The 575,496-nt window shown below is 44.9% G+C and overlaps 17 protein-coding genes and 2 pseudogenes across 31 annotated transcripts; 9 read left to right on the top strand and 10 right to left on the bottom strand.

The window, feature by feature from the left end:
- The first annotated feature begins 1,751 nt into the window (after positions 1–1,751).
- FEV (FEV transcription factor, ETS family member) lies at positions 1,752–11,041 on the top strand. The gene is made up of 3 exons (XM_054972603.1): positions 1,752–1,800; positions 2,281–2,355; positions 10,539–11,041. Exons 1-3 carry the CDS (start codon positions 1,752–1,754, stop codon positions 11,039–11,041), a joined length of 627 nt encoding a protein of 208 aa, XP_054828578.1.
- A 39,576-nt stretch (positions 11,042–50,617) lies between these two features.
- Positions 50,618–51,556, bottom strand: CDK5R2 (cyclin dependent kinase 5 regulatory subunit 2). Its single transcript, XM_054972724.1, has one exon. The coding sequence runs from the start codon at positions 51,554–51,556 to the stop codon at positions 50,618–50,620; it is 939 nt and encodes a 312-aa protein (XP_054828699.1).
- Positions 51,557–76,333: 24,777 nt separating this feature from the next.
- On the top strand, positions 76,334–78,014 carry LOC129323552 (A-kinase anchor protein 4-like; annotated as a pseudogene).
- A 41,259-nt stretch (positions 78,015–119,273) lies between these two features.
- WNT10A (Wnt family member 10A) lies at positions 119,274–182,350 on the bottom strand. Its single transcript, XM_054971209.1, has 4 exons — positions 181,511–182,350; positions 159,984–160,246; positions 136,717–137,093; positions 119,274–120,472 (listed from the first exon to the last, which is right to left on the bottom strand). The coding sequence occupies exons 1-4, from the start codon at positions 181,570–181,572 to the stop codon at positions 120,005–120,007; spliced, it is 1,170 nt and encodes a 389-aa protein (XP_054827184.1). The 5' UTR covers positions 181,573–182,350; the 3' UTR covers positions 119,274–120,004.
- A 14,000-nt stretch (positions 182,351–196,350) lies between these two features.
- WNT6 (Wnt family member 6) lies at positions 196,351–231,622 on the bottom strand. Its single transcript, XM_054971837.1, has 4 exons — positions 231,386–231,622; positions 201,614–201,834; positions 198,010–198,311; positions 196,351–197,679 (listed from the first exon to the last, which is right to left on the bottom strand). Exons 1-4 carry the CDS (start codon positions 231,460–231,462, stop codon positions 197,218–197,220), a joined length of 1,062 nt encoding a protein of 353 aa, XP_054827812.1. The 5' UTR covers positions 231,463–231,622; the 3' UTR covers positions 196,351–197,217.
- Positions 231,623–265,896: 34,274 nt separating this feature from the next.
- On the top strand, positions 265,897–288,807 carry LOC129323969 (sterol 26-hydroxylase, mitochondrial-like). Its single transcript, XM_054970853.1, has 9 exons — positions 265,897–266,187; positions 269,792–269,982; positions 277,379–277,578; positions 279,728–279,925; positions 280,223–280,383; positions 282,839–283,005; positions 283,190–283,271; positions 286,531–286,734; positions 287,517–288,807. The coding sequence occupies exons 1-9, from the start codon at positions 265,951–265,953 to the stop codon at positions 287,640–287,642; spliced, it is 1,566 nt and encodes a 521-aa protein (XP_054826828.1). The 5' UTR covers positions 265,897–265,950; the 3' UTR covers positions 287,643–288,807.
- Positions 288,808–290,117: 1,310 nt separating this feature from the next.
- Positions 290,118–329,942, top strand: LOC129323968 (rac GTPase-activating protein 1-like). 3 transcript variants are annotated; one of them, XM_054970850.1, is made up of 17 exons: positions 290,118–290,447; positions 290,737–290,822; positions 291,947–292,149; positions 294,967–295,103; positions 296,924–296,996; positions 298,412–298,450; positions 302,568–302,645; positions 305,599–305,731; positions 308,308–308,489; positions 308,787–308,942; positions 309,075–309,170; positions 311,044–311,245; positions 313,073–313,178; positions 313,940–314,072; positions 320,326–320,437; positions 320,579–320,699; positions 325,836–329,942. In XM_054970850.1, exons 2-17 carry the CDS (start codon positions 290,741–290,743, stop codon positions 325,906–325,908), a joined length of 1,926 nt encoding a protein of 641 aa, XP_054826825.1. In that variant the 5' UTR covers positions 290,118–290,447; positions 290,737–290,740; the 3' UTR covers positions 325,909–329,942. The 3 variants fall into 3 exon arrangements, with proteins under 3 accessions (XP_054826825.1, XP_054826826.1, XP_054826827.1); XM_054970851.1 differs by lacking the exon at positions 325,836–329,942 and adding an exon at positions 320,981–322,571; XM_054970852.1 differs by lacking the exon at positions 290,118–290,447 and having other exon boundaries at positions 290,739–290,822; positions 291,925–292,149.
- On the bottom strand, positions 322,691–349,875 carry PRKAG3 (protein kinase AMP-activated non-catalytic subunit gamma 3). Of its 3 annotated transcripts, none has more exons than XR_008596507.1 (13): positions 349,824–349,875; positions 345,562–345,601; positions 343,953–344,587; positions 338,814–338,895; positions 338,440–338,498; positions 337,669–337,714; positions 335,516–335,570; positions 334,532–334,658; positions 334,037–334,202; positions 332,052–332,089; positions 331,258–331,404; positions 326,937–327,118; positions 322,691–324,203 (listed from the first exon to the last, which is right to left on the bottom strand). XR_008596507.1 is itself a non-coding variant. In XM_054970854.1 (13 exons), the coding sequence occupies exons 3-13, from the start codon at positions 344,529–344,531 to the stop codon at positions 324,181–324,183; spliced, it is 1,416 nt and encodes a 471-aa protein (XP_054826829.1). In that variant the 5' UTR covers positions 344,532–344,587; positions 345,562–345,601; positions 349,824–349,875; the 3' UTR covers positions 322,691–324,180. The 3 variants fall into 3 exon arrangements, 1 of the variants encoding a protein (XP_054826829.1); XR_008596508.1 differs by lacking the exon at positions 349,824–349,875 and adding an exon at positions 349,054–349,374; XM_054970854.1 differs by having other exon boundaries at positions 327,025–327,118.
- A 1,776-nt stretch (positions 349,876–351,651) lies between these two features.
- On the bottom strand, positions 351,652–386,120 carry TTLL4 (tubulin tyrosine ligase like 4). Of its 3 annotated transcripts, none has more exons than XM_054971200.1 (20): positions 386,080–386,120; positions 384,386–384,422; positions 377,455–378,924; positions 376,348–376,469; positions 371,491–371,554; positions 370,915–371,039; positions 369,393–369,503; positions 368,467–368,543; positions 367,823–368,017; positions 367,223–367,305; positions 366,697–366,825; positions 365,777–365,899; positions 365,380–365,478; positions 364,611–364,745; positions 364,085–364,222; positions 361,559–361,661; positions 360,291–360,501; positions 359,662–359,732; positions 359,306–359,388; positions 351,652–358,284 (listed from the first exon to the last, which is right to left on the bottom strand). In XM_054971200.1, exons 3-20 carry the CDS (start codon positions 378,849–378,851, stop codon positions 358,131–358,133), a joined length of 3,420 nt encoding a protein of 1,139 aa, XP_054827175.1. In that variant the 5' UTR covers positions 378,852–378,924; positions 384,386–384,422; positions 386,080–386,120; the 3' UTR covers positions 351,652–358,130. The 3 variants fall into 3 exon arrangements, with proteins under 3 accessions (XP_054827175.1, XP_054827177.1, XP_054827176.1); XM_054971202.1 differs by having other exon boundaries at positions 351,652–358,281; XM_054971201.1 differs by lacking the exon at positions 386,080–386,120 and adding an exon at positions 385,750–385,809.
- Positions 386,121–386,623: 503 nt separating this feature from the next.
- ZFAND2B (zinc finger AN1-type containing 2B) lies at positions 386,624–398,359 on the top strand. Of its 2 annotated transcripts, none has more exons than XM_054972511.1 (9): positions 386,624–386,994; positions 389,025–389,119; positions 393,027–393,158; positions 393,675–393,826; positions 394,204–394,308; positions 394,586–394,658; positions 395,419–395,495; positions 396,546–396,636; positions 397,238–398,359. In XM_054972511.1, the coding sequence occupies exons 1-9, from the start codon at positions 386,940–386,942 to the stop codon at positions 397,274–397,276; spliced, it is 819 nt and encodes a 272-aa protein (XP_054828486.1). In that variant the 5' UTR covers positions 386,624–386,939; the 3' UTR covers positions 397,277–398,359. The 2 variants fall into 2 exon arrangements, with proteins under 2 accessions (XP_054828486.1, XP_054828485.1); XM_054972510.1 differs by having other exon boundaries at positions 388,962–389,119.
- A 6,412-nt stretch (positions 398,360–404,771) lies between these two features.
- On the top strand, positions 404,772–414,994 carry LOC129323551 (uncharacterized). The gene is made up of 7 exons (XM_054970086.1): positions 404,772–405,258; positions 409,510–409,716; positions 410,179–410,349; positions 410,855–410,986; positions 411,731–411,903; positions 412,614–412,859; positions 414,221–414,994. The coding sequence occupies exons 1-7, from the start codon at positions 404,772–404,774 to the stop codon at positions 414,416–414,418; spliced, it is 1,614 nt and encodes a 537-aa protein (XP_054826061.1). The 3' UTR covers positions 414,419–414,994.
- Positions 414,995–417,657: 2,663 nt separating this feature from the next.
- Positions 417,658–463,215, bottom strand: ABCB6 (ATP binding cassette subfamily B member 6 (Langereis blood group)). 3 transcript variants are annotated; one of them, XM_054971284.1, is made up of 20 exons: positions 463,134–463,215; positions 461,425–461,956; positions 458,657–458,794; positions 453,858–454,047; positions 446,826–446,918; positions 445,167–445,359; positions 444,880–445,001; positions 442,292–442,401; positions 442,023–442,088; positions 440,968–441,093; positions 431,045–431,121; positions 428,319–428,382; positions 427,837–427,922; positions 427,107–427,164; positions 426,833–426,937; positions 424,603–424,777; positions 423,980–424,092; positions 423,532–423,626; positions 421,997–422,065; positions 417,658–418,604 (listed from the first exon to the last, which is right to left on the bottom strand). In XM_054971284.1, exons 2-20 carry the CDS (start codon positions 461,938–461,940, stop codon positions 418,178–418,180), a joined length of 2,823 nt encoding a protein of 940 aa, XP_054827259.1. In that variant the 5' UTR covers positions 461,941–461,956; positions 463,134–463,215; the 3' UTR covers positions 417,658–418,177. The 3 variants fall into 3 exon arrangements, with proteins under 3 accessions (XP_054827259.1, XP_054827258.1, XP_054827260.1); XM_054971283.1 differs by having other exon boundaries at positions 463,138–463,202; XM_054971285.1 differs by lacking the exon at positions 463,134–463,215 and adding an exon at positions 462,862–462,939.
- A 3,655-nt stretch (positions 463,216–466,870) lies between these two features.
- ATG9A (autophagy related 9A) lies at positions 466,871–487,402 on the bottom strand. 3 transcript variants are annotated; one of them, XM_054970649.1, is made up of 16 exons: positions 487,311–487,402; positions 486,745–486,861; positions 484,818–484,966; positions 483,877–483,920; positions 483,253–483,317; positions 482,850–483,011; positions 482,115–482,256; positions 480,139–480,881; positions 478,846–479,005; positions 478,373–478,552; positions 477,320–477,565; positions 476,485–476,684; positions 472,415–472,532; positions 471,661–471,886; positions 470,757–470,899; positions 466,871–469,413 (listed from the first exon to the last, which is right to left on the bottom strand). In XM_054970649.1, the coding sequence occupies exons 3-16, from the start codon at positions 484,918–484,920 to the stop codon at positions 469,408–469,410; spliced, it is 2,538 nt and encodes an 845-aa protein (XP_054826624.1). In that variant the 5' UTR covers positions 484,921–484,966; positions 486,745–486,861; positions 487,311–487,402; the 3' UTR covers positions 466,871–469,407. The 3 variants fall into 3 exon arrangements, with proteins under 3 accessions (XP_054826624.1, XP_054826625.1, XP_054826626.1); XM_054970650.1 differs by having other exon boundaries at positions 487,306–487,400; XM_054970651.1 differs by lacking the exon at positions 478,373–478,552.
- Positions 487,403–487,527: 125 nt separating this feature from the next.
- Positions 487,528–501,343, top strand: ANKZF1 (ankyrin repeat and zinc finger peptidyl tRNA hydrolase 1). 2 transcript variants are annotated; one of them, XM_054971054.1, is made up of 16 exons: positions 487,528–487,586; positions 488,728–488,845; positions 489,900–489,997; positions 490,655–490,757; positions 491,216–491,418; positions 492,189–492,304; positions 492,661–492,808; positions 493,300–493,522; positions 493,982–494,086; positions 494,499–494,654; positions 496,301–496,399; positions 496,960–497,215; positions 497,667–497,778; positions 498,533–498,700; positions 500,894–500,964; positions 501,044–501,343. In XM_054971054.1, the coding sequence occupies exons 1-16, from the start codon at positions 487,542–487,544 to the stop codon at positions 501,162–501,164; spliced, it is 2,142 nt and encodes a 713-aa protein (XP_054827029.1). In that variant the 5' UTR covers positions 487,528–487,541; the 3' UTR covers positions 501,165–501,343. The 2 variants fall into 2 exon arrangements, with proteins under 2 accessions (XP_054827029.1, XP_054827030.1); XM_054971055.1 differs by lacking the exons at positions 487,528–487,586; positions 488,728–488,845 and having other exon boundaries at positions 489,913–490,008.
- Positions 501,344–501,520: 177 nt separating this feature from the next.
- GLB1L (galactosidase beta 1 like) lies at positions 501,521–509,994 on the bottom strand. Its single transcript, XM_054971056.1, has 16 exons — positions 509,893–509,994; positions 508,716–508,888; positions 507,961–508,111; positions 507,517–507,577; positions 507,126–507,220; positions 506,273–506,453; positions 506,128–506,186; positions 505,390–505,511; positions 505,165–505,205; positions 504,916–505,034; positions 504,462–504,536; positions 504,013–504,102; positions 503,560–503,673; positions 503,217–503,348; positions 502,801–503,007; positions 501,521–502,358 (listed from the first exon to the last, which is right to left on the bottom strand). Exons 1-16 carry the CDS (start codon positions 509,992–509,994, stop codon positions 502,140–502,142), a joined length of 1,941 nt encoding a protein of 646 aa, XP_054827031.1. The 3' UTR covers positions 501,521–502,139.
- A 4,720-nt stretch (positions 509,995–514,714) lies between these two features.
- Positions 514,715–521,867, top strand: STK16 (serine/threonine kinase 16). Of its 2 annotated transcripts, none has more exons than XM_054971708.1 (8): positions 514,715–514,796; positions 516,615–516,727; positions 518,681–518,900; positions 519,407–519,540; positions 519,825–519,945; positions 520,847–520,942; positions 521,092–521,213; positions 521,295–521,867. In XM_054971708.1, exons 2-8 carry the CDS (start codon positions 516,642–516,644, stop codon positions 521,431–521,433), a joined length of 918 nt encoding a protein of 305 aa, XP_054827683.1. In that variant the 5' UTR covers positions 514,715–514,796; positions 516,615–516,641; the 3' UTR covers positions 521,434–521,867. The 2 variants fall into 2 exon arrangements, with proteins under 2 accessions (XP_054827683.1, XP_054827682.1); XM_054971707.1 differs by lacking the exon at positions 514,715–514,796 and adding an exon at positions 514,853–515,065.
- Positions 521,868–524,200: 2,333 nt separating this feature from the next.
- Positions 524,201–551,000, bottom strand: LOC129324308 (tubulin alpha-4A chain). 2 transcript variants are annotated; one of them, XM_054971487.1, is made up of 5 exons: positions 550,725–551,000; positions 539,919–539,961; positions 528,332–528,554; positions 527,410–527,558; positions 524,201–525,254 (listed from the first exon to the last, which is right to left on the bottom strand). In XM_054971487.1, the coding sequence occupies exons 3-5, from the start codon at positions 528,510–528,512 to the stop codon at positions 524,283–524,285; spliced, it is 1,302 nt and encodes a 433-aa protein (XP_054827462.1). In that variant the 5' UTR covers positions 528,513–528,554; positions 539,919–539,961; positions 550,725–551,000; the 3' UTR covers positions 524,201–524,282. The 2 variants fall into 2 exon arrangements, with proteins under 2 accessions (XP_054827462.1, XP_054827461.1); XM_054971486.1 differs by lacking the exons at positions 539,919–539,961; positions 550,725–551,000 and adding an exon at positions 533,854–533,942.
- Positions 551,001–552,256: 1,256 nt separating this feature from the next.
- Positions 552,257–553,024, bottom strand: LOC129324593 (DCN1-like protein 5; annotated as a pseudogene).
- A 3,360-nt stretch (positions 553,025–556,384) lies between these two features.
- On the top strand, positions 556,385–563,919 carry LOC129324592 (tubulin alpha-1D chain). The gene is made up of 4 exons (XM_054971918.1): positions 556,385–556,452; positions 557,050–557,272; positions 558,868–559,016; positions 561,615–563,919. Exons 1-4 carry the CDS (start codon positions 556,450–556,452, stop codon positions 562,596–562,598), a joined length of 1,359 nt encoding a protein of 452 aa, XP_054827893.1. The 5' UTR covers positions 556,385–556,449; the 3' UTR covers positions 562,599–563,919.
- The last annotated feature ends 11,577 nt before the right edge of the window (positions 563,920–575,496 follow it).

Here is a 575,496-nt window from a genome sequence, read left to right as displayed (position 1 = left end):
CGGAACATCTTGCGGTTGACTTTAGAACTCCTCGCCACATTGGCGCCAGCCACTGTAATGGCTGCTGATAGAAAAGGCACAGTCGAGCCTCTGGGAAGACGCAGCCTTCAAGGGAAGGTTTTAGGAACCCTTCAGATCTGAAAACAGAGGGGGAGAGTGGCAGTAAATGGTTCCGAATGATTCTTCTCCTTCAGGATTCCCCATATAGTTTCCTTTGTAAACGAAGAGCAGCCAAACAAACAAAGCAAATCCGAGAGGTGCGGGTCTGGGTGATTGTCGTTGGGGGAACAAACAGGGAACGTATGGCGTGTGCGTGTGCGTGTGTGTGTGTGATGTTTTAGGAAGCAGGAATCGTTTCTGCTCATGAGTTTTTCTCGGGAGATGGCCGGCCGAAGTTAGATTAGCCACCAGCTTTGCTTGGAGAAAATTCGATCTCTGGCAAGTCCAGTCAAAGCGTCCCGGACGTAAAAGAGTCCTTTCTCAGCTTGGGACCCCGGAGAGGCCGCTGGGCTTGGTGGAGAACAAGGCCGCTCCTCTTTGGGCGGTCCCTTTCTGCAGTACCGGGACGAAACTGCCCGTTGACCTCACGAGGCTGCTGTCAAATCGGGGAGCCCCGAGGCGTCCAGCCCGCTCTGAACTCAGCGGCAGCCGCAGCTCCAAGTGCGGCTGTTCCTGGACTGTTACGCACCAGCCCGGAACCTTGGAGACGCAACGAGCTATACATTTAAGCGCAAACTTTGTTTTAGTGATAGGATACAAAAAGGATACAGAAAAGGATACAGAAAGGATACAGAATGGATACAGAAAGGATACAGAAAATGGGAGGTCAGGACGTAGACAAATTCAGGCAGGAAAGGTCCATTCCTGGCCATGTTCAGGAGTCTTATACCTCTACATACGGGATGCTGGGGACAAACACTGGGGAAGGTTAAGGTGAATAGGTACGTTGCGACACCTTAAGCATTTTGTTACAACATAAACTTTCGGGGATTCGAGCATCTTCGGATGCAACGAGTAGACCCTCATTAAGCAGACATTTTATGCAGCAGGGTTAAGGGACATGAAACAGGGAAAGGAACGGAACGTGACGTGTAATTGTATAAAATGCAAATCTAGTCGAGAAAAATGCACTAGAGATGCTAATGCTAAACGGGTTAGCTCCTGTAACAGGCGAGGCGTCCCAGGTCTTGCTGTCTCGGAAACCTCCCGGCGGCCCCTGCCAGAAGCGGGCTGCTGGCCTCCACGGTCTGATCCGGCAGGCCCCTTCTTCCCGCTGCGGCCCCTTCAGCTCAGCCGGCCCGACGTTGCGCTCTGCTGGGGGCGCATCGCTTTCAGGTTAAAGGCCCATTAGAGGCCGCGGCCCTCGGTCGTTTCCTTGTTGGCTCAGAGGCGCTGGAGCAGAAGCGCCGCCGAGCGAGGGCCAGGCCAGGCACTGTCTGTTTGCAAAGAGTTAAGGAGGCGGAAAATGCGGCGGCCGCGGCTGCCTCTCTCCATAGAAACGGTGATCTTTAACGGGGGAAACTTTATTAAAGTCCGATGGGGCGATAAGCGCCCGCGCCGCGCCTTTAATTAAAGCGCAGAGGAAATTGCCGGCGCCCGGGCCCCGCGCCCCTCGCCCGTTGCTTGGAGACTGGGCCCCCTCCCCGTCCTGCCTCCGCCGGTGGGGATCGGAATACATAGTCATAACCATCATCTTCCCCAGGCGAAGGCGATAATACCCCCCGCGGGCGCGGGGTGCGCGCAGAGCTGCCATGAGACGCGGCGCGGCCCGGACCCTGCTGCTCAACATGTACCTGCCAGGTAGGACGGGGCCGGCGCCGCGGGGACCAGTCCAGCTCCGTGGAATGGGACCTGGCCGAGCGCCGGGTCGCGGCCTTCCCGGTGGGGCTGCCGTCCATTTCCGCCAAGGCCAGACTCCTCGCCCTCACCCCCACCCACCCCCACCTTTCTCCCGTTTCTCGCCCCCATCTCTCCCTTCGACGCCTCTTCTTTGCGCTCTTGGGCAGACGCGCAAAGCCTCTGCTCGCCTTCTTATTTAAAGCTGCCCCGACGGCTCCCGTCGGAAGTCGGATTTCCTTTTTCCTGGACGCGTTTCCTGACTTCATAGCGGCTTGCCGCTGGGGGGAAGAGGGAGAGGCAGAGAGCTGCAGAGGCTGGCTACAGGGGGACCTGGAAGTGCCAGAAGGCTCCCTTGGGAGAGGGAGCTGCCTGGGTGGGAGCCGGCTGGAAGGGCGCTCATCGGTTTCTCTCCTTCTCCTTTCTTCCTGATTTTCCTTTCAGACCCCGTTGGGGAGACGTTGTTCAAAGAAGGCAAAAACCAGGCGTGGGGCTCTCTGGGGCCCGGGGTTCAAAAAGGTAAGCGAGTCGCGCTCTCCTCTTGTCAAAAAGCATTCTGAAGGGGGGGAGGGGTGTCGAAGCCTCTCAAACCAGACCTCCTGGCGGGGTGCTAAATGGGGACGCCACTTCTAGGACTAAATCTGCCGGGCGACCAGAGGCCTGTGATGTTCCCACATGCGCGTCATTGCCCGATCTGCCTAACTCCGAAATTCGGATCCGCAGCGCGCAAAAGATTCTCCCTGCTTTCTAGGATCTGAGGCTGGCGCGGCGAGACCGAGTCCTTCACCAGCCCCATTAGGTCTCAGTCTTAAATTTGGGGGTGAGGAGTTGTTTTGTTCTAAGAATCTTGGGAACGCGACCAGATTGTTTTTGCAGAAAAACTGTGTATAGACTTGGTGTAATTACTAAACTGCTGATGAACCCCCCCCCCCATCCCATAGTTCCTTCTCCAGCATAGGACTCGATCCTTAGCAATATTGCTTTGTGCAAAAATGAGGTATCCAAGTATTCAGTGGTGAGTTTTTGTGTTTTGTCTTTGGTAATGCTGGGAACCAAATGTGTATTAAAGGGCTTGATTATTTAGACTCCGCATTTCTTATAGGAATATACGGGTCTTGTCGGTGCTCTTTATTAATAAAAATCCAAAATAACCCTTTTTCCCTTGGGGAGAAAGAGCTACAATTGGAACTTTCCGTTTAGCAGTAAGTCCAGTCGCTTGGAAGGGTGCTTGTCTCCAAGATGCTTACAGCGTAGTCCTAACAATTTCTTCCTGGCAGTAGGCTGCATTGAATAGGCTTGACTAGAATGCTGAGTAGACCGGATTAGGATTGCGCTGTTAAAGTCGCAGCCTGGACCAGAAAATTTGGCGCTTTGAGAATGCGTGTCTTCCGCCCTCGGAGCCTCCCGCTAACCGACTGTGCTGGCGAGGACACAGGCGAGGACGCCTGTGCTGGCGAGGACGCCTGCGATTTGTGTTGGCAACGTTTGCTCTGGCTAATAACTCCGGCAAGCCAGCAAGGTCTGTGCGAAGTGGGGAGGATAACTTTAAAGAACTCCCTCAGTGTGGCTTTCAGTTAGGGTCATTGAGGTCAGTCTTAGTTTCACGTGGGTAGCCGTGTTGGTCTGCAGCAGAAAAGCAAGATTCAGGTCCAGGGGACCGGAATCTTGATGTCAACTTTGGGTCACAACTGGCTGAGACAAGTTTTCCCCTTCCTGTGGCCCAGAGCTCTGTGCTGCCCTATTGATCCAATGGCGAGTGTCAAATGGATATTTATTTATTTATTTATTTAAAATATTTGTATCCCGCCTTTCCGCTCAATTATGGGTCTCAAAGTGACAAACAATTTAACTGACTTTAAACAAACTTTTAAATATGAAACTAGAAGTGAAATGAAGTTCTGTTGTAGTTTCTTTCCCCTTTGCAGAAACTCACTGGGAACAACCTCCCCCCTTTTTGTTCAGAGGCTTCCCGGTGGCCGGTGGGGCGGGGGACGCATGTGTGCTTATGTAGAGCTTGGCCCCCTCCGACGGTGGTAGAAAAAGCTAGAATGTTAAACAGCTTCTCTGGTGGAGGTAGCGACTTATTACTCGAGCTGAAATATCACTAAAAAGAACGTGAGTATATATATATATATATATATATATATATATATATATATATATATATATATATATATATATATATTTTAAATGGTCATGCGACCTCCGCTTAAAATTCAGCTCTGCTTAAAAATTCAGCTGCCAATAACAACTTGCATTTCTAATGTTCATCCCCGCCGTGTTTATGTTCTCCTCTCCCACTCCCAGCCTCCAGTCACCTGGAGGAAAAGATAACCAACTGCACCTTCCAAGACCTCTGGAATTGACGCTGTTCGGTTTTACCAAATTAATGCTACTAGTTTAAGACGGACTATGGAACTTCTTTGTGAATGGAGTCGCTTAATGAACCCCCAAATAGATTAATACGAGTTTCTGGCGCTCCAGTCTAAACCGAGCCCTGGGGCCGATCCGTATCCCCCGGCTCAAATCATCCCCATTGGTGGAACTTTTAATTCGGGTTGGGTGGCGCAGACCCGGAACTCCGCCCGAGCGCGGCCGGAGCCGCTGGGCAAGACGGGCGCCTCCGGCCGTTCTGTGGCACTTTCCGCGCCATCGTGTCCCCAGGGAAGGAAGTCCCACCGAGTTCAATGAGGGCCAGAGTCGGGCCCAGTAGCACCTTAAGCACCAACTAGATTTCTTCAAGGTGCTACTGGACCCGACTCTCGCTCTTCTACTGCGACTAACACGGCTACTTTCCTGAAATGGAGTTCAACGAGTCCCCCTCAAGGGCACGTTGGATGACAGCCGGGGAAATCCACTGTTTCCTTGGCGGTATTGCGATGCCGAAAGTGCCACTGAAGCGAGGGAAGGGTCTTCTTCTGCAGAGGGGAGCCGAAGCGGAGGAGATACCCCGGAATCTTTAACCCCTGCTCTCAGGGCTGGGCTGCGATGCTGGTCTCGGCCTTGCCTGGATTCTGTACTCTTCAGGTTAAGAAAACAAAACCGAGTCTTGAGGCTCTTTCCAGATTAACAGATTTACAGTGCAATCCCATGCAGCGTTAGGCCATCCTAAACCCAATTATTTCAATGAGCTTAAACTGGAGTAAATCTGCATAGGATCGCATAGGATAGCATTCGAGGACTGCCCAGGGCTCGGGGGACCACAAAAATGAACGCCTCGCCGGCAGTGCAATCCTGTGCAGATTTAGTCCTTCCCACCTCCATTGACATCCATGGATTTTGGATGTCACAAGCCCCTGGCGGATACCTCTCACTCTCTAGAACAGAGTAATAAACAGGAAAGGGGGAACTTCTGGCGCTCCTGTTAACTCAAGCGCTTCCCTCACCCTCTTAAAAAAGCGCCCGAGGAACCCCATTTGACAAGAATTAAAATCGATACAAATCGAAATTCTGGAGACGACAGAAAACTCTCCCCAACATTCGTTTGGTTTGTCTCCCTTGAAAGCCAGTTTAAAACGTGCCTTTTTGGAAACCCGGAGACGCCTCTAAATGAAAACGCCACGAACACTGGCACGTCTTTCTGTGGTGCTCTGGGCAAGGAGTGGAAGAAATATTTCGTTTTGAATAGTCCGAGTCGAGGTCCTGTTAAAGCAGAAAAAAGTACCTTCCAATCCAGGGGTTTCGGCCTGCCTGGCCTGAGAACTTCAACGAGAGGGCGAAAGAGGGGCGCGCCGCTTCCATCCTGGGCCGCTCCTTTGAACTGCGGGGGCAGGGCGGGTGGGCATTCTCGGGCCAGCCCCCTGGGTCCAGTTTCGGCACGTAAACAGAAACGTAGATGATCGGAGCTCCAGGACAGCCGGTCCTCAAACACCTGCCGCTGAAACCAAAGAGCCCCCTCCCTGCAAATTCAGCTCCAGCAAAACGGTCGAAGGGCGTTCAGACGGCTTCTTGAGGCCAAGAGCACCGAACTTCCTCCGGAGGGACCTGCGGATTCCCCAAGAGGGATGACCACTGAGCAGTCGAGCACTTGCCCTCCGCCGAGAGGATGAAATCCTGGGGTCGCTCCCCATTTGCCTTCGCGCAGCTAGACAGGGGCCGATGCCTGCGCGCAGAGAAGAGGGAAGCGCCTCGTTCATAACTGAGCGCGGAAACTCGTGGTTTTAGCTCTGTCCCCTCCGGATCCTAAGCGGAATGCCCCCCCCCCTACACAGGATAGTTGGTAACATCTTGTCTCCGACAAACCTGTCGATGGACTCGCAAGCAAGAGATATCAACGCACAGAGCAGTCCTAAGCAGAGGTTACACTCGTCGGAGCCCGTTGACTTCAGTGGACTGAGAAGGGTGTAACTCCATCGAATGCACCTTTCCTTGCCCTCTCTGCAAGGAAACAGCTGGCACATCGGAGAGAAAGGCACTAACCCAGCCTGCTGTTGTCTGTTTGCAAGGAGTTTAGAGTAGGGGAGGACCCAACAGCGATCCCCCACCTCCAGCCCACACTGGATCGCTCCATTCTACCTCCTGTTCTCTACCACGCATCCCACCTCCGTTCCCTACAGCCCAAACTGAAAGTTACCCCATTTATTTGAACATGCGTGAAAACAACCATCACGCCTCAAATAGAAAGCGATCTTGTACGTATCAACTTCTTGGCATCCCGTGTCAGTCAGTTCCGCCTTTATTGTCTAGGAAACGCAAGACAAACATGAAATCTCTCGGTGTCCATATACAGTTGGTCCGGTTATATTTAATAGTTGTAATGTGACCTCCCTAGTACCTAGGAAAGGAGAACAAGCTGGTTTGGTCAAATTTTTATTCTAGTTTTGTTGTTGTTGTTAACTGTCTCCATTAGTCTTAGAGCAGAAAGGGAGACATAACTTTCCCAAATAAAACCATTCCCCAGCGCTTACTAGCCTCTCTTTCTCTACATTAAGACTCATCCAGACTGTGTTACTCAGATTTATGAATAAACCAGAACTACTCCCGGAATCTGATCGTTTCAGGCAACTTTCTCCTGCTTAGCAAGCCGCAACGCAATATTGAACCAAAAGATTCAATTATTTCAGCGCCCTCTTTGTAATTCATTGGCTAGTTACAAGTACCATCGCTAAGACTTTGTAAGGCTTAAGCACACTTGACCATTAAGGGCCAATTGAGGGGTGGGGGGAGAGAAGGGATATATTTCCAAGTAAAATAAATAAGCACGGAATGCCAGTGGCCAGCGGCCAATCCAGGTGAAACTTAAAGGCATTTCAGCTATTAATCAGGGGGAGCTGTGCGGTTTCCTCTGTATATTTTTTTAAATTAGGACCAACCAAAGGAGTGTGCAAGCTTGTGAGTTCTCCAGAACTATGGATTACTCGTGATGCCGACGGAGGTGGGGGGTGGGACTGGATGAGGTGTTTGAGGCCCTGATCTCAAGGCCTCTTGGAAGCAGCAGGTTGGCAGGGATGTGCTTCTACACGAGGATGCTGACAAGGACGAACTCTCTCTCTCTCCTCCGCACCCTTTAAAAAAAATTCTAGCCTGACCAAGAATTCTGGGGAGCTCGAAAGTTGGCGGGTTGTTTTGTGTTATTTTGGGCAGGTTGTAATCGAAGGTATTACATCCTTTCTGGTTTTGGATCTTGCATCCTTTGTATTAAGACCGACGACCAAATTTCATTCCCGTTAGGCGGTAAAACCGCTCAGTAGGTGTGCTGCGAACACGAAACTGTGACTTGCGTGGGGCAAAGGTAAAGGCTGCCGGGGGAATTCTGTTGAGATGGGGGTGAGACACTGGAGCCACTAAGACCGAGATCGCCAGTGCTGCGGGGCGGCAGGGGCTTCCGACCCCTTCATCGTCGTTTCCTCCGTCGTGGCTACCAACATGGTTTCCTCCCACTGATGTGCTCGGTTGCCGGTGGCTTCTGAGACAGAGAAGAAAGGGGCACCCCGGGGACTAGGCTGAATTCTTATGGAAGAGGAAAGGTCTGCTCTGCTCCCCCCACCCTACCCCTTGGGGCCAAGACACAGGAGTCCACGCATTCTCACTGCATTCGCTTGACCCGTGAGAATGAGTGGCAGCCATTTATGTCTGGGGGAAGACAGCTGGTGGAAATGGGGAGGAGATGCAAGGGGTGCCCCAGACAGGAAAGCCCGCGTGACCAAGAGACCGGCCATGAAGGCAACCTTTACCTGTGCAATGGCTTCACTCACTCATAAAACCAGAGTGTGGGGAGGTAATCAAGATGGCCTCAGTCACTGCCCAGGTAACAGCACAGGCAGGAGCGCCAGGAGACGAGGAGCCGTAAGGAGGCCAGAAGTTTTCATGCTGCTCTATATTGTCAATGGCCCCCCATTGATTTCTTGGCAATTTAGGGCACGTTTAAAACTCACCAAAATGAATTGCTTTGTGACACACCTGGAAGAGTATCACTTTCTGCGTTCCAAGGAGTGTTTGCTGTTGGCAGCTGTCCTGCATCACCTGCTGAAGATAAAAGGAAGTGCAGGTAGGGAGAGATCGCTTGATGGCCATCCCCAGGGTAGGGGGTGCTACCTTCAGAAAGCCTGGGCCAGGAAGTCTTAAGGAGCCACCCCAATGCAAGCAGGCTTCCCTGGGCAGATCTCCTCACCATATGCTGCACATACAAAAAGTGTGAACACATGGATTTCTGTTATTGGAGCCCTCCTTGTGGCAACCTGCCCCGCCCCCTATCAAATGCACCTCCTGCTGATGGAGAAGGATTGTGGGATCCCGGCCAATTCTCTCAGCTGTGAGGGTGCTGATTGTGCCAGTGTCCAGAGCCTTCCTGGAGGCGAGCATGAGGAGCTGAATGAATATTCTTGACCACAATCCAGCACAGAGACATACTTCAGTTTTGATGTATTGTCGAAGGCTTTCACGGCCGGAGAACGATACTTCAGTTTTGATTCCAATGGGTTTAAATGCTATCACATGGTATTGAATTGTGGCATGGTGTACTGTATCAGTGTATAAGAAGCCTTTGAACTGTAGCAGCATGGGCGGCATATTCTAGGCGCAGTCGAGTGTTCTTTATATAGGGAATCTTTTTCAATGGTTAAACCAAAGCATAGACTGTTGTCCATTATCTGAGCTCCAGAATAGTTGATCAACTAAAAACAATGACAGGATAAAAGTTTTCTCTCAAAATACTTTGATGAAAAAATTTAAGATGCATCTTTCTGCTACACAGAGCTTCCTCTCCATCTCCCTTGTTTGCAGTTGTTGATTGCTGGTTGGATTTGTCTTCCCACCCCCATCGTGCTAAAATTTTATTGCATGAACAGCAATGCAATTGCAGCCTGACTATGTGTAGTGATGGTGATGTTATTGTATTAGATTACACTGTATTGTATTAAATTACATGTGCTGGTCATACACACAGAGAGAAATGATACTGTTGTTTGTTTGGGGTACTTTACGGATGAGAGTGAGATATCAATTGGGATTGTCAAGCAGTTGTTTTTTTTTAAAATGGATTAATCATCTTGACCAATATATTTTAATGCATTGTTGTAGTTAATTGCTAACCAAACAATGAATTGCAATGGCTGGTTGAAATATGTGCATATCATAACCATAGATATAGATGCCTTCAAGATCAAACTATGTGTTATCTCTAAATGAAACAAAACTGCAGTCATTGACTTAATAATGAAAAGCAGCCCCAAATGGCTGCAGTTTTGAGAGGGGGAGGAGGGACCCTTTTTTCTGATGACCATTTTCCCACTTGGAAACCAAACTCTTGACACATTTGCAACCATGTACAGAACAAAAACTATGTGAGGAGTCTATTTTAAATAGAAAAACACTCTAAAACAGGTTAAACTTCTCCTCCTGTCCAGTTATAGCGCTTCCAAATTAGGGGATTAGACCATGTGAAGAAAGATATGCTAGGACAGGAGCTTAAATTTCTTTTTATTATTTTATTTACAACCTCACCTTTCTCCCCAATGGAGACCCAAGGGGGCTTATATCATTCTCCTCTCTTCCATTTTATTTTCACAACAACCCTGAGAGGTAGGTTAGGTTGAGAGTGTGCGACTGGCCTGAGGTCTCCAGGAAACGTCCATGGCAGAGTGGGGATTTGAACCCAAGTCTTCCAGATCCTAGTCTGATACGCTAACCATTAGACTATGCTGGCTGTCAGTCAAATGTTGCTGGCAATTATTCCCTCTGTGGTTTTGAGCTCTGGTTATGCAATTTTGGGGGGGTTGGAGATATAGATGGCAATTCTTGACATTTCCTATTTCAGGATCTCAGGCTGCAGGGCCAGGAAAGATTTTCTTGAGACTGTTGCCAGTGAGGGCCACACTATAAGTCAAAGTAAATGGATGGCTGAACTGGAAAATAATGGCAAATCATATTCCAGTCCTACATTGTCTACATGAACATGTATTGCTTCTCATATGTCACGAGGTCACAATCTGTAGCATCTCCCTGTTCTTATCAGTGTCATTCAATGATGTGAAAGGACAACCGGGAAACACTGAACATGTTACAAAATGCAAACAGGAAAAGGAACTAGGCACGAGGTTGGGAGAACATCTCCTGTGTTTAGCATAACATCTACTTTGGCCTTCAGAACAAACAATAGGGGGTGGATGAATGGTCTGATCCAATGTACAACCACTTTTCTTGGGGGTGGGACTAGCTGCTCATCTTGGTGGCTGAGACTAATGGCCCATTTCATGGTTTTTCAGGCAGTGGGCAGATTCAGTTGTGGCAGTTTCTGCTGGAGCTGCTTTCGGACCGTGCGAACCTCAACTGCATTGCCTGGGAAGGCACCAATGGCGAGTTCAAGCTACTGGATCCCGATGAAGTGGCACGGCGTTGGGGCGAGCGCAAGAGCAAGCCCAACATGAACTATGACAAGCTGAGCCGGGCACTACGCTACTACTACGACAAGAACATCATGACCAAGGTGCACGGCAAGCGCTACGCCTACAAATTCGACTTCCAGGGCCTAGCACAGGTCTGCCAACCAGCCACACCTGACCACACGCTCTACAAATTCCAGGCGCCCTTGCCCTTCTCTGGCATCTCCAAACTCAACATCATGGCCTCGGGTGTGACCCCAACTAGCTTCTCCTACTGGCCCGGTTCTACCCCTACCCTGTACCCCAGCCATGGCTTACAGCCCTCAACTCCGTTCAGCACCATGGCAACTTCCCACATCAACAATATGAACAGTCACTACCACTAGACCTCTTGTGGCTGGAGGGAAAGGGGAGGGAGGGGAGGGATGACCTTTAGATTTCACCCTGAAACCCATCCAGTTTGACCATGGAGATGTTGCGTGGCAGGGGGAAGGGGTGCTGTACTGAGGAGATGGGCTGAATCTCAGTGGTGGCAACGGAGCTGGGAGGTACAAGGCCTCTTCCGGGCAGAAGCCACTCCCCAGTGAACACAGTCCTTCATTTCATAGAGAACATTTCAGCAATTGCTCTAATTTCACCATTGTCTTTAAACAATCCCATGCAATATATTGTAATGGCTTCAGAGCTTCCTTGTACTTGCTATACTTGGAAATCCATTCATGTATGTATTTAGAAGGATGAAGCAGTAAGTCTCCAGCCAAGCCCCCCACCCCCCACAGCCATCCTAATGGGCCAGAGATGGAGATGAAATATAGGGCTAGGGGATGACCATTAATCCAACCTAGAGCAAGGGAATCAGCGGTGATGGAGCGCTTGAAGGCCCACTCAGATATACTCTAGGATAGATGGGTATAAATCATATGTTCTTCACATACATTCTCTCTGTCAAGCACATATTAGAACTAAAAGATTAACAGTGAAATCCTAAACAGAGTTACTCCAGTCTCAGTAATTCTTCTTAGGATTTCACTGTAAGCATATAAACACTAGAGCTGCCCTGAATATTCTCTTCTTTTTATTGCTTTGGCTTGAGATTAGCAATGTACTAGAAATGCCTCACAAATAGTACTTCGACTGCACAAATAGTCAACCTGTTTTCATCCCCCTAGGCATCTTTGGTTTTTTTTTTCATTTTCATAGGCATCCTGAAAAGTGATTTAAGCACCTCAGGAGGGTGCCTCTTTGGGCCCACATGTTGTAAAGTTAAAGCTTCTTGTTCAGTCTTTCCGGATTAGTCTGATGAGTGACCCCACCCAATCAGGTATCACGAAGCGAATGAGATGGCACCACATAGCTACACAGCCAGTAAGATCTGGCTCTGTGATAACATCACTGGAGAAAAGGATTGGGATATTTTTGCAAGCAGTGCTGGGAAAAAACATCCAGAAAGAAAGGCATATCTCACCATTGCCAAAAACGTTCAATAGTTTGGTCTCATCCCAGACACAACACATGTCTAAAGATACTTGATTAGCCTAGAAACAGTGAATGAAGAGTGGGATTTCTGCTTGAAAACATTCAGACATGATGCATCAGGTAGATGGCTTACCTTCTACCAATATTAACAAGAGCAGCCTCCAAGCTTTCATATACTTGTTGAAGCCCTTTCCACACATCTTTAAAGGGATGGCCCACTCATTGAATGCTGGCAGCTTTCCCCCTTGACTTCAGTTGTCTCTGTTTTCAAAACAGCTGCAGGCTGTTTGGCTTCCATTTTTTCAGCACCTTTTTGGGACTGTGGGTAAGTGCGCTCCCAGAAAAGGCACCAAAAACTGGAAGCTAGACAGCCTGCAACCATTTTGAAAATGGAGACGTCTGGATTCCTGGAGAAAAGTTGCCAACATTCAGTGAGTGGGCTGTCCCTTTAAAGACGTGGAAAGAGCCCATGTTTTCAGCTAGTAGCCAAGTAAGTCCCTCCAAGCAGCTAAAAGTGACTGGGAGTGGAAGCCTAATTCTGGTGCCCTTTGGGTGGTTTTCCTGTGCTGCCCCCCAATCCTAGGTCTGGATACTCACATAATTCTGTGTTTGTACAGGGAAGCCACCAATGTGCAAAGGTGGCAAAAGGTTTCAAAGTACAAAGTTTCATTTAAAAATAACAGAATAATTCAAGAGAGCAATTCAGCCTTTGCCTTCTGCATCTGCAATGTAACTTGTTATTAAGCAGCATTCTATTGCCCGGAACAGACTGCAGACTCCAGGAGTTGCATACAGAAACATGTGAATGCAGCTTTGTGGTCTCACTGTCTCTCTCCCCCTAAACTGGGCATTCCACATGTTATAAGCTGGCATGTTTTCACATATGACGTTTAAAGTAGCGTTTGCTTCTATTGGCTTTTTAACAGGAAGGTGAATGTTTACTTTAGCTAGAATGCCCATTTGCAGTGCAAATGCCTCTCCTCTGTGGCATGAAAGGGGGGGGGAAGAGGCTGAAAGGAGATTTAGGTTTCATGTGTGGAAATGCTTCTTTTTCAGTGCATTTTAGTGCCTGGCGCTAGAAATCAAACTGCTGCATGTTTTGCACCAGAGCTAATTTTTACTCTATACAGAGATAAAACCTAGACCAAGAGCACATGACATTGCCTTACACTGAGTCTATCAAGTGTATTTTCTAGAGTGACTGCCAGGAGCTATCCGGGGTCTCAGACATCACCTTCTACCAGATTCTTTGCTCTGGAGATGCAGGGATTGAACGTAGGACCTTCTGCAAGCAAAGCAACTGCTGTACTCAGTCTGAGCCATAGTCACTCCTGCTTGCTCCCCTTCTGGACTGTGTAGTCCAAAATGCTCAGCTGGCTTCATGGTAAGGCCAAGGCTGCTAATTTAACAGTTTTATCCACTGGATCAAGTTGATACAGTATTCTTGCTTTCATGACATCACTCCATTTTCTACCACCCTCAGGCAGTGGAAACCCACAAGTTCAGAGCCTTTCCATTAATATAAGAAATGGGCACCATTTATGGTTTCAGAGGTGGTGGTTGTGGTAGGGCGACATTCAAAGACAAACTCACAAAATTTCAAGATTAAATTGCAAAAAGGAGAATATTGTGGTGCTTATTTTTTACATCTCAAAAGAATCAGAGATATATCCCTAAGTGGTATGAAACACCATAAATGACTGTAGGTGATGCTACATGATCTGAGCAGGGCACCTACCCTCTTGGAATGTTAGGTCCAAGGTTCTACCTGGGACAGGTAAGCAGAAAATTTTCTTTGAAAATCCAGGTTGGAATGAACAGACATTAAAATAGTTTCATGTGGGTAGCCATGTTGGCAAATAATAGAAGAGCAGGATTTGGGTGCGGTAGCACCTTAAAGACCAACTAGATTTCCAGGGTATGAAATCTACTTGGTCTTTAATGTGCTACTGGTCCTGAACCTTGACATTGAAATACGATCCATCAGTCAGGGGAGCGGGTGAGTATGTATGTATGTATGTATGTATGAATGAATGAGAGAGGCTAAATTATGAGGGAACCTTCTGACTAGTGAAACTCACTATAGACACATGCACTCTTTTGCTGGTCACAGTCCACCATGCTTCCCCATTGCTTGCACAACAGATGCCTGTCATTGTGTTTAGGGTTGCCAACAGGCCTGGAGAAAAATGCCCTGTTCTTTGAATAGAGGCTTAATGTTTGCATGTAGGCAGATGAAGCATCTTCATGGCATGAGGGTAAATAACATCACCTGCAGAATTAAAATCCACCACACTTCTGTTAAAGGGGCAGGCCACTTGTTTCTCAAGGCCAGTAGACAACCTTCCATGCACACATCAAATGGGTGATGTATTTCCTTGTATGGAGATCGTGATAGGAAACATTTTACCCAGTTAATGTCTCTATGGCAGATTTTGGTTGAAGGCACAGTGACAGAGGCAATAAAACAGTTGCCAGCTTTGCCTGCAGTCTATCAATCTGTGGAATGAATCCGTACCTCAAGGTTAAGGCGAGACTGGCCTCTCTACAGGTACCTGCAGCTCACCCCCTTCCTATAGTTTCAAGCAAGGCAAAGATCCACCTCCCTCTAGAGGAGAACTGGTGTTCAACCTTCTTCTCCACCTCCAGCAATTTCCTCACAGGGAGGGGAAGCTGAAGCAACTTAGGAGACTATTTGAAGTGCTTAAGGAAAGATTAAACACTCTCCTCTGCAGCCTCTCTGCTTGTCATCATCACTGTCTCCCAGAGCTTTCTGGCCCCTCCCCCACCCTCAAGGCTGCTGAGGGGTTGCTGTGTCTGTTTTTGCATAAACATCTGCATTGGCTCAAAATCTTGTGGAACTGTATATACCAAAGTGTCTATGTTTTGTGACAGATGCATAGCTAAACTGCTCCGGTTATATCCAGCAGGGGGCAGTGGTGATGCCCAGATATACTCTTTCCTTGTGCACTGGTAAAAAAAAATGCAAGGAAATTCTCTTGCAAGAAGCATATGGATCCTTACCAAGGACCTCATGCCTGTGCCTCCTGAGGGCATGTAATGTGCTGTGCCCATCTACTTTCACTCCACTCTTTGCAGGAGGATCACTTAGAAAATGATGAAGAAAAACCCGGTTGGCTGCTTCTAACACGTTCTTCAGTCACAGTCTTTGGACTGTCACTCACCAGAGGCTGTAGACTCCATCTCTCAAGATTTTCCTCAAGTGCTATTGCCTGAGACTGTTTATGGCATAATATAATTTATGCCATGTATATAATTATGGCATGTATATAATTTAGTCTACAGCCAACTTCCTTTTCCTTTACAGAGCCATAGCAAATGAGTGCTCTAGCCTTGGTAGCGTCCCAAAGTTGCACACCCCCTGCGCAAGTGGTGAAGCGAGAGCTTATTATAATTCTCCAGTCCTCTGTTATCCAAGCACCGTGGAGATGCCAGCTGGAGTACCAATCTGCTAAGCAAAATGGGGTCAGTATGACTTGTGACCCACCAAACCCAATGCCACCCGCTAGCTGAGTATCATAGCCTGCTCAATAAATCTCCTCCTGCTGTTATAAACAGCAATCAACAGGGAGAGCCTATCAAGCACCTAACACACTTTGTAGCTGGAGTGGTCCACAAGACTTGGCAGGCCTGAACAAAGCAAAGCAAATCTAGGTTGCTCAAGCAGGTGAGCCATGCCAGTTACTTTAAGGAAATGCTCCAGGGAGTCTGGTACTCTGGGACGGTATGTTTTCTCTCCTATTCTGTGCTCTCCCCTCCCACCAGGAGAGGGACAACAATTGGCAAGAGATACTGTGACTGTGTCTCCCCCCTCCCACTCATGAAGCTGTTAAAGAGACAGAAGTGTTATCTGGGCTATGAGCCATCAGTCTCCCATGCCTTGATCTGGATTAAGCTGTGTATCTGCTCCTCTTGCATTTTCATGAGCTTGAGGAGAGCATGAACAACAGTGTGTGTGGGAAGGAGGGTTAATTTCACAGCGGAACCCACTTCCACTTCTCTGGGCACATGCACGGCACAGTGATGTCTACCCTCAGCATTCTGATCAGAATAATGTTCCTCCACCCTCTGTCTTGTCCACTCCTCTGAAGGTTTTGTAGGAGATAACCAGTCTCACCCCAGCCTTCTCTCTCTTTTGTAAGGACAACCTCAGCTCTAGACCTCGACTTCTGTTGTCTTTCTAACTGCTCTTATTTGATCCCCATCAATTAACTGAACTGGATTTGACCAAGGGCTCTGATCCTGAGCCTCAAGACTCGGCTTCTCCTAGCCAAACTAAAGCCAAGTTGCTTCATTAGGTTCTCCTGGGTCCAGACATTTCACTTCCTCAGATATTTTTGATCAAAGGCCATATATGTTGGGAGATCATGGGCTGAGGGCAGTTAGCAAGGGTGTTTGAGGATGTAGGAAGGTTATTCACAGATACAGAGAAAATGAGACAAGGACCTCTTGGTCTAATTCTTTAAGGAGCAGCAAGCCTGGCAGTTCCAAAAGCATTAAGAAAAAAGCTGCATGGACAAGGGCAAAACCATTACGAAGATCATTCTGGATGATTAGCTCTGCTGGGCCAGTTTGCACTGCCAGCATATGCAGCAAGAATCAAACAATTCCACTGCTCTCCGTAAGAGCAAACTGACTGGGCCCTGTGTCGGTGACCAAAAATAACTGGGCCACCTACAGTCAAGTTAGGGTTCCCTGTACTTTGGAGGACTCCCCAGATTTGCAGAAAGGTATGACTTCGTAAATCAACTAACAAGAGAAAAGCTTTAAAAAGTCCTGATAAGGACTGAAAATAATCCAAAGGCAACAGACTGCAGAGAGCAGCTGAATGTCAATTAAAGGAAAAGGGATATGGAGGAGAAATCAGCCTGCTTCAAGGCTTTGGAAGATCTTACAACATCTCAAAGGAGGAGATTTTGGACAGTGGGGGCAAGTTTACAAAATTGCCCCTCTTACATTATTCCTTGTCGGTCTGTGACTTTTTCAGGTTTAAACCCTAGGGGACTGCATCCTGCAGTGCAATCTTAAGCCTGTACACTCAGAAGCAAACTCCATTAACTTCAGTGGGACTTACTCCTTTGTAAGTGTACTCTGGAGTGGACTGCAGTTCTAGAGAGGAGGGGGAGAGGGTTCTGTCAAATCTTCTGGTAAGAATATAGGGGACAAAGAAATGTGAAAAAATTCAGGGACCTATAGCCAACCATGCAGTGACAAATATTTCAGGACACTTTTCTTACCAATTCTTACAAGCAGCAATTCCCCATCTTGCCACAGCCTGCTTGTTTCCCTGAATTCTGCCCCCCCCCGGGTATCAGCAGATTGTCTGGAACACCATAATGGGGGTCTGCAGTGGTGGTGGGGATCATTTACAATTGCCAGTCCACCCCTCTTTTTAAAAAGTAAGTGTCCTTACACCTTAAGAATGTGGTTGGAGACTAGCAAGAAAAGGCCATATTCTTCATTCTGATTCAGTATTTGCTTTCCTTTGGGGAATCTGAGGACATTCTTTCAGGCCCTGCATGTTCCATGGGTCCCATTAACTGTCCTGGAACATGCACAGCTAAAAGGCAACAGAACAATGAACAAATCCAGTTTTTCAAAGCTTCTAGCATTTCCAGTAAATGAAGACTATAGCATTCTCTCAGTGTTGTCTAATTTTGTGCTTCACAATCTTCTCATTTTCAGAAACTTCTTGTTGCTTTTACCAACACACATCTGGGGGGAAGGGGTGTCAGAGAAATTTAATGTGATGTGTCTTAGAAGAGTATTTTTAAAAATCAAGAGATAAATGATTCATTTTCAGATGAGATGAGAAGTTTTGTTTTTGTCCAGAAAATGTCTATCAGGTGTTTTTGCAGTGTAATAAACCAAATTCCAGTCAGGGTGTAATTCAAAGTCTTAGCACAAGATGTCCCACTATTCCACCATCATAGATTCAAAAGGCGCTTATGGCTGAGCTTCCCATCAAACAGTGGGGACTTGATGTACAATCTGAAGCCGGTGCTCTCTTGTATTCCTTGTTTCCCAACAGATATAGTAGCGGTCTAAATAGACTAAGTAAAGGGTGGGGGGGAAAGGGAATTTGATACCGCACCCCCTGCAATAAATTCCCTTTTGCTCCACTTAGCTTAAATTCCACTGTTTCATCTTGGCAGGATTCCACAGGGCCTGTCTCAAATCCCCACCCCCGCTACTACATCTGGACACAGCTTCCCTTTTATTTCCTTTTCCAGTTTTATCTACTGGAAGAAGCTGGATGGAGATGTATCCATCAATCCCTTACTGAATCGATGCACTTCTGGTAGCAACTGGGACATTATAACTGATACCAGGAAGGGCTGAGTTCATCACATGATGAAGCATCCGATGACCAACACAGGCACAATGGACAGCCAGCAGTCAACATGCTCTTTCAAGTGGCAGGAGGTATTTGATGACTGAAAAGTAATAATAATTTCAGACAAAGATTACAGTGTGTGACAAACCTATGCACTGCCTGAAAAGGGGACAATCCACTTCCAGCAACTGGCAAACAAAACAGTCTTTGAAAGAGGAGTGTGAAAACCTGGCCTTTTAAATCCTGTCCTCTTTGAAGTCCCATCCCAGTCAGCTGTCACTGCAACCCCCTTAGACTGGTTCATTGCCTGGATTCTTGCAGAGAGTTCCTGCCTGGCTTCCCTAGTGCTTACGTCAATTCCCCTGGTCTGCCTTGGATGATTGGCTTCAGATGCTTTGGCCCGGTGTGGCTGCAAGCCAAGAACCACTGGGAGCAAGGGATTACATTGCAGGGGGGAGGGGGAGGGGGCACAGACACCTCCCTTTAATTGCAGTAACATCCAACTGGTGTGTTATCCTGGCCTGATGTGCTGGAGATAATTTAGTTTATAGCCAGGACCATGAATCCATTCTATTATCACAACCACAACCATGACTGTCATAGTAGCCATCAATTACCTGGGTACAGGTGTGCCTGTTGCCAATCTTGGCAGGTATCCTGCCTATTGGATTATCTTGTATCAATCAGCCTCTTGGTTGCCCTGGCAGACTGCTCATGATAGGCTGCTTGTCCCTCCTGGCTGGGAACTGGTTTGAATCAGGCCTCCTTTCCCCAGCAAGGAACGTCCTCAGACCTTCAAAACAGGCCCATACAACCTGTGACTTGCCAGACCCTGTGCAGCCCCCAGCCTAGTGTTGCCAACCAGCCTGGAGATAAATGTCCTGTCCCTTTTGTATTGGTTGAATGTGTGAAAATTGGCAGGTGAATATTTTCATGGCATGGAGGGTAAAGAACTTCACCTAGTAAATAACATCCCATTAAACCTCTAGTAAGGGGATCAGACCTTTTCCCTCCAGGCAGTTGGCAACTTTACCCTAGCCACAAATATTAGAAAACATATATCCTGCTTTCCTATTCTATGGGAACGCAATGATATGCAATAAAAGCCCAAAATATAACAAATAATGAAAGCATCTAAAACAGCCATAGAGTTACTATTCAACTGTCAAACCCCAAGCAGAATAAATACGTTTCAATGCTTTCATAGGCTTTCTGGAACAAATATGCCTTTAAATTTCTTGGGGGTGGGGAGTTGCCAAGTGTGGCAACCAAAGTGTCTGCCAAACCTCATCCAGAAAAAAAAATCATAGTGGTAATAATTTAGCAAATGGGAAGACACTCATTGAAACTGCTGAGTTGGGATTCATAGGCAGATTTGACCATATCAGACAGGCTCAGTAGAGAGTGCAAGGACTAGCTTACTACAGAAAGTAATATTCTCTTTTGGACACAGTGACGCTGACTTTACTGATTTCATCATTAGTTGTGACAAGTCTAACCCATTCTGATTGGATTTTTTAACACTTTGACTATCTTATTTTCATTTGTAGTCCACTAGCATTGCATGTTATTACAAAGTGAATCCAGAAGGCCCAATAATCCAAATTTTGCGTGTGTTATGTGCCGTCAAGTCTCCTGTAATCCTATGGCGACCCTAGGAATGAAAGTCCTTCAAAATGTCCTGTCATTAACAGACTTGCTCAGATCCTGTGGACTGGAGGACGTGGCTTCTTTTGTTGAGTCAAGCCATTTCGTTTTAGGTCTTTCTTGTTTCCTACTGCCTTCCACTTTCCCTAGCATTATTAACTTTTCCAGAGACTCTCGTCTTCTCATAATGTGATCAAAGTACGATAGCCTCAGTTTTGTCATTTTAGCATCTAGGGAGAATTCAGGCTTGATTTGATCTAGTACCCCCTCAAGAGGTCCCACTTTGAAGGGCTAGAATTGCCTGTAAGAATTGAAATTGGATTGGCAGAACATTTTGTGCTCACAGTTGCTGGAGACAGTGTTGGAGCAAACACAAGAGCTCTTCAGTCCAGGGCTAGGAACACTAACTGGGATGACAGCAACAATTCATGTGAGCCCCAAGGCACAGTTTCATTCATTCAGACCCCATTCTGTGCCATATGCTTTGTACAGTAAAATGGAAGCAGAAGGATGGCATTTGAGAGCCAGTCCAATTTTCACAATGGGGCACCCCAATTGTTCCTGTAGTTAATGCAGATGGCTCTGTGTGGATTTATGGGGCTTATGAAGTCACTGTCAACAGAGATGCAAAGCTAGATCCCTATCCACTGTCTAAAATTGAAGGTTTATTTGCATCCTTAGCAGGAGGAACTGTATTCTCTAAACTAGATCTTAACCATGCTTATCAACAGCTACTTTGGGATGAGTAGTCTAAGGAGGTTGCTCACACAATTAACACTAATTGTGGATTATTTAGATACACATGCTTCCAATTTGCTGTGGTCTGCTCCTGGAATTTTTCAAAGGTCATGGAAGGGGTGTTACAAGGGATCCCCAATGTTTTAGTCTATCTGGATGATATTCTGATCTCTGGAGTAGATCAGGAAAGTAATTTAAATACACTGAAAGTGGAATTAGAGAGACTCCAAAAAGTAGATCCAGAGGAGTTAGCCATGTTAGTCTGTAGTAGCAAAATAAAAAAGAGTCCAGTAGCACCTTTAAGACTAACCAATTTTATTGTAGCATAAGCTTTCGAGAATCACAGTTCTCTTTGTCAGATGCATCTGGTGGGGAGAGCTGTGGTTCTTGAAGGCTTGTGCTGCAGTGGAATTGGTTGGTCTTGGAGGTGCTGCCGACTAACACGGCTAAGTCCTCTAAACCTTTACAGAAGCAAACTGATCTCCACATCAGAAGGAGCTGTTTGCATCTGCATATCAGAAGGAGATGTTTGCATCTACCCCACCCCCCCTCTCCTCCTCTATATCTGACCAGTTTCTCTTTTTGCCCTCCATGCATCTGACGAAGAGAACTGTGATTCTCGAAAGCTCATGCTACAATAAAATTGGTTAGTCTTAAAGGTGCTACTGGACTCTTTTTGATTTTCCAAAAAGTAGGACTCAAACTACAGAGGAGTAAGTGTTCTTTTATGGCCTCCTTAGTACAATATTTGGGACATGTTGTTGATGCAGAAGGGATCCACCCACCATTACTCACATTCTTGGGTGAAAATAAACCAGTATCTCCCATGGCCTCAAGTGGGATGCTGCTGCGGTGGGCCCTAACATTAGCTGCCTACCCGTTTAAGGTTAGATTCCATCCAGCACTTAAAAGCTGTGATGCACGTAATAGATTGCCATTGCCTGACTCCCCTGCACAAGTACCACACCCAGGAGATCTGATCTTACTTGTGGAGCTGCTCAGTGGAATACCAGGGACAGCTGAGCGCATCTGCCAAGAAACCCACAGAGATGTGGAACTGGCGCCTGTTGTGGGATGGGTGCAGAATAGTTTGCCAGGCAGAATCCAGGAGGTATTTATGTATCTAATAAAGTGCAATAGTGATAAGATGCTTGCAGGTAATATAAATACAATGAAAAGTTAATCATATGCTCATATTTTTTTCTTTTAGCAAGTACCTGCAAAAAGAAAAAAGAAAAATATGAGCATATGATTCACTTTGGACTTTTTGGCCATCCATACACTTTTTGGATTGTGATTTAGACTTTGTAATTTATTAACTGTATTCATTATATTTATATTACCTGCAAGCACCTTATCACTATTGCAATTTATTAGATATATAAATACTTTTCTTTCGGTTGGTGGTGATCTGCTCCTCATTTTTGTTTTGACTTTACCGACGGGTGCTTCTCCTTACAGTCTATAGAATTCAGGAAGTGGCATTATACTTATTTTTTCAAAGATGATTGGAATTGGGATTTCATGCAGGATGTCTCAAGCGGGAGAGTAGAGTGATAGTTCCCAATAAGCTGAGAAAAGCGGTTTTAACTCAAGTACATGAGAAACACCCTGTTATTTCAAGAATGAGAGGAGTGGTCCGTGGCTTGGTTTGCCATGGCTCAAATTGGGACACTGAACAATTGGTGGGATGCTGTGCCTGTTGTCAAGAATCATATCTAGCACCTCCAGCTACACCAACCCAACCTTGGGAATGACCAGATAAACCTTGGGTTTGACTACATGTTGACTTTGCAGATGCAGTCAGAGGTAAAATGCTGGTGATAGTGGTAGAAAATGGTTGGAGGAATGTGTAATGTCTTCAGTTACTGCTGAGGCCATACACAGTTCAGACAAATCTTTGCAACTTTTGCTTTGCCGGAAAGTTTAGTCACAGACAATGTTCCAACCTTTACAGGGACCACTTTTTGAGCTTTTATGGAACAGAATGTTATTTGCCACATATGCACTGCCCTTATCACCCATCCTTCAATGGGTTGGCAGAGTGACCAGTGCAGTCAGTGAAGATGGATCTGCAGCACATGGAACAGGTACCTCTTGAGACTCTGCTGTGATACGGAGTGACTCCCCCTGACACTTCTGGGATGTCTCCAGCAGAACTCATGTTTGGTTGATCATTATATTAACATTTGGATGTTTTGCAACCTGCAGCAGATACTAGAGTGTGTTGGAGCCAAGTAGTTATGCATCTTGGGTGGACCTATCAAACAGTGCCTCATGCCCGTCAATCAGGAGAGCATATATGGTTATCTGTTTTGTGGGGGAGGTGGCCAGGTGCCTGTGGGGTGGTGGTAAGAAACTAGCATAGGGCCTGTATCCTTTCAGGACAGATAACTTAAGGGACACCTGGATCACATCTGCAGGTCCCCATCAAAGTACCTGGCATGTGAAGGGGTGGCAGTAGCAGGGCAGGGTTACCAAGGAAACAAGGGAGATGAGGTTATTCCTCTGTGGAAGGAATAATCCCATCACAGGGGGTGACCAACAGTCAGAAGCAGCCCCACAGGAGCCCGTCATATCAGGAGCGACCAGAGAACAGGAGACTCAGGTCCCTGAGGGTCAAGATCTATCACAGACAAACTCTGGTTGGTTATGGCCTAGCAGGACCCAGGCCAGGCCTTGCCTACATTAAATAAAGTTCTGAACTTTGGTACCTGGTGCTCTGGCGGTATTACAACTTTCTCTTCCAAAGACATGCAGTTTGGCTCTGGAGATATTCTGGATAACATACAAAAAGTAATGTAGAGACTATAGCCTGCTGAAGAGCAAAATGCGTTGAGTTTTATCAGGACAATAACAACAAAGTTTGTAATGCCAGCATTTTATTTTGCTTCCAAAGTGTCATCAATGTTTTTATTCCATTAAAGGACAGACAAGAGGAAGAGCAATGCATGATGTGCAACTTGACATTATCCTCATTAGGCTTGGGCATGTTTGGACTTTGTCTGCATTGCTGTTGACAATAACCTCTCAGCATGGTACATTCAGCACCTCCCAGTCAAAAAGGAACCATGCGTTCATTCAATTTTCTCCTAGTACATTTATAGCAGGTAAGAGATGAGATCTGTTGCTTAGCAACCTGGGAGCAGGTTATCTTTAAAAGACTGTGCCTTCTTCTACCAAAAGGGAAAGAAAACCCCATCACTCTTGTTTTTATGAGAGGGAAGGAAGCTGCCCATTAGTTTCAGGACCACTGATGTCACGCTCATCTTTATCCAGTATCCAGCTAGTCCCTTTGCCCCTGGAGAATCCCATATACTTTCCTGCTTTATCAATAGGAAATCAAAACGTTTCCAAGTTCTTTCTCTCCTTCCTGCCAGGCTCTTGATACTGAATAGGAGCATCATCACAATGTACTCACAGGGCTATTCACTGTGATAGCTAAATGTGCAAAGGTGGTATATTTCTGAGTACTAGAACACTGAGGCCAAACAACCAAAGGTAGACATCTTCTTTATGGCCTTACATGTGCATTTCCAGAGGCCTCAAGCTGGCTACTGTTGGAAACCAGACACTGGATTAGAAGGCCCCTTGGTCTGATTCAGCACAGCAAGTCTTATGTTCTGGCAAAGGAGAAGGCAGCTTTGGGATGGTGTAGGCGTTCAGCTGCAGCAGGAAAAAAACCCTTGAGAATATGTTTGAACTTTGAAGCAGGTATATTCAAACCTCCACCAGTTTGGCTCACATTAGAATCTCTTGTCTCCATTATCAGAGCTGACTATTTAACAGGTTGTCTGGCCCACGTTCAAGCTGCTCAAACATGTCTGCCATCAAAATGCTGCTTCTGCACATGTGCAGAAATGCATCAGTCTCAACAAACATCCCCGAAACATGCCATTGTGAATTGTTTAAACAAAGCATTATTAAAGACCCCCTCACCTCTGCAGGAGTATACCATATACCCTGCAGCTGTGGACAAGTTTACATCGGGACCACAAAGCATAGCATCCAGACAAGAATAAAAGAACATGAAAGACACTGAAGACTTGGACAACCTGAAAAATCAGCAGTGGCTGAACATAGCCTAACTCAAACAGGGCACAGTATCTTATTACAGGACACCAAAATACTGGACAACACTTCCAACTACTTTGTCAGACTGCACAGGGAAGCCATTGAAATTCACAAGCATAAGCAAAACTTCAACAGGAAAGAAGAAACCTTAAGAATGAACAGAGCATGGTTTCCAGTTCTGAAAAACACCAGGCTAACAAAACACTCTACACCCGACAATAGCCCTGCAGAGAAGATTAGCACATCAAGCACCAATCCATATGCAAAAGAACCTCCTCAGGATACAGTGAAGCCTCCCGCCATTAGCATTACACACCCTGGGAAACTCTTACAGGATGACTCAGCTCAACCCCACCCCTCCTGAGTAGATACAAATGACCTGCCAACATCTTTTCCACACTGTGACACTGAGAGATCTCTGTCTTTTGGTGCTACACCTCTGAAGATGCCAGCCACAGCTGCTGGCGAAACGTCAGGAACTACAATGCCAAGACCACAGCCCGGAAAACGCACAACAACCATCGTTCTCCGGCCGTGAAAGCCTTCGACAATACAAAGCATTATTAAGATAATATCAAAGTAAAGAATTCTGATTTTTACTGACTGGTGTCTGTCTAAGGCTGTCTGAGAGCCTGAATATTAATGGCTGCTGAACTGCCTGGTTCTAGAGAGGCTGGCCATGTGTGTCCTTGCACAACCTTGTGGGAGTTTTATTCCCCCACCCCCACGTCATTGAAGTAAATTTCAATGTATGTTTTGCATGTAGTCCTCATGCTGACAAATATGCTGTACTAAAATCAACCAAACAAACTGCCCCACTGAGGGCTGAATTCTCCTGTGGGATCACCTCCGTCCTGGGAGTGCTCTGGGGAAGCCCTGGCTCTCCTTAAGCAACCAATAGCATCACAAGCAAAAGCGGCTGGCTCTTGAATGGTTGCCATGGATAAAATGCTCGTTTTCTTTTGACTGGATTGGTTTCTTGTTCTGGTACCTGCCTTATACAAAGCATCATGACCCCTCCATGATCACAGGCAATGAATCTAGTGATCTGAGATAGATGCCAGCGACTGTGCAACCACCAGCAGCAAATAATGCATCTAGTGCAGACTGCTCAAATAATGCTTCTCCCTGTGCAGGGAAAACAAGACACATCAGTTTAGGCTTCCCCAAACTGCTACTCTCCTTCTGCCAGCATCTTTAGTCCCAGAAACAGCCACATGGGTTCTTTGGGAAGGTGTGAAAATCTTCACCTTCTCCAAAACTGATCACTATGGATTGGCAGTTTCTCCCAGACCTGGGAAATGCCAGCTGCCCATCAAAGTAACTCTACCCTCACTCTGAGGAGGGAAGTGGGAAATGTACAGATACAGTTTAAATCCCCAGAATATGAAAACTCCTACATACATTCCCTTTGGAGCATGTACAGGAGGGGCACCCAAGTTTTGCTTTGTAAGGGATCATGGGTGTAGTGGCTCTGATCAAATGGACTTTCAAGATCCTTTGGAGCAAAGTGAGTGCAACTGGCTGGGAGTGGTGTACTTAGCATTGCATTAGTTGTTTTGTTCCAAACCCTTTTGTTTTGCTTGGGCATTTGCATCACTTATGCTATGCACCTCAGCCAGGTGGCTGCGGGTGGTGAGGCAAATAAAGAACGGGTCAGAGGACATCTCAGTTTGTTCTCTGTGTGTCTGAATCCAATATTTGGACACAGTGGAGGGGCTACAGGTTGCTTTGCTTTTTACTGTTTCTGCCTAACAGGATGGAAAAAGAAGGGAGATGGGAAGGATTTTCTCCCCACCCCGCATCTTCCCTTCTATTTCAGTATATGTCTGACCTTTCTTTCGTGTGCATCTATTAGATGTTACCTCCCCTTTCTAGGCTGTCTACATAGGTCACCCCTCTTTCAGTTTATCCTCACAACAACCCTGTCAGGTTGACTAGGGCTAGAGGATGACTAACCCCAGGTCACCCAGTGACTTTCATGGCCAAGGGATCTGAACTCAGGTCTCCTCAGTCTAGCAGAACTCAGAACATCATACATGGGAGGCTCCTAAAGTGGTCTCTCATCCAGCATGTGGGCATGTCAGACTTCCTCTGAATTGCACCTTTAACACTCCAATGCAAACAGTTAAAGAGAGGCTCAGCTGCTCTGTGGCACTGTCAATGTCTTGCTCAATGAACATGGTGCAAGAGTGTTGCCCCTGTCCTTCTCATCTGCTGCACATTGCCTTGGTGTTGGGCTGTCTGCTTCCCTGCTACGTCAAAGTTGCTTTACACGACCTCTGCATTTCATTCTAATGACCCTGTGACAGAGGGCAATTGGCATAATGGAGCCAGAGCCCTTGGGTGGCTTTACAATAAATGCCTCATATCACCTGGGAGACGTGGACATTGAGCCATTTGTTCATCATCCAAGGGAAATCTGCAATGTACCACATGAGCACCAGTATGAAATATGCTCTGCCTGCTGCTCTCCAGCTGCATGGAGGAGGGATTCATTGTAGCTGTTGGTATTCTGTGATCATAATGTGTTGCTAGCACCTGGCGTGTACAGTGCTCCCAAAGCTTTAGAAGATCAGGTGAGGGTGGTTTTCCTTTGAGTGGGTTGCATTATTGATACCCAAAAGATTGCCTGCCAAGCTTATTAAAAGCTTCACTGCACAAGATTCAGCCAGGAGTGGAATGCAACAAAGGCAAAGCTGTACTTTCCCCACCTTCCTAGAACACTTCTTGCCTGGCAAAAGAGGTGTCATGCCTGATGCCAAAGCAAGAGAATAAAACCCCATAGATCCAAAATCAATTTTTGACAATACTAAAAAAACCTGGGAGGGGGATGGAAGTTGGAGGAAATGGATATTTTCTGTCATCAGGCTGCTGCAGTCCCCTACCCTACATCTCCCGAAATCTCCCATCAATATTCCTGGTAAAACATTTATTTAATTTATTTATAACCTGCCTTTCTCCCCAATAGGAACTCCAAACAGCTTACATCATTCTCCTCTCCTTCATTTTATCCTCACAACAACCCTGTGAGGTAGGTTAAGCTGAGAGAATGTGTTTGGCACAAGGTCAACCAGTGAGCTTCCATGGCAGAGTGGTATTCAAACTTGGGCCTCTCAGATCCTAGTCCGACACTCTAACCAATTTGCAATGCTGGAAACATGGCATCGAATGGTTTTATAAGGATGCTTGCTCTTTTCAGGGGAACAAAACTCTCTTCCAGGCCAGTTTTACTGGCCAGCCAGATTTGTTTCTGTGCTCCTCACCCCTGGCCAAGCTGCCATGGGCCTGCCTACCTATTTTGACCATACTACGGTCTCAATCACTGACCAGTTAAAATCCATTCCCTGGATAGTTGCTTGCATTTTCATCTCTGGAGTCTTTTGTTGCTGGATACACCGTGGGAGCACCAGCTTCCTTCTCCTCCTCCCCTTCTTTGTCCAATGGGCCACTCTTAACTGCTACCCATCTACCACAAATTCTGCCCTGTGTTCATTTTGGAACTCTTTTGCTTCAGACAGGTTGTTTAGAATAGATACATGCTTATTTAACAATGCAACCCTGTGAAGAGTAAGCCCATAGAAGTAACACTGTATATGATTGCACTGAGAATATACCAAAGCTGGAGATCTGAGAATTACTTATTGTTATTTATTTACATTATTTATAGGTCTATATTGCTCACTGAGAGTCACTACAGATCACACAGTGTAAATCAATACGATGAATGCCTGGAATATTCAATAAACAATGCAATTGAGTTTGGATTTCAGAAGTCTGAAAACAAGCAGAAGCCTGATACAGCACTGAAACAAAGCACAAACAATTAAAACATGACATGTTAAATTACCTAGGTGAAACATATTTACAGCAACAGGAGATATACAGTAGTATAGTCTACACTTCCTATCCCTTTACCAAAGCATCTTTCTGAGCCATTTCTTTACAACACAGGCTTCCTACCTGTGTAGAAAAGTCCTCCTGAATAATTCAGTTTTGCATAGCTAGTGGAAAGCCAGGAAAGAGGAAGCTTTCCTAACTGCATCAGATATACCATTCCATAAGGTGGGGGCCACAACAGAGAATACATTTATATGGGCAGTTGTTGATTTTGCCCATGTGCAGGGTGGCACCTGCAGAAGGCCCTGTTCAGATGAGCAAAGCTGTCATGGCAGAGCCTAGGAGGAGAGACAGTCCTGCAGATATGAAGGAACAAGGCCATGAAGGGCTTTGTATGTGATCGCCAGTGCCTTCAATTGAGCCTGGTAATTGATGGGTAGCCAATGAAGTGTCTGTAGAAAGGGAGTAACATGCATGCTGTGCCTGGCTCCCAATAATAACTGAGCAGTTTTTCTGCAACAACTGGATCTCCCAGTTGACTTTGAAGGGAGACCTATGTAGTACATTACAGTAGTCTAGCCTTGAAGTTACCCTGATAAATAAGCGCAGTTATTATTATTATTATCTTGGTGGCCAGATTGGCCACGTTAAGGTAAGGGGCCATCTTTCTGGGTAGAATGAGTTGAAAAGGGCCTCTTTTTTTGCAGATTCTGTAGCAGCAATCCAGCATAACCCCTAGGCTCTTAACCGAGTCTGCAAGGGTCAGCTGAACTGCATTGAAAGTTGGGTGCACAGTGTCCTTCAGGAGCTCTGCCTTCTCAACCAGATAAGTATGTTATTTGCTATAAGGGAGTACTTTGGCTGTTTGTAGACTGTACGGTCAAGTGTCATCCCAATTCTTCTTGTTCTACACCTCCATAACATGTGCCGTTTTAGCAACCCATACAACCCAGACCACAATGTGCCACAAGCAGATAAAAAATGTACTGAAAGGAATCACAGAGTAATCATTCCATATTCGGTCTCTTATTTTGTGGAGAAAGCTTATTCTGATTTTAATGCTCTGTATTCTTTCACTGACATCACTACAAGCAGCCATCTCTCTTGGAATCCCTCACTTCCCTCCAACACACAAAAGCATTCACATCTGATCCCAACAAATAAGCTGATTAAAACAAAAGCAGACAGCAACAGATGCTTCTCAAGCAGGCCAGTTAAAGAGGCAGAGTTGCCGTGTATGTGGGGCAGGTAGCGTTGGCTGGGTTGGAAGGGAAATATCAACTCAGTTTGTGGAAGAACTGACTTCCTCTCAAGGACTCTTCCCATCGTGATAGTTATGCTTTCTTTTATGTAGGGTGGTGGTAGTGGATTATAGACATGTCTTGAGATTTAAAGGTAGGAGAAAATCTCTAGTGGATTGCCAAACCTTAAGATTCTAATAGCTAATTTGTGTGATTTTTTTTACATTCATGAATTCCTTCTGAGACTTCTGTCACACATACCTACCATGGTATGATCTCACGACAATGGGGAGGGGGTGAATGAGAAAATAAGAAGTGCCCTGCTAGATCCATCTAGTCATGCAAGCTGTCACATAGCGGCCAATCAGATGCCTCTGGGAAGCCCCCAAGTGGAGCATAAATATGCTAGTTCTTCCCACTTCCTGGAAGTTCCATTTAGCTATCATAGCTAATAGATATTAATATGAGGGAACAACAAGGATTTGTGTTTTCTCTCTCCTGCTTTTCCTTTATGCTCCCCAACATTATTAACAGTTCCCACCTAAATACCCTTTTCTGTTTCTCAGTCTGTTTCACCTTTTCTAGTCTCTCTCTCTCTCTCTCTCTCTCTCTCTCTCCATCTTCCCCCTCACTGACACTAACTGAGGTTTGGGATCCTCAGCAATCCTCAGGGGGCTTAGGAACCTTGCAAATGGTCACCAAGATTGTACAATGTAATCTCAGGAAATCTTCATGACACATTTTTCTTAGAGAAACCAAAACTGCTTCTGGGATTTGTGGCTTTTCTAATCATTTTTAACATATTTTTTTCTGCAAACTAGGCTTCCCTCAGGCCTGTAGAACAATATCCTCCCATCTGACCCTGGTCCCATTATGTGGATTTTTTTATTCACACACTCTCTGAGATTATGGTCTTACATCATGGGGAACATATGAAGCTGACTTACACCAGCTCAGACCGTTGGTTCCTCTACTTCTGTATTGTCTACTCTAATTGGAGTGGGAGAGAAAGCTATTTCCTAACTCCTGCTACCTGAGATCCCTTTAACTAGGGAACCTGGGGACTGAACCTGTGATCTTCTGTATGCAAAGCATGGAACTATTAGTCAACCTCAGTCTCTTCCCATGCTGCTGGGTGTGAAGAGCCCTAAGTCACATGAATGAGAAGAAACTTTCACTATCTGCTCACAGGCTTCTACAATTCAGAGGAACATTTTTGCTTCTTCTGTGAACTGAGCAGAGGTTGGGAAGATAACTCATGACTTTTAGGGCCTAAATTAGTCCTAACTGTCCTCACAGCTGACAAAACCAGTCATCTATCCATTCCAGTGCATCACAACCCATTCCAACAATGACTAGCTTTAAATAATTTGACATAGTGCTGCAGAATAAACCACATGACACTCACATATATAATCCATTCTCTTTTTCTCAAGTCCATTTTATTTTTTATATGCCAGTGGGGAGAGCTAGTGAGGTATAGTTGCTAGAACTTGAACTTGTATATTGGAAGCATAGATTCAAATGAAAGAAAGATTCCATTGCCTTCTTATTTGGCAGTTGATTAGGTGTTCCAAAAAGAGTTAAATGCCATAAAGTAGTTTTAAGCAAACACCCAGGAACACATATTTTAAAAAATAGGATAGTGTTTCCTCCAAAAGCGGGATCACAGAAAAAGGAAGTACAATGCCACAGGCTCACTTTGTGAATATATTCAAATTATGTGGTAAAGACTATTGGGGGATTATTAAGAGTTACATGGTCACCCACAAAGCCTTGCCAGCTAGGCAGCAAGTAAATAAAACATGTATCTTGTACAAAGATTGCTAATGCTGTACTGGAAAAGGGGAGCAGAAAAAAAGGTTGCTGATGGAGAGGGGTTAGTCCTTGCTAAAATCTACCCACTGCTGTCATTAAATTTCACTAGATTTTTTGCCTGCTTTTCTATTTTTAGCCACTAGTGCACTGGCATGTTGAAAAATTATAGAAACAGTTCTGTTTCATGCAGTATAAAATTACGTATTTATTAGAGTGTAGCTGAATGATCTACCCCTACTTGCATGTTCTGTAGATTCATTTAGGAAAGTAGTCTAAAGAGACAGGTTCCTTGGTTCTACCCTGAATGCCACTATTTCTTGAAGAATGAAGGATTAAATGATATATCAGCCCAGTCCAATATGATATCTGAATCCATATCAATCACCAGACCTGTATGCCAGCAGAAAGAGATGCTTTGCTGAATAAACTCATTGGTGACCTAAGAGTGTCTAGGGATTAAGGAATATGGGTCACTCAGAACGTCAGCACCATGGACAGTGGCTGGTTTGTTTTGAAGCTCTTGGCAATCCTGTCTGCACAGGTGGCATGAGGCTGGCATGTGCTTCTAGCAAAGAACTGTGTGTGTGTGTGAAAGCTCTGTGAGATTCTCCGTTGTTATTCTTGAGGGCTAGTCTCCTTGGCATTGAAGACAGAAGATATATATAATTTCATATACAACACCTTTTTTCCACGAAAGCTGTTGAAATGTTGTTTAATTTGCCTACAAAATTAGAAATGCTCATAAGCTCTGATATGTTTGCAAATGGCCTGCATGGCAGAAAACAAGGAAGGTGGAAAGGCATCTGTGGTAGTGAAAGGGGGAGGGACTTTACATAAAGGGGCATCTTGTCTTCAGCTGGTGCCTACCAGTTGTTTGTTCTGCTTTTGTGGGCCTTCGATAAAGGGAGGTGTTTGCTATAAACAATTGAGCAGAGGCAGAACCAAGATCTCCCTAAGACCCTTCATATGCCCAACCAGGCTCTCCTTGTGCTATGTGGAAGAATTTGTCTTCTCTTGTCTTTCCCCATTAATAATTTCTCATCTGAAATTCAGAAACTTGAAGGGAAAGGAAGGGTGCTGAGGCTGAGAAGCAATCAGATTCTGCACCAAATACTGTGAAGCAGGCACAGATATGCAGAAAGGATCACAGCTCTGCAAGTCAGACTTTTTCTTTTCTATTTTATATAGTGAATCCCTAAGGAAGTTGCATGGGGTCACTACAACCAGACTGTCCTGCTTTGCTAAAGGAGTGATGTAACCACATGGAAAACAGCAAATGGGAGAGCTAATCACTCTGGAGCTGACTCTCCTGCTTTAATCACCAGATTGGATGAATTACATTCTGGCCCATAACAGAATTTGCTGCCCTAGTCGAACAAGACAGAACTCCTAAGATTAGATTGATTTATTGGGCACTGCGGGTAGCTTTGCACTTGTAAGATTGGTAGCAACATTATCCAGAGAAGAAACAATGGGATCACTTTGCCCAAACTGGATGAAGAATTAGAATGTTTATAGAGTCAGACTGTCACCAGAGGGATAGCAAAAGGACACTCGTTCATGCTGTGTGTGAGCTATATCCTTATGGGATAATGTGGGGGTATAAAACAGTAGGTGGCTCTTTCTAGCCCATGACTAAAACAGGAGTCCAGTGGCCTCTTAAAGACTAACAAAATTTATTCCAGCATGTGTTTTCATGAGTCAGAGCTCTCTTCATCAGAGGCACTGGTATATAAAACTATCAGGATTATTTATATACACAACAGAAAGGGGGAGTGTTACAAAGAGAAGTTAGTTCAAAACAAGATCCAGTTTAAATGCTAATCTGGCATAAATATAGTCACATGGCCCAGTTTTCCAAAAAGTTTTCAAGTACACAAGAAAATATCTAACTTGTGGAAGCTGCTGCCTCAAAGATACATTGGGGCTCAGAAACAAATATAGAACTCTCCTCTGTAATTCCCACCCAAAACCTAATCCAAACATCCGTAACAACCTCTACAATTCATGATAATTAGTCCAGCCACAGTTCCTTGGGAGTGAAAATGCTGAAGCACACAGTCTGTTTGCCTTACAAGCACCCAAGAGACACTCTTGGCCAAGGAGATACCCAATTAAATAGTGATGCCTGGAAATGATACTATGGCGACGTTGCTATGGCAATCAGGGATGCTTTAGCTAGAGAGTCCCATCTCTTGGTCCCTGTCTGAATAACTAAAGCCTTGAACATATCTATTCATGGCTTTGGTTATTCTGTGTACTCTGTCTCTCTCTCTCTCTGACACACACACACACATGCATGCGGGTGCGTACGCACACACACACACACTCATAAACACACACACACCTTTCAGGATGGGTACCATAGCTACCGTGCTGCAGGGACTCTATTCTATTATCCCTTAGTCTTTGACCCAGCCCAGCCGCCAAGTGCAGTGGATGTTTCAGTCACTAAATGACAGCTCTGAATAGACTGCAGCAAAATCTAACCAATCAGCAAGCAGGCATTCCCCGGGCCATGTGCTGCTTGCCTTATTCACAATTTTTAGAAAGGAATTCTTAATAAGGTTCCCGCCCTGTTCCAATTAGCTGCTGCGGTGGGGATTGAAGTTGATTATTCCACAGCAGATGAAAATGCAGAAGAATGTTTGGAGTGAGGGAGAAAAATTGAGCCCCTCTCATTTATGCCCACTCTCCACATCTGTTTGCTGGATGGTTAGCTTGTATTTTGGGCACATCTGTCTGGCACATCTGTCTGCAAACTGACTTAATCAGAGATCAGTGAAAGGGAGGTGGATGTGTCCTTAGCTGCCTCTCCATTGCCCTTGTACCATGAAATTATCTAAGAAGGAACTATTTACAGCAAAAGCAGTGGTTTTAACATGATGAATATTCTACAATGCTCACATAATTTCACATTAACTTGGAGGTAATTTTAAAAAATATCCACAACCTGTATATTTTAACCTGCAAGTATTTGTGGCAAGAGGAGTTATCCTTAATAAAATCTACCAAGTCTATCATTAATTAAAACAGGTCTGAGGCTTGTGATGTCTAATATAATAAACACATCTTATCATTGGTGAAGCACAGGCACCCACATACACCCATAAGAACAGCAATTAATCATTGATGCCATAGAAGGATATCCCAGTGCAAGATAAATGGAGGCCATTCTGGTTAAGAGAAATAACCCCGCTAGTTTTAGCATTTTCTCCTCCCTCTCCATCCCAAAGAGGGAGGAGAAAAATAACCATTTGACAAACACAAAAATGAGCGTCAGTGGTGTAGGGAATTCTAAGATCAATGGATGCTGCTGACCCTTTCCTGCCATTCCTGTCTGGCTTGACACTCTACCTCCTTCTGCAAGTTTGACATTTCCCTCTAGAGAGCCTCCTTCAAAGCTAAGTGAAGCATTTCCACAGGGTTTGGTTGATGCTTAATATTGATCCTCTGCACAAAGGCAGGGCAGCCAAATTACATCATTTTAGCCATGAGCCTTGCAATTCAAAGGGTTCAGAAAAAGACACGAGAATTTAAGAGCCCAACACAGGGAATTTACTGAGTGAACACCATTAGCTTCTTTTGTATGTGAACACTCTTGTAAATTTCACCAATGTGCTTGTGATAACAGGAGCAACCTTGTGCTCACTTACTGACATGTCACAGCATTTTGCAATTGCATCAGTGCACATAGGGAGAAATTACTGTTAAATACAGGGGAATATTTTAACAACAACAACTGCACTTATATACTGCTCTTCTAGACAGATTAGTGCCTCACCCAGAGCAGTGAACAAGTTAGTGTTATTATTATCCCCACAATACAGCTGGGAAGTGGGGGCTGAGGAGAGGCTTACCCAAGGTCACCTACTGTGCTCATGGCAGTGGTGGGATTCAAACCAGTAGAGTGCTGAATGATTTGCAGCCAAACCACTTAATCACTATGCTCATTTTTTATGAAATGAGTTAAATACTTTTACATGCAGTGGTTTGAGTGTCAGTCTAGCACTGGGAAGACTTAAATTTAAATCTCTATTTAGCCCTGGGGTTCACTGGGTAATCTTGGGTCAGTCAGTCTTTCTTAGCCTAACTACCTCACATGGTTGTTGTGAGGATGAAAGAACTAAGAAAGGCCTTGAACTTCTTTGAGGGGAGCATATAAAAATGTGATAGACTGAAGAAGTGACATTTCTACTAGGCCAGAGCTAAGGCACAAGGTTCTTATGCTATTTTACTGCCTTAAGTTTCGGTAATTTGACTTTGGGGCATTATGGAATGGGATGATTATGAAGTTCTCACTAACTGTTAATTACGTGGCAACATTCTTTCCACTAACAGTGCCATCCTAATCAGACTTACACCCTTTTAAACCCATCGGCAGACATGAGAAAGCTGTACTCTATCTAGGATATCTCTGCTAGTATTTTTGTGTTTTGAACTCCCAGTGTAATCCAAGGTTTGGATTAGGTCTACGGGCAAAAATGAATACACCCAATCTTTGCTAGGCCCCAGCTTAGTTTTGAAATTTTTTGAACAAAGACTGATAACATCTGGGTGGCAGCCTGATTCTGTTTTGTGCTTGTTAATAAAGGGACAATCTGATTTCCACCTTTACATAAGGTTGTTGAAATCAGATTAGATATTGCAAGTTCCATAATTTCTAAACCTGGTTCCAAAAATTCTAGTGGCCATTCCTGAAATCTATCCTACATTCACTAAGTGTTCCCACAAGAATAAACATCAAGTATTCTCATAATATTTACATTTTTTCAGTATTCCCAATTATGTCATGCCAAACCAGCCTTGATGCTCATAAATTGCATTCTTACTAACAAAGTACACACATACAAAAGGGCCAAACCATGTTTGTTTGGGGGACATTTAAATCTTTCTTGTCTCATCAACTTCATTTCCATACATACATATGAATGAGAAATTGTTTGTGCAACTGTAGGAGTATAAAACCCCATGACACGCGATCATTGTGAGCTAAATGTGCACGTATGAAAACATCCAGGGCTTTTGAGGGAAGCAAAAGACAATATGGAAGAAAGGGCAGTACAAATGGAGCCAGATGGAGTTTTAAAAGGCAGTTGAATTTTCTGCAGAAATCTGCTGCTTGCATTCAAAAGAATAAAGCTGAAGATGGAATTCCAACCAACTGTTTCACATGCGCCTATCTCTTCATTGCTACTAATAAATCCCACGCAAAAATATGGGAGATTGCATTCGCAGTAAGAAAGACAATTCAATCTGTGATAGCATACAAAGTGCTGTTGGTAATCCATTATCAAGTAGGGTGTTGAAGTTGAAACTATATATACTGCCAAACCAATGAAGTGAATAGTTAACAAACATACAAGCTGATGTTATTTGTGAGTCTTCCAGAAATTTCCCTCACTAGCTAGGTACATGGATCTTGAAAGGCATTTGTTGACTTCCTTAACGTTTTCAAAAGATTGCCTAACTGTGCAGCATCAGTTCTCACTGGACCTCCAATATGGATATGTATACGGTTTCCTCAAGAGTAAGTGAGCTTGATGTATTTATTTTCTCCTTTTGTCCAGTGTTCTAGGCTGTGTGCTGGAAACTGAAGCTGTATGATGGCCAGTGAGTACAGCAGTAAAAAAAGCAGGTAAATAATTGATGGGGCAAGGATGGGAAAAAATATTTGTTTATTCAGATTAAAATTCCTTACACATTTCACCAAGAAAGCTTTTTAAGGGAATCTTGTGGTCAACTGCTCTTGCCTTCTCATTGAAAGAATAGTAAAAGACAATGAGATTCCCCTGAAGAAGCCTTCTTGGGAAAACAAGAAGCACCATGTCTAAAGAGCCATCAAGTCAACCCCCACCAAGGGTCTTTCCAGAAACATGAGCAGCAGAGGTGGTTTGCCATTTCCTTCCTTTGCAGAGTCTTCCTTGGTGGTCTCCCATCCAAGTACTGACCCTGCTTAGCTTCTGAGATCTCAGGCTATACCATGCTACCTTCCCTCCTGACAAAACACACAGGGAATTTTAACCTGAATAAACACATATTTTTTCTTCCTTGTACCATCCACGTTTTTGTCTGTTTTTTAATCTCTGTGATTGGTGCTGCCCTCTTGTTTTTCTCCTTTGCAGGGAGTACAGCACCAGGAGCCTAGATTGTCTCCATAGGAAGCTCCTGCTCTCACTAGATCTCCAACCACAACAGTGTGTGGTCTCCACAAGGGTAAGGAGAAATGATGTACTTATCTCTCTTTTCTGCCTGCTGTACATATGTGCATATGCATTAAGATGTGTTTTTAAACATACCAACTGCCTACCTATTTCCTTGATAGTTTTGTTTTATTTACTTTGGGGGCAGTTTTTCCTATTTTTTAAATCTTCTTTTCCTTCAGTAACAATGAAGTAATAACCTAACTAGTAAAACAATACACTTTTTGACTAGCAATAGCAGAGGCTGTGCCCTCAAGCACCTGAGTTGTCCATGTTCTTGCCTGAGCCAAGTCGCAAACAACTAAGGTGCAAAGGGAGGAGGAAACTCTGTCCAAGCCTTGTTCTGGCTCATTCTGGGGAAGAGGGGGTTAAACAAGCCCTTTGCCTGTGCCTTGTCTTGCGTGGGAGCAGATGAAACAAATGCTGCTGGCAAAATAGCCGGACTCAGTTCTCACTATGGCGCTTGTTGCACACAGTGCACAAGGTTGCACATAGCAAACACCTGATATAAGAAGAGGGCGAGAGCATTTCCACCGTCAGACCCCCCCCTGCCCCCCCGCCAGTTTACTTGGAGAAGCAGAAAGGCTGTCAGCAGTTCACATCTAAACATCCTTGGGCTGGCCAGCAGCTGAAGCGAGGCCATTTCCCTTTGCATTTAGCTGCACGTGTGGCAGAGATGCTCAATTAGTTCTTCCTCACTGGTCTCACCCGGAATGTTGTTTTAGCTCTTGCAAGCTGCCAAGAAAACAAATCTGGGAAATTGTAGGAAATCCTTTAACAGCCTTCTGTGCTAGTGGGAGGGAAAAAACTCCCCAATCCATTGCGTTGATAAGAAGGCTTTCACAGATTCAATAATAAGAGATAAATTCAGGATACTCATCCTGCTTTTTTTTTTTGTTATTCTCCTTGATCAATCCATCTGCCCAAATCTTTGGGCTTAAATTTGCAAGTGACTCTGCCTTCATTGCCTAGATTTCTATACAGTTTGTAGGTAGGGGTAAGTATTTGTTCAATCATTGCATTTGCAAGCAAATGTTTGAGCCGAATTCACTGCATCAAGTTGTCAGCCCAAAGTAATGATTTGAAGGTTTCAGATCCTGCCTTGGGGCACGAGGCAGATGAATATATTAGCTACAAATCTAGGCTCCATTTATGGCTCAGACATTAGAAGCAAGAACTCAGTCTTTACAGGGACATTATGACACAAATAGGTGTAGGGGTGTGTGTATGTGTCAGTGAGTGATGTGCTGCCAAGTTGCTTCCTACTTATGGTGGCCATATTAATTTAATGACCTCCAGAATGTCCTATTACTAAAAGCCTTGCTCAGATCTTGCAAACTGAAGGCCATAACTCCCTTTATTGAGTCCAGCCATCTCATTTCGGGTCTTCCTCTTTTCCTACTGCCTTCTGCTTTTCCTAGCATCATTGTCTTTTCCAGTGAGTCTTCTCTTCCCATGATGTGACCAAAGTACAATAGCCTCAGTTTCATTATTTTAGCTTCTAGGGAGAATTTAGGCTTGAATTGATCTAGAACTCACTTATGTATCTTTTTGGCAGGCAGATATCCAGCTTGGCTACCTCAGCTACTTCATAAATGGAGATGCTAGGACTTGAACTGGGATCTTCTGAATGCAAAATATGTGCCTCATCACTGAGCTATGCCTAAAAACCTGACTAAATGAAGCTGCATCATACTGATTTAGGGCAATAGTCTGCTTAGCCCTGTACTGTTTTCTCTGGCTAGCAACAACTTTTTAGGGTGCCAGGGAGCGTTCCCCCCCCCCCCCAGTATTGCTAACTGAGATCCTTTCACTAGAGGCTGAACCTAAGTTCTTATATATGCAAAGATTATCCTCATTTACCACTTCATCTGCGGTTTGAGAAAACTAGTCCATGGTCTTTTGATGGAGAGGGATAATGCTACCACACTTGCTGGCTAATACATTGATTAGGATTAGTTGAAACTTGAAATGTAATTAGGGTTGCCAACCCCCAGGTGGGGCTAGGAGATCTCCAGGAAATAGTATTGATCTCCAGGCTGCAGGGACCAGTTCCCCTGGAGAAAATGGCTGCTTTGGGGGGGTGGACTCCATGGCATTGTAGCTCACTGAAGCCACTCCCCTCTTCAAACCCCACCACCCCCCAGGCTCCACCCTCAAAATCTCCAGGAGTTTCTCAACCTGGAGCTGGCAACTCTAATATGTAAGGGAAAAGCTAGTGGAGGACTGGTTTTCACTGCAATGACTGGACTTTATACTTCTGTCCATACAGAACAGCAGTCTTCTTTTAGTACTTTCTCTGTTATAGCTAGAACCAGATAAACACACACTAATGCCAGATTAAATAGTAACGCAAAGCCAGGGCCTGAACAGCTGGGGCAAGAGCAGGCCCTAACAAAGAGCCTTGATCCCTCCATTTTCTGCAGGGGAGGGCAGGAACTTCATTAACAGAGGAATGAACTAGCGTGGGGGTGGGGAATCGTTCAAACCTGCTGCTCATTCATTTGTAAACGTCCTAAGTCTGTTCTGCCTGGATGGCTCACTTGCTGATTGATTGTGCTTCTATTGCTGCTGTCTCATGTAAATGCAAAAAGCCTTCAAATATGCTAAGCAGCAATTTGTCCTAGGAATGACCCCTTATCACCTTTATTGGCATAAGGAGAAAGGAAGATCTTTAGGTGAGGGGGAAAGGATGGGGAGATGACTGGAAATAGAGAAGGAAACAGAGAGGCAGCTCCTGAAAATTGCTTGCATTTCATGTAAAGAACAGAAGGCTGGCTAGAAAAATCTTGTTCATACTTCACATTATAACATCTTATTGGGCATCACAGGTGGAATATGATGGCTGGGGATTCCATCAGACCTGGAGAAAAATGTCCTATCCCTTTAATTAAGAGGTAATGTATGGAAATGGGCAGCTGAAGCATTTCATGGCATGGAATTAAATAATGTCATCTGATAAATAACATTGCATTAAGCCTCTGTTAACAGAAGGACATTTTTTCCTCAGCATTTGGAAACCTTACATATGACTTTCATAGTACTCACGTAGGACAAAATAGTCAAAGGCAACCCAAGTTGTAAGAAGTCTGAGCCAGGCATAAATTATTGTATAAACGGAGCCAGGAAATTTCTCAGGATGTAAAGGTTCTACATAGGTTTCAGCTGCAAAGAATGCAAGAGGTCACAGAAGCCCAAGAATGCACATGATAATGGTACAGATACAGTGAATTAAACCCTTGAGTTACTATCATAGATTATAAACTGGTATCTCTCAAAAACACAGGAGGGAAGCTGTATACCAACCCTGCCCCCCCAATCTTATGGATCTGATCAAAGTTCCATCCTGATAATTGACAAATTCTGCATTTGAAGTTTATAATTCAACAAGGTCTGAATGTGTATCCGCATGCCTTTTAGCCCTGTGATAAGATTCTCTAGCATGACTAAGGAACAAGGGCAGGGATAATTTGCAGAATCTCTCTTGCTTGCCATAGGAGGTTGCATGGTCTCTCAAAGAACAAGTGTTTCCTCTGCAAGTGTATCTTAGGAGCACGCCTGCCCAATATAAGGGAGTGGTTGCCCAGTAAAGAAAAATGCTGTTTGGGGGCACAACTATTGCATAATTTTAAGTCACAAGGAATTCAGGCAGGTGCAAGAACCTCCCTTAAGAGATGTCCCTTTTATTGAGTGATTCTGCACACATTGGATAATGCACTTCCAATCCTCTTTATACATCATTTAGAACAGATTTTTTTGTGTGCGGAACAAAAAATCCACCTCAAACGATTGATAAAGTGCATTGAAAGTGCATTATCCAACGTGTGTGGAATCAGCTACAGTCAAGATCTTTTTTTGAGATAAACTTGTTTATCTTGGCTTTCTCAAATTCCCCTCTTTCCCTTTGGTTTCCCTTTTTTTAATTAATGCTTCTTGTCCCCCCCTTCCAATACGTAAACCTGCAAACAGGGAGTTTTTAAAAAAAATAATTTTTGAACAGCACCTATCAACTCTAGGTACTTTATAAATAATAATAATGCAATGTGCAGATATTCTGTGCTCATAAGAGTCTTTCTTTGCAATATCATTTCTCCTCAGTGCCATTTCATCCTAATGATAGCTATTTCACTACGATTTGTGTAAACACTGTGTTGTTATTACAGTCTCCTAATGTTGTTTTTTCCAACCCCCTCATTTGATAACCTATGAAAAGCTGTTCAGGGTCACTAGCATCAGCTGTAGTGCCCCTCAAGCTTCAGCTACAGCTGTACAAGCATTCATTCCAATGGGGCTTATTCAAGAGAGATATAGCAGATAGAGGCTCCTATCCGGCACAGGGATGAGTAGTAGTTTGGGTTCCTGTTTCCTCAACCCCATGGCAAATAAGACAATTCCTCCTAGAATTCTCTGTGCATCATATTGGAGAGGAAAGTTCTCTTTTCATGCCAGGCACTTCAGATAAAAACTCTCCCCTCTCTTGAGTCTTTGGGGCAATGCAGAGAATTACAGGGAGGTTCAACCAGCCTCATCCTGCTTGGTGATGAGTTTTAAGTCCTGTTTTCCTTGATTCTTTCATCTCTCTGTGTTCAGTTTTGGCCATCACAGTTTAAGGAGGATGTTGACAAGCTGGAACTTGTCCAAAGGAGGGCAACAAAAATGGTGAGGGGTCTGTAGACCAAGTCCTATGAGAAAGAAGGAGCTGGGTATGTTTAGCCTGGAGAGGAGGTGACCAAGAAGTGATATGATGGCCCTCTTCAAGTATTTGAAGGGCTGTCATGCAGAGGATGGAGTGGAGTTGTTTTCTGTTGCTCCACAGGGTCAGATCCAAACCAATGGGTTAAAATTAAAGCAAAAGAGTCTTTGGCTAAACATTAGGAAGAACTTCCTGATACAGCAGTTCCTCAGTGGAACAGGCTTCCTTGGGAGGTGATGCACTCTCCTTTCTTGGAGGTATTAAAGAGGCTAGATGGCCACCTGACATCATTGATGATTCTATGACTCAATATAAACGTATGCAGATTGAGAGAGGGAGGGCATGAAGGAATGAGATGGTGCTTGTGGCTCTTCTTTACATGCCCAGGGTAATGCCAATTGCCACTTTGGGATAGGGAAGGAATTTTCCCTTAGGTCAGGTTGGCCAGGGATTCTGGAGGTTTTTTGCCTTGCTCTGGGCTTAGAGCAGTGGTTACTGGAAGAGTAAGGGTGAGTAGCTGTGAATTTTCTGCATTATGCGGGGGGGGGGGGGGCGGGACCTAGATGGCCCATGGGATCCCTTCCAGCTCTATGTTTCTATGTTTCTCTGCAAACATAGTGCAAAGCAAAAGGCAGAACTCAGGCCCTCCCTTGAGTCCACCAGGACAATGAGAGAAGGGAGGATCGGTAGCAACCATAAAGAAAGAGTGGTTAGTAAGCCAGGCCAAACGGCAGCAGTACCAAATATTCTCCATAAACATTTGGATTCAGGCTTAAGATGATTTCCACACCCTCAAATTATTTTTGGTGCTTGTTAGTAACCAGTAAAGTATTGTCCTCATTAAGCATTCCCCAAATATTCTCTGAATCTGAATCCCATATTAGCAGGCTGATAAAAAAAACCAAGATGGTAAATTTACTTTTTAAATAACTCAATATTTGACATCCTTGGACCTTAATCGTCCCTTTTTTGATCTCCCTTCAGTGCCCACAGCATGAACAGCTAATCTCTATCCTCTGTATAGCCATTTGCATACAGCTCTATCTGAAAAAGCTTTGAATGTCTGGGGATCTGGTATTAGTAACACAGTGGCCATGCATGCAATAAAGACCCTCCCAAGTCATTGATTCATAGGCTTGTCCTTGGACTTAGAATCCTGCTTGCTGATAGAAGAGAGCTAGGATGGAGAATGGCACCAGTGACCTATTTTATAAACATCAATCCTATGCCTGTTTACTCAGAGATAAATCTTATTGTGTTCAATTAACTTACTTTTAAGTAAGTATGCACAAGATTGCAACCTTACAGCTATTTCAGTTGTAGTCTAGGGGTGGCAGGAATATATCACTGAGATCTTATTCAGAAGTATATGAAGGCCATTATGCACTGGGCTGTGTGTCTGTTTGTGTGCTATACTGGTTAAGAGTGTCAGACTAGAGTCTGGGAGACCCAGGTTTGAATCCCAGTCTGCCATGGAAACTTGCTGGTTGACTTTGGGCCAATCGCACACTCAGCCTAATCTACTTTACAAGGTTGTTGCTGTAAGAGTAAAATGGAAGAGGGGAGAATGATACAAGCTGCATTTGGTCCATACTGGGGGGAAAGGCAGGGTATAAATGAAGTAAATAAATAATCTTCCCCCAAACAGACTCTGTCCTTTCCTTTTCTGCTCCAAGTACAAATTTGCCAGAATGTCACCCAGAGACTTTAAAATGTTCCAAAGAACCAAAACATAATTCAAGATGCTGCCTCTTTTACCTACTATGGCAAACAGGACCTTACACGGTCCCTCACAGATGTGGCAAAAAGAGAGATGTGGAAACAGAACCATAGGAAGGGAGACAGAGCATCTGTACTGTGGCAGACACAGTATCTTGGAGCATGCAGAAGTATAGAGGTGGAAATCCTAACCAGGAACCAGTACTGAATCCACTGGGATAGGAACCCAGCATAAAGTCATCATAGCCTATTTCCCCTCCAGTTAAGCGGGCTTGAGAATGAGAGGGTTCAAAACCACACTCTGCCATGAAGGGTGATGAATCTTGGCCTGGCCTACCTCACAGTGCTGTTGTTGCAATGATAATATGGAGAACCATGTGTGTCAACTTGAGCTCCCTAGAAGGACAGGACAAAAATGGACTTGATAGAAGATCTTTTACATCATGATAAAGCCTTTATTGTATTCTGGACTCCATTGATCAGGCAAGCCTCCTCCCCTGGCTGCTAAAGAATCTGGGGCAATATTTTCCAGGGTCAGCATGGGGGATGCTTCTGGTGTCTGAGAATGTGTTTGTTTACACATTCGTGGCTTATGAAGTAATAGCTGGGAAGGAGCACTTCTGCAGGTCAGTTGAATCGGTGCAGGTTCAAGAGTCCAAAAAGCTCACTAACCTGCTTCAGCTGAAGTTGATTCCAGCACTCTTCTGGAGTGCTTCCCACTTCCCCTCCTGAGCTGATTCCTGCAGTCTCTGTGCCATTGCCCTCAAAAAACATGCCCACCTTCCATAGAGCTGTTTGCCTCAGTGAAATGACAACATGAATTGCCAGTGAAACCCCACCATGATTCGCTTAAGTCTTCAAGAGAAAAGATGTTGCCTGGAAGAACTGAACCTGCTTCCATTCAGACAATTATTCTCATAGAACAATCACACCATTTCTCTAGTGCTTCTTTTGGCTGCCAATATGGTCTCTCCTGTCCGAAGGCATGCTGGATTATAGTCCAACAATCAGAATGCAACCCTCATTCTTTTGGTTCAGCATTAAAGGTTCCTAAAATGTCTCCCATGCGAGAGATTTATTTTTCTTATTTTACTTGATTTATACCCCCAATGGGAACCCAAGGCGGCTTACATAATTCTGTCCTCCATTTTATCCCCTGTGAGGTAGGTTAGGCTGAGAGTGTTTCACTGGTCCAAGGTCACCCAGCAAGCTTCCATGGCAGAGTGGGGATTCAAACCTCGTTCTCTCAAATCTTAGTCTGACTGGAAGGAGAAAGAAAGAAATCAAGAAAGAAACCAACCTTCTTTGATTTGCTTATCTTAGGCCACAACATTCTGCTATAGAAATATACAGCTGAACAGAGCAACACGCTCCTAAGAGTGAGTTCTGCAACAACAAAATGTTTGAGACAAAAGAAATGCCTTCGTTGGTTTTAACCTTACAGTCACTGCCAACATTGTGACTTTGAAGCAACTAGCATTGCTAAAAAACATTTGATTACAAAACTAGAATCAGAGAACTAAGTATGCGTATGCCTCATTAGCGTGTGTGGCCCATATAGTGCTTGCCATTTAAAGAAGCAGATAAAAAGTGCTCTGGCCACTTTTTTAGAAATCATAACTTTCAAAATTGGTCTATAAACTGAATGGTTGGGTAAGATGATATATAGACATATTTCCATTATCGAATAGATAATGATGGGTGCAACATTGTTCTTAAGTCTGCAACACATAAATTATTGGATTAATCAATTTAAAGCTTTTGATCAACTACGGCCGTGCTCCTTTAAACGGCATGTTTTAATTGAGCTGGATAGTATAGGGGAACAATTCTTTCTTAGGGTAGAAGGAGTCCTGTGTCTGAATCCCAGACAAGAGCTGCCTGCTGAACTTGTTAAAGAAAAGAGGCCTGCACTATAAGAGACTTGAAAGGTGGGGGCAAATGGTTCAAAGACAGAGCACATGTTTTGATTGCATGAGATTTAATTCCTGGTATTTCCACTGTAAAGTATCTCAAGTAGCAGGTATAAGGGAAGACTCCTCTTCACCTGAAACTTTGAACAGCTACTGTCAGTACCAATGGCTTGCAAAATCCAAATATAATGACCTTCCAATCTATCAAGCTATTCTAGCACCTCATTGGATGATTTCAGAATGAAGACAGCAATGAGAGCAAGTGATTCAATAGATATGTGCCTGTCAGGGACATCATCCAGCCAGTAATTTTAGCCAGTCTTCCAACAAAATAGAATTGTTGTGATTTGTGTGTCTGTGCATCCCAACTTTTCATTTGTCATTTCACTCTGTGGCTTTAGGAAGATGCACTGTTTTTATCCTATGCCTACACCTTGACCTAGGACAGGCCGGCAGGCAAAGCAAGGCAGTTTGGAGAGGAAATTTAGAGGCCAGGGCTTCAGTGATATATAACCAGTCCACTTCCCTTGTAGGAGATAAGAGGAAAAGGCTTTGCTTGCAGCCACATAGGACTGTATAGACAGAAGCTGAAGCCTGCCAAAGGGATGGAGAGAGACACAAAGTGATAATTTATCTCCTCTGCCCTTCATGATAATTTATTTTACTTCAATTATATCCCACCTTTCTCCTCAATGAGAAGCCATAGCAAGTTACATTGTTCTTCTCTCCTCCATTATATCCTCACAACAACCCTATGAGGTGGGTTAGGCTAAGAGTGTACGACTGGCCCAAAGACACCCAGTAAGTTTCCATGGCAGAGTGGGGATTCAAACCTGGGTCTCTCACATCTTAGTCCAGCATTTTAATCACTTTGCCATGGTGGCTTTCAAATATATAGTGCTTGCTCTCTATCTAGTATAAATACACAGAGGCAATACAAGAGATCATCCACCATCGTCAGATCTTCTCTCTCTATGAAAGAGAATGGTTGATCCAGGATCCAGGATCTTTTTGTCTTTATTGTATTTAAGAGCAGCCATAAGGATGTCTTGGAGGTTATTAAATCACAGGGGGGTCACTGTAAATTGGAAGCACCTTGACAGCACATAATACACACATAAGAGTGACCCCAATATCCATCAGTCTACCTGAGATATATTTCTTAAATAAAACTGGAGAGTGCAGGCAAAGGGAGCTAAGCCAGTTTCTCCCTCTCCCCTTACCTTGCTGTGCTCTGCTGTTTAAAGTATTTTTTCTCCCAGCCAGGATTCAATACAAGGCAGCTTGGCTAGGGAACAAATGGAGCAAGCCTAAACAGATCTACTCAGAAGTAAGTCCCATGTTATTTGACGGGACTTACTCCCAGGAAAGTGTTGTTAGGATTGTACCCAACAATGCTGAACTGAGCACAGTAAGATTAGGCAGGAGCGGGATGGAGAGCATTGCAGGGTTTGGCTCCCTTTACTCTTACCCTCCATTTCTGTAGATAAACAAGGAACAGATTTCAACATACTCCCCACTTTGAGGAACCAGGAAAAGGACAGAAAATCTCAGTTAGATGCTAATTCACGCTTTCTACTACTTGCTTTGCTAGTGAGAATTCAATTGCCTCTCTCTCCCCCTCATCTGTCAAGGTTTCCACAAAGTTGATTATATAGATAGATGTTGTGATTTTGTAATCAAGAATCCCTTAAAATTAGAACTATGGAGAAAGTTCTGCTTTGTTATGGCAGAACTTCCATTCCAGTATTCAGACCTCTTGTCATATGCAGAATCACCATTCCTCCTTCTGCTGTTCAGTTGCAAATTCAAAACTCTTCTACTGTTGTCTCATTTGGCTGGCATAGCTAAGGCAGGTTTCCACATGCCAAATTAGAATGGGAATTCAGTTTTCTGTAGCCTTAAATAATTGGTCACCAAACTCCTTTCAGGTTATTACAACCCCTTGTAAACAGAGATTCCCTTTCTTAGAGCTTATTGGCTCATTTGACATGTCAGGTTATTTGGGTAAATGAAGTAGCACCACCGGCTGACAAAATGAGGGGGGGAGGGGGGGCTATCAGTTAAATATACATAATCTTGCCAAGTCCAGACACCAGAACAATTAGTGAGCATTGGAACAAGGCCACAACATTCAGTACCTTGGACAGCACACACCTCTCCAGTTTTTTAATAAAAAAAATAGTATTAAGCTAGTTACTAAAGCTGCATACATGTATTATTTATACTGTGCCATCCTCTGCATGGAGTTTTATTATAATTAAGCTACAATAAGAGGTGGTCAAGGAAGACATACTTGGTATGGTGGTGAAGAAACAGAGGGGAAAAGATTGCTCTTAAAAACCCCAGTCTGATTAGGCAATTAAAGGATTATGTAGCACATAGAGACTGTTGCCTACCAACATTCTTCAGGAGACTGTGCATTAAGGCTGTCAGTCTGCAAAATGACGTCCTGTCTGGAAAGAGAATACAATAGGCAAATGAGCAGAAAATATGCTCTTAATGTATGCACCCCTCTTCTTAGTTGCATTTTGATAGATGACCTGGTTGTCATGTTTTCTGATCAAAAGGGGGAATCAGCTCTTCCAAAACTCAAAGATCTTAGACAGTTCTCTCTCTCACACACACACCTTTTCTAAATAATCTATTTCAAAGATCTCCAATTTCCTTTGTAATCTTGTGTACATAATACAAACAAAATAAGGCAGCAAGCACTTTGATTCATCTTTCCGTACATTCACAGGCATTTCATTTGTACAATGTGCATTTAAAGAAAAAGAAATCAAGGAAGACAACTAAAATGTGTGAAGGCCAGATTTCAAGAACACACAAGTGTGTGTCCTCATCTAAGAGAGCTCTGGAAGGAGATGGATCACAGTTCAATATCAAATACCATTAGTGAGTCTGGTATCTCCTGCCAACAGAGCCATTTAGGAAATCATCAGCCAAGGACTAATGCATCTTCTACACTGACCATAAACCCCTGATATGAATTGCTATCCTTTCCTCCCCACCCCCACCCATCCCACTGCATTCCTTTCCACATACAGCTTTCATTTTTAAATGATCAAATGATTCCAAAGTTCCGCTTTGACTCATTAATTTTATCTCTTTTAAATATACAATATAAAACAATATGTTATTGTACATTTGAGCAACATTGGCACAAACATCCTGTAAGTCAAACATTGTTCTTTTACATTCAAACACCGTGACATGGTTTGTTTTTCAGCTTCAAGAATGTGCAAATGTTTTATCGGTCTAAGAGGCCAGCACCGTGGACAGCTCCCAGGCCCTGCTTCAGATGGGCAGTGATGGAAGCGGGGCAGCTAAGGGGCATTGAAGGACAGCAGCACTGCTTCCCTAGCACTTCATTTCAGCATTGGAGCAGATACACACCTCTCTTATTCCCCACAGTACTAAGATGAAAAAGAATGAAATCATGAAAGGCATTTGACTTTCAGTGGTATATGACCGTCATCCACTTTGCAGAACAACCACTATAGCAGAGCCACCAACAGCAGGGAGGACAGAGACATGCAGGAATTGTTTCAACTGGAAAAAAAATTACAAGACAGAATGTCCTGGCTGTACTGTGATTCACAGTAGCAGCAAAGAGATCCAAACCATGGACACACTGGTGGGGCTTTCACAAGTGAGGTCGCAGCAGCTGCTTTCTTCTGCACAAGACAGAACCCATGTCAATAAATAACGTCTCAGATTGACCTATAAGTCTAGGAATTCTCCCCATCTGGAAGAAAAGAAAAACCAAACTGCTCCCCCCTCCCCTCCTCAAATGCACATACAGGGCCTGAAGTCCATCCAGTTGGTGGAATCCTGCAGGGACAAGGCAGGAAGGGAAAAGACTGGCACTGCCTACAACCGAGAGATACAGTACGTCAGGAGCCAGACACCTCCCATCCCACCCATTTCCCAAACTATCCAGGTGTCACAGCTGTGGAAAGGAATTGAAGCAATTTTGGGTGTGGCCCACAAGATGGAGTGGGGAAAGAATGGACTCTGGCAGGCCCCTCACCCATCAACCCTTGAACGGCTGATGAGGGGGGCAGCAGCTCCCTGGAGGCTACCTGTAAGGTGGGGGGTTAAGAGATACTTCCAGGCAGCTCCCCACTCCCATCCCTCCAGTAGGAATCCCGGTTGAAACAGCCTTTGTGGAGAGGCGCGATGGATCTAGAAGAGTCGAGGGAGAAGGCTGGAGAGGGAGAGAGCGCGCGAGAGCTCCTAGCGATCCAGGCTTATAGTCCAGTGTTTGCTGGCGCTGGAGTCCTTTGCGGCGCCCCCCTCGCCTTCGTTCTTGAGGTCCTGGAAGACCTGCGTGAAGAAGTGGGGATCGGAATTGATCTGCAACATCTTGGCGCTCAGGCCCTGGATGATGGCGAGGCAGCGGTCCCAGAAGCGCTCCTTGTCGCCCTCCACCAGGAAGGGCTTGAGCGGGTACGAGATCTCGTTGCCCATGTAGGAGTAGGCCAGGTAGAGGCAGGTCAGGAAGGAGGCCTGCAGCTCCGCTTGGCTGCCGATCTGGTCGCCCTGCAGCGCCTCGCGGCACAGCAGGTAGACGAAGACCAGGTTGGCCGGCGTGATGAAGCCCTGGTCCTGCCAGCCCTGCAGCAGCAGCGAGCGGTCCACGCTGCGGAACCAGCCGATGAGCTCGCCGGGGCTCAGGTCCTTGAGGCGGTAGCAGCGGCGGCACACGAAGTCCCCCAGGCAGCGGAGCAGCTCGCCGGTGGAGGCCTGCACGATCACCCGCCGCGGGGAGCCGACGGCAGGGCGGCCGCTGGGCAGCGGCGGGGGCGGCGGCGGCGGGGGCTTCCCTCCGTCATGGGCGGAGGCTGGCACTGTGGGCACTGGCACGGCGAGGGGCCCTTGCTTAGCTCCGTCCGGCTGCGACTTGCGCACGTTCTCGCGGTTGCGCTGCTGCACCAGGGGGTCGGGCGCGGCCGCCGAGCCGGGCTTGGGCGTCACCTTCTTGGCGTTTTTCTTCTTCTTGGCCGAGGCGGCCACCAGGCGCTTCCAGGTGAGGGCCGAGATCAGCACGCCGGGCCGCTTCAGGCGGCTCTCGCCTTTGCCGTGCGCCCTGCCGGGGGCCGCCTTCTCGGCCAGGACCCCGCCGCCGCCTCCCTTGCCCGGGGCGCTGGGCGACAGCGACAGCACCGTGCCCATCCTGGCGGCAGCTCTGGCGGCGGTGTCGCGACGGGCTGTCCCTTGCGGCGCCTACCCAGAGACGTCCCGCACGCCGGCCATGGGCTAGGGCGCGACGCGGCAGCTGCGCCGGCGTCTGGAGCGGAGCTTGCGGAGAAGCCTGAAGGAGCCGCAATGAAGCGCGCCGGGCACGCAGCCGAGCTCTGCCGCCGCTCCCCAGCGCCGCTCTCGCTCTGATTGCCGCACCAGGCGAGCCCCGCCCCGGTCTCTCTCTGAGCAACCAATCGCAAGCCGCAGCCGCCTCCCTCCGCCAATGGCCGCTAGGCGTGCCTCCCCCTCCCAGGTGCACGCCGAGGCCGCCTTCCTGCTGTGCTGCGGGGAAAGGAGCCTGAGGCGGGAGCTGCTCGGCGCTGCTGAGAGCGGGCGGCAATCCTCGGGGTTTGATTCGTTCTTCTCTGCCGTGGGCTTAAGTGGAACACCCGGCCCCGTTCCTTATGCAAGCATTTAGCCGTAGGCCTTTATGGGAAGTGACGCTGCGCTTGGAAAACTGTGCCTGAGCACGGATAGAGTGCCTCGCCACCCTGCAGCCGACTGTCCCCAAACATCTGGGACAAGGGAGGGGGTGGTTCTGTCAGAGAGCGTGATTTCCAGGTAGCCATGGATATAAGTACCGCCCTGGTTGAAAATTAGTCCGTTGGTCTTTCCCCCCTGTTTCTCTAGGTGTTTGGGGAGTAAGTTTCAAGGCCTCAGGCTGCGAAGTGGAAGAAGGGAGAACTCCTGCCTAGGTTGATGCACAGGTAAGTTCCATTTTCTTGAATGGGGCTTACTCCAGAGTTGTTTCTGAAGTTTCCTAAACAGATGCCCAGTTTCTGTTGGGCTCTAAAGGCCATACCCAGCACCTTGAACTGAGCCCAGAGGCAGTGCAGAGAACTTTAAGCCCTGTCACCCCAAAGCAAATTCAGCTTGCTGTTGCTAGGTGAGTAGCCATGCTGGTCTGCAATAGAACAGCAGGATTTTCATCCAGTGGCACCTTAGAGACCAACAAGATTTGTAGGGTGTAAACTTCTGAGAATCAGAGTTCCCTTCTTCAGACACCAGTATCTGAAGAAAGGAGCTCTTGCTGTAGCTGGTTCCCAAAATGCCCTCAAGGAAGCCCCATACAGATACCTTTATATTAAGAAGACATACTACCTAAAACATGGAAGATAGTGGCCTGTGCCAACTTGATCCTTTAAGGGATAGTGCCAGCAATGTCCATTTGCCACTTACTTTCTCTACCCAAGAGAATAAATGGACACAAATCAGGCATTAAAATTGAAATGTTTAGAATCCCATGGGGGAGGGTTTCAGTCTCCTGGTCATTCTGAAATAGATTTGAAAGTTGCCATACTTTAGCGGAGAAGTTTCAAAGATTGATTCTAGAGTAAAGTAATTGATTTCATTCATATGACCATTACACACCAAAGTACTAGGGTTTATTTTTGCTGTTTATAGTCCATCTTTTTCACTTAGAGTCAACTCAGATTACACAGCGTAAGTCAATGCAGTCAGTACGATGAGACATCTAATAAGTGGTGTGATAGGACTGGGATCATAGAAATCTGAAATAAACATAAGTATAAAGCATGACATGCTAAAGAAGCAATAAATGGTATTATGTAATTAGAAATATAATGCATCAAGAACAAGATAATGCATACAGTAACCTGGATCCACACCACTGAGACTTGACTGCTGTAATGCACTCTACGTAGGTCTCCCCTCAAAGTCAGCTCAGAGACTCCAGGTGGTGCAGAACACTGCAGCTAGATTACTATCAGGAGCTAGGCAGAGCAAGCATGTTACTCCCATTCTGCAGTCACTCCTTTGGCTACCTATCAATTACTGGGTGCAGATTGAGGTATTGGCCATCACATATAAAGCCCATAATGGCCTCAGCCCTCATATCGCCACTCTCCCTATACTTCACCGTGACAACTTTGCCCATCTGAACAGGGCCACCCTGCAAAAGGGCAAAATCAGCAGGTGCCCATACACACGCATTCTCTGTAGCGGCCTCCACATTATGGAATAGACTGCCAGAAGAGGTCAGGAAAACTCCCCCTCTCCTGGCTTTCTGCAAACTGTCCAAAACCAAATTATTCAGGAGGACTTTCTCACACAGATGATAGGGCTGTGTTGTAAGAAACTAGTTAAAGAGATGCTTCGATAAAGGTATAGGAAGTGTAGACTATACTATTGTGCACTGTCTGTTACTGTTGTGTATTATGTCATGTCAAATTGCTTGTGTTTTGTTTCAACATTGTTTCACCTCTGAGTCAGATTTCAGCTTGATTTCAAATTGTTCTGCAATCTTTATCTTACTGTTTTGCTTACTGAAAGTCCCAGTTGTTGATCATATTGGCGTACGTTGTATAATCTGCCTTGAGTCTCAGTGAGAAAGGCAGACTATAAATAATATAAATAAATTACACATACCCTACATAGTAGTAAAGTCCAAAGACACATTCATTTCCTTGAAATATATCCTGAAGCATTTCCTTTAAAATAGCCCTGCTACCTTTTATGAAAATGCCCTACTGGACAATTCTGTTGTATTGTTTGTCAGGTGTATGGGATCCTTCCTGACCTCCTCAGGCAGGGCATTCAACAAGGGAGGCACTGCAGAGAAGGCATGTGCATGGGCAGTTGTTGATCTTGGCCATTTGCAGTGTGGTGTCTGCAGAAGGCCCTGCTCAGATGAGCGAAGTTGTTGTAGTGGAGCATAGGAGGAGAGGCGATCCTGCCGGGACTAAGAGGGACTACCTCACCTATAGAAAGTAAGTCTGTCAGTACAATCCTAAAAAGTCTTCTAAATCCACTGAAGCCAATGGGCTTAGAAAGGTGTAGCAGTTTTGGATTGTACTGTATGTACATCTTGCTTTGCCAGGATTGCTTTGCCATTGCCACCATCTGGGAGTGGCCCAAACCCATGCTAATTGGATCTTTTATTCTTTGGATTAGATCTTGTTTCCATTGTATCCTACAAAATATGCAATGCATCTGTCTTGTCTTCCTTTACTATCATCCCCCCTCTCACACATAACCATGAATCTGCTATGGGAAGGTAATATTTCATGTACCTGACAAAGCGGGCACTAAAGTTCATATAAGCTCATGTCACACATTTGGTAGTCTTTAAGGTGCAACAAAAATCTTGGTCAGGCTTAGTGTAACACATTAAAATGGCTGCTCTCTAGAAGAGTATGGGTGTGGTTCTGTTGAGAATATGTATTCCTATTTCCCCAAGGCCCAGGATTATCCTATTCCAACAATCCTCTTCCCCTAAATTTAATTTATTTGCCCAGCTGCTAAACGAGAATTCAGGGATATCATTGCTGCACTTGGAGTAGCAGAAAAAGAAGGATATAGCCAACATATTGATCTGAACTCCAAGTTGATTGCGCATAAGTCACACCCAACCAAAATATCACAACATAGTAGCTGCAAGCTTTTGAATTCTCCAGAACTTTCATCAGGCTGAATGTTCAATACAAAAGGGTGAAAGGGCACGATGGCAGAATCCCAGGACCTGCAGTTTCTTAACATGAAGGCCAGGAGGTGTTACAAATTTAAATTAGATTACATGGTATTGTGTACAAAAGATATTTCAAGAGGGTTCTGTGATGAAGAAATAAAAGTGGAGTTTCTCCCTTTCAGAACGTAAAATAAAGTCACTCATCAGAACCTGAATAGAGTGACAGGAGTAGGTGGCGGGTTTGGACTGGCTTTCTAATTTTGAGTGTGAGTGAGAGAGACTGGTTTCTCACTTTCTTATCCTGGCAGTCTCTGGGGCATCTCGAGATCTGACTGTCCCCCAGAACCAAGTAGTATAATTTAAGTCTGCTACACCACCTGGTCTCCATTTTAAGCAGTTGGCAAACTGCAGCCCTTTGGAGTTTTGCCCACATGTTCTGAAATATCGTCTTCCTCCCACCCTCATTTTGTACTTAGAATCTAGCCTGATAGGGAATTCTGCAAAATCAAAAGCTTGCACTCTCTATTTTGTGATGTTTTGGTCGTTCTCACATTGTGGCTTTGTTTAGCTACTACTATAGGGACGGCAGAATGCACTTCTGCAGGATTCAACAAGGTAAATCCCATAGTGCTAAAAAAAAATCATGTGTAGCTATCCCAAGATGTCTTGTATAGAGAGATTCTAGATATACCCAAATAAGTTAGGATTAGAGTCAGTACAAAGAAGTGCCCTTACCCTCCCATCTTACATAGTCTTGATGGTCACAAAAAGTGTTAAAAACTAGTGAGAAGTCCAGCAAGACCAAGGTCTCTCCTGCACAGGGATAATCTCTCTTGTCTGCTCTGACTGCTGCTGCACTTGCAGAGGCATTGAATCTGTGCCTTTCACTCCCACATGCCATCCTGCCCCACCACCACTGGTGGTATTTTTGACTTTCTGATAAATTATTGGTAGTCAGGATATTGCTATAGTGTTGGAAAAAAATCATAGTGGAGCTGAAGAAAACTCAGGAGGTTGGCCAAAGCACTATGATGTCGTGTAGAAGCCAAAATTCAATCTGCAGTTTCGGGGAGGCAGGGGTGCAGAGCATACAGAAGCAACCCAAGAGGGCCGGGCTTTTCCTGTCAATTTCCAGACAAGATTACACACTCTTGACTGTGCCCTTATGTATAGCTCCAACCCACACAGAAAGACACCCACAGCAGCAGTGACCAATGCCTCCACAGCACTTGGCCTTTGCGTAAGAGCAAAGGGCCATTTCCTGAATCCCAGGGCAAGTTTAATCTTACAGCAAGTTTTGGCATGCTGTGTGTATTTATCCCCAGACTTCCACTTCTTGAGGGCTTTTTGCTGAGATTCTGATTGGTAGTGTTCACATTTGTATTGTGCCTTTTGCGTTAGGGCCACTACCACTGAATACACCACATGAATATCTGCTCAGAGGTCTTGGAGGAAAACATACAAGGCTGATATTTACCAGTTGAAGAAACTGGATTATCCCTAATCCTGGTATACAGATCTCAGAATGACAGCATGTTTTTTAACTTAAGGAGGATCGTTAGGGAACCAAGCCCAAGAGCTTTCACGATGATCATTTGTCTCTCACCCACAAATTCTGGGAGACTCTATGAGTCCCCAGATCATGTCAGCAACAAGTGATTATTCAAAAGCACATGATTGGAGAAAACCATATCAATGTAATTTTTAATTTACCTTTTATTGACCCACCAAAGGTTGGCATGGGAATAGCACATCTTGTTTCCCAGAACTCTTCATCTGGCAACTGAAACTCAACTAATGATGAGTTCTGGGAAATTCAGACATATGCTATTCTCATACATACAATTGTTAGGCCAAAGGAAAAAAAATCTCTTTGATATGGGTTTTCTCCATACAAGTGCAGTGTGCATACTCACACAACAATTTAAGATGGCCCAAGAAAACATATAGATTTATCTTCTTTGTATTTCCTAACCTTTTAGGACCAAAAGAGACAATGAAAACCCAAGAAGCAATTTCTGAGCCTTTGCAATGGATCAGATGGTACTTAAGAAAAACATTTGAGGCAGATGGCTGCAACTTGAGGGCACTTCACACAAACACAAATATACAACATCTCTGTTTGAAGGGTAAAGGATGAAAGTTGCGGGACTGGTTTAAACTAGATGAAGGGATTAAAATATGTTAATGTGGTCAGATAGCGGAGAAAGACAGGATAGGACAACTCAGATCTTTTGATAAGGTTAGAGAAAGAGACAACAAAGGAATGTGTGGTTTATGGTGCATAGAGGAGAACCTCGGGTCATAGGTGCCCTGACTCAAGGAAACATTTCGCGTTTAGTATGGATATTGCTCAATGCACAATTCTTAGCCTTAGATAACACAACATACAACAGAGCCAGTTCCTCTCAGGCAGTAGATGAGAAGGTAGACTTGTTTCTGGACTATACTGCTTCCAGTTGCAGGTGAGAGCTCATAAGACGGAATGCATTGAGCAATTGTGTGTCAAGGTTAAGATGTGAGGCTTACCATTTCATCTGCTGTTTGTAAGAACTAGGCCTAAGTCTGCAGAGTTTCTTATTCAGGTCTCTGTGAAGACAAAAGGCTATACTAGATAGTACGTCTGTATACACTCGGGTTTCTCTTCAGATCGCATAAATCTTTCGCCTTTTACTTATACTAGATAGTGAATTTTTGTTTTTGTTTTTCTGGAAGTCTCCGAATCATTCCCCACCTCTCTCCAGCCCTAATGAATCCAGATCACAATTTATCTTCTTCTGCTTCTTCCATAGATACTCTCCATTACTTACAGCACAATCCATTTTTAATTGGGAGTCAGTCCCATTTGAATCAGTTGGATCTATTATATTAACATGCAGAGGAGATTCTGTGGCTGGTATGGATTAGGACTGAAAGGTATCTGTAGAACATTATTTGCTTTTGAACCATATTTTGAACTTTTACTTATCAGATCCTCCTGTTCTGACACTACCTTGACTGACAGATGTCAAGGAACTGCCTGTGACTTGTGCATCAAGTGCAATAAAGGCACTGTGCGCCATCTCTATGATTCCTCATGGAATGCAAAGAAAAAGTAACTGAAGTGTTCCTGTTCGTCTCACACATTAGAAAAAGAAAAATTGTTTACTAAATTCTTAAAAGCCTAAGTGTCCCTCCACTCTTTAGTTTGTTGCATCCTATCCATATTTATGAGGAAATAAGCCTCACTGAACTCAAGTAATTTCAGGCTGAGGCTGAAAAGGCTTTGGCTCAGTTTAAAATACCTGCATTGCAGGGAGAAGGTCTTGGGTTCAAGCCCTGCCATTTCCATTTAAAGGACTTCTTTCGAGCGCGACTGCAAGTTAAAGTAGATGGTACTGAGCTACATGGACCAATGGTCCAAGCAGCATAAAGCATTGAGGGTGTGTGAGAAATTCAATGTGGCTATTTTGGACCATTCCATTCTTTCATCATATTGCTCTGTATTTCCACATCTGGATACAGCTCCTGGTTGCCTTGGAAATCTGAAAAAGTCACTACATAGGTATGTTCATTATTTCATGCATTCCTATGTTAGAAATGTAGTACAGTTTAAAAGCTGGGGAGGTGGCTGTATATTTGCAAGACTGGTTTTTATTTTGTGTGCATGTCCCCATTTACATAGTTTACATTCACTCTCTATGTTCTGCTGTGATGAGTGAAAAAGTAACAGATAAACTCTTGATTGACATTGGAACAGGTGGAATTTGATTCATCGAAAACCTCCATTATTAGTACTACTGCTGCTGCTTAAGGTTTCAATAGCTCCATTGGTCAAAGAGAAGAGAAAGGCAAGGCAGTGAAGATGGGGGGAGGGGGAGCAGGGAGAGAGGAGGGTCAATATTATTTATTATACCCACTTTTCGCCACAGTGGGGACCCAAACTAGTTTGCAGCATTCTCCCCTCCATCATTTTATTTTCACAACAGCCCTGTGAGCTAGGTTGGCCGCCCCAAGGCCACAAAGCAGAGCAAAGTGGGGATTTGAACTTGGGTCTTCAGATCCTAGTGCAGCACTCTAACCACCATGCCGTGCTAGTTCTCTCTCATCATAGAGACTGGCCAGAACAAATGCCAAGAAGCAACAGAAGAACAATCAAGGCCAGGCTAGAACGGTTCAGGAAGGCCCAGCGCTGCTTGTGATTTCAGACTCAAGAGCAGCAGCTGCCAAATGCACTGCGGACCCAAGAGAGAAGCTGTTTCCATGCTTCCCCCAGTGTGCTCCATGCGGGTGCTAAGGGCAACCTGGAGAAAAGAAAGCCCAGGGACCCGGAAGGCAATCATTCTGCTCCTCTGGGTGGCAACCAGCATAAAGCAGAGTGGCAGATATTTCTGATGCTAGGAAACTACCACTGACTTTTCACATAAAGAAAAAGATACAAGAATACAGTAGATAGGCGTGGTGATAGACTGGCACTCACTACAGGAGCTGGAACCCCCATCGTGTCTCATGGGCCAGTGCTGCTGTGGGGTGTGGTGAAGAGCAGGCAAAAAACTTGTGCCAGTAGGAAAGACTTCATGTCCAGAGGAGGGTTCCTCTGTATCCTGGTAAAGTCTGAGAGGAACAATCTGGACTGAGAGAGGAACAGCGTCTGGACTGTTTTCAGTGGGCCACCAGTTCCAGGATATGTAACATGTAATCAAACACATCAAGTATGAGACCTTTGGGCAATCTGGAGGATCTTTCTGAACCCCATTACAGGAAAGGGGATGCTTTCCTGCCTACATCTGATAAACCAAAGATCTAACTTCCAAGGTTCAACCCTCCCTCCTGCACAACCAGAAGTCTAATTCAAGGATTTTTAAAACAGGTAACTGTCATTGAGACATATGATTATATCAGTGTGTTGATATGTCACCATTTTAAAAAACCTCACAAAAACCCACCAGTGAAGTCTCAAAATCTGTTTGCACAGGACATGGAAACTAAAGGGAAAGAATGCATAGGTTTCCACGCTTCCACTATCTTTTGGAAAGGTCGAGTTTGAACATTATCTCTTCATATGTTCCAATCTGAGTGCAACTGTCACATTTCTCTGTGAGGGAAAAGTGTCTCCCTTTGTTCAAGGATCCATAATTGTGAAAAGAGGATGAGCAACCCATTTCTCTCTCCCATTGCATCCCATGTAAAGCTGGGATCCCATGTAAAGTGGGATCAGAAAGCCTGCAAGATAAGTTATTATTCAACTGTGTTTGACAAAGCGCTGTCCAGTTTTGCTTGACAGGTATGGGTGAGGGGAATCTACTTCCTCCCTTGGCAGCCAGTCCAGAGCAGACTCCCATACCCTGTTAGACCCTTGAACCAGATCACTCATTGGTTGGGTGCCCTCTAGTGCTGAAGGCACTAAATAGCCTTGTGAACATCCCACCCCCACCCCCACCCCCACCCCCACCCCGGGCAGCTGCTAATACTCTCCCTTGACACATTAGGTGGGCTGTCCTAACTTCTTTGTCACCTAGTCCCCCCTATATCAGGACTCCATTGGAGACTTTGTCAAAGTAATTGCAGCATCAGCCCATAAGCCAATCACTTTGCATGTTACATGTTCTGTCGTACCACCAAAGCGCTGGGATGAAACTTGTCTGTGCAGAACAAGACTTAGATGACAGAAGATCTCTTAGCTCGTCAGTGCAACACTCAGTTATTCCTAATGGCTTCAGTTTCCTTTCCACATGCTAAAATAAGCAGAAGTCTTTTGGCGTCTTAAAAACTAACAAAATGTTATTCCAGCATAAGATTTTGTGAAGGAGCCATGAAATGCCACAGGGAGAGTGGCCCCACGGCTTATTTGTTTTTCATGCCCTTGTATTAAAAAGCAGCCTGATGAGGATCCACTCATTTGCATGCAAAGAAGCAGGCTCTTGGCTTGGGCTAGAATAATGATTGTTTATCTTTAAGGAGCCACAAGATGGTGGTTTCGTTTCTGCGGCAACAGACTAACCTGGGTGTCCTCAGGGCTTTCTCTAGACTGCAATGCTCCATAATATTTGATCCGCTTCCCCAGAATTTCTCCACACCTACTACAAGCACCAATCAAACCATACCTATTTGCAAGTCTGGATCCCTGCACTAGCCACTCTGTTTCTCACTCCATCTCTTCTTCTCTTACTCCCTTTTATTTGTCTGTAGCTCCGCCCCTTCAAATTCAGAGGACTCACACTGCCCCCTAGTGGCTATCAACATTACGTCTTAGCACATGTAATGGGAACCTAGAATACATTCTTTATAGTTAATTAGTAAGTTCTTGAAGAACTCATAGACACCTGTACTTAAGACAGCTTCCTTACTCTCAGAACAGCATTACATATGAAAGCCTCAACGCACTTTACCATGCCTAAGTCCACAGTATTTTTGCTCTCATACTTTAGCCAAACTGCACAGTTTTGCAGAATGGGTTGTACCACTTAAGACTGCAGCTGGGAACAGTCAGTTTTTGTATTTACCCATTAAAGAAACACTTTGCAAACAAAATTTTAGCACTTTAGAAAGGAGAGGCTGTGACCACACCCTTTGCATGCTGTTGAGATATTTACATGTGGGAGACCCACAAGGACTTGCAGAAGGCATCGCATTTCCCCCTGTATCTCCCTCCCTCTTCTAGAGTTGCCAGCCCCACTGGGAGTGAGGAGCTCTTCCACCCTCAGCTCTTGTTGTCCGGGGCTGGTCAGGTGGGCAGCAGGAGGAAATACCCCAGCAAAATGGGGGGGGGTGTTGATTGGTGTGGCCTCAGCAATGACCTCCAGGGCTGCCAGGTCCCCCATTATAGCAGGGGGTCCCTTGCCTCAGGCCCTGCCAGCTGCTGCTCCCACTGCTGCTTAGCTGACCAGTGGGGGTGGGGAGGATGGAGGCATGAGGAAGCCCTGAGGTATGCATTCCCAACCATGTTGCCAGAAAATGACAATTTCTGGTGTGATACAGGAGCTCTGGGTTGCAACAGGGGTGACTCCTATGTTTGGACCACCTTTTAGAGTATCAACCCCTGGCATGAACAGTTGCTTCCAGATCATGCTGCAATGACATTTTCCAGTGATACAGGAGCACATGTGCACAAAGCATGTGCGCAAGGATGATTCCTCCCCAGTGTGCCCATCCCTGGGTTTGCCCTGTGGGGGACCTGGCAATGATGTCACTTCCCACATTACTCAGAAGTGATGCTGTCACTCCGGGTGACTCTGTAGCTACAGAGTTTGGAGTGACTACTAGAGCATCACCCCCTCTCCAGAATGATATCACTTACAGGTCAGGAGTCTTTGTGCCAGGTGCCGATTCTGCCCCCATTCCAAAGTCCTCTCCTCCCACATCTAACCACCAGCTGCTAGGCCACGGTGGGCAATCCTCTCTTTCTAGGATTGCCACCCTCCAGGTGGGGGCTGAAGATCTCCTGGAATCTTAGTTGGCACGGCCAACTAAGAGAGGCGTGATGGACTGCCGCTGAAGTTTGTAACAGCGGCAGCAGTGTTTTCAGAGATGTTTGGTGAGGAGGTCTGTTGGCCCCTGATGCAGTCTGGAAACAAGCGTTGTTGATGACCGGTTCCTTGTCGGGTCTCGGTCCTGCAGAGCGTTCCACCTCCTTGTTCCATCTGTTGAAAGAAAATGAGAAGAGTACATCTGTCTAAGAACTTACCTTGAACAGGAACGAGGGGTCCTCACGGCTTCTCTGGTTTGCTGTTCACGTTTCATCTCTGCTATGAACTCTGCTATGAACTTGATTGCACCATTGAATATTTCTGTATTGGCCGACTTTAAGCTGTTTATTGTACATTGTTTGTTTATGTGATTTCATACGCCTATAACAATATTGGTATTTATTTATTGCACTGTGCCACTTCAATACACTTGAATTTCATAATCTGACTGACTGTATCCCTTAGTTGTGGGTTTCCACTTTAATTGCCCTCCAGGTGGGGGCTGAAGATCTCCTGGAATTGCAGCTGATCTTCAGATGTCAGGGATCAGTTCCCCTAGAGGAAATGGCTTCTTTGTAGAGTGGACTCTTTGGTATTACACCCCACTGAGGTCCTTCCCCTGCCCAAACCCCACCATCCTCAGGCTCCACCCAGAAATTGCCCAAACCTGAGCTAGCAACCCCTATACCCCCTGCTATTTCCACATTCTTCTCCCCGGCAGCCCTCACAGTCTGTCCCCTTTTTCTGATTCCTTTTTTCCCTTCCCACCCACTAGTCAGTCTATTTCCATCTGCTCCCATCTTCAGCTTTCCTTCCTTCCCTGCCCCAGAGCCAATGGAGGGCAATCACTGGGTGGATTGCCGCCTCCCGCCGATCACTAGTGATCAGCAGGCAGAGGGGCAAACTGCGGAGAGTTTGCCCACCACGGGCAGAAGCCCGGCATCCCGACCTTAGCTGTGTGGTCGCTAGGGTTGCCCACCTCCCTTTACCTTCAAACTGGGGTGGGGGTGGGGTTAGAGTCCAGGTGGGGGGCATTGCTCCTCTTTGTGTTCCTGCTCCGAGAACACACTGTGGGCCTTCCAGTGATGTCACTTCCAGTTTAAAACAGAAGCGATGAGGGATAAGTTGGGCCAGATTGGCCTAATGCATAGTGAAATTGCTATGTTTGGTACCAATTTGGCCCTGTTGAGCCCCCATTGCTTCTGTTTTAAACCAGAAGTGATGTCACCGGAAGGCCCATGAAGAGTACAAGCTCCATGTTGCCAGGTGCTCCAGGGACTCCAGCCAGCCTCCTAATATTCGCTCTTCTCCGCTGGTCAGATGAGTTGAGGGGATCCATCAGCCAGAATAGGGGGGCTGGCAACCCTAATGGTTGCCACTGCCACCAGGCCAGGTCAACTTATGTTGCTTTTGGACCTTTCCTAACAAGACTTCCTCCATCAGGGGATGTCAGTGTAGGGGGAAGACATTTTCCGGGGCGTATTTGGCTTAACAGTCCACTTCTGCTCCCCCAGTCCCTCCTATGCTTTACAGAAACTAAGGCTTGAAAGAGTTGGCAATAATGTTGTGGTAGCCTAGCAACAACCACTGAGAGTTTGGTGGGTATTCTTAAAACTGCAGGTGCTGTTTCTGTTACTTGGAGGGATTTTAATCTCGTGTATTTTTTGTTAGATTTCAGATTTTCTTGCAGCCTTGGGACTTCCTTTAGGTTTGTAGAGAAATCCTCTCAAATGTGTTCCTAGCTCCATTTTGCAGCTCTCGTTCGTTCGTTTGTTCGTTTGTTCATAGTCAGCCTTTCTCATTGAGACCCTCTGTGGTGAGGCTTGGAAATTGATATCTTGTGTTTATTTAGATACTTATATCTAAGCTGCCCCCAGAGCAGCTTACAACATTGTTCGCTCCTAGAGATGCCAACCTCCAGGTGGGACCTGAAGCTCTCTTGGAATTACAGTGATCTCCAGACTGTTTTGGAGGGTGGAATCTATGGCACTATGCCATGCTGATGTCCCTCCCGTTCCCAAACCCTGCCATTCCCAGGCTGCAACCCCAAATCTCCAGGAATTTCCCAACCTGAACTGGCAACCCTGTTCTCCGCTCTGTGAGTTATGTTAGGCTGAAAAATCATGACGAGACTAAGGGTCACTTCTAGTGAGCTTTCATGGCGGGGGGGGGGCGGATTTGAACGTCTCTTAGATCCTAGTTTGACACTCTAACCATTACACGGCACTGCCATGTAAGTTTTCAACTGATAAGGATTATTAATGGAGGGGAACTCCAGCCTGCATGCAAAGTGCAGGCTGAAACAGTACCATCCATTCTACCACCTCAATAGGGTGCCACACCACTCTGCTGCCTGTGTAGACCAGGTATTAGGTTGCAATCCTAAACAAGAGAGTAAACCTAACACTAGACTATGCTTTTTCACAGCACATAAGCTACTTACAGATCTCTCCACAACAAGATGTGGAGAAGATGTTTTAAAAAGTTTAAAAGATGCAGATGTGCACAAAGATATTTGTATGTAAACACCGCTGGAGCTCTCCCTCTGGGGGATGCCCAGGGTGACCTCAGAAGGCCTAGACGATCCCCTCAGCCTCCCCTCCCCTCCAACACTGCGCCAGAGCTGGTCCAGCCCGTGTCCTCGTCTGCCATTGAATTTAACACTCCACGTCTTTGGCTGCCTTCCAATCTATTTTGTAACCAATAGCATTTCTGAGCATTTGTCCAAAAGAAGGGATTTGTGGAAGACAGTAAACAGCCGATTCTCTTTTCTCATTTGGGATGAGGGGAGAGGATAGCAATTTAGATAGTGACTGGTCTTGCCAGAAAGGAACTGCTTTGTGTTTATGCATAAGGAGAATAGCACTATGCATTTCCGAAGCAATTGAGGGAGGACAATCATCAGGAAAGGGGGAGTGAAGATATGGATGGAAGTTAGACAAAAAGAAATGCTAACAGACAGAGAGAGTGTGGTGTGTTGCTTATAATGTTGGGTCAGGCGTGAAAAGACCAAAGTTCAAATCCGCACTCTGCCACAGAAGCTTGCGGGGTGACTTTGGGCCAGTTACTCTCTCTCAGTATAGCATGCCTGAGGATAAAATGCAGAAGGGGTGATGTTGTAAGCTGCTTTGGATCCCTGTTAAGGAGAAAAGTGGGTTATAAATGTCTAAATAAACAAACTGATGGGGGGGGTGACTGTGGGAAGACAACGAAAGGAGTTATAGGTGCCTCTAACAATGGGATTTAGTATGCTGTATCACATTGCCAGCTGTGCAAGGCCAGAACTGAGAGCTTCAGGCGCAATGATTCATGGGCCAGAGCAATATCTGGCGTTGGCATATTGTAACAAGTGCAGCACAATGCCCAAGGTTCTGCTCTGGGTGCGCACCTCAGGCAGAGCAGCTGTGCAATCCCCAGGCCTTGCACAATCAGAGGTGGGCAAAGTAGGGACAAAACAGTGGCCCAACAGGAGGGGTGACCCTGAAGACAATAATGACAATGTCATCAGGACCCCTGCAGTCACCTTACTGTGTCTGCAATCGAGTCCACAGCAGTAATTCATCACAGAGAGTCCAGGGCAAAATCAGATCATCAGACCCCCTGCATAAGACATCAAGGAGGAAAGCAGATTTGAGATCTCTCTGAGCCTTTGATTTCTTTCAAAAGTAGCTGCAATTTCCTCCCCCAGCTGCTATTTGGCTTGATAGGGGGGAAAGACAAGTAACCTCCTACTCACAGGTAAAGTAGGTCTTTTTTTAAAAAAGAAAAAAAGGCTTCACGGGCAATAGGAAATGAACCCTCCCACACCTTCTCTTGCTGTTTTCTATTCCTTTCAGCATTTTTCTCGTAGCCCGGGACAAAAATGTTTCCGGTACAAGAAAGAACACATGAAGCTGCTTTATACCATTATCAAGTCTATGAGCATTGGTCTATCAAGTACAGTCAGGAGGAGAGGTCTTTCACATCACCCCCACCTGATCCTTTTAAATGGAAATGCCAGAGATTGACCCTGTGACCCCCTGCATGCAAAACATGCTCTGTCGCTGATCCCTGGTCCTTAAGGGGATAGAGTTTATTTCCTCTTGCCTTCTCATACGCTTTCATTTAAAAATAGACTGTCCACTCTCTGCTTGTGACTTCGGCAGGCAAACACATCTACAAGAATCTTCTATAGATTACTGTTGAAGCTTTCCAAACACTTTGGCCCATTATGCAGGTAAGAATTTTAACAGCCTACACGACTGGGATGTTCTTCTGCCTGAGATTTGGCAGGGAGATTTCTTTCCTTCCTTCTTCTGCCCACCCACCCGCCTGAAAGGGATGAAGCCCCAGAAATTCTATTCCTTATTCTTGTTATCTAACAAATCCACCCTTAGCCAAATACATTGATAAATATGTTCCAAGCTTATATGTACCAAGCTTTATAATTTACCAAAAGATTTTTATCCCAATTTGACGGGAAAAGAACAAGTGGCCACCTGAAATATGTGTCTAATTGAAAGCAATGGAAACAGAGAAACTGAGCACATCTCATGGCTATAACAAACTGTAAAAACTAAAATGTCCAGGGTATAAGATTTTGGGATTCAAATCTCCCTTGGACTCTGGAAAGCTTATACCCAGGAAATCTTTTTGGTCTTTCTGGTGCTACTGGACTCTTGCTCTTCTGCTGCAGATCAATACAGCTACCTGCCTGTAAAACCTAAAGTGAATGATCAAGATGGGTAGCCGTGTTAGACTCTCTATAGCAGTAGAAAAGAGCAAGAGTCCAGTAGCACCTATAAAAACTGTGGTAGGGTATGAGCTTTTGTGAGCCATAGCTCACTTCTTCTGTGGCTCATAAAAGTTCATACCCTACCACAAATTTTGTTAGTCTTATAGGTGCTACTGGACTCTTGCTCTTTTCTACTGCTAAAGTGAATGGAAATGAATGCTGCTGTCCATATCCCTATTTTAGATGAATGACCTGCTTGAACAACAGGTGGCGCTGTACCCTCATCATTCTGACTACTTCAGAGCTGTGCACACCCTTCCAGGTGCCTCTCCCCAGGGCAGTATTGGCTGCTGCAGCACCTAAGGCAAAGCTTCTGTGACATTTACAGCCCTTGATAAGACAGCAAATTCCTCAGTAGCTCCCTGGTGTTCTATAGGACAAACAAAAGCAGACAGAGTAGCTGATTATAACGGAAACGAGAGCTTCAAATACTGAATACCTTTGGATGATGTTAATTTTTATGCTGCAGTGGCACAAATAAATCTGAGCAGGCCAGCAGGCCTAAAGTCTTGCTCTGGGAAGAGAGAGGGTTTGCACATGTTCTGTCCCTGAACATGCCTACAACTCAAAGAATTTTCCTTCATAAATTTAAGTTCAGTGTACTGTATAGGCCAGAGTCTCACACTAGGATTTGGTAGACTCCAGTTCGAATCCCTACTCTTCCATGAAGGGCACTGGATGGCTTTGGATCAGTCACTGTCTCTCAGTGTAACCTACCTCTCAGGTTAAAATGGAGGAGAAAAGAAAGACATATACTGCCCTGAACTCGTTGGAGGAAGGGCAAGATAGAAATGTGCTAGATAAATATGCATAAATAACGGTAAATCGCAGAATGTATCCCACAACAGAACCTGTTAGCATGTTGCCAGAAATAAATGCATTAAACAAGGAAAGGCTCTTGTTCATCCAAAGTATCCACCATGGAGGAGGCTGCCCACTGCAGCTCTGCATGAGTTGCTGTTCTGGCATAACTTTTCCCCAGTCACCAACTAACCTTGCTATTAGTTGCAGTTGATTCTGCTGCATCTTTGCATCAGTTTTAATTGGTCATTTGGTTACTCCTAATGCTGAGCACCTCCGACTAGCACCCCTAACCCTGGTAAATGTGTGCTGTAGGCATTATGTAGCCAAAGCCTGCTTCCTCCCACCCTCCTTTCCTTCTGAATTAATGAAATAACTGGGTTGATCTGGATCCTAGGAGCAGATCTTGAACTTCTCAAAGATGAGAGCATGGACTCAGATGAGGTCCATGGACTGAGATGGAAGGTGGGGGGAGATGGAGCTGTGGATCCTGAGTTATGAAATGAGAAAATAGGGAAGTGAAGACAGCTTGTGAGCTGGATGGAAGGAGGGCACAGGAAGGGGGAAGAACCAGCTCCAGCTCTACTGGATGGAGCAGGCAGCTCTTTTCTGGTAATGAGGCTTGAGCGGGGAAGGGTTAGAGGCATACAACAAAGATGTTCCCCTGGCAGCAGCAGCAAGACTGTTGCCTTCAAACAGCTGGGCAGGAAATAATTGCCACTTGTTCTGAGACTAAATAATTGGCCAGGACACAGAGGGGGGGATAAAAAGAGGAATCTGTCATTGCCAGGAATATTAGACACAGTAGAGAAGGAGGAATAGTAAAAGAGGAGGTGGGGGAAGTTTATCTGCATTCAAAGGCTTAGCTGCATTCAAAGGCTTTTTTGCTCTCATTCAGAAATAATTTTCACTAAGTGGACCAGCTCACTGGCAAGAGGAGTTTAATGTTATGATGGCTGTGGCTGTCCCTTGCCCATCTAGCCCAGTATTCAGTCTCCAACAGTGGCCTTTCCTGGTCACCTTAGAAGTGGAGCAGAACAATATAGTGCAAAAACAGAATTGTTAAATCAGTGGAGACCAAGATCAGCGTGCAGTGGTTTAAGGTTTAGGTTCTTCCCTCCCATTTTAGAGAAGCAAAACTGGAGGCTCACTTAAGCCTTCACCTATGGACCTCAGTTTCCCTCTGGGCAATTCCAAGAGCTGACCCCAATCTTTTGATTCCCAGCCTGGTACATCAGCTCCACAAGTAACTATGATAGTGTTTCAGCAATCCACTTGCAAACACAACACACGCACACAGACACCAATCCACTCATCATTTCTTGTATGTACAAGATGTTCCCTCTACCCCTTCCTTGCTCATCCCAGCACAAGAGGTCTTTGTTTTGTCTGTCTGTTATCAAGGAGACCTGCCATCTCCTCCTTCAGCAGGACGGTTGGTGGGGGCACAGGTGGAGAACCAGAAAACAACAGGGCCAGCTGGGAACAGAGGAGTGAACAGACAGAGCAAGGGCGAGATAAGATAGGGAAAGAAATGCAAAATATGTTGGGAAGAGATGGAGTGTGTGTGTGGAGGGCTACTGCAGGCCATGGGAAAGGAGCACTGATTCCCGGGCTGCCTGCCCCCCTCCCTGGCATCAAAGCCTCATCTCTTGTCCATGAGAGAACTGCCCCTCCTTCACACACACCTGTGGCTTCAGTGGGGGCTGGGCACAGGTCTGTCCTAATACTTTAGCAATACATGGTCTATTCATTAAGGAGGGAGCCGTACCAGTGACCGCCTCCAGTTTCAGCCAGTGAAATGCAGTCTCCCAAGTTTGTCAAGACTAAGCCCAGATCCCCTGGCAAACCCAAAGCTCCTGGGCAAGAGTAGATTGGGTTCCCCCATCCCAAACACTTAATAAGAGTCAGGCCTCAGCTCTGTAGTTCCCTTGAGTGCATCACACTTAGCCATGGGGCACATAAAAACAACATGCAGTCTGTAAGCACAGCTCATTTGCCAGAGCAAGGAAAACCTGCAGAGTTTACACCAGGGGTAGGCAAATGCAGTGTCTGCTTGTGAAGACATTAAACCCTGTTAACAGGTTACACTGAGCACGTGCATAATCCTTGTTCAATGTACACTTGATTTTTCTTTGTGTGCACATTGAATAATTCTCATGTTACATTCAACTCATGTACATCTCAACATGCGGTTGAAACTGCACATTTATCTCGGTACTGGTTCTCAGTTTCATTCATAAAGTGAATGCGTGTTTGCTTTTTCTTATAAACAGACATATGCCATATGCAGGGTGTACATGCAATCACTGTAATGTGTGAACAGGGCCAGTGTACCAGCAAATGGGATGGGAGGGCAATGGGGTTTTTATTTGGCTAGACAGAAGGGCTATGTTGTATGTAGGGTGTTGGGGGGGGGTTGCATGGAAGTAATGGATTCGAATAAGACTGCTTTAGGAATGTCAGGAACATGAGTATGTACTGGACTGACTACATCCCTGCTTTTGGGGTCACCCCCCCCCAATAGCCTGTCCTTTTTGGTGCATGTGCTGGGGTTTTTCTTCCCCTAGCTTATACACATCTTGGGTAGAGGGAGATTTCCCAGATCACACTGCATGTCTTTCAGGCACTTTTTAAGAAAAGACTTCTACAACTTCAGCACCATTCTCCTCCTAACATCTTCTTGTACCGCTGTGAATAAAACCAGCAATATTTGCTTGGAAATTGCCAAGGTCCAGTTTAGATGCAAGGATTTTAGTAAGATATCATTAGCAGGGTAAAACTAATTTCTCATGATGGTCTAACCCCAGATGGATGGGAAAATCAGCTCCCAGTGGAACTTGAGGTTGACTGTTGCTCCCAGTTCCAAAGTCTGCCACTAGGAGGCAGATTTGTTCTTCTCTGGCATCTAAGCTGTGCTCCCTTCACCTTGAAAATGTTGGTTCCTTCCTGTGTATCAAAGCCCAGCTGCAAAGGCTGGAATCAGGGAGGCTTTGCGTGAAAGGCTTCCTGCACTCTAAGATGTAGAGAGAGGGCTTGCAAAGCTTTCTGGTAGGCTAGCTAAAGATGCTACATTTACAGTGGAATGTATGGTCGAACTCATAACTTCCTTGGGAAACCATTATGATGCTAATTGCTCCAGGTAGAGACTTAGGGTAGGAGAAGACCAAAAGAAGACCAGGGAATTTATAAAGCAAAAATAATGAGAATAGATTGAAAGGGGAGAAATCTTAAAGAGTGCACTTTAGGTTTCTATTGTTTTGATATTGCCATTTTTGCAATAAACCTTGTTTAAAGTTGCCACCTATTTAACTTAAAAATTATTGGGCTCACTCTCAAGTCTCATCCTTTATCTGTCCCATTATAGTAACTGAATTACTGTATCCTGACAAAGATGCTGGTCCAACCAGCATGCAATTGCTATGATTTTTTGTAAGTGGTTGGCTTACTTCACCCTAGATTTAAAACAACATACAAAGAGCAGCTGGGAGCCTGCCCTACCTATTGCCCACCTGCCTCTCTGTCACTCCCACCCTGTTCATTACAAAGCTGCCTTATACTTTAGGCCATTGGCCTCTCGAGTGTGGCCAGGACTGCACAGGTTGTGGTGGTGGTGGTGGTGGTGGATGGATAGTTGTGCCTTCTTAGGTTGTTCTAGATGGCTTAGCGCCTGTCAGCTCTACTTCCTAAATCACCCACACATAATTTATATCCTCCCCAGATGAAGGTTATATGAAATACAAAGACACAAGAATTTTGCTTAGGATATGTGGGAATAAACCAGGGAGCGGGACACAAACCTTAGTTAAACATGTTCTTCTACCACTTAATCGATCCGTAACAGTCCTCTTTCACAAAACGAAACGGCCACGGCATCCTTGAAGCCAGGCAGATTTAATGAAGCAGCATTTGTGATTTAACAATGGAGATTGTTCCTGTGTTTTTATTACCCTTCCCATAAACTGATGCTAGATTAAACTTAAGACTACTGTCCTGTTCATACTTATTTGGGTGCAAGCCTCATTACCCAAGGCAACACCAAGTGTGTGCTAATTTCACTTTTCAGGTTGAAACAAGCCATTTTGCTGGAGTAGAAGTTTCCCTTAAGGAACACTTACATTTGCCTTTTACACTGTTTTTTGGTGTAATTGGTTTCCTCTGTGAGTCACATGGGAGAGCCCACCCAATCAAGGATAACACAATGAATGAATAAAATCCCTACTGATTTTTTAAAAAATCTGTCAGATTGGGCTAGATAACTAGCAAAGGTCCCCTATAACAAATTTAAACTAAAAATTGGTCTCAACAAGTTCTTTTTAGATTCAAAGTGCTAAGTGTGCAAACATTACATCCGCAACAATTAATTGCAATTCATTATTACTAATACAATAACATTACAATAACATTTCACAAGCTCACAGACGCGTGTGAGCTATCAGCGCCGTCTGATATAATTTGGAGCAATAAGTACAAAGTCAATGTCCCACTGTAAACATAAGCACTGAAGTGCAAGAGCTGCTGTGCAAATAGCAAAAAACAAAAGCCAAGGCTTCTGTCCGTGCTGTCTGCAAATGATGTTCCTGCCCTGTGGACAATTGGCCGCCTCAGTTTCGCACACGATGCTCTCACGCCATGCTTCCTCAGGGGCAAAATCCAATTCTAAATGAGAAAAAACAAGCATCCAGATACACAAATATCAACACCTTCCCCTCCCACACTTGGCTTGATAACAGTCACTCTAACTTACAGTACAGGTTACAATCAATTATGCCACTGCATTACTCCATTGCATTACTCCACTTCAGCTCCACCAATTCATTGAGGTCAACGTAATCACATCTGCCAGTTCTCTGGCTTAAATCCTATTATTTCAGTTGGAATCTGTGTTCTTAAAGGGACCTGTTCACAAGAAACATGATAGGTCCCATTCATTGTTTATGCCCGAAAGGCTCATTGTTTTAAGATCAAAGATCCATTTTGCCTCCCTCTGCAGCAGCATCCTTTGGGACGAATGACTCCCCTGTGTGCTCATCACTTCCAAGACAGAAAAATTAAGATTCTCCACAGTGTGTTTCTTGGCTTGCCAATGTGCAACCAGTGGGGCCTCTGCAACTCCCCTCCTGATTTTAAACATGTGTTCTTGAATTCGAATCCTAACCGGTCGTATCATGCTGCCAATATACCACAGAGAGCAGGGGCACTTGATGATATAAACGACCCCTGCCATGCTGCAGATGGAAAAGTGCCTTAATTTGATCATATTATTTCTAGACACTGTTAGCACCTGTCCTGCAATCACCAATTTGCAGACGTTGCAATGGCTGCACTGGAAATGCCCCGTAGGTAATATGCCGGTGGCCCTGTTCTCCCTTACGTCTGAGTGCACCAGGATGTCTCTCATGTTTTTGGTTCTTCTGTAACCAATAAATGGCAAACTCTCACATCCCGGGAGATGTTCTATCAGGTACCAGTGCTTCCTGACAATTTCACTGATGGCTGGAGCCCTATTTGTATATTCAATAGCCCCAAACAGTTTATTGTTTCGATCCCTGTGTCGGTCCTGCAGCAACTCACTACTATCTGTCCCTGCTGCTCTCCTGCTCGCCTGTTCAATGATCCTCTGGGGGTATCCTCTCTCTCTAAACTGTTCACTTAATACCCTACTCTCCCTTTCATAATCTTGTGCCATGGATGAATTGCATTTAATACACAGGAACTGACCATATAGGACGTTGTCCCTCAGTCTCTTTGGGTGATGGGATCCATATGACAGGTAAGTGTTGCAATCAGTTTTCTTCCTAAAGGGTCTAACTGCCAACTTCCCCTCCGAGCCCAAGAACACCGTTACATCAAGGTAACTGATGCATCGCTGGTCAATTACATAAGTGAACTGAATGTTAGGATTGAGTGTGTTGATCCATTCACAAAATGATTCAGCTCTAGCCCTGTCTGTCATAATCACCAAAAGGTCATCCATAAAACGTTTATACACCACGATCTTTTGGTGAAAAGGATTTTTTTTTACTATCCAATATCAGTTCCTTTTCCATTTGCGACATGAATAGATTCGCAATACTGGGCGCCGCTGCACAGCCCATAGCGACCCCACTAACCTGCATATAGAAATCCTGTCTATATCTGAAGTAGTTCTTTTCAACCACGATGTCAAACAATGATAACAAAAAAGTGTGTCGGTGGATTTTTTATGCTCCTTGAGTCCAGAACACCCTCTACAACTAGCCTAGCCTCCTCCTGTGGAATCGAGGTGTAAAGGGAGGCTACATCTAAAGTAACGAGAGCCGCTCTCACCGGCACAGCCAAACCCTCAATCAGATTAATCAAATGTGCTGCGTCTTTTCCTCCTTAGTCATATTATACCAGCTAGCTCTCTCATCTTTTTCCATACCCTCCACTTCCTTAAGGACCACTCTTTCAAAAGTTTCGATACATCTGTGACACCAGGGACAAAGGAAGACCAAGTCCGGGGAACAAATTTATTGCTTTCTTGTGCCATAGTGTTGCCAAACAAGTTTTTAAGCTTAAGCAATCTGACCAATTTATAGATATCCACCCTAGTCTGCAGAGGGTGTGGGCACAAAACTTAAGCCCTTATTCAACACCCTCTTCTCGACTTGACTCAAGACCTTTTGCGAGAGGTTGAAAACTAGAATCTCCGTCGCCCTCTCCGGTTGCTCTCGGGGAGGCTCTAAAAAAGGCTTCCTACTATGTGGGACAAACCTACTCCTCAATTCCCTACCTACATAGTTTTCTTCACCTGAAGATTCCGGTTCTGATGGTGCAGATGTCTCTGAATCTAACCCCCCCCCCCCCCGGGGCTTTGGTATAAGCTTTCCTATCCAGTTTCTTACGGTCTCTTCCCTCCCACCACTGGTAGACTCTACCTGTGGCGTAGTCCCTGGAGTCCTGCTGGAACTTGGGCATCTTATATTCATTAATCTTTTTTTCAAACTCCACCAACTTATTGTCCAAATCCTCAGTAAGTCGGGTATATTCTTGTTCAGTGTAGGCCCTTTTCAGGGAGCTAGACACCTTTTCACTTTCCGTATTCAACAGTGCTATCTCACTCTTAGAGGTTCTCATAATGAGCAACATGAGGTCCAGTGAACATTTATTGAGGATCGCCATCCATTGTTTTTTAAAGTCTTCATCGTCATTAAACATGCCCGGAGGCTTATGCATTCTTAAGCAGGATCATGTTGTTCTTATTGCTCCAAAAAGGTGGAATTTAAAGACAAAAGCAAACATTTTGGCTCAAATAAAGGAGATGTTTTTCAGCACTGCTGAATGTTGCCTCCTTTTTTTCTTTAGTGCCGCTACCTTTAATGCAGTGGGGTTTACTTGTGAAAAACCATGTCTAAGATTGGGCAGCAAATGTGTTCTTCTAAGAACACCTTTTAGTCTAGCTAGTGCTACTCATGAGGGGCAGTTATTGCAAGAGAGAAAACAGAAGACAGCCTACTGTCAAAATAATGTAATTTCTAGCCAATGTAGGCAAAAATTACAATTCAAGCCTCTTTTTTAACATGGCCTAAATATTACCAGATAAACCTGAAATGTGGATCCATCAGGAGACCAAACAGAATAAATCGTAATCCCCCCCCCCCCAGGCAATCCTTTCTTACCTGCTTAGTGGTCTACTAGCTGCCGCTTATTCCCATCCTCATCAACCTGACTGCTCAAGTGGATGACTTTTGTCCTTTAGATATAAGTTACTAATTAAGAGAAGAAAACTGCAGAGCCACAGCTCCTGCAGCAACATTGGCAGCTGACACTTACTGGTGGGAATTCTGATGCTTTGTGATGTCACGACAGTTACCCATTCACAGGAGTGAAAATGCCCTGTGCTGGCAGAAGAGCATGGAAAGCTGAGAGAGGCAACATCTTGAGTCCGGCAGGGTCACCAGAACTGCTCAGCCGAAAAACCGAACCCAACCCAAAAAAAAAGGGGAGAACACTCTACAGCTCTGGGTGCAGCAAAACAAAACAAACGAAAACACCCAAAGGCACTTTCTTATCAGAGCACTGTCAACGTGTTGCTAGCTGGTGAGTGATACTGATGCTTTGTGAAGTCACTGCTGCTATGTGTCCATTTAAGTGAAAATATCATTTGCAAGCAGGAAGAGCATGGAAGGCTAAGACAAGGCAACATCCCAAGTCTGGCAGGGTCCTCCAAGGTACACAGCTGAAGGGAGAAGCACACTGTACAGCTCTCAGCGCAGTCCCGTTTTTGTCCAGCAAAGATGGCTCAGGATATAGACTGGCTACGGAGCCAGGCTGGTATGTGCAAGATAAATCTCTACAGCCCAGATGGACAGAAAGACCAAGAACGTAAAGTAATCTGTTTCGTTGATGTCTCCAACCTGAATGCAAAGGACAGAAATCTGGATGCTACTGGCCGATCCACCAACATCTCTGACCCTGCCTGTGATGTAGACTTGGCAAATCTGCAGGAGAAGGAGGTCATCATCGTCAAAGACAGAGATCAAAGCAATTACATTAATACGGAAGGAGCAGTCTGCCTTTTCAAGCAAGGCTCTGCTGAAGACATCAACGTGGTCAGCTGGCTCAGTAATGATCTTCAGAAATATGCAGTCGGATTCCAGCATGCACTGACCCACTCAGGGACCCCTTGTAAACCCAATTTGTTTGATTCATCCATAACTGACAAGGCATCCCACAACAACAACAACATGACTCCCAATGCTTCGGGTGGTCCCAAAGGCAACCCAGATGATCTTGCCTATTATGCCAACAAGCTTTGTTCCTTTGTCCTTGACATGACACGTAAAGAGATTAAGGACAAATGGGAGAGTTCCGGCAAGTTTATACACCATACAATTAATCCCCACTGTCCGGAAGGCAAGCCCATCCCAAGCGAGTGTGCTGACTCAAGCGGTCCACATCCAGAAAGGGCCACCAAGAGGGATGACATGTTTCAAGCTGAAACTGGCTTCAAGTCAGGAGAAAGTTTCTCTGATAAATCAAGGAAACACGATGACGTCACGTCTATGAGCAAAGGGATGATGGTGTACGCCAATCAGGTTGCTTCGGATGTAATGTTATCATTCTTGAAGACCATGAAAGTCCAAAAAGGTAAGCAAACTCCATCAGCTTGTGCAGTTTTAAAGGAAGTACTCATGAAGCACACCAAGGAAATTGTTTCAGACTTAATAGACTCCTCTATGAAAAATCTACACAACATCACAGGGGCACTCATGACAGACTCAGATTTTGTTGGCGGACTGAAGAAGAACCTTTACACCTTGGGAACCCAGAAGACTGCAGAGATTTTGGATGCAATGGTGAAACGTTTGTTTAAACTCCTCGCAGAAGATAGGGCAAAGTCTCAGAGTATTGCCTTTGCATCCTTTAAATCAGGGACCCAGTCAAACCAAAGAGCTCAGGGCATGCAGTTTGCATCTTTGAAAAGCGAGGTGCACAGCCAGGGAAAAGACCGAGGAGGCGGGCCAGGAAAGCCTCTTCCATCTGGAAGCAGAGGGCCCGATCGGACGGTGTCGCTGGATGTGTATGCAAAAGAGCTCCTTTTGACAGCACTGATGCAGATACAGCAGCACTTGTTAGAAAAGTGCAGGGGGGACTCGGGACCTCGTGAATGCAATACCTCCTCCTATGGCTACATTCACCGTGATGTGAATCGTGACAGGGCTTGCGGGAGCCCTGGTTCAAGGCAGTCTCCAAAGTCCTGGGAAGGAAGGTCGGATTATCATCACCCTGAATTATGCAAAGAGAAAGGAAGCATCATCTTGTCACTGATCCAGAAAATCTTACGTGACGCTTGTTTGAATGTAGATGAAAGCTCCGGTGACACAAATAGGGCGAGGGAGCCCAAGCATTATTTAAGCTGAACAGTGGAGCACCAGATCTGACAATATGGAGCAGATAAACAAGCAAATGTATTGACCAGTTGGTGGGAACTGTGATAAAGATGATCCATCTATTCATGTCTGAAGTCATTTGATCTGATTTTAGCTAATTAAGACATCATAATCACAGCCCCATTCCAAGAACCAGTGGAGTCAAATTGGGTTGATAAAATGGTAGCAGGGCAAGACCACCCATTAAAGTCAAACTCTGAAAAGAAAGAAGGGGGGTAGAGGCTGTTTTATTAATCATTTCATCAGTGCTCAGCCAATAGCCAGGCAAAAAACAGCTGGATCCTTGTTCCAAAGGAGCAGCACTGGCTGCTGATAGGCTTCTTAAAGTAGGTGAGGCAGGATCCGACAGAGCCAGACTGTGCACTGCCTTCTGTCCACCTCCCACGATTTTGGCCAGTCCAAATTTATTTCAGCTAACCCTTCAGCTAGAATTCGGAATAGCCTGGTGAGAACATGTGCGTGATTAAATCACCCAAAAGTGCTTGATAAAATCTGAACAAGGTAACCTTTTATTGGATAGTCAAATGCCAGAATTACCAGTCTAGGAACTCTCAAGAAAGACTGATTTAAATGTGATGCTGGCAAAGCAAAAGACACCCCCCCCCCCGGGACTTTGCACGGCATCTTGTTCAAACCAGCGCACATCATGGCTTTGCATGGATAATATCCCTGTTTTAAATAGATGCTGAGCAGGTGCTAAGCACCCCACAGGAGCATGCTTTTGCTTTGCTGGCATCGTGTTTCAATCAGGGCAATGCTACAGAACTATTAAGTGCCTTCACACAAAGAGATAAGTGGAACGGTTGCTTCCCTATGTTGCTATGGAGCCTTTGGGTTGCAATGCGTGAATATCACAGCCCTGTGAACAGGACTCCCACCTAACTCATGCAAGGAACATGACATGACCCACAGAGAAGCAGCTCCCACACAGCTTATGTGCAAAGTGGGGGCTCCCAACTCTGGCTTGAGAATTTCCTAGAGATTTGGAGGAAGGGGAGTTTGGGGGGCGGATGGTGCTCAGCAGGACTGTGATGCCATAGGGCCCACCCCCCCAAAGCCGGCATTTCCTCCAGAGGGACTGATCTGTCTAGTCTGGAGAGCAGCTGTCCTTCCAAGAGAACTTTAGGTCCCATTTGGAGATTGGCAATCCAAGGACCTCCATTTATAGTCTCTTAAAAGATGAAAGAGTTGCTCAAAGCCTTCAGTCATATTTTACTGTAGAATGTTTCATTCAACGCATGAATCAGGTGAAGGTGCGAAAATTAATTTTGTATTAAATGCCAAAGTCAAAGCCGATGTCTGAAACCTTACAACCAGCATACACAGTTACTTAGAACATAATAAAATGAATCAGGGTTACCAGACAGCAGCCCAGCTCAGTATTGGCTACATCTTAGGGTTGCTTTCTAGATGTGGTAAATGAATACAAACAGGCGACATATCCAGGAGTAGCGTTATAGCTCAAACACTGCCTGTATAGATTTTGCATTCTTGGTTGCAGTCTTGTGCCCTGCCAGGTTGCTTTAAATTTTTTGATTCACAATGAGATTTAAGCAGCCTAATTATGCTCAGGACTGCAACAGCCCTTGCCGTTGGGTAAGCACACAACTTATCTGGGGAAATGGACAAAAGAAATCTTTTCCAACATGGAAGCTGACAAGGAGTCCTTCCTAAGCTTATCACAAAATGAACAATTAAGCAGATAACTTAGGAGGTTATTTGATCATGTCTGACTCACATACATGGCTAAAGTAGACACATGACCATCTTGTGAGTGGAACATACAGGATGAGTTCAGAAAGGAGAGGCCACCTAAAACCTGTTCAGATGCCCCCCCCCCACACACACACACATTCCTGCCTATCAATCATAAGGGGATCCCTTCAAATTATTGCTAGTGCTTCATTTCTGCTCCTAACCCAAACACTGACCATTCTCTTAATTCTCTTAACACAGATGCCACATTTATTCCAAGGGTTTCATCCACCTACCAACATATTCTACCATTTCTCCTAGTTTATCTTGATTTCAGTAAGGCTTTTGATAAGGTTCTACATAATATCCTTGTTGATAAGTTGGTAAAATATGGTTTGGATCCTATTACTGTTAGGTGGATCTGTAATTGGTTGACAGATCGCACCCAAAGAGTACTTGTTAATGGTTCTTCATTCTCTTGGAGAAGAGTGGAGTGCCTCAAGGATTGGTCCTGGGACCTGTTCTGTTCAACATTTTTATAGATGATTTGGATGAAGGAATAGGGGGAATGCTTATTAAATTTGCAGATTATACTAAATTGGGGTCACAAATATGGTAGAAGACAGAGTCAGGAGGATACAGGATGATCTTGACAGGCTGGAAAACTGGGCTAAAACAAATAAAATGAATTTCAACAGCGATAAATGCAAAGTTCTGCATTTAGGTAGGAAAACTCAAATGCATAATTATAGGATGGGGGAGACTTGTCTTGGCAGTAGTATGTGCGAAAAGGATCTAGGGGTCTTAGTACAGGAAGGACTGAACATGAGTTAGCAGTGTGATGTGGTAGCTAAAAAATCAAACGCAATTTTGGGCAGTAACAACAGAAGCATAGTGTCCAGATCATGCAAAGTGATGGTATCACTTTACTCTGCTCTGGTTAGGCTTCACCTAGAGTATTGTGTTCAGATCTGAGCACCACAATTTAGGAAGGATATAGACAAGCTGGGATGTGTCCAGAGGAAGGCAACGAAAATGGTGAGGAATCTAAAGACTAAGTCCTATGAGGAAAGGTTGAAGAAGCTTGGTATGTTTAGCCTGGAGAGGAGACAACTGAGAGGTGATATGATAACCACTTTCAAGTACTTGAAGGGCTGTCATATAGAGAATGGCACATAGTTGTTTTCCGCTACCCCAGAACCAACGGGTTAAAATTAAATCAAAAGAGTTTTTGGCAAAACATTAGGAAGAACTTCCTGACAGAGCAGTGCCTCAGTGGAACAGGCTTCCTCAGGAGGTGGTGGGCTTTCCTTCTTTGGAGGTTTTTAAGCAGAGGCTAGATGGCCATCTGACAGCAATGCTGATTCTCTGAACTAGGCAGATCACGAGAGGGAGGGCAGGAAGGGTTACACCAGTGCTTAGTTCTTGTGGCCCCTTCTTACATGTCCAGAGTAAGGCCAATTGCCACCTTGGGGTCAGGTAGCAATTTTCCCCAGGCAGGAGGTTGGACAACATGACCCTAGAGATCCCTTCCAACCCTATGATTCTCTGATTCTCATGGGTCAACTCTGTTTTACCAGTCAGGTTTCCCTCGTCTTATTTAGGTTTGCCACCTTTTCACCATACAGCTTTGCCCTTAGCGCGACATGTCAGACAAAAGATTCTGCAGGCAAATCTTTCACCAGCACAAAAGTCATGCTAGGAAAAGCTGTACTTGTTGCAATCGTGCTTGTCATGAGTCGGCTAAAATCACATGAGCACTGCCAAGAAAAAAAGTTAATGACCTTGGTATATTCTTCCTATCTGCCTTCTTATTATAAAATAATAGAACTGGAGAGTATTTCAAAGAACATCTGGGCCACATGAACGGCAGCATTTTCTCGATTCAGCCATAGCCATCAACGGAATATAGAAGTGAGGCTGGAAAAGACTGGGCCTGCTCTTGTGCTCCTCTGCTTACGACACTGGCAACCATGTGCAGAGAGTTTCTGTACCTTTCATAGCTGTGTAGAAAAAAGAATCACAACAGGGGCTGCTATTGCCTTAAAGGGACAGTTCCACTGTGCTCCTTGCATCTGGTATTCACTCTTGCAAAGGAGAACTTTATTTATTTGTTTGTTTTGATTTCTATTCCGCCCTCCCTACATTAGCAGGCTCAGGGCAGATTACATTAATACATTAAAAATTTACAGTTAAAAACACAATAAATACAATATAAATATTTAAAATACAAATACAGCACAGCACTAAATTAATTCAGTTAAACCATTTCCACTATCACTAAAGTTTCTTTGGCTTATGAACCAGCAACCATTGGGTTCAATCCGTGCTAAACTTGCAATTTCTACCAATTCCCATTTCCTACTGCAGACCCCTATCTTGGCATGTCTCAGGGTCCCCTAGCCCCCATGTGCAGCATTTCATGGAAATCAGTGGGCTGCAATGGGCAGGAGGAGGCAGGAAATTTCCATTCTGATGGTGGAGAATTTAGACTGTTTTTGACCCTTTGAAAGGCCATGCTTTAAACCGTTAAGCTACCCTAGAAACCTTGAGCAGTTCTTTTTCATGGCACAAATGCTGTCCACTAGAAGTCACAGCACCAGAAATGTAGCAACTAACCCTTTCTTCCTTTAAAACTTAATAAACTTCCAGAACTTTGATCTAGTCTGAAAGGAGGAGAAGCCCCCTTTTCCTACCAGTAGCTTTTGGTTCAGATTGAAAGCTGTTTTGCATCCAGCACCACCTAATCCAATTAAGTCTGCCTGTATTCCATTTTAAGACTCTAAAAACTACAGTCCCAACATGCCCTGAAGCATCTTTTTCTCTCCAACCATCCTTCTTGGGTTTTTTGTTCTGAGCATCCAACTAGATGAGCAGTTCTGGGAAACTCAAAACTCTGTGCTCAATTATTATTTTTTTATATAACAGAGGTTTTGTAGTGCCCGTTCCATCCAAAACAGGGGAAGCAATTATTCTGGGCTCACATTTTCTGTCCCTTTGTCAGATATGAGGAATGCAAAAGGAAAGGGAACTTTGACTCTTGAAAGCTCATACCTTGGTCTAGTTGGTCTTTAAGGTGTTGTTGGACCCAAATCTTACTCTGATTGTACAGCAACCCACCTGAACCATTTTCTATCCCTTTCTCCTGTTGTTCACACAGCTGTTCTGAGTGAAGAGTGAGAGGTACTGAAGCCATCCTGATGGTACCATGTACCTCAAGAGAGCTTTTTGGGCTGAAGGGGAGGGTGAACCAAGGCCTAGAAATCTGGCTAGCTATCCAGTGTTCTCCATGGTACGTTTTGAGCTTAAGGTGGGTGGTGGGCAGGAGCACTGGGCAGGTCAGTGCAGGGAAGCTGCCTCCTTCTGGCCCACTTCCCATATCCCTAGTGCTGGTGATGAATGAGGAGGGAGGTGTGGGACCAAGTGAGAGGCTGGAAGGGGAGGTGCCCAGGCCGCTTGAAGAGACTCCCGACACTAATGAAGATAAAGTGAGCCAATTCTTTTCTTCTCACAGGGAAATTGAGTAGCTCAGAGAGAAAAAATGCTTTCAAGTGTATTCATCTAGAACAGGGCCCGAGGCAAGAGATTCCAGCAGCGTGAGGTTGGCCTGGAGACCTGAGTGACACACCAGAAAAGGAAAAAAACACCTAGACGGGTGTATGCACACTCCAGAACACAAAGAGGTGCACTCATGCATGAGCATACAAACACTCACAGGGCCACTTGCAGAACAACCCAAGAGTGTCGGAACAGTTTTACTGGATCAGGGCAGGCCCAGCTAGTTGGGCATTCTATTTCCAAAAGTGACCAGCAGATGCCTCTACAGAAATGTATTTACCAAAACAACCTTGTATATGCATGATCACATCCAGCTGCAAGTGAGCTCATACATGCACACCAGAATTCAGGCATACACAGGGCAGTTTTGGGGGGAGATCGCAATGATGCATCCAATACAGACTAATCACCACAGCCCTTGTGCACTGAGGACTGAGGGTGCTGATCTCTTATTCCATCCAGCCACGTCAGAGTCAGAAATGAGCACTGGACCAGCATAGGCCACAAGCACACTCATCTGCATGGCAGGATCCCACAAGAAAAGAAACTTGACTTTGTGATGCTCCTTTAGGATTCCTTGTGATTCCTAAGGCACTGAATCAGAGCCATGTGAATGGACTCACAAACAATGGGGCTCCCCACACAATGATGTACACCAAGTAGTACCCTAAGACATATTATACTTAGGTTGCCCAGGTGACAAAAATATCTTATTGTGCCCCATATTTTTGCCAAGGAGGAACATCATGTATACACCAGTGGGATCATTATATTCTTCTATCACTCCCATCCTGACCCCAATTCGTAGGCTGCCACATCCCTTTATCCTCATCCTCCCTGGTCACTCCTGCAGTGATCTAAGACCCACTAGGACCTGGGGAGAGTTCCCCAATTCAAATCTTAGGAGTTTCCTCTTTCCCTAAAATATTAGAAATGGCCCCAACTAGAGAAAAGTCATTTGGTAGGATGGATTTCCTGGGTCAAGGGTCTGGTGGATAAACCTAGATACAAATGAACATCTGGAAGAGGGACTCAGGACCATGACTTCTGGCCTGCCCCCAACTCCACATGTTCATGGCTCTTGCATGCATCAAGCTTATATGCCTCTAATGAACATGGGTAGGCTCCTATATGAGCAGTCTGAGGCCCTCTGCTTTCCAGGGGACCAGCTCACATACATATGTAGCCTCTGTGCACACAGAACCCACATGGAACCAGGACTGGGGCAATAGGTGTGGCCCCAATTCCCCCTCTCCCCACATTCATTGAAAACAGCTGTTTTCCAGAAGATGAGTGGAAGGAAGATGAAAGAAATGACTAGAGGGGCTAAAGTAAGCTAGACCAGCTTCCTGCTGACAGTCAGGAAGGTTGAGATCAGCTTTATTCATTCAGCAGAATCATTCAGGAAAGCTTTGCCAAGAATTGTGCTGTTAGCAGTCATACCTTCCCTCACACTGAAAGAACAGCTTATGAATATGGACCTATCATAAGCCTTTTCCAGCATGTCTGGTGCTTCAAGCCTGCCTGGCTAAGGAGAATGGTTCCCAACTCCAGCTGGAGATGGAAAAGTACTGTAATGTGAGGCATGAGGCAAGACTGACTATCAGCCCCACACCCTGGAGATGTGCAAAGATTTTAAACAACAAGGTTTTCCAGGAGTTCCTGAAGTAATCACCCACATCCTGCCGATCTTCCCTCCCTTCCTTCTCCCAAATCACAGTTAATCAGGGACCTGATAACCAGGGGGTTTTTTTCTGAGGAAAGAGGTGGCAGAACTCTCAAGAGGGAAATAAGGAAGAAACACATGGGATTCTTTGAAATAATATTATTTCCACGCACTATTGCCGAGTATTTTCAAGAGGAGCCGGAACTCCATTCCACTGTGTCCCTGCTGAAAAAAAGCCCTGCTGATAACCCTTGCTATCCAACAATTGTGGGTCATCAATCACTTTTTTTACCTTTAGTAACACCCAGGAAGGTTTAATCAAGCCTTTCCCATTTTATTGTCTCAACTCCAGAGACAGCCACTAAGCGATTGTCTTTGGGAACAAGACATCAGTTTTGCCGCAGGATACGTTTTGCAGTATAATTGGGCACTCACCCATGTGCTCAGTGTGTGTGTTTTCAACTCATCTATGCACCCTCAGATACATCTTTGCTGCTGCTTCTGTGGAAACTTCCTCTTCAAGACTGGTAACTATAGCCCTACCCTGAATCTCTCTCACTCTTCCTCCCTCACATTTAAGACTTGTCCTTGGGCTCCGAGTTTTTCCTGGAGCATTAAAGGAGGCTGTGGTGAGGCCTCTTTTAAAGAAACCATCATTGGATCTCGCCAACCTGGTCAGTTACCGCCTAGTTTTGAACCTCCCATTTCTGGGTAAGGTGATGGAGAGGGCGGTGGAGAAACAGCTGCAGAGTTTCCTGAAGGAGGCCTCGGCCCTGGATCCCTTCCAGTCTGTTTTCTGCCCTGGGCATGGGGCGGAGACGCTGCTGATTGCCCTCACGGACGATCTTCAGAGACACCTGGATCGAGGCAGGTAGGTGCTACTGATATTATTGGATCTTTCGGTTGCTTTCGACATGGTCGATTAGTCTTCTGACCCACTGCCTCACCGATGTGGGGATATAAGGGACAGCACTGCAGTGGCTTGTCTCCTTTCTTCATGGTCAGGGACAGAGGGTAGCGCTGGGGGAGAAGTTGTTATCCCACCACCCGCTGGTATGCAGGGTAATATTCTCCCCATTATTGTTTAACATCTATATGTGCCCCCTCACCCAGTTGGTGTGAAGTTTCGGTCTTGGGTGTCACCAGTATGCTGATGACACCCAGCTATATATGTTGATGGACGACCAGCCTGGCTCTGCCCCAGATGCCCTGGGGCATGCTTTTAAAGCCATGACTGGATGGTTGAAGCAGAGTCGGCTGAAATTAAACCCCACAAAGATGGAGATCCTGTACTTGAGTTGTGGGAGTGTGGATTTGGGACCTTGGCTCCCTAACCTTGATGGGGCAGTACTTATGCCAGGTCCAAGGGTCAGGAGCCTGGGGGTGATCCTGGATGCCTCCCTGAAAATGAAGGCTCAGTTCTCTGTGGTTGCCAGGTCTTCTTTCTGCCATCTTCATCAGGCCAGGCAGCTTGCTCCCTATCTTTCTATCCACACATTGATCCAGGCAATGGTTACCTCTAGGCTAGAATACTGTAACTTGCTCTACGCAGGACTTCCCTTGGGTCTGATCCAGCGGTTGCTGCTGATTCAAAATGCAGCAATGCATGTCATCACCGGAGTGCCGGGCACAGCACATATAACACCAGTATTGCTCCAGCTGCATTGGCTGCCAATAAAGTACCAAATCAGATTCAAGGTTTTGGTAATGACCTATAAAGTCCTATGCGGACTGGGACCCACATATCTGCAGGACTGCCTCTCCCTATATGTGCCCCAGAGGATGCTCCGATCTAGTGATAAATATCTATTAATGGTCCCTGGCCCACCTGGCCTCAACCAGAACCAGGGCTTTGGGTCCCAACCTGGTGGAATGCTCTGTCTAATGAGACCAGGGCCCAGCAGGATCTATTGTCTTCCTGCCAGGCCTGTAAGACAGAGCTATTCCACGAGGCATATGGTTGGGGCTGAGCTGGGCCTCACCGGCCGATTTGGAAAGAGTGTGGCCCTCCCTATCAGGAATATCCACCACCACCAGACTGTGTTTTTATCTATTTATCTGTTGAAGTAGTTTAGTGACAGTTGGGTGAGAAACAGATGGATTTCTGTGCTGCTGTTGAAATTTTGTAATTCTGTAATTTTAAAATATTTATATTGTATTTATTTGTGGTTGTAAATTTTTGAAATGTAATGTTTTATTGAAATGTTTTTGCAGTGTAATCTGCCCTGAGCTTGCTGGTGTGGGGAGGGTGGAGTATAAGTTGAAGCAAATAAATAAATAAAATAAAAGACTAACCAACTTTTTTGCAGCATAAACTTTTGAGAACCACAGCTCTCTTCATCAGATGCATGATGCATCTGATGAAGAGAGCTGCGGTTCTCGAAAGCTTATGCTGCAAATAAGTTGGTTAGTCTTAAAGGTGCTACTGGACTCTTTATTATTTTGCAACTACAGACTAACACGGTCAACTCCTCTGGCTCTATGACTCTTCCTCACTTCTTTCCTATTTAGCTTTCTGTGTTGTATGTATTTTGTGTGCAATTGCTTTTTACTGCCCCCTTAATAAAAATCATTCCTGCCTGTTTACTAAAGAGTCCTCTAAGAGACTGATCCTGGTATACATAGGTGGAGATCCTGCTAGTTACCTCTTCTTGCTGCTTTTCCTTGTATGCAAATTCCCTCAACTCACAAGGGGGCCCCTCCCCCCTCATTTAGGATAACGGTACCATTTCAGACTGCAGATGGAGAAGCATGTTTGAATTCTGCCTTCCCCTGATAAAAAGCCTCTCTGCCGGCCCAAAGCTAGCATGTCAACAAGATGGCAACACTCCTTGACATATTAGTTTTCTGCATAAGGTGTCTGGGGTGTGAGGCACAGCCCCCGGCCTTGCCGGGAGGAAGCAATGGGAGGCAGCCAGGAGACAGCTGTCCTCCCGCCCCAGCCAGCAACCAGGGCCAGAACCGGCCTACACCAGGGGAAAGGGGCAAAGGTCCAAAGCCTCAGAGGGCTAGAAGGTGCAGGGAGAGGCCAGCTAGTCCCACCCTCCAGGGGGAGGATAGGGGGCTAAGCAGAGCAGAGGGACAGGGCAGAATAGGGACCCTGCAGCGGTCCAAACAGAGCCCTTACCAGCAGAGGAGAAGCAGCCACAACAGCTCAGAGCCACGCCCCAGCCTACACCTCAGCTAGAAGACAGTAACCTGGCTCAGGAGATGCCAAGAACAAAGCCCCTCCAGGTGGAGCTGCTGGAGGCATTCGGCTGGAGAAGCTGGGCAGCCAGCCAAGGGGCCACAGCTGGGCCTGCCTTCAACAATCAGCTCAGCCAGAGAGGCCTGGCAGCCAGCCAATGAGACACAGCTGTTGCTGGCTTGTGCAGCCAAACCAGCTACCCCAGCTGCAACAGTTTGAGGCAGCCCAGGACAATGCTGGAAGGCCAGGGAGGGGTGTGGCCTGGCAGGTGACGCCTGCAAGGAGGGTGGGGCGGAGAAAGCCCTATAAAGGATGGCTTGGAAGAGCACTGGGGTGGTGGGTTTGAGTAGGAGTAATGGAGTGGAGCGGAGCAGAGCGAAGGCAAGGAGAAGAGTGGATGGAGGAGGAGATGGCAGAGATCAAAGGGGGTGAGTGGCACAGGTTGAGCAGACCAGTGAGTGGATTGAGAGGGAGTCTGGGTGATGTATACTGTCCTCCTTCCACAGAGCAGGGTCCTGCAGCATCCCTGGCACCCCTTTGATGTCAGGAGCAGACCGCCTGGTGCCCCGCCCAGCGGCTACCACTGCAAGCCCTGACATGAGGCATTTTTCCCCATGGAGGAAGAGACTATCACACAATTCTCCATCTCCTGCCTGATGCAGCAAAGGGCAGGAAGAGTATTTTGCTGCATTATGAGTAATTTGTCTAGAAGACCTGTAACTCTCACCCAACGGGACACTGGGCAGTGCTTCAGATACATACGGTCGGCATGCTTGGAGGATGCTTCATCCCAGTTCAAACAACTGCTAGGCAAGTTATGGATCTCTCCCAGAAAGGGGCAGGTGCCTTGTAGCTGCTCATAATTCTTCTGTGAATGAACGTAAGAAGAATCCCACTGGATCAGACCAACAGCCCATCTAGTGGACCATCCAATCTCATGGAGTGGCCAGTCATTACTCTAGAGGACCAACAACAGGGCATGGAAGCTGAGGTCTTCCCTTAATGTTGATTCCTATAGCACTGCATTCAGGGGTCTACTGCCTCTGTCCACGGAGGTTCTGTATAGTCACCATGGCTAGTAGCCACTGATGGACCGAGGCTCCAAGAATTTTATCTAATCCCCTTTTAAAGCCAGAAACAGGCTCGTGATGAAGGAGTTGTGCTAGCCATTAGCCAAGCGAGGGAAGGCGTCTTCATCCCATAGCTGAGGTGCTTAAAGAAAGGTCATGATTTGACTTCCAGGGGAGAGCGCACTTGGTTCTGGCATATGCATGTTCATCACTTGACCATCCAGTGAGGGCCTGAATGTGTGAATGGGCCAACACACAGCAAGACTACATATTATCACGAACAAAGACTTTGATCCAGTCAAAGATCAATGAACATAAAATCTCTGTAGCAATTCCCCCCTTGCCATCTCGTTAAAATGAAATTGGTTTAAATCTACTGCACGTTAACAACCATACATTCTCTAGTTCTCCTTTTAGAAATACAGCAATCCATTGTGTATGAAAAGCTGGAAGACACAGATCTTTTCAGTCTTGTGTGCAAAAAGATGTAATCAAGATGTTCTGAGAGGGATGCACATTGCAAGGGAGAAATAAATCTCATAAGCCCTGACCTTGGAATAGGGTTTCTCTCTCTCTACAAAGATGTTTCTCATATTATGAACAAGGACAAAGCTTTAGGAGGTTGAATTCCCCCTTGCTGGTTGTGCATGCTACCACATTTTCAGGAAGGCCCTAAAGCATTATGTCCCTTTGATCACAAGCATTCATAAAACAAAGTGAAACAGTCGTGAAGCCTAATTACTCACCTCTGACCAGTTCCAGTCTCATGGATCTGGGACTTTGGAAGCCAGACGGCTGTATTATTTATTATTTTTACTCACCCTTCCTTCAAGGCGCTCAAGGCAATGCATTTTACCCTTACAACCCACCTGAGAGCTATATTAGGCTGAGAGAGTGACTGACCCAAGCTACTGAGTGAACTTCCCAGCAGAGCAGAGATTTGAACTTGAATCTCCCAGTTCCAATAGGGCTTCCAACCTTCCAACTGATCACTCTAGCTGTTTCTTTAACATCAGTTTTACTTGCAGCAATTATCAGATGATGTTATTTAACTCCATGCCATGAAAAGTTTCAGCTGCCCGTTAAACCTCCATTAAAAGGTTCAGATAATTTTCCCCTGGCCAATTGGCATCCTAAGATCCTAGTGCAGCACTATCAGTTCTACAACATTCTGGCTGTCTCTGTACCATACTGAATATAATATTCAGGGAAAGTAGAAGTGAACTGCAATATTTTGGAAGTTTTTTCAAGTTTCCAAATATGTTTCATTATCGCTTTCAGAACAATCCTATACAGTACTAGACACAGCAATTGCTCTCTCCTCCCACCAGAGGGCAATCTATCTCCAGCTTCCTCCCAACACCCGTTGGCATGTGGGCCATCAATGACAGAACAGGCAGGGGGAGGGAATTCCACTGCACAGGCTGATGGTTGGGTCACTAGTTTGGGCTAATTACTTCATTTATTTAAAACTTTTACATCACACATTTCTAAAGAACATTAATGTAAGATGTATTATATTTTTTAAAACTCCTCTCAGATGTGCCAGATACCTGGGGATGTGGGAGGATTTGTGAATTTTGTTTCATCGCCATAGAATGAATCATGTCCTGTCTAATGGTTCAGAAACAAAGCCCATTTCTTTAGCTAGCTAGCCAGTCAGCTAATTGCTATAGCAGGAGACCTGGGAACCCTAACTCACGGACTGAATGCAAGTTTCTCCAAAAGGGCAAACAGCAGCTCCCAAGGGTGGTTTCTGGTCAGGAAAATGTATCGAAAGCCCCCCCCCCCCGCCCGCGTCCCACAGTTCTGATCTGAATCGGACCTTTGTGCACCTGAGAATTCAGTTCTGAGCCCAAAACTCCCAGTGCACATCTGGTAGACGGGCCTCACGGTGGGCAAGGGGCAGAACACAAGGGCAATGCTGCATGTAGGCTTTGACAGGGTGAGAGTGCCTGGGCCAGCCATTCTTTGTTTCCTACCTGACAGGGTTGTTGTAGGGTTAAAATGTCACCATAAGGACAAATAAAAAATATAACAAATGATGTAAAGTCCCACTCCTAGCTTGGCTCATTTCAAGCCATCCCGTCCAGGTCTCTGTCCTTGACTTCTTACCATTCAGCTGTATCCTGCAGCCTCTGCCAAATAGCCAGACACTTGAAGAGCAGCTCTTGTTGGAAGTTACGGTAGCACACTTTGTCACTGCCCACCAGCACAACACCTCTTGTAGGCACTGAACTGGTCACTTAGCAAAGCTGGCAAGAGTCGCTTCTGAAGAGCAGACAGCATTTCCGACACTCCTCTGTTTGTGGGAGGGGACTGGGGGACACAAGACAGCCATACAGCTCAGACCACAGAGAAGCCTTCACTTGCCCCTGTTCTCAGCCCATCATTTTGTGGAGCTGTCCCCTCCGAGATCTGCACCCATAAGGGAAGCTCTCCTCTCCATTTTCCCTGAGGCTTGCCTCTCAGCCAGATGCATGGGAATGTGGTTGCTGGGGTCCCAGTGGGGAGGTTGCCACATGTCACTGTTTCACTCAGCTGCTAGTACTGCTTAACCAGCTATGCAAGGCACACTTGGCACTGGCAAATCCACACAGCTCAAGCCAGGCCAACTGATGGAAGAACCCTGTACTTAAGCAGCCACAAAATGGCATGAGAAGAAAGGGCATTTCTGCCTCAGCAGGGTCACCGCTGCCTCTGATTACAAGGAAAGCGGCAGGAAGGTTGCTTCCCTCTACCCTCTCTCTACCCCCAACCAACACTCCTTTCACAAACAGATACACCACTGAATCTAAACGGAATCTGTTTCCATGCATTGGAGGAAAATGCCCACAACTGATGCAGAGTTCCAAGGAATTATCGAAGGAAAACACCTGACAAAAAGGTTTTAGACTTTTCTTTCAGATTTCAACTAACAACCATCCCCCATCAGATTATAACCTTTAAGATAGTCTACTGTAATGTCCTCTATATGTAATGCACTATACATGTGATTTTAGTATGCATGTTTTGTTAGCCACCTTGGAGGCCCTTGTGAGGGCAGAAAGGTGGGATATAAATTTTGTCAAATAAATAAAAATATATGAGGCTGCCCTCGAGGACTGATTTAGAAATTTTTAACAGATGCACAACATAGTAGCCCACTTTCTTGGAAGTGTAGATTGCTGGAAATAAGTCATACCATTGCTTCAGCATCAGTATTGGTTTCCTGATATCAAGGTCCTTTTGTTTTTAACTATAAACTACACATACGGCTTTTCCCCTCGTCTGTCTGAACACAGCACCCATGCAACAAGTTAGCTCAACAAAGGCTTGCATAGAGACAGTTTTGGAGGTTGCTCTTGAAACTCACTTTCCCAGAAGTTTGGCCATCCTCCAAAAGCACTGGAAGTCTTTGGTTTGGACTAACATCAAGTGAGGGCTTATCTACCACACTGCTTTAAACAGGCCGAATAATCATTCCCTCTTCTCATGCAACTCTTCAAATTGTGAATCAGTGAAGTGTGCAGCAGGAGGAGTTCTCCAACACCAACATCCTCACCCTTCCCCAAATTATAGTTCCCAGAATTCTTTTAGTGGAGCCATGACAGCTATATAAAACCAATGTTAGTTTGTAATTCAGATGTTTCTTATAGACTGATGATAAATATTTAAAAAAGGATTTTAGTGTTATGTTTTACATTGTCTAGGTTTAATATTTCTTTAAAATGTTTTTATGTTGCTGCCCACCTTGATCTTCTGTGGATAAAATGGATTATACCTAGAGAGGAGGGAGGAACAAAGGAAAAGAAACACACTGGTTGAATTATTTTCTGCTGAAGATGCATGCTTTTTGCTGTTTCTCCAAAGTCTCTCATAAGAAAACTTTTAGTACTAATAATATTTGATTTATATACTTTAAAAATTACTTAAGAATTGGAGCTTAGTGTTTTCTCCTGAATGTCAGTCATGAAATTCTGAAAATTGGAGGAAGAAGATGCATATAGTATGCAACATAAAAATGTTGCTACTTAAATGTTTTTTGAATGCATTTATTCAGTTTACTCCCTACTATATTATGGACCATTTATTCACAATGCATATGTGCACAACATATGTTTCTTGGGCCACATGAAGCCCAGCTGAGTCATGGTGTCATGCTATACTGTGTGGCCTGCCCACCACCCAAAACTTCTAACCACATGACTACTCCGAGAAGAACGCTGCCTCACAGCCCAGAGAGCTGCTGAGAGGTGGGGTTCTGATCACCCCCCCCCCAATGAGCTGAGTGGGCTATGATTATGCCAGATGACATCACAGGAGGCCCACTCAGCTCTGTTTAAGATCTACTGTGGCCCACACAATTGCTTGAGCTGTGCTTCCCTGGGCTAATGTGACACAAGTAAGCCCACTTTCTTCTGCTAAATATCTGAAGGATATGCAGGAATCTTCATAAGCACACCCAACTATATGGGTGTTACACGCTGATTAAAGAGAAGGAAGGCCTTATTTACCTCTGGCTTGTTACCAGGATGGATACGAAAGATGGGTACTAAAGTACAGTGTGATATCAAAGAAGGAAATGAATGCTTGCAGAAAATCATGCCAAAAAATGCCGTCATGCCAAGTCTTAAAACCAAGGCTCTTTGCTGCAACTTAGGCTGAATCCACACGTCTCAAGTTTTCCGCTTTTCCCCCGCCCATTATTCGCTTCTCAGAGGGCTGTTCACATACTCTTACCTCAATCCCGCCATTCTCTCGCGTCTTTCGCATTGTGCCTCAGACGAATTTGTCATGTGTTCAAACGCTTCTCTTGCGTGGTTCTCACCGTGGATGTGGACAAATAGAAGCATTTCACAAGGAGAACGCCCCCTTCAAACCACCCCACTTCCATGTTTGCAGCCTTTCCAGAACACCATCCCTCTTTGCCGTGCAATTATCAAGCTTTTCCACTCTCTCCGCAGCATGCCTGCCCGCCCGCCCTTTTCCTTTTTTTTTTTTTTTTAAAAAGGGGACTTTCCCAGCGCTATTGCACAATCCCGGCCATATATCTTAATCGGGGTGCTCCAAAATCCCCATGGAGATATCAAGGGGTGGCGTCATTTCCATTTCCGTGTCATTTTTAGGATGCCAAACAGTCAGAAATATCGGTGGCTGTTAAAAAAAAATTTTTAACTGTTGAAATTACCGTTATAGAGGAAATCCATCATTCTAACATTACATTCAAGCGTCAAATAATTAGTCTGCCTGTTTGGAGAGTTTGGATCACCCCCACACCCCCAATATCACTTCAAATTAGCCCGCCAGAATAATAGTCCAATGGATTTCAAAGAAGAAGGCATAGAATAACATTAACCAATCACAGGCATCATAGGGGTGTGGCCTCGCCATAGCAATTTAGCAAAAAAACGCTATAGCGGAAATGTGATGAAAAAATGAAAAAAAAATGAACGCGATGTCGTCATTGGCGACGTCAGATCTAAACCCGCCTCATATTGCGCGATTCTACCAGGGATGTGGACGAAGTATAGCGCAAGGCAGTGGCAGTAAGAGAAGGGATGTGAACACAGACTGGGACATTGCGGGTTAGAATCCAGCGCAATTAATGCACATGAAAGGCGGAGTTTGGATCACCCCCACACCCCCAATATCACTTCAAATTAGCCCGCCAGAATAATAGTCCAATGGATTTCAAAGAAGAAGGCATAGAATAACATTAACCAATCACAGGCATCATAGGGGTGTGGCCTCGCCATAGCAATTTAGCAAAAAAACGCTATAGCGGAAATGTGATGAAAAAATGAAAAAAAAATGAACGCGATGTCGTCATTGGCGACGTCAGATCTAAACCCACCTCATATTGCGCGATTCTACCAGGGATGTGGACAAAGTATAGCGCAAGGCAGTGGCAGTAAGAGAAGGGATGTGAACACAGACTGGGACATTGCGGGTTAGAATCCAGCGCAATTAATGCACATGAAAGGCGGAAGGTAGGGAAGTGTGGATTCGGCCCTAGATTTATGCACAATGTCTCCCTCTAGTGGTTATTTTAATAATGACTACATTTACATGCCTATGCTTCCTCCCCCCCCTTCTCCAGATCTTTAGTTTAGTTGCTGGGTGAGTCAAAAAGTAATTGCTATGCACTTGGGAACAAAAGACAAGATGCTGCATTAATTGCAGACCTGCAGGTAAGTGCAACACAGCTTCTGGGATATAGGCTTCACTGGGGGTGGGGAGCAAGAATAAGGTAAGGCTTCTCTCCCCTCCCCTGTGCTAAACAGAACAATGGCCTCCTGCCTTCCATCCCTATGATCTCATCATTTCATTTCCAAAAACATCAATTTGTTGAGTTTTGCAAGAGATTATGACATAACCAAACAAACATTTTACAGTGCTATACAGCCACCCACTAGAAGAAATGTACCTATTTCCATTTCTTGAAGAATTTCAAGACAGTATAACATGTCTCTTCTTCCATGCCTTCTTCAACACAACCTGACAGCATAGATTAGGCAGAGATAGAGTGCTAGGCACCCAGTCAACTTTATGGCTGAGTGCAAATTTGAACCTGGCTCTTCCCAGTCTCAGGGCTTTTCTGCACAGAGGTTTTTTTTGGTGGGGGGGGGTCAGTTCTGGCTCCATGTATCTTCCATTTATCCTCTGATTTCCACATGCTTTTTTGCCTCTAGTTTTCACTTCTGGGTTCCCCCTCCCCGCCCCCGGCCTGTTTTTTCCCTGATTCTTTTGAGGCCACTTTTACCCCAATCTTTTTTTTAAAAAACTGATTCAGAGTCACCTTTGTTCCTGGTGTGGAATGTTTCTTTTGGTTTTGTTTGTCCCACCCACTCCGACCCACTTCCAACCCACTTTTTGATGATTGGTTGTTCTTCATAGTCAAACTACTCCTCCCTCCCTCCACCTTCCTTCACCCTTCTGGTTTCACTTTCAATCTATTTTTACTTCTCAATTTCATAATGTTATAAAGAACTAACATTGTAATAACAGCTGCAGCAGGTTCTCAGAATCCTCAGCTTTAATGTTTTTAAAGTAAGTCTCTAGCCCTTTCCAGTGCCGATATAAAGAAAATGACATTATCTCCCCAACAGAAGGGGCTAGAGACTTACTTTTAAAAAAAAAGGTGGGGATTCAGAGAACCTGCTGCATCTATTATTATTACATTACGCCATTATGGTCTTATGAAATTGATGATTTTTTTAAAAAGTAAAAGCTGGGGACTGGGGGGGGGGCTTAAGAATGTGTTAAAAATAAAAGGGGGGAGGGGTGCTGTGACACCGCTGTTGTCGCTGATGCCGCTGATTCCAACAGCTCCCTTGCTTGACAATCCTGATTATTTAGGGCAGGTGAGGAAGAAAATAAACTGACTCCACAACTGTTAAAATGCAGAGGGAGGGCAGATGTGCAGAAGAACTGTACCCAAACTGATTCCAGTGCTTATGGATCAACTGCTAAGAAAATCCGGAAAAAGCTGAGCATGCAGAAAAGTCCTCAGTCGAATCACTACAGCTCTCTGCTGAAATTGTTCCTGGCCCTATGTCCAATGGCATGATGGTATCCATGGTTCCTTGGAAGTAAGGCTATTGATTTCAGGGGGACATTTCCAGGGAAACATATCTAGGGTCAAAATCATACTTGTTCGTGCAATTAAAAAAAGTTTAAGACAACATTTCTCATAAAGATTGCCCATTGCTGCAGTTCATAGAATCATAGAATCATAGAGTTGGAAGGGGCCATACAGACCATCTAGTCCAACCCCCTGCCCACTGCAGGATCAGCCTAAAGCGTCTCTGACAAATATTCATCCAGCCTCTTCTTGAAAACTGCCAGTGCTCACCACCTCCCTAGGCAGCTGATTCCACTTTTGAACTACTCTGACCGTGAAAAAGTTTTTCCTAATATCCAGCCGGTACCTTTGTAATTTAAGCCCATTGCTTCGGGTCCTACCCTCTGCTGCCAACTGGAACAGCTCCTTGCCCTCCTCCAAATGACAGCCTTTCAAATATTTAAAGAGAGCAATCATGTCCCCTCTCAACCTTCTCTTCTCCAAACTAAACATTCCCAAGGCCCTCAGCCTTTCCTCATAGGGCTCAGTCTCCAGACCCCTGATCATCCTCCTCATTCTCTTCTGCACCCTCTTGATTTTGGCCACATCCTTTTTGAAGTGAGGCCTCCAGAACTGCACACAGTACTCCAGGTGTGGCCTGACCAAGGCAGTATAGAGAGGGGCTATGACCTCCTGTGATTTTGATGCTATGGCCCCTTTGATACAACCCAAGACTGAATTAGCCATTTTTGCCACCGCATCACACTGACTGCTCATATTTAGTTTACAGTCCACTCTTACCCCAAGATCCCTCTCACATATACTACTGCCCAGAAGTGTATCCCCCATCCAGTATTTCTGCTTCCCATTTTTGTGGCCCAGATGTAATGCTGTGCACTTGTCTTTGTTGAATTGCATCCTATTCACAGCTGCCGACTTCTCCAGCATATTCAGGTCTTGCTGAATTTTAATTCTATCTTCTTGGGTGTTTGCTACTCTTCCCAATTTGGTATCATCACCAAATTTAATGAGCAGCCCTTCCACTCCTTCATCCAGATCATTGATAAAAATATTGAAAAGTACCGGGCCCAAAACCGAGCCCTGCGGCACCCCACTGGACACCTCCCTCCAATCTGATGAAACGCCATTGACCACCACTCTTTGAGTGCAGTCCTCTAACCCAGGGGTGGGCAATTGTTTTGGCTCGGGGGCCACTTTGTGGGAGCGGAGGTTAGCGGAGGGCCGCACCTTTTAAAATGATTGCATTCATTAGTTAACTTTGCTTTTCAGAAAAGGTATAAATTGTATCATAAAAATCAATAAATATAAATTAAATAAAATAGTGGTAGTTTTATTCAATTTATTTATTGTGCTAATTTCATATCATCTATAGCTCAGTTCAAGGCGGATTTTTCTGACTGTCTTGGCGGGCCACAAAAAACTCTGTAGCGGGCCGCATGTGGCCTGCGGGCTGCAATTTGCCCACCCCTGCTCTAACCAGTTCCCTATCCACCGAACTGTCCTATAGTCCAGTCCACAGTCTTCCAGTTTGCCCATCAGAATGTCATGGGGGACCTTATCAAAAGCTTTACTGAAATCCAGATAAATCACGTCAACAGAGTTCCCCCGATCCAGTAAGCTGGTCACTCAATCAAAGAAGGAAACCAGGTTAGTCTGGCAAGATCTGTTAGGAACAAAACCATGCTGACTTCCCCGGATCACTGAGCGGTCCTTCAGATGCTTACAGATTGATCCCTTTAAAATTTGTTCTAATATCTTCCCAGCAACAGAAGTCAGACTGACTGGCCTGTAGTTTCCCGGGTCATCCTTCTTCCCTTTCTTAAAGATTGGGATAGCATTCGCTCTTCTCCAATCTTGTGGCACATCCCCAGTCCTCCAGGAGGCCTTGAAGATGATGGACAGGGGTTCTGCAAGTTCTCTAGAAAGTTCTTTCAGCACTCTTGGGTGCACCCCATCTGGCCCAGGGGATTTGTATTCATCCAGTGCAGCCAGATGCCTCTCCACAACCTCTCTGTCACTGTCAATTAGCCACTCAGGTGTCCTTCCACATTTTCTACTATCTCTAGATGTGCCTGAGTTCTTCAGGGAGAAAACAGAGGCAAAAAAGTCATTAAGCCTGTCTGCTTTTTCTCCATCCTGCATCAGAGTTGAGCAAGGTCTATCAAGAAATACTAGAAATCATGGACGAATATGACACCATTCTGCTGATATGAGTCACCATTGTAACAACCACAAAAATAAGCCTGAGACTCACAATTTGTAAACAATTCCAGAGCGATTAGTGAACTCTTTAGCAAAACATATCAGCCACCCACAGATGGGAAGGCTGATGTGACTGGGCCCGCTCTTGCATTGGAGCCAGATTCTCTTCCTTCTTGGAATCACCCCCCTCCCACCATTCAAGAAAGAAAGAAATGTCAAGGAAAGGCTGGGAAGAGATCGGACTGGGACTCATGATTCAGGTTCCGAACATCTGAAAGGTTGCACAAAAGGATAGGGAGACAAAAGGATAGGGAGACAAAAAGTTTTAGAAAGATCAATGGAATAACAAGAAGCAAAACAGTTCAAGCCAAAGCATGTACCAGGAATGACCATCTCAATCACTTCCACTAAGGAGGCAGAGGGAGCTCCTGCAGAGATGAGCATCTGAGCCTGCCAATAAAGGGCAGTCTATAATACTGGAGATTTTTGTTTTGCTTCCTGCTGCTCTCTCTAAAGCCCCTTCCACAGCCACCAGTTTGGGTTAGATTCTCTTGTGCTCCCCTTGGCCAGTGTCATGATAGTCAGCAGAATATTGTTCTCCTTTAAAAGAACTTCACAGGTCCTAACTCGAAAGTATTGAATTAGAGGTTGCTAGTAAATTCCAGAGAATGTACCCCGTGGGGCTTAACCTTGTATTCCTAATTCACTATAGGTGCTAATCACTTGCATACTCTACCTCTTACAGATGTTAATGTGTGCCACTGCCACGTTTCATCCTGTACTATATTTGATGTCCATTCTACTTTACTGCCTTGGTCATGTGCATGTTGCACACACATTCTGGGTGAGCTGATGGTTCTTTTGACTGGATTTTATTTTACACCAGCCTCTCTGCAATAGTGGAGCCTAACGGATGTACACTTCTATGCATCTGAGGAAGTTAGTTCTGACTAACGTAAGCTTATGTGGAAATAAATGTTGCTGGTCCTTAAGTTGCCGCTGGACTCCTGTGTCATTTTGCTACAACACAGCAACCCTTCTGGAATCCTGGTCAGCAGTATGAAGCAAAGATGAGAAGGGTTTGGATGTGGAATGCCATGAGGATACAGGCCCCAATGGACAAGGCATCTCACACCCACCAGATCTTGAGCAGCCCTGCTCCTGCATCCAAAGGAAGGGCTCCCAGCTCCCAGTCACCCTACAGAATCCCCGTGCTCCTCCTTCCCCATCTGAGATGAAAGCCCTTGGCCACAGCCCTTTCAATAATAACCACCCCCATTCTTAAGCCCTGAAATTAGAGCTTTCTTTGAGCCCGAGGGTGATGCCAGGGAGAAGATAGCACAGCCGTGTTTATACACAAAGGTTTGAATCGCTCCCCCCACCTCAACCCCTCTGTCTATGCTGCAATAATTACAGAGTGATGGCCTGCTGGAGTTTGGATGTTTGCAGCCCGGCTAGACATGGCATCGTGCTTGGGCACAGGGCCTCGCCCAGGCAGCAGCTGGGAATGTGCTGGATCATCAAACCGCAGTGCATTTTGTTCCCAAAGCCAGGTGAGAGCCAGTCTCACTGGGGCAGATCAATGGTTGGGCCAGCCCAGCATCTGTCTCAAAAACTGGCTGCTGCGGACTCCTCTTAGAGGGAAAACAGCTATGGTAAGGAACAAGAATGGTGTAGTCTCTTCCTCACTACTCAACTTGTCTGCTTTGTAGTTTTAACACAGTAATCTACCCCCCCCCCCACACACACACACAAATAGACCACACACAATGACAGTCCACCAACCCGTTCTATTGGATTTGACCTTGGCTTACCTGGACTGAGTCCTTGCCCTCTTCTTGATTCTTTCCTTGGGGATTTATCCCATTGTGCTGAACACATAGTCCTGCAAAGGCTTCAACACTTAACCCTATTCTTCACTCACAGTTAAGATTCTCTTTAGTTCTGATGTATCAAATTGGAAACAGATGCATTTCTTATGCTAGATGTGCCTTAGTTGCAAACCTGTCTTGGTGCTCTGGGCAGGTTCCCTGGAGAGGAGACATAATTTTTTTCTAAATTGTTGCTCTTTCCAGTGACCACTTAACAGAAGTATATCTACTTCACATTGCTGGGGCAATCTAAGCAACTGGATTGCCCTAGCAATGTGTAACCACAAATCTCTTTTACATTTCCTTTGGTCAGTTCTTTAAGCAAAGCTCACAAGAATTGCCTACTAATCAGAAAACGCCTGGTCTGATCCTGTGCTTTACAGTAGCTTGATTGTCATAGATCAGTAGGTATACATTTTCATGACAAGGACATGAGCATTATCATCTGTCTCTTCAGGCTTGCAAATCAATTGCTAATGGCACAGGAGCAACGGCTCATAAATATGTTGCCATCTTAGCTGTTCACAAAAGTTCTGTTGCAGTACCTTAATGCATGCACGTGCGCACACACATACTGAGAGCGGAACTACAAGTGACAAAAGGCACAGGTTGGACACTTGTCAGCTTCCCTCAAGTTTTGATGGGGAATGTAGGCAGCTTGGCGGAATGTTGGACAAGTGACAGTTGAAAAGTCCATTGGACAGCAGTCAGAGAGCCAAGCTGCAAGACTCGGATGCCTACGTTTCCCATCAAAACTTGAGGGAAGCTGACAAGTGTCCAACCTGTGCCTTTTGTCACTTGTAGTTCCACTCTGAGTTCACAAATTCTGCTTTTTCTTTCTACAGTGGGCCTCCAGCCCTTTAGCAAACCAACACCTCCTCATTACTTAAGACTTCGAACGTGGGATATTTATTCTGTTGAACTTGCAAATTCAAGTCACACCTTGGCCCAAGCAGACACGCACAGTGACTGATCATCACCAACAGATTCCCTCTTGGCTTCTCCATGCATTTAACTAAAATTTGAACTAAGCTGCAGTAGGGAAGGACCTCATCAATCCTAAATGGAACAGAGGAGGGAAAAGCCCCTCTGGGTATCCAAAATCACTCCCTTGAGCCATTCACTGAATTAGAAAACGTAGCTGGTACTCTCTTGCTGCGGGAGAGCAGTTCCTGCAATGTCAAGGCAAGCGCCAGGTTATTATTGATTCCTAGACATGCACCTTACTGTTGCAAAAGCCCAAGATTACACGCTTCCTTGTTCTCACAGGAGATCAAAATGGGGAGAAAGAATGGCTGACTTCTCAGGCCCCCAGAACACCCAGGCCCAGGGAAGGGTTTTTTTTACCCCTAATGTTCCTCTCTTGGTAGTCCTGCCAGTCACAAGCAGAAGCTTCCCTACATCAACATACTCTATTCTTACAATATTTGGGCAGTTTGATTATTTCTTGATGAAAGCTGAATTTTTACATTACATTTTGTGTAGTCATGGTGGGGAAACATTCCTACACACCTTCATTTCTTTGAGGAAATGAAAAACTGAGAGAACATAAAAAAGGTATTTGCAGCGTCTAATTCACTGGCTTTCCTTCCCCATGAAGAAATGTGCACTTCTTCAGCCCTGTAAAACATTCAGTGTGGTAACAATGTGCCCGTACCAGAGACAACGCCTTTCAGATGCAGGTCAGATGTTTTACATCTCTTGATATACAATTGTTGTTAACCTGCCTTGGGCCCGGCCAGCTATAAATACAAATAAATACATACATAAAACACAAACAGGTCATGTCAGGTGTGCTTTATAGGTACCTCAAATCAGCGCCACACTGCAGTAAACAACTAGTATAGACATGCTGTATGTTTTAGTCATTGGGTAAGAGAAGTTAATACTCTTATCATCCAATAGATCTAGCTAGCACAGTTAGGATTATGGTCATCCCTACCAACTACTGAAGCTAATTTCTAAAAATCAGTCATGCACTGCATGAAAATCTTCATGTAATCATTTTGAATACTCTTTAGGGCTCTATGAAAAATTAGAAAGCTACTCTATTCATCGTTTTCAAACTGTTTATGATTCCCTTTGCCTCTGATTCATTCCCCCTTTAGCCATACATACCAACAAGAGATATAAATCACATACAGCTAGTAGCAGGCAAGTGGTTGATTGTGGCAATGTTCTTATGCGATGATGGAATAGTGTGTGCACGAATCAAACATATGCTACATCCTGTTGACTTTTGCCCCTCAACTGCATTTCCACATGGCATTCCATGGGGAAAACATGAGCAACTGAGATATCAGTCACCAGCAAATTGTGCATGCCCATCTAGAGCCCAAATTGCAGTGGTTGTTCACTGTGGGAGATGATGGAGTACAATAAGAGCAGGACAGGGTGTGTGCACCAGTCCTAAGTATCTTCCTGTGTTATCCATTTAACACTCCATTTCCACTGTCTCATGACCTTCAATGATCCTCACCGATACAAGCATATTACCTACACAGACCTGGATCGCCAAGAATCAATGTTGCTGTAGAACTTGGTATTTGCACATTGCTTTTTAGCAGAGAACTGCACATACATTGTCTCAAGGACTGTTGTACCTTGAAAAGTAGTCTTATATTAGTGTCGTCACACATAGGAGATGCGAGGCTGAGGGAATGGTGGTTCACCTAAGGTCACCATCAAGTTCATGGCTGACGCCAAGAGTTGAACCACAGTCTTCCTGGCTCATATCTCCTGCATTATCCAAATGGATCCCAGGATGAGGAGCTACAAATGTTATTTCTGATGTGCATTAACACAGATGCAGAAGAGGGGGGGGTTCTGAAATCAATTTTCCATGAAATGCTAGAAACTTCAGAAAGTAGGTCTGCTCTAGTTTCCCTGCAATGTTTGCAGGGTGTTTTAGCTAGTCTCTATCTAAGATAGCACTGGTAAATCCTCTGGAGCTCAGGTTATCTATCAACTCTATCAACTAAGGTCCCTACCTAAGTCGCCAGTTCTAAACTAGCCCGGTTTATTTTCTGTTAGTTTTGCAGTGCAGAGAGCTTAGGATAGGCTGAGTTGTTCCTCCCAATGCAGTGCTTGCTGAAGGGCCCCCTTATTTTGAAGATGGTGCAAACTATCACATCTTCCAGTTGCTCGGGAGGAGATTTTTATGCCTATATCCATGTAGCTTGCATTTGAACATGTTCTGAGATGCTTTATTATCTAAGTCAGACAAGAAGAAGTAGATATTACCATGTCCATTTTACATAAGGGAAACTGAAGCAGAACGAGACCCCAAAGCCAACCACAGAGTCTGTATTTGACATTTGAAGAAGAACCCCATTCCAATCCCATCATGCTGCTCAGAAGATTACGCCTCCTCGATGATCTGTCTGGGCAGCAAGGTGGAAAAAAAACCTTTGATGTTATTTCATTGAGGATATCACATGCTGGAATTACATTATATGCCACTGGAGAGTGAACAAGTGAGAGCAGACTGTGCTGCAGGGCCATTTTCCACAAAGAAAACATCTAGGTGGGGCCCAAGCATATTGCATTCTGTGGGAGACGAGAATAGTGGTATCCCCTGGCTTGAATTCAGAGAGCAGGAAGGCTGCAGATCAGATTGCATAGCACACGGGCTTTCTCTTTGGTGGCCCCTACCCTGTGGAACAGCCTGCCTGAGGAGGTCAGGAGAGCCCCCCCTCTCCTGTCTTTCCGCAAACGATGCAAAACTGAATTATTCAGAAAGGCTTTTTACTCAGATAGGAGGGAAGTATTGTAGGGAGGGGGTCTCAGATGCTTCGCTAATGAGTTAGGGACCATACACTTCACCATTATGTTGCCTTGCATATTATCTGTTGCTCGAATATGTACCCCTATACTACCTGTGCTTCATCTTATCTAATGTCAGTCCTAGAATTAATTATGTTCTGTTTCAGCAACTCTTCCATTCTGTATTGGATCCTTACTAATGCTGCGTCTTTGTAAAATCCTGTGGCACTGTATGGAAATGTCCTCGATACTGATTTGTACTAATCTCACACTATGTAATTTGCCTTGAGTTTCAGTGAGAAAGGCAGACTATAAATGATATAAATAAATTCAATAAATAAATAAATAAAAATAATGAATGGAGGAAGCTGAAGGACTCAGCTGGTGACTAGAACATGGGGCTGAGCAGCAGTTTCCAAAGACTGGAGCTCAAAAACAAGTCACTTCTGGTGACCAGCAGACCATTTCAGGTGGAATTTGAATGGATATGAAAGTTTGTAGGAGGAGCACTTTTTATGAAGCCAGGTAAATCCCCATGCAATTCAATACGTTTTACTCAGCAATACATGCTAGAAGATGGCGTATTTTCCACGAAAAATCTGTTGCTGTCAAACAGATCTCATTACCCACCATGTTATTGTTCACAGGCATCACACAGAGCATGTAAGCTCAGCTCTTGGCCAACTATCTGCACAGATCCATGGAAAGAACGGGAGGAGTCCTTTCAGGAGGGCTCCACTGACACTGATGTCACCACACACACAAGTTTGTTGAGCTCTTACATCCTGCTTATAGACCATGATCCAGTTACTGAGAACTGACTCATGTGCAGTTTAAAACAAACTGTTAAAGGCAATTCTTAGCAAAAGTACGAAGAAAAGACAGTTCACAAACTAAATGTGTTTGCTAGCTGTGCTGCTGATTATCTATTCATTGGGACCTTTTAACATATGGGAGCATTAAAAATGTGATACTTTGTAATGTTCCACCTGTAGTCTGAAGCAGTTCAATCCATTCTCATTTTCTTCCATATGTGAACCAGGTCTAAAAAGAACAAGTACAGGTACAGAATCACAGTGCAAACAATTTGGGCATGACATCAACCAAATTTGCCTGAAAGAAGTTGCATTCATCCCAGACCTTGATGAGAATGTTTTCCAAATGTGTTCCAAGTCCTTTTACTTTTGAGAAGAATTCCACAATGCCATACATGTTGCCTGGGAAAATAATGCCACCAGTGAAGGACTTGCCTAGATATGCAATAAAAAGTTCTTCAGCAAGAACTATTCAACGACTATTGGAGGTGGTGGTTCTTCCACCTTAAAGATGCACTCCAGTGCAAATAAGCAAGGCCCATTGAACAATGGCTCCTCCTGAGCTATGCAAAATCTCTTGGGTGACTTGCAAACTTCCACATGCTTATATCTTCCACCTGGCAATACACAGCTAGAATGAAATGTTTTGGAACTATCCTCCTACACTTCTTGAGGGAACCTTTTCTGTACTAACTTCTGTACTAACCTACACAGTGCAGAGAATTCTAGGGAGTTGGGTTGCCAGCTTTAAGTTGGGAAATTCCTGGAGATTTGGGGGCGAGGGTTGGAGTCTGAGGAGGGTGGGGTTTGAGAGGGGGAGGGACCTCAGCTGGGTATAATGCCGTAGAGTCCATTTTCCAAGGTAGTCATTTCCTCCAGGGGAAACAATCTCTTTCACCTGGAGATCAGTAGTTCCAGGAGATCTCTCGCTACCACCTGAAGTTGGGGTACTGTATTAGAGAGTATTCTGAATGACAGTTTACATGAGGTCCTCACCATCCCTCTACATGACATAGTAATACTTCTTGGAGCACACCCGACACACTGAAGGAGATCAGTGTTGGTGGGCAATTCTCTTTCAGCAAACTTTGTCCACATTACTGAACCCTGAAGTTTTTGGAACACTTTTTGAAAGACCATTGAATTTTAAGTCAGCCGATAACAACAGAGCTAAAAGCAGACAATATGAGGGAAGATAAAAAAAAATGTTACAGCCTGACTTGAAATTTTAAATCCAGATCTAGGATTTCTGCCTCCTTCATCCAAGTCCACACAACTGAAGAGATGCCAGGATATGCTATATAGACCTGGTTGGCATTCCACCTTGCTTACAAGCAGGTCGTTGTGCAAGGATATCTGTGCCATGAACACTGAGAAGGCCCAAATCCAGCCACTGCAGAGCACCCCCCCTTTGGGCCCCCCCAACACACACACCCCAATCACAGGGCCCTGCCTTTGCATACAATCCATGCCCTGGGCTATAATTAAGCTACAGCTGGAAAGCCCCAGCACTGAAAGCCATGAAGCTGGGGATGGGGCCGACCGCAGGCAGCTGCAGGCACCCACATGAGAGCATGGATTAGAGGGTGAGGAGGCCCCACCCGGCCCATTGAGCTCCTGCATGCTGATCAGCAAGAGCAAGCCGAAGCCTAACTTGGACATCTTGGCCTCTCCCTCAGCCCTGGTTTCCATGACAATCAACTCAAAACAGGGGCTTTGCAGCCCATCAAGGCTCGCACAGACATCACCACAGATCCTAGCAAGGCAGTGCCTGATATAACCCAGCCGCTGAACTGGTTTTTAGTGCCAGAAGGCTTATCTAGGTGAGTTGTAGGGTTTCTTTTTTTAAAAAAATGGTAAATAGTAGCTATAGCAGGCCCCTGTTGGGATCAGAGCCATAACACAGGGGAAGAATCCCTTGTGGAGCCTTTCCCCCAAATTCAGTTTCCAATTTTATGAAGGCCTCGTGCAGCCCCTGGCACCAGAAGCTCTATTTGCCTCTGTCTTCCAGAGTTAACTGGCTAGAAAGAAGAATGCAGAAAGCTTCTTCCTTTAGTACCACCGTTGTCCTCCACACAACTGGGATAACAACCAGGGTGACAGAACAGGGATTTCAAATATAGTTGTGATGGATTTTTAAAAACTAGATTAAGCACTGCTCCCAGGAGGAATCACCTGACCTTTTCAATATGAGGCCTATTTGGACTGAGGTTAATTTCCTGTTCTATGGATATAGATTGTAATACTTGAAACCACAATCTGCTTGTTTAGATATTTTTTCCATACTACAAGCTGTTCTGTACTTTACCTTCCTATGTATCCACACCAGCCACTGAGGACAGGGTTTCCAACCTCCAGGAGGCTGAAGATCTCCTAGAATTATAACTGATCCCAAGGCCATCGGTTTCTTTCTGCTGGAGAAAAGTGGCTGTTTTGGAGGGTGGAGACAATGGAATTATACCCCCCTGAAATCCCGCCCCTCCCCAAACCCCACCCCCAAATTCTCAGAAATTTTCCAACCTGGAGCGGGCAGCACTGATGTAGAGTTGTTGGACAGCTGGACTAGGAAGAGCCAGGTTCAGAGTAGGTGGCTTTTGGCCAATTAGTTTCTCTGTTTAGTTTACCTCACAGGTTTCTAAAATAGGTAACAGGCAGGAGGAAAAATACATGTTTGAAACCTCAAGTTTCTTGGATGGAGAGTTGAATAAAACTATCGTGACTAGGGTTGCCAGGTCCCTTGACCCTCCCGGTGGGGTGTGTGTGTGCACCAACAATTACCTTCCTGGTGCTCCCTGGATTCTCCTTGCACACGTGCAAAGCACTACCACAGTCCCATGCCTGCATGATGATGTTACTTCCAGGAAGTGACATCATCGCACAAGGCTGTGGAGCATGTGCATGCTTCACAGTGGGCCGATTTGGGCCTCAAACGGGCCCAATTTGCCCTGCTTGGGGCTCAAATCGACCCTATGCAAAGCGCGGGAGTGCTTTCAGGGCAGCACAATGTCAGTGATGTCATCGCTCTGGCCCCTGGAGCACACCTGGGAGGCCCATTCCCTGTCTTTCATCCTGCCAGCCAGGTAAGCAGTGTGTGTGTGTGGGGGGGGGTGAAAAATGGGAGAGGAGGAATCCCCTGTCCCTACCAGGGGAATGGGGTCTCTAATCATGACAGATGTGGTAGTAGTAAGATTAGATAGTAGGGAATTGTGTGGATTAAAATGGGTTTAAAATCTGATTTCTATATCAATTTAAAAGAAGTTGAATGATATTGAATGTATTTTTTAAAAAATAACTGTATCCAAACAAATCTGAATTTAGTACAAAGTTATGAAAGGTACACAGGATCCCTCAAAACCGAATCTCTCTACACAAGTCATCTAACACGAGTTCTTCATGTGTCAGGAGACACAACGTTAGCCAGGAAGCATAGTTTTGAAAGACAGAGCCTGCGGAGATCGCTCCAGAGGTGACGGATTCTCTCACAGCTCTCCACTGCCTGTGGCATCTCCCCTTCCGAAGCATTTGCCCTGCCAAGACTTGGTTAATTCCAAGTTTTAAGCAGTGAGGGCAGCAGGGTAAAAGCCCCCGAAACCGAGTGTGGCACACAAGAGGCAGCAGAGGACTGTGAGAGAATCCGTCCCCTCAGAAGCGATCTCTGCCGGTTCTGTCTTTCAAAACTACGCTTCCTTTCTAACATTGTGTCTCCTAGGACTTGACGAACATGCACCCAGGTATCTCATGTAGAGAGATTTTAAATATCAAACACAATAAGTTAAAGTTCCTTTTCTATCTGAGAAAGAGATCCATAGTAAAAAAATATGTGACTTCTGTAAGCATTTTACATCACACAATGAGAATGTGTTGGACCCAGGGACTAGCAAATCAGAGAAGCCAGCCAGGAGATGGCATCCTGCATATCAACAGAATCATTCATGAGCCCATACAGGCTAACATGTTGCCATATTTTATTATGCCCCTCATCTACCTAACCTCTGCTATGTGTTCAAGTTCACATCAGAAATATGTAAGACTCTACAACCACAGCATGGACAAGCTCCAGTTAAGTCCAACAATGCCTTTTGGTAGGCCCTTTTTACCACTGGCTCTCATTTATTCAACCACTTTCTCAGGGCCTAACTAAATGATTTATCCAGTTATGCCCCTATGTCAATTCTCCTCGAGTGTTAACCCTAAACAGCGGAGAGTGTGTAACTGTATTAGATTCCTTCTTCATAAAATGATGCCGCACTAACAGCCCTAAAGATTGTGGAGAGATGTTACATTCCTCCTTCTCTTTCCACACTACACAAGAAAATTGCATACCCAATACCTATTAATAACTCATCAGCTCTGTAACAAATTAGACAGTAGTACAGGCGGTTTCATCACTGAGTGTTCTGTACACATCTCTCCGCATTCCTTAAACTCACATTTTCTCCACATTGCTACTGAATTATAAAATGCCAGGTCCCATAATGGCCTGTATCCAACCATGTTTATCAATGGAATAGCATTTCTGTTTGCAGAAGAGGGAGTGGCAATTTCTGCCAATCCCCCCTCCTGCTGCAGACCCCCACTTTGCCTCCTGTGCTGTTCCTGAGGATTGGCTGCCTGACCCCTGGAAACAAAATTTCAGGGGGCCTTAATGGGCTGCAGTAGGAGGGGGAATATAGGAAGTCCTGCTCAGCAAAATCCACAGATGGTTGAATGCATGCCGCTATGCTCAGGGTCTTTCTTACGCTCTTCTTGTTTGCAGAAACTACTTTATACTACTTAGGCAGCTTTCTATCCTGCTGACCAGACAGTCACGCCTCTCTGGGCATGACTTGGGGCTTTTGGATTCATTTCTGATTTATGCTTCACAGATTATGTTCCCTTCGGGTCCGGTGCATTGTTGGTGACGAGTACACTGCACTTAGGGCAGTGTAACTATTCTCTGCATGTGTTTGCTATAAGAGTAAGTCTTAAGGTCCTGAGGACATACAAAAGGTACTGACATGTTCACTTAACACATGTGACATGCAGATCTGAAACTTTGACTTGGGACATGTTATATTAAGGATGAAATTCACTCCAGTGATATGGATCATGAATTGGAAATGTACAAAGTTCCTAAATTAGAAGGCGGGAGGACCTTCATAGAATTCTCACTAGATCAGCATTTGGCAAACTTTGCATTCAAAGACAGGCAGATGTGTTGAAAGTTTTGAATTAACATTTACACCTTGCAGAGACATGAAACTGGATTCACAGGAATTCTGCTTTGGGTTTTCTGTTTCTCCCCATTGAATTAGATCATCCCCCCTTCCTCAGTACTACCACTGGGCATAGTGATGGCCATGGGCACAAAGGTCTTTAAAAGGGGGTTAGAGAGATTTGTGGAGGAGAATGGCTATGGTGAGTAAAGAGAACCTCCATATTCGGAGGCAGGAAACCTCTGAATACCGGTGCTATAGGAGGCAACATCAGGGGAAGGCCTCAGCCTCTATGTCCTATTTATTGGCCCTCTGGGGCATCTGGTTGGGTGCTGTGTAAAACCGAATGCTGGACTAGATGGACCACTGGTCTGATCCAGCAGGGCTCTTCTTATGTTCTTAGTTGACTCTGTATTTCGTTTACCATAGTGGATCCCCTGCCTCTTAGAGGCTCCTTACCTGTCAGAACTAGATCAATCATGCATTAAGTATGCTGTAATTTTGTCAACTAAATTGGGGTCCTACTGTGGCATCATGGTCAAGTAGCTTTCTGTTAGGAAGTGCTATGCCTGTACTTAGAGATGGGCACGAACTGCATTACGAACTTGAAAAACCCACGAAATTGGCGACCATGTGATCGTGATCCAACGGTTTGTGATTGTCCACGGCCAACGAACCAGCGTTCGGGAGAGGCCTGATTCGGTGCATTCGGCCGTGGTTCAGGAAGCCAGACACTCAGGTGCCAGCAATCAATTCCCCTGGCAACGGAGCCAGGGAAATGCCTGAACTCTGTTTGCCCTCCTTCTGTCGCCCTGGAAACCCGAATGGAAGCCCAGCTTACCTTGATCGGCTGGTCTTCCTTCCAACTACGGAGCTGCAAAGCAGTTACAAGTTGGGAGAAGACACCCAGGGGAGGGAGGGGGAAGGGGGTGTCCTATAGCCATGGGCACTCCAATCTCATGCCTGCAAACCCTAATAGGCAGCTCTGACGGCCAAACATAGGCCTCCTGCGTTGCTCAATGGGACCTGTGCTTATAAATAGCTGTGGGCTCGCAGGCTGGGTTTCACTTTCAGCGAGCAGTGGAGTGGGACAGAGCTCTTGCTTGCCACTTGCTAGCCTTTGGAGAGAGAGACTGAGAGCAGAACCACAAGTGACAAAAGGCACAGATTGGACACTTGTCAGCTTCCCTCAAGTTTTGATGGGAAATGTAGGCAGCTTGGCGGAATGTTGGACAAGTGACAGTTGAAAAGGCCATTGGGCAGCAGTCAGAGAGCGAAGCTGCGAGACCAGGATGCCTACATTTCCCATCAAAACTTGAGGGAAGCAGACAAGTGTCCAATCTGTGCCTTTTGTCACTTGTGGTTCTGCTCTGAGAGTATAAGTGAGCTTGGATTTTTGTGGGAGTTTCCTGGGGGGCTTGGTTGGAGAGGGTATAACTCCAAGATCCCTTTTGCAATCTTGTCCAAACTTGGGTGATGGCTGTAGGAGAGCCTGCAAAACACTCCCCGGGAATATGGGCTCTCTAAATGCCACGGGGGCCGTTCCGTGCCCCACGAACCACGAACTGGTTCAGCAACAGAAAATGTTCGTTGCGGTTCATGACTTCGGGATCGTTGTCAGCACTGAACTGTGAACCTCTGGTTCGTTAAATTTTTTTGGTTCGTGCCCATGTCTACTCTCTTTGCTTAAGACCTTCAAAAATCTATGAGGTGAGGAGATTTTAGGGGATTAGGGAAAGAATGCTAGATTTGGATTGTATTAACACTTGGTTTACCCATAGGCACAAGGCCATGAAGTATGTGCTTCTCTTCAAAGAGACTTACCCAGCTTTTTCCTTCTCTTGCTGGGTCCTGTTTTGATACTTTGTCTCCTGCTCTTTCTTGTTGCTATAGGATCTTCACAACTCGCACCCCCGCCCCCAGCTGAAGTCAATGTTCCAGCTTGACAGATAGGAGCGTGGAGGGGGTGTCTGAGGATGGCAGAAGTGTCTGTTGGGCTAGGTGAGGAGCTTAGCAAGCAGATGTGAAGAGACCCACAACTCTGAGAGACTGTAAAACACAGCCTTATGGAAGAGTTTTGGATGTCATTTCAAAAGATACTTCTTTTGAACATACTGATTTGGGAATTTAGGGAGAATTTATACATTCTGGAAGACTGGGGAAGCAGGGCTTTTTCTGTCTGTTGCTTCTCACAATGACTACAAACTACTGTTTCTACTGTTGTGAACACTTCCCTTATGGACCCACCTTGTTAAGTTTCCTTCTGAGTGAGAGCAAAATCTGTCTACAGCTGGGCGTTCCCACTACATCTCCAGTGCCCCTGGGGGAATACCTCTCCTCTGATGGCTGTTCTGAGCAGGGAATAAATACCGAAAGCCTTACTCACAGAGAAAGAGAGACACAACTTGCAATCGCTCACTGCCTCCCTCCAGGAGATGCAACAATCTCCACTAAGGGAAAATCCCAGGGTAACTAAGTATTTGCTGATCTGCGCTGGAACTTTCCAGAAACTGAAAGGAATTTGGAGTTCAGCAAAACTGGGCCAGCTACAGCTGAGCTTTCTCTTTTTTTAAGGACCACGGGACCATTAGTCTTGAAAGGGGTTCACCTGCTTATTTGCAATGTGCAAGAGCCAACAGTGAGAATGCACATGTGAGGAAGTGGAAATTCACCAGTGGATCATAGGAAGCTTATGGCATATCAAGACTACCTGTCATCAGGAGGTCCCCATACAATGAGCATACCTGGTCCCCTGCCCCCCCCCCCCCCGGCTAGGTTTCTAGGCCTTTAAATACAAGCATAGACAGACACTTTGTCCTGACTCCATTCCATTTGACCACTTTGGTGGTTCTTTTGCTCAGGAAACAAGGCATGATTCGTGGCTAATGTTTTCCGTCTGGTTCCTTCCAGTGCTCAAGAAGACTGGAGTCTGTTTTCAATAGAGGTGCTGAGGCCTAGAACATTTGAATAATAATGAAAATGCCTCTGAATATGTGCAGAATTCCTCCCTCCCCCCTCAGGGATGGCAGCTTATTTGCACACATTTTGAGGAACAGCATTTCCTGAGCAGATGGCCCAACTCCCAGCTGCCTTGAGCCTCAGCACTTTTGTTTTAGACGTTAAGCATGGTGGGAGGGGCTAAAATGAAGCAGGCAAATTTTTCCTCACAGCTGCATATCATGCTATGAAAATTTACCTATTGAACATCTGCCTGTTACATCACTGGATTAGAGAAGGAGATGGAAACACACTTTCCCCATCCCATTTAAATCCACAGTATCAAAAGGGTTGAGATACAGAAATAGGCAAAGCTTGGTCTGTTGAATTCCCACTTGTCACCTCATTGTTGCTGGCACAGAAACCTTTAAAAGAAAACAGGAAGCAATGTGGCAGGGCAGAGTTGTGCTGCAGTTGCTATGCAGGAACCAAGCAGTTTCTTTCCCACCACTTCAGCAAGGGGCTTAAAATGTGCTACAGGATTCAACCAAGGACAGCATTTCTGTGCTTTTAGCCTTTCTGTAGAAGTAAAAATTTCAATAAGAACATTTTGGTCTGTTGCTGGGCACTAGAGGTAGGCACGGAGTGGGAAAAACTCATGGGCCATCAGGCTGTGGGCCATCGCATCTCATGGGCCATGGACCACAAACTTTTCATGGACCTGCGCCAGTTAGTGGACTGATTCGTGGCTCCATGCCCAACAGTCAACTGGAGAAAGGGGGGGATTTAAATGTTAAAGCATTCACGGTGCTTTACTCCCCCCATGTCTGGATTCACGGACAATGGACCAACCAACTGGCTGAAAAGTCATGGGGTCCATGGAAAACGGGTGTCCCATGCCGCGCCGGTTTACGAATGCCAAACTGGGCCGGTCTGTGTGAAATTTTGGCCCATTTTCTGGCCCATGCCCACCTCTACTGGGCACTATAGTGAGAGAAGCTGCATTTGCTACCTTTCACATAACTGATGCATTAAAGAGTACTGCCCCTATAGTCACAGGCACAGTACCTCAGAATAGCAGTTGCAGGGAGGCAACAGCAAGACAGAGCTTCATGCTGCCTGTGTGCTTCTCAACAGTATGTGGTTGGTCACTGTCAAAAACTGGATGCTGATCTAGGCAGACTTTTGGTGTGCTCCAGCAGGGCTCTTCTTATGATAGGCATCAAAGAGCTAGTGAATTTGACTACAGTTTACACACCCTTTCATATGAGGAGGGGAGAGCATGCTGTATAAAGTGCCATTGAAAAGAGGCAGATGAACTAGAAATGACTTAAGATGTTTCTTAGAGTCACTATCCAGAGCAGCCAAAAAGCTAAGACAATGCTCAGCTCCTGCAATGTAAACGGGGACTTGGTCTGCTAGTGTGTATCTCTGTAGGACCACTGACAACTGAAGGAAAGGATAGCATTAGCACATGTGCCTGAGCAGGTTGGTTCTGCTGTGTACAGCCAGAAGGCTGGCTGGTATCCCAATGCTGATGCCTGTCTGATTGTGCTATGCGTCCTGCCAGGTCCCAGCAGGGATTATGGCTGATCACAAGATTTTCCACTGGGGTTTCCATGCCATAACCTTATTCCAGTGTTCAGTGCAATAGAGCCTAATTGCTACTAGAGTTGTTGGCATTCAGGTGGGGGCCTGGGGTTCCCCTGGAATGATTATTTCCCCAGGAAGACATGGCAGCTTCAGAGGGTGGACTCTGGCATCACACCCCAGCTGAGCTCCCTCCCTTCCCCAGGCACTCTCAAATACCCAGGAATTTCCCAAGCCAGAGTTGGCAACCCTAATTGCTATTGCACTGTAAAACATCTAATCTATCAAAATTTTCTGCCTTGCAGGAAAGGCTGAGGCAAAATTTGGACTAAACTTGTGATCCGTTCAACTCCTAGGGCATGTGCCCACTCGCTTGCATGGGTTGGCCTTTGTTCAGACCTGGGCTTATTGGTAAATGGAATCATATGGGCAGTGGTTGACTTTCCATAGATGGAATGCAGTTACTCAAACACTATCAAAAACAACATAGGTATGTTGAACTTTATTCTATCTAAGCAAAAGGAACCTATGCTGTTATTAGTTTTACTGTAGCGTTGCCAGGTAGCAACACGGAAACCTTTGCTTTTCTGCATCCTGTCCTGCACTCTCTTTCCAAGTGCGCTGTGGGGCAAAATGAAAATCCGTCTTTCTTTGACAAAAGGAGGTACAAGGCCAGAAGCCCAGGAAGGAGGTACAGAGGCAGCAACTTCTCCAGTTCTGCATCAGGACTGTTAAAAATAGTTTCATTTAGTTGCAATCCAACAGAAAATTCTCCTCTTCAAGAGTCCCAGGAACATGGAGAGAGTAGCTCTGGCTTCAACCATTGTACTTCTCTTGCTCTGTTCCAGCCCCTAGTCCTGCTACCCATTATTTGCACCCATCTGTCATGGGGCAAGAACAGAAAAAGAAAAAAGATTGGAAAGGGTAAGGAAGGTAGTAAAGAGTCTGAAAATTGCGTTGAGAAATAAGGCCCCTATAGCTGAAGGCAAAGAGTCCAGTTTGTTTCAGCAGTTGAAAAGGCTTTAAAAAAATAAAAGAGGGAATGGTGTCACTGAAGGAAGGACAGTCACCATTAGGGGCACTTTAACCTCACAGATTTAAGTTAGCTTTGGGGAAAGGGGTCCCTCTGTAAGTGACATTGTAGAAATTGTATCTATGGAGGTGCTGAAGAGGTTAGATCAACATCTATTGGAGATGGCTTCAGTCTGGAGAACCCTTCCAAGAGTGAGAGCCAAGCTACTAGTGACGCCTGACACAGGTTGGACACTTGTCATCTTCCCTCAAGTTTTGATGGGAAATGTAGGCATCCTGGTTTTACAGCTTGGCTTTCCATTACAGCTGCAAGACAAGGATGCCTACATTTCCCATCAAAACTTGAGGGAAGATGACAAGTGCCCAACCTGTGTCAGGCGTCACTTGTAGCTTGGCTCTGTGTGGCGTTGCAACAGAAGGGAACTCTTGAGGTGCCAGTGAGACAGTGAGGCCCAGGTGACTTCCCAAAGTGGGACCCTGCACTTGCCTCTCCTCCTGTCTAAGCCAGTTCAGCAGTTCCCTAGCCAAGGTAGGCCTGGAGAGAAAGAACTGTCCCTTTAATAGAGGCTTAATGTGTGGAAATAGGCTGCTGAAGCTTTTCATGGCAGAGATAAATAACATCCCATTAATCTTTTAATAAAATAATACACATTTCACTTTCCATTGGGTAATTCCATGACAGAATAAGGCCCTGCTGTTATTCCATGGGAGATTATGACATAATCTGGGGATGAGGGAAGGCGCCTCTTCCTAAAATAATTTTCTTTGCCCATTCAAATCTTCCCCCTGTTCAGTGCTGTGAACATGTTTCTTGTAGCACAAAAGGGGTCAAAAGTCTTTGAAGGAGGCAGGCAGCTCACCCATATCCAGGGGAAGAGGAAGCAGAACGGGTAAGCAATCTTGTACAGCAGTTTGCCTGATGGCACATCATAAAGAGGAAAGAAGCACAATATTGATTGTAGGAGCGTGTGTTTTTGTATGCGTGGGTCTACAAGGGTATTGTGGTTTCTGCCACTGCCCCTCCTCACAACAACAGTCAAGCAGACTGGTTCTTGTTCCCTGCTGGCCAGGTGAGCTCTGTGCAGCTGTTGCAGGGGGTAAGTGCTGTGGGATTAATAGCTAGAGCTAAAGGCAGGGCTGCTTTGGGAATGTGCATTATCATCTGTGGCAGCCCAGTGAGATCACACGCTTCCAGCCAAGCCCCCTTTGCTTTGAGCTTGCGAACAGACGCGGAGTTCAAAGGGTTGAGGTGTGATTGATGTGTAAAGCTAATTCCTCCTCCACCCCCCTCCCCAACATGCAAGCACACACTCACCCTTCTCCCATCCTGAGAAGGGTTGACTGAGTGTGTAAAATGCTGATGGAATAGTGGGATCCAAGTTGGTTCTGAGACTGACGGTAGATTCTATGGTGTAAAGGCTTGGGGCAGGATCTAGGAATAGGGTAGTCACTTCCTTACCATACGGCAATCAGACCTAAGTGCCTGAAGCATTCCCCCTTTATTGGGGCTTTCTGTTATTTAATTGCTGTGTGACAGGCAGGCAGAAATTCAACAGCATAGTTTTCTCCAGCACTGAGATGTGGTAAATTAAAAATAGTTGTGTGTAGAATTTCAGGCTGTTGTACAGCACTTAAAGGCTCCAGACTATGAGCAGGCGAGAAAAGAACCCTACTTATGCATACTTCACAGGTACAGGGTAGTCAGGTTGGCCTCAGTAAGTCCTATATCTATATGTGCTTCTGCTATTCATTATCTGTGGGGGTGTCAATGCTGGAGTGGGTGGTAGAGACTTTCCACCACATCCTTTCTATAGAAACTTCAGTCTACTATGCCCTACTGTAGAAAGAAAGGCCTTCTAGGTGATGACACCTCCCCTGCTCTTAGCTGCCTGTAAATCAAAAAGTAGCTGGCAGTGCCAGAATGTATACTGGTGACACAGAGATACCACCCACCACAACCTGCAGCACCTTGGAGCCTTATGAAACACAGTTGCTCCTCCCTGCCTAGGCCCTGTGCACCTTGCCCACTCTTCCTTCCCGTCTGCTGTTTCTTTTGCATAGCCTTGGGGTCAAAATTATAGGCAGGGTGGAGATTTATCAGACAGCACAAGATGCCAATAGGATGATTCATCAACAACCAGCCCATGCAGGGCACAGCGGGCAACTACTGCTCCTTAGGATACAGGGCCTGGTTTCTCAGCAGGAGCAGCAGCCCTCCCCCATAACACACTGTCCACATTTTGGAACTCCCAGCTGGCCACCATACTGACAATTTCTCCTCTTAACCAGCAGGCAGGGGGACTAGTCTCAAATCTTAACTTTGTTAGAAAGGGGATGCCTTTAGAGCTCTGCAGACCCTTCCAGTGCCTCATTCATATATAAAAAGAGTCCAGTAGCACCTTTAAGACTAACCAATTTTATTGTAGCATAAGCTTTTGAGAATCAAGTTCTCTTCATCAGATGCATGATGCGAACTGTTCGGATCATGCATCTGATGAAGAGAACTTGATTCTCGAAAGCTTATGCTACAATAAAATTGGTTAGTTTTAAAGGTGCTACTGGACTCTTTTTGATTTTGCTACTACAGACTAACACGGCTAACTCCTCTGGATCTATGACTCATTCATATATAGGAAGTCTTGCCCCTTCTACTGTAAACTTTGATGTTGCCCTCACACCCTATTCTAGTAGGGGATTGTTTGGATTCTTTCCAGAGCCACCCCTATACTCAATGTCAACATTAACAAATTCTGGGACAGGATTACAATGGTACCATTACAGCCAAGGAAGGTCATCATATCCAGACTCGGCAGGCATCATGGCAGAACATTTCATGCACAAATCCACTCGTACTGCATGCTCGAGTCATAGCTATAACTTCCATTTTGTGAAGCCTGCTGCACACACCTCTAGGGACCACCCAACGGCACATATGTGGACACCCAGTGCTCTTGTGAAGGAGTTTGACTGCGCAGCTTCAGATGGAGAGGCCCACAAACGATGCACTTCTCCCAGTGGCCCGCACTGCAGTTTCGTGTGAACCAAAGTAACATGAGCTGTTATGGGACGCAGCCCACGCTTCACCCAATAAATCTCACATTTCCAGCATTACAGCCTCAGACATACACTGCCATCTCTGATTCACTTTTATTCTCACAATAATAAAATAATTTACCAACCACAGTAACCACCCTAAGTGCCTATGGCATCTTTATGGGAGACTACAGACAGAAACCTCTGCACCCCCACCCTTCAATCCCTCGTTCAAAATATTTCCTTAAACAAACTCTGTATTTTAATTCCATTTTTCCCCTGAACAATGAATGTACTTGTGGCAGCCAAAATTTTTTCTTAACTTGGAATGGAGCAGTCTCAACCCAGTTTTTTTAAAGTAGCTATTTCAGTCTGTTGGATTATCTGTCACCTGAATGAACCCATAGTGGAGCTGGAAGGTGTCACTGTGGAGGGAGCTGGAAAGAGTTTAAATAAGCTTCAGCTTGAAAGAACCATCATCTGTGGCTGACAAACCTTAGAATCCACAGACATCAGTGATCAGAAGGCACTAGAGCTACTCTCAGAGACTCCAGCCCCCCCCCCCAATCCTGGCATGAAAAGCCAGGCCTCTGTGCCTCTGGTGCAAAGACCTTTGGGCCTGTAAGGTGCAAGGCCCACACTGTATGTTCAGATGGACCCTTTGGAGTCTTCGTGCTCATTCACAGGTCAGGAAGAAGTGGAAGTGCCAGGGAGATGGGAAATACTCGCATGCCAGGCCGCTCATCCGTACCTCCTACTGATGGCAGGATTCCATCCTATAGTGCTGCAAAGTCAAACAGCAAAGTCTCTGGAGCATCCAGTAGGCCCAGAATCACTTGCAGACGCTGACCCACTCAGTGAGCCGGCACTCCTCGCAGGCCACAAAGCAGCACCAGTGGAACTTGCAATTGCAGCGCTCGCTGCGTGTTTGCCGCAGGATGTTGTGCCCCCGCCCGCAGCACAGGCTCTCACAGTTGTCCATGCCAGGGCTGGTCTTATTGCACAAGCGCCCCTGCGTACCCATGGAGTCTAGGGTTGGTTCCCTCTCACAGAAGTCAGGGGATTTCTCAAAGTAGACCAGGTCAGTGATGCCAGCCCGACGCCTGTGGCGGGCGTGACCCAGCTCCATTTGTCCTGTGTTCCTGTTGTGGGGCCGGATCAGCATGGCCCCAGAGAAGCGTTCTTTGAGTAGCGAGCCCACCATCCGGAACTCAGGGGTCACCTGCCAGCACGTCTTCAGCTGGCAGCTGCCAGAGGTGCCATGACACTTACATTTCCTTCGCATGTTCTCCATCACCACCTGCCAGGGGCAAAAGTAAATGCAGTTAATAGGGAACTGCTGTTAACACTTCAGGATTGCATGGTTGTTACAGAAAAGCTACAGGAAGGGGCCCAGCATGGCTCTCTGGCTGGGTTTGCATCTTGCTCCCAGGGTCCCAGTTGACTCCCAAGGAGGAGAGCATTCCAAATGCAAGGTACCATTTAGCTGCCAGTTAGACAGCTTAACAATATTGTTAACAGGTGTGTGCTAGTGCCCATAGGCACAATAGCACTGTATCTTGTATACTATAGCATGCCAACTTTTTAGATTTAGAACATGAGTGTTGGTTCATGGAAGCTCTCCTTTCTAGTATTTCATGCATAGCTTTAATCTGGGTTGCAACAAATACTCATGACAGCAGCCTGAAGCAGTAAAACTCTTCTTACTGATATGGGCTGAACCAGGACAGTGCAAAGGGATATGAGGGAACATTACTGTGCTAATGTACATCCTGATCTCAACAATTCATCACCACCAACACATAATGGGAAGAAGAAGGGTTCTCATGCACATGGGGAGGGGTTCTCTTTTATCTGGCATCTGAATGTGAGTTTCATTTGCCCTTCCCCGTATTCAATACAAATAGATCCAAACTGTTGTCAGTTGCTATGGTGTTTATTAGGGGAGTGGGAAGGGGATAGTTTGTACAAGCTTGTATGGGTATAGTTGTGCCTGGTTACATACAGCAACGTGTGGACAGAGACTATATGGCTACAAGCATCTTTGGTTGTTATAGGTAGGATGGGAGTGATGGATGAGGCTGTTATTCCCCAAGTCTGAGTTAGCACTTCAGATTTAAAGAAAATATTCAAATTATGGGGTTGTTAGTTGAGTTTACCCAAAATTTCTCATTTGACAACAAAGGCAATAGTTGAAACTTTTGAGTTTTGCTGTGGATTCTGAAATGGGCTGTAGTCCACACAAATGTATGCTAGAAGAAAAGCTGTTAATCTTTAAGATGCCACAAGACTCATAGTTGTTTTTGTTGCAACAAACTAACATGGCCACTCCTTTAGAATTACTACATTTCAAAAGGTGAGATTCTCTAGAAAAATCACCAAAGAGAGGGTCTCACCATGATAAGACCTTAGCATTGACATTGAGGAAATCCATTGGACAGGTACTTGGGTTGGCATGGGCTAGAGAGCAGAGGAGTTGCTGCCTTGTACAGAACTTGAGGGCCCCCCACTTCTATAAGAAGGCTGTGACTCAGTGGCAGAGCAGTAGCTTTGCATGCAGATGGTCCCAGGTTCAATCCCCTGCATCTCCAGTTAAAAAGATCAGGCAGTAAGTGATGTAGAAGAAATCTGCCTGAGATCCTGGACAGCCAGTGCCAGTCAGATTAAACAGTACTGACCTCAACAGATCAATTGTCTGACTCTCTATAAATCAGGTTTCTGTGATATGTAATGAAACAGAGTAGGCCAGTTAACCCTTTCTTAAATTTAATCTTATTAATATCCTGAAAAGCTCTGAGAGCTAGCCTACATTTAATGCTGGAGGCCGCAACTGGAATTCCAGATGTGTTATTTGGACCTAAGACAGCCAGAGGTGTGTTCAAACTGGACTGAGCCTGCAAAACTAGGGAAGGGAAAGTTAATTCTTCCCACAGCAGCACCATTTCCCCAACCAGAAAAACACCCACATCCAGCTGCTTGAGAGGTGGAAAAAGACAGCTATCCCTATTGTGTCTGTCTTTTTTCTCTATTGGGGCTTAAAGCACTTGGGGATGGAGGTTCCTATCAGGGAAATAGTACAGAGAAGAAAAAATAAATCCTCCCTTCTCCAATTCCTTGGCCTTAATCCAGATTCCCCCTCCCTTTAAGGTTGCTATTGAGGGCCAAATTACACATCTGTAGTTCCAGTCACAGAACTCCAAGGTCACATGCAGTTTGGTCCTGGAGAAGAAAAAAGTTAAAAGAAGCAGATAGGGAGGGGAGTCAACAACAGCTTTAGTAGAAGGGGCCCAAACCCAACATATATGAGTTCTTCTAACAATAAAGACAGACAAGGGAGTGAGCATGCAGGGCAGGTTCCCCCACATTGGGTGCTTTTACATAAATACATTCTCTGCATGGGATATTTTCAATGTAATTAATTCTGGCTCAGTCTGTGTGAATTAGACGGATTGTGAAGGATCGCCTCCAGGGGTTTCCTGGGTAGAAGTTCTCCAATGTGAAGTAGCTTCTGCCCAAGAAAAAGCTGATGCATCAGAACGGGGGGGGGGGGGCACAGAGAGGTTGTGATCTTTCTCCAAGCCTTAAACACATACAAATGCACATGTACTGAGCACACTCTTGAAATTGCTTGTTGAAATAAAACCACAACTAGCTTCAGTGTGGAGGAGAGCAGCCCTGATTGCATGAATGCCAGCCCAACCCAAGCCTCCTCCTGCTAAGATCTGGAGGAATCAGGCTTTTGCCCACCTGCCTGTTAGCTGTACTGGGGCCCTGAGGCAGCAATGGAGCAGTGGTGGAGTGCACTGTACCGCCCCAACCGCCAGACAGGCATGTTCCAACCAGGAGAGAGGTGACTGCCTCCGGCCTGGGAAATCCCATCTTCCTAATTGGGTGGGGGAGAGCCAACTAAGTAAATTGATACCACTTAGCCCAGACATCACTCTAAGGGGCATATCTACAGCCTTTGGGCCAGATCAGAGAAACACTGAATCCCTCATTGTCTCTGTGCTTTAAATGGTTGCATGACATGCAGCTGCAGCTGCTAATTTTTGTCTGCCCTGAAGCTGTTAGAAGCTAAGTGCCACAGTCAGGAAGGAAGTGGCAACGTTATCTATGGTGTTCCCTGGAACAATAGAGAAGAGTGGGATGTGGACTTGATGTCCAGCTGTGATTCTCTGGTCAGCTATGTAAACCCACCGGATGGGCCTTGACAAGTCACCACCTCTCACTCACACAGGTTGTGTGGGGACAAAGGCCAGCTCAATGCTTTCTTACTGGGAGGCACTCAGGGCACTCTTTCCTGCTCTGTCTGCACGCACAGAAGCGTTGATGTCAGAGGGGGGGAATGTATGTGCATTGACAAGTGGAGGATCTTGTCTTAGAAACTGGGAAGGTGATTTGGAAGACCCCATATCAGACTTGTGCCATGTTTCACCCAAGCAAGTCAAACTCCAGGCTACCAACAGCTCATACTGGGATCTGAGTGCTAAGTGCTGATCTGAAGCCCAACCACTTAACCACGATGCTATGGCATAATAAGTATACCTGAATATACATAAGCCAGAGGGAAGGTGGCATGGTATAGCCTGATCTCGGAAGCTAAGCAGGGTCAGTACTTGGATGGGTGACCACCAAGAAAGACTCTGCAGAGGAAGGCAATGGCAAACCACCTCTGCTTCACACTTGCCTGGAAAGCCGCTTATGGCTGGGTTAGCCATAAATCGGTTGTGACTTGATGGCACTTTATACACATATACATATAGAATTTTTATTCTGTTTAGTATTAACCAGTCAGCCAAAGTACAAGTGGGATCTCTGTACCCAGTGTTGGGCTTACATATATGTGAATTTATAGATGAAGCTGCCTTAACAAACCAGACCATAGGCTCATTTAGCTCAGTACTGTCTACTTTCACTGATGGTGACTTTCCATGATGTCAGGGAGAGACAAGACTTTCATAGTTCTTGCTGATATCCTTCCTACCGTTAACTGGCGATGCCAGGGAATGGGATTGAACCTGGGACATTCTGAATGTGAAGCAGATGCTTTGTCAGTAGACCACTACCCCACTATCAAGGACACAGTATCCAACATTCCCTCATTTCACACAAGGTTAGCACAGAATCCACATTTGCTCTCTGCTATTCCTAGGTCAACAGGCACTTGCTGATTAGTTATCTTGCTTGCTTGTGGTGCCAGTTTGGTGTAGTGGGTAAGAGCAGCTGGACTCTAATCTGGAGAACCGGGTTTGATTCCCCACTCCTCCACTTGAAGCCATCTGGGTGACCTTGGGTCTGTCATAGCTCTTCTAGAGCTCTTTCAGCCCCACCTACCTCACAGGGTGATGGTTGTGGGGATAATAATAACATACATTGTATACCTGAGTGGGTGTTAAGTTGTTCTGAATGGCAGTATATAAATCAAATGTTATTATTGTTCACTAGGTATTGACTCACAAATGCAGAAATAGCTGCCAAGAGCCACCGTGGTCCCATGTACAAAGATTCCATCTGCCCTCCCATTCCCCATGTGACCCGGATTCACACCAAATATAACAAAACAAATCATTTGGCTTCATGATACCATGAATAGAATAATAATTGTTCATTAGGTAAGAAACAGTAAGGGACGGGATTATTAAATAATTGATTTTACTTATAATTTACACTGTGCAGATTGCAATGGGATATGGGGTGTGTGTGTGTGTGGAATGAACAAGTAGAATCAGAAAGAATCCCCAGCCAAAAGACCAAGCCACAATGCTGAAGTGCACTATGCATTAAATATAGATGAGACATAAATTATCTGGGGAAAAGCCCCCTTGAATGAAGTGAGACATCAGTCTTTATCAAAAAAGTACTCAACTAAAAATTACTTTGAAATATTTCTACTCACTCTAAACAAAAAAGTAAGCTCACAACAATGTAAAGATGCTTAAATGGGGAGGGAAGGTTTGGGAGTTGAGAAAAGTTGGTCATCTCTTCCATGAAGGCACATCAACTGAGTTCCCAGATGCTGGTCATGGTTTTTAGGGTGGCACAAGATTCTTTGTTGGTTTTGCCACAACAGGTTAATATGGCTACACCTCTAGAATCTGTCTCTACTACTGTTAATCTTCACAACTATTTACTCAATTTGTGTCAAGATTTTATTAGGGTTTAGCCCAACAGTATGTTTTCAGCACAGACTGAGTCCTGGAAGAAAAATACTTCTGGGCATGCAATGAATACCTTTCTCTTAGCACCAGGAAACTACAGTCTCCTTTCTTCCCAAACATTTTAATAACTCAATAGCATGCTTCAAGATGCAGAGGAAACAATGAAGTGTCTGAATTATATTATTAATTCCTCTGTATATATGAGAATAAGCTAAGTACATGTACTGTAGCTCTCATAAGAATAAAACAAGAGGTTTGCTGGATCAAGCCAGTCCATCCAGCATTCTAATTCCTACACTCGCCCATCAGCACAGAATAAAGACAACAGCCACCCCCTCACAGCTGCCCCCAACAGCTGGCATCCAGATGTATACTGCCTCTGAATATGGGGATCCCCACCCCACCCCACCTGTCATCCCCCAGCCCTGCTCACCTGGCTGGCGAAGGGGAAGGCAGGGAGCACGCATGCACACTCTTGTGCTTCCCTGGCACATCACAGCAAGTTGCACCAAAGTCCAATTCATTAAAAATTGTCTCCAAACAGGGGTGTCGTTTTCTGGCACTATGGGACACTGGGGGAGTGCCTGGGGCAAAATGGGTGCTGCCTATATGATGGTGCTGAATGAGTAGCAGTGGGATCACTGGGACTGGTTTTACTCATCTTTTTCAAGGTTGTTTGTCATATGACAGGAAGCTAAATGCCTGCAGTAGCAACCTTGCATGTACAAAAGGTCAAGTATCAACTGTCCCACCAATAGAATAAGAAGAAGAACTGATTGCTTGAACAGTGTTTAAAATGTAATAAATCAATTCTAGTTATTGGGGGGACAGGGTTACTACTAATCTCAGACTTCATAAATCTACAAGAAGATTTATTAAAAACCACAAACAAAAATGAAGCTACAGTGCTGTTAAGCTACAGTGACATTTGTTTGTGTTGTTGGTAGAGGTCACCATACATGAGTTTGCCTCTGTCTTACTGTTGTAAAGTATCAGACTGATACTGATCTGATGATCTCCGCATGAGTTATTTGCCTTGGCTTCAATGTTGTTGGGAATCATTGTGCATGTGCACCTCTTGGAGTTTCCCCAGCTTTTCTCCAATCTGTCTCAAACCTTCTTTGTTCCCAAATTTTGGATAACATCACAGTAAAGCCTGGATGGCTGTTGTGTGGGTGGGAAAAATCCAAGTTTTCCTAGGGTTGCCAAGACCCCCAGGTTCCAAACGTGTGTCTTGTAGGGGTGCATGCTTGGGAGGGTACTCAGCATGCATGCATGCACTCCAGACTTGTCATTGTCACACTGGGAATTATGTCATTTCCAGTGCAACAAGGAAGGGTCAGAAATGTGTTCCAGAGTTCCCATTTCCATTCCCTGCACCCTCCCCCCCAGCCAAGTAATAGGCAGTAGGAGGCAGAGGCTGGGAGCAGGGGATCCCCCTCTCCCACCAGGGATCCTAGTTTTTTTCCCATCCACATGGCAGCCATTTTCCCGGAGATGGTTCCAAATGTTGGCCATTTCTTCCCCCTGCCACAGAAAGCTTTAATTTTTTTAAATTGGCACTACTAAAATCATTACATCGATATAATGTTTTAACACATATGTATTCTCTAAATTCTGAGCTTTCATTTTTTTTACAAAAGTCTCTAGCCCCTTCTCTTGTGGAGATATAAGGAGAAAGGCATACCTCAACAATGGAAAGGGCTAGAAAAGTTCAGAGAACCTAATATGGGCCCCTTGAATTGTCTCCCTGTCTCTCCCTCTTGGTGGTCCTGTACTACTTTGGAAAAGAGATGGAAGGTCACTCATCTGTAGAGCTGCCAACTTGGGTTGGGAGATTTCTGGATATTTGGGAGAGAGGAGCCTGGGGAACTGATCTCTGTAGTCTGGAATGCAACTGTAATTCCAGGAGATCTCCAGTCGCTACCTTTAAGATGAACTGCATCTAAAATGCTTGCAATGGTTGAAAAATGCCCTAACGCTGAGGACATCAGCAGTTCCTGAACTGTATGATCTCTCGGTATTGGTCTGTACACATCTGCTATACTGATGTAAGGGCTGATCATTATAGATGCTTTGTTTGGTTGCAGTATGTATTTACATAATTTTCAGGTTTTTTTATACTGACCCTGCTGCTGTCAATTTAGTTTAGTCATATCATACATCTCATAGGGCATAATTACATGAAGCTCATAGAATGACAGAGACGAACTATGGGATTCAGGTAGGATTGTGCAATTTACATGGTGCCTACTTCTTAGTGTTATTGTGTGCAGAAAACATTGTCCTGGCAGGGAACAAGCTTGTATTTTTCAGGTATAGTATCTGTGCTTCCAGTGGCATAATACATTCCAGTCACCTATGCCCAACAACCTAAGAAATCAGTGCTTTAAAAAACCCAGATTAAACATATTCAGCTAGTAACTGTCAGATAAAAACAAAACCTGCAATGTTCAGCGGCAGTATACCCCTAATTAGAATGGGCGATGGCTATAACTTTCATGGCTTTCTTGTGGACTTCCCAGGGCTGACCATTTTTGAAGACAAGAGTTTTGGACCAGATAGACTTTTGGTATGATACTGTGAAATAAATGCTTTCTGAGTGGATACTTGACCTCCTACTGCTATTGCTCTGCTGGCTCCCACAGATGCATTCCCTGACCTAGCGCAGCTGCAGCTGGAATTGCATTAGCCAAGCTCCTCTGTGCCTCAGAAGGGCCAGACACATGGTACCAGCCTGCAGAGCTGGCTAAAGCCACCTCTTCACCCACTGCTGGCCCAGCTGCTTCCACAGATTCTACACACACACACACACATACACACACACCACACAGGCTGCAAAGCAAGTACCACCCCCTGCAGTGCGGGAACACTGTAATAAGGGAAATTAGCACCAAATTACAGAGCACTAATAGGCTGGAGCCATTATCCCCTTTGCAACCCACCTAGTGGTTTGGAAACCATTTCCTGTGTGCTCCAAGGGGACTGCCTGCCTGGGAAGGGTGCTGTGGCACACAGACTCCTAGACAGCAGCTTCCCTAAGGGTGAGTGGGCAGCCATTCACCCACAGAGAAGCCCTCTGGTTCAGCCTATATGGCCATGAACACAAACTGTGCTATGTGGAGGGTAACAAAGGTCACACACAGCAACTAGGCAGGGCACGTCTCCCCCTCTCCTCCCCCTCACTGTCTGTCTTCAGCCCATTACACTATGCTTTAAAGTACAATTGTTCAAAGGACACCTAATCTCAAAGAACAGCTGTGCAGTGCAATCCAATGCATGTTTATTGGAAGAAAATCCCACTGACTTCAATGGAACTTACTGCCAAATAAGTGTGTATATATAGGATTGTAGATGTAGCGAATGAAATTAAGAGTCTTTGCTTTGGCAAGGCATCTACCAGGATTCAATCGGCAAGGCATGGTTTTTGTAAGCGAGTGCAACACTCAGATCATGTTCCAGTAAAGACTTCACAGTAGAAACTTGAATGGAGGTCTTCTTAAGTGGAGCTGAAGGGCTTCAGAGCTTTGTTTTGGCATCCTGTAAAATTTACTCCTTTTGGCCCCATAGAAAGTATCCTGAGGAAAATTGGTTGCAGGAGGAAAAAAGAGGGTGTGTGTGTGTGTGTGTGTGTGTGTGTGTGAGAGAGAGAGAGAGAGAGAGAGAGAGAGAGAGAGAGAGAACGAGAACGAGAACGAGAACGAGACTGATCTAAAGAAAAAAATGTTCAGGGTTAAATAACTTCAGCAATTTTTGCTTGGATATTACACATTTATAAATGTTATAAACAAATAAACAATTTGAGTAAGTGGAGACAACTCTCTCCTGTGCCAGGGGGATGAGCAGCACTAGAAGACCAAAACAGATGCAATATGGGAAATTCATGATTTGCTTCCGCTCCTCCTCCTCCTCCTCCTCCTCCTTTTATTTTAAAGCAGCTGCTGGACCCCAGAGAGAGGGTACAATCTGACTGGAGCAGCAATCCTTGAGGAAAAACTAAGTACCCCCATATTAGCCCAGGAGCAGGGGGGGGAAGACAAATAATTCTGCTGTTTCTGATGCAGGGCTAACACCACTGGGGAGGGGGTTGGCATTAACCTCCATGCCTGTAGCACTGATGTTCCAATCAAAATCAGACACCCCTCCCCCCCCCCCACACACAATTTAACGTTAGATAATATGGGTTTCCTGCATTATGACTGTTTCAGACCTGAGAAATCCTCTGAAGCTCTATCAAGATGTGTGTACTTTGCTTGAGTTCAGGGCAGCGACTATTTTGTTAAAGGAACATACCTTTGATAGGTGCTCTCTCCCCCCACTTCCCCAACAGGTCTCAAAACAATTCCTTGTCTGCCGTAGGAACATCTTTCTACTATCAACTGTGCAGGACAGATATCTCCTTGAAAGGGATTTCCCAGCTGATATCCCTGTACAGTCCGGATATGCTGTCTCCTAGCAGTGGCCATTGTCTTACCATTGCACTTTCCATTTTATACATAAATCAAACATAAACAATACATGCAGCAACACACCATCTTGGTTGCAGTTCCTGCTTCAAAAGCAGCTTCCCAGTAACTAACATGCAAGCATGGTGTTATGGTTACAGCACTGGACTAGGATCTCCGAGACACAATTTCAAACCCCCACTCTGCCATGGAAGCTTGCTGGGTGACCTTGGGACTGTCAGCCTAACCTACCTCACAGGGATGTTGTGGGGATGCAACACAGAAGAGAAGGATGTTGTGTAAGCCTCTTTGGGTCCCCATTGGGAAGGAAAGCAGAGTATAAATATATAAAGAACAATCTGGGCTAAAATGGATCTGCAAAGGTTCACACGTCACAAATATTGGCTTGGCTTAATAACTAACAATTGTTTCTAGTAATCAGACAGGTGAGACGACTTTCTTGATTTTTTTCCTGCACAAGGACTGTTTTCCTTTTGTTTCTGCTACCAGGTGACTGGCATTACATGGCAGGAGCAAAGAGCACAATATATATGTGTAAAGGGTGTGTGTGCGGGGGTGGGGTTTAACTGGATATGATGATGGGAGGTTTGTGAATAGATCTCCACTATCCTTAAAATGGCAAGTTTGCAGGGCTACCTGATTCAGACTGAATATTAACATCTTCTCACACACCATTTTCAGTATCTCAGAACAGCTCCCAGTTTACTATTTGCCCCACAGGAGAAAATACACCAGTGCCTTTAGGGTACCTGAATACTTTCTTTAAAGAAGGTTACTCCTCTGGGGGAGTATAATGGGGGCTTTCCTTGCTGGTTACCAGAATTTAATTTCTGACCATCATTGACAACCTCATGTCTGATCTCCTAGAGACCTATGAATTTCTGCCACATTTTTATCCTACACTTCTTCCAAGAAGCTCTGGTCAGTGAACACTGGTTTCCCCTCCTCCATATTTATCCTGACAACAACCCTGTGAGGTGTGTTAAGCTAAGAAAGAGTAACTGACCCAACGACACCCAGGGAGCATCAGGGGTAGAAAAGGATTTGAACTTGGCTCTCCCCAGTTTGAGGCAAACATTTTAAGTCCTATGGCTTTCCTACATCTCCTTCAACCACCTCTTGTATCTAAAACATCCCCCAAAGGTGGCTGTACAACTTTTTTTTAAGAGCTAGCCAAGCACCATTGTTCAATCTAGCCTAATATTCAACCTAGATCCACCTCCCTGTCTTTCAAAAGTGTGCTAACCTCAGTGTGTTAATGAACAATCAGCCACTGCACAGATACAGAGAAATGCTGCAGCATCTGAGCTTGCTGGATTAGGCTGAAAGTTAAGGGCTGCTTCTTCTTTGTCAAGGAGCAAGGAGGTCAGGCTTGTTTACAGGAGGAAGGCTTAAACTGTATTAGCATTCATTACCCTGGATTAGACCCCCTATGGGAGCAATGTAAAGGCCTTGAAAGTAATAATTTTACCATTTCCTTTGTCTTTATCTCTCCTATAGCTGTGAATCAATTACAAAAAGAAAATACACGGGGAAGGAAAGGTAGTCAAGCTTCTATATGACTTGTCAGTCCTGGTCAAAATTCAACCACCTCTTCTAAACAAGCCCCCCCCCCAAGCATCTGTAAATTGGTATCTGGTGAGCCCAGCAATCCGAGCTACCAGCTGAACTTCTTTAGTCACTGATACATCCAGAATGCTTAATTGTTGCTCTCATTCCTAGGAGACCTTTGTTGTACAGCTAATGGGTGGTTCTAGTTCTCCTTTCATCTTCGATCTGGCAAAGGTAAGTGCTGCCATTATGGCCCCATAAAGTATAGCCCCTGTGAGAAGGCTAACCTGTCAAGGGGCTGGAGTTTTGCCTTGAGGCACACCTCACTGCTAAGATTAAGATGATTTGCGTGCCCCAGCAGAGTTCATCAGGGAAGGGAAGGCACCCCCACCCATAGTTTCTGCGGTTCCCACAGCACAATACAACTGCGACAATCCTCTGCTTAACTAGGAACTATTTATTTATTACAAACCTCTCTGGAAGATCCAGAACAAAAATTAAGAATGGTGCAGTACCAAATAACCAAATACGTCAGCTTGCCTTTCCGTCTAATACATTCCTATGTCCTTGAAAAGATGATGCAGCAGTGAATACTGCATGAAAGCAGTTTGTATATTAACTGGATCAAAGAAGTACAAATCCAGGAAAACATCTTGGGATGGATCTAGACTAAATTTTCCACTAACAGAAAGGGGGGTGCAATTTCTCCTGCTGATTCACCCCTCTCATTGCAGCCCACCCTCATATATTCAGGTTCATAGCCATGTTGGTCTGTAGTAAAAGAGCAAGATTAGCACCTTAGTAGTAAAACAGCCATTAGCACCTTAAGGACCAACTAAATTTCCAAGGTATTACCTTTCAATGAAGGGCACTCTGACTCTCGAAAGCGCATACCCTGGAATCCAGTTGGCCTTTAAGAAGCTGCTACTGGACCTGAATCTCATCCTCATACTGTTTCTCAGGATCTCAGAGATGATCTGGGAGGCCAAAATAGCCCTGGAAAGAGTCTCCTTTCCCCTGCCACACAATGCCTGAGCCAAATGGGCAGTGGTGCAACTTACAGGCCCAAACCAGCCTTCCCCCCCCCCGCCCCCCAGGACAGATGAGTCAGGCAGATAGACTCAGAAGATGTAGTTCCCCCCCCAAGCCATTGATTTGGGGCCATAATGGGGTATGCTGCAATCCACTGTTGCAGCATACCCCACCCCCCAGGAACATTATTTTGTGGTGATCATTGTGCTGCAGTGGGAGGGGAAAGTAGGAAAGCTCCATTCCATTGATGAAAAATTTAGTCCGGTTCCAACACCTTGAGTTAAGTAGTGGCAGCACAACACATTCTGCCATAAAGCATAACTGGTGAAAAAATGCAGTAAGACGTGTTACCACCAGTACACACAGTGAAATCCTAAGCAGAGTTACTTCAGTCTAAGTCCATTGAAGATCGGAATAACTTTGCTTAGGATTTTACTGATTACATAATGCCATCTTGGTCTGATCCGGAATGCCATATTGCATCTTCCACATCTATATTCTTCAAACTTAGAAGTCCCTGTCTGCCCTCACCATTCAAAGGCTGCCAATACAGGCATCTCCATTTTTAGGTTTCAAATATGCTACAAATTTAGCATCAGCACTGTTTCAACTATCCCCCTATTTATTGCCAAACCCTGGCTTTCTCTCTACATCCCTGATTTATCACCTTATGTAGACTGTAAGTTCTCTGGTAAGGCATCTGTTATGCTCTGTGTACAGGATCTAGCATACAACTGGTGCTAACACAACAGCAACAACAGAGGAAACAAAAAGCCTTTGCTTTGGTTGCACAGGCCTGTTCATTTTCAGCACAGATGTTGGCTTCCTGCATCATTATAGCAGCCAATGACGCCTTCATTTTTATCTACTGTTTGATGTGCTGTGCTAAACTACATTTGTGACAACAGAACTAAACAGAGAAAATCAGAGATGAACCTCTCTAGAAAAGCCCATCATGGGAAGCAGGAGCTGCTCTTTGACCCCTCCCAGGATAGACTTCATTGGGCCACACTTGCTCACATGGAAGTTCATGAATACAAGTCTGCATGGCACACACTAGTACTTAATGCTGGAGCAATCCTCTGTTTCTCATGCCCCAGTTTGGCTTCCCAGCCCAGTGAGGACCTGCTTCCTTCCTTATCACATCATCACTGGCTCCATTATTGATGAGAAGAGGAGGACCGGTAGAGTAAAGCTACTGTGACGTATTAGAAAGATGCTCTGTAACAAACTTGGGAGACAGTACATGGCTGAGATTTAGCCATCTCCTCAGTTTTCCTCTAGGAGCATGAGTATCTTTAAGATCTGGTTTACCATATTAGAGTGCAGCAGTGACAGGAAAGTCACTCATGGTCCCTGGCCACAGGAGCCCACTTGTGTTTTGGACCTGACAACCCTTGTTCCTAGCAATTTGTGAATTCTTTAACCAACAGATAATGGCCCAACCGAAGTCCTCTTGCTTCCCTCCTGCCTAGTGGCATGGATCCAGCCATGTGTGCACGGAAGTAGCTCCATTTTCTCACATTCCTGCAACCCCTTCTGATCCCTGGAAAGATTGTTCTTGGGGCTGCAAGATCCATGCAAATGAACAGCCATGCAGGTCAGTGGGCTGGAGTAAGAAGGGGCTCGGGGCTGAACATGACCTTTTTCCTCCGTGGAGCATCACTTGTGGAAGACGAAGGAGGAGCAATTTCACCTACTTGGCCGTCCTCATCCAACCCCCAATCTGCACAGCTGTGCCTTTACATGGGTCTTACAGCTCTAGGAATTATCTTTCTGGGGGTCAGGAGGGGCTGCAGGAGTTGGCAGGACTGCTGGTAATCTCTGTGTTCTGTGCAAGGAGTGGTTGAATACATGCCATTATTTTGAGGTTACTTAAGTATCTGTAGGGCACGTGCTACTCATACCTCAGACTTTATATGACAATATGCCATGTCCACAAGCACTGATCTTTGCAATATATATAGTTATAACAACTAATCCAAAACAAATTTCAATTAATCACAGAAATATTTTTGTCACTTCAAGTAACGAGCACTAAAAACAGATACTGTATAATACAATCCGACTATGAGAGGAAGGCAGGCTGTTATGGTCACCTCAAGGTCACTGCAAACTGTGCTATGATCTGCAAGTTTCAGGCTCTTCTTTTCAGAATCTTTCTTTTAAGAAGCCCAATAGAGAGGTCAAAGAGACAGCAAAACAAGCTGGGAGAAGTGAGAAATGTTCATTTAATATAATAAGCTGCTTTGTCTATAATTATGTTTCTATATTGTTTAATTAGTGATATTAAATACTATTCAGTTTCACACACATAGTTCCCTTGAGGATGTCTGGTGTGCTGCATTATAATTAGGACACCGTGTCCCTTAAATTACTCAGAAAATATCTGACTTATTAAGCAATCTTGTTCTCTAACCTACAGAGCACCAACTCACGGTCTCCCTTCTAACTTCCAGGCAGGGTTTGACCTAGAAATTGAATGTGGAGATGCATCCAGTGCCTGTTTCTGCCCTTGCACAGAGCAATCACAACAGAATAACTGTAGACTTCAGCATACTGAATGAAGGAACTCTACCTAAAGCTATTTTTGATAAAAGCATACTTTACCCTCTTTTCTGCTGATGGCTCCTTTGAATACATGAGTGACAGCAACCTTAAGAGATCCTCCAGTTAACCCCACTGCTTCAAGTCAAAGCAAATGTTTGTCTAACCAGCCCCTAAAGCCTTTCCCCCAATCATCGCACCCCAATAATCCTCTGTTACAATGTTCCACCAGTCTTTGAATAAGAAAGCTCTGCCTAATGCCCAGTCCAAGTCCTTTGCATTGCAGTTTGAGGTCCCTGTTTCTTGTCCACAGCAAACAAGGAGAACAACTGGCTCTTACCCAACCAGAGATAACTGTTCTGAAGATTGCTCTCCAGCATTCTTTCAGTTATGGTTGTTCTTAAGCAGAATCAGAAATGTTTGGAAAACATAACCTGAATTATCAGATGCATAGAATATCATCTATAATTGGAATACCCAAGATTATGGACTCTTCCACGTAAAGAAGAACAAAAAATCATAGAGAAACATCCTGTGACAAAGGATGACATCATGATGACAGGAATACTAATCTCTTTTGGGGTAAAATGATACCAAGAAGCCTGAATGCTATAATAGATATGCTCTATATATTCCCAATGAGACTGCTAATTGTAAGAGGCAATCAGTCCTCCACCACCAAACCGCAGCGTCTGCATAGCCAAATGGGTGGTTCTTTCAATCAATCCCTGCTTCATATTCCAGCTATACAGGAGGTACAAACTGGGGCTACAAGAGAAGCAGGGCCTTTACAGTTATTGTCCCAAAGCTATAGAATACCCTTCCCTAAGGTTGCCAGCTCCAGGTGGGACATGAAGCTTTCTTGGAATTACAACTGATCTCCAAATTACAGAGATAAGTTTACCTGGAGGAAATGGCGGCTTTTGAAGGTAGACTCTAAGGCATCACAGCCCTGCTGAATTCCCTCCCCAAATTCCACCAGGCCCCAGCCAAATTCCTCCCTGCCCAGGCCCCAGCCCCAAATCTCCAGGAACTTCCCAAGCCAAAACTGACATCCCTTAAAATCTTTTCCTTTGAAAATGCAAACATCCTACTTTTTCACAGGCTTTATAAAGCAAGTTTCAGCTGATCTTTAGTTCGGCTGGTCAAATGCTTGAAGTCTTTTGTCCAAAAACCAATTGCTGTTTAATTTTACTTTAGTCCATTATTTTATTTATTTTATTTGTGGTTTTAACTGTCAGTTTTTGTATTCACACACACAATCCAACTTTCCCCTATAAAAGCCATTCAGGATGTGTGATGCATCTGCAACAGTTTTGGCCAGCACTTCCCATGCCTCTGAAGTTGGCAGTGTGGAAAGTTGTGCACCACAGAAGCAGTCAGTATGTGGTCCAGGACCAGGAGGGTCTCCACTTTACACTTGATCCACTGCTCCTGCAACTGCTTTGGGCCAGAGCCATAATACAGTGTACCCCACTGAGTTTGGCTCCTATCTTATTCCACTGGAAGTTGGTGCCCTGGCCCCTGCCTGTTGTTGTTCTCTCAACACCTTCATGCAAATATGCCAAGGCCTCTCCCACAGGACACTGGCAAACCACACCGACTCCTGTTTCTTGCCCTGCCCAGTACAAACCAACCAGCCGGATGAGTAGATGATCTGGAACTTTACTTCTATGACTTTACTGCTATTTCCAATACATTAGGAACAGCCTCTGTTCCTTATTTCCAAACTTTGAGAGGTATACAAAGCTCGGCTTCTCTCCCACCCTATCCCTGCTCTTGCAGCTCACCTGCCGGCCAACACGGTTGTTATGTAGCCTCATGCGGGAGTGGATGTCTCGGTATGTCTCTCGGGAATCTAGGAAGTCCTTGGAAAACTTCTCCCCGTAGTCCACATCAGGGCTGCAGCCCCCCCACTCCCAGGAGTCCTGCAGGCCTGGGGCCTCAGCTGGCATGTGCTCCAGGTGCACACCATGCATCATTCCCTTGCCCCGGTTCATGGCCTCCAGCTGAAGCCTGTGCAACTTGATGCGGAAGGCTTCCTCATCCCCTCGACGCTTCTGGTCACAGCCACACGCCTGCAGCTTGCCCAGAGAACAGGCGTTGGAGACAGCATGCACCACTCCTGCCGCTGCGATGGCATAGGCAAAAGCACTTTCTCGGAAACCTGCAAGAAAGAACACATGACAGATTCCCATCACTCAAAGAGTCCTGCCCGGCCTGGCTTCAGCTACAGATATTACAAAGGAAACAGATAAGCACTCAGGGCAAGAAGAGATCCACCTTCCAGTACCTGTCACATTCACACTCAAGAATATAAATTTTAAAAGAATAGAATAAGAATCAACAATACATTTTTATAAACAAAATATATTATATATTATAATCAAAATATATTATTGTCATTATTGTCACTAGGTGACAATGGGTTGGATTCAACCAGTTTTTTCATTCAGTCTTGTCCAATTCTCCTTCCTACTACAGCCCCACCCCAGATGGCTTTTGGACACACTGCTCCAATGATTCTCAACATAGCCCTTATTTGTGGTCAAGATCCCTCTTTCCTTTTTCACCAATAGGAAATCTGGCTGGATCCACCCCACGGCTTCCAGACATCTTTGCGCTCCCTGTTTCTATGAAGAAAGGCTGAACACAGAAACCTCTGCCCTCCAGCACCTGTTGGTTAAAAATAGGCACATGCCAAGCAAAAAACACAAAAAAGTGTGTAGATGAGTGAAGGAAAGTGGCACCGCCGATCTCTGGACTGTTGCCACTTTTGTTCAAATTGCTACAGCCTTCCCATCCCTGTCTCACAGTGAGGCGGGTGGGTAGGGAGGCAGTCCCATAGAACCCAATAAAATCTCCTCATATAAGAGCTGACAAGTGCCCATATTTCATACTTAATTACTTACTAATGGTCAGTTGATGTTTCTAAAATGAACTGTGAATGGTTGGTGGTTAGAACACACCCCAGACAGTCAGGCTGGGACTAGAGAGGCACTCTAGAGATGCAGTGAAGCCAGAAAGAGAGAGACAGGCCAGAGTTTGGCAGCTGGGATAGTAGTATTCAAATGGATGCCACTTGCTTTGGCGGTTAGGTGATGCTGCTTCACAGACTAGCACTATCTGGCTAGGTGCTTGCCTGTTCCTCCATGTTCTACATTTATGTGTATCAACAAGTGGCACAAAAATGCTGTAAATATCCTATGAATTCTTTCCTAAAAAAAACCACAGTCCTGTAGTGTTACCCCTGGAACTTCTCACTATTCAGGGAAGTTAGCTGCGTGTTACACTGGCAACACATGCTAATTGGTTTTTCTAAATGCCAAAGGGAGGTAGTCTTCTCCTTGAAGGTCTGGAAGCATGGGCAATGCAGTGAGAGTATAAGCATTCCACAAGTCTTGGCATTCAGGCACCGGACATCTTTTTCAAACATTGCAGTCTGGATTATCTGTTCTTCTTTAGCCCTCCGTGCCTCTTCACCTCAGCTGGGCTTGTGTCTTCCTCATGTCTCCCTTTGCCTGTTCCCTCCAGTCTCTTCTGGTGCAGAGCTTGACCTTTGCAAATGTATAAGCCGTGAAAAGAGTCCTCTCCCTGACAGCCACTTTGAGGCTACTCCATGTAGAAGGTCACTCCCCAAAAGGCACACTCTCAGTATTTCATCTCACTGACTCCTGTCTGGGAACCAGCTTCTGTCTCCACAGCTGCCTTTCTCTCAATGAGCATCCCAGCTGTCCCCTCAGAGTAGCACCATACCTCAGCATGGAATACCCCGATTTCCTTTAACTGGGCATGCTCAGGATTCATGTGTGTGCATATCAGTATACTGAGGCAATCAGTATCAGTTACCTTTCCCTTAATGTGGATCTTGTCTGACCTTTGTTTTCTGAAGCCACAAAAGAACCTTTTTAATTCCAGATATTCTTTCATCTATCCCTCTCGAACATACAAAGCCTGCTTAAAGCCAAGTGGATTAGCCACAAAGATGAGTACACCATAAAGAAGCCCCCCCCCTCCTGCGTGTATGACTACCATGGCCATAGTATAGAAAACCCTGTTATATCTCCCCAGAACATTAAATTTTAATATGCATTAAATGTGGTGTGTGAAAATTTGATTGTTTTGAAGAACAAAAGTCTTGTTCAGTTGGATATGTTAATATGAACGCACTACAGAGACTGGACCAGTGTCATAGACTTGGTTGGAACTGTGCAGCATCAAATGTACCAGTCCTTTAACATCTGAGGCTGAAGAATTTTCCCTGATCCCTATCCTGAAAGCTCATGGTATTACAGCTTTGCCAAATATATCTACAGAAGTCACGAGCCCAGAAACTGTTACTAACCTGCTTGCCTACATATGTCAAATTTGTGGAACTTCCATGGCCTATTAGGAAAAAACTAGCAACAGAGTCAGTTCTAATGGGAAAATATTGGAATATGGACTGATTCCTTAATATAAAGCATACAGGGCAACTCTACTCTCAGCTATGACATATCAAAACAGCAGTGTTTTTCAAAGATTTCTACCCTCAAGGAATATGCTGCCACAAAGCCTCTAGACATTGCAGAGGATTCTAATATGTCAGGGCACAGATTCAGGCCACAAACAATACTGCTCAGGCCTGTTGGACCTCACTAGAATCTTGCACAAACTGTGCTCCATAATGCACTCAGCATTCACTTTGGATCTGCTCATTTCAGGCGTGACTGGTAAAAGTGGATCTGCAGTCTTTCAGAGAAGCATGCCTGCCATTACTATTCTTCTCACTGACAAATCCGAAATTTTATTTATTTAGTACATTTTTGTCCTACCCTTTCTGCAAAGAACTCAAGCCAGTGTACATTAGTCTCCCTTTCTCAAAAAGCTTCAGAGAAACCTCTGGTGTATCTTCAAAACCACTGCAAAAGAGCAAAGCCACAGCAGGTCACAGTTACAGTCCTCCTTCATGTAGGTGACTGACAATCTCAAGGGCCAGGGCTATGGTGACACTTCTCTGGTATGGAGGAAACTGGAAAGCTTTGCTTTGCTTTTTTAGAAAACCTGAGCCATCAGATTATGCTGTATGGAATTCCAGCACCAAGAACGAAACTGGCTTGAAAGATACGGGGGGGGGGGGGGAGCTGTACATGGCTGCAGCTTAGAAAACTTATATTAACAATTGCACAGTTATACTAACTTCAGCTAGTGTATACAACAGTTAGTATAATACATGAGCTGATATGACCCAATAAAAACAGGATTACAATCCGTTGCTACATCTTCCAAAAGGGAAATATCTGGGATTAAACACATGCTAATTCATTTTACAGCTGGCAACCATACACTTTCCTATCACCTCCCACTGAGGCTAAATCTGTGTGGCAACCCCCCTCCCCGCGCACACGTCACCTTGCACAAAGTGGTTTTAAAGGACAGTATAATTCTACCTCCTTTCAATAGTGACTTTCAAACCACGACATGCCATGAATGCCTGCTAATTCATGCTCTCTACCAAATTCAAAGGATATCAATTTCAGAGTGTTGCTGTATCTCACACAGCAAAATACATCTGGCTGGTCTCTGCCTTTGTACATGATCAGACCCTGGAAATTTTTACCACTTGAAGAAGCGGGAAATGCATACCATGTCCATAGGATCATAGTGTTAGGCTAGTACATCATTTGGTTGTTCTGCTCTACTGTCACATTCTTGATTTGACATCTGGCCCTACTATCAGGAGCCAATCTTTTGCAACAATTCAGACAAAGGTTCATATTAGGTCGAGGGTCCCCAACCATTTTGAGCTTGTGGGCACCTTTAGACTTTTGAGAGGGAATTGTCAAGTCAGAGGAGCCGTCCATCCCAGATAGCCGTCCATCCCACTGTGAAAACAGAGCTGAATTGGCACTCTGCCCTCTGTACTCACTTGCAAATGCAATCACACAAACGAAATTCCCATGAAAGTGGCATGCATGTGTGCTGAGCAACAACAGCCTGCATGTGAATTGAGGACCACACATAAAATCCTTTACTTGAGTGTCCCCAGGTACTTGGTAACGTGTATTTCCACTCAGTAACAAGTCCTGTCTTACAACGGCCCCACCCGCTTTCTGAAAAGCTCAGTGGGTGCCAAAGAAAGTACTGGCAGCATCTTGGTGCCCACAGGCACCATGTTGGGGAATCTGCACTAGGTGACTCTTAGATTCCCTTTGAGACTCACACAGTTATGGACAACTTGAAAGGGGAAGTGATGATGGCAAGGGAACTCTTACGCACCTTTGAGTCTCAACAATTGGAAAGTGTACCAGCTATAATTAGAGCATGTTTCTGTTTTTGGCTTTGTTTATACTCTGATGTACACTGGAGTCACGCGAACTCCTACAAGAGAAGAAGCTGCAGGCTGCAACTACCATGAATAAGCATTATTTCACTGCACAGAAGGGAATTTCCAGAACTGAATTTGTCAATGATAGAAGACAAACCCTCTTCAACACTTGACTGCCAGGAAAGGTTTCATATTACAATAGAAGATAAATGCTCACATTGAAGGACAAAGTATTATATCTGAGTTTGTATGAGAGATAAAATAGGAATTTCCGCTTACGAAGTACATAAGGATACTTCAGATAGATATGTATGATTAGGGGGGGGGGGAGAGAGAGAGAATTATCTCTTTCATTTATAGCACCAGAGGAATGTGCAGAGAGAAGAGTGGGATCATATCCACCAGCTCCACCTCTTTCCCTATGTATGTTCAGCATGATGGTTGCCAGGACTTTTTTTCTGGGAAAAGAGGTGGTGGAACTCAGTGGGTTGCCAGGATGGGGGGCAACTCCTGGCAGGAGGTAGTGCCCCTGGTACCACGTGTGCATGTGCAAAGTGTGTGCATGTTTCCGGAACCGCACAATGATGTCACTTTGGGTCAGCTGGAACAAGGGGGGAGTTTTTTAAAGTTTAAGTCGCCCTCAGCAAAAATGGTCACATGGCCGGTGGCCCCACCCCCTGATCTCCAGACAGAGGAGAGTTTAGATTGCCCTCTGCGCCATGGAGGGTGATCTAAACTCCCCTCTGTCTGGAGATCAGGGGGCAGGGCCACCGGCCATGTGACCATTTTCAAGAGGTGCCAGAACTCCGTTCCACCATGTTCTGGCTGAAAAAAAGCCCTGATGGTTGCCATGACTGTTCAGCCTCCACATATACATGAAACTGCTTTACGCTGAGTCAGAGCATTGGTCTATCAAGAACCATATTCTCTACTCAGACTGGCAGGGTGCCAGCTAGAGTTCCTTCACATCACCAGCTAACTCATCCTCTTAACTGGAAATGCTTGAGGTCTGAGCCTGGGACCTTCTGCATGCAAAGCGCATGTTGTCCCACTGAGCCACAATGTCTCCACTTCATTGGAATTAGTCTCTAACTCTTGGCCTACCACCAACCCACCTATTCTGATAAACTCAAAAAGCTTTTGTCTGGGAGTTGTTCCAAAGGGTGTTTTCAGGACAAAGGAGGTGAGCTGAGCAGAAGAATAGGCAATTATTCTAAGTGTTACAATCCAATTGTGCTGTTAGGCATGATCCTGTAGCCTATAGCTTCCTAAATTATAATACCTTCCAGACACAAATTATACACAATGAGGGCTTCTTATCCAGACATCCACACTGGTCAATAAAGAACTCGGAAGTAATGGCAAAATGCTGCACAGAGGGATAGACAGAACGCAACGTCCTCAATGACAGCTGCAAAACAAGTCAGTGCTTACAGTGGAGCAACAACAACCAGGGAACACAGCAAAGCCAGCCTTGGTCACCTGTATTAACTTTAGCACAGCTTTAAGGAGTGTGCAAACTTCCCCACCTTGTGTCTGATCACAATACTGTGAGCATGATGTGTATCTAGGGTATTTTACCAAGATGTCAAATTCTGAAATCAGGGACATCCATTATGCTCTACTCAGTTATTCTGGAACTAAAGACAAACCTCTAAAATACACAGCCTCTAAAAGCAATGCCATTCACCAAACTCAGATCTAGTACTTTCCAAGAAATTTTGTCTGTTCTCCCTGCTCCCTCACAAAAATGCAAAGAAAACTCACTCTTTGGTTTCTAAATGGCAAAGAGTCTAGTAGTACCTTTAAGACTAACCAACTTTACTGTAGCACAAGCTTTCAAGAACCACAGTTCTTTTTCATCCTAATAAGTGAAAAGCAGAGAGCAAGACCTATAGTAGAGTGATGGATGATCAAGGTGTTTGGCACAGGCAGATGATCAGGGAGGACATTACCAAAGGGTGTAATATCAAAGGGAGTGGTGGGGGGGAGAGGTTTTGCATGGTCTTATGGAAGATGAGGGAGTTAACTGAAGTTACCTGGAGGTACTGTTCATTCATTTCTTGGGTAATAATTATAGCAAAGCTTTCAGTATTTTTTAATATATGCAATACATTCTGCTATTACTATGAAACAGTGATACAACACTGATTACAGCAAAGTTGTTATTAAGCATCTTTAAAGAGTTTACTGAAGCTCTCTAATCCAACACAGGAAGAAAAAACTCTTTGTCTATATTGCTGTATATCTGTACCTCTTTCTGTGGCTGTTAATGTTCATTCAGTTAAAATGACACCCCCCTGGCCCCAGGGCATACCTTCCAAGCATGTCATATTACACAGCAGGCGTGCTTGTTCTGCTATGTCTTCAAACATATATAACATGGATTCTGTGTCCCACTGGGAGCCCTAAGATTGATTAAGAGCACTCTTGTTAATAGGGATTTTTTTTAAAGTCTTGTAGCCCATAAGTTATATTATGCAGAAGCTTTCAGACGTTAGTGCCATCTTCATCAGATGCATGATGTGTGTCCTCAAATGGCAGATTTCATATATTATATATGCATACCAACACAGTCTAAAAAATTTTGGTAAATAGAGGGGTCAAAAGACAAGGAAATGTTACTTCTGTACATTGTTTTTGTTTGTTTGTTTGTTTGGTTTTTTTAAAAAAATAAAAAAAATTGTTAAAAAAAAAGACAAGGAAATGCAGGAGGTACAACTGATATTTGTATGCAAAGCTCCAATGTATACAGGACAAGAACAGCAACATTTACTGCTGTTTACAATGGTCACTGAATTTAATTTGTATACCTTTGGGATCTGCATAGAAATGTCATATACTCTAGGATTACATTGCTCTTTACCCATTTTTGTCTATGCTCAATAGTATAGTGTCTGCCCCCTGTGCCAATCCTGAAAGCGGCAAAATCAGACCACCTTTGGAAGAGCCAGTTTGGTGTAGTAGTTAAGAGCACAGGACTCTAATCTGGAGTATGGGCTAGTATGGGCTTAGTCACAGTTCTCTGGAGCTCTCTCAGCCTCACCCACCTCACAGGGTGTTTTGTTGTGGGGATAATAATGGCATACTTTGTAAACCACTCTGAGTGGGCATTAAGTTGTCCTGAAGGGTGGTATATAAATCAAATGTTGTTGTTGTTGTTGTTGAAGAAGAAGCAGGATTGCTATGTACTCAGGTATGCAAAAACGATATGACTATGTTAACCAAAAGAAAGAAAGCGTACAACACCTAATAAGGACTGAATATGTTTCAAGGGACACAGAATCTCGAGACCAGAGTCTGTTTAAAGTGGGAAGGGGAGGGAGATAGTGGCAAACCACTTCTATTAGTTTCGTGCCTTGAAAACCCCAGCAGAGGTTGCAATGTTAGCTGTGACTTGATGGTGCTTTCCACTACCACTATTCAAGAACTTGACAACTTTTGCATGGAGGGGAAGAAGTGTGAATGCTGCAGAAATTTCCTTATCATTTGTTTCCCACCCTCATGATTCCTCATTCCCTTCTCACTTGTTTATACATATCTGCCACAAGCTCCAAGAGTTCCCCTAATCCCTTAGCAGCCCAAATATAGCCAACAGCAGCATATAAGCAATCATCTCAACACTGAAATAGATGGTGCTTGATACAGAAAGAACGGATACCTTTGCAATCACAGCAACCGGCTTATCTCATAGTCTGTACATAACTACCCATACCTGACAAATATCCTGGGAGGTCAGCTTGAGTCTTTGACGTGCCAATGATTACATACACAATGTACATACAAGTGTACACAGCATGTCTGTACCTGTGTCTGCGTGACTGGAACAAGCATTTCACAAGAGAAAGGGAAGCAAGAGAAGCACGAATGCACACTACCTCAGCAAGCTCACAGTCGACAAAATGATGAGCCAATTGGTAGCTGTGTGTGACAACAATGCCACCAGAAACTGGGTATAAGTGTTTGGGATATAAATACGGCCTTCACAAGGCAAAAGTTGGGGGGGGGGGCGTGCTGCTGCTGGTAACAATACATTTTTCAAGAGAGGAAAGGACAGACCCCAAGCCTCCCACTCCAGAAGGCAAAACAACACCAAAGTTGCTCAGCCACAGACAAGTGGAAGGTTTATGAGGCAGCCTTTGCACTCTCTGTAAGACTCAGCTATGACATGCCTCCTTCCTTTCTCCTCCCATGTAACTCACTGAGGAATCCCATCCATGTTGCCCAATACTGCAGGAACTCCATAGCTCAGTGGAACTGCACCGGTTCAGCACACAAGAGAACCCAGGTTTGATTTCTGGTTATTAACTCCCAGGAGAAAGTGTTGGGAAAGCCACACACTCAAAGAGACTGGAGTTATGGAGTTCACTGGTACATGCACCAATTTATGACTCTTCATCTCATCTATTTCTCCAGCACACCATGTTATTGCCTCTCTAAACTACAAGACAGCAATAGGGCTTGGTTTACTTCCACCCTGCCAGTAACCATAGAAGCAAGTTCTAGGTGGATGCTGAGCTGTAGGGACCTCCCCCCTCCTCATGCACACACTGTTTCCTTATTGGTGCTCCATGTACCATGGAGACAATACAAACAGCCCTGGTGGGGTATAGTGCTGGAGAACCCACCACCCCCTTCTTTTTTATTTGCCTTACCCTGAGTAAATATCAGGCAGAGGAAAGGATAACCAGAACAAATACACAGCTGAAACAGTCACAGCTTTTATTGAATCATATCAATAAGAAAGTTCATTATAACAGCATCATAGAAACATGGTGTTTTCATTTATGCAGAGCCTCTGAAACCTTCATGGAAAAGTGACCAAATACCTGGTGCAGCTTTCAGTATCACTGAATTCCTCACTGATCACTGCTACAGCTATTACATTTCTGTCTGTCATGCACTTCTGAGCAGAACAGGACTGCAGAGAGGGAAAATATGGCACTCTCATATAGGAAAAGGTGGTTCCTGATTGGTCCCAGATGCTGCAGGCCTCACTTATGCTCTACATTGCAAAGGAGGAGGTTCCCACACTGTGAGCTGAATAACTTCCTGGTTGCCTGTGGAAAGGCAAGAGAGACATAGGAATAGTCATTAACAATGTATAGCAGCTGCAACAGACAGGTCTATGACTGAGTGCTTGTCTGAAATTGGCAACCATGTGTTTGTGAAAAGATGCTGCTACCCTGGTATGTAGCCCTGCCCCATTCCCACCTCTCATGTCACCACTGGAGGTTTACCTCATGTAATCACTGAAACAATACTAACATACCCAAAGTGAAAATTGCACTGGGATTCTATCTCTGGGTGTATTTATGCTCTCTTCCATGTACCACAGGATGATGCTGTAAAGAAGAATGAAACATAAGTTGTGAACAGCAGTACCAGTGAATAGAATGTTCACCAACAACAGTCAACCCCACCCCCCATTCCCATCCCCATTAGCTTGGGTGGCACAGTATATGACTTCTATGTAGAAGCACTGTTATAAATCACTGAGGGAAGGAAAGTTGCTAATCCAAATTGAATCCCCTACCCCGCCCATCCATCCTCCACCACAATGATGAAGTTTTGAGGGAGGGAAAGGAAGCAAAACCTCCATGTGGAAGCAGCCTCTGTGACTCTAGGCATTAGAATGCTCTTCACATCTTTGGATGCTTAGCAGTGTCAGCATCCTCTAGAACCCAGGTTCTAGAGGAGGAGCTGCTGGCCCCAAGAAGCCAACGGACTAGAGAACCTCTCCTTTTGTTTCACCCTCCATAAGAAGGAACCTAATTTTCCTAGTGGATCTTGTATAGTAATCCACTTATTGCCACCAGTAGCATCCTATGGGCTGGAGGAAAGCAACTATCCTAGCTCATTCCCAACTTTCATTCTCTCCCCACATTCCTTTGGATTACTCTCCTGACAGTGCTGAGCCACTTTGCTGCCTGTCTTGCTCCTGAAACAAAGCTCATCAGCTTCTCTCTTTGTTTGGAGGTTGGCCTGCATATCCAGTCAATATATCCAGGTGATGTCACTTCCTGCTGCCACAACCAAGGTAGGTAAGTGTCTCATCAACATGAGAACAAGCCATAGACAAGGCTTCTGGCCTGATCTGTACAGTCTCTACTTTGCTGGCAAGCTCTCTCCCCCCCCCCCCCACCTTCGCTTACTTACTTGTGTGAGATATCTTGTCCTGTCAGGCCCAAAAGCAGTACTGAAGTTGAGGTTCCTCATCAGTGTATGTGTCTGGAGCCCTGCAGCAGTGTGCCTGTAAGGGTTCTGAGAGAAGACAAGGGTTATTTATCTGCCTTTCTTACTTTTGTGTTAGCCTTGGCCATTTGATATTTCTGCAGAGTACTCTCTGACACCATGTTCCCCATCATTAGAGCTCCCACACAGTTCTGTACTGTCTACTTCAACTGGCAGCGATTCTCCAGGATCTAGGGGAGAGGTTTTTCCCATCACCTACTACCTGAACCTTTAAACTAGAAATGTGAGGGATTGAATTTGGGACCTTCTTCATGCAAATCAGAATCTCTACCAATGAGCTATAGCTCCACTCTTTGTAGGCCTAAACATTGCCAGTATTGTGCCTTGTTGGCTCTTGAATTAGTCAGAATCATGTCCTCTAATGGGGATGAGATCCAGTTTAGTGTAGTGGTTAAGAGCACGGGACTCTAATCTGGAGAACCCAGTTTGATTCCCCACTCCTCCACTTGAAGCCAGCTGGGTGACTTTGGGTCAGTCAGTTTCTAGGAGCTCTCTCAGCCCCACCCACCTCACAGGGTGTTAATTGTTGTGCGGATAATAATAACATACTTTGTAAACTGCTCAGAGTGGACATTGTCCTAAAGGGTGGTATATAAATTGAATGTTGTTGTTTTACAGTTGCCACTTACCCAGTAATGCCAGGGAAATTACCAGTGATGCTGCCTGTCCCCTACCCTCACTCAGTGGGGAGAAATGGGAAGGAAACAGCATGTGGAAGTCACATGTTCTGAAACTTCAAAAATCTCCATGGGGAAGCAGGAAGTTACTTCTAGGAAGTCTTTGCCCCTCCACTCCTGGGGAATGCCAGCCATCCCTAGGTGATTTACTCATACCATGCCTCTTGTTGAGTAACATTGTGCTATCGTGCAAGGTAGGAGCAGTCTCTAAGTAATGAGATCATCCTAACTAAGATCTGCTGCTCCCCCTGCCCACATCACACTCCCGTTCTGCCCCCCGTTTTGCCCCTTGCACTGGTTGAGTCTCATCAATGCTGCAATTGTGCCAGCTTTGTCTTCTACTAGCATAAACATTGGTACACTAGTGTAAATGTAGGCATAATCTTTATAATCTGATAGTGCAAAGGAATTCAGTACAAACCGATCCCTGCCTAGTGGCTGTTAATTGGAGCCATGTCTGGATTTCCATGTCTGAAATGTTCCTGCAGCCCAGCTACCACCAACTCATTCCCCACAGGTCCTCATTTTGGGACAACTGCTAAACAGCAATGTGGACTGCAGCAGCAGAGAAGGTGGGCAGCAGAGGGCTCTGCAAACCTGCTTTATGAGGGCAGTATGTAGAACAGGGGAATTCATATCATGAATCCATTGATGATTCAACACAAAACAAATTCACCTAATTTTCTCTGTCAAAGATTGAAGAATATGATACTGCTGAAGGCCTTTGACCCACAGAAATAACAGGACACACCCACATTTGCAGAAATCCTGCAAAAAAAAAATCACCATATTTATTCAGTAACAAAGACTGGAGGAAACTGGTCTCAAACTTAGTTGTTCTTTCTGTCCTTCCACAAGTAATTTTTAGACCTCCTTCTTCACACTCACTCTGATTTTTTAAAAATTTACTTTTTATTTGTTATTTATAATCCACCTTTCCCACAAAGATGTTTGTTTCTTCAGGTACCAGAACTGGCCAAAGTATGTCCTAGCAGAATGCTTTCCACTTAGTTCGGCAGCGTCAAAAAAGCAGCAACTACCTTCCTGAGATACAGGGAAAGTCTTTCTTGCCCCGTGTGCTGTTGTCTACGGCTTCCCCTTCCCAAGTCCTCCAAGGGCTATGCAAGCAGCTAGTTGCAACATGTCCCCCATTCTCTCTCCCTGCTCCTCCTCCCTCTTTTCCTAATTAAACTGCAGGTGAACCCGCCAGGGACTGGCAATGTGCCAGACTTTCAGCTCTTTGCTGCAGATTGTAACTTGCTTTCTTCCATCTTTCACAGCAGCCCCTGAGATATATACTTTACATGGAGTGGGGGCTGCACTGTGGAGACACTGACAACCTTTTTGCAGGGATATCTCACCCAGAGATCATTGTTAGCCACAAATTCCTAATTTTCACTCAGCACTGCTAATGTGCAGATTTCCCCCCCAACACAACAAACCAGAGCTATAGGTCACCCTTACTCCATTTTACGTATAGACAAAGAACTGAGGCAAGTCTCTCTATACAAGACATCTTACCCAGGAAGGCTCAAGTTCTGTGTGGTCTTATATCTCCCTAGCAGTGCACGTGTATCCACAATGGGAGAACAAATGTAAGATCTTTCACTTGCGCGTCCCTGGGTAAGATGTCTTATATAGAAAGACTCTCAACAGCAACTACTCAGTGGCACATAATATTTCTATGGCTAGGAAATGTTTTGAACCTTCCCCATCTGCAAAAGGGCTGGAAATTATAGCAAGAATAACAACTGGGTCCTATGCTGAACCACATACTGAAGCACAACATCTTAGCTCTAATGTACAATAGCATTGAACACAAATACAAGCCACAAACAACATGGCTGCATATGAAGCATTGATAAGGATAGACACGAGTGAGCTGCACTCTCTTTCCTGTTTTGTGTGAAGGGGGAAACTTGTGCATCTTCTCTTCTCCCCATTAGGAACCTCTCCCCATTAGGAGCTGTTCCCTGCAACACAGATCTATTCTGAAAGGAAGTAACCACTTTCCCCCCTTGCACAAGACACATGGAGTTTGGAAAAAGGATGAAATCATGACTCAGACTGACCAGTTATGAATCACACAATTATGAATCACACATTATGAAGTCCTTGTGTCCTGTCAGGTTGGCAGATGCGATCTTGGTATTTCATGGCCCCTGCACACCTGGGAATTAATTTCTGAGTGTGGAACTCACACAGAACGTCTGATTCATGGGGCATGCAGTGGCCAAGTGGAGAACACCACAGCCTTTTAATGATCACTTGTATATCCTCTGTTGTTATTTCTGCTTCACACAAGAAGAGGTTCATAGGTGCACAGATATGACAAACAGCATCCCAGAAACCATTCACTACAACCAAGCTCTTGAATTCTTACGTAGTACAGAACGTATCCTCATCTCCATATAACTGACTGTTACTAATTTCCTCAGGCATTGTTCTTACCTTTTGTTATAACACTATCACATTCTGAGAAATGGAGGACTCTGCAGACAGTTGGCTGGGTTCCTGCTCTGCATTGTAATTAACGTAATGGCTAAACCAGACTTGAGAAGAACCTACACAATCAGTTAACTATTGAACAGATTCTTCAGCCAGGATTTGATAGCATTCCCCTTGAAGGGCACCATCCCTTTACATAGCACCTTCCCCTTGGAGAGGGGAGGGATGAATACCAGCTTCTGGTCCTCAGCACTAGAAGGTTCTAAACCAGTACTTCTGAACTCTGCAGAACTTCATCAATACCACAAAAAAAATTTCAAATATCCAAATTCAGTGAGGAATTCAACATTTGTGCAAAAACAAACGAGTCTAAATATCACACTGAAAGTAAACCTTATATTGATTTTAGATGTGTTTATTTGATTTGATATTTTAATATTTGAAAAAATAGATAATATAAAGAAGACAGGAAAAATGCTTCACTTCTTTTCTAACTGTGTATGTTGACAGAAAGAGAAAGAGAGAGAGAGCAGTTATTTACAAATAAGTTTTCCTGACAATAATTTAGCAGTAACTGAATTGTGTTCCCTACCAACAGCTTTTTCTGGCCTGTAAACATTTTCATAGATAGGAGTTCCTTTGGATTTGAAAAATTAATTTAGGGCTTCCTCCTTGGAACAAAGGTTGGGAAACACTGCTCTAAACCAATGTCTGCACAGACACACATCCTGTATGTGGGATTGCAAAGACCACAGAGAAGCAGCATTAAGAAATATGGTTAGACTAAGAAGCCCCAATAGTTGGGAGCTAAACAGAGTTAGTTTCTTTTGCATAAAGATAAAAATGTTAAGAGGAGAATTAATCACTTGAATAAACTTCGATGCTAGGGAAATATGAGAAAATATAAATTATCCACCTTCTTATGGTCTCTCAATCAAACACTGATTTCCTTCCTAAAAATGCAGATTATGTAAAACAATGGCATGAGGTACAGGAGCAGATAGGATTATTTCAATTAATCTTCCCTGTTCTATATATGTAGGGAACCATTCCCTAACAATACTAACAAAGGAGCAAACCTAAGCAGATGTACTTGAAAGTAGATCCCATATTCTTCAGTGGGGCTTATTCCTAGAAAAGTGTTCTTAGGAGGGTAATGTAAGATGTTCTCCTACTTGGCCCAGGACAGATCTGTTGTAATGTGTACAAGTAGCCTCCAGGGGACAGTTTCCTGCTTTGCGTATTGCGTGTTCTTCAGTCTTGGCCCTTCAAGAATCCTGTAGCAAATTGGTGGCTGCTGAGGCTTGACTGAGAGGCTGACAAAAAAGCCAGCTAAGCCAAACTGAGGTCTGAATAAAAAGTGTGTCATGGTATTCAAGATACAACGTAGGGCATTGAGGATAAACTGAAGCCCCATCTTGGCAAACAACCAGCCTGAGGAGGGGATGCTTCTCTATTTTTTGGTTGACATTGTAATTTCTCAAGATAGGAGAAAATGGCTGCCACTGTGTTACAATTTGATCCTTGGCAACAAACTTGGGAGGAATACTGTGAAATTATCATACATTTCCCCCCACTGAAAATGATGTAACAAATGAGGATTTTAAAAAAGTGATTCTGCTCAGTAGTGGGGATCCTTCCACTTAAAGTTTAATGAAAAATCTGTCACTGCCTGAAAAACCCAGTGGTAAAACTTTTGGAGAGTTAGTAAATTTGTTGAAGAACCACTTTAATCTTGTTCCTAGTGAAAGAGTGGAGTGTTTTAAATTTAGTTCACAATCCAAAAAGTCTGGGAAGCCTATAGGGGAGTTTGTGGCTGAACTGAGGTTCAGGAACCCAGGTTCCCCAGTATGGGTGGGGGATCCCCCCACTTCTACCCTCCGCTCCCTCAGTGTCCCTAATTTACTAGGAAAGGGATGGTTAGCTGATTTGGGTTTAAGCTTTGATGAACGAGTTCAGGTTTTCAACTTGGGGAAGGTATTTTTCTTGGAAGATGTTTTATCTATGCACCAAGCGGTTTTCCTGGAAGAACTGGGTGCTATAAAAGATATGGTAGCAAATATATATATAAAACCAAACAGTATGCCTCATTATTTAAAACCTAGAATGGTTCCTTCTGCAATAAGACAAAACCAAGAAATACTAATAACAACAACAAAATTCAATTTATATACCACCCTTCTTGACAACTTAATGCCCACAGAGCTGTTTAAAAAGTATGTTATTATTATCCCCACAACAATCACCCTGTGAGGTGGGTGATGTGGAGAGAGCTCTAAGAGAGCTGTGACTGACCCAAGGTCACCCAGCTGACTTCAAGTGGAGGAGTGGGGAATCAAATCGGGTTCTCCAGATTAGAGTCTTGCCACTCTTAACCACTACAAACTGGCTCCAGAAAAAATGGAATTGGAAAGATTATTAAAAGCAGGTATTATAGATCCTGTAAAGTTTTCAGAATGGGCAGCTCCAGGGCTTTTTTTCAGCTGGAACGCAGTGGAACGGAGTTCCGGAACCTCTTGAAAATGGTCACATGGCTGGTGGCCCCACCCCCTGATCTCCAGACAGAGGGGAGTGGAGGGCAATCTAAACTCCCCTCCGTCTGGAGATCAGGGGGCGGGGCCACCAGCCATGTGACCATTTTCTCCAACGGCAACCCACTAAGTTCCATCACCTCTTTTCCCAGAAAAAAAGCCCTGGGCAGCTCCAATTGTGCCTGTGTTAAAACTGGATGGCTTAGTGCATATATGTGGAGATTACAAACTGACTGTTAACAGGGTGGCACAGCTGGAACAATACCCTATCCCCAAAATAGAAGATCTTTTTACAGCATTAACAGATTGGTTGTTTACAAAATTAAATACAAGTCATACCTATCAACAACTTGATAGGAATATGTTACAATCAATACACACAAAGGTCTCGTCATATATAATCGCTTACCTTTTGGAGTCTTTTCTGCCCCAGCGATCTTTCAAAGGACCAAGGAGGGATTACTTCAAGGGATTCCTCATATAGCTGTTTTGTTGGATGTCATATTAATGATGGGGACCACAACATGTGAACATTTACAAGATTTGGCAGAATTTTAAACAGACTGAAGGACTCAGAATTGCACCTTAAGAGAAGCAAGTTTTTGAAGCCGAAGGTGATCTATTTAGGATATAAAGTGGATGCTCGAGGGCTACACCCTGTAATGGACAAAATCCAAGCAATATGGAATGCTCCCAGACCAAAGTATGTTTCTGAGCCAAAAGCTTACTTAGGATTGCTTAATTATTATAGTAATGTTTTTACCTAACTTGTCTTTTTTAATTTTTTTTATTTTTAACATCTAAAACAGTAAACTACAAAAAACTACAATAGTACAAGGGGAGGAAAAGAAGGGGAAAAAAGGAGAGGGGGAAGGGGGGTGTAAGAAAGGGGAAGGCAACATACAAACACTAAACACTACACTTCAATGCTTTCCCTTCATACTGCCATAATTGAAAAAAAGCCTAATAAAGTAATGATGGAATGGTTAATCTTACAAAATACAAATTACAGTTCAAATTAAATCTCCCCCCCCCCCCGGGCCTCGGACGCAGTTCTCTCTGAGCAGCTACAGCCGCAGCGCTCGGTTTTTACCTAACTTGTCGATGCTTCTCTCGCCTCTTTACACATTACTTAAGAAAAGGGTCATATAGCACTGGGAAGCATCTCAAGAACCAGTGTTTGAGAAATCAAAACACCTGCAAACTTCAGATGTTGGTCCTTTATCAACTAGCTAAAGACTTAGTTTTAACATGTGATGTTTCACCTTACAGAACTGGGGGAGTTCTGGCTCATAGGATAGAGGATGGGTCTGAGAAACCCATAGGATTTGTGTCATGAACTTTGTCCCATGCAGAGCCCAATTATTCACAGCTGGATCAGGAAGGATTAGCTGTTATGTTTGGAATTCAAAAATTTCACATATACTTATGGGAGAAATGTTACAATTTGCACAGATCCAGCTGTGAACCTCGGTACATGCCAAGCAATGTGTACAAAAAGTAGTTTAAAAACTTCATCCTTAGAGCTGAACGAACATATCAAGGTGTGATGCTTCATCCCAACTGAGGGAATTCAATAACAACTATTCAGGACAACATGGTCCCATTACCAGCTACAGTATAATAGGTTCAAAGCAGAGTAGATAAAAATCAATGATTTAAATTGGATTTTTTTAATAAAATGTTTTTTGAGGAAAAATATATCTAAAGGTAATTTACTGTTTAAAATACATTATAGTCCAAAGGTTATCATCATGAAATAAGGGTTAGTTTTTAATTATGTAGCGTGAGGCTGTATATTCATGCAATGTTTAATTTTTTTGGTAAACGAATTTCATTAATTCATTCACAATGTCATGCTCTTCCAGAGATTTCTGTAAGACTATTGGGTAATTTTTCTATCTAGAAGATATCATCACAGATATTTGGTTTTACAATTCTCAAAACTGAATTTGTGTCTGCAGAGATCACATGTCTCTTCTTCACAGCTAAAAGGTTATAAAATAAACATACATAGTTGAGAAAAATACCTTAATTCCATTGTTCCTTTGTAAATCTTTGTACACAGAACCAACCCCTTACCTCTTAAGTGCTAAGTTTAAAAAAAATTCAATGAATAGAAGACGGTTAGAAGTAGAATAGATCTGCACAAGAAGCTAAGCATGAAGAGTCTTTATGTAGAAAAGAATGAGTCTTTATGTAGAAAACCATAATTTAAATATAGTCTTACTGACGACTGATTTAAATCGTGATTTAAATCATGATTTAAATCGATTCGATTTAAATCAAATCCCCCCTGGTTCAAAGAGACCATGGGTGCCATGTTTCTAAAAAATGGATGGAGCCAAGTGGGGCTTTTGCCCAGCAGGGCTTCTGATAGATCATTGGAGATCTGATTGGCTGTGCAGATTTTTAAGAAGTTGCTTCAGCAGCAGCTGCCACCATAACATGAGGATCTTCACTGAATGGCTGAAGATAAGCAGTATGTATGCAAGATAGGGTTGCCATTCCCTCAGTGGGGGCGGAGGATCCCCCACTTCCAGCCTCTGCCCCCTGCCACTGCTTACCCAGCCAGTGGAGGGGGGCACAGGGAACGAGGGGGGGCACAGGGAATGAGTAGCAAGGAACCTTCCATGCAAGAATGCAGAGGGCCCTCACCAGCGGGCATACTCCTGTGCTCAGCGGTCAATTTTTGGCCCCAACATGCTGAACTGGCCCCATGTAAAGCATGGGAGCAAGCCCACTGTCAGCGCTATGATGCCGTTTCTTGGAAGTGTCATCACATTGGCCCCAGCAGCACACAAAAAAATGCTCTTAAAGCAAGTTCTAGGAAACCCTCCCCCACCCAAAGAGAGGGTATAGGGACCTGGCAACCCTAATACAACCCTATTAGAGTGATGTATGACCTCACTCCTTGAGATTTTGAGATTAATTTCACCTTTTGTGGCAGCCCTTTTTTTGAATGGCTTCTCCTATTATGGCAGCCATTTTGTGGTTGAGTCCACCACCCAGTGCCAGAATTCCAAAGCTGCTGACAGGCTCAAAGAGTTTAGGGATCCCAGACCCATAAATTGGTTAAGAGACTACTATGGATGATGTTACTTATAAATGACTTACCATCTATTTTTTAGGAAATAAAAGCAGGTTCAGAACACTAGCTATATTTCTTATTTCCATTACTGACCTAGCCAAGGTAAGGAAGGAAATGAACAGATTATGGGTGCTATTTGTTTTTATTTAATTACCAATAAAAATTTATTAATAATCTTTGAAAAAATCAGGTTCAGGAAAACAGAATTTAGAGTGGAGATGGGATAAGGGGAAGAGCTGCTTAATCTTTTCTTTTTTCATTATTTCTCCCCTTCAAACTATGCTTCCAATTGGCTTTTCTTTCTGTAGCAAGGAAGTGGTCAAGAATAACCATACAAAATGAGAGATTAAATGAGGAACATGCTTCTATGTTTTGCCCAAATAGACGGTGAAAAAATTAAGGGAGCAAAGCATAAATAGTGACAGAAACCCTTCTTTCCTTCTTCCCACAATATGAAGTGTGTGGCACAGGTCTTTCCCTCCCTCCTTGCGCAATGTGCAGTGCATCAGCTCCCAATGCAGTACACACTGGAAATAATATTGGCTTAGACCCAACCTTATTTTCCAGAAGGCAACAAGGCAGAAGTGTTTGTATTAAATCTTTCATTTCCTCTTTATGCCCACTCTACAATATTGCTTCACATCCATCTTCTCCAAATCTTCTCTTGAATTAGATTTTATTATGAGAACCATCACACTTTGATCAGCTTCATTCAGACTGCTTAGCTGAGCCAGAATGGGAGGAGGCAGCTTTTCTACAACCAACCCTGGAGTCTTTTTGAGAGGCTGTTTTTGCCTCACTTGGTGGCAGAGGAGATGATGAGGCGTAAGAGATCAGGGACTGGTAAGGGGAAGAAAGGCATGAGCTACAAATTATTTAAAGTGAGAAGCATGCATGGCTGAGCTAATGAAAGTGGAAGTGGGAAACAACATGAAAGTTTAAAGAGACCTGTCACTTTGGGTTACCAAGAGCCATGCTTGTACACATGATGAATTCCCAAGGGAGACACAGCAAGATGCAATTCACTACCCCCATGCTCAGAAATAGCATTAATGCAAGTGACACAGGACAACCTTCCCCATCACTGCTGCACATGCACTCCTCAGCCAAGGTCCAAGGGTGCCATGGACGCTCCAAGGGTGCCAGGCTCTATTTTGTCTGATAGGAAACTATTGGACAAAAAGAAAAACTAACAGTTTTAACAGGGGCTGACAGTTTTGTTCCATTGTTCATGGAGACAGGAACTCCAGAAACAGCCAAGTCTGTATGGGTTTGTAGCATCCTGATCTCCTGAAAAAGGGGGAGGGGGCTCTGAAGCTCTCAAGAAGACTGTTGTGTCAGACCTGGGAGGGGTAAAAGAGAAAACAGGCTGGGGCAAACTTGTCAAATTAAAACCACAAACTGCAGGCAAACTGGCTTAAAAGACATTCCTTCTCCCCAAGAAACCATGGGAATTGAGGAGGGCCAGTAGAGAAATATTTTTTAAAAACCCAAACTCCGATTTCCAGAATTCTTTATGGGAAATCATGACAATAGTAATTGCACAGCACTTAAAGCACTACAAATATAGTATTACAGTAATTGTTACAACAGTCCTGTGAAGTAGTCCAGTACTTTATCCCAGTATTGCAGATGAGGAGCCAGCGCTGACAGATGGTGGCTTAACTTAAGATGACCGATAGTGTTTGCACTTAAAATCTGAGCCTGCAACCTTCTGATCATCACTCATTCAGCCACTAGGCACATGTAAAGTTAAGCCAGAACAGTACCACCCTAAATATCTATGTTTTCTTAAGTTTATTTGCAAAGTAGATCATGAACAGAGAGATAGATCTACTTGAGAAGCATAATGCCCTCTCCCTGCACATATTTACCCGGAAGCAAACCCTGATGATGATAATGATGCTTCCTCAATAATTCTTTACAGCGAAATGCGAAGACTACAGACTAATCTCTGTTTTGAATTGCTAGACTTTGGCAGGTATTGCAGGGGGTGCCTTTGATGTTCAAAACCCACAATTTAAGGTCTAGACCCAACACACACCTTTGCTGAATGAGGCACTATGAAAAAAAATCTCCGTTTGGAACAATAATTACAGATTTGTGAACAGTAGCCTCTGTTAATAAGAGACCACAAATGGGATTCAACCCATTGTCCTTCAGAAACAGAGCAAAGATTCTGCATGTAAGAGAAGCCCCAGAAAGATTCCTCCTGATGGCATCCTTTTATTGCATGAGGCAAGGAGCATCATGGAGAGAAACATTCTGACTAATGGACTGTTTCTTAGATGGCTTCCTGGTTATCACTAGAAAAAATGAGTTCTGGATGAGCAACACAAGTTTAACTTGTCAATCAACACAGCTGTAATTTTTTTCCATGCAACCTGTACTATCTCTCAAAATCACATGTGATTACTGGAAATACTGTAACTGTCCAGCACTGTTAACTGAATTGCTTTCACAGTGAACATGGCAAAACTCCTGTAAGTTAAAAAAAAAAGGTGAAGAAGTAACTGGGAATGAAGGGTGTCTTTAGAGGCAACACATTGTGCTGCAACATCAGAGGCTAGCAGCTACGGTTTGCTCCAGTTATGGAAACCACCCTCCACAGCAAAGAAATAACCCCAGCCATTTAAGCTTCAGAAGACAAAAAACGAGAATAAGCTTTCCCCAAAGATTTCTATGCAGTGACTTTGCAAGGAGGCATACTTGTCTGCTAGGTTCAGTAAGCAATTCTGACTATACAGCAAGATGATTGATAAAACCAACAGAACCAGAGAAACAATGGAACAAGGCTCAAACTCTTTGTATCCTATCATCTGCTGCGTCATTCTGCTCTATTTCTCAGACTCACAAGTATAACCTGTAGCAGAGAGTTCCACTAGTTAATAATGCCTTTATGTGGATATTATTTTTCTCAATTAGAGGTGAAAAGTTTCCTTAGGATTTCCCATTTGATAACCCATCTGCAGGTCCTTTCTATCTACTCTCTCCTCTGCGAAGCAATGGTCCCCAAACCCATACTCAAATTGTGTTGCACCTGGGAACAGAGTTAGTGATTGTGTGTTTTGAGGCTGGAGAATCAAAGGGAGAAGCTACTCCACATATTTCTAGGTAGATACATAGGACCACTGCTCCTCAAAACTGACACGAACAGGCTCTTTTGTACTTTTTTCTGGAATAAAGGGACATTGATGGACCCATGATAACTACTGGTGGACCACAAGTCACCTTCTGGATGCTAGGATTTTTACAAAGAATATCAGAATTCATCTAATCTTCATCTAACTAACCTTCATCTTACAAACAAGACAATTCCAGGAGCAACACAGCTTAGCTATGTCTTAACTATTTCAAGATCAGTATGTATTCATTCTCTGTTAATTTAGAATTCATTAGTGTATCACAGTTATTCCATTTTTTTAAGCTGTCTGCACAAGGTTGATGTCAACTTCTGTTCTAATCTCAGTGGTTTTCTTCTGTCTAGAATGACCAACCTTTGGAGGCCTGGAGCGGCAGAGCAAAAGGAGAAGTCTTCATTTCACAATAAAGCACCTGCTGAAGCCGCTGAAGCTTGGGTGTTTAATCATATGCCTGCTTTAAAGACAGTGTCATATTTGTTATGAAATTCCAATCCCAGAATTCATTTATTTCTCCCTCTTTAAAAATAAATAAATAAAACATTCCTGAACATTTTAATCTCCAGGAGCCATTGCAGAGATAGTAGGAAGACGAGAAACTCTCTCACCTCTGCTGAAGATGATGCTTTCATATGGAATCTTGTTCTTGGTCTCCAGGCTAGAGCAGTTCCAGCGCTGGTCCCGGAACTGGTGCTGGCACTCGTGGATGGCAATCTGGATACCTTGAATGGCAGAAGCTGTCACGTCAGGATTCCGCACACAGACTTCCAGTTGCCGCCGTGACAAGCCAGGCAAGGTCAAACACACTGTGTTGGCATTAAGCACTGGTTCCAGTGGCAACTTCAAGCCCAGGATCTCATTCGAGAAACAGCTGGGAGAGGAGACAGAGGATCATTGGGACCATCATCACATTCCTGAAACTGATTTGGTTATAAATACATCCTTCACCACAAGAGAAAGAAAAGCCAACAATCTCAGAGGTTAAGTGACAAGATCTAGGCGTGAGAGGAACTAAATGAGCAACCTGCAGAGCATAGGAAAAGTTTTCTGCAAAAGACAAGCTACTATATTACGGTGGTAAAAGTATTGTTCTGGGATTGAGGAAGCCTGGATCCAAATCCTCACTCTGCCATGGAAGCTTGCTGACTACCTTTGGCCAGGCATACTCTGTCAGCCTTACCTACCTAACAGGGGCCATTTCCACACATCTTAAAAATAGCACCACACTCACAAAACACTAGCGGCTTCTTCGTGCAATTTCTGACGTCACCTTTTCCAAAATGGATGCAGGTAGTTATGATTCTGTTTTTGTGGCACCACAAAAATGGAACTACAATTGCCTGCATCTGTTTTGGAAACGGTGATGTCAGGAATCGCATGAAGAAGCCATCAGTGTTTGGTGAGCGTGGCGCTATTTTTAAGACATGTGGAAACATTGTTGCAAGGTAATATGAGGCAGGTAGAACCACATACACCACTCTGAATTCCTTGACAGAAAGATGAAAACGTTGCACTCTCACTTAACAATTCCTTCTATTTTGTGATTGTTCTTAAACCTGGAGAGTTTGTTCAGCTTGAGACAAAGATTCAGAGATGTGCTTGATTTGCATGTCAAGCCAAACTGCTTCCAAATTGACTGTAAACTTTCCACATTATTTACTTCATTTCTTTAGAACAAGAAATGGGGAAATACCATACTGAGCTATTCTGTCTTCTGTTTACATGGTTTTTTAATTCCATATAAACCATCTCTTAAAGGAAGACTGGACAAATCTATAAATTAGCCAAGGGAACAGACTGGGGAAAAGCCATGGACTGTCGATCCAAGGTCTGTCACGTTTCATGGACCTCAGACCATTCACAGACCTGCCCCAGTTCGTGGACCGGTTCATTGGTCCATGGTCCATCATTTCTGGGGGCCCTAGCACTGCCCCCTTCACACTGAGAGATGCCAAACTCACAGCATGTCTTCAGCAGGCTCTCCTCCAGCCACCCTCCAAGTTTGGCCAAGATTGCATTTTGGATGTCCAAGTTACAGATCCCCAAAACAGCCACCCCCAAGAAACTTCCAGTAGATAGGAGCTGCAAACACCAATTGATTTGCGTTGGCTTGCAACAATTGGCAGAACCCTAGGCTAGCCCAACACCCCACAATCAAATAAGAATTGAGCCTGACTGCAGCTCTGAGACTGGGCTGTGGCACAGCCTAGGCTATCCCACCTCCCCACAAGCAAATAAGAATTGAAAGGCAAAAAAGGAGAAACAAGAATGAGCCCTCTGTTGAGGAAACCCAATAAGCTTGGTCCCACCTGGAGCCTTGCTGCAACACAAGCCCCAAGCCTCCCTCTGGCACAATCCAAAAAAAAAAAACCCTCCAGCAACAAGCAGTTCCTCTGAGCTGGTAACCAGCTGGAAAATGAAACCGCAGCTCCGTGCTGTGTCTTATATACTAAATGCTCACATAGAGAATAATGGGAGCTCTCTGGTTGGCAGCCAGAGCTGCCTATCAAGGTTTTCAGGGTAAGATTGGTATGTTTCAAGGGCAGCAGAAGGTCTGCAGGCAGCTCCTATGCTGCGTAGGGAATTGATCGCTTGGTGCTGGGATGTCTGGTTTCACGGAGCAACAGACCGCTGGACCAGCCAGAGTTCGTCGCATCTGTGAAAAAAGGTGCGTCCCACAAGCTGTTGGCTCATGAACGCCATACCGACTCGGTCTGTGTATAATCTTGGTCTATTTTTCGGTCCATGGACACCCTTACTATAGATAATCCCTAAGAAATATAATTAACTTTGATGTGATACCTCCCCTGAACTAGGGTTGCCAGCTCCATGTTGGAAAATTTCTGGAGATTTGGGGGGTAGAACCTAGACAGGGCAGGATTTGAGGATGGGAGGAACCTCAGCGGGATATAATGCCATGGAGTCCACCCTCCAAAGCAGCCATTTTATCCAGGGGGACTGGCCTGGAGATCAGTTGTAATTCCAGGAGATCTCCAGCCACCACCTGCAGGCTGGCAACCTTTCCAAAATCTGAAGAGACAGAGGGAATGAATATAGAGCTCCCTGTATTTTTCCCCTTGTAAATAGCTGGTACCTAGGACCCCAGTTCAGTGAGGACAGTTAAGCCTTCTCCCACATGCTGTGTGCCAAACCCTAAAACAGTTATTTGCCCTGTTAGAGCAAACATACAGGTCTTGTTATTAACAACTAAAATAAAGGGAACAGGGGAAGTGTGGATTATACTAAAAATATGTATTATGTACATTTCTTGCACTGTATGTCAAGCTTAATACTTACACCTTCTTTCAGATTTCTGCAACCCTAATCCTATTACATCGTTTATTAGATGCCACATCCTATTGATCACACTAACTTACATTATGTAATCCACCTTAAGTCTCAGGAGGAAAAGTGGACTATAAATAACATAAATAAAATATTAAATGTTAAATGTTATAAAAATACTTCTTGATGGTCTCCAGCTCACACAGTTTATGGCACCAGTCTAATTCTTTTTCCATAGAAAGAATGTTTCTTGGCTTCTGCGCTCTACATACTTGTGGATTTCAGCATGTCCGTGCTGTTGAACAGACAGCTTGATTTACTGTCTGGGGCCAGAGAGCAATTACACCATTCTGATAACTAATAACTTTGGTAAACTACCCCACAGAAGATATCCTATTTATCAGCCTTCACCATCTAAATTAGAACAATATATATTATAGCTAGTACTCTATTTTGCAATTGGTTCTCTAAGTACTTTAAGTTGCTTCATTTCCATATTATAAGAATATTTTTGCAGGTCACCCTGAGTATATGAAAGCTCAGGCCAATCCATACACAAGTTTCAAGCAACTGGTTCCTATGTTTGTATTCATTAATGTTCAGAAGCCCCCATGTTAGAAGAAAAAAGCAGCACATCCATTCCAGGTCACTCTGTCTGGATTAACAGGAGCCCTTTACATCTAAACTCATTGCTTCCTATTCTGTCTTCACGTGAGCAAGTTCAGTACACAGATACTGTCAAAAATCAAAAGGAAATGTTGCCAATCCCTCATCCATTTGGTGAACATCAGAAGATTCAGGAATAGACCATAAAATATGGACAATCACCTAACAGAGACCAACCTCATATGGGCTATCCAACAGACACTGCCAAAATTCACTAGTGTTGAACACTGTTAACTGTGATGGTTTGGTCTATATTCTATAGTCCATCCCTGAACTTCCAGACATTCACAAGATCTTTAGAGGTATGACAAATTATCAGCCTTCCTCATGACAGTCCACAATCTTGGCATTTTTGACATTTAAAATAACATTTGTTTAGTAAAATTATGGCACACAGCTCCTAAGACAGCCAACAAAGGGATAAAAACATAATCAGTGAAACAGCAACCAAGAACAATTCAAACAAAACAATCAACAATAGACGATAAAAACTATATATAAGGGGGTAATCAGAAGCAATTATTAGTTTACTCAGAGATATGAGTAAACAAACCCATGTTACAGAAATGTAAACTTAATTCCAGGTGGATGTGTGGAGGGAGTTTCACAACCAAAGTACCATCACCGAAAGACCCTGCCCTTGATAGCTACTTACCTCATGTTTGAAGGAAGGACACATACCAAGAAGGACTTTGTGGAGGATTTTGAAAGGCAGGTTCATGTGTAACATATGCATTCGTACTAGGGTTGCCAGCTCCAAGTTGGGAAATTCCTGGAGATCTGGGGGTTGAAACCTGGAGAAAGTGGGGTTTGGGGAGGGAAAAGACCTTGGCATGGCATAATTCCATAGAGTCCACCCCTCAAAGCAGCCATTTTCTCCAGGTGGACTGATCTCTGTGGCCTGGAGACCAGTTGTAATTCCGGGAGATCTCCAGCCACTACCTGGAGGCTGGCAACACTAATTCATACTCATGCCCTTTATCATAAATCACTCCCTAGTCTTGTATCCACCTGCATGAAGCAATCTGCTTTGCGGTTTGGTTCTGATCTTTATTTATGATTTGTAAAAGGGAGAGGCCCAGTCCATGTATCTAAATATCCACAGCCTTCTGCAACTGCCCCATCCATAAACAGTTCACAGAGTAACCAGTCCAAGTGAGCATAAAGAGAATGAGAGAGACATGCAGGTTAATAGACAAGAAGGCTTTAATTACACAGCAAAGTGCTCCCTTTGGCGGTTTTAAAAACAGGGACTCCGAGCCTCTAATGACTCAATTTGAGGGGAGATGCAGAGGTGGTTGTAACTCACTAAAGACAGTTCTTGATAAAAAGTGGAGGAGGGAAAGCCTGTGTCCTCTTCCTCAGCTGGGTCACAAGTTTCGTATCTACTGATACAAACTCCTGCCTGGGAAATCACCTCTTGTTTTGCACACTGTGTTTGGCTATGTAGCATCTTTTAAGGCAGGCATGAAAAATTTTAACCCAACAAGACAATCACAGACCTTAACCCTGAATGGTGGCCCATGTGAGGCTTGACAAACCTGTTTCTTGCTGCCTTGGATTACAAATAAGAAGATAAAGCAGAAGGCCGGCTATCAGAGCACCATTGCATAGCTGATGCACTACATTCAGGTTGGTAGGTCACAAGTGGTGCCTGTTTCAAAAGGTACTTCCATGTGACCAAAATGACCCTACATGTTTTGCTTAATACATGTGGCAGCTCCCAAAGAGATTTTGCACACGTTTCTAACCATATGGTAAATACACAGCATGGGTTGCACAAGTATGCGACCATTCCAGATTCCTGTGGCATGCTTTCCCACACCCTGCCACCTGATATTCAGGCTGGAGTCACAGTTGCCATCTTCAGCAAAGGCCAGGGCTCCCAGTTGTATTAGGATGGGGAGACTCATCAAAGCTCATCCATACACAGTACTACAGTAAAGGCAAGAACTGCACCAGCCTTGCCTTCTTCTAAATCTAGCAATGAAGGCTGCAATCCTAAGAGCCCTGGAAGTAAAATCCATTTAATAAAAATGTTCTTACTTCAGAGTAGACCTGCCTAGGATTGTATTTCAAATATACCACTACTTGGCTTCAAGAGATTCCTGTGCCTCATCTGTACAGCACTGTAAAATGAGGAACTGCACCTCTCAAACACCTCTTCAGCACAGAAAAGTCACAGGAGCCTACAGGAAATAGCCTCCAACCCCTTAATAGTGCTCCAACCCTTTAATCATTGTACTTGCCTTCTTCTGTACTTTTTCCAGCTCTGCAATATCCTTTTTGAGATACCATGACTAGAAGAGCATACAGGTGTTATTTATCTCTGGGCCATGAAAAGCTTGAGCTGCCTGCTTCTACACATTGAGCCACTCTTAAAGGACCAAGACATTTTTTCCAGGTTGTTGGCAACCCTTCCAGAAACAAAATGGTCTCACTTGTTCTTTGTGCTTTTAGCTTGATGTGCAGAAATCCATACCAGAAGCTTTTTAGGAAATGGTTGTTAAAGACACAAGAGAAATAGGTAGTAACAAGTTAAGAACACTAAAAAAATCCCTACAGGTAAATAATCTCGCTGATAACCTATGCAGTGATCAAGCATTGTTTCCAGGTGACCCTCACAGCTTATAAAAGTGCAATGCAGTGGCAAATTTGTAACATGCCATCTCAACACATCCAGCTAAAGTGTTGACATCAAATCATTAGTAGATACCATGTACACAAGGTCACTCCCATGTTTACCTATTTTGGGAAAGGTACCACCACCTGGTTCTGTATTCACACAATCATTAACATGTATTAGAATCTCCATTTCATCTATGAACATGTGGCAACAGCCTGTTCCAGGCAGATCCAAGCCATTTGGGGTCCGTTTGGGCCCAATTTGAGCCCGAAATGGCCCAGATCCGGCCATTGCCAGGTGGGAGAGTGCTCCCCCATGGTGGAGCAGCCTGTTCTGGGCCAAATCAGACCCCCCCCCCTCCACATAGAGCACAAGAGCGCTCTCAGGGCAGCCACGCCTACATGATGACATCACTTCCCAGAAGTGATGTCATCATGCAGTCCCGGGAACATGCACATGCTGTGCACGCACACATGTATTGAGAGGCATACCATCTCCTCCCAGGAGTTGTCCCGGGTGAGAGTTCCCCCAACTCTTTCTCAAAAAAAAAAAAAAAAAGCCCTGTTCCTTTGTAATCCATGTTCATTATAGCAAACACACACTAGTTTTTCATAAATATTTCACCAATCTGTTGAGGTTGCCACTGGCTTGGAGAAAAATGTCATGTCCCTTTAATAAATGTTTAATGGGGTTATTTTTCTCCGTGCTATGAAAAGCTTTGGCTGTTCCTCCATTAAAATGTCAGGAAATTTTGCTCTAGGCCTGTTGGAGAAACCATCTGTCTTATTAATAAGAATGCCAGTCCCCCACAGGGGGCAGGGATGCTCAACTCCCACCCTCCACCCCCTGCCCCCACTTATCTGGCTGGTGGGGGAACTGTGCCTCCCGGAGCATGCTCCCGGGTGGCATGGCGCACTCCTGCACACTGCAGTGGCCCAAATCTGGCTGGAATCAGGCTGGATTTGGTCAGAATCAAGCCAGATTCAGGCTGGAATCGGGTTGCTGTGGAGCATAGAAGTGCTCCTGTGCTCCACAGCGGTATGATTCAAGCCAATTTGGGCCCAAATCGGGCTGCTGTGGAGTTCAGGAGTGCTCCCGCACTCTGCAGCAGCCAGGTTCGGGCCCAATTTGGCCTGAATTGGGCTGCTGCATAGCATGACAGTTCTCCTGTGCTACACAGTGGCCAGATTTGGGCCGAATCGGGCCCAATTCGGCCCCCTAGGGAGCACGGGAGTGTTCCCAAGGTGGCATGTGATCCATACAATGACATCACTTCCCAGAAGAGGCTGGCTGCCTCTTCTTTCTTAGATGGCACAGGGAAGAGACTGGCAAACAGGCTGTGCTGACTGATTGGAACGTACTCTAGGCAGGTGGGATGAGCTACCATGCCTGAGTACTGGTTCCATATAGTTTCTACATATTTTCCTAATGAGGCATGTGAAAAAATGAACTCACAATTCTCCTTTGGCTCTGGTCTCAGGAAGTTGGAAAAACTGTACAGCCATTTCAAATCTCCACTCACAACAACACCCCATACCCTTACTCCTGGGTGTTACCAGAACTGCTCTTTATTATAATGGGGAATTAGCTATAGCAGTCTGTAACTTAAATTAGCGCGGATCTTAACCTATGTCTACGGAGGTCCCGATCCCAGACACTCAAGTGAAAAAGAGGCAGACTACAAATAGGTTCAAACACGTGTATTTAGTGTGGCGTAAGCCTAAACTTGCACAAGCATACAAAGAACACACAAGATCTAAGAAATACAGAGTAGGAAATACAGAGACGTTCGCATTAGCTGGTTCCCAACGATGGTGGGGAATACTCACTTATCCTGAAGCGAAGCAGAGACACGACAGCGAGGGTGGCCCAATGCCAGCACTGGGACCACAGACGGACAGCAAGGGATTCTGGATAGGATGGCACGAGCACCGAGTGGTCTGGGAGACCAGCTTAAATACCCCAAAACGTACCCTGGGGCTGGTGCTGTACTTGGTGGTTCTCACAGATTAAAACAAAGGTTCTAATGGGCTACTGAATGGCTTGGATGGGCCACTTTGGTAATCAGATTGTGATAAGTGACACCTCAGGAAGAGGGGACAAAAGAGGGAGGGGGAAATCCAAGTGGGCTGAAAGGATGTTCCAGCGGACAGGGCTTGTCCTGATGTCATCAGCTCTGGAATGCGGAGGTTTCTTTGAGATGCATTCTCTAAGTGCTTGGGATGGTCGGCACTTAGTTCCTTCTCCTGGGCGGCTCCTAAGATATGCAGAGCGGGGCGAGGTACTCTCGCTGCGGACGTGGTGTGCCCGCTTCGCCGAAATGGCTTCTCAAAGCAGTCTTCTTCCCTGGGTCTTCTGGGTGCCTGAGAACATGGATGCCGGCTGGGCATAGCTGGGGCTGGATAGCAGGCTGCCCGGTAGCGAGGGCAAGCTCGGCGACCGGCCCGCGGGAGGCTCCAGGCGGGAACTGACCAGGGAGCGCCTAGCCAGGCTCACTGGAGGTTTCCCCGGCAGGCGCCCGGCTGCTAGCAGCGGCTTGGGCCCATATGAGGCAGGCTTCCATGGAGGCAGGGGGAACAACACTTTAAAACACAGTCCAAGGCAGGGAACAGGCACGGTCCGTGGCAGATGGCAACGCAGGCACGGGGCACACTTGTAACACAGTTCAAACACACACTGGGAAATCCAGATACAGGTCAGGGCAGGGTTGCCCAGAAAAAGAGTCCTTTGTGCAGTTATCCAAACATGGGGTCAGTAAACTACACAGTCTATTGCAGCAGCAGGGTAATTAAACAGCAGGCAGGAAACTGACACGTGTACCAGAACACACACGTGCAGGGCAGTCTTTGTGTAGCAGCAAAACAGCAATGCAGGAAACTTTAACACAGTTCATGGCAGGCCTTAAAGCAAGAGAGGGGGCCTACTTGGCAACATGGGGGTACCAAACTTCCTCTGGGAAGTAACTATCACCACCAAAAAAAATCTGAAAGTATCTCCTGCCAGAAATATTTACACATCTAGCACTTGGTATCTGCATTGCCTCCTCGAGGTTCCACCTACTTGTTGCATCTCCTGCTGTGCTTGTATAAGCTATAAAGGGGATGATCAATTGCACCTTCACAGCTTTGAGCTATCACACTCAAGAGGTGATGAGCTCACCAACTGCCCCTTCCTTAACCGCTCTTTGGATAGCAGGACCGAATAAGTATGGTCTGCTTACAGAGATCAAGCATTCAAAATATAAGAAAGTTTAATAAACATCAATAAAATAAGTATACATTGTCTATTCAAACTCCAGGCTGAGCAAAAATATAAAGAAAAGGTGAAAACACCCATTCATCTAAACTCTACATTGTATACATATCCTAAACAATGGTTAAGTATGAAAGACTAGTGGTTCTTGAAGCTGCAGCGATTTAAAAGTCCATCAATACCTTTGTTCTCAGGCTTGGGACTTCTCCCCATTGTTCCTCAACATGTGGTCAAGATGAAGTCCCCAGGTAAATACTTAGTCCTTCGTGGCTTGAGCCTCCCTAACCAAAAGTAAAAAATAAGACCTTCCTTCTTATGGCCTGAGAAGTTACAATTAGAGGTGGGCACGATCCAAAAAAAAATACCAATCAAGCTGTTCATGGATCCGCGCTGGCGACGACCCCAGATCACTGATCCACACCGAACAAGTCCCGTTTCCGATCGGGGAGACCAAAGCGGAGGGGCGCCTCCCCCACACACACTTAGAGCAGAGGGGGGGAGTTTTTAACCCGGCGATGAGCTGCCTCCCCTCAGGGAGGGGACGTTTTCACACACACACACACACACACACACACACACACACACACACACACACACTTAGAGCAGAGGGGGGGAGTTTTTAACCCGGCGACGAGCCGCCTCCCCTCAGGGAGAGGACGTTTTCACACACACGCGCGCGCGCACACACACACACTTAGAGCAGGGGGGGGAGTTTTTAACCCGGCGACAAGCCGCCTCCCCTCAGGGAGGGGACGTTTTCACACACACACACACACACACACGCACACGCACACACACACACTTAGAGCAGAGGGGGGGGAGTTTTTAACCCGGCGACGAGCCGCCTCCCCTCAGGGAGAGGACGTTTTCACACGCGCACGCGCGCGCGCGCGCACACACACTTAGAGCAGGGGGGGAGTTTTTAACTCGTCCTTGCCTCTCCAAATAGAGAGAGAGAGACACCCCGTCAACATGTTTCAGCCAGCTTTAAAAAAAAAGCAGGGATAGAATCCTCCATTCCTCCCCACCCATTTTTAAAAGCAAGCAGCCAGTCTTCCAAAAGCATATTTTAAACAGGAAGAAAGTAAAACCAGGATCCACACGGATCCTCATGGATCCTATGGTTTTTTAAATAGGAAAAACACAAATGAAACATCAAATCACATATCACAGCCAGGTCCACAGACTGAAATATAAAAAACACAGATCCAAAAATATTTGGCACTGCCACGGTGAAAAAACATGAATCTGAGACACGGATCCTCATGAATTCATGATTTTTACATTGAAACAAAACAAAAAGGCTGTCATATTTTAGATCTTTTGGTCCTGTTTGTGGCATTGGACATGATCTGGGACAGTATACTAGATTTTGGGTGGCCCCATGTAAAAATCAAGAGGATCCATGAGGATCCGTGCTTTTGAACCATGTTTTTGCACTGTCGCACTGCCACAAAGCTGTGGATGAATGATTTTTTTGGTCCCATTTGTGGATATGGACATGATCTGGTTTTGTATGGTGGATTTGGGGTGGCCCCATGTAAAAATTACGAGGATCCATCAGGATCCATGCTTTTAGACCATGTTTTTGCACTGTGGGAGTGCCACGAAGCAGTGGATAACTGATTTTTTTTGCCCCTTTTGTGGCAATGGACATGATCTGGGATTGTATGGTGGATTTTGGGTGTTCCCATGTAAAAACCTAGAGGATCCATGCAGATTCGTGCTTTTGAACCGTATTTTTGCGCCGTGGTGGTTCCACGAAGTAGTGGATGGCTGAATTTTTTGGTCCCATTTCTGGCAACAGACATGGTCTGTGATTGTGTGGTGGATTTTGGGTGGCCCCACTTAAAAATCAAGAGGATCCATACGGATCCGTGCTTTTTTAGCATGTTTTTGTGCCGTGGCAGTGCCACGGATTAGTGGATGCATGATTGTTTTGTTGCTGTCTGTAGACCTGTAGACTAGGACATGATCTATAATATGACAGCCTTTTTGTTTTGTTTTGTTTCAATATAAAAATCATATGAATTCATGAGGATCCGTTTAAAAGCATCTGGATCCAGCTTTTACACACTCCCTTTTAAACACACACACAGAGCCATGAATGAGGTTTTCCCACAAAATACAGTGTTTTAAAAGCAGGTTAAAAACAGAGAGTGATGGACAGAAAAACAGCCATTCCTCCTACAAAGCCCTGTTTTTTAAAAAAACAAAAAACATTTGAAGTGCCCATGGCTACAGAACACCCCCTTCCCCCTCCCTCCCCTCTCTTCTCCCAAATGGTGATGCGTTGCTGGCTGCTCCGTGGTTGGAAGGAAGCCCTGCTGATCAAGGAAAGCTGGGCTTCCATTCGCGTTTCCAGGGCGACAGAAGGAATGCAAACACAGCTCAGGTATTCCCCTGGCTCCATTGCCCCGGGAATAGATTACTGGCGCCTGAGTGTCTGCAATCCCGAACAGAAACCAATCGATCCGATCAAGCCCCGAACAAGCAAATCTCCGACTGCTGGATCGGTTGCCATGGACAGCACCGATTAGCTGAGTCCCAATGGCGTGAACGCCATTATCGGGGGTTTTTTCAAATCGTAATGCTGATCGTGCCCATCTCTAGTTACAATCTCCCCTTTGAGAGTTCACTTCCTCTGTGGTCAGTCCTGGTCTTCCTGCCTCAAGAGAAAAAAATTACTGTCTAGCCATTTTGCTGTCCCAGTCTATGTCCTCTTGGTATGACATTCCAGGAAATTGTGAGATGTTCAACCTTTTGTTCTTCATCATGTCTTCTGTGCAGGCATACATGGGAACTGTGCGTAAGCAGACCAGCCACAGATGTTCCACAGCTCCTAAAGGTGTGAGACGCCTTGCCTTTTCATGCACTTTTCCTCCAGGAGTAGTTATAAAAGGTGGAGCAAGTGGCTCCCACCCTCAGTTCTTCTTTAACAGGATTCAAGCTTCCTGTTTACTCACCCTCCTGCTGATTCTATTGTCACCAAAACCTTCCAAGGTTAGGGCCTTCAAAAAAGCACAGGCCATTCAGCTCCAATCAATAAGGAGGGCAAGAAACTAGACATAACGGACAGAAAGGTTTATGCTTCCGCAGCCTTAACTTTTAAAATTGGTAATTATGAGGCCATCATGGCCCACCATCAGCTTTTCTTATGGGAAAAGACTGGCCCATATTTAAGTCTGATTCCAGATGATAAACAAAGGCTTGCAAAACTTCTGCAAGGAGAAGCTTTAAGGCTCTCCAAACAACAGATTAATATGGCCAGACATACTGGGGACTTCTCTTCCAGAGCAATGGCCTCTTCAATTGTGTTGCATAGGCATGCATGGCTCAGGACCACAGCACTTGCCTTTCACCATAGGATGAGGCTAGAAGATCTTCCCTTTGAAGGGACTGACCTTTTTCATCCACCATGTATAAGGCTCTCAAAAAAGATCAAAGATGATAAGGTGACAGCTTGGTCTTTAGGAATTACATCCATTTACCCAAATTGTTGCAGACCGGGCCTGAATGCTGGCCCAAGTGGCATGGTCAAAGTCCATACCAAGGTCAGAATACAGAGTCACAAGCCAAGGGTGAGTCCAAAAAGCAGAGTCTGGAGGTCTGAGGTCAGTTACTGGCAAGTTCAAGGGTTACACGCAGGCAGAGTCAGAGCACAGTCCGAAGGTCAAAGGAACAAGGCAAGGTTCAAGGAAGTGGCCACAGCGAGAACAGGAATCCATGTGTTGCTTCCATGCCAAACAGTTCCCTTTGGCTGTTTTTTATAACCATGTGCTGCTTGTAGCCAGCTGCTTGGGAGTTATCCTGATGCTACTCATTGTCACTATCCCCAAGCAGCTTGTGTCAGCCCAGGAGGTTAGCACTGCACCATTTTTCCTGCAGCTCCATGCATTGCCTTTGTCTGAGGCGCTCTTTGGGTGTGGTGACTCTGGAGAGTTAGAAGCCCCTGAGCCCCATGACACAAATCCCTTTAGACAAAATTTTCCCCCCAAGGCCATATATAACTTATAATACAAATGCAATTGATTCCATCTCCAACCAATGCATACATTGCCCAGAGTCTCTCAACAGCTCTCTTCCTCGGCCTGTGTTCAACCTCAGAGTAAGTATTTCTGAGCTAAGTCAAAAGACCATTCCTGATCTTCAAGGGATCACTCTGGGTCTAATAGGGCTTTCGATGTCAAGATGTCTGGTGCCATGTCTGTCAACCACTCATTTCTTCTACAGGCCTGGGTGTCGATCACTCAGGAGGGTTGTCCGTAATTGAACAAAGTTATTGCCTAGAGTTCAAGGCAACTCTGCCCAAAATTCCCCCTCTGCTCAACCCTTCACCTTCTCCCATCTTGCTTTTAGCAGTCATTGATGCAGAAACAGGCCATAGAACCGGTTCCATCTGGTTGCACTCATGGGGTGTTTTCCTGCTATTTTATTTTGGACAAAAAGTCCGGCGGCTTCTGCCCCATCTTAGACTTTCATTCTCTGAATGAGTTTATAATTTCCATAAGGTTTTGAATGTTGTCATTAAGAGATGTTTTATCCCTGTTACAAATTCCAGTTTGGTTCATTATTGTCAATTTAAAAGACACATATTTTAATGTTCCAATAAATGTTCACTACAGAGAGTTCCTTTGTTTTCAATGTGATTCTGAAGAATACCCATACAAGGTTCCTCCTTTCAGTCTCTCCTCTGCCCCTCATATTTTTACAAAGGTTATGGCAGAAGTGGTGAGCCACCTCAGAGAACAGGAATGTGCCATTTCCCCCACTCTCAATGACTGGCTTTTAGTGGGCCAGACCAGAAAGTCCCTGTCACAGCTCACGTCTCTGGTTCTTGCAGTCCTCCACCAGCTGGATCTGATGATCAATGTGGAGAAGTCATCTCTGGTTCCCTGTCAGAAAATGATATTTGTGGGGGCAGTCTGAGGCTCCTCAATAGCCCTTGCCTTACCTACCCCAGAAAGGATAGGGAAATTTTTCTTCACTCTGAACAAGGTCCTTTCATACAGGCACCAATGTGCAAAACCAGTTCAAAGACTGTTAGGTTTTATGGCCTCTCTGACTCTGATAGTTTTGTTTGCCAGGCTGAGGCTTCATCCCTTGCCGAACTGGTTTGTCAGAGTGCTCCATCCGCACAGGCAGAACCCATATAAGCAGTTCTTGGTTCCAAGGCTCATCCACAGGCGTCTAAATTGGTGGAACAATACACAAAAACTATTCGTAGGGACCCCCTTTGGCTCCTTCTCAGTTCATATCCTGATTTGCACAGATGCCCCTTTGTCAGAATGAGGGAGCATGTTCTGGGACAACCTAAGTGAAGGGAATTATCTATGCACATCAACCTGCTAGAGCTCAGGCAATAAGATATGTTCTGAAGGCTCTGGTTTGCCTAGTAGAAGACAAGAATGTTCAGATATGCCCGTACAATATGACTACCATGCATTACTTGAACAGACAGGGGCACAACCTCTCTGGCTCTCTCCCAGGAATCCTCACTGATATGGGATCTCTCTCTCTCTCTCTCTCTCTCTCTCTCTCTCTCTCTCTCTCTCTCTCTCTCTGTCATACATATAGCAGGCAAGGACAATGTTCTGGCAGATGCACTAAGTCACTCCAAAGCCCAGAATTACAAATGGTCCATCCACATGGACTTCCTTCAACCTGTCTTTACAATGTGGAGATATCCCACCATAGATCTGTTTGCCACAGACCTCGACAAGAGATGGGCTCAATATTGCTCCTGGGCAGGAAAGGGGAAGTCCTCTCTCAAAGACACTTTTTAGATCCCATAGTCGAGCACCCTCCTATGTGTACTTCTCCCTCTTCCTCTTATGACGCTAATGCTCGGCAAGATGATGAGAGAAGGTTCCTCAGCAATTGTAATAGCCCCTTACTGGCTGGGGCAAGCCTGGTTTTCCACTCTATTTCAAATGGCACAGGGCAGATTTTACCACTTCCCCCAATGCCACGCCTGCTACAGGGCAATGTGGTTCTCCACCATGACCTGGGCACCCTAAAACTGACAGCCCCCCTGGACTGAGTTTCTCCTCCCCACTCCAGAAGGTCCTGTTGGAAGCCAGGAAACCTTTCACTAGGAAAACATACCTTACCAAATGGAAAAAGTTTGCCCTTTGGGCCACAGGCAACAATTTGAACCTGGTCTCATTCTCAATAGCATCTGTTTTGCACTATTTGGTCCAGTTAAAGGATCACGGTTTGGCTAATTCCTCCATTAAAGTCCAACTAGCAGCCATTTCAGCCTACCATGACAACATAAATGGGAAATCTCTCTTTGCCCAGCCACAATGCAGGTCCTTCCTCAGAGGCTTGGCAAATCTATATCCTCCAGCATCCAGATTGATTCCCCAGTCTCTCCTTGGTGCTCACCTCTATCATGCATAAAACTTTTGAATTCATAGCTACCTACTTGCTTAAGTTTTTGACAGCTAAAACTGCCTTTTTTGGTGGCTATAAACTTGGCAAGGAGGGTGAGTGATTTGCAAGCCTCCTTTCATTAAGATGTTTGCAGATAAGCTCGTCCTCTGTTCAAGCTTTCCTTTTCTGCCAAAGGTTATCTCCGCTTTTCTTTTAAACCAAAACATTGTCTTACTGGTATTTTTCCCTACTCCCACAACTGACACAGAGAGACTTCTGCGCATGCGTGACGTTAAACGTGCTTTGTGTTTTCACTTGGACAGGACAGCTCCTTTCTGGAAGGATCCCAATCTCTATATCACTTAAAGGACACAAAAAGTTCTGCATGTCACCGCACAGACCATTTCAAATTGGATATATGCCTGCACAAAAGAACACTCGATGAACAACAGTTACAGGTAAGAGCAACCCTGTTTTCTTCCTTGGCCAGAGTCATTTTCATAACTAAGACCTGGAAGAGAGGTGAGTCATCTCCTGTAGTTTTCCTTTTGCTAGTCTTTTACCAGCACTGTAGCCTCTGGAGCATGTGTAGAGTGTAGGGATGCCAGCCTCCAGGTGATCTCCAGTAGCTGGTGATCTCCCAGAACTACACCTGATCTCCAGGCAACAGAGACCAGTTCCCCTGGAGAAAATGGCTACTCTGAAGGGTGACCTCTATGGCGTTATGCCCCACTGAGGCCTCTCCCCTCCCCAAACCTCAGCCTCTCAAAGCTCCACCACCAAAATCTCCAGGAATTTCCCAATCTAGATCTGGCAAGCCTAGTAGAGGGTAGCCCCAATTAATGTAAATTGAGGTGGATTCTGAGGTGGAAGACATTTTTGCATAGGGCAAAAAGCAGTTGGGTAGAATTGCACTGGGGAAAGGGTTCAAGAAAAGGTTAAATTCACCTCACCCTGTGTGTAGCCCCAATTCTAATCAGGCCATCCCAACGCCTTTTTTATTTTTAAAAATGCAAAAGATACAATCAAGAATCTCTGTGGTCTAATTTGTCCTAAAGAATATCTGAATTCTTATTTATTTAAATATTTATATTCCACTTTTCTCCCCCAAACGTTCTCCATTTTATCCTCACAGCAACAACTCTGTGATGTAGGTTAGGCTGAGAGAGAGTGAGTAGCCCAAGGACACCCAGTAAGCTTTCATGGCAGAGCGGGCATTCCAAACTCAGTTTCCCAGATCTTTGTCTGCCACAGTTTTCTTATTTCATTGTGGAGAAGCAAGAGCCTATGACCTTATAGAAGTTAACATGAGGCTTTTTCACTTAAGCCTATTTCGCAGGCAACTCTTCTGCGCTATCTCAATCCAGCCAGGAACTGCTGGTCTTTCCCACCCACTGCCACCCTCCCATCCAACAACACCCGTATGACTCCCTCAGGGCCATCATTCCTTACCTCACAGAAGCTAGCTTTCCTTAATCCCCCCTTCCATCTTCTCGCTCCTCACACACACACACACACACACACACACACACACACGCTACAATACACCTCTTTGCTGCCCAGACCTAAAAGAATAAGGAAGGGGAGGTCCCAGCAAACACACCCACAGAATATGGGGAGAGGAATAACGGAAGGGTCCGGAAAGTAAAATCATGTCTGTTCTTTAGATATGATTGTCCTGTGTCACTCCGCCCCCCCCCCTCCTTCATAGCACTAAATGAGTTGAAACAAGATTTCACAGTGAAAGGCCCGCAGGTCACAGGCTGTGGTTGCTGCTACTTTAATTAATACAGGTTCTAACAGTAATAAATTATATGGGGGGGGCAGGGGGAGAAACAGAACTAACACAGAAACAGAAGCTATTAAAAACAAAACAAAATGGGAAAAGGGAAAGAAGTGATATTATTAACCCTTCCCTGGACAGCATAGTGGAGAAAGATGAAGTCCAAAGAGAGATGAGACAAAAGAGGGTTCTCTCATTTCCTCAGGTGACCTCTACCCAAGCTGGTAGCACCGCATCTCCCAGATTCAAGATGAACAGGAAAATTATTGCATAATCAGAAAATAGTCCAGGTCTGCCAACAGCCCTCGAGAAAAAATGTCCTGTACCTTTAATAGAGGCATATTATGTGGAAATGGGCACCTGAAGATCTTCATGTTATGGACTAAAATAACATCCTATTAAACTTCTAAAAGGATAGGATTTTTTTCTCCAACCCTTTGACAACCCTAAAATAGTCAATGCTTCTCTGAGACCATATAGACTGATCTCCTATATACACAAAAGCGTGTGTTTTTTCTCTAAATACTTTCTCAAGTCCTTGAAGGAAGTTCCTCTCCACCCCACTCCAAAATATAGCTAGACAGCCATATTGGTCTGTAGTATTTAAGGTTCTATTGGACCTGAATCTTGCATAGCTAGGCTTGCAATGCTTGTAAACTCCAAGCCTAATCATTGTTGCTGGCCCACAGAATTTAATGGCAAGCAGGGACGCCAACCATTTTCTGCCTTCAGAAGTCACGTGTCAAGCAGAAATTCAGCACGGGAAGTTTTTTTTCCCCCATCACAGCAGTTCCATATTGAACAACCACCCCCTGCTGGAGTCTCATCTCCAAAAAGCTGTCTGGACAAATTTATTCTTATTTATTATACTTCTAATCTGCTCTCCCCACGAAAGGGGTTAAGAGCAGAACACAACGCATATAAAATACATAAACATGTTAATTTTAAACCAGATTAAAATGTCAATAAATACAACAATATAATTTCTAAAAGACAGCAGCACACATACTGCATGACCCAAACAGCAATCCATGGGGCCAGATGGCCAACTACTAGATGTTAACAGAACATGGGGTAACACCCCCCCCCACTACCACCATGGCAGGAGGCCGATTTCACAGCCTACCCGCCTCAACCACCATATGCCTGGTGGAACATCTGTTTTATAAGCCTGGTGGAAAGATAACAATTCCTACTGGGCCTGGGCCTCTACAGAATTCCACCTGGCAGGAGCCAGGATTGAGAAGGCCTTGGTGTTGGTTGAGGCAAACTGGACCTCTTTGGGGCCAGGGACCACCAAGAGATGTTTGTCCGTTGAAGAGAGTATCCTCTGGGGAACATAGGGCGAGAGGCAGCCCCGCAGATATGATCACCAGCCTTTCTCCCCAGCGGAGACCCACAGTTCTCCCCTCCTCTATTTTATCCTCACAATAACAACCCTGTGTGGTATGTTAGGCTGAGAATTTGTGAATGGTCCAGGGTCACCCAGTGAGCTTCCATGGCAGAGTGGGGATCTGAACCTGAGTCTTCCAGATCCTAGTCTGACATTAATCATTACACCATGTAGGTTCTCAGATTGATTTCCCAGTGCTTTAGATTAAACACCGCCATCCGTTAAGTCTAAAAGAGTGCTAAATTAATCTTAGAATACCTGAGTGCTATTTCAGGAGTCTATACTGGGTAGGCTTTGAGACATCATTGAAGTTCCTCCAGTAAGGTGGTAGCTAAACACAGGGATAGGCTAAAAGACTAAGGAGCCTGATCTATTCATCTTTCCTGTATCCCCCCCATTCCCCACAACAGTCTGTATCCTGCAAATCCCCACTTATAACTGGTCTTAGATAGGAAAGCCTGAGAATTATGAGGAATGAATCTCTTTCCTGAGCAACCTTCTGGGCCTGTAAAGGTCAGTCACCCACTAATAACTGATGTCCAATTTGTAACTTGAGTCTTTGAACTGCAGTTTTGAGGTGATGAGTCCCCAGAGAAAGCTCCGATATCACAGCCTAGAAATTTGGGATCTATTGCTAGACTTTCTGTCTTAAGAGCTAGCTTGATCTCCCACTCCCTGTAGCACAGGTGGCTGTATGGAGTACAGAGGCTGACAGGAAGCAGCCACTTCCCCCCAAACACTTCTCCCCACCCTGAACTTCTAAGCCCTTGCACCCACATCCAGGAGCTAGAGAGAGAGTTATTTTGCATATTTACCAAAAGGGAAGAGACTGGCCTAAGGTCCACAGAAATCATTGCTAGAGTCCATGGCACAGCCACAGCTCCCTCTGAGCCCCAAAGCAACCAAGCCCCCCCCCCCCGCTTAAAAGGGAGGTGTGCCTGCTCTTTGGCACAGAGCAGGCTCTAGCCCTCAAGGAAGGGACCAGCCCTCCAAAGAAAATGATTAAGACATTGTATATCTTTCATAACAGTGCAGGGTTTCTTCCTAATGAGAGCACTCTGCATGCTGTGGCGCAGGCCTTTCATCCAAGCATCCCCAAGCCTTTTCCCGGCTTGATTGCCAATTGGTTCGTTAATGCATTTATCCTCTGCCTTATTTTTTAAAAAACACAATGTTTCGAATCCACTCAGTCCTTGAGCAACATAAACACCTTTTTTCCCCTTCTTGAACATCATGAGTCACAAAAGAGAAAAAAGTAATTTCAAACTTCAAACTGGTACAAAAAGTGAGCAGGACTCAGCAGGGAACACCATAACCCCATTCCTTTCCCTTCAACAGAAAAACAATCATCACCAAGCCTCAGTGCTCTATCACTCTCTTTCCTCTTATTCAGAACAGAAACAGGTTAATTGCTTCTTCATTCAAAATCTTCCCCCTTTTCTATGAATGGATCTTCAGTGCCAGGGAGGGGAAAGGAAACAGCAAGCACCAGTAAACTGATTTGATTCCTACATTTTTAGTTCAAATGTTATAAACATGAGCTTTATGTACTTAACCACCCCTTCCATTTAGGATACTGGTCCCAAGTCCACCCAGTGAATTTCAGAGATGACTGGGGAATCTGAACAAAACCTATGATTAAATAAGAGGACTGAGGTCCCGTGGCCCCTTCATACAGAAATATTAGACCAACTTCTATCTTGGGATGTCTGGGATTGAAGGAGAATCCTCCGTACCAAAACAAATTACCTAACCAAAAGAAATAAGGTCCTAACAGTATACAAGCTATGAAAATCCAAAATAGGACCAAGTGATATGGGCCACAGCAGAAGCCCTACAAAGAACCTTGCCCTACAAAGGTTTAAGTTCAGTAAAACTAATTATGTGGAATACCAGGATGCTCACTTACTCCTGCACACCAGAAGGACCCTATTCTGGAGAAAGAGCAAGGCCTCCTCTGACAAAGCAAGCAACAGATCTCTGAGTCACTCAAGTGAATGAACTCAGTGGCCAAAGTTGTCCTAGAAGAGCAACCCATTTTCTCCTAGCCACTTTGAGTTTTCTGTCCCAGTTCCAGTGAACATCAACCTTATGCAAAGGACTGACGCCAGTAGAGCTGCTCTGTGTATTGAGAGTTATGCATCCTAAAATCAGCCCCCAGCTCTGAGACATTGTGTTGGGAGCAAAAATGTCACCGACTGCCTCATCTCTTAGTTTCTAATTCCTGTTTTAGGATAAGAGAATCAAGCTCCTAACTCTGGATTTTCACTGACACACTCATGGACGCTCTTCTCCAAGTGTTTTTTTTTAAAATATCAAAGCAAATACCCCATGGCGAGAATTTAACTATTAAGGATGGGGTGAGAGAATCGGTTTGTTGAGGGAGATGACAACTTGGATTATAATGTGCTGGGGGAAGGGAGGGGGGAGATATAATCCTAATGACTAGAACTGCTTGTAAACCAGAGACAAAACTGCTTGGCCACTGCATTCCTGGGAGAGTTGTAATTATAGAAACAGCTCCCAAGTGACATCTCCTTCATGCCCTTGAGGGCTCTCAGGAGCTGCATTAGGAGGGGGTATGTAATTAATCTCCCCTTTGTACGGTATGTATAGTGGGGTACGGAAGAGAGGTTGGTCACTTCTGGTTGGGTGATAAAGGCCTTTCCAAGTGCAGGCACTGAAAGCGAGGAGTGGGAAGACGGGGTTCTGGGAAAGACTTTCTGAACGGGAGCGGGGTGCAGAGTCTTACCTTGGGCACCAGAGACTGAGGAGAAGCAGAGAACAGAGCCAGAGAAGCCGGGTCTGTCCCATCGCGGCTGCTGGAAGTTTATTCTTCCCCAGCTGGTTGCGCTTGTTTAAGTGCTCGGTTGCTGGGGACTGGGTGGGCTGCGTCTTCTTCGCTGCCGCGGGGCTGCTGCTTCGCTCCCTATGCGGGCATTTCTCCCTGCTTCCTTAGGATCTCATCGCTCGCCTTGCATTGGAGAGGTGCGAGGGGCTTCTCCTCTTGTTTGACAGCCCTCTCCAAAGACCTGCAAGCCCAAACTGCGGCGAGCATCTGGGGCCTGCGCTCCCGCCCGCCTTCACCAGAGCAGTTGTCTTTCGGAAAGGCGTCGAGGGTTCGTGGGCGCAAGTAGAGCTGGGCTCCAAGGATCTCCTCGGAGCTCCATGCGGACAGGTCCTTCTCCTCCGCCCCCCATCGGAGCGCGCCGGGCGCGGGGCGGAGGGAAGAAGGGGAGGGAGGGAGGCTGGCTGGCAAAGATCCCCCTCCCTCTGCACACACCCTCTTTCTCGTGCAACTTTGGAACCCCTCGCTGGGCTAGTCGAAATTGCCGGGGCTCTGGCGAGGCTGGGCGCTCTCTTGCCGTGAAGGGGGGATCAGTCTCTCCGCGGCAGGCACGTGCGGCCCCGGCGGCGCGCCTCGCCACACATCGCCAGCCACCCCACGCGGGGCAGCCGACGAGCCAGGCGCGAGGACTGGAAGCGAGCGCACGAGGCTGCTCAGGCAGCGGCGGGCGACGACGACGACGGCGCCTAGCTCGGCTGGGACAGGACGGGGACGAAGCAGCAGCAGCAGAAATCCCCTCTCCACGCGCAGCAAACAACCGCCCAGCCAGCGCCCCAAGCCCGAGTCCCGACACGCCCGTGCAGGAGCCCTCGGGCAGGCAGGCGGGGAAAGGACGGGCCGGGAAGCGTGTGCCAACCGCACACCCTGAGACACACATACACATACGCGCACACACAGCCACGCACAGCCGCCCCATAACGCAATCCTGCCGGGCCCCGCGACCCGAGACGCGCTCGTCCCTACGCCATCCCCAAGTGCGAAACCGTGCACACGCGTGCACAGTACAAAAGTCAGACACGTGCTTTGTAGGACACGTGGATACCCAGATATACAGCACGGCTATGAAAGCTTATGCTCTGCACGTGTTGCCATTCAAGCACGCAGCCTCTGCTCTTTAATCTATTGCACGGACAGGGACTGGGGTATCTAAACTGACGGGGGAGAGCTTGTTGGAGGGAGGATACTTCTGCGCAAACCGATCAGATGCCTGTGGCTGCCTGTTATGAAGCTTGGCCTATTCCGGAGGTACGTTTCTATTTATCTTGACCGGATCCATTTTCGCTCCTGTAATGGAGGAGCTGCCTTCGAAATGAACACTCTTTTCCATCTAGGTAATGAAATCTGGCAAGTCCGTGTAACGGATTTGTTTCTACAACCAGTGCCTATTCAAAACATCCTCTGATACATATCGCCCTATTCATATTCATTACATCCAGGGGTCATTTCGTAGAAAAAGGGCTGGAGGAACTCATTAGCATAACTCATTAGAATATGCCACGCCCCTTGACAGCACCAAAAGTGTGTCATTAGCATAACTGAATTGCATATGCCGCACCCCCTGGCATCACCTATCCTGGCTGTTTTGGACCCAATCCTGGCCATTCAGGGCCAAAATTTGGACCAAAATGGCAAAAGATGGCTGAAAAGGGGCCCAAAATGGTCAGGATTGGGCTGCTGCTGAGCAGGAAAGCGATCCACCACCCATCAGAGGCCCGATCCGGGCCATTTCGGCCCAAATCCAGGCTGAAACTGGCCCAAAATGGCTGAGTCAGGTGGGCAGGGCCACCTGTCATGTGACCTCTTTGGGGAACTGCTGGAACTGCATTCCTGTGCGTTCCCCCTCAACATGAGCCCTGATTACATCCAAGGGTGCTTCTTTCCCGTGCTTAGTATCAAACCCCTACAGAACAGAAATCTGCTTCCAAGTCTGCTTCCACTGCTAAGCTTACAGGGGATGACCTGTGATAGGCTACATCTCTAGGCAAAAAAGCTACATGGCTTTGGTGAGGTCACAGTCTCATATCTCCTCGTGTCCCTTTTCAAAAGACTTGTTGTGGAAGCAGCCAGTAACCTGTAAAACTTCAGGCTGCTGTTGGAAATGGATAAGAAACTGCTGGGAGAATCACGGCTGCAGCCCATATAAGCATACATTTATACTTGGGCGGGGGGGGGGGGTACTTTTAGCTTTCTAAGTGTTCTCAGTAACCCTGTACCTTCCTTTTCACACTTTTATCAGTTAACCTAATGGTAATGTTTAGTAAGGGTATGTAAATGTAGTCTCCACTATAGTTGTATAATTGATCAGTAGTCCATTAAAATTCATATGACTCATTAACTTTTTTTAAAAAATCCCAAATAGAAGTGAACACATCATTTTCTGTATGCTACTTTGTGTGTCTGTAGTCTTCTGTTTCCTAATAAACAGCTTTTGATACTTGTGGTTTTGCCTGAGCATTCAAGGCGTTTGGAATTGGCATTGCTCAGCTTTGAGACCTCATGGGTTGAATCCACATGAAGGTTTGGAAGGTAGACAGATGTGCATCCAGAACATGTACATCCCCCTGCCCAACTCCTGCAGTGGCTAGATGGATCTGCTATTCAATGGGTTTACACATAAATGTATCAAAAGTCATACCTTAATGATTTTCCATCAAAGGGGGGAATGTGTGATTATTTTTTAATTATTATAATTCTTGGCCTGAATATAAGTAGTCATCATGCTTTGCATACATTAGTGCAATGATGCTTACAACAACCGCATAAGGTAGGCCAGATGTGCCCATATTGCGGACTGGGGCGAAGACAGTAGGGGCATGCCTAAGGCCACCCAGTGAGTTCATAACTGAAGCAAGATTTGAACCAAAGACCTGCCAACACACAGCTCAAACTCTTAGCCAGAACTCAGCTCCAGTCCTCCAGCGGGCTCTGAAATGTCTGCCAAGCTGGCACAACTGCTGTTCATGTCTGTTGTCAGATTTGCCCAGTTTCACGAGTGGGAAAGTAGCACAGTCCAATTAAAAAAATAGGGTCTGGGAATATTTTAGTGTACTAAGTAAAAATAATTTTGATATTGATTAGGCTAAGCCTACGAAGGACAAGTCAAGCTTATAACTACAAAATGGAACAGATCTGGGCTAGGCAGGAGCACTAACTTGCAGTCAACCACAATCTGAATGTGAGCCAGTGCTGAAAGGCTCTTGCGTAAAGAAATGAAAGAGGAAGCACGCTGGGCTGCAATGCAGAAGCTTCATGTGGAAGGCAGAGACTGATTGTTCCACTTGGCTCTGTTCATGCCTCACTGTCACAGCACCTGAAGTTTGGGAGGGACTTCCCATTATGATACGTTCAGGTTTAATATCAAGAAGAATTTTTCAGTGGATAGTAACTAAGATGTAACATTTCTGTTTGCTACATTTTTATCCCACCCTTCCTGCAAAGAGCTCGTGGAGGTAAACATGGCTTTCTCTTCCTCTGATTTATCCCCATAATAGCCCTCTGAGATAGTTTAGCTGGAAAGAGAATGACTGGCCTACATTAAACTAGTGACTTCATTGTACGGTTGGGAATCAGAACCTGAATTTCCCAGATCGGAGTGCAACACACTAAGCACTGGCCCTTTCTATGGCTCTGGCTGCCTTGTTGTGAGTTCACTATCCTAATATTTGCATTGCTTGGTATTTATCCCATTATCCCATTATAATGGGAATATGAGAGAAGGATTTATATTGGGAAATTGGTAAGAAGGAGTGTAAGCAGTCCTCTCACCTATGGATTCTCTCCTGCATCTTCCTGCCCTCACATTTCAAAACACAAGTTTGCCGAGATAACAAAAGAGGATAATAAAACCAACAGTTCATAAAACCAAAATGTCAGCACTAAATCAACCCAAATCTGGAATATTTTTGAAAATCTTCCCAAGTAAGAAGGTTTTAACTATCTTTCAAAACAATGGCAATGGGCTGAGAAACTTAGCCTCTCTGAATAGAGGTCCAGATGTCCTGGGCCACCTGGAACCAGGACTGTGTGTGTACAGGCAAAGATTCCCCCCCCCAATCCAAATACATCATAGTACCTGCCAAACTCCAGTGGCCTCCAGGGCAATGAAAGCACACGCAGCAATATTGTTCCTTTACTCCCCCCAACCCATGTCTGGTACTGGTTACCAACTTATCATATAGCAGTGAGGAGACCCTCAACAGAGCCTCCTCGGATTATCTTAGACCATTTCAGAGAGAGGATGGGGGATATATATATAAAATGCTTCCCTTCAGATAACCAGAACCCATGTAATTTCTAGGTCTTAAAAATCAAACCCTGTACTTTGATGTGACCAAGGAAATTGACAGGCAAGTGAGACCAGTAAAATGAAAGTCACATCTATAGCGTTATGACCTGTTCACACATGTAAGTCATCACTAGATGCTGTAGCATCATATCCTTATGGCCATACAAGTCAGGTGGGTCAAAGTCCCAATATTATCAGCAAAGAAAGGAGGTGTTGGGAGCTACTGAGGGAAGAGGAGCTGTCTAGCCAGGTAAGCAAAGGCTTTGGGGGAAGAAAAAGAGGAAGGTGGAGTAACAGTCCTGTCTGGCACCTACTGAGGGGTTTTATATCTCTGCTCTCGGGATGTTCAGGTGATTGTGGGGAGGGATCCAGAACAGGGCGGTGAGCCCTAGGTTGATGATGGGGGCTCCCTTGACTCCCAGGAAGGAGTAAGGCCCATGGTTGCCTTTGGCTGAGCAGGTTGCTTCATGTCCTTTTCTTGGGATGTAGGTTTCTCCAGACCTTCACTGGGACTCGGACCTGCAGAAGGTTTCTTGCTGGGATGCAGGAAGTCCAGTGATTCTGCCTTCTTCTCTGAGTCCAGCCTTTCAGATCTAGACTCAGGGTGGTCATGGGATGCAATATACAATGATGAGCATGCATGCGTGAACCAGTCCAAAATGAAGTGCCTTCAGGGAAATGGGTGAGTGATAGTGTACTACAAAGAGATCCAAATTCCACCACGGGAGGGAAAGAGGTATGAGAATGGAACATATAGTTACTTGGACATGAAATCTTGGGGTTCATCCAGAATCAGCTAGAACAGCAGTGATATTTTGCTCTGCTGTTTAGAGGTGTCTAAATCATCCCTTTCTTCTCTATAATCATGGCCATTGTATAAATGGGCTGTGCTGGGAGTTTAAATGTGGTGCACCATGGCAGTAGCTGGCTCTGCATTTTTCCACCCAAGCATTTTTCTATCCATGTTTTGCTATAGTTGAGATGGGAGCTGTTATTACCTGAAGGCATGACTATGCTATAACCTTATAGCTCTGCACTTGACCCTCACACACTCGCTGCTCTGCCAAGGTTGCTTTCATTCTGTAGAGCAACCACAAGCTTGCAATCCTGCCAGGTGGATTTATTAAAAACTGTACCATCAGCCCTACTTCTAAGTACAGGCATCCTACACTAACAGGCTGTAGGAGACTTCAGAAAGAAGTTTAGTCTTTTTAACTGGGACCCTCCGGAAAATAAACTTTGGTTGTTGTGGGATTATTTGTTATGGCACCACCTTCTCTGGAAGTTTTTAAGAGAAACTGGATGAAGGGGACAGACTGTGGCTCAGTGGTAGAGTATCTGCTTGGCCTGTAGAAGATCCCAGATTCAATCCCTGGCGCCTCCAGTTAAAGAATCTGGCAGTAGGCAATGTGAAAGACCCTGCCTGAGATCCTGGAGAGCTGCTGCCAGAGTAGACAGCACTGACTTTGACGGATCAAGACGAGTCTGCTTTAGTATAATGCAGCTTCATGTGACCAACTAAAGAGAAAATTCTACTATTTCTAGCATTGGATCAGGGGGACTATTCCAGAATCTGTTGAGATTTTCATGAATCTGAGATCACAGAACATTCCTATCAAGAATGCAGGAACATAGCACTGAAGACTGAAGAGCCACTCAATAAAAGCAAAGATCTCAAGAATATTAGAAGATAAATCATGTTAACAAGGTGATAATTAAAAATAATGGGATTTTTAAAAATGTACAGACATATGCAATCCAGTGGAACACTAAGCATATGATGAATGTGATACACAACTAAATGGAAGATAATTTTTATTCTGTACATTATGTTTTGTGTAAAACTTGTGCTGCAAGTTTTAATCAGCTGAATTATCATCTTATATGTTGATCACAGATAAAACTGCTCTTTCAATTAATCAGTGTGGTTTAGCTCAAAGATCTGAAGGGCCAAACTAGACATGATGATGCCCTTCTCTGTGCACCCAATTTTGTTTAGAACACATCACATTGTTCTAGTTTATATTCAAATGACAGATTTCTTTGTGTTTCAGGTTTTCCTCCTAATACCAGAGGCAACTGAAGCCACTCATGGCCAGCTACAACCTGAAAACGTCTGAATCTTCCACAGCTCTGATAGATCTTTAACTTTTTGGGGAAGCATTTGACTGTAGTGTGTGATTATAACAGGGACTATTGAATAGTCCCTTCCCCAGTTTGGGAACAAATAAAAAATGAAAGATTACCTTTCCTTGTAAAAGTGAATGGTAGCTTTTGTTATTACATAATCTTTAAATACAGTCTCCCCTCAGAATCCTCAAAAAGATATTTCGAGGTTATGCAATATACAACTGTATCAAATTCATTAGATTAATTGTTTGTTTGATTAGTCAGTTAATTACACTTAAGTACTTTTCTGTGTAGCCCTTATTTTGTGGAGGCTGGTGCTTAGTTGTGCAAGTACAAAGTAAAGCCTCCCTCGAACATTCAGAGATATGTTGAGGTAGTTATCAAGGTGAGTTTAAGCCACTTTTCACCTCAAAGTAACACTTCTATTCCCAATAATGTGTTTTTATTAAGAAAGTAGATGGCAGCTAAAGACAGGCCTATATCTTTCTTCTCAGCTCTGTTATAAAATCTGAGAAACGGTTCAGGGAAACTGAGACTTGTGTATGAGGTCTTAAATGTCTTGAAAAATCTCAAATCTCTTTTAAAACAAAATAATGCAGTCACAATTGCCCTATCCAACACCCCTGAATCTGAATCACATAAAAAGCTAGATTTTCTTCCTAGAATCACCATAGACTTTCTGTTCTGATGGTCATAGTGCATCTAGCATAGGCATCTGAGACTGGATCACCCAAATTTTCTTTAACATTAAAAAGCAACTAAGGGGGTGGGATTCAGACTGAGGTGCTTGGGAAAGGGGGGATAATACTTCCCTCCTGCTCCATTTCTCTGAGAAAGTCATCCTTTCCCCAGAGGTGCTATTAGCTGTGGTGAGGGACAATATGGATACCTGTCTTTTACCCCCTATCATGGCTAATAACAGCTCAAAGGGAAATGCCTAGGGAAGGGAAAGATTCTTTCCTCAGCTCCATGGCTCCTGTCCAAATCACATGTACTCACCCATCTAGTGGCTACTTTTTAATGTTATAGAAAACTCCAGGAGACTCCCATTACAGATCTTTCATATAATATATAGTTTGGCTGTGAGCTCCTCACATAAAAGGTAATAAAGTGAAGTCCCCTGTACAAGCACCAAGTCATTACTGACCCATGGGGGGACGTTGCATCACAACATTTTCTTGGAAGACTTTTTACGGGGTGGTTTGCCATTGCCTTCCCCAGTCAACTACACTTTACCCCCAGGAAACTGGGTACTCATTTTACCGACCTCGGAAGGATGGAAGGCTGAGTCAACTTTGAACTGGCTACCTGAACCCAGCTTCCACCAGGATTGAACTCAGGTCATGAGCAGAGCTTGGGCTGCAGTACTGCTGCTTACCACTTTGTGCCACGGATTAGCCAGCTCAAGGTTGATTCAGCCTTCCATCCTTCCGAGGTTGGTAAAATGAGTACCCAGTTTCCTGGGGGTAAAGTGTAGATGACTGGGGAAGGAAATGGCCAGGGCTGGATCTAGGGTTTCCGGCGCCCGGTGCAACTCTTGTCCAGCCCTTTTCACATGTGCGCAGCACGCGCACGCTCCTGGTGCTGCGTGATAACATCACTCCCATGACGTCATCACACAGGGCGGGAGGCCGGCTACCTGCATGGCAAGCCAGCCGCCCCAGCACCCGGTGTGACTATGACTAAAACTTAACAAGCAAATTTCAAAATGTAAAGGGAAATGTATCATTTGACATTTGAATTTTGGAAGCTGGATTTTGCCATCTACAAAATTCAAATGCGGAATTTTTTTGATTATTTCCCTCACATTTTATTTAGGCTCTAGAACAGGCAAAGCTCATGACTGCTCAGCTCCAGGGATGGAATTAGTACAGGAATTAGTACTTTAATTTTCTGTAGAGAACTTCTCTTAGTAAAAAAGACCTTGCAAATCAACATGAGATGTCTGCAGAGTGTGGATCACACTTCTAACCTGGCTGCCCCCACCACCACCTGCGTACTGTTCAACGACTATGAAGTATTCCAACTTAATTTATCATGACACTAAAAAAATGTTTAAATATTAGGATTTAGCTTCACAAAAATTTTAAATTATAAGAAAGAACTTGAATGATCTTAAATTAAATTACTAACGCTACTTTTCTGTTTCCTGTAATATATCAGTAATCTAAAAAGATTACAATTCAGGGAGCATTCACTAAAAAGAATTGTGAGGAAATTGTAATTCTTCAAGTTGCCATTGGTAGTCTGCCTGTTCACCCAAGCTGCCTTCCTGTACATTGCTGTGGCAACCCTTAAGGTATTTCTACACAGGCTCCAAGACAAGTATATTAGCCTCTTTACTAGATACTGCTTTTACTTGAGGACCACCTGGTCATGCCCACAACCTTCTCTTCCAGTGGGTGACCACAACAACCACTTTGAGGAGTGCAGATGTTTGTGGAGATCCTGGATGCACACATCAATATCCAGTCAAATATGAGGGGAAGTGCTTTGATCTGCTTCCAAGCCTTAATGACACAATCAGTTTCAAGTGAAGATATCCCCTTCCTGCTGCTGTTTGCTAGAACCAAAGTCATTTGATTTCACACTCATTCCATGCACAGCCAACTGCCTTCTTTCTCCCTCCACTCTCATGTCAGTCTCTTCACTTAACCAAGTTCGGGGAGAGAAAGGAGTTCAGTGGGGATATAATGCCATAGACAGTATACCCTCCAAAGCTGCCATTTTCTCTAGATCCTGAGGAGCCATGTTAGTCTGTAGTAGCAAAATAGAAGAGTCCAGTAGCACTTTTAAGACTAACCAACTTTCCTGTAGCATAAGCTTTCGAGAACCACAGTTCTCTTCGTTAGATGCATCGTCAGAAGAGAACTGTGATTCTTGAAAGCTTATGTTACAGTAAAGTTGGTTAGTCTTAAAGGTGCTACTGGACTCTTTTCTATTTTCTCTAGAGTAACTGATCTCTGTAGATTGGAGATTAGTTGTAATGCCCGGAGAACTTTGGGGCCCACCTGGAAGTTTGTAGCCCTATGAAGACATCATGCTTTGGTTTGCAAAGAGATCTATACTAAGAGTGGAAATGTATGGAGAAGCATTCCATGGTATCATGTAGAGAATGAGTTATGAATCAAGAAAAGTCACATTTGGATCTTAACCCCTGCGATGAATGCACTAGGGAGACTTAGGCAAGTCACTCTTTCACAGGCTGGACTCCATTTCTGCAACATGAAGATATTAATACTGGTCTATCTTGCTGGATTATTATAAGGATCATAGCAAAGGATAGCCTGCCTACATACAGCCCTGCCTGGGTAGTGCATTCTTCACCTCAGGCCCGGCTTCACATCCCTCTGCCTTCTGGGGTGAAGCTTGTTACTGGCTCCTGGCTCTTACCTCTTCCCTGCATCAAGTACCTTTTCTTGATATCTTTTGCTACCAAACCAAGCCTTTTTAAAATTCAGAATGTTGTCTCTTAAAAGCTTATATCCTGAAAATCTTGTTGGTCTTTAAGGTGCCACTAGTCTCCAAGCCTGCTGTTTCACTGCAAACCAACATGGCTACTTGCCTGAAACTGTCTGTATTTTGGTGGCATTAAATATTTTTACAGTGCTACTGTGGTCTGGGAATTGGCTTAAGGAGGGGTTAGCAATTTTGATGGCTTTAACTTTTATGAATTATTGTATTGGATTTTGATAGATTTTTACTGTTGTTGAGTAGTGGTGTGGAGAACTTCATAGGCAGTTTATATATTTTCAAATAAATAAGTGTGCTATGCACACTAAAATGTACTGTATAAATACTAAGTGATAGTACCACAACCCCACCTAGGTCAAGAGGGTAAAGGGGGAGGGGGTAATACTGTAATGGGCTTGCCTTGAACAATTTATTAGGAAGTCCATAGGTAATGTAAATGAACATTATTCCCAAGTTTCTTATGCTGCTTTAATGACCTTGTTTACTCCTTCTCAGACTCTTTCTAAATACCCCCAGCTCCAAATATTCATTGCCCAGGAATTCATCCAAACTTACTGATGGCCAAATTAACCCATTCTTTCCTTTATCTGGATTTCCTGCTAGCCCAAGTGGACATACAGCCTATATATGAAAGATGGGGGTGATATAATAGCCTATGGGGCCTATTCACACACTACAAAGTCCTTATATTTGTTGGCAGATGATATGAGGATTTTGCATCAAATGTTTAATAGGAATTTTGTGCTTTCCAGATTCACTCATGCAATTTTTTCCTCATGAAAGATAGAGTGGTCTCAGTCTCCCCCACTGCATCCCTCATGCCATTTTTACTTTCTCAAACTGCCCTGTAGAGCTGCTGTTGGCTCCACTGCAAAACTTGCAGGCAGTCACAGAAGTGGCATTATTTTCACAATGGAGTCAATAATAGTTCCACATATTATATTAAGTGGAGTGAGGGGAGGTGGAAGCTGTTTCTACCCATATACTGTAGATGTGAGGAGAAAATGGGACCAATGAGTCTGGGGACACAAAACTCCCATTGAACATTGAATGCAGAATCCTCCTGATGTCCACCAATAAATAAGGACTAATAAATCCTATGTATCCTGGCCCAATCCACACCCTGCAAACGTGCAGAGATTTGGGCCTGGATGAGGGCAATTGGTACATAGGAAAAGAGTCAATGGACACAGACACCTCTGTGCTATTTCTCTGGATATCACTCTGTACAATGGGTAGAATTATCATGGAGACCCAGTTTTCAAGTAAGATTAAAATTTTGTGAAATGACTGATTTTTTTTTTGCTCGCTGATATGAATGATTCCAGCACAGCTAGAATCACAACAATGGCCTTGATAAAACAGAGAGTCATAGAGCAGACGTGCCATACATGGAGCAAAAATATGCCCAGGATTTTACAATAAAACTCCTCTGCTGACTGCTGTTTCTGTGCCTTATTTTTAGGAGTGTTTTGAAACCCACAATCTAAGCTGGGTGATGATGATGGCAGGGAAGCTCCAGCATGACCTGCAGTGACCCCTCCAGTAACGCCTGGAGCAACAAGGCCCAGAGGAACCCCTTCTGCTGCTCCCACCGTGCTGGTAGAAGCCTCTCATTATCTGCCTGTGTTGTGGTGAAGCCAACACATGGCTCCACTTTGAGAGAATCAGATGTTCCTGTCCACATCATGCTACACTGAGCAATCCCCTGCACATACAGCCTAGCTGTGGCACAGGGTGAGCAATGAACAGAAGACAGACAGAGTTCTCTGTGTACACATATGCTCATATCCATAAGCGAATGAGCAATCACATTCTCATATGTGATTGTATGTCTCATAGGAACACATTCCCCCATCCAAATGGGTTGGATTCAGCACAGCAATTCCACAAGCACAAGGATTTCCATCCATGGAGTGTGACTTTCCTGTCTTTTCCCTCCCACAGCAGTCCTGCAGTACAAAATGGTGCCAAAATCCTGTTCCTGGGGGTACCCTCTCCCTCAGGAGCAGGAATTCAGGAGACATAGGAGGCTGCAGTGGGAAGGGAAACCTGGGAAAGTCATGCTTTATGGGCAGAAATCCTTGTGCCCACAGAAATGGTGTCATGGATCCCACTGAATATACCCCATCCCCATTTGGGGATAATTTTTTAATTTTGAAAAATCATATACATAAGTGCGTTGTCTCTTTTCATCAAGACAAAGCTCATGTAGTGTTGGAATAGTTGATATAAGGTGCTTAAAAGATGGTGGCATTCAGAATCAAAGGTTTTCAAAGCCTTTCTACAGACTCTTCGTTGCCCCAGGCCATATCTAGCACCCCTCTGATAACTTCACTGCAGGTAAGCCCATGTCAACTAACAGGCATGACCAATCTGCATGATACGAGCTGATGTGATGTTACAGATGAGCGATATTAGAGATGCAGCTGTGGCTCAGTGGCAGAGTATCTGTTTTGCATACAGAAGGTTCCAGTTTCCATCCCTGGCATCTCTAGTTAAAAGGATCAGGTAGTCAGTGATGTCAAAGACCTCTAGCTAAGACAGTGGAGGCTGTTGTTAGCCAGAGAAGACACTACTGACCTAGATAAGCCAGTGGCCTGACTCAGTATAACATCATTTGTTCATGAGAGGTCAGCAGCAAAGGTTTAACATTATACAATCCCTCCTGCTGGCAGATCACTGAGTAATACATCATAACCTAGCATGAGAGCCGGCACATCAATGGAGGCAGGTCCGGCAATCGCCTCCAGTGCAGAGGCGCCGGAGGGGGCACAGGGGCGCACGCTGCGGAGCAACTGAGCGGGAGGGCTGGGAGGACGCACGCACGCCAAGCATTCCCCCCTATCTCCTGCCTTTTGCCTCACAAACTGGAAAGGAGCGGAGGAAAAGTGATAAGTTTGTTTTGGGGGACTGGGGGTGGGGATGAGACAGAATAATGACAGAAGAAAGCAAAGGGGAAGGGGAAGGAGAAAACGGGAAGGACCTAGAGAAACAGCTGCGCCTCAGGGTGGGCGCTTTGAATGAGCTGCTGAAGACTCAAATCCTTCTTCCAGGCACAAGCCTGCTGGACGCGAGGGCACCCAAAGACCATTCCAGGGTGGGCTGCTGCTGCTCTCTCCCAGGATGCCCTCACTTCAGGGGTGGGGAGGGGGGCTTAAAGGATCTGTGTCTTCAGCAGCTCATTCAAAGCGCACATCCTGAGGTGCAGCTGTTTCTCTAGGTTCTTCCTGCTTTTTCCTTTCCCTTCCCCTTTGCTTTCTTCTGTCATTATTCCATCCCATCCCTCCAAGAAAACTTACACGAACCTCATCTCATTTGGTCCGGCTCTAAGTTGCCCCGTGCTGCCCCTGCCGCCGCTACCACACAGCTGCGGGCCAGGCGCATCAGGTGGCCAGGGCGGTGCAGGGCAACTGAGCAGGTCGGTGCAGGACAATATAAGGTCTTGGCATATCATCTTTACTAGACTGAAGTAATAGAAATGGGGCTAAATCTTGGACTGCTCTGTTAGATTCTGTGATTCAGAAGGCTATTGCTCAGCCTAGGCCCTTAATCTGTGCAGTAAATCAGACCTGAGCGAGCTGTATTTTTAAGATGGAAGTGCAGGGCTGTAAAAAACACCTACCAATGTATACATTGCCTTTGTCTGTGCTGGAAGTAACGCCTCACTCAGCCCTTCCTTGCTACAGATATGTCCAATCCTAGGGGATGCACACCTGGACAATTCAATGATGCAACTTCATCCTGTCCACTCATTTCTCAACCGTATGTAGTGTAATCAGGATCCTGGCGCCCTCTGGTGGGAAAAGGATTAATCAAATCTCCATCAAAGCAAGATGAGAACAACTTGGCCATTTCCAGATGGCTTACCTGAAGCTGCTCCATGCCGCAATGTTGTGGATCGTGCCGGGGATCCCCAGCACGATCCACAACATTGCGGCATGGAGCGGCTTCAGGTAAGCCATCTGGAAACGGCCCTTGATTTTTAATCCAAATGAGAGAGGCTGAGAGAAAATTAGCCTCCAGGATTCTGATATTAGAAAATTGATTAGTGAAAGTCAAGAGAAAAATATCAAGGACAACCCACTGCAAGCTGTTGCCCCTAGGAAAAGACAACTGCCTTGTCTGCCTGCGTTGGAAAACAGGCCAGCATTGCTGCTTGGGCCCTGCTGGGTGCTTTGCTTGTCCACCTGCAGTTTCACAGTCAGTGGGGATAAGTTATCCAGCTTCTACATTAACTCTGAAGCGACATGTCCCAAGTGAGTCGCCTAGCATGCAATCCTGACTACACGCAATCCTGGCAGGACACTAGGACTCAGATTTATTTTCCAACCACCTGTTGCCAATTATGCCCCTTAAATCCCCTTAGTGTTCCTGCAGTTGGCCTTATCTAGAACTACAAACCGTACTGTGTTAATTCCTTCTGCAATACAGTGGCACCTATTAATTCTTTGTAAAGGAAATCCTCTGCAAAGCCCTAGCAGGCAGCATGATTCCTGGAGGAAAGTACCATTACTAAGACCTCTGCCCCATCTTTTTGATTTCAGTACTCCCTGGTGCCATGCACAAGGCATTGGAGTGATCTTAGCTTCAGAAGGACAAGTGTACCCTAATAAATACACACTAAGGCACTTGCCCCTTTCTGCTGTACTAAACCAAGGATGGAATTGAAATAAACTTCAAAGAAAAATACAATGTTGTAGGTGTAAAGAGGAGGGATGTTATGATGCTACAAAATGAGCATAAAGAGAGCGCACTCATGCCACATGTATCCAAACCCTACCGAGGAATTTTCGACACTAATCACCTTACCATTCATCATTCAACTTCAACATCTCTACCTCCACAACAGCTTTCTTTTATTCTGAACAGATTTGCAATAAATATTATTCATTGTGGATCCCATTCTTCCAGTCATTAACATAGATTACAATCATAATTCCATATTTTATGCTCATGTAGTGGGATAAATTAATGCTTGGAAAAATCCACCTTGGAATCATCCATTAACCATCTTGATTATTTGAACAACAGAATGGTTAAACTGAGCAATTAAGTTATTAGTCTATATGAAATGCGGTTGTGAACACTCCCTTTTTTATTACTGGATAAAGAGGGACACTAGTTTAAATAGCTTTATTAATGCAGAAAGAAACTGCAGCCCCAGCCCTAGCTAATGGGAAGCAAAGAAGCCATGGGAGCGAGTAGACTAGAAACCTCTGCTGTTCTCTCGAACACAGTAATGATCCAGGAATAAGTGAGGCATAGCACATCCCTCCAGGGAATCTGTGCATGACTCATGGTAACAGACCCTTATGGGACCAAGCAGCTGGAACTGATAATGGGAGAAAGGTGATATAGGAGACCTTTGCCTTCAAGAACCCACGTCCACACAGGAAGAGATGGACCCATCTGGAACCACAGCGTGGCATGGAAGGCCAAGGACCTGCCACAGAGGAGGTCTCTGTGATCAAGTGTTGTATGTTGCAAACTCTGCTGTACACCAAGGACTTGAACACAATGCATGTTCTGAGAAGACATGGTAGACGTGACCAGTTCCTGAATTTGCTGGCAGGCAGTTCTGTAACCTCAAACAAGACCACGTCCTTGGAACTGTGACAGCTCGCTTATGCACCCAGTCTCTGGATTCCATGCGGTCTGGGTCCATTCTCCATCCTCACACACTCTGTGCCATCCCTACCCAATGTCCCTTTTGCACCATTCAAATGCATAAACTGAGCTCTTTGCGTACAGTGCATTTCCGGCATTGTACCACGCAGCACCAATGAAAGCGGCAAAGGCAATTCTCCTCCAGGAGCAGTGTCTCATCACGGTGGCCACGTCCACAGCACAGCAAGTCACAGCCACTTACGTCCATGGCAGTGCTGTTGCACACTCGCCCACGTGTGCCCAGTGATCCTGTCTTGCGGTTTGCAACACAGAAGTCAGGGGAGTCGGCAGAGTAGATGAGGTCCTGCCGATCTGGTGGCTTGATGTTCCGGCCAACAGGGATGAGCGTTTTACCGTCGTTGCCACCCATCACTTTAAAGGCCCCATTAAAACGTTCAAGCAAGTGGTCCCCCACCTCCCGGAAAGGAGGCATCTTCTTCCAACAGGTGCGTAAGGCACAGGAACCTGAAAGCCCATGGCACTTGCACTCTGTCCGCATGTGATTCCGCACTGCCTGGAAAGGGGAAAAGGAAACAGCACTGGAGAAAACAATTCATTGTGCTACCAATATTGAGTAATAGTGAGATGAGCAAAATCAAAACTAGCTCTCACAACAACTAATTACGTTAAACTACAGCTGAGAGGAGGGACAGAAGGTGGCTCATTCTGAGCCTAAAATGGCTGGTGTTCCCAGATGCCCAGGAATTTTGCAGACTGCGCATGAGTATTTGGCTTTCTAAAAGCTTGACCACTCTAGCATGCAGAAGGTCCTATTCCCTGGCATCCATTCACAATAACAGCAAATGAGATGTCAGGAAGACCAACGAGGCGAGGCTTCCCTTACCAGGCGTCCTGCTTCGTTGTTGTGCAGGTCGATGAGAGTTCGAATGTCGCTTTTGCCGCGCTTGCGCTTGGCGTCCATGAACTGGCGGGACTTCTCATAGCCGAAGTCGACGTCGTCCCCGCAGCCGCCCCACTCCCAGGCGGAGCCCTCCGACCCCGTCATGGCGGCGGGCAGCGCAGGGGCCCGGCTCCGAGTGGCCTCGCAGCCGCACTGCAACAGCTCGCCCATGCTGCAGGCCTGCGTGACCGCGTGGCTCACCCCCGCGGCCGTGATGGCGTAGACGAAGGCCGTCTCCCGGATATCTGTGCAGGGCGACATAAGTGAGCAAGAGCGTCAGGCGGGCCTGGGGGGAACCGCCTGCCTAGGCGTCGCGGGCGAGAAGGGAAGGGAGGCAGACCACGGCATTATAGCTTCGGAAAGCTGAACTGCAGTGCCCTCGGAGGTGCACCTGTTGGATTTCAGCCTGGCTGGCACCTGTCGAAATCACAGAAGCCCTGCCTAATAAAAACACCCCGTTAAAGATGGGGCTCATCGGTAGGGGGGCGGATACATCCTCTTCCGTCGAGCCAGGTAGGCTTAGGAACCTCTCAGCCCAGATATTAACTTCCGACCTGACTTCCAAGTAAGCGCGCGTGGAATCTGGCGTTTAAACCCCAGAAGACAGCACAGGTAGGTGGTTTAATGGAGGGAGCGGCCAGGCCAGACCTGGGCCTGGCTGTCTGCACGCGGCCTTTGATTGAAAAAGCCGGAGAGTGGAAATTAACGCATGCAGAGGAGCCCCCGGCCTGCCTCCCAAGGCCAGCGCCTAGGCGGGCAGCGCCGCGCTGGAATGCCCCTTCCCTCCAGGAACCTGGATTCTTATTTACGGCGGGGCGCCAGTCGCCCCTCCGCCGCGGGACACGAGTTCCAGGCATCCCTCGCCATGCCGGGACCTGCCACAGCCAAAGGGGGATTCTCATAGATGCTTCCTTCAGCACCGGGCGCCGCGCCGTCCGGGGGCTTCAGTCCCTCCCGCCTTAACTTTACCAGTAGTCGCCCTGCTGCGATCCGTGGCTGTGGTATCTATAGGAAGGGGGGGCGGGCAAAGCCCGCGACGCAGGCAGACCCCCTCCCTCTGGCCCTGGAGTCTCACCCAGGTCGCTTTCATCGCTGCCCTGCAGGCTTCTGTTCTGTGTTCTTGTCGCTTTTCTCTCCCTCTCCCTCCCAGTTCTGTCAGTACCCCACGGGTGCTGTCCTGCTCGGGATTTAACTTTCAGCTTGAGACATGTAAATGGCCAAGAACAAAACCTGTGCAGTAGGGTGGCTTTCTGGCTCAAAGCCCTGTTCACTTCAGTAGTCTGAAAAAGAAGAGAAACGTCCGGCACCTGCCTGCCTCTCTACATGGCTTGTGCTAAGAGCTGGCTTAACTTTTGGGCCCTGATCTGAAAGGGCTGGAAATATTGCCAGTAATACTGCCAACAATGATGTGACCTCTGATGGAAATGTCAGCAGATCTTTTTATATTTTTATAGAATTTATACATTAGCTCCTTCCAGGATGGTGTCACTAGATGCCCAGGAAATTTTACTTACACGCTGCTTGGACATTTGGCCTTACAAAAAGCCTGGAAACTCTAGCCATGTCCACAGCTATGCCCACCATGGGCACTCCAGTCAAAGAGAGGAGCTTCCCTTCACCTCTTGAACTCCTTCCTCCACCCACTTAGATCTGAGGTGAGAGTTGGAAACGATACAATCCAGTGTGATGGCAAGGGGGCTCCTCGAGAGGGGGTTATTTATTGCCCAGCACTACTCTGTCAGGTTGCTGGGAAGCCTAGAGGAAGCTAAAGGGACATGTAGAAGCAGAGTCAATGGGGAGAAGGGGGGCAGTAAATCACTCCCAGACACAGATGCATTCTTGGGCTTTATTAAAAGCTTCTGTGTTGTCTGGGAGTATCCATAATTGCTTCATTACAAGGACAGGGAGACATGTCACAGCAGTAAACCTTCAGCCCTGTAGCAATAACCTGTGCCTCCCCAGGGACGCAGCTACCCCTTTGCGCATCTATTGCTGTGCCTTCCAGGAAACAAAGCAGACCCCCCCCCCAGGATGGAGAAAGCTGGTCCTTCAGCTGCCAGAAAGAGTGGTGCTGGCTGAGCTTTTGAGACGAAGAGTCAAGCTAGGATTTTCCTCGTGCCCAGCTTTGAAGTTTTGTCTGATAGTTTCCCTTTCTCCCCCTTGCTGCTAGAGGGTGCCTTTTTAATTGTTCAAAGGGCTTGGCCCCTTCTTTAATGACCTGTTGAAGCTCTCTTTTAAAAGAGATTCCTTCTTGTTTCTTTGGAAGCCGTGTAATGCAACCCAGACTCAGCCATATGATAAGGCTTCTTCACACAGGATGTATATCCTACATGGAAAGCACTTCTATGTAAGCAACAGAAAACCCACACATAGACCATCAAAGGTGACAACATGTATATTCCCTGCATATAGTAATGGTTGCATTCATGGAAGCATTCAATTTGATCCTCCACATGAAGGTTTCATGTGATTTCCCATGCAGGAGTGTGTTCTGAGAAAATGTGTGAAGTGGCCATTAAATGGCATCAGAGGTTAGTGTTCTACAGCTGGAACTCTAGATATGAGCTTGAATCCAACAGGGTATTTGATGTGAATAAAATAAAAAATGCTGCCCCCTCCCCCAATTGCTTTGAGCCCTAATTGGGAAATAAAATGGGCACAATATGGGCTTTGGTCTTTTTTTCTACTGGTGCTTAAAGCAAGGGTGTTTTTTTAATAGCAGATACAGCATAAGAGGGAGTTAACCCATTCCCCATAAATTATTTTAGGGTCAAATTACACATCCAGAGTTTCAGTCATAGAACCCCAACATCACATTTCATTTGAGACTACAAAGCCACATTGGACATTTGTAGCTGAAGTCTTGGTGCTTTTCAGAGAGAGAGAACAAGAAAATGTGCCTGCCTTCCTGAGTGACCTTCAGCATTCAGGCACAGGCAGAAGGGCATTTCTGCAGATTTTACTGCCCATTTATGTAACACAACTAGGCAATATAAGCTTGCATTTACAGAGATAATTCAGATAAAATGGAACTGTCTGGCACTCTGCCTGTTTAAAAAAACCCTGGGGAAATGTATTTACTATTATAATGTATTTTGAGAAGTATATATTTACCATGTTTTTCTTTATGTTTTACTTATGCCAATTTAACCCTGGAATCTAAATGAGTATTCATGAGAGGATTTCCTGCTTCAGTTCAGATTACCAATTCTATAATTTTGGGGGCATTAAATTTTGAAGTTTCCTTACAGCACCAAATAAATTACAGCTATGCTACCAAAGCCCAGTTCCAAACATGTTTCAAACCTTGATTAGCAAGTGCCCCCCCCTCCACTTCTCACCTCCAAGGGACTTGAGGAACAGCCTTACTCCCTTCCACCATACACATATCAGAAGCAAACATGCCCCAGCACTGCAAACCTCCATTTGGCTAAAGAGATTTCCCTCTGTCAGCCACATCCCATGAGACCTCGCAAATGCCTTTTGTCTCTGCTCTTCATGGGAGAATCCCAAAGGATAAACCCCCTTCTCAAGCAACCCTGCTTACCCTGCTGTAAGATCTTGCCAAAATATTTGCTGTGGCTGGTACAATTCCAGCGGCGGAAGCGGAATTGATACTGGCATTCACGCACGCCCAGTCTGGCACCCTTGGCAACTTCCTGTACAATCTCAGGCTCTGTCTGGCACAGTTCAGCCTGCTTCCCAGCCAGTCGCTTGGTCTTGCGGCAGATGCTGTTGGGATCCATAACCAATGGGCTGCCCACTGCCCTGGAGAGGTTGGAGAAAAAAGATAAGGGGACGCTCTAGCAAAGAAGAAATAGTCAGGGAAACCTCAGATATTGGCAGGGCTATCTGCAGGTTTAATGGCGATATTATCAACTGACTCCACATTAGGACTGTCTTCTGAATGTTTTGACATAAAATGATAGTAGGTTTTTTTCCCCTCTTGGGCTCTGCATTGTCATCTCACATAATATGTCACTTGGAAGCTGTTCCAAAAGCCATTCCACATATTACACAGAATCAAATGGTAGATCAAGCTAGAAGTATTTAGGACTGCATTTTGGGCTGCAAGTCATAATTTTAATGCTCATTCATGTATAACAGAATCCCTACATATAAAACAGGCAGTGACAGGGCTACACAAAATCTTTCCCCCTGATTTTGCACATGTACAGAGTTGTTTTTAATTGGGAGGCATTTGAAAATATCATCCCTCCACTTGCAGTTTGAAGTCATGTAGCCTAACACACTTGAGATTCAATAGTTCCACTTGTAGTACCATCATAAGTCCCGTGGCGCAGAGTGATAAACAGCAGTACTGCAGCCCAAGTTCAGCTCACAACCTGAGTTAGATCTTGGCGGAAGCTGGGTTCAGGTAGCCAGCTCAAGGTTGACTCAGCCTTCCATCCTTCCTAGGTCTGTAAAATGAGTACCCAGTTTCCTGGGGGTAAAGTGTAGGTGACTGGGGAAGGCAATGGCAAACCACCCTGTAACAAAAAGTCTGCCAAGAAAATGTCATGATGCGACATCCCCCCATGGGTCAGTAATGACTTGGTGCTTGCACAGTAATGACTTGGTGCCTGCACCTTTACCTTTACCTACAGAATTGTTTTTAATTGGGAGGCATTTGAAAATTCAACCTTGCAGTTTGAAGTCATGTAGCCTACTACATTGAGATTTGATAGTTCCACTTATAGTACCATCATAAGTATTACCATGAAACCACAGTGCATTCTGGGAATATCATCTCCATGTGATTTGGAGGGAGAGAGAAACTAATGCAAAACAGAGGAAGAGGGGAAACTACTTTCTTTGTGGGAGAAGAACTGAATGACCTTGTAAAATGATAAAGGCCAGGAAACAAGCCCTGGGTTGATTCCAGTTTTCCTCCCTGGCTTCCAGATGACTCTCAGTACAGGAGTTTTCACTGGTATCACTAAGAGATGTGTCATCAACTTTTTGAGAGAATAACCCAGACTTGAGTCATGTCACTCTAAAATGGGTGGGTGGGTTGAGTGGGATTTATACAACTATTTCATGCCACATAACATGGAATCTCAGTAGAATCTGAAATCATATGCCATATTCAGATAATCTCAACTTTCTTTTATTAAAAAAAGTATTTTTTTGCCTTCTGGTCATGGAAGAAAACATGCCAACAGTATCTGCTAAATTTCAAAAAACAGAAAGGGGCCCTGGTGAGGTTCCTGGTGCTCAGAGGGAGAGACTTTTGCTTTCTGCAGGCTTTCTTGACCCTCACAAGATCCTTAGTCCCTTGACTTCTGCTACCATCATACTTACTGGCCCTCAGAGATCCGTGCAGCTCTTTTCTTCCGCTGGCCACATTCATATATTAAAAATTCTGCAAACTAACACATTTTAGGCATCTAAGAAGGCTATAAGTCATGAGCAGATGAGACAATATTCAGGAGGTCAAGATCCTTTATAAGAACATGAATTGGCTTTGCCTATTTTCCATTACTGTCCATTCTTTATTTGCTGCAAATGACTTGACGGTGTGCTGTCTGACTGTACATATTACTAAGCAGATTATTCTTTTAAAGTAACCCAGTGCACTGCAACCCCTTAGCACGCAGACCAGAGCCACCCTATCTGGATGCCTAGAGTGTGCACTAGATGGGTCATGGTCTGCAGGGGATTTCCCCACTCTGATATATGCCTCTTCTTGAGTGAGCATACAGGGAATGGCACCTCCTTGCTTAGCAGTGGGAGTTACAGGAAATGAGAGCTGCCTTTCCTAACAAGTTTTGGAGGAAATTTTATCAAGCAGATGAGTCACTAGAGAGGCTGAACTGAGGGTTTCCCAGCAAGGGCTCAGCCACTGAATCTTGCAACTCAGTAGCCCAGGAAAGGGTTCAGAGAGGTAGCAGCTGAAGAGTATGAGCTTAGAGAAATTTGTGTGCTGGGATGCCCTTTGGGGGCATCCTACCTGTCTTGTCTACAAGGACCTCCTGATCTGCATCCTCCTGGTAAATAGCTTGACTGTGGTGCAAAAGCTGAGGAGTTGGATGTGGTACAAGAATACACAACCTCATGGTAACGATTAATGATTAGCTCCCAATACAAATGCAATTTCACAGGTGATGAACTGAATGTAAATAGAAGCATCACAAAGTCACTTCATTATACTCCCCACTTTCGATGGGGTTTGTCTGATCCTTGCAGACTCAGTGAAGAGCCTAGCAGTTATACTGAATCCAGTGCAACTGCTAGAAAACCAAGTTAAGGCAGCTGCAAAAAAATGCAAAAAAAAAAAAATACAAACTCTCTGTAGCCTTTAAAATGGCCCCCTACCTCAACAGGGCCGATCTGGACATGTGGATCCTAGCTGTGGTAACATCAAGCCTGAATATTACCCCCATTCTGCAGTCACTCCATTGGCTACCTTTCAGTTACAGGACTCAGTTCAAGGTATTGGCTATCACTACAAAGCTCTTCATGCCCTTGGTCCATCATATCTACTGGAGTGCCTCTCTCACTATGTTCCACCATGGCAGCTTTGCTCATCTGAACACGGCCTTCTCCAGGTGTCGCCTTGCTGCCCATACACATACATTCTCTGTGGAGGGCCCCACTTTATGGAAAAGCCTACCTGAAGAGGTTAAGAAAGATCCCACTCACCTGGCTTTGAAATGTCTTTGAAATTGACTGTACTGACTCACGCTGCGTAATCCGCTTTGAGTATCAGTGAGAAAGGCAGACTATAAATCATGTAAATAAATAAATGTACATGCACCAATTGACTATTGTGGTACATTTTTCTCCTTGTTTATTACTTGTTTATTTTCTAATTGTAAATCCTTAAAGGCTGGGTGTGGTGTCATGGCAATCAGAGACAGTATCATCTCATATTGTTAATATAATGCTGTTGTGTTAGGTGCTGTTTTCTTGCAACCACATGCATGCGGAGGCCTGAGTGCCAGTGAGTGAATCACAAAAACACAAAATGATCTCATAGAATAAGTAAGGTAAAGAAATGGAGGGAGAAGTGACCGCTGTTATCACCAGCCTGCCTAAGGAGTAGAATGGACATGTTGTACTGAGGTGGGGAACTGGAATTCAGGGTGGACCCAGGCAGGCCTGGCCTACTTAATAACAACAACATTCGATTTATATACCACCCTTCAGGATGACCTAACACCCACTCAGAGCCGTTTATGAAGTATGTCATTATTATCCCCCCAACAAAACACCCTGTGAGGTGGGTGGAGCTGAGAGAGCTCCAGCGAGCTGTGACTGAAGGTCACCCAGCTGGCTTCAAGTGGCGGAGTGAGGAAAGGGTGGCTCCAGCCTATCTAGTTATTATTATCTTCAGATGTCATTTAACCTTGTACTTGTGTCAGGTTTGGGGTGGGGGTGCCTTTGAGTTAGTTTAACAAAAATTAATAGAAATATTTTGAATATTTGTTTATTTTTATTTAATTTTATTCAAAGGGTTATTTGTATGTACAGACAATGAAATATACTTGTATTATTAACTCTGCACACACTTTCTAGTTCTTGTTTTGTGTTTGTAGCACCTAACAGGTTATAGTAGACTGACAGTGATGACCTCCTATCATCTGTGGGGGCCTACTCCCCAGGTTGTATTCTACCCTGAACACGTCTAAACTGTGCTACAGGTTCCAGTCCTCCTTGAATGCCCTGCCAAACTATGCCATCCTGGGTACTGGCATCAGCCTCTCCTATATCTCCTCTCTGTCCAGGGCTGGTGTCAGCATACCCTGAGGTAGTGTAGCTGCCAGGACCTAGGACTTCTAGGAGGGCCCGTTGCTGCCAACACTTAACAGCACTCTGTCATCCATTCTTCCAGCTGTCTCAGTACCACCAGGTAAAGGGTTGTGGATGGTGCAGGCAGTTGTGAGCATGGGCAGTGAGAGGTCTTGTGAGCAGCCAGGGGAAGAACACACAGGCAGTTGGGAAACATTAAAATAGGTGGGAGGGAATGAGTGTGTGAGCAGGGCCTGGTGATGGGCAGAGGAGGGGATCTCTGCTTGGGATCTCTGCTTGGGGATTCCCAAAACCTGCACCCGCCTCTTATCCACATAAGCTGTGTTTTCTCACTTCTTTATATCAGATGAACAATATCTGGCCTGCAGACTCTAGAATACACTGCTGTTTTCTGAGTTATACTTCTCTCTTTATTGGGGTGGCAGGGGCTGAAAAAACAGAACTCCTTATTCTAAATATCTCATTTTGGGTTCTACATTTGGTAGTCCCATTTTCATTCAGTCTCACCAATTTGATTCACAGTGAGTGAAAGGATAATTTGCATTACCTAGTTGTTGACAATGTTCGCACATTAAGCAATAATTGTCCAAAGTAACCCCTTTACACCTACAGTTGGGGTTTGAAAGTTGTTTATTTGTCAAGCTCCAATAATGAATAACTTGTTGCACCAATCTCTCCTTCAGCAAGTCAAATGGAGTGATCCCAAAGGTGCAGCAAGACATGAAAAGAAGAACGGCATGATAGAAGAGGTGCTAATCCAAGAACTGAGTATGATGATGGAGCCCTTGCCAACACATGATAAATGCTTGGAGGTTCACCATTTGGGCTTTCAAAAGCTGAATTGAAGAATTCTTCATCAGAAAGAAGCCCATAGGCATAGATTAAGATGAACAAGGTGGATCTCCGTCTTTGTAGGTATGGAGGTGAGTGACAGGTGCCCAAAGGGTACAGCCTTGAGTTTACTGCATCCATGGAAACAAAAATGAAGACAGATGCCTCCAGGGCATCACAAGGATTAGAAAGCCAATTGCAAATTCCTCTCATTTTTCTGTTGCAATGAATCACCCAGTGGAGCCCAGCCCACTGAAGGCACAGAAAGGGATGCCTTAAGAGGGAACATGACAGGGCAACAGAGCCAGGAACAAGCTGGCACTAGAACAGGGGCCCAGTTGACCCAATAGGTAAATATTCTGGATAGTTTGTTTTGCATGAGAAGAGCCATAGGTAGTATGGTGCAGCGATGGTGATTTGTATAATTCAAAAAGTTTGAGATCTATGCCAAAGATACTCAAATTTTATCACAAAGGTATCGGATGCAAATTATGTGTGACATGCTCGTTGCAAAATATGTATATTTACAGAATCTGGAATAGTAATGTCATGTGGCAATGAAGGGTAGTAGTCATGGACAATAAAAGACAGAAGGACAAAAGCTAAATAAGCACCATGGAGAGGGACATCCACCTGTTTAGGGCACTGAGGAGCACCGGATGCCCTGTCCAGCCTCTCTCCAACTATTAAGGCAACATTGAACAAACTTCCCCAAGCATTCTCATACCTTTTGGTACAGTCATGAGGACTAGAAACATACTTTTTAGAGGGAAATGTGGTGATTGTGTTCTTATCGAATATGACTTTGTCCATGGGTTTGTATTCAATGGAAAAGAGTTTGATGACTGAAATGGCAGTTTTGTCAAGAGATGGCCAGTCTGCGTTGTGATGTTCACTTTGCAGGTAGTCAGTGGTATGTGTTGCAAAGGAAGGAGGCAGTGCTTTCAAACAAGAGTGATGGAGTAAACCAGGAAAGATTTATCACTAGAGAGTTTTGGACAGTTGTGCAGAACAGCATCTTGCAAGGGGGAGTGCTCTCTCTATAGCTGCAGATAGAAAGTGCTTTCCTTTTCAGTATGCCTCAGTGACCATCACACAGCCTTGGCTACAGGAAGACTTCCCAAACAACAAAAGCTATAGTCAAATTGGTTTGCAAGTGGCATCTTCTTTCCTGGAAATTCTGCCTCTTTGTCAAAAAGAAAATGAAAGGCTAAGATAAAGCAGAGGCACTCTCTACATACTCACTTGTACCTTTCTCCTCTTATTTCATATGTCTTAGGGCTGAATCCTAGCATGAAAACTGGGTCTAGGCCTAAGTTCTAGTGTTCAAATTAAGCCTTAAAAATGAGACTTCCATTGGGCCCAGAGTCAGCAGCAGCCCATTATGATCTGGGGAGGGAAAGTAAAGCTTACCGTGAGACACACAGTGGAATGGGCAAACAGGGTGCAGTTGCCTGGCAGGACAAAGGGCATTCTATTGGGCCTTGGGAACATGTAGGAGTGGGCAAGGGTAAATGGGGAAGCATTGGCAGCCTTAGAAGCAAGTGTGTCGTGAAGGTAACACCTAGAATTATCAATGGGGTGTGTGAGAGAGCTCACTTTGTGTGGTCATTATTTAGGAATCAAAAATACAAGTCAGATCAAAGGGAAGGGTGCGTGTGCTAGAAGAGACAGAGAATGTTGGGGACAATCGGAGGGACTCGCAGGAGAAGGGGCAGTTGAATATTTTCTGTGATTTCAGCATTCCACATACACACGTGCCTTGTAAGGTGGCATGCTAGGGTTTAAGTCTGCCACTGTTGTTGCTGAAGGTTTCTGTCTGCTTCGGAAGCCTTTCCTCCCAACCCCTAATGTATTGGGGGGGAGTGTTATGGGTGAGGCAAAGTCGTTCTGCACAGCCTCTAGAGCAGCTTTGCTGTTTCAAGGCTGATCTGTTCCAGGGAGCCGGGGCCTGCATTGCGCGCCCCGGCGATCTTCAGTTCGCTTTAAGCCCCGAAACAGGACTTGAGTGTGTGTGGGAGGCGCGGGGGGAGGGGGCGGTTGATTGCAAGCCTCACCGGAGCTTTGGCCTGAGCAAGGGTATCATTAAGCAGGGACAATTTGTCCTCCTTCAAACATAACGATCAAGCCCCGAGGCGGAGGATCAAACGCTGAACTGCGGTTCACCCCGGCGAGATCCCACGTGGAAGCGTCCAGCCAGCAGCCCTCCTCGCCTCTCTCCCACCCACCCACTGCGGCCCAAGGTGCGCCAGGCTCTCCTCTACTTCCCAGGGCTGCAGGGAAGAGGGGGAGGAACCATCACCCCCCCACACACACACACACATCTCCGCTTTTTTGCTGGGGGGGGGGTCATACAACAGGAAAGTGTCGGTCTCGGCGCGGGAAGGCTACGGGGGTAGAAAAATGCTGCCGAACTGCTCCTGCTCGTGCTTCGGCGAGGGGAAGGAACAGCGAGGGCGAGCTCCAGAAGGCCCTGCCCGAGCTTGTCCCCAGCGCGAGCCGAGCCCGGGTCTGCAATTACCGCGCCCTCGGCCCGCCTGCCTGGAGATCGTGCCCCTGGAGCGGGGCGGGGCCTTTCTGGGGGCGCGGGGCCATCGAGCCGGGAGGCCTTCGCAGCGGTCGGCGGCCACGCCCCCTTCCCGTATTACCGATTGGGCAGCTGTGGTAGCTAACGGGACGCCCGCCGAAAAGCTGGACCGGCTTAGACCTTGAAAGTCGTCAGGCTCTTGCGTCTGCACCGAGGCACTCCTAGGATGTGATATAAGCCGGAATTCGTCTAAGCCAGAGCTCACTGGCGCGGCGCTCCGGAACCTCTTTTTAATGAGAAGGCTCACCTGGAGAGGAAGAGTGTTCTTGAGCGTGTGCAGAGTGCCTTTCCGTAACTGCATTCAGTTACATGCATCTGAGATCAGAGGGTTAAGCTTTTCAAAAAAGATGCGGACGTGAGCCCCGCTGTTCTCATGTTGGAAGTCATGTACTTGATGAGGGTTGCTGACCCCCAGGTGGGGACTAGAGTTCTCCCAGAATTACAACTGATCTCCAGACTTCAGAGATCAGTTTCCCTGGAGAAAATTGCTATGTTGGAGGGTGGACTCTCTGGCCTCACATCTCTGCTGAGCTCTTTCCCTTCCTCAAGCGCCACCTGTCCCAGGCTCCACCCTCAAATCTCCAGGAATTTCTGAAGCCAGAGTTGGCAACCCTATGCCTGATATTTCATTTGAGTGAATTATGTTAATTAGGGTAATAAAGAGCCATTTTCAACTTGAATGTGCATTCACAGGCTAAAAGGCATGTACTTGTTGAATTGTATGAAAATGAGCTGTAGTCGATGTTTACATTCCAGTTACGGGGTGGGGGTGAGGCAGGGGTGATTTAAACATCACTTTTGAAAGTGCCCTAATGCTTTCAGGAGATTATGCGGCCTCCATGTTACTTTTGTTTATTTACATGCTTGGTTAGGATTGATTTTTTAAAACAGCGTGTTCAAAGCTTCCTGTTCCCCAGTAAAGGTCTGCTTTGCTTAGCAGCTGTTCCTTTCTGCTGCTACCCTCCTTGGAGAGTCAGCTTTGAGGCTTTTCCTAAACCATACGTGTGGGAGCCTTCCGAGAGCAATCCTAAACAAGTCTACTCAGAAGCTCGCTCACATCTGTTCAGTTCCCAGGAAACTGATCTTAGGAGTGGGCTGTTAGGAGGGAGGTGTTGCACTAAGGTGGCAAACCTATGCACGCTTCTGGGAAACAAAGCCCTTCAGTGGGACATATTATAAAGCAAGCCTATCAGTGACTCCTGTCTTGCCCCATCCTTCTGTAGAACCCCCAAACTGCATTTTTAAAGACCCTGAAATGTGCACAACCCATAGCATCAGAGAACTGTGTGCCTGAAATAGACATGACTGGTTGAAGTGTATATCTCTGGGATGACGTTTCTGTTTGCTCCCAGAATCTCCCATCCTGTGTGAAGAACTCCCTGCTATAAACCTGAAGTATGAGGCCCTTTAAGTATAACATTGAACCAAGTCGAATAGAGATATTTTCTGCATGCAGTAGAGAGCTTGCAGCCTGCTTTCCTGTTGTGCCTCATTTCACCAAACATTCCTCTCAAGGGCTGAGGAATGGGTAGTCTCAGCCTTTGCTTGCCAGCAGGTTTGTATGTAAAAATGTGAATATAGAGAGACTGGAAGAAAAGGGGGAGGGAGTACTCTCTTACAGAATTGTTTTTTAAAGTTATGCAGCTCTTTTCTTTACAATGCTCTGTTATTAGTACAAACATTGTGCCCAGAGATCTCAGCTTGGCACTAGGAAGAAATAATAGTCCCACCCCAGAAAGATGGGGCTTTTGGGCACTGCAAATAACCCCAGATGGGGGAGGGCTCCATGTTTGCCTATTCTGGCCATGACTGAGAGGGTGATATATTTTCATTGGATGGGATTATGTAATTAAGAACTGGGAATGCAATCAAAAAGGCAGGGCTAAAGTTACATGTTGCAAACTTGACTTTGGTATTCACTCCCTTGAGTGCTACCTTAATAAAGCATGCGCATATGTGTGTGTGTACTGCATACAATTAAGGGGGGGGGAATTCAAATGTAATGTGAGTTGGGCAGAGTGAAAACAAACAGAACTTTTTAGATTCCATATAGATCACTGAAATATGTACAACCTTCTAGGGTCTTGAAAAGCTAAAACAATTGCCTTTGGATTTGGAAAAGAAGCAAGTGGAGGATATTGTGGAGAGCATGGCTGGATTAGGAGGAAAGAAATAAGCAATAGTTGCTTTAGCTTTGCACATAGTTCTGCAACTGGAGGGGCTCCTGGAGAGCAGCAGATTTGAACTAACAAAGGAAAGCTCATACCTCACTCACACACATTTATTTCATGTAGGACATAGTCTGAATTGTGAAACTCATTGCCTGTAGACATGGTGCTGCTGATCAACAGAATAACAAATACAAGACGAGACAAATTACTGAAAGATAGAAATGTCAATTGCTATTAGCTAAGGGGCTCTGCTTATATTATTATTTACACTCACATGCAGCTGCAAGTAATTCCAGTGATTAAAATTCTATCATTGCAAGAGCTTATACCCATGTCTTTTGGCAAGTCAGACATAAGGTATGCTAGTTAACTGCCAGGATTCTCAGCATAATCTTGGCAGCAATCCTATATACACTTTCTTGGGAGTAAACCCCACTAAACTCAGTGGGACTTACTTCCAAGTAAATATATGTGAGATCCAGCTGCTCAGCAAGTTTTATGTAGCTACTTCGGAGTAAGGGGTTGCTTTCAATTAAACATGCATAGGATCAGTTTACATGTCCTTTGGACATCAAGGCAGTAGCTCTCAGATGCATGCTTTTGATACGGTCACATCTTTTTAGAATAATATTTATTTTGCTATGGAAGATACTTGTGAAGTGTCATCATATCTGATGGTGCACACACATTGTTTCCCCTCATAGAAAAGGAGATCAATAGAGGAAGTCTTCCCATGTAAAATGGCCTCAAACCAGCCTTGAGATGGTCCAAGTATACTACGTTTGGATCCAAAGAAATATAAGCAGCAGGAAAAGAGTAGCTAGTGCTGCACAAGAATAACAACTGATGTAGTTCTTTGTACAAGAGATTGTACAAATTCACAATCTCTTGCACAAGCCAAAGTATACATATTTGGATTTCACAATTTTCTTTGCACAAGATGTGCAGCAGTTGTTGTAGAAACAGAAGGACATCTTTGGATCTAAGTCATGACATTTCTGTAAATCAGACTGCAGAAAGCTAGGGGTATTCTTTTACTTCCATACTTTATAGCATTCATGGCTGCAGACACCTGAGGGCATGGTTGGTTTTAGACTTTGTTGGCTCATGAAGAAGCATTAAAATGGTGTGCGCAAAGAGATTCCTGAGCTTCTTGACAGTTGTGTGACAGGCAAGAATTCAGTTTCCCTCATCACTGCACCTTATGCTTTAAAAAGTTGTGTTCATTTAATTTTTGCTTTGCATGCAATAATTAATGGCTCAGACATGATTTGTGTCAAGGAAAATGATGGCATCTCATCTGGCCAACCTTTTGAACTGAATCTCAGAGCATGCTCTCTTGCTCCCTGTGCCTGTCCTTCTGAAATCAGAGAGCACAGTAACTTGCATAGGATTACGCTGTAAAGCTGGTAGCAGCAACTCAGATGAAAATGCAAGTAGTTCAAGAATCAAAAAGGATTGATTGAAGATACAAATTAATCTCCTAAAATAGCACTTGGGGTAGATGAAAAGGAGAATTTCATAATACTGAATCTCAATCTTGGGGTTTGTTTGCCTTGAAGTTTGCACTTGGGTTTAGAGCTGTCCACAAATTGCCTGTCTGCTCTGGGTTTCCTGGATACAACCCACCTTGCTTCTTCCCCAGACCTGATTTACCCTGCCAAAGCTTACTTTCTTGACTCTAGTCCAACTGCTACTGAAGCCTGAGGTGGCCCCACATCTAGCAATAGTGCTAGTCAGACAGGACTTAAAGAAGCACAAAGTATTAGAAAAGGAGACTTCCTTAATTTAACTCAAGTCCAACTGATCTTTTTTTCTTAGTCTCAATGAACTTTGAATGACTTTAAATAAGTAACATAGTTCTCAGTCATTAATATGTAACTTGGGGGTTAATACTTCGCCATTCTCAATAATTTATGGTACAGCTGTTACTAAAGGTACCTAAAATAGCCAAAATTTGTTCAAGGTTGTTAGTTTTTAAAAAATACTTTAATTTGTATAAGTCATTTGATTCATTCTGTGAATCTTATGCACACATACATAGGAAATGGGAAATCAAGTTTGCATAATATGTTAAATTCCAACTTCATTTTGAATAGTTATTGAAACTACAGAAATACAGGTGGAGGTATGTGGTCTCTCAACAGGTTGCAGCAAGAAAGAAATTTAGGTTTTAGTGCCTGATGCTATGAGCACACACTGATTTTTAAACCACATTATTTTTCTGTGTAAATATTGCTTTTCAAAAGCAATCTTAGACAAAGATTTCCAGGCAGCAGCTTGCTTAATACCTTGAAGATCTTGCTTGAGTGAATGCTGAATCCACCATACTTGATAAGAATAATTACTGGTTGCCATAGAATTTCTAAATCTAAAATTACAGTCAAGGTTAGTAAAATGTAGTCATATACATTATATGATCCCAAGAGAATATGTACCCATATTAGTATTTTGCAAGAATCCCCCCAACTCCATTTTATCTTCACAACAATTTTGTGAAGTTAGTCAAGGTGATCGTGACTGGCCCAAGGTCACCCAATGAGTTTCATATCTTAGTGAGGATTTAAAGACAGGTTTTCCCAATCCCAGTCCAACACTTCATCTATGCACTACACTGCACTGGCAAATCAGATTTTGGTATTACCTGAAAAAGCATGGAATGGGCCTTAGACTCACAAAATGCTCCAAGAACCCCTCCTTTCTCATGCAACAAATTGGAATTGCATCAATTCAGGGGGGTCACTTACAATTGCTGAATACTGGACCTGGAAATCAACCTGCCCCAGTGTCTCTCTTACCATCTGGGTCATTGGACTGTGAGAAGGGAATGTACCTCACATTTAAATCTAAAATCAGAAATATTCCAACCACTGGGGCAAGAGGGACTAGAAGAATTTCCAATACAATTTGAAATGGAAACTATCACATCTTCATAGCTGAATTTAGTCCAGAGCTTATTTCTGTTTTTTTAAATATCATGCAAGTTCTGTCTATATAAGTTTCCAGAGATTTTAAAATCAGAAATGACTAGGGTCATCACTGCTTCTTTCTGAGAGGGCTCTTGTGTGTTTAACGTGTCAGACAGAGTCTCAAAACAGCACCTTTTCCTGGTGTGGAGCTGCCATGTTCAGAAAAGTTGTACTTGCAGAAACTGTTGTTAAGTGGGAAGCAGAGGCACCAAGACAAGAGTGCTGGCATGTAAGACACATCACTCGAGAACATCCAGTGGGGTAGCTGTGTTAAGTTGTTGCTGCAAAAACAAACAGAAACTTTGTGGCACTTTAAAGACCAACTTGGATTGCCAACGAGCCTGCAGGAAAATGTCCTGTCCCTTTAACAGAGACTTGACATATGGAAATAGGCAGTTGAAACATCCCATGGCATGGAGGTAAATAACTACATCTGGTAAATAGGTAAAGGTAGTCCCTGCGCAAGCACCAAGTCATTACTGACCCATGGGGGGGACGTCACATCACGACGTTTTCTTGGCAGACTTTTTATGGGGTGGTTTTCCATTGCCTTCCCCAGTCATCTACACTTTACTTCCAGGAAACTGGGTATTCATTTTACCAACCTCGGAAGGATGGAAGGCTGAGTCAATCTTGAGCTGGCTATTTGAACCGGGCTTCCGCCAGGATCGAACTCAGGTGAGCAGAGCTTGGGCTGCAGTACTGCAGCTTACCACTCTGCACCACGGGGCTCTTCCATCTGGTAAATAACAGCTCATTGTGTCTCTATTAAAGGGACGAGACATTTGTCTCTGGGCAGCTGGCAACCCTAAGACTGATTTGTTGTTGAAAGGATGAGTGAGATATGACAGTGGGTTCCCTCCAGTAGTTACTACAACCCTGCAATGCCTGGTTAAGTACAGAAGCCACTGCACTGTATAGCATGAATTTGACCCTGGCACCTCAACCTTGCTCTCACCTTCTTTCCCTAGCGAATCTCTTCCAGTTTGTACCCTCTTAAGCATTGTGCTTTGGCATCTGCGTCTGCCTAGCTCCCAGAAGCACACTGTCCAACTTCCTTAATCAAAAACCCATTGTCAGTATTCAGAATTCTCCCCAAATAGACAATGAAATATAGCCAATTCTTTATAAACTGACCAGACATGGAAGTAGAATATAGGATTACTTGGTCTATTGGACGTTCCAATGGGACGTTCCAATGATGTGCCCTGAGAACTATCCGTAGGGCCACTAATGGGCAGTGCAAGTAAACCTAATGTGGCAGTCCCAAAGCTCAAAAAGGCTGTCACTGAGCTTGAGACTGCGCTCCTCAGCCCCAGAGGAGCCCTTCATGCAAAAAATATACTGGGCCCAGAAGATCTTGGTACATATGGTACCACTTCATTGAGCTGAGCTGAAAGTCTTTCTATCAACTAAAGAGTGCTCTTCAGCTTCAGTGGCTTTTCCTCCTATTGGAAGAGCCATTTAAGTTGGAAGACTCAAATGTTCTCCAGTCTAGGAAAGGATACATGGCTAATGCGCTGGAGGAAAAACTGGGGATTTATAGGCATCTAGAGCCCTGTGGAGCAGAGTGGTAAGCTGCAGTATTGCAGCTCAAGCTCTGCTCATGGACCTGAGTTCGATCCTGGCGGAAGCCGGGTTCAAATAGCCAGCTCAAGGGTGACTCAGCCTTCCATCCTTCCGAGGTCGGTAAAATGAGTACCCAGTTTCCTGGGGGTAAAATGTAGATGACTGGGGAAGGCAATGGCAAACCACCCCATAACAAAAAGTCTGCCAAGAAAACTGTCGTGATACGACATCCCCCCATGGGTCAGTAATGCCTCGGTGCTTGCACAGAGGACTACCTTTACCTTTAGGCATTTATACTGTATCTACAGGAGTCTCTTCAGGGCAGCCTTGAATGCTTCTAAAGACAAAGCATGTTTGGCCTTGAGCATGCACCTGACAAGAAATCCTGTTCCGGCATAAGAATTTTACAAACTGTCTTGAACTCCCCCCCCCCAACACATGTGAATGTTTACTATGAACACAGAGGTGTGCAAAGTTCCCTTGAAGACAATAGGTTTGCTAGCCATTAGTGTTTGTAACAAACACAAGTTATTTTAGGGTCTGTGTATAAACAGCAGAGCGTTTGTGATGGGAAAGATGGATGAACAAATAAAGGCAAACAGGAAGTGTGTTATTCAAGATCCCCCTGAGAGTCATTGGCAGACTGGGAACCAGACCCAGATCTTTCACCAGCATCCTGATCTTAGCCACAGGTTTCCCTTCTCCCACAGTTTTGTGCTGGAAAGATGGCAAATAAATAAATTCACTGGCCGCAAAAGCATTGAGGATTCTCTTAGAAGTGGATGGACTGCAGCTCATCTGCTATGTTTTTAGGTGGCACAGGCTAAGTGACAACGGAATGGAGGTCTGAAGGGATGGTTATAATCATACAACCAGACTCTAATACCCTGAGGGCAGAGAACCTCGACTCCAATGCTTTGGGTTAAAGAGTTTCCTGGACGTCACTTATGTGTTTGACTCATTCCTGCCTTCCCAGCTGAGTAATTAAGCAGCCCAAATGTTGCACTGATAAAACCTCAATCCCACGGCCCAACATCCATAATTCTCTGGGCAAAGAGATACATCCAAAATGGGTTTGGTGTTCTTAAAATCTGGGGACAAGTGCCAGGACATTAGATGATGCTCTTTCTTATATCCTGCAGGTCTTTGGTTCTTGGGAGAACTTCAGGGCATTTTTGCAAGCAACTTTAACTAAATAGCAATCTAATCTTGTTCTACTTTTGATTCTGCAGCAAGTACAGCCAGGCCTATTTATAACTCTGTCTAATGGCAACACTTTTGAGTAGCAACAAAATCTAATGGCAAGGGGCAACATGCAGCTATACAAGTTTACTCAGAAGTAAGCTCTATTATACTCTGGTTTCTCTTCAGATCATATAAATCTTTCGCTCTATTATTTGCAAGTAAGTATATATAATGACCACCTTCAAGGTTCAGGGCTTTCAAAGTAAGGGGCTAGTTAGTCTGGCTTCCTCTGTATGGAAGCAGAAGTAGTTTTTAGGAGACATGACCTTCTCTTCCTCAGTCTTCCTCCTTGTCCAGTGTTAGTCTCAATCAAAGCACTGTAAAAGGCCATACTACCTTCTCCCATCTCTTCCCACTCAACTTGTCTGAGTCATAGGTGTGGCCTCTCAGCTTCTGTTTGTTTATGAACCACAGTTCAATGAGGCAGGTTCCTATTTGTGTAGGCCACTTGTGTGTAGGGTTACCAACAGGCTGGAAGAAAAATGTCCAGTTCCTATAATAACAGATGCTTAATGTGTGGAATGTGAAGCTTTTCACGGCCTGAAGGTTAATAACATCACCTGGTATGCAACACCCCATCAAACCTCTATTAAAGGGACAGGACATTTTTCTCCAGGCAGTTGGCAACTCCAGGAGTAGGAGGTGCTTCAGAACACCCCAAGTGGCAACTCCAGGAGTAGGAGGTGCTTCAGAACACCCCAAGTGGCATCATCCTTGGGCCCCATTACAGCAGGACCCTTGGCTTGGAACCTCCAAATATTGTCAGATGGCTCCTCCAGCCACCATTTTGTGGTGGCACCTATTACCTTTCCTCAAAATTCCAAAAGTGCCCACAGGTTTACCAGGTGTGTGGACCCCTGCTGCATCATTCCTAATGATTAGTCTTGACTGTGACCAACCCATTCATCACAAGGTCAGGAACTTCCTATTTCCCCCCTTTCCAAAAGACAGTGAAAGCTCTCAAAAATCTGAGCCTGAAAAGTCCAAAAGTGCACTAGCAAATCCGAACTAATAAATTATTCTGTTTAGTAATTAATATAAGGATGTGTTGGCAAGAGATGTTATGTTTCAGTTTTTCTAGGATATTATTTTTTATCTTCTTATGTACAGGCATGTCAAAGATTACATTCATGACAGGAAGCAGAGTAATCCTTGTATAAGGAGCGAATGATGATGGAAAGAATTTGCGGATCATCAAGAGAAAAAAAATTGAACTGCTTGGGACCAAAATACCTCAGAGTCTGCCTTGCCACTCGGTAGACAGTACTAAGCTCTAGAGGGCTCATTTTTGGCTTCCAAATACCAAGTTCCAGCTGCAAGAAGGGAGTATAGGTGGCCTTCTTCCAGTTGTGGAACTACTTCCCCCTGCAGATATGTCAAATTTACAAGCTTGAATACTTTTTGGAGGACCTGTAAAATGTTGGATAAATTCATGTAGACCCTTCATCAGATCTGTTGCTGTTTATTAACATGATGCAAGGGGCCAAACTGCCTTGTTCCATCATCCACCTTTTCCCTCTCAACCTGTGTGGGAGGCTCCCAGATGTGTGGCATCAAATGCTGTTTTTAACTGTACTTCCTTCAGCTCTGTTTTTATCTCTCCCTTTACCAAGGGCACTTGAAAATAAAACACAGACAATAAAAGCAAAATACCCAGTTATATAAAGTTGCCCTACAGCTGCCTAATTCTGGCAGATGAGTGTCAGCCCAAAGCAGAACATTTTACAGGTCTTCCAAAAAGTATTCAAACTTGTAAATTTGACATATCTGCAGGGGGAAGTAGGGAAAAGGTTCTTCAGCTCCCTCCTCTCACACCATATGCCTAACCCAAAATGGTCTCAGGGAGCTGCTGTCTGCCACACTGGAGAAACTTTTGCCCTGGCCCATGTACATGTTAAGTTTCTGCAGTAGGGCAAATAGTGACTCCTTGGGGCTGCTTCAGGTCAGAAAGTCAATGCAGGAGGGGAAGGCTGAAGTTCCCCCTCCTTGCACAGAAGTCCTGATCTGAATCAAATGTTTCAAAACACTGGGAAGCAGAAAGGCTGGAATTCTCAAACCATGGCCGATTCCAGATGACTAACCTTGAGGCGCTTCATGACGCAACTCGCGCGAGGAAACGTGATATTTCGCATTTTCCCCGTCGCGATCCGGAAGAGGGCGGCATGAAGCGCCTTAAGGTTAGTCATCTGGAATCGGCCGTCTGTCAACCCAACCCAGGAATGTACCTGGGAGAAATGTATCGTGTAGCTTAAAACACACACAAACTGAGCCAGAGTGGGGAAATCTGGAAAGAATATTGTCTCACCCAAATGCTGCTCCTTCTACTGTAAAGAGAGGAAGAGACTAGTCTCCTGCTTTAAAACAACCCTATGCACATTTACCTTGAGAATAAGCATAGTATACTATTGGCTATCATGTTACCCCTTGTCTTTGCAACAGCCATGGAAGAGACTTGTCAAAAACTATTTGCACAGGAGAAGATGTCTGAACTGCAATTCAAATATTGCTCATAGACATTTTGAGGAGGAAATTACCTTTATCCTCTTGCAATTGCAGAGTGATCTCACTACAACAGCATATCTTGGAAGCACCTGAATCTTTTATGGGAATACCAAGATCCCATGAAACTGTGGTTTCAAAATACTTCCTGGTATCATTTTCTGGAGATGAGTAGCTCCAGCTCAGATCTAATCAGGCACCTGAAAATAGTCTCAGTTCTGGAAAGTTCATCATGAAAAAGGAGCAAATCAAGGATCTGGCAATTTAGATACAAGTCTAACATTTGTCTTGTAGTCTTAGAAGCTCTAGGTTAAGCCCCTGACATTGTCATATATGGAGGAATATTGGACATCAACCAAACTAATATCAGGAAGATCTTTTTAACATTTTGGAGGTGTAGCTGGTTGATAGCTCTAAATAGAACTGAACCAAAAGTGCTTTATCTGGGGCAGTATGGGGTGGTTCTACATTTGAAACTTGGAATCATATGCCTGTAGTTTTGGAGCCTATAAACACTGACCAAAGCCATTACTAAGCAGTTTCTCTTGAACCTGAACAAAAGCAATCACAACCAAGTGAAGCAAAACAGCTGTCCCCCTCATAACTATTGAATAACTTTGGCCAATTTGGTAAGACTGTTTCTTAATCTCTTAATGCAGTTATAAACCACTTTTGGTAAAACCTCTTTATTTTAATTGCTATTCTAGTATAATATTTATAGGAATGTTTCAACTCTAGAATTGGTCATTTAAGTTTAGACTACTAATAATCTTTTAAATGCTGTGTTTATATTCTAATATCCTTATATTTCTGTTGTCCTTTCTTATTTCCTGTTAGAGTTAATAGTAACTCGACTGTAGAAACTTGTATTTTGTCATAACAATCTTAAACTGTTGCTTCTGTAACCAATTATTTTACTATTAATTTCATTCTATTTGTAACTGGTAGGCTTTGAAACCTTAGTAAAATTGTTAAAATTTTAAATTAACCCAATATATGACTATAAGATGTTGATCTTGCTGGGAAATGAGCATATATGTCAAGTTTAGACTGAGAAAACTATTGTCACTCCATAGTGCCACAGATGTATCCAATGCAATGAAACTAGCTTCATTGGAGTTTTGCAAGTTTGCAGAAAAATGACCTACGCGTTATCCTGAATGGCCAGTGCTTGTGACACCACAAACTTTCAATTTTTCTCCCCCTTAAATTATAATAGCAGTTTTTGAATTCTGTTTAAATACAATTTTTCTTTTCCAATAATAATAATAAAGCAATTAATGAATAAATGTATATGCCATACTTTAAATAATTTTTAAAAAGGATTGCCTACCTGAAGATTGGTAGGAGAAACAAAACAAATTAATTGAAATCAGCATTAATTTCTAGTGTGTCTTTCAAATGTGAAAGCAGAGAGGGAGTTTGGCTTATGAGCACAAGAGAAAACAACTATGATCACATGTTTAAAAGGTGTATGTGTACATGCTGTTTAATAATTATAGAGAAGAATATTTTGGCAGGTGCCATTTATCATGCAAGAGTAAAACCTGCATCTGCTAAAAATTCCATCTTTGTACAACTGTTAAAGATTAAAGGACCCAGTTATCTTTTGCATCTGGTCCTCCTGGTACCAGGAACAGACCCGGCTTAGTAATACAATGAACGCAGTTCCATGAATATGTGGAGGGGGCCAAGACGGTATTCACAGACCCATCCTTGTAAGATTTGCACATAAAGGATGGCTGTGATTTCAATATTGCTTCAAATCTAGAAAGTAGGGATGCTTTTAATAACAGGTATTGCTGTACAGGTGATCACATTTATCTCTATAATATAAAAAGCATTACCTGTTAGTCCATGAATCAACACGCTGCTATTAAAGGCACAAGAATAGGCCAGGCTGGTGTTATTGTAGAACAGTGATGATCTCAATGTGGGGAGCTGACTCCATTGTATCATCTTCCACCCCACTGCCCCCACCCCATACAAACATAAAGCTCTTCAAGACACACCAAGTAATCCTAAATAATTAAGATGAGATCATTATATTTCCTGAATTAAAGCACTATAGGACTGGAAGATACCTGATGGTTGTTAGCTTAAAGACCTATTCAGAGAAAGAAAGAAACTGCTATTGTCAGGTTTTGTACTCCTGGGTCAATAAAACAACTGATCATACCTAGTAAGCATAAAACTTGCTTAACAAAACCAGAAATGATTTGTGAAAACAATCAAACTGTTTGACTAACTACAGTCCTCATTCATCCTCAGTGTGGAGATGATCAGGACCACATGTGCCTGTAGCATGCTTAGAATGCTTAGGAAAGAATCACCATTCCCCATACTCACACACCAAAAAAAAAAGGCTATTGGATACAAACTGAAGAGAGTTGTCCTTCCTCCTATTATTGGCTCAACTAGTAATCCCCACAGCCTCTCTCTTTGGCATTGATTGGGTTGTTTCTCTGTTTCCTGAATCAATCAAGTTGCACACTGAGATGCTTTCCCAAGTAGATGGCTATGGTGCTCTACTAGGGGCCCAAGTGACCATTTGCAAATTGTGGCTCTAAGGACAGTTAACTTCTGTGTCCTCCAGGGCCATAAACTTCTCCAGGGCCATGTTGCTCTCCAGCGGTTTAGAACCCAGAAATATATTTTGCTGCACAGCTAATTCCTTCCTGGGTAACTGGGCACTATAATTAATTTGACATCCCTAGCTTCACAAGGCATTACATACTGCCCCCACCACACCTGAGAGGTGTAACATTAAAGATTACGGCTAAATTCAAATATCCACTTCTCACACAGGATTTGAACACAATTTTCTTTTCTGTATGTGGAAATTGTAGGCACAATATTTACCATGTCTTGATTAAAAATTGGTAGGTCTTCTAGAAACCAGATAAATTTGCTTTTCAGATTACAGACACCTATGAGACAGCAGTTGGCTAAGTCAACCAAAAAACACTTGTCATCTAGATTATACATCATTTCAAGCAGACCCCAAAAGGGATCTGTAGGACAAGTAATATATTTATTAAACCAAAAACAAGTCTGATCATTTATGTTGCGTGAATGGCAAGGAAACCATCAATGTATATTCTGATCTTCATATTTCAAACATTCTTTGACATGGCATGTCATCAGATGCCATGGAATTGAACTTGCTCATTTGTGGACTCAATATCATCTAAGTGTTTCTAGCCTACAAAAAGCAGTGCTTACAATCAAGGGAGATTAGCTTCTTCGGACAACTTCAACAATGGAGCTCCCACAACATGCCTGGAAAATGAATTACATTGTACTCTTATGACACTTTTCCAATCTTCCGTCCTATACCCAGGGTTGCTAACTCTAGGTTTGGAAATTCCTGGATGTTTGGGGAGTGGAACCTGGGGAGGGGCAGGTTTGGGGAAGAAAGAGACTTCAGCAGGGTATAATGCCTTAAAGACTACTCTCCGAAGCTGCTATTCCAGGGCAACTGATCTCTGTATACTAGAGATCAGTTGTAATTCCAGGATATCTTCAGGCCTCACCTGGAGATTGGCAAGCCTACCTATACCAAAAGTCCATTGTTCCTTGTTTTCATTGGAAAAAAGTGGTTTTTATGGGCGGAGTAATAATAATAAATCAAGAGCCTTTGATTGCAAACAGAAACCCTTAGGAATGAGTACATTCGTATTTAAGCCAAAAGAGTCCCTCCAGTCCCCAAAGGACTCAATATTCTGAACAGGTAAAGGGTCATGAAGGAAGAAGAGTGACTTAATCATAATCATAGTTGATTATTGTTGCAGGAACTGGTAATGTTACTTGCCTCCACCTATTCTACTGCCCTCTGCTGGCCACTCATGGATGCATTAATACAAGCAAGTCTTCAGGCAAACCGTTTCGAGAGGCTTTCTCCCCACCCCCACCCCCACCCCCCACCCCTTTCAAAACATGTCCCTACAGAATACTGCTGCTTTCAGAGAATGAAAACCCCACAGACACTGGACCTCTTTTTGGAATCCAATATCAAATCTCTTGGGAAAGTGTGGCTTTTAAATCTCAATCTGTGTTTCCCACAAGCCTCAGTACTGACTGTCCAAGGCATTAATCTGTGCTTATACAATCCACTATTACTCAGATCAAGGGGCCAGTCTTCTTTGCCAAGATGTTTGTGGTGAAAATAAGCACATCTCCTTGGATTTAAGATGACGCAATTAGGGTTTTCTTGTCCCCCAAGGAGCAAGACTGCGATAATGTCAAAACCACTGGATGAGATCAATCATGTCTATCATGCCCTCAACCCACAATTACTGTCCAAACTTTTTACTAGTGATTAGATTACTCCAAAAAGGGTCAGATCCTGAGCACCTATCACTTCTTTACACAGCAAAGAGTCCTGCCAAAAGTGTCAAATCTCACTCACTTTCCCCAGCAAGGCCAGATTGAATTAAATATATTCTTCATACGTGCACTTTATATCTTTTTCCCTGGAGCAGAAAGTCCCTCTGGGACACTGACTCATAACTTACTTATTGACAATTGCCAACTACTCGGTATCAAGATAGTTTATGATAATAAAGGGGATGCTGTTTTCCCATGTCTTAGCTAAGGCTACCAACCTCCCGGTGGGGCCTGGAGTTCTCCAGACTTTGGAGATCAAACTACAGAAATCTCTGGATGAAATGGCAGCTTTCGAGGGTGGACTCTATGGCATCACACCCCTGTGGAACTCCCTCCCCCCAATTCTGCCTTCCCTAGCTACTGTCCCCAAATCTCCAGGAATTTCTCAAGCCAAAGCTGGCAACACTAGAATACTTCCCTATTGAATCGAATGTATTGAGATAGTTATTCTGGTTGCATTGAAGCCCTAGAGAAAGCAGGAGATGTTAGTGCTTCTGGGTTTCATGACTCACCATTTGTGCCTGGTTATGTGGTATAGTGAGCCCCTGCAACACACACACACGCACACACGTGCACACACACACACACACACACACACACACACACACAAAACAGGTGTTCTTTATAGTCTTGCAAGTCAGCTCTATGCAATAAGGTCAGGAGATCAAGTCTTGCTTTGAGTGCCAGGCTGGTTCAGAGCCTTTGTGCAATGTTACCTTTTTTATGGAACTCTCCCTGATGACGCCTGGCATATCCATCAAGTTATATAACCTTCAAGAAACCAGCGAAGACCACTTTATTTCAGAGAAGATATAAAAAACACTTTTCACAGATTTTAGTGTGTAGTATAGTAGTTCGAGTGCTGGACTAAAGACCTGGGACACTGAGGTTCAGATTCTCACCCACCATGAAACTCACTGGGTGACCTCAGGTTACTCACTATCAGCCTAAACTACCTCGTGGGGCTGTTGTGAGGATAAAATGGAGTCGTGGAGAGAACTATCTGTACTATCTGCCATGAGTTCTTTGGAAGAAGGGTGGAGTAAAAATGAAATCCTGAGAAACGGCTATGTTTTTCTTATGATAAATGCTGCTGGTTTTAAAATGTGGGTTTTTAATTGGCATGATTGTTTGTTTTGTTGCAGGTCACCCTGTGAATCAAAAGGCAGGATGCTAAGTCACCTCAAGGAGAATTCCTATGGCTGGCTACTGCTGAACTATGCCATGCGGCTAGCCAGGCCAGAAGGCAAGGTGAGGTGGCTACCCTGCCTTTTTATGGAGCAAGCCCTGTTGGATTAAGCAGACATGTCAAAAGCAGCAGGGATTGCTGGTGGAATGATTTGGGGGGCCAGGAGGCAAATTTATTTCGCCCGCCTGCCATAAAAGGGGTCTTCTGGATTTTCTGCCACAGGTACCAAAATGTCTGGAGTCCGTTCTATGATCTCGCCAGCAGTGCTTAAAAACTTCCTTCCACCTCTAATACGTTCCTGAGAGATGGAAACAAATCAGAAGCTGGGGTGATATCAGGGTGTGTTGTCCCAGGATAATGGATAATGTGTAAGCAGTACCTCAGAAATTGCTAACCTTCAGAGGTTCCAGTGGGCTATTGAGGTCCAGGCCTCTCACATGTCACCTGTCCACTGTTATTGCTCCTGGAATGCTTGACTAGTTGCTCAGGTCCAGAGTATACTCTACTGTGCCAAAGTAAAAAGCTTGCATTGGATCAATAAACAGCAGTACCTTATAAACAGAGCTGTAAATAGTCTGTGGTCGAAAAACAATCAAAAGTTGCATGCCAAGGAAAACTTGGCCTCAGTTTGTGCACATTAAGCAACTGTTCAGATATCTGCTTCTTTTATTTAGACATTTACAACCCACTTTTCTCCCCAATGAGGAATCAAAGTCGCTTACAACATCATTCTCTCCTTCTCTAATTTATCTGCACAACAGCACTGTGAGGGAAATTAGGCTAAGAGCTTGTGACTGGCCCAAGGCCACCCAATAAGCTTCCATGGCAAAGTTGGGATTTAAACTGGTCTCCCAGATCTTAGTATGATACTCTAACCACTACACCACATTTTGTATAATTTCTTCAACTAATTACAGAAAGAGCCAAAGAGTTAAGAGGCAGCAGGGGGGGATTGGCCATTAGGACATTTCTCCAGTGGGCTGATGGCCTGTCCCCCTGATCTGGGCCAGGCCAGGCAAGTAGTAACAAGGGTAGCCAGCTGCAGCACCCACACCACACGAGGAACTCTGTACTCAACCAAGCCCTGTCTGGAGCAGGCAGGCTGTGTGCAGCACACGGCTGGGTGGAAAGTCAGGCTGGCTCTTTCTTCCTCCCCCATTTGGGGAGGGGTAAAGGAGGAGCAGGTGGGGCCCCTTTCCAGGGCCATTTTCCCCCTCTCAGTCCTCCCCCTCCCCACAGGCAGGGCACTAAACTGCACCCCTTGACCACAGGATGTCTACTCAACTCTGAGATTCACCAAACACTGTTCATGGTTTGAAACCTGTTTCATATTCTTAAGTGCTAGAAACTTGGTGTTTGCTTAATGAACAGGAGGTTTTTGAGGAGCCAAATTCTCTCCCCAAATGTCATTCATTTCACTGTGCAAGATACAACATTGCCTAGGCACTCCTAGACTAAGTGTTGCCTGGCTTTTCCTTGCCCCGCTACAACATTCAGCTTCTTTGGCCCCTGAATGTTCCTGAGTAGCAAAAACTTGAGATCACCAAGGCAGGGCTAAGAAGGGGAAGCCAAAGTTTTTAGTATCTTAAATATATGAGGTTTTTGGATCCATTTCACCCTATAACTGAGTGCAACAAGCATCGCCTAAATGGACTCTTTGTACTAAACTTGTGTCCAGAGTTGTTTTCTTCACTTTTTGCAGCTGGGTTAGTTCTTAAAATTAATTTTAAATAAAAGCCAAAAAGAAGCTAGGCTGTCCTGAACCTCTGCCCTTCTCTGCATTATCCCCTTAAGCTCCTAGCTCCAGCTTTGCCAATACACACAAGATGATCATAGTCTTTCTTCCAGATTGGACTCCAGCCCCCTTTTACCATGCAAGAGTCCAAACAGCTTGCATCCTGATCATCCCAGGCAAATTCCAGATCTGTGTCTATTGCATCTTTGCTGGAGCTGAACACTTGACTTCCCTCTGACCTGAACTGATAAATGTCCTTGCAGTCACCACTAACCACACCCTAGACCCGGCTGCAACACAGAAGAAGAAGAAGAAGAGGAAGAAGAAGAGGAAGAAGAAGAAGAAGCCCTCACTTTTGAGAGTAAATATGTGTACTAAAATAGCAAGACGTTTTACGTATGGAACAAAATGGTAAGTAATTGTCTGCAGAAAGACTCTCAACTTGTCACTTACTGGGAGTAAGATTAGCTCCAGGGAGTTTACAGTTGTGCCTCACTTTGACATATGTGGATTGCACACACCACATCCTGGCCCCTTTCCAGTCATAGCTTCTCTTGACACAGACATTCACATGCCAAAAAAGAAATCTCAGTATGATCCTCCTGATGTGTGTTTAAATTTATAACTCATTCACAAATCTCTGCCTGCAGGGATTCATACCCTTTAGAACAGTGATCCTGACCAAGTCCAGAAAAACAGCCATCCCAGCTGCCCTCAATGGAACAAAGAGGCACTCCCATGATACAGCTGGTGCCCAAAGGGTGGCTCCCCCTGTGAGAGGCAGCTGATCCACAGGGCAGGTTGTTTGGGGCACCAGGCAGATCAGTCCACCTTCAAATTGTGTGGCTCTGTGCTACTACAGGGCTCAGCCAGGGATGTTTAGCGGCAGCATGGAGGCAAAAGCACATCAAGGGGCAACCCGCGTCACAGAGATGATATCAGCCACAGGCAAACTGGCAACTTTGGAGCTCCATGAAGAAGGGCAGAGCAGAGAGACTGGGAATTATGTGCCAAGAAGTTCTCCTGTTCAGGTTCTACTGAAGTGAACAGGAACTAGGCAAGAGCGCAGTGATGGAGTTCCCATTCCAACGCTTGGCAGTGGATTGTGCCCCTGTGAAGGTGCGGGATGAGAATGGCACCCTTTGGCTTTTCTACAAAATGTCATCCTCCATGATGAGCTACAGACAGGCAAGTCCTCACTGCCTGGTGCTGCCCCCATCAAGTTGCAGTTCTAAGGGGCTTTCTTGTGATGGCAGTATTGTAAGAAGCAGCCTTCAGACAAACAAAGACAAGCACTTCATCCAGTAGCAGAAAAAATGGCCCCGGAAAAGGGCCTTAACCTCCCCCCTCCCCCCCACCTCCCGCAGAGGAAGGAAGGAAGAAACAGCCAGCCGGCCAGTCTGCTTGGGCAGGCTGGGTGATGCCATCCCTGCATTATGCACAGCTGGTCACCTTTCTCACTATTAGGCTAGCAAAACCAGGAGGCCAGGTCATCAGCCCATCCAGAAAACCCCAGTCACCATAATGGCCAATCTGCCCCTGCCTGGTGGAGTTTCCTCCTGATCTTAGCCTGGGATCAAGTAAGACAAAAGCAAGAAAGATGGAGCATATGTATTCTAATGCACCCACTGCAAGGGGGTGCACTGCTAGGAACTTAAGGATAAAAGTGCAAACCAAAAAATTCACTGCTCAATGACCCCCAGTATTATTGCTCAACCTAAATTTGGGGTTCATCACCTTCTGTTTTGCACTGGAAGCTAGTCTTCTACATGGTACATCACTTTAAGGGCTCCAGCTTAGAAAGGGTCCCCTGTTGTAGCAACCCAATCTTTGGGATTGGCAGAGGAAGTGGAGGCATGAAGTAATGTAGAACAGGTTAATGGAGGAAGAGATTTGGAGTATTCAGCCCTAGATGCTTAGTGTTCAGCCCTAGGTGCTTAGTGTTCAGAGGAAAGACTGCTGGGGTATTATTTTTGGCCACTACTGTTGAACATCAGGTATAATGTCCACATCCACACGGTGGCTGATGGCACTGATTAAGAGGGTTGGGTTTCTTCTCTGAAGATTCACTTGTGCAGCCTATACCACAAAAGTCTGGTTTTATGTCCTAACTTTACTTAAATAAAATGTATGCATACCTACAGACGTACAAAATTATTTTGCTGTGGTTTCAGGCAAACAACCAGTGGCTGCTTTGCAGGGGGGTGGCACGGGTGTCAGGATGTGTATCACTGGAAGTGTCCCTCACCCATGTGCAGCTGTTTTCATGGTGAGAGAGCTCACACAATCATGGCAACAAATAGTGGCACTATATAGGACTGGGTCAGACATGCTCGGTCAGCCCTTGATGGCTACTTCATCTGATAGTGATTTGCGTGTATGAATGAGCTGTCTCAGATCTATCACCATGAAGAGAATTTTCAACTTGGCATCACCTCAGAGGTAGATGCTTTCCAGTGAACTTGGTTTTTATGTATTAAGACAGCAGCCATGCTAAGTATCAGGTAATTCAGTAATGTAGATAAATGTGTATATTAGGGCCAAGCTACAAGTGACGAATGACACTTGAACGGCAAGTGGATTGAGTGGAGGGCAAGTGAATAGGGAGAAATACACTTGCCGTTCAAGTGTCATTCATCACTTGTAGCTTCACCCTTAGTGCAAACTACACGTGTACAACCCCCCCCCTTATATCTTCTGGGGCAATCAAGACACTTACCAGGAGAGATCAGCTGGTCTAACAGGGAATCTCTTCTTCCTAAGGAAGCCCAATGCCCCTGTCCTATAAGCCAGTAAAGAGCTAGTGACTTTTCTGGACTTTCAGGCCAGGCAATGACCCTGAAGCCCTCTGGAGAGCCTGGGAAGAGATGGGGATGAGTGTTGCAGCTCTGGGCTCCAGAGACCAGTCCTCTGACTACTTTGGAAGGGCACTGGGGCCTTGTCCCCTGGAACTGGCAGGCTGGGACAACCAGGCAGGAGTGAACCACACACGTGCAAGAGGCAGGGAAAGGGTTAGCCAGAGCTTGATCTTGGAGGTCAGGCAAGTGTGGCAATGTTGAGATGAATCACCTTAGCTAATGAATTATGTCCCGAATTGCACGGAAGGAAGCTGGGCTGGAAAGCACTTAAAAAGGGATCAGGACAGGTTGGGTGAAATTCTTAATAGATTTAAATAGGTCATGTTTCGACAGATACCTGGGCTTTTCCGAGGCTGGGTCCCAGCTAGGGGCTCGTTGGTGTAACGAACCCCCCTTCCCCTCCCTCCCACTCTGCCTGCCTCCCCCGCACCTTTTGATGAAGGCCCCACTGCAAGGGGCGCGGAGCGGCAGGCGGGCGCTATCGGAATCACCTCGAGTTTTTCCTTACACCTTCTTGTCTTTTTTTAATTAAAGTTGACTTACTGGAGGGGAGGGCGAAGTAAGGTGCCCCCGCCTGCCTCTCCAGCGGAGATCCGGAGGCTTTTCGACAAGGGTCGGCCGCCGAGTCCCCCCGCCTTCCCTTGCTTTCTGGAGGAATGTAGCCCGAGGACAGCTCAGCGCTCGCCCGGCGTCGGCTCCCCATCCCGACAGGACTGACTCTCGTTTACCTTAAGACCCCCGAGGGCTTGGACGGGGCGGGGAGAAGGGAAAGAGGCTGCGGAAAGAAGAGGCGCTGGGGAAACGGCTGTCTTTTCTGGAAAGGGTCTCGGGAAGGAAACCGCTTTGTCCTCTGGGGCTGCGCCACTGTGGCGGATGGGACATTTATTCCATAGCCAGCATTGTAACGCCTTGAAGTGCAAGACCTTAAAAGGGGGGGGGGTCTTTGAGGGGCTGCTCTCAGAGATTATGGAACCGTCGGGGTTCCTGGATCCTAACGGAAGAGACTCTGGAAGCTGGGCGGGAGGAGGAGGCTATTTCAGGGGGCGTCAAGGGGCCTCATGCTATGAGGATACCATTCCCCCGGGAGCCTATTGAGCTCAAGGGGGAGCCTGACCCCCAGGGTCTTACGCTCCTGTGAAGCCGAGATCGTGTCTTCCTGGGAAGGCTGCGGTTTTCTCTGGTAGAACATGATCTCCCCTTGGTCACTGGCCAGCTAGGAGCACCTCAGGCTGTGGAACTGGCCCCTTAGTTGGAACAGTGTCTGGCCAATGTTCGAGAAGCCCTCCTCCCCGATTTGTCGGACACCCTGCCCTTGCAAATCATCCCATCTCCCTGCCTGTCCCCTGCCAAGAAAGCCTAGGTCTGGCTGCTGCCTCGGCCCGTGGGGGTCACCAGAGCTCCCTGCCTCCAAGCGCAGTCCAAGAGGTCGGTGTGGAGAACAGAGAGAGGCCCCCGAGTCTTCCTCACTTGCAGAGAGCCTCTTCCCGGGACTCCCCCTCGGGGCATAGCCTCCGCTACTCACCACCACAGCCCGATGATGTTGGCCGGGCAGAGCAAGATGAAGAAAAGCCCCAGCTGGGTCCGGGACGGGGGCAGCATCCTGGGGGGGAAGCGGCAACGAGGGTGAGCTGCAAGCTCGCCGAGCAGTCCGGCGCCGGCCCCTTCTCCAGCGCGGCGCACCGTGCGCCCTCGGAGGCGCAGAAAGCGCGCGGGGCGAGCGGGTTCGGAAGCCACTGGCGGGGCTGGGTGCGCGGCTGCTCCTGAGCCCGGTCCCGGGCGGAGGAGGAGAGGCAGGCAGCGAGGGAGGGAGAGAGGGAGGGAGAGAGGGACGGACGGACGAGGCTGCCTCCCCCTGACAGGCAAAGCGGAGCGCTGGGAGGGACGGCGAAAGACAGGGGAGTGAGGCGGGAGGGAGGGGACTGAGCTAGTGCCAAGCGGCGCATTCCGAGCGCACCGATTGCCATCTCCCTCCGGACAGAGGGACCGAGTCTGGGATGCAGAGCGAGGCGAGGGGACTGGAGCCTCTGCGTGGGAGGGCGTCGATCAGAAGCAACCAGCCCCCCGCCGGGGGGGAGAGAGCCCTCCACCCAATCCTCGGCCCAGAGGGTGCCAGGCTGGCATAAATTGCCCATCATACCTCGGCAGGGGCCCTGGTTCCTGCGGCGCTTTTGAAGTGAAGTCCCCAGCACTCGCTTCGGTTCAATTGCTAACGGACCGTTGTGGTGCAGATTGTCGAAGTACTCGGGCAGCTGCTTTCCTTACTCACATGGCCAAGGACCACCAGCACCGCCGCCCCTCCTCACGCTGAAAGTCGGAGGCCCGCATTTCAACGGCTTTGGGTCCTGCTCTCCCCCTCTCCAGCCTTCAGAGGCAGCGAGGGCTCCGCGTTGATTTCTCTCCGTCACGGCCATGTCAATTGATAACTCGTCCATCCTGTCTAGATTCATCAGGCCGCCTGACTCTAGCCCTGGGCTTTTTAGATGGGTACTAAATAACAGTGTCACCAAGCATCTGCAGAGTGCCTTTCAAGTAACTCTAGATAAACCCACCCCTTACCGCCAGTATCACAAACACATATCCCTACTGGAAATCAGAGGGGGCTTCCAGGCCAGTAAGGTGTCGCTTAAGGAGAGTTTGGGTGAGTCCCGACGCTTCTGGGCTGAGAAGTGATGGAGAACTGTTTGGTGGCATGAAAAGTAAATTCCTTGTAGTCTGGAACAGTCCCAATATCCCTCCCATTCTGCCCAAACTGCTTTCTTTTACTATTTTATATTCTTGTACGAAAAAAGTGTGCAGAGCGCCCGGTCAAGCCAGTTATTTGTCTATCACATTTTTATCCCACACATCCTCAAATGAGCAGAGGGTGGCATCCCTCAGATCCCCTTCCTTCTGATTATATCCTCTCAACAAAGCTGTGAAGGTGGCTACACTGAGAAATTAAGACTAGTCTTGATCTGGGTCTCTCCCGTCAAAGACCTGCCAGCACCTTAGCCCCTCCACCACACTGGCCAGTCTGAAGGGACACAGTCCCATGGGCCTTGCTGTCTACATGTCTACTGGCTTGACATATCCAGCTCTTGCAGTTCAGTTTCTCAGAACCCTGCCAAGTCTTCTTTAACCCCATTCTTGTTACACTAATTGCAGCCCCCCCCCTTACCCCTTCCCTTTCTCCGCATGCAGAAACTGCACTCCACCATCTCAGGAAGGCCTTCCCGTTCACACTCATCATGGGTGGTATCTGTGGCCCAAAGTCATATTAAAACTAAACATCCCCCACCCGGGTCCATTCCCCACGTTCCCAATGGACAAGTCCCTGTCTGGTCATGGAAGGGTCCAGGATGTATAGGCTGCTTATAGCATGTTGCAGGTAGATCCTTTCAGGATATCTATGTGCCTTTTACTATAAAAAAAGCAGGTAAGCTAGTACAGTGTTGTAACCAAGATAAGAGCCAAAATGTCTCTCACGCTCCCTTTCCCACTCTCTTGTTCACTTCGTAATCATACACAGACCTCAGCCTTTCATCTGAAGAAGGAGGGTGGTCATACTTGCCATGGTTGCACGTTGTTCTGAAGACTACTGTGAGGATAAGCATGATGTGCTTTGAGCACTTAAAGAAAGCCTTCTAGCTTATTACACATAACAAAGGATCTTCCACTGGACTCAAGACTATCTATGCACTTTATCATGGGAGGCAAGAGTTGCTTACAGCAGAATTGTTTTTTCCTAACAGAAGTGACAAATTCCTGGCTGACAGTTCCACATTTTGACACTCACTATCCATTACAGCATGGTGTAGTGGTTCAAGCACTGGACTAGGATCTGAGAGACCTGGATTTGAAACCCAACTCTACCATGGAGGCTTGCTTGGTGACCTTGGGCCAGTCGCATACTCTCAGCCTAACCTACCTCACAGTGTTGTGCAGACAGAATGGAGAACGGGAGGATATTGTTATCTATTTTGTGTCCCCATTAGGTAGGAAGTGGGGTATAAATGAAGTAAAATAAATAAAAATGAATGAAAAACATATGATCACTGCCTGCCAGGTAGGTAACCCCATTGGAGAGCCAGTTTGGTGTTGTGGTTAAGAGCGTAGGACTCTATTCTGGAGAACCGGATTTGATTCGCCACTCTTCCACTTGAAGCCAGCTGGGTGACCTTGGGTCAGTCACAGCTCTCTCAGCCCCACTCACCTCACAGGGTGGTTGCTGTGAGGATAATAATAACACACTTTATGAACTGTTCTGAGCGTGTCCTGAAGGGCGGTATATAAATGGAATGTTGTTATTTGGCTGGGGATGGGGCAAGGGTGCCAAAAGACATTCACTTTGGGCCTTGTGCGTAAACTTGCACACAAACAGCTTTCCCAAATTCGAGTTCAAGCTTAATCCTAAAATGCATTGGGGATACATTTGTCAATCAACCGATTTCCATTTTTCTTCTTTGAAGCTTTCCCGCCTTGGAACAGACAGCAAGATTAAATGACATCTGAGTCATATGAATTCCTTTTTAGTGACAAATATTTGGGACCCTTCAGAAGGACCTTTTTTGTAACGGACGCCGACCCATTGTGTAAATAAAATCTTTTGAAATGTCTTTCTTTCTCAGCATCTCATCGCTCCCAAACCTAGAAGTAAAACGAACAAACGGAAAACTGGAGCGAGCTGGGAGGGGCCAGAACCGGCGCTTCTGTGTTTCTGGAAATGTTGCCTGTCGCCACTCCCCCCGCGGCTCCCTCCTCTTCCTCCGCTCTTTCCTCGCCGCAGCTGTCCCAGCAAAAAGAGCGTGGTACTCCCGTTAGTTACGGCAAGCTAGGAAGGGGACCCCCAAAATGAAAGCGAAACCTCACTCGCAACTGTCCTCTGGAGGGCAGGAGGCTGCTTCAGCTCCCAGCCTCGATCGCCCGGGACCTCCCGGCTCCAGCTCTTCCCCAGCAGCAGAGAGCCGGCCCGAGGAGGGCTGCGGCTGCTGCTCCCCCGTCCTTCCGCACCACGCCTCCTCCCGTTTTAGCAAAGGGGCCAGCAAGGCAGGTGAAACCCCTTTATCTGATTTCCTAACAGTCCAAAAATCCCTTTGATGCCCCTTGTCCCGGAGAGTTCAAAGCAGGGAGAAAACGAAACTCTGTTTGACGCAGCAGCAGGTGCGCCCGATGGCAAATCTCCATTCATCATCACTACTGCGGCGGGGAAGGGGGGCGAGCCGGCAAGCCGGCTGGTGCAAAATCCTTTCTCTTTGCAGGCTGAACAGACACAACAATTACAACAACAATCAAACAAACAGCTCAGAGCGCGCGGCCTGCTTGTGTGTCTTGAAACCTGCTGCACGGATTAAAAATGCCATCCATTTTTAGTCTTTTTAAATCTCATTGGGTTGGCAATGTTGGCGGTCACTCGTTTCTGGTATGGCTCACCCTTCTTGCTCCCATTACACAGACCGAAGGACCAAGGCTGCAGGCTGGTGATTTACCCAAGGCCCTTGGCACCCCATAAAGCTGAGCTCTGGAAACAAAGCCACACCAATGCAAAGGCTAGAGAGCTCCTTGCATCTATGTGCCCAAGACAAGACAGGGGGATTTATTTTATGTTTATCTCAACCCATTCCTAAAACAAGTTTCAGCATGCAAGGTTTCCCACTCACTCCTAACACCCTTGTAAAATAGGTTAGGCTGAGATCTAATGCCTGGCTATTGGCTAAAGATCACCCAGACGGCTTCATGGCACAATAGAGATTTGATCTCACCTCTCTGGAACCCTAGTATGACCATTTAGCTACCTATGGAATATGCTGTGATAGAGCAAGGAGGCAAAGAATGTCGGATGGTCCAGAAAAGCATAAGGCCCAGAAACCCTTGTTTGCTTAGGTTTTGAGAATGAGAGCAACCTTGAGACCTCCTTCCCTTCTTCCTAGAGCAGTAGAATTCATTGGGCAAGACTGGTCCAGAGTCTCTTTTTCCAGCAAGAAGGCTTATATAGGATTCTCAGGAGGTCCAGGAACTGACCAGACCCACCTTCAGACTAAAATGCTCCTGAGTAGGTGCAGAGTCCTGATATATCCAAGATTAGGGGGAGAACTTTCAGAAGGTGCTGTTATCTGGTAGACTTCACCCCAACATCTCTTTTTCTAGAATGTACACCGGTGACGAGTAGTAAGGGGTCAATGGTGTTTCACATACAGAACTATAAACTGAAAGTTATTACCTGTCCAAGCTCATTCAGTAAGACCATGTGAGCGATTTGAATACAGTACAGAGAGGGGCAATGGCTTAGTGGAAGCGCCTCTGCTTTGCATGCTGAAGGTCCCAGGTTCAGTCCCCTGCATCTCCAGTTAAAAGGATCAGGCAGTAGGTGATATGAAAGACCTCTACCTGAGATCCATGAGACCCACTGCTAGTCTGAGTAGACAATACTGACCTTGATGGCCCAATTCAATATAAGGCACTTTCATCTGTGTTCAATGTAACCCACCAAATCACAGTGGAAAACAAGTGTCACATTCACAAGGCAAATGGGGCAATTGCTCCAGGGCCCCTTGCCGCCTGGCGGGTTAAGAGTTTTGCTGGCCACAGTAGTTTTATTAACTCAACCCTCAGTGCAATCCTAAGCAGAGTTATTTCAGTCTACACCCATCTATTTCAATGGGTTTAGTCTGGTTTATCTCTGTTTAGGATTGCACTGAACTGGGTTTGACTCCCCTCTCCTCCACTTGAAGCCAGCTGGGTGACCTTGGGCTAGTCAGGGGTCTCTGGAGCTCTCTCCGCCCCACCCACCTCACAGGGTGTTTGTTGTGAGGATGATGATAACATACTTTGTAAACCACTCTGAGTGGGCATTGTCCTGAAGGGCGGTATATAAATCGAATGTTGTTGTTATTTCCCTGAATAGAGAGTGTCTGTATCCTGATAGTTCTTATGCACCCCCAACACTGCAGTAACTCTTCCCCGCCGCTGGGGGTGATATCGTTTCGTTCCCTGGCTGCTCAGAGAACAGAGGTGAGACTGCAGCCCCTTAACAATCTGCAGGAAAAGTGAAATTGAGAATAATGGATATATTTACTAACAAGAAGGCAAGATTTATAATCTGGATAAATCAGAAAAACTGGAAGAAATATGTACGTTTATACAGTTTGAAATTTATGCCCTAGTTAAATAAAGACCCATTTTTAAAATCATATATTTTATTGACATCTCGTGAGGGCAGGAGAAGGTAGGAAGGGAAGGTTGGGTATGCAATTAAATATGACATAATGCGTTTTCTTTGTTCGAGAGCAAAGGATGGAGGGAAGCCAATAATGTGCCTTGCCCTGGGGCTCTAACACGTTCGCCTCTTCTAGAAATCTTTCCATTTCCACCCATGTGAGTGATGTGGCCACTGACGCCCAGGTTGGAACCCCAAAACAAGGAGGCTTCCCTGCTTTGAGCACTGCGCCCCCCAGCAGTTCGGTAGCGCCCTGGGCCAGGCGCTCTCAAGGCCGGTGCCACCTGTCGCCCTTACGCGGGTTGTGCCAGCGGCGTCCCCTCCAAGCTCCCAAGACGTTGCGGGCAGCCCCTGCACTTTTACGGCTCTGCCTCTGCCCCGCCCGAGGAGCTTTGGCTTGCAGAGGCTGGGCTGTTGACAGAGGATCACCTTCCTTCCCCACCGCTCCGCCGACCAAGGGAGGGACGGAAATGGACGATCCCGCTGTGGGGAACGCTCGTCTGTCTCCAACCCAAACAGCCAGCCGCTCAGCAGCCACATACTTTCCCAGCGCCTCGCGTTGCCTTTATTACCCGGCAGTCGGTGATTGAATGCGGCGGGCCCAGCTCCTGCAGTGAGGTCATCGAGGCATGTTTGTGACATCCCCGCCATCTCCATAGCAGCTCGCTGTGATGTCATAAGCACCGGGTTGCGACCTCCCGGCAGGGGGAGGGGATGATCTGATTGGAATAACAAAAGCTTCGGCCGAGAAGGTGGCGGCATTGGGTCGACCGCTGCCGCATGGAGGCCGCCTGTTGGGCAGAGGCCAGGCCAGAACCCGCCCACTCCTTTGGCTGACATCCAGCACCGGCAAAGAACCAGGAGTGGGCTGCTTCTGGGTCTAGTGCCCACTTGTCACTGGTCCTGCTCTCGAATGGTGCAGAGCTCATTTATGCTGCAATAATCAGGGATTAATTAATGTTCCATTGATTGTGAGGGTTGGGGTCTCGTTTTCTGCTAAGGATGCTTTTTACACCATCTAAGTGACCCTGATCTGAGGATGCTTAAATCTGGAGACTGGAGCCATGAAACCATGAGAAAGATCTTCCTATACACCTGGAAAATTCCCCAGGGTTGCAGAAAAATCTGTAATCTAAAACAAAAACCACTGGGAGTTTTAAAAATAAATGATAAAAGTAGCACCTGTAGCTTTAACCAGATGCCATCAGTGGCTGTTGCTAGGCAACCATGACAGATCAGCCAGTATTCCAAGCTTGGTTTCTGTCAATTAAGGCAGGGGGAGGGGACAGGGGCCTTTCCAGGGCTTTTTGGTCCTTTGAGGGAAGACTCATTGGGGCCAGGCCCAGCTGTAACCACCAGGCAAGAATACCACTTGACTTGCCTAACACATCGAGGCTTGGCTACTTGCTACTGTCGAACAGCAGCTCCCACCAAAACCAGTGTAGTATAGCGGTTAGAGTTTCAGATTGGATCTAGGAGACCCAGGGTTGAATCACTACTCTGCTTTGAAAACTCGCTTTGATCCAGTCACATACTTTCTGCCTAACCAACCTCTCAGGATTGTTGTCATGATAATACAGAGGCAAGGAGAATGATGTAAACTGCTTTGAATTCCCATTGTGGAGAAAGGCAGTATATTAATGAAGAAATTAAAAATATAGGTAGTCATCTATACTTAGTCGAGTTTAAGGAGAGAAGAACATAGGGAAAGGTGAGCATATGAAGGCTGCCATGAGGAGGCACAGAGGAAGAAGGGGAGAAGGGGATACAGAGGAAAGTGACGTACCCCCAGCAAGTTCTTTCAGGTTCCCCACCATGCATCTAGGCCCAGCTCAGCTGGCACCATGCAACTAGTCCACAGGGGAGAGGCTGCTGAGGAGGGGAAAGGTAAAGACAGAGGGGCAGACAAAGGTGGGTATGAAGCAGAGAAGGAAGCAGCAAAGGGGGGAGAGGCTATGGGGGGGCAAGGAAGGGAAAGAGAACTTGGTAGGGGAGGAGAAAATGAGATGCTGCTTGCAAGCTCTTGTGGGTCCCCACTTGTCTACCACTAATAGCATGCCTCCAATTTGCAGAGCAGTCAATGACCACCTTTGAGGGTATTTTATTGGACACCAGTACCTCATCTTGAATGGCACTAATTACTACCAACTAAGTGCCCATCTCCCCCACTCCAAATACCACAGAGCCTCCTAACTTCCAGCTTCTCAACTAGAAAGGGTAGAAGAACAATAGTGCAGACCTATGTATCATAGCTTTCCCATGGTGTCAAGTGAAAGCACAGTGAAGTGACTATATGAGGAACATGGTGTAGTGCATGGGACTAGGATGTGGGAGGCCCAGGTTCAAATCCCCACGCTGCCGTAGGTGCTCTCTGGGTGACCTTGGCCCAATCATACACACTCATCCTAACCCACCTCATAGAGTTGTTGTGAGGATGAAGTGCAGGAAGAAAAAACTACGTGGTAAGCATCTTTGGGTCCCCATTGGGGAGAAAAATGGGGTATAAAATATCTAAATCAATAAAAATAAGTAAACCGTCAAATGGCAGCAAATCATCTGCTATTAAACATATTTAATCTTTTTATCATGGGGAAAAACTATTTTAATTTTCTGCCTCAGGTGCCAAAAATACCTGCTGATCAGAACAGATTGATGCTCAAGTCTTAGCACGATGAAAGCATTGCCTGCCCTACAGTCTTATTGTTGGCACAGACTCTTAACGTTTATGTTAGCTCTCTAATAATGATCTTCATAGCACCTTCCCTCTCTCAGTCAACTTAGTTAAGGGCTCATTCCTGTGGCTAACAGTAATCTCTTCCCGCATCCTTGTGTCCTGTGGGCTTAAGATCAGATCTAGGATGCAGACTTAAAAATTATAATCATTATCGCTTCTGAATACTCTAAAGTATTATTATTAATCATAATACTTTAATGTATTCAGAAGCAATTCATACGTGCATTATCCTATTGTAGTCTTCCCAATAAACGTGTGAGGTGGGTCTGTATTGTTATTCCCACTTTGCAGATGAGGAGGTGGGAAGGAATAAGGCCGAGAGAGAATGTGGCTTGGCTAAGGTTCACAGCAGAGGCAAGATTTTAACCAGGGGCTTCTGGATTCATACTCCATCTCTTGGCCACTGTGCTAGAGCCACAATGTGAGCAACAAGTTCATGCTGAATGATGACAACACACTATGGCACAGCATCAGGAGCCTCTGCACCACACATACCATAGTGGAAGTGAGGCCATAGCTCACGCATGCTTGTTATCCAGAAGACCCCAGGTTCAGTCTCTGGCATCTCCGCTTGAAAGAATCTGGCGGTAAATCTTCTGGTAATATCTTCTTCACCTTGAAACTCTGGAGAACCACTGCCAATTGGAATGCACAATACTGACCTTGACAGAACAATGTTTTGATCTGGTATAGGCAGCTTCATGTGCTCATGTCAATAGGCTTGCTTCTTTGTGGGATTACTGGACATCATGCCGCCTTCTCTACCTCCACCCATATTGTAACATAAGGCATCCTTTCTATTATAGCTTTAAGCAATTCTTGAGGTTCTGCTGTTCATCAGAACCCTTTTCTCTGTTATCTGCTGAAATAGGGTCAGTGTGGGAAGTTTGATTCTTCCCTTGGCCCTAGGTCTAATCGGACATAAGGACATGTACGTCAACATGAAAGGTTTGCTTCAGATAAAGCTGCTGTGAAGCAAGACTTCCTCCCTGAAGCAAAGGACCTGATTCAAACCACCCCGCCCCCATCCCACAGGTCAAGAGCTCCTTTCTCCAACATACCTTTCCGCACTTGAGCAATCCATCCCAACCAGCTCCTTGACCCTTCTGCAAGCAGCAGTCTGGTCTGAAGTCAGGTGAAGGCACAATCCCCCACGCCCAGGTGATATGGCGCAAACATGGCAGACCTGACAAGCCCCACATAATCTCCCTTCTTCAGAGCTACTGATGAACTGACTGACTGAATGCAGTTCTGTGGGCTGTGGGCTGGGTGCGGAGGCAGCCACCTCGGGGGCTTTGCAGCTGGGAGCTTATCGAGAAGCGGGAGGCCCTTTCATGTCCTGCTGGCCCAGACAGGCAGATGAGCTGCCAGCTGGAGGGGGGCTGACTGCTCAGACAAAGCTTGTCCGCAGATCCTGGTAGGCTCCCTGTTGTGTGTGCTGGAGAGGCTCTTGCATCAGACAAGCCTGGAGCAGTACCTTCCATGACACAAGCCCGTCTCCCCCAGCTTGGGTGTTTCCTTTTAGAGCCAGGATCTGGGGGGCTTGTAGTAGGATGGAGGAATATTGTGTGTGGCTGCTTCTTTTTTTCAATCTTTTATTAGTTTGGCTTTTAACCAAGTAAAAGTATACGGCAATTGCATAACCTAAAAGAAGGTGCCTTGTAGAGGAACTGGTGAAAGGCACTGTGTCTGCAATCTTAAGCAACTTACTAGAGAGTAAGTCCCATTAAACTCAGTTGGATTACTTAAGAACATAAGAACATAAGCAAAGCCATGTTGGATCAGGCCAGTGGCCCATCCAGTCCAACATTCTGTCACACACAGTGGCTAGAAATCCAGTGCCATCTAAAGGACTGTCAGTGAGGCCAGGACACCAGAAGCCCTCCCACTGCCTTCCTTCCAGCACCAAGACAACAGAGCACCACCTCCCCACAAAGAGAATACCATCTATCTCCTGTGGCTAATAGCCACTGATGGACCTCTGCTCCATATATTTGTCCAGTCCCCTCTTGAAGCTGGCAATGCTTGTAGCTGCCACCACCTCCTGTGGCAACGAATTCCATGTGTTTATCACCCTTTGTGTAAAGTAGTATTTTCTTCTATCTGTTCTAACCCGACTGCTCAATAATTTCATAGAGTGCCCACGAGTTCTTGTATTGTGAGAAAGGGAGAAAAACACATCTTTCTCTACCTTCTCTAACCCGTGCATTATCTTGTAAACCTCTATCATGTCTCCCCTCAGTCGTCTTTTCTCCAGGCTAAAGAGCCCCAAGCGCCTCAATCTTTCCTCATAGGGAAAGTGTTCCAACCCTTTAATCATTTTAGTTGCCCTTCTCTGTACTTTTTCCAGTGCTATGATATCTTTTTTAAGGTGTGGCGACCAGAACTGTACACAGTACTCCAAATGAGGCCTCACCATCGATTTATACAGAGGCATTATGATACCGGCTGATTTGTTTTCAATCCCTTTCCTAATAACCCCTAGCATAGCATTAGCTTTTTTTATGGCAGTCGCACACTGTGCTGACGTTTTTAGTGAGTTATCTATCATGACTCCAAGATCTCTCTCTTGGTCAGTCTCCGCCAGTTCAGACCCCATCAACTTGTATTTATATTTTGGATTTTTGGTTCCAATGTGCATTACTTTGCACTTGGCTACATTGAACCTCATTGAACATTACTTCCAAGTAATGTTTAGGATTGCATTGTGTGTGTCTCAGTATACAATAATTGGCCATTTTAGTATTATTTTTATTCTAACATGTCAGCAGATCTGCCAGTCATTCTGTTATGGATAGCCAGATACACACATGTGCATGGGACACAAAGAAGGGTACGGCTTTGCTGGCATCAGTTAGGATGGCTGAAAAGAAGAAACAAGGTTGCAAGCCCCTAACTCCTGCAAGCCCAGTGAACTCCAGTGAAGAGGCACAGAGAAAGGAGGTCTACAGAGAGCCATGGGTAGAAATGCCTGATGAATTGGCCAAAGTGACACAGGAGAGAGAATATGTGGGAAGCAGCAAAAAGAGAGGGTGCTGACGCCAGCCTGGTATTCTCCATCAAGGTACGTGGGGTACAGAAGGTCTAAGAAAGGAACAGGAATCCATGAAATCTGGAAACCTCATATAAACTGTAGTGGGGTAATTGCAGGTTATTGCAAGCTCAAGGGTGTGCAATGAAGTCATTCTGGGGGGTCAGTTTTACATTCATATTGACTCAAGAAGTATCTCCTAGCAGGAAGGCATTTCTGACATATTTTTAGCCCAATGTTATCTATGTCAGTTGTTCCCAACTTTTTAGTACAGTGACCCACAAGTCAAATTTAATTGGTATAGTGACCTCTGAATACCAGTGCCAGGAGACAAAATCAGGGGAAGGACTCAGCTTCCATGCCCTGGTGTTGGCCCTCCAAAGTAACTGGTTGGCCACTATGTGAGACAGGATGCTGGACTGAATGGACCACTGGTCTGATCCAGCAAGACACTTCTTATGTTCTTATGTCCCATTAAAAAAATAAACCCACAGAGCATGTAGGACCCATAGTTTGAGAAACACTGCTCTATGTAACATATTCTCTATTCTTCCCATACCTGTATCACAAGTTTGAGATCCAGTTTGGTGTTGTGGTTAAGAGCACGGGACTCTAATCTGGAGAACTGGGTTTCTTGAAGCCAGCTGGGTGACCTTGGGTCAGTCACAGCTTCTCGGAGTTTTCTCAGCTCCACTCACCTCACAGGGTGATTGTTGTGAGGATAAGAATAACACACTTTGTAAACCACTCTGAGTGGGCATTATGTTGTCCTGAAGGGCGGTATATAAATTGAATGTTATAAATCGAATGTTAAGTTCTCAGTTCTCTCTGCACTGCCCATGTCTGTCTGCACTTTTATCTCCCAGAAATAAAAGAAACCTTGCTCTTTCTGCCTTTGCATCCTATGTGCTTATAAGTTTCCCTGCAGTGCATCTCTCTCTGTCTCTCTGCCCCTCTCTTTTCCTTTCCCCACCCCCACAGGGCTCTCAACACTCCAACTCAGTCAACCACTTTCCCCCCTTCTGTCTTCCTTTCTGCTGTTTTTCTCACCTGTCTGTGTTGGCTGTGGCAGACAAGCAATTCACAGTTTGAGGAAGACTCAGATTCAGGCAGAACACTTTGCCAGATGTGACAGGTAAGAAGCAGGTGCTAGTTCCACTGTGAGCCTCTGAATCCTGGGGGAGAGAAGCAACATCATTGCATGCCCCCCACAACCCGTCGATGGGCCTGTGAGGGGAATAAGCGGCAAAAGTAGATGTTTGGAATGCACCCAAAGGAAGAAGGTTGCCATCAGTCCACTGGCCTTATGTTGTGCCGATGCTGTAGACAGTCTTTCTGAGGACTCAGAACGTGGGGGTGGGCTGTGGCTCAGTGGTAGAGCATCTGTTTTGAAAGCAGAAGCAGGTTCAATCCCAGCATCATCAGCTAAAAGGATTAAGTAGGATGTGTTGTGAAAGACCTCTGCCTGAGAGATGTTCCCATTCAAAGTAGACAATACTGACCTTGAGATACCAATGTTCTGATTTAGTATACGGTGGTTTCATGCGTTGTGTGAACGTTCAAGCTAGAGCATAAAATAAGGCATTCAGGGCACAATCCTCTTACCAAATGTATCTGAAAACAGCAGACTGTTAGGAGCTAGAAGTGAAGTGATCCACTTGTAACAGAAGTAGTATTCTGTTACTGCCCTACACTCTTACTGGACTATAGGAAACATATGAGGAACAGGAGAGGGGGAGGGTTGGCTTGGCTGTTTTTGGAACAGATTTTGAACATGCATCTATGCCCTAAAGGCTTAGCACATGCCTCCTGTAGACCAGTACTGTTACTTTCTCATGAACTATCCTGATGCCCCCCCCAATACATATAAATATAAAATGGAGGTGGCAGTATATACACCTAACTCACATAAAAGGTTGCTGTGGTATTTGGACATGTGGGTATTTCCCCCAAGTTACTTGTGCACTCTGTCATTCCCTCAATATGTTTGTGTACCATCTGAGAGACAGATTTACACCTCTGGGACCATGTGCTTTTACATTTAAAATAGGAGTCAAACTTGAACATGTTCTCCAGGGCTTTACAATCCTGAGGTTTTCTTCTACAGAGAGAACATTTGATGTTCCTTCTCAACCGACTTGGAGTGCTGAGGAAGGGCTGCAGAAACAAATGGCCACATTGGTTCAGACATCTGCCAAAGACAGCTCACAAAAGCTTATGCCACAAAAAAAATTAACTCTCATGTCTCCTTCCATAGCACTGTGGCTGAATCCATGTTCAGCCCTCTTGGAAAGCCCTCCCCCTTTTAATTAATCGTAAGGCATAGAACCATTTTCTCATTAGGCCGAAGCACAGCATTTTGTGGGAAGTCGTGTGGACTTTCAATTGTGATCTTTCAGGCAGTAAAATCATTCACCCAGCTTCCTTCAGTCCCTGATTGCATTTTACAGTTACAGCGTAGGAGGCATCTAGCAAGGGAAGGCAGCCAATTCTGACTGGAGACGGAGATAAAAATCAGGCTTGCTTAGGGCTGAAGGCAAGCAGCCATATGCAACAGGGGCAGGGACACTGCTGCCTTGGCGCTGCACACACACTTTCCGCCCCAGAAGGTTTTTAAAAGAATGAGCAAGATAGTGTTGGATGCAGAGAAATCCTTCATTGCAATTGATGTGTGTGTGTGTGTGTGCGCGCGCGCACATGCACACACACACACACACACGCAGTTCTTCCACTGGACCAGACAGCTTGGGCTGGAACTTGGCTGCTGAGCACAAGGTCAAGGGGCCAGGCCCACTTGCTGGGAGCAGCCGTCACTTTCTGTTCTTAGGCCACTCAGAAAACTCTTCTCTTTGATAATGACTTGTGGGCACTTCTCGCCCTAATCTGCCCAGCCCACTTGAAAGGGAGACACAGCTCGGCAGGCCCTGGGCCTTGTCACTGCCAGGCTCTCCCGATGAGAAGGACTCGTCTGTCGTATTGCTGATATTGCCCTCAGCCTCCTTGCCTGGCCTTGTGTATCCCAATCCATACTAGAGAAAAATAGTCTATCTCCTGCAAAGAATTTATATCCACTCCCCCCTCCCCGCCCCACATATCAATGAAGAATCAGACAAAATCAGCCATAGTGGGTGATAGGAATCACAGCACTGATCCTGAGTTTGGGGCGGGGGGGGGGCGGGGAGGGTGTGAGAACAAAAATCTGAGATATTTATGGCAGGAGATCACCAGCCGGTGCTGTTGAACAGCTGCAGCCTACCACAGTCCTGGGGTGTTTAGTATCCTCTGGAAGTCAGCTCTTAATATGCTAAGCGAACAAAAAGAATACAACTCAAAAGGAAAACAGGAAGTGATCGGGGTGAGTGTATGGAAATATAACATGAAATGAAAATATAAATATAGCTCCCTCTAGAGTTGTTTAGAAGTTTCTCTCCTTTTCATACTTTATGAATACATTACTGACACATGCAAACAAGCTCAGATCAGTGGTAAATTCACAGAGCTGGAACTCAGCCATAACAGCAGATTCACTACAACAGGAGAGAGAGCCAGCAGTCCCATTTCTACCAAAAGCAATCACTCGAGGGCATGAGAGAACCACACGTCGTACAACTTTAGGCACACATCTGTGTGTGTCCTCCTGACTGCTTTATATTTCCCCCCTCTATTGTTGTCTCATTGGTTCCTTTGGTGTATACAGACAGTGCTATTAAAATTAATCCAACGAGAGAAATCTTGTTTTAAAATAGCCATTGATGATGGGGGCTGGATTCTTAAGCAGTTATGACACAGACGCATGCAAGCAGGATTATAGGTTGTTACGCATGCCCCCCACTTCTCCCAGCTATGGGACATTCCAGCTGCTAGTGCTTGCTCAGGTTCATCACCTTTGAAGGAAAGAGCACCAGAGATCTGTGGCATTTTTGTAGTATTTGCTTTATTTACAAATATACAAATAGAACACCAATGGAAATAAAATGAGGCACTCCCAACAGGGCAGTAAATCCACTATCTTACATCAGAATACCCCAAGCGGCCTCAGCCAACTCCCAGCAGTAACTAGCTCTCTGCTTCTGTCTCTCTCTTTCTCTCTCAGCATCTAAAACTGCCCTTCCTTTTTCAACATGTGCACATACACATAGGCAGACACAAAATCCCTTTAGCTGGGGGAGGTGGGGGGGATAATGTCCCTCAATGTCCCTGATGAAATGCTTGAGCATAGCCATTCAAGGATATTGAGGGGGGATATCTACAATCCTTAAAAAACATTACCATTCTTTTTATAAATAGGATAGACTAGGCCATAGAATCAGAACCCAAGTTCAGTGCAATATCTTAATGGTGGCTGTTTCCACACGCCCTAAAAATAGCGCCCCACTCACTGAATGCTGGTGGCTTTTCCGCGTGATCTCTGATGTCACTGTTTCCAAAATGGATGCAGGCAGTTTTGATTCCATTTTCGTGGTGCCATGAAGGCCTAGTTCTTATCAAATGGGTAACCAGGACTTTACCCTTTCACATACCTGAACCTTTTCCATTCCAAACAATTCCCTCCACACAGGACACCAGCCTCTCAGGGAGAAGACTATGCTATAGCCTTCCTCCCACAGTCTAAAGTAGTACTGCCCAGACACAGGCTTACCACTTCAGTGAGAACCAAGCCAAAGGTGCCCTGATTTTGGAAGGCCCTTAAAGTACAGGGGATAATAAAGCTGCTGGCGCTTTACATTGGCATAAATTAGTGCTGAATCTCTATGATATTGTTTTGCTGCAGTTTTTACTGTTTTAATATTTTAATGATGGTTTTATGTTGCTTTAAATTATTTTAGACTATTTTCTGCTAGTGACAAGAGGTTTTGAGGGATGTATTGGGCAAGAAAATAAAATATAAATTGAAGCAATAGAAACAAATCTGTCACAATCCAGCTCCAAAGCCCCGGGGAATATGGCACCATAATGTAAAACAAAACCCAGCAGCAACTTCAGATAGTTCCATTTTCCTGTTTCCAGTTTCCATCTCTCTTTTTAAAAAAAGAGTTCTGTTCCAAAAGGGCGGGGATGTCATTTTTGACGTTTATTTCAGGTAGGGGGGAAATATTTTAAAGATCAGTAATGATTGCTTGCGTTCCCTGCTGAACCACCTAGAGGGGAAGTCCCAATAGCGCCCATTCTTGATTGAATAATGCATTGTGGCTGTACCCCTGTGGAAATAAATTTGCCACTTTGGTTTAAATATAAGGATTACTATCTCATGACTACTTCCCTTGAACTTGAGGATTCTGCCAACTCATTCAGTGTATGAAGAAAGAGAAAGAGAAAATATTCTAGCCTTCACAAACTAGCAGCTAACTAAGAATGATGAAATACAAGACATTTATCACAATGTTTAAAAGAATCCACCATTAGTGACAATGTTTAGAACTAGCTGCAAAACAGCAAATAAGTGTGACAGCCCTCTCTCTCTCTCTCTCTCTCTCTCTCTCTCTCTCTCTCTCTCTCTCTCACTCACACACACACACACACACACACACAAACCATGAATGGATACAGAGTAAAGTGGAGCTGGTGTGAGAATTTTGTGGCTCCCAAAAGAGTAACTAAGCAAATCAAGCCTCCCATGCGAGGATTGCTTCCAATGCTGCCAAGTGTGCTGGTGGCACACCACATCCCCGTAGACTGTTTGACTGTTGTCCCTTGCCCACCACACTGCTGCCTGGGCTGCCAGTGTAGTTGAGCCAGCCTGCGGGGGAGGGAAGACTCAAGATCGCGAGAAGAGAGCAACATGAGCAAAAGGCTCAGCAACCAGAAGACAAGAGAAAAGACACTTTTTACACCTGGACTTGAGCTGTGAGCCCATTAGGAATTGTGGGGGGGGGGGGCAGTTTGGAAATCCTCCCAGTCCCCAAAATCTCTCCCTTCAGGATCCTCTATGCCCTCAGGGATGAGCAGGCTGGTTCCTCCTCCTGCACCCCCCTCTTTAACTGACGTACAGCTATCCCCAACGTGCAATATTTGCAATCCTCAGTAGGCTGCTTTTAAACCATTTCCCCCCTTTCTCTTTTGCTTAATTTACAAAGTCATTTTTCCTAATACCTGAGAAGTCCCCCCACCCCCATTTGTAAAGGATTGTACTTTTGTTTGTGAGTGGCCTTATTTAGCAGCTTTCATCATCCACAAAGGGCCAGCCAATTTACTTTTAGATATACACATGGATACACTATTGGTGGTCCTCTGACTCTGCGACTGCCCAGTACCGGCCAGAATGACTTCTCTGGTCTTGATTCTAGACAACGGTTGTTGCCTATTATTTTCTCTTACAAGCCAGGCTACAGCCATTTGGGTCATTCTAGTCTCCGCACAACGGACACCAAGAAAGATCTGTGTAACTGCAGTCCTTAAGCCCAGTTCTCACAAGAGCTAAACTTGTTATCTGCATTTCATGTTTCAGGGGAAGATTCACGTGACTGAATGTTCCTCCATATTTAAAAGCAATGATAATCCTGCACACTGGAAACTAAATGTCAGGGAGAAGAACTCTAGCTGAGATTTTTTTCTGATATGACAGTTTGTTATGTGAAAGAATGGTTTTGTATGGAGTAGAGATGGTGCTGAAATTTAGAATAACCTGTCTCAGTGTACAAGCTTTCCTAGTAGCTTGTATGCTCAAATGCATATGATAAAAGAAGCTGCATTTGCTCCAGAAATCCTTCCTTAGCTTCTAAAAACAACAAAATGGCCTGTGCAAGCACAGTCGGTGTTCCTCAAGCTAGGTGCTCGGGCCAAGGCCATGAAGAGCTTTGTATGTAATAACCAGTACCTTGAATTGAGTATGGTAGCTAACAGGTAACCAATGTGTCTGTAGGATGGGAGTGATGTTCATGCTACTGCTAACAGTCGAGCTGCAGCATTTTGCACCAATTGGAGCCTCCTAGTTAACTTAGATGGAAGACCAATATATAGTGCATTACAATAGTCAAGTTTTGATGTTACCATAGCATGGATCCAGGTGGCCAGGTTGGCTGTGTCAAGATAAGACGCCATCTTCCAGGCTAGAGTGAGATTGTAGAAAGCATTTTTTGCAGCTGCCTTAACTTGTTTTTCTAGTAGTAGCGCTGGATCCAGTATAACCCCAAGGCTCTTAACCGACTCTACAAAGGTCAGATGAACTCCATCGAAAGTGGAGAGTACAATGTCTTTCAGGATATCTGACTTCCCAACAAGCATCACTTCGGTCTTGTCTGGGTTTAATTTCAATTTGTTATTTTTCAGCTATTTCACCACAGCTGTCAGGCAGCGATCTAAGATTTCTACTGCATCCTGGATAGCAAGATATAGAGCTGGGTGTTGTCCGCATATTGATGACACCCAACTCCATAGCTGTGAATGAGTTCTCCTAAAGGTTTTATGTAGAGGTTGAATAACATGGGAGATAGGATTGCACTCTGTGGAACCCCACAAGATAGTTCCCGTTCTGGAGACAGCTGATTTCCAACGGCAACCTATTCCATGAGAAATGATTTAAACCAGTCCAGGGCACATTCTTTGATGCCCACTTCTGTTTCTAGACACCTCAACAGATGGCATGGTCTACTGTGTCAAAGGCTACAGACAGATCCAGGAGGAGCAATAAGGAGGCATGGCCTTTATCTATATCCACTAATGCTACTAGTGCTGTCAGTGGCCGTTTCCATACACGTTGAATAACGCACTTTCAATGCACTTTAGTTATCCTTTAGAAGTGGATTTTGTGTTCCACACATGAAAACCCAGTTCCAAATGATCACTAAAGAGCATTGAAAGTGCATTATCCAACGTATGTGGAAGCAGCCTCTGTCCCATGCTGTGGTCTGAAACTGACTGGAAAGAGTCCAGAGCACTAGAGTTATCCAAGAAGGACTGGAGTTGGCCAGCTACTGCTCTCTCAATCACTTTGCCCAGAAATGGCAGATTATAGACTGGGCGATAATTGGCCACATCAGTTTTGTCTAGGGTAAGGTAAAGGTCTGTCCCAAGAGCCAGAGGGGTTGACAAGGAGCAATGGTGTCAATAGCTTCAAGGAGCTTTGTGTTCCACACACCTACAGCAGCTTCTGTGGAGCATGCATCTGGAATTCTAAAATCCCCCAAAGCATTTTGGAATCTGGAAGTGTCTATGAGCCTATGTGGATGGATCATTTCAATTGGACCCCCAATTTTGTGGGGTGTTGGGGCTATATTCACTTTTGCCTTCAGCAGATGATGATCTGACCATGGTTCAGGCCAAAGCTCTAATGCTGAAATAAGACTTTCCCTCAGAGGTTCAGTGTGAAATATTAAGTCTAGAGTGTGGCCTCTTTCATGTGTAGGGCCTGACACTATTTGAGAGAGGCCCAGGGTTGCCAGGGAAGCTATTAATTCCTGAGCCGGGCCTGACTTTGAACACTCAGCATGGACGTTGAAGTCTCCCAGAACAATAAGTCTAGGTGTCTCCAACTTCATGTCTGCTAGCAGCTCTGCCAACTCAGAAAGGGTGCTTAATGGGGAGCTGGGTGGTCTATACACAAGCAGGATACCCAGTCTGTCTGTAATTCCTAAAGACAGGTGCATTCAATCAATACCAGCTATAGCTTGTACTGGAGTTCTGTGTAAGTTGAAGGACTCACAAAGAATAATAGCAACTCCTCCGCCCCGGCTTCCATAGCAAGGTTGGTGTAGGATTGCATAGCCAGGGGGAGTTAGTTGGGAAAGACACACCTTGTCAGTTTCCTGCAGCCAAGTCTCTGTTAGGCAAGCCACGTCAATTTTCTCATCCTGCAACATCCCAGCAATGCATGCAACCTTGTTCCTAACAGATCTGGTATTGCACAGTATTAGTGTAGTGGAGGGGGAGGGGTAGAACTGACCCCATTGTCAGCAGGTGGAATCCTAGAGAGGTTGGATAAGCAGTGGGCATTACTGCTTGGTGTTGGGTGCCTTTGGTAAGTGCTACTACCATATTTACCAGCTCCCAGTGCAGAAACTACTCAGTATTAATGCAGAAACTACTCAGTATTTACCCAGTAGTTTAGTCCACAGTCCCTGTCCCTTCACCAGGCATCTCTCTGCATCATTTTCTTATAGTATATCCCTCCTACCTGTGTTAAAAAGCCCTCCTGAATAATTCAGTTTTGCATAGTTTGCAGAAATTAAGAGAGCAGGAACTCTCTTAATCACTTCAGGCAAGCCATTCCATAAACTGGGGGCCATCACAGAGAAATCCCATGAACTGGCAGCTGTTAGTTTTACCCCTTTGCAGGGCAGCACCTGCAGAAGGCAGGGCCGGATCAAGGGGGGCAGGGGGGGTAGCCTGCCCCCGGCGCTGTCAAAGAGGGGGCGCTGGGCGCAGCTGCCAGCTGCCCGGGAGGCTGAGCGCAGGGTTGGGAGACCCTCACCGGCCCCGCCGATGGGGCAGCTGGCTTGCCGTGTGTACAGGACCTCCCAGCCCTGTGCTCAGCCACAAGTGCAGCAAGCCAGCTGCCCCAGCACACGCCCTCGCCACCGCCAGCTCCGCGGCTCACCGTGCACTAAGGCGGCCAGCTTGCCGCACGGGCAACACAGGGCAGTGGGGCATGCGAACCGCGCGGAGGGCCTCCTAGCCCTGTGCTCAGCCGGCCTTGTGGCAAGCCGGCCACCCAGCACCTGGTGAGCCATGGAACTGGCGGCACTTCCATCTTGTCTGTATTCAGTTTCCAGTTGTTTGCTTTGAGCCATCTCAGCACAGCAGTGAAGCAGAAACTCCAGACTTCTACTGCATCACCAGGGGATTTGGAAAGTGAGATGTAGAGCTGTGTGTCATCTACATATTGATAACAACAATTTCCATAGCTATGAATGATTTCTCCTAAAGGCTTTACATAGAGATTAAATACCATGGGGGATAAGAATGCATCCTGTGGAATCCTGCAAAACAATTTTTATGCTGAAGATAGACTTTATATAACACAAACTTTTAAAGGGGTATGTAATTTATGAAACTATACTTTACTATGTGAACAGCTAAACTGGCCAATTTGGCCATAATTACCTGTTTGAAAAACTCACACAAGGCAAAGAAATAAATTGCATGTAAATCCAAGTCGAGGGTGATGATGCTATCGAAGCTGCTGCTGCTGCTGCCATCACAAGACCATTTCAAGTTTGCACACTGCAAGCATGCAGAAGCATTCAGTCATGCAGTTTTTAGCAATACAGTCCAGAAACAGGTGTGCCATCTCATTTCTCTTTGTGAGAACTAAGCCACAAAGATGGCAACTTAAACACACACATACTACTCTGTTGTTCCAGAATACAACCCCCAGGATACAGTGCATGCCCCTTAGTTCAAGAAACCTGCTGCTTCTCAGTGTAACACAATTTAATGGTTACTGAAATTCTGATCAAGCTACCAGAGTCTCACCAAAGCCTCGTCATCCTGTTGCCTGCAAACCAGCCTGTTATAGAACCCAGTTTCTACCCATGGAAGCACAGGTCACACATGATCATCTGCCAGTAAAGAGAGATGCAGGGCATAAATACCCTTCAACAATGTCAAGCTTCATCTTGAACGGATGGCACCTGCCCCTGGTAGGCCACTTGAGAAATCTAGTTTCTTCCACATCTGTGATTGCCTTATATTATTCCTTGTTTTGTGTCATAGCACCACCTTGTGGGAAAAGTGGATAAAACAAATTGAATTGCCCACGATGACACCCTTTCACAAGGAGCTTGTCTACCTTCGGGGGCTGAAGGCACAACAAAAAGCACACTTGAAAATAATCTCCACTGATATCTGTGGAATTTCTGAATCAGTGGAACTATGTGGGTAGTTTGAACAAACACTTGTCTGTAAACAAGTATTATTGTCCACTGACCCAGGATTGACTAGTTTCCTGATGAGTCTATGTCTGGTGGTAAATCTGAGTTTGTCATCAACTCATGAGTAAAATAACCTCACATTTATTGCTGCCCTGGGGGATCATATCTAAGAGCATAAGATGGGAAATCCCTGATTCAAATCTTGCCTCTGCTGTTTACTGTCCATACAACTTTAGACATGCCACTATCTCTCGGGATCAGCTTCCCTTCTGAAATAATACTTACTTACCTGTTACCATGCATGGTCTGTACCTGCGTAGGTTAGATGCACATCTATGTGATTAGCTCCAATTTTCAATCTGGGTACTGATTCTAGACTAATCCTAAAAAGAGTTAGTTACTCCAGTCTAAGCCCATTGGTTTTAATGAACTTAGACTGGAGTAACTCTGCTTAGGATTGCACTGTCAATAAGCAAACATAGGGAAGAGACTTTCCCTTTGCTATCTCTCACTCCTAGAAGCTGCTGGCTTAGTTTAGCACCCATCTAGCTAGAAATACCTGTCTGAATATCAACTCAGACCATCACCACTGCCAGTTTAGGGATCTATAACAAACTGACGAAGCATTTGGAAAGAACACTGGATATATAATGAAATAGAGATAAGTTTCAAAGCAGAATATAAAATACACACCAGAAGTTATAAGAGAATCAAGTATGCAAATAGCACTACATGTTAAAATGGCTACACTGAAATGCAAATACATCACATACTCACACACTTCAGAAATGTATGTCACTCGTGACAAAGAGGTGAATTAAAAAATGGGAAACAGAGGTTTATATCACTTACCCTGGGAAGAAGCTGTGTGTGGATTCATCTGGGGAGATTCCTGGTCATCTAGGTAGCTGATAAACCAAGCAGGGAATTAGAACTACAAGAGGATTTACTGTCAGGGCTTGCCACCGCTGCCACTGGGCGTGGCACTGGGCGGTCTGCTCCTGACGTCATAGGGGGGCCAGGGATTCTGCAGGACCCTGCTCTGTGGAAGGAGGGGCGGTATACCTCACCCAGACTCCCTCTCAGTCCACTCGCTGGCCTGCTCAACCTGGCCTGCTTGCCCCCTGTGTCCTTCTTCATCCCCTCCTTCCAGAACTCTCCTCCAAACCTCCACTCTTGCATTGCACCGTTCTCGCTCCACATCATCACTCCTCACTCACACCCACCACCTCAGGGCTCTTCCCAGCCAGCTTTTATAGGGCTTCCTTCTACTGTCCCACCCCTCTTCCAGCCTGGTCTTGGGCTGCTCCGCGCTCACGGAGGCCTTGCCAAGGGTTTGTGCCCTCGTTTGGGAAAATAACCCACCGCCTGGCAAGCAGGTGCAGAGTCTATGCGCCACCGTGAAGATAGGCCGGCTGATCCTACAAGCCCTGTTAGACACTGGGAGTGCAGTCTCAGCAATTCGGCCCCAGCTCCTCCCAGCTGCTACCCCAGTGCACCGCTGGATCCCGGTGACGGATGTGATGGGCCGCACCCAGCCGTACCCTACGGCCCTAATCACGATAGAATACCTAGGGGTCCGCCACCAAATGGAAGTTGCCCAGTTAGCTCACCTACCTGTGCCAATGCTGCTGGGAAGAGATGCCCCGGGGTTCTTCAGGCTCCTCCAGCAGGCAGCGAAGAAATTGGGAGGAGACACCCCAGGGATCGCCGGGTCTCGGCTGAAGGCAGCAGGGGAATTGACAGACCCCCAAGTTGCCACCGCTCTGCAAGTGGAGGAGGGCCTCAGGAGGCCTCGCTGGCCTCCTTCTGTCTCCCCCTGCCTCCTGAGGCCCTGGGCCTTTGCCCCTTGCCCCTGGCACAGGCAGGTTCTGGCTCCATTTGCCCATGGGAGGGGTTGACCTGCTGTCCCCCAGCTGCCCCCTCTGCTTGCCAGTCAGACCGGTTGACCTACTGTCTGCTGGCTGACCAGTTGACCTGCTGGCTGCTGGCTGCCCCCTCTGTTTGCCCGTCGGCCCAGCTGACCTGCTATTCCCTCTTGTCAAGTCTGGGGGCTGGGGCTCAGACCCCGGACATTTACAGCCAACCAGACTGTCACATGGCCTACCACCCCTAATGGAGATACCCCAGTTCTTCCAGTTTCCTGATGCCAAAGATGTGGTGGGAATTACCCCAGGATCTTTTGGCCTTAAGCTTCCTTAAGTGTGAGGGAAAGCATCTAGTATTATATTAAACTCTTGATCAAAGACTGCTTTCATGACTACTTTGGGAACGTATCAATAATGCGTCTCGGAATCTCCAGAGCTCCTCATCACTTTTAGCCCAATAATACAATCATAAATCCAGGAAAGACTTTTTGCTTATCTCCAAGCCACAATCAGTAGAATTGGGTCAAGAATGCCACAATGCAGTTGTGTTAAGAATGCCATTTTGACTAAATAAATCATCTCCCATCAAATCTATTTTAATTATTCCTATTCAAGTACCCCTTCTAGGTTGGTTACTTCATCCTATTGCATTCCAGATCATGAATTTGTACAAATGTGGTCAAGGATCCTTAAAAAGCACCATTCAGAACACAGCCTAAGATCTAACAATGGAAAGCCATGTTCCAAAGTTTTGGTCCAATGCCAGCAAAGATCCTAATTCTGCACCAAATTAGATCAATAGCAGATTTTGTTCCTTGGCACCCAAGTAAATTCAGGTGCATAAGAAAGGTATACCAGCCCTCCATCTTTGTAGCTGGTTCACCTCCAGAACCATCTTCCATTATCATTGCCCTATGGAATTGCTATAATGATCCCTGAGATAATGTATGTAGAAAAGTCTATTTATATAGACTACGTAAGTAAGAAGTGATATCATAGCCAGGGCCTTTTTTGAGGGGGAACACTCCAGCAGCTCTAGAATCTGCCCATGTGATTCCTTCCTCCTTTGGCCCTGCGGGCTCTGTAGAGGAGGCTAGGGTGCTTTGAGTTCATTCTGCTTTTTTCATTTGTGAGTGTGTGTGTGAGAGAGAGAAAAAGTGAGTGAGTGCAAGCAGAGCTGCTGGGGCTGGCTCTGCAGAGGAGGTTAAGGTGCTTTGAGTTCGTTCTGCTTTCATTTCATTCAGGGGTTTCTGTATATGTCTGTGCTGCTTTGAGTACATTCTGTTTTATTTTCATTCGGGGAGTGGGTGGGTGGGGCTGTGTGTGTGTGTGTGTGTGCTGCTTTGAGTTCATTCTGCTTTCTTTTCATGGGGCTGGGTGGGGCTGGGGGGAGCTGTGTGTGTGTGCGTGCTGCTTTGAGTTCATTCTGCTTTCTTTTCATGGGGGTGAGGCTGTGCATGTATGTGTGTGTGTGTGTGTTGCCTTCATTTTGTTGACTGAAGTTGACATTGTTATGGTTCCCACAGCTTTTGAATGCAGATTGGTTCTGTGTTAGTTAAATATATCAGTTATGGTTATTTGTATTCGTTAAAATATCAGTTATGGTTATTCCAGTTTTATGCTAGGAATGGATAGATGTGTCCAAGTCACAGAAGGCTTTCATCAATATATTCATCAGCATATAGGTGTTCTTATGTCTTAATAGCTGTAGCATAAATGGTTCTCCCCACCCTCAGCTGATTAACATCACTGAAATTGCAGTGGGCATATGGGTGTTAAGGAAGTTTTTATGAATAATATTTGTGTGGGACATTAGAATATTTATGAGCATTTCACAATGTCACAACAGCTTAGCCATTGGTAAGGTAGAGTTGGCAGGCAACTCAAAAAAAGCCATTTTAAACTAAGTATAAATCTAATGCAGCTAAAGTTGAGTATCTAATTTTGAATTGCTCCAATAAAGCAAAACCCTCCCTGAAAATCTGAAAATTCAATATTCATTAGATTAGGAATTTCAGACTCTATGGAGTTTTGAGAAAGAATTTTGGATTTTTTTTCTATGCTGGCAGAGAGAATCTGTTAGAATTTAGATTCGTGAGATGGGTTTTGGATTTTTAGAGGACCCCTCCTTCTTGCATATTTTAAAATATGATTCCAAAGAAATAAAATGCTTGGGAAAGGGAATGGAAGATTTCACTTTTTGTAGAGGATACAGAAAGGAAACAACCCCTTTCTCATGATAGTGTAATTTTCCAAGCTTACTAACATTTATCTTGTTGTAAAGCATTTTGCTGGGTTCTGGGGTATCACTTTCTGGGAGTGACATCATTATGCATTTCTGGGAGTGCGCACGTGCACGCTTCACACATACACGTGATAATAGAGAGTTCTACCACCTCTTTTCCCAGAAAAAAGCCCTGATCATAGCTAAGGCAAGAAAGCCCACAGACACTGAAGTGCTATACTGAGCAAGGAACACCAGAGGACACTATCATCCCAAAATTGTTAGCTGAGCGCAAAAACAGAGCAGTGAAGTTACGCTGTGCTGATTAAAGAGGCAAAAAGTTTATTTGAGGAAATATTTGATGTTTCTTTGATGTTTCTCAGAGGTTCATTGTTTCCATCTTGCTTCAGGAAATCTGTCTCCATTGGAGTACATGTTGGTTTTCCATCTTTCATATCCATGTAGTCTAGGAAGTCCATGATCTTTTGCTTTTGATTAAGAAGATAGCTTCCATCTTCCTCTCGCTCTATCTGAACGCAGAGGTAAAAGCTGACATTTCAAAGACGCTTCACTTCAACCTCTTGGTTCAGATGCTGAATTATTTCATCACAATCTTGTTGATTTTCATAACAAAGGAGAAGATCATCTACATACATTAGAATAAAAGTTCATTTGTTGTCTTTCTTTCTTGAGTACAGGCAGCGTTCTGCCCTGTCTCGCTTGAATCCTTCTTTGATGAGCATTTGGTTCAGTTTCTGGTTCCAGGCCCTTGCAGCCTGTTTCAGTCCATAAATGCTCTTCTGCAGTTTGCATACAAGTCCTCTGTCTTTGGACTGTTCAAATCCAGGACGCTGTATCATATATACGTCTTCTTTCAGCTCTCGATGTAGAAAAGCAGTTTTCACATCCAAATGCTCCACATGCATCTTCCTTGTGGCTGCTATGCTCAGTAGTGTTCTTACTGAAGTGTGTTTCACTACTGGTGCAAAGGTTTCATCATAGTCTTCTCCATACTTCTGGGAATATCCCTTTGCAACTAGTCTTGCTTTGTACTTCTGTACTTCTCCATCTGCATCAAGTTTAGTTTTGAAGATCCATTTGCATCCTACTGTCCTCTTTCCAGGTGGTAGTTCTGTGAGAATCCATGTCTTGTTCTGGGTCAGAGAGTCAATTTCTTCTTTTCCAGCTTTTCTCCATTTTTCTGCTTCTCTTGCTGGCATTCCTTCTATGTCTTCCCAGCTAGACGGTTCTGGTACAGCTTCTGTTTTTGCCAGGTAAGAGAATTTCATTGGTAGAACTCCTTTGTTTGTTCTGGCTGAGCATCTGACATTTGGCTCTGCTTCTCCTTCTTTTTCTGTGGGCTCTGCAGGTGTCTCATGTGTCTCAGTCAGGTCCCAGAGTTGCACAATCTCTGGCTGCTGTGCTGGATCCGCTTCTCTTGGTGTAGATTCTCTGATGTCTGGCTTGCTTGCCTTCTCTCTTTCATCAATGTATATCACGTTGCGAATTTTCACTGTGTCTGTCTCTGGGTTGAGGATTTGGTATCCTTTGCATCCCAGTGCATATCCAACAAATATGCCTTCTTCTGTTCTGAGATCCATCTTAGACCTCTTTTCCTTTGGAACATAAGTGTAGGCCTTTGATCCAAACACTCTCAGATGCCTTACACTGGGCTTGTTCAAATAGGCTTGTTCAAATGGCACAGTTCAAATGGTGTGCTGCTTGCACCCTTTGTAGGTAGCATGTTCTGCAGATAGGCAGCAGTGTTGATAGCTTCTCCCCAATATTTTTGAGGTAGCTGTGCTTCTTGCAGCATACTTCTGCACATTTCTGTGAGAGAACGATTTTTCCTGTCCGCTATCCCATTGAGTTCGGGGGTGTATGGCACGGTCAGGTGATGCTCTATTCCTTCAGCTGCTAGGAAGCTTGTCATCTCCTTCCCCATGTACTCGCCTCCATTGTCTGTGCGGATAGCCATTGGTTTTCTCTGGAATCTGTTCTGCACCATTGCTAGGTACAGCTTGAATTTCTCCAGTACTTGGCTCTTTTCTCTGAGCAGGTAAGTTACAGTAAATCTTGAAAAATCATCAGTAAAAGTCAGAATGTGCTTACTTCCACTGGGTGTTATTGCTCCCATTGGTCCACAAAGATCACTATGAATCAGCTCCAGTGGTCTCGTGGTTTGCTTCTCACTCTGCTTGGTGAAAGAAGGTCTTGTGCCTTTGGCTTGAATACAGCAAACACATTTCTCTGCATCAGGACATTTTCTCATTTGCAAATCATTAGTCAGATTCTGCCTTTCAAGCTGATATATATAATCTATATTAGCATGTCCAAGCCTTCTATGAAAAAATTGAGAACAGTTCTTGTGATTGCATCCTTTAACTAGATTTACTCCTCTTTCAGAGCAATCAAGCATATACAGTCCATCTTTTAATGTGCCTTGTGCAATCAATTCACCTTAATTGCTAATAAAACATTTCTTTCCTTTGAACACAGTTTTTATCCCCTTCTGAGCCATCACTGAGACAGAGAGGAGATTACTTTTCAGTTCAGGTATATAAAGACAGTCAACAATCTTCACTTCTGTAACTTGGCCACTGGGTAGTGCACAATATGCAGTTACATTGCCTCATCCCTTTGCGGTCAGAGTTTCTCCATTCGCAGTATATAGTGTCTCGCGATGTGTATTCAACACATCAAATAACTCTTCATTTTTAGACAAATGATAGCTGCAGCCAGAGTCAATTGTCCATTGAAATACATTTTCATCTTTTGGGGCAACATTTAAACAGTTCTTATTTGATCTGCCGGCGTTAGGTTGGCTATTAGCATTAGGTGAGCCATTGACTTTATCTGCATTCCTAAAGCCTTTTGTCTCTGTCCCTTGTGGCTGGTAGCCGATCGCTCTTTGTGATTAAAAAAATCGGCAGTTTCTTTTTAGATGGCCCTTCTTCCCACAGAAACTGCAGGAGAAATCCTTGAGCTAACTCTCAAGGCATGTTCATTGGACTAATTTTTATGAAACTGTCTATTAAGTCTTTCTTCTTGCAATCTTGCAAGCACATAATTCAAGCTTCAATTTTTCCTGCATTTCTAAAACATGCACAATGCTTGCATAGGATTGAGGAAGGCTACTTAACAAAATTATTGCCAAATCCTCATCCTGTATCTGTTTTCCAAGGGATCTTAATTTCTGTGATAATTCCATAAAATTTGAAATATGGTCTCTTAGTTCTTGTTGAGGCTGCATTTGAATTCTATATAATTGTTTAATTAATACAATTTTTGTTTTGATTCCTGTCTGTTCATTTTTGCAAGAGATTTCCACATTTCACCCGCTGTTGGCTCATGAATAACTCTTAACAACTGTTTATCACTTAAAGTATTAATGATAATGGATCTCGCCCAGTTGTCGTCTTTTACCCATTTGGCTTCTTTCTGCGGGTCCCTGGTAGGTTTTGCATATTTCACTGCGTCCCACACTTCTAATTCAACGAGTCGGGGCTTAATCCTTTCCAACCAGATTTCATAGGTCTCATCACTTAATCGGTCAACATGTGTTCCCCAGGATTCCGCCATCTTTCCTCTATTGTCTGCCATCTATGCTTTAGCCTGCGGCTATTTGAGCTCCGACAGAGTTAATTGCTATCTCTAATTACAGCACGCATGAGTCCTGAGCCCATATACCCTGTTGGCTGAGTGCAAAAACAGAGCAGTGAAGTTATGCTGTGCTGATTAAAGAGGCAAAAAGTTTATTTGAGGAAATACATACTTGATAGTGAAGAAGAGAGATAGAGATAGGTTCCTTGCTATCTGACTACATCTTGCAGAGAGAGTGAATAATGCAGGAGAGAGAAGAAGCAGGATATTGCCCTGTTTAACCCAATAGGAGACAAGACAAGAAAATGAACCCAGGAAACAAGAAAGATGCTGCACTCACTGTCCTAACTAAGTGATCCTTGCTGCCCCCTGAATAGAAGGCTCTTCTTCCTTCTTGCTGTTGCAGTCCACCAGACATTGCTATTTCATTATGCATTTCTGGGAGTGCGCACACGCACACTTCACACACACACATGTGATAATAGAGAGTTCCACCACCTCTTTTCCCAGAAAAAAGCCCTGATCATAGCTAAGGCAAGAAAGCCCACAGACACTGAAGTGCTAAACTGAGCAAGGAAAACCAGAGGACACTATCACCCCAAAATAAATGTCTGTCTCAATTCTCCCTCTATATTCCAAGCATTTTTCAGAAGTATCAACATAGAACTTCACTTAAGAAGTTACTGCCAGAGTAAATGGTTTCTGCATGAGAATAGGGCTGGTGCAAACAGACCTCAGAATGCAAACTAAGTCACCTTGCCTTTATTTGCAGTCTTTCTATCTATGCCCTGAACATTCAGTGGAAGAGGATTCACACACAAACACATGCACATGAATTCTTTCTCCAAAATAACTTCCCTGCTTTTGTTCTTGCAGTCAGTAATATGGGGACACTAACTTGAGTGTGCATTTTCAGTCAGTACAACATAGATTTGATAGTTTATTACGCAATGGGCCCTTTTCAGCATTGTTACAGCATCACAAATGGATGGGTGGCTTTAAAGTGGAATTTTCACAATCCTACATGTTTCAATTAACTGGGGATTAATTCATTTTCACATAACATAAATGAAGCAGATCACCCCTCTGCTTGTTCCTTATATGTTCTTTGGAGACCAAGATGAGAGATGATTCTCTGCTTTCCCATTATCTGCTCAGGATCTCACAATATGTGGCATTATTCTTGCATTCTCCTCAGGTCTTTCGGAAGAACTTTCGATCAGGCATTCACAGTGAGTTCCATGTGGAACCCATTTCCCAGGCATACATGGATCAAGAGCATGGTGCTTGAGGAAAGGCAGCTTCCATGTCCCCCCCCCCCCCCCAAATAACACATTGCATACTGGAAAAAGTTGGGCTTGGATCCTATGAACACGTTTCATGGATGATCTATGTTGAGAATGCGCTTCCTCTAAAACTTCTTTTTGCACAAAGGCCCATTGAAAACCATTGATCATGTGCAAATGATCGTTTTAGAGGCAAAGGAAGCACATACCACAGCAGAGACTATCTAGAGCAGTGTTTCTCAACCTTTTTCCGACCGTGGCCCCCTTCCGACCTTGTTTCCTTCCTGTGGCCCCCCCTGTCCTACCGGTATAAAGGTAGCTATATGGCAAACACAATGGCTAAAAATACCTGAAGATTTCATGCAGAACTCTTGCATGCAGCAACATACCTCTTTTCACAGTAATACTTGTGTAACTCTAATTTAATTAAAAGGGATACCAAAGAAAGCTTTTCTTTTTAGTTAAGAACTAAGGGAGTTCAAGTCTTTGACAATGTGATCCCACCTTGATTAACATGTAATAGTTCAGGCCTGCTGTGGTCACCCAGACCAGGGGCTCAGTCCTTTCTGACTTCTATAGTCCCTTGAAGGTGAACACACTTGTAGCCCTGCGCTGTCTTGATCTGTCTGTTCCTCCTTTCAAGCATCCCATGTAGCCCTGGCCTATGAATACATGTTTTTATAATAAAGCTGGAGGGCAGTTCAGCCCCTCCAATAACTCTCAGAAGATTCCTATAACATTCATTACAGACATTCACAACAACAATCAAAATACAAATGGATAGCCAATCAACATAAATATAGGAATTCTCATACCTAGAATATCAAATATGTAGGTTTATAACAAAATCTGGAGTCCTTCAGGCCTCCCAGTAACTGGGGAAATTGTGCTTTTTCTTCCTTATATGGAATACCCCTGCTCTTTAGCTCCCCCTAGTGGACTCAGGGTTACACTTGCATGAAGAAACAGCACCCCACACACCGTCTTTTGTGTTTTCTTTTCTTGGTCACTTCTCTGTTTTCTTCACTTCTCGCTTCCCTCTGTGGCCCCCTAGTCTCGTGCCATGCCCCCCCCCCATTTATGCAATTTTTACCTGTGGCCCCCTTGGAATATCCTGGGGGCCCCTGGGGGGGGCCATATGGCCACAGGTTGAGAACCACTGATCTAGAGCACATGGAACTTTTTCATAAAATCAAAATTTTGGTCATTAGCAAAGTAGAGGACACTGTTGCATCTTTCAAAAAGCCACTACTCTGAGTTTCACGCCATCTGATCAGGAGGCATGCTGAGAACAGTGACACACACAGAAACATGTAAGTGAAAAACAAAGGAACTAGTCCACGGGAAGCACACTACAGTAATCAAAGAATTTACAAAAGTGTATTCAAAGTGCAAGTGCTATAAATAGTTAATAATCCATACATATTCCAAGTTAATTCAGATATTCTTATTCCATATACATGACAGATTTTACAGGGAAAACCTTCAAAATTGTATGTCAGACGGCCGGGCATCAAATAAATAAAGTCTTTTACAGAGTCTTATGCAAAATACTGATGTTCCCAAGTCCTCCCGGGTCGAAAGAAGCAGCAATGATGAAAACAAGGAACTAAATTCCAAACCACGCCCAACACACAGAAACATGGCACAGGTAATTCTTTACTGCATGCTCTTATACTGTCTTGGATGGAAAGGGGAAGCATGGTTCTAATGTGAATTGAGAAAAAAAATGTATGTCATCATTTCAAGAAGTTTTGGAAATATAGATCTAGTCCGAGTTTTCAAAAATCGAAAGCTACTTCGCAGTCCTCATGAGTAAAACAGGCTACTCTTTCTACATCTTTAATAGCTGCATAGAAGTGAGAATTCAGCAGCAATTCAGCAAAATAAAAGTGAGCAATTTCAGTAGGGTGAGTAAAGCTGCTCTTGCTGAAATCCTATGTGATTATTTAAAATGCAGGACAGCAGCCCTCCTCTGCAACTGGTCATGTTAACTTCTCTTACATAAGGCTGCCACCTTTTCTTGACACAGCTGGAGCGCCTTTTGTATGGAGAGTAGCCATCTTTTAGCAAGATGGAGTTGCTGTGCCTTTAAGAAATGTATGGGGGCAATCAGCAGCTGAGTTTACGCTTGGTGTGGAAATACAATGAAGAGAAAAGGTTGCCTGTTAAATTTCTTCCTCTTGGGCTGCTGTTTTTAAGTATAGAAATTCTACCAGAGCAAGGTGGTAATGTTGGTGATGCAATGCTTTGTGGGTTACACAAGTTCAAGAGACACCCCAGAACAAAGGTTGACCCACTAAGGGATCATTGAAACAAAATGTCTGATAAAAAAATTAATCATTAGCCCAGGGGCAGAACCCAGGGAGGGTGTGGGAAAGGCATCAGGGCATGGTGTGGCTTTTAGAGATTTATCTTCACTTCTGTAGCTATTTAGTAGCTAATTTGTGCTACACAATACACTTTGGGGGCCAGGTGTCAACCCTAGAGCATGTAAAGAAATAGTTCTGTGATGGAAGTCGCCTAATATTCCAATGGCAGCACAGATTATGGAATGAAACTGACCTGGTTAAATTAACAAATCTAGTGAGAATCTGTAAAGACAGAATTACAGTCGTTTTGAAACAATGAAAATGTTTATTAATTATGAGACTTTAATGGGCTTCTACAAAATTGTTTATAATCACATGATAAGGACTTATGTTATAGGGGCTATTATTGCAAGTGGGGGGCTAGCAAGGACACGGGGGGCATCTCAATTTCCTCTCCCTCGGTTTGGCAATATCGGATTGCTCACCCTTAGCGGCTCTGTTATCTGCTTCCTAAGCCGCGCAGTGACATGCTCAGATGTTTTCCCAGGAGATGTCAACGCTAGAGTTTCCCACTAGGGCCTGGAGATTTCCCGGAATTACAACCCATCTCCAGACAAATACCAGTTCCACAGAGAAAATCACAGCTTTGGAGGCCGCTGAGCTCCGTCCCCTGCCCAAACTGTTCTTTCCCCAGGCACTGCCCCCAGATGTCCCGCCAAGCCAGAGCTGGCAACTCTATAAAAACCCTGTGAAATAGAAGATCACCCAGCCAGCTTCCAGGGCAGCTTCCAGGGATTCGAAGCCAGTCTCCCAGATCCTCGTCTGACATTTTAATCGCACAGGCTGTTAACATAAATCAAATAAAAACTTCAAAGTACAGTCCAGTAAAAATGATGCATACATAATATATGCAGCGAAAAGGGAGCCGGCCGCCTCCGCCCCCTGTTGGCGCCCCAGTGCAGCTCCGCCCTGGCTGGCCTCGGCGCTCTCCCTCGAGGCTCTGCGCCTGGCACGCAACCGAGGCGCGCCATGGCGAAGTTGAGCTGCTTTGCTGGGCGGCTGCGGGGCGGCCTGGGCTCGGGGCTGCCGGGAGCCCCCTGCCCCTATCGGGCTTGGAGGGGGTCAGCCAGCGCGGCGCCCGTGGCCTCTGCCAGCGCGGAGAAGGAGCGGCTGAAGCGGCCGGAGGAGTTGCCGGGGCTGGGGCTGCTCAGGTCCCTCTACTGGGTCCTCGCGAGAGGCTACTTGCTGCACACGCACCGCCTGCAGGTGGGAGGCGCCGCCCGTCAGCGCGCCGGGCAGCGGGGAGGGGGGCTCCAGGGGCGGTGGCTGGAGGGAGCGGGCCGGCGGCCTTCGCAGATTGCGCTGCTCTCATTCCTCAAGAAGTCAGGCTCCTTTTCGGAGGTTGTTCTTGGTGTGCCCTGGCCGAAGCTCTGGCGTCGTCGTGTCCTGCTTTTGAAGCTGGGATTCAAGTTGTCAGTAACTTTGGGGGAAGGGCATCCTCCTCTCTGAAGCCATCTCAGTTTGGGGAGGCTGTGCCTTCTCCCTGGTAAAGAGGAAGGAGCTCTGCACATGTTCGTAGGCACTCTGCTGCACTAGCGTTCACTCTTGATCCTAAAGGCTGAAATGCCTACACTGCAGGGTCCCGGTCAAATGAAGCCCTGCCTGGCATCAGCATTCTAGTACTAAGGGACACATTTGGCACTCTTGGCAGGCTGAGCAGAAGGTGGAAGGGAGAGCAAAGGGGGGGATACAGGTCCAGCTCTGGTTCTGGAGGGTGGCTACTGTTGTTTCAGAAACTCAAGTACAGTTCTTGACATCGGAGGTAAAGAAGAATTGGGCTTGATGGGCCAGTAGGGGAGACCCACACTTCTGGGCCCTTGATAGGAGCCAAACATTTCCAAGCAAACTCTATGTCTATGACTGTGCTTCCCATCCCTTTGCGCTGGGTATCTCTGATCCTCCTGCACTTACAAATGATGCGTTGTTAAACCCTCTGATGCTATAGAGGGTCTTCTGGAACACAATACAAGGCAGAATCATCCACTTGTAAAGAACAGGGATTCAGGGAGTCTGTAGAATTTGAACAGAATATTACAGGGGTCACTGCCTCCCCCCCCATTCTCCCCCCCCCCAGCTATTCAGCAACAGTCGCACAATCCCAACAAGCTCATCCTTGGCTGTGGCAGAGCTGCGTGTGGCTAGGGTGAGGAGCGTGTGCTAGTGCTGTATTCTGAGACCTTGCCCCATTCCGGGGGCCTATATGTAAGATAGATTTTAAAACAGTTACACATACAATCAAAGAATGAGGACTGTGATCTATCAACTAGGCATAGGAAGAGATGAGGCTTAAAATAATTGGAGAGAGCGAGCTCCTCTCCCAGGGAGAAAGTGCTAGCTACCCACAGACTGACAGATCGAAGGGATCTGAATATGAACTAGAAACTGGGAGTGAATAACTGGGCATGCTCTAGTTATCGTCAACGCAGGGCTCAAGTGCTTATCAAAACAATAAGTCTCAAATGTACCAAGAAAGACCATTTGGAGAAGGAGGAGATTCTTCAGCTAAATATTTCAGTAGTATCTTGAAGGGAAAATAGGCGGAGAAGTAAGTTTATAAGAAAGTAGTACGTAAACCCTATTGTACTCAATGTGAACTAAGAAGAATTGTCCAAGTCTTTAAAACAAAAGGAGTCAGAAGGTTTAAGCGTAACGAAGAGACTGAGCTATGAATATGTCCCCCCTTCAAATTGTGTCTCTGTGGTGAACTTTCTTAGGCAACCCACCTTCTCTCAGCTTTAGGGCCTCCTCTTGTAATCTGCAGTGTGGGGTAATAATAATAAAGAGCTGTCTTACAGGGTTGATTAAACAAGAGAATGTACGAGAAGCCTTTATTGATTCACGTTTCTGGGGAGAAAATGAACAGAAGCCATGTTATACATTTTGGCCAACCAAAATAACACCAACACAGATTGCACTGTGTTTTGTAGTCTTAATAAATGTAGTAGTCTTAATAGTTTCAAGTGGGTAGCCGTGTTGGTCTACAGTAGAAGAACAAGATTCAAGTCCAATTGCACCAAAGCTAAAGGGAACTCTGACTCTCGAAAGCTCATACCCTGGAAATCTAGTTGGTCTTTAAACTCACATCTTGCTCTTAATAAACAGTATTACACAGCTCCTCTTTGGGGATTTTTCTATGGACCAACATGGCTTTGTCTACTTTGAGAGATCATAGATTGCAATCCCGAGGGATGATATGGAAACCAATTGCTCCAAGATGTGTGTGTCGGGGGGGGGGCAGTTTGGCATCAGCAAGCAAAAATAAAGAAACAGAATCAATTTTGATGTTCTCAGTACAAGGTTTATAAAATAATCTACAAGTTTCTAAGTAGAACATTAAAACCCTTTCACCCCCATGGGTATGGCCATGATGACAAAACCAAAGCACATTTTATTTCAAGGAATTCTTGTGAACCTAGCCAGCAGCAAAACTGATGGGATGCAATAAACAGAGGCTTTTGTTTCTCTCAAAATGTTTCTCTAGAGCCTCTCCTTAGGAAAGATGCCAGTTTCCCAGCAAACCCTCTGCCTGAGAATTTAGTATTGCTTTAAAAAATATAGCTTGTAAAATACTTGGCTTGTGCTGTTACGCAAGACCCAAGGATCAAAGGACTGAGAGCAGAGGAAGAGTTGCACAAGATCTCCTTATATGCTGCTGATGCATTATTGTATATAGATAGAACTTAATGCGTACGTTTGGGCATATTGAGATATTTTATAGATCGTTCTAAATCAGAACTAATGCCTCTTGGACAAGCTTGCAGACCACCCATGTTTTCTTCATGGAGTCTCAAATGATGTCTCTCTCTCTGCTGTTGTAATAGTAACAAAAGACATTAGTAAAATGCTTTGATGGGGGTTTGGAGAAAGGGGCCATATCCACACAGACGTGTCTAGCGCATTCTGAGCACATTCAGGAACAATTACGGTATGCGGGGCAGGAGAGGAGCCATGGAGACAGGAAGACTCAAGGCTCCCAGTGGCTTCCATTCACTTCTTTGCTTACTATTTGACAACACTTTTGGAAGAAGGACAAAACCTGGTTTGTCCCAAAAATGGGCTAACAAGGGACACAGATTAGTTTTAGATCCCCCTGCAGGGACGGGGGGACATCTCTTAACTAAGCTTTATTTTCCAAAATGGATCAGCAAAGCAGGTGAGATGTTCTCTAGCCTTAAGGTCATATAGTTATTCCTCTGTAATTAGTCTTGGTACACCATAGACCTACCTGCATGCCAACTGTTCTATTTGAGAGATTCTTCCAGTGTGCAATATGGAATCTATGTAACCAGGCTCTCTGAGAATGGCTTTTCATTTTCAGTACATAACCAGTTTCTCACTCTCATGATTGTATGGAATGCAAAATAATATCTGTCAAATTCTCCAACACAAATGGGACCCAGGGTAAGGACTCTAATGGGAGGCACTGTTTATTTTTATTTGCAAAAATTATATGCTGCTTCTCCAGAGACCTGTCGGAGGCATAATAAACAAGGCAATTAAAAACAAGCCATTAAAGATAAGTAAGGGCTGGAAAAGAAACTTCGTACCATATAAATTTTCCTCCCTCTTTATAGTTAACCCCACCCCCTTTTTTGTCCAGATACCCTAAATAATTAGAAAACCTAGCTATCTCGGCCAAGAGAAGTATTTATACCAAGTAGCATAGCCCACATAGCTTTGAATGTAGGATTTGGTTGTAGTGAAAAGTGTGCCATTTTTTGTATATAATTTGAGACTGTTTTGAATTTAATTGAATCCGTTTTTTACTGACAGTCAAAATGGCTAACCCTCACTGCTTTCTCTTTTCCAGATCATTTCCAAGAAACTGTATGGTCCAATATGGAAGTCCACGTTTGGCTCTTACAATAATGTTAATATTGGCAGTCCTGAAGTACTAGAGCAGCTGTTGCGTCAGGAAGGAAAGTACCCCATCCGGAGTGACATGGCCCTCTGGAAGGAGCACCGGGACAAACGAAACCTGCCCTATGGCCCCTTCACTGAGTGAGTGTAAAGCCAGATCTCCTGTGCTAGACTGGTGCTACATGAGTATCCACAAGGCTTGGATACAGAGAAATTAGGGGAGCCACAGACCTCCCATTAGGGTGGTATGTCCAAGGCTGTGAGTAGCATACACTTAACCCCCCACAATTGAAATTCTGCAACCTGAATAAATTAAGCAAATAGGTGTGTTTGCTTAATTTGCACAAATTTTTCTGCTTCTTGAAGTCTTGGGAGAGGCAAAGAACTGTGCATTGCACTGAAGTTCTGGGCTCACTGTCAACTGCAGTTGTTGTTCAGCCACATATACTTTCATGCTTAAGATATCTAAAAGTGTTGCATACTTTTGGGATTCTCTTTGGAAACTTAAAGGCTAGAAATGTGTGGCATTCCCAGGATGCTGAACTCTATGTCCAATAACTAGTTCTTTATTTCCATTGTGGCATGATCACACAGGCCTGAATTTATCTTGCGGCTCAATTTTGATCTGTAAGTACGGAGAGAGAAAATAAAAGAGCCAGTTTGGTGTAGTGGTTAAGAACGCGTGACTCTAATCTGGAGAACCGGTTTGATTCTCCACTCCTCCACTTGAAGCCAGCTGGGTGACCTTGGGCTAGTCACAGCTCTCTGCAGCTCTCTCAGCCCCACTCACTTTTTTGTTGTGGGGATAATAATTACATAGTTGTTGTGGGTTTTCCGGGCTGTATTGCCGTGGTCTTGGCATTGTAGTTCCTGACGTTTCGCCAGCAGCTGTGGCTGGCATCTTCAGAGGTGTAGCACCAAAAGATAGAGATCTCTCAGTGAGAGATCTGGCGAAACGTCAGGAACTACAATGCCAAGACCACGGCAATACAGCCCGGAAAACCCACAACAACCATCGTTCTCCGGCCGTGAAAGCCTTCGACAATACAATAATTACATACTTTGTAAACCACTCTGAGTGGGCATTTAGTTGTCTTGAAGGGTGGTATATAAATCAAATATTATTATAATTATAAAAAGGATCATGTCCCATAAAGTGATCTGAATTGTGAAATCACATCTTTCCATACATAACCATTGATCCATGGCATCAGTCTTGCCCTTCCCTTTACCTTCAGGGAAGCTATCTAGCTTTCATTTTAAAATTGGCATCATATACATTTACTCATCTTCCACCTGTTTAAAAAAGAAATCCCACAAAGGTTTTAAAAATGACTGCAGAACAGCTCCCAAGATTGGGGTGTGTGTGTGTGAGGGTAGTGTGATGGGTATTGTCCTGCAAGTACCTACACTGTAGTTTCCTCACTGGTTTCTCAGAGTTTGCTCCAGAAGGTACATCTGTGCTGAATGTGGGGAAAATATTTAAGGTGCTACTGGCCTCAAATCTTGCTGTCTACAAGAAGATCTCTCTAAATTAAGAAACTGTTACCTAAACCAGCCTTGCTGTGAAGTTTTGAGAAAGACTGAAGGAAAACCTGCATGGCTGCCACATGGGTAGGAAAGTTTGGATTTTCCTGGTCCTGCTCACATGGCAGCCATTCCTCCAGCCCCGTTTGGAGACCCTGCTGCCACTACACTGTATCAGCAACCTCAGCAGCCATGGAGAGACTACACAAGTCTGCCCCCATTTGGAAAATACTTGAATCACCATGGAGGATGAAAATAAGCAGATACTCCTATATGTTTACCTGTGGGGCAAATAGTAACCAGTGGGGTGGAGGGTTTTACAATCACAAAACCGTAGGAGGGTGAAGTATCTCGTTGCAGTCCTAGTTCAATTTGTAGCCCTCCGAAGCCACGTTTAACATAGGGAAGAAGATCTCCTTGTGTTTTGTCTAGTATGATCCCCAGTCATATCTTGTCAAAAAGGTTTCTACTCTCTGTTGGGCCCAAGAGACTTGAGAAAGAAGTATCTGCTATGTTACCTCCTTCCTGCATGATGAAATAAGACTCTGCTAGATGTGTATCCATTTCAGTTTTTCACAGTTTGAGTACTGCAATATGAAGCTGCCTTGCTGTCGACAGCATGTCACTCTTTGAAGACCTGGAGAAGTGAAATGGAGCCTCAGCCAGAGTCTAGAAGGAAGTTTTGCCCTCACTGATTACTAGACATTGTTGCGAGTTTGCATTGTAATTTATTCCTTTTTTTTCTGAGCCAGCTTTTTCCAGACAAACTTGAAACGTCCCTGTGACTGGACGGATTAATTTAACAATGCTTCTTTAATTAATCCTGCTCAGTTTAGCAGCCCCTTTGATACTGAGACCTTTTCAGCCAAATTAGCCATACTTACCTATGATGTGGTAACCTCAAGATGGAGTTTATTGTAACATACTGTACGTGGAGCTACTCCTGAAGACAAATGAAAACTAGAGATGGTGCAGAATGCAACAGCTGGAGTGTTGACAGGGATTAAGCATTCCGAACCTATTACACCAGACGAAGATCACTACATGGGCTGCCAACTTGCTTCTGTGTTCAGTTCAAAGGGCTCATGACCTGCGGCCCTCATACTCAAGGGATTGCCTCTACCCGTATGTGGCCACATGGCAGGCTTATTAGTATTTCCTCCACTCACATTGGCAAGAACTGTTTCTTTGGGGGCGTTCTTTTTTTTTATATATAAATTTTTTTATTGGATTAGATGTCATTAAATTGTACATTACAATCAATTTCCTTTAATTTTTCCAATTCTAACCCCCTCCCTTTCCCCCCCTTTTGTTGACTTCCAACAGTTTTCCAACCCCTTGTCCCTGTTCCCTTACTCATTTTAAATTTATTCTATCTGTCAAACGTAGACTTTCACTTTCTTCTAAGCTTATCTATATAACACAGTGCTCCTTCTGTCTTCCTACTTTAACAACTAAATAATACATAACTAAATAATACATTCTTGGCATATTTTCTTTTGATAATAATCATTTAGCTAATTTTGGTACTCTATACTCTATTTTATAATCTCATCTTCAATATGGGACAAACAATTTATCCCTCATTTAGCATAATTTTAGATACTTCTATAAACAGTACATTCAATATAAGTCAACCAATTTAACTTATACTCTATATATTACTTTTTCTACATATCTTATCTTCATACTGTTTTAATTATATAATTATATTATTCTTTCATTATGCAACTATCCACCAAAAATAGTCAACCAATTTGACCCATATATACCTCCAAACCAATTCAATCAATTTAATACATTAATATATATTTTCCCACCTTACTTAAATTCCTTCATTGCAATTATAAAGTTATCTCCATTATACAATTATTGCCAGAAATGAAATTAGTTTCTATCCTTATAATTAGTTAATTTCTATCATTATAATTCTTGTAATAACACCTATAATACTTAATACTATATATAATAGTCTAATAAAGTAGTTGCTTAGAAATTCTCATTTACCTCCCCACCCCCCAGTAAAGTCACCTCCCTCTACTTTTATTGTATTTCAGTAATTTTCAAACTGCCACAGTTCTCCTCCCACCTCCCATTTCTTCACTAAATATTGTTTCAGCTTCTCCCAATCCGTGTTGAACTGTCCTGGATCAAGATCTCTCAGTTTCCTTGTCATTTTGTCCATTTCCGCCATGTACAGCAATTTATATATCCAGTCCTCAATAGTTGGCACTTCTTGCACTTTCCACTTTTGCGCGTACAAAAGTCTAGCTGCTGCTGTCATATAAAATAGCAATGTCCTATATTGTGCTGGAATGTCCTCCATTCCCAAGTTCAGTAGCAGGAGTTCTGGGTTCTTATTAATTTGAAATTGTAAAATCTCGCTTATTACTCTTATTATTTTCCCCCAGTACTGCCTAGCTACCTCACAAGTCCACCACATATGATACAAAGATCCCTCATGCTTTTTACATTTCCAGCATTTATTAGACGTGTTCAAATTCCCTAGCGCAATTTTCTTTGGTGTCATATACCAACGATAAATCATTTTGTAGACATTCTCTTTAATATTGGTGCATGTCGTGATCTTCACTGTATTCTTCCACAAGTATTCCCACGCCTCCATTGTTATTTCCTTATTAACGTTTATAGCCCACTTCACCATTTGCACTTTAACTGTTTCATCTTCAGTATACCATTTCAGCAGCACTTTGTATACCTTAGAGATTTCCTTTTTATCCTCTTGTAAAAGTGCCTGTTCTAATTCCGAATTCTCCATTCTTATCCCTCCCTTCACACAGTCCGAATTATAAAGATCTCTGATCTGTCTGTACTGAAACCAATCGTAACTTGGAGACAACTCGTCCTGCGTCTTTATTTTGGGTTTAGAAAATTCCATTCGGGTTATCTCCTTGTATGTTAAACACTGTTGTTCATTATCGACAGTTCTCGGATCTATTACTTCATATGGAACCACCCATGAGGGGATTCCATCTTGTAGATAATTTCTGTACTTCTTCCAAGTTGTGAATAGGCTTCTCTGAATATAATGATGTAAGAACATAGAGTCCGCTTTTACTTTATCATACCATAAATATGCATGCCATCCGAATATTTTTTATATCCTTCTAAGGCCAGTAATTTCCGGTTTTTCAGCATCATCCAATCTTTCAACCACACTAAACAAATTGCATCATAATAAAGTCTTAGGTTGGGCAGTTGCATTCCGCCTCTTTCTTTTGCATCTTGTAACACTTTCATTTTCACTCGAGGCTTTTTGCCTGCCCAAACAAAATCTGATATTTTCCTCTGCCATTTTTCAAACTGCTTAGAGTCTCGGATAATTGGTATTGTCTGTAACAGAAACATCACTCTTGGCAACACATTCATCTTAATTACTGCAATTCTTCCCAACCATGACAAGTTCAGTCTGTTCCATTTAATCAAGTCTTGCTCTATCTGAGTCCACAGTTTCTCATAATTGTTTTTAAATAAATCTATATTCTTTGCAGTCAGTTCAATTCCCAGATATTTCACCTTACTTGTTACTTCGCAGTCTGTTATTTCCATTAATAGTTGTTGTTTTTGTTTAGTCATATTTTTACATAATATCTTTGACTTCCTTTTGTTTACATAAAATCCTGCCAAATCTCCAAACTCCTTAATCTTCTCTATTACTTTTGGCATATTCTCCATTGGATCTTCCACAATTAACATTATATTGTCCGCAAATGCTCTGACCTTATAGGAAAAGTCCTTTATTTTTATTCCACGGATTGCATTGTCTTCTCGTATCTGTATCATCAGTATTTCCAAAACCAAAATAAACAACAGTGGAGACAACGGACAACCTTGTCTTGTTCCTTTACCTATAGTCAATTTCTTGGTCACCTCGTCATTCACCATAATTGCTGCACTCTGGTCTCTGTAAATTTCCTTTACTGCTCTTATGAATCTTTCTCCCATTTGTAGCTTTTCCATGGTGGCAAACATAAAGTCCCAGTTCAAATTGTCAAATGCTTTTTCAGCGTCCACAAAGAAGAAACCAACCTCCTTGTCACAACATTTGTCATAGTATTCAATAGCATTTATAACTGTCCTTAAATTGTCTTTAATTTGTCTGTTTGGCAAAAAACCAGCTTGCTCCTCCTCAATAACTTCAGAAAGCCATCCCTTCACTCTTTCCACCAGTATCTTCGCAAAAATTTTATAATCATTATTAAGTAACGATATAGGTCTATAGTTTTTCACATTAGTCAGATCTTGCCCCTCTTTGGGGATCAGTGATATATTAGCTTCACTCCAAGTGTCTGGGATCCGTTGATCCTTTAAAACACCATTAATCACATCTTTTAGGAATGGTGCCAGTTCATTAGCCATTACCTTATAAAATTTGGCTGTAAGTCCATCCGGTCCTGGCGCCTTTCCCAAGTTTGTTGACTGTATTGCCTTTCTTATTTCTTCCTCCGTTACTTCATTGTTCAATTTGTCTCTCCAAGCTTCCGAAATTACTGGGAGCTTCATTTTCTCCAAATATGTCGCTATTAAGTCTTTATTCACCTCTTTTTTATTATACAATTTGGCATAAAATTTATAAAAGGCTCTGCTAATAGCTGTCTGTTCCAGGTACACTTTATTGTCCTCACAGATTTTATTTATTATTTTCTTCTCCTTTCTCTTCTTCAATTGCCATGCCAAATATTTCCCAGGTTTATTTGCGCCTTCGAACGCCTTTTGATTCATTCTCTTAAGATTCCATTCCAATTCTTTGTTATTCATTGCTGTCAGCTGTTCTTGAAGAATTTTAATGTCCTGGTAGATTTTCTTTTTCCCTGGTCTTTTCTTTAACTGTATTTCTTTGCCTTTTATTTTCTCCGTGATCTCCTGTCTCTTCTCCTCTTTTTTTCCCCTGGCTCTTCCATTTAAGTCCATTAATATGCCCCTAATTACTGCCTTGTAGGTGTCCCATACCTTGTTGGTTGGTACTTCTCTATTCATGTTGTGTTGTATGAAAAACTTTGTTTCTCTTCTCAACGTCTCCATATTTTCTCCCTCTTGCAGCAAATCCTCATTTATTCTCCATCCTCTCCTTTTACTCCTTTTCCCCAACTTCCACATAATTGGATTATGATCTGAGCCTACCGTAGGCATTATTTCCACATCCTTAGTCCAAAGCGCTAAGTCTTTTGAGGCCCAGATCATATCGATTCTTGATAGCGTAGAGTGTCTCGCGGAGAAAAACGTATATTGTCTGCCTTTGGGATTTTGTCTTCTCCATACATCTTCTAAAGTTTCCTGTTGCGTCAATACAAAAAACGTCTTTGGTAATAGTCCTCTTTTCTTTTGTGCAGTTGCTGACTTTTTATCTAGTTCCAAGTTTGTCACTCCATTGAAGTCTCCTGCAAGAATTATCTGGTCATAAGAAAATTCATCTAATTGCTTCCTCAAGTCCTCAAAGAAGCTTTCTTTTGCTCCGTTAGGTGCATAAATTCCAATCACCAATACTCTCTTTAAATTCCATATACATTCCACTGCTAAAAATCTGGCTTCCGCATCTTTCATCACTAACTTTGGCTGTAGCTCCTCTTTTATATACAATACCACTCCCCTTTTTTTCTTATTAGAGGCCGCTACAAAATCACTGCCCAATTTATTCAATTTTAGATACTTTGCATCCTGTTTTCTAATATGAGTCTCTTGCAAACATACAATATCACATTTTTGTTTTAATAGCCAGTGGAAAATACTTTTTCTCTTATTCGGTGAATTAAGTCCATTTACATTCCAAGATAAAACTTTGCACTCCATATTCATAATCTTGTTGCTGGTAAGTCCTTTTCATTGTCCCTTATAAACTGCTCCATCTCTGATTCAGATCTAATGCGCTTTTTCGCTCCTTTCGCTCCTTGCGCTTATAAATATTTTAAATAAATAAAAATTACCCCGGATTCCAAGGGGAGTTTATGGTTCTCCCCTTTCCCACTCCTTCTCTTCTCTCTCTCGCTTTTAGAGATGGGGAGCGGTGGCATCGCCTGCGGCAGGTGCTGAACAAGAGGATGCTGAAACCTTCAGAGGCTGTGCTGTATGCTGATGTCATTAATGAAGTGGTGACTGACCTGATGGTGCACCTGCAGAATGAGAGGAGGAAAAGCCCCTCCGGGGTGATGATCCAAGATGTGGCTCAAATACTTTATCGATTCGCCTTAGAAGGTGTGTGGCTAGTTATTATGTAGTGCAGTGATCCCCCACGTGAAGCCCACGGACACCATGGCACCCACAAACAGCTTTTCTGGTTCCCATTTGCTTCATTCCCAAGTTATCTCTTGCCCAAGGCAAATAGTCAGTCCTGGCTTTTCTCCTCCTTATTAGAGCAGGAGGTTCTTCAGTAAAAAGGTTCCAGAAGGGAATACCCATTTTGACACAGCTGCCTCCATCCTAAAAGAATGCTTAGCTTGAAACCTCTCAACGTTTTGTGATTGGCCCCAATACTCCATGACAGCCACTTTGTGTCTGGCCACGGCCAGTGGTCATGCCCACTGTCCATTCTTAAAATTCCAAAAGCTCCCACAGGCTCTACAAGATTGAGGAGCCCTAAACAATAAAGGCTTTTCTTTCTATGAGTGCCCATGATCTTCATGCTGTGCCTGATGCAAACATAATTCATGATCAGATCATCAGCAGGCATACGACTGAGCCCCATCCATGTGAGATGTTCTAGCTGAAGCTCCACAGTGGCAAGGGTGTAGTCCCTTCAATGCAAATAACAGAGGCCGAAAATGTTGCCCCCAGTGCACAACTGGTGTAAGCCAAAGTGTCTGACTACTTCCCCCTCGAGGTGAATAGATGGAAAGCAGGGACCAGTTTATTGTTGAAATAGTATTAATATTTATTGCCAGGAAGACATGAGGGATTTAAAATTATGCTTGCATGTCATCATGTGCACTTAAGTTCACATTCACAGACTCTGGTGGCACTAAGCCCCCACAAGCAACCAGCCACCGTTTGTCCTGGTATTTGTTTTGAGGGGGTTTATAACACTCCCCTCTAGTTATTTCCAGATGAGAGAGAGCAAGAGGAGGGGGGGGAAACTTTCTGAAATATTGAACAATTTCAAACACTTAAAAAAAAAAGTTTTGCAGGAGAAAATTTCTTTCCTGAAATTGGGCCCTGTAAGGGTATACGTGAATTCTCATTTTATTTTCAAAACAGGTTTGGCTGAGGGATAGGGAGACTGGATGACCTTCTGCTAGTTACTCTTTCCCACCCTAACCTGCCTCACAGCATTGTCATGAAGGTAAAATGGAGGAGACCAGAACCATTAGGGTTGCCAGCCTCCAAGTGGTGGCTGGAGATCTCCCAGAATTGCAGCTAATCTCCTAAACTTTGCTCTCCCTGGGTTTCACTCTTCAAATCTCCAGGAATTTCACAGCCAAAAGCTGGCAAGCCTAAGAACCATATATACCACCCTGAGCTCCTCGAAGGAAGGAGGGGTAAAAATGTAAAAGAGATGGGGGGAATACAATGCAGTCCTAAGCAAAGTTACACCATTCTGTGTCCATTGAAATTAATGGGTTTAGATTAATATAATTCTGTTTAGAATTGCACTATTTGGAATTGCACAGTCTACTTCAAGACCGAGGGGGTATTTGAATGCATCTTATGAGTCTGAGGCAGATACTCTCTGCTGCACTACATTAGTTTCTGTAGGCTACAGGACCAATTGAACTGGGGCAGTTTATGTGGAATGCACCCAGAGGTGACGCTGTTCAGTAGAACTCATACAAGAAAGGCTCCTGGTATGTTCTTCGCTAATCTGGTTTTTTAATCTGTAGAGAACCAAGCCCCTAGTTTAGTTATCCTGTCATGAAGAGTTTCCCATTAAAAATTGCAAACTGGTCTCTTGAAATAAGGATGGTGAGTATTAATTTATCCTTTATAATGCTTACTTTTTAATAAAAGCTTTTAAAATAAGGGATACACCCACTGGAAGTTACTTTCCTTACTCTGGGAAATTAACTACATTGTGTACAGAATATTTCCTGCTAACTACTTGGAGGGCCCCATAGTCTATGAACCACTGCCTCAACACTATCATCCATTCCAATAACCCAGTATTGGCACGTTCAACTCCAGATTTCCAAGTAATATCTGACTGTTAACTAACCTGTCTCATATTCCATTCCCATCTCCTACCCGTCTTGGCCTCAGCTGGTCCTCCTTTCAGTTTCCATCCTCCTCCCCTTCCCCCATCACAATCCATTTTTGCTGAGCTGCTACTTTTGCTTCCCTGGGGTTACCAAGTGTCAGCATCAATGGCTAGGGTTCCTCTGGATATGACACCTGTGCTTTCCACCTCCAGGCATCTCATACATCCTGTTTGAGACCCGCATTGGCTGCCTGAAGGAGGAGATCCCTGCTGAGACACAGCATTTTATTGATGCAATTGGATCCACACTGAAGAGTTCAGTCTTTGTCACCATCCTGCCCAAGTGGACCCGGGACATGTTGCCCTACTGGAACCGCTACTTGCAGGGCTGGGACACAATCTTTGCCTTCGGTATGTAAAAGGTGCAGAAAAGAATGGGAATTATATTACACTTTGACTGTTTGCCACAACTAGTCTCACATTATTTGAAGAGTCGGGATCTCCCTTATCTTTTGTGGGGCAGTAGGAAGACAGATTTATAATTTCCCTACGTTTCCTCACTATGTCCAAATGGCAGTAAATGAAAATGTTATAGGTGAATAAAGAACTTTCTACCCTTGTGAGGAACGTTGTCATGAAAGGACCACAGTACCTATGGCAACAGATAATGTCTCCCATGACACCATACAATGTCTCTCATTGTTCTAGGAAAGAAACTGATTGATCAGAAGATGGTGGAGTTAGAAAAGAGTCTGGACCGAGGCGAGAAGGTCTCCGGCTACCTAACCTACCTACTGTCCACTGGACAACTCAGCCATAAAGAGGTTTATGGTAGCATAGCTGAGCTGCTGCTGGCTGGCATAGATACGGTAGGAAGTGATGTCTTAGTTGCCTTATTTGAGCTCCCATATTATGCTAGAGAGCATGCAGTCACACTAATCTACATTATCTTGGCATTCACCCTAGGGATGTTTGAATGCCCTTGAATCACAACATCCTTGGCAGGAGAACTGAAGAGCAGGATTCTGGATAAGACTAATATCTGTGGCCTGTAATGAGCAGTTAGAGGAAATTTCAGCATCACAAAGTGGTAATAGAAAGTAGAGGAAGTACCCTGCTGTTCATTCCAAGCATCCAACCTTTTATGCTGTAACATTGACCTTAAATCAGTGGTTCCCAAACTGTGCATTGCAGCCCTCTTATAGCTTGGCTCCAAGATCAAGTGTAGGGAGAAGAAACATCATGGCAAGTAAAATGCCTGCCTCTGAAGGCTAGGAGGGGAAGCCCTGGAGCCCCCTCCCCTCAACAGCAGAAAGGAGGAGGAGGTAGAACTGCCAAATTCCCTCCTCTTCTCCTCCCTCGAAGAGAGAGAGAGAGAGAGAGAGAGAGAGAGAGAGGAAGAGAGAGGCTCAGGCTTCCCAGGTAAGCAACCAAGGGGTGCCTTGTACCTGTTTCCTTCCAGTCCTATGCTAGCAGCAGCCAAGACTAAGCAAGGTTGCAGTTACAGCCAAGCCCAGGGTGGGGTGAATGGCTCTCTCAGCCTTTCTAACCTATCTCACAGGCTTGGTATGGGTTGAAATAGAAAAAGAAGAATCATATATACAACCCTAAGTCAGGACCCCCAGGCTGATCTGGAATGGGATCACTTCTGCTGCACTGTAGCCTGAGCAAGGCAGTGGGACACGGCTGACATTTATGGTCACCAGATCTTTTCCCAGGGGGCAGATAGCTTCCCTTCCACATGGGCCAGGCCAGTCCACCTGAGCCTCCATGTAATAAGATTGCCTTCTTCAGGTTGGGAAAGTCCTGAAGATTTAGTAGGTGGAGCCTTGGGATGGTGGGGGAAACCTCAGTGGGGTATAATGCCATATATTCCACCCTATATACCAGCCATTTTCTCCAGTAGAACTGTTCTCTATTGTCTGGAGATATTGAAATTGTGGGAGATCTCCAAGTCCCACCTGGAGGTTGGCAACCTTAGCCTAATATGGCCATGAGGAGGAGGCACCTGTCCCTTATTGCATATGGAAAGAGGTGCCCAGTTGGCTGGACAGGCAAACATCTTCCTTCCTTCCTTCCTTCCTTCTTGGGGGAGCACCTCCCCCAGCAGTTTTCCTTCTTAGTCAGCCCCTACTGTTTTGGTTCAGTAGTGCTTCTGTTTAAGAGGGAATGAAACTACATATTAAAGATGACCTTCCCTTCTAACAAAGAGCAGTGGCTTTCATTTCTTAAACTGAAAGTTCTTATTCTAACTCAAGAGTTTCAAATTTACATTGAGCTTTTTTTTAATTAAAGGTTATCAAGCACATAGTCCAATTCAAGTCTTACTTTTACATTCACGTAACAATAACTTATTACATTGAGCTTTTGATATCTAGAATTAGTTATCAAAATGATGTCTAATATCCTTAAAAGAATCTTAATAGATGGAAATGGGTGGTTAAAGCTTTTCATTGTATGGAGATAACTTCACATCACATGGTAAATAAGATCCCATTAAACCTCTGTTAAAAAAAAAACAGACCTTTTTTTCTCTAGGCCAGCTGGCAACCCTCTTGGTACCATGGCAGTGTACTTAGTTGATAGATGAGCACAGGGCTTTTTTTCTAGAAAAAGAGGCGGTGGAACTCAGGGGGTTGTCCTTGAAGAAAATGGTCACATGGCTGGTGGCCCCATCCCCTGATCTCCAGACAGAGGGGAATTTAGATTGCTGCAATCTAAACTCCCCTCTGTCTGGAGATCAGGGGGCGGGGCCACCAGCCATGTGACCATTTTCAAGAGGTTCCGGAACTCTGTTCCACCGCGTTCCCCCTGAAAAAAAGCCCTGGATGAGCCAAGATTCAGGCCTTGTAGCACCTTTAAAATCAACTAGATGAATTGTTTAAAAGGCCCATGACATTAAATAAAAACCTTTACATTCCATTTAAAATCCTAACTTGCTAAGTGTGTCATCTTTATTTACTTGCTATATTTGTACAATATCTAGTCTCCAATAAACTCAAAGTAAAGGTTTTAACATTATGAGAAAGGCTAGGGACATGGAATATCTTGCTCAGCACCACTTTAATGGTAGAATGGGCATTTGAACTTGGGTATCTCACCACCAAGTCTGGCACTCTGGCACACTGATTTATAACAAAATAGCAAGACGTCAGAGATAAAACAGACGGGAACAAATAGCATTTGGTTTACAGTCACAGTAGTACCAATGTATTCTTAATTCAAGGAAACCCAGAAAATACAACAAGCTAGAAAGAGCTGCTCATCCTGTTTACATATGCTGCCTAGAAGTACTATCATCACCATCTTCTTTGGCCTTCTCAGACATCCAATACCCTCTCATGGGCCATGTACCACCTGTCCCAGGACTTGAAGACCCAAGAAGACTTGTACCAGGAGATCATCAATGTGGTGCCCAAAGACCGGATCCCTGATGCTGAAGATCTCTCCAGGATGCCGTTGCTAAAGGCCATCATCAAGGAGACTCTCCGGTAAAAGCCTCTATCATTGTCTGAAAGAGCAGAACCTCAGGCTAAGAGTCTGGTGACTCTCAACACCTCCCTTCTCAAGTCAGCACCCACTTGAGAAAACTGTTGCATCCATTTCCATTTATGCTCCAGTTTTTCAGAAGGAACTGCTTTCTATACCAGTGACGCTTCCATTGATCCCCTGTAGGCTGTATCCTGTGGTCCCGACCAATGCTCGAATCATTGCAGAGAAGGATGTGGTTGTCGGAGGGTACAAGTTTCCAAAAGATGTACGTAGAAAGATATTCCTGATCTTGCAAGGTAGACATTTGCCAGCCATCTAGACTCAGGGATCTGAAGTAAATGGGAATTAAATGGGAGTCACTTGATTTTCCATAAGGCCTGTTTATACTAGGAAGAAAGAGAAACATGGTGGGTGGGTGGGTCAAGAGTTGAGATAGATCAGTGCTGCAAAAACATATATTTTTTAAAAAAATATCACACTGTTTCCATAAAAATATGTAAACAAACATTTAATTAAAACAATAAAACTTCACAATAAGAATGTAAAAAGTATGAAAGCAGCAGCATAAGATAACACTATTACAATTTATCTCTGATGCTGCTTGTAAAATAGCAATCAAGAAGCAGAGAAACCATTTATAACATAGATAAACCAATGGAATAAAAGTAAGACATCTGTCAGATTGCCTAAAAACTTGGGGAAATTAAAAAAAAATCTGTTTGGCAGTAGAAAGATTGCAGATTTTGCACCAGGATGAGCTTCCGTGTGGCCTAGGATTTCACAGTTACAGAGGCACACTAAAAAGAAGACCTGCCTCTAGTTTACACCCACCTCGTCTCAATCAGGGCAAGCACAGAGCAGGCATCTGAATGAATCTTAACTGGTAGACAGGTTCATATAAGAGAGAGTGCATAAAGATATCCTTGTCCCAGATCATGTAGGGCTTTATAGGTGATTATCAGAACTTTGAATGGCCTTGGAAGCAAACGCAGCCAGTGAAGGACTTTTAAAACCAACAAGATACAGTCCTTATAGTAGCCCTTATGCTATCAAAGTCTAGCTGCTATATATTGGACTAGCTTTTAAACAGTATTCAGAGACAGCAGCACACCCAACCTGGATGTAATGAGAGTATGAATGAATGTTTTACTTACTTACTTCATTTACACCCCATCTTCGGTAGGGAACCTAAAGAACTTACATAGTTCTCCTCTCCTCCATTTTATCCTCATAAGAACCATGTGAGGTAGGTTAGGTTAAGTGTGCGTGACTGGCCCAAAGTCACCCAGTGAGCTTCCATGACAGATTGGATATTCGAACCTGGGTATCATCAGAACATAAGAAGAACCATGCTAGATGAAACCTGATTAGATCAATCGAGTCCAGCATCCTATGTCCACAGTTGCAAGCCACCCACTGGGGGGGGGATCCCCTGCCCCAAGCTACTGCCTCCCCACCACTTGCCTGGCCAGTGGGGAAGATGTGAGGAGGCAGACAGAGCACACAGTGAAATGGCGCACCACACTATGTGGGCCTTGAATTGACATTGCTTCTGGTTTGAAGCAGAAGTGATAGTGTCTCAGAAGGGCTGATTCTTTAGGAATCAGCCTAGTTTGGGAAGAGACATCATTTCATGCCCCACGGAGGAAGAATCAGTGGTCCTCCTCCCACCCAGCATCCCCATTCCCTGGAATTAAAATAGGGAGACACATCCTGCCTGGGGAACACAGTAGCCAACCAGCTACTCTGGAGGGCGAACAATAGGGCAGAGAGGCAAAGGTCTTCTGCAGTGTTGCCTCCTACCACTGGAATACAGAGATTTACTGTCTCTGAATGCAGAGCTTCCCTTTAGTCACCATGACAGCCAGTGTTAGACCTCTCCTCCGTGAATCTGACTAGTCCCTTTTAAAGCTTCGTATGCCTGTGGCCATCACTGCATCCTCTGGCAGTGAATTTCGATCACCCATTGAGTAAAGAAGTATGTCCTTTCGTCTGTCTTGAGTCTACTGCCCATCTGCTTCATTGGATACCCACAAGTTCGAGTCAGATTGTCATCTGACACTCAAACTAATATGCCTCTCACTGGTCACTGATTGTGACCAGTTTATGCCTCTGAAGGAAACGCTGCTGCTGATGCACCAACTGAAACAGATGCAAGTGCTTACTTCTGTAGGGGAGATCTGTAAACCCAGATCAAGCAATGCCTCTAAACTGCAAATCTGGTCCTTAATGGGAATTAGAACCCCATTTAGAACATGCTGGCTTAGCACATTTCAGTTGGCCATATCAACCTTATTATCAGATTCTTGGACCTCATCCATTACCACCTCCAGAGGTTTCAGGAGGTCCACTTACTCATTCAGTTCAGTTGAAAAAAGAGAGCTGAATGTCATCTACATGTTTATAATTCCCAGATCCCTAAACAGCCTCTCTTAGTGGTTTCATACAGACATTGGGCAGCACTGGGTTGAAATACAACCTTGAGGGATCCCCTTTTTCAGAAGCCATGGGACCAAGGAATTGTGTCCCCACACCACCTTCTGGATGGATCCAATCTGCCAAGAAGGAGTGAAACCACTGAAGCTAGCGCTCCCACCTGAGCCCTAAGAGGTCCAGGAGAATCAGTGGGAGCTCACAGGCTTCCTGCCTCTTTCCCAACAAACCTTATCAGTCAGAACAACCACAACAGTCTGAACACAAAGTCTGAAACTGGATTTTTTTCCTTTTGTGCTCAATCTCGCTCAAGTCATATCCTGACTACAGCCTCTGTTGCATGTGGGTTTTTATGCACACAGGTTGCAGGATCTCCAGCATAGCATTTTTTGGTGGTCAAAGGGCATCTGCCTCCTCTCTGTTACCAGTAGAAATGTGTGTTGGATTCAACACAGCATTTCATCCAAGAAAGACTAGAGTTGTATGGCTACCACCCATTCAAGCACCTTCCCCAAATGAGATGGTTGCAAGTGGCTGATACATTTTTAAAGCTTGTGGGTATAGGAAAGGAGGAATCTCACCACCACTTCCTTCAAGGAGAACTGAGCTGAGAAGTAAGGTCTGAGCTGGTATAGGAGCCATTTTGGTGTAGTGATTAATAGTAGCTGGATTCTAATTTGGAGAACTGGGTTTGATTCCCCACTCCTCTGTTTGAAGCCCGCTAGGTGACCTTGGCTCAGTCACAGCTCTCTCAGCCCCACCTACCACACAGAGTGTCTGTTGTGGAGATGATAATGACACTGACTTCTTAACCGCTCTGAGTGTGGCACTAATCTGTCCTGATGAGCAGTATATAAGCACAAGGTTGTTGTTATTATACTGGAAGATGATGGGAGATGTATGATGTGTATGACTGAGCATTGGCAGGGAAAGGTTGGCATTAATATAAAGTTAACTTTCCTGAGACAATTAGGTTTCTACTGCCCCCACCACCCCAGATGTTGCTTGGGGGAGCTCGTATGGAAGGGCAGAGATTCCTCTTCATGATTACAGTCTGTTCCCTAACTCTGTCTGCTTCCTCCTGGACCCAGACCCTGTTTGTGCTTGCTCACTATGCTCTCTCACATGATGAGACCTACTTCCCAGATCCAGAACATTTCCTACCACAGCGCTGGCTGCGAGACCAGAGGGAATCAGCTCCCCATCCCTTCAGCTCCATTCCCTTTGGCTATGGGGTACGTGCCTGTGTGGGGCGCCGCATTGCTGAGCTCGAGATGCATCTGGCTCTTGCCAGGGTAAGTTCTTCATGATGTCAACGGAAATTGTTTGCTGGCCTCCCCTTCTATCCTCGGAACGTAGGTGCCTTCTCAAAGCTGGGGAAGAAGGTTGGCAAAATGCTAGATCTTGACCCACAGCAATTTCAATACAGGATGCACACATTCCTGGTAGCTATTAATATGCTGGGAATGTATTGCACCCTATGATAAGGAAGCCAATACAATCAAGAAAATTAAAATGATAAGATTGTTAACAGTTTTCGCTGCATTTATAATTGTGCCTAGTTAATCTTTTTTTTTAAACTATCTCAAAAACCAAGCTGGTTGGGGTTGCAGGGTATAAACACTTTAGACAGACAGACAGCTTCCACCCATACTGCAAAAGGTAGAGAACAGGAAGTGGGGTGGGAAATATAAAATTGTGACCAGATAGATTTGAGTTTTCTGTGACATCATCATGTCCTTTTTGACATTCATTATAGCTCCACAACTTTTTGATTAAAAGGACTCCAGTAGAAAGCCACCATGAATGCAGAGTACAGATACCCAAAGTAATGTGCCTTTGTGAGTCAAGTCCTCTCAGATAACAAAAAGGTCTCAACCAACATGACATCTAACCATATTAAAGATAAGGCCGTCATCCACCTGAAGGAGATTGCAGAAACAGAGGTCATTACAGTTGTAGGCGTGCTTGGCTTTAAGGGGAGGGTGTCCAAATGAGGTTGATGAGAAAGTTAAAAATATAAAATTTCATCCTAATAGAATATATAACTCCCCCCTTCTTCCTGTTTTCTTTCCAGCTTATCCGGACATTCTCAGTCAGGCCAGATCCAAACTGCAAAGTGGTGAAACCCCTTGCCCGCATTGTGCTTGTTCCAGACAAGCCCATTAACCTGAAGTTCCTTGACAGGCAGAGAGTGCTCTGATTGATCTAGGACTACAATCCAAACTCATCTGGACAGGTTGCAAAGATTCAGAGCTCAGTTTTGATTCAGGGGAAGGGGGAGAGTTAGTGCATCATTCCATACCTAGATCAACATTGCTTACGAATTTTCCTCCGTGAGTCCCTGCAGGGCTAAGCAAGATATTTGGATCCTGGTTTTGGCCTGTAATGTGTACATATATAGGGTGTCCAGAATAACAAGCACCCTTTTGAATGGACTGGCTTTGTGGCACACCACTTACTGGCTCCCTACCCTAAGAGTCTCTCTACACAAGACATCTAATACGTGAAGAACACATGTCGGGAGATGCAATGGTAGCCAAGAATGGTAGTTTTAAAAGACCGAGCTGGCAGCAGGGCCAGCTTTTGCTATACACTGGAGCTGTGTGAAGGGACTGTGAAATTCCAGAAGGGAAACTTTAGCCCATTATAATCACTCCAGGTCCAAGCCTGGCTCTGGAAGGCAACTCCAGCCCATTTCCATTCCTTGCTGCCCTCTGGTTGCCATCCCACACAGTTTTAGACCTGAGAGGTGAAACTGACAAAGCCTTCTGGGAGGCGAAGATGAAATTAACAAACCCGCTGAAGAGCTATCTCCACCAGCTCTGTCTTTTTAAACTACCCTTCCTGGCTAACATTGCGCCTCCCTACACTTGACAAACATGTGCTGATGTGTCTCATGTAGAGAGACTCTGAGATGTGCAAAGACAAAAGGATAGCTCCTCAAGATGTTCTTAAAATGCTTCCTTTTTCTACCTCAGGCCTCCTGCTCTCAAGCATCTTTTATAGTTGTACATGCTGGTAGTAACCGCCAAAATGGAATGTTGCATACATTCAGCATTTGAAAGGCAGGTTTGAAGGTGTGCGTTTCCAGGTGTAAATGCAATGATTTAAGTGAGAAAGTTTCCCAGTGCTGCTCATGCTCTTGCCTATCATTAACACACGTTCCCTGGAGCCCCCCAGAGTGATATCCCTCCTGTATGTATTGAACAAGAAGAGAAAAATGGCCCTGCTGGTGATTGATTTCCCATCTCACACACTTATTTTAAGAAACAAAAACTGGTGGAATATATGTTCAACTGGAAGAGAAGGACACATCTTCCAAAGAAATAACATAAATGAAATAAAGTGAATGTACAGCTTGTGCATATGTGTTGTTGCTTGCATTTGTATTCCACCTACCTTCCATCTTGATCCTGAATCATATATCGAGTTCCCCAGTAGTCTCCCAACATTACCCAGAGTGACTGCCACTCTATACAGAGTTACTCCAATCTAAGTCCATTGAAATCAATTGCACTGTGAGTCTTGCTTAGGTTCCTGGATCATGGATCTTCCAGACATGTTTTACACTAGAGGAGCAAAAGAGCAGAACAACATATCCTCCTAAGAGTTGCAGAGAAACAAATTCCATAACCCATTTATTTTTGTCTAATGTGTGACAGCTCGCCCCCATTTCTGGAAAGGGCCACAGAGGTATCACGGCTGACCTGCTTGGGAATCTTACTTTTCACCTGGGAAGCTCTGCCCTCACAGCTTTCTAGGGCGTATAACAGCAGTATTATCAGCTGCTGATTGTTGCAGATCATGCTTCTGTTGAAGACACAGCAGAGAGGGCTGGTTGAAAATCTGGCAGCCCTCTGCTCAGGTGCACTTCTAATTAGTATTAATTCACAACCAATGCAGCTATTGAAGCTAAGTTCTGGGGTGGAGGCTGCACCCTAAATGAAAGCCTGCACATTGGACTCCAAGATCCAAATGGCTACAAGTTCTCTTTTATTGTACTTTCAACAGCATTCTTGGTGAGTTACTGAAAATTTGGCACTGATGATAACATAATACTCTCCCTGATGTTTCCTAGTCATACCCATTTGGGATTCAGTTGACTCCTATTGCCTTAGATCTCCAGCTGGAAAGATGTGCTAGCGGGGTTGTTGCAGGAGACAGTCCAGGATTCTACAGAAACCTTACTGAAGACTCATTGCCCAGTGGAGCAAGCCATCGATTGAGAGGAACCATGAGACGCTAAAGTGCTGATGTATAAAAGAGTTGCCTCTTTTCTCTCGAGGGGCCCTTGTGCCTTTTACTAAATCAGCAACAGGACAGGAAGACCATCAGATGCAGAACCTGTTAAAGGCAGAGGGCCCTTGCCAGTATGAACCCACTTTCTACCAGGGCAGGGAAACTGAAGAATTGACCGTGGGTGGGTGTGGAAGAGCACCTCGCAGGGAAAGTGGCCCCAGGACACTACAGAATGCAACTGGACTCAAATCTTGCTGTTCTGCTGCCCACCTTAAACTATCAATATGGAAAGCTCCTAAACCTCGATGTGTCTCGGTTTGAGGCGCTTTGGCACCAGTGTCTAAACTAGGGGGAAATTCTCCCCCGGGAACTATTTAAAGCGCCTTTTTAGCCTTACCGTATTTCTAGGATTTAGCCCTTTGGATGGTTGGGCAGATGCAAATGCCTGATTGGGCAGGTATACCTAGCTGGACGGCAGGGGCGGGCCTTAGCAGAGCGGCCGGCCCCTCTTCTAGTACAGGCCGAACTGGCTGAAGCCTCTTCTAGGAGCGGAGGAGCTCGCCAGGCAGGCGGGGGAGTGGGCGGATGTAGCCCTCCGAACGTGCTTGCTGGGTCGGCGGAGGAATGCGTCGACAGAAAGCGGTTCCGTGTAGAAAAGCGTGCGGAGGCTGCTCTTGCACCCGAGGCGTGGGTTTCCGAGGACGGAGAAAAAGAGCCGCTCTTCTATTCGGGTGTTTCGGCCTGGCCCCCGCGACTTTTCTGCTAAGTAGGATTTCTATCGAAAGGCTTCTACGGAGGCACCTTAATCGTTTGTCTCCCCGGCATCCCTCGTTTCGTTTCTGGAAGCTGGTACAGAAATTCGGAGCCTGTGGGTGGGCGTGGGAACGTCATTGTTTCACGGGCTTTTGAGGAAAAACCCGCAGCAATGCCCGAAAATTTGGGGGGGGGGTGCGTGTTCTGGCATCTTTGTACTCCTGAGCTTTGCCTTGAAGTTTTGTCCCCTTTTGAATGGCTGTTGTGGATCAAAACGCCGTTGTTTCCCGCAATGTCTTTAGCAGGATGAGTCGCCTGGGCATACCATTGATGCACCGCATGGACCAGCTTCTGCAACTCATCGAATTCAACAGCTCTATCGAACTAGGTGAATGGCGGGGGCGGGGGGGCTCCTTGTCTGTTTCTTGAACTTGGTTTCCTAAGGTAGCTTAATGTGTAACGACTCTTACACGCTCCCATAGCAGATTCCGATGATCTTTAGTGATCCATCTAAAAAACTCAGTTTTATTTCTTGGGTGGGTGGCATTACATGCAGACTGTATTCTGCCCCATTGCCCAAACTGGCAGCATCCCTTGAGAGTCTTGGGCAGCGATTGCATTCTGCCCCCTGAGATCTTTTTAACTGGGCATTGCATTTGGGACTCCCAGGGCCAGACTGGCTATTCAACTTGCTAGGATAGCTCTGGTAGGCCACTGCCCTGCAGGGCTACTGCTCAGGTGGGATCTGGTTCACAGTGCCATATGGGCTACTCAACTTGGCTTGCTCTTGGGCCGTTTGAAGTTCCTCTGTGCCCCAAGACCCTCCATATGCGGGGCCTGGGGACATCCACCACTGCTTAGCTTAAGTTTTCTCCTTGCTGTCAGTTCTGGTGAGGCTGCCTTCCTGAGCTTTCTGAATAAGCTAGTCCTTTTATCCTCCCCCTCCCTACTCTGGTTCATGAAACCCACTTGATCCACTCCATGCTTTTGCATTTAAAGTTGTTGCATTGCAAAGTCAGACATCGGAACGTAAAAATCACGATCTATGTTAAGATGTGATCCCTCTGAAAATCATCTGTCTCAATGTGTTTCCTGTCCATTTTGTATCTTCATGTCTGGAGATATTTACAGATAGTGAACATATAAAAAGTACCACTGAGTGATCACAAGGAAAAAATAGGGCAGAAAAGGATATTAAACACAAAAGCTTTGGATTTTTTACTTGCCTCTTCTTAAATTTGTGTGAAGCCTTGTTCACTATTCCCATATAGATAGGACTGGACTGTGTGGTGAGGGGGAATGAGTAGGCATATAGCCAGGAGCTGTTGCAAGGCTGAGCCCAGAACAGAAAATGGGTTTCCAAGGTGGACAGCATGGAAGCTTAGTTAATTTATTAATTTTTTATTTTACTTTATATATATCCTGCCTTTCTCCACAATGGGGACCCAAAGCAGGTCCCATCATTCTCCTCTCCTTCATTTTATTCTCAGTGTTTGGATCTTTCCACCTTAGACTACCTCCAGATTGCTCGGTGCCTTGAAGGAATGCGCCAGCGATGCTGCCGATTGGACCACGATTTGCGAGGAGCCAGGGACCGGCTGCGCCATTCAGAGTCTGAACGTTCCGTGCTGGAGGTGAAACTGAAACATGCCCGTAACCAAGTGGAAGTTGAGATGAAGAAAAGGCATCGGGCAGAAGCAGAGCTGGAGAAGCAGGTGCTTCTGGGGAGGGATGCGGAGCTGTGTGTGCCAAATGCTGCATCTTTGCCCTTAGGGATAGTGGGTTGGTCTTTGCTCTAACCCAGGACTGGTGGTAGTCCTGTGCCTCCAGTATGGAGTGGGAGGGAAGGGGAATGTATTATAAGTACTCTGGTACTGGTGTTTCTCCCCTTTCTGCTCATGCTTCATAGGGCTGATGGTCTATATTCTATGGAGTGGTTGCTTTTTCACCATCTTCTGGGCATGGAGCAGGGGGTCACTGGGGCAATCAGGGGGTATTTGTGAATTTCCTGCATTGTACAGGGGGTTGGACTAGATGACCCTAGGGGTAACTTCCAACCCTATGATTCTATAAAGCACTAGCAACAGATCTCTTTTTTAAAAAACAAGCTCTAGAAAACAGAGTGCAGGAATGCTGCGCTTCTTGCTGTGGCAGCGCCCTCCAGAGGGACAGGCTGCTGCACCTGGACTTCCCACTGCAGCATCCTCCAGAGGCTGTATTGGCAATGACTCAGTTTTTATCCTGGTGCTCCTGCGCAGACACACCAGGATAAAAAGTAAGTTGTCACCAATACAGCTTGCCTTTTATATAGAAAGATGTTCTTACTCCCATGTCTGAAGAAATTAAAAAGATGATTTACTGGGAGATCCATACGCAGATCTTCCCAGGGTCTTTTGAAGCTTTTATTTGGGTCAGGGCTCTGTGGGGAGAGCACTCAGTCCTTCCAGCACTGTGCAGTTTCACTTATGTACCCCCCACCCTCCACGCTGTTTTAAGTTGCTCCTGCAGAGTGGTAGGAAAAGGCAGCCCTGGTGAAGAAGAAACAGTCGCTGGCACGGAAGTGGGTAGGAACATCCTGTCCTCATGCCACTCACTGCTGTTGCCACTCTCCACCCGTCCCCAACATGACTACAATCCTATTCTCCTAAAAAAATGCCCTTCTGGACTGTTACATTATACAGTAATTCTGCACCTGTGCTCCTGAACATTTAAATGACTGCAGTGCAAATTACTTAACTTACTCAGATTGCAGGGGCTTTGTTACCTAAATTTGTATTCAAAAGTGTGTCTTACCACTCCCCAAAAGGAGTAGCCCATCTAGTCATTACTTTACTTTTCACTTCACACCAAGAATCTCTCTACATGAGACCTCTTACGTGGGGCTGGATCTATGGTTGCCAGCGCCCAGGGCAACCGAAGTCCAGCCACTAGCACGCGCACACAGTGCGCATGCACTCCTGGCACTGCGTGATGACGTCGCTCCATGAGGTCATCATTCAGGCGGCGTGTGCCACCCCGCAGCAAGCCGGCTGTCCCGGCATGGCACGGAGCTGGCAGCAGCAGTGCGAGTGGCTGGGAGGCCACCCATGCCATTTGCCTGCCCCACAGAACAAGGGGTGGCTGGCTTGCCGCACACCCCTTGTCCTGCGGGGCAGGTGAATGGCGCAGGTGGCCTCCCAGCCACCCACGCTGCCTTTTGCCTGCCCCATAGGAGAAGGGGCGCATGGCAAGCTGGCCGCCCCTTGTCCTGTGGGGCAGGCGAATGGTACAGGCGGCCTCCCAGCCACCCATTCTGCCACTGCCAGCTCCACAAGACGGGGCACACAACAAGCACGCCCCCTGTCTTGCCACCCGTGCACTCCCAGGGTGGCAGCTGCGCCCGGTGCCCCCTCTTTGGTGCACCAGGGGCAGACTACCCCCCCTGCCTCCCTATTGATCCGCCCCTGCTCTTACACAAGGATGCTCAAGTGAAGGAAGCCACAATGTTAGCCAGGAAGCTGAGTTTTCAAAGACCAATTGGAAGGCTCTGTCAATATCCTCTTTTTACAGAGCCATAAAGATGGCTTCTCTGGGGGCTTGTTTATTTCCTCTGTACCTCCCAGAAGGGGAGGTGAAACTGACAGAGCCTTCACAGAGAAAAAGAGGAAATAAACAACCCCCCTGAGGAACGATCTTTGCAGCTCTGTAAAGATACCAAACAGTCGAGAGAGGCACGGAAAAAGCTACCCCACCAAATACCAAACCGTGACCAGCTAACTGGAATTAAGTGAAACGTTACTGAACTTAAATATACCAAAAGTGAAAAACAAACTTTATTGAGCTTCTTCACATTACTCTACATGCAGCAGTTAGCTATCCAAGCTCCAAATACTGGTGAAAAACGTGCTTTCCCAACCGAAGAAGGGAAGAACACACAATCCTCCCAGCAAAACACTTGCTCCCAGAGTAAACAAAAATGTTTGTATTGCACACCAGGCAAGGACAGTTTAGAACAGTATCAAAAATGTGTGAATAATTCAAAAAGAGACCACTAAGGGTCTAACAATGATATGAATGATCCAAGACTTGCAACAAACATATAGAGGTACATAAATTACCCCACAAAACATCAATTTTAACAATAGTATTTCAAAGATAAATAATGTAACTGCTGACGGGTTCGCCAGCAAGAAGTTCCCGTTTCCGGATGCCCCTTCCTCAAAGCAGTTACAAAAACCACAATTCAAACAGATGTGCAATCTCAATAAATAAAGCAGCAAGTCAGAAAATATCACAGCCTCTAAAGTGCATAATAGCAGCTCGCTCAATGGCGTAAGCAGCTCCCTTCACTTGAGCGTCCTCCTGTAAGAGGTCGCATGTAGGGAGACTCCAAGTTGGGAGCACTGAGCTCTGTGGTTCCCGTCCCCCTCCCCAGAACACACACAGGAGAGAGATACATATCATTTGAGCATTATTAAGGCTGGGGGGAGGCATGAGAGGGTGCTCCACCATTCTGTTCTAACAGGCGCTTCCTTTGTTCCTTACTGTCTCAGGAGCGCAAGCTGCAGCTTATCTATGACTACCTGATGGCTGATTCACAGATCAATCCTCTCAAGGAGGACCAGCGCTCAGCCCTTGCTGCTTTTGATGGGCGATGTTTCGGTCGCAGCACCCTGCTGCCTGGCAAGCAGTGAGTGCCCAAGGGATCAAGGGGTTAAGCTTTGATGCTACAGTTTCACCTAGATAAAACAAACAAGTCTGCATCTCAGACTCCACTGCTCTTGGTCCTCAGCACTAGTTCTCCTGGGCCGCCCCAGTCCTCTGCTCCAGCACCAACTTCTCCTGGCAGTGCAAGTGTAACAATACTAATAATTTTATTATTCATCTGCTTCATTTGTATGCTGCCTTTCTCCCCAATGGGAACCCAAAGCAGCTGACATCGTTCTCTTCTCCTCCATTTTATCCTCACAACACCTGTGTAGTCTGAGAGTATGTGACTGGCCCAAGGTCATCCAGCAAGCTTCCATGGTAGGATGGGGATTTGAACCTGGGGCTCCCAGAATCTAGTCCCTCTAACCACTGCACCACACTGGTATTTGTAGCCTGACTTTCTCCCCAGTAGGGACTCAAAGTGGCTTACATAGTTCTATTAGCTTGTAGTACTTTTTGTGTCTGTAATGCTCTTAAGTGCTCAGATCTTCTAACCTGCTGAGTAGCAAGAAGCCACAGAGGCAGTGCTAGCGTGTTTAAATGAGAAAGCACTGGCAATTTATGGGGTCTTGCTATATATTTGCAAAGTAAATGGTGGTGGGAGAGAAGTACCCTAGAGGACAGCAGGTCTGCTAGCCCACATGAGACATTGACTGAGATCCTGCACTGCCAAGGTGCTTAATTTTAAGCCAGCTCACAGCTTGCTCTCTTGTCTGCTTCTGACAGGGTCAAAGTGAATGTGACTGTTTCATGTTCCCAAGCATATTTCTTCATACATAGCAGCAGCGCAGAGGAAACCAAATCTAAACTTTTCCCCATGCTCCCCGCCCCCATGAAACATTCACCTTGGAGCTGCTATGGGCCCCATCTGGACAAAGCTATTAGGGGGCTTATGATAAGGGAAAGTGGCATGTCTAAGGCTTCTCGGTGAGCTTACAGTGCAGTCCTAAGCAGACTTGCACCCTTCTGAATCCACTGAAGAGGATAACTCTACTTGGGAGACTCCACAGTCAGTAAATAAGATGAGCCTTGGACTTGAGATGTTCAGCTTCAAATACTGTATTATGCTAGTTCACAGTCAACCGTTGAACCCTCTAAAGTTCAAAATGCTGAAATCTCTACCTTAGAATATCCTGGAGCTCTTAATCAAATTTGGGGAAACAACCTGTTATGTACAAATGTAGCAACCTTTTAATATTTCCGTTCTGCAGTCTGGAAAATGAAGTTGGAGTAAGACAAACTTCAACTGTGTCAAGTACTCTGCACATAAACCACTTCCATCTAGGAGACCCAGCAAACTGTGTCCATTGTCACGTGTTCATTGTGCACGTTTGTTTTGCTGTACACACATATGGTGTTTCTGAGCTATAGAACTGCAACCAATCATGGTCTGCCTATGCATGTGCGCATAGCAGAATAAGACATTGATAGACATGGGCCATCTATGCCTTATTTGCATGGTTTTGACTTTCAAATGCTTTCAGATTTTTGGCATGCCTGAAATTACTTCTAACTCGATGACACTCAGTCATTCCTGCTAGGAGGTGGAGCATAACTTACTTCTCAAAGGAATATATAATCCAGTGATTGCCTGTTTTCTTACCACTATCAGGCCCACATGAAGTTCTTGGGAAATAGGGGAATTAACAAATGGGAAATGTGATGGTGGATTCTTGAAGATGTTCCTGACTTACCCCAACTGGACTTGAAGTTTGAGGGTGGAACAACAGAACATGACTCACGGATGATACTCCTTATGTTTCCCCCCTTTGCGCTGACCTGCCCATTCTTCTCTGGTAGGATGTCTGCAGTGGAAGAACTTGGCACCTCGATCCTATCTGACATCAGCTTTGACCATTCGGATGATGAAGTAGTAAGCTCCATCCCTCTTTGCAGGCTTATCAGGGGAAAACTGAAGGCTTCGGTCTGGCTAAGCTCTTGCCGCTGTTGAAGCCTGAGCCAAAATTTCACTCTTGAAGTGAATTGTCAGATGTCCAGTTTGCATAATTTATTAGATTGCAGTGGTTAAGATTTTTGCAGAAATTGGTATACTTATCAAGAGGGAATTAAATGTTATGAAAGGATAACATTTAGGAAAAGAAGCTTATTGGGGAGAGGGAACAGTGTTTGATTATGGGAAAATGAAATCAAGTATAACATTTTAATAGTGGGGTTTATTTGAAAGCAGCCCCACAGTGTTCAATACAAATCTGTACCAAAACAAGCTCTCAAAGAGCCAGTTCTGCACCTTCGAGGTATATAGTTCATCAGATCATGGAGGCTGGTTATTTTAACAGCATTCAATAGCATCAAGATGGGGGGTGGGTGGAAATCCAAGCTCTGCATCCTTGGAGCTGGGAAGGAGACAGAGTCTGAATCTGCCTGAGCTCCCGTTTCCCCTCAATTCAAGCAATTCCTCCCAATCCCATCCTTATCTCATGCCTCTCACACTGCTGACTGCATCAGTCAACAAACTCCAAGCATCTGCACAAAACCACTGAAATTTGAGAAACTAAAATACCAACGTGCAGGTTGAAATCCAGCTAGACCTCTAATTACTCCCCCCCCCCGGGCACTGCTGCTGGTAAAATACCAATCTTCATGACATCTTTCAAAGGTGCTGAATTATAGGAATCTAACATAAACATGACATAAAAACAGTTAATAACTATCCAACTTTTCCTCTCTTAAACTTAAAATCTCCTCTATAAGGAAAAATAGATATGGGAGTGGGGGCTGGCCCATTACCAGCCTGTGGAGGTGGGATGGAGAAGATGGCCAGCTTTGCATTAGGTCCCCCCTTGTGGGCTCCTCCTGGATTGGAATGTATATCCTGTGCATATAATTGCTACTGCATTCCATTCATAAGAATAGAACTTGATAATACATATGAAATTCCTTGAAACAGAATAGGCACAAATACTTTGTTCAATGCCTGTTTGCTTTATCTCTGGATGCCCCAAATTAAAGTCTGGGCTTCACAGTTAAGCTTTGGTTATGTTTGTGGAGGGGAGTTGCCAATCAAATTGTCTTCACTTTATAGCCTTACCAATTGTATCATTCTCCTGTCTAGATTTCAGTGTAACAGTTCAGAGGTTATAGCATTGGTATAATCTGCTTCTAGTGGCTACTACCTTCTGCAAAACTTTCAGCCAGTTCCTATACAGTACACATCATAACTGGGGGTGGGGGGAGGACATACTCAAGATGAGGATTGACTACTAGGTAGTCTGTGCAGTACATCCTGGTCCTAGTCCCCATTCCCCCTATTTGTTTTTTCTCTTCCAGGATCTTGAGATGATAAAACCTGCTAAAGGCAGCAGAAGGGTGAGTGAACATGACATTTAAATCTGATTAGATCCTTCAGCTGGACAGGAAAAAATAGAAATTCTTTCTCTCTCTCTTATTCTGCTTTCAACTCTCTCTAAGTTCATGTCTGTATTGTTGACTCTGCACGATCAATATTCTGTAGGGGGGAGGGTGCAGAGGAGGGATGGATGATTGCAAGGTCATAATCAGATAGATTTCACAATAAATCTTGGTTGTCCCCATTCAGACTGCTCTCTGGATCAAAATGAAACCGTCTATGCATGGCCGGGAGTAGGGGTTGCATATTTTTGTGCCTAATAATTCAGTGTCTAACTTTTCCCTAGTGTCTATGAAGACCACAGATTGTGGGGAGAATTTTCTTTCCTTCTCAATTAGATTCAAGGCAGATTATATAATATAAGTTGTGGGGGAATAGCCCCACTGAGCCATAGGCACTGCTCTGTTTTGCCCTCCCACGTGTCTGGTCACCAGCAGCTTCCTGGGTTATCCAGCCACCACTGCACCACTCTCCTGGCTTTCGCAACCCTCAGAGGTGTTTTCTCTCGCTCTTTCAGTACGCTGCTGCCACCAACTGGCCTGTGATGGAATTATGAAGAGGACTAGTGTGCCTAGCTTCCCTTTTCCGCATTGCCATTTAGATTAAATTTTATTAGTTTTATGGTCCGCTCTTCCCACAAACCAGCTCAGAGCGGATAACATCACTATTAAAATTTATGTTAAAACCATAAATAACATACAATTCAGTAGGAGAACAACTCTAGACAGTGGCCTATATTACCCAGCCCCAATCAAGACATTCCATGGGGTGGGAGATGAAAAGAACAGCAGTGGTCCAACTGGTGGAAAAGCTGGGGGGGTTACCCCCACCCCCCAACAGGAGAACGGCAAGAGGCTTCATACCTCTGTCTCCTGCTACCCAGCATCTGGTTACCATGTGGAAAGCTGACTACACTTGTGCACCAATAGGGGATTAACAGCTTGCCAATAGACAGCCCCTCTTCTTCTTGCACCCATTTAAAATATCATGTTTGAATGGTGAAGTTCTGCATGATACAGAGAATAACCACCAGTATTAAAAGTTATAAAACATTATAAAGAAAATGTCCACACACATACTCTCTGCACAGCAACAGATTAAGTAAGGGATCCAGAAGAAAGGTATAAATGTGCAATTCCTCTGTCCCTCACTCTGACTCTGTACATGCCATAGCAGCTCTTGTCCTAAGACAGACTTTTTAACCTAGAAGTTACAGTGTTCTAAGAAGTTAGTGTTCTAAAAACTTCACATTATCTTGGAGCCTTTGTTCAGGCTGGCAGTCCTCCACATAGCAATAGTGTTTTTTCTCTCCTTTTTTGTTGGCCTTCAGCAGGAGGCCAGGTGTTGGGGTTCCTTCTCCCTAAATGGAAACAGTCAAAGAGAGCTTCCCACCCATGCCCAAAGGTTTTATTATTTTTGTTCTCCCTTCTACCCCTTTCCTGAAATCTCCAAGAAAGATACCTGCTGACATGTATTGTCGAAGGCTTTCACGGCCGGAGAACGATGGTTGTTGTGGGTTTTCCGGGCTGTATTGCCGTGGTCTTGGCAATACATTCCACACCTGGGGAAACTCTTACAGGATGACTCAGCTCAACCCCACCCCTCCTGAGTAGATACAAATGACCTACATCTTTTCCACACTGTGACACTGAGAGATCTCCGTATTTTGGTGCTACACCTCTGAAGATGCCAGCCACAGCTGCTGGCGAAATGTCAGGAACTACAATGTCAAGACCACGGCAATACAGCCCGGAAAACCCACAACAACCATACCTGCTGACATTTTAAACCTCCCAAATCTCTGTTCCCTGCTAGGTGTCAGTTTCTAGCTGGATGTGGGAGGTGACCATTTCATTATCACTTTCACACTTTTTAGTCCATTCTTAACATTTCTCTTAGCTGTATTGCAGCTGGTAGGCTTAGGAAACATGCAAAGATTTTTAATGCACCAACTTTGCGGGTTTTTTTCAATTAAAAAAAACTAAATTGGTTGCTGATTAACCAGTCAGTACACAGGAGGATAAAGGGGAGGATGAAAGGCAGGGCCAGGCCTCACATTGAGCAAACCCTTCTGCACTTCAAAGAAGTTCTGGTTTGGCCTGGGAGGGGGGAAGCATCAGGGTATGTGTGCAGGGAGAAAAACCACACAAAACCCAGGGGAAAATTGACTCTGCAGCTGATGCAGCTTTTCACCATGTAGAATGCAAAAAAGTCTGGAAGCAGTTTGGAGACAGAATTGGGGTATTTGCATGCAAAACTCTGAAGAGAAATCAATACAGTATGGGGCCAGAACCAACTAAAAAGCCCAGTGTGGAACAGACCTTCTAAAGAAATTATTTTCTTTAGGGGAACTGATCTATGTCATCTGGAGATCGGCTGTAATTAGAGATGGGCACAATCCAAAAAAAAATTGCCGATCCAGCTGATTATGGATCAGCGCCGGTGACGATCCCAACTAAACGATCCACACCGATCCTCTCCCATTCCCGATCCGTGGATCGTGGATTGTGGAGGCCAAAGTGGGGCGCGCTGCTATTCCCAGCTATGTGGGAAGGTGGGTGTTGGCGGCAGCCACCGGGCCCGGCAGGCATGGGGAGACGGTGACGAGCCACCTCCCCTCAGGGGGCAGGGGGTCTGGCCGCTCGCCGGCAGCACCCCCCATGTGCCTGCCCGCCAGGCCAAAAAGGAGCGCGCTGGCGAGAAAAGAATGGTGGGTGATGCTGGTGGCATCTGTGTTTGTGTTTGGCCGTCTGTGTTTGGCCGTCAGAGCTGCCTATCAGGGTTTGCAGGGATGAGATTGGAGTGCCCATGGCTACAGAACACCTCCTTCCCCCTCCCTCCCCTGGGTGTCTTCTCCCAACTGGTGACTGCTTTGCTGCTCCGTGGTTGGAAGGAAGCCCTGCTGATCAAGGAAAGCTGGGCTTCCATTCAGGTTTCCAGGGCGACAGAAGGAGGGGAAACACAGCTCAGGCATTACCCTGGCTCCATTGCCCCAGGAATAGATTACTGGCGCCTGAGTGTCTGGCTTCCCGATCTGAGCACGATCCAGCCCCGATCCAGCCCCCTCCCGATTACTGGATCGTTGGCCATGGCCAATCACAATCCGCTGAGTCACGATCACGCGATCGCCATTATCGTGGGTTTTTTTGGATCGTAATGTGGATTGTGCCCATCTCTAGTTGTAATTCCAAGAGATCTCCAGCTACCAACTATCTCTGCTGAGGAAAACTTTTTAAAAAGTAAGATGAAGGTATTGTGCAGTCCAAATGCCCCAGCAAAACACATTTCTCTACAAGTCAATGCAATGGATAGGACGAGACCTCTAATAAGCAATATAATAAGACTGGGATTGCAGAAGTCTGAACAAAGCATAACTGTTAAACATGTCATGTTAAACGAGCCATAAATGGTATTACATATGCAGAAATAAGTGCAGTGAAAACAAGATAATGCACACAGGAACAGATAACACATACCATAAACAGAACTAAAGTTCCCAGACTCATTTCCTTCCTTGAAACATCTTCTGAACCATTCTGTTATAATATAGTCTTGTTACTTTTATAAAAATGCCCTCCTGAAAAACTGTTTTATATTATATAGGTCACCTTTGTGATCATATGGTTTAGGGATACCCAAAGTGACATATCTGTAGTACAAGAAAAACAAAGGAATAAGAACCTTGTTCAAAACCATCCCTTTCTGGGCTGAAAAACATTTTTTAAAAAAAATTTAACGTAAAGTTTTGAGATGTTTTCTATTTTTGCTGTTGTATTTCTGTTGCCACAAGGGGAGGTGTCACTTCTCAGGTTTATGAAAATACACATCCTTGGACCTTGAAAGAATGTTGTTTCTTAGTCTGTGGTCTAAGGAGAAAATGAGGAGGAATATTCACTCTCTAAATCTTGGGTTGTGATTGAAATTCCACAGACTACTGTGGGACCAAAATCCTTGGATTAAAAATGGAACAAATTATATAACTTGAGCAATCAACTCGCCTCTAATGCAGAGAACCTCCCCACCCCAGATTAAGTGGAGTCCTCCTAATCTTGCTGCTGAACTGATTTCCTTCTCCAGCGTTCCTCTTTGGCACCTCTGATCCAGCCCGTAATAGCAGCCAAGCGTGCACGGCCATCTGTGACCCCTACTCCTAATGTGAGTATATGGCAATGGTTTTACATCTATACAAGTGAGAAAAACATGGCACACAACATTTATCTTTGATTGTATCAGAGCAAAACTCATTCTAAGAGGTGTGGCAGTGTATACCTTAGGTGTGACAATCAATCTTGATGAAATAGGATAACGAAATGGTATATATGTGACCGTAAAGCAGTGCTGTCTTCTATGACACCAATGCCTTAGTTGAGTATCTGGCAGGATTCTAGGTCTATACAACTTAGTTCTACCATTAAGGAGTTCATGTGGAAGGTAAAGTGGGAGGAGAGGCAAGCACAGGCTAGGATGGCTGGAGAAAGATCACTGCATGAACTCAAAGCTCCTAGTGTACCCTGAAATTATGGGGGAGCTTTTTGACTGGTGGCATCTATCCTGTAGAACGGCCTGCCTGAGGAGGCCAAGAGAGACCCCCAGTCTCCTAGCTTTCTGCAAATGATGCAAAATTGAATTATTCAAAAAGGCTTTTTACTCAGCTAGGAGGGCTGTATTGTAGGGAGGGGGGTCTCAGATGCCTCAGAGTTAGGTACCATAGACTTCACAGCTATGTTGTATTGGATTCTGAGATATTCACAAGATCTCTTAATCAGCGTACTGTTAAAAAAGCACTTGATAGTGGTTACCATCTAAAACAAGAAAAAAGTAATAGTAGTATTCCGTATAGGAACAGGTGATGCTGCCCCCAAAAGAATACTTTTTATGTATTATAATAATCTTTCTCTTCAGTTTAAACATTTCCAAAGCAGTAAAGAACCTATTATTAAAATAATAACAGTGGTAAGCAGCAGTACTGCAGCCCAAGCTCTGCTCACAACCTGAGTTCGATCCTGGCGGAAGCTGGGTTCAGGTAGCTGGCTCAAGGTTGACTCATCCTTCCATCCTTCCGAGGTCGATAAAATGAGTACCCAGTTTCCTGGGGGTAAAGTGTAGATGACTGGGGAAGGCAATGGCAAACCACCACGTAACAAAAAGTCTGCCAAGAAAACATCGTGATGCAACGTCCCCCCATGGGTCAGTAATGACTCAGTGCTTGCACAGGGGACTAACTTTACCTTTTTAAATTGCTACATCTAGAGTTTAAACATTTTGTTTGCCAAACAGAAGCAAAGGTGTCAGGGTTTTGTTTTGTTTAAGTGTGAAGAACATAAGAGGAGCCCTACTGGATCAGACCAGCAGTCCACCTAGTCCAGCATCCTGTCTTACTCAGTGGCCAAGCAGTTGGTATGGAGTGTCAACAACAGGACAGGGCATAGAGGCCTAAGGCTCCTCCTGCTGCTGCCTGCTAGCGCTAACATTCAGAGGGCTACTGCCCCTGAATATGGAGGTTTCCTTTACTCACTATGGCTAGTAGCTGGGGCTGTGTGATTTGGCTCAGAAAATCTGAATACATACCCCAAAAATAACTCTTCAGAATTATTTGGGTATGTCTAGCATATTCAGATACATCCAGATAAACAGGTATTTACATTACTGAATTATCCAGATATATCTGGGAATCGCGGTTTAAAGGAGGTTGCAGCTGCTTCTTTCCTCCCTCTGCAGGCTTCAGGCAACAGGAGGAAGGGGGAAGAAGGCAGGCAGCATTACTATGTATGGTCCTGTTCCAGTGTTGTTTGCTTGCCTTTGCCAGGTTTGGCTGCTGCCTTGGTATTGTTAGCTTGCTAGGTTAGGATTCTCTGGTTTGACATTGAATCTATGGTTGATGTTGTTTCTGTTTGCATTGGGAGGCTTTTGCTCATTGGTTGCTGTTGTGTGTTGGCTAAGGCTTCTTGTATCCTGGATAAAGCCCTGGATTTCCCCACCATAGGAAACAATGGGGAGTGACTGCAGGCAGCTTGTTCAGGGGCCTATAGAATTCGACCCTTGCAGGCAGGGTCTTTAGTGGATAGGCAGGACTGGGTTTCCTGCAGTCTTGGCACAGTTTACTTGAAAAATGGCTCCACCAGCCCCCTAGAATGATTTCCCCACAGGGAATAATGGAGCTGAATCCTGAATACTATACTGATATTTTTGGACCTGAATATCAGGAATACTGAATATTTATGGTACTCCTGATACCTGGAGCTAAATGATGCTTGCTTGCTTTCTTTCTTTCTTTCTTTCTTTCTTTCTTTCTTTCTTTCTTTCTTTCTTTCTTTCTTTCTTTCTTTCTTTCTTTCTTTCTTTCTTTCTTCCCTTCCTTCCCTTCCTTCCCTTCCTTCCTTCCTTCCTTCCTTCTGTATACCACTACTAGTAACCATTCTTGGACCTTTCCTCCCTGAATATGTCTAGCCCCCTTTTAAAGCCATCTATGCTTGTAGTCATTATTATGTCCTTTGGGCAATGAATCACAATTTAATTGCTTGTTGAGTTAAGTATTTTCTGTCCAGAAGCAACACAGAACAACCAAAACAGTAGGATAACTGGCTCACCAGTGATTTAGGACAGATGAAAGAGTGTGTGAAGAGATATGTGGAACTCACTGCCACAGGAGGAGGTTATTGTCACTATTTTTCATTGTATTTATATGGGTGTTATGCAAGCTCATGAGGGAAAGTTCCATTGGTAGTTATTAACTTTGACTGAATGGGACCTCCATATGGGGAAGTGATATACCTCTGAAGGCCAGTTGTTGAGGAGCTGCAGCAGGGAGTCAGGATTTGGCCTATGCCACCCTTGCTTGTGGACTTTGCAGAGCTAATCAGCCATTGTTGGAAACAGGTACTGGACTAGGTAGACTGCTGCTCCAATACAACAAGTCTATATACTTGCCTCTTAAAATCTCTGGTTTAAAACAAAGAAGAGCTTTCTATCCAGTGGGATTTTGGGAACAGAGAAGAGGGCATCTCTTCTACCTACAAAGAATCCTCTGTTCAGGTTTCCTTCTGCTTCCGTCCACATTTCTAATCTCAGTAGATGTGCTTGTCACTTCTTGTTGTTAAACTCTTTGCAGGTGCAAGAGCTGGCTTTATCCTTGAGATCTGAAGGAACTGCTGAGAGCCAAAGCCTTGCCCGCAATTTGCTCCCTATCGGTGTGGCACCACGTCGTCGATCCCACCAGAGTCGCCATATCTCCACGATCACAGGTAGACCTTCCCTTTCAGTTTCTCTTTGGTGGGACTGGCTAGTGTGAACCATAGACAGTAAAGGCAGATGGTTTGTCAGTAGTACCAGAATACCACCCTAAGCTTTCAGAGCTCTCCCCACATACATTCCAAAAATACAGACAAAAGTAGTAGTCATGCTAGTGCTGCTTGGCTCAAGTCCACTTGGCCATCTGCCTGGAAGTAAACCTTTCTCCGTAACTGTAAGTGGGAGTGGGCTGCAGTTGCTCACTGGAGCAGGAAAGGCTCTCTCTATATAAGAGGTAGTTGACTTCTGTTTAGCTCTTTAAATAAAGAGAGGGCTTAACCAGCAATGTTAGGGAATGGTGCTGGATTGATATGATTAGCATTTGAGGAATGAGACTACAAAAGCAAGGCCAACAAAACCTCCAAGAGACTTCCCTCACCCCCATTTAAGCCACTAAGGACTGGGTGGCAGATCCTAAGTAGGCCTGAAGACATCAGTGATAATTTCAAGTGTGGGGCACCATCTCCAAAGGATCCTGAGTTGCAAGAGGAGGGGTTTTAAGGGGAGTTTCTTCTTAGAAAGCCAGTTTGGTGTAGTGGTTAAGAGTGGCGAGACTCTAAGATGGAGAACTGGGTTTGATTCCCCACTCCTCCACTTGAAGCCAGCTGGGTGACCTCGAATGAGTCACAGCTTCTGGGAGCTCTCTCAGCCCCACCCACCTCACAGGGTGTTTTGTTGTGGGGATAATAATAACATCACACTTTGTAAACCTCTCTGAGTGGGCATTAAGTTGTCCTGAGGGGTGGTATATAAATCAAATGCTGTTGTTGTTACCCTGAGCATTCTTGAAGGTGAGGCCTTGGGATGAGTTACTTTGAGTCCCTCCGCTCACTCTGTCACTGTTTGGTCACTTAGCTGTACCTATGGGAAAAGATTAAATTAGTCCTTTATCTCACCCTGGCCAGAACTGTTACCGGAAGTGGTCTCCTTGCAATAAATAATTTGTGGGGGAATTAGCAAGCAAGGAGGATGGCTATGCAAGAAGCCAGTAACCACATGGATAAATCACCAACTTTAACCGGGTCCCTTCCAATAATATGAACGAGGCTGGTGCTTAACATCAAATAATAACTTTTATTAAGAACAAGGCTTCATGCACATACGCACAAAATTACCGGGGACAATTATTTTACACACACACACACACAGAGAGAGAGAGAGAGAGAGAGAGAGAGAGAGAGAGAGAGAGAGAGCCCTAGGAAACTTAGCCAGAGATTGGGAATAGAGAGAGGGAGTAAGTATATCTACCTATCCTGAAGAGCAGTCCAGTCCGCGGTGAAGAGAGAGAGAGAAGCTTCAAACGTCCAGAGTCCTCAGCCAAGAGAGCAAGAGGCTCAGAGCAAACCTCAAGGGAGCAGCACTTGTGGATCCAGTAAGCATGTACAAATTGAATGGGGCCAGAACCTTACCTTTATAGGTAAAATGTGCCCTGAGGTGGGAGACCCCACCTAGCAGTCAGAACAAAGACTCCAGTGGTCAGTTCCTGGGTTTAACAAAGGATTTGATTGCCTTGATGGGTAGCTGTGGGGTGTGTAAATACAAATGTAAAACTAGTTCTAGCGCTGCGCAAAGAGGATAGTTTGCTGATGAAGTCCACCGGAGCTAAGTTAATGAATTTAGGTGGAGACTGTACTTTCCCAAGGAACGACTGTATATACTTTTGATGAATGTTATTTGATTATGTAATGTATTGGTCGAACTCTAGCTTGCAAGAGAACTCAAGGCTATGCTATCATTGGTTACTAATTATGGATAGCAGCCAATCAGGGTGACAAGACCAATCACTGAGCTGTAAATAAGTTACATTGTATATGGGTTATGCAAACGATGGTATTGTAAAGTATGTGTTCTCATTGGCTATCAGTTATTCTGGGGGCGGAGCTGCTGTATATATATTGAGGGGTTCTGTTCAGTTCGTGTGTGTGTGTTCCTGTGAAATAAAGAGCTGTTGATTTACCTCAAGTCTGAACCCACTATATAATAGATTAGCTCCTCAGTCATGGACAGGAGATCTCATCACAGGAGGAGGAAAAGGAATGTGCTAAGTGGGGACAACTCTGCAAGACCTTTGTTGCACTGGGCGCCTTAAGGGCTGGAAGGATAGTAAATCCAATCGCTTCTCAATCACTCTGCATTCCTGTGCAGCATTCCATTCTCCCAGCCAGGATTTAGCAACTGTTGGAGGCTCTCTAGTGGCAATATAGCAGCCATTTTAACTCCAGAGGCCTGAACATCTTTAATATTACAAGCAGCCATAAATAAAACTGCTATTAAAATGGTAGAGGCCAGGCCGACCGCTTACAGAACACCTGGCCAGTTCCATACACAGGAAGCAGCTGTCATGCTCTTCACTATGGGTTTCTGAATTTACAGGATTTTAGCCTGTAAGGGGAAGCTGCAATTTAAGATAAGCAGGCAAATTAGTATTGGGATTCAGCAATGCATGCTGGGAAGAGTTGTTTCAGAATGTTGACAAAGTCCCTGTGTTGGTTCATGTTCCTAGTACTGATAGCAGCTCTTCTCTCCAAAGAATTCACTACAGTTCGAGGCAGCAGTGATGAGTCAGGTGGATGTAGCAGCCAGGGTGACAGTCATGCCATCAGCACAGAGATCAGAGCTGAAGGGAAAGGTGCCCAGGGCTGCTTCTCCTCCACTCCTTCTCCCCCACGGGGAGCACCACCACACCAACAACATCACTTCACCTCTAAGACAGTAAGTAAGACTTATGAGAACAGGCCTGCTGTGATCACAAGGGTGCTGTCTCCTCTCCCAGTCCCTTCTCTATAGCTGGGGACAACACTACAAGTGTTCTTCAGGAAAGGCAGCCTGGATTCTCTACACTGTCTGCAAAGTGAAGACGGTCTGTGATGTGTTACGTAGTAGGTAGACAGCTGCCAGCCACATTGTGCATGAGCACAGGCAAGTGGCAGAATTGGCTGGAGTGTGGGAATCTAGTTGCTCTTTCTGTTTTGCTGATCTTCCCTTCTCTCTTCTCTCTCCCCTCCCAAGATCATCCGTCTAGAGACATGCTCAGCTTGCAAATCCCGCCTGCGCTTTGGGAAGGTGGCACTTAAATGTCGACCCTGCCAGCTTGTAGTGCACCCAGAGTGCAAAGAACATTGCCCATCTCTGTGCATGCCAGGTGCTCGCCCAAGAGTAAGAGAGGTGATTGTGGCATGATGAGGAGAGAGGACTTTGTCATGGGAAAATAGCAACCTTGTCGATTTGTTGTATAGGGTAACTGTACCTGGGATATTTCTCCATGCAGTGTTGCAGTTACTTTTTTATTTTTTGTAGGGTGTTCTGGCTGACTTTGCACCTAGCACACCTCCCATGGTGCCCCAGCTAGTGGTTCAGTGCGTGACTCAAGTGGAAAGCCGTGGCCTACAGGAGGTGAATGAAGTGGGACTAAAATCGCTGGACAAAGGGCAATTGGGTTCTCTATAGTCTATGATGCTTTTCTTAGTTCTTCAGCTAAATTCCCATTTCATTGTACTCTTCCATTATTTCCTGTGCTTTATTCAATTGGCTTTTCTGGCTAATTGTGTGTGTGTGTGTGTGTTATCTGCCATTGTCACTTCCAACTTGTGACCTTATGAACGAAAGACCTCCAGTATGTCTTATCATCAACAGACTTGCTCAGATCTTGCAAACTGGAAGGTGTGGCTTCCTTTTTTTGAGTCATGCTGTCTCATTTTGGGTCTTCCTCTTTTCCTGCTGCATGCAATTTTTCCCAGCATTATTGACTTTTCCAGAGAGTCTTGCCATTTCATGATGTGACTAAAATATGATAGCTTCAGTTTTGTCATTTGAGCTTCTGGGGAGAATTCAGACTTGATTTGATCTAGAACCTACTTATTTGTCTTTTTGGCCATCCATGGTATCTGCAAAACTCTCCTCCAGCACCATATTTCAAATGAATCAGTTTTCATCCTGCCAGCTTTCTTCACTGTACTCAAAGCTTATATTTACTCAGTCATCTTGCCAACCTGGATTTCTGGACCCAGTTATACAACACCCATAGCTTTTTCCCACTTGCATCCAGACTACTTCTTGTGTCTGTTGTATTTTTGTCCTCCCAACATGTCACCTTTCTCTACTTACACTGATTTTTTAAATCTGGTTTATGTGCATCTTTCTCTTCTACATTGCAACACATCTGTTGAAGTAAACTCTGATTCATGAAAGCTTATGCTGGAGTTAAGTGCCATTAGACTCCTGTGTGTGTTGCTCTTCACTGGCCATCACTGGTTTTTGCTTGGCATTTGCTGTAAGCCTCTTCTCACTTCCACGACTCCTCGTGTGATCCTGTTTCTTCCCATCCATCTCCTGGGGCTACCCCTATGTGTCCTTGGCATTTTCCCTGCACTAATTGTCACATTAAACTTCCTGTTTCATCAGTTTTCTCTTGCCTTCAGTCACCTGTTCTGGCCTCTCTCTGCCTCTTTATATATCCTCCCTTTTAGTCTTTAAGCTTTTTAAAAAAATCTTATTTTGTGTGTTCCAATTTGCTTTGTACTTCTGACTATTCAGCCCTCTTACATAGTTCCTCTGGCTTTGGCCAGGATATGAACCTTTTCTGTGGCCTCCTTCCTGACACTATATGGCAAATCCTTGTCCCTTAGAAAAGCCTGGAAAACCTGGTTGTTTCAGAGGGGGATTATTTGCTGATAGTTATAGATATTCTGGGTGTGAAAGTTATGCAAGAATCAATGTTCAAGGCTTTAGATGTATGATTATGGAATGAAATGTTTTTGTTTTCTAGTAATTTTATTTTGAATTGTAGAGTTTTGTTCACTGCGTTGATCTGCTTGCTACAGTGGTATATAAATGTTTTAAATAATGAAAAATTACACTGTGGGGCTCACATCTGATGAAGAGAACTGTGATTCTCGAAAGCTTATGCTACAATAAAGTTGGTTAGTCTTTAAGGTGCTACTGGATTCTTTACTAGTATGGGACTTAGGCGTTTTTGATATGTGAGAAAGGATAACAAGGAAAAAAAACCTTTGAGGACTCACGGAACAGAGGATTTGATCTTTGATGCCAGTGACCTTGGCCGATTCCAGACGGCCTTCCCCATCCCGAAACATCGCACGGAAAACGCAAAATATCGCGTTTTCCGCGTGACGACGCGCGACGTTTCGGGATGGGGAGGGCCGTCTGGAATCAGCCCTTGTGGCTAATCCTAGTAATGGTATAATACTGGGTTGGGAATGTAGACTGAAGTCCAGCCCTACTGGTGACTATTTTCCCTGTCTGGCAGATGGGGTTATACCGAATATCGGGTGCAGAACCCATCGTACGTGAATGGAAAAACAAACTGCTCCGTTCCAGAGGTGCTGTTCCCTCACTGGATCAAGTGGCCGATGTGCATGTGATCTGTGGCATTCTGAAGGACTTTCTGAGGAGCCTGAAGGAACCACTTCTTACCTTCTACCTGCACTCTGCTTTCCTGCATGCTGCAGGTATGTTTGGGGAAGGTAGGAGGAGGTAATTGCCTGTTCCAGGTTAGATTCTGTGTAGTGGTGGCTGGTGTAGTGGTAGCTCAGCAATTATTTAAAGCTTATTTTAAAACATTTGTAGTGATATTTAAAAAAGAATAAAAACAATTCAATAAAAACACATGCTAGCACACAACTCAAAGAACATGGAGGAGGGCCAGTATGGGTTCCCTGATCCTGCTGGTCCTCCTGGCTCCCTGGCCTCAGGCGCTTTCTCTGAGCACTCAAGAGTTAGAATCACTGGGCTGGTCAGAGGGGGTCATGACAGCAATAGAGGGCGACAGACCAATTTCCCTGGGGAGTGAGTTCTAAGTTTTGGTGCCATGACCGAGAAGGCACTTTCTTGGGTTGCCCCTTGTCCATCCTCAGATTGTGGGAGCACCAAAAACAAGACCTCCAAAGATAACCAGAGTGAATTGGTATGTGCATATGGGAGAAGGCAGTCCTTGGGATATGCTAGCCCCAAGTCATATACGGCTTTAAAGGTCAATGCCAGCACCTTGAATTGGACCTGGAAGCAAATTGGGAGCCATGCATATGGAACAAGACTGGAGTGATGTGGCTCCTACAAACCACTTCAGCTGCAGCATTCAGTGCCAGCTGTAGCTTCCAGACAGTCTTTGAGGACAGCCCCATATAGAGAGCAGTAGTCTAATTTGGATTTTACCAGGGAATATACTACAGTGGCAAAATCTTTCCTACTCAGGAAGGGCTGCATCTGGCTCACCAGCCAAAGCTGGTGAAAGACACCCCTGGTAACCACTGCTACCTCTTTATCCAAAAGAGGCCCAGGTTCAGCAGCACCCCCAAGTTCCTCTGGGGAGGTTCCAACCCCATCTAGATCAGGAGATAACCCATTTCCTGGGTCAACCATTTCCCCCTATTAGTGGCATCTCCATATTGCCAGAATTAAGCTTAAGCTTGTTAGTCTTCATCCATCTCAAAACTGCCTCCAGGAATCTGCTCAGTTTCCACAGCCTCCCTGGGGTCTGCTGAAAGAGTGAGATAGAGCTCACTGTCATCTGCATATTATTGGTAAGTTAGGCCAGGTCTCTAGGTGACCTCTCCCAGTGGCTTTACACAGATGTTGAAAAGCATGAGAGATAAGACAGAACCTTGGGGCACCTGTAGGCCAGAGGACTATTATCTAGGTGAGCCCAGAATTGCCCACTTAAAATGGAGGAAGAGGCTGAGTTTCTCCTGAAACTGGTTGGTTGCTTGAAAACCTCTTTTGAACTTTATGTAACTTTATGTAAAAGTGGAAGAACTAAAGTATGGTTATTGTAAAACTTCAAAGGTTAATGCTTGGGAACAGTACTTACAAGAGTGTTGTTAATTATCTAAATACTGACTAGGGATCCCATTCCCCTCCCCCCCACACACACACACCACCCACACACACACACACACACAGTGGAGGAGAAAGGCAGGGAGTGGGCCTCCCAGGCCACTCCCAGGGCTGGCACAATAATATCACTGATGTCATCATGCTGCCCAGGAGCACTCTCATGCTTTGCAGTGGGCTGATTTGGTTCCAAATGAGTCAAATCGGGCCCATTTGGGGCCCAAATTGGCCTGCTGCAGAGCAAGCTCCCCCTCTTGTGCAATGGCGTCACTTCCCAGAAGTGCTAGTGTGGGACCACGCGAACACAAGATGAATGCAAGGGCAGCAGAAAGTAAGTGCCGGGTCTCTCTACCCGCCCTCCCCCCAGAGGGTAAGGATACCTGGCAACCCTAATACTGACAGCTATGGGTGCCCAAGGATTCATATCCTCTTTTTCTCCCATCCAGATATCCAAGCTGAAACTGCCCGTCGCACTGCTCTCTGCCATGTTGTGATGAAGCTGCCTCTGGCCAATAGAGACACGCTGGCTTTTCTCATTCTTCACTTGCACAGGTGAGGGGGGTGTTGATGAGAACAGTGCAGATTTGAAGGGGGGAACAAGGATAGTAGAATATGTGAACTAAATTCAGTCATTTCTGCCTTGCTGAAAATGTTATTGCATGTTCAAGACACTTATCTTTAATAAAAGTTCAGCTTTGCATATTTAGTTAGTTTGTTATGCATTCTTCCCCATTTAAAGGCAGAGACACGGCTTAATTATACTTTTTTACAGAGTCACATATAAAAACATATATTCCTCTGGCTTAAGAAGTATTTGATTGATTTTCCTCTTGCATAAGGTAGTCAAAGTTTATCATTGTTAGCTAACTTGCTATTACCCAGGTGTTGACTGTTGTGGATCCTTCCTTCTTCTGCACACTATGCAATGTGTCTTTTCTCTCCCCTTCCCCTCCTTTCATGGACCCACCAAAATTATTTGGAAATCTATTGCTATATTCAGGACAGTTACTTGCAACTGCAGTGATGCAACTTTCATACCAAAGAAAGACAATTCATGGGTATTTATTGCACGCTTGTAGAAAGACTATGAGGAGAAGGTTCTAGTCTTTAGAGCCAAGACTGTCTCTTACATGGCCTTGGATGTCCCCTACAGTATATAGCCAGTATGATGGCCTCTGAGCTAGAACAGTGTCTTTCACCATGTCCTACAAACATAGCTGGGTCAACTGAAACAGACTTCAGGTTTCTGCTGTGACACTTGCTCTGGAGTCCATGGATCCATCTCTCTGTGTCTCTCTCCTCTCCCTGCTTAGGGTCATACAAAGTCCTGAGTGTCGAATGGACCAACATAGCTTGGCGCGTATCTTTGGGCCAACACTAGTTGGGCACAGTGTCCCCAACCCCACCCCAGTCACCATCATGGAGGACACACCCCGCCAGAGCCAGGTAACAGATGTACCACGCATGTTGTCTTGCATGTGGGTGAATCTTTCATATCTCACCACACTTAGAGGAGTACAGGGAAGACCACCCAATGCTCTGTCTGTACAGGAGGAGAAGGAACCCAGACTTCTCCCATGTAGGTTGAGCCAAACTACATACAGCTCTTGCAGCCTTGGGGACAAGAATTTGGGTTTCAAACTTGTTCTCTGGACTCCTTGTTTTTAAAATCACCTCTGTATGATAAGAGGTTTTTCAACTGACTTGGGTGTATTTTGCGCTTTGAAAAAAGTCTGATTTAATTTTTTTTAAAAAAAAGGAAAACGTTTAATTATACGCCACGGAGCTGAGGAAGAGAGCAGATTCGTGGGAGCGAGCTAAAGCAAGCCCCACGATGTCGAAAAAAGAGTGGCAATCGGCAATAGAAAACTTGGACAAAAAACTTATAGACATGATGAAAGAACTTAAGGACACGAAATTGGAGCTTATTAAAGAGGTCAAGGAAGTTACACAGACAGTAAAGTCGGAGCTGTCAGAAGTGAAAAAAGGTGTGGAAACGATTAGCAGTGAATTACAAGGAACGCAGCAGAGAGTTAAAACAGTAGAAGACGCGATGGAGAATTTAATAGACACGCAACAAACAGAGATGAGGCTGGTGAAGGGGAGGATGTCAGTTGCAGAAACTAAACACATGGAGAAGCAGCTTCGTTTTCGTGGTCTGCCAGAAGTGGAAGGGAAGTCAGCGCAAGAACAGATGACTGAGGTGTTGGCTGACTACCTGGGGAAGGAGGAGGAGGAAATTGTGGCTATCCTAGATGTGGCGTATCGTGTGAACTCGAGAATTGCAACCCAGAGGAAACTACCAAGGGATGTGATTGTGCAGTTTACAACTAGAAATATGAAAGAGAGGATTGTGACCAAACAATTTCAAGATCCATTGGAGATTGATGGCAAGACGATTATTATAATGAAGGAACTGCCCAGATCAGTGTTATTGGACAGGAAAAAATATAGAGTGCTAATTCAGACTTTGAAGGACATGAATATCAGATACAGATGGGAGTTACCGGAAGGAGTGTCCTTTGAGTTTGGAGGGGCAAAAAAATGTATCAGATCTGAGCGGGAGATGGAGAGATTTATCAAGGACAATGAAAAAGACTTACCAACAAAACCATGAATATGGAGTGTAAAGTATTATCTTGGAATATAAATGGACTAAACTCACCGAATAAGAGAAAAAATATTTTTCATTGGCTACTAAAACAAAAATGTGATATTGTTTGTTTGCAGGAGACCCACATTAGAAAACAGGATGTAAAATATTTAAAATCTGGAAAATTGGGCAAAGAATTTGTAGCGGCTTCCAACAAGAAAAAAAGAGGAGTGGTGTTGTATATAAAAGAGGAGCTGCAGCCAAAATTTGTTATGAGAGATGTGGAAGCTAGATTTGTAGCAGTGGAATGTAATTGGAACTTAAAGAGAGTGTTGGTAGTCGGACTTTATGCACCTAACGGTGCAAAGGAAAGCTTCTTTGAGGACTTAAGGAAGCACCTAGACGATCTTGTATATGACCAGATAATTCTTGCTGGAGATTTCAATGGAGTGACAGATTTGGAATTAGACAAAAAGACTACAAAAGCACAAAAGAAAAGAGGACTATTGCCAAAGCTTTTTTTTGAGTTGATTCAACAAGAGACTCTCGAAGACGTATGGAGGAGAGAATATCCTAAAACCAAACAGTTTACTTTTTATTCTGCAAGGCATCTTACATTATCAAGAATTGATATGATCTGGGCCTCAAAGGACTTAGCGCTATGGACTAAGGAGGTAGAAATAATGCCGATGGTAGGCTCAGATCACAACCCAATTATGTGGAAATTTGGAAAAAGGAGAAAAAGGAAAGCCTGGAGAATAAATGAGGACCTGTTACAGGAAAGTGAGAATATGGAAACACTGAGAAGAGAGACTAAGTTTTTTATACAATACAACGTGAATAAAGAAGTACCAACCAGTAAAGTTTGGGACGCGTACAAGGCGGTTGTAAGGGGCATACTAATGGACTTAAATGGTAGAGCAAGGAAAAAGAAAGAGGAGAAAAGACAAGAGATTGAGGAGAAAATAAAGGCCAAAGAAGTACAGTTAAAAAAGAGACCAGGGAAAAAGAAAATACATCAGGAAATCAAAATTCTTCAAGAACAGTTAACAGCAATGAGTAACAAAGAATTGGAGTGGAACCTTAAAAGACTGAATCAAAAAGCTTTTGAGGGTGCTAATAAACCTGGGAAATATTTGGCATGGCAATTAAAGAAGAAAAGGGAAAAGAAAATAATAAATAAAATTTGTGAAGAAAACAAAACGTATTTGGAGCAGACTACCATTAGCAGAGCCTTTTATAAATTTTACGCTAAGCTGTATAATAAAAAAGAAGTAAACAAAGAATCAATAGCATCATATTTGGAGAAAACCAAACTTCCAGAGATCTCGGAAGCTTGGAGAAATAAGTTGAACAGTGAAGTAACTGATGAGGAAATAAATATGGCAATACAATCCGCAAATCTAGGAAAGGCGCCAGGGCCAGATGGACTTACGGCTAAATTTTATAAGACAATGGCCAATGAACTGGCACCATTCCTAAAAGAGGTGATGAACGGAGTTTTTAGGGATCAAAGAATTCCAGACACTTGGAGCGAAGCGAATATATCATTGATCCCAAAAGAGGGCCAAGATCTGACTAGCGTGAAAAATTATAGGCCTATATCACTACTCAATAATGACTATAAAATTTTTGCGAAGATATTGGCGGAGAGATTGAAGGGGTGGCTCTCGGAAGTCATAGAGGAGGAACAAGCAGGCTTTTTGCCAGACAGACAAATAAGAGACAACTTAAGGACAGTGATCAATGCTATTGAATACTACGACAAGCGTTGTGACAAAGAGGTTGGTTTCTTCTTTGTAGACGCTGAAAAAGCGTTTGACAATTTAAACTGGGATTTTATGTTTGCCACTATGGAAAAGCTACAACTGGGAGAAAGATTCGTCAGAGCAATCAAGGAAATCTATAGAGACCAGACTGCAGCAATTGTAGTGAATGATGAATTGACCAAAAAATTGACGATTAGTAAAGGAACAAGACAAGGTTGCCCGTTATCTCCATTGTTGTTCATTTTAGTATTGGAGATTCTGATGATACAAATTCGACAAGATGAGGAAATACGAGGAATAAAAATAAAGGACTACTCATATAAGGTCAGAGCATTTGCAGACGACATAATGTTAATTGTAGAAGACCCACTGGAGAACATGCCAAAAGTGATAGGCAAGATCAAGGAGTTTGGAGATTTGGCAGGTTTCTTCATTAACAAAAAGAAGTCAAAGATATTATGCAAAAACATGACTAAGCAGAAACAACAATTGTTAATGGAAACAACGGATTGTGAAGTAACTAGTAAGGTGAAATACTTGGGAGTTGAGCTGACTGCAAAAAATATAGATTTGTTCAAGAATAATTATGAAAAATTATGGACTCAGATAGAGAGAGACTTGATCAAATGGAATAGATTGAACCTGTCATGGTTGGGCAGGATTGCAGCAGTTAAGATGAATGTGTTACCAAGAGTAATGTTTTTGTTACAGACAATACCAATCATCAGAGACTCTAAACAATTTGAAAAATGGCAGAGGAAAATATCAGATTTTGTTTGGGCAGGCAAGAAGCCTCGAGTGAAAGTAAAAGTTTTACAAGATGCAAAGGAGAGAGGCGGAATGCAACTGCCCAATCTGAGACTTTACCATGATGCAATCTGCCTAGTTTGGCTAAAAGAGTGGATGACATTAAAGAATAAGAAACTATTAGCCCTAGAGGGATATAAAAAATTTTTTGGATGGCACGCATACTTATGGCATGACAAAGTAAAGGTCAACTCGATGTTCCTGCATCATTTTGTAAGGAGAAGTCTATTTACAATCTGGAAGAAGTATAGAACTTACTTACAAGAAGGAACCCCCTTGTGGGTGGTTCCATATGAGGTGATAGATCCGAGAGCTGTGGATAATGAACAACAATGTTTAACGTATAAAGAAATAACTAAGATTGAAGTATCTAAACTTAGAATAAAGACGCAAGAGGAACTATCACCTAACTATGATTGGTTTCAGTATAGACAGATTAGAGACTTATACAACTCAGACTTTGCAAAAGGGGGCATACGAACAGAGAACTCGGAACTAGAGCAGACCCTTCTTAAAGAAGACAAGAAAAGAATATCCAAGGTATACCAAGTATTGCTGAAATGGTATACTGAGGATGAGATAGTTAAAACACAGATGGTGAAATGGGCTATAAATTTCAATAAAGAAATAACAATGGAGGCATGGGAATACTTGTGGAAAACTACAATGAAGACAACGACATGTATTAATATTAAAGAGAACATTTTCAAAATGATCTATCGTTGGTACATGACACCAAAGAAGATTGCGCTAGGGAATTTGAATACTTCTAATAAATGCTGGAAATGTAAGAAACACGAGGGCTCCCTCTATCATATGTGGTGGTCGTGTGAGGTAGCTAGGCAGTTCTGGGGGGAAATAATAAGAGAAATGAGTGAAATTTTACAGTTTCAAATAAATAAGAACCCAGAACTCCTGCTGCTAAACTTGGGAATGGAGGGAATTCCAGCCCATCATAGGACGTTGATTTTTTATATGACTGCAGCAGCTAGACTTTTGTATGCGCAGAAATGGAAAGTACAAGAAGTACCAACTATTGAAGATTGGATCTACAAATTGCTGTATATGGCTGAAATGGACAAGATGACAAGAAAACTGAGAGATCTGGACTCAGGGCAGTTCAACACAGACTGGGAGAAGCTGAAACAATACCTGGAGAAGAAATGGGAGGTGGGAGGAAAACTGTGGCAGTTTGAGAACTACTGAAATATAATAAAAGTATAAAAGAGAGGGGTGACTTTACCGGGGGAGGAAGAGAAATGTGAATTTATAAGCAGTTAGATTAATTGATTGAGATATATATAGATATGTATAGGCCAACTGATAGAGAATAATTAATGATAAGGTTTAAACATGAGGATTGACTAACTAACAATATTTTCTTTCTTTGACAAGATTTATATGCACCAAACTGAATGTATAGAAGAGTTAAATTGATTGAGTATCTGAGGAGTTATATAGAATTACCATAAAAAGTTGAAATGAGTAATATATAGAGAACAAATCAAATTGTTTGATTTAAATGTGGGAAATTTTTATGGTTTATGATATATAGGTTTATATAGAATTATTCAAAACTGGGAAAATGGGATAAATTGTTTATCTAAAGACGTATAGTTTGGGTGTATAATAATTAAAGGAGTTAATGATGCACTGCTTAATATAATGGAGAATGTATATCTGTTTTAGACAGAGGAATTTAATAGAAGTAAGGGAAAAGGGACAGAGGGTGGGAAAGCTGTTGGAAGTCAACAAAAGGGGGGGAAAGGGAGGGGGTTAGAAACGAAAAATTAGGGGAAAATTGATTGTAATGTAAAAATAAAAATGTTCTAACCCAATAAAAAATTTTTCAAAAAAAAAAAAAAAAAAAAAAAAAGTCTGATTTAAGAATAAATCATATGCTGCCTTGATTTGCATAAAGCAAAGAACTTGCCAAATACTGATCACTTTCTCACTGGAAATCCCACTTGGCCTCCCTTCTGGCTTCTGTAGTTTTGTTGAGCACTGCACACAAGCTTTCAAGCCTCTATTTGAACTTGAAGGGCCTAGAAGCTGTTTTCTTCTTTAAAGGCGGAGGGCTTGCAATTTCAAGATACCAAATTATGACCCAATATCATCTTTGTGTGCACATACAAGTACAATTCACCTGACTTCCTTTTATGGAATAAAATCTCAAAGCCATGACAGAGAGCTGCAATGAGGAATAGAGCCCCTAACTCAGCAGTGTGCATGTGAGTTCCTGTTCTTTTGCCAAAGTCAGTAGGTGAGTCTGAAGCCTTAATTTCAGATCTTGGCATGAAAGAATGCTGAAATGTAATTTTAGGGCTATTGTGTGCGGGGCCATTGTGTTTTGTTTTATTTTAAACTTCATCCTGATTGAGCTATTAAGAAAGGTGGTGATAGCTGAACCCAAACAAATAGAAAGACAGGCAATGAAACATAAGCAAGAACCAGCAATAAATCCAAGATAAGCTGGGCCTAGTAGAACATATGACAGGAAACAGACAGTCTGCTCCCATTTTCCCCACAGGTGGTTTCCCAGCTTTTAGCACTGCCCCTTACATTTTGGAAATGTTTTGTGCGGGAGGAGCAGGAAAACCTGGTGCCATCAGAGCAGCTGCCTGGTGTGGTGAATGAGCAAGGTAAGTCAAATCGGGGAGTGAGGAGGTAAAGGAAGACATGCGGGGAGAGCTTCACCAGTGCCTGGCTTTAGTTATCTTCCAAAGGGTAACTGAAAGGAGCAGGGCCCAGTCTTCTCCTTAACCTTTCCTTCTTTCTCATAGAGCGACTGTTCCATCTTCGCCCTCCCTCAGAAATAAACTCCATCCAGCTGAGCCCAGCCACAGGAAGTGGCTGTCTCCCCAGTAAGCTACGTGACTGCATTGGTACCACCTTCCTACCTATGTGAGTGATGCAGAAAGGAGGGGGCACAAGAAGAGAATGTATATAATGGGACGGGACTGGCACTGCCATACCTTGGGGCAGAAAGGATAGAATGGGAAAAGATTTCGAGGGGCTGTATGTGTGCAAGTGCATACCTGCTGTGTTTGTGTGGGGATACAACGCGTTGTCTGCTAGGAGGTTGTGTAGCCTCCCATCTGCTAGTGGAAGCATTGCCAAAGATATGGGCATGTGTTTATAGAGACTTTGGATCCAACTTTGCTCCTTTTCCCCCTTTCTGTCAGGCATGTTTCTCGCACTAAGAAGACTGGCAAATTCTTCCCTCTTCCAACATAAGGAAACTGTTCTGGGTGACCACCTGTTCCTCTTGCTAGAGAAGGGTGTGCTCACCTCATACAAATCTACTTTGACCTCTGCCAGTTAACCACCTCTTTGCTAATCTCACAGATCATGAGAAGATACTTTACCTTGCCTCTTGCCCTAATGGTGGCTGATACCCCTTCTTGTGTGTCATCGCAGTCCCTTCCCCCACCAAGAAGAGAGACATCTTTCTCTTTCCATGGTGCCTAGTGCCTTTTTGATGAGATGAGGAAGCCCAGGCCTGTGGTCGAGTTACTGGCTTCCTCAGTTGTGGAGCAGCAACTTGTGGGCATTATGCATAATGATGGAAATTGGCCTGATTGGTAATAATGATACTCGCTTAAGTGATGGCGCTTGGTGGACAACAGGGTACAGCAGAAAGCCATTCCATGCAGGAGCTGACTGATGGGACCTTGTGACTGAGGAAGACTACTGGAGAAAACCAACTGCTTTCCCCCCCCTCCAACTTCTGTTTGAATGCAGGAAGCAAGAGCTGTTAATTAAGGGGCATAGCAGAGTTCAGAGAAACAGTGTTGCAGCCCCCTGAAACATTGCTTTTGTGGTCTAGGGCAGACCCCCTAGAAGCAGCACAAAATGGGATAGAAGGACTTGCAAGTGGGAGAAGGAATTTCCCATATCAACCCCAGGAGAAAATGAGTACTGGAAACAACCTATAAAGCATGAACCTAAGCAGTATTAGCTAGCACCAAGGGTTAGCACTACTCTCGCTTATTTTTGCAGTTACTATATGATTCCTATGTGAATCCAGGTGCTATTCCATTTGGGTTATTGGTGGTCAACATCGTCTTTGTGTGCCTTATGAGCAGCTCGCCTTTTCCTAGAAGTGGTTCATCTGACAATGCCTGATCTCATGTTAACACTCAGTGTGGCTAACTATTATATGAAGAACATTCCTTGATTATGCCAAGTTTACAGGGCTTAACTATCCTAGTGGGTGTATCTCTAGTGAATTTGTGCTAAACTTGGGAAGGCAGGGTTCCGTAATTGTGCAGTATTGTACTGTCATAGATTAAATGTAAGAGTTTCTTACCCCTGAGGCTAAATTGGATGTAGAGGCCTTTGTATGGTGGTGATTAAAGGTGAACAGGAAGATGCAAGGTTGTGTCCAAAGTGACTATCTCAGGGTTTTTTTGCTGCGTTAACCCCACACTCTTTTGGTATTGATCATCTCATTTTCCTGCATCTTCTAGAGCTCTGTGTACTCCCATCCTCTCTTGGCAATGCTGTCAGCTGGAATGCTGCTTTCTTAATACTTTGGGGGTTTTGTTTTGTGTTCTTCCTAGATATATATTTGGCTCTCATAATCATTTCCCTTTGACTTCTTGTGAGGGCATTCAGGCCAGTTCAACTGATGAGCCTTTCATAGCACTGTTAACCTCACTCCAACTGGGAGTGCACGTGAACTTCAAAATGGCTGCTTGCATATCAGTACAGGTCATGAGAGAAGGTGGGGTGACAACATGTAATTGGTTGTGGAGGCTGAGGGTGATTGTGAAGGGCATTATAGTTTTCAGGTCATGATCAAAACTTTCCTCTAGAGTTTCTTAGATTTGAGAACTCTTGAATGACAGAGACCTACAGCCTTACTTACAGAATTAGTCACATAACAGCGCTTGGATTTTAACATTTTTATTGTTGATACATTGCTATTTTCCCCACCACAAAAGTCAGGCATTAGCTAATTTGTACAAAATGTGATTCTCGTCCTTCTTTCCCAGTCAAGTACATAAATTCTGGGGGGGGGGGGGGGTCAGCTGCTACATTCATTACACATTGAGCTGGGCTCCTTCTGTCTTCCCCTCTTCCTACAGCCTTGTTACTTTTCTGTTAAAACCCAGTATTGACCCCAAATTGACCATGATTTTGGAGAGTTCAGTCTCAAGAGTTGTATGCCCTGTTGGGCTACTAGAGGGACTTTAAAACAAAAGGAGACTCTAACCCTATTAGCCAGCATTCTCCTGCCTATAATATCCCAATGCCTCTGTACCTTGGCTGGCTTTTGGTATGGTGTACTACTGTTTGTGCTTTAAAGCAAATGTTACCTCTCAAAGAATAAAAAAGCACCAAGCAGAAGAAATCATAAACCTTCCCTGAACAGCAACTCTTGCAGCAAGTCAGCTGGAACTATGCTTTCTGCCTTTAGTAGTCTGGCAGCAACCTTTTCACCAATTTGCAACAGGAACACAAGAATAAAGCTTCAGCTTTACTCCTTGGTTGTACCCTTTCCTGTTGAGCCAGATCAACAGCACAAAGATGAGGGATTGATCTATGTATGACTTACCATTCTCTTCTTGCATCACAAGAGAGGAGGCAAAGTGTGAAGTACTTTGAATTCAGGTGCAAGTGGAAAAAGAGATGGTTTGAAAGAGCGTATTTTATAAATTTCATGCCCTCTGCCTCTCAACTAGGCTCAGAATAATCTTTTATAGCTTAGCCTAGTGCAGCTTCCCAGCATGTTGGTAGCTCAAGTATAACAGAAAGTAAGGCATTAGCTACAAAAAGTGTTCAGTCGTGACATGGAAGCAGCGGGAGGATCTGCCTCTTTCTACAATGCAACTTGGCCTAAGAGGGCAATTCTGATCCCTGTTCAAGCAGTTTCAAATTACAATTAATACACTTCTAATGCACAGCCTTTTGACTCTTTTTCTACTTCCCCTGTTATGAGTTGAAAGAGCCCTTGAGTTCCCATTAAGCAATCAGCAAGCAGGTGCAGAAAATGTTTTGGGCTGCCTTGCAGCATCTTGGATTGTTGCATGCACACACACGGTTGTAGGACTTTGGGGAGGAGAGGAGCAGCTGCTGCTCAACATTCAACAGGGGCCTGCTTTTCTCATCAGCTGTGGAAAGGCTGCTTGAAAACATCGTGGAAGGTTTAGGGACCGAGTAATATCTACAGTTTGGATGTTCACATCCTTCCTCAGAATTGCTTCCCCTTTCTGCATCAGGGGAAGGAAAAAGGCAAAGCAAATGTACAGCACCGTCTTGGCCTGGTAGGAGGACATATCTCCCAATCCAGAAGCTAGAGGTCCCTTGTTCCCACTTGTCATAGCTGCAGCAGTAGTAACTCAAGGTGCTAGATAGCAAGTGGTCTTCCACATCTGCCTCAGAGGGAATGGCGATCAATGCCTGCAGAAGGGAACAGAGAAGATATATATTATCCGGACATATTAAGAATCCATAATAAAAACTTTAGGATGTGATGAGTAAGAAAGGCAGTTATTCCAAACCTAACTGGGCCTTTCAGGCCAGGTTCCTTTCATGCTGCTTCCTTCAATCAGGATATTTGATTGTCTGTTCTCTTTCCCTCAGCACAAGCTTGGGATGAGTGGTGTGACTTGTATACAGTTCTTTCACTTATCAGGTCTCCTATTCAAGCAGTGCCCAAGCAGGCATTCATGTGTAACCTACTTGAATTTCTTTGAAGGGAACATGAGTGTATGTCCAAAATATAAAAAGAGTAGAGATTTGAACTTAGGCCTCCTTCAGCCAAGCCTTCCACTAGCTGCACAAGGATAATTTTAAACCCACCTACATCATAAACAACGCAGGCTCCGGAACCAGTCAGGGAGCTCAGAAATTATACTTACAAAATCTCCCCCCTGCACTTTTCTTTTTTTTAAAAAAAAAACTGTGCTGTCAGACATTTTATTGAGATTTGGGAACATTACTTGTCCTACCAGAAGCTATTTCTAAACAAGGATATGATTGGAGGTAGGAAAGAAGGGTCTTATATAAGCAGCTTTCTCAGTTACAGCTTTTTGTAAACCCCAAGGGCCTCCTCTTTTTCCATCCGTGTGCCCAGCTGGCCCATAAGCCATTCTGGCACAGTGTGGTGGGTTAATGGACCGTGCCTATTGGTGTCATAGGAATCTAGTTGTGAAAGAGTGGCCACAGCTGCCTGAAAAGATGCTAACCTATGTACCCCCACATGCAAATCCACAGCAGCCAGCATACTGATGTATGCAAGCATACACATATAGCCATACGCACAGCTATGTCTGTGAATGTGGCAACAGTGTGAGCCAGGGAACCAGTAACAGCTGGTAAAAGTGCAGAGAATATTTCAAATTCAAGCCCTCTACAGGGAGGCAACAAGAAACACAGCTGGGCACAGCCACAGTGGCAAAAGCAATCTCCTGATACCCAGAAAGAATTGTATGTCTTTCTGAAAAGATCATAGGAAACTGGCTGGGCACAAGAAAAATGCTATAGGGCTGCTGCATCAATTTGATGGGCAGCCTAGATTGTGCACCAGCCCTACACTTAGTAATGTTAATTTCTATAAATGTTGGTAGAATTTAAGGCAGGGATAGAGAGTTCATTGGTTACTTTTTCTAACTGCCATTCGCCATCTCTGAGGTGGACCTGGGCAGAACTGGAGCAGGAAGAAAGCTAGGACAATCCATCCCCTGCAGCTAGAGCCACAGATTTTTTTTGGTGGTGCTTGTGCATCCCTCCAGAGCAAAAAAAGCATAGAGGCCAAGGGGATGAAATGAGAGGACCCAATCTAAAGCCTTTTACAGATCATGGGGAAAAAACACCAACAGTTGTGATGCAGTACCACTACCATGATCTTCCCCAACAAAGGTAAAGAGGACAGCTTTACTGCAAGGGTTGCCTGGCTACCTTTTTTCTTAGTTTTTAAATGGGACAGAGACAGAAGCAGCAATACATTATATTGTGAATGGTCTGTGCACTTTTCTTGTTTATATTTTAATTTCTCTCTCTCTCTCTCTCTCTCTCTCTCTGTATCTGTAGTAGAGTCAGGGTGGACACAATTTTCTTCATTTATACCCTGCCTTTCTCCCCAGTGAGAACCCACGGCAGCTGACATCATTCTCCTCTCCTCCATTACTCACAACAACCCTGTGAGGTAGGTAAGGCTGAGAGTGTATGGCTGGCTCAAAGTCACCCTACAAGCTTCTGTGGCAGAGTGGGGATTTGAAGCTAGTCTGACACTCTTACCACTCAATGAAGTGCTTCACAAAACACCAGTTCTACTAACATACGTTGTAGTGATGGTTACTAACTTTAGTGGCTTTAAGTGGGCCTTAGATGACATCTAAGAGGAAAAGTCTGTCTATCAGAGGATGACTGAATTAAACCTATATTCTCACAGGTAGTACATCATTGCCAGATTGGTAGGGATAATCAACAGGGCAGAGCTAGTACATTCGTATTCTGTTTGAGGGTTTTCCCAAGACATATGATTGGCCACTAGCAGAAGCTGGACTAGATAGTCCTTTAGTCTGGTGCTGCAAGTTTCTGGTTCATACACTAGCAGTCTTATTCATTCACCTTTCCTCTTTTGCCAGTGTTATAGTAGGGAGTACACAACCATTGCATCAATAAATGTGCAATAATGTCCTGACATGTTGGCTCCAGCAAACTCTGGGCCAAGCTAGAAGTGACGAATGACACTACGTGATCGAGTGGAGTGCAAGTGTCTGTTCACTTGCCATTCAAGTGTCATTCATCGCTTCTAGCTTGGCCCGTTGGAACCACCCAGTTCTTTTCATGCAACAAAACACCAACAAGAAAGAAAACGCAAACAAATCAAGTTTGGAAGGGAAGTGCCTGATCCCACAGCACTGGTTCTGCTTGGTATATTGTGGTAGGGGTCTTGCTGTTACCAGAAAGCCAGCAGAAGCTGGAACTCTTTTTTTCTTTTTTTGTATCTGTGTGTAGGCCGCATGAAAGCATTCTCTGCCTATACTCTATGGCAGTAGCCTCCCTTCCAGGTCTTGGTGTTTGAGGATAGACAAATACAGACCTGGCTTAGCTGAACGAGAAAGACCCAACGGCAAGGCAAGGAGAGCAGCAGGGAAGAGGCAGGAGAGGTGAAGGTATGGGGCCTACCTGAGCTGGAGAGAAGCGGAGGAAATGGAGGGTACTAATGAAGGAAGGATGGAGCGTCGAGCAGCTTAAGAGTTTAGGGCATCTATACCTGCAGGCGTGAGCACCAGGGCCTGGAGAATGTCAGAGAGGGACACAATCCCCCGAGGGGCGTTCTTCTCATCCACTAGAACCAGGCGATGGACCTGCCAAATGAGTGAACCACACACTATCATGGGGAAGATAAGGATGGGGCAGGCAGAGACAAGTATTTCACATCCAAAGAACTCAATAGAACTGGTATCCCCAGGTGGAAATGAGGCAAGGTAGAGCATTCTGGGGAAAGGATACAGTGAGAAGCAAAAGGGATCTGCAGAAATCAAAATACCGAACACAATTTCAAACCCAAGGTTTAGGGCTGCTTTGTTTTTTTCCAGTTACACAGCCAAGATTTTACAAATACCTGTTCACATTTATTTATTTTGAGTTTTATACTGCTTCTCTTTGATGAAGAGCTTGAAGCTGTTCAGATCAGTAAATAAATTAAATCAATTAAAATCTATACGAAACATATTACATACCCAATAAAATCACAATAAATCATGCAACATAATACAGATACATAAAAACATCCTAATCCCAATCCAGACTATAAAGCCCTACAGACAAACACAAATTACAGGCAAGTACAATACTCAGCAAATCAACTATGCCTCACAATAACAGGCCAAAACCACCCTAGAATAGCTCTGCCTTACAGTCTCTCTGAAACACAGCAGGTCGTGCTGTGCATTAGTGCCTTGGTAAGTTCTAGAGGGAGGACACCAGAATCATGATGGCCCTCTTCCGGGCGGAAGAAAGTCATGCTGCCCCAGGACTAGGAGCCACCAGCAAGCCCCACAAAGAGGAGGCGGGGGGGAGGGTTCAAAACGGGAGAGGCAAACACAATTCCCGCCACCCAGTCCCATTGCACATTCTTAGTGGGAAATTATACACCAAATGTGTCTGCATTGGTTAGTAAAATGATTTAAAATGTTGCATCTAAGGCCATTTTAAAGTTTTTCTGGAATATTTAATTAAGGCAATTTGACATATAAGAATATGACCTCATTTTTTCATTTTATCTCATTTTATGCTCACAAAATTTGCTTATAACTCATGGTAACTGGAAATGATCCAGGCACAAGGGAAAATTCATGTTAGTACTCTTGTATAAGTAAATCAATCAGAAGGGTCCCAGACCATTAAGGGCTTTAAAGATGAGGACCAACACCTTGAATTGGATTCAGAGTCTCATTAACTACCACAGCAGCTTCAAGATCAGTATTCTATTAGACAGTAGTATTCTGATGACTTGCATTCTGTACCACCTGAAGTCTCTGGAGTGTCTTCAAGGGTAATCCTATGTAGAGCAAGTTGAAGTAGTCTAAACAAGAAGTGACCATCACATTAATCAGTGTGGCATGGTTGGACTGAGATAGACATGGGGAAAGTTGTCAGGCCTGATGAAGTTGAGAAAACGCATTCTAACCACCATGGACACCTATTTGTCCATGGAAACTTTAGAATCAAGCCAAAATCTCAGATTCCTCACAGAGTCCCCAGTAGGGAGCTGAGCTCTGTTGAGTAGTGAGAGTGACAAATTAAAGTTCTTCCTAGCCACATTACCTCAGTTTTCAAAGAAAACTTCAACCAACTGCCCTTCAACCACTCCATGACAGCATCCAGGAATTGAACCAGGGAGGCAATATCTGCTTCTGGTTGCTTATCAAGAAGAAGGTAGAGTTGGGTGTCAGCATACTGGTGGCATCCAACCACAAACCTCCTGACAACATCTGCTAGAGGGTGCAGATAGATAAGAGAGATAAAAGCCTCAGGATAACAGGATTGATCCCTGTGGGACCCTACAATTTAGTTCTTGCCAGGATGAGCATCATCCCCAACAACCACCCTCATTGAGCTTCCATGGAGGAAGGAGGCAAACCACTGTAAGGCAGTACCTCTCACCCCCAGTGAGGCTAGGTGGTCAACCAGCATAAAACAGTCAAGTGTGTCAAACACTGCTGACAGATCTAATAAAATCAGTAGCATACATATACCCTTATCCAGCTGAAACTGGATGTCATCAACCAGAGGTGTTTAAACAGTCTCAGTCCCACAGCCCAGCCTGAAGCCAACTTGGAATGTGTCAAATGCTGACGTATCATTCAAAAATCCCTGAAGCTGGTCAGCCACCACCCTCTCAATTATCTTACCCAGGAAAGACAAATTCGACACTGGGTGATAATTTGCTGGTAAATGGAGATTTCTAGCCACATACAAAATACATGTTGCAGATAGCCAGACAGGCCAGTACTTATTTTTGTATAGTAGCAAACACATTTGCCATCACGTGATATGTGAATAGGCCTCTGATTTCTAATTCTTAGTTACATGTGGTAAGGAAAAAGCTCCCATCAGGTCCTCCAAATCATCATTTCATCACTCTGGTTCAGGCTCTAAGTCTGTGCAGGGCTCTGACCTGGCCTGTTTTGAGGGGGGGGGGGAGAAGTGTTGGCTTGCTAATCAGGCACAACTACGAGCCTCTGTTCTCAAGAGAACTGGCCTTGGGAAGCTTGGTGGGACGTGGCTTCAATCAGTACTCCCATATTTTCTCATGCTAGCACTGCCAATTAAGTATCTAAGCTCTGACTGGCTCCAGGCCTCATGGGCTGATGCGGCCAGGCCTGAAAATGGCATCTGCCTGCACTGTAAAAACCTCTCCAGTTAGTATCTGTCTACCAGCATGTGTGAGAGAGGCTCTTGCTTCCATGCTTCACCATCAAGATGCCAAAAGTCACCTGGCATGGAATGGATTCTTATGCTAAAGCCATTAGGTAAGAACAGCCAGTTAAAAAGCTAAGTCAGAGACTGCAAGATAACCATCTTGAAGTATTTTAGCTAGCTAGTTCTAGTTAGCAGTAGCCAGCCTTATTTGTTTTGTGTTTGTCTATTGCCTGTTTGAAGAGCAGTTTCTGCTTAGCAAACGCTCCTTATAATCTGTATCTAATAAAGTTAAATATATTTTACCTGCCTGTGTCCAGAGTCACTTACTAAATGTGTGCACACTCTCAGAGAGAACCCAGAGACTGAAAAGCCTCAAACAAACAGGACCAAAACCCATGGGAAGCTCCTAGGGGTCTTGGAGTGACTGTGGTTCAATGCCCAAGAATGGGAGTAGGTGTCTCTGGGTCCTGCTCATCAACACATCAGACTGCTTACTCTTACCTTGAGGACATTCTTCCGGAACAATATGTCTCCATGTGAGGACCCCAGAATTTGATCTGAATCTCTTTTAGTGACCCATCGACAGAAGCTCCTCCAACTATAAGTATCTAATGTGATTCTATTGCTGAAGCAGCCAGGATATTCAAGAAACTGCCACTACCGCCATTCAGCCCACCAATCTCTAAGACATCAACTTCTCCTGACCAATAGGAAGAACCAGTTGGGGATTGGGGGACAGACGACAGCATGGTTTAAATTGAGGTATGTAACAGAGTTGTAAGCCTTAGCAGTGAAAAATTGAGGGGAAGAAATTCCCAAAGAACCAGGCCTGTGCTCTGGCTTGCCAAACATTGTGATTACCTGTAAACTAAGACCTTTACTAATCCCACAGACCTTCACCTATCTATTTCCTGACCAAGGAAAGGCTGCTTATGACTGCCTCTCTCCCACAAAGCTGACGTTGGTTCCCATTACCTTATTTGCAGTTCCTAGTTCCTTATTTCCAAATCCAAACTCTAATATTGGGTAAAATTTAAAAGCTGTGCATCCCAAAATAAAGTTTTGAGGAGCATGTATCATATACGTTCATGTTCAGGAGACTCTGCCTTCTAAGTGGACCTATGCTGGATCCAGCTACAAAGCCCAGTTTTTGAGCAAATTGCTTCAAAGTAGGGTGCCCCCAGGACAAATAAACAAGCAGAAAGGGGAAATGTGACATGAGGCAGAACTTGCATCCACAGCAAGTCACTGAAGACAGACTTCCATCCCTTCAGCATCACAGATCCGGAGGAGTTAGCTGTGTTAGTCTATAGTAGCAAAATAGTAAAGAATCCAGTAGCACCTTTAAGACTAACCAATTTTATTGTAGCATAAGCTTTCGAGAGCCACAGCTGTCTTCATCAGATGCATCTGATGAAGAGAGCTGTGGCTCTCAAAAGTTTAGATGTAGCTTTAAAGGCATGAACTATAACTATAAAGCTAAAACTGGGGAACAGAGAAGGGGACAAGGCCTTACTCTATAATAGCTATTTCTAAATAGCTGCACACTTTCTTCCCTATTCTACACCCCCTGGCATACCTGCTCTTTGGCGATGCGATCGATGATAACTTCCATCGTCTCATAAGGATGGCACGTGAGTACCCCCTCGAGGCAGACTGAGCGCTGCTTCAGGGCTTCTCCCACACTGATGTCCAGGTTGTTGTAGGACTTCTGGGCAGCCAAGTGCTGTGGAAAATAAGTGGCAATATGAGGGAGGAGTTTGAAGTTGTCATTGCAGATCACCCATGCAGGGAACCTGGCATCACCAGAGGATATACCCATCCTGATCCAAGGTGGTAATATCCTAGCCCTGACATACTGCCTCAGGTGTCCTACACTGGTTTCATGTTCCATGCAAGAGTCTCCTACAATGTGGAATCAAAGCAATCTGTTTTCAACACTATTTCCAAAATCATGTCAGCATTCTCCTTTACTTTTAACTGTACGTTACTATGTACATAACTGACTATGAAGCAACTGCTGAACTCTCGCTCAAGAGGTGACTGGAAAGCAACAGTAGGAAATAATATCTCCATCTTCTTTAAATGGGCAGAGCTTGGGAAACTTTCACTGATGACTACATAGCGTGCCTGCATGCACACACACACGGTTGACCTTCCTGGCATAAAAAGATCCAACACCTCTGGGGACAATGCAGCAAAACACCCCATGTTCCCCATGTTCTTGGTTTCGATTAATCAAAAAAACTCTTCTGGAACTTCATTACTGTTTTTCAGTCCTCTGTGCAGTCCCAAGCTACGTTAATCCTATTATCTGACAAACTCCTATTTATCTGACAAACTAATTGTACTTGGGGATTGTGCCAAACTTACAATCACATCAAACCGGGAGTACAGGCCAACTACACTCCCTGTAAAAAGAAAGGAGAAGACAGCATTACTGAGAAAACCAAACAACGGTAGCCCTTCCCATCAACTCATAATTCTGCAATGGCCCTCTCTCAATTATTAGAGACTTGTTACTATGTTTTTATGTATACACCACCATCAATGTTGACTTGTGCTTTATATAAAACATGACAACATGGCCCTGCCACAAGGCATTTTCAATCTAAAATTTAAAACAAAAGAAACCAACAAAGGAGCGGGGGAGAGATGGAGCCAGGGGTAAACCAAGGAGTAATTCCAGTGACACATGCTTAGGCTTAGTTTAAGTCAGGCAAGGGCATGAAGGAGCTATGCCAAAGGCTTCATGTTGAAAGTGAGTTCTGAAAATGGACTTGAAGAAAGTGAGAAAGGTGGTATCAGGCAGTGTTGGGGGGGGCAGTTCCAGGTATAAGGGACAGCAGGGGACAAAAGGTGGAATTGTTTGATTAAACAGGTATACTTCAAAGGATAGGATGGTAGAGCTGGAATAACAAAGCTCTAAGTCAGGAAAGTATCCAGGCTATGAGAGAGATAAAGGTAACAGTTTGACCATGGTATAAAACCAGGTTTGGGAAAGACTGTTTCAAAGCAGGGGGAAATTGTAAAAATAGGTGATCTGGAGATGATTGCGTGGTTATTTTTTTTAAAAAAACTGCTCTGGTATGGATACCAAATCTATACAAAACCTCTGAGTGGAAGCAACTTTTGTCAGGAAAAGTAGATCTAGCCTTTTTTTGTAACATCCTAATTTTGATTGTCTTGGAGAGTTTATATTCATGAAGAAGGGGAGGGAACAGAAGACATAATAGTCAAATAGGCTATCACCTATCTGGAGTCTGAAATGGTTCTGCTCAGAAAACAGAGCCTACCTAGGATTACAGAGCACCAAAGACAAATTATGAATGGACCTATAACAAGGGAAGTGGTGGATGCTATTTAAGAAATTACGCTTGGAAAGGCTCCTGGACCTGATGGATTCCCAGGCTCTTATTATAAGCGCTTTGAGGATGAATTGTTAAAACCCTTACAAATGATGATGAACTCTATGTTAGAGGGAAGTAAAATGTCTGAGATGTGGAAAGAGGCCAATATAATGTTAATATTCAAAAAGGGTATCCAAGATCAGACATTAACTACAAATTACAGGCCAATATAATTAGTGAATAATGACTACAAGCTGTTTACAATGATTTAGCTGGGTGACTTAAAATAATTCTTCAGGACATTATTCATGAAGATCAAAGTGGATTGTTGCCTGAAAGACAGCTAAGAGACAATGTTAGAACAGTATTGCATATTTTGGGGTATTTGGAAAAAACATAGCAAAAAACAAGCTGCATTGATTTTTTTTAGATACTGAGAAGACTTCTGACAATTTAAATTGGAATTTTATTTTCAGAGTCTTGGAGGATATGGATTTTGGAAAAAAATATGAAATGTGTAAAATTGATTTATACATCTTAGACACCACAAATAATTGTAAATGGTTAGTTGACCAAACCATGTGGAATACAAAAAGGTACAGGACAAGGGTGCCCACTGTCACTATTGTTGTCTATTCTTGTTCTTGAAGTCTTAAACAGTGATATAAGTCAAGATGAAGGAATCCAAGGAATAAAGGTTAAAAAGGAGATTTATAAACTAAGAGCTTTTGCTGATAATTTAGTATTGATTTTGGAGGACCTTATTCAGGGAATTGAAGGGCTGTTTTTAAGTTTGTTTTTTAAGTGTATAAAACTCTTAATTAATTTTTGTTAATGAAATGGTACAGCTCAGTACAGGATCTCTCATCTGATGGCTTTGACTATTTCTAATAACCGCCACAGGCTTTTGATCGCTCCAGAAGATGTAGGGAATTTTAAGACCACCCTTTATGAGAGAGAAGAAAGGCTTGTTTCATGCTACAACAAGAGGATGAGCAGTACAGTTACCTGTTTCATTAATGACAGGCAACGCTGAGACCCTGCGGTCCACAAAGATCTCCAGGGCACTGTAGACAGGAGCTGACTCCTGCACCATGGCAACATCACGGAAAGTGCCAATGCCCAGCTCCTGAATGGTTTTCTGTAAGAACCTTGGCTTTGGAATCAAGGCTCCCTACAATGAGAGAAGAGTAGATTGCTGTAGAAATAGGCAGCATTCCCTCCTTCAGCCCAAGAGACCTCATCCACACAAATGAGATCCCTGTTTAAGGAGACAGAAGAGGAACTTATGGCAAAAGTTTAAATACATGTAACTATTGGCCCACAACATCTTTCCTTCCCTTACTTTTGTTGTCTCCCCTCCCTTTGGACTGTAACTTCTTGGGGGAGAGTGATGTACATCTTCCCCTCTGCCTACGGTGCCATGCACATTGGCAGAAAGGATCAGATGCTGCCAACCCACACATATGCCTCACTGAAAGTTGCTATTCGCCTAAAACTCACAAAAATATGCAAGAACTTGAGAATACGCTTGTGAGTCAGGATGTGGAGGACATTTCCTGAGATGGGCTCAATAACAGGCAGCCGGTGGATCTTGTTCTTTATCAAGGAATAAACAGCATCAAAGAGGCTAGAGAAAGGAGAAACAGCCACATAATGTGCTCGGTTAATGTTTCTGCAGACAGCCAACCAAATCATCCAACCCATTAGCCATTGTGACCTCAGATGTTACATAATATGGGGTGAAGAGGTAGTAGTGGGAGATGGCTAATCTTGCCATCCTTTTATGGACATCCATTAACAGTTGCATAAATGGCAGAAATCAGGGGGTGACGCTTTTGCACCATGGAAACAGTGATGGTAAAAGCTGCACCTGAGGCTTTTTGCCTATTAGACAGTTGTTATATGTACAAAACCTCTTCCATAAGAAAGCAAAAACAAGAAGAAAATATATGTAATAACTTTTATTAGGACCAATCAAATTGAATCAAAACATTGTGCAAGCTTTTGAGTTCACCAGAACTTTTCATCGGGCTATGTGTTGAAGCAAATTTTTCAGGCCACAATGTTAAGACCTGATCTTGCAAACATCATCCATGAGATGCATGCAAGTAAACAGCTTAACGTTATTGCTGGTGTTAGGCTACAGCACATTCTCTGGGAAGGAGCAGTTGTTTTGATGGTTTCCATTCTCTGTCACTCAATGAAATCAGAAAAACCACACAGAAATCTTTGTTTATAATCCAGTATTCTATTCCCACTCCTATGGGGTCTCCTCCTTTTCTACCTACTTCTCTCCCTTGAGTCAAATGGCTTTTTGAGTCTCCACCAACTTTGGCAATCAGGGGACAATGTGAATTTGCCCATTTATGACATACAAGAATTATTTGCAATAAGAATGGACAACCCAAGGCAAAAGGGGAATTGGTGGTGCCTTTCCATTACCAACTCTATCTACAGAAGGGATGAAAACCAAGAATGACCTACCTATCATTTGGGGAGATACAAACCAAGGGTTTGAAGGAACCTTGAAGATATACCTCTGGGGAGAGAGGAAAGAAAATTAGTAATGTAACCTCCATCTTAGGAGGGGGTGGGGGAAACCTGGAGTGAGTAACTACCAGTATAAAGCAAAGCTGGTAGATATGTTGACTGGATTTCCAACAAATTTAGAAAGATGACGAAACACACAACATTTTGGGGTCACTATACTATGCCTCATTATTGTCAAGCTAAGGTTGATTCAATGTTCTTCCAACTTACAGCAGCTGCACTGAAAACATTTAGGAAATTGGTGTTGTGATTGATGTGGTTCAGTCTGTTTCAGACTGAAAAGATACAAATTTCATTGCCACAGCGCTGTACCATGGTATCCATGCTATAAACCTGCAATTATAGACTAGGGACAATATATTCCACCTAGTAGAGCAATTGATAACTCTGTGCCTCTTCTTCAAGTTCCGTGTTTTTGTCTCAGAACGGTCTTCAAAGAAAATTTCCTCCAAAATACATTCTACTTCCTCTGAATGACAACCACCTGAGCCAGTTTGGTGTAGTGGTTAAGAGAGCGGGACTCTAACCTGGAGAGCCGGGTTTGATTCCCCACTCCTCTGCTTGAAGCCAGTTGGGTGACTTTGGGCTAGTCACAGTTCTCTGGAGCTCTCTCAGCCCCACCCACCTCACAGGGTGTTTTGTTGTGGGGATAATAATGACATGCTTTGTAAACTGCTCTGAGTGGGCATTAAGTTGTCCTGAAGGGTGGTACATAAATCGAATGTTGTTGTTGTTGTTATTTAATGTTCTGGTTGTTCCATAATTGCCTAGTGAAGATGCCATTCACAAGAAGAGTTTGTTTCTTCTTATGCTGTGTTTGGAATGTCCAATGAGCTGAATGAGGAAATGAACATATAACATAAAGGGGTAGTATGTGTGGTGGTATTGCCCAGTGGTAGAGTATCTACTCTGCATGTAGTTCCTAGGGTTTACTCCCCGGCATCACCAGTTAAAGGGCTGAGGTAGAAGGTTATGTGAATACCTGAGACCCTGGAGCTAGGGATATTTGAACACTAGCCAGTTCAGATCACATCCTGTTCAAAGGTCATGAACAGGGAATTGATTTCTATTATTGGTTCAAGTATTTGTCAATTTGTTCATTACTGTTGGGCAGGTTGCTTCAGTGTATTTCATCCTAATCACAAAGTGCAGAGCAACTGACTTTTTACACATGTACATGCTCACACATCTCAACTGAATTCTACTAAACCTTGTTTTTCCCAAGTAACTGCTCTGTGCAGCAGGTAATTGTTTAAATAGATAAATGTATCAGTCATAAACAAATGCTGTTTTTTAACAAAATCCTACCTTCCAGTGTTGAAGTAATCCCTAGTGACTGTAATGGCTGCTGATTGGTTTGAATCAGTAGAGACTTTGCACATGCACAGGTTTGCTAAAACCCAGTGCAAACCTGTTCAGCAGGCATTCGTGGCTGTTTAGCACAAACCAAACAGGCTGGGTGATTGGCTCACGTCTCATTGACACCTTCCGAAACTGTAAATTTGACTGTGTAATATGTTCATGGCAAAATCTGCAGCATTCTTGTTTGGAACTGCTGTCAACCCAGGTAGAAAATGCTGTCATTGATAGATTAATGGTCTGACTCTGCTTGAGGTACCTTCAAGTGTTTGGCTCTGATCTTCATTGTTGATCTAGTGTATTTTTATCTTGTCCTTCCTCCAAGGGATCTCAGGGAGGTGTACATAATTCTCCCTTCTTCATCTTATCCTCACAGTCCACTTTGAGGTAGGTTAGGTTGATAGAGAATGACTGGCTCAAAATTACTCAATGATGATTTCTACCCAGATTCTAGTTCAACACTCTAACTATGAAACCATAACACTACCATGGCATGGGAAAAGTCATGCAGGAAGTATATCAGACACTGCCAATTGGGCTGCAAAGATATCTACCCATGTTCATCTGTCCAGCTAAGGGAGACATGATTTCCAGCTCATGCAAACAGCTATAAACACACTCAAAGAGAATGCAATTCAACTTCTGCAAATAGCAGAAGTCTTATCAATCTTAATAGTGCAGAATTGCATCCCTGTACAAACCAGACTCACTAATGGTCACCTCCTCACCTCTCCACGTTTCAATTTTGTGTTCCTCAATCTCGTATATCTGAACCTGAAACGGCACAAAATCATTATGATAAATGGGATAGATACTGTAACTCTTCACCCCCAAATGGTTAAGCTTAAGATGAGATATATGTGTGTTTTGTTTGAGTTATGCTTTGGGAGCACCTACCGACCAAAATGGACCTGCATATTGTTTCCAGGAGGTCATGTCCAAATTAACAGATCCGTTTGCATCAGAAGATACACTTAAGATTTCTTTATTAAGAAAAACGTACAGAATTAAAACTCAAAACTTCTAAAAATATTTAGAAGCATTTCTATATTTAAAACATTTGATTTGTTAACAAAAAAATTATCGAAATGGTTCCTAATAATTGTGTTCAACTTAATGAAGAGATTTGTGGCATCTTAAAGACCAACAACTATATTGTGATATAAGCTTTTGTGAGTCAAAGTCCACTTCATCAAAAACACAGAGTATGATATAAATGTACTAGCATTTAAGATGCCATGACTTGCTATGTTATTCCAGCTGCAACATACAGACATGTCTACTTCTCTGGATTGGTTTCAGTGGGATCCTGTAGGGAAAGCTTTGTTGTGCCCCATAAACATCCATACTACCATCATACTGAATCTTGGAATCATGGAATTCTTAACAGCCCAAACCTGCTACTTGGACCCCACAGTGCAATGTGTACATTGAGTAGGAGATGTTGGAAGCTGGTTTGCTCCAGATTTGAGAAAAGTATCAGCTGCCACAAAACCCACCAGAGGAGATCGATAGTAGCGATGAAGGATGTTAATGAAGTCAGTGATTGTCAGCATACCTGCAGGAAGAAAAAAAGAGCAAGCAGGTGAAAGGGGTGGATGTGGAAAAGCTGGAAGGACCTGGAGAATGGTTCAACAATAGACCTGAAAAGTCTCAGTGAAGCAGGGATTTGGACATGCCATGGGGCAAAACAGATAGACCCAGGCTGTTGAAACTCTCCGTAAGATGCTGCCAGACTTCCCACATATATGCAGACAACAAATCCTCTGTGCAGTGTGAATGGTTAGAAACATACCCTGAGGCCCAAAGTCCGATTTCCCTAGGCCCATCCCCTCTGCCTTCCCTCTTGTGCCTCTACAACTGCACCACTTACCCACAAAGCACTGCTGCTTGCTGTCCCAGAGAGGGGCAGCTCGGACCCCATTGGCCACCATGGCAAGGAAGGCCTTCTTAATCTATGGATAGAGAAAGAAATGTATAGGGCCAGAATGACATTGTTTTCCCATCCTGTGGATACTCTGATATGGGCAAGAGCTTCATACAGCCTCACAGACTGCATAATAATAATAATTGTGCTCATATACTGCTCTTCTAGACAGATTAGTTCCCCACTCTGAGCGGTGAACAAAGTCAGAATTAGTATCCCTACAATACAGCTGGGGCTGAGAAGAGTAGCTTACCCAAGGTAACTTGCTGAACTTATGGCAGTACTGGGATTTGAACCAGTGAAGTACTGACTCACAGCCCAACCACTTTAACCACCATGCTACAGCAGCATTTGAAGAATCTCTGTTTCCCACTTGATCCTCATTCACTTGGTACTCCAGACCTGTATAGTGTTCTTTAAGTTCTCCCCACTAAATTTCATATCTCCTTTGTACTTATTTCATTCTCTTCCCATGAGTCTGCAATAAATCAAATGTAGAAATGTAATAAAGCACAATCTGCTTTGAATCCTGATGAGAAAGGAAGACTATGTTGAATGAATGAATGAATGAATGAATGAATGAATGAATGAATGAATGAATGAATGAATGAATGAATATGAGTTAGGAGAAATTGGGGGAGGCGCCTTTGCAGCTAAATGAAGAACCTGACAAAACAGAGAGGTAACAATCCTATTTCCCACCCAGCACAGAACTCCTTTAAGAATTCCTTGCAAGGAGGAACCAGAGAGATTTGATGTCCCCTATTCTAGCCCTCTCTAGCAGCATTTTCTTCCCCACCCCCTCTGCTGTAATATAAAGCCCTTGCACGTCATTAATGATGGGTAACGTGTGAGTGGAGGGACAGCTTGTATATGTTACTATTACAAGATCCCTGGGGGCATGCAATGCAGACCTCTGAGAACAATGAGAGACATAATCAGGATGGATGGTGCAATGTAGGAGGGCCTAATAACAGCAGCAGAAGATAACACTTCACTCTCACCATTATACTGCCCCAAGTAGAGCACTCATTGTTCCCAATTTTATTTATTATTTAGAATATTTATATGCCACTTTTCTCCTATAACACAAGGCTCAGTCATAATACATCAAGACCAGTTTCATGAAACGGGGAAGTTTCCATGTTGCCTCTCCAGGGAACTTGTTCAATATGAATGAATAATGAGCATTTACATGAACATAAGGAAAAAGTAAAAGACTTGGAACAGCTTACTTCCTGCCTCTGCTCCTGTCTTCAGCTCCTATCCTTTCACCAGTGTAATACCATGCTGGTTCTGTTTCTTGTTCACACTTAGACATGGGCACGAACAGGGAAAAAAATCTGAACAGGCTTTTCGGTGTTCGTTCCTGACGACGAACACAAACAGACGAACGGGACCGAACATGTCCCGTTAATGAACATGCTCAGTGTTTGGTGTTCATCGGTGCCACAGCGGCCCCCTTAGCACTTAGAGCCTATATTCACAGGGAATGTGCAGCAGGCTCTTCTCCAGCCATCACCCAAGTTTGGTCAAGATTGCAGTATGGATCTCGGAGTTATACATTCCCAAATTCAACGCCCCCAGGAAACTCCCATTCAATTCAAACGGAGCCACCCTCTCCAGTCCACTTCACTTTGGCCTCGTGTGGTGGACCTGAAGGCGGGCTGCCTCCCCTCTCGGGGGGTGGGGGGTCTGGCCGCCGGCCAGCAGCACCCCCCGTGTGTCCGGCCGCCAGGCCTACGTGCGGGCGGACACTTATCCACTTACGCAGCAAGGTGGTTGATGACTGTGGCCACCGAACCTGGCAAGAGCGGGGAGGCGGTGGCGTGCTGCCTCCCCTCAGGGGGTGGGGGGTCTGGCCGCTCACTGGCGGCACCCCCCATGTGCCTGCCCGCCAGGCTTCTGGGTCGGAGGCAGACAGATTATCTGCTTACACAGCAAGGTGGTGGATGACTGCGGCCACCGGGCCTGGCGGGCGTGGGAAGGCGGTGGCATGCTGCCTCCCCTCAGGGGGCGGGGGGATCTGGCTGCTCACCAGCAGCACCCCCCGAGTGCCCGCTCACCAGGCCCACCTTCCTGCCATTGCGGAAGGGACAGGAGTCGTGGGACATATTCCCACCTGGCTCAAAGGGGTCCAGTCAGTCCCGTTGACAGGGGAGCCCCCATGCTGTGCAACTGTGCTGTAGAAAGAAAGGGATGGGCAGGACAGGACAGGAGAGGTCGTTCGTAAGGGTCGGCCAGACACCAACCACCTTCCTGCCTTTACGGAAAGGAGGGGATGGACGGAACAGGAGAGGTTGCTTGGATGGGTCAGAGTGGTTCCAGAGAGGGAGAGAAAGAAATGGGACAGCAGCAGCAGCTGCCATCGGCCACCTTCCTGTCTTTGCGGAAAGGACATGAGACGAGGGACCCATTGCCCCCGGCTCAGACGGCACAGTGTTTGCAATGGATAGGGCCACCATGTGGCTCAACTACATGTGCAACAGCTCCTGAGCTGTTGCACAAGTGCCCAAAGGAGGCTGCCGCCAGCATCACCCACTTTCCTGACTTCGCAGAAAGGAGGTGTCATGATGATCTGGATGTGCCAGGAAGGCCTAGCAAGGCCTCAGAAGCCTGTTAGCAGGGGGAGTGGGCGTGGCTAAACCTGACCCACACATGCCAGCCCTCATTCAAGATACTCGCAGGACTCAATGGGCAAGGGTGCGCGGCGACGGCATGGAGAACCAAGGGGCAAACTGTTTTAGTAGCCTGCGGAAGCCCACGCACTCCACGATGGATATGGGCAAGCCATGTAGGGCAATCGTCTCTGCCAAGACACGAAGGCTCGCCTCCTGAGCCCTCAACCTCGCTGTTCTAAGCGGTGATGTCCCAGACCCCGAGGGGACAACCTCCGCGAGCACAGCCTGTCTGAGCGCTCTGCTCCCACCAGGGTCACTCTCAGGGCAAGGATTCTTGCTTGGGGTGGATTCCAGTGATCCTCCCACTGATCCCCGCTCAGAAGAGCTGGTCGCCCCCTTTCTCCCCCCAACAGATGTTTCGCTGGGCAAGGACGGAGACCCCAGGCTCGGGTGGTGCGTCTTCAGGTGCCGAGTCAGGGCCGTCGACAACAGGTGCTTCAGGTTTTTGCCCCTGTGTACCAGAACATCACAGGCACCGCACCGCACCGCACGGGGGTCATTAGGAAGGGCCCAAAAGTGCCTCCATATGGAGGTGTTGAAACATGGACCACTAACTGTCGCAGGGGAAGGAGGATGCATGGTTACAGACTGCGCTGCGGAGCTGGCTACGGATGATGGAGTGAGGGGTGGACTGCAGGCAGGGACACCACCGAGAGTTTGGGATGAGGACGGGAGGGATGTTTCATAAAACACAAACCTTTCCTCCAGGGATCCATCACCGACCCCCTCCTCAAAATGTTGAGAGAGATCCTCTCCCCCCAGCAGAAAGACCTCTTTGGCCTCCTCCACAGCCCCCACAGGTGAATCTGGGGGAGCAAGAATACTCTCTGCTTCCCCGAGCCACACCCAGTACTGCTTTCCACAAGTAAACCAGGAGGACTGCCTTTGCACTTCACCCCACGACCACCTATGGCCACCACAACAGGAAGACTCACTGTGCCACCAAACTAGAATTAAGGAGGACAGAAAAGGAGATAACACTTTGAGCCCTCAGCCAAGGTGCCCACAGAGCTTGGCCCCAGAGCCTGGCAGCAGCCCTGGAACCGGAGGCTGAGGCTAGAGCCCTAGCCCAGCACACACACAAGCCTGACCACCTGATCAGGCACTATACTAATAATAGTTATAGTCAGGCTGAGCTCTCAGCCAAGATGCCCACTGAGCTTGGCCCCAGGGTCTGGCAGCAGCCCTGGAACCGGAGGCTGAGGCTAGAGCCCTAGCCCAGCACACCCACAAGCCTGACGACCAGATCAGGCACTGATAATAATAATAATCAATGTGAGCCTTCAGCCACGGTGCCCACTGAGTTTGGCCCCAGGGCCTGGCAGCAATCCTGGAACCAGAGAGGATAGCTCCCTATCCCACCCACCACACACAAAAAGCCCAGCTCCAATGCACTCTCCCTCTCTCTCCCCCACTCCACTGCTTGCTGAAAGTGAAAGCCAGAATGGGGAGCACAGTGCCCTTTTATAAGCAGAGGTCTCATTGAGAAACGCAGGTCTGTGGTTGGCAGTCAAAACTGCCTAACAGGGTTTGCAGGGATGAGATTGGAGTTCCCATGGCCACAGAACGCCCCCTCCTCCCTCCCTCCCCCCTGGTGTCTGCTCCTACTTTACCAATTGTAATCGATTTTGCAGCTGCAAGCTTGGAAGGAAGACCTGCCCATCAAGCTAAGTTGGGTTTTGATTGGGGTGTCCGGGGAGACAGAGGGAGTGCAGACAGAGTTCAGGCAGTCCCTCCCTCCATTGCCAAGGCAATTGATTGAAGGCGCCTGAGTGTCTGGCTTCCCAAACAGCGGCCGAGCACAATGAACGAGGCTTGCGACGACCACCTGTTTGGCTGGAATGGCACATCACGAACAGCCCATTCGCGAGCAGCCGAGCGGCCTGTTCGTTGGTTTTTTCTGTTCGTAATGCTGTTCGTGCCCATGTCTATTCACACTACGCTATGAATCTTGAGAAATGGCTGTTATTGAGATATAGATAACTACTGTTCAGTGGGTGAGAAGTGGCAGGACTATGTTCTTGGGTCAGGTCAGTCTGTCTTTGCTGGATTCATTTTTATTTTGTCATTTGTTTACAACCCACTGTTTTCTTCAGTGGGAGAACATAATTCTTACATCTTCCCCTTCCATTTTCTCCTCACAACAAACCTGTGGTAGGTTAGACTGAGAGTGTGTGACTGGCCCAAGATCATCCAGCAAGCTTTCATGGTAGAGTGGGGATTCAAACCTGGATATCTCAGATCTTATTCTGATAGTCTATTCACTGCACCATACAGGCTCTCTCAGATAGATTAGTAAGAGACTCAGCGCCCGTCAAACCCAGATGTTAAAAAGTCATCTTCCCCACCAATACCCCCAACTGATCCACAATAATGCCCAAGATAGCTCTGACATCCCTCTCACCTGTAGGGTGGTATCAAACACTACCAGTTTGGAGCTGGTGGGAATGGCATCGTAACAGCGGTGGCTCCGCATGAACTGCATGTAGATCTCAGCATCTGGGCCCAGGAACTCAATATCAGGACCAAACCCAACAATTTCACAGTCAAGAGAAATAATGTCACTGTCGCCTTCCTTGTTGCTCTGTTCTAGTTTGGTGCCCTCCACCTTGGCATGAAGTGTTACCATTTTGCTTTGCTGATCTGCATCTTTAGTATCCAGCATGGTTGTGTGGGCATCCTGGTCCTCATGCCTGAATTCAGGCATCATATCCTTGACCTCTAGCCTTGCTTGCCTGTGATCTGTAGCTGTGACCTCTGACCCAGCAGTCTTCTTAGTTGTATCAAACTCTCTGTCCTCAGAATTTGCAGTCTTACAGCCTAACACTGTAGCAATGGCTTTTATGGTTGTCATTTTGCCATCCAAATGTGTATCCTTTGCATCCAGCACAACAGCCTTGGGATCCTGGTTAATGTTCCCGTTATCTGATATCAAATCCAACTCTGCACCTTTGCCATCTGCATCCGGGTCTTTGGCATCCATCCCTACAATCTTGGCTTCCAAAGCTGATTCCTTGACATCCAGAGACTGGGAAGGGCCTAGTGGGTAAGGGGAAGCACTGCAAATCCAGGCACCAAAAATATCTTGGCCGGCAAAATACTTAAGTGATCTCATTTTTGTTTTAACTGACTCAGTCTCCTTTCTTGTTAAGCTCATAGAAATGACATCCATTTGGTTAAACTGCAGGCACATAGCTGTTGGCCTGAGCCACCGAAGTATCCCCGAAAATAGGCACACCAGTCATTTGCCAATTCCACCCCATCCCATCCACTGCATAACGGAAAACACATGCACCCAGTTAAGATTATTTAGGTCCATTCCTAGCCAAATAATAGGAGACACACCCTGACTTCAAATTAAGGTAGGCTATAGGCATTGTCTGGTTTTAATGGGGGTTCCAAATTGAACTGCTCAGACAAGAGGTCTCTTGAAAAATTTACAATGCTGTGAAAGGTTTAACTACTTCCTCTGAAAAGGCAGAACCAAGTAAGATGGGATTGGGCTTCACTTGCTTTATAAACTTTATTGCATGCCCTCACAACAACCCTGTGAGGTAGGTCACCCTAATTCCAATCTGATAGAAGATGAAAGATATTGGGCTTGCAAGAGCAATCTGACAAACATAGGGGCAAGGCTGAACTTTGAATTCAGATCTCCCAGGTCCAATACTAATTCTTCATAACATGGCCCCAGTGAAACTGGAGCCCTTATACTGCCCTAGCAAGGAAGTTCTGATTTGAAAGGAGCATCTGAGTAGAGGGCAGAGATCTCAAGCCTAGACAAGATGATTTAGACTAAAGGGCATCATTATGGCAGCATAATACACAATGTCCCAAATTATTTGTGTTCCAAGCCATGGCTGTGCTGATTAGTAAGTTTAGAAGACACCCAATGCAGGCAGTTAGCATCCAAAGCTGATCCCTGGCACAGATCTCACGAGTTAAGTGGCTGACAAGCAGTACAGTCTGTATTTGGGTGTGGTCACGTCACCAACAGCAGGCAAAACACCCACCTGCTTCCTGAGACCGGAGACCATTGCTCAGTGATGATACCTGGTAGGGTACGAGAAACAGAGTTAAGTAGAGGTCCATGGTGCATGTTCACAGCACAAGAAAGTTCAGATTTATTTTTGCAGGGTCATTTTCATTTTGATCCTATGTGTGGATGCCAAACCTATGAAGCACACATTGTAGGGGCAAAGAGGGGGCTCACAGAATCTCTTCAATGCCAACTGGCCATGTATCTAATGTGAATCCAGTGTTGGGGGGATCCCAGCTGCATCTCTGACTCTTTCTGCAAGAAGCTATTCCTTCAACCTTTGCAAAGCTGCACTTTCTCTACTTCCTATGACTACAGCTGAGATGTACACATTCACAAAGTTTGCAGGGAATATTAAATATGGATTAAAGGTGAGAAGGCAGTTGTCTAAATCTTGGGCAGGCTAACCATTTGTTCCCTCATTTTTAAATGGTGAGGAGAGGGAGAATTACATAGGAGGGCCCTTCCTGTCTTCTTAATCCTAATAATAACAACAGGGTGCTTATATATCACCCTTCTGGACAGATTAGTGTCCAGTCAGAGCAGTGAACAAAGTCAGCGTTATTATTATCCCCACAATACAGCTGTGGACCTGGGGCTGAGTGGAGTGACTTACCGAAGGCCACCTGCTGAGCTCATGGCAGTAAAGGGATTTGAACCAGCAGAGTGCTGATTTACAGCACTTAACCACTATGCTACAGCAGAACCCTCAAGAATGATACTATGGTTCCTTCTGTTGGAACCCAGAGTTGATTGGTACCTTTGCAGTCAGGAGTCATGCTTTGTATTGCCTACATGGGGCAAGGACTGTCCAATGCTCTGTGCCAGAGACAGGTCATAATTCAATTCAGCCAATCACAATGTACATAAACTCAGATATTGCCTACTGTAGTACAAGGAACAGTCTGGCTTCTGCCACTGATCCTAAAACTGTGAGAAAGTTGGACACCATTCCAGGAGGGATAACAGCAGAGGAAGACAGCTGAGCCCCAAATTGATATAAACATTGACACTGTGAGGTTGACCACCACTTTCTACCTTCCCTGGTATCTCTTGTATTTCTCATCTGTGTGAGAGCAGGACCCTGCTAATTCTTGTTATATATGAGTAGTTTTGTAAGGCAACTACTGTCTGAAAAACAGGATATAATGAATAAATAAGTAAAACACATAGCAGGGGGCACAAATCGGCAGAGACCTGCAAACAGTTGCACAGATGTAGCTAAAGGCAGACACTTTCTCTTTCCCACAATGCCCAAGGTTGAAGAAGGGGCACAATATTTATCACCACACACTCTTTTTGACTGACTTTTTCTCTCCAAAAACCGATTAAGCACCTCAGCATCCGGGAATGCCTACAGATCAGGTTGGTACTTGGGCCTTTTTTTCCATTCACCTTCTGCCTGCTCTGATGGGAAGAGGAAGCATGCCGGCCAGCAGAAGTATAAGGGGAAAGGACATGAAGAAAGACTCTTGCCTTTGAGTGAGGAGAGTCGTTAAATGGCAACAGAACCTGGCAGGACTGGGATTCAGGGGTTCAGCAGATCCCAGTTCAGCCCCAGAAGGATTAGAACTGGGGCTGTAACAGGTAGTCAGTTGAACAGTTAGTAGATTCAAGTCTTGTTGACTGATTAAAAGGAGGTCTCCAATCAATCTGGCAGTAGTTTTTAAAAATTGCCAGTAAAAAATGCCAGTATTTATTTTATAATGTTTGGTATTGGGCGGCATCATTTAATAGGAGATGTATTCCCTATTTTTCCAGATAAGATAAACTGTATTCTCTCAGGTGGTGCCTACTATGCCAAGTACTTGCATCACCCAAGCATACTTTATTTCTTTAGAACTATTCTTTTAATTCATATGCAGATTTAATTACAACACCCCTAATGATTTATGAGGATGCAGGTCTAGCAAGTATTGATGAACTTTAAATCTGAGCTTCAGGAGAATATATCTTACTGGGCTAGAAGTGTGGAAGTCAGAACTCCTGTTTCCCCAATAAAGAAACTGAGGGGTTAGAGGCAGCTGGAGAAGTATTCTTGCTTCTCCCTTCTCTGCTGTTTGATGCTTTTAAATCCTAAACGTGGGCTCTCAGCAGTTTAGAACCTTCTTTGGTCTTGCTGGCTTCCTGTCCTAAGTCAGTCCCCATTGCCTAGGCGTTAAAGTCCCTCTCGGTCATCCCTTTCTTCGCTCACCAGAACGCATAGGTTTCTCAGTTCCCTCAGCATGTGCAAAAGGAGGACAAGAACCATTCAAAGCTACATTGTGAAAGTGTCAGGAATATGGCCAACTCCATGCAGCCCTTAAACAGCAACATTTAGGGGGGGGAACAAAAGCGGATGGGGTCTTTAATGATGTGCAGAGAATTATAGCCATATTAAGGGGGATCTGAGCGCTGTGTTCCAAGGTGAGGGTTGTGATTGATTGATTAAAATTCAACCAGGAGCCAGTGCAGCTGGTGTAGCACAGGCTGTATGTGTGCCCCGGGTCAGAGTCCCCGTAATGATGTGCCACTGCATTCTGGACCAGTTGGTTTCTGGATCAATCTCAAGAGCAGCTTTGTGTAGAGTGAGTTACGGTAAGCCGATTTGGAGGTGACCGTTGCATGAATCACTGTTGCTAGATCACAGGCGAAGGGATGGGGGCAAGCTGCTGGACCTGACAAAGATAGAAAAATGCAGATCTGGCAACTGCTGTGACCTGGGCCTCCATCGATAAGGACTCCAGAATCACACCCAGACTCCTCACAGTTGGCTTGGGTGCCAATGACGCCTCATCAAGGGCTAGGAGCCAAATTCCCAAACTCATCGGCCCACAGCCCAGATGCAGGACCACCATCTTCATAAGGTTCAGTTTCAGCTCTCTTGTGAAGAGTGGTTAAGTGGCTGGCCTGCAAATCAGCACTCTGCTGGTGGGAATCCCTTTGCTGCCATGAGCTCAGCATGGGGCCTTAGGCAAGCCACTCCCCTCAACCCCAGATCCGCAGCTGTATTGTGGGGATAACATACTGACTTTGATGGACTCTGAGCGGAGCACGAATCCCTCTAAAAGAGCGGTATATATGCGCACTTTTTATAAAGAAGGGGAGGATGAAGCCATGCTGGCACTTAATTTCCAAAGTGAAAGGTGTCAGAAGCCGAGCATGTCTGGAAGGCATATAAACAAGCCTCCTCTCTGCCGGGGAAGAGGGCTGTTGGAAGATGCACTGCTTTCTGCACATGCTCGGAGACATTCTTTCCTACTCTGTTCCAGGGCTGGCTCCTCGCACTGGGCTCGGCCTCGGTTCGAATGCAACTCTCCCCACCCCCCCTCGACTGGAAGCAGGAAGTTGCCACGGAGCAGCTTACAACAGGAAGTGGCCTCCGTGCTTCCAGGGCCTGGCCGCCGGGAAAGGGCCCAACGGGCGCAGTTGCCGCCGTTCCCTTTGTTCGCTGCGTCAACTGCTAGTCAGCCCTGAGCCGTCTTACCTGCTCCAAAGCCGGTGCCGCCGCTCCCTCTATGCCGCCTGCCAGGCCAGCTGCTATTTAGGGTGCCCGGGCGAGGAGCTGGAGTATCAGGTTGGGCCTGGCACCAACACTCCGCAGGGAGGGAGGAGGAGAGAAGAGGGAGGTGGAGAGAAGGGCCCGGCCGCGCCGAGCGGACGCCATCAGGCCGCTGCCTTGTGCACTGGAAGGTTTTCCGCACCAGAACAACGCACAGGGTTTGCACCAGGCAGTGGCAATGATTGTTGCGGTGATGGGAGAAAAATACGCAGAGACCTGGCTCACAGTTTGGGAGTAAACAGGCAATAGCGCTGCCTGCTTCTGCAGTCTTGGAGATTGGAGATACTGTGCCTTACCCCCCGCCCCCCATCCCCGGCCCGAGTAGCTCCTGTGCTTTTAAGAGTTGTATGTCAGCCTCTGCTGCTTCCAAACAGCACGTATGGGAAAGCTTTTTCTGTTGCATTTCTTCTTTATAGTCAATGCTGTTAATATCCAGTGGTAGTTTAGAAAAACAGCAAGATACCAACACGTTGCAGGCTCTCCCATCCATAATCTATCCAAGCCATCCTGTTCTCTTTTTGTGCTTCAGAAATTCAGTTCCAGTTATGCACATATTATAACATTGATACCAAGTAGAAACAAAACCGTTAAGGTAAAATGATGAACTACTATCACTTAGTGCTGCTAAAGCCATCAATCACCTTTCTTTTTCAAATAAACTGCCTATGCATTAGCTGCCAAGTAGCAAAGCTCACCTAGCTGGTCATCTCAAGTGGAGGAGTTGCTTTCCAATACCCAAGAATAATTCAGTCTGCTACTATGAACAGTGGTTCAAGGCTGCTTATGAATCAGACTGTGGTTCTATTATTAGTGCAGCCCCTAAAATCAAATAAGGAAGTGAAAACATACAGGATTGAAAGGTTTAAAAAGCCTATTCAATAGAGCTGTACCCAAATATGTTAACCTTTGTATGTCTCTCAAGCTTTTCAGGAAATGGTTCCCTGGCACCAGAAAGGTGCTGTAGTTTTGTTTGCCTATTGTATGCTGACCCCATTGATCAGTCGAAATAGCTTACAATGATTAAAAATATGAGTGTCAGTGTGGTGTAGTGGTTAGAGTACTGGTCTAGGAACTGGGAGATTCAGGTTTGAATCCCTGCTCTGCCATGGAAGCTTGCTGGATGACTTTGAACCAGTCACACACACTCAGCCTAACCTACCTCTAAGGGTTGTTGTGATGATAAGGAGAGAACAATGTAAGCTGCTTTGGGTCCCCATTGGGGAGAAAGATCGCATAGAAATAAAGAACAAAATAGACTACCAGTTCTATGTACAACTGATATTGTCACCCACATCCTCAACATGGACTGGTGTGAGGTTAACAGTACCAAGTGAACTGCATGTTAGAGCAGGAATGGATTTTTTTAATTTGGGAAAGTAACTTTTCCAGACAAGCCATAAAGTGGAAGTGTATCTTGGTTGCCCAATCCTTTTACACAGATAGTTGGGCTTTAAAACTAACAATAAGACACAACTGGGACAATTTATACAAAACATAACAAGTCTCACTCACTGCTATTGAAAACTATTGTCATTTCCTGTATGGGCCAAATGTTTAGCATATGTAGATTAAAATTTGGTAAAGCTGCCAGGAGCCAAATAAGACTGCTTGACAGACTACATATGGCCCACGGGCTGCAACCTGACCTTCCCTAACCTAGAATGCAAGGAATGGAAGCGTGAGGGGGAAGAGTGCATGGCTACTTTGGCCAGAATTGTGTCTGTCTGGACAGTGTGGTGGTGGTGGTGGTAACTGAAGCTGAGAGACAGGTCAGGCAGAGCTGAGAGTTGACCCAAGGATTTCCCAGTTCTCCTTGATCATATATGCTACACGTGCACTTAAACTTAAGTATAATGTAACAGAGAAGAATCAGCAGGCTAAAAGACTCGACCAATCTGATTTCAGGTTTCCTGTATGCCGGTATGTACCAATCTGTTCCTGGCGTTGTCCGCTGATTTGTAAGAGAATCTTGCTCAGGCAGAGATTTCTTTTTACACCCACCTGGTTCTAATTCTGCCCTGAACCCTTTGGTCCTCACCTCTTGCCTTCTTCCCAAACGCCAGAGCAGTGCCCACATATCTTAAACACAGATCGGTGGGGTTTGCCCTCCTTTTCCCAATGGCACTGAAGAATTTCTGGTGCACGAGTCAGACTCTCAAAAAAAGAAAGCAGCAGTTGCTTCCCCTCTCAGCTTGCCTTGCTACCTGTAGCTTGATCCCAGTAACAGAGGTCATATAGCATCTTGGCAAGCAAGGGAATAATGTATATGGGTGCATACTACCCAAAGGGTCCTCTGGCAGCACAAATCCAACTGTGAAACACTACCAGCATTGGGCTGATTTCCAAATATGCTCAGGGCAACACAACTTCTTGTCCATGTGAACAGAACTCAGGTCCAGGCTCAGATGGAAGAGAATGGATACTGTGTGCCCAGAAGTTTGGGAACAAAATGAAAAGTGACAGAGATCCGAAACAGGCTCAGAAAAGAGGCTCTAATTAAATAATCCAAGATCATTTATTGGGAACAAAGGATCATAGCAAGCAGTCATAGCAGTATTTCTATACATCTCAGCACAAAATACCAAACAGCCAAGGTTGCTAACGCCGGCTTTGAAATCCTGAAAAATTTGGGCTATGCCTGGTGTGGGTAGGAGTTTGGGGAGGGAAGGGAACTAATGGGTATGTGATGCCATAGAGTGTGCCCTACAAAGCTGCCATTTTCTCCAGGGTGACTATCTCAGTAGCCTGGAAAGTTGGTAACTGGAAACACAGCCCATCAGTACTAGTACCTGATTCTGGCTCTCAACCACTAGTTACCATGATAGAGCTGTGCATACCTCAGACAATGAGAGAAGGAGGGCAGTGAAAAGCAGAGGAGGGAAAGATGGAGGAGGGGAATATTACACTTTTCTGTCTCGGACAATCATCTGAGGTCACCTAGGGCTGGTGACCCTCAGCTGTGGCTTGTAGGGAGGTCCAAAGGAAGCGAAGCGGGTGATCCAGCAGCACTTATAAGCACTAAATCCAAAAAGGGAGTTAGGTTGGGTCTGACCAGTGTGACAAGATCAAGAGCACACAGAAGGTGAGCAGGTGCAAATGCATGTGCAGAGTGGCGTGTGATGGCAAGCATACACCAGCATTGGGAAGGACGCTTGGTTATGGGGATTGAGCACCACAAAAAAATTGACTTTAGCAGGCTAGCTAAGAGGGGCAAGTCTGGGAAGGTGAGAATTAGCACCTCTGCTTGGCACAGGAGGGAGGGCAAGGCATATTGGAGGCCTCCCATTGGTCCAATGGTGGGGGTGGACTGGAGACATGAAAAGAAGCTTGACTGGTCCATTTGAATGAGAACTGGCTGAGAATGATTTGCGTGTTTCAGCAAGAGTTGATACAAAGCAATCTTTGGTATAAAAACAGCTGTTCCCTGGACTATAGCCTTGATTACTCAGTTTACATAAAAATATGCAATATCATAGCTAAAGTCTTGGGGGCTCACAGTTGAGTCTGCCTCCCAGGATTCTTCTAAAGGTCCTGCATAGCTTAACACCTTTTTAATGAGCCAACCATTCCATGATGCTGAATGGTTAGTCCCAGTCATTCCTTTTACCAGGCCACCTCCATTTTTGACTTGAGATTCTGTAAAATCTGGCATACTGATCAGGATTTGGCAAAGACAGTATCGACCAAGTGCTAACCAAAATGGTAGGGAGTGATGCCAACAAAAATTGGTCTTGGCAACAGCTCATATTCAAAATTCAGAAGACAGGAATTGTAAACCGAGAAACTTTATCCCTGTTGGGTAAGTTTGCCCTGCAAAGGGGAGGATACAAGACTGATGCTAGTTTGAGGCTTTGCAGAACAAGGAAGGAAGTTTTGGAGTGTGTTGCCAGCCAAAATTCCATAGCCAGAACCACTTGGTGCTCAAGCAAAGCAGTAGTGCCAAGCAGTAAGGGGCAGCAAATTTAAGTGAGAAATAATCAGGTCAGATGATACCCTTTATCTGGCTAGGTCCACAGAGAAACAAGCAGTGCATTTGTTTTTTACCCAGTTGAGGGGGAGGTCTTTCCACCCTCCCTTCTGCAGTGCATCAAAAGCATATATTTTGTCCCTGCTCTCTCTCATATCCCTTTTGCAACTTCAGCTGTAGCTATTTTGCTGAGTAGGTGGGTCAAAACTGACTCCCAACTAATCCCCCAAGCTGTGGGTTGGCTTCTGACCAGCAGGCAACTGCAAACTTAATAGTCAGTGTAATCCCAACACATCCCCGACTGGTTCGGTCTATTTGTGTCAAACAAGGTAAATCAGTTTGCCAGACAGGGTTGCTGCGAAATTCATGGCATCCCTACAGAGACAGAGACAGAGACAGAGACAGAGAGAGAGAGAGAGAGAGAGAGGATAACATCACTGACTCGAGCTCAAACTAAAGGCTTGCAAGAAATGGATGCCTTGCCCAGAAGACCCCAAGAACAGGAATGTGTTGATTTCAACCCATCTCAACAAACTCATTTGATGTGCTCAGATTGGGCCCAAAGTGCTGCATTGATAAAGAGTAAAAAACTGAAAGTACTAGTTAGTTACACTTAAAAGCTTTATTTTTTTAAAAAATCCTTAATTTAGCAAAGAGTGAGTAAGTTATAGTAAGTTACGACACCCTTTCAGGATGAACACATACTACCTCCAGATCACATATACTTTAAAAGTCCAAAGGACCATCAATGCACCAATGACCTGAACATAAGAGAATGAAGAGTTCTTTCCGATGACGGAGCAAGCAATGTTATGCAGGTTGAAACAGCAATTACTGGGGCTTCAAACTCTGAAATGAAGAGGGTACAGAGATGGCATGTCCTCCTTCCAGTAATAGTTTTTTCATTATTGATATATTAGGGCACATTTTATAGCCTTTTGCAAGACATAGTTGAAAGAGAAAAACTCCCCAAAAGACATGTTCTTAATTCTCTCTTCCTCATAATATTAAGCATGTTGCTTGGAAGAGCACTGCTGGTTCTAATCCCACTACTGTCATAAGCTCAGTAGGTGGCCTTGGGTAAGCCATTTCTCTCAGCCCCACCTGTATTGTAGGGATAAGAACAACACTTCTTCACCATTTTGAGGGGGCACTAATTAGTCTAGAGAGCAGTATAAAAGCATAGTTATTAAGAGCTACCTTGGCAACTGTTTGCTGCAAGGTCTACTTTTAATAATACAAAGCCACCAGGGAGTACAACAAATGTTTCATTAAAATGGAAGTTAAAGGAGAACTTTTATCTAGAAATCTATCCAGGTTTTGTAGGGTTCACTAGTTTGTGGAGAGTTTCTATAGAGATGTTACTAAGATAGCAAAGCCCAAATGCTTACGAAGGGTAGAGGATAAGAATAAGAGAAATGTATCTTCTGGGAGCCATCAATGGTGCCATCAGGAAACACAGGTAATAGAGTAAACTAGTACTCCCACTATGTAAACACCCATTTGCTAGCAATTATTTAAATACCAAGAAGGACGGATGGTGATAGGAAGTTGAGAAGGCAGACTAGGGAGACTGGCAGCTGGGAGAATTCCTCAGGACACCCGAAGAACCCTATCCACTTTCACACTTCTACATAGCTAGCTATTTTAGGTAATTCAATACAATCCAAAGAGTCAGATTAGTTCACTGGGGAAGATGGTTGCTCTGGGATTTGAGAGGGACACATTAAAGATCGACACCCTCACAAAGCCAAAGGAAGGGGACATGGAACACTGGTTTTTAACAGGAAGAACAAAATAAACTCAGTTACCGGGTATATGCCAGTACAGGCTGGCTCCTAAAATAGGTTCACAGTCTGATGCAAACCCTCCTGATTCATGTGACAGGAGACAAAAGCTCTAACAGTTATATTATGTACAAAGTACACATGCAAACACTAATGGCTGAGAATGTTAGGAGTAGGAAGCACGCTCCAAACACACACAGAGAGACAAACACACGTGTTTTTCATTTCACAACAGAAATTGGTTCTGCTCACTTAATTAGAAATGCAGCAGCTACTAGGCTTAGCTCCTAAACAGTAAGGAAATATCTGGGACCACACTTTTTTTTTTAAAAAAAGACTCTCACCCATCTGAGGTTAGTGCAATTATTTCTTCCCACTTTCCCACAACACTTTACAAAGCTCTACAGTGAAGAATGGTAACTGCCCACTGAAGACTACTTATTGTATGTCCCATTTCAACATCCCAAATCACAACCACAGCCTAGCTGGCCCAGGATCAAGACAAGAAAAAGAGTTCTGTCTTGCAGGGATGTTCTGGTAGATTACAAGATGTGGAACTGAACAGCCAAGAGGGAAAGGCAACCAATAGTGTCATGCCTCACCAAATTAGACTTCACCATTCTAGATAAAGCGAGCATCTACAAGGTATACTTCTCTATATTGACAATGGAGCAAGAAGAAATCCAAGTGAAACTTTCTACCCCAGCAGACTCTTATAAAACCATATTTCAGGCAACACATTATGACATGATACAGACAACACTGCTTCTAGAACTGCTATAGGGATATGGAAAAAGCAACTCCCCATACTGCATGCCTACCCTCCAACTCTCCAGGGAATCTCATTCTCATCATATTCACCAAGTTTTTCAATCTCTATTAGCTAGTCCAAAGAGCATGGGAATATAAATGGTACTACTAGTAAGAATTAGGTTGTTCTTGGTTTGGTGTTATATGATCAGGAGAACTTCTTTGCTGTGACAATCTTTTTTTTTTAATCAAGAAAAGGTGCTCTACATAAGTAATTGAAGAAATAATTTTATCTGAGTGTAACAATGCAATTTAGCAGGAAGTAAATCATAGCTCCGTATTTTCCAAAAGAAAGGAGGTCAGAAACGTTACTGTAACTGAAGGAGATGCTGGGGGCCAGAAAGGATTGTTACATGGGGTTGTACCCCAGTGTCCATCATAGCTCTATGCCCCTAGCAATGAAGAGAGGAGAAATTTCGTTAAGAAAGTTATACCATAGGAGTTCTGCTTCCTCTTTTCCCTAAAGCAGTTTAGGATTTCTGATCCACTAAGTGCTCTTTCACCACAGGGGGAAGTGCACACAGGGGACTAGAGTGTCATTATTCTACCTGGGAATAATAATAAATGACAAATAAGTGGAGCATCCAGATCTTACCATCTCATGGAAAACTACACAGTACTGGCAACAGCCTCTGCCAAAGTGGGATGGGAGTAAGGGGTTGGACACGGACAAAGGGACTTTTATCCTTCAGTCTACATTGCTGCCAATTTCACCTACTAGTCTCAGAGATACCAAAGAGAAATCTAGCAGCTTCTTGCAAGTTGTGCTTGGGCATATATGGAGAATATTCTTAAGTGCCAAAATCTCCGAGTCTCTCTACAAGAGACGCCTGGGCACATGTTTGTCAAGTGCCAGGAGACACAATGTTAGCTGGGAAGCATAGTTTTAAAAAACAGAGCTGGCAGAGATCACTCCAGAGGGGACAGATTCTCTCACAGCCCACCGCCGCCACTGGTGTGCTGGACTGACTCCTCTTCTGGAACCTTTGCCCTGCCACACTTTGCTTAAAACTTTGAATTAACTGAGCCTCATCAGGGCAAAGGCTCTGGAAGGGGAGACAGTCCAGCATGCTACCGGTCATGAAGGGCGGATCCCCTCCCAAGCAAACTCTGCTGGCTCTGACTTTTAAAACTACACTTCCTGGCTAACATTGCATCTCCTGACACGTGAAGAACACGTCAGAAGTCTTGTGCAGAGAAGCTCTCAGTGCAAAGTAGATCATCATACCAGTCCATCCACACCCAAGCATCAGGACAGTTAACAGCTTTTGCCAGTTCACATGAGCTGCAGAAATCAAATTTACCAGCACTTTCCAGGTGTGTGTTGAAGGTGATGGTACAGTCAGAAGCAAGAGCTGCCTTGCACAGAGAGGACATCCTGTAATAGACTAAGATTGGGTGTAAGGAGACTGCATCAGAAGGAGCAGAAACCTCAAGTAATAAGGGACATAAGGAGGCACTGATTTAGAAGCTGCAGACCTTAGAAGAATTAACATACCCCTAAGCAATTTCAATTGCTAAACTTTAATCAGATCTTCCTTAGGGGAGAAAAAAATTGCAAAGTGTGTTCTATGGTATGAGTGTATTTAACACTGATTTAATAATGATAATCTTGATTTTGCCACCTTCTAACATTCCTTTCCCCAAGGCCCAGCCTGGCACCACACTAGACTCTGAAGGAGATGTTTCTCATGGTTTAAGACAAGATCAACAGCACAACCTTTATGTTAATTTAGTACTTTGGGCCAGCACACTGCAAGACCTGCTTCACCAGAGTAACAGATAAGCAAAAAATGCTATCAAGGACTGAACTTCATCAGGAAGACAGTACCAAAGATCCCCCTCATCCTCCATTTATCTTAAAAGTATACTACAACATTTATGAATATGTCTGTTGGAGTTAGATAGGACATTTTAAAAGTTGTAATACCATGTTTGGTGAACAGGAACTTTGTTCTATCCAGCTGTGAATTAATGGAATTTTAAGCTGACTGCAAACATGCACAGTGTGGTCACTTGGTAGCAGGACATTTTACAAACTGGCATCGAGATTTGCAATGCTCAGCCCAACCTAACAAGTTGGCACTTAGCAGTGAGAGGCACTTGTGGCTCAGGCGATGAGGAACATGGCAAGGTCAATGAACTGCAACGAATTCACACTAAAAATTAAATAAGTTTTCCAAGCAGTCTGTGTTTAGAAACTTCCTTTGTCACAAAAAATATAAATGGAATTTTTGTCCCTTTTGATCAAGAAAGACAACATATCCCCTTTGTCCCAATTCCCTTAAAAAATAGTCCTTGCGTGGACATGCTGGACAAGAGGTTCTCCCCACACCTCCAAGGCTGGCTTTCCTAGCTTCCGCTGAGGTAGGCTGTATGTGTCCCCTTTCTCCCCACACTGCTAGGGAGGGGAAACTGGCCATTCATGTGGTTCCTCATCACTTTACCAGGCTTGAATTGCTGAAGGCCTGAGGAACTATGCCTTTCTTGAGAGTTCCAGCTGTATATTTAATTAAAGGTAAGCTCTGAGTGCAAGTTGCTGCTTCTGGGCTTCGGCCTGATTCCTCTTCATCTCGCTGGGCAAGGGCTCTGCTGTTGGGAAGAGAAATGCATTTAGCTTGCAGAGTGGAACAGAACAGGAATCCCCAAAGCATGTCACTTTCAACAGTCTCCATTATTGCTGTTATCCCTCTTCCTGATGGGCTCTGAAGGCACAGGGGTTTATGTCCCAATTGTGCCAAAGACATACTGACACAGTATTAGACACGGTCAAGATAAGAAAGAAAAACTAAACAGTCAAGACCACAAATGCAGAATGGCTACTATATCAAAATTAAAAGTCTCCTTGTAAAAATTGTTTCCCTTGTTATTAGAAGAATATTAATAAAAATAAGACTAGTTAAAACTGAAACTAACATATTTAATTAAGAGAAAGGAAGAAAAGTGCTAAACAGAAAACTATTCAAGAGAACACATCTCTACAAAAACCGTTGATGTTTGCAGTAAAGAAAGGATAAGCAGGTTTTTCTCACAGCAGCATGGAAGGCAAGTGAAATGGGAAGGCTGTTACCACTGCTGCTCTCATCCCACTGTTGAAAATGTACAGCAGCACTGGCAACTAAATAGGTTAACAGTAGCTCTGTTCACATGTTACAGTGACCACATGAACATCCTGTATGTACATGTATACATCTGTTTGTAAGATAAAGCCAATACACATTCACTTTAAAGCTAAAACTGGGAACTACAACCTAGATAAATTGGGGAAGGGTTTTAAATCACACATTCAACTGTAAATGTTCCCAATGGACACAGGTATAGTTTCTAGACAGTGGACAGATTCTTCATTCCTTCCACTACAGCTCTGTTGGTCTAATTTTTTTTTTGTCACTTACCACAATGACTCATTTCTTTCTTTTGTTGCAAGTGATCTGCAAAAAACCCACAGTACACTCTACTACCACGTGTTGTATTACCAAAGGATATGTTCAGCCGCCTAGAGGACAAGGAAACCCCTCTGAACCCTCAGCTTAGTCTGAAACTGTTCAAATTCCTTCCATTTCTTTAAGCCAGTTCCAGGTATGAAATTGGATCCTGCAGAATATGACTTCACCTGATTCGACCTGATTCCATCTTGCTCATGCCATTCAAGAGGAGATCATTCTTCAAATAGACATGGGTTCTTGGAAGCGTCCACTAGAATTAAGAGAGTAGGGTAAGACAGCTAAATGAGGTGGCAACCTACAGGCAGCAGACAGAAAAGTTCTCCTTTCTAGTCTCTTACAAGATTGCCTATAATGTTCTAAAAATTCAGAATTTGGAGGCCAAGGGAAATCAGGGTCAGCATCAAAAATAAATAAAAGCATCATGGCTATATGCTTGATTAGCAGCAAACAAAGATGCTGCACAATGGGTAGCCTGATGAAACAGGAGAGCACACTCAGCACATGGAGAGAAACCCACCCTTACCATCAGTGTGCTATCTGTTACTATCCCGATGTGATAGCCTCTGTGACACCAGCTTCTGAGCAGATCCACCCCTGCAGAGACAAACCACACACACATAAGAACTCAGGAAAGACTGAGGTTAGGTAAGCTACTGTACTTGTAGTAATAAAGACCTGCAGTGTTCAGGCACACTGATTAATATATTCCCAGAAGGAGGAAGAAAGAGAAGCAGCTGTTGCTGATGAATTGGGCTAGCTCAGGAGATATTAGGAATATGGGCCTCGGTACCCACTGGAAGTTCACCCTAGCACTTACAAAAGGAAACATACAGGTGCTCGTGAAGCTGGGACAAAAAACTAAAGGGTGAAAAGAATAAAGAGACACTTATCCCTTGAAACAACAGAAACAGCTGCAAGACCATATAATTAACTGTGAAAAACAAGGAACATCATAATGACACGATAACTGCATTGCCCAAATTCTACTCTTGCAGTTCATAGTGATGAAAGATTATAATGTTTTGGGAAAGGAACAGAAGGTTCTGAGTCTGAAGGCTGCAACAGATCTGTTCCACTTATGTAAAGATGCCCCAAATAATTTGTTAGCAGCACCCTAGAAGAGTAAGGAGATGGTAGTAGGTGTTGGTTTACCCTTGGTCTTATTCAAGAAATATTTCAACTCCCACTGGGCAACAAGGATGTTGAAGTAGCGCGGCTGCTCAAAGAAGCGTAAGTAGCGCATGGAGACACGTGAAGGGAAGACTCGTTCAAATTGTCCACGCCGAGCAAACTCATCCTCTGTCTCTATCAGGATTCGTACATCATCTGGGGTCAGGACATCCAGGATGGTGGAGTAAAACTCCTGCGGCCAAGAGGGATACAAAGTAAAAGCTTGTACATGCATACCTCATTCTTCCTTCTCTGGCACCTCTATAACAGCTTTGAATTGAGAATGCTTGGGATGCTAACCTGCTGCACAACCCCCAAGAGATCAGTGAGAAGACATCAAAAGGCATGACAGAAATGTGCAAGGAAGAGTAGATCCCAGGGCTTTTTTTCTGGAAAAAGAGGTGGTGGAACTCAGTGGGTTGCCAGCACAGGGGGCAACTCCTGGTGGAAGGTGTTGCCCCCTGGTACCACATGCGCACACACAAAGTGTGTGCACGCTCTCAGGACTGCACAATGATGTCACTTTGGGTCAGCTGGAACAGGGGGGGGGAGTTTTTTAAAGTTTAAATCGCCCTCGGCAAAAATGGTCACATTGCTGGTGGCCCCGCCCCCTGATCTCCAGACAAAGGGGAGTTTAGATTGCCCTCTGCACCGCCAAGCGAAGCAATGTGGAGGGCAATCTAAACCCACCTCTGTCTGGAGATCAGGGGATGGGGCCACCGGCCATGTGACCATTTTCAAGAGGTGCTGGAACTCCGTTCCACTGCGTTCCAGCTGAAAAAAAGCCCAGGTAGATCCTATGAGCAAACCACACTAAAAAGCACACATACGTAAATAATCTGTTTTAAGACACCATTTATAACTATAGTTACAAGAAAACAGACCTTGGCAAGCTTTGTCATTACTGCTGCTTGGAAATCCTTCTTGAATGTGTTTGTTTCTAATGCTTTGACATCAGACAAACAGTGTTATACTGAATTCTGCTCTCTATATAACTGAGAATTTAGTTGTCTTGCCACTCAGATTACTTTTCCTTTGTAGCTTAAAAACGTCCATACTGTCACCAGCAAAGACATTTACCTTATTCTACTGGAAATTTCATTCTGCTTATACAGAAAGGCAGAGCATCAAGTAATCACCAGTCAAAGATTGGCATAACACAAAAACACAGTAAAGAAACTCTGGCCTGGATATACATCAATAAAATGCAGGCTGATGAGAGGGTTTGGGAAATACATGTTCCCACTTACCTGATCAGGCACTTTCTGGGTCAGATAATAAGCTCTCTTTGTCTTCTCAGCAGTGAACAATTCAAGAGATGGCCTGGATTTTTCCTTCAAGGTAGTATTCAAGCTAGATACAGTAATATTCAAAGTCATAGTAATAATCAAAGTTATTATACAGAGGGTGACTCGACTGAGCCAGTTTCTCCATTCTACAGACAAGATCACTGGCAATTCAGCAGGCAGTAGTCAACATTCATATTGAAGCCATACCTAAATCATCAAATAACTTCAAAAGGCATCAGAATGGTTAATTGTGTTAGAGATCCAGAATTAAGCGGAAGCAGCTAAAAAGCAAGGCACCAACTCTCATTAACCAATTTACAAACACAGAGAAAAAGAGCTGTCAATGGCTCAAGACAGACAATAACCATCCAGAATTTGTATCTAATGCTCAGGAGACATAGGCTGAAGCATTTCATAAGATAATGATTTCTTCTCACAGAGCCTTTGCCCTCCTGTGGCAGCCTAAAACTTCCTAAGGAGCAGCATTTGGGAGAATATTTGGGCAACAGCAGAAGGCAAAATGCACACTTCATAGGTAGTAAAGAGTTCAGTAGCTCCTTTAAGACTAACCAACTTTACTATAGCATAAACTTTCGAGAACCACAATTTTCTTTGTCAGATGCATGATGAAGAGAACTGTGGTTCTCGAAAGCTTATGCTACAGTAAAGTTGGTTAGTCTTAAAGGTGCTACTGGACTCTTTACTATTTTGCTACAACAGACTAACACGGCTAATACCTCTGGATCTACTTCACAGGTAGAAACTGTTCTGTTCACAGAACCATTCCAGTGGATCCAAGCTACAAGCATTTATTTGCATAATGAGTATAGCCCAATCCTATACATGCTTAACCAGAAACAAGTCCTACCATGTTCAGTGGGCCTTATTTACACAGAAATAGGCAGAGGACTGAAACCAGAGTAACTTAATGTATGCTTATTTTGAAACCAACATACACTCATTTTTCATGAACAAACCTAATATTGACATTATATTTGAACTGAGTTTTTTACACAATAGGGGTATTTGTTGCCTTGCCAATAACCACTCTTTGCCAAAATGCAACAACAGTAATTCAAATGGTAATGTGAAAACAGTGCTGGATTGTACTCAAAACACTTAGGTTCAAATTTCCACTCAGCAATGAAGTCCACTGAGAGAATATGAGTCAGTTACTCTACCTAAACAATTCCTCACAGATTAAAAAAAATCTATATACCAACCAGGTCCCAGGCTTTTTGGATCAAGGGTGGGATACAAGCATGTGTGTGTGTGTTTGTGTGTGCGCGCATTTGTGTGTGTGCATGAGCACACAAATAAGTGAGACACGGAAGTCAATTACCCTATGCATGACATGGAAAATCTGCCCCTCAAACAATGAAGGTCATTATTTTCACTTTCATTGAGGTGCTCTCTTTCAACCCAAATCAACTCCATAGGCTCCATTATAGAGATGTGGTATTTTTCTATATTATCACAAGCTGGATCCTCAGACTTTGTGCCCCAGATGATGACAATCTGGGGTTCAGACAACACATATACAACTTTAGTTAAATAGGAAGGAGTCCAGTAGCACCTTTAAGACTAACCAACTTTATTGTAGCATAAGCTTTCTATAAATCTTATGCTACAATAAAGTTGGTTGGTCTTAAAGGTGCTACTGGACTCTTTCCTATTTTGCTACTACAGACTAACACGGCTAACTCCTCTGGATCTACAACTTTACTTGTATTTTAAGTGTCAAATTGTATGCTTCATCCCCACATTCCTTACTACAGGAGGATCCATGGCTATTAAGTTTGAGGATTAGTCTGTAAGAATTATTTAGTTTATGTCATTTGTCCAGCAAAACAAACAGAAGATATGAAGCACAGCTACGTATACTTAATTTTAAGGTCAATTCTCCATAAAGAAAAGCTGAATTGGGGAACACTGGCACAAATTTGCATATGTTCACTTTATTTTATGCAGTTTATTCTGCTTCGCTAGTCATAGGGAAACAGTTGAAGCCCAGCAGTCTTGTTCAGATCACCATGACCACACAGCTTCCTAGATTTTATAGAACATTGCCCTCAAGTTTTTGAGTGCAGTCATGGGAGCTACAAACTTCCTTTAAGAAAAGAAAGCTAGGATGCTGAATTCTATGCCCAATACACTCTTTGCACCTGCACAGTGTGAGTACAGAATATGCATAGCCCTGCAGAATGAGCTACATTCACACATCACTGAATATTGTACTATCACTTCACTGTAGCAATAAATTGCAAATGGATTGCCTTGTTCACATAGGACAATACTGCTTCGGTTAGATGTTTGGGTTATGTGCTAAAGCCAAGTGCTATAATGCCATAACAATTTCCATCTTTCAGTCTGAAATGCCTCTGTCCAGCTTAGTCATCCAATTGCCTACCACAGTCCCCACAAGGCAGAAGAAAAAGATCTCCAGCGTAACTTTGCTACTAGAGTGTGCAACCTATGGCCCCTGACCTGGTTGTAGAGCTGCTGGTACTTCCAGAAGGTGATGCCACATCTTCTGCATTTGGCAACACAAAACCAGCCAAGTTCAGGACATCCCGGACCATTTGACCCTTGATACTCACATCAAGGGGAGAGTTTGAATGGAGGCTGCAAAGAAATTGAACGTATTATTAAAAATCTCAATGGGACATCTTGTTTGACATTTGGAACAGCTGTTAAATAAATTAACCTCTCTCCAAATAAAGAACAGGAAAACTTCTGATCCCAAGGCAACACAGTATCACAAATATGAGGAGTTCAACCATTCCCAAGTCACCTAAGAACAGCTATAACAGTATGTCCTGGCCCTCTTCTAACCATAATCCTTCCTGAACTACTCATTTCAATTGCTTTTTGCCTCCCTCATAATAAGAAGTGGAGGCAAAAAAGAGTGCTTTCTACAGAACAGACTAAGCATACCTTAGTTGAACCGCCCTGGGGAATGAGACATCATCAACCCTGCAGTGGAATACATGCAACCAATATAACAGCCTACCTTGGCGAGATATTGACTTCCAGGATCCATGGCTTGAGATTCTCATCCAGCATTATATCAAACCCAAACAGTTCGTGGCAGCAGTAAGGGCGCCGCACATACAATTTCACAAGGTTGATTATGTAGGGCTCTGACCTAAGAAATGAAGCAGGTGCTAACTTGTAGGATTAACTTGCAGGTGGTACAGCCTGCCCAGTATCTGCTCTTATGCCTCACTCTGCCTAGGCATTGGGCATAAGAGAACAGAAGGTACAGAGCAGAGCTGCAATGGCAACTTCCCCACAGCATTATAACTGCTGCTTTTGCTTCTTGAATAGCTTAATGGCAGTGGGTTTCCACTGAATTGCTACTTAATATTTTGTACTTGCATTATCTGCCTTGTTGCATGCTTGTTTGAGACCTATAGTTGAGACACAGAATAGAAACATTTTATAGAAGCAATATGGATTTGATAGTTTTGTTGCATTTGCCTGTTCCCCAATTCAGGATATAAAGATTCAGAAGCGATAATATGCAAATTAAGATGATTTTTTGAACAAGCTAAATGTCAAAGTGGAACCCAGAAATAATGCAAAAGTAGAATTTTATTACAAAGCACAGAGCAACAAGAAATGAGCCAGGATAAACCCTTCCTCAAAGGTCAGCTAGAGCTGACACGTATTTTTGGCAAGCTAATAGACCTGTCAAGAACAGGGCCTAGTGAAAAATCCAAAAGGGAACTTTAAGAGCTACTGGTGATGGAAGAGGAGAAAAGTATTCTTAGACTCACGCAATAATGGTTTTGATAACAATGTCCTTTATCTTCTCCCAAATAGCTTCACTGTCAATTCCTTTCTGATTCAAATAGCTCCAGAGTGCCTTCAGTGCCCTACCGAGACAGAGAGAAACATCTGTGTGTGCCCACAAGTGTGGACATATGCATGCTAGTGTGATTCTAGTCAGAATCAATTCTTTTTATCTCATTTCTAAAGAACCAAGGTAACATGGCCTCTTGCCTTTCTGAGCAATTAAAGAAAGACTTGGTCCCTTTCCTAGGGAAAAAGAACTACCCCAAGGCTATTGCAATTCAATCATCATTACTACAGGAGAAAACATCTACTGGCTAAGATTCAACAGAACATAAACAGCACAAGAGACCATCTGCTTCCTGTATCATTGACACTCACCACTTGTGACCTTGGCAGGCAGTTTCGTCTGCATTGGCTTTGTATTCAACATTCTTCTTATTGATACTGTAGTTGGTCAAGTGCATGTACTTGTTGTTGAGGCTCTTCATTGATGCGGAATATCTTGGTTGGAACAAGAACAAAATGATTATATAAAGCATTCATAAGGAGGACTCATTTATTGAACTGAATGGCGAGAAGAGTGGAAGCTGGCAGCCCAAGAGCTAGAAAACTTGGAGTGCATCCTTCAAAAGAATCCAGCCTCTCTCCTAGTGTCTGCTTTATTTCTGTTATGAGCTATACAATAGGAATGGCTCTGATGGAGGACATTTGCAAAAATAATGGATTAATTTATAGCCTGTAACCAACGGAGTGCTAAAATACTGTAGTACCTCAGTGTATATTTAGCTAACAGAATAAACTCAATAGAACAGACAGTGTGAGCAATTATTCAGCATATGAAGGTGCCTTATGCAGAGTCAGACCCATATTTTACCTAGCTCAATATTTTCTAGCAACTCTCCAGGGCAGTCACTGGCACTAGCTCCTTGAGATCTCAGGCATAGCAAGCATTTCCTCAAGACTTGCTACCAGAGACTTTTTAAAAGAGAGATGCCATGGATGGAACCTGGGTCTTTCTATATGTAACAGGAGTACTTTACCATTAAGTGGCAGCCTCTCCCTTCACATTTCTAAAACAAAGAGATGCAGATTGGTATATCAATGCTCTTTGTTTTTGTTTAAATGTCATTCAGCTGATGTTCCTAGAAGCAGTAATGCAGCTGTCAAAATGCCCCCACAGACGATCTGGAGAACATTCTAGTCACTACAGTGCACAGAATCCATATTCAATCTGACCCTCTTGCTCTCAGCTGCTAATATCCAGCCCATTATAGGCACATGATTCCTGGGGAACCTACTTGCAGCTGGCAAAACGGACAAGTCCATCTTTGAACAAGTAGATACGCAGTGGGTCGTAGCATGTGACGTAAACATAAATCCTTAAGTCAAACTTACTTCCACCAATGAGGTAGGGTTTATGCAAGTATCTGAAAAAGGAAGAGAGATCCATGAACTTCAGCACTGAAAGAAAAACTGTTGGACATTGAACTGTCTTTAGCCTTCCCCTAACTACAGAGGCAGCATCTGTCTTACAGAGACAGCTTTTTCAACATACCATGCCATGGAAAAGAGTCAACTAGGTTTTTGAAGATACTTTAAGATATTTTTAACACAGCAGCAACTGCACCACTCTATCACTGTCCTCCTCTTTAACAGAAGATAAAGGAAAAGAAACCAGATTCCTAGTTCAATTTTAGTTCCACAAGACAGCATTACCAGAAGCCAGTTAACTTCTTGACACCTCCAGAAATTCAGCTAGCCATTCTGCTAAAAGGTTGAGGGAAGACCAATTTGCACCATAGATTTGGGGAAAACCTTGCTCACCTTTGCACAAGCAGCGGCCTGCGCTTTGGCAGCTGGCTCCACTTATGGATGACCTGGATGCCAATGCCCCTGGCTGATGCTGGCTAGAAAAGAGAGAGAGAGAGAGGCATATAGCATAGATTTGCTCTTATCTTACAGTTCAAATTTGAAAGGACATCCTGGGAAGAATAGACCAGTACTAGTCACTAGAATGTGTGTCATTCACAAGAAAAAGTACCCATAGCCAGAGGTTCTGGAAGCCTGTATTAATGCTGTACAATGTACATTCATAATTGTTAAGTAGAGTTTTGCCATCTGTGGGTTATAAGAATCCTTAGAGTTTTAAAAAAAATCAATCCCTCATGGTCTTAGGAAAAACCTGAAGACAAGAGAATGAAAAATTTAGAGGCCAGTGAGGCACTGGTGGGCTTTCGGTGCTCAAGGGGTAAGATTACTGTGCCCTTCACAATTCCTTGACCACTGTCTCCTCTTTCTGTTGCAGTTTTGACTGATGAAACAATGGCAGAGAAGTGAGTTTAACCCCTCCCCCCACCCATGTGCACCCCTGATCCAAACACTTCAAGGAGCATATCCCTACCCACATCTCCTTTGTACCCTTACCGGCTTCACAATCCACTTCTGGCGGCTTCCACAATCTTCCCAAGCCTTCCTGAGCAGCTTGATATCTTGAGGGAGGATAAAGGATTGGGGAAGAAAGTTGAATTCCTTCTTTCCAAAGCGCATTTGCATTTTGGACACGTTTCTCCACAGACGGTCCTTCCGCCCGATTTGAAATGAGCCAGGAAAGTGGTTCAGCTGCAGATGGGAAACAAGAATGCAAGAACAGCACAACAAGGTCTTCTCTCTCTCCTAGTTTTCTACTTTCCATACAAATAGGAAACATCCTTTCCTCCAAATTCAAGGACACCCATGAGAACATATCACCCCACACTAATCCCAAAACCTTTAACTGGTACTCCCTATAGGTAGTTCATACAAAGTAAGCATGCAAGCACCAAGGCACCTGCTATACTGTGTCTTGCACACCTGGAATACCTTCTTCAGAAGCACAGCCACTAAAAGCAGTATGTGGAGGGATGGGGGAGGGAACACTAAAGCAAAGAACAGGAAGGTTTTCAGTTGCGTGGAAGAATGGTGGGGGGAGACTGAAGAGATGGCAGGAGCTAGGTGTATCTTCCCCTCTGCACCCCATCTTGCATGATGTTCTTCAGTTTGCTCTTATGAAGTATGTCCACATCTCCTACCTTCTGGTGTTCCCTGATAATTCTGAACCCAGGAGATTTCATGTGATGGCCCCAGCAGCCCAGCCAGTCATTGTTTCCTGTGGGCAATAGGGCAGTTCAGAAACCATATTTAGTATTATCCAGTCAGTGTTGGATACATTTTTTGCTCTATGCTCAAAACTGGAAATGTTTCAGTCACATAAGTGCAATTATACCTACTTTCTTCTTTTCTGTGACATCCCATGTATTCTCTTCCTACATCAATATCACAATACCCTGAAGGTAAGCCCTGTTCATTCAGGATGGATGGACAGCAGATGCCAAATTATATTGACCACCCCTTTTTCTGTCTAACTCTCCTCTTGTTGGAGGTGATGGTGAAAGAATCTATAGGGCAGAGCAGCCACAGCTCTGTGCTATAACACATGGTCCACAACTGATCACCACATGTATAGCAAACTCTACGATATTCATTCAAACTTTTTTGCATGCAAGACAAGGGAGTTTAACCCATACCATCTTTCCCAGTCTAAGAACAGATTATATGGGAACTGGTAAGGCCTTGCAGAAAACATTGGCAGCTGGTGGTGATAACCACCCATTAAGCTGCCCAAGGGGGCATATGATGGCAGAAGAGCCAGAAGGCTTGCCCAAAATTTGAAGGGGAGCAGTGGAAGAGCCACAATAATTAGAACTGCAGATTCCAGATTTGCAGCATCATGCTGAATCATCCATGCAAGAGAGGCACACTAAGGTAACAAATTCTATGAGAAACTTTAAGTCCCTCTTCTACTGTAACTCAGATCTTCCAAGTAAGACAGCAAATTTTCCCAGCATCTAGCACTATGCAAAAGCAAAGCTGTGGACTTTGCCAAGCTTGTGTGTATTTAAGGCAGACAAAAAGGAACATGCACTCAAAGATTATTCCCATCCTGAAGACAACTCACTCCTGCTGACTTTGAAGTGGGACCTGCCAATGGTTTGCTTCACAATGTTGGGAGTCACAGTGCTCATCTTCCATCGTAGCATCTTCCTCTGTTCCCAAGGAAGCTTCTCCACTAGGAAGGAAGCAAACCTTAAAGATAGAGTAAAACCCAAACTAAGGAACACCCACTTCTTAAAAATACAGTTAAATAAAGAGAAGCCAGAAGATGTAGATTTCTGCTCAGAGCATCTCAATAGGATTTGACCATAAAGTGAAGAATCATTTGCAGAAATTTCACCACTTGCCAATATTACACTGTCCCTGAAATCCCCTTCTGGGATACAGAATACTGGGACAGAGAAGGAAATGGATCCTGAGGTAGATGGACCCTTTTCCTTCTCACCATCCAAAATATGGATAGGTTGAAAGCCCTCTAGAAGATCCTCATTGATTCATGTTAGATTTGTGGGGGTGGTTACTGCCTTGTTCTGATAGTGTACTCTTTGTGTGGTTTTTATTAGAGGTTTTGTTACATTTTCCTGTCTAATAGCAGTGCTATATTAGTTCCTTATTTCTCAGATCTTTGCATACAGGAGCAGACATCATGCACACAACTGCAAGCAAGAATCTCTACAAAGTATGCTGTGGATCAGATGCCTGATGCTGGGGTTAGGGGGAGAATGCAGAAGGCACTACAAAATTAAAAGGAAGCCCATATTTGAAGTGCGAGAAACACTGCCTTAGCAAAACGCATCCAGATTATTTACATGTATGTTCCAAGTGCACAACAGCAGCTTTGACCTTTCCAAACTAAGGGCTGCTGCTGTTTACACTATAATCAATCCCTGTTTCTCACTATGAAAACACCAAAGCAGAGCAAACAAACAAACCATATGAACATATATACATGAAGCTACCTTACACTGAGTCAAACCATTAGTATTTCAAGATCATTACTGTTTACTGTGACTGGCACTGGCTCACCAGGGTCTCAGGCAGGGGTCTGTTATATCACCTACTACCAGATTCTTTTTAACAGATGTCAGGAATTGGACCTGGGACATTTTTTATGTAAAACAGATGTCATGAACTCACTCTTAACTAAACAGGCCTATATCTGCAGCAAGGGAATGCTTGATCTGTAGGCCTTCTCTCCCTGGGACTCGGGGAGGAGGCACAGAAAGAGAGACAGACATGATTTTATCTGCTGCTGAAGGCCTATGAAATATTACCATCCCCTACCAGCATCAAGAGATGATTTATCCATTTGAGTTAACCTCTTCAACAATTACCTCAAGCTCATACTACAGACAGATGGACTATGAATATCTACTTTAAGCTTTACCAGGATACTGTGGTGCTATATTAGAGAATTAGTCAGAAGCCTCCTCTTTTCTTTATACCACAATACACTTGTATCCCTTTCCCTTATCCCAATCCTATTGCTTCCTGCTTTAAGCTATGACTCTTCCTCACTCTCCATTTGATATATTAGTTTCTTCTGGGTTTTCCTGTTCCCTGGAATAAATTCAGATCTACCTTACCTCTCTCATCTCGGGTACCAAAGTATATAGTAGGAGGCACATTAGGGAACAGGCTGCATATAAGGGCTGGCTTCAGAATTCGCTCTTGCCCCTCAAGGGGTGGCACCAATCCTTCAATGCAGTTCCTAGGTGGGGGAAACAGTTGCTCATCTATATGACCACAAGAGCAAGAAAGCAGCACATTACAGAGCAGAGCTGGGTCACCCAACAGCAAGACAACATATCAGCACCAACAGAATATCAGTCCAGTTTAATTCTTGGTAGATTAGGGCCCTAAGGCCCATTATTAATACAAACTGGGACAACGAACTCTTACTTCATCTTAAAAGCACTGTCCCAGAATACAACAAGCATCCCACCAGCTGTCTTTAAGATCAACTTCTCAATACATCTGAGGTTCTTTGCAAGGATCAGTCACCAAAACCATAAACTGATTGTTTGCCTCAGGAAAGCAGAGCATGGCCGTCATCTCCAGCAAATGAATACACCCCTAATTTTGCTCTAGTTAAGAGTGTACTATGGATTTATTCCAGTGCAAAGTGATCAGAAAGCACTTCAACCATTTCTGAAACTCACCTGGATATAATAGCAACAGAACCATTACGGGATAATCCAGCGGAGGATGAACCATCTGATTCACCTATACAGAAAAAGACCATTTAAGACAAAATCCTGGACCATAACACCACCAAGAAATTTGGCATCATAAAGATATTTTAGACAAGATAAGTGTAATTTATATATTTTTCTTATCATATAGGCATTGCTAATCTGTTGATGTAGCTAATTTATTAAGCATTTCTCCTTCTCTGTAATGTTCTGCAAAATGCTTATGCTGAAACCATTTTCTGTCACCAGAAGTTGCTATTCATGTTTAGGACATAGAGTTTCTGAGTATGAAGTATTAGGACAGTTTGGTCAGATAAGCAGGAATGGTGAACCTGGAGTTTGTCACTGGAGATCAAGAGATAAAATAAACCATGTGATTTATCACTACTCATGCATCAGTTTTTTGCCTGCACATTATGTCTGTAAAAAGAATATAATAGATGCTGAAACTCATCATGGGCACTTAGTGCCTTCTAGCCAACCCCATGCTGGGGTGAGCTAAGTCCACAACTTTTCAATTTTGTCTCTGTGTATCTCTGTCTCTGTGTAGTTCTAGTTATTCTGAACTTGCTCCTGTTCTCGAATAAAAGGGTTTTTTTCACAGATCACTGTTTTCAGATTCCTGTGTTAAAATGCCACTATACTATAAGCAGTGTCTACACCTCTGGGGGAACATTTATATGACTCAGACACCACGCTGGTGTTGATTCTTTGGGTAACACTCTTCAATAAGTGTGATTGGACCATTTAAATATTCTCCTTGCAGTATAAGAGCTGCTCACAGATAAGCATGGTTGAGAGAACATCTAAAGGGCACCACAGTTTCTTAACAATTACTTCATTTCAGCCTCATTCTTTTTCCAAAGAGAGATTAAGTAGGAGTGTGTGTCTGTTGTCTGCACGCTCTTCAATATAGACTTAAAAACACCATGCGTATACTGTAAGATTAAGACAGGACTTTGATATAAGGTCTGGAGAACATAAAATATTTATTTATATGGATGCGTTATTCATCATCTATCACACCAGAAAGCCAAAGTGCACTTTCTATTTAAACACAGTAAAGAATGAGAAATTACAGTGCAATATTACATTAAGATGATAAATCAAGCCAATTAGAATGTTAAATAATTAAAACAGATCAATGAAAATATCAGGCTCAGAATAGCTATACATTGTTACAAAACAGTACAATGTTTCCCAAACTGAAATCTTCTTCAAGCCCTTATACAAGGCCATAATTAATTACAGAGCTGGACAGGATGATAAATAATAAACATGAGCAGAAAATAACAATAGCAAGATATTAATTCCTCCAAACCCATTAGAAATGTGTTGGAGGAGAGTTTTATTTTATTTATTTATTTTATTGCATTTATATTCCACTCTCCTCACAAGCAGATTCACAGCAGATCACATCAAAGTATAAAAACAAGGTAGCAAAACAGATAAAAATTCCAGCTCATAAAACTCAGCAACGTTTGTACTGCACAGTACCAAGGACCACCCAAACAACCAATAAGTGGGTTCTCAATAAAATCAATCCTGAATTGTATTGTCGAAGGCTTTCACGGCCGGAGAACGATGGTTGTTGGGGGTTTTCCGGGCTGTATTGCCGTGGTCTTGGCAATACAGCCCGGAAAACCCCCAACAACCATCAATCCTGAATTCTTTCTAAAAGCTAAAATGACTAAAGTGAGACTATTGTACTTTGGTCACATAGTAAGAAGAGAAGACTCACTAGAAAAGACAATGATGCTAGGAAAGTAGAAGGCAGTAGAAAAAGAGGAAGACCCAGTATAAGATGGATTGATTCAATAAAGGAAGCCATGGCCTCCAGTTTGCAAAGACTGAAGCAAGGCTGTTAACAACAGAACATGTTGAAGGTCGTTAATTCATAAGGTCACCATAAGTTGGAAGCAACTTGAGGGCACATAACATACACTCAATCTAAATATCCATTATGTTAAGAACATTCCTAGCAAGAATACTGAGGAGGTATTAAAGTTGAATATTGCTGTTTGTGTAATTATTGCAAGGAACTGGAAAAATGGTCAGATATCAAGTAATGAAGAATGTTTGGGGGAATGGCTACTTACATTAATTGACTTTACACTGTTTCAAGATAACTTCTCTGCAGCTTTTCGTAACCATCAATCAGTGTATCCTTCTGGACCACTGTCATGATCCTGGGCCTGTAGGCCAGAAGGAAGCCTGAGGCCTTAGAGTAAATTTTCCAATAGGCCTGGCTGCCAATTCCCCTGCAGGCCTTCATTTCCCAAGATCCTTCTCAGCTTTAGAATTGGACTAAGGAAAAATGGAGGGGAAAGGAAGTCCAATCATTATGAGGAGGCTGGGCCATGAAAAAGGTAATATAAACTCCCCCAGAAAGGATAAAATATTCTTCTCTTAGGAGCTGCAAGGCAAAAAAGCAGCTACCAGCAGGAGAAGATCCCTCTCCCAGGTAGGGTCAGTTGGACCCAGGAAGGGCCAGGTATGGCAGGGACCAGTCCAGTAGCCATGATAGGAGGCTTTACTGTTTTCTTACCAGATACTTTATTTTGCCCTGCTTGATGAAAAGTGTTTTCTCTTTAATCTGTTGCTCACAAGTGTTCTCTCGCCTCCCCTCCCACACTTGTTTTGGTGATTGCCCACCTTGTTGAATAAAACATTTTCTCTTACTTTGCCTGGGTTTTCACGTCTCAAGCTCAACCGGTCATCTGGCAACACTCTCACTAGTAGAGGGGCACTGCTTGGAAAGGTGAAGGGGGCTAACTCTGGGCCCTTCCTAGTTAAACTCCCAGACCAGAGTGATTGAGTAGGCCCTTGCCTACTCCAGGGCAGAAGAGGGCAGGAGGGAAAGGAGTGTGTTGGTGGGGCTGGAGGGCTCCCAGGAAGAGACACTTTCATTGGACAGGAGCCCGCTAGGCCCCTGCCCCATGACAACCACACTTCTAGCCTGGGATTGGGAAGCACTGTTCTGAGGTGGTTCCAGTTCTACCTAAGGAGTAGGTTTCAGAAGGTGGTGCTGGGGGACTGCTGCTCAGCTCCTTGACCTTTGTGGTCTCACAAGATTCCATCCTGTCTCTCATGCTTTTAACATATACATGAAACCACTGACTGAGGTCATCTAGAGATTTGGGCCGTGTTGTCAGCAATATGCAGATGACAGTCAGCTCTCACACTTGCACCTGATCCCAAGGAGGCTGTAGTAACCCTGAACTGGTGTCTGGTAGCAGTTTTGCAATGGATGCGGGGAGAGGTAACAAACCAAAACTACCTAACAAAAGTTTTCTGGTGAGCGGAAGGTCTGACCCAGGTTTTAAGGTATCACCTGTTCTGGATGCGGCTGCACTTCCCTTGAAGGAACAAGTCTGGGGATGCTCTTGGACTCAGACCTACTGCTGGATAAGCAGGTGGAAGCTGTGGCCAGGGTGCCTTTTACCAGCTTCAACTGGTTAGCCAGCTGCAGCCATTCTTGAGCAGGAAAGATCTGGCAACTGTGGTTCATGACCTGTTTATATCTAGATCAGACTACTGCAGTGTGCTTTACATGGGGCTTCCCTTGAAAACTGTTTGAAAACTTCAATCAGGATGCTGACTGGAGTGGGTCACATCCAGTTTTGGCTTATCTACACTGGCTCCTAATCTGTTTCTAGGCACAATTCAAGGTGCCAGTGCTGTCCCTTTAAAGTTATTTATGATTTGGAACCAACATACCTGAACAACTGCCTACTTCCTCAAAAAACTACCTGACCACTGTGGTCATCTTTGGAGGCCCTGTTTTTTGTGCCCCCACCCTCCAAGAATAGACAGGTGCCAACCTGGGAGAGGGCCTCCTCAGTAGTGGCACCAGAACTCTGTCCCCAGAGAGACTCACCTTTCCCCTTCAGTTGCTGGCTTCTGCTAGCAGATGAAAACATTTTTGTTTTGCTTGGCATTCCCTCAATGATCCCTCCTCCCTCCCCAAAGTTTTTAACTGTTTTTAATATTTCTGTTGGTTTTAAGTTCTGGTTTTAAGATAAATTATGCATTGGGTTGAACAGCTTTTATGATGAAATTTTGTCTGTTTTAAATCTGTTAGCCACCATGATGGCCCTTTGGGGGCAGAAAGGTGTGATAGAAATCTTGTTAATAAATAAAATAAACAATAATGGATTAGAGCCAATAATCTTTTTTGCCAGTGGATGAGGTAGGAGTTGATCCTCTCAGACTACTAAAATGGCTGTGCTAGGGCTCATGGGACATGCATGGACCCCATATGGGATGGGTGCTTTGATAAGGAGAATTGGGTAACACTGAGCAAAAAAAGCGGACTGGATCCAACCCAACAGATTTAAGAAGGGCTTGTTCCTAAATAAATAATATTGACTGAATACTGGAACAGAATTCACCAGCAAAATGCAAAAGTAATTTATTTACTACATTTCTATACTGTTTTTCCTTATTATTCAAAGCAATTCAACAGCTGATATCTCTTAAATATCAGTTAAAATAACTAGATTTTTTTAAAAATGGTGCACTATTTAAAGTACCTAAGAGATAAAAACTATCCTATTCAGGCTAGCAGAAATTATGGCTATAACAACCCTTTTGTTACATTGCTATCTCTTCTAATGTACATTATGAATTGCTATTTGACAAGTGAATGCCAACAAAAATACTATCAAAGGAATCAAAGTTTGTTTTTACTAGTCCAAATTTTTATTATGAAGTTACAGAAAACAGAAATAAGCTGATTATTGAAGGTAGTGCATGGCAATCTTCTTTTTTAGCTGTACTTTTGTATTTTACAAAATAGGCTGGGGACACAATACTACTGACCTTCACCATCATCTTCTTCTCCCTCCTCATCCTGACTGCAGACATCTTCCAAGCCATCAGGGAGTTCTTCCTCTATGTCCTCCACTTCTGCTTGGTCCAATAGGGGCAAGTTAAGTGCAGAGCTGCAAAAATCAAGGGTTAGAGTCACTCTTTTATATATTCCTAAAGAATCTCCAGCGATGGAAGCTAAGAGTAATCTGTGTTTACTACACTGGGACTGATGAAGTCCCAGTGTGTTTACTACACTGCATCTGACGGAGAGAGCTGTGGCACTCGAAAGCTTATGCTACAATAAAGTTGGTTAGTCTTAAAGATGCTACTGGACTTTTTACTATTTTACACTGGGACTGGTATTTAATTGCACAAGCGCAAATACAGCTGAGACATCCCACTGAACAACTTCCATGCCTATTTCACAGCATTATTATTAGAAGGTAATGTACAGGACATTTCTTTATTTATTTACATCATTTATACTCCACCTCTCTCCCCAGTGGGGACCCATTGTGCTTACACTGTACTTCTCAGAGTAAGAATTCAGGCCTGGGTCTCCCAGATACTAATCTGACATTCTAACCGCTACACCACATACAGCATGTTACACTCCAACTCATTCCCTTATCTTAGGATAGCTTGCTTCACACACATGAATTCCTTACATATATATCAATTCCATACAAGAAACAGCAAATACACCCTCATGAGTGATAAACATTCATTTCAGTCATCATTTAAAACATGATAGCAATATATTTATAGGGTAGTGGCAGTCATCCATTTAGGAAAAATAGCCACAGTTATAAAACTGCAAAAAAGTGATGAAAGGAGAGAAAAGGAGGAGAAATGCAAGGTGCCACTTGAGTAATTCTATTTAATACTTTGGCTCGACTTCTGGCACATTTGTCACATAGACTGGTCTCCAAAGGTAAAGCAAAATGGTTATACCCAACTTGAGATGTTTGGGAAAAGCTCTAAACCCCTCCACCTCACCCTCTTTGCTACCAAACTCTACAGCTGATTCCATACCACATCACTCTCAGTCTAGGGCATAAGGCATTCCAGGAGAAGAACATACCATAATGCCAACATACCTACCACAGTACTTACTCAGTATCTTTCACAGCGGTAGACTGCACCCATTTTGTGTCTGTGCCAAACGGCAGAGAGGAAATTGTTGTCTCTTCATCAGAGACAGTAGTCTGTGGGGACAGCTCTGGTTTTACCACATGCTGTGGACTACTGACACATAAAGCGCTGACAGCTGGGCTTGAGGTGGTATGGTTAGAAGGTTCAGGATCTGAGGCTAGAAAGCGAACATTGATGCGTTTAGTGCAGATTTCAGCACCTTCTGTACCAGTAAGGCTCTGGCGGCGGCCACTATGTTCCAGATTTGGGGGCGCAGCAGCTGATACTTCTTTGGGGGTGATCTGTGCTACAATGTGTGGTTTCCACCGACTGAATAGAGTGGAGTGGAAGTTTGCATTCATAAGGCAGGAGCTGTCAATGCGGTGACCAAACTCATTGTAGGCACTAACCTTCCGGACACCACTTGCAGTAAGCTTCCTCATGGCTTCTGTCAACCGCACATTTTGTTCTTTCAAGTTCTGTGATCTATTTTCACCATCCTCAGCTCGCCAAGATGACCGATCTACTTTGAGGACTGTGTTGTTGTGAATGGGTAAGCCAGATTTGGCACCAGTTTGGTCTAAAATTAAGCCACTGTTTTTCCCAAGTTTCCTATCCAGATTTATTGAACAATCTCCGTTTCCCCCAGAATGAATCCAGGAGAACCCTGGTGGTCTTGACAGGCCTTTCAGTTTCTTATTTTCTGGTGGTAGTGGTTGGTGGTGGTGGTGGTGGTGCTGCTGCAAAGGCACTTTAGCACTAGTTGGCCTCAGGAAAGAGTTATTGTTTAGAACTGGTCTATATGAACTGGAGCTTTGCTTCCCTGAGCTGAGGGTAAACCCCTTTGACACTGGACTGCAACGCCCACCAGGGGTGCTTGGCACCAGAAATGGATCCATGGTTGAGGATGACATGGTGTTATTGGGAATAGAGTGAAAGACAGTAGATGGGAAGTGAAGAGGTTTCTTCTCCAAAGTACTTGACTGTAAGCAGATGGACTCAAGCCTCCGATAGGGCTTGTGCCTGAAGTAAGAACGTCGATAGAGCAGGGTGCTTCCGAGAAAGTTTGGGAAAGAATGGGGCTGAGATAAAGGATTGCTCAGCAGCACTGCCTCACGACACAGCAAGTCGGGATACAGGAAGCCAGAACGCTGGGAAGAGGTCCCTGAGTGGACTGGATGGTGGCTCTGGTGAGTGGTTACATGATTCCGTTGCAGCTGCCAGATGGGCTTCAGCCGCTGCTTTGCAAAGTACCAGGCCTCGTTTTTGTGGAGCTTTGTAGTGAGAGGTGGCACTGTCAGCCCTGATGGGATGTCCACTTGGAACTGGTTTCTTGTCTTGAGGCTTAGGCTATAGGCTTCTGGCCCTGCTGAGGCCATGTAGAGCCATCACATACCCTCAACGAGCTCAGCGGTGAACAGAAGTCAGAGCAGCATCTTTACCATACCCAGTCTGAAAAAGGAAATGCACAAATGAACCTTGTTCTTATGTGACAGATTCTCTGCCAAAAAAGACTTTCTTCCCTCATTTGTTTTTCCTTCACACCTTGCTCTTTATACAACTTCTATGTCAAGTTACTAGAACATTCACAATAGCCATAACTATTGAAACATTCAATTCATTGAATGTCTGGATTCTCAAACATAGGTCCTTCATTTGATTACCAAGCTATACTGCTTGGTAGGCAGCAATCCTCTTTGCACTTGTGTGGCAAAATTCTAAAGCAACAGTACCAAGAGTAGAAATTTCATTCACATACAAAATGTATTGGCGCTTGCACTCTGCAATCAACATGTGGCTTGGATCCTAAGATGCCATTCTGTCAGCACAACAACAGCTTCCCTGATGTAACAGCATTTCCACTTGTAGAGAAATATTTTTGCCAATACCCCCTGATGTTACAGAACCCTAATTTGTCCCCCATACTGTTCCTTCAGGTCCACTGACTTGCTAGAGCACAAGTTCAAGGGTGCAGAAGGCTGCAGTGAAAGCAGGGAGCAGGGAAGTTGCCTCCTCCTGCTATGATTCCACTCATGCTAGTTAGGATAGAAGTCTTTGCCCAATACTGTTGCTTTAACCAACAGTAAGAATGTAACACTAAAGAACATGTAATCATTTGAAAAATAGGCACACACAAAACGATGCTACATGTTGAGTGAACAAATTAGGCTGCTGATAGGCAGGTAAGTGATACTCAGGGTAGTAAAAATATATCACCAAATTCCATGCTAGAAAGCAATTAGTTTTTCCCTTTTTGAAAATTGTCAGAACCCTTTTTTAGAGACTGTTTAATGGTCATTTAATGGACTGATTCTCCCATGTCCTTTCGATTTCATAATATAACTGAAATATTCAGAAATCAAGTCTCCCAAGCAGACAAAGTATGTCTGACTGTTCAGTTATCAAGCTGTTTCTTCTGTGTAGATACCTGCTAGCTCACACAGTACCCAAAGAACTTAATTTTGGTTGTGAGCAAACAAGATGCCAACAAAGGCAATAGGAGGCACAAGTGAGCATAGTTTAATGCTCACTATCAGCCACTGAGATTAATGAAGAGAGGCTTTCCTCAGTATGCAGAATGCCCCTTCAATGTGCAAAAGTGTTTCCCAGACAATCTATTAAAAAACAGATTTTAGTATTGTTTGCAAATTGTAAGGAGAGAGTACACATATGCAAAACTTCTGAAAGGAAATACAACAACTAAGACATAAACTTAACACAGAGGAGTCTTTATATCCATTTCCTTGTACAACTGGTTTTCAATGTTCCAGGCACAAAAAAGTGATCTTTAGGACCATAGGCAGAAGTGAGTTTGCACAGTCATTAAAAAAAACTTGTTCTAAAAAGGGAGACTTGTTCTATAGTGGAATGTTCATGAGATAATCTATTCAGATTATGAGACAATGCTGATTTTGTATGACTCTGCAGACTACTTAGAAAGTTGGCAGTGGTATGGGACTCAAAGGTACTAAAACTGAGATGTGGTACTGCATGGTCTTCCAGACAGCCTAGAATGTATATAACTGTAAACACCAAACCATGACTTGATAAAAACCAATTTCTATACCTTGGCATGCTCCCATCTCTTAGAAGTGGACTTTTTTCACAAAATGCAGTAGTCCGTGATGATGTACTTCAGACCTACCCTACCAAACTCCCACCATTAGACCTTTGGCCAACAAAGAAGAATGGATTTTGCTACCACAAGAAACTTCCATGACATCCCAAAGCAAACTGCCTCTGTGCTAGAAGAACAATCAACATTCACTAATGTTCTAGAACAGGACTTTGTCTGCTCTTCTGGCTCTATGCTGAAGCTTGCTGTATGACTCTTACTCTCAAGCCGTTGAGTAGTTTGACATATCAGTGTAATGTACAACCCTAAAGAACCATCCTGGAAAACATCCTCTACCATTCTAAACTTCTCAGGATTTATCAGGCAAGGGTTTACTTGAAGACCAACAGATAAACAACAACATTTATCTACTGCTGAAGAACCTTTTCTCCAATGCTCATTCAGCTACGGCCTGCTAGTGTAGCTTTGCTGGGGTGTTCCAGTTCAGAGGATGGCACATGATACAGCAGCATGTATTGGATTACCCAATCTACACCCAACAACAAATTCCAGTATGTAGTGACATCCAATCTGTACACATACATTCGGGGGAAAAACAAAGACTACACTGAGCTACCAGCATGTGTAGGATAGAATTTCCTCTTGCAAACATGTTACTTGTATTTGCCATATACTATACCTCAAGTAAAACCCAAAACCAAAATTATGCAATATCTTTTACTAAGACCAACTAAAACAAAAGCTTTCAAATTCACCAGTATTTTTCATCAAGCTGGATACTAAAAAGTGGGGAGGGAGAAGAAAAAAATCAGTAGGATCTGAAGAAAAAATAATCTCAATAGGGGCCAAAAACTAATATGAGCAGAGCAACAGGACTAGAAGATTTTTCAGGGTGCATATAACTGTCCAGCATTATTTCTACCCAAGCTTACGCAGTGTCCTAAGGAAAATGACTTCTCAACTTCTACAAAAACACTCTGCTCATATCTAGAAAATCTTAAGACTTCTGGTTTAACCACTCTTACTGTTTTAGTACTACAAAAGTAGGGATACAAAGCTGGCCTAAATACTTGTCTAGTATGTACCTTTGGACTGAAGTACATGTTATGTGTATCTCTGTGATCAGTTTAAAAGATAGTTGCCTTCTGAAGGGAGGAAAACAGCATGGGGAAGAGAGAGGTTCTTTAATCCTTTCCTCCCATGCTGTTTTTGTTGAAAGATGCCATCCCTGCACTGCTTTTATCCCTACTGGGGACACTTTACAACAGGGTAAAAATGAGTCCCTTTCCCCATGCTATATTACTCAAAAATGCCACCAATTGATATATTTGGAAAATGGAGGGGGGGATCTTTTAATACTGTCACAGAATTCTGTGTAATGAGTGCTTCAACCCTTCATATATAAGGAAAAGAGCAAGGCTAGGTGAACTTCATAACGGACACACTGATTACCCTGCAAAAGAAAGTAGGGGTTTGGCCCGACACCATTTTTAGCATCATTTAAGCACCAGGCAAAGTCAATCCTATTATACAAACTATTAGAATAGTTTGTATGGGGGGGGAAGGATGGGGAAAATGCAATTGGGTGGAAAATGATAATGACTTGTATGTTTATATTTGTAAACCCATCCAATAAAAATTCTTTTTTTAAAAAAACTATACAAACTATTGGTTGCTCTTTTGTTTTTGTTGCCTTGTTTTAAATATTCCTGCATTGTAATTTTTACTATTTGGAAAAGGGTTTTTTGGCTGCTGTTCAATGCTGCTTTTTTTGGATGTTTAATGGTTTTTTAATGTTTTTATATTTAATGTATGGTTTTAATAGCGGCTTTGAATGCCCCTATAAGGACATACATTTAAAAAAACAAATATACAGGCCAGAGATTTCTTAAATTAAATAGTATAGTATGTTGGTGGGGAGAGTAATTTTAAACTACTTTCAAACCTTGTTGTTGTAGACATGCTTTAAATTCTCTATAGCTCTCCAGCTACAGGTGATGGTTACTTCTGCTCATAAAGCAAATTTAAAGAGCAACTTGCAATAGTTGAGAAGCTGGAAGGGGAATATGAACAAGAAGCCTCCTACTGATGAAGAGGCCTGAGGAAGTATAGGAGAATTAGATACATTCTAACTTATCCATTATGGTAAAAAGATAATTAAAAGATCTCTTCAAAAGCTTTGTCCATATGCAAGCTTAGTGTACCTAGCATACTGTCTTTCTCCTTTTTTATTCAAGCCTTAAGGAAAATGCTCTAACATTATTCATTAATATAGGCCAAACAATTTTTGCTGATCAGAAGACTAGAATTCCATCATATCTGAAGAGTCCTTTGTCTGACATGAATAATAATTACAGGACCAAAGAAACGGAGGAAGACATTCATCAGCATATTCTTCCCCTGGACTTTTAAAAAAGATGAAATATGATGCTAAAGAAAATATGGGCCACTGCCAAACACCAGCAAAAGTATGCAATGGTGATTATATGGAACTATAACAATATACCATGGCAACCCTGAAAATTTCACTTTTTACCTACCAATAGGATTCAAACAATAGCTGAGCCACTCAACTTCTTTCTTAACAAAAAAGATCAGTTCTTGCCCAGGCCTCACTTACATACTACTCTCTTAATAATAACAGCAACACTTGAATTAAGCTTGAGATAATGGAAGGGCAATTCCCATCTGTTACTCACAGACAAGAGCTCTTCAAGAAGTACTCTCACCACAACAACTGTAATTTTCAGAACTGCCCACTGGGCTTTATATGTTGCCTCTTCTAATAACAGGAATTGTGTAACAGGCAGCTGACAGCTATTTAAAATGCTTAATAATAAACCTGCCAATTTCTTTCTAGAGAGTTCCAGTTGCTTTTGTTATTGACTTTCTAGTTTTCCTCACTTCCACTAGAAATGCTGCCAGAAAGTTTCATTCCTTACAACTGTGCTAAAAAGCATTTAGGAACATGTGCTTTGTACGTTTAAAGCCAGAAGCAAATGCTGCTCATCAGGCCACTTATAGTGCCATCATAAACCATGCCCCTGAATGGTTAGGATGGTAAGTAAGCCAATTCTGGGATATCTTGAAGATATGGTAGTGCCAGGCCAGTGCAACTGCAATACCTAAATGGGTGGACTCAGTGGCATTTTGGAGATGCAAGGTGATTTTGTTCATATTGTAAGCCTCCCCAGCCCCCTTCCCTGGAACAGCACCAAGTTACACAAAAGAAATACAACCAGGGCTGTCATTGAAGTCCTACTGAAAGCATACAAAGTGAAAATACAAGTTCACACACACACACCTCTCACTCCCCATTCCCAAACCCAGAAACTGACTAATTCTGCAGCTATTCACAAGTCTTCCAAAACAGTATATAAATCCTATGCAGGACACACATAGCATTCAAAGATTGATAGTAGGGTTACTATGGGCTCTGGTGCAATTGCTGTGCTCTCCATGCCTTGGTGAGTTTTTTTAAAAAAGTGTTCCCCCAGCTGACCAGACATAGGTTACTGACTAGCAACACGAGTGCTCCATCACCACTGCAGTGGTACCAGGATCCTGGGACTAGGCTGTATAACAAGCAAAAAAGGCCTATGAATTTGCTCTTGATTGCTTACTTGAGTAGAAAACTTTACAGAAGGATATCACTGAATTTTTTACTTGTGAATAGGTTATGCTACTAAAAACAAGATCAGAGACACTGCTGAGGCTGAAACATGGAATGCAGAAACCATACATGAAATACACCAGGATTGTGATATCGATTCTGACCATGAACACTAACAAAATACATGAGAAACAAATTGCTTCATAAATAAATCTTGAAAATACCTGGATGTGAAATGTTAAACACGTCTCAACTTGTTGTCTACAACAAAACAGAGAACTTAATGTTAGTACAAGAACACAATTAGCTAACAGACAAGATAATTTTCGTCATCCTGCAGCTAAATTGGAGAGCATTTTCTGCCATAGCTAATGGATTATGAAATCATTCACCAATTTGGATATTTGTATGCCAAACACAAGCCCAGTAACATCATTTCCACACAACTGTGTCTATCTAATAATAAGTACTAGCTACCTTTCTCTGCACTGTTGCCTCTCCAACTGAACCTATTTCTATGCTCACTTCTCCCCATAAATGTATTTCTCATCCCTTCAGGCCTTAAAACTGTTTTTAACCCACTCAACCACTGAACCCTATTTCTAATGGGTTTACAATAGTCTAATCACTTTTCTCTTTCATGTAGAGGTGCCTTTAATCTGCTGCCTCCTCATCTTCCTTTATGTTACATTCTCCTTGCTGCTTTCCTTCAAACTTATTTCCCCCCTTGTCTCTTCCTTTCACTCAGTTTTTGCCCATGAAATTCTACACACTTAAAACCAACCTTAAGACATCTTCCTCTTTTAAATTCTTCCTCAAGACCCACATCTACAAAGTTCCCACTCACGCCCCCCAAAACATCCTGGCCTCCTTTCCACCATCTTTAGTATTCATGCACAGCCCCCTTTCAGTGCTGTTCACATAAGGTGAACCTTCTAAGCAGTGGTTACATCATTTCTGTGTTCCTCATAGCACTAGGTGTGGTGCTAGTACTAAGTAAATGTTAAAATAACAGTGGCAGTGATAGCATTGCAGTTGCTACACACCTGGAGAATGATAACCAAAGTATGGGTCAGAAAGTTCAGGTAGCTCACGGCTGTGCCACAATAAAATACAGATGGCAGTCATCCTCACAGTAATCTGCCAGGTCATTGTGACAAACTGCCCACATTCTGATAAGCGTTTCAGAAACAGAATACCTTGCCGGTGACAAACAAGGTGCACAACGTAAGTGACCAAACGGCAGAACGCGCCAAAATTGACGTGATGGCCGCCACGCGTAGAAAGCTCGCCCGTGTCCCTGTTCTTTGCGTGCCCCCTCACTCACACACACACGCAATTATCACGTGGGAGGCCCATTCACTGTTTAAGATGCCAGCCCAGCGGCTCTGCTAACTTTACATAAGGGTCACAGCCCAAGGCAGGCAAAACAGAGATATAAACCTTCGATCCCAAAACCCCTCTAGAGCATCACCGAGGTCAAAAATCCCTCCCTCACTTTTTCCAGCTTGACTCCTGTGAGGGGCTGTCCGCGATTCGCGCTCTCGTGATCCATAACCCACCCGAACTATTAAGGCAGGGCTACGACCTTTTCTCCTCAGAGGATAGCCACAGGGGGAAACGACATCTGGGCGGCCGCGGGTCCGGGTATGTAGTTAACGGGACAACACCGACGGGGACGGGCGAGACTGCTCCTGGCATCAGCCCTCCAAATGCGCCCAGGTTGTCTGACTTCAAGTTCTCCCGAAAGCCTGAAGAGAAGTCACACAACCCCCGCACTCTACCCTTGCTCGGAGCAGGGCGGGCTTAGGCTTCACCGAGAGTCTATTGCCCTGGTGGGAGGGGGGGAGGGGAGGGGGGAGAGGGACGCGCAGCCACCGAGGAGGGCCAGAGTCACAAAAGCCCCCTCCTCACTTACCGACTCCGGGGCGGGCGGTGACTTAGCCCCCTCTGTCCCGAACCGCCCGCCGTTACCATGGAGACACTTCCGCCCAAGGCGGGGCCAGAACACCGCGTGCGGCGGTTCCTACCGCGCGCGCACGCATCACCCCATAAACATGGACGGGACGTGTGATAAAAACAGGGCGGAATTCTTCGGCGATGCGTAGGAAAAGGGCGGGCACTGCGCAGAGTACAAACCCCGTCACACGCCGCAACTAGACCTCTCAGCATGCAGCGCGCTCTAGAGGCCAAAAATAAAATTAAACAGGAGAGGCGTCCACGAGGCTAAAGCACCTCGCACTACATTTCCCAGAATGCCATGGGGCTGAAAGAAAGCCCGCGTCTTCCCTACACAGTGCTGCTCTCGGAGAGCGGGCTGGGCATTGAAGTCCTTGCGGTTTCTTTCATGTGGTCATTGTAGAATGACGTCATCACCCCGGGGCGGAAGTGGGTGGCGCGGAGCGAGCGCAGATTTCCTTGTTTGCAGCAAAGAAGGCGGAGTCTAGCGGCTGTGTCCAGCCTGGACCTCCCTCCGCCCTCCTCACGGGCGGCTTCCTTCGCCTCCTCTGTAGCTCGTCTTCCCTTAGGAACGTGTTTGTCCTTTAGCATCTTTTCCTTCTGGAGAGCTGCAGCGTCACCCTCTTCCTAGTTTCTTCACCACCCCTCGGGGTTGAAGCTCCGCCCTTTCCTTCTCCCCTCCCCTTCCTGACGTGACAGATTTTCTGCCGAGTCGACCTCTGATCTCTTAGCCTCTGATTTTGCTTTCTGCCCCGCAGATAGGATTCTCCCCCCTCCTCGCCCCCCACCGCTGCTATCTCCAGCTCCGCGAGCAGCGCTATGGAGTTCCCCGATTTAGGCGCCCACTGCTCGGAACCGTCTTGCAAGCGCCTGGGTGAGAACTTGCCTTTGGTAGCATGCCCCACGGACCCCTTGGCTTGCTTTCTGCTCTCTACGGGACTGGGCTTGTGGCGGGGGTGGGACGGGGGGTGTCTGTGGGTAATATAGTGCTATGGCAGGCCGCATCTGTCAGCCTCTAAAGGAGGTCAAGGAATCAAGGCTACTGACTTCTAATTCAAGTTGCATACCGGGAAAGTGAAGGCTAGGAACGAGGATCCCTTTGTTTTCTTCTCCGTCCTGGGAGCTTGCGTGATTTTTAGCAGGGACCAAGGGAGCCTGGAGTGTCTGGGGCTAGCTGTGGGAAGTGTCTCTCTCCTTAGGATTTGCCATGGGGAAGCTTCCCAGGTTCTCGCTGCTAGGAAAATCTTATATCTCCCCTACACCCAATGAGCATACTTTGAACCTAAGTAAAATCTCAATACAAAAGAAGGATAACCTGCAAAGGATTCTGGTCAAACAAACTTTGAGTATGTTTAAGAGTTGCTGATAAGGAGTTGCTATCAGAAGCCTTCACCAGACAGAGCGCTTGTAGTGGTGTGTTCTGACTTGTTCTCATTGCCATACCTTGTTTTGGTAAGCATCAGGGGGGAGTAGCTGTCAAGGATTTCAGAGGTGGATTCTGTGGGCTGTTCCATATGCCATCCTGGTGGTATGCTGTAGCTTGGATACCATCTCATATGATGGTTGTAGCTTACAGAGTGGGGTCAAGGTTTAGCTGTAGTATGTTGGGTTTCAGCTGCTCCTGTTGTGGGAGAGCTGATAATTGGAATTGTTCTCTGTGGAAAAGCACCCCTTATCCACCTGAGAGCCTAACCAGTGTCCCAAGTTGCTTCTGCGTTGATTGTAGTGGTGTAAATTTTATTCCCAGGAGAAGCTAGGCAAGCATTAATGATCATGGCACAGCCCTTATTTTGTTTGTTAGCTACATATGTCTCCTGTGGACACATATGCAGTCAGACCTAGAAAGTAATATTTATCCTGCTAGTTTCTAGGACCGCCGAAATATGTGTATGCTACAATCCAGTACAGGGGTTTCTTAGTTGTAATTTAGTAATAATAATGGATATTGCATGCTTTAAACATAAGAGAATTTACTCCATGATGACGCATGTTTAATTCTCAAGAATAAAGTGATTGTCAGTACCCAGCCAGGTCTGGATCTTTATCAGATTTTGTGGGGTATGTTGGGATAAGATGCAAGCACTCAGAGCTGCAAACCTGTGCACACGTACCAATGCACTATCCTTTGTTGAAGGAGCCAGTCTGATGGAGTAGTTAAAGTGTTGGGCTAGATCTGGGGAGACCCATGTTCAAATACCCACTCAGCCATGAAGCTCACTTGGGTGGTCTTGGACTACTAGCTGTCTCAGAGTTCGTCACAGAATTGCTGTGAGGGTAAGATAGAAAAGGGAAGAACCATGTACATCATTCTGAACTCCTTGGGGGAAGGGTGAGATAGACAGAAACTCCTACCAATGTTTAGGATTTGTTCTCATGTTTGAGCACATAGTGCTGGAGTCGCTGCAGTTTTTCACTGCACACCAGGTTTTTCTACAGACTTGGCCACCTGCTGTGCAATCTGCATCTCTAGCTGTTTTTTAAGCAATACATTACTCTGTGTACTTCTCTGCCTTTCCCATTTTAAAAAAGCATTTCACTATTTGTGTGTTTTTTTAAAAAGACCTTGCTGGAAACAAGGCCCATAAACTAGACATTAAGAGGCTATCCACAGTCGGGGATAGGGGAGCAATGGGCAGGCTAGGCCCTGTTTCCATCTTTTCTGCTGGCACTCGTTTTGTATAAGTGCATGGAAGTCATCAGTAATGATGACTTCTTCAGTATATCCAGATCTTTTTTCCTATTTGTCTACTCAGTTCTTAAGAATATATCTCTTAAAATAAAGAAAGCCCAGCAATGCCATTATTAAGGCATCTGGTAGAACACTTGGATTGTCTGCTACAGGGTTGCATGGGAAACTGCTATACCTCCTCTTCACGTCATCATACTGTCCTTTCCTGCTCCCAGACTTTCTTCCCTTGAAATGTGATGCTTGCGGGCAACTATTCTGCACCAGTCACGTTGCCTACGCCCACCACAACTGCACTTCAGCTTACAAAAAGGTAAGTGAAATGGGCAAAATTTGGGCTTGGGTGTTTGAGGCACACTACAGTACATCCAGCATTCATGAAATACATTGTCCCCAATGTGTCCAAACAGCAAAAGCTAGAATTATTCTGCTGTGAAGGAAGCTATTTGCCTGCAGGTTCAGGGAATGCTAATAAGATGGGAGGCTAAACTTTTAGTTGTAAAATAGCACTTTTTGGGGGTAGCTCTGTCCAGGGATAACCATGGGTCTGTCTCAGATAAATGGCCTGTGAGATAGCATACATTTCAGTGGTCTGAAGAAATCACTATTGACATGGGTTTGGATCCCACCACAAATGACTGACCGCCTCCTCTGATCCGGGGAAGTCAGCATGGTTTTGTTCCTAACAGATCTTGCCAAACCAACCTGGTTTCCCTCTTTGATCGAGTGAGCAGCTTACTGGATCGGGGGAACACTGTTGACGTGATTTATCTGGATTTCAGTAAAGCTTTTGATAAGGTCCCCCATGACATTCTGATGGGCAAACTGGAATACTGTGGAGTAGACTATAGGACAGTTCGGTGGATAGGGAACTGGTTGGAGGACCACACTCAAAGAGTGGTGGTCAACGGCGTTTCATCAGATTGGAGGGAGGTGTCCAGTGGGGTGCCGCAGGGCTCGGTTTTGGGCCCGGTACTTTTCAATATTTTTATCAATGATCTGGATGAAGGAGTGGAAGGGCTGCTCATTAAATTTGCTGATGATACCAAATTGGGAGCGGTAGCAAACACCCAAGAAGACAAGACCTGAATACTCTGGAGAAGTGGGCAGCTGTGAATAGGATGCAATTCAACAAAGACAAGTGCACAATATTCAACAAGACCTGAATACTCTGGAGAAGTGGGCAGCTGTGAATAGGATGCAATTCAACAAAGACAAGTGCACAATATTACATCTGGGCCACAAAAATGGGAAGCACAAATACTGGATGGGGGATACACTTCTGGGCAGTAGTATATGTGAAAGGGATCTTGGGGTAAGAGTAGACTGTAAACTGAATATGAGCAGTCAGTGTGATGCGGTGGCAAAAAAGGCTAATTCAGTCCTGGGTTGTATCAAAGGGGCCATAGCATTGAAATCGCAGGAGGTCATAGTCCCTCTCTATACTGCCTTGGTCAGGCCACACCTGGAGTATTGTGTGCAGTTCTGGAGGCCTCACTTCGAAAAGGATGTGGACAAAATCGAGAGGGTGCAGAGGAGAGCGACAAGAATGATCAGGGGTCTGGAGACTGAGCCCTACGAGGAAAGGCTGAGGGCCTTGGGAATGTTTAGTTTGGAGAAGAGGAGGTTGAGGGGGGACATGATTGCTCTCTTTAAATATTTGAAAGGCTGTCATTTGGAGGAGGGCAAAGAGCTGTTCCAGTTGGCAGCAGAGGGTACGATGCGAAGCAGTGGGCTAAAACTACATGCACAAAGGTACTGGCTGGATATTAGGAAAAACTTTTTCACGGTCAGAGTAGTTCAAAAGTGGAATCAGCTGCCTAGGGAGGTGGTGAGCTCCCCTTCACTGGCAGTTTTCAAGAAGAGGCTGGATGAATAGTCAGAGATGCTTTAGGCTGATCCTGCACTGGGCAGGGGGTTGGACTAGATGGTCTGTATGGCCCCTTCCAACTCTATGATTCTATCCCCTGGAATGCTGCCATGAAGAAGTAGTCAGAGGTCTATAAGGGGAGGGCAGAATTAGTGAACATCATTCCATATACAGTAGTTGGAAATATTAGGTGGGATCCAACCCATGGCAAGGAGAAGCCATAGTTCAATGAAGGAGTGTCTGCTTTGCATACAGAAGGTCTCAGGTTCAACATATGGAATCTCCCGTTCAAGATCATTTAGCAGGTGGTGCTAAAGACCTCTGCCTGAGACTAGAGAGCTGCTGCTGCTTAGTGTAGACACCAGGCTAGATGGACCAGAAATGGCAGCTTCTCATATGGTTAGATTATTACCTTTTGAAGGCCATTTTGTGCTCTTATTTGTGGGAGAAATCAACTAGGTTACTCTGCTGTCTGAGACTCATGAATTTTTCTGATGGCTGTGCTCTCTTAATGGCTTACTTAAGCTGTGGAAGAGTCACGCTAAGTGATTCTCAAGGACCCTTGCTTATTGCTTTGAAGGCTATGCCCAGGTAGTGATTACTGTGAAGAAATTCTCAGCTACCATTGTAGCTGAAAGCACCATCCAGTGGAACTGCTAAGAGGTGGAGGGCAGCCTGAGGAGCCCAGACTCTTTCCAACTGGGAGGCTGAGTCATTATCCACCTACCGTGATTATTTGCTACCTACTTTGCTAACGCAGTCGCTCATATTTTACTTGATATCAGAGCAATTAACTTGAGTATCAAAATAGTTTGAGGTGATAAAAGTTCAATCTTGTGCTGTTTATTTGTACGAATTTCAAAGGTTGTCAACTCAGTACAGGTTCCACAGACATTTTCAAATAATGGTTCAGGTTTGGCTCTACATCATGCTCTGGTGTGATTGTCCAGTTTTAGGCAAATCAAAAACAAAAGCCAAATTGAACTTGACCCTAAAACCAGACCAAACCCAGGATGCTCTGTACAGGTTTGATTTTAAGTTTCCCAGTATTGCCAAGGCAATATAGGGATGTATTGTCGAAGGCTTTCACGGCCGGAGAACGATGGTTGTTGTGGGTTTTCCGGGCTGTATTGCCGTGGTCTTGGCATTGTAGTTCCTGACGTTTCGCCAGCAGCTGTGGCTGGCATCTTCAGAGGTGTAGCACCAAAAGACAGAGATCACTGAGAGATCTGTCTTTTGGTGCTACACCTCTGAAGATGCCAGCCACAGCTGCTGGCGAAACATCAGGAACTACAATGCCAAGACAACGGCAATACAGCCCGGAAAACCCACAACAACCATCAATATAGGGATGTATCATTGGCGGCCCAAGAGTGGTTATTTGCAGAGTGGTTCCATGGCTATTGTAGTTGGTGAAAAGCAATGGAAGGAAACAGGATCCAGTTGCTGGCTGGAAGAAAATAGTGTCAATTACTTGGTCTGTAATAGTCCATCTTCTCCTCAGAAAACCTTATCCTGTTCATTCTGTAGCTAATCCCTGCCCTTTCTCCAGTTTCTCTTTTGGTGAACAGAGTGAGATTGTGGCTGCAATGCCCCTAACTGTGAGTTCCTGGCAACCTGCCAGAGTCTTTCTTAACTTGAATATGGAGTTGCCCTTGCCTTGAATGTTGACCTTTTCCTGGAAATCAATAGGAGACATAGTGTTTTATACGGTTTATCATGAGGTGTTTACTTCTAGTCTCTTTTTTTACATGAGTCTCTGCTTTCCACCTTTGATTTTGTGTGCTTGAGACATTTTGGAGCAGAACATCTGGAGACTTGGGCTTTGATGCCATCTCTGTACACTTTCCTCCCCATCTGACCTGGGCCTTGTGATCTCTGTGCTTGGCTCAGTACTGAATTATGGTTGGGGACTGGAAGTCAAGCAGAGAATAGAAGCTGAGTCCTGGCAAGAATGATGGCAGGCCCAGCTTAGCTTAATTGATGTTTGTTAAAAAGCCAGGCATAAAATTACATAAAGCAAAGTAGAATTAAAATAAGAAAATGGCAACTACCAACAGCTTCTTAATTTTATCTGTGATTCAACTCTGTAAAAGAATGATGTGCACACAGGCTTTCTTAGAGGTTGCCTTGAAACTTTGGATCTCCCTTCCTTCTGAGGTTTTTCAATTCAATTCAAATACCTTTAATGGCATACAAGGTTTCTCAAAATCAGAGCTGCAGCATATTCTGGAGGACTTTTTGGTGGGGCTGATTGTTTTGGAGCAATTAAGTTCACTAGGGTAGTGTATTTTGAGTGGTTCGTGGGAATGTCCCTTGTACACCTGCTCAGCCTCTCTTCTGTCCTCAGGATGTGCAGGTCCCTGTGTGCCCACTCTGCAGCACACCGATTCCCGTGAAGCGAGGTGAGATGCCTGATATTGTGGTGGGGGCACATATAGACCAAGACTGCAAATCGGACCCAGCTCGACGTAAGCGCAAGGTAGGAAGTAACTGCCTCTGGCAGACTCTGTTCTGAGCCCACCAGAATCAGGTGTGTCCAAAATCTGGATCACCTGCCAGTCTGAGGTTCCTCATGTTGAGTGTGGATAGTTAATTGTCTCTGGAACATCTTTCATAAGCAGTGACCAGCATGGCTCCAATCCAGGTGGTAGGGATCCCATCAACGGCACAGTGATCAGCCAAAAACAAGGTATCTATAAGGATATGACTTTGAACTGAGGGCATTAGAAAATGTGTGACAGCAGGAGAGCATTATCTGTCAGAACGTAGGTGTATCTGCAAAGTTCTCCCCAGCTACAAATGCTGTTCATTGGCTAAGAGCTGGATTAGGACCAGCTGGGTTCAAAGCGCCATCTTAAGAGTGGTGTGTATTCAAGGGTCATTTCTCCATCACTTGGATTGGAAGGCTTCCCAGCCTTGAGTGCAAAGCAGGCAGGTGCTTCTTATTTGCAGGCTCTTCAATTGTCATCAGTCACAACTACATCTGTCTACCTAGATCTTCACCAACAAGTGTCAGCGGCCTGGCTGCAAGCAACGGGAGATGATGAAGGTTGTTTGTGACCAGTGTCATGGCAACTTCTGCCTCAAGCACCGACACCCACTGGATCATGACTGCACTGGGGCTGGCCATCCCCTCTCCAAGGCAGGGTAAAGATGAAACTGGGCAAACTGTGTGTGTACGTGCATGCATGTGGAATCATGCACTCAGATCTGAAAATCTTGGTGCACATCTTTGAGGACAGTAGTATATACTTTATTCTCCATCCTTGATTGTTCAAATATCTTTGTCATCTTTGGAGCTAGAAAGCAATGCATGTTCTTCTTCTAATGTTGTGAATGTGTCTAACACTTGCTTGGCTCGCTGTATCTACAGCTCAGATGAGTTGAGAGTGGCAGGAACAAATGTAGCTTAGTGGTTGCCAAGACTGGTTCAGTGAAGAAGAAAGAGTAATGGCGAGGGAACATGGATGAAGGTAGTGGTGGTCTCCCTGCTCTGTTACTTAGGGCTGTGTTTTCTACTGCAGGCATGCTGCCATTGGCAGAGCTCAAAAGTCAACCAAAGCACCTGCAAGCACCGTGTCCAGCAATGGGGCCATGAGAACTGTTGCAAGCCCACCGACCTCCAGCAGGTATCAAAACAACCCAGATCTCCGTTTTTTCCTACCCTATCTTCTTGAACATCAGAAGAGCCCTGCTGGATCAGACCAATGGTACAGCATTCTGTTTTACACAGTTGCCCAGTGTTTTTTGTCTCTGGGAGACAAAAGTCTCTCAGAGGCCAGTGACTTCTCAAGCGTGAGTGTTGACCTTTCTTTGTCAGGCACACTGGATCATTCCAAAAAGTTCCCTCCCCAACTGATGTGTGCATGCTTTGTACTGATTTACTCCTCTTTTCTTTGCATGCAGAGCCAGTGAGATGGCAAGAGCACCCCAGCCCCAAAGCACATCTCCACCAGCTGTTGTCCTGCAGAATGGTCTGGTAAGTAGTAGCCCATAAGTTGGACACTCGAACTCCAGTTACACCTTTCTCTGCACACCATTGGCATTGCAGAGCATCATCTACACATGCACATCCCATACACCCCACTCACCTGTAGAATGACTAGTTATCATTATATCACACCTAAGAATATAATGGTTGCTTTACAAAGATAAATGCATCCCAGCTCCAAACTGCTAAGAACCTTCAGGAAAAAAACCCTAGCAATTGGAACATAGAATAGAGACTATAAAAAAGCAAAATTAGCAAAGATGCATATTTCCTGGCATAAAATAGCAACCTGAAAGTTCTCCAATAGTCAAATGTGGTCTTACTACCACCAAAGATAATTGTTACATCCTCAGAATCTGAAGTGCTCTATGAAACAAAAGAAAAGAATCTGATTGAAGCCAGGCTTCATTTTCCTTGGAGGATGAAAATGAATGGATTGTCAGATGCCAGAGAGAAATGGGATAAAGAAGAATGAAGAGAATTTCTCCTAACTACACTAGCAAGGGGGTATATTCTACCATGATGTCTCTTCTTTTATCCTCTCCTATTAGCTTGTTCCAGTATGTAAAAATTAGCTTGATACAAAAGTGACTAATGTACGTAATTAATTGTGGGCTTGAAGGGTTTTTAAAAAACCCAGCCCAAATTCTTGGGATCCATGCAGACCTGCAGACTGTAAAAGGTGACCAGGTGGACCCTGTTAGCCTCCTTCGGTGTAGCAAGACTCTGCTTTTGTGCTTTGCTTCAGAGCGAAGAGGAAGCACTGCAACGTGCCTTGGAGATGTCCCTGGCAGAGACCGTGTCCAGCCAGCCACAGTCCCGCAGGTACAGCACAGTGGCAGTTAACCTTTGGAGACCACCTGATTGTAGGTCCTAGCTTGGAATCTTGTGTGTGTGGGATACTCTGACAGGGTGAGGAGGGGGCTGCACAGACCCACTTACACTGCAGCATGGTTAAGCTGTCCTGATTTGTTAAGTGTGTCTTGACATAAAGGCCCAGTTCTCTCCTTCTTTGGTCTCTTGGGGTGAGTGTTCAGCCTACAGTCAACAAGCCTCTCATGGGCATTAGCTTTGTTGCAGGGGGGTGAGGGTTTTTGCCATTTCTCCTCTGCTTCCTTGCATGAGCAAGTAAGGGCAAGACTACTTGTGGTGCTGGGGATTCATTGTTGATTGGATCCCTTGATGTGTAATCTTTGCCTCAAAAAGCAGCCACAAGACCCCATGATGTGGATTGGGGTTTGATGAGTTTCCTGGATCAAGCCAATTTGGTGTGAGAGCCAGTTTGGTGTAGTGGTTAAGAGCGCGGGACTCTAACCTGGAGAGCCGGGTTTGATTCCCCACTCCTCCACTTGAAGCCAGCTGGGTGACCTTGGGTCAGTCACAGCTTCTAGGAGCTCTCTCAGCCCCACCCACCTCACAGGGTGTTTTGTTGTGGGGATAATAATGACATACTTTGTAAACCGCTCTGAGTGGGCATTAAGTTGTCCTGAAGGGCGGTATATAAATCGAATGTTGTTGTTATTATTAAAACGCACACACACAACTACTTTAGGCAGATTCTCATACTGTGGCTGTCTTCTTTCCCCTCCTTACCAAGGCTAAAAACATCATTAGGGACCCAGTATTGATCAAGGAAATTGGCTGGGGTAGAGCTTACCCCTCCCCCCCACACACACACTATATGACCCTGATCCAGCCCCCTTCCAGCTCCTTGTTGAGCCTAAATTACATGTCAGGGGCCGTCTGAAGACAGATCCACAGCATAGTGTACCATTCACCCAAACTGTGGTGTGTTCCCTGTACTGTGCCAGGCAACTGGGGGAGGAATCCTAATTGCACGGTGTGTCTGACTCATCCAGTCTTTCTTTGGAACAGCACCCAGGAGGAGGAAGATCTAGCACTGGCTCGAGCTCTTTCAGCTAGTGAGGAGGAATACCGGCGGCAGCAGCAGCAGCAGCAGCAACAGGTGAGCAGAATGAGGGATGCCCTTAGACTGGCCTCTGTGGTCCTCAGCATGATCTCAGAGTGGTGGTGGTGCATATGAGAGGGTTTGGGTTCCCTTGCAAAGGCTTCCAAAGCAAAACTTACCAAATGAGAAACTAGTGGTTCTGCCACTTTTGGGTTTTATTTCAGCAGCATCCTAGGATGGTGGAAGTTCTGTTGGGTAGGATTTTAAGCTCATTTGGGTAAATTCCTTTCTTTGTGAAGGTTATCAGAAAATGAATTGCCTCGCATAGGAATCTACCTGAGCTTCTCAATTGCTTTTCTGTGTGAAGCAGTTATCTCTTATTGGCCATTGGGTTGGTTTTCAAATGGAACTAGATAAATCAATAGCTTGTCAGAATTTTAGGAATTACCTGTGAATCAGGGAACTTTAGTCTACTGTAGCTACGATGAGTGCAGCACTACAGGGGCAGCTATCAGCTAATTAAGGTGGCATTAGACGGCTGTGAGCTTGTGTTTGTGCCATAAGATTCTGTAGGTTAATTCTAGCCCAGTCTTGGTGGGAGGGGAGAGAATTCACTCTCATTCTGGCTGTACTCGCCTTCCTCTTGTTTCTGTTCTAGGCTCGAAGCACAAAACCGTCCAACTGTTGCCTCTCCTGAATGCAAAGAGCCCCTGTCAGCATGGAACTCCTCCTCACTGCAATGGTTCTTCCTCTGTAGTTGCAGGGGATACTTTCTCCTGCTGCTCCCTCAGGGCTACTAACAACTGACCAAAGGCTGCACCTCTGCCCTCCTAGAGTGTCTTTAGCCACAAAACTGTTCTCCTGTTGCACTGTGACCATGTGAAGCCTTCTGGGGCAGATGGCAGCACTTCCGCTGCTGGATGGAGGGGAAGCTGGTAGCTTGGGAATAGCAGCCCCTCTGCTGGAACCATGGGTGGTGGTAGGTCCCAGCAGGGGAAAAGGTTGGTATGGCCTCCCTTTCCTCTGTGGTAGTCCCACGGTTGGACAGTAGGTGGTGCTACATGCTTTTACTATGAGGGGTTCCCACTTCATTCTTGGTGCTGGGCTTCTGTCTACCTGTCTTCAAAGGGGAAGGTCCTTCCCAATGCTGTAGTTGTACCAGCTGTCTGACATTTGCTTACTTGACTGTTTCAGCAGCTGGAGGGGTCAGGTAATGGGAAGGATGGTGCAGTGCGAGACCTTTGCATGCTGCAAGCCAAGGAAACATGTCTGCTGCCTGTTCTGCATAATCCTTTCCCTGCTGGGAGAAGATGATGGATCCTCCCTTTACTGTGGCTGCCAGCCCATTGCCAGGACACTGATGCTTAGCCTCCTCTTGCGAAGTCTGCCAAAGATCAGCCTTGGAGTGGCCAGCTGGTAGCCCTGTAGTGGTAGGGACGGGGAAGTGTTCCCTTTCAGTAGATGGCCAGCTTCTTTGCATTGTGTGTTGCACAGCTGGCTGGCCCCAGGTGTGGTGTCCATACCTCAATGACCATTTGGATGTCTATCTGCTTGTCTCTCTGTCTGATGCATGATTTAGGCAGGCGCTCTATCTTTTACAGCCCTGAACTTCAGTTCTATACCCTTCAGCAGTGATTGGTGTTTCTCTCCTGCTGCAGTCTGCAGGGGTCACCTTGCCATCCAGCATTCTGTGCCTTTACTGTATCACTCTCAGGGTTGGAGTGAGGAAAGGGCATTGCAGAAGTGCTGGTGGGAATCAATAAATTTGCGCACATAAGTAGCTTTGGCCTCTTTTTTTTTTTTAACTCTCATCACCTTTCCCATTCAGGATCATCTGTCATTGAATGTGGTGGAGTGGGAAAATATAAGTTGGAGTATCCCTAGTCGTTGAGCAGTTGGGTATAGGGATTGTTTCCTGTAGAGTTAAAGATAGTTTCCTTACGTCGCTCAGGTGTAGCTCAACCCAAGTGGATAGCTCAAATTGGAGCAGCTGTCAAGTTTCAAGTTTTGAAATTCCTGTTTTTCCAGAATAAACTATGTACAACTAACAATAGCAGTAAACAAAGGACAGTGATTTGCAACTACTGAATCCTTTTTGCTGCCCTAGAATTATAATCAAGGAAACCTATTGCTGGAAATTTCCCTTTCATGCAGCAGAGCTATCTCTGTTTAGAGATGAGAGCCAAATTTCTGTTTGATTTTTATAGATGTACACAAATACTAAGCAGAATCACTTAGGAGAAGACCAAAGTGCATTCTTAAGTGGTTAAAAATGCTTTTTAGAAGTAAGGACTGACAGTTACCGGATCAAATATTTACATCCAACTCTTGTGAAAACCGCATATGGGAGTGTCATAATGTGAAACTGAACACCTCACAGAACACAAGCTGATTTATATAAATGCAGTAGATGATCCTGATGTAAGACTGGTATCGTTTGAATCCTTGTGCCTTTGACTTGATAGTAAGTAAGAAGCCTACCACGGTCCTTAAAATACAAGGTAAGACACTGCTGGATCAGGCCTTCGGAAATTAGCTCTGTTCTCCCATGGCTCTGCCTTCTACACAGACAAGCAACTTCTAACTCAACGTGTGAGGATGGTCACCAGTTTTAAGAGACCATATGTAGTATTTAATGTTTGTATTACATTGAACTGTAAGCCAGGTGATTTTTATAAAGGAAAATGTGATAAGATTTTTTTAAAATTTAAAAATCCTCCCCCACAATCATCTGCAGGAAAACAGGCATCTGAGCAGCCCAGACCTCACTGTAATGCATTCTAGTCCTTGGTGTCCTGATTTGTACTGAACTGTGAACAGATTCCCTCCTCTGTGCCTTTGCTACAGGACTTGTTGGATTAAGAAAACTCCATGTCACGTTTGAATTACAAAGGCTGTCCCTCCAATCCACACCAAGGGAAGGCTGAGCCTCAAACTGTGGTGGAGGCAGGAGGCAGAGGTCTGGAGAAAAGAGAGAGAGTTGGAACAAAAGCACTTTGCACTTTTAAAAGAATAATATTGCAGCAGTGTTATCTGATAATGGAACAGGTGTGTTCGGGGCTATGGTCCCAGCAGCTGTTACTTGCAGCATAGCTCAGCCACCAGGGTAGTCAAAAAATGACTTTGGCCTAAAACAGGAATGCACAACTTGTAAGCCACCATGTCAAATAGAGCCATCAACTGTGACCAACAGCCTACCAATAACTGGAAAGACCTCTTGGGTAGGATTAGGAAAATGGGTCGCCAAGTACCTGGTGGGCTACTATCTATGGTTGGTGGTTGCATTCAGCTTGGGAGGACACAAGTTGCACAGGTGAGGCCTAAAAGGTTCCATACCTGCAATGGTCTTGCCAGAGACATTCAGGAATAGGGAGGGAAATGCATGAGTTTAATTGATAAAGGAATAGTGGTGGAAATACTTTGTTACTGCTGTGGAATATATATGGCAACTGCAGAAGGTGCTTGATCAAACCCTTTATACACTGCAGCACACAGCTTTTCCTCTATGATGATTCTTTTAGTGTGCATGTAGTTAATGTAAACAGTAGCCTATTGTGCTTTTCTTTGGGTAAAGTTATTCACTCTGGCATGAGCTATGTGCCTTCTGTCTTTCCTAGGGCCTGGGCATCTCTGTCTAAAGCCAAGTGCACACTTTTAAAAAACTTTTGGCCTGTGGCTGATGTTAAGGTGTAAGGGACTATGGTCTGTCTAAATGCCAGAGTCTGCATTTGGTCGTCTTACAGGTTCTAATACTTTTGGTTGCAGTCAAGAAATATATTCTACATTTAACTGTTCTGTTTGTAGATGGATCTTCTCATGTTCCAGTTCCAAGTACTGCCAACAGATTTACAGTCAGTTGTCTATAAGTGAGACGAAGTGTAAGTTATCTGGAACAACAACATTTGATTTATATACCACCCTTCAGGACAACTTAATGCCCACTCAGAGCGGTTTACAAAGTATGTCATTATTATCCCCACAACAAAACACCCTGTGAGGTGGGCGGGGCTGAGAGAGCTCCAGAGAGCCATGACTAGCCCAAGGTCACCCAACTGGCTTCAAGTGGAGGAGTGGGGAAATCAAACCCAGCTCTCCCGATTAGCGTCTCGCACTCTTAACCACTACACCAAACTGGAAGAGATACTACTTGTGGTATGCCAGCTTGAGTTTAAACTGTTCTAAATAAGCCTAACCTACCTCACGGGCTTGTGAGGATAAAATGGAGGGGAGAAGAGCCATTGTGGGTCCCCGTTGGGAAGGAAGGTGGGGTCTAAATGAAGTAAAGAAGAGCGAGCAAGATTCTGAAGAGATTTGAGGCCAAATGCATTCAAAAGTCTGACTTCAGTTCTGCTGTTTGCTTAAGCAGGGAACTAGTTGAAGTTCTGTAAATCCACAGCTAATTATTCTGTCTTTGGGGTGAGAGCTGCTGTGGGCTAATGACTAAGGGCATGAGCTAGGTTCTCGAATACACCTATTATGTGGCATTAGACAAGCTGGTATTCTGTCAGTTCAGCATCTAAGATGTGGGAGTCATATTACTGGGCTACTATGCAGAACTGTAAGAATTCGCTAATGCAGGTGAAGGGCTTTGTATATTTGAAATGTGCAATGACATTGGGAGGAATGTATTTTAGGATTCAGGTTTATGAACATGACCAATGGGGGGGGGTCTTCACTAAGTACTGGTCTCTGCTGAAGCTTGTCTGGTGCCTATTTGCATACAGCCCACAGACCACTTCATAAATTAGTTTCAGGTAATATGTGTAGAGGTTGTTTAGCTACATATTTTTAAATGTAGCATACATCTTCATAATGTTCTTAAATGCATCTGTGATAGAAGTGTGGCTAATGCTCAGCAGCAGAGCATTTCGTTTGCATGCAGAAGGTCCCTGTTTCAGTCCCCAGCATCTCCAACTAAAAGGATCAAGTTGGAAGCTGTGTGAAAGAGCTCTGGCTGACACCCTGGCGAGCTACTGCCAGCGAGAGTAGACAATAGTGACCTTGATAGATCAAGGGCCTGACTTGGCAATTTCATGTGTTCAGGAAGTGCCGCCTTCACTGAGTTTCCAAATGACGACTGAAGCTTCATGCAGTCATTAGCAGTAGCAGAGACTCGTGTGTTAGAGCCGAACAGCATGAAGTGGCCTATGAGGGCTGTAGGAGGGGGAGGAAGTGCACACCTTATAATGTGAGGGGAACTCAGGACAATAAAAGGTACTGGCTGTGATAGGAATCCACCACAAGGCTTTAGTGGGATTTCTGGAAATAATGATTTCTAGTGTCCTCATGTCACATCCACTGCTCTTGCCACATTGAACCCCTGTATTGTCAAGACCTAAAAGGTTAAGTGGACAAAACGGCCTTTTGCCTTTGCCTTTTTAGCCCTTCATGCTCAAGCACAAATGACCTGGTTTTTGTTTTGGACATGAGCAGTGTGAGAAGGTGGACTTGAATCCTTGTTTCAGGTTTCATGAACTTTTTTGTGGCACTTCCACTGTGAATCGCTGTGCTCCACAGAGAGCATCATGTTCCCATCCACTGATGCTATCCTGCAGCTGTTTGACATTTGGCCCCCAAAGTTTAGCTGGAGGAATCTGTGGAGGTCTTCATAGGGGCAGGTGTGTCCTTTGTGAGAAATGCTCATAAACATTGCTAGAAAGGTAGCGCTATCATTGAAACGATTTTTTCACTCCCTTATGAAAATTTGGTTTCTGGTGGCAGAAGTTTCTATAAGGCCGCTTAGGTCAGATTCCTGAAGTGCACCGAAAAGCTGATTAACTATGCACTGATTCAAGCCCTGGTGATGCTTAACAAGGTGAGAATTCAAGACAAAGGGAATACAAAGAACCTCCTGATTAATGGAACGCCAAACAAGTCCGAATACGACGCTCAAGAACCTCCCCTAATCCCTATTTAAATACGGAGGCAAACAATCAATTATTCGGAAGATGGCCGTGGTAATCTCTAGCTGAGAAAATACAAAGAAGTGGCCGGGAGCTTTAGATGCTAACTGGTTTATTGTGTTTGTTGGTGGAAAGTTCATGGCACGCTGCAATAAACCAATTAGCTCAGAGCTGCTAGGGTGCCTCTTTGTCTTTTTACAATCAGATATTCTGAATGAAATCCAATCCTGCCGCCCCGCGTTCCAATGGCCCTTTGAAGAAGGCGCGAGCCGAAGGGCAGAGGTGCTGCGCCCGGTCCTGTCCGACAGAAATGCTCTCCAGCCGATCCCCTGGTTTTAATCTCTCCCGGCGACTTCCTTCACTCTCTGCTACCTAGCTGGCCGACCAAGGCTGAGAGCCCTGCCTTTCTGTTTTTTGCGTATCCATAAAGAGTGCATCTGAGCATGTGCAGAGTGCCCTTTATACTCTGTTAAGAAACTCCAAATAGCACTGCTGCTTCACCAGGGGAACTGGCAGGGAGGGAGAAGCGGGAATTCGCAAGTTTGAACAAGACTGAAAGGCGCCTTCTGTTACACTGCCTGCTTGTGTGCGTCCCTAACAGTGTAACCGTTTCATGTATTGTCGAAGGCTTTCACGGCCGGAGAACAATGGTTGTTGTGGGTTTTCCGGGCTGTATTGCCGTGGTCTTGGCATTGTAGTTCCTGACATTTCGCCAGCAGCTGTGGCTGGCATCTTCAGAGGTGTAGCACCAAAAGACAGAGATCTCTCACACTGAGAGATCTTCAGAGGTGTAGCACCAAAAGAAAGAGATCTCTCACACTGAGAGATCTCTGTCTTTTGGTGATACACCTCTGAAGATGCCAGTCACAGCTGCTGGCAAAGCGTCAGGAACTACAATGCCAAGACCACAGCAATACAGCCCGGAAAACCCACAACAACCAGTGTAACCGTTTGTTTTTATCTCTTAACTGTAGCAGTATTATGGTCGCAGCCTAAAATCTTCTTTCTTTTTTTTGAGAAAGGATCGAGGCCTTTGCCACGCTGCTGCCCTCCTCTAGGCTTAGAGGAAGGCGAGCGAGTCAGAGACTTCGCTCCCGAGCAGGTTTATACAGCGGCACTTTTCATTTGAGAAATAAGGGTCGAGTTGGTGGCAAATACATGTATCGCCAAACGCGCAAGTTTGGGAGAGAGTTTCTGTACCCGCCGCCTTTGACTCCCTCGTCTTGGTCCTGGAGAAGGGTGTGGTCGAAAAAGTCAGGTTTGGATGACTCGGGGTGTCTTTTGTGGGGTTCTTCTTGCTAACTCTCATCGTTTCCCTAGAATAGGCTTCACTCCGGTTCAAGCTCCCTCAGGCGGGCATGAGGTTGCTGCTGGCGAGCCGTCACCCTCGATGCATCAACCTTGAAGGTGCCATAAGACTTCCCTGTCTTCTCTCCCCCCATCTCTCCCCCGTGAGGCAAGCATTCATTACCATCCATGCAAGCTACTCGTTGTGGTTCATTGCAGGAGTTTGAATGAACATTTGATTTAGGAGAAGTAAGGACGCAAGGAGCATCCTTGGGCATGGTGACCCTCCAGGCTCCCAGCCGTGATCTAGTTTTAATGTGCGAGCTTGCAGCGTGTCGAGTGGGGTGGGCAGCACGCACCAAGTAGCGCCATAAAGGGGAGTGGGAAATGCTCCTTTATCCTCAGGACTTCCGCCCCGCTTCTCCTTGGCCTGGCCCGGCCCAAAATGCTCATGAATTGGAATAAGTGGCTCGGCACAATACGAAAATCACAGACAAGTATAGAAAGGGGGCTAAGGATGGTCATTTTTTAAGGGAATGGGGCTGGGGCTGCTGTTCAAAACATTCTGGCCCTACTCATTCTGGCCGTTATGATCGTTGCATATCTTTTAAGGCCGAGCCGACCGAAGACGCGCCAAAAGACTGACTGACTTTCTTTCTTCCGCCGGCCTCTGGTGCCTTACGGATCTTGATCCACTGCAGCCTACGGCAGTTGGAAAGGGCTGTCCTGAGTGAAGAACCGACGAGCCTCGACCAGGACGAGAACCGGCCGCCCCGTCGGGGGGAGAAAGTGATCCCTCGGGAAGGGGACAACCTAGGCGCATCCAAGCAGCAATTTAGGGCTGGGAGGGACATCAAGGCCAGGCGACCCACCCCGCCCCGCGCAGCCGCCTCCTCCTCCTCCTCCTCCTGGGGCAGGGCGGGGACTAGAGTCCCGCCGGCCGGGCAGAGAGCGCGAAGCTGCTGCGGGGCGCAGGGCGAGGGCGAGGGCTCCAGCAGCCCCATGGCCCTACTGCTGTTGGCGCTGGCGGCCGCCTCCCTGGCTTGGCCCTGCGCGGCAACCCCGTCGGGGAGCCACTTCTCCGAGGCGCGGGTGGCCCGCTGGGCAACTGCAGCCTTACGGCACGTGGCGGTGGCGCCGTGTCCGGAGCGTGGCGGCCTCTTGCCGCGGCCGCAGTGCCAGCGCCTGGCGCGGCTCTCGCAAGGGCTGGGCCCTGCCGTCTACGTCTCCGAGCCCGCCCAGCCAGGGCACAAGGTGCGAGCCCTTCTGCCTGACGGCTGGGGAGACAGACCCGGCGGGTCCCTCGCGCCCGCTCGCAACCAGAGCGCCGGCCTGCAGCGCCCTGCCGGCGTCTCTCCTCCGGCGCACGACGCCGTCCTAGTGCTGGACCCCAGCCCCGGCGCCAGCTTCGGCCACCCGCTCCTGCTTTTCTATATTGACTTCAACGTGAGCCCGCGCCGATGCCGCAGCCGTGACCGCCTCTATCTGGGTGAGTGAGGGGCACTCGGCGGGGCCACTGACATATGCACGCCTACTCCAGACCTGCTCCCCCGTCGCAGAACAAAGTGACTTGGCCGCCAGGCTCCCCTCCTGCATGTTTCCCTTTCGCTCATTTCACAGCTCTCATCAAGGAGGGGTTTCTGCTTGCTCTAAGCTTACCCTGTGTGGAGCAGTTATAAAGCTGCTTTAGAGTATAGGCGGAGTAGCTGTCTGTCAAATCTGAGTAGGGTTATCAACTGGCTTGGAGAAAAAGGCTCTTTAACAGGGGATTCAGGAGTGGAAATGGACAGCGGAAGCTTTTCATGGCATGGAGGTAAATGGCATCACTCTGTAAGTAACTGGCCATTAAGCTGCTATTAAAGGGACAGGATTTTTTTTTTCTCAAGGGTGATGGTAACTCCACCTCTGAGTAACTGCATCCAACACTCACTATCTGAAGACATGGCTTTTGGGCTCGAAATCAATGTTTTACACTTGTAAGTTATGATGTTGGCTTGTGTCTAAGGCCCAGCAGCATTTCTGATGCTTAAAGATTGAGCTCTGAGCTATTCCCTTCCCCAGATCTAATGTTCCAATTGCTGTACCCTTTGGCCTTCTGTGGGCAGAGCATCCTTTATGTGCAGAAATGACTGGCTGTTTATGCACCACTCACCTTTAACATAAGTCCCTCTCCTGATATTCTTGACCAAATCCCCCTTTCAATATGTTTGCAGGATGCCCTTGGATATTCATTGCTTTGGGTTGAATGCTGTTTATCTCTAGTTTCTTAAGGTACTTAGAGGCAAGAGGTTGGTTGGAGTGGACCTGAGCCCACTACAGTTGCCTCCAGGCATCTTTGCAAGTATATTTTGCTTATTTACTACTATTTGGTGTTGCAAAAGGATTCTTGCCTAAGGTAAGACTGGCAAGGGAGTTGCTATGTCTTTCCTTTCCCCTTGTCATGTGCATCTTGACTCACTCACCTGGGAAATTTAGAGCAATCTGCTGGGCAGTTGCCTTGGAGCTGCACTTTGCTTACTTGTCTGGATTGTAGGAGAAGGACAGGGTTGGATCTGTGAAGGTACATCACTTGTCTTGTAAAGGCTGGACTTGTTGGCTTTGATGTTCATTCTGATCCTCTGACTCCATGAAATGTGCTTCCCCAAGACAAGGAAGCTAATCTTCTTTAGCATTCCTCCTGTTGGTCTCTTCTCCTCTCCAAACATCTTTATCCCAGTAATGGCAAACATAGCAGAGACTGGCCAGGACCCCACAGCATCACTTCCATCAAGACACTCTGTATGGAGAGTGGGCGCTGTCTTTAGTATGTGACAGTGTAATCTGTGCCGAGGTTACTTGGGTTCTGAAGAACGGGTTGCCTAAAAAGGGAGCTGCATTGGGGAAGACAGCCCCAAACTCCTACTGCTCCTAACCCTGGTGGGGAGACTCTATCCCTACAGAGCTTAATAGGACCCTGGAGTTTGACATATCAACACCGTACTGCAGAAGGTGAGGAAGGCGGAATGGGAGAAGGCCACCACTGGGGAGGAAGCGGGGTTCTGTAATCAGGAAGATAGAGACAATAGTAATAGGAGCTACCATAGGGCAGGGAACAACAATGGAAGCTCTACTGGCTGAGATCTTTCTCACTTAGCACAACTATAGCTGACAGGCCAGCATTATTATTTGAGAGCTTGTGGGGCCTGGGTTTCTACCCCAGAACCTGTTTTGAACGAGAGCTCTTAATCCTGGATTTCGTGATATAATATGCATTTGAGCACGTGTAGGATAAATTTATTTTTATGCCATGTAACCATATCAACCCCATTCACACTGTATTTGGGAGATAATGTTTTCTGGCTGCAAAGCATGACTTTTAGATAATGTAACCCTTATCATTTTTTTGAGCAAACCTGTCAGGTCTGTTGCCCACTGTCCCTCCATATTGTTACCCAGTTTAGGATGTGTTGCAATAGCCTTGTGCACCTGTTCCCTTGTTGCTTTCCAGATTCCAAGACGGTCGAGCCCTTATCTTGGCTGGCTCGCCGCAGCAGCCTTGGGACAGCTCCTTCTCATCCTGTTGCTGATTATGTTCGGCTGGGAGAACCGGAGGGGTGGGGGGACATGGGGAAGGGTTGATATAATGTATCCTGTACTCAGTGCGTCATTCTTAACAAGAGACCTGTGTACAGCCAGATGCCTTTACTTGATTCTGTGTAACCTATGGACATATGTATGGTGAAGCCTATGATATCTCAATAAAGACCCGTTTACTCAAGAGAGCTTGGATTTCTTGCTGCAAGGATTGGGAGTCACCTTCAAGGTATCCTGTCTTCCATAGACTGACATTGGTGGTTTTTTGTCCAGTTTCCTTCTCTGTTGTTTGATTGTCACTCATTTAATGAAAGCTTAGTGAAGTAATCATATGAGCTTTAATAACTGATTATATGAATGAATAACAGTGCAATCCTAAAAGTTGCTCCAGTCTAAGCCAATGTTAGTCTACATAAATATGCATGTGACTAAAACTATATTTCAGAAGAAATGTAATGCACATACATATTACAGCAAGCACTATCTTAGATCAGGTGTCCCTTCAGTTGTGAGAGAAGGAGGATGCTTCTGATCATATGGCACCTGCCACTCAAAATTTTTATTAAATTTTTATATTAAAATATGGCAATGTAAAATAATTAACAATTTTTAAAAGACTGCTGCACAATTAATTAGTGGTAGCCTCTTATTTTTAATTTAATTTTATTTGAAAAGAAAATTAAAAAGTAAATAAAATGATGACAACAATAGTGAGAAATCTATACAAGCATCCATGAAAGGTTTCCAAGCATGTAAAAATTAAGTTAATCTGCAGTTGTCTATATGCTGTACATTCAAATATAAATAAAGCTGTAAGGTCCTCCATCCATTGAATTATGGGAGGTGGTCATTTGTCTTTCCAGTTTTGTAATATAAGTCTTTTTGCTGCATTAAAAGCAGAGAGGGTCCATTTTTGTTGACATCAAGTTAAGTTCCAAAATATAGGCAGGTAGTTTAAAAGTATATATACATCCTCAGAAATCAATGGATATCCTAATACAAAATTAATATGAGTAATAACTTCCTCCCCTAAAGATCCAATAACTGGACATGCCCAAAGCATATGCTTAAGAGGCTCATCATGTAAGCTACAGGGCCAGCAATTACACAGAGTTGTAGCTTTTTATTCTTAGTTGGTTAGCCTGACTAAATACTAGCGGTGGCAAACCAACCACCCTTTCCTTCTCAACAATTCAATGTTTTATTGGCCTGATGAAAGAAAAAAGTTTTTTTTTAATTTCATTTGTATCCCACCTTTCTCCCTGATGGGGACCCATTGTGGCTTGCATCGTCCTTTCCTCCACTTTACCCTCACAACAGCCCTGTGAGGTAGGTTATGCTCAGTGTGTGTGACTGGCCCGAGGTCACCCAGCAGCTGACTTGGCAAAGTGGGAATTTGAATAGGTATTGCCCAGATCTTTGTCCAGCACTTTGACCAGTACACCCTAGTGGCTATTGCTGAAGTACAAGGATATTGCCAAAGTGCAAGGGAGGGTTTGATATTCTCAATGGCTCTGGAAGTGGAGTTAGCTGCCAAGCAATCCAAAAAGGATACATTCTATGCCTGGGCCCCCAGACTGGTGTTTTGATAGTAGGTCACTGAATAGCATACATTCGGTTCTCTTGGCGCATTCCTTGACACAGTTGCTTTTCCTTTGTGATGACTAATCACATATAGTTTCAGAAAAAGTGATGATATAACCTGTTTATCCTTCCTTGTACTGCGAGTGTAGCCTAGGAAGTGTCTTTGTGTCTTCATGATTTTGCACAGCTGATAGTGGAAAGCTAGTATGCTGCAGTAATTTCTCTCTGCTGGAGATTCTTATTGTTGGTTTTTGTTTGTGTATTTCAGTTAAACCTCTCCATTGCTGACGTAACATTCTGAGCATCTGAATATACTAGGTTATGATTTTTGCTCAAAGAGGGCCAGAGACAATGGGATTGTGTTCTCATATTGGTTCTGTAAAGATTTGTAAGGGGAGCAGCAGCATTACAAGGGGAACACTCTTTTTATTGTTGAGGAAGTGGCACTGGGAATCAGAACTGCTCTGGCATATTTAAACTAGCCAGGCTGTGCATGCCTTTTGTTCAGGAGCAGTTGTGGTAGAGGTGTGGGGTGTGTGTCTCAGAGTGTTTCATCCCAAAGGTGTTTGCTTTTTCCCTGCAGGGAGCTATGAGTGCTTGACACCTGCTCAGAGGAGCCGCTGTGAGAACCAGCTGAAGCGCAGGCCGGGACGTGGCAAGGGACGAAGTCAGCGATCGGCAGGCCGTGCTCGCCGCGAGGAGCCGCCCGTTGGGCTCTGTGAGATCCATTTCCTGCCCTTGGTGGTTGTGGCACAGGACCCTAAACACCCGCAGAAGCTGCACTGCATGGGTGGGTGCCCGGCTGCCTTCAGACTTTACAGTGTCTGTTTCTGCTGACACGAGCAACATCCCACAGCAGCTTCTCTCTGATGTACCATCAAAATGTGGCTGCAGGGAAGGAAGTGGTAGCAGCCAATCAGGAATGTCCTTAGAATAAAAAATGCCATGAGTTGGAAGTTTGATGCTTGACCAAGATTGTAAGCCAGGCAAAAGGTTTGCTTTCAAGATTCAGGGAAATCGTGGTAGGAGGCTGATGGAACCAGACAGGCTACAGTGGTGGTATATTCAGGGAGGATCCCGGGATGAGTGGGACATGCTAAGAGTAAAGTTAGCTGATGCATGGGTGTTGGAGGAAATGGTATAGTTGTCATGGCTTTACTGTTGACTTGCTATATTTCTCCAAATACACCCTGTACAGCCTTTCCTTGGTCCCAACTCCCTGATTCTTTCTCTCACATGTTCCCTTGCACAGACCTCCGTGGATTCAACCCATGCCCTCAGCCTCTGCCCCTCATCAGCTCCAGTTCTACAGTTGCCTATTGTGAGCTCAACAAGAACACCCGGCGGTGCCATCGCCAGCAGCTGCCAATGTACAAGTCTTGCCGCATGTATCAGACATGCGATCATGCAGTGCTGATAACAGGTGTGGGTTTCAGAATACCATATGGGGCTGCTAGGAGGTACAGACTCTCCGGTGGGGGAAGGGATCGGAACCTTCAGCCGCAGGGTCTGGGGAGAAGACGTGGCTCAGTGGAAGAGCCAGAAGGTTCCAGATTCAATCCCCGGCATCTCCAGTTGAAAAGGACCAGGCAGTAGGTGACGCAAAAGACCTCAACCTGAGACTCTGGAGAGCCACTGCCCGTCTGCGTAGGCAATACTGACCTCGATGGACCAATGATCTGATTCAATATAAGGCAGCTTCATGTGTGACCGAATGCTTTAGATTAGGGATAATCTGATCTTAGTCCGAAGGTTGGGCGACTTCATTTCATTGTGTGAGCTTGGCAGGGGCGGTGGGGGCGGGGGGCTGTTCCTTCTGAAGAACAGAGTTAGTGCTGCTTGGTTGTACCTTCCCTCTTGACCTTTTGCAGCAGCTGCTCTCTCTTCCTCTCCAGTTTCCTGAGTGGCTGACAGTGTTTCTTTCCTAGGTGGCTGGCAGGAGCAGGTCACCTACCCACATCATGCCCACAACCTGTTGCTGTTCTACCAGATGCTTCGACGGAATGGCTTCCGCCAAGAGCACATTAAGGCCTTCTTTGCAAATGAGGGGCAGGCTGCAGGTATCTGTGGAAGAGAGCTGTCGCACCACAAGGGCTTGAAGCCTCCTGATTTCTTAGACAGGTCACTTTCCCGAGGGTAACTCTTCAGAGATTGCGATCCTTTGGGTCTTGAACATCCATTTGCTCTGTTCTCACCAACCTTCTGAATAGGGTCTTCCATTTCAGTGTTCCATCCTACCAATTTCTGCCACTGAATAGATTGGGGTGTGTGAAAGCATAAACATTTATCAGTTTATTTCATTTATACCCCATTTTTCTCCCCAGTGGGGGCCTCTTCTATTTTATCTTCACAACAGCCCTGTGAGGTAGGTTATGCTGTGTGTGTGAGTGGCCCAAGGTCACCAGGCAAGCTTCTACAGGCAAGCAGAGGGGGGGGATCTGAACCACTTCTCCCAGATCCTAGTCTGATACTCTAACCATTATATTGCACTGGCTCTCGGAATACAACCTGTAGTGGAGAATGCCTTTGGTTCCTATCCCTGTAAAATTATAACTTGCCTGTATGGCATAAATGACCTAACCCTTCCTCCCCGCCCCCCAAATCCCAATTGAGCCGTTACATGTATTAAGAGCCTAGTAAAATTCCCACCTTGTCCCAAGTTGGTCTCTTCCCAAGAGGGTGGGATGTCTCAATGTGTTCTCAGGAGGACACTGAAGTACAGGGAGTGGAATTGTTGGAGGAGTGCAGAAACAGACCTACAGGGTTTCAAGTCAGCCATCTCTTCCCTCTTCTTTCCTGGGCAGTGGCTGTGGAGATGGGTGATGTGCACCCAGCCACAGAGAAGCTGGCAATTCGCTCCCACCTGGCCTTGGTCTGCCGGAGCCTGCACTGTGCTGACTCATTGGTGCTCTACCTCAACAGCCCCGCAGCCAGCGATGGCACCATACTGCTGTGGGATGCCAACCACAATGGAATTGTGAGTCGGGCCTGAGGGGCAGGTTGGGGTTGGGAAACAAAGGGAAGTTGACCTGTGAGGTCAAATGCATCATGCCAAAATTGGGTCTCCCCAAGTCCTTGCTTGGCACACTCTAGCCTGGTACCAGCCTCTGAACCCTTGGTTCCCTTTACAGAAGTTTCAGTACATCTTTGTATACATTGCTCTTGTAATTGGCTGTAATCAACAAGTCAAGCTCAGCTTGTATCTCTTTCCCCAAGTCAGAGAGGAGCCCCCTCGACTGAAGGCCCCTCTAGAAGGCCTGCATTTGGCCATCTGAAAGTGATCAGGCTTTGGTTGGCTGGAAGTAGAAACTGAATGGAACCACTGGTGCACAGGGAGTGGGGGGAGGAGGAGGGGGTCTCCCCACCTGTCCTGGCGTGTCCTGTCCAGCTCAACTGGTGGAAACAGAGATGCTGACAGAACTGCAGGTGGAGACTCCAGCCCTCTCCTCTCATCTGTTGCCTTCAAAGGCCCGTCCACTTCTTTCATGTGTGCCTGCAGGGAGAAAACAACCCCCATCTTGCAGTGGATGCTGGCCCTGGCTTGCTGTTTCCTGCTTAATCCATTCCTTTTAACTCTCAGGCAGTGGAATTCCCTTGATCTCTGAACTGTACAGTGTGTGTGTGTGGGGCGGGGGGGGGCTGTCACAAAGGGGCAGGTGCTGATGAGCTGCCCCTCCTTTCCAATAGGCTGATCCTAAGGAGCGGTATCCCATCTCTGAGCTCTTAACTGACTTGGAAAGCTGCAATGCCCGCAGGGTCCTCCTCTTTCTTGACCAGAGCTATCCAGAGCCATTGGCAAAGAAGCTGCGGGCATCACGGCACCATCCCAATGTGGTACTAGTGCGTGGCATCACCCCCAGTGGTGGGTCAGCTTTTGCTGAGTTCTGGGCAGGATTACAGCCTGATCAGTGTCTTCTACAGCACATCTTGCCCGTAAGTACCACGAAGTGTGAAGGTCTACAGAACAGGGGTTATAACTGCGCAAGGGACATGGCTTTATAGACAATGAGGTTATACAGCAAGTTTTCCCTGTGCTGGCTGTTTAGGCCAAACAGAATACCATCCAGTGAAGCCCCTTTTTCTTGTTTCTAGCATTACCTCTTGGTAGGTAACACTAGCAACAGGTGAGTGTCCAGTGCAAAGGGACTAATCTTAGTGAACAAGGTATCGTTGTTAAATGAGTAGCAGGACCTTCTGCATTCCCCTTCCCAATTCTGGGGGACAAAATCGGATGAAATAGATTGGAGAGAGGGGAGCAAGGAAGATGGGCACATGGAATGCATCAGTCTCCAAGCAAAGGAACATTTGGCTGGTTGTTATGCAGCAAGTTCAAGGCATGTTTCAGCCCCCCATGAATCCAAGCAGTGTTCTGATTGCTCCCTCTTGCAGCCAGGTTAGTTTTTTGTCCACAGAAAGGCACATGGAGAAACCTACCTCAGTTGAGCAGCAGCACTACAGAACAGTGCAAAAAGAGCTGGCCAGCTCTAGTGAGCTTTGAACTTGAATGGCTAGAGCTGACTTGGGTAGTGTAATCAGATCCACTATTCAGCTGTTTTACAATGAGAATGTAAACACATGGAAAGATGCTTTGGCAAAGTATAGTTTTAAAAATGTGAGTTGTGGCTCCTTCAGTAGGAGAAAACTTGAGTTCCATTGCTGGTATACCCTTCTTGTCCTAAACCAGACTCTTGCCAGTAGGTGGAAAAAAATACTTTGTCCAATTTGAAGTCACTTGAAATGGTACTCAAATTCAAAGTCAACAAATAAGGGCAATCCACTGGAAGGGCTGGATTCCATGGAAGATTTCTGCCTGTGCAGCAGATGTTCCACAAGCAGAAGAGCTGATATTACTCCTCAGTGTCTACTTTTGCACTAAGGGAAAGTGATTGTATCCCCACTGTCTTTTCTGCATGTGCAAGACGTAGCACAAAGTAGTGACACAATTTTAAAACCAAATTAAATGAAATAATGTGAACTTTCTGTTGTACATCCCATTGCTTTATATGCACATTATTTCATTAAAAATACATTAAAGCACTATATGTTGCTTTAGGCATTGTGCTATTTCTTGCACAAGTGGAAATTCACCAAGTACTTTTTCTTTTCTGCTCATGTATTGCTGGCTCCTACCCACAATTTTAAGAACACAGGAAAAATGCCCCTGTAATCTTACCTAATTTAAGATTGAGATAACGTACATGAAATCCTCGGAACACTCTTAAGTGCTATTTTAAAGCTTATGATAACCCCATAGTGGTCCCTTCCAAAGTGAAGCTCTCTCTCCTTTATTGCAGGTGGGCCCGTGGTCGGCAGTTTTGGCCTCTGGCACCTCAGCCCAGTTGCTCAATGTCACATTAGCAGGTGCACCTTGCCATTCTATACCACCCATGGGTGAGGAGGAGCGTCAGCGTCGCTACCAAGGCTGTCAAAATCTGCCCACCATGTTGTGGTATCGGAGCAGGCACCAGCAGATGCCGCAGGAGGATGATTGAGGTGGATGGGGTACTGCCCTGAGCTTCTCCACTTGTTCTCTACCCATGGACCCTTCCCCTCCCCTCCCCCCCGCTGGGATTCCTGGCTCCAAGGAAAATGGGTGCAGTTGAGAGGCCTGGTGCAGTTCATGAACATTGGTGGGGTAGGTTGAGGCAGCCTCAGTGAACTGTGGCACTGCGACAGACTTTCAAAATGTCCTTTCAAGTGGCCAGGCCCAAAAGCTTGTTCTTGCATCCTGTTAAGTATATAAATGTTTATAGACACAGATCAGTGGTCACCAACTGGAATACAGCCATGATGTGCAGGACAAAAGGCCAATAGCATTTGCCACCAGCACTAGGCAAGTAGGGCAGGGCACCATGAAAGTGTGGGGAAGGACAAATAGAGCTGCATCTACTCCTGTGGTTACAATGTCCTGTTGCCTGGCATATGGCTGTTCCCCTCCTTGGGGAGCCACAAGTGCAGTGTTGTGTGTCCTTCTTTCCACCTCATCTCTATGGTTATAAACCCCGAAGTTCCCTCTTGGTGTGAAAGAGGTAGGGGAAAACATACTTTAAGACAACCAGCCCCTTGAATAAAAGACCACTATTGCTGATTTCACCATTTCTATTGTTGTTCATTTGTTAAGACACCTTCCCAGAATGGGAAGGAAATTCAACGGTAAAGTCCCTTTTGCTGCTGCAAACGAGACGACAAAGGTAACCAGGAAACATGCCTTCCTGCTTGTGGACATGGGGCCTTGACAGAAAGAGGAAGTAGGAGTAGAATGGACAAAGGCAGCACCTCCAGTGCTGCAGTTATGGGACTTAATGTGAAAAACATTAAGTCCAGTCTTCGATGGCCTTACATTAAGTTCAGTCTTCAATGTTCCTGTATAAAATATATAGGGATTTCTTCATAGAAAAGCTAAGAGTTAGGTTTAGCTAACACTACACAGAAACGAGTGTACTGTAGCAATTAAGAGTATTGGGATTTCAACAGTGGAAAGCTGGGTTCTGATTCCCACTGCCGTGACTCCTACTGAGTGACCTTGGGTCAATCATTCTCTGGGCCAATTCACACCTTATACAAGTCTTATTTAACAAGAGCCCCAGGGCACAGTGGAGAACCCCGTGGCGCAGAGTGGTAAGCTGCAGTACTGCAGCCCAAGCCCTGCTCACAACCTGAGTTCAATCCTGGTGGAAGCCGGGTTCAGGTAGCTGGCTCAAGGTAGACTCAGAGCAGAACTACAAGTGACAAAAGGCACAGGTTGGACACTTGTCAGCTTCCCTCAAGTTTTGATGGGAAATGTAGGCATCCGAGTCTTGCAGCTTGGATCTCTGACTGCTGTCCAATGGACTTTTCAACTGTCACTTGTCCAACATTCCGCCAAGCTGCCTACATTTCCCATCAAAACTTGAGGGAAGCTGACAAGTGTCCAACCTGTGCCTTTTGTCACTTGTAGTTCCGCTCCCAGCCTTCCATCCTTCTGAGGTCGGTAAAATGAGTACCCAGTTTCCTGGGGGTAAAGTGTAGATGACTGGGGAAGGCAATAGCAAACCACCCCATAACAAAAAGTCTGCCAAGAAAACTCTGTGATGCGACATCCCCCCATGGGTCAGTAATGGCTGGGTGCTTGCACAGGGGACTACCTTTACCTACAAATCTTATGCCCATGATGAGCAGTTTTCATCAGTCATGTGCCTGGAGTTGCCTGCTGGTGAGGTGAATGGGATTCAGTACACTGAAGTGAAGGAAAGTGAGAGTGTGCTGGCTTATACAACAGGGCTGTCAGTCATTACTCTGTGCTAGAAGGGTGCTAGAAGGGATCACTGTCCACCCACAGTATCACCAAGACCTTGGGCATGTCACTGCCCCTCAACCTCAATTTCCCATGTTGTAAATGGTATCTAGCGGCCTCTCCTATCTCAAGACTCTCTGGGAGAGCAAGCAAGCTCTGTACAAACTGACACATGACTAGTTTCGTCAGTGTAGCTGCACAACCGAACCGTCACATGCTGCAGCCTTACATAGTTGTAGATATGCCTGACATCCAGGAGCTTTATGTGGGGCACAGATGATGCTCTGTTCCAGACTGTACAAAGGCACCAAATACTTTGCAACTGTTCTTGCTGCAATGCTGAAGTTGCAGTTATAGTGTAAATAAACAGAAACCTCCAGAAGAGGTACTTAATTCCTTCAGAGTTAGCCATGCTCCTGCCTATTGATGAGGAATGGAAGGTTGGGTTTACTGTACTGTCCCATTCTGATCATGGAGTGGGTGAGTCCCTCCACCCCTGCCATACCTACTAACACTGGGTGGCTGTGCCTGATCTGTTCCATGACTGGAGTGGAACACCACAGTAAACCTAACTGGAAAGAATGTTTCTCTTCTGGGTGATTCCCTTCTTTGTGTGTCCCAGTTCTATCCCTTTTTCCCTCCTTCAGAGTGGAGCATCTCACTCAGGCATCTTTGCCTACATAGCCCAAAACCATCCCTCTCAGGCATGACTGCCCAGGTTTTCATTGCAGGAGGACTGATTGTTTTCTCAGGGCCACTTCGCCCTGATGATGAAAGGGTCCCTCTCCTTGGAAGGGGCTGGCAATAATCTGTAAATGGCCTTGCCTTTGTCTGGAAGATGTGCTTAACCCTGCTTTCCTGCTGCGTAACCAGTAGGGAACTCCACAGTAGTTATTTATTTAGAAAATGTATATGTTGGCTCTCCAGGGACCTGCTTGAGGCAGCAATTCTAACATTCTATAAAATGCCATACATGCTGATGATGTTATATATAATGGATTCCTAGCTAATACCACCACGGTTTGTCTGATCAGTTGAGGACTTCCCAGGAATGAATGATCTTACAATAATAACAGCAGCAACCTTGGGGGCCATTTGGAAGCTACTTCCATTCAGCCACAAAACAGAAGTATGTTAAAATGTGGGAGGCTGAATAGAGAGGTCTTTCTCATCCCTTCTCTGCCTGGCCCTTTTCAGCTAGTATGAATGACTGTGGGTGCCCTGCTGTTTTCTGCTTATTCTCCATAGGTTGAGATGTAAACAATTAGTGCATGTGGCCTTTCGGCCCAGTGATCCACCTTAGTTTGACTTGAGCTGAAACCTTTAGTTTGAAAACAGCTGCCCTCTCACCAGCTCGAAGGCTGAAAAGGACCCCTCTCCTCATCGGGGCAGCCAGCCATCTCGCGCTCCACCTTCCTTTTCACAGATGACACCAAAAACATTGAATCCACAGATGGATCTCAAACACTGAATGTTTATGAATTTTAAAACAGACCTTCAAAATCAGGAACTACAAAAAATAATCATGTCCCAAAACTCCCTCTGGGGTTATAGATGCACAGTTCTGGCAGCATGTATGTATCTCTCTCTGCCTTACCCCATTTCACTCAGCTTTCCAAGGAAAAACACCAATGAGCATAGTTAAGGCAAAGTGCCCCTGGAACCCATTCTGATCTATGGGATCTATCCAGTTCCAGCTTGCCCCTTGCCAGTCACTGATACTGTACCTAGATCACTGATAGCCTTGCAGAGTATACCACACCCAGTGCATGTTGCTCCAGTGCTACAGGTACTCTGCAGTGTACATACGGTCCAGCATTCCCCAGGATTTTTTGGGTGGTGTGAACTCCAGCACTATGCTGTAGAAGTTCACAAGTTATGCTGGCAGAGATGACAGCTACTTCTTTGGTTTAAGAACACATCCTGCAGAAGCAGAAGCTGCTGCTCTCTCCTTCAGCAATTCCTTCCTGGATCTTGACTAATCCTCAGAGCCGGTAGCAGTGGTGTTCTTGCTGCTCGTCGCCGTTGAAGCACTGGCAGAGCTTCTCTTGCTACCGCTTCCCCTTGACTCATCACTGAGAGTCTTCATGCTGGTTGCTTTTGATGAGGCAGTGGCTGTGCTCTTTGCAGCGCTTGCATTTGATGCACCACTGCCTGCACTCTTTGCAGAGCTTACATTCGATGCACCACTGACTGCAGTCTTTGCGGAGCCTGCATTTGATGCACCACTGACTGCACTCTTTGCAGAGCTTGCATTTGATGCAACACTGACTGCACTCTTTGTAGAGGCTGCTTGTGAAAGGATATTATACTTGCTCTCCACCTCTGAGATGTCGGCATAATTGCTCCCTTGTTGCGCCCACATATCGGTGTACAGGCCGCCCTTTTCCAGCAGTTCCTCATGCCTGAGAGATAGAGAGAGTTAATTGAAAAGGGTCTGTGGAAGGTGAATCCTGCAGCATTGAGTGAGCCTGAAAAAGGCACTAACAGACCTACTCATTTTCAACTTTCGTGGTGGATCTTTCCAAACTTACACAGATAGTACAGTATTCATAGAATCACAGCATTGGAAGGGACCTCAAGGGTCATCTAGTCAAACCCCCTGCAAAATGCAGGAAATTCCCAAATACCCCCTCCCCCACACACACAGTGACCCTTACTCCACGCCCAGTAGATGGCAAAACTCCATCAGGATCCCTAACCAAACTGGCCTGGGGGAAATTGCTACCTGATCCCAAGGTTGTGACTGGCCTTAACCTGAGCATATAAGAAGAGGCCACGAGAACTAAGCACTGGTGTAACCCTTCTTGCCCTCCCTCATGTTCTGCCTAGGTTCACAGAACAAGCATTGCTGTCAGATGACCATTTAGCCTCTGCTTAAAAGCCTCCAAAGAAGGAGAGCCCACCACCAACTGAGGAAGCCTGTTCCACTGACGAACTGCTCTGTCAGGAAATGTTTGGCTGAAAACTCTTTTAATTTAATTTCAACCCATTGGTTCTGGTCCGATCTTCTGGGGCAGCGGAAAACAACTCCACGCCATCCTCTATATGACAGCCCTTCAAGCACTTGAAGATGGCTATTATATCACCTCTCAGTCGTCTCCTTTCCAAGCTAAACATACTGAGCTCCTTCAACCTTTCCTCACAGGACTTGGTCTCCAGACCCTTCACTGTCTTCACTGCCCTCCTCTGGACACGCTCCAGCTTGTCTATATCTTTCTGAAAATATGGTGTCCAAAACTGAACACAATACTCTAGGTGAGGTCTAACCAGAGCAGAGTAGAGCAATACCATCACTTCGTGTGATCTGGACACTATGCTTCTGTTGATACAGCCCAAAATTGCATTTGCCTTTTTAGCGAACACCTTACACTGCTGACTCATGTTCAGTGTATGGTCTACTAAGACCCCTAGATCCTTTTTGCACATACTACTGCCAAGACAAGTCTCCCCCATTCTATAATTATGCATTTGATTTTTCCTACCTAAATGCAGAACTTTGCATTTATCTCTGTTGAAATTCATTTTGTTTGTTGTAGCCCAGTTTTCCAGCCTGTCAAGATCATCTTGTATCCTGACTCTGTCTTCTACTATATTTGCTACCCCTCCCAATTTAGTATCATCTGCAAAATGAGTAAGCATTCCCTGTATTCATTCATCCAAATCATTTATAAAAATGTTGAACAGAACAGGTCCCAGGACCAATCCCTGAGGCACGCCACTTGTCACTCTTCTCCAAGAGGATGAGGAACCATTAACAAGCACTTTCAGTGTGATCTGTCAACCAATTACAGAACCACATAACACTAATAAGATCCAAATCACATTTTACCAACTTGTCAACAAGGATATTATGTGGAACCTTATTAAAATCCTTACTAAAATCAAGATAAGCTATGTCTACAGCATTCCCCTGATCCAGCATGGCAGTAACGTTCTCAAAAAAAAGAGATAAGGTTAGTCTGACATGACTTGTTCTTGAGAAACCCATGCTGGCTCTTAGTAATCACAGCCATCCTTTCTAAATTCTCAAGGACTGATTGATGATTTTTTCTAAAACTTTTCCAAGTATAGACGTCAAGCTGATGGGTCAATAGTTACCTGGATCCTCCTTTTTCCTCTTCTTGAAGATGGGGACAACATTTGCCCACCTCCAATCTTCTGGCACCTCGCCTGATCTCCAAGAATTCTCAAACATGGACAGAGTCTCAGAAATTACATCTGCTTTAGTATCCTTGGATGCAATTCATCTGGCCATGAGGACTTAGTTTCATATAAAGACACTAGGTGTTTATGTACTACCCCTTATGTTGATCCTAGGCTGTAATTCCCTTCCCCCTTCATGTGTTTATGTTGAGCACCATTTCCCTCACAGGAGAAGACTGAGGAAAAGTAGGAATTGAACAGTTCTGCCCTCTCTTCATCACCTGTTACAATTTCACTTTCCTGTCCCGGCAATGGGCCTACCATGTCCTTGCTCCTTTTCTTACTCTGAACATAAGCAAAGAAGCCCTTTTTTCTACCTACAAAACCTTGGTTGCCAAGAAGGCATTGCCACAAGAAAGAAACAAAGGCAAGATGAGATCAAAGACTGAGGATAAGTTCAAGAAGGACCTCCAAGTAGCCAAAGTAAAGTTACTCAATTTGTCTGGATAACTTGCTGTCTTTGACCTGCCACATCAGGACCACCTCCATTTCATCATGTGTGTCCCTCTTCATTATTTGCAGCCCTCCCCACCATGACTTGGAAATCATGGAGGGGAAAAAGCTGGGAGAGGTCAGAGGTGGCTGGGGTGTTTGATGGAGAACAGGTGGAGGATTGGATCCAGCACAAAGATCTCCAATCTTCCTGGCTCTCACTTTTCCCTGACAGCCATTTCCAGTCTGGGAAAAGTTTATTACTGGGTCACAGGCACAATGGCCATGCAGGCTGGAAGGGGGAAAGGATCGAAATTGCTCTCTGGCTGTTATGGAAGTGCAGTGCCACTGTCAGAACAGTAAGAAGAGACTTCATCCCCTCCTCACTGCAGCCTCTGGACCTATGTGGCTAGTACTCCACAGGAGTCCCATTAATAAACTTGCCTGAGATCAGAAATGGCTGTTACGGAAGGGGACAGCCAGGAAGACACACAGACCTCAATGCTTTCCACTGACAAACTGCAGAATCCAGGCCAGAGAATGCTGGAATTTGACTGGCACATTGTACCTTGGCATTGCTCTTCTGTACAGAAAGGCAATGGACAACCTGCAACCTATCGACTTTTCCTTCTCCCCTGTATGAAAATAGTCTTCAATTACAAGTCTTCAGGTTAAGTGGGACCTAAGCAGAACTGTAAGTACGCTGCCACTTGGTATTAGTGCAAAAGAAAAGGGCGGGGGGGGAGGTGGGTATTGGGTCCCTGGCTTTGGTTACAGCATGCCCTGACAGTAAATCTGAATCTCTGTGCAACAAGAATTAACAATTTTCATTTTTTAAAAGTAAAACATTTTTAGCACTTATAGCTGCAAAGATATGCAGGGCAGTTTATGGGAAATGGTGGCTGAAGTCTTAGAAACCAGACAAGAAGCTAAGATTTGCAAAGACTGAACGTGGACCTTCAGTGCCTTGTCTCCTTACCTCATGGCTAATCAAACAGGAATGCATCATAATGTAAAAAAACCCATCTTATTTTGCATCGTTTAAACAAATGGCAGAATTTAGCTTTCCTTTAGGCAGGATCTAGACTGGATAGATGCAGAATGTTAAGTATTTGGGGGGAAAGGACACACACGGCCTTAAGCAGGGACAATGGTTTACCTTCCTCGCTCTATCACTCGGCCATTCTTGAGGACCAGGATATGATCAGCCTTAATCACAGTGGACAATCTAGGAAGAAAGGGCCTTCATTACCAAGAGGGAAAAAACACAGTGATCTCTTTGCCACCCACTGGCCCTACTAAGATGACTGCATCAGAGCTCCTCATTACGCCCAGATAGTCCCTAGCCCTACAGAAAACTACTGCATAAGTTCTCTTCCCATCCCACCCCTTAAGCCATCCTACTATTTGTGGATTGAATTAAATGCTAGGCATCTCTGAACAACTGCAAGATGTGTTAAGCTCTAGAGATCCAGTCAACAATGCTCATTTGCACTGGGTTAATTTGGCAACCTGAACTGATATTCAGAAGGATTTTGTACAGCAGCCCCCCTCCCCCCAATATCTGCATATCCCATTCAGTTATTGATCAATACTGGGGTAGTGCAGAGCCACTGAAGGGAGGTGGCTAGTACATTCAAGCCCTGCCCCACCACCATAGTGCTAAGTAACATACAGGACAGGAAAAGGAGAGAGCACCTTGCTGGGAACTTAGATGACCAACTCAGACACTGCATAAGCCAGAGGAAGCCCCAATGACAGCTTACCCTGATGCAACAAAGATTAGGAACCTCCCACTGTACCTTAAAATATTGGAAGAATTTTATTGAGCATTGTGTTTTAATCATAAGTCACCTAGTATAATCCATACCACCTGACTCTATACAGATGTGACAGTCAAAGGAGTCTGCAGCCTCTGTGGCCAGCATGGTTTCCTTTGGCAAACTTGTTTCTGATTACTCAAATGTAGTGGGGCCCATTGGCTTAGATAACTTTTAAAAGGAGATTATACACAAAGGTAGAAAATGCTTCTCAGTGGCTATTAGCCACAACAACTAAATAGAATCTCCCAGTTACAGGCGGGGGAAGGACCAAACGGTGTGAGAGGGCTATCCTCTGCTTTGCACTTCCCAGAAGTATTGGGCTGGCCATTGCTGGAATATGATCAGTCCAACTGAGCAGAGCAGCTCTTATAGAGCAGTCAATTCAGAAAAGCTGCACACTGAAACCAGAGGATTTTAAGTCCTACCCCTGCATGAACGCATAAGAGTTTGTCTCTTTCTGGAGTGCACCGACAGGTAGTTAATTTTTTCTTAATATTTAACCAATGTGATCCCAGCACGTCAGAGAGACCCTGACTCTGCATGCAGCTTGGGTGACGCTTATCTCACAAGCCAGACACATGGACGCAGGAAGATGCCTCATACAGAATCAAACCATCAGTCCATCAAGGTTGGTATTGTCTACTCAGACTAGCAACAGCTCTTTAGGGTCTCAGGGAGAGTCTTTCATCTCACTTGTTCCTTTTAATTGGAGATGCTGGGGACTGAACCTTCAACTTTCTGCATGCCAAGCAGAGGCTCTTACACTACACCACAGCTGCTCCCCTAAGTGAAGCATTCCCTTTAAGCTGCAATCATGTTGAAACCATGAGCACACAGCTCCAGTGACAGGGTCCATCCCAGAAGCCTTTACCTGTGAGCTACAATAATGGTGGTGCGGTCTGCACACACTTTGGCCAGGCATGTGTGGATGTTTCTTTCAGTCTTAGTGTCCAGCGCTGAGGTCGCCTGTAAAATCCAGGCACAGTGAGGGTTTGTGGGTGGGTGGAGAACGGAAGATCATGGCCTCTGATGCCCAGTGTCAATGACAATCTTCTGGCCCATTGATGAACATGCTATGTTGGGTACCTTGTCCAAAAGCTGAGACATGCTCTGCACTGCTGCCATCACTGGCCTCAGCTCAGAGATGATAGTAGCTTGAACATAATGGCGATCAGTGAGGACGAATGTCACCCTCCTCCCAAGACTTCCCAAGGTTTAGACTGCAGGACAGGAGAAGAGGCACAGAAGGGGGAAAAGGGCAAGCATCAGCTGGCCTTAAGAACTGGCAGGCAGGTAAAGATCACGGTCACCTTCCTTACCTCATCAAAGAGGATGATTTTGGGGTTCTTCAAAATGGTGCGGGCAATAGCGACTCGCTGCTTCTCCCCACCACTCAACTTAAGACCTCGCTCACCAACTTGTGTCTCATAACCTGCCAAGAACCAACAGCCAAAGAGGAAAAAAAGTAGTGCTAAGAGAGAACAGCCATGTAGGCACCACTATGTGACTCCTATCATTTGGACAGAGTTGCCATATACCTCTGGCCAGCTGTAATATCTGATTACACCTTCCAGATGTACCACAAAAGGAGATCTGATATTTCAATAACACACTTTTGCCAATCCCCAATTCTATTGCCCATGGCACCTTTTGAAAAAAAAATGGAACAGGAAGTATAGTAAAACTCTGAACAGAGAATCTCAAGGGCCAATCCTACATCTCTCATTGGCCAAAACCTCTAGCATTCAAGCTGTTACAGAGTTTGGAGGATAAAAGGAGGCTGGACTGTCACCTATTCATTTGTAGAACAAGCATTTTTACTTACAGTTAATTTGACGGGACTATTGTATTTCATACCATCCTAGAAACCCAATAAGAATGTCTTGATTAAATTGAGGAGGGGGCAGGGAGGATAAAACCAGAGATGAAGAATCACTCTTACCATCAGGGAAGGAAATAATACGCTCGTGGATATTTGCTGTCATTGCTGCCTCTGTCACCTCTTCATTGGTGGCATCAACACGTCCATAGCGGATGTTTTCGCGAATGGTGTCATTAAAGAGAACGATGTCTTGGGACACCACACCAATGCAGGCACGCAATGAGGTCTGCTTCACCTGTAGGCACAGAAAGATCAAGGAGCAGAATGGTGAGAGAGAAAGGGCAGTGTACAAGGCTCAGAATATGTCCTGGAATAGAAGTCGTGTCTCAAAACATGGCAGGGCTATCTTAGTTTTATGGGAAGTTTAGTATGTAGAGTTTCTCTGAGCAGCCACCATTTTGCCTGCCAGCGGAGGCAAATTTTTGGGCTACCCAATGCCAAAGTTCAGAGAAGACTTGGTGTTTTGGCAGTTGGGGTAGCCTGGTCACTCATAGAACATCAGAGCCTTACGATTTTCATCTCTTGTGATCAATATAAATCTTACTGATTGCCATTATAGCCTCAGGAGTGCTATGTGAGTCGATCCAGTCTCTTGGCATATAGGGGGAAGAAGAGAAAGAACGGAGATGTAGTCTTCTGCCATTCACCTGAGAGATGCAGGCATTTTGGAAAAGGGATCACAATGAACATTGTCTGTGTTCCCCCTATTGTCTCCTTTGGCAAACAGGTTGAATACATTTAGTATTGCTTGAAAAATATGGAAGGTTTGACCAAAGGTGATAGTGAGATAAAATAAATGTATGTGTACATCATGGGCAGCCTATTTCAAGGCACCACCAACTCTCCTAAAAACAGCAGCCTGTCTCCAGCCACAGATAAGCCATGTGCTATTTAACTCATCTCCTCCAGCTTTGCTTCCTAGATATTCTAGTGCAATAACTAGGTTAATGGGACCCAGCAGAAGAGGCAAAATGATACAAAAGAGGCCAAAGTGTGGGTAGGTGGAACCAAACATATTCAAAGAGGAGACAGCCAACAGCTGGAACAGACATGAAAGGAGCAGCTGCCCTTCAGTCCTCCTCCAGACCCCTAGGAAATCCTGGCACCCAGATGGGGCATCTAGGAATCTCTCTCCCAGATATCCTTATGGTCCTTCTTCATTGAGCTTGGGTGGCCAGGGGAAGGATGGAGACGGAGTCACACTGCAGCTGTGCTTTCCCCAACGCAACCCTTTCATCCATCCCTAAATGGAATCACACATCTCTGCTTTGCTGGGGGCAGCAAACATGAAACTGCAATTAAGCAGCTGGATGTGTGTGTGCTCAGGAGAACCCTGAGCAACATTTGTTCAGACACAGACACACAAAGATGCCCACTGGATTCTGACAAACGTCATAGCAACAGCATCTTCCTGTACAGCCTCATGCCATCTGAAGTACAATGCCCAGGCCAAGGGAATTCTGCATTAAAGTACCACCATCTCATACTCTATCCTTGGTTTATGGCACACTTGCCAAAAAGATACTGGCCACCAACAATGTAAACTGGTAAACTAAATCTGCATTTGAAATGCTGGAAGAACCTACCTTCTCACCAAGAAGCACACCACACTGGTGAATTTTCCATTTGTTAAAACAGTTTCTCAGATGCTTGGGAATAAGTCTACTATTAACTCCAAGTTCTTGATTCCTTTTCAAAACCTTCTACGTGACCAAAAACCTTTCAATGTCCATTGTGGTGTTCTCCAGAAAAGATTTCAGATATTTTTTTCCTCTTTTGTACATTCTGCTCTTCCCAGTTATCTTAAGTTGTTCCTTAGTGAGTGTCCAAAGATATTTCAGAACCTAGGTCTCTCAAGAATCTAGATGTGCCCCCACCCTCCAAAACCTAGTCCATCATAAAACCGCCTCTTGCTATTACCTGCTTCTTGTTGAGTGTGACAACTGCCTTAAAAGTTCAGAACAATGGTCTGTTTAGCCTGGCACTCTATCACTGCTCCATCCCATGTCCTTGGTAAGCTAGGGCACAACTGAGACAGCCATCCTCTAATGGGTACCAGGCAAATATGGGGATCACAGAGTGGCTTCATTGAAAAGCCACTCAAAGAATATTTTAGCCTTTTCTACTGCAACATTTGGCCAGGTACTCTGACTCCACTGACATCAGCTTCTTTCAAGAGATGGTTCTCCTTTAAATACAGTTCCCTTCCACCACCTCCTCTCTGCTCCCTGTTCTTAGATGGACAATCCTCCATCAAGCTCCAACCCCCATAATGCAACAACTTCCTTACCTTGGATATGTCCTGACCATCAATTCGGATGCAGCCTCCCCACACATCATAGAAGCGGAACAGCAGACGAATGACAGTGCTTTTTCCTGAGCCAGAAGCTCCAACCTAATAGATAAAGGAGAGGTGATGTCAGGATGGAGACAGCATATGGGGAGACAGGGAAGTCTCTGTCAAGGGCCTTTCTGTGGGAGATGCCACTTCTCTCCATTGCAGAGAGAGGAAAGGGTTCATCAGAAGACACCATTCTTTATACTAGACCTCTGTCTTTCCTTACCAGTGCCAGGGTTTGTCCAGGCATCACTGTGAAAGAAATATCATGCAGGACTTCACGCCTGGGAGAGTAAACAAAAGTAATCAACTATTTATCAAATCCTTCACCATCCTGCTGAAGCTACCTGCATCTTATTCACCTGCCTGTGCATCTCCCCACTCCTCCAAATATTATGGTCACAAACCCTGTTCATGTTATGCATTAGACAATGGCATGGTAGAATTTGTGAAAGTGCAAAAGAACACAGTTATGTGCCCTTCTCATAAAGCTGGGCTGCTTATGTTCCTCTTTTCCTCCAATGCATCCTGGATATATGTTTAAAAGTGGGTAGGGGTACCCCATGGTACATCTATGTGCATGAGTAAGGGAGATGACTTGAAGAATGGGGTGCATCTGGTATATATACGGTGAGGGAAAAGCCTCTGACCACTGTATTCCACCAGACCCATGATTTCCCTCAAGAGGACATGCCCTCTTGCCCCATTTCTATTGGTTCCAGGTTAATGGGAAGAGCAAGACATTCCTACATAGAAGTCACTTGCAGACTTCTACTGCAGAAGCTTTAGTAAGACAGGGTTATTCAGACTGAACACCATAAGCCTCACACCTGCCCCCTTAGACTCATTCACTCACAACTCCTTCGTTACTGGCATTCATTTCTTCAGTCTTTCATTCCACCCTTCATTTGCAGACTCACTCCACACACTTACTGTTACTATACCTCCTATCTTACCCATCCACATAGCCGAAGTGAACATTCTCAAACTCCACGCGTCCTGACATAAACCGAAGATCTGCAGCACCTGGCTCATCTATCACCTGTCAGTTAACAAAACTGTAAGATCACATGTTCTCAAACCAGCTAGACAAACCCTTGTTAGTCTCCCTTGCCCATCCTCCTGGTGTCCCCTTCTCTCGGGCCAATTTCTTTTTTGACATCTTCATGTGTCATCTTGGGTTGCTAGCATTTTTCACTGTCTTTGTACATGCATATGTCAACTTTTAAGTTTTTTTTAACCCACACTTTTGTTGATTTCATATTTTTATTCCTAGCTGTGGGCAATGCCACACCCTTCTGCAGATGGGAAGGCCACTTGTCGCTATTAGATATATGTTGGGCAGGGGAGAGAGAGCTGATCTGACAGATATAGGGCACCCTTTCCAGGAAGAGGAGTGTAGTTGACCCACTGCAGCATGGTCATAGCCTATACCTACCTCCTGCTCCTCATTGAAGAGCTCAAACATGTTCTCCATGTCAATAAATGAAGCCTGGATCATTCTGAAAAGGAAAACAGAGCCTCTACTGCAGGACTGACTACCAGGTGGTGGTGGAGTGGGTAAGGGAACTATCCTATTCCCTCACTAGCAAAGGGAGGAGGAAGAAGTGGGAAAGCCATGTATTCACACATCAAATATGGCAATCAATTAGAGCTCAAGCATGAAAGCAAACCCCATCTGTCATGTCTCCCCCACCAGCAAATGCTTCTAAACCATTAACACATGTTCACACTAAATGCTATCACACCTCCTTTGAAACCCTCTCTGATGCTTCAGCAGTGGGAGGGCAAGCCAAAAATCTTGGGAAAAAATAAAGCTTTTCCTGAAAACAAATTTACAATGACCAAGGCAGGGTGGGTTCAGTTTTCAAGCCTGCAATAACCTTTCTAGCATTGAGGTAGTCTTCTGGTTGTTCTCCATTATTGGAGCTGTAAGATATATAAGCCAGAATAATCTATGCAACAGTGAGAGAAACTTTGCCTAGAAAAATGTAGAGGAAAACAACTTGTATAATAATCTCAAGGCTCTGACTGTTAACTATGCTTTGGAGAAACTAACTCCATATTGAGCTCAATATTCTGATAAGTATTAAGATTTTTTCAAACCATTAGCCCACCATGGAGATCAGATACTACCGAGCGATCACAGTAGCATTCCTGAATCAGTGAACTGTCTGTATCTGTGTCATATATGTCTGTCTACATATCTGCCATGAGTATTTTCTGTATTCTGTGCTCTGTACTGATCCTCTGAGAGAATGTGAAGTTGCACATAGGTGGCCTGTTTGGCTGGGAGTTGCTTATCTAACATTTGCCTACTGTGGTGTCTACTTTTGTTTTCGCATCCACTCAAGAATGTGTCCTTGAGTGCTGGCTTGAGAATGGGAAATGAAAATGACTTCATTTTTTGCTTCTTTCCTCCAGTTCTTCTCTCCTCCTGTCTCAAACCCCCTCCCAGCTCTTTCGTGTCAGAATCCTAACCGTCCATATCCTACAGGCAGGAACTTTCCCTATAACTAACCCCTCCAAACCTCTACATGTCATTTCTGCCAATACCATTGTCTGTGTATGCTGATACTGATGGATCTCTAATAAAGTAACTTTAACTCATACACTGGAGTGTGTGCAGTGGAGTACTATGTGGATCTAACTGCCAGAACTTGACATTCTGCACTAGTCTGGAGGTTATGTTTTAATATATTTAGTCCATACAGTCTATTCAATGCTTATTTCACCATATACTTTCATCCTCTTTTGCTCTTCATTTCATTCTGAAAGGTATCTTACTCACAGTGTTTATAATTTGCCTTCTCCCACAGTGTTTATAATTTGCCTTCTAATTTATGAGCATCCTTTTCAGACATGGGCTGTCTTTAAAGACTGTTCAGAAACCTCAACAGGTTTAAAACACCACAGCAAGACTACCAACAGGAATTGATTAAAGTGAACATACCTACCTTACCAGGGAGAACCAATTTGTTTCTGGGTATACATTTATAGCTCTGGTTCTTGCTTTTAACGCTCTAACTGATCTCAGGCCAAGGTGTCTGCAGGATGACCTGCTCCCATACAAGCTTGCTGGACAACTAAGCCATTCAGTACTTTGCTCTGAGCAAGGTGCATGGACACTGGAGGCAGGACTAATTCCATCATTGTATTGCTGAAATCCTCTCCCCGTAACCATTCACCTGTGCCCAATTTGTTAATGTTCCTCATATCCTAGGCTTTTATATCCCAGAATTGCTTTATTCTGGTTTTAGCAGATTCTCATTTTTATAGCTTTTTGTGGTTTCTACCTCAACATATATTCCTGTTCTACATGTGTTTACGTTTGATGCTGTTCTTGACATTCTTTAACAATAGCTCCATTTTACCATTTTATACTAGTCAAAAGATGCTTATTGTTTTTTAAAATGTTTATGCTGCTGTTGTAGTATGCCTGTTTTGATCCAGTTGCCATTTTCATATCAACTTTTAGTTGAGAGTGCAATTTTTTTAACCCCCCCTTAATAATTAATTTAGAAGGGAAATATGAATAGGCAACATCTTCATTTGTTTTCATCTCATTCGCCCCGACAAATTTGTCCCCTTGCTTATGTTACATTTGTAAAGCATCATCACATCCCCCACCAGATTTTTTTTCCTGATTGGCTGAACAGTCCCTAGTCTTATGATGGATTTAAAAAAAATGCCCCCAATCTTTGCTATCAATTGAATTGCCCTTCTTGTTTGACCCACAGTCATCTTACAACACAACGGAACATCAGGGTGGCAGTGCATGGATGAAGATGATTACTCCCACAACATCCCAGTCTGTACCTGTGTTGACAAAGCCTTCCAAATTTCATCAAAACATTCTTCTTTTATACCACACGTTGCTACTTCAAAAAAAGAACATGACTACTTATGAGGTTTGGTGTAGTGGTTAAGAGCGCGGGACTCTAATCTAAAGAACCAGGTTTGATTCCCCACTCTTCCACCTGAAGCTAGCTGGGTGACCTTGAGTCAATCACAGCTTCTAGGAGCTCTCACAGCCCCAACCACCTCACAAGGTGTTTGCTGTGGGGATAATAACAACATACTTTGTAAACTGCTCTGAGTGGGCGTTAAGTTGTTCTGAAGGGCGGTATATAAATCAAATGTTGTTGCTGTTGTTATTATTACCTGTAGTAGGTGCCAAACCAGTTGAGTGGGGTGTACAGCTGGATGATATACGTGCCAAAGAGAACATAATCGCCCACCTGGAGGAAACAGACATGTGGGTCAGAGCCAAAGTGAGGGAGCCTCCCTGTGACACAACATGTGAATGCTTAGGTTATCTCTGTATGTAAGGCTGTGCTCAGTCTTTGAATGGCCTTACCCTTTAATGTGGAGGAAGTAGGAGCTGTATTAACTGTGAGGGAAAGAGATGGGCCTTTGTTCCCCTTGTTCAATTTTTTTCATTGAAAATGAGGTTTAAATATGAGGGAGAAGAAATCCTTGACCTCTGTGTGAATCCATCATTATAACACAATCACCTGTGGCTCTATATGTATGTAGGCAGCTGTGTGTGTTGAAAAATTGAGCCAATTCCTTGAATGAGGACAGATGCATCTCCCAACAGCCCAGTTAGTCCATCATTCCCTTCTATTCCCCTCACACATGGAGGAACTTTTCTTTTTACTCTAGTTATTGCTGACAGATAGATGTGTACTCTGAAAAAAGGCAAATCACAATGTATTCTTTAAAAAAATAATGTATGTCAGTTATGGAATGGGTTGATGAAAGAATTGGTGGGGGGGCGGTTTACTGGAGAAGAGATATAGAGAGACAGAGGTGGTAATCCTCACTTCTTGACCACTGAAAAGTCTTGAGGTTGTGAATCTTTAAAGGAGCAATTACTGTTTTTATAAAATTCAGCCACTGAGGATGCAATCTGAGGAAACAAAGTGACATGGGGGAGAAGGACTTCTTAACCCTCTCCCTTATGGCCATTTTCACAAAGAAAATTGCTACTAACAAAACCTACAAATTTTCTCTACAATAGTGGGAATGATTTTGGCAAGCAAATGGTTTAAGGGTTTAGGGGCCCTATTTCCATCAAGCCAGTCTTTTCCTTTAAATTGCAGCCTCAGTGGTCAGATTTTACAAAAACAAGTACTGCCCCCAAAAGACCTTTTTTCTTTCAAAATCACATGGGCTAGAAACACCTTATTCTAATTTTTTTGGTGTTGTTATACCAGATATTTATCATTTCTTAATTACTCCATTGAAAATTCCAGATTTGGAAAGGATGAATGGAATATTTTTTCAATCTCTTTGTGGAAGGTGGGAGTGACTACCCATTAAATATGCCCCCCAGACAAATTTAATTAAGAGAGTGGGCAAGAAACATGCACAATTCAAACTTAAGGCCTAGTTTAAACTGAAAGCAGCCTAAGAGGCTGCAACCAAAAAGAGAAGAGTACCAAACATGGGGGTGGGACTACATTACTCTCTCTTTTTTGCTACTTCTCCCCTCAAAATTGCAACTCCCAAGCTGCTACCACACCTGCAAGTACCAGACCCTCATATCTCTTTCCCATGATGGGAAGAATAGCAATTTGCATAGGCAATTGTATGCTGGAGAAAACAGGGTTAACATACCTGTAACTTATGTTCATCGAGTTCTTCTGTGCTGACACACATGGGGACTGCGCAGGCGCAGGCCAGCCGCCGGAGAATTTTCTAGAGCTTCCATGGCTCCGAAGGGGCCGTTTGTCGCGCGCCTCAGCGACCGTTTTCCCGCCCAAACGGTCACGTGATCCTCCAGCGACCAACGGCCCCTTCCCTCAGTTCTCCCTTGCCGCCGCTTGACCAACACACCTCAGCCATAACACCTTAAAAACACCAATTTCCGTTACAGCCATCACATTATTGTGCATTGGAGTTCACAGCGGGGTAGGAGGGAGGGTTGTGTGTCAGCACAGAAGAACTCGATGAACATAAGTTACAGGTATGTTAACCCTGTTTTCATCTTCGTTCTTCTGTGCCTCCACACATGGGAGTGTACCAAGCTTCACACAATAAGGAAGGCGGGGGTGAAGTCCAACACAATTTTATTAAGCAAACAAGAACAACAATAAATAGATATGCCTATATACATCTATGTAAAGATACTGTGTAAGGACACATAAATACCCAATATTTACATATATACACACCCCCAGGTACATATATACACACTTTCACTCAAGGGTACCCAACAGGTACGCCAAGAAAGTCATACCAAAACTCCCTCAGGAAAAGAGGGAGTGTAAGACAGCCTTGGCCACAGATACATCCTGCTCCGCATTGACATCAACGGCGTAATGCCTGACAAAGGTGTCTGCAGAGGACCATGTGGCTGCTTTACAAATGTTAACCAGGGGCACCCCCCTGAGGAGTGCCGAAGAGGATGCTTGGGACCGCGTGGAGTGGGCTCTGACATGAAGCGGGCAAGCCACCCCTGCCAGGGAATAGGCCTTGCTAATGGCCGTCACAATCCACCTAGACAGGGTCTGTGAGGAAGCCCTGTTACCCTTGTCCTTGGCCCCAAAACATACAAACAGGTGAGGACAGGTGCGGAATCCCTTCGTCCTATCCAGGTAATAGGCTAGGGCCCTCTTCAAGTCTAGGGAATGAAGGGCCTTTTCCCCTTTAGAGGAAGGTTGAGGAAAGAACGCAGGTAGTGAGATATCCTGCGAGAGGTGGAAGGCGGACACCACCTTGGGCAGGAACCCGAGGCAGGGACGCAGGACCACCTTGTTGGGATGAAACACAAGAAAGGGAGGGTCAGACCGCAGTGCAGACAGCTCACTGACCCTTCTGGCCGATGTGACGACCACCAAGAATGCTACCTTGTAGGATAGCATATCCAAGGGGCATGTAGCCATAGGTTCAAATGGAGACAACATGAGACGTGAGAGCACCAAAGACAGTGACCACTGAGGCACTGGCGCCGACACAGGCGGGTAAAGATTGTACATGCCCTTAAGGAACTGGCGGGATTGTGGGTGAGAAAACACCGTAGCACCCTCAACACGGGTGTGAGCAGCTGATATCGCTGCCAGGTGGACCTTGAGGGAGGACACCTTCAAACCCAGGCCACGCAAGTGGCACAAATACTCGAACACAACCCCCAAGGGACTGCTGTCAGGCACCACCCCTCTGGCAAGTGCCCAGAGCTCAAACCTGCGCCACTTGGCCGCATAAGCGCGCCTAGTGGATGGCCGACGAGCATTCAGGAGGACCCTCTGCACCTCGTCAGTAAAGCCTATCGGGGAGGAACGATCCGCCAAGCCGTTAGGTGCAGCTTCTTGGGATCGTGGTGGACTAGGCTCCCGTTTAGGAGAAGGTCTTGCCGAGGGGGCAGACTCACATACGTCCGTTGGGACATTCGCAGGAGCTTCGGGAACCAAACCTGCCGTGGCCAGAAGGGGGCCACTAGGATGCAGTCCGTCCCGTCCTCCTCTATCTTGCACAGGACCCTGGGAATCAAGGGGAACGGAGGAAACATGTAGTGCAAGCCCTGCGTCCACGTAAACTGGAAGGCATCCCCAATAGAGAGGGGGTCGCTCCCTGCCCTGGAACAGAACGTGTGGGCCTTGGTGGTTGCCGCAGTGGCGAACACGTCTATCACTGGATGACCCCACATCTGGAAGATCGGCCCAACGCACTCTACGTTCAGTTCCCACTCGTGGTCCAGTAAAGGGACCCTGCTGAGGGCATCTGCCCGGGCATTGTCTGACCCAGCCACGTGTATAGCACGGAGCGACACGCCGTTCTTGATAGCCCACTGCCAAGTGAGTGTGGCTTCCCGGCACAGGGCCATGGACACTGTGCCCCCCTGCTGATTCACGTAGTACATGGCAGTCGTGTTGTCCGTCTGCACCAACACCTGACGATTTCTCAGCAGTGCTGTAAGAGACACAAGTGCGAAACGAATGGCCCTTAGTTCAAGCACATTGATATGGAGGGTCTTTTCCCTGTCAGACCAGACATCTTGCACAGACACATCACCACAGTAAGCCCCCCATCCCAACAGAGAGGCATCAGTGGTAACCGTGATGTCATGGTGTTGATACCCAAAAGGGGTCCCCTTAAACAAGTTGTCATCAGACAGCCACCAGTCCAAGGAGGAGAGGATGACCCTCGGGATAGAGAATTTGAGGGACGGAGGGTGCAGCAGAGCATCGTACCTCCGCACAAACCAGTTCTGGAGAGGGCGCATACGCAGCCTAGCGAAAGGCACCACAGAGGTGGCCGCTGCCATATGCCCTAGTAGGCACTGGATAGTGCGCACAGACTGGAATCGGTTCCTTTTAAACATGGACACCAGACCCCTTAGGGACCGAGCCCTCTCCAAGGGGAGCAGGGCCTTACCCTCCACAGAGTCTAACAGTGCGCCAATGTAGGACACCTTGCAGCTGGGCACCAGTTTGGATTTCTCCAAGTTCACCAGGAGCCCCAGGCGTTGGCAAGTGCTAAGTACCAAGCCAATGTCCTGCACCAGCCTAGACTCCGATTCAGCCACGATGAGCCAGTCATCGAGGTACGGAAAGATGGTACAGCCTTCTTCCCGCAGGAAGGAAACCACAGGGGCCACACATTTCGTGAACACTCGTGGGGCAGTGGACAGGCCAAAGGGGAGCACCTTATACCGGAAAACCCTTTGCCGGTAAACAAAACTCAGGTACTTCCTGTGCTCCTTCCGTATGCCCACGTGAAAGTATGCGTCCTTTAAGTCAAGAACCGCAAACCAATCCCCTTGCCTCAGTAAGGCGATCACAGCCGCCAACGTAACCATTTTGAATTTGGTCACCTTGAGGAAGGCATTAAGGCCCCTCAGATCTAAAATGGGACGTAAGCCCCCATCCTTCTTAGGGACCAGGAAGAACCTAGAGAAGAAACCCTTTACAGAGTACTCATAGGGCAATTCTTCCACAGCACCCTTGGCCAAGAGCGACACGATCTCCGCATCCAGCTCGGCCATAGTGTTATTGACAGCTGTCAGGGGTGAACTGCATCTAGGCAGCTCAACAAACTCCAGCCCGTACCCCAGTTCAACAATAGTTAAGACCCATGAGTCAGATGTTATTGACTCCCACTCAGAGAGGAGTGGACTAAGTCTGTCCGAAAAGTTCGGGGATACGGCTGGCGCGACCCGTCAGTACTGCCTCCCGGCGCCCTGCTGGTCTTTCTGCTGGGCCGGTTGCTGTGCCTGACGAGGCTTGAAGGGCCGACGCCTCCTCTGCTGTTGTGCGGGAGGGTAAGGCCGCTGCTGGTAGGCAGGATACTGATGGTAGCCCGGCCGCTGCTGTTGGTATCTGCCCTGGTAGTGGTAAGGGCCGGACCGGGGAGCGTACCGTGACCTGGAGGAGGGCTTGTCCGCTGGAGCCAGACCCAAGGACCGCGCCGTCTGCCTGTCCTCTTTTTTCTTTTTCAGGGTCTCGTCGGTCGATTTGGAGAACAGCGAGTCCCCTTCAAAGGGCATGCTCTCCACCCTGGAACGCACCTCCTGGGACAGGGCCGTAGACCGCAACCAGGAGTGGCGCCTGAGGACCACCGCCGAAGCCATCCCTCTAGCAGCAGTGTCAGCAGCGTAGCTCCCAGCGTTCATTTGCTGTTTAGACAGCCGGACAGCCTCTGTTTGCAGCAGGGACACCACAGCCTTCTGCTCAGGAGGGAGGTCCCGGGTATAGGATGCCAACTTCTCCCAGAGGTACAGCTGGTACCCTGCCATGATGGTCTGGTAGTTGGCAATCCTCAGACCCAGCGAAGCGACGACGTACTGGCGCCTGCCCATGGCATCAAGCTTCTTGCCCTCTTTATCGGCAGGCACCGAGGAGTGACCCGATCGTCGGGGGTTGAATTCCTCTGTGACCAAGGAGGAAGGTGGAGGGTGTTTCACCAACGCCGGCCAGGTGCCCTGCTTAATCTTGTAAAGCTGCTCGATGCGCTTGGATGTTGGAGGTTGATCACAGGGCACCTGCCACACCTTCTCCACAATCTCCTCAATACCCTCGAGCATGGGGAAGCCAACGTACGCCGGATTATCCCCATAGATACGTTTGAGGAGCTTGTCCTTGGTCTGGGGAACTGCCGAAGAGATGTCCATCTCGAGAGCCTTGGCCATCCTTGCCATCTGGTCGGCGTAGATGCGGAGGTCCTCGAATGGCGAGTCCGCAGATGGCACTAGCTCCTCAGCCGGCGATGGTTCGGACCAGGACTCCGACTGGTAGCCGCCAAAGCTCTCCCCATCCTCCTCATCGGAACCGAGCTGGGATTCCGGAACCTGGAGCGGAGGGGGAGCCCACGCCGACCTCGATGTCGAAGGCCTCGGTTCCGACACGGAGAAGCCCGCAGGTGCCCCCTCCCATTGGCAACGGTATGGCGAGGGGAGGTAGGAAGCCTGCCGATGCCGGGATGCAGTGGACCGGACTGATCGGGCACTGTCCCCGGAACCATGCCGCTCACGACCGACCAGAGGTGGAGACGGACGGACAGGCGACGGACGGCTCCGACGAGGAGACGGGCTCGGTTCCAGCCTCGGCGACCGAAGGGCGAGCGATGGTCGGCTCCGACGGTGCGGGCTCGGCTCCGGCCCCGACGAGAATTCCGCGGGCACCGTCTCGAAGGCCATCGGATCCGGCACCTGCACGGAGATGTCTTCTGGCTCCGGGGAGCCCAAGTGAGGGGAAGGCGTGTGAGGAAGCACGATGACCTCCTCCTGAGGAGCGGGACGCGGCGACCGATGATGCTTGGTCTTCTTCTTCTTCTTCGCTGGTTCCAAAGAAGACCTCGGAACCGACGCGCTCCTCGCCTTCGAAGGGGACCTCGGCTTCGACCTCTTAGGCTTCATCGGAACCGATCCGGCCGTCGGTTCCGACCGGGGACTCGGTACCAGGATCCTCGGTTCCGAAGCTGGTCTCGGATCCGACCTGGTAGATGACGCGCTACGGGGCGGCCGCACCGGTCCCTGCGCTGGAGAGGCCGCTCTCGACGCCGAGGCACTCGGGGGACGCGGTTTCGACCCCGACCTCGCGGAGGCCACTGAGCCAGCTCTGGAATGCCGTTCGGCAGAGGGGCTTGGGCCGGCCTTGGAGGAGGGCAACGGAGCGCCTCCGGACATGACCTTCTGCCACAGGGAGGAGTTCAGTCGGGCCTTGCGCTCCTGCCGGGCCTTGCTGGTGAAGCCCTGGCAAATCTTACAGGCCGTCACATTATGGGTCTCCCCCAAACAGAACAGGCACAGTTCATGGCCATCGGTCTTGGCCATCTTCGTGTGGCATTGGAGGCAATGCTTGAAGAGAGCCTTTGAGGCCATCTTCAGGGGCACGCGAAAGGAAGGTCAAAAACAGTCCGAGTCAAATTACCGAGTCCACAACAAAGTCCAAAACGAGATCCGAAGAATAGTCGAGGTCACGAAGTCCGAAGTCAAAAGCCAAGCAATCAGTCAGAATAAAGCACGAAGCACAAAAAAGCACAGAGCAACGAAGCTCACGTTCTCTCCAAGCGGCGGCAAGAAGAGAACTGAGGGAAGGGGCCGTTGGTCGCTGGAGGATCACGTGACCGTTTGGGCGGGAAAACGGTCGCTGAGGCGCGCGACAAACGGCCCCTTCGGAGCCATGGAAGCTCTAGAAAATTCTCCGGCGGCTGGCCTGCGCCTGCGCAGTCCCCATGTGTGGAGGCACAGAAGAACGAAGATGAATGACTGAAGAGTCATGAACACTCTCCTTGGCTGCTTTTCCTCTGTCCAGAACACCAGCTTGCAAAATATGCTTTTAATTTTCAAACAAAGAAATGTGGAGGTAGTAAGAGAGAACTCCATTTAGCCTCCTCCCTGATAAACCTGTCCCTTGCTTGTACCACTCTAGACAGCAGATGGGCAAAGCAATCAGTTCCATAAGCCACAGCCTGCAGTATAAAGTGGTAAGACCCACACACAAATCTACCACCTTGGTGAGATTTCATCTGGATGATGTAATTGTATTTAAAAGCAGCGGCAGAGAAGAAAGGTTTGGGTTGGGACCATAGTTCTGGAGCAGGATGTGTTTGTGTGTTAATCCTTTTTCCTCCTGCCATTTTCTGGGCAGAAATCCTCCCCACTAGCTGCTATTAGTCCCAGTAGGGAAAAAGACAGGTGCTCATATTGTACCTGTCATTTCCCCTACCAGGTACCCCAGGGAATGGTAGCAATACAGTATTTACTCAAATGCAAGACTAGATTTTTCCAAGTATGCCATCAAAAAAAGAGGGTCATCTTACATTTGCACACAATAGTTATGTCCAATACTAAAAAACTTTATTCAGCAACATTTTTAGGAAGAGGGTCTAATTTATATTTATCTTCCTTTTGAGTTAATACAGTAGCCACCTAGGAAGTGGAGCAATAGAAAAGAGTTTGACTATTCTGTCCCAGCATCACACACCTGACCCAAATGATCCCCCCACACTGCTTTTAATATCAAACATATGTCAGGAGATCCTGCCACAAACCTCCAGTATTGCACCTAGCTGTATCCCAAGAATTAGGCCACACTATACCCCAAGCAGAGATCAGGAGTACTGCAAACTTAGCTCTAGATAATTCATGCAAAGTGGCCTCAGAGTTGCTAGCTAATCAGTCTTGGGGTAAGGGATGGACAGGATTTCTTTCTGAAATATCAAAAATTGTGAGCAAGCACACCTAATTATGAAACCCATATGAAACATCATCCCAAATAAAAGTTTATTGTATGCAACTTAACTTCATGTACAGGGTTTCTTATGAGCAGACATATTTTTCTTGGCATTTTGAATGGTGTAATAGTTAGTGTCAAAGGACAAGGAAGACCTCGGTTCAAATCCCCACTCTGTCATGAGGCTCACTGGGTGAGTTTGGGCCAGTCATTCCCTCTCAGTATAACCCACCTCATAGGCTTGTTGTGAGGACAAAATGGGGGAAGGAAGAACCATGTATGCTGCTCTGAGCTCCCTGGAGGAAGGGTGGGATAAAAATGTAGATAGACAGAAAGGCATTTCACCATGTTTCATGTTCCTGTAATTCATATTTAGCCATTCTTCCTTAATTTCAGAGGAAAAGGCCCACATGTTGTATCTTATACTACATCTCTTTTCTACCTCCTCCACTGATGTTTTTTCTAGAAGTCTCCTTAAAATTTCCTTCATCTCTTTGTCTCCTACCCACACCATCCGGATTCCACTCTGTGTGGGAATGTGTGTTTTCACATCTGGAATACCAACTCTAAGCCCGCTGGTCTCTTCTTCTGATGTTGGTGGAAACCAGCTCCCATTTGGTGGTGTCCCCCCCTCCCAGCTCAGATCTCTTAATTGGTGACAAACCTTTTCCAGTCTTTGCTCTTGTTTGTGATTCCTTTTGTTCTCATAAAAAGGCCAGTTTCCCAATCTGTTTCTGTTTTAATCTTCTGCACCCATAGCTGCCCATTATTCTCAGTGGTTTGAGTCTACCATCATTGCTGAACTCAGCGAACACTTATTAGCTTTTGTGAAGCAGTCTCAGAAACAGAAAATCTTACATCCCCTCCCCCCTTTTCTTCTCACAGTTTAATCTGGCAGCTTTCCTTAACCTTTCCTCATGGCTCTTGTGTCGCAAGCTGTTCCATTCCCTCAGATCTTGTCAGAGCATCTCTCATTTGTGTTCCTAATGGAATGAGACACATTGCACATATCCTAAGGCTGCCCAGCAGGTACTACACACTGACAAATGTGTGTATCTATATGTTATACAGGTCATCCTATAGATTCAGAACTAGTGCATGGGCACAAGGGGGCAGCTGAAAGAGATTCTGACTGGCAGTTACAACACTGCATACAGTGGTTCTCCATGTATACCTAATCCCCTTGCGTGGAGAATTTCCAAGTCAATGCTAGACTACCTGGATAAAGCTGGCAGTGGTGAGGAACTCTCCAAGCAGTGGGGGAAAAGGTCCATGTGGTTAGCTGGTCTACATGCTGTGGCCTCTGCTTTGCCTGTGGTACGCATGTGGCTTTAACTTGCGAGTTCCTTGTAGTAAGAGATACCCAAATCACTGATGTCTCAGGCACTGCAGCAGCCACAGACTTACCTGGAGCTTCTTCACAGACACATAGTTGGCACAGAGTAAGGAGCCAATCAACAGCCCTGCACTGATCACCATGTTCTGGGTTTGGTTCAACAATCCCAGAGATGCATTGACTTTCCATTCCGATACCTGTCAAGACAGAGGGAGAAGGAGCTCTATAGCTTACACAGAGCACCTAGCAAGTCCTCCACCCCTCCATCCTTTATAGAATGTTGCATTAAATATTAGAACTCTATCTCATGGTAAGATAACCTTTATCAGTCACACACAGAGGCATCCCACATATCTTAAGTTCCAGTCTTGCACCAGTTTGGTGTAGTGGTTAAGAGCACGGGACTCTAATCTGGAGAGCCGTGTTTGATTCCCTACTCCTCCGCTTGAAGCCAGCTGGGTGACCTTGGGTCAGTCACAGTTCTCTGGAGCTCTCTCAGCCCCACCTACTTCACAGGGGATAATAATGGCATACTTTGTAAACTGCTCTGAGTGGGCATTAAGTTGTCCTGAAGGGCAGCATATAAATCAAATATCATCATCATCATCAAATTTGTAGGTCAAAGTAACACTTGGGGAACAGCACTTCTCCTACTTACACCAAAAGATGTCCTAGACTGTAAAGCGTCTTCCCCCTTTGTCTGCCTTGATAACAGGATGCCTGTCCAACTTCTCCCTCAGCTTAAAGTGCAGCCAGTTTTGGGTGCCTTTATTACTTGCACACAGTGATCAGAAGTCGAGTTGTGGATCCTACTCACTGCCAGCTTGAGAGAACAACATGCCAGCATCAGGGAATTCCTGGGGACCACTCAGGCTCCCACTGCTTGTTATCAGGACCTTTTGGATGCAAAGTTGCCCTTCCACACATTTATTTGTAGTGATTTTTCTCTACAGGAATTGCAGGAACTAGGATCATTCTCTATCCTCCGACCTCCAGCCTGCTATGAGTGTGCATGCTGTGCACTGAAGAGAAGGAGCAGCCTAATGAACAAATTTTATCACCCTCCCTCTCTACCAAGGTTGTATAAGAAAGAAATGTGTCTGCCACCCAGTGATCCCTTCCCTACCTGGTATTTGAGGATGGCATCATTGAAGCGGTTAGCTTCATAATTCTCTGCATTGAAATATTTTACCTGCAACAGACCATAATACATGTCAGTAACCAGACTTGGTTTTCTTCATTCGAAAGCAGTGCCATCCAGCTCCTCTGCGAACAACAAGAGCCATTAATTAAACCTGGGGCTCAGCTCTCATCCAGAAGGCAGACCTCACCCAACCACCAACCTCCTCTCCCCTTCTCCACCTCCCCAACAGCCTCAGTATGGATTCTGTGTACCGTCTCAAAGTTGAGAAGGGAATCAAGAGCTCGAGATTTAGCCTGGTTGTCAAGAGTATTCATGTCACGGCGATATTTTGTCCGCCACTCAGTGATTAAGATGGTCAGGGCTGCATGAAAAGAGAGAGAGCCAGAGTCATTACAACAGCTGACAAACTCACAAAGCCATACCTGAAACCTCCTCTGTTCTCCGCACACTCATTAGTGTTTTAAAAAACCTGCACCAGATAAACAAAAATAGTTTAAAAACCTTCCACCACAGTAACCTAAATTCCACACTCAGAAGTTCTCCCAGTGAAACCGCTGTACATTATTCAAATCAAGTGTATTTGCATGTTTGCTTATTTTGCTTAATTTACTCTCCTCATGTCTCAGAGATGCATGAAGTAGACTGAAACTCCTGTGCAGCCACCCTTTCCCCCACTTCACAGTATGTTCTATATTGCCTACAATATCGTCAAACTATCTTCATAAAGGCTAGAAACTTGCTTTGTTAATTTAAAAAAGGGAAACAACCCTTAGATTCTTTGGATGCAGAACTCTGCACTTCATATTATATTCTGCACTCACACAGTAACAGAGTGCAAACCGTAGGACGCTGCTTGTCTGCTCATCATGTCCTGACTGCACAGAGACAATATTCAACTTTCTCTGGGCTGCCTCATGAGGGGGGGTTTCTTGTGAGTGTGCGCTCAGATAAAAATTTATTCCCCAAATATAAACCACTGGCAAGCAGCCTAATTTATCTATTTTAATGGGGTAAGTATATTAACACTACAAAAAACAATTATGCTGTTCTAGTCTTATACTATCATTTCACTGAGTATTCCAACACAAAAGGAATGGAGACCATTTTCTCAGCTAGCTGCACCGACATGTAAACTATTCCTTCAATGCAATCTATCAATCTATACATCTTGCCAATATCTAGACTTGGATCCCATGAACAAGTTCCATACATGTTAGATAGTCTCTGTCATGGAGCATGTTTCCTCTTCTGCTAAAATTTAAATTCCCACAAAATTAATGGTTATAAATGAGATTGTGCAAACAGAGGTTTTAGCAACAGAGTAAATGCACTCTGTGTTAGAGTCTATGTAGCGTTCATGAATAAGATCCAACTCTTAGATTTTAATTAACCAAATCTCTGATGTTGATGTAACATCATGGTGATGATCTGGTAAGGGTTTAGCAGTAGCTAAAAGACGTTGCAACAATAATTCAATATCTTCTTTAAAGCCATTTTTCTAATAATCCAAAAGGAAAATTAGTGCATCAAATTTTAGACTGGCGCTATTTATTTGAAATATAATCCCTTCAATTTACATCCGTTAAACCTGAACTCTACCATACGTGATAAAATCTGTTGAATTAGCATGACATTTCCAACAATTAAAAGCATCTGTTCCAAGGATCTCTAACACTGCAGGTGTAATATACTTCTGGCATTCATTATCTGATTTATATTCTGCCCATTCTCCAAGCAGTTCAGGGTAGTCCCCATCCATTTTATCCTCACAGCAACCCTGTGAGGTAGTCTAGGTTGTCTCTTCCCTATCCCTGGTCCTGTCAACCAGATGTGTGCTGTAAGTTCCATGCTCAGAAATTCATTCCCAGGCACACAGAGGCCCAATTTGGACAGGAACTGTGATATCCAAGGACAAAAAACTTAAGCAGTTTCCCCTACCCCATGAGCTATTTTCTTGACCTGAAATGGCCCTGGGGAGATGCTATTCGATCCATTGGGGGAACCTGCAGGCAGCCCATCAGCACACAGACATTCCCTCAATGCAGCATGCCATGGTCCCAGTGTGAATCAGGAAATTAAGTTCAGAGCACAGAATTCCTAGCACACATCTGGTTGATTGGGGTGGATGGAAAGATAACATCGTGGATAGTTATGTTCTCAGAGACAGTGATTGACTCAAGTCACCCAGTAGCTCCATGGCAGAGGTGGCAATTTGAACCCATTTCTCTCCAGTCATAGCCTAAATCTCTAATCACTACACCACACTGGCTCTGGTATACCACCTCATACGAACTGGTATATTTTACAACTTGTGTCTGAATTGTAGATTTTGGGGTAAAGAAACACATTAATGGAACCTGATCTTGACTAGCTTGGGTGTTCTGGCTATAACAAGCTGCATGGATGCAGCACAATAAATGGTGCCATTCATTTGTATAATGTTTTTTTTTTTATTAACTACATTAACTAACAATACAAAGGAAAGGAAGGGGAATAAGGGAAGGGAAGAAAAAAACATTTGTATAATGTTATTGCGAGTAGCTTCCTGGGTACAAAAGGGGCATATAGGAAGACCACCCCTTTCACACTCACACCTCCCCTCAACCTATAACATCTCTCATGGGTTCTCACGACCTCAACATCCCACAACATGCCAATGCATCACACCCCAGTACACCCTCTCTTCATCCCACCGTCAATGCAATTTTCTTTCTAGTGCCAGAGTACTAGGCAAATAAAGCAGCTGAAAATGGTCCACAGGCATTCTTTCCCCAGGCAAGTGAGGCAGCAGCCCCCTCCCCCATTAACTTCCTCCATTCCATCCCCATCTAACACTCACTGAGATACAGGACCATACAGATGAAGATGATGAGGCCGAACCAGGCGCTGAAGATTGTCGTGAAATACACAATAGCGATGATGATATCAGCTACAGTGGGGAAGATGCTGAATACGATGTAGCTGCAAGACAGGAGGGCGGGGAGAGTCAGGACACATGATAAGCAAGACCCTGTCACCACCATCACCACCTCCCAGGACCAGCAGGGGAACACACAGCTGCCGGTGCTCTGACCAAGGTTGACCAAGGTCAATGGGATGCCTCACTAGATGGACATGCCCCTGTACCTGAGCAGGTTGTTGATGCTGCTAGTGCCCCTATCAACGCTGCGCAACACCTCGCCCGTCTTGCGCCCCAGGTGCCAGCGAAGGGAAAGACCATGAAGGTGCCTGAAGAGCTTCACCTGGACTTCACGGTTAGTAAACTGCTGCACCCGAATCCAGAGGAAGGTACGCAAGTTGCTAACAAAACCAGTAGAGCCTAAGGAAAGAAAGGATATGTATGTGTGTAAGAGCCAGTTTGGTGTAGTGGTTAAGAGCAGTGGGACTCTAATCTGGAGAACCAGGTTTGATTCCCCACTCCTTCGCTTGAAGCCAGCTGGGTGACCTTGGATCAGTCACAGCTTCTGGGAGCTCTCTCAGCTCCACCCACCTCACAGGGTGATTATTGTAGGAATAATAATAGCATGTTGTAAACTGCTCTGAATAGGTGTTAAGTTGTCTTGAAGGGCAATATATTAATCAAATGTTCTTCTTGTTCTTGTCCTTCTTGTTCTTGTCTGGGTCCAGTAGCACCTTAAAGATTTCTCCCATTTCCACCATAAATGGGATCTGTAATCAAGACAGAGCTGGCAAATGACCTCTAGAACTTCAGGACTTCAAGTCTCTAGAGCCCAATGAATTTCTGAATTCTGCTGTTCCAGCTAGACATAGGTTGCTTTTCTACTGAGTTCCATGCTTCCTAACATAATTCCTCAGAGCATGGTAATGGACACCAGCCCCACTATGGATAGATACTTTGGTACTGGAGGCAAAAACCCCAAATTCTTCCCCCCTTGACTTCACCACAACAGTGGTAATACATTCTAATTACCATAATAAACTAAATACATGACAATTTGTTTGCTCTTCATCAGTATCCCAAAATCTGTTGCTTGAGGAGGCGCTCTCCATCCTGCCTCATCATTGAGTCAGTCCTGGTTACAAGGCACAAAGGTGGGGAAGTTCTCCCCCACAGGGTAGAAATCCACCACAGAGTATTAAATCATGTTCCTAATACATGAAGTTGATGGGAGGGGCCGTGGCTCACTGGTAGAGCCACGTGAGTCGCGCACAGAAGGTTCCAGGTTCAGTCTCTGGCATCTCAAGCAGCCAGTGTTGGTAAAGATCCTGTGTGAAACCCTGGGGAGCCACTGCCAGTCACAGTACACAATACTGAGCTAGACTGACCAAAGGCGTGACTTGTTATTAAGCTGCTTTAAATATACATGAGCTGACATGCAGGAGATAACGCTTGCTCTCTTAGTATCCAATTTGTGCTTTATGATCATGTGTGTGGATGTGCACGCACACACAAATACGTAGTTTACTGAGTGGGGTGAAGTATGCCAGCAGTGCCACAGGTGTAAGTGCTAGATGAAACCAGCATTCACAGCCAGGTGTGTCAAGGAAGCCACATTGTGCTGTAGCTTGCCAGCCAACGGAGATGTATGAGCTTCCTTCCTGTGAGGCTGGAGTACATGGTCTGTGAAGTCTTTACTTATTGAGTAGGGGGTGAGGAAGAGGCAGCAAAGAAACAGATTTGGCTCAAAGGAAAATTATTGCTTTTCTTATAGGAGGCAGGAAGGCTAGAAATGTTGAAAAAGCATAAGTAGATGGGGAGGAAAAGAATGGAGAATGAAACACACAGCTGTGTGCGCACACATTACACACACAACACAAACTCACCAGCACCTCCTCCCTGGAGGAACTTGAGGGTTGAGAAGATGAAAACAGTCTGGACCAGCATATGCCAAGTAGCCCCTTCTGTGAGCTCGTTCACTGGGGGACAGGAGACAAGAGTCAGTATGAAGCCTTTCCTAAGCCACGTTCACCTCACCAGACTTGTGCCTCTATTACCAACTGACTTCCCAGCTCCCATTCTCATTGCCCGTATCAGGTCTTGACTTAGGCTCCTTGCATCTTTCTGAAGTTTCTGTGCAGGGGCACATTAGTTCCATGGAATAAAAGAAACCATACAGATATCACACAAAAAATTTGTGAACACCCACAGTGACAAAAGAGAAGCCTTAAAAATAGGCTATCAAAATATGTTCAACATGTGTGGTAAAGTAAAATTAAAAAAATGTGTGATGGAAAGGCTGTCCTGAGGTCTACAGGCTGCTCCACCCCTCAGCCCCAGGCATGCGTTAGGTTTAATAGACTTCAGCTTTGCCCCCATGGGAGAACTGATGGGGTGTCATAATTTCTGATGAAAACTGGTTTTACCATAGAGTTTTTACAAATCCTAGAGTGTTCCAGGACACCACATCCAGTTTTCACTAGGAGTGCCATCAGTGCATCAGCATGATGCCAGTGCACACCCCTATTGCCCCACACCTATTTCCTCCTGTCACCAATTCAGGCACCAGCAGGCAAGATACTGGGTTGCTGGGAGATCTCCCACTATAGCAGGAGACTTGGAGATCCCATGTGTACACTCAGGGTTAAGAAAATGGTGTGGGGAGGGGGATGGCTCCATGTGCACCACAGGCATAATCTGAATAAAGCATCATGTACCTAAGAATTACAGTTGCCAACCTACAGGAGGGGCCTGGAGGTCTCCTGGAATTACAACTTAACTCTGGACCCAAGAGATCAGTTCACTTGAAAGAAATGGCAGTTTTGGAGAGTGGAGTCTATGGCATCAGTATGATGCTGGGCTCCCTCCCTTTCCAAAAGTCCACCCTCTCCAAGCACCACTACCAAATCTCCAGGAATTTCCAAAGCCAGAGCTGGCAACACTATTAGGAATTTAGGTAAACCGCAACTCATATCTGACTGTTACATGGGACACTGGGTGAGGAGGACTGTGGATCTAACCAGTGTTCTTTACAAAAGAGGCTAAACCAACCTTGACAGATCAGTGGTTTGACTCAATGTGAGGCAGCCTTATGTGCTCATGCACATAAGAGCCCCGTGGCACAGAGTAGTAAGCTGAAGACTGCAGCCCAAGCTCTGCTCACAACCTGAGTTCGATCCTGACAGAAGCCGGGTTCAGATAGCCAGCTCAAGGTTGACTCAGCCTTCCATCCTTCCGAAGTCAGTAAAATGAGTACCCAGTTTCCTGGGGGTAAAGTGTAGATGACTGGGGAAGGCAATAGCAAACCACCCCGTAAACAATCTGCCAAGAAAACGTCGTGATGCGACGTCCCCCCACCCCCCATGGGTCAGTAATGACTTGGTGCTTGCACAGGGGACTACCTTTACCTTTTTTATGTGCTCACGCAGGAACAACAATACAGACAGTCCAGGCAGCTGCCTAAGACAGGAACGTTCAAGAGCTGCCGTTTTTGAAGCTATGCACAAATCTCATACCACTTCTAACACGGTTCGCCCTAAAGCTGCATCTGGAATCCTCTGAGATGTCTAGAACCCAACGCCCCTCACTATGTCTCCTTCCTGTCCTTTGTAGGGGTACCGTCAGCTGTGGAGAGACCTCAGGCAACACACTTTAATACTGAGATGATGCTACTTAAAGAGTAGCACAGGGCAGAAACAGACTCAACAAGATCTTAGAGTCCAGGCCATGCAGGACTAAATGGCATAGGTCAGAGATTAGAAGAAAACTATAATAATAATAACATTCCATTTATATAACGCCCTTCAAGACAACAGCCACTCAGAGCAGTTTACCAAGTATGTTATTATTATCCCCACAGCAAACATCCTGTGAGGTAGGTGGGCATGAGAGAGCTCCTAGAAGCTGTGACTGACCCAAGGTCACCCAGCTGGCTTCAAGCGGAGGAGAGGGGAATCAAACCCAGTTCTCTAGATTAGAGTCCCGCACTCTTAACCACTACACTAAACTGGCTCTCTAGGATTATCTCTTGAATTCCTGCCAAAGAATCAATTCTGCTTTGCCTGTATGGCTGTGTGCACAAGGAAGTACAAGGAAGTTTCCCAAAAAGTAGGCTGATGTAGTTCTCCTACCCTGAATCTCCTAACCTATGTGCTATGCAGCCCTGGGGGAAGAAAGGGCCACCGTGGATGGGAGGGTGGTATTCTGATTGGGGCACTGGCAAATGCATGAACGAAATTTCCTGGCAGTTTTTAAATGAAAACAGCTGCTATGTGGAACCCCAATTTAGATTGGGAATACAGTACAAGAGAGATGGGGTTTAAGCTCCTCCCTCCCAGGAGTTTTGGCAACCAACCTTTCTCCCCGCTGGTATTAGTGCTAGAAGTGAAAAAAGGCAAGCCAAGAGAATGAGCCTGTTGTTTTCCCGTCCCAAAGATAATAAAAGCGCAGAAAAGGTGGTTTTGTAGGGGAGAACCATAAGTGTAAGGGGTGGGATACTGGCTAACCTCCATATCTTGTCGCACAGCGGTCTTTATCCAAATTGAGAGCTCCATGGCTGCTATTTCCTATTTATCAACCTATGTAGCACATGTTTATCATACCCTTCCTCCATGCTCAGGATACATACATGTTCTTCTTTCCAATTTTACCCCCACACTGAACTGAAGAGAGGTTGGGCTGAGCAAGAGTGACTGGTCCAAGAAACCCTAGAGAACTTCATGGCTGAGTGGGGATTTGAACTCATTAACCCCAAAGTTCCTGGTCTGACATGCTAGCCACTATACCGCACTGCCTCTATTTTAAAAGGCTGGGAAGATTTGATCATGGACCTTCCAGCTTCTCTAGGGCACCTTTCATCATCATTGATGGAAGGTGATTATTAGGCAGACCACAGTTCTGTGAGAGAGAATGGCCTCCTGCCAGTTGGTGTCTGAAACTGGTGATTTCTTGACAATGACCTTGGATCCCCTTTCTCGAGCTCCACCAGGCCACTCCAGCACAAAAGTGTCACTCCTTGGGCTAAATCCTGCTCTCCTTATGCAAGTCACTCCACTGACAGCTCTCCCTTGCATACCTCATACTCACCCTGTCCCACAACCCCACACTTTCCTTCACTTGGAGGAATAGTGGTAGGACTCTCCTTGCATCCTTTGTTCTCGTCCAAGGAACCACACAGCAACAAAGATTCCACACACACACCCCAACCCCCTGCTGGGCTGCTGTGAGACCAGGCGAGGTGCACAAAAGCTCCTTGTTTGTTTCCCGCCAGCGGCACTTTGCTGGGTAATCCTAACTGGCAGGGTGGGTGACCCCATCTGGGAGTGCCTCTGTTTTGCCTTTCATTCCTCCTGTGTGTGTGGGGGGGGCATCCTCCTCCTCTTTACCCAGTACATGAGGGAGAGTGTTAATCTGCCCTGTTCCCAAGCATAGGTTAAAAAACAGATACTCTTGTGCACGGAGAAAATACAGGCCCCCTGGGAGGAGAACTGATGAACATAGGTGACTGTGAAATAATGCCCACCACTCCATATCACTAATAATATACCCAACGCAACCTTCTATTGAGCTTGCCATGGGGAGGTCAATCATTATTACTTCCGTTTTTCAATATGGGGAATGGAGGCTCCGCCTGAGTGACAGTGAATTTGGCCAAGTCCACAAAATGAGCCCATGGCAGACACAGGGCCTCAATGCAGATCTTTCAGTCTGCATCCCAGATCCAAATGCCAACTTTCCTTTGCCTTCACCACAACTCCTTATATGGCACAACACAGAAAGCAAGACGATCCTTTAAAGCAGGACAATACTTTGTCGGCTTCTGTGTTCATGTTGTGGTCACTAGCTTGGCAGAAACACTGACCAGGAAGCAAGTCTAGCAAACAGCATACCTGTCCATAACACAGGGCTTAAAATAGTATGGCTGGTCTTAGCTGTACAAAAACATCTTGTATACAACAGCATCCAAGAAATTATTGCAAGGTTGTGCAAGGGAAGGCTACAGATAACTCTAAAACTCCCTTGCATATTCAGACCTAGAAGAACTAATCTATAAGTTAAACATTAACAAAGTCCTCATATCCAGATAGCATTTGCCTAGCTTGGGAATTCTTTACTGGCTCAAACTGCACAGGTGGGTTCCCTCCATGGAAACTGACAGGCAGCTGGAGGGCTCTTCCCACATAACTGACCTATAGAACTCACTGCCGGAGCATGTTGCCACCGCCTGCAGTATCAATGACTTTTTAAAAAGGATTAGGTGACCATAAGGAGGTAATCAGTGGTTACTGCCCATGACAACTGAAACCACAGGTGCACTTTCAGGAATATTATCCCTAGGACTGTCAGACGCTGGGTATTAATGCAAACATAAGCCTCTCCTGCTGGCAAATGCAGGATGCTGAACTGGATGGACCAATAGTCTGACCCAGCATGGCTATTATACTTAAGCCCTCCCCCTACCACTGTAGCAAGTATGACCTCAGGCCATAAGACAGACAGAAACAACAGCCAGACATGCCTAGATGGGGGGGGGGGGGGAGAAATCTGGTTAAGACTTGGAGGGTATAGCCTCTTCAGGTAAGATCTTGTGGAATCTCTCTGTCCAGCAGCTGCTTAGCATGTAGGACAGAGCATCCCTCCCTCCCAGCTCCATTCATTCCCACTGAGCAATTTGGTATGCAGTTCGCAATCCTGTTCTTCCCGCCTGCAATGACTCTTTTGTAAAGTCTAAAAGTCAAGGCTGAAAGGCAGGTCCAGAGTCCATCCTCCCCTATTCAGACACCTCTCAATAGCTGCCCTGAGCTGGCACTCGCACCGCCCACCAGGGCATGGGAACCTGGCACACACCAGCAGCTTTGAAAAACAAAGAGAAGGCCCCCCTTGCAGGCTGTCCCCCACCCCACACACACCATCCTGGAGCAGAGCACAGAGTTGGGATAAGACTAAACGGGATAAGAGGTCACAACAAGGCTCAGGACAGAAGACCTGGGGCAAATCACTGGGAGACCTGAGAGAGCCACTACACCCTCCTTGAGCCAGCGGCAAGGAAAAGAGACAATGCCAGCTGAGAGACTCAGTGGCTTTGCAGATTCATCTGGGAATTAAACTGAGCATTATTAAATATGATCTAGACCAGAGAAGAGAGGTGCTGGGAGGTATTCAAAACACTCAAGATGGACATAGCACATGTGCAGGAGGCTGGAGTGTGCCTGAAGGGGGTCTATGGAGAGGAGGGATGGGAGAAGGGAGAGCAAGGAGGTAGGAGCAAGGTCATGGCGCATCAGAGGATGTCTTTGCTGAAGAACTGGGCCGTCAAAAATAACTCAAAGGATAACCATTTGAGCCATTTTAGACTTTACACAGAAAGAGGTGGAAACCAGCTCCTCAGGGAGCAAGCTGTGCAAAACCTCTCTCCTTGGAGGGGACTTGAAAGGCTACGCAGTCAAGTACTGCACTACCCCACTATACCAACTCTTTTTCATAACATGTAGGATGACCCCAAGACAAGAGGCTATGCCAAGTCAGGAGAGCAACATGGCAGGAGATGCAAAGTACCCAGCAGTCCTGCATTATCTTGCTCACTGGCTCCTTCCCCGTAGAATATATACTGTGCATGGTCCCACTATAGACAACAACCACACTGCAGCACCAGGCAAAGATATCATTCTGGAAAAATCAAAGGAAAAAAAGACAGCTGATGTCACTTCCCCCTTGCATCAGGCAAAGAGAAAAGTCAGCAGCCCCAAGCTAAAGGAACCTTATCTCTGGCCAGGATCTGGCCCACCCCTCACCTCCAGGATTAGAAGTCCTCCATGCTACAGGCCAGCCATTTCCAAGTCAGAGTACCCCACAGATACGTAATGGGTCAAGGCAGCTGCTGACACTTGTGATTGAGGGTGCTGAAGGGCCTCCTCACACAAATTGTGTGTACATTCTCTGGCACACACTGCTAATGTATCACAAAGAAAAGGTGTAATGCGGACACATGCCACATCAAGCTGACTGCAGCTTCCTGAAAGGTGCAACTATATCAAAGCATTCTGAGGGTATTTTGTGAACAGAAACCAAATGCAGCAATACTGGGCTTGTCACAGGTGGCACCTTTTCTGACCCTTGCACTCTGCCAATGCCTGTGTAAGGGTACCCTCTAGTGGTCATTTTAGAAAACTGGTTAAAATAGAGGATAAACGTAACTGGTTTTCTCCTCCTCTCCCCAGGGATTCTGGAACGTCAAAGATGCAGAGGAGTTAGCAGTGTTAGTCTGTAGTAGCAAAATCAAAAAGAGTCCAGTAGCACCTTTAAGACTAACCAACCTTATTGTAGCATAAGCTTTCGAGAATCACAGTTCTCTTTGTCTTCTTGCCCTCCATGCATCTGACGAAGAGAACTGTGATTCTCGAAAGCTTATGCTACAATAAGGTGGGTTAGTCTTAAAGGTGCTACTGGACTCTTTTTGATTTTGGAACGCCAAAGGTACCGTCACATGAAAAAAACAACAACAATGGCTGCATGGTGACAATTCTTCACAGTAGCAATGAAAGGAACATGGAGAATCACCACCATGTGGAAGCAGCCATGGTTGAAAGCACAGGCATTTACAGTAAAAATGGAGCATGCACATGGCAGGTTTTGTACAACACTATAGTGATATGCTCCCAACAGATTTTAAAAAAAAAAAAAACACAAACAAGCCTTCCTGCAGTGGAGGAGGGAGTGGCAACCACATGTGGCTGAGTCAAAAAAATAATACAAACATGGATGGAAACTACAAAAAGGAACAAGAGTTTTGCTCTGGATGCCAAACCAGAACAAAACTTGCATGTGGAAGCTGTTCATTTGTCCTATGCTCTCCTATCTATTCTGGCTCTCTGGCAGGAGAAGCACCATGCTTCCGTGGAAACTATTCATCCACTACTTACCAATTTTCTTGTAGTAGATGGGCACAAAAACATTGATGACACGATCCATCCCCATAAGCGTCATGCAGAATACTACCAGGCACTGCAGCGGGCAGTTCCCTTTTGGCCAGAGGTACAGGGAAAGCAGACGTATTTTCCGGCCAAAATCCTTCCAAGTGGATCGATTCTCTCTACCATCTGGAAGCAGAGGCTGAGAGGCAGAAATGGGAGTGAATATAGGAGGAGGAACCTTAGGGCAGTGGGACTGGAAATGTTTCACCTGTGTTGCCCTAGGGAAGGAGGCCAGTAACTTTTCCGTTATGAGGCCTGAGCCAAAATTACAGCTGACATCTGGGAGAAGGGCTGAGGCAGAAATTGAGCAGAAGGTGGGATGGGGATATTAGAACTTCATGGCAAAGGGCACAAGCAGAAATGCAGCTGGGGAAACAAAGCACATTCACAGAAACTGAGAAGGGCATGGTGCCCAGGGAACAGGAGAAGTAGAGGAAACATGACCAGAAAGGGGCAGGAACACAACATCGTTGCAGGGGTTTTTTGAAAGGACATCCAGGTTGATGAGGTCATCCTATAGCAACTTACTTCTTGCATCCTTTCAATGCTGTTGCAGCAGCTGAGATAAACCAGTACAATTAAGACCTAGATCTAAACTAGGCTTAAAGGGTTTAATCTAAAGGCAACAGGTCAGGAAGAGTTAAATTCAAACTGTTCAAGGCAGAATGGATCTCTGCTCCCAACAGAACCCTAAATTCCCTTTCTCTTCCTTCTTCTCCCCCACTCCTCACTACCCATTGTTCAATCACCAGTAGCTGACTCACACCTCCTGTTTTATGACCTGTTTATGAGCTAGGTCCCACTGTGATTGGCTAGACCAGGAGGGTGGAGCTTTTGTCAGAGCTATATATTTAGGACTAGTTTATAAGGCTGCTGTGTGAACAAGCTATGTGCTAATATTATAACTCTTTCATCAAAGCATTTTAACGTAATAAGTACATGAGTTAAGCAACGGCGTTACTTCAGCAATAGGGTAAGGAAACCAGATAATTAGGCTTGCTTTCTATCATTATTAAATAACACCATCATTCAAGTAAATGCCTTTGCTACAAGTAAAAAGGCAATCACAGATGTTTCAGGCAACCTTTGTGTAAGGAGTGAAATAGGGAAGAAGCAAGGGGTCACTTTGTCAGTAGAAATGGATCTGGATGCGAACAAGAAATAAGACGGACTATGAAGGCTCCTTGGTAGCAACCTGTCGTGTGTGCGGACAGTGCGGCATTTGATTTCTTGTCTACAACCACACCTGGCAGCAACTGATTTTTCTGTTGGAATAGGAGGTAAGAGGACTTGTGTAGCAAATTTTCAGACTACATCCAACTAAAAAAGAAGAGTCTATGGAAGGGATACAGAAGCAAAGAAGATAGCAGGAAAAGAACTTTGAGGATGATGGGAATGAAATTGCATGGAAGAGAATTCTTGTTGGAAGCAGGGGAATCAGAAAATGTTCTGAATCACTTAAAATAAGAAACTGATTTTAGGAGTGCTCCAATGAGACTGTCTCAGAGTACCCTGCTAGGGGACAGCTAGGGTAGGCTATGCCACGTGAGGAGGAAGTTTCTTAGCATCTCAAGGACAGAGGTGATTCAACCACAATCTGCAAGAAGAGGAAGAGAAGAGCAGTGGTGGTTGGTGATTCCCTGCTGAGTGGTACGGAATCAACTGCCTGTAAACAAGACCTATTAACTTGAGAACTCTTCCCAGAACATGGATCCAGGCTGTGACACACAGGTTGCTGAGACTTATCAAGGCCACTGATAATGATCTCTTCCTGCTCATCCATGTGAGGACAAACCACATTCTCAAGCATCATTATCATAACTTACTATGAAGTTCTAGAAAAGAAAGCGTAGGACCCTGGAGTTCAGGTAGAAGTGTTATGAAGGTTTCCTGTAAAAAGTAGAGAAATATAAAGAGAGAACACTTCAGATATATGAATGGTATTTCAAGACCAGTTTAATTTCTGGGACCACTAACCTAATGAAGCAAGAGATGGGCTATACTTCACAAGGACCAGGGAAAATGTGTTTGGCAAAAGCCTGGGCATTATTGGAGGAACTGGGCATTATTACAGGAGAAACTGGGGGAGCTGTGGGCCATCTAGAAAACTCATTACAAAATAACAAGACAAATCCTAAAGCGTAATATTCATGGCTTTTGATGAGTTGGTTCCAGTGGGAAAGCTCGTGGAAGCAGTTAGTTGCGCACATCTTTCTCCACCCTCTCTTGCAAACAACACAAACCAAAGAACAAGGCACTATTGCAATGAGGGGGAAATCAAGTAAAATGGATCCTCCTTCCACAAGCTTTTGTGCTGGATTCAACCTGATGTCCATTCAATAACTTAATGTCCATTAAGTAATGCTCAAAGTACAGGATATAAACAAGATGAACTTGAACTCCGAGTACAAAAAGGTAATTATGATTTAAGAGGTATAACTGAAACTTGTTGAATATGTATGTAAAACAACATACATGTAAAAGAAATGCAGTAAAAGAACAACATAACATGTTCAAAAAGAAGATGCAGGAGGGCCATTTATGCCACGTTACAACTGGAGATCCAAAACTGAACAGGATAGGCCTGTGGAGATTTGGATAAATATAAATTGAGAGACTACTAAAAACAAAATTGTGGTTGGAGGGTACTACTGAACCACAGAGAATGTGCATGAATCTTTCTGGAAAAAATTATAGCTGGTTCAGGGAGGCAAGAACTATCCTGAAATCTATTGGGAGAAAAACTCCACTAAGTGAGGAGGAAGGAGACGACTGGGACTTGAATTGATACTAACCAACAGAGATGATTTGATAATCTGTATTTAGACAAAAAGAAGTAAATATACAAATCTAAGATGGGGAATAAATAGCTTGGGGGGTCATTCTTGGGCAAAAGATCCTGGGATTGCAACCTATCACAAGCTAAACATGAGTTGTCAAGTGATGTCACTGCAAAAAGAGCTGAGTTTAGGCTGCATTAAGTATAATGTCAAGTCACAAGATGCAACAGTTCCATTCTGCTCCATGCTGGTCAGACCTCACCTCTGGAATACTGTGGCTAATTCTGGGCACCACAGTTCAAGAAAAATGCAGACAAATTGGTACAGGTTTAGATTTGGGCAATAAAGATTATCAGGGGTCTGAAAAACACATCCTACATGGAAAGATTGAAGGAACTCGATATGTTGACTGAAGAAGCAAAGTCTAGGAGAAGATGTGATTGTGCTCTTAAAATAGCTGCAGGTCTTTCATGAAAGCAGGCAGGACTAGATCTAATAGTCTTAAGTAACAGGAAGGTAGATTTCAGTTGAACATTAAGAGCATCTCCTAAGAGCAGTCCAACAACAGAATCAATTACATGTTGAGGAATTTCTCCCTCAGTGGAGGCTTTCAAGGAGAAGCTAGATAGCCATCTATCAGGGATGCTCTAGCTTTGCACTTCCTGCTCTGAGAAGGGGGTTGGATTTGATGGTCTATAAAACCCCTTCCAATATTCTGACTTGTGCAAAAGGCCCAAAGTCTTCAGCTCCTACTGCACGAAGTAGAATAATCTCCTGCACGTGAGCCATGATGACGCCAGTCTCTCTTATCTTTCTCATGTTGATTTGTAATTTGATTACAAGTTCTGTATCCTTGAACTGGCTTTACCAGTCAGTTTCTATACTACTTGCCCCACCCTTTCAATGAACTCTTACCCACAGCAAGTTGCCTGTTTGTCCTTCTCTCATTTCCAGTGTTGCTCTCTCCTAACTGTAGCTGGCAAGAGCAGCTTCTATGCTTTTACCAGTTGCACAACAGACATGGCTTTCCCTAGCACTGCTGCACCAGAAAAGAAACAGCTGCTGAATTTCTTCCCATCTTGCTGCTGCTGGGAGGTTGCCTTGCAGCAGGCCAGACCCTCAGTCTATGTGGTCCAGTTTCGGCAGCAGCATTCCAGGATCTCAGATGGAGATTCTACTTCCTCTTCCCTGCTGTTCACCTGGCGATGCCAGGGATTGATCCTGGCCCCCTCTGCTTGCCACACATGTGCTCTCCCATGGAGCTACGGCTCCCATTTCTTCCGAGAAGTAGCAGTAGCATCCCTAGTCTCCATGCTGACCTGTATCCTACCACTGGACACTGAAGTCTGATTTGCAGTGTTTCTTTCCATTGTTACAGACCCAACCCACAGAAAGTTTGTTCCTGAGGTCGCAGCAGCTGCATGGAGAAACGATCCATGGGTGGAGTGGGGAGGGAGGAAAATGGTTCCTTGGTATCTTGTCAGTGGAGCTCCACTTACCACAGGGATTATTTTTCCGAGGATTGGAAGGGGATATGTGAACAGAGAGGAAAGCTAGAAGACTCCATGAGCACCAACAGTATAGTACAAACCACCATGTTGTTTCTGCTCCAGATCAGTAACTGCCACAATGTGGCAAACAGTGGCCTACTTGTTGGGCACTCCATGCAAGAACTAGTAGGACACATTTATTCATGAAGGAAAGCCACACATTAATTGCCAGGACACAAATCACTTGCCACCAAGAGCCCATTTTTAGAGGCTCTTAAGAGGCCATCCTAGACATGACTCTGACATGACTTCCTGTGGCAACTGTGCAGCCTTCTTCAAAATAGCAGCTAGCTGAGGGGAAAGCAAAAAAAACCCCATTTTAACAAAGTAGTGCTCTTGCCTCCTGAACCATCCAGCTGGTTCATGTAAAAGAGAGAGACATCGAACAGAGACTGCCTTTAGGGTAACGGAAGCCTACCTGTCTGTTCTCCACATCGCGTTCATCCTCATTAATAAGCAGCATGTACGGCTTTCGGGGCAGCCCAGGGGCCTTTATCCCCAAAGTGAAGAGGGTGAAGGTGCAAATGTAGCGCAGTAACCAGAGGCTGAACTGTACCTAGAGGAGTTGATCACAGGTCAGACACATTCTTGCAGAGTATCTCCCTCTTCCCCTTGTTACAAACAATAAAGAATATATGACAATCCCTGATGCTTCTGTTCAGTGGTAGCCCTCATCCAGCATCCCTCTTCCCACAACAGCCAACTCGATGCTTTCGAAGGCCCACAAGGATGTGAAGCCTACAGCTGTCCTTCTCTCCTAGCAACTGGTGTGAAAAAGTGTCAGCACCTCACTTTTCATGGGGGGCGTATCGTTATTTGAGAATTGAACCCAGGACGTCTTACACAGTGCAAGTATCATTGATCCCCGCTGGGGAGAAAGGCAGGGTACAAACAGTAAATAATGATTCCTCAAAGGAATATAGAGTGACATGCCTGGTCCACCCCGTGAGCTAGGCTGAAAGAGTGTGGCCCAAGGACACCCAGCTTGGAGGGTATTTTGGGGGGCACCAGTGGGGACAGCTGTCGAGTGAAGCCAGTCTGACTCTCTTTGCCACACTCTATCTAGTACATTTTTTATTTATTATTTATTTTATCTGCTTCATTTATACCTTCCCTTTCTCCCCAATAGGAACTCCAAGTGGCTTACGTCATTCTCCATTTTATCCTCCCGATAATCTGGAGAGGTAAGTTAGCCTGAAAGTGTGTGACTAGCCCAGTATGTTCTTATGGCTTGGCATTTTAAAGCTTTTTTTTCCCACTATGTTGTCATTTTAAATTGACTTGTTTTAGTGGCTTTGTTTCACTTTTATTGTTTTAGTTGTGAGCTACCTTGAGCAGGTTCTGCAGACCTGTATACAAATTATCTAAATAAATATAGGCTAAAATAAAAATATTATATCTTAACAAACAATCTGTGGGATGGGATCAGTTCTCCCCTTCTATCTTGCTTCAGGGGCCAATTGTCAATGCAAGGAAATTGGAAATCTCAGCTGTGTAGCTGGAAATGTATTAGCTGGGACCTTATGCTGAGTCACGGGGCAAAGTCCTGCTGAAATGACTCAGCAAGTCTCTTCCCTTCAGTGGATATGTAAGCAATATGCATGCATGTGCAAACCCACACACACACATACAAAGTGACTCAGCAAAAGTGTGCTGAACAGAACAGACTGGGAGGAAACAGAAGATAAGCAACGCCAGGCACTTAAAATAACAGCAATAGTTGCTAGTGTGTGCCTGCACCATCTGCTCTCTCTCCTCCCCCAAACCATTTTCTCTAAACTGTAGGCTAGACTCATTCCTCTCTCTCAATCCTCCAGCACAGGAAGGGCTGGGATGCTTAGCAGGGTACTAGATCTCCCATGAAGTAGCTGAAGACCCACCTCTCCCCACTGGTGACACAGAGATGGATTGCTGGAATGACTTCTGCACTGAGACCCTTTTTATGTGTGTGCATGTTTAAGACCTTCATGAGAGACAGAAAGTCAACAGGGAAGGCTTTTCTCAGAGCTCAGTCTTCATGGCAAGTAAAGCCTCAGCTGCTGATTTCCTGCCTCATACAATTTCTAAAGGCTTCTTCTCACTGTCAAAAGGAAACATCCATACAAATGAGTCTTGTCTAGACTACTCACAATTTTCCTTGGAAAATATCTTGACTATCAGTGGCAAGGAAAATTTCTGCCCACCTGTGCTTCCCCAGTTCCCATGTGGATGCCTGTCCACACAGCTCTAATTCAGGGGATCAGTTGTGCTCTTTCTGCCTCTTTTATCCTTGCTGTATGAACAAGCAGGGAGCTTTAACCCATGCCAATCCCCTTTCAGGGCACACAGCTGACACACCATGTGGTGCAAAATGCAGTGGCACCATTCATTATGAAAGCACCAAATAGGGAGCATATTACACCAATACTGCGTGAGCTGCATTGGTTGCCCCACTGGAGTACCGGATCAAGTTCAAGGTTCTGGTATTGACCTATAAGGCCTTGTACGGACTGGGGCCAGCGTACTTGAGGGACTGTCTCTCCCTGTATATTCCCCAGAGGACCCTCCGATCAGGGGAAAAACAACTGTTATCAGTCCCTGGCCCCACGGAGGCCCGCCTCACCTCGACTAGAGCCAGGGCTTTCTTGCTCCTGGCTCCTACCTGGTGGAACGCTCTGTCTACTGAGACCAGAGCCTGGCAGGATTTACTGTCTTTCCGCTGGGCCTGTAAAACAAGAGTTGTGCCGCCAGGCTCATGGCTCAGGTTGGGCCTCCACTGGCCGGAGGATGCAACACCTACCCCCCCCTCCCTGTGAAAGCTGCCCACCACTGTTTGTTTTTCAGCTGCTGTTACTGTGCTGCTATATCCAGCTGTACTGCTCTATCGTTGGTTATTAGTTGTATTGCTGCCACCAGGCAAAAGAGTGCTGCTATTTTTACATGATGTTTTAATGTTTTAATATGGAACGTTTTAAAACGATTTTAAGGTTGTTATCCGCCCTGGGCCTGCTTGCGGGGAGGGCGGAATACAAATATGATATAAATAAATAAAATAACAGGGCTAGCACAAGCAGTGCAGTCTGCATGGGGAGCACCTGCTTTCAGTGCTGTGGTGTCCTAAAGGGATGCAACGTGATCTTTTTGCATTACAGCACCAGGCAGGCAGCATGCCCCTGGCCAACTCTTCAGAGTCCCTACTGGGCTTACCTTTTGGTTGGTGTCCTCTAAACCCCACCACCAGAGAGGGCTGTTCCAGGAGATGAAGGCCAGATTCTCAGCAGCAAAGGCCAGAGCCCAGAAAAAGAGCAGGATAGCTCCATGGCCTCTGATCCGGTCCTGCACCATCACTCTGGTGCGTTCTAGGTGCAACAGCCCAATGGAACAAGCCCAGCTTATGGCGGAAAGGCAGGTGTACAGCACTGCATAGCCATAGAGTTGCCACATGCCTAGTGCTTGCCACAAGAAAGCAACAAAGGGCAGCAGCGCAAGTAGCAAGGAGAAGAGGACTTGGATGTGGTACAGGCGGGAACGTGGGATATACTTTGGCTCCATAGTGCGGCTGAACCGGGCGTAACAGGCGTACTGCAGAGCACCCAACAGGAGACAGACACTGAGCAGCACTGAAGGCACCAGTGTGAAGTAGAAACAGGGGTGTATCCCCTGCTGAGCCCATGCCTGGGTCAAAGACTCGTTCCCCTCACAGTAGCTTTGTAACACCAACATCCTGCTGGCTGAGGAGCTGCAGAGACAGAAAGCCATCAAGAAGGAAGTCAGGGTGTACATCTGCAACCGTGTACTCAAATACAAATATACCTATACATCATGCCCTCACCTGTTCAGGCACCAAATGCAGAGATGCACTTGTGAACATCATGCACACTCACAGGTGTGCCTATGCAGGCATGAGTATGTTTGCTAATCTAGAGCAGTTATTTTGCTCCATCCTTCTTATCCTTCTAGCCAATATCCTGTGCCCAAGACGGGGCAGTGCAAGGTGCTTCAGAGAAAAAATACAGGAGAATCGATAGGGCTAGGGAGCTTGCTTGGCACCTTTTCTTTTCACACTGCTTGCTACTAACCAACAGAAGGGCAAAAGGCTGGGCTAGGAGACTGCTGATATTTTTATACCTTCCTTTAAGCCATATACTGTTTTGCTTTGTCCATCATGACGCATAATATTAAAATAGTTACATCATCATGATGTTGTTATGCTTTGCCTGGAAACCTCCTCTCCTCCGACCCCATAACAGCCTGTGGAAGCAACCTGCTCTATATTTCATTGCTCAAATAGAGAACTACTTCTGAGGAGACAGCAGGTGTAAGGCTGAGCTGGGAGAGCAGCCCAGCACTTTTATCCCCACTACTAGTCACACAGACTGTGCGGCACACCTCAAGGCCCCACTAGCTGCTGCACGTGTTCTGAACAGCCTATGCTGTCTTTCACAAACCAGGTAGCGATGCGCATTTTGTGTTCAGCCCGGCCTTTTGCTGTCCAGCCTGTTACAGCAGGCGGCGTGGAAGGGTGCCAAGCAATCCCATCGCCCCCTGCCCTACAGCTTTGGGCTCGGCTACATAAGACGCGGAATCACACCGGGGGCCAGCGTTCCATTGGGGGAGTGGGGTGGGGAGGAGGGAGAGACAGACCGGAGGATTGATCCTGAACGGAGCGAAGAAGCCCGCCCTGGCACCACGCCGTGGAGGAGGCAACTATCGCATACAGCCAGCCTCGGGGACAGACAGCTGCGCGGAGGGTGGCGCGGCGGCGGCCGCCCTTTCCGTCCTGACTCCGGTCAGCCGTGGCGGCACACCAAGGGGGTCGAGAAGCGTCACCGGCCAGGCCTCTGCCGCCTGCCGCCCCCTTCGCCAGCGCTCCCACCCGCCAGCCCCTCCTCGATCAAGGCACGCCTAACGCTCACTTGCCTGCTCGTCTCCCGTATAACCTCCCAGCGCTCGAACAGCACAACGAGCCGCGTCCCGACCGAGCCGCGCAACCGGAGAGGCGGCGGGCCCTACCTGCGTTCCTGGGTCCTAGCGCCGCCTATTCTGTGCTTTGGAGGGCGGCTCCTCGGTCCTAGCGCCGACTTTTTCTTGCTTTTCCCTGCAACTTAACAGCCTACAAGCCATACGTCGAAATATTTTATAAGTAATTTATAACTGCATAGATAAATAGGGCTAAATCACACGTGCACTTTGTAATCTTACCTGACACTAAGATCTTTAATTTCTGTTGTTCTGAAATATTCTGTGGCTGGTCAGTCCAGGGAGTAATAGGTTACGAAGTGAGATACATTGGGGGCAACTAAAAATGATATGGGCACTTGAGTCCACTTGATCTTTACGTTTGTCATGAAGGGTTCTGTTAAAATAGCCCTACATCTAAACGGAAGGTAAGGCATTGCATCTAAGTAACAGGAAAGAGTGACGATACTTGGGAACGGTAAAATAAAAGTAGTATTTAGACAGCTCAAACATTTTCTGATATGAAAAATGGAAGTAAATGGGAGAGCATTTCTGACTTGCTTGTAATTTTAGCATAGCAAAATCTTTTTAAAGTAATCGATTTCATACAGTTATTTTTTTCAGTGGGTCCCTGAAATTTAAGCTCAAATTTAGTATAGCACGCGTTGAGTCAGTTAGGCTGAGCCAAGTTCCCAATCAGGAGTCTATTGTTAGGCTCACGAAGTGACAATCTAAACTTAATAGCATGATACCATGCTATTGTTGAAATCTGAGTGAGTTCCTCACCGCACCACAGCCAAAGGTACACTGGGAGGAAGAGAAAGGATCTTACGGAAGAAAATTTGCTGGAACTTATCAAGAGGATCCAGTGGTCCGCGCTAACCCAAACTGGAGCAGCATAGAACAGTTTGGGAAGAATGGTGGCCTTATATAACTTTAACAAAAGTGGAATAAATTGGCCACCTCTGGTATAAAAGAATTTCTTGAGAGTGGTTAATGTCATTTGGGCCTTTCGTATGACAAAATTTATATGGGAGTTACAGAATAATTCATAAGTAAACATAAACACAGATATTTAAACTGTTTAACTTCTTCGACAGTTTCTCCATAAATTTGCCAGAGATGTTCCTTCAACCTAGAAAGTCTCAGGATATTTGTTTTGGCAAAATTAATTGTCAATAATTTCTTAGCGCAAAAGACAGAAATCTTCATGAGTTTCTTCAAGCCAATCAGATTTTGGCTAAGGAGACCTAAATCATCAGCATGCAAAACCCACTGTCTCTATCGATTATTTCAAGCCTGGCCACAACCTGACCTGAAGGAACAGGACCCATCCCTGGTGGGACTCGCTTGCCTTGCTGCAACAAAAAACATCTCAGCTGTTAAGATGCAGCCCATGTGATGTTGTGACTACTATGTGGGCTGGTGAGACCTGGGTTCAAATTAGCTTTGATAATAACCCTAGGGTGGAGCAGCAATTAATTCTCCTACTCATCCATGAAAATAGAACTTTGGGCTAGTCTTTCTCTACAATACACTCTACATAGGTATCACCCCAAAGTCAACTATAGCTTCAGTTGGTGCAGAACATTGCATCAGGAGATAGGCAGAGATGCATATTTCTCCTCTTCTGTAGTGTAACCACTCCATTGGCTGCCCATCAGTCAGCAGGCTCAGTTTAAGGTAGCAAAGTTTTTCATGGCCTTGGTCTCATATACTTACAGAACCACTTCTCTCGTTTGCTTATCTGAACAGGGCTTTCTGCAGGTGCCACCCTGAAAATGAGCAAAATTAACAACTGCCCACGCGCACATATTCTCTGTTGTGACCCCCACTTTATGGAATGGTCTACCTGATGAGGTTAAGAAAGCCGTTCCTCTCCAGGCTTTTTACAAATTATGCAAAATTGAATTACTCAGGAGAGATTTTTTTACCACAGGTAAGAAGGCTGTACACTTTAAGGAAATGGTTCAAAAAGATGGTTTGGTAAAAGGTAGGGAGGACTGTAGACAATACTGTGTATTGTCTGTTGCTGTAAGTATGCTCCTATAATTTCTGTATTGTTTAATGTGCTATGTTTAAATGCTTATGCATTGGTTCAGTTCTGTATAAAATTTCTGCAGTCCAAACCCTATTGTATTGTTTATTGGATGTCCCAGCCATTGATGGTATTGGCTTACACTATGTAATTTGCCTTGAGTCTCAGTGAGAAAAGTGGACAACATAACCATCTAACCTACCTCATAGGGCTGTTGTGTTGATAAACTTGCATAACCCCATCTGTGCCATCCTGAATGTCCACTGCAGGAAGATTGGGCTGAGACTAGCCACTGGGCCCTTTGCATGGCTTAATTAAGCCAAGAATCACCAGCTGTTAGCTCCGGCTCAGTAACAGAAAAGTGCATCTAAGCAGTAGGAGCACATTACCCTTCACCGTCACTATCACCAATTCTGCAAATTTGCACTCTTGACCCTCACAGTATGTATTTTTAGAAGTAAAGATGTAGTCTTGTACATGAGATTTCCTAAATGGATTGGACAGTAAAGATAAGTAGTCCATTCCATTTTTTAAAAAAAGCCTTAGATTACAATGTTTACATTTTGTTGTTCTACTGTGCATTGACAAACATTCATATTATTCTGATATTCCAGTACACTGGTCTTAATTTATAGAACACTGCTCAAATATGTATCACAGCTGAACTGAAAAGCACATTTATTCAAAGCATGGAGAGGGGGCGGGGGACACATACTTACGTGGATGAATTCCAAATGCAACAGTACAGCACTGAGTTCTGCCCGTTTCCTCAAAACTAATTATTTTTGTACTTAAAGAAACAATATTCCTCAATCCCTGCCAAAACTGAATTTAAAAACAAGGGTAAGAATAAAGCGCTTGACACCCACCCAACCCATCCCTTTGGCCATCCTTTTTCCCAGGTGCTACAGCCAATCCATCTTTACTCTGGACCACAAAATTTGACCACCTGTCTTACACCAGAGCCCCAGAAAGAGGCATGAGAGCAGAACATTCAAAGAATGGTACAATCCCCCACACAGCTAATCACCACATATCCCTTTATAACCAGGCTTTATTGTGATTTACCGCAAGTAAAATGGGTTTAAGAAAAGCAGATCAGTAGAGTAAGAATGAAATTGAAGATCATGTGAGACAGGCTGGTCAAGAGGGTCCTCCTCCCTCCTCCATAGCCAGAGTTTTTATATTTAAATTCCTATTTTCCCAAAACTGACAATTTTTGTACATGCCAAACATTCATACAACAAATCTTTGCCACCAAATAAAATAAGCTTTACTGGACACGGAGAGAGCTGTACCAGTATTTGGCTGTGTAGAATTCTGGGTCCCAAAAATCATGAGATGCTGAGTTCTGAATGTATTGTTAGTACTCTCTTTTCTGTACAAAACAAAACCACATACAGCTGCTCCCTAAGTGATCACAAAATCCCAAAGCTTCTTTGGTTCCCAGAAGTAATACATTAGGTCCTCAGGCCTCAGTGAAATGGGAATAAGTCCTTCCTTGGATGTAGTCCCTACAAGAATATGTACCCATATGAACCCAAGACTCACCATTACAAACATCATGTGGGTGTCTGAGGAGCCTGCAATTCATCTTTTTGTATAGGTAACAGGCCATTATGCTTCAAGACATAAAGAACAAGCTCACAAAAGTGCCTAGAGCCACTGAGGAAGAGAATTCCCCTCTTTAATCAGTAGATATAGCACTGTACAGGATGCTGAATGCAAAGCTCTGCTTTACAAACCACTAGCAGTGCTTATCATACACAGTCGCAGCCTAGACTTTCTAGTGTCACAAATCAAACAGCAGGAGGCTGTGCCATGCACACAAAGAGGGAACAAAGACAAGTACAATACACAGCAGCTGGCAACCCTCCCCCCAGGCTTTTGGATAAAATGCTCCTTTTTATCACTGCTAGTTCAAGGTTGCAAACACTTCCATTGAGAATGAGAAGGTAATCATTGCCCAGGAAGATGCTCTGTAGATCATGGTCAGCACAAATCAAAGCTGCAATCAATGAGGCTATGCTACTTCTTTTCTGAGGTCCAAATGAACTGTTACATAGGAAGGGAGATTAATGCTACACCAGTAGGTTTTGGTTACTGGAGTACCTAAAATATTCAAGTAACCAAAGGGAGCATGTACAAGGATGAACCCACATCCCTACTTCAAATTTATGCCATTTGTTGGCTATCAAAGACATCTGGTTGGCCACCATATGAAGAAGGATGCTGGACTAGACAGACCACTAATCTGATCCAGCTCTTATGTTCTTAAAACTTCTTGCCAGATGAGGATCTTAGAATAATCTGGAGCTGCTGCTCACCAACCTCTCACATCCATTCTAAAAGCACCAAGGATCTCCATAAAGCTACTATCAGAAGTAGAAAAAAAAAGTGTCTCACTCTGAAGAGAGATGCTCGGGTTGAGCTGTAGAAAACCAGCTGAAATCAGTCCCCCCCATACCCAAGAGCCTTGACTCCAAATACAAACATTGCTGCTCTTAAAGTCAAGCCTGGGCCCATCTACAGCAAGGACAATTGTGTTTCCATATTTCTTAATCTATAGCAGCAAATCTTATCTCCCCCAGAAAGCAGTGGGTTTGGAAAGTTGCTATGGGAGGCATAGTAACTATTATAAAAAAGTGTTGAAAGCTCAGGTGGAGAGAGTAGGAGTTATATTACAGGTTTGTTCAGTACTGTGGAGAACTGCAGCTTTGAAAGATGGAAGGCATTAACCAATGCAATGATTGGTTGAATTTTACCACACACTCCCTTGATAGGATGTTGTTTACTGGCTGTCCAGAAAGGATTCCTCCTGAACTCTGCTATGGCAAGGAGGAAGACTCATGCTGTGGTGCTGGTACTGAGTAGTACAGTACACAAAACATGTACAAGGGCAGTCGATCAAATGCAACAATTTTCTCTGGTAAAAGTGCAGACTTTGTGAAATCAACTGGGCTGCTGTTATGTCCGTAAGAATATCATTTCAAGCTGAGTGGTGGTCTACCGCCTTTTCATGAGAATTTGAACTCCACCTTTTCCCTAGACCACAGATACTGGCGAATTTTGTTTTTTGGCATGAAAGGTCCCTTTTGTTGCTGGCACTTCCATGAGAGCTGGATGCTTTTTCATCAAAGCACCCCCACAAAAAAGGGTAGCATTCATTGGCGGAAGAACCCAATCAGGTTACTGGGGAGGGGGTAATGTGGAAATATGATGGGAAGACCAATACTACCTCCATTCCCTCCTCTTCCTGCCATACACACAAGTATCCTACAGGGTGCAGAGCCTCACGCTAATTTATGTCCCCGAAGGATGAACAAGATGAGAACAAGGGGCTTCCTCAGAACAGAACAGATCCCCCACTCAGGAGAAAAAGGCTCTTGTGCTAGATATTCTTTGGTAAGTCACTTCAGGAACTGGCTCAAACTACCCCAGCTATGGGCATTATTATATGACTGTGCTTTGATACTATAATAGAGACCCACTATTCACATGAAATCTATGAGGCCCTGAGCAGAGTGGAACCTATTGCACCCCAGGAAGGCAGTTCCTGTGGTAGGCAAGGGTGGTAGTGGGCCTTCAAGGATTCTCCTTCTGGCTGGGATTCAAAGGGAAAGGAATATACACACTGTTTTTGTGGAGTTTTGATTAAAGGAAACTCTGCCACTGGAGGAAGCCTGTGCCTCATTCTTGTTACAAAAATAATCTCTCACAGCCCTTCTTTGCCTGAGTCCAAATCTCCTGATTACATCTTTAATTGTATTACAGTCTGGACAGTGATGCAGCTGTTCCTGCCTTAGACTGGGGTCTATACAGCAGGTCCTCCTCCCACCATGGAACGCTTCAGGCAGGGCAAGCACCTGCCAATCCTCTTGCTGTTTTATGTGCTCTGCAGTCTTCTGTGCAGGTCTTGGATGAGTCTCCAACATGGACGACACGTATGCAGACAGACATATATACGTAATCACACACACACATCCAGCCTATGCAGAACTAGAGTGTCACTGGCATGATGCATGTCTGGAGAGAGTTCTGTCCACCGCAAAGGCACTGTTGACCTCACATCTCTTCCCCTCTGGTGCTGATGTCCAAGACATAGACACTTGGGTAACCCGTAGCTTGCAGGGCAGAGTAACCCATCACACCAGCCAAGGTGGCCCCAGAGTCTGGATCTTCAGCCTTCACAGTTACACCTGTTGGAGGATGAGATGATGATGATGGGAAGAGACTGACAGTCATTTTAATGGGAAAATTTTGAAGGTCTGTGTACATGCCACTATAAATCTTGTGCTGAACAAAATTCAGCCTACTGATAATTCTTACTTTTCCTTCAATTACTTTTATAATAGAATGTTTCTGCCTTTCATGGATGTACAGCGTCTGTAAAGAATTACTGTTGTAGCCAGATGTAAAGGAAGACAAAGCTCCTTTGACAGCTTCAGAGAAAAGGAAATTTTGGCAGATACAGTTTGCTATGCAGGAGTGAGCAAAGTTGCTCATGGTGAAGTTTTCTTTTCTAATGTTTTTAAATTCTAGATTATTTACTTATGTCCTGTCTCTCAACCAGATGGTTAAAACCAGAAGATTAAATCCATGTTGCAATAAGACTTCAATAAAACAGGACAAATATGATCAATAAAAAAATCTGTAAAAGCAGCAAAACTATTAGAAATTAGACCAATAATGTAAATAAAAAACAGCTGAGATAAAATTATATAGACTCTTGCCCATAAATATCTGGGATATCTGGACTTATCTTTGTCCCCACTTTGGAACATCTGGAGACCCCAAGACCAGTGGACCAGGTGTTAAGGACTCCTCCATTATCTTGGAACTCTGTACATGCTCTGAGGAACCTCCTATAACTTAGATAAAGTGTGCTTAGCTGAATTAGCTCAACATTATTGTTTTATTTGAGAGACTGTGTGCTGTGTGATAGTGTGCTTTCCCCCGTATTTTGTCCTTCTTCCTACCCCTTTTGAATCCACCCATCCTTCCTCCTTTTTTTCCTTTAATAAACCTTTCTATAAAGGCTTTTTTTTTTGCTTCCTTAGCACAGTACATTTATCTAAGATATTTCTCTGAATCTCTTCTCTATGTGCCAGATCATCTGGGCACTACCTAGTTTGCTATAAAATAATTTTTCAGGATTCCCACCCTGTTACTTTAATATTTTGCTAGGACTGAACTGGAAGGGCATCTTCTCAGTGGATCAGTCTAGATGTTCTCAGGAGCTGCCTGAGTGGTGGCAAGTGACTACCAGGGTGCTTTCCAGGGAAACCTTGGTCTATAGTTATTCCCAGCAAGGAAAGTCATTTCTACCCTTTCCCAACCATAACACATGTCAATGTAGATATAACAGTAGTGATTCTAAAGTAAATGTATGAAGCAATCCCTGTCCAATTAGTTCCTGATGATTGCACTGCACTAATGATTATCACCTTCCTAGAGGACAGGAGGCACCTCAAGATTCCTCTTCTATCATGGCCCACACAGCCCAATCTTGGCCAATGTTAAAGGATGAACCAGGCAGTACCTTGTGTACCTGAGGTGGCAACTCATCTTCCGAGCTCTCCTCCGGAACAGGCTCTGGGTGCCGAGCAGGCTGGCCATCCTCAGCCCAGCCTCCAAGTGGCAGCCGAGCAAAGTGTGATGGGGCCCTGTGCATCATACCAGGGTCTGGAGACCAACAGGGAAAGAAACAGGAGATAATAGGCAGCAGCCACGTGCTCCTTGCGAATCTGCATGAGACTCCTACATTGCTCTCTCCCTGCTGCTATCCACCCACCAGAGTTAGCTGGGCAGCAGTGATATAAGCAGAAATAAAATCTCTTAACAAGTACTGTTGGTTTTGATTTTGGAACCCCATTGCATCCTCTTACCATGATCATTAAACATCCCGCCTTCCAATTTTGGCTATGCCATTTTCTAGAGAAACAGTAACCTTTTACTGCACAAGTAATGGTGCCTTCTGCACCTGTGGCAGCAACAGAAAGTCAAAATGTTTTTTGGAGCTCTTCAAGCTTACAGTGGTACTGTGTAAGTTTGTACTCTGTACAAGAGTACCATAGTTAAACCTTATGCTAAACATACTGTACCCACTTATTTTTATCACTGCTAGGCAATGATGGGATCACTGTGTGAGAACAGAGGCTGGCAAGGGGCCTTTGAGCACTTCCAGGATATAGACAACTCAGGTCAGGCTTGCCTCTTACACATGTGCATGTAATTCAGCAAAAATATCAAGCAGCATTTTAACTCTGTCTCATGTCTCAAATAACACTCTGGCAATATAAAGAGCAAATGTCTGTGCAAAATTTTTGGCAGGAAATCAGGCCATTTCCTTTCATGGCATGGGCTTCCTGGCCTTTCCTATAGTCAAGGTGCTCAAGTGAGCCAATACTAGGCATCAATATGTGTTTAGAGCTGCTAATATATACCTGAGACGCCACCATATCGGCGCTGAAAGCTCACTTGTAGAGCAGCTGCCTCTTCTCCCATCTGGCGAGGCGAGGCAAAAGGATAGCTGGCGGATCGAGGAATTGTGCTACTTGGGGTGCCCCGGTGAGTCTCAGACTCTTCCTGGGCACTCTCACCACTTTCATCACTTTCCCGCCGGTGCCACAAGTGCCGCTCCAGCTCCAGCTGGGCATGCTGCTTATGCAACTGAGTGACAGGAAATAACAGTAGTGAATAAAAAACAAGCTGGAATTATGGTTGTTGGGGGTTTTCCAGGCTGTATTGCCGTGGTCTTGGCATTGTAGTTCCTGACGTTTCGCCAGCAGCTGTGGCTGGCATCTTCAGAGGTGTAGCACCAAAAGACAGAGATCTCTCAGTGTCACTGAGAGATCTCTGTCTTTTGAGAGATCTCTGTCTTTTGGTGCTACACCTCTGAAGATGCCAGCCACAGCTGCTGGCGAAACGTCAGGAACTACAATGCCAAGACCACGGCAATACAGCCCGGAAAACCCCCAACAACCATCGTTCTCCGGCCGTGAAAGCCTTCGACAATACATCAAGCTGGAATTATGCTTAAGGTCACTAGGACCCTACAGGGCAAGGGTAAGTGTATTGGGATCCTCCCCTCTCCTCCCCAAGCAGGGATAATTCAGACACTTGTATTTTTAAATATCTGTTTAATGAACTTCTACAGCCCATCACCAAGGCCTGCAAGCTTCTCAAGGGCCAGCTCACCTCATGCATGTACAGTGCATGCAGACTCATCTCTGTAGAGGCATACTCTGACAGGATCAGGCTCTGGAGCTGACCTTCCCAGGCACTGCTGCCAGAGCTAGCTGTTCGGGCATCAGCCCTGCGGCCAAAAAAGAAAGAGTCAAATTAAACTGTCCCTTTAGATTCAGAAGAGACTTCTTCCCCTGACCAACACCCTGAGTGGATCAGCTCCATGGTGGGTCTAACTCAGGCAGGGCATCACAAGTCACAGCAGCTCTGTCTTCAAGGACAAGACAAAAAGGGAAGCAACAAGATCACACACAAACGAAAACTACAGGAAATTTACCTCAACAGTCCTAAAGAATTTGATTGGCTGCTAACTCACTTCTGGGCCCAATTCAAAGTGCTGGCGATTCAAGTAGTCTTGGAGCAGCATACTTCAAAGAGTACCTTCTGCCATTTGAACTGGCCTGCCCTTGAAGATCTGCTCCAGAAGCCCTGCCCCATCCACCCCCAGCTTCTCAGGTAAGGCCACAAGAGAGAAGACTTTTTTGTTGTGATGTCTTGTCTTTGGAGTTCCCTCCCCACAATCATTTGCCTGGTACCAAGCCTGTTAAGTTCATGACACCAAGTAAAGTATGCCATTTATTGACATTTTAATTACTATTGCTTGGTGCATGTTTTAATGGTTTTGTAGAAACTGGAAGTTGCTTCATGACAAAAAGTGCAGAACACAAAGGATTTTAAAACAAACAAAGTACCAGACTTATAAGATGGGACTGAAAAATGTGTACTTAAAAGACCCAGCATTCTTTGAGAAAGTAGTACAGAACTGAATCTCCCCCATGCTTTTCCTCGATACTGACTTTAAGGAGTATAGGGGAAGCTATTATAGCATGGTGGTTTCAACCCATGGGGTAGGACCCTCAGGGGGGATGTAGGGCCTGACTTCCAGGTCACAAACCATTCTAGAGCTGCCATTTTTGCTGCCTTTTGGAAGAACTGGATGCTGTTGCACATGTATAGAGAGCAAGGACATTACAGGGCACTACCGATTTTGATTCACTTTCCATGCACACAGAAGGACATCAAGATGAGGTCACTCAGCAGCAAAGATAAATCATAGAGTTGGAAGGAGTCTTACAGACCATCTAGTCTGACCCCTGCCCAATGCAGGAATGGCCCAAAGCATCCCCGACAAGAATTTGTCCAGCCACTCCTTGAAGACAGCCAATGAGGGGGAATCCATTACATCTCTATGTGGGATTGTTGAATTACTCTTAATGTGAAGAAGTTTTTCCTAATGTCCAGCTTGTACTTTCCCTCCTGTAGTTTAAACCCATTATTTCAAGTCTTAATCTCTGTTGCAAATAGGTACAGCTCCCTCCCCTCCCATAAGTGACAGCCTTTTAAATATTTAAAGAGAGCAATCAGGTCTCCCCTCAATCTCCTCTTCTCCATACTCAATATTCCCACGTCCCTCAGTCTTTCCTCATAGGGTTTGGTCACCAGTCCTCTGATCATCCTGGTTGCAATCCTCTGCACCTGTTTCAGTTTGTCCACATTGTTTTTGAAGCGAGGCCTCCAGAACTGAACACAATACTCCAGGTGGGGACTAACCAATGTGGTATATAGTGGGACAATGAAATCATGTGATTTGGATGTTATGCCTTCCAGCATTTGTATCCACGGAATAACTCATCTTATCCCTAAGTTTATTAAAGTTTGCCCCACTAAAAACTAACATGTTTGTTCCCCCCCCCCCGGTTTCCTACAGCAAAAGGAATTCTAGGAGAACACAATCACTTTTTCCTAAGGTTCCCACCACCCTTACCCTGTCAGCCAACTCTTTTGTCTGTTAATATCAAGTCCAGTATGGCTGAACCCCTCGTTGCTTCCTCCACCATTTGAGAAAGATGTTGTGCCCAGGTAGGCCAGGAAGTTGTGTTATCCTAGACATGTAGCAGAGTTGGTCTCCCAGAGCATATCCCAGAGCATATCAGGGAAGTTGAAGCCACCCATAACTATAAGGTTGTGTTTCTTGGATCCCCTATTAATTTGCTCTGAGGGCAGAATCCACCAGATCTCCTTGGACAGGTGGTCTATAACATACCCCAGCCACAATACTGCTTGCCTTTCCCTCCTTTATCTTCACCCAGACACTTCCCCCTAAGCTGTCACTCTCCTCTTCCAGTATTTCCTCACAATCAAGCCCTTTCCTCACACAGAGAGCCACTCCATCTCCTCTACAACACTTCCTGTTCTTGAATAACTCATACCCAGACACTACTGCATTCCAGTCATGGGAATCATCCAACCAAGTCTCTGTAATGCCTACTAAGTCATATCTTTCTGTCTGCATTAGTAGATCAAGTTCCGCCATCTTATTGCCCAAGCTTTGGGCACTGATATATAGGCACCAGTAGCCTTGCAACATTCCCTTTCTTTGACCCGGCTTTCCCAAGCAGGCCTGTGTTTATTTGCTCTTCTTCTTCACTATGCCAGTTGTCTCCATTGCAGTTCCTCTGCAATATCAGCTTAAAGCCCTCCTGATGAATCTCCTTAGTTCCCTTCCAAACACATTTTCCCCTCTCCTTGATAGGTGAAGTCCATCATGTGCAAGCAGGCCATCTTCAAGAAAACATAGTCCATGGTCTCAGAATCCAAATCATTCCTGCGAGCACCATGAATGCAGCCAGTGGTTCATCTCCCATAATCTTCTGTTCCTGTTGCACTCCGACAGGCAGGATCGAAGAGAATACCTGTGCCTCCATTCCTTTCAGTTGCCTCCCAAGGACCTCATAGTCAACCCTAATGTTCTTAATGGTGTTCACATTTGTTCTCACCTGGACCATCACAAGTGGGTAATGGTCTGTTGGTCTGACTAGCTTGGCCATCCAGTTTGTGATATCAATCTTTGCCTCTGGCAAGCAACACACCTCTTGGCCATCGGGTCCACACCCCTCAGCAGAGAGTGACCAATCACCAAGACTTTCCTTTTCTTTTTAATGGTATTTTTTTTTCTCCATGGCATCCTTACTTGTTCTTTCAGGCCCTTATTGTTGTATATCTGTCAATGATTCGGTCACATCAGCAAGGGCCTGGAACTGATTTCTCATCTCCAGTGGCCCTGAGTGCCATCTTGCTCTGTGTCTTCTGCTTGTGCTATCAATCTCTGAGGAGGTTCATTAGGAAAAGTTTGCTTTATTGTCCCTTCCATCACTCTCCCCATCCCTTTACAACAGGACCTGGAGACTTTTGTTGATGAAATCCTCTCCTTTGATCTCTTGAAGGGTACCAATCCATTCCTCCCAGCTCCTCGCTTTTTCTTCTAGTAACACTACCAGCTTCCACTTATGACAAATGAAGTCCTTTTTATCCTCAGGGAGGAAGACAAACATGGCACAACCCCTGGCAAGTAACTGGAAATGGCCCTTCAGTAGTCATTGTTTTCTTCCAAAAAAGTAATCTGCTTATAACTGCCATACAAAATAGATTTTTTTCTACCCTGAATCTGCTTTCTGTCCTCCATGGCTCTGCCCTTTGGCTTGTTCCTTACTATGGTACACTCAATATGACACACCTCCTGGTGCTCATCATGTGTTTCCTGTCCCTACCTCCTGGCTGATGCTCACAGTCTTGGCCTTGAAATTATTGAAGATCAAATTTGCCCTCACCTCTTCATAACATGTAATTCTTCTGTCATAGTCAGTGGGCCCTGGGAGTGGAAAGGCTACAGACAGGTGGTATAGTGCTTAGAGTGGAGACTCAGTTTCAAATCCCTACTCATCTATGAAGCTCACTCTCTTTTAAGCCTGACCCTACCTCACAGGATTGTTGCAAGAATAAAACGGATAAAGAAAAACCATGTATGTCTCTCTGAGCATCTTGAAGGAATGCCCCCCCCCAAAAGGTGTAGATGGATTCCCCCTCCCCCACCACACTCATGTACACCCGATATTTGTGGCGGGAGGGAATGTGTGTGTGTGTGAAGTAGGCCTCAGCTACCTCTAAGTATTCTGGGTATGGCACTCAGGAGATGCCCAAACCTTGGTTTTTTCATTGGCCCCTTAATACAAACATTTCCTTACCCAGAGCCTGTCATTGTGCCAGGGCCTCGTTGATGGGAACTTCCATGGGTTGGCTGAGTAGATTGGAGAGGAGAGAACGAACACAGGGCAGATGCCACCTCAGAAACAGCAGAGAGATGCCGTGACGCCTGTGGATCACGGACTGCTTGGTAACCCAGGACTGAGGAGCCTGCAATCACGTTGGCAATCAGGCTGTGTGGCTGCAGGGAAAGAAAAGGAGGGAGCACAACTCAGGCAGGAACACAAGTGTCCTCTCCCACCTCCATTTGCAACACTCCACCCCTATAATCAAATGTCAGCTTTGTCTCTGCGGCAAATGTATCCAGTGCCGTCCAAAGCCCACATATCCTCAATATCCCAATGCCTTCTAAGCAGTAGCTCCAGGAAGAGGAGGTACTGCAGTTGTACAGGCTGCAGGGGCTCACTATTAAGTCAAAAGAAGGCCAAAAGATTCAGTGGGAATTAGTATGTTAATAACCATAAGGAATTTTACAGAAAGAAGTATAAAAATAAAAATGAGCATGAGGGGATGGATAGTGTGAGTGATTTAGGGAAGACAAGTTTAAGGGGAGTATGACAGGCTTGCTGAGAAGACAGAAAGAGGCAGAACTGGCACATTTGTGAAACATAATGGGTAGCATTATTAGGTCACAGTGGGGCAGTTGTCACAGTATTCCATACTCTTTGGAATGCAAACAACCCCACAGACCACCAAAACAGGACACAAAGGAACAGGCACATCGAGGAAACCCATTCTGTTTCTCTATTACATGATAAGGCAGGATTAAACCCCATCCTGCCACCCACCAGTTCCCTCCCACTTCATGCCAGGCACCTCTGATTCTGTCTGCAGGGACTGGATGGAAGTGAACAGTGTGTTGTCAGGGAGGACAGCCTGTTGAGCCAGTGCCAGGCTGCTGTCACGGTGCACGCGTTCCTTAAGCAAGCCAATGAAGGCTGTGCTCTCACGTGGCGGTTGCCAGTGTGGGTTGGTAATGGCAAAGTGCATGAGAGAGAGTTCTGTTTTGCCATCTTCAGCCTGCTGGTAAACGGAAGCCTCCGTCTTCCCAGCTGACATCCACTGCAAGACAGAGGGTCAAAAGCTAGAGATTAGCATGTATACACCCCCAAGCCCCATCTTCCACTCCTAAATGAACACACTCATTTTACAATCACCCAAGACATCAGGACTAACACAAATCCTCTCCCCACTTCCCATCAGGATCTAAAAATATTACAGACAGACCTAAGAGTAAGGTACCACCTCAAAGAAAGTTCTTGCTCCATGAAAATAGTGTTGGCAAGTAACTAGGTTTTGGACCACACTTAACCTTTTGCCTGGTTCAAAGCAGTGACTGAGCATCAAAATTCTGAATGGGAAATGCAGAGTGAGAAGCAGGAGGCCAATCGGCTTCTATTAAGGGAGGCCATGCTTCCTTGTTACTTGATTACCACATATACTTAATAACAAACAAGCATGCCATTTGTCTGAGCCATTTGTTTTTCCATCATCAAGCTATTCCTTTTTGAAAGACATAACTCTTTGAGATGTATAATACAAGCCAGAGAATCCATGCTGCCAACGTAAATGTCAGTGTGATACCTGTACTGATTTCAGTTTTTCAGAAAAATAGCTTAAGACAGGTCAAAGAGAAGGATAATTTTTCCTCTAAAGAGTGAAGGCAACTATACACACATCACCTCCCATTAACCAGATTACACTACCCAATTTCTTCAAAGTTGGCTTGAGAATACGGATGCAGTTATCTAGCATGCTTGTACTGAATTACTGCAAATAAGAAAGTTACATCATACCCAAGAAGTTAAACAAACAAATGGCGGTGAGATTCCCACTTCACCCCAAACACCAATTTTTTCTGTGACCTACTGCAGGGTGTCCATGTTGGCGTACATCCATCTGGGCAAAGGAACAAGTGTCTCCCACACCCACCACTTCCACAGTGAAGTTGCGGAAGAAGTCAATGATTTCCAGAGCTTTGGGCCTCAGACAGAAGATGAGGATCAAGGGGGTCACAATGGGGCTGAGCAGCTCTTCCAGAATGAACACCTTGAGAGTGGAAGAAAAAGCTACTGAATACAAGCAATTGCTACAGTTGGGTATTACCATCAGCACAGCTGCATAGGCCATAAGACATAAATCAGGACTCCAGGTACTTAACAGTGTAACTAAGAGTAGTATTGTTTACTCTTTCCTTGACCCACAGGCTCTGGTATGGGAAGATCTTCCAAATTTGGGAGGAGTGGGGAACCTGATGACATGAACTACTAAGATCCAGTCAGGGTCTTTACTCACTCGTTGGGCAACACTTAATCAATTCCCTACCAAAGATCCTGCCTCACCGCCTTGTACTGGAAGAGCTGAGCAAATTCATCCCGGGTCTCATATCGGTGAGCGTTGCCCTGCCAGTGGTCAGGCATGTAGTGGATATGTGCCAGAATCACTCGAAGCAGCTGCTCTGGGCAAAATACTAGGTGCTGGTCCGGGATGAAGGATCTGCAGGTCAGATGGGACATATAAAGTGTGTCAAAGAGATCAACATCCCTTGATATAAAAAGCAGGAGACTGGCAGCTTCTAGGGAAACTGAGCATATTCTCAAGGTTTAGTTGATCAAGCTTCCCAACTCTCAGCTCCATGTGTTCCTCCTCATGAAAGGAACCACATGCAGACAAGCATACTGACAGCGATCTTGGAGATCCAGCTTCATTCAAATCAATTCACTGTGGAATAAGACAACAAATTCTATACATTTTTGCATCACTTTATATCCTGGTGTGATTCATATCCTTTTAATTCATACATAACATGTAACAGCTGTACATCTAAAGGAAATTAGCTACAATTCTTCACAGACCCAGCAACTCTATCCACATTCTTTGAGTCTGGATTCCTCTGAAGCTGATGGGCTAGTTCCCCGAATGTTAGCAATAGGTCAACATCATCATGATGAATAAAATGCCAGGCTTACATTAAAAAAAGATATACGTACAACAAAACTCGATTCAGTCTTGCAACCCATGCACACACACACACCCGTTATATGACCATCATATGGATTTTTTCTGGTTTCCTGAGATCTGCTGATGCCTTCAGATCTGGATATCTTTTTCTCTAGTCTAACCCCCTTACACAAGCTCCACACTGCTTGTGATCTGTCCCAGCCTGTTACCCCAGATCACTCTGTCACTCCATTTATAGATAGGCAGAAGCTCTATCCCATTTGATGTTGCAAAAAAAGGCCTGATGCTCTTTATTTTCTGATTTCCACATAGTAAAGATGACACAGGGGAAATGACTTTTAGCCACAACCAGTGAGATTATAAAATCAGGGGAGAGGCTCACCTGGTTAAGCTGAAAGACATGGGTAGAATCAAGTTTCAGGCTCATGAACCTCAAAAGTGCAGCACTGCCAATTTGTATCTCAGCAACCTCATTAGTGTTGGACAGAGACAAACAGCTTTTGTAGTCTTGATGTGTTTTTAGTCAGCAGAATGCTTTTTGCTTCCACCTGTCAATTATCTGCTCGAGTGCTCCTCCTAGTAACCAACACCATCACCACCCTAGCAATGCCCTCAAACTACATAGACCTCTGCCACAAGGACTTCCATCTACAGCCAGTCTCACTCACCTGCAGACAGTAACAGCCACACCCAGGATTGTGACTGTAGTGAGGACATGCTCCACAGCAAGCACATCCTCATCGTAAATTGTCAGAGCAATGAGGACAGCAAGGATAGAGCCAGCAAAGAAGGCCACGTTCTTTGCCACAATTGTGAACAGAGGTGAAATGAAGCAGTTCATGTACTTGGAAGCTGGCTTGTAGCCCTTGCTGAGGCGTGAATGCAACTCATGGTCCAGCTCATTGAAGTGTCGCAGATAGCAGCGGCCATAAAGAGACCAACAGCGGGCACCCAGACTGCCTGGCTCTCGCTTGAGAATCTCGGTGTAGCTGAAGAAAGCATACAGAATCTGCCATATGAGGATAAGTGGGCACAGGAGGAAATTAGCAATGCCAATCCATAGGATGCGGGTGCCCAACTTCTCAGCTAGCTCAAGGCGGTTGCTGCCACGCTTGTACTCAGCCTTGAGACTCCATTCATTCTCAAAAAGTGATCCAGGGCCCCAAAAGAAGATCAGTTCAAAGTTGTACTTGAGACCACGTGTATAGAAGACTGTATCACCAAGCAGGGGCAGGTGGAAGCGCACAGGGAGAAGCGACTTGTTCACCATGGCCACCATGTAGTTCTTGAAACGCAGGATGCGGTGGTAGATGTCCAGCTCTGTGAGCTCCTTCTTGTGGATGCAGATCTGATGTTCCTTCTGAATTTGCACAATTCGGGCCTGCACTTCCTGCCATGTGTAGTAAGGCAAATTGGACTGTGGGCACAAAGAGGGGCGGTGCAATTAACATCGCAACAAAGCCAAGAGCAAGACAGCCTCATAGGTGGCCCTACCTTCTGTGCAAGCAACACCTCATAGGTGGCCCTACCTTCTGTGCAATGCCATTCGAAAATGCCAGTCTCTTACATACTTAGAAGCCAGCAACTCCAAAAGTGCTCCAATGGTGCATATGAAACCTAACTAAGTTTTTTCTCTTCTCCCTTTCCCCATATTCCCCACTTAACTTCACAGTAAGTTAAGTAGCATATAGTTTCTTTCAGATACGTAAAAATGTGTTGTAAAACAACAGCCTCAAACTGCAAAAAGAACACAGAAGTTTAGCTTTTGGGAAGTTTATTATTTTGTTCAATGTATTTAAAATTTTTATAACCCCTCTCAACCAAAGGTTTCCGAGCTGGAAACTACAATAACATGAATTGTCTTGAATGGGAACATCATCAAGGGAACATGCAAATTCTTGGTCATTAAAAAAAAAACAAACTAACTCACATGAAGGAAGATGGCTGTGGGGAAGATTACTCTTTATTTATCTGTATCCCAGAGCTAGAGTCACTCAGGGATCTTTCCTGCTCTGCAAATTCATATAGTCTTGTTGCCTTATGATTTCACAATTAGTAAAATGAGGCTAAACACTCCCAACTCCTGAGAGAGGAGAATACAGTGATTCAAACTTTGACAGTGTTGGGCAGTAGATCAAGAACAAGACACTAGCAAACTCAGGAATGGCAGCTGCATAGCATACCTGCTCTGCCACTCAACCCAGCAGATCATGAGCTAACAGGGCCTATGGACATGGGACTGGGATCAGACCAGAAGCAGAGCACAGCTCTGGAGAAGGTCAGTGAGGGAACAGCAAACAAGAAAACAAAACAGAAAATACTAAAACAAAACTAGCGTGGAATGAAAGGACTAAGAAAGGAAACAGCAATCTTTATCTGCTTTTTTCTTATGGCTAATAAAATATTAAAATATAAGAATTGCCTTACTGGATCAAAACAAAAGTTTAGCTAGTTCAACATTCTGTCTCCGATAGCAGCTAAATACCTGTTTGAAACGTGCAAAAGGGTATGCTGGGAATAATGATCATCTGTTACATGCCTTCAGTATCTAATAATCAAACGATTTTCCAGTTATGTATTAATACTCCCTTTTACTTGCACTGAATTGGGATGTGTGCATATCCATAGTCCCCATATTTCAGCAGTTTACCATGGGAATCTTGAGGGCATTGATGTAAAATGAGTGGATCTCCCAGTAGCAGCAAATATTGTAGATGAACTTAATTAGGCGATGGACCCAGAAGACCCCTGCAATCACCAGAATAGAGAGCAGAAACCCATTGGCCTGGATCCTATAAGAGAAACGGGAATTACAGAGAGGAAGGAACAGTCACTGCAATAACTATAGTGATAGTAAGGCAAATATTCTACAGAACACCCTTTTCCCCACTTATAGAAGTCAGTCAACTCTGACAAGAATTCAATTATAAGCATTAAATTACAGCAGAAGGTTTAAAACACCAAAGCAACAAGGCTGTACATCTGAAAATAGGTGAACAGAGGCAATGCTACATAAGTGAACATAAAGTTTATCAAAGAATCTTGAAATAGCCTCGACCTTACAGCTGTGCTATGAATCCAATCACTGATAGCCTAAATGTTAATAAATATATTTAAAATGTTGCATCAAAGCCTACCTTTGCTATTTAGGCAACCTTAACACTGAAAAATCAAAATTCGCCAAATATAGCCGCAAACGTCTGACAGCAGTTCTTGAAAGTGACAGCTATGTTCACCTTGCAAGAACAACATCTCCCAACATGCTTGTCTAAATTGATGGGGCATAGCCAGCTTACAAGAAGAAACCATCCAGTTTGGGACAGCATCTTGTGATTTAAAAACTGAATCATGGACATGGCTGGATACAGGCTATTGTCAAATTTACCTGGCACTACACTCACTGGGAGGCAGGAAGGCATCTGGCAAAGTCACCTTAACTGGGTCACCGGAATGCTGGCTGTGATTCACCAGCTTGTTGGCAAAAAGGATGTCATAGTCGACACAGCTGACGAGGAATGTGGTGAAGGCCACAACAAAGATGAACTGCCTGTGAGAAGAGAGACAGACATTAAAAGGCTGTGTGGAATAGGAAATGTTTCATCTCCCCTTAGCTTCAAATGTATCAGGGTCAGCAGAAGAACCAGGGATTTCTGTTCCCATTAAACTACAGAGGCTTTGTATTGCAGGGGAGGATAAAGTGAATCAGGAGTACTATCCCTATTGGAATATGGTATCTTATACTGTCAAACCTCCATCTGAAGGGAAAGAGGGATGGAATTAATACTCACATTAACTCAAAGATCTCACTGATGAGCATGCAGGTGAAGCCATTCTTCTGGTGCAGGTTATAGATGTGAAAATCATAGTCAAGGAGAATCACTTGGATCCCAACAGTTGCTGAACCTACCATCATGTCAAAGAATCTTTTCAACTAACTTTTTCTCCGGTTCAACCTGTTATGCTAGAGTAGTAAGTAGCAGCCAGCAGGCAGCAGCTTTCAGCCTTAAGAATGCCAGGTGAAGGGGGTACAAAAATGCTGCCCAAAGGCTGTTTCTAGAGTATAGGTAGGATTCCAATGATAATATCTGCTATCCTGGGGCAGAAGAAATTCTCAGAAATGGCACACATGAGAAATTGAGCAAAAATCAACTGCCCTTCATTAGTGGGAATTACTGTTTGGATCTAACCCAATTCTTTCATCTGCTCCTGAATGTACATTGAAGAGATTTGCCTTTGAAATATAGCTTTGCTAAAACCTAACTTTTTCAAAGTTCATGTTTTCTGATCACGCTTATTATTATTCAGAAATCTTGTGGCCAGAGGGAAATTTGTAAGGTAATTTCACCTTTGCTGCAACTGAACCCCACCCCCAAATCCTACCTGTTAGGTAAGGATCTGTTAGGTAAGGATATTCGAGAGAAAAAGAGATCCAGATTCTCAATGTGGTGCCAGGGAGCTGCAAAACAAGACAGGATAAGGATCATACACGAAATTAAAGCTCAGGAGATTCCACAGGACAGGGAGAAGCCAGACAGATATTGTCAAACTTTTCATGCTGCAGATGTCTCTCACATTCAGAGCATCTGCACTCCAAAGCAGTAGTTCTCTCTTGCCTTTGAACTAGAATCACCTAACACACAATATGTCGTTGCCTTGTTCAAGGCCACAGTTGCTTGAAAACTATTTAAGGCTATAATCTTAAACACACTAAGTAGGGAGCAAGTTCCATAAAATTCAGTGAAACTTAGTTCTAAGCAAATGTACTTAGGGTCAAGTTACATAGTAGATGCCATTTCTTTTGGCACTGTGTAGACCAAATGCCTAGACTATTAATTTCTGTTCAGACACTTTAGCACTTCAAAGGAGTTTTACAGGGTGCCAAGCACTGACTCAGGGACTCACTACACGTTACAATGTTTCCAGACTCGCCCAAGTTCTGTCAAATCAGACTTACACTTGGAGTTCTCTGTTGAACCTTAACTTTTAGGTGCACAGGGCTCATTCAGAGAAAGCCATCTTAATTCTCTCCTCCTCCCTTGCAATTTCTCCAGCCTGAAAGGGTCCTAGAAAGCCCCACTGAGAAACTTATGTACAGCCGTCAGTAATGGTAAGTTTCCCCAGAAGGGCAAAAAGCAGCTCCCTGAAGCTTTTGGGCTGGGAAACTGGCATCAGGTGAGGGCCTTAAGGCCTCTCTCCCCACATCCCCAATCTGAATCATGCACCTCCTTCTCCTGCATACCTGAACATTAAGATTCCGACGTCACTAGGAATTTCATGTTAAGAATGCCTGGTTTGACAGGACCTGGAAACACAGTAATATGTAGGTAGGCCATGGCAGCTCAGCTCTACTCACATTTGCTGCCCTCAGGAACATGTACTATCAAGTCCTCTTCTCCAGGGGGAGAGTCATTGTACGAGGCCTCCAATCGCTGGTACTCTGTATCGAAGTGAGCCATGGTATCGCTGAGCTGGGCTTCCACTTGGGTCACAGGTGCTCCATAACTGTAAAATGCAAGGCTAAAATCAATAAGGGCAAGCAATAGGAAAGTCACAACACTTCCATCTTAGTTTTATTAATAACAGACATTGGAAAATTTGGGTGGAAACAAAAGGGTAGAGAAGCAAAAAAAGAAAATATATTAGGAGAGGAAAGTACAAATAGACAATAAGGACTAAGAAAGAGGAAACTGTTACTATGGCAGAAAAAGCAATACAGGAAACTCCTCCCTAATCATGAAGGATCCTGCCCAGCCTTGTGATTCTTTGTCTTACATTGGTTCCATGCTTACACATGATTTTCTGCACAGAAACCTATAAAACTTAGTTTTGTTTTCTTGAGCAGCAAAAATACAGATTCAACACATATAACAATCTTTTCTCACATATAAGGTGACTCCCCATCCTTTCTGGAGTTAATAAATTCACTTGATGTTCATTTATTTTGCTGTTGGTAGAGTGGGCTGCCTTTATAGTACACCAGCACAAAAACAGTAAAAGAAGCTGTATTACAATTCTAGCAATGTAACATACACAGAGTGAATTTCATCATACTAAAATGCTCCATGCAAAACAAAAAGAGAAACCAAAACAAATAAAGAAATAGAAAAATGAAAGATGACACAAATTCTGACTAAGACAACAGATCCTGTGCTGCGAGGTAAATTCATATATACGGAATGCTGCTATACAACATAACATTTTGTAAAAGAAGAACCTGACTAAGGCCATAGCAAGCATTGCTAAAAAGCTACATGCTAGGATTGATTTTGGTACAATAAAACAGGAGTGGGATGACTACAATCATGACAGGCCTGCTTTTCTTTTCAAAACAAACTATAATCCGCCCTGAGCCTGCGAAAGCGGGGAGGGCGGAATATAAATATAATAAATTAAATTAAATTTAAATTAAAATAATCCCTGCAATCCATCTCTCTCTCTCAAGTTTACAAAGCAATTTTAAAAATCTGTTTACAAATACAGCACAGCTAATCTGTACTGAGTTATCCTGATTGTTTTACATTGTTACTTAAGTTATATATTCCAATAGGAATCCAAAGTGGCTCACATTGTTCTCTCCTCTATTTTATTCTAACAATAACCCTATGAGGTAGGTTAGGCTGAGAGTGTTGTCCTGGCACAAGGTCACCTAGTGAGCTTGGGTTTGAACCTGGGCCTGACACAGTAACCACTAAACACTGTACCTTGTGTTTAAGAACTTAAATTGCACCTTGTGCATTAAACAATTTTCAGCTCCATCTCAAGATGAATTACCTTCTAAACCTGCTGACTTCAATATATTTAGAAGTGCTTAGGATAGACAGTGCTTAGGATGGCATTATCAGTGTAGCATTCTTAACAAGAACCTTACAACCAGGCCCTCACTGAAGATAAAAGGTGGGGTATCGAAATAAATAAATAAATAAGCAGATATTAATGTGATCTATGAGAAACTGGTCTAGTGATCCACAATCTACCTTATGTCCGACAACGCTACAACATACAAAACACTCTTTCATTTAGGTCTCAGAACACAGCTATTTGTTCTCACCAGGCATGCAAATAACAGCAGTCACACCCATCCTTTATATAACTTCGTCCTCCTTTTTTCAGAGTCACACTCCAAATGGCAGGAAGTGCTCCCACAGCTACAAGGAGAAACACTCTCAGTTCCTTCCTTCGGTGTGCAGCGATCCCACATTTAAAGAGAGCAAACAGCCTCCATGCCCGCAACGTGACCAAATCACTCCCTTTCAGAGCAATACACACACAGAGAGGCTCACCTGTTCTGCCCATCGCCACTGCTGCGGGGACGCCAGGCCTGTGCTCTGCTTTGGACATCGCAGTTGGGACGCGCTGCCTCAGATCCTCACTGGGCTTTTCCTACCCGAGGGCTGCATCTGAAGAAAGGAGGCGCAATCTACAGCGGAGAGTCCGAGGCGGAGGGGGCACGCTGGGGGCCGAGGCTTCACCCGGGGCGCCCTGAGCATCTTGTGACGGCCAGCACCTCTTTGGAGAGGGGTTCAGCCTGCTCCCACGCCAATAGCCAGCCAAGCGGGAGAGACCACCATTGCTCTTTTGAACTCTTACCCCTGAGAACGGTCAGAGGGGGCTGGCTAGAGACAGCCCTGGTCACCGACTCAAGGCTGAAACAGCCTCACGGTGCTACAGCAGCGCCTTGAGAGCTCCTCAGCAGTGGTTTTGTCTTGAGGAAGGCGAGGCCTTAGGGCTTGTTTACTTGGGAGTGGAAAGGACAGAGGGAGGGAGCCAAGGCCCGCCAGAGAAGCGGCGGAGAGTATGTTGTGGGACGGTGGCCACATCCACCTTCTCCCGAGATTATGTACCTCACCTCTGCGGTCGCCCCGGTAACCGGACCCGGGCTAGAGCCGCCGCCGCCGCCGCGACTTCCCGGACTGTCACTCACACCCCAGCTACCCCTGGCTGAGCCCTTCCACTACCAATCGGAAACCAGGATGGAGCGAGGAGGTGGAAGGAAGGGCAACCAATGGGAAAGCGGCCGTGGGGGAGGAAAGGAGGAGTCCTAGCGAGGCGGAAGTTACGTTCGGGGAGGGGGTTGCGCATGGAGTGCCCGAAGGGCTGGGGGTACTTTCGAACTCCGGGAGCTGTAAGTAGTCTCCCCCCCTCCCCCGCAATTCCCAGTAGACGGCGGTGGGTGGGCGGGGCCTCTTGACGTCGTGTTTTTCCTCCAGAGTCTTTTCCCCTCGCCCTGTTACTTATATGGCAAAGTTTTTTCGTCCTTGGCCTGTTTCTCCCTCCGGTCGCTGATGGCGAAGAGTGCCTTGTGGGTGGCTACGGTAGCCTTCGAGCTGTTCAGCTTCTCACCCCGTCTTGCAACCTGGAGTCTATACTCTTTGACTTACAGAGATCGTATTTCTCCCCTTTCCTCCTTTCTTGTTTTGTGTCTTCCCCCTTGTCTTTTTCTTTCTAGGGGGAAAAGAACCAAATCAGTGGTGGTATCTCTAGGAACCCCCCACCCTTCTGGGTTGAAGAATGATTTCCTGAGTACTTCTGGTGTTGTTTCCTCTTTCTGCAGTGGGCCCTGTGCTTCATTCAATAACAGCTGGCAAAATGTTGCCGAACTTGCTCCTTCCCAACACAAAGTCTTTGTACCACATGTGCAGTGGGTGGTTTTGTGCCATCTAAACACACACTGCTCTTTCTGTGTGTGACACAGCATGCAGGGAAAAGGAGCTTTAGTGCGCACGCACGTGCTCTCGCTCTCTAGCTTTCCGGTCCTTGACTGCCTTATGGAGCCACTGTTAGCTTTGTTGTGAACGTTATACAAAGCTACACAAGTAGTGTGGGGTTTTTTCCCACAAGGGCTGCTTCATGATGTGGCTTGTGGACATAAAAACAGAATAGGTGGGGGAGGCTGGGGGAGGCTAAAGTCACTTCTTGCATGCTGTGATCACAAACAGATAAGGCGTAGTGTGTGTCAGGGAGGCACAAAACGATCACATGTGTGACACAAAGTCTGCATGTTGCTTCCTGACAAGCATAAAGATTTTATTATGTGTAGATGGCTCCTCTCATTGGTCACCTCACTGTAAACAGAAACTCAGCTTGTGAAGCTTTTCCCATTACTATTGGATGTGTGTGTCTTAGTATTCCCTATTGGATTGTCCCTCTCTTTGTGAAAACTCCTAATTGAATCTAAAAGAGCTATAGGTAGGGATGTTGCTGGTCTCTGAGAATTCTGTTCCCTCAAGTCTCGCTGATTCTTGTTTCTCGCTCTTCCTTCTCAGATCATGCAACCAGCTGAGATGTGGTCTATATTTGAGGCTGCCCAGAATGCCGCTTTAATGGATGGACTTTGCCTTGTCACTGAGTCATCAAAGGATGTGTTCTCTGTTGCAGTTTCTGGTACTTATTCTTAAGGGGCATAAAGCTTGGAAAGGATATGAACTAAGGGTTGCCAAATTCCAGGAGTTCATTACTTTGAGTTTTCAAGTTCAAAGGAAGCTAGAGAGATTATCAAATTTGGCTTAGCCCAACTTGAAAACATTCTTTCCTTCTGTGTGGGAGTGTATATACATGTTATTTAGCATATGAATTGAGATGAGCATATTTTTTAACTAGCCCTTTCATTAGTATGGGTTTTGGTCAGAGGCACCTTAGGAAGTCCCCATCACCACCGATTGTTCCATCCTGCATCCCATTTTGCAATTTCTATATAACTTAGGATATTTTAAAACACTGCTTTTAGATCTCCGGGGAGGGGTGAAATGGATGGTTTTGAAGCCAAATACTTGTTTTCTCAGTTTAATCCACATTTTAAAACTGGAATCGGTTCCTCTTTTCAGATGGGATGTCACTTTGGCTAATCTGTGTTCTGTTAATGGGGTAGCTAGGCCCCTTTGCCTGTCCCCTTCAATACAGTGTATAAGACTCTCATGGCATATCTAGTTTCTTGCACACCTAGGCAATCCAAATTCTGTGAGCTCTAAAGTCCATGCAAGTTCATTAAACTTGCTTAAGTTTTCCTTGTTTAATATAATTCTGCTGTTTTGTATAATTCCATGTCGTTAATCATGGAAGCTTGGGTAAAGAGCATAGAGTCTAACTTGTTTACCTTTCACAAGCCATTTCCTCCCCACTTTGAAGTATGTCTTCTTAGCTATAAGGGCTAGAAACTTGCTTTCCAAAAAGGGGGAAAGGGTGTATTTAGGAAGCTAACTTCTGTGCTAAGTGCTATATCATGTGGCTTTTATTTTATGTATTTTTGATTTCCACCCTTCTTTCCAGAAGCTCAGGGTGGTGAACAGGGCTAAATTTTATCCTCACAACAACAATATGGCACATACAGAGCCCTGACTATAAGGTTAATTAGCTGAACACATACTTGAGCGTGTATATTATTTTATATTCTGCTCAAAAGTGTATGATGATTCCCTCATTTCATTCCTGTTTGCTGCAGTGCCTAATGGACCAGATCGATCCTGTGGTGTCTTGGAGGTGTCAGACCGGATGTATTGCTCTGCCTGCCTGAAGGCGTTTGACAGTAGAGAGGAGCAGGTAGGCAGTAGGTGAGCAGGAATTGATCGTTAAAGATGTTTGCTGTGGGAATAGGATTGATCAAATATGTTGCCACAAGAGATCTGTCATGGACTTCCCCTTTCATTAAAACAAAAAAAGCAAAGAGATTTATATACCACTTTCACCATCAACTGTGGTTGCCTTCAGATGGAAGTTGGGGACAACACGGCTCAAGAATCACTGTCAAGATGAGGCATTGTGTGATAGAAATCTTTGCTTCTGTATTCAACAAAACAAAAGCTGTCCTGTCACATTTTTTAAAAAAATCCAGCCTCTTCTCCAAGAGCTCAGGGCAGCATACATGGTTCTATCCTCTCCTCCCCTTCGCTTGTCACAACAATCTAGAAAGCTTCATGGCAAAGGATTTGAATTTGGATCCTAGTAAGGAATTCTAAACACTATAGGACACTGGCTTTTCTAATGTGATCTTGTGTTGCTTCTAGTGTGATAATATGGACACTTCTTGGTATCCTGACTCAAGCTCCAAGCACTCCATGCTCATTGCAGCAAAAGAGCTATTGCCTATCCTTTGTAGTTGGCAATCAAGTTAGGCTTGAACTACTTATGCTAAACACTGAACCAGTCATTATAACTGTCCTTAAGGGCCCTCATTCTGTCCCTTCTTTTCCCTCTTAGACTGAGCATTATCGCCTAGACTGGCATCGCTTCAACCTAAAGCAGCGACTGCTGGACCGCTCAATGCTCACAGCTGAAGAATTTGAGGCAAAGACTCAAACGGGTGAGGCAACTTGCATGCAGAGGCTAGATAGATATTGCATGGAGACACTGCTATGGCTGGTGGTTCTGTGGAGCTAGCCTTTTTTTCTGGCTCAGATGAAAGGTTCTGTGCATCCAACTTTAGAGAGCTTTTTAAGCAGGTGGGTGAGGGTGGCTACCTAATCTCTGTTAGACTCCTTAATGCCACTGCAGAGGGCCATTCCAAGAAGATACTGCACTGTAGCAGCACCTTACACCTTTTCACTTTGCCTCTATCAGCCCGGTTACCGCCAGAGAAGCTCATTCTTTCTGATCTGAATGTGCACTTCTAATTTGCTGCACATTTGAGCTGTTTTTCATGGAGGATTTTCTCACTTTATAGAACTGGTTCTGTTCCCTGTGGTTTGTGGGTAGGAATTAATATTCCAGGGTGCATCGTTTTGCAGCTTTGTGATCCTCTGCAATGGTCTTGATACACAGGTGATGTCTCCAGCATCTCAGGTTCTGATTCCAGTGATCCTGACTCGGACAGTGGTTCTGACCTACTGTCCTACCAGGACAGTGAAGGCAGAAAGAGCAGCTGTCAGAGACCCTCACCATATCCACGTTCTCAGCGGGTCCTTTTTAGAAATTCCCAAGGGCAGCTCATCTCGGTCTATCGATGTGTATTGAACACTACGAAGGTATGTTGCCCCACTGGGCCTCCTTTTCCTTCTCTTTGTGGCTTAATTCCCAGCTGCCCATCACCAAACAATAGAAGTGGCTTTCCAGTTGTCTGGCAAGAAGCCAATAGCGAGCAACATCATGGCTGGAGTCTGCTGCTGCACCAAATCCAGCCACGTCCTCCTTTAACTTCCACATCTTTCTTTCGGGCATCATTACCCCAGTGTCAAAGTCTCAGTGAATCTGGGTTGCTCCTAAACCCCAGACAGAGTCATGCTAACATCAATTGGTGCTTAATATGCTAGATTGTCTCTCAAGACCTGCACAGTTGTCTTAGTCACTTGGCTATATCTTTTCCCTGCCAATCCATTTGCTGGCTGCCTCCACATGCATTCTTCTTCAGTGTCTGCTGTTTTCTGGAAGATAACGCAAGAGTTTCTGCAACATGAATATATAGACCTAAAATCAGTAGGTGTGGTACAACAGTTAAAAATAAAGTGGCCCTTGTCCACATGGTGACAAGCTAAAATAAATGGTGATTTCTCAGCTTCCAAAACTTGTTTGGTGGGGCAGCCCTTTGGGATGTTTGAAACTGCTGAGCTGTACTGATGTCTCCTGTTCTGGGACCTGCAGAATTATCCAAGATGTGAGTTATCTTCGACAGATCCAGCTAAACCATACAATCCTCCCCTATCCTGTCCCCGGTCCCTATGTTCCAGCCATGATGAACATGCTTGCATCACTTACTCCATGATCCCTCACTCACTAAAGGGGGCTTGTGTGTCTCTAGGACAATGTTGAAGACCCTGGAGAACTGGTGGCTTCCCTTCAGCGGCAGAGCCCAGGCAGCTCCTGGGTTATCCTGATGGCTGGTGGGGGACACTTTGCAGGAGCTGTCTTTAAGGGGTAAGAACCCATGGGGTAGAGTGGCTAGCTTTCGTTTGGAGCCCTCTCTTGCTGGGATGAAAGGTGCTGCAGAAGCTGCCTTCACATGGAGGCCTGAAAAGCTATGATCCCGTGTATATGATTCCAGGCTAGCGTTGATGTCCATCTCATGGTCCCTTATCTACTTCACATTGGGTAGAGGACTGGAAAGAGGGGTGTGGATTGCTCGGCTGCTTCTCAACCCTTTCCATGAGCTGCCGAGTCCCATTTACCTTGTAGAGGGGACCCAAGTGCACTTTGATCATGCTCAGTTTGCATTGGGATTATTATCCTGGGTGTTAGGTTTTACCACAGGCTTGCCTTTGCCTTTTCCCCAGGAATGAAGTACTGGTGCACAAGACTTTCCACAGGTACACAGTGCGAGCCCGCCGAGGTACATCCCAAGGTGTGCGGGATGCTCAGGGATTTATGTCAAAATCTGCTGGGGCCTCCCTAAGGCGCTACAATGAGGCTGCCTTGCTTAAGGTGAGTGCAGATACTCAAGTGGCCGTGGACCAGCCCCCACAGTGCAGGAGAGGCTTAACTATTCTCGAGTCCTGGAAATACCTTAGGCACTGCTATTTCTGAATGAGTTACAGCTCCCAAATGGAGGTACAATTTAGTCATATTCTGCAGGTTTTTTAATAGAGGCTTTTCAGTAGCAGAATAGCATAAATGGAAATATTGGGGGGATAGGCTACTATTGATATAGACATTTTTCTGAATGACTCACTGTTCAGCACATGATACTCTTCCAGAACATTGGAAATGTTTTATATTTTCTTACCCATATGAGAATCAGGATTGACAGAGGAGGAGAACGTTATAGGGTTTCATGAAACAGCTGACCTTCCAGTTGTTGATTTTGCATTTGGATGACCGTATTTTTTGTTGCAGTGACGAAATGCTATACTGGCATGCATGACAATAGTAATTTTGTGCATACAAAAAGGTCCCTGAATTTTGCTTTTGTACAGGATATACAGGAGCTGTTGGCCAGCTGGACAGAGCATTTACGAGACGCAGAGCGCATCTTCCTTCGTGCACCTCGCTCCAACCGAGCTCGCTTCTTTGGAAGTAGAAATGGCCCTCTTCAGCAAAATGATCCTCGAATCCGAGGCATTCCTTTCAGCACCCGGCGAGCTACCTTTCATGAGGTGCAGCGGGTGCATGGAGCTCTGAGCGGTCTGCAAGTTTATGGTAAGCATACCTTTAGTCAGTATTGGTAGTCTGGACATTTCTGTTACAGGTCTGGTGTTTCTCTTGTTGATTTTTATGGCCAAGGATACTGCCTTTCACCCATAATGCAGTAGTCTGGTTTTGTTGGTTCTGTGCCTTATGAGCAAAGGATTAAACTTTCCGTGAAATTCTCTTCATAGTAGAGAATTTGTAGGCTTCAGATGCATCATAGAAATGTTATAAATAAATAAATAGTATGCTTAGACTCAGCAAACCTTCCTCAGTCCTATCTCTGCTCACTTTACTGTGGCTGCTTCCCCACTGCTCTTGAAATGGTATCATTGTGAATTGGCTAACCAGAATTGTGTCATTGCAGTTTTGCTGAAGGGGAGCATGTCACTTTTAATCCAAAACTAACACTTGTAATCTGGAACCAAGAGGTTTTCCAGAAGTGAAATGACCATTCTGGTTCTTGGATAGGAAAGGATACAGCAGTGGAAGATCTCATTGGTTCGCCTCGCAAGATCTGGAGAAAAATAGCTGATCAGGATGAAGCATCTCCACAGCCACAGCATCAAGCCACTGGTGAGTTGGAAGGTGCATTGTCCTTTAGGTAAAAGAATCTGCGATGTGCCTACCCTGTCTCCCATCCCTTCTAGCTATGCTTGGTCCAATACAGATGCCTTGTGCACCCTTGCTCTCTGACTTCTGAGCTGAAGTATGGCAAGATCACGATTGGCTGCTGGAAAGTAGCAAATCATGGGATGTTTTCCTGAAATGAGATGGCTTTCGTGAAGGATCAATGAAAGAATGTTGTGAACAGGAAAGGGGGCTCAAGCCATGATAATGGCTGCTCTCTCTGAAGAAAGGGACAAGGGATTGCTTGGGTCGGTCAGAAGGTGGCAATCTGCTGGCTCTGTCCTTGTCCTCAGTGGCTCTTACATTTGGAAGTAAAAATGTGAGTTGAACTGTGTCTCTCTTCTAACCTCCCCTGCAGGATCAGAAGAGGATGAAGAAAAAGAGGGACAAGGAAGTCCGTTATATCAGTTGGAGTCTGTGGAAGTCATGCTGAGTACCCTGGAACTACGTGAGTTTGAAGTGGCACCAAAACGGAATCGGAAGAAAAGAAGGAAAAAACCAAAAGCCCTGACAGGTAGGTCTGTGAGGTACTGAAGCTATTCTAAGATATGTATCCTTTTGAGAGCTATTTGCTTGCTTTGAAGGTCCATCCCATCCTCTGGCCTTTTTCAGCATCTTCCTCCTACCGCAAGGTCCCAGGATAAAGGATTGCTGCTAGACTTCAATCTTTTTATTTTTAGCGAGTCAAAAATAAAAATCCTGAAGTTCAGTCAACTTCAGAATAATTACTTGAATTAAACCAATTGTTGCATCATTAATATCTAATTGTTTTATGTTGCACTCCTGTATTACAAAATTTGACTGCAGTAGCACCTTATAGATGGGATGCTACTGGACTCTAATTTTATTCTGTTAGTACTGGGTAACACAACTACCCACCTGAAACTACTTCATGCATTAGTAGACAAGGCAACAATTTGCTGGATAGAGGTCTTTCCCCAGTTAAGAGGTTTGTTCTAGAATGGGAATAATAATGATAAAATGAAATTTGTGGGGCACTTGGAAGCATAGGATTAATTGTTATACAATAGGGGGGAAAGACATGACAGGGACAATTGGGGGACCCTTAAGGACTCCATCTCCATTTTTTCATCCCTGCTCTCAGGCTTTGTGTCTCTTCCCACTCTATTCCAATCTTCCCGGTTCATCATGCCTACTTGTGCTTCCCTATCATTATCCAACCCCATTCTCCTCTCTTCCCTGTACCCCAAGCACTTCCTTCAGCTGAAAACTGGAATAAGTGAAAACTGATATCGCAGCATAGTGGTGTGTGAGCTCAAAACTTTTAACCTATCTTGTATTCCCCCCCTCCTTTCTTTTTAAACCTTTTCTTGCAAACCTCAAATTTGAGTCCCCTCTGCCACTCTGATGCTGCAGCTCCTCTTTATTGTTGCCTGCTCAATTGCACCGGGCTCTCAGGATTGAGGAGCAGGAGCTGCTGAAGCAAAGCCAGCTGGTGGCAGAGGCTGCTGTCCATCGGCACTGTGTAGAGCTTGGTCACAGGTTGGGGCCAGCTTATTTGAATGGCATTCTATCCCGTTATGAGTCAGTTTGTTGCCTCGCATTTTCTCAGGACTGGCTGAGCCCCTCCTGTCAGTCTGTACAGTGCAGGTCTACTCTTTTTGGTAGCATGCCCTCCCTGAGGAGGTGCCGCAAACCCTTGAGCTGTCCATCTTCTACTTTAGATGAGAATTTGGCACATAATATGTGTACATAGGATATTATCTAAGGGGCTTGCCTTGAGCCACCACGGTTGATGGTGAGAGCAGTGTATAAATCTCTTTGCTTTTTTGTTTTAATGAAAGGGGAAGAGCACTCCTCTCACCATCACTTTTTCTTGCCTCAGTGACAACACTGCAAACAAACACACCGGTTGTGTGGGGGGGGGGCAGATGTGGAGCATCCCCCCCCCCATCTTCTCTCACCAGATTATGCCACTGGTGCTTTTTACACAATTAGGCAAGGGGATAGGCTTAGAAAAGTAGACTTGCTATTGTCTGTTGCTGTTTCTGAATAGCAGTGTTCATTTCTAGGTCATATTGGGACACAACTGAGATAAAACGTTTATTGGGGAGAAAAAAGAAATGATGATGAATGAGTTGGGAGAAAAATATGTTTCCAGCATAGATTTTTTTCCTTTCTCTCTCTCACCTGAATCAGAATCTTGCAGTGAGACTTCAAGAAGTATTGAAGAGTCTGAGACTTTGTTGTCCAACAGAGAAGAATCAGTTGAAATGCAGAAGTGGCTGGAGCCTCAAGGTAAGCTGGTGTCTTGAAGCAAATACCATCTGAAATGCACTAGCTAGTACCTGCATCTCAAGCCCTATTCCATGAAAAAGGGTCCTGTAGAGAATCACTTTGGTCTCATTCCAGGTTGGAAGCTAATATTATTGGAGGAACTGGCAGTCAGATTCCATCTCTTTCAGATCGTGTGGATCTCTATTTCTTTCTATTATTTTTTTTAAAAAAATGCTGCTATACAGAAAGATTTGCTGCAAGTGTGCCCTGTACAGAGAGAGCAATGTGCTGGGCTTCGTTTACATTCGAGAAGCAGCAAAAGGGCAAGGCAGGATCACTCAGGATGGAGAGGATTCTTCCATGGCTCCAGCACTTGACATTTTCCTCTCTACAGTGTATATCTTGGTGCTTGGCTTGTGTTTGCTGCCCACTGGATGGTCCTTATACTAGTGAGGTTAAAACTGTGGCTCCTGGTACCATGTCCTTTGAAACTCATTGGGCCGTCAGGGAAAGGCTGAAGACATCATTGTTCCTGGTTCATGAGGTTAATGCACAATTCTTCCTTCCTGTCTCCCTGCCAGGAGCCCCCAGCACACCAGTGCAGGATGTCTTGTTCACAGCTTGCAAGACAGGAGACCTGGAAACACTACAGCACTTTTTGGGAACGGCTGATGGGGCACCACAGGAGGGAGAAGAGGGTAGTAGCAGCAACTTGCAGCATTTGCTGAGTTCACCCCTGGATGAGAGTGGCTGGACTCTTTTGCATGTGGCTGCAGCAGCAGGGAGGAGTGCTGTTGTGCGGTTGCTGTTACAGGCTGGGGCTGACCCTGCTCTCAGGTAATGCCCAACATGAAAGAGATTATGGTGGTCCAGGCTAAAAGGCTTTAAGAAGCACACTTGTTTTCTGTACGTCAAACTAATAGTGCTATACCATGTAGCACCAGCAAGCAGCTCCTCTTAATTAGCTATCACCCCCTGCCCCTTATCTCAGTTGTCCCTACAACACAAAGTGCAGTGTGAGCCCAGGATTTTCAGAAGTAGGAGCCATTCATGTGTTTCAAAACCAGGGACTTGAGGATTAGTTGCCACATTTCCATGGAACTGTTGCAAGCCCTATCATGCATGCACGCACGCATGCGCACACACACACACCACACACACACACACACACACACAAAACCCTCCCCATCCCTGGAGAAAATTCAACCCCCCCCCCACTGTCGCGGGCCAGGCAGGCAGAGGGTGAGGCTCTGGACCTGTAAAGCACTCCTCTGTATCTCCTACCCAGGGACAAGCAGGAACAGCCACCATACTGTGTGTCTGCTGATAAGCAAACTCGTAATGAGTTCCGTAGATTCATGGGAGAACAACCTGAGAAATATGATTACGTCCAGGCCCAGGTGAGTGAAAAGAGACTCCTAGGTGCATGTGTGAGGAATCTGGTGCTTGGAGTAGGGGGGCCGGTGCTGCCCACGAGGCAGGTGCAACTTGGGCAGTGTAGGCAGTTGGCTGACGCCTGGAGCTGCCCCTCCTCCTGCTCTCCTTACCATCGGTGCTCTTTAGGTTTTTTGCTTTTAGAGTTGCACAGTAGGCTAGAGCGAGTGTGTGATTCCTTCTTTTCACCTTTGGGACTTGCCACCCCCACTCTGTAGTTCATCTTCCCTATGTTCATTGGGATAGTGGGGTAGATCCTATCCTTATTTTTATTTATTAAAATATTTCTACCCTAGCTTTCCTTTTGGCTCAAGTCTGACGTCTTCCCTCAAATTAAGTGGCTCTTCCATTGCGAGAAGAGCCACTTGAGGGAGGCTACATACAGTAGAAGATGGTTGCTCTGGGTACCCCACGCTCAATGCAGGAGACATCCTTAATTTCTCTTCGTTTGTCACAAGCTTGGGCATTGCTTGTCTGAATGGAGAATGATTTTGCCTGTAGGGTATAACTGCTTCCCAGTTCTGAACATGCTACAAAAATAGCATTTGCTGTTAGGGTGGGAAGAAAATAATTAAGGATGAACTTGGGTGGTGTCTAGGGAATGTGTGCCCCAAGATGATGGAAGGTATGCTCACCATCCTTTTGAGATCTCCATGGCTGGCGCCTGCAGCTGGGCCCTGTCCGTGTTTCTCCCAGTGTACATCTACAGTGTAATCATAGGTGCCTGGACCACTAACAGCTCAAATGGAAGCCAAGCAGGCAGAGCGTCGCCGAGCACACAAGGCCCAGCGGAAACAACGTGAGAAAGAAGAACAAGAATCACGGCAGCTGCTGGAGCAAGAAGAGAATGAAAAAAGGCGCTTTGCCCTGTTGAGTGACCGTGAAAAGGTGAGAATCTAACCATTGTATGGTAAGGCTGGTTTAACAGGTGGCATCAACTAAATGCACACTCTAGTACCCACATCCCCTAAAACTTGCTAATGAAAGCTTTCTAATGTAGTTTTCGTGGTGGCTGCTGTGTAACACAAAGGTATCTTCTGTTGGTTTTGACTGTCCTGCAAACTTTGTTTAGCCAAAGAGTGGGCTGTAGCTCTTACAAAAACTATTTGGCTGTTTTACTACTGGCTTGTAATGTTGCATTAGCTCAACCCAGCTGATTTCTCCTCTTTGTGACGATTCCTCTGGTCATATCCTCTTACGACAACTAGATTTTGAAGCTTAAGAGAGTACATGTTCTGTGAGTCTGCCTTCTGTCAGACATTGCCACTGAGGTTTTTGTAGTTTTTTAGTCCTTTCTTGAGTACACATGTGCAGACATCTGAAAGCTTTTCCTTAAAAGGCTTTTAAAAATAAGATCTGTGAGGCCCTGACCTGGATAGCCCAGGCAAGCCTGATCTGGTCAGTTATCAGAAGCTAAGAAAAGAAGGGTTGGCCTTGGATAGTAATTGGAGGGGAGAACACCAAGAAAGACCAGGGTCACTATGCAGAGGCAGGCAATGGCAAACCACTTCTGTTAGTCTCTTGCCTTGAAAACCCAAACAGAGGTCTCCATAAGTCAGCTATGACTTGAAAGCACTTTCCACCACCATGAGAACCTAATATATCCTGTCCATGCTAGCATATGTCTTGATCCCAAGGCCAGCCTGTTTTCCTCAAATGCATGCAACTGTTACAAGAAAAGAGGCCTATCCTAAGTCTAGGTTGTTTTTATCTAAGGATGGCCTGTCCTACTTCCTGAGCTTTTCACTAGGCAGCTGCTTTGGGAAATGATTCAGAACATGAAGATCCCAAGGCAGCCTGTTGTTCCTGCTCTAGAAAAATGAACACTTGTACAAATCTAGTAGTGTCACCAACCAAACCCAATTTAGAAAGCAGGATTGCCTTCTTTCATCTTATTTATAAAGTGTTGTCCCTGCTAGCCTCAACCCAGCTACACTGATCCATGTTTCTGTAACCTGCAGAGCAAACTACTCCAAGATAACTCAGAAGCTCCAATGAGCACAGAATGTGGCTTTGCGCCTTTCAGTGAGGCACAGCCCCTCTGTATTATACCAGCCCAAAGGCAGCTCCACTGTTGACTTCCAGATTCATTTCAAAGAGCTGATGTTTACCTTTAAAGCTTTTAATAACTTAGGGCTGTACAACTATCTTGCCCTTGATCAACCCATGTGCTAATTTCAATCCTTGCAGTTCCTCTTCCTTTCTCTTCTCCCTTTGTAAAGCTCATTCTGCCTTAGTCTATTTGCTACCCTTGTACTTGGAATGGCCTCTGAGAGTCTAGAACATAGCAACATTGCTGGCCTCTATTAATCTTTTTTTAAAAAAAAATATTTTAAAAAACAGTATACAGAAGTAAAGGAGAACAACAACAAATTCTTAATTAACTATATACCATTATGCGCATAGATGTGAAATTTGTGATTTGCCGTAGTTTTTGTACAGGAATAAGGAAATTAGATAGTGACTCTATTAATCTTGGAGCATTTTGTTTGAATGGCGTTAAGTTTGACTCATAACCTTTTTAATGATCAATTAATTGGCTGCATCTGGAACCTGCACAGCTGTGTTTTAGTTTTAATTTTTTATGTGGCTTTGCAACTATGTCTGTAAGCCATTTCTACTGAACAGAAAAGCAGCCAATAATTTTTTTAAAAAAAAGATTGAGCAAGTAAAATGCTGCACATCAACCGAGTTGTAAAGTTTCTTTTGCCTGTTTACTTAACCCCTTTGTATTTGTTTCTGGCAGGTTAACAGTTTTCTCACTTTAAACAAACATTTCTTTAAACAAATACCAAGGCATTTCTGATGAAATCTGGATAGCCTAGTTTAGTTTTGGTTCAGTTTTAAAAGCTGCAACTGGCTTGCTAGTCAGAAAGGACTGATTCATATTCCCTGGTAATGTGACTTGCAACCTCTAGGCAGAGTCCTTTTACAGTTTGAGCCCTGGCCAAGACTTCCTAAATGAGATTTGTTTTGTTTTGGTTTATCTAGAAGAGGGATGTTTCCCCCTCTCCTCCATCCTGGGACCTTATTCAGTACTTGGAGGGTCTTTATCTCAATTGTTGGTTTGTTCATTCTTAGCGAGCTCTAGCGGCGGAGAGGAGACTTGCTGCACAATTAAAAGATTCCACTGCAACTTTGACAATTACCAGGTACAGTAGTAGAGTGTTATCCTTCTGACACCATCTGCTAGTGTGACCACCTGCTCATACTGTCTCTTGGTATCTGCAGACGCTGTTGGCTGTGTGGTGAGTCGCTGCTGGGCCGCATTCCTTTTCATTATCTTGACTTCTCCTTCTGCTCAACAAGCTGTCTACAGGCACATCGACGAGGGAAGTCTGCCCAGTCTTAGTTTAGGGCAGGGCAGAGGAAGCATTCTGCAACGTCTCTACGAGCTGCTGTTTCCACTTATCCCTTCAGCAGATGAAGCTATCTAAGAAAACAACCATTCCTTGTCAGAGGGGACTGTTCTTCTATGAGGCACCAAATGGGATATTTCAAGTTCTTCCTGTGGAAGGAGTATAGGCACCTTTTTCAGTGCAAAAAGGTACTGTAGGGAGAGCCCTTCTCTTAGCTCCAAATATACTAAAATTGTGAGAATTTTCCTACAGATATTTGCTCTGTGATCACTTCACTGAAAAGCATGGTTGCAGGAAGGTGGATCTTTTGCAATGAATAGAGTTGGTTTTTTATCATCTTACTGTTTTGCTCCTTGCAAAACATGGCTTATGGGATAGAATAAAACTGTAGCCTTTCTTTTCTGTGATGTCCTTTGTGTTCAACTTAGCCAACCTTTGCTGTTTAATGCCAGAATAGATTTGTTAGGAATAAATTTCGATGTTAGGAATAGATTTGTGCCTTGTCATCATCTTTTCTTTTGAACATATATATACGCTGCATTTAAAAACCCCATTCTTTACAAAGCTTTCCGTAACAGACATCAATCTGTCCTTTATGCATTCATCCTACGCATGGTGTAGAAACACTACGCCCCAGAGTTCTGCAAGGCTAGTGTATATTTAATACAGAGGCTGATACCCAAAACACTCTACGTTGATGTATTTGCATTCTGCATGTTTCAGTTCATGTTGAACAACCTTATGGAACTGATGCTCGCAGGAAGAGGAGGAATTGTTTCTAGTAACCATAGTTGGCTTCTCTCATCCTTTCCTGGAGGTTGGCGTTTACAAGAGGAACTTTGATCATACAGTCTTCTTTTCACCTGACTACAGCATGTGGAAGGGCCTTTTTTGCTTTCATTTAAATTTACATAAACTGATCTTTCAGACAGTCAGGAGGGCACTTCACATATGGCTAGAAGTCCCAATTATTCCATGTTTCTGTGGCTGGAGCTTTTTGTGCGATTAAAAAGTGGCCGGTCAAGGAAGAGCACTATAGGCTCCTCTGGAGCTGCCTGCAATTCCAGAACTGTGATAATATTAGGGGCTGAAGAATAGAGGAGCAAGCCAGGCACAAAGAGGGTTTGCTGGGAACCACGAGCTGGCCAGAAGCGGCCCAGGTTAAAACCATTGATCCAGAGCTGGCCCTAACAGAAAAGACAAGATGACATTTTAGAAATACTGTCTCTGATTACACTATCATTCTGAACTATAGTTCTCTGGAGAAAAAGTCACATCCCTTTTGCTATTTAATGACACATGATGGAAGGTCTATTGTGATAAGAGCAACATCTCTAGCACCACCATCCTAAGCATGTTTTCTCCAAAGCAAGCCCTGTTGGATTGAAAGAGACTTATTCCCTGTTAAGTATGCTTCATGGTGCAGTCTATGATTTTTGATCTAATGTCTCTTTACTTCTGAGCACCCTAGAGGATAAAATGTGAACAAAACCAAAATGGTCACTGTAGCAAAGCTTCTTTAACTTACAAAAAGAGATGTGAAGGAAATACTAACAAACAGAAAATGGCATGGCTGCTCAGTAGCCGAATTAATCCATAAAATTGGACTCAGTCTAAGGATTGTAATACCTTAGTCCATCCAGGGAGCTTCACATAAGAGTCCCAGTTGACACCAGCAGTAGTGAAGGTTCCAGTATAGAAAGCAGGTCCTGTGTTCCCTCTGCTGGTTGGGGCAACTGGGGGCCACACACCTGCCACTGCTGAATCTATGTCCAGGGAATAGATGATCCAGTCATTGAGAGTAGTTGAATCCAGTGTGACATTATGGATCAGACCCTGGACAGGAAGATGGGAGTCGGAACTTTAGATGGGAAGAATAGAACCTGCCCTTCTGCTTGCTAATTCTTACCTGTTGTCCATCACTGGCCAGTGTTCAGCATAGCTTGGGCCAAGCTTCCAGCCCAATTCACTTTAAACACATCCCAACCCAGCCCAGGATGCCTCCTGTGAACAATAATGGAGACAGTGTCACTGTCCAGATGTACCTTAAAGTCACTGACATTGGCCCCAAAGTTGATACGGCCCATATTCTCCACCAACAAATCCAGGACGTCCCCAGCCTGTCCAGATATATTGGTTCCACTCACTTTATCCCGTTCCAATGTGCCTTTATATTTCTGAAGAGGTAGATGAATGGGATTAGCAGATAATCTAGCCATTGAGACCTTACCAAATTACAAGAAACAATTTTGTCTTTATGTAGCCTCTGGTTCATCATGTAAGGACACTGGGCTACAGCAAGACACTGGGTTACATGCTGCATTCTTTTAACTTCAGCAAATGGCCTCCTTCCCTATCCCCTGGAAGGTTCCACATTCTCCGCCTTACTCCATTAAGTAGAATGTAGGCAAGATCATGGACTCCATTATTAGGGACACTAAGCAAGACAGACTTCTGGATGTCATGTGGTAGAAGAGTCCGGTAAAGGATAAAACCATGGGCCTGAAATAAAGAATGAAAACTATCTTGGGTTTGATATGCAGGACAGAAGACAAACTTTATTTTTTTTTATTTAAACATTTATACTTTGTATTTCTCTCAAACGGGGACCCAAAGCAACATCATTTTCCTCCTCTCCATATCCTCACAACAACCCTGCGAGGTATGTTAGGCTGAGAGAGAGACTAGCCCAAGGTCACACTGAGCTTCCATGTCAGAGTCAAGCTCAGCTCTCCCGGATCCTAGTCCAACACTCTAACTATATCCTCTCTGGCCTCTTACATCTGCTAGGCGAAATAAGTGTTGGTCTTCGCTGTGGTAGGTTCTAGTCCTATCCCTTACCTGACTCATAGCCTCAAAGGTGAGTGGGAAAGGGGTTCGGATGGGCTGCACAGGTGAGAGCAAGCCTAGAATATCCAGCAGGTTTATCCGCTACAGGAAAAAGAAAGGATGTTGTGCAGGATAGCCTTTATAGCATTTACAGAGGTTCCTCCTGTCTTCCCCAGCAGCTTCCATCTGTTGTCTTACACTCATCACAATCTTCCCTTCTGCTTTATCCAAACACACGGTCCCTCCAACATTTTTATTTCTGAAAGAGGGAATGGTGCTTTCTGCTGATTCCTCATCTCTCTGCAGACCCCCCGTTTCCCATCTATAGTGTCCCATGGATACACTGGTCCCCAAGATTATGCCATTTTTTGAAGGTTGGATATCTGCCCATATAAATGATAACGAGTGCTGGAAAGAGTATGCAGAAGAACAAGGCACACTGGCTTCCAAACCTGACTTACCTGTGGCAGAGACACATAGCCATATGCAAGCTTTGTGGTAGGGGGTGGCATTGGTCCTGCGGGCAATGCCTGAAACTGGATAAAAAAATAAAGTCCATGTGGTCAGTCTGATTGGGGGAAAGGAATCAGGTCCCTATTTCAGACTGGCAGCACTCTGCAGCTGATAGTATATCTACTGCCCTGAAATAATAGACCAAGCTCATTCCATTCCTCTGTTCTCAGCAACCATGAACAGAACTGACTTGTCTCCCCTAATCTTCACTGCCAGTGAATTACTGCATTGAGGCTAGAGTAGATCTAAATTCCAAACTCTATCCTGACTCATCAGATGATGAGAGAAAAGAAGGTAATGCTTCAGTAATGCTGTCAGCTGAATGCTAGCTGAATAGTCCTATTCCAATCAGTATGAGTTATTACACTGCCACCCATTGCCACAAGAGTGCAGAACTGTTACCTTCCCAATGACTGTCCGAATAGCATACACCTTGGCAGTGGGGTCTCCAGCTTCTGAGAGGGGTGCATCATAGTCATAGCTAGTTGTGATGGGTTTGAATGTCTTCTTGTAATCGGCACCTGGATGGAAAAAGTTATGAAAACAGAGCAAACAGGTAGACTTCTTCCTTCCTGCACTAGATGGTTCCACACCATGCCCAGAAGTTAGGCCTCTGTAGCTTTTGACAGTGACCCTAAGAACAAAACTCACCACTCCAGTAACCAAAGTTGGTGCCACCCTGGAACATATACCTATAAGAAGAGCAGAGCAGGTGTTGCAGTTAATATTCTCCTCTCCCAACAGGGATGTTGGGGGGGGCAGGGTGGACAAGAGAGAGAAGTGCTAGAGTGCAGCAGACATGAATCACCCCCGCTGCTTCTAATGCTTGTTTTCCCTTGCTCAGTAGACCCCTTTTCCCTATGACCTCATGGTTACATGTTGACGTTGGCGCCCACTTCTAGCATCTTCTGTAGGCCCTGAGCCACCTCTTCAGGACTGCTTGTGGAATGTGGCTCACCCCAGTAATCCAGCCAGCCTGTGTAGTACTCAGAATTCACCTACGAGAAAGACAGGATGAGATATTTACAGGGAAGTCGTATCTTGATCATTGTCAGTGCATGTGTGGTAAAACACCAGGATGGGAGATAGCAATTTTACTTCCTTGTATTGAAATATGCTTGCAGAAAATGGAGGATCCTTCCATCCTATGAATTCCCACAATGGTCTAAGCTTCATTACAGCTAATAATAACATAGAAAAATAAACACCTCCCATCTAGGTCTTCCCCATCTGAAGCCCCCAGAAATACTCTCCAAGTGGATCTAGTACTAGTAGCACCCATTCAGGAAGGTAAGATAAACTCCTTGACTATTGGAGACTTCTGGAAGCGCCAATCAAACACAGGATTGTGAGTTATGTGGTCCTAGCACCTGCTAAGCAACCACTAGGGCAAATGACGATTTGGCACTTATGGGTATTGTTGATTGGTGACTCCTGGAGGTAGCTAAGGAGAGGCTGTGACAGTCTGGCAGAATATATAGCTGGAAATAAGGCAGGGAATGGCCCCAAAGAGGTGTGGTCAGACTATTATTTGTAGAGATTGTGCCAAGGGAGGAGTGGGTGTGACAAGATGTGGGGTTCCATCTTCCCACTTGGCAAGGCAGGCCCTCTTACCAGTGGCCCTTTTGGTTCATATACTCGCTGCTGTTCAAATGCCTTTGTAATGTTAATGCCTGCAAAAGGACAGAGAAAACCAGAGTCAAAGCAAATTCCTGCCTAACTCCTGTCAATCCAAACAGACTGTCCCACCTTCCACTACCTAGTCCAAAGTCCACGGTAGCATAGAGGCCCTGTATAGTCCCACACCGCAGGTCAAGGTCTTTGATGCCATCAGTGGTGAAGAGCACAACTTCCTCTCCCAGGTGAGCACGAAAGACAGACATTAGATGGCGAAGATAGTCATAGTCACAGGCATAGTAACTCCCATATTCATTCTCCACCTGCCTGGGAAACAACAGGCATTACAGGATGGTGACTCGGGGACCTCACTTTGCCAGAAGGAGCAGATCTCCAAAATGCCTTTGCAAAGGTATTTCCTCTGTCAAATATTAAGTCAACATCAGTGGTGCCCAGCCTCTTTTACACCAGAGGCAGTTCAATTAGCAAGGCACAGCAAAAGACACAGATGAGCTGTTTGTGAAATCCCCGGGTCCATTATGTGTCTGAAAGGCTTTATTGCTAACTACTTCTCCTGCTTGATAGAGTGGGCTAGATATGAAGTAAGAGATTTAAGGCATGAGAAAGGTTACCTTCTCAGGCTTTGTCTATAAATCAATGATTCTGCTTGCTATGGTGTGTTGCCAAGACCAACTCTGCCATGATACAAGTACTGAATAGCTCCCAAATGAAATACACCTTTGTTGGCTTGGTCCCTTACATAGAAAATACTGGAAGTGGCAATGGAGTGGTAACTTAAGTCTTCTGCTGCTCACCTGAATGCTGCAGGCATGCACAAGTTTGCGCACACACATGCACTCCAGTGCAACAACTATTTGTGTTTATGTAGTTAGATACTAAGGGCTCAGTTTGGCACAGGTCTCATATCAACAGCCCATCAGAAGCACAGGTCTAGGATTACAGACAGCACAAAGCAGGACCTGCAGCCCACGCACCTGGACACTGATGATGTTGCCTCCGTTGCAGTAGAGACGAGGTTTGATCTTGGGCAACAGGACATCCAACCATGTGTCTACAGCCTGCAAGAAATCTAAGAGTATAAAGCAACTTAGCTAAGGGCTGGAATTCCTCTGTCCAATTTCCAAAGTAGTGCTAGAGCAGACTTGGAGCTGTCAAGACAGTTACAAAGAGAAGAGGTCTGGGGGGGCCCTTGGACCATTATACAACATTCACAGGGGCTATCATAGTTTTGCAGGAGAGTTCTAGAAACTCAGATGATCTCCCCAGTAGCTACTAGAGCAACAGCCATTACAATGAAGACATCGATCCAATGCTCCAGGGAGTAGAATGGGCCTAGTGCCTCGTGATTAAGAGTCACTGTCTTACCTGGGTTAGTTGTACGCAGGACAATATCTGGCTTTGCTAGCAGCCAGAAAGGAAGGCCACCCTAGGAAAGAAGGCAAGGAGGTAAAACAACATTGCCAATAAGGTCAAAATGTGTAGTAAACTCCTCTCCCTGTCCTGATCAATTAGAATCAGTAGAACTGGTCAGAATGTAAAATCTAAGGTGGGAGAAAATAGATTTTAGTTTAATGCTCATGACAGTAGTAGCTGATGCCAAGAGGGAAAATGGTATAAAGTACAAGCGCAAAAAAACTGGGAAGATGAGGGCAAGGAAACTAAGATAAGTCAAAGAAAACCCAACAGGAAAAGGAGGATGGTATGATCAAGTGTTTACTTGAGGGAGGGCATCTACCTGACCCAGGGGTGTTTCATTCAAATGCTACACATGTGCCCAAAGCCATTCTAGATCTTTTGCTCAGCCCTTACCATCTCCCATTCTGCACAGATGTAGGGTCCAGGACGCAAGATCACCAATAGGCCTATCTGTGCAACGAGGTCCAGGAATCCCTCCAAGTCTCTATCACCAATGAAGTTGTACATACCAGGCAATGGCTCATGATAATTCCAGGGCACATAGCTAAAGGGAGAAAGAGATTTCAATCTGGAATAGGTGGCTGTGGCAGGGAGAACTCTCCCCACAAGGTAAGTGTTGATAAGAGAGAGAGGCATCTCTCATTCCTGTGGTCACAGACCCTAAATGCTGCCCATGTTTCCTCTCTGTAATTCATCTACATCCCCACATACCTAGTTTTTCAGCCCAATGAGTTAAAGAACAAACATAACTGTAGGAGTGGGGAAGTGAACAGAAATCCTCTTTTCATTTTCAAACTGAAGACAAGAATAATGATTATTCTCATAGGAAGGATTGGGGGGGAGGGGGGTCGTATGTATGGATTATTTTCTTCCTTTCCCTACACTGGGACATGCAGTCCTTCCTCCCCCCCTCCCCCATTCCACACTATGTATTTCGGCCACCAGCTGCAATGTGCTCTTCATGTACACAAAGGCCTGAAATGGAAGAGCCACAGGCCCCCCAATATTTGGGCCAGGTCTGCTAAAGGGCTGGTTGAAGCCTGCAAAAAGGACCCAATACCACAAAGGCTAGAACATCCATGGGCTATCATGAACCACAGCAAAAATTAAACTCAAACAGAGATCCTCATCCCTGTCTGATCACTTACACCTGCACAGCATTGAGGCCACTCATGTACATCTTGAGGAGCCGATCCTTCCAGTAGGCAGGAGGTATTCGGAAGTAATGGATGCTGCCTGAGATATAGCGAAATGGAACACCATCCTTGCGGAAGGAGTTACTGGTATAATCAATGCTGAAGGAGTGGGCTTCTGAGGTGACCTGGTATTCAAGTTGGGCAAAAAAAGGATTATTATATTTATATTAAATACATTTTTCCCAGCCCTTGCTGACTGAAGCAAAGGAGTGTTGTGTCCCCTCTCCCACTACCATAGCATAAGACAGCACAGATGTTACCTTCTTGGCCAATATACTTGGATAGATAGATAGATGGTTCTCATTACTGTCTTTTGCAATGTGGCTATTTTATACAGAAATCTCCAGGATTGATGGCACACCCAATACAAATGCCCCAATTTGCAAGTACAGTCTAGTATACAGAGGCATGGCAAAGAACACATAATACATTATCTCAAAAGTATAACTGAATGATCACATCACCTTGTTTCAAATCACTCAAATGTAAGGCTCCAGTCAAGTTTACACCTAAGGTTCAGGCTTCAAGACACACACACAGCTTTTAATGATTTGCTGGCTGCATGGAGTCCCCATACTGAATCATATTCTGGAGTCACCCAAACCTCTGCCTTCAGTCCCACCATGCATAATATGTCATTCACAATCAGCTCCATGCTGCTCTCCTTCGCTTTCTCTTGTGTGCTCCTGGAATCTTGTGCATATTCTGATCTGCACTGGAGGCCAACCCACCAGTAGTATTACAGCTGAGGGCACTGGCCATTCTCACCTGGATTGGCTTGTGGATAAAGGAAGCTTTGTCTACACTGCAGAGAATATGAAAGAAAGGAGGACTGGCATCCTGCATCCTGGGGAACATCCCAGGAAAGGACTGGCATATTGCATCCTGGTGAACTCCCAGGTAACACCACTACACAGCTGCTCAACCCTGTAGTGTACTCTGCGTATTCCTCAACCTGTTGGCTCCACCCAGAATAACAGGATGGAAAGGAGCCAACGAGGCAGCGAAAACCCTGGGTTTAACTTAATCGTGGAGAAAAGAAATCAAGGCTAACAGGTAACGAAAAGCTTGAGTCATCGCTGCTGCATCCTTCAGGGAGCCCTCTCCTCATTTCCCTTTTGTGCCTCACCTGGAGCGGCAGACCCCACAACACCAGCACTAGGACACACAGTTCCAGCCTCATTTCTCCGGCTGCCACTTCAGCGCGGAACAGGGCAGCAGGGGGAGTCATCACATGACCGGCCAATGGGCAGGACCTGGAGCGTCTTCCAAAGGTCCGGAGTGGTTGCTGTCGAGGGGGAGGAAACACACACAGTAAATCCCCTCCAAATCCAGAGAAGAGAAACTGCAAAAGTGTTTCGTTTCCTGTACTCTAAATGTACGGTCTAAGAAACACAGGCTTTCTCAGTCAGAGATAACGGTCAACATCCTAGTGATTGAATAGCTCATACTGTACTCTTGTTGATGAATAAGCGAGAAAACCTTAATTGCACTGTGGAGAAGATGCCAGGAGATTCCTCCCCGCCCTTCCCCCATTCTTCCTTGTAGAAAGATAATTCTGCAGCACTATTCATTGGCTAAGTAAAGTATCCAACTGAACCAAACACACTAATTAAGGTCCGGTTGGAGCAGAGTTTGATACACTCATCTAGCCTGCTGGAGCAAAAATGCATGTCTGTGAAAATTTCTGGCCTCACTTCTTTTAAATACTCTAGACTGGAGGTTAGTGCTGAAGGAGATTTTATTACATGTAAAGCTATCTATTTGTTGTTTTGAAGGCAGTGCTGGCAAATTCTCCTTCACCTAGGCAGTTTGTTATACAGATTAATCTCTTGCCTGGGAACTGATTTCTAAAATGGATGCGTCTGTTTTTAATTTATAGCTGTTCTACATTCCTATGTTCAATTAAAAAGCATGATCTCCATCATGAACCTGTATTTATTTTCTCTCTGAGGAATGCGGCGAGATTACTCTTGTTTAGTCTCCTGTACTATGTGGATTTAAAAAAAAAACATCACTGCTGCAACTAACCCAAACAAAGTATGATTTCCCACAATTTACCCAACAGTTCTACTCCTATTCCTCTATGAATTCTCTGCCTGCGTTAACAGGAATTACAGCACACAAAACCAGAATGAACATGGTTTTTTTTAATCACCCCTGTCAAGAGTCCATACTGAACACACACACACATGAGGCTGCCTTATAGTCCAAGTCAGTATTATCTAGTGAGACTGGCTTTGGGTCTCCAGGATCTTTCACATCATCTATGAGGTCCCTTGAACCTGGGACTTTCTACATGCCAAGCAGATGCTCTTCCACTGAGCCATGGCCCTTTTCCTATGGAATATATAGAGCTACTTTATTCTGAGACAGATTGTTGGTCCATCTAGCCCAGAACTATTTGAGCGGCAGTCCCTTAGGCTGAAGTCTGCTATCTGATGTCCAGTTAGCTGGAAATACAGCAATTGAACTAGGGTTGTTTTTACACAAAGATGTGCTCTGCGACACAGATCTCCCCACAAAAGAAATCTAAAGGAAATCAAAACTATAGCCAATAAAAATTAAAGGAAATGAAAAACTATTCATTCCACCCCCTTTGCCCAAGATAGAACTCCATCCACCCATACCCCAACAGATCATCCCATTTGATCTGGAGGGTATTATGGTACAAGAAGGGAGTTAGTAAAGGCAGAAAACTGTTACAGGGCAAATAGCTTGAAATAACTGACATAAATGGGCCCAGCCACACATTGCAAGGAAAATCCAGATCTTCCAGGGTCTTTATCAATTTGACTGGGAGAAAATTGATTTCCAACCCCAATATAGACATAAGTCATATCCTGTGTGCAAGCAAAAGCCCAAATTATTTCAACAGAAATATAACTTGATATATGTCCAGGATATTCACCCAGCAAGTTTTTATGGCAGAGTAAGAATTTGGACTTGGGTATCCCAGATCTTAGTATGACACTCAAACCATTCAGTTTAAGAAAATTTAAGATCAAAAGCAATAAAGCAACCAAGATACAAATTACAATAGCCTTCATGACACTTATCTTGGAAGCCAAAATACAGATGTTTGTGTAAATTTTCCAAAAGGAATTAACCATAAGGCAGGGAAATTCCCAAAGAAATCAATCTTTCAGGGATCAGGCTGAAATTTAAGAGTTTTACAGTTTTCCATACCTATTATCTTTGTCCAAAACATTGGACAGTGTAGTTAAATAATGCTATCAACGGGTTGAAAGACTCTTATCACTGACTGTAGCTAGATATATGCAAGATTTTTGATTAATTTTCAGACTCGCATGAAAGGAGTCACTTGGTACTAGGGTGGGTGATGCATGAACATTTAAGCCCAATGACAGCATCAGCTGTACAGGACTGGGCATTAAACCTCAAAGAAATGAACAGAAGGAAATCTGTAATTTATTATCTTTTAAAATATGTAAAAGAAAATCAACAGACGGAAACCTATGATTTACCATTTTTAAAATATATTTTTAGAATATATATAATATATATTTTGATAGAAATAGTATAGCGTTATATGATAGTTACACTATTCTTATGATTATGTTAAATTTTATATATTGTTTTTTCCTATTGTCATTTTTAAAATTAATAACATTTGCTTTAAAAAAGTGCAAGCGTCCACTTGGTCTTGATCTATATCCAACTTACAGCAACTCATCTGTAGAAATTCAATGGGCCTGGGTTGGGACTTTATAGTCACTGTGTTTGTTTAGCAGTAGGAATTCCTTACATAACTACAGGATGATGTATATGTAACATCCATGCTAGGGCATGGCATCACAACATTCTGTGCCACCTCACAATAGGGATAAGATGTTCTAAGGAATTTGGAGCTCATCAGAGTTACTGATTGGTGTAATTAATGAGAAACTTCCAGTTCCATTCTCCAGAAGTGTCTGGTCAGTATCTAGAATGCCTCTTTTCCGTATTCATATACAGGAAATGGAAACTCTTTTTGTTCTTTATACATATTCATTGTGGAGCACTGGCAGTAACTGCATATAATTACACTGAAGGTGCCTTGCAGTTTTCACTACATATTTCTAGCAACCTTCTGAGGTAAATTGTACTGAGCAAAGATGATCTGCCAGGGACACTACAAAACTCCATGTCTGAAACTATAATCATATGTACATTTTTGGAGGGAGAACCCCCACTGAACTCAATAAGGCTTAGTTCTGAGGAAATAGGCTTGTATCTGGAATTCTGTCCTCATAGCTGTTCGTCTGGTGCCAAGCCTATGCCTATTCAATGTTAGGCATCACCCACGTCCTTCCTTTTCACCAAGGCTTTTTGCTGTTTTACCTCATTTCCCTTGTTTCTCATTTGTTCAGTTGATAATATTTTGTACTTTTTTCAGTTGGTTTTGTTGTTGACTATATAGCTTTGCTGGTCTTTTAGAGTTCTAAGTTTTTAAGCTGACAGATTGTTTTTACTGCTGGTTTTATTTTACTGCAAGATTGTTTTTAATTGCTATTTTACATTGTTTTAGGAACTATAGGTTGAGAATTAATATTTAATCTAAAAAAATAGTTCCACAGTATAGGTACTACCACTGGAAACTTTTTGAAAAGCTGGTCTTGGTGGAGAACAACCTGTCTACAGGGCAAGAACAGTTCTGAGCTTCCAAACACTGGCATCATCACCTTGTTTTGGTTGACTCTGGTCCAGCTTGATTCAGATATAGGCATGCTCTTAAAAAGCTCTAGATTTCTAGTTTGTTTCCTGTAACAGATGACTAGCCTATTGGCAAGAAGTACACAAGTACAATATTATGAGAGAATCTTCCCTCCATTTTATATTTTTATTAAAAATTATTTACACTTTTACTATAGATTAACTTAAATAATATAACAACATCCATTGATTTTACTTTGATCATTAATATGCCCATTAAAATGGCATATCAAAAGTAAGCAGGTTACAGGCAAGGAGCATCTCCAAAGAAAATGTTCCAGATGAGTTTTCAAAATCATCTTCCAACCATGACTAGCTGTCTCAACTGACAGGACTCACATTCTTGGCTAACTGTCTTATAACTTCAAATACCATACAAAGTTATCTTTATTTTTGCTACTTTCTATCATAATAAAGAATATCAAAATAGTGATTATAATTTTCTCAAATATATGATTAAACTGTTGGACCTTAATCAATGTACCCAATCTTTGAACTATACCTTCAATTTTATATTTAGTTGTACATTGTCATTCTCAAAAGCTTCTCACACCTGGCCCACACATGTTTTGTACCTGTTGATATTTATTATACTATTTTTAATTTAAGGCCATATTAGTCTATTACTCCTTCATTCCTTGTCCCTCTCCACAGCTGTTCTGTTTGGGGCTTCTGGACTCTGTTTGGCATGTTTAGTTGAAAGACCGGGCCAACTGTGTTTCTTGCCTTCATGGTCTTTTCAGTCAAAACCAGCAACAATTTCTCTATATTCCTGGCCATATTTGTGCTAACCTGATGTGCAACTGCCCCCACCAAGACATCCAAAACTGCCATTGATACCAGCGAGGGAAGAGTGCAGTTCAATCAGGCTTCCTCCTCTCGTGATTCTAAACGTCATCGATTGTTGTAGCCGCCTCCACCGCTTTGTTGGAGATGTAGTACATAACATTTTGCATGCAATAAATAAATAGGCATACAAGCAGAGTCAATTAACTCTCCCTCAACCCAGACTCAGCCTAGCCCAATCCTTTAAACGAAGACATTTTGTTCTTCGCTTGTTTTCATTCCACCCACGCCTCCATGCATTCTCTTCCCTATTTATTTCTTTCCCGTCTCCTAGTCGCCTTTTCCACTTTCTCCCCTTTCGTTGCTAGGCAACCTTCTGCGGTTACGAGCGCTGAGGCTACGCAAGCGGCGCGGAATAATGACGTTTCAGGGTTTTTGTCGCGGTGAAGCTCCTTAGGAAGCCTTCGCGCGCCTGGTCGAGATTGGGACTGGGTGGGTGCTTTCCCCTCCCACCTTCGCCTCTCTCTGCAGGTAGGCGGGGCTATAGCATGCTCTCTTCTTGCCTCAAGCCACTTGAGGTGGGCGTAGGCTTTAGGGCTTCTCGTGGCAGGGCTTTCCCATTTCCCTGTCCATTTGACCTGGGGTTCAGCCCCAGAATCTAACTTGAGTGTCGGAGTTCAGCTCGGGGAAACGCGGAACGTAACGTTGCAAGCGATGGTGCACTGAGCGTGTGCAGAGTGCATTCCTCTAGATGCCTATACACCTGGAATGTCAGGGAGGTCTCTCCCGCTTTTCTCAAAGTAAGCTATGCAAGGGAGAAGGTTGATAACAAACCTCTTCCCCCAGGAGCATCTTTTGGTGTAGCGGGAGAGCTGCGATTTGCTCTTTGTATAATGAGTTGTGCTTGCCGACTTGGGTGGATGGGTGCGTCCTTTGGGACCCTTGATTCAAATTACCAGCACCAGCGTTTACCAGCGTTTAATTTACAAAGAAGCATACAATATAGCTGGGAAGCTGGCAGAAATGTTGCTGTACTGGCTTTTTTTTAAAAAAAATAATGTTAAGTTTTTTAAATTGTAAACAAGACACCTCTAAATTGCAAATCATAATCCACTGTAGAAAAGTTGCAACATAATAAATCTGTTCTGGGAGTGGATAGTGATTGTCTCACTCATTATCTCACTCTTTTTCAGGCTCAGATGAATAACAGCTTTCCCCTTCCTAGTCCTCTGGGGCATGAAGGGTTACAATAAGATTTGAGGTGCCTGAAGTCATGTTCTATCCCCCATCAACATACAACCTTTCTCTTTGTTTTTACAACGTTATTTGTTTAATCATGTGACTGATTGTCATATTTGTTGAAAACAAATCCATACCCCTCCTCCATCAGCAGGCTTACTAGTGACAGTGAAGAGATTGTCTTTTCTTGTGGCTTGATTAACTTAGCTGAACCCAAAACTAGAATCTTTGTTCTGCCAGTGTCAATATTCATGCTGTCTTTTAAACTGCTTTCGTTGATTGTTTTGGGTGGCACCTCAAATTTTGCTCAAGCATAAGATTTTCTGAATCAGAGCTGACTTCATCAGATGCATGGAGAATATCCACCTGAAGCAGCTAAATCTATACTTACATACAGTTGGAACGGCAGGAAAGGGGTTGGGGTGAAAGTTACATGTGGAGACTAGTGTAAAACAAGAACCAATCAAAGAGAAATCAAACCCGTTTCAAATGGGTGAGAACCACTCCCTATTGTCAATAGACAGGCAAGGTAGGATTAACGTATATAATCTGATTATGGAAATTTCAGTGTGAGACCTGTCAAGCTGATTCAGTAGGGCAGTACAGAGATCATGTAAAGATACAACTGAATTAATTGACACCTGTAAACCATGGGTCATGCTGAGACGTTAGCACCTGTAGTGATTGAGGAAACCAAGGTCTTTAGTCAGCCTCCACATCCTGAGTTGGTATACCAGTGTGGTATAGCAGTTAAAGTGTTAGACCCAGGTTTGAATCCCTACTCTGCCATGGAATCTCACTGGGTGACCTTGGGTCAGTCACAGACACTCAACCCAACTTCTGAATAGCAGAGCTAAGAGATGTTATTAGGGGAAGGCATTGATCTCTGTACCTTGTTTGTCATCCCTCCAGGGCAACTGGTTGGCCGCTATGTAAAACAGGATGGTGAACTAGATTGTGGTCTGATTCAGCTGGGCTTTTTTATGTTCTTATGTTGGTATGGGGAAGTTGATGGTTAGTCCTATATTTGGGAGAAAAGGGTTGGACTAATTTGCATTTTAGTCCCTTGCATAGCTGTGTTTCTGCAGTTTGCTCTCTTGTCCTCTGTAGGGCCTAAATGATGTTGAAGCAACCATCATGGGCCACGCCCTGTGTACCTGCTCCAGGGGAACAGTCACCATCAATAACAAACGTTACCTTTTAATCCATAGGCTTGGGGAGGGGTGAGTATGCTGTTGGGTTTGCACGTTGTCTTGCACATTGAGCTTTGTTTGTAAATGACAGAGTTGGTATACCAGTGTGGAATAGTGGTTAAAGTGTTAAGACTAGGATCTGGGTGACCCAGGTTTGAATCCCTGCTCTGCCGTGGAATCACACTTGATGACCTTGGGTCAGTCACAGACACTCAACTCAACCTACCTCACAGGGTTGTTGTGAGGATAAAATGGAGGAGAATGCTGTGTGCCACTTTAGGTCCCAATGGGAGGAAAAGCGGGGTATAAATAAAGTGTAGTAAATAAAAGATAATTCAGGGATCATCTAGTTCTGCCCACTGTGCAGGAAACATTCCCTCTATGGAAACCATTCCCAAAATACGCCTGATCAAAATTCTCTTGCAGTTGCAGTCCTCTTCTTGCTGCCCCACTTAACTCAGTACTATTCATAGGATTGAGCTACAGATCCTTCCACAGAGGATGATGCACAACTGGCCTGGTCAACTCATTCCCTTGCAGAGTCATTCATTACCAAAGCCTGGCTTGGCTGCAGCTTGAACTTCCTGCTGCTCATCTTCCCATAGTAACTCTTTCCTCTTTAGGTCAACTTTTAGATACCTAAAACATACTGAGCTGCCATACAAACTGTATTTGCAGCCCAGCATCTCTTATTTGACAGTTACAAGCATCTGACAGTGGTAAATGTTTCCAAAGAAACATCAGGAGGCTCTAGGGATCTGTGGTGGTTTGTCCTGCAGTCATCATCCCCAATAGATTAGACATATTCAGTGCAAGGCTGAATTCCCTGGTTATTGACAGGCATTTTAAATTGCAGTATCTTGTTGAGCTTGTTACAGAGAGTTTTATGCCAGGTGCAAACGCATTCCTTTTAAAAGAGGGAAGTGGAAACTGACAGTCTCTTTGTCTGTTCTAAAGCAATACATTAACCACTAAACCACTGGGCTGAGGAGACCAAGCTCTCTCATCGCCTCTCTCTTCACAGGCTAAAAGCCCTCTGACTGAAGAGAAGTCAGAAGTTTGTTTATTCTGGATGTCAAGTGAAAACCTTGTAACCTAGCCCAAATCATTCCATGTTATCATTTAAGATTTTTTATTTAAAATCAATCTAATCAACTCTTGAATTTATTAAATACCAAAGAATACAATGCTAAAAAACTTGCATGTCTGAGAAATTTGAAATAGAAAAACGTACAAGTCATCTCTTATCCTTTCTTAAATTTAGAAGATAAAACATGTGTCTAAGAGTCTCACCAAAGCTCTTTGAAAAAGAGTAGATAGTCTCATGCAGCCCAAGTCTGAGATATTCAGGGGTGCGGCTCTCTTATATAGGGCCAGTTATGTGAAACTCATATGACTGCATTAAAACCATTTAATTTGTTCCCTTAGAAGGCGTAATGTTAAGCACTTCTGAGCTTAGAATGAATTTCCTAGATAATTAATTGTGGCAAACCTGTGATCTATTTGTTCTGCTCATTCTAGGATTTAGTTCTGGGCATTTTCCATTTATTCATAATTGCCTTTCTCAAGGATGTATCAGTAAGAACGTTGCTGAAACAGTAAAACATTTGTACCGGTTTGCAAATTTGAAAATTAAAACAACAACTCAGGCCTAATGTTCAGTTAACAGTGCCAATAACAAACAAGGGTTTGTGACAAGCTATTTGTGAAAGTTCTGTTAAGGGGCAGAGGGGAGACATGCCCTTGTTCCGTAACATTTATGTTCCTTCTTGCCCTGTGTTTTAAAGTTTTGTGTGCATTTAATGTGTTCTTTAGTTTTTGTTTTAGTTATACATTTTTATGATGTTTTGTCAGTTAACTGCCTCATTGGGAAGATAGGGATTGGGAAAGTAAGCTGTCTGGATTCTGTATGTTTCCATTGAAATAATTCTTTCCTTGTTGAGTTGTCCATTTTGCTTTTGACATTCCCTTCATCCCACGCAGTGGTTTTAGCTATGTGGACCTTGTAGAAGGGTTGCACGACGGGCATTTCTATGCACTCAAACGCATCATATGCCATGACAAAGATGATCGTCAGGACGCCATGCATGAGGTGGATATGCACTTGCTCTTCGACCATCCCAACATTCTGCCCCTGTGTGCACATGCCATGGTGGAGAGGGGATCCAAACATGAGGCCTGGCTCTTGTTGCCCTACCTTAAGGTGAGTGCTTGGGAAGGTGGTGGCATCAACCCTATGTAAGATAATGATGGATGCAACATATAAGAAAACTACCCCTTTTCACATCTCTGATAATGGCAGGCCAGGGGGCTTGCATGGCCTGTGCCTCCCTCATATAATAAATCTGCCTCTGGTAAATGGTAACAGATGGTAAGATCTACCAGTAGACTGTCTTTTCGTTTGGCTGTTGTGGGTTTTCCGGGCTGTATTGCCGTGGTCTTGGCATTGTAGTTCCTGACGTTTCGCCAGCAGCTGTGGCTGGCATCTTCAGAGGTGTAGCACCAAAAGACAGAGATCTTTTGGTGCTACACCTCTGAAGATGCCAGCCACAGCTGCTGGCGAAACGTCAGGAACTACAATGCCAAGACCACGGCAATACAGCCCGGAAAACCCACAACAGCCATCGTTCTCCGGCCGTGAAAGCCTTCGACAATATGTCTTTTCGTTTCCTGATGTGCAATCCCAGTCACCCAGGCTTCTCTTGACAGAGAGGAACTCTTTGGCAAGAGGTTGAAGCTCTGAGAGATAAAGGCGTCTTCATGCCTGAGGAGCGGATCCTTGCCATTCTTCACGGTATCTGCAGGGGCCTGCAGACCATCCATAACAAGGGCTATGCACATAGGTGAGATGCTGGGCTTGGGATGTTTGCATGATAAAATAGATCAAGTATGTATTGAGAAGGGAGGGAATAGAGATGAGATGGCTGACTATGTCAGTGTTGAGGGCATGGCAAAGATGAGTTTGCAAGGGTAGAGAATCCCAGTTTGGCACTGAGTCTCGCTGGCAGTGTTAATAGAGGAAGTCCAACCTCAAGTAAAAAACTTGAGGTTTGACTCAAAGCATGCAGAGACCCCAGGAGGGAATTGGAATTGGGTAAATCAAGGTCGCCCACCCTTCCTCTTCCAGAGATCTGAAACCTACAAATGTGCTACTGGACGATGATGACCAACCATTGCTGATGGATCTGGGTTCCATGAATCATGCACGCATTGAGGTGCTGAATTCCCGGCAGGCCATGGTTATTCAGGTACAAGTGACCTCTTGTAAAGAAATAAGAACCCTGCATCATAACAGCAGGAGAAGAGTTCCAACAAAAATGAAAAAGTACATTAATTATAACAGCAGCAGTTCAGCCCACCTCCCTCTCCTGTGGTAGATTCTTGTTTGTGCTTGTAGAAGGCCTTGCTCATGTTGGATATAACATTGTGCAGCTTTTCTGAAATGTGAGGATATTTAATAGAGAGGGGCGGGGTAATAGCTCAGTGACAGGACACATGCTTTGCATGGAAAAGCATGGCTCTCCAAAGAATCTTGACTGTCAGGGCTGGGAACAAGCTGTGCATGAAACTTGGGATATACTGCCAAAGACACTATTGGGCTGGATAAACAAATGGCCTTACTTAATGTAAGGCACTTTTATACATTAGTATTATACCTTAAGCACAGGTTGGATCTCAAATACCAAGCAGACTTGGTGCCTAGTTCCAAGAGAAGGAACCAATTACAGCAGCTTCTTCCCTTCCCTCTAAATGTCTCTGTGTAGTGTTATTTGGGTTTCAACAAGAGGCAGTTAACTCCTAAGAAAGAAAAAAGGGGCATCTCTTTGGAAGATAGGACTTTATTATCAAGTTGCAATGCAAACCATAATTTCAAGTCTCTAGAATATTACTATTACTAAACTGACAGACCTGTGAGCAAGGAAGGAACCTGAGATTTCTTACTGTTTCTGATAGGCCTGTTTGGGTCTCTCCTACCCTTTTCCCTTTAAGGTTGCTTTTCCTACATTGTTTTTTTGTGGCACTGTTGCTTAACATCCTGTAACAGTTATAGGAACATTTCAGAATTAGGACTAAAGACTCACTCTTCTGGCATTCCATGGGAGACTCAAGATTCTGTCTTCCCCCCCCCCCCCCGCCCCCATTTCACAGGACTGGGCTGCCCAACGTTGCACTATCTCATACCGAGCACCAGAGCTGTTCACTGTTGAGAGAGAATGCATTATTGATGAACGTACTGACATCTGGGTAAGGACCAGCAAGTTTTGAAGTGGGATATACAGTCCTCTTTGTATCCATGCAGAAAGGGGTTGGAAGGTCCTGCCTTCATGCTGCTGGTATATATTTCTATTCTGGGGCTAGCCCTCTGCTCTACTCTCTCTCACTTTACATGTTAGTCCTTAGGCTGCATTCTGTACTGCATGATGTTTGGAGAGGGGCCTTATGACATGATCTTCCAAAAGGGTGATAGTGTGGCCTTGGCTGTGCAAAACCACCTCATTGTGCCTCAGAATACCAGGTAAGCTGGGGAAGGGAGCACTGTGGGTTGTAGATGCCCTTAATCCACGGAGGAGTTGATGCTAAGCACCTCAAGTTTCAGGTACTCGCCTGCCTTGGAACATCTCCTCTCTTCTACAATGGTGGTAAATCCCCAGGAGCGCCCATACATTGCTAACGTCATCTGTCAGCTTGAAGCAATACAGCCAACTCCCTCTGGACAGGACACAACACGTATCTAAGCCCACAGAATGGGTGGTGAAGATGGTCAGCAGAAGAGTTGCTGCTCATGTGGGATGGCACAAGAGTTTAAAGGAAAGATTTAATAAGACCATATTGTGTGGTGGGGCAGGAGAATCTGTCTTCTACCTGTTTCCTTCCCTCAGAAACTCCCCACAGCAGGCCACCTCTTTCTTGGACCTTTTACTGTTTGGGACTTGCTTGGAGCTCTCCTGTCATTGTCATTCTATAGTGCCCTAGATGTTTGGTATGTTTGGGAAGATTGCCAAGGTACCTTGGGACTCTGGCAATGGAAAGAAGGTGGGGAGAAAAGATACCCAGCATGTTTTTTTTAATTCAAGTACAGCATCCTGATGGACAACTGACTTGCGCCCTATTCCTTTTGGCATAGGCAAATGTTCAATGCCTCTGTACTGATTAAAGTCTTTACAACATAGCTACGTCAACTCGTCATCCTGAGAGAGATCACAAAACAGCAGCACACAGGAGGGCAGAGAGAAACAATACAGCTATGGAGTTGCCTTTCCATTATTTCTCAGCACCCAGTCCTCGTTTGGTTCCTGCCTTACCTGTAGCAGGTAGCTCTTCCAGTTTTTGTGCCTAGAAGAGCTGAGTTCTAAAGTCTGTATAAATTAAGAAATTTTTTTCCCATCACTGCGTTTGTCATCTGCCAATCCTGTGGAGGGTTAAACAGTAAATCTCTTAGAGCTTCTAATGGTCAACTTGGAAGTTTAACTTTTGAAAAGTTTGTACTTAATATTCATAGAATAATTAACGTGTTGTGTTAGCTTCTGTGTATATACAGCACAAAATCTGATTACTGAAGTATGTCATCCTATATTAGCAAGCACAGAGCTGTATTAGGCTCAGGGTTAATATATACGAAGTACTTGTAGGGAAAAAGGAGTCTCAGAACAAGCCCCCAAAGTTAAAAAAACTTGCTACTTTTGCTGCTCCCCCTCATTGCAGTGAGAGTTTGAATAGAGGAAATGGAAGTATCTCAGACTGGTATGTCCACTGAGAGGTTGCCTATGTACGCACACCAGAAAGGGTGGGGTGAATGGGGGGGGAGAGGGGGGGTGAAGGGGGGGGAGACAAGTTTCCTGGCAGGTACAGGATTGGGCTTTGTTTACAAAGGCCTTGGTAAGCCTGACTTGGGGCCAGTACATCAAGCTGGGTGTAGCCTTTCTTCCTCTTCTGCTGCTGACAGCTCTTGTGAAATGCCAGGAAGTAGCAACTTTGACAAGATGGAAACTAACACTTGTTATTCAGTTCACCTTCCTCCTAAGGGTCTTCTATCTCATGCAGACTCCTCTAATTAACCTCAAAGGGAACTTCTCATTTATAAGCCCCATCTAAGCTCCCCACCTAAACAAAGCAACCAGAAATGCAGACTATAAAGAAATTCAAACAAACATGCAGTGCAGATTGAGCAAGGAAACACAGTAATCACATCTGGACACTGAAGAGGGATGGCAGGGGCTGGAGCAAAGGAAAGGGAAGAACTCCAGGATAAGTGAGCTTTCTGCAGATCCAGGCTTAATTGTCCATCTCTTACATATCCTTAGCCATAAACCTGAACTCTTCATGAATGGCACAGATGAAAGTCTTACAGCAGCAGCTCAGCATGTTGTGCTGTGTGATGGTGGTTTTGGTTATAGGAAGCCTACCCCTACTGAAAGACCCCCGTGGCACAGAGTGGTAAGCTGCAGTACTGCAGCCCAAGCTCTGCTCACAACCTGAGTTCGATCCTGGCGGAAGCTGGGTTCAGGTAGCTGGCTCAAGGTTGACTCGGCCTTCCATCCTTCCGAGGTCGGTAAAATGAGTACCCAGTTTCCTGGGAGGAAAGTGTAGATGACTGGGGAAGACAATGGCAAACCACCCCGTAAAAAGTCTGCCAAGAAAACGTTGTGATGCGACGTCCCCCCCATGGGTCAGTAATGACTTGGTGCTTGCACAGTGGACTACCTTTACCTTTACCCCTACTGAGGACCAAAATATTAACATAGTTGAACCTAAGCAAGTTTCAGCCTGGATTGTGTCTCAGCAGAGCTTGGAGGCTGTCTCCTATAAGCCACTTGAGCAAACCAACTCAAAAAAATAGGACACTGAAGTAAACTTCGAATCAAATCCATTTGTGCATGAAACTCGCTGCGCACCACTGAAGTCACACTTTACTTGGTGTCAGCTAAATCGACCAGCATTTTGGAGAAAGGGAGAGGGTACCAATATTTAGTAGCAGCTTACAAACTGCTTCCAAAAATGTATCTGCTTTCCACTGAATCTTTTCAAAGGGGAAAAAATATATACTGCATTGTTTCATTAGCACTGAACACATTATTTTGGTACTGATGTATGTTTTTGCAGCGTAGGCCCATGTTCTCAGTAGTAGATAAACTACTTTTTTAGTGCAAGACTAAGTGTTTCCCTGCCTTCCCCTTCTTCCAGCAGTTTGCTGTGCACTCTTGAGATGCCCCCACTGTTCTGGTGGATCCCTCAAACAGCACTGGCTACAATGTTTATGGATCAGTCATATGAAAAGGAGTCTCTAGACCCTCCTGCATTCCATTGCTGGAGCTGACAAATCGTACGCACAACAGGTTGTTTCACCAAATTGTTCAGCCTTAGTACCAAATAAACGTACCTTTCTGTCCCTCTACAGAGGAAGAAGGCAGAGACCAATCAATACTGGAAGGCCAGTAATTACTAGGTGGAGCTGCTACAAGATTAATAGCCTCAAGCCTGGCAAGAAAGAAGTACACTACAGGGTTTCAGATTAGAACCAAAGGATACTTTATTTTGAGACTTTAATTAAAAGGAAGGTCCATTAGGTAATATAAACCACCTGTAGCTACTCTTCTCCCTCCTCTTCATCCTCGTAAGAGTCAATGCCCACCTCTTCATAATCCTTCTCCAGGGCAGCCATGTCTTCCCGTGCCTCAGAGAACTCCCCTTCTTCCATGCCTTCCCCCACATACCAGTGGACAAAGGCCCGCTTGGCATACATTAGGTCAAACTTGTGGTCCAGGCGGGCCCAGGCCTCAGCAATGGCTGTGGTGTTGCTCAGCATACACACTGCCCGCTGCACCTTGGCAAGGTCTCCACCGGGAACTGCAGTGGGGGGTTGGTAGTTGATGCCCACCTTGAAGCCTGTGGGACACCAGTCCACAAACTGGATGCTGCGCTTGGTCTTTATGGCTGCAATAGCTGCATTGACATCCTTGGGCACCACATCACCTCGGTACAAGAGGCAGCAGGCCATGTATTTGCCATGGCGGGGGTCACATTTCACCATTTGATTGGCTGGCTCAAAACAAGAATTTGTGATCTCAGCTACAGAGAGCTGTTCGTGATAGGCCTTTTCCGCAGAGATAACTGGGGCATATGTGGCCAGAGGGAAGTGAATGCGTGGGTAGGGCACTAAGTTGGTCTGAAACTCCGTCAGATCTACATTGAGAGCTCCATCAAAGCGTAGGGAGGCAGTGATGGAGGACACAATTTGGCTGATAAGGCGGTTGAGGTTTGTGTAAGTTGGGCGCTCAATGTCCAGGTTCCTGCGACAGATATCATAGATGGCTTCATTGTCCACCATGAAAGCACAATCTGAGTGCTCAAGGGTGGTGTGTGTGGTGAGGATGGAGTTATAGGGCTCCACCACAGCTGTGGAGACTTGTGGAGCTGGGTAGATTGCAAATTCCAGCTTGGACTTCTTGCCATAGTCAACAGAAAGTCGTTCCATCAGTAGAGAGGTGAATCCTGAGCCAGTACCTCCCCCAAAGCTATGGAATACCAAAAATCCTTGGAGTCCTGTACATTGGTCAGCCTGTGGAAGACCCCAAGAAAAATTTTGCTAAATACCAGCCAATTTCTGCATGCACACCAATATGTTATTTAGACCCATAAAAGGTATGTTTCCTCCATAAACTTTAAAATTCCTACTTAAAATAACCAGTTGCTTGTATGGCCCCCAGGAGACCAACTCACACACAGTGAGTGTATCCCCATGAATAGACTTCCTGTCCCTTCTACTGTAGATGAACAAGTAGCTCTTCAAAGTCAAGACACAGTGCAATCACTTACATTGCATTTGTGGGCATGAAACCTTGCAAAGGACAGGTGTTATTTGCTTTGTTTGACTGACCTGCAATTCCTGCCCTCTTCACTCCAATGCACATTCTTCAATATGCCCTCCTTTTATCCTGCTTACAAGTAATGTGTCCCCTTATTTTAGTAGTAGCCCTCCAAGGCATTGATGCAGAAACAACATTTTTTTATTTGTGGGATTTCTGGGTCAGAGAACTTGAAGAGGTGGGTTTCAGCTGGAGGGGACAGGATTTTGTATATTGATTGTACTGGGCTATAAAGCTTGGGAAGTGACTGGCTGAGCCAGTGTAGTGGCTTGGGGTATTTAGAAAACATCACCCATCTGAATGGGTGTGAAGTTTCCTAAAGAGTGGATTGCGAAGAACTAGAAAAAGGTCCTTGTATGCAGGGAAGCATGGGGAGCCCAGGAACAGGTGTGTAAAAGAAAGGCAAAGATCTGGCAGTGGAGCAAGAAACAAGAAACTGCGGGAAAGTAACTGAGGTGAAAGGTGATTCCTGCAGAACCTCATTGTTGAATATTAAGAGTAGAATGTATGCTGTAAAGAAGAGGGAGGGGAATGCTAGAAAAATTAGTTGGGGTGATGGTTAAAGAAACTGGGTAAAAAAACCCTGACCTGAAAAGTAGGAACCTGAGTAAATGAAGCTGAAGGATGGCGAAGTAGAAAGTGGAACTGGGGCAGAGCTTATATATAGAGCCAGGAAGGACTGTACATTATTGGAAGGAAGGAAGTCGGCAGACAAAAGAACAGCCCCCCCCCCCCCGGACTGTGTGATGACATCATTGCGTGATGTCATCACGCAGCAAGCCAGCCCCATTGGCCGGCGGGTGGCTGTGATGGTGCGCAGAGGCTGCCCGCGCTCCCAGTCAGGTGCGGCGGGTGGCTGGGGAGGTTCCGCACACCACCCTGGATGACAGCCGTGCCTGGTCCATGGCTGCTGCACCCGGCCGGGGGGGCGGTGTGTTGGTGGGTGGCGGCAGCACGGGGCTGGCCAACTGCAGCAGCTGCGGGCCAGGCACGCTAGCTCCATGGCACGCACCTCAGCACCCACCTCACCGCCTCAATGGTGGCACCAGCCCTGGGTATAGGAATGGCTAAATTTAAGAATTAGACCTGTGATTTTCATCACTGTTCCAGAATGGGTTCCTTGTAAGCTTATCAAGGGTTCTTCAAGAAGTGTATCAGAAATGACAGATGACCTTCCTTGAAGGGCACTCTGCCTTCCATGCTACTCCTGTCATGTGGAACTGCAGGGGAATGCTGGTTGAGCATGTTTTGTTCAGTCCATGCAGGGCAACAATGAGGCTCAAGAAACCAAGACAACTGCCCTATATGAACAGGGTGTGCTCCTTGGAATGGGCCCCTTTATAACACACTGGCTTGCATGGCAAATTGTCAGGTTTTTCCTTAGCAGATGAATAAATGTGAAAGTAGTTTCTTAAAATTATATAGCCTGAAAATAACTGGTTTAGATCCTGACAGGGGAATCCTCCAGTGGTGGCTTCTACTCTCACTACAGCATTGGTCACACAATATTAATGACATGATGAGCACCAAGGAGAAGGGTTTGAGGCCTGAATCTCATATACAGATTTGAACCAACCAGCCAGTTCTTTGATCACAAGCTTCTAACATAGCCTCTATAGTAAAACTTTGTTTACGAGGCAGGAGGAATAAAGAAATGGGAACACATGCAGAAGCAACATGGAGTATGGTCATTCCTCTACCAGTTACTTGCCACACATGAACACAGATGATGTGGCAACACTACTGAGATTCAGAATTAGCCATTCCTGGCCTACTAGCTATTCCCAGAAGGAAACCAAAACCCCTTCCATTCCTATAAGCTTCCCACACCCCCCACTATGTTAATACCAGTTTCCGGATCCTGTCCAACACCAAGTCAATGATCTCCTTGCCAATGGTGTAGTGTCCACGAGCGTAGTTGTTGGCAGCATCTTCCTTGCCAGTGATCAACTGCTCTGGGTGGAAAAGCTGACGATAAGTGCCGGTACGAACCTCATCTGGAAATGAACAAGGAAATTGGATGCCAGAAAATGGTTCAGGGCAGTGGATGATATCAGACCCTTCCCATTGGCTTGCTGTCAAATCCATTGCCACAGATGCTGCTCTCCCACAATAATCAATTAGAAAACTAAATGGCATCCCTCATGGGTATCCAGTTTGGCCGGGTGGTGGGGTGCCAGCTGCCAATACCTGGTATACACTAAAATACATAATCCAAGGCCTTTCCCAGGCCCAACTCTCCCAGGAAATAGGAACAGAACTAAGTCCAAGTGAGAGCAGTGAGGAGATTGCAACAAGTGCTGTCCACTAATGACCATAAAGCTCCAAACAGAAGGCTCAGACCATATGGTAGGGGCCCCCAAATATGCCAGCTGACAACTTTCCTGATGCCAGCCAAGTATTTCTAAGAGGGTGGAGCCAGATGAGGCTTTTGCCCAGCAGGATTTCTCATTGGACATGCAGATTTTTAAACCATTGTTTCGGCAGCAGTTGCCACCACAAAACAAGAATCTTCACTACATTACGGAAGGCATGTAAGAAAATATTTTTAAATGGTATGTTCATTTTAAAAAGGCACCTTGCTAATTGTAGAGTAACTCTATTTAACTATTAGAATTATATATAAATTTACTCCCTGACATTTTGTGGTTGGCCCCATCTCCTGTGACAGCCATTTTAGGGCTGGCCCTACCTCCCTGTATCAGAATTCCAAAGGTGCCCGCAGGTTCAAAAATACTGGGGACCCCTGCTTTGCAGTATGTGCTCTCACCAATCACAGTCGGTTCCAAGTCCACAAAGACGGCACGAGGCACGTGCTTCCCAGCTCCAGTTTCACAAAAGAAGGTGGTGAAGGAGTCATCCCCACCCCCAATCGTCTTCTCACTTGGCATTTGCCCATCTGGCTGAATCCCGTGTTCCAGGCAGTACAACTCCCAGCAGGTATTGCCCATCTGTACACCGGCCTGGCCGACATGGACTGAGATGCACTCACGCTGTGGAGAGAAGAGAGTGTTGAATGTTCTCAGACAAAAAGGAAATCGGAGGCAACAGAACGCAGAGTACCGGAGGACTCAAAGCCATGAGTGCTGACAGAATACATACACAGCAGTTCATACATGTGTAGCGGAGGAATCTCATCAAAGCCACCAGTCCAATCAAATATCCTGGAGATTTGCCAGGTCAGCAGTGGCCAGCCTTTTGTTTCAAAAATCTAGTATTTCACAGTTGCACTCTAATGAATGCTACATTTTATATGCAAACCTGTTCACTTAGTGAGGAACAGCAACAATGAAGGGTAGGGGAAGCAGCGTACAGCCTCCCTAGGCCATAGCCAGGCCTGTCAGCACACACACAATCCTAGCTCCTCAAGTGCCAAAAAACCATAAAGCATTACTTGTGGCAGATGAGAAGTAGTCACAAACCGGGTAGCAGAACCAATGCCTATTATGTAGTGCTAAAGCAAGATTTGGGACATGGAGAAGTAGTCAAGAGAGACATATTGAGAAACCTCAATCTCATACCATTTTATTCACTCCCTATTAAATGGCAGTTTCAGAACCTAGACTATGCAGCAGTGCCTAAAATAAGAAGTGATGCAGCAGCATGGTAAAGGAATCTATCACACCAGGGGTGAGTTAACGTGAGCTGCCATTATGTACTTTCTACCACTCACACTGCAAAGGCCGTATTTAAATAGCATTTCCTGGGTTTACAAAAATGCATAGAGGCCTTTTCAGCCTGTCTTCCCCACCACACGCAACTATGAAACAGGGTTCATTGGCCCCAGGCACATGCCCCTTAGCATCCCAGCACCACCCCAACTACAGAATTACATCAAGGCAAGATGTGAGCAGTATCAATGTTCTCTATAGCTGCCAACCTCCAGGCAGGGTCTGGAAATCTCCCAGAATTACAACTGATCTCCAAGCTACAGAGACCAGATAGTTCCTCTAGGGAAAACAGCAGCTTTGGAGGATGGACTGTAAGGCATTATACCATGCTGAGGCTCCCCACAAGATCTCCAGGAATTTCTTAATCCACAGTTGGCAATCATATTCTTCTCCCTTGCCCCTGAGGTGATACTAGAATACATATGCTGGTATTGTCATCTTCCACCATCCTGTGGGACAGTCAAGACAACAGTCAAGTATTATACTGCTCACTGTATCAGCACTGGATCAGAATGCTTAGAAGGGACTTGTCAACTACATACCTACCAAGGCTAGAGAAGAGTGGGATGGGAGAGGTAATTAACTGAGTTGCAAATGTGGGGCCCAGAAATTCATGCCAGACTAATGACTGGAACATGCCCTCCTACAATGGGGTTGTCATTATATGGTGGCATCATGCCACCATGCCCCTCCCCCCTTTAGCAGGGGAAGAAGGCAGCATATAAATGTTTTAATAAAATGAGGCATACTGTAGTAAGTATTACCAGTACTGTGGTAACTGGTAACAAGTTAAGAGGAAAAACCTCCAGAGCGCTTGTTTTGCTTGCAGGCTTGAGCCAACAGGTAGTCAGTGGGTCATCATCATAAAAGGGTCAGAGGCAGGGAGGATATATTTTTTGCTGTCCTACATAGCTCGTTTGGCAACCCAGCCCATGCAGGAAGCAAGCTTCTTGTTATGCCAACGTGCTTTGGTGCCAACACACAAGTAAAATGCTGAATGGGTCTTGACATATATAATATTATGTTTTAAGTCAGACTGAGGCCCTCTCTCTCCCTCCTTCCTTCCAGCACTAGTAAATGATCCACATCACTCTAGGGAGTAAGAACTAGGCGGCTACTCAGAATAAGTAACATGGGTAGATTGAGAAGCCTATGACTCAAAGAGTAAAGCTACATGTCAGCACTGGTGCGGGAAGGAAGGAACAGAGGAGGAAGAGGTTGCCCTGCCCACAGTCATCGGTTACAGTCTTGACATTGAAGCCTAGTTTTCACAGAGGTGTCTGAACTATACCATTTTAAACTGCTCGCTTGACTGAACACTTCTGCCAGTCTACATAATTCCTTCTATATCAAATATCAGGCAAAAAATGTGCTATGTCAGACTGATTCCATGCCACCTTGAGTCTGAGTGACAAGGTGGAGCTAGAAACGTTTAAAATAAATTAAAGAAACATCAGTTTTCTATAGGGAAGGGTTACGTGAAGACTAGTCAGTCGTGCAAGTTGCTGGCTGCAGTCTCAAAGGGTACTACCCTGGCTTGCCACCTCAAAGAGAACTAGGCATACAACTTCCTGAATAAACAACCTGCCAAGTAACGCCAGTACAGATAACCCACTCATCAGGTCATGACCCCACTGTGATGAAAAGCGTCTAGCCTTACTGTACTCAGTGTACATTGCTACCAGCAGAAATGCTAATACAAGGGCCCATTTCCCCAAGAAAAGTCTGGCTACAATCAGAGAAAAAGGGTCCTTTGGGAGGGGTGCAAGTCAAGTTAGACTGAGGACACATCAGTAGGGTAATCATCCAGCCACTGCCAAAGGGAATCAGCTACATCCACCCATTCCCCAAAGATAACCCCATAATCACCATTCCACCATTATAAACTCCAGACCACTGTTGTGCTTTTCCAGAATTCTGAACCCAGCCAGCTCATTCAAAGTACACTTGCACTCCGTCAGATCCCCTGGGGACTTTGAGCTCAGTTCACAATCACAGGTCAGGCCAAGTGCTGCATTGCAGGGGTCAGCTTTAGAGGCAGTGTCATCCAGTCTGCATGCAGCTAAGACTTGGCTGCACTTTCAGTGTTGTTCCATGGGAGAAAATTTGCAGACATTTGAACTTTAGCAAAAATTGCCGCATTGTTTCAAAAAAACCTCCTAGAATAATAAACAACGGTTTACTTTCAGGAAGACTGCTGTCCCATGCACACTTTTATATTTACTCAGACGTATATCCTACTTAGGTTCAGGCTGCACATCTTGTGGGGATAATAATAACACTAACTTGTTCACCGCTCTGGGTGAGGCACTAATCTGTTGAAAAGAGCGGTATATAAGTGCAATTGTTGTTGTTAAGTATCTGTGCCCTGAACATGTGGTCTCACTTCAACTGGCCCAAATATTTGCAATATCCGTTGCAAATGGTGGCTTCTCTTTGTTAATTTGCAAGTTCCTGCACTTTCTTCACTGAGCAATGAATCTTCAAGCCCCAAGTTCAAGTCTGCAATACATTTATTCAGTTGGTGTCCTTAGGCAAGCTACTATTTCAGCCTCAGCTCCCCATGTGTGAATACTGAGATGAGAAGTACTGAGCATTCTGGAGTGCTATGTAAATACCAAGTATTATGAATTAGAAAAATCCCTGCCCTCCCACCATTAATTTCAGCTTTCCTCTCCTCCCAGGTTCAGGAATATACTGAATTCTGCACAGGTAGGTGAGTCCAAAACCAAACAATCCAACTAAGTGAAGTCTGCTGAGCTAAGCTCCTCCCTTTGGCTACTGTTGCCTGACCTGGGAGGAAAGAAGAGGAAGGGAAATTGGTCTCCTTATGCCCCTGCTGCAAAGGCTTAACAAGCACTGAATTTCCTAGACATGAGTTGTCAAAGCTCAGGCCAGCCTGGAAATCAGCATTATTTCAGATGTGTAGCAATTGATTCCATGCTCAATGGTAGGTACTGAACATGCTCAAAAGCACATGCATATACATGTCCTGGGGTGGAGCTCTGCTATCTACACATAAAGTGAAGGCAAACCATTTAGGCATTTAAACCCCTCTGTAAGGATAGGTGGGAGGGGGTGCTAAGAACCTAGGAGACACTTCCATGACCAGAAGGAATGACAGGACAGGGTTTGGTTTCTTCATTGCTTTGTCAGTTTACAAAGGCAACAATACCCTGCTCAGCTACCTGCAAGAACAACTAGTGCCAATTCTCTGCCCAGCCCAGGAATGGGGGGCGGGGGCGCAAGCCAGCCAGCCAGCCTCCAAAGCTGTGTTTTAAAAATAAACATGACGTCAGTACGGTCGGTGGCTCCCAAGAGAACGCGCCACAATTCTGAGCCAGGTCCACTCCTCCGCGAGCACCGACGCTTTCACTGGGGCTAAGGTTTCTCTTGGTACTTCCCCTTTTGAAGTTCGAATTAAGAACTCGACATCGCCTAGAACGTACATGTTTGACTGTAAATGGCTCTCTTCCGCTTCCTCAGTAATGTCGCGCACATTCATAAGTGACTCATACCACACTCAAAAAGCACTGCGACACTTGTGAACACGCCCCGGCCCTCAAAGAACGAGTCGAGCGACTAGAAAGCGCTGGCAAAGGCGTTGCCTCGAGGCGGTTCGGGGTGGTGGCGGCGGCGGGCGGCAGCCTCCTGCTCATTCACGCGTCCTGCCTGGAACTCTAAAAATAGGTCTCCCTCCCCTAAAGTACAAAGATTCCCCCGAGATGAGACGGGAGATGCGATTACTGACTTTGGACTGGAGCCCGGCCATTGGACCGGCTATTTCCAGCCCTGGGATTTGTTTGGAAACGGGGCGCCAACGCTCCCTTTCTGCCACCGCCTATTAATAACCTCCGCCCCACTGTAAGTGGGCGATGATGGGGGAGGGGGCAGAGCAGCGGTCGCTGCACGACTCCTCCGCGCGCTGCCACTGAATCATCTCGCCTCCCTATCTCCTGGGGCGCCGAGAGCGTTCGAGCCACTGGAAAGTGCCCGGCCTCGCTTCTCCGGTTCTCCCCTTCGAGTTCCCAGCCTTTGCCCCAAGCCAGCTGTCACTCCTCATAGATCCAACGTGGCTGCAGGGAGACTGGGCGCGCAGAGGAGCGGATCCGGACACGAGGCCAGCCCCAACAGGAGCAAAGGCCAGGCCTGCCCTATCCTGTTATGCAGCTGCTCCCCCCCCCCAACACGTGCAGCACAGCTCCGCCTGCCAAGGCGTTCACGTGCCCTGCAATGCAGGCTGCGACTTCGGAGCCATACGCAGCACCAAATAAGACTTCCTCCTGCCGACTGGCGGCTCGTCTATGCCCTCGCCATGTTCGCGGGGGAGGAGGAAGAGACGGGGCACCTACGCTCCCAAGGGCATGAAGCACACAGCTGGCAACCCTCGGAACTAACTCACCGAACGTGTCCCGGAGAGGAAGAAGGCTGCCCGGGAACAGCCAAGCTACACGGACCGGCAGCACTAAACACCTGTCAAAGGAACATGTCAGGCACTGCGCGGACACGCACAGTAGCGATCGTGACAGAAAGCAGGAGGGCTCGTTCCGGCAACCAAGGGGCACTCACGTTACCATATTATCACCACAACCACCACCCCTTCAGTCCCTTTCCCCCTCACCATGATGGGGACAGCGGCAGCGGATTCTCACACTGAGTCGGCACAACGAAGTCTCGGCGAGAAGCAGCTCCGTTTAACTACCAGCCACTCTGCCGCATCGGCTTTATAAAGGAGGGGGCGGGGCATTAGGCCGAAGGGGACGAGCCTAAACGCTGGCCGCGCCCTATCCTTTAGTGGTTGTTTACGGGAGACCTGGTATGGGGGCGGGGTGGAATTATTGCCGTACAAAGAGTGCCAAGCCACATACCCAAAAATTTTCTGGCATCCGGAAGAATTAAGAGATTTCCTGGGCATAAGGGTTTGGGGACTAGAACCCTCTTCATCAGATGCCTGGGCGTGGGAAAAACTTTTCATTGCTGGATAGATCACTGCCCGGCAGGGTGACACGAGCCAATGCGGAGCAGGACTTCTGCAGCTTGTATAGGTGTTTCATAGACAGAACATTGGAAGGAGCACTTTTAGCAAAAACAGCTTGCCAAAAGTTCTTCCCTCACAATTAAAGAGAAACCTGCCCCCCTCCAAACAGCCGGGTCACCCTATTAACAGAACAGTAAGAAATTAAAAGGGGAAGGGATTTCAACTGCAGCCACCTGGTGCTAAGAGAGGCATTTTTGCCTGGTCATTGCTGCCTGTCATGTAGTTGTTGCAGGAACAGCACCAATGTGCAATCCTAGCACAGGCTCAGGTCTCAGCAGCTCACTAGCTGATTGTAAAAGGCTATGCCTATCACCAAGGTGAAAGTGCAATCCTAAGAATACTCTCCTAGGAGTAAGCCTCATGGTATGCTTTAGGAGGATTCTGTGTAGGCCTGCTTAGGACTGCACTGTTGAATTTGGAACTGGTTCTGTTTGGGAGCTGGGACTCAAAGCAGAAGATGGGAGGTACCACTTCAGCCACTTCATTACTGGTACCACCTACCAGCTTACTTTCACCCGTGCCTGTCTCCTAGCAATCTCCACACCTGTTGGGATCAAGAGAAAGGCCACAGAACTCCATCTGTAAAACGTATATAGCCATTCCCAGACAGATCCCTGATCGAAATGTATCACTATGGGTTAGTCTTGGCACGGCTGAAACTAAGCCTTGCAGTAAAGCCAGCTCTATCCTTGAAAAAGTCCATAATGATGGCTTAAGAATGTACTAGGAGAACAGAAACTGAGGCCCAGGGTGGCAAAGAAGGTAAGGCCCATAGGAAAGCCCAGACATGATAGTGCTGACTGTGCGCGTAAGGAAGGCAGAAACATCACAGAAGAAGGGGAATGCCCCGTGGTTACTGCAACCTCCAGGTCAGTGGCAGCCTTAGCCACAGGCCACATGGGGCAGCCACAGGTCCTCAAGCACTATCTACAGCTCTCTGCCACAGCAAACAGGGCAGGCATCAAGGAAGTCACTAACAACAGCTAGCCTGGCACAGCCAGGAATCAGCAGTCATATGAACACATGAAACTGCCTTATACTGAGACAGTCCATCAAGGTCAGTATTGTCTACTCATATTGGCAGTGGCTCTCCAGGTCCCAGCCTTTCACATCACCTGATCCTTTAACTGGAGATGCTGGAGGTTGAACCCTGGGCCAGTGCCAGGGTTTCTGGCGCCTGAGGCCGGGGGCAGTTTCAGGTCTGTTGCTGCCCCCCATGTGCGCATGCGTGCGCCCGGACTGCATGATGACATCACTGTGTGATGTCATCTGCCTGGCCTGCAGCTGTGTACTGATGGCAGCACAGGGTGGCTGGGCAGAAGGGCTGGGAGGCTGCCCGCTCATACTGCTCCATGCTGCCACCGCTGGCACACACTCCCAACCAGGCACGGCAGGTGGCTGGGGAGGCGTGCATGCATCCTCCCAGCCCTCCTGCTCTGTTCCTCCACACACTGCCCCAGATGCCTGCTGCGCCTGGCCCGTGGCTGCTGTGCCCAGGCAGGGGCATGTGCTGGCGGTGGCAGCAGCATGGGGCAGGAGGGCTAGGAGGCTGCAGCAGCTGCTGGCCAGGCATGGCAGGTGGCTGGGGTGGCATGCGGGCAGCTTCCCATCCCTCCCACTCAGCCATCAGCGCTGCTGCTGCCAGCTCCATGGCGCTCGCCCCCACCCCTGGCACCCCCTCCGGTGCCTCAGACCTGCCTCAATGGATGCACTGGCCCAGGTTAAACCTGGGACATTCTGCATGCCAAGCAGATGGCCTCTCGTCACAGTAGGGTTTCCAGGGCCCCTGACCCCCCCCCCACACCATGGGAGGTCGAAGGCCTGGCACCTTCACCTTCTCTCTTCATGCACACTCCTGGGCTGCACAATGATGTCACTTCCAGGAAGTGATGTCATTGCTCGGGTAACATGCCACCCTGGGAGCACTCCTGTGCTCTGCAGGGGAGTGACTCGGCCTAAATCGAGCCACTGTGGAGCACAGGAGGACTCCCGTGTTCTGCAGTGGTCCAATTCGGGCTTAATTCAGGCTGAATCCAGCCCGAATCAGGCTGGTGCAGCATGCAGGAGCACGCCACGTCACCCAGCAGCATGACCTGGGAGGCGCATTCCCCCCTGCCGGCCAGGTAAGTGGGGGTGGGGGTGGGGGTGGAGGGTGGGAACAGGGGATCCTTTGCCCCCCAGCAGGGGACTGGCAACCCTACCTCACAGCTGTCTGTATTGGAGGTAAGGGGAAAACATGGCCAGTGAGACTGGGTGGTGGCTTCTCTCCTCCCTGGGCAGGGAAGGAGTTGAGACCCAGTGGCCTGCAAGGGGTCAGGAGAATGCTGGGAAGAGTGAATTTAGTGGAATGCTTTGCCTTGAGGGGGAGCTCTTTTGCCACAGCAGGGACTCCTGGTCCATCCTGGACTTTTGTCCAGGGTCCAAGAATCACTGACTGCTAAGGGAAGCTATTGTGCCACCTGTATCCTTCTTACTCACAACACATCCTTGGGAGTCTCTGGACTCAGTCTGAGTAAACATGCCTAGCATCTGGCTGCATAAAACCCCAGACCTGCTGTCTAGTGTTTGTTAAATGTGCATAGACAGCTGCAACCTCAGAGCTGGATTCAGGGGAAAGGGAGAACTGACTCAGAGCCAGGGATACTGCAACAACATCTGCTAGAAACTGGGGGAGAATGCAGAGAACTCATGATTTTACCCAGTGGGGGATTTCTCTACAGAGTGCTGCAGAGACAGCGGAAGTCACACTAGTAGAACCAGAGGTACAGAAGTCCTCTTAGTGGCCGGATCTGGAAACAGAAAGGGGCGAAGGGCAGGATGGCTGTGAGCAGAATTCCTTGTTCACTCTTTTGTCCCCAGTGCTAGAGAAGCCCCTTCCCAGAACCACTGCGGAAGAACCCTGCCTGTGTGGAGATGGCAGGCCTAGGTACATGTGCCGTGTCTCTTGTGTCTTCCCAGATGTGCCTGCTAAGACTGGTATCCCTTCCTTGGGACATTGTCTTCGTGCAAAAGGAGCCACCTCTGATTTATCATCTCACAGCAAGGTCTGAAGTCAGGCTAGTGAGTGTTGAAAACTGTTGACATTTTTATTGAAAGACCAATGCCCGGATTCTTGGGCTTCCAGCTGTGCTAAAAACCCAAACAAACCAGAGCCCTTAAAGTGAAAGTTGTGGGATTTGTGTGTGTTTATGCCTGCATGTGTGTAAAGGTGGAGATACTTTGAATCTTCCCCCTTTTGAATTCTGAGTCTTGAGACATTTTCCAGCCTTAGCTGGTTTCAGATGGGTAGCAGTGTTGGTCTGTAGTAGAAGAGCAAGAATCAGAGCCACAGCACCTTAGAAACCAACTAGATGTGTCTCCCAGCATTTTCTCAATGCTGTAGAAGCTAAAAACAGCAGAGCTGTAGAAAGTGATAGCTTTCCAGAGTTAGTTAAGAAGAAACCCCAGGCAGAACAGGCAGAACAGGCATTAAATGACAGCAATTGAGGGCTTTGAGTCAACTAAACAAGATGCCAAGCATGGGTTCTTTCCAGTGGCCAGTGACACAGTTTTGCCTAGGAACTGTAGTTTTCAAAGCCAGAGCTGCACGGGCTTGCTAGGGGATGGGAGGGATTCCCTCACAGCCCTCCACTGCCTTTGCTGGCTCCCCTCGCCCTGTACTCCAGATGCTTGCCTAGGTCCCTCCCCCCCACTCCGGACAGCAGTGCAATGGCCACACATCTGGCCCTGTGGACTGTTGTACGCCACCACCGCCTTCCTCCTGCCTTCACTCCCTCTAGGAGTGTGGGTGTGCAGCAAGCCAGTGCATGGGTGGGGCAGGGGGAAGAACAGAGGTGGGCATGCAGATACCCAGAGTGCAGGAGGAAGGGAGGAAAGCAGGCAAGCAGCCTGCGGAGGTAGTGAAGGGCTGTGAAGGAATCCCTCCCATCCTGCAGCAAGCATCTGTGGCCCTGTTCCCTAGTAAAATTGTTAGTGGCCACTGGAATGAACCCATAACTGGTGTCTTGTTTAGTTTGATCCTTCAGAACAGACTCACCTTAGTATGGGCCCAGCTTGCTGAGACGCCACATGGAACAATTTGCAGCCAGTGGTTTCAGCTACAATCTTAAGAACTCTTTCCAGGGAGTAAGTCCCATTGAATATAATAGCTCTTACTTCTGAGTAGATTTGCTTAATCTTGCTCTCTTGGTGACCTAATACTTGGGCAGTATTCTTTTATAATGGTTATGCTCCTTTATCTTTAAAAGCAGCCCAACACTTGAACTAGACACTGAGTGAGTAATCCCCCCCTTTACAATTATCTCCATTCCAGGAAAAGCTTCTCTCTGTTTAATTTCTATGTGTCCAGCTGTTTGTTTATATGTTTTACTTCATTGATACCTCACCTTTTTCTCCAAAGGCGACCCAAAGCAGCTTACATTGTGCCCCTGTCCTCCATTTTATCCTCACAACAGTTCTGTGAGATAGATTAGATTGAGAGTTTGTAACTAGCCCAAGGTCATCCAGCAAGCTTTGTTAAAGGAGCAGGGCTAGTACAATAAGGAGCTAACCTACCTGATGCAGTTCCAAGCTACTACTTCCACACTGACCTGGCCATTTTTCAGTGTCAGCGTTGTCATTTTTATTCCTGTCAAGCACAGCAAATCGAGGAAGGTATTGACATCAGAAGAGGGGAAAGGGAAGGACAGCAGGGGCAGGTGGAGATGCAGCAGCAGCCCATGAAGTTTCTGTTTATTGGATTTTTATCCCACCTGTTCTCAAAGGAAATGGAGGCAGCATGCATGGCTCTCCCCTGATCCATTGTATTCTCACAACAACCCTGTGAGGTAAGCTAGGCTAAAAGAGAGTGGCTGGCTCAAGTTTTGTGCTGGCAGTATGGGGTTTTGAATCTACATCTCCCCAGTCCTAGGCCAACACTCTGACTGCTGTACTACAGTGGTTCCATTTGAAGCAGGAAAGGATTTATGAAGAGGGACAGCCAAGGGGTGGGGTGGGGCGTGTTTATAAGCCCCTGAGCCAGAATGCTCAAATGCCTAGGGAAGGCCTAATTGAAGAGTTTGGTTCAGGAAGGTATTTTTCTCTAGTGTCTGTACTCTTTGAGAAAGATGTTTTGAAACGGGCCTTACCAGATCTAGATAACCTGTTAGAGGATTCATTAAGGAGGAAATAATATCAGGGGACTACTTGCATATTGGAAACAATACAGTCATCTGGAGTGAATAATCTCTAACAACGTTTCTTCCCTGCGAGTTGGACACATGGTGGGTGCTCAGGACCTTATAAGCTGTTGGAAGGACTAGTGTTCACATGGTGCTTTACTTGCATTTGCACTTTACATTGTTTGTGCAATATTAATATTGTAAGCACTTAGAGCACTCAAGCACTTTATCAATTGTTGAGGGAGCCTGGTATGTTAGCACCGGTGTAAATGGTTTTCTAACTGTGAGCAGGGTTGGTATTAAGTATTTATACGGTCCAATAATTAATTTCTACATACTGTTACATGGTTATATATTAGTGTATATTAATAAAACTTTGAATATATTATTAAGTTTACGCGGGTAAATTCTTGTTTTGTACTCATGTATTCTGGAATTGGCAGATATAACCTTTAATTGCATTTTGTGGGCAGAGTATCACATACATACCAGTTCTCTAGTCCAACAGGGAGATTCTCAGGAAAGCCATAATCTGTAAGGGGAATAATAATAATATCAGTAATATTTTATTTATATAGCACCCTTCAGGACAATGACACTCAGCGCAGTTTACAAAGTATGCCGTTATTATCCCCACAACAATTACCCTGTGAGGTGGGTGGGGCTGAGAGAGCTCCTAGAAGTTGTGACTGACCCAAGGTCACCCAGCTGGCTCCAGGTGGAGGAGTGGGGAATCAAACTCTGTACTCCAGCTTAGAGTCTTGTGCTCTTAACCACTACACTAAACTGGAAAAATACATGTCCTTCTTTAGTTAAATCACACAAGAAGGCAAAACTCACTTACTAGAGAGAATGGTGGGAAAGGGGCCCCCAGATGCTCCCCATCCTTTATGTTGCTGCACTTAGGCAACTGTGGAGTTAAAGCAACCCTGAACTGCATGCTCTGAGCCACTCAAGAGCTGCATTCCAGATGTGGGCTGTGCTCTACCTGCCCTGGGCTGGGCACTTGTTTTTCTGCTTTCTATATGCTGAAATTCTAGACTAGGTAATGCTGAGGAGAAATATGGAACAAATGGTGCGCATGTATGAGGCCTGCTGTTAGGAAAGCTTCAGAGACCCATTTATGGGGACCTGCAGTATGCTTGCCAACCTCCAGGTGGGGCTTGGCGATATCCTGGAATAACAACTGATCTCTGGACAAGATAAATCCGTTCCCCTGGAGAAAATGGCTGCTTTAGAGGGTTGACTCCAAAGCATTATACCCTACTCTCCAGGAATTTCTCAACTCAGAGTTGGCAACCCGTCCTGGAGACTTTTGTTTTTAGGTGCCATCATTTCTGCAGGCCACAGAAAACTGTTAACCCTCCCCCAACAAATGTTCTGTAATCACTACAACCACTTCCTCTTGTGTGTGTTTCTTCATGTGGGTGCAGAAGCACGCAGTATCACCATTCTTTCACTGTTTACAACTTTCTCCCCTCCCCTGCCCAAGTATGTCTGTCTATCTAGTAAGGACCACTGAAATCAACAAAATAGGCTCTCATCTGAAAAAGTTTTTGCTTAAATGAAAACTTAGTAGTCATTCTAAGGTGCCAGGTGACCCCTGTTTATTCTTGCAGTAATATTTCACTGTAAGATTGGCAAACAGACCACCGGGGGTGGGGTGGGGGTATACAGTCTGTATTACTTTGATCTGTTGTGTCTTCCTTTTTTCCTGCAGCTCAGTCTTATGCATATTTATTTATTAATTATATTTCTATGCTGCTTTTCTCCTGAAACACAGGGCTCAAAGCAGCTTACAAGCATCAAAAGCATAAAAATCCAAGATGAGTATAGCTCTTAATATTCTAACACATCAGAACATATCTTGCTCACATCTCTGTTAACTGGAGAAAAAACACCACAGATATTTTAAAAAATCAGCTATGAAAGCTTAATGGGGAACAAAACATAGGGAGATATAGAAATATAAAAATGAGAAGCAAGTCCCATTGAGGAGATTCCAGGCTGCAGTCCTATGCATAGTTACTCTGAGTCTCTCTACACAAGACTTCTGACACGTGTTCTTCATGTGTCAGGAGATGCAACATCAGCTGGGAAGGGTAGTTTTAAAAGACAGAGCTGGCAGAGATCACTTTGGAGGGGACTGATTTTCTCACAACCCTCCGCCGCCTCTGGTATTCTGGACTGTCTCCTCTTCAGGAGCCTTTGCCCTGCTGAGGCTTGCTTAATTCAAAGTTTAAGCAGTGAGAGTGGCAGGGCAAAGGCTCCAGAAGAAAAGACAGTCCGGCACGCCAGAGGCAATGGAGGGCTGTGAGAGACTAAGAGCCAAACTACAAGTGACGTCTTACACAGGTTGGACACTAGTCGGCTTCCCTCAAGTTTTGATGGGAAATGTAGGCGTCCTGGTTTTACAGCTTGGCTCTCCATTACAGCTGCAAGACCAGGATGCCTACATTTCCCATCAAAACTTGAGGGAAGCCGACTAGTGTCCACCTGTGTAAGACGTCACTTGTAGTTTGGCTCTGAAGCTCAGAGCAATCCCCTGAGGAATTGAGCGCTCTCAATGAGAAAGGCAGACTATAAATACAGTAAAATAAATAAATACTTCCCAGTTGACCAGCTTAAATACAACAGTATTCTTCTGTTAGGTCTTTGAGCAGAGGAACAAAATGAACACTACAAGGATACATTGCTAGAATGCAGCTCCAAACAATTTTATGGTTCCTGATTGTGCTGTTTTATCCTATAATCTGCCCTGAGCCTCGGTTAAACAATAGAGAATTAAATAAATAAATAAATCCCTTTAGCCATCTCTTTTTCAAACTGAAAAACTATAGACTTTTAAAAAACCTTTATTCATACGCTGTATATGAATACCTCTGATAATTCCACCCCTACCCCAAGTATCTTTTCTGAGATTTGTAAGAGAGACAAAGTCTGTAAACAACACAGTATCCCTTTAAAGAACATTTGTACTGTGATCCAGAGGAGTTAGCCGTGTTAGTCTGTAGTAGTAAAATCAAAAAGAGTCCAGTAGCACCTTTAAGACTAACCAATTTTACATCAAGCATGGTGGAAACTGTAGCTTCTAAGATGGCATACTTGGAGTTGTAGTCTGAGCAGAAGTGCAAGTAAAGCTGTAACGAAATGGTGAAATGAGTGCTGGTTGCAGTTAATCTGTCTTAAAGGGGAAAAAAATGTTCCCATGAGGTTTAATGGGCTGTAGTGCCAGGGAGGGGCCTGCAGCAGTCGTGCTACTGGACTCTCTTTGATTTTGGTATAGGATGCCCTTCTTCCTGGACTACAGCTCCCAGCTGCCCCGGGCCAAGAAAGTGCGGGAAAAATAAAGGGTGGAGCAGCCTCCACAGAAATACCCAGCCCATCCTGAGGGGAAGTCAGTCGCCTTCTCGGTTGAAGAGGGAGAGGCTCCTGCTGCTTGGTGAAACCTGGGTGCCTAGGCCCTAAATGTGGAGGTCCTGGGAGGCAGCAGAAAGGAAATAAAGGGTGAACCTTCCCTAAGACCACCACCCCCTTAAGGTAGAGTAGGGAACAGTGTGGTAGGGAAAGCAGATGGCGGTTCTCTTCAGTTTGATTTTCTGCCCTATGGGTTCTGAAAAGGGGGAGGGGGGGTCTATACCTAAGTGTTGTGCCTTTACTTGCTTTGTGTGCAAGTGCTCTGTATATAGTTATTAAATCATACTTTTTTGAATATAAAGAACCTTGTGGTGCTCTGACTACATAACCTCCCCCACTTGGCATGCTACAAGAAAGGAGGGAGCCCAGGAGAAACTGATAAGGCTAGACCTTGGTGGGTTGCCAATTTTCCAGGGCTCAACCAAAGATTGGGTAATTCACTTCCCAGTATGGAAATTAAGCTGGAGGGGTCTCACTGTCCCTCAGTCAGGCAGTGTACAAATTAGTGAGTGGTGGCAGCGATGGAGAGTGTGAGCCACGCCCACCAGGGACGGGGCTAGCAGGCCATTGACGGCGGCTCGGTTGCCCGGACTGAGAGCCAGCGCCTGTTCCGCAACACGAGCAGAAGTGCAAGTAAAGCTATCAAAACATGTCTGAGAGAATACAGGATAGCAGGAAAGGCCTAGGAAGTAATAGTTATGTTTAGCTGTGAGAGTATGTTTAAGAAGATTATAGTCTGAGAGAGAAAGTGGAGAGAGAACCTGAAAAAAAATGCCACTAGTTCTTGTTCACTAGGAACATATCTTTGGAACATTCCACCTCTTGTTTTAACACTGACTTGCCTTTTTAAGAATCATGAAGCTAGAGGGTTGCTTAAAATTTTTAAAATAGAAAATAGGAATGTAACTTATGAAGGCTCTCCCCTCAAAGATTGCCAAGATGTATGTGTGAGCAGTGAAGGAAATACCCTGTTGTGGTGATTTGTGGGTCAATTTCACATACGTGTTTTCTAAAGCAGAGGTGTTGCTCAGAGGCAATATCAGTGATGGTGGCCAAGTTTCCTTAAAGGCAGCTTATCCACCATCACCACAGCCTTCTCCAGTGAGTTAGGTACATCCTCAGTTCATATACAACAGTGGTAAGGCCCAACGCCACTTGGTCATAATTCCTTGTGTACTTAGGATGTGGCTTGACACTCTCCCTAGAATCCCCATGAGGATAGGAGTTAAATCAGAAGTTAAATCAATAACATCTAGAACTGGCCAAACTGGATATAAATGGCTGATTGGCAAGCTCCTTTGGAGAAAGGCTGTATATATAACTTTGTTCCAAATCTGTCTCCAGCCTTCTTTTCTACCTTCTCTGTTCACCATTACCCAACAAATGTCTATAGCATTCATATGCCTACAATGTACATTGCTAGACTGGAATTGGACTCTGCCATTGATCTGCCCTGTTCATTCTTTTCTCTACTGTTTCAGATCAAGTATCTGTCAATGCAACCATGTATTTGGATGAAAGCAACAAATGGTTACATCTTTAGATACGAAATATATAGACTACATTGCTTGTGGCATTCTCTGGTGAGGGTTCTACCTGAGCTGATGTATCAGGAAGGAAGGTGCAGTACTGCAATAAAAGATGCTTGTAAGGGGAGGGAGCCTCCTGTGCATTTCAGAAATGCGTAAGAATAATAATGTGACAATTGCAGTTGCCCTATCATTACAAGTGTTTGCTAGGAAGAGCTTCATACAGGAGCCTTGTCAAAAAGAAGTAGTCATCTGCTCTAAATTCCAGGGATTTACAGTGCAATCCTAAAATGAGTTACTCCAGTCTAAGCCCATTGAAACAGTGCAGTTCTAAGGAGTAACTCTCCTTAGAACTGCACTGTTAGAGTATAAATTCGCAGCTTTGTTTTGTTAGGCAATACAACTCCCATCAGGAATGGTTTCCCCCCAAGCCTACCCCAGCAAATATCCTGTTGCTTTTACTGCTGTATGACAGTCAGGAATTCGGTGGTGTAACTTTTTTATACTGTTGAATTTCTGCCAGCTATATGACTGATATTACAAAAGAGGAGGTCTGACCTTTCTTGGATTCATCATGTGCAATGATGACTTGCGAATTGCAGGTTCATTGTGTGAGTACACCTGTGTGTGCTACCTTTGAGTTCTATCATCTTGAAAATAGTTTAGTGGACAAGATAGTTAAGTGAAACACCTGGATATGAAAGATGTAAACTACCAGTGGATGGGGGAAGGGACCCTCCCCCTTCCAGTTCCAAGAGTAAATGAAGGGCAATGGGAGGAAGGAGAGGCTGCTATGGCTTTGAAACTATGAACTGGTGGCCAAGGCAGGGCAGTTCAGGAGATTGCATGAAGAGCTGCGAAGCATGCAGAGGTAAGTGGATCTTGGATGGTGGTTGTTCACCAGCTCCTCTGGGACTGAGGAAACAGGACTCACTGGCAACACTTCCTCAGTAAGGAAGCTCCTCTAGCTGTGCAAAGCTACTTTTCAGGCAGCCACCCACTCAAAGCTTTATCAGCAATGCTGTGTGATACATGTCTGGGTTTGCAGTCAGTTCTGAAAAGCAAAGGGAACCTTGTAGAGAATGACCTTCCATCCTGTGTCTCATCCCTGTTCTCTGTCCCTGATGGTATATTTATACTGCCTGTGCCATAGCTCACAGATGTGCAGAACCCAGGGGTGTGCGAATAGTCTATTAACGCAAGCTGAGCCGGAAGAAGCTATGCCAGTTCAGCCAGCCCTGCCTACCCAAGAGGCCTGAGCACAAAGCCGTTGGGAGAAAGAAGAAGTGGTTGGGAAGGCTGCCAAGTTCAAGGGGAGGGCTACAAGAGGAAATGATTGATTAGCTAGAGAACTGTGTTTAGTTAACAAGCAAGTAGAAGCTGTAGCTTATATTGCCTGTACTCAAGAAGCAGCCTGCCAAAATAATAAACATATGGGGAAAAACAAAGGTCGTTTTTAAACAGTAGAGCAGGGAGCTGGCCTAGATCTTACCAGAAAAGGCAAGGAGATACATTCTCCTATATGCTCACAGTTAGTACCTGGAGCAGACAGTAAAAGGACAACTGCATTTGAGACAGAAAGGCATAAGGAAGCTTATTTGGAGAGGGGCCTATAATTTATAATCTTGTAGTTCTAGCCAGTGTAAAGGAGTATGCAAAGGAGAAACCATTCTGGAGGAATCCACTTCAGATTTTGTACTGAAGTAGTAAGGGAAATGGCTGGTAGTTAGCTGGGTTGTGTTGTTCTGTGAGCTGTAAGATCAAAACTGACCTAGTCTGTTTTGTCCGGTTAAGCCTAATGACAACATGATTAGTTTCCCAGGGCTGTGGACAGTGGGACACAGCACAGCATTCCTCAGCTGGCAATTCTCCAAAGTACCATGTGGGCTGCTTTATTAGCCCAGCTAAACTTTGCACTGGGGAACGGGAATGTTTATAAGGTTGTGCCTGGCATTGGATGCCTTCCTGAGAATTGTTGCTGGCCACATCAGGACCATGCTGCCATTTTTTCTAATATCTCAGAATGCTTTGGGGGCACTGGTTATGGGGGGAATTGCTTTAGACTAGATAAGGGCAGGATTCCCATTTCAGGACATGCCATTGTTGGCTAAAGAGACCCATTACACCTTACCCCCAAAGCTCAGTGTGGGGGCTCTAAGCTCATGGAGTGCTGCACCTCCTTATCTCTATACAAACTTCTAAAAATGTTTTTATGGTGGCAGCAGTTGTAGAGGAACTTACACAGGCTCTAGCCTGTAAGAGCTGTCCCCCCCCCGCCCCCCCCGCTATCATCCCTTTTGCAACTTGTTGCAAAAGTTTTATTCCATTCTTCCTCCAATAACTTAGAACCATATAAAAACAGCTCTAAAGGAACATCTAATCCAGCATTCTGGTAGCCAGGCAAATGTTTCTATGAAGCTTTCCTTGTAGTGCTAACCCTCAACAGCACATGAAATGAAGCTGCAGAACTATCAAGTACACATTTCATATTGGCCCCCCAAAATCCTGCAGGCAGTTCTTCCCGTTAGTAGCACAGGCTGCTTTCAGCCTGGCAGAATGATTATGCCAGGCAAAGAGCCCCAGAGTTGCAAAGTTTGCCTGCAGGGAAAAAGTCAGGGCTTCTCATTTGCATGAAGAGTGAACACTTGAAATGGCTTGTTACTGACTTTAACAGTTATGTGAAAAATTCCTTGTGCCAAATTACTGTAACAAGGCCTGTTTTATGACCCTAAGCCAGAACTCTAGGATTTTCTTGTCCTTGGGTTAGTCTTTTAGCTCTGGGGAGGGGGAAACAGCCTAGTATATTATTAAACTTGAGAGTGATTTAATACATAGTTCATATATATATTAAATGTATTCATTCATGATCACCACAGTAATAATACTACAACTATGTACATTTATGCAATATTAATGCATAACATTTACTGCAATATTAATGGCACCGTTCTACTTTCTTGTGAGCTGAGATGAATAGATTGCAGCACCTTATGCTGTGTAAGGTATCCATATCATTCACCACATCATCCTAAGAAGAGTGAAACCTCTTAAGCCCATTGTTTTCAATGGGCTTAGAAGGGTGTCTCTCTGCTTAGGATGGCACTGTTGATCACTACACTGAGCTTCCACTGCCCTCCAGTTAGTTCTCCTAAAGGTGCCAATGTCAGGTAGTGGCTTGGCCTGGATGCTGGAAGTCCAGATTCAAATCTTTATTAGGCAGTAGAGTCCACTGGCTGATCTTGAGCAAGTTGCTGTATCTCAGTGTAACCTACCTCACAGAGTTGTGATAATAAAATGCAGGTTTTGTTTCACTTTTTAAAAACTAGCACGCACACCTCTAAAACACAGACACGAACTTTTTCCTAACATGAATGGGGAAAGCTTCATTCGCATGTCAGGCTGCTATGCTAGAGAAACAGCAGTAAAGGCAGTAGAAAAGTTAATAATCTCAGTTCCTTGGGGAAGCAGCAGAAGACAAAGACACTCTCTGTCTCAAGTCCTCCTTCCTACTCCTAAGGAAACAGAAACGTTGTGGAGGATGTGGGCTGCCATGGCAAAGAGACTCCAGCCCATCTGCAGTTCTATAACAGTTCTGTAATTTCTAGGCCTTGCAGTACAGGAATGGAGAGGCAGAGGGGTGCCCTCTCCTGGTGCATACAGTATCATCATGACCAATAGTGGCTTGTACTGGAAGTTCAGACTGCATATGCCACTTTACTCTTTTTCTTACTCTGTGATTATAACCAGGAGTGAGGGATGGCAGACAAAGGTGAGTGCTCTTGCTAGAAGCTTAACCGCCTTTCCAGCAGGCTGTTGAAGGAGATGTGACCTCATTGACCAGTCTCAGATTTGTCTTGTCTCTAATGTACCTTTGACCTCCTTGTGGGATTCCTGTAATTATCTCTCCAACTGGACCTGCCCTTGAACGTGCACAGGAAACTTCAGACTGGAAGTTTCAGCTACTGCCAAATGTTAGAAGTGAGATGGCATGCTTATTATTAAAAAAGGGGTTTTTTTTACTCAGATAGGAGTGCTGTATTATAGAGAGGGGATCTCAGATGATCCGCAAATGAGTTAGGAACCATAAACCTCACCACTGCGTTGTATTGGATTCCTGCAAATATCTTTGTGAACTTGTATCTATTTACCCTATGGCATTGTTCATGGAAATGTTCCTTATAGGGACTGTACTAATCTCACACTGTGTAATCCACCTTGAGTCTCAGTGAGAAAGGCAGACTATAAATGACATTTAATTGATTATTTAATTGTAAATTTTTTAAAGTGGTATTGCACGTTTTGAACAAAATTAAATAAAAGCAAGAAGCAGCACCGTATGAAAAAATAAAATAAAACACTAAGTATTGGATCCAAAGTTAACAGAAGGCTCATCCATCAACAAAACAGAACTTTCTTGCTTCCTCCTTCCCACTGAGGTCCCTAAAATGCTTTCCTCTTCCAGGGGCTGCAGCTTGGGCAAATCAGTGGGCTGCCATAGGAGAGGAGAGGCAGAATTTCCCATTCCATTAATGGAAGTGCCTTCCATTTATGATAAAATTTAATCTGGATCCCGCCCATAGACTTACATGTGGCTTATGCAGGAAACGAACACAGTCCTGCGTAACAATCTCATGTAACTGGGGAGAAAATGTGGACTGCAAGCTTCTGGATGACAGGCAGTCAAAAACAGGTAGTAAAGACCAAATATGTACATCTGCATTGTTCTTCCTTGCAAAGTGCATGGCCTCACAACAGATCAGATAGGTAACAATGCATCGGGTGCTAGTGGAAAGATGATTGCTGTCATTGCTGAGGTTTTCTGGACAACAGTTCTTTTATTTGACAGCAACAAGCAATGCTGAGCCCTGGTCTATATATGTCACAGAATAAGGTGGTAAAATAGACTCCATCTTTCAGGGGTAGGATGCCAGTGTTAACTGCAACCATGCGCTTAAAAAGTCACTGCAGTTTAAAAAGCCTTTCACATTGGATGCAAAGTATACTGAGCTAGCTTTCTGTTAGCAGAGAGGTGTATATATATATATATATATATATATATATATATATATATATATATATATATATATATATATATATATATATATATATATATATGACATTAGTTTGGTGTAGTGGTTAAAAGCGGCAGGACGCTAATCTGGAGAACCGGGTTTGATTCCTCAATCCTCCGCTTGAAGCCAGCTAGGTAATCTTGGGTCAGCCACAGCCCCACTCACCTCACAGGGTAGTTGCTGTGAGGATAATAATAACACACTTTATAAACTGCTCTGAACATGGCATTAAGTTGTCCTGAACGGCGGTATATAAATCAAATGTTGTTGCAGATGTTGTTTTTCAAGAACGTGACACCCCCCCACACACACACACACACCTGCATTTTGAAGTGGTACTGTTCATTCTACCCCCTTGGGAGTCTAGCACTTGATTCTTTCTTCATTCTGCAGCACAGGAAGACTAGACTTTTCCAAACCACATTATTCCTTAATTTGCAGCAAACATTTAACCACCAGGGGGTGTTACCAGCTCAGCAGACAGAGTATCTCACTGGGATTTTCCATCAAAGTACTTGCGAAGGGAACCAGAGTAATTGAAGACTGCATAGAGAAGGAAGTCCATAATGCACAAATGTCTGATAATTCTCTATTTCCAGTCTTCTTTTTCTCCCAGCTCTCCTCTTCAGCATATTAACTGAGCCAGTGTGGCCAGCTGGATAAACAGGAGGGCTAACCATCATTGAATCCTTTTAAAAACTTGATTTATTTTATTTACTACATTTTTATTCCACCCACAGGGCTCATGGTGATGTACACTTTTTTCCCCTCCATTTTATTCTCACAACAACCCTTTGAGGTAGGTTAAGCTGAGAGAAACCCTTTGAGCTGTCATGGGAAAGTAGGGATTCAACCCTGGTCTACACCAATTCAGACACGAAGAAAGTGACATTCTGCTGGAGCCATGGAAGAGGTTGGATTATGTGTGTCTCTGGGCTGTACTCAGTTGTAGGTACTTAACAGTGTAGATGGTCCACCTGCATGAAAATATATTGACATATCTCTCTCCTGCATCTCCAAGAAGTAGCCAAAGAGAACATATTCTTATGAGCGTGACTAGTGTGTGGTTCATAATGGTAACCAATCATGCAAAGGAAGGTGCCCTTAGACTAAGTAGATGGGGCATTTTGGTACTTGTCCTGCATTGTTGTGAGGAGGGGGTAAGTCAGACCTTGACTGGTTTCTACAGCCACTGCTTCCACACTCAATAACTAGCACTGAGGTGCCCAGACAAGTCCTTCAGCTCTTTCCTGGCCAATGCACCAGGGGGCTCTTACCTGCTCCATTGCAAGAGTCCTTGTCTCAGAGCTCTGCTTCTAGGCATGCTTTGTGGGCATCTTGGATCCATCACTGGTCACAATTCAATAGGTCAAGAGTTTTGTGGATTGCGCCTGCAGCTGACAGTCAGGATGGCCCACTGGATTACACCAGCAGGACTCCTTCCTGGGATTCATCTCTGAAACCTACCACCAGGCTCCAGAAGCTAACATTAGATCAGCCTAGGCTTGGAGAAAACTGTGAGATAGTCTCTGTCTGCCGTGCTGCTGTCAGTCTAGCACTGCTCCTGACAATGATCCTTCGTTCTTTCCTAGCTCGGTGTTCTCTCTGTTGACGCTTGCCTGTTGCCTTGGAAATGCAGCCAAAGCCTAATTGGCCACACACCCCAGCAGGGGGTGGCTCTTGCTGCTATGCTGCTGAGTCCTGGAAAAAGAATAAAGATTCTGTAACAGCGGTGGGCTAATTATTGTGGGGGGAGGGAGCATCTGCCCTATAGTTTTTCATTTGGCCTGACAGTTGCTTAACAATTTGGAGCACAGTTGGCTTGCCTGATGTAAACATGGGTGAACTAGAAGTAATGTGGGACTGCCAATACCAAAAATCGGAAGAGATAGTGTCCAGCTTGGACCCTTCCAAAATGTATCCATTCCTGCTGTGTAAAGACTTGGCAAGCTCCACCTATATCTATATATACCCCTCTATTGTAACAGTAGGTAAAATATGGTAGCAAATGGAATATATTTGTATGTACTGGTAGTGGCTGGAACAAGCTAGGCAGAAAATTGAAGCAGTGGTTCACCCCTTCCTCATTTGATCACAGTCTTCATGGCCACAGCTTGGCTGAGTAACAGCCCTGTCCTAAGCCTCAGCTCAAAACAGCTTAGGATGGTGACTAAGGCCTGTACTGGCATATCTTAGAGATATGCCAGCAACAAGCTCCCGTGGTGCTGTGCTGGCACCATGATGATATCATCAATATGCAGATGATGCCCAGCTCTATATTTCACTGTCCAAGTCTCCTGATGAAGCTTTAAAGATTTTGAGTCACTCCTTAACAGCTGTAGTCAAATTACTGAAAGCAAACAAATTGAAACTGAACCCAGACAAGAAGTAAGTGATGCTGGATGGGAAGGCAGAAATCTTGAAGGACATTGTGCTACCCACTTTCCATGGGGTTCAGCTCATTTAAAGAGCCTGGGGATTACACTGGATCCAGTGCTGCTGCTAGAGAAGCAAGTTAACACAGCTACCAAAAAATATTATTATACTGAGCACAGTCTTAATAATAAACAACAGAATATTAATTGAAACAGATACAATAGGTTATGGTAGCAGGAATTTTTTTTTTAAAGATGGTTAAAAATCTGAATGTTTATTGTTCTGAAATGATTGAAACTTAAGACATTTTTTTTCAAATTCTCAGTCTCAGAAGAAGTGTGGTTCAATGACCGTTTCACATGTAACAAGGCTTCCTTTAAAAATAAAAGGAAAAAAATGACTATAAAGTCCATAAGGAGGTGGACCTCTGGTTTTGACTCCGTTTTTGTAGAGGTGTGCAATGTCAGATCTAGCGTTTTCTTCAGAGCTGCTTTTGCTATGATGCCTGGCGAACCTTCTGCCACTCCACAAATTCATCAAGAAGAACACCCGCGCCCCGCCCCATCTTCATCATAGTTGCTAAGATCTGTGTGGACAGTTCGGCTGAATTCTAACACATTGTACCACTGGTCTTTGTTAATAACTTTGTATTTTGACTGCTCCAAGTATTGGTAAAATACTGAAAACAGCGGCCACGTTCTTCCTAGTAGAAGAGCTAACATAGATTTTGCTGTATCTATATCAAGACTTCTCTGGATTTTATCCCTTGCAAAGTCAAAGGCATATCTGTAGATATTCTTAAATGCAGAAATGCCATTCAATTGTGAGCGCAAAAAAATTTACTTTTCAGCCTCTCTGTGCAGTCACATTGCAATGAGGTCATTCCCTTTAACCGTTCTTCCTTGGTAAAAAACCCCATGTTTTCAGCCTCCAGTTTCCAGGCTAAAACTAACATAATAATGTTTTTGGGTTCAACGCCAATATCTTCACAGAATTTCTCCATTCCTTCCGGCCCTACAACTTCATCATCACCTGCATATTCATAAAACCAGGCCAGGCACTTTTTGCTTGAGAAATGGTCCTCACCACTTATCACTTTACTAGAAGCGTGCGACCTACAATAGCTGGTGATTTTGCATTTCTTCGGGCCCGTCTTGTCCCCCGCCTGCCCCGAGGATTTGCGCTTCATCTTCACCGGCATCTCCCCACTTCCAGAGGGGGAGCCATGCCACGCCCCAACGCCCGCGCGGGGCCCAAGGGCGCCTCTGCCGCCCACCGGCCTTCTGAGGAGGAGGCGGAGTCTGCGTGGCCCCTTCCCGGCTTCTCTCCGGTGGGGCAGCGGGGACGCTGGCGAGGAACAGCGAAAGCGAAGGATCATGTTGCGCCGCCCTGACGTGGGGAGGCGGGAGCCATAGCAGGAAATTTGAAAACAAGCATAAAGTCGAGCATAGAGATGAAATCTTCTGAAACAATACATAATTAATTAATTAATTAATTAAAGTTCCCTAGTAGTGCTTAGCTGCATCTGCAGACAGTACCCAATAGCATAGCATACAGTCCGTGTTCCCCCCACCAAAGCATCTCTCTAAGCTATTTCTTATGACACAGCTCTATAATCTGGGTAGAAAGCCCTCAGTTTTGCATAGTTTATGGAAAGCCAGGAGAGTGGGAGCTTTCCTGACCTCTTGAGGCAGGTCATTCCATGAGGTGGGGGCCACCACAGAAAAAGCATGTGTACAACTGTTGATTTTGCCCAACTGCAGGGCAGCATCTGCAGAAAGTCCTGTTCAGATGAGTGAAGCTGCCGTGGCAGAACATAGGAGGAGAGGCAGTTGCACAAATATGAGGGGCCGAGGCTATGAAGGGCTTTGAATACGATAGCCATGACCTTGAATTAAGCCTGGTAACTGAGGGGAAGCCAATGCAGTGACTGCAGAATGGGAGTAATATGAATGCTCCACCTAGCTGGAGTCTCTGAGTCAACTTTGAGGGGAGACCTACATAAGAGTGCATTACAGTAGTCATGATGTTACTGTGGCATGAATCCAGGTGGCCAGATCAGCTGTATCAAGGTAAGGGATCATCTTTCAGGCTAATCTGAGTTGGGAGAAGACCTTTTTTAACAGCTGCATTTACTTGCTTCTCTATTATTTATTTGATTTTTATACCACTTCTCTTCCATTAAAATCTCAAAGTAGTTCACAATTACAAAAATATATTATATTCAACAAAATCACAATAGAACAACAGCCTAATACAATTTTTAAAACACTGTAGTCCTAACCCCAGCCTATAAAATACTGGGAATAACATAAAATAGCAGGTAGATAAAATGCACAGCAATGTGCTCTGCTTCACAAAATAATATTAGATAGCAAAGGTACGCCAGAATAGTTTGACCTCACAGACTTTCTGAAACCTCAACTAGTCCCACTGAGCACGAGTGCCTTCCAACAGTGCATTCCAAAGGGGAGGGCACCACGATCATAAAGGCCCTCTTCTTAGTGCAAGAACATCGTGCCACTGCAGAATTGGGAACCACCAGCAAGCCCTCTAGCAGCAGTGCTGGGCCTAGTATAAACCCTAGGTTATACTAGGGTTATACTGAGTTAGCCAAGTGCCCAGTGATTGATGGGAGGTGGCAAACTCCTGGAGGTTGCCCACCACCAGCAGGCACCTCAGGAATGCACACTGTGCTCGTGCTCTCAGCCGGTGCGGTGACATCACTTCTGGCCACAGGAGCATTCCTGAATCAGCTGCGTGCAGAGTGCAGAAGTGCTCACATGGCCAGTGCACTGAGGTCACTTCCAGAAGTGATGTCATCGCACTGGTTCTGGGGTGCATGTGCTCGCGCTTTGCATGCACACGAAGATTGAACACACCACCGGCATGAGATAATTAGGTAAGTGCCAGGAGGGTAGGGACCTGGCGACCCTAACTGAATTCCATCAAAGGTCAGAAGCACAATGTCTTTCAAGATCTCTGCTTTACCAACCAGCATCACTTCTGTCTTTTCTGGGTTCAGTCTCTTCCTACACAGTCTGTTGATGTAGGTACGTTCCTTCTGGTTAGTTCCCGTACTATTTAACATGTTATGTCAAATTGCTTTTGTTTTATTTTAGCACTGTTTTGGCTCTGTATTTAGATTGATCCTTGTATTTAGATTTCTGCTATCCATACACTATTGTATTGTTTATTGAGTGTTCCAGCTGTTGTTCGTATTAATCCTACACTCTTTGAATCTCAATGAGAATGGCGGACTATAAATAAAATAATATAACCTCTATGCTGGCATAGAAATGCCTGGCATTAAGAGTGTGCCCTTTGCAGAACAGTCAGCTTCCTAATCCCCTTCACCCCCAGCCATGCCTCCAACAATTGTGCAATGTTTTGTCACTCTAGCATATTTTATAAACATCCGACAGATGCAAGGAGGAAAGTCACGTGCCCACCCAAACCACCAACCCCGCACCCAATTATCTGTGCCGCTTAGGATACTGACTAAGTCTGTGGCCAATTGCAATGCTCCCAAGCACTATATAAACACCAGCCAGGACACAGAGATGTCAGGGTGTGCAGCATGAGGTCATGAATGATGCACACACAAAGTGACTCTAGTGACAGGACTGCCCACACAAAGGGACTTTGAACAACAAGGAGGCACTAAGCCAAGAGAGAGAACAGTGTAGTTGCATATTTCTAACACTGCTGTACTCAGTACCTTACAAAGTCTCTATTTCAGTCACCAAGGGGAGGCCCTGCACACACACACCCCAAACCCATTCTGTATTGCCCTGACAAACCTGTCTCCCCCCTCAACTATTGCCAGCAATAAGCATAAATATTAGTGCTGAAAGGGGGAGGGCTGGTACTCCATTATTATGCTGTAAGGATGGAACAATGCAGGTGTAACCCCGTCTCCTGCAAGGGGGCACACACATGAGCACAGCTGACAGTATTAATTAAGCAGAGGACTTTGACCCTGACCCAGGCTTGGTTTCTTCCTTATTTGCGTAATGGTCATTGCTCTTTTCTCAGCAAAGCTGCAACCATGGGAACTATGTTGAGATGCGGGAGGGATGAGGCATTCCTTCCTACTTTCTGCCACAGAGAGCCTGGATTGCCCTCCTCCCTGCACAGTCTCCCCCCACCCCTTTGCCCCCCTTTTGCCCTCTGTTTGCTACTCTTAACTTGTTTAGCTGAGATAATAGCAGATGATGGAGGAGCTCATTACCAAGTGTCCAATTTTTTTCTTTTAAGCCCAGTGATGTCAGAACTTGCTTTGCTAGGCAGCTTAGCTAAACAAGATTTCTGTGCCACACATGAAGCTTTTGGGGATCTTGCAACACCCACACATACACATCATGTCCTGTTTGTGGATTTGTTTGGTGTAACCAAGGACTCAGGGGGCCTATCTCTGCTTTTGCTGCTGGTGTGTGTTGAGTCTGGCTGTAACCCAGAAACCATTCAGAAAAGGGCTACCCCGTGTCCGTCTCTAACAACAAAATATATCACTTGCATGGGGGTGGACTTTAGAAAAGTATAAAAACAGCCACTGCAAAGCACCTCTGTTCTTGTCCTTCGTCCTCTGAGCTCATCACTGCTGGGTTGAAGAACTGGTGCAAGATGGTGAGTCTTGCCTGAACTAGTTAGCTATGCTGAAGAAGGTGGAGTGGTGGTAGAAAGAGCCGTCAAGTTGTAGCTGATTTATAGCAACTTCTGCTGGTATTTTCAAGGCAAGAGGCTAACAGAGGTGGCATCTCATTGCCTGGCTCTGCATAGCAACCTTGGTCTTCCTTGGTGCTCTCCCATCCAATTACTAACCAAGAAGACCACCCCTGCTCTGAGAGTGAGCTAAAGTCTTACTCTTCCATTTTTCTTTCTTGCCATCCCACAGCCCTTCCTTTGGGAATGCCAGTGTGTTTAGATCTCTATGATGGGGTGTATTTCAGAGTATTAAAGGTAAAGAAAAGAGAGGAGGGAACCAACATATAACGGAGTGAATCAGTACTACTGGGAAAGCTGGTGGGGAAATTGTTGGGTTTTTCCTTCTAACTTGGTCCATTGTTTGAGTCAGCCTCAGGTCTAAAGAATGTGCAATGTTAATATTGTATATACTGAAATAGTGTGAGGGAGCTTTGGATGCTCAGGTGGAAGTGGCAACATGTTGTAGCCATAGGCTGCTGTCGCTTCTACACAATGATTGATTTGTCTTTCTTTTCCCAGCGTGAGTGTATTTCTGTCCACGTTGGCCAGGCTGGTGTGCAGATTGGCAATGCATGCTGGGAGCTGTACTGTCTAGAGCATGGAATTCAGCCAGATGGGCAGATGCCCAGTGACAAAACCATCGGAGGTGGAGATGACTCCTTTAATACCTTCTTCAGTGAAACAGGAGCTGGGAAACATGTGCCTAGGGCTGTGTTTGTGGATCTAGAACCCACTGTAATTGGTAAGTGCCATATCAGAGGAGAGAGGTCAGATTGACCTAAGAAAGATCTCTGTGTCCTCTGGCAGCATATTTCTCTGAATTCATAGAGGGCTCAAGTCATTTTAGTACCCCCCTGGTGATAAAAATAGAACAATAAACCAAATACTTAACAATTTGCTGTTCTTTAGTGGTCCCGCCTCCAAATCAGCTGCCTGAGTCAGGCTGTTCCACCCTGCCTAATGCCAGCTCTGTCTGAATCTGTCTAAAACAAACAAACTACAGGAATCCATGACACTCAGAGCCCTTGAAAGCACAGCGATATAGAAAATCATTACAAGGTATGATGCGTGCCAATTTAAGGGCTTCCTATTTGAAAATCCTTAGGAAGATACTTTCACCCAGGAGTACTTCACCTATAGGAAATTGTACTCAAGCCTTACCTGAGGAGCACCTGGGGGCTGAGTATCGGCTTTCCCCAACTGTTTCCTTCAGTTATACCATTTAGCCACAACTAATCAAAAACTCAGATTCCTTCTTTATATTGTTTATGATACGGGCATGAGCAGGTTTAGGAAATACCTGCATAGTCAAAGTCTGTGCATCAGTTGTATATTGGCTCTGTGCCAGTATATTTGTTGCTAGACATAGGAGAAGGACTGCTTTGCCCTGAAGTTCTGTTGTGTATCAGCTTTGAGCGGATGTATAATGAAGTATCCAGATCCAAACAGTAAACTGATGTGTCTGCTGGAACAATTACTTTCCTGGCATGTACATTCCTGGTGTTTAAGGCCGGGCCAAGGACTGGTCCTCTTGCACTGCTGCATCCCTGGTTTAAGAGAGATGATGTGCACTGCAAGTGTTCTTCCTGTGCTGAACACAATACGTGAATCTGGGCCACATGAAACCAGGCTGAATTAAGTCTGCTTGTGTAGCAAAGTGGTGCAGAAAATCATCCAGTTTGGTACAGGGTACCCATTTCAGATTTGTTATGAGCTTGGTGTTGCCATACAAGTAAATTTAAAATAACTGCTGCATTCCAGAAGTGTGGCTCAAAGTGCCAGCAACAGACAGAGAACAATTTGAAAGCAATGCTGGCGTTCATGGCTTTTCTCTAGTAAATTTGCTTGTGTTGGTTCATGCCTGAGTATCCTTTCTCTGTATTTGTGTGTTGGGAAGTTAGTTCTGAACTCTCAGTATCTCTTGGAAAGATTCTCAGATCATAGAAACATAGAGCTGGAAGGGACCCTAAGATGGGTTGGACTATATGTGCAAGGGCTTGGACATATAGTCCAACCCCTTGCACAATACTGGAAATTCACAGCTACCTCCCCACTCCTCACCTCCTCCAGTGACCCCTGCTCTATGTTCAGAGAAAGGTAAAAAACCTCCATGATCCCCGGCTGATCTGGCCTGTAGGAAAATCAGGATCATGACTATCCCGCCCATAACCATGAAGCCCAGTTTCTAGTGAGCCTTGGTCTTGGACCAGAGACATCCTTGCAGATATAGAAAAACAGAGGACAAATTTCACAAGAACAGGAGGAGACTTTCAGGATGACTGTCAGGAGCATAGCAGAAAGAGTACAAGTTGACTTACTGAGTATTATGAATTCTAGATGAGGTTCGGACCGGCACATATCGTCAGCTCTTCCACCCAGAACAACTGATCACTGGAAAGGAAGATGCTGCTAATAACTATGCCCGTGGGCACTACACGATTGGCAAGGAGATAATTGACTTGGTGTTGGACAGGATCCGGAAGCTGGTAACTGGATTTAATGGCATGGGAGACATGGGGAAGGGATGGGGTGAACTTGGAATCTGGAAGGAGACTATAAACATCTAGCATACGTGCTTCTGTTTCTAATGGCTTATGAAGTAGTAGCGAGGAGAAAGGTCAGCACATAGAATGGCCTCTGTCTCTGCTTGGACAAGTAGAAGTTTCTAACAATTGTAACCTTGTAGTCATCTGTCAGTGGAAACCAGCATTGATCTAGTGGAAAGATGTTTCTGCTCCCCTTGCAAAATTACACCAGAAACCTGGTGGATGGTGTGGGCGGGACTGTTGAGTAGAAAAATTGCCAGCGGAAACAGAGACAAGTTTCCCTTGCCTTTTGATCCTCTGCTCAAAGTTGCCCCTTCCCTAAACTGCATTTCATTTTAAAAATGATTGTTAAAGCTTCCTGATACATAACATGCACTTTGCCCACCCATCCTTGGGTTGATGGACTAACCAATACAGGGCCATGTCTCAACTGGCCTTTAATATAAGGGTATTTGCTGCTACCGGATATCAATTTTCTTGAAATTCTCTCTCAGGTCATCTCTTTAGTATCTGCCTGAGACGAGTTAACATGAGGTAAAAATAAGGAAGCAGAAAGTGCAATCCTATGCTGATTTACCTCCATTGAAATCAGTGGGCTTAGACAGGAGTAACTCTGCATAGGATTGCACTGCAAGTGTTAGAAGAGGAAATCTAATGCTGTCCCTTCCTCAGATTTCAGACGGGGACAAACCAGAAAGTTAGAATTACAGAGAGGTCAGGGATCTGTTTAATCTTTACTGCCCTGGCAGTACCCTTTGATGTGTAGATTGCTAACCTTCCTCCTGGTGACACATTCATCTTCCTCTCTTTGTCAACAGTCTTCATTCACAATCCTCCCTCCTTACCATCTTTGACAATGGATGCAGGATGTGTCCTGCTATCCAGTGCCATCCTTAGACTAGAGAGAGAGAGAGAGAGAGAGAGAGAGATCTACCGCTCCTCTTTCCTGTCAGAACATGAAGTTCCTACAATAAAGAACTCTTATTTCCTTTCTAAACCTTAACTAGACTCTAAGTTTGTTATTTTCTGTCTCTCACACATATGAGCCAGCAAAGCTCCTACACCCATCATGTTCTTCCCTGCAAACGATGTAACCCTGTTAATACTAAGTCTCAAGAAACCCAACATTATTGGCTATCATCATTTGTTTGAAGTACAGAAAGAATGCAAACCCTGGAATGATTGCTGAATTAGTTACATGGGTTAGAGAAACCTCTGCTTCTCTTGAGTCCAGAGGCCATCTTCTAGACCATGCCTCATTTACCTATGGACCATGATGTATGGAACCACTAAAAGTATGGCAAGGATGTATTTGCCTGGTATTTTCAGAATCTTTGCAGGATAGCATATTGAGGCACGAATAAAACAAGGGACAGAAATGTTAAACATATTTCTCTTTTTCTATATGATATTAAATGAAAACAAGTTTGTTTAATTATATTACTCATCTAGATGTTTATAATTCTAGCAGTATCGTAAGAAGCAGCACATCACATACTATTAAAAAAGTGACTTAAATTAATGAGTATTTACAGAATGTTGATAGCCAGGGCTTTTTTTCAGCTGGAACCCGGTGGAACGGAGTTCCGGTACCTCTTGAAAATGGTCACATGTCTGGTGGCCCCGCCCCCTGATCTCCAGACAAGAGGAGAGTTTAGATTGCCCTCTGTGCACGGTGCAGAGGGCGATTTAAACTCCCCTCTGTCTGGAGATCAGGGGGTGGGGCCACCAGACATGACCATTTTCACTGAGGGCGATTTAAATTTTAAAAACTCCTCTTGTTCCAGCTGACCCAAAGTGACGTCATTGCGCGGTCCCAGAAGCATGCGTGCACTTTGTGCATGCGCATGTGGTACCAGGGCACCACCTCCCGCCAGGAGTTGCCCCCTGTGCTGGCAACCCACTGAGTTCCACCACCTCTTTTCCCAGAAAAAAAGCCCTATTGATAGCGCAAGTAAACTGACTACATTTAGGATTAACTATGTGCTCCAGTGAATTGGTATCTGTGATTGACAAAAAAGAAGGGAGAAAATAGGCACAATCCAATACATTCCACTGAAAGTAATGGGATGGGATTTATGCCATAATCCTGTGCACATTTGAGAATAAATCCTGTTGAATGTCAATGTGTGATTTACTGCACTTTTACATGGTGCAAACCCCATTGACCTTAGAAGGACTAACTTCCAAATAATATACTTAGGATCAGCTTATTAATCATGACTAATTTAATTGTAATTAACTTTAACTGGATTATGGCCAGTACGTTAAGAAGAGAATGGAGGTGTGTGAGAGAATAAAAAGAGACATCTAAATGCATAGTAGCAAATCCACTGGAATGCAAGACTGTGCTAGAACAAAGGATTCTTCCCATCTAATCAGGGATACTACTAAATTCTAGTGTTCTAATTCAGAGACTTAATGATGGGTCTCCTTAAGGAAGTCAGAGAAAGAAAGAAAGATCAAGCAAAACTCGAGAGGACCCCCCCAACCTACCACTCTGTAATTTACTTCCTTGCTATCTTTCCTGTTCCATAGGCTGACCAATGCACAGGCCTCCAAGGATTCCTCATCTTCCACAGCTTTGGGGGAGGCACTGGCTCAGGATTCACCTCTCTACTGATGGAACGACTTTCTGTTGACTATGGCAAGAAGTCCAAGCTGGAATTCTCCATTTATCCTGCTCCTCAGATATCAACAGCTGTGGTGGAGCCCTACAATTCCATCCTCACCACACATACCACCCTTGAGCACTCAGATTGTGCTTTCATGGTGGACAATGAAGCCATCTATGATATCTGCCGCCGGAATCTAGACATTGAACGCCCAACTTACACAAACTTGAACAGGTTGATTGGCCAGATTGTGTCCTCCATCACTGCCTCCCTGCGCTTTGATGGAGCTCTCAATGTAGACCTGACAGAGTTTCAGACCAACTTAGTGCCCTACCCACGCATCCACTTCCCTCTGGCCACGTATGCCCCAGTCATCTCTGCGGAAAAGGCCTATCACGAACAGCTCTCTGTGGCTGAGATCACAAATGCTTGTTTTGAGCCAGCCAATCAAATGGTGAAATGTGACCCCCGCCATGGCAAATACATGGCCTGCTGCCTCTTGTACCGAGGTGATGTGGTGCCCAAGGATGTCAATGCTGCTATTGCTACCATTAAAACAAAGCGCACAATCCAATTTGTGGATTGGTGTCCCACAGGCTTCAAGGTAGGCATCAACTACCAACCCCCCACTGTGGTTCCTGGTGGAGACCTTGCCAAGGTGCAGCGGGCAGTGTGTATGCTGAGCAACACCACAGCCATTGCTGAGGCCTGGGCCCGCCTGGACCACAAGTTTGACCTAATGTACGCCAAGCGGGCCTTTGTCCACTGGTATGTGGGGGAAGGCATGGAAGAAGGGGAGTTCTCTGAGGCACGGGAAGACATGGCTGCCCTGGAGAAGGATTATGAAGAGGTGGGAACAGATACTATTGAGGGAGAAGGAGAAGAAGAAGAAGGTGATGAGTATTAGTGCCACCAAGACCGCTTGGTGTATGGGAATAAATATTTCCATTACTCTAGTGCTTGAGGATTCTCTTCCCAAAATAAATGTCACTAATTTGTGGTTTTTTTGTTTACTGACTTGCTACTTAAACAACCTTTCTTTACCTATCTGGCCTGTTAGAAGAAAGACATTGAATGCCATAAGGTTACAGCTTCCTCTTAGGCAAATGACATTGTGACACCTGGGAGGTCTGATTCAAGGAAAACAACTGCCCAGCTCCCTGTGAATTGTAATTCTGGTTGACACTTCATCGAATTAAAATGCCTGGATGGCAGCAGTTAAAAGTGAGATTGGGACTACATGAACCAAAAGTTAGCAAATAAGGTGTTAACTCACACTTTCCCAAACAAATGGCCTTATGTGGACTTTCCCCCTCTCACATCCTTTTTTTATTAAAGTCATTTTTATCGAATGGGTTAACATACATTCCTTTAAAATATACAATTTCATTTACCCTTCAAATTGATATATATGCCCCCCCATCCCTCCCCCCTCCCCCTTTTCCCTTTTTGACTTCCAACAGCACTAGAACCCCTTTATTTCTTATCATTACCTCTATTCACACTATAGTCCCTATTATCAAAGGTAAAGTTCATATACATTCTCCACACCTCTTAGTAGTTCTCTAAAGTCCACAATTGTCCTCTCACATCCCACTTATTTTCCAGATAGTCCTTAAATTTCCTCCAATCAGTTAGAAATTCATTTGGATTTTGCTCCCTCAACTTTCTCGTCATTTTGTCCATCTCCACTATGTACAACAATTTTTGAATCCATTCTTCCACTTCTGGTATGTCTTCTTGTTTCCAGTATTGTGCATACAATATTCTTGCTGCTACAGTCATATAAAATAACAGTGTCCAGTCTCCCATATTTACTTTTTGCATATTTAGTCCTAGCAACAACATTTCCGGGCTCTTCAACAAATTACATTTCATAATTGACCTCATTTCCATATAAATCTTAGACCAAAATTTTTTGGCCTTATCACAAGTCCACCACATGTGGTAAAAAGAGCCCTCATGTTTTTTACACTTCCAACATTTATTTGACATGTCACTGTTTGCATTTGCTAATTTTTTCAGCTTTAAATACCATCTGTAGATCATCTTATATCCATTCTCTTTCAAATTGTTACATATAGATGTCTTCAGTGTGTTCCTCCATAAAAATTCCCAATTCTCCATTGTAACATCTTTCTTAAAGTTTATTGCCCATTTTACCATTTGTGTTTTAACTACCTCATCTTGTGCGTACCATTTCAATAAAATTTTATACATTTTAGAAATCATTTTTGTTCCTTTTCCAAACAAAATTTCTTCTAATTCTGTATTTTTTGTTCTGAAACCCGCTTTTCTTTTGTCAGATTCAAATACATCTTTAATTTGTCTATATTGTAACCAACCATACTCAAATGGTAACTGTTTACTTTTTATTTTAAAGGTATCGCTGTCAGCCCATAATAACTCTTTGTAGGTTAACCAATCTTCTCCCTTATAATACATATTTGGGTTCACCACTTCTGCTGGTACAATCCACATGGGCCTTGCCCCCCCCCATAAACTTCTTATATTTTTGCCAAATCATGAAGACATTCCTTCTCACAAAATGATGCTGAAACATCCCCTCTCACATCCTTATGGAAAGCAGGAAGTTCTGATGTCACAATGACTCTCAACTTCCCATTGGCTGCTGTAGCCAATGGGAAGGGAACAGCTGTGGGGTGCCGATGAGCTCTGATCTCCCTCAGGACAGTAAGTGCCCAGCAAGCCATCAGGTGGAACTAAAGAACACGGGCAATCTCTGGATGAGCTAAGGTATAGTCAGACACTGTGGCATTTAAGAAACTGGAGGAATATCAAATACTAATGTGGAGCACTGAAGTGTAGAAAGAAGGGGAGGTAGGAGAGTTTGGAGCTTGAAGGATCAAGAAAGCAGTAGGTATTGATGGAAACAGGAAGTGAAGCAGCAGCAATACCAACCAAGAGGAGATTTCTTGACATAGGTTAGGACTGGTAACTTGCTCTCTGAAAGCGTTCTGCCATTATGTTGTCTTATGCAGAGGTTTTAAAACCCCAGCCCTACCATAGAAAACAACCCCAAAAGCTTCTCCGTTAAATTCCACCTGCCTAGATAGACATGGGTTTAAAATCTTGTTTTTTTTGTTTTTTATGGAATGATTTCCCCACCACCCACACACTGGATTAGAAGCTCAGAAAGCAGGACTGAGTGGAATATACCCAGTAAAGACGTTTACTTTTTTTTACCCAGAGTTGATGGTAGCAGGTGTTCCTATTTCCAAGGATTAGATTAATCCACAAAGTAAAGAGATTTCAGATGTGTTTTTAAGTGGGACTAGCAGCAAATATATTAACCCCGAGAGCAAACAACATCTTGAATAAAAGGTGTCTTGTGGCACCTTGATGACTAACACGTTTATTCTAGTAAAAACTGTGAGTACCAACTTTATATTGTCAGAACAAATCCATTTTTTTTTCAGAATAAGACTGAATAATGTGAGGTGGGCCATATGAAAATAGGATCTGGATGCTCCAAATTCAGCATTCCCTCCTTCCGAATGTTTTCTGTTTTTCACAAAGAAGTTATTATTATTTATTATTTATTACATTTCTAACTCGCCCTTCCCACAAGTGGGCTCAGGGCAAGGTACAGCAGTTATAAAAATATAATACAAATATTAAAACTATTCATAACAGTTCATCATAAAATCAACAACAGATAATAGCTATCCCAAGATGGGCCAGTTGAACATACATTTCCCTTGGCCATTCTTTTGGACTGATGAATGTGATGCGGTCTGGTTTGTGGTGGGATAGTAGTGTTGCCTCTGTTCTAGATATGGGTTGAAAATAGAAGGCTAAAAGTCTTATAGTAGAGAACAGTATGGTGGAAATTTGAGCAGGTATATATCTACACCTAGGTATACCTCTTGGGACACTGACCACCTTGCCCATCCTCTCTGTGGAGCCTCAGGGAATGACTGGTTTGTCTGGGGCATCATTCTTTCCCCTTTCTTGCCAGGGCCCGTTGCCTATATCACCCCACCTCCTGCTGTGCTGGAAGGAGCAGTGCAGCCAAGAGTGCGGCCATGATCAGCCCTAGAAGCAGCTCAAGTTCTGTGGACGTCTGCTGTGCCTCCAGATACATTGTTCTCCTTGCAGCTGCTTCACTTTTCTGCTACCGGGTTCTGCATCAAACAAAGGAATGGCTGCCATGCCGGACTATTATAAACTTTTAGAGGTTCCCCGGGATGCCTCTGACAGTGATATTAAAAAGGCGTAAGTCTTTCTTTGACTTTTTATACTATCCTGAGATCTTTTCTGTATTCCAAGCCATAACTAAAAGACAGTTAAAGCAATTTCTAACATCACTTTGAATAACACACTACATTAATGTGTGACGGTATAGTAGTACATAAAGGGCACTGACAGCCTGATGATCCAATTTATGCCTATGAATGGGTGTTCCACAGAGGCATCCTGCTTAGACAACTATGGTTTCTGTACTTCTTCAAACCAGGTTTGGTCTTTAAACTTTCAACTGTAATCCATGGATCTGCATAGGTATCTTTCTTGGTGAATTAGAGCTTCTGAAAAAAGGGAGAAATTGGACATTAGTTTCCCACTTCCATGTTTTGGTCTTGTGGCCAACTATATCAGAGGATGGGTGACCTGTGAACAGATCTCTCCTTGGGGCAGAGAATTGGGGTGGGGGTGGGGAGTTAACTCTTCTCCCATGCTGATTACACAATGCACATCACCTTTGGCATTGTTGCTTGCCCTGCAGGGAAAAGCATATAGGTGACCCTTCCCCAGCTTCACAGCCCCAATCTACATCCCTTCGCCTTTACTGATTTTAAACTTTGGAAAACGTGGGTGGGCAAACCACAGAACGCTTACAATCTCATCTAGTTTGTTCCTCCAAATCTTCTTGAGATGACCAGATAGAGCTGGAGTACTTGGGCAGCAGCATCTTCTCCTTGAACTTTCAACAAAATTCTATAAGGTTCTCATAGCCAAACAGGAAGGTGTGGCTAGTAACAACAAGAGGCTGCATATGTGCTTCCCTGGAAGGTTCAGTATGTGATTCATCAGAGTCTCTCTACATGAGACCTCCTACACAAGGATGCTCAAGTGTAGGGAGATGCAATGTTAGCCAGGAAGTGTAGTTTACAGGAGGGTAGTTTAAAAGGGCAGAGCTGGCAGAGATTGCTCCTCAGAGGGTTTGTTAATTGCATCTTCTCCTCTGGACTCCTAAATAAATAGTTGTCCTTAGTATAGATGGGAAAGCCTGGGGGCAGGAGGGGGGGGGGGAGACAAACAATGATGGAAACCCAGAAAAAACCTTTATGAAATAGTTTATCTTTTATAATAATTAAAATACTTTGTAAGACCAGTATTTCATATATTTCACACACCACCATTCCGGTCATCCCCTCTACTCCCGAAAAAAAAGTTTTTCCCTCCTGTGGCTTCAAAATTTCAAGATTTTTTACATTTCTAGCCCCTAGGTGCTATATCATCAGCTGGGGACAAGAGAAAATTAAGGAGGGCTGACAGACTAAATAATCTACTGTTCTTGATTTGTTTTTGTAACAATCCAGTGCAGGTGTTCATTTTGGTTCTAGCAGATTTCCTTGCACAAGTAATTTTATCTTTTTAGTGTAAAATTCCTTTGACAAGGTCATCACTGAGAAATATTCCTCACTCACAGGAGACAAACAGGGCCAATAGAGAATGTATTAAACTTTTTTTTACTTCTGATCATAGCAATAGGTTCTTCTTACCAGTAATCCTTTTAGTTCATGCACAGTTTGATTCCTGATTCATACTTGCAAGCAAATGAGATGACAAAGTCCAGAGGTGGCAGAATGGACTGTGCTATCTGAGACTTCAAGTGGTAGATTCCAAGCTCTGAATGTTCCTTCATGTAAAATAAAGATCCATAATGATCCATTATTGGGCAACATTAAGCAAAAAAGGTGGCTGGGCCCATCCTACTTCTTAGCATTTCTAACTTAAAGGACCTTCCCCTGCACTCTGAAGTAGTGCAGTCCACTCTGCCACTTCAAGTCCCTGGCACCTCATCACTGCTTCTTCTCCTGCTTGTGTGAACAAGGAGAATCTCATTGTGGTTTGCACTCCATTTATATCAACTGCTCAAACATCACAGCACCAGACAGGTGACAGAGGGTAACAATGGCCATTGTACTAAGAAACTAGGAGAACTACTTAAATAGCAGAGATACCACACAAGCTAACTTTGGTGTATACAGGAGACATTCTGACTTATGCAGCTACTTTTCCTGGCAGATAGTGATCAAGGTCCAGGGCTGGCGCGTCCATTGAGGCAGTACCGGCAGCTGCCTCAAGCGCTGACTGGGGGTGGGGATGCCCACCGTGGGGCTGGCGGCAGCAGTGCTGGCAGCTGAACGGAAGGGCTGGGAAGTCTCTCCCGTGTGCTGTCCCGGCCATCTGCCGCACGTGCCTGGCCAGGAGCGCGTGCTAGCAGTGGCAGTGTGGGGCAACTGAGCAGACAGCCTCCCAGCCCTCCCACTCAGTTGCCCTGTGCTGCTGCTGCCACTGCCGCTGCCACCAGCACACATCTGCAGGCCAGCCAGGTGAGGCAGGTGGCCGGGGCGGTGCGGGGCAACTGAGCAGGAGGGTGAGAGGCCACCCATGTGCCATTCCAGCTCCCTGCCTCGCCAATGGGGTGGCCAGCTCACAGCAGCACACCCTGCATGATGATGTCACACGCAGTGACATCATCACATAGTCTGGGTACGCTCATGCGCGCATGTGGGGGCAGCAACACCCCTGAAGCTGCCCCGGATGCAGGTATCTGGCCTCAGGCACCAGAAAACCTGGCACCAGCCCTGTCAAGGTCAGATCAAAGACACATAAGGGTAACCTTTTGACTCAGGTTGAAAGCACTGTTGTCATCCAACCTGGACTGTCCAATGTAGCTGTTCAGAATGTTGAGAGAAGGAAGTGTACAACTAGCAAAGTGTCTCCAGCATGCCTGCATCATTTATTTTGTACTGGGCAACATGCCATAGTACTCAGATATGGACATTCATTTTCTCTCCTGGGACTGTGCAGGTACAGGAAGAAAGCCCTGCAGTGGCACCCGGATAAAAACCCAGATAGCAAGAAATATGCTGAGCAGAAGTTCAAAGAAGTTACAGAAGCCTATGAAGTGCTGTCAGACAGTAAGAAACCTAGTTCATCCATCTTTTTTCTCTCTTATTTGATCAGGACATCAGGAATCTTTAGGATTCAATTTATTTACTTATTTGTAACCTGAATTGTTTGTCAGTTTGCACATCTCACTGCACTTGGGGATACTGATTTGCACAGCTGTTATTTATGAGGGTAGTATCTCTCATGCCCTTTCTGGAATCTGCCCCTTGGCCATCTATAGTAGCTTTTGAGAAGGAATGCCAATATCTGGGCCTGGGAGGGAAGTGGTATACATAACGTGATACAACACGACACACCAGCCAGACTACATCTGACAGCCAAAATTAGAACCAGTAGTATACCAGAGACTCCACATGCTTCATTGGGTCCTTCAGCCCACTCACTGTTCAAGATTTTGATATAGGGTGGTCAGTCCCCCGCTGGGAGTGGAGCATCCCCCGCTCCCATCCTCTACCCCCCACCTCTGCTTACCTGGCTAGCAGGGGAGGCACGCACCTCCTGGGGGCGCACTCCTGGGCAGCGCAGCATGCTCTTGCAGGCCCGAACTGTTATGGCCCTAGTTCCAAGTACAAAACCAGATACTAGAATTAGGGTTCCCCCACATAGTGCCCATGGGCACCAGTTGACTGTCAGTACTCCTGGTGCCCACTGAGCACCAGCTAATAATAAGATATTACAAGAGATTAAATATTTGCTATCACAGCTATCCATGTTATCAACAAGGGAATTGGAGAAGAATTTGAATTACGCAAGGCAAAGCTATTTTGAATTTGTGAACAACTGCGTAGATGGTTGGCATACAAACTGAGGAAAGAAAAAAAGAAAAAATGATATTGAAAATGTAAGATGAGAATACAATGCAAAATGATGATGGTGGTATCCAAAGGATTTTCTTTAACTCTTATTCAAATCTATACTGGCGGAGGGGAGGGTCAAGATATTTCTTTGAAAAAATTAGACAAATATATTGGAAAACAGAATTTACCTAAAATTCCAGATGTACAACAGATAATGATGAATGGTCCAATTACAATTTGAGAAGTGGTTGAGGCAATTAAAAAGATGAAAATAAGGAAATCTCCAGGACCAGATGGTTTGACAACTAATTACTATAAATGGTTTGAAGATGAGATTCTACAGCCATTATAGATCACAATGAATTTGATCCTACAGGGAGGAAAGATGCCAGAAACTTGGAACATATAGATCCAGAGGAGTTAGCCGTGTTAATCTGGAGTAGCAAAAATAGAAAAGAGTCCAGTAGCACCTTTAAGACTAACCAACTTTACTGTAGCATAAGCTTTTGAGAATCACAGTTCTCTTCTTCAAAGAGAAGAGAACTGTGATTCTCAAAAACTTATGCTACCATAAAGTTGGTTAGTCTTAAAGGTGCTACTGGACTCTTCTATTTTTAGAAACTTGGAAAGAAGCTAACATAACACTAACACCTGAAGAAGATCAAGACTTAACTTTGGTGAACATTTACAGACCAATATCATTGCTGAACAATGACTATAATTTATTTACTACAATATTAGCGGAAAGATTAAAGTTGGTACTCAAAGATTTAATTCTTGAAGACCAAAGTGGGTTTTTGCCAAAAAAAGACACTTGCAATATAATGTAAGAATGGTTTTAGATACATTAGAATATCTGGAGAAACATAACGAGAAAAAAAGCAGCTCTTATCTTTCTTGATGCCGAATTGGCCCAGATCAGGCCACTGCAGAGCATGGGAGCACTCCTGTGCTCAGCAGTGGCCCGTTCTGGGCCAAATTCGGCCTGAAGTGGCCCACATTGGGCCACCTGGGAGCACACCCCCAGGAGGCCTGTGCCTCCCCTGCTGGCCAGGTAAGCTGGGGCGGGGATGGAGGGTGGGAGTGGGGGATCCCCCTCCCCCAGTGGGGGACTGGCAACCCTATATCAACGTCTTGAACAGTAAGTGGGCTGAAGGGCCCAATGGAGTGTGTGGAGTCTCTGGTAAACAGAAGTCATGTGGCTGGCTCAGTCTACGACAGTAGTGGACCCTGCTCTTCCAGCACTTGATGGAGTCCAGATTACAGCAGCGGGCTCTGTCAGGAGACTGGGAGTGTGGCTGGATTCCACACTATCCATGGACAAGCAAGTGTCCATGGTGGTGAGGTCAGCATTCTGCCATCTCTGCTGGGCCTGTCTAGGCAGTCCAATTCCTGGCTACTGTTTCTGAGTGCTGAACACAGCCACTCAGAACCCCTAGCAGCCCTCTGGATGGTTGAACCCACCTAGTTTGTTTGAGACTTTCCCAGTCTCCGGGTTTGTTCTGGAAGAACTTGTACACGTGGTCAGAAACTCAAGACACAGGCTTAAATATAAGTGTTGTTTTTTAATTCAGGAAAGTGTATGCAGTGCAGGAACCACTCTATAAAGCACAAGCAAAAGGCAATAAAATAACAACAGCGTACTTAATTCTTAGCTAAAACTATTTGACTAGACATGAAACTTGCTAACTTGCATTCTCTGAAGTAGCTTCCAGGTCACTCATACTCACAAAGTCCATAACCATGCCAGGCAGTTCTGGTCATTGTAGGACCTGACATGGAGTAAAGTCTTTCACATGCTGATGGAATAAAGGTAGCAATAGAATGGTCAAACCAGGTGTCCAAGTGAGAGCGTATGTTACTGAGTGCAGTGAGGAGCCCTCTTTTCTAGGACTGTCAGTCAATCAGCATTGCTAGGCCTAAGAAAGCAAGGGAGGGCGAGCAGAGCTGAGACTCCCTTCCATCCAAGGACATCTCACTCTGCAAAAACAGGCTGCAGGTGCAATTAATTAAGGAGCCTGTTTATTCCATTCCCCGGGCTGCAAGCCAGAACTTATGAGTCTGAACCAAAGTGCTCAGGCCAGGCATGTACATGTGGCTTTACCTAGACAGGGCTCACCAATTATTCCCATGTTTGTCTCAGTCTGACCTTGCCACAGTGATTCATGCGACAGTCACCTCTCTTCTAGACTACTCTACATAGGGTTACCCTTGAAGGTGCTCCAGAGAGTCCAAATGGTTCAGAATAAAGCTGCTAGAGTGCCGACTGGCATACCGTATCACTTTGATCTTGAAGCAGCTGCACTGGCTTCTATGTTGATTTTAAACTTTAATGCCCTTAATGGTATATGGGACCCTCATACCTACAGGACCACCTCTCCTGGTATAACTCCCCCCCCCACACACACACAGTATGCAACTCAGGGCCTGTTGGTGGTTCCTGCCACTAAGGCTGTTCAGCTTTCTTCGACCAGAGGGAGGACTTTCATGGTTGTAGTTCCTTCCCTCTGGAATGCATTAACATCTGGTGAAGTTCTGGAGGGCCTACAAAGCAGAGATGTTTCATCTGGCATTTGGAGGCTGGTTCAAATATGTGTATGGGCTTGACTTGTTTATAGACAATGGGCAGCAGGGTTTAGGGATGGTGCTGTTCTTTTAGATGTATGGGTTTTAATGTTGTATTTTACTATGTTATTAGTTCTTACTGGCTGCATTTCATTTAAATATTGTATTATTGATTTTAATGTTTGTATTTTATATGTAAGTTGTAAATTGCCTTGAGTACCAGACATGGTGGAGAGGTGGTATATAAGTTGAATGAATGAATAAATAAAATTGATAGTATAGCACCAGCTTTTTTTAGTCTGATGCACAGGCTGCAGAGACTGAAACAAGATGTAACTTGTGAATGGGCCAGCTGAACTTACTTTCTTTCTTTCTTTCTTTCTTTCTTTCTTTCTTTCTTTCTTTCTTTCTTTCTTTCTTTCTTTCTTTCTTTCTTTCTTTCTTTCTTTCTTTCTTTCTTTCTTTCTTTCAGAGCACAAGCGTGAACGTTATGACTGCTATGGTGGGGATGGACTCTCAGCAGCAGGTGAGGAATAGCCTCTCTCCCATCAGTCCACACCTGCCAATGCCCACCACTAACTTTGTGTTGAGGTTACTGAGGTCTAGTGAAGGGGTCCCCGGCCTTTTTGAGCCTGCAGGCACCTTTTGAATTTTGAGAGAAGGTGGAGAGTGCCACCCCAAAATGGCTCCAGCTCCTGTGGTAAATCCAAAATGACTTGCTGCAGGAGGTGGGCGGGGGGAGAGGAGAAACAGAAGGGGCAATAAGAATAAATGAAAGAAAGCCTTAGGGGGAGGAAGGGAGAAAAAGAAGGGGGAATAAAAAAGAAGGAAAGCTTGCAAGGGGACTAGAACCCACATTGATTAGGAAAGCCTGGGTGCTGCTTACCAGTCCACCTGATCCTTCAGGGGCTGCAGCAGCTGTTGTAGTTGTAGGAAACCTTTTCATTTGAAAGATGGCAGCCAATAACATGCCCTGCCTTACAATGGCTCCACCTGCATTCTTAAAAGCTTAGTGGGCACCAGGAGGAGTACTGACAGGCACCTGGTGCCCATGGGTGCTATGCTGGGGAACTCTAATTCTAGTGTCTGGTTTTGTACTTGGAACTAGGGCCATAAGAGATCCGGCCCACTCTCCTATATTAATGGTGCTGGTTCCAGACAACTATACAAGTTTTGGATGCTGAGTTTCAAAAAAATACTGTCTGGATGACAGAAAAAGTTGATTTAAAATAGTTGACCACCTTGAACAGATTTTGGACCTTGTGGTCCTTTGGATGAGTTGGGAGGCAATTTGGCATAAGCTTTCCAGAACAAAATACCAATGAGAGTCATTTCATCTTGACTACATAGCCCTGATTAAGGAGAGAGGACTTCAGGGTCCCTATGGCAGAACAATTTGCTACAGTCTCAGTTTTTGTAAACTCCCAGAGCAGGAGGGCCCCCATACTTTGGTAATTGATTTATGAATTGCTATACTTTCCCAGAATTTCCTGAGGGAGAAGATTTGAACTTTACCTTTCGCAGCCCATGGGATGTTTTCCGAGAGGTGTTTGGGGGCTCAGATGCTTGTTCTGGTAAGTTTCATTTAATTAGGCATTTGCATACTCTTCAAAAATACAGAGTTTTTCAGAGTTGTTATCTAGAGATAATGAACTTGTGTCCATAGGAACAAATAAGTCCAGGGTCATTCAGCCCTTCTGATTGCCTTGGGTAATTCACAGGTCATTGCAGGCACCATTGGATGAGGTACAATAAATACGTGACTCAATTTCCAGGTTAACTCCCTTGTCCCTGTGGCACAGCCCTGATTATAGCCACCTGCTTTTAAAAGGAAGCTTTTCAATGAAATGAAAGGCATCCCAGATGATCTCTTGAATCTAGTTGCATCATGAGTTTCTTGAGGAAACTGTGCACTCCAGCCACTGGAAGTTGTAACCTTGCTGTTTCCATATTGTGAGGGTATTCAATGACCTCCTAGAGTTTTTCCACTCCCAAGTACCCATGTCTAACATGGATTCTGATGGGAGATGGGGCAGGGAATAAGACTGAACACAAATTTTTGGTAGAAACCACAGCCTCTGACAATCATTTGTTTTGGGAACCAAAACAATACTATCATTGTTGGGGTGGGTTAAGCATCTCCCCATTGTAACTCTCAAGCTCAAGGGTATTCATTTAGACTTTTAAATAAATCAATAAACTTGTCCAGCAAGGCTATTCTTCCATGATAGTGACAGTGTTTCATTATTGATTGTGGATTAGTTGTAGGGCAAGCAGGTCATTGAGAGAGAAGTGTGCACTTTTAATCACATAAAAATGTCGTTTAAGAAGGATTTGAAAGAGAGAAAGGAGGAGATAATTCATTACACTTTGAACAGCATGGGGGAGTTCTCTGAAGGGGGCAATTGTGAAGAATGGAACTTGCATTTATCCACTCTTCCATTTTTCAGCCACAAAGGATGACCATATTCCATGGTACTTAAGAGGTCCCTTATTTTCCATCTCTATTTCAGAAGATTCAGGTAGGATATGATCAACCTTCCTTAATCAAAACCTTTAGTATTATCTGTGGGCCTTTCTACTGCTTCCCACACATATTTGTGTATAACACCTAGATTTCTCACAGCTGTAATGCCAATTAACAGCTTATCCCTGATTGATTCCTGTGTTGCCAGGTAGGATGGGAAGGGCATGACGTGTGACTCGATGAGGCCTAGAAAGATGGCTTCTCAGTTCACTCAATTCAGCAAGGGTAGCAGTAGCAGTGCTACTTTATTCTATCACCCTTAGCATGTTGATATGATGGATTAACTGCAAGAGAGATGGCTCACTATGTGAGGGATGGGTGAGATATGCAACTAAGGTTGCCAGGTCCCCTTACCCTCCTGGTGGAGGTGGGAGACCTGGCACTCACCTTCTTAATGGCGTTCTTGTGCACGTGCTGCTGCAATGACATCACTTGCTGGAAGTGACATCATTGCATAGGCCATCGTGCCACCCCTGGGAGCACTCCCATGCTCCGCAGCGGGCTGATTTTAACCTATTTGGGGCCGAATTGGGCCTGTTTGGGGCCTAAATTTTCCTGCTGTGATGTGCAGGAACTCTCCAGGGCCCTCCCGGCAGTGCTCCTGCACTCTGCAGCAGGCTGAGTTGTGCCTGTTTGGGGCCGAAATCAGCCCGCTGCAGAGTGCAGGAGTGCTACCCGGGTGGTGCAACATCGTCATGCAGGGCCCTGGAGTGCTCATACGCTTCACAGCGGGCTGATTTTGGCCCCAAATG

The sequence above is a fragment of the Eublepharis macularius genome, chromosome 2 (assembly GCF_028583425.1).
Source record: "Eublepharis macularius isolate TG4126 chromosome 2, MPM_Emac_v1.0, whole genome shotgun sequence".
Lineage (NCBI taxonomy): Eukaryota > Metazoa > Chordata > Lepidosauria > Squamata > Eublepharidae > Eublepharis > Eublepharis macularius.
This window is presented reverse-complemented; position numbering and strand designations above follow the sequence as displayed.

Bases quoted from the DNA above. Each gene is read 5' to 3' on its own strand.
- FEV (XM_054972603.1), top strand. From the start codon at position 1,752: ATGAGACGCGGCGCGGCCCGGACCCTGCTGCTCAACATGTACCTGCCA. The intron at 1,801-2,280 runs GTAGGACGGGGC...TTTTCCTTTCAG, and splicing joins GCTCAACATGTACCTGCCAG to ACCCCGTTGGGGAGACGTTG. The intron at 2,356-10,538 runs GTAAGCGAGTCG...ATGGTTTTTCAG, and splicing joins GGGGCCCGGGGTTCAAAAAG to GCAGTGGGCAGATTCAGTTG.
- CDK5R2 (XM_054972724.1), bottom strand. From the start codon at position 51,556: ATGGGCACGGTGCTGTCGCTGTCGCCCAGCGCCCCGGGCAAGGGAGGC.
- WNT10A (XM_054971209.1), bottom strand. From the start codon at position 181,572: ATGGGACAGACCCGGCTTCTCTGGCTCTGTTCTCTGCTTCTCCTCAGT. The intron at 160,247-181,510 runs GTAAGACTCTGC...CTCCTCTCCCAG, and splicing joins CTCAGTCTCTGGTGCCCAAG to CTGTTTCTCGAATGAGATCC. The intron at 120,473-136,716 runs GTGAGCTGCAAG...TGCCCCTGGCAG, and splicing joins ACAACCGTGTTGGCCGGCAG to GTGGTGATGGAGAACATGCG.
- WNT6 (XM_054971837.1), bottom strand. From the start codon at position 231,462: ATGCTGCCCCCGTCCCGGACCCAGCTGGGGCTTTTCTTCATCTTGCTC. The intron at 201,835-231,385 runs GTGAGTAGCGGA...CAACCTCTCCAG, and splicing joins AACATCATCGGGCTGTGGTG to GGCAGTGGGCAGCCCATTGG. The intron at 197,680-198,009 runs GTAAGGGAAGCC...TCCCCTTTCCAG, and splicing joins ACAACGAAGCAGGACGCCTG to GCAGTGCGGAATCACATGCG.
- LOC129323969 (XM_054970853.1), top strand. From the start codon at position 265,951: ATGGCGAAGTTGAGCTGCTTTGCTGGGCGGCTGCGGGGCGGCCTGGGC. The intron at 266,188-269,791 runs GTGGGAGGCGCC...TCTCTTTTCCAG, and splicing joins TGCACACGCACCGCCTGCAG to ATCATTTCCAAGAAACTGTA. The intron at 286,735-287,516 runs GTAAGTTCTTCA...TTTTCTTTCCAG, and splicing joins TGCATCTGGCTCTTGCCAGG to CTTATCCGGACATTCTCAGT.
- LOC129323968 (XM_054970850.1), top strand. From the start codon at position 290,741: ATGAGTCGCCTGGGCATACCATTGATGCACCGCATGGACCAGCTTCTG. The intron at 292,150-294,966 runs GTGCTTCTGGGG...TTACTGTCTCAG, and splicing joins AAGCAGAGCTGGAGAAGCAG to GAGCGCAAGCTGCAGCTTAT. The intron at 314,073-320,325 runs GTAACAGATGTA...TTTTCCCCACAG, and splicing joins ACACACCCCGCCAGAGCCAG to GTGGTTTCCCAGCTTTTAGC.
- PRKAG3 (XM_054970854.1), bottom strand. From the start codon at position 344,531: ATGGATGCCAAAGACCCGGATGCAGATGGCAAAGGTGCAGAGTTGGAT. The intron at 334,203-334,531 runs GTGAGTTTTAGG...CTCTCATTGTAG, and splicing joins TCAAGTTCTTGCATATTTTT to GGAGCCTTGATTCCAAAGCC. The intron at 324,204-327,024 runs GTATAGATGCCC...TCCCTTCTGCAG, and splicing joins CCTGGTGCTCACGCCTGCAG to GCATTGATCGCCATTCCCTC.
- TTLL4 (XM_054971200.1), bottom strand. From the start codon at position 378,851: ATGGCCTCAGCAGGGCCAGAAGCCTATAGCCTAAGCCTCAAGACAAGA. The intron at 361,662-364,084 runs GTCAGGGGCCAT...TACTGTATCTAG, and splicing joins ACCAGCAGCTCTACAACCAG to CTTGAATACTACCTTGAAGG. The intron at 359,389-359,661 runs GTAAGGGTGGGT...TCTTAATTCTAG, and splicing joins TAACAGATAGCACACTGATG to TGGACGCTTCCAAGAACCCA.
- ZFAND2B (XM_054972510.1), top strand. From the start codon at position 386,940: ATGGAGTTCCCCGATTTAGGCGCCCACTGCTCGGAACCGTCTTGCAAG. The intron at 393,159-393,674 runs GTAGGAAGTAAC...CTGTCTACCTAG, and splicing joins CAGCTCGACGTAAGCGCAAG to ATCTTCACCAACAAGTGTCA. The intron at 394,659-395,418 runs GTAAGTAGTAGC...GCTTTGCTTCAG, and splicing joins TTGTCCTGCAGAATGGTCTG to AGCGAAGAGGAAGCACTGCA.
- LOC129323551 (XM_054970086.1), top strand. From the start codon at position 404,772: ATGGCCCTACTGCTGTTGGCGCTGGCGGCCGCCTCCCTGGCTTGGCCC. The intron at 410,987-411,730 runs GTATCTGTGGAA...TTTCCTGGGCAG, and splicing joins AAATGAGGGGCAGGCTGCAG to TGGCTGTGGAGATGGGTGAT. The intron at 411,904-412,613 runs GTGAGTCGGGCC...CCTTTCCAATAG, and splicing joins ATGCCAACCACAATGGAATT to GCTGATCCTAAGGAGCGGTA.
- ABCB6 (XM_054971284.1), bottom strand. From the start codon at position 461,940: ATGTTGGTGTTACAAAGCTACTGTGAGGGGAACGAGTCTTTGACCCAG. The intron at 458,795-461,424 runs GTAAGCCCAGTA...CAACTCCTCTAG, and splicing joins TAGAGGACACCAACCAAAAG to GTACAGTTCAGCCTCTGGTT. The intron at 442,402-444,879 runs GTGAGTGTTAGA...CTTTTCATGCAG, and splicing joins CTGTATGGTCCTGTATCTCA to CCCTGACCATCTTAATCACT.
- ATG9A (XM_054970649.1), bottom strand. From the start codon at position 484,920: ATGGCTCACTTCGATACAGAGTACCAGCGATTGGAGGCCTCGTACAAT. The intron at 483,318-483,876 runs ATATCCTTACCT...TATGATTTTCAC, and splicing joins TGGATCTCTTTTTCTCTCGA to ATCTATAACCTGCACCAGAA. The intron at 479,006-480,138 runs CTGCAGGTGAGT...GTCCCATCTGAC, and splicing joins CTGGGTGTGGCTGTTACTGT to CTGCAGATCCTTCATCCCGG.
- ANKZF1 (XM_054971054.1), top strand. From the start codon at position 487,542: ATGGAGTGCCCGAAGGGCTGGGGGTACTTTCGAACTCCGGGAGCT. The intron at 487,587-488,727 runs GTAAGTAGTCTC...CTTCCTTCTCAG, and splicing joins ACTTTCGAACTCCGGGAGCT to ATCATGCAACCAGCTGAGAT. The intron at 494,655-496,300 runs GTAGGTCTGTGA...CACCTGAATCAG, and splicing joins AAAACCAAAAGCCCTGACAG to AATCTTGCAGTGAGACTTCA.
- GLB1L (XM_054971056.1), bottom strand. From the start codon at position 509,994: ATGACTCCCCCTGCTGCCCTGTTCCGCGCTGAAGTGGCAGCCGGAGAA. The intron at 507,221-507,516 runs GTAAGACAGTGA...TTATACTCTTAG, and splicing joins CCTGCGTACAACTAACCCAG to ATTTCTTGCAGGCTGTAGAC. The intron at 504,103-504,461 runs GTAAGTCAGGTT...TTTTTCCTGTAG, and splicing joins GCTATGTGTCTCTGCCACAG to CGGATAAACCTGCTGGATAT.
- STK16 (XM_054971708.1), top strand. From the start codon at position 516,642: ATGGGCCACGCCCTGTGTACCTGCTCCAGGGGAACAGTCACCATCAAT. The intron at 518,901-519,406 runs GTGAGTGCTTGG...TTCTCTTGACAG, and splicing joins TCTTGTTGCCCTACCTTAAG to AGAGGAACTCTTTGGCAAGA. The intron at 519,541-519,824 runs GTGAGATGCTGG...TTCCTCTTCCAG, and splicing joins AACAAGGGCTATGCACATAG to AGATCTGAAACCTACAAATG.
- LOC129324308 (XM_054971486.1), bottom strand. The intron at 527,559-528,331 runs GTGAGAGCACAT...GTTCATTTCCAG, and splicing joins CTTGGAACCGACTGTGATTG to ATGAGGTTCGTACCGGCACT. The intron at 525,255-527,409 runs GTATTAACATAG...GGTCTTCCACAG, and splicing joins TGGACAGGATCCGGAAACTG to GCTGACCAATGTACAGGACT.
- LOC129324592 (XM_054971918.1), top strand. The intron at 557,273-558,867 runs GTAAGTGCCATA...TATGAATTCTAG, and splicing joins TCTAGAACCCACTGTAATTG to ATGAGGTTCGGACCGGCACA. The intron at 559,017-561,614 runs GTAACTGGATTT...CCTGTTCCATAG, and splicing joins TGGACAGGATCCGGAAGCTG to GCTGACCAATGCACAGGCCT.